The following is a 576,716-nucleotide window of genomic DNA, read 5'->3' on the forward strand; positions in this document are numbered from 1 at the left end:
TATGAAAGTCAAACTGAGGAAAGTAAAAAGAGTTTACAAATAAATCCGTCTTGAGCTATTTAAAAACTGCTCTCTCAAAGTACCTACATTAAAAACACCAAAAGGTTGTAGGATGACTATAGCATCATGAGCCAGTCAAAGAAGCCTCTAAGAGAGAATAACCAGGATCCCAAGGAAAACTGAAATGCCTCTGAGATCAACAAAGATTATCTAACAACCCTTGCTTTCTGTCTACACAATTTAAATTTAAAGGAACAATTTCTGAAGTAGATGATTATACAGTCATTCTTAAATGTCAGCAGAAAAGTAACTGCTGAGGTGAATGAGAAAATCACAAGTTAAAATGTTGTTAGAAAAATCCTTCTCTTTTTCAAACTGAAGGCTTTTAAATCTTCTCACTTAATCATTCTATAAATAAATATTTTAACAGTGAAAGAAAATGTTTTAAGAATCAAGATATCACCGAAATATTTATCATCCTTACTGAATCACGCTTTTGACAAACACCAAGCATTAAACAAACAGACTATCCAAAATTTTTTTATTAAGATGGATTAATGAGAAGGACATTTTTAAGCATTAATATTACTTCACATTTTTAAAGGCTAAGTTTAAGAGAGAGTGTGTGGGGGTGTGTGGACGCGCATACACGTTGCGTGCTCAGTTGTGTCTGACTCCCTGCAACCCTATCGACTATAGCCCACCAGGCTTCTTTGTCCAAATAATTTTCCAGGCAACAATACAGGAGTGGGTTGCCATTTCATCCTGCAGGGGAGCTTCCCAAAACAGGAATCAAACCCGTATCTCCTGTGGCTCCTGCATTGGCAGGTGGATTCTTCACCACTGAGCCACCTGGGAAGCCTGGTTTTAAGATAGACCAAAATTCATCAATGACTACTGAGTACAATTAGCTGTTTTTTGTGACAGCTGTTAACACTACTAACTGAATACCAAAAGAAAAGGTAAAATGAAAGGGACAAATACTAAATTCTTTCTTTTAAATATTCTCCACTGGTACAGTGACTTTGCTTCATTAATGAGCTGCTTCTTTTTTTTTCTTCTTTTGAAGGTGACAAATTTGAGGGGAAAATATAAGATTATATACTGGAAACGGTCTCTGAAATACATCCTCAGGTGAAGGATTGACTCTGATCACACTTCACACTTACGTGGCAGTGGCCAGCAACTGAACTCATAATGTACCACGTGTCATTATGAAGACTGTTACAAAGTTTTCAAATATTGAAAAAGAAAATGACTGAAGCAGAACACAATGGGATGTGGGTAGTGAGGAGAGGGTATTCATTTTTGAGCAACCCTCACTAAAAACACAACTCAACACATAAGTTACAGAAGAAGAGTAGTGACCAATTAAATGTATCCATTCCTTAGACAACAATGGCAACTTCATCCCAGTACTTCTCATTTACAGCTACCTAAAACTTCCACCTGAAACATAGCTAACCCACATTATCTACCTTTAAATCCACCATAAACAGTCCACCACCAAGATAAAAGAAAGCTTTTGCTTTTACCCCAAACTCCGTAAACAAAGTAAAAACAAATGACAAACTTAGAAAAACTACTTGCAACCAGACATGAAATCCTATACAACAGGATTCTATACTTTCAAAAAAGACCGACAAAGAATATAAAGACAAAGAATATGAAGAGGCAGTTCAAATTTTAAAAAAATAATTTAAGTACAAAAGAAGTTCAATCTCCTCACAAAACAAATGCAAAACCAACTAGGAAAATTTACTAAAAAAAAAAAAATGGGCCTGTAAACCTGAAAAGGGTGAGTTATATGATATATACGATTCAGTGAAGTTATTAGACAAGAAAAAGAAATGCAAATCAAAACCATACTGAGATATCACATTTTAACCTATTATATTAATAAAGATTTTTTAAAAAGTGTTATTATAACAGTGCAAGGACATTAGTAATGAGAGTATAAACTGGCACAAGACGTAGTGAGAAAGATTATATCTATCTACATTACAAACACACATATCCTTCTGACTCAACAAATCCACTTTTAGGAACTGACAAAGCATTTATATTCACACATGAGCAAGATAATGGATATTATTCCACTCTACTATTAAACAGTAAGATTGCAAATAAGCATCCATTAATAAGGCATCAGTTTAATAAATTATGACTCGTACATAAACAGAATACCATGCTGGATTTACTACCATGAACATGTCAACAAAGCTGGAAAAAAAAATATGTACAAGGAAGCTCTTTCTGTACTGGTATGGACTAATCTTCAAGACGGATCAGTAAGGGGACGGTGCAAACAGTATGTTACAATATAATTTTGGAAGAGGTAAGAATATATATGTCCATTGCCTGGAGATGTATAAAGTATCTCTGGAAACATAGTCAAAAAGTGAGTATCACAAGTCACCTGTAGGGAGGGAAACTAAGTGACTAAAAAAGGAGGGAAAGCAGAGTTTTCATCAGATATCCTTTCCTATCTTTTAAATTTTGCATCAGTGAACCATCATTGTTTATGTCAAAGATGAATAATATTGGGCTGGGAGGAAAAAAACTGCAGGACAAAGAGAACTTATGGTTAGAAAAGTTAATACAATAATATTATAATTAAACCGGGGGACAAAAAAAAACAGATGAAATCATTTGTTCTCCCTACAAAGTTAAACAACAGATGTTTCAAAAAAGCATTTAAATCTTGGAATCATTTCATGAAAAAGCCTTCGAAAATTTAAGACCAGAACCCTATGCAAATATAACTCAGTAAATGGAAGCAATCAGCCTTTTAAAGATAACTTAAAATCATAATGAGCAATTACTGTGCTATTCTATCTATCATATCTGTGCTGCTACTGTCAGAGCCTGTTAAGTACACTTTCTTACCTCTATACTCCACGAAGGCTATGCTTTTTCTGCTGAGTTATTTTGTATTCTTCATCTACTATCAATTTCTCCCTTAACAACACTCTCAATACACCTGCTTATCCACAGCAATCTTCTCCATGTCTCCCCAACTATCATCCTAAAGGGCTGATTGTGACAACTCTTTGCTACTCACTGTTTTTTTTTTTTATATTTACTTTCCAAGTGTTCTGAGTCACTGGCAGTTTTGCTTTAATTTGGTAAGTTCCTGCTGTGCCCAAACCAATGTGCCAGTCATTCTCACTGATACTGTTAGAAGGACACAGAAGAGAAAACCAGCATTTGAATATTTATCAGAAAATATGATACATATACCATGAGAGTCATGCACAAGCTACTGTGAAAACAGGGTAGGGAGGACACCAAATTCAGGTTAGAAATTGAAAGAAAACATTCAAGAAAAGTTTCTATCTCTGTACATAACACAGAGGGGAAGAGAAAGAAAGCAATCAGAGTTAGGAGCTGAGTCTAAGACTGGTTCTAGCTAAGAGACCTAAGCCAGCTGTTTCACCAATCTGGGTCTAGTTTCTCATCACTAACGTAACAGCCACATCAAGGAAGACAGCACTCTAAAAGTTGTCCTACATGCTATGTCTTCAAGGCAAATAGCTACTAATTCTCTCCAGCTGATCCTTGAATTTTTCTCAGAATATTTTCTCAGCAGAAGCATTCCAAAACTCCAGACAGTCATTAACAACAAGCCTTAAGGGAAGGAAATTATCGGCCCCCTTTAGAACAAATACAGTATATTTGCAGGAGTAGATCAGAGGGAAAACCTAACAACTTAATTTTCTACATACTTTATTTCTAGACTCAATGCTCCAATTTTCTTGAATTTCAAAACAATTTTTAAAAGGGTAATTTTACCAAGTTTCTGGCTTTGTCACATTTTTCTGAACCAAGTAGAAATACTGCCTTTTATCAACATTTAACCTGGTTGCCCTTTTTAAAAAAAAGCTGCACTCATTTTGTCAGCTTTTAGAATAATTTCCCAAAAGGTCAAATGCACACGTACACTTGCTTTTAATTTAACACCGAGCTTCCAGTATTCTCGCCTGGAAAATCCCAGGGATGGAGAAGCCTGGTAGGCGACAGTCCATGGGGTTGCAAAGAGTAGGACACGACTGAGAGACTTCACTTTCACTTCACTTTATGATGTGAACCCTCATCTCGATGAAAAGATGCAATTTAAAATATTGTAAATATTGATGGATCTGCAACTGATTGGTTAGGTCTTTTTAAAAGTTACTTTTATTTCATTTTAATATTCAGAAATAACTTTCTAGTTTACAAACACACACACACACACACACACACGTTTGAAGGACAAGGTTATAACTGCTTTACCACTATACAGACTGGCAACATAAAATATATATGAACCAAAGCCTGTTTTTTCATTTTTCTGGTTGAGAGGAAAATACATATTAACATTCCTATTGTATCCCTTTTTTTTTCTCTCTTGAGAAAATTTATTATGAAATATTTCACTCAAAACTTTGACCCCCCCAAAAACAAACTCTGACCCACCAACAAGCTTCAACAAATTTTAACATTTTACCCCATTTATTTTTAAAAATTTAGTATGATGAATTCAATTAAATCCCTCTGAATATTCTGCCTCAGCCGAAGTTCCCTCTCTTCATCCCAGGAGTGACCAAAACTCAAAATTGCTGTTGATCACTGTCATGTCATATGTCCTTAGCTATAAGTGGAGAAGACAATTGTTTTTGAATGCTTTAAACTTTCCACAAAGTATCATACTGCATTCCTGCCCTTTTCACTCAACATCTTTTGAACATTACTCACATCCAGACAAGAAGCTCCAGGTCAGGCATGTTCACCTATGAATATACTACAACTTATCTACTCTTTTTGTGGACATACAGATTGTTCCCAATACTTTCCTGTTAGAAACTACCACAATGAACACTTGTAGATGTGTTATAAATGGACGAGGAGTCTTGATCAGATTCACCTTTATCAGTTTTTGTTTTGATTTAGCAAATTCACAGGTGGTGACATGAACTTTTAACAGGAGGCTTTAATTATTGCTGGTGGTTGTATCTCTGTGACATCAGCAGCACTGATGATCAGCAGGGGTTGAAAATGGTAATATTTTAATTCTTCTTCCATCCCTTCTTCATTTATTAGCTTGGCTATTCCTCTAAGGAGCAACTTTCTCTATATATACCATTGGATTACCAATAGTTCCTTCGGAAAGAACTTAGCAATAATTACTTTACAAGTAACTACTGGATAGAAAAGGCAGGATAAATGTTTCTTTCCTTTACCAGTTTTCAAAATAATGAGTCATTTCCCTAGTATTTTCCAAAAATGGCCAATAACGCTTTCAATTTTTTTTTTAATTATTATGAACTCATTGATACAAATTTATTTGGTATGTTTCAACTACAATTATTACTTTTTTCTTTTTGGCTGCACCACATGCCATGTGGGATCTTAGTTCCCCAACCAGGGATCAAACCTACCTCCCCTGCAGTGGACGTATGGAGTCTTAACTGCTGGACCACTAGGGAAGTCCCCGATTATTGCTCTTTTATTAAAGCTCAAACTTTCTCATTTTGAGGCATGACAGCCTTCTCTCATGGCCACCAAATCCTTTCAGTATGACCTCTGTAGTTTCTCTTGATTCCTGGCACAGTTTAACAGTCCAAGCTTCTTTTGTACATTTCCTGATCCAGATTTGGGATCAGCCATGTTTCTAACAGGTATGGCCCTTTGAGAATAAAAGGGTAAATACCCTGGGTGTCCCAGATGAAGAGACAAGATAAAACTGTATTTAGAGACCACACTCTGAGCTTAAGGGTGCTCAAGACAAGGATGTCTACTATCACCTCCTTTTCAATATTGTTCCACATGTACAGTATACACACATGTATATTACCATAAAGTATATACACCACATGTATAGTACACATACTACATGTACAGTATATAGTATGCATATATAGTAAGGAAATAAAATGCTTAAAGGTGGAAAAGGAAGGGAACTGCCATCATTTGCAGACAACAGTGCTGACTATATGGAAATAACAGAGTCCACAGGGACTCTAAGCACTAAGTAATGTTACCAAGCACATACATAGACAAAAATCAATTATATTTCTACATACCTACAACACAATTTTTAAAAATTTTAAAGAATGCTATTTACATTAGGAATAAGAGCTCCAAGGAAACTAGGAGTAAGTTTCACCAAAGATGTATAAAACCTTATAGAGAACACTATAAAACTTCAGAGAACCTAAGGATGTGAAATGCTATACTATTCTATATTGATGGAAAGGAAGACTATCGTAGACAGGTAATTGGGTACAGTTCCAGCAGGCCAGGCTGAAACTGGGAAGAAATAAGAGCACATGACCAGCCTGGAGAAGGTCCCGAGCCTACTACTGCCACATGAAACTGGATCAATATTCCCAAATCCTCTGACTTTCTAAGAGAAACTGGAAATTCAGATTTCTATGAGAAGTTCTTTGATTTTTATATGCTAGCAGCAAATTCAAAACAATTTTAAGTACTGTACAAGACAAACAAAATACATCTGTGAAGAATTTGGGCCCTGACCCACCATTTTCTACTCTTGCAATCTATCTACTACTTCAGATATTCAACTTTATTTCTGGGTTGTATTTAAGCCAGACATGTAAAAGGTTACAAATCCTACAGGAAATCTATCACTGCTTTTGTTGTAAAAATGTTGAGGATTTTGTCTTACATTACTAAGAAACTCCTAAATAAAAGAACCACGTAAGAACATCTCTTTTAGAATTCCTGCTTTTTCTAAATTCTGTTGGCTGTCCCTTAGGAAATGGTAAAATCGGTAAGATCTGAGAGTTTTTTAAGAATAAAACCTAAATGTTTAAAATTTATTAATTAACCTTTAGAATAACCCTATAAAGCAGTATTAGGACTGTCTCCATTTTACATATGAGCGAACAAGAAAGGTTAAAGTTCTTGTTGAAAAACACACGCACGACAATAAAGTAACAAAGCCACAGCTCACATCAAGGTAGCCTGGCTCCTGCAGCTGTGCCCGTAAATTCTAGTATCACAACCACGTAACTGAATTTTTTTTTCCTGCCTGAGCTGCCTCCCCAATAGCAACCACACAAGCCTTGTGTTCTGAATTCTTCCTTCCCCTAACTCTTACTTTGTACTATTCTTTTTCTCTTTTAAATAGATGCTGATAATGCATGCCATCTCAAATCCCATACATAAGGCAGGGCTAAATAAGTTAATTAACTTAATGCAAATAGCCATTTATAGATTTAAACTAAACACAAAGAATGAACAAGTTTTAGAGTTATGCAAGGCTGAGTTCTAATCTTTCCCCTTATACTTACTAGCTGTGTGAATTTAAACAAGTCACTTAAACTGAATTTAAACTCAATTTCCTCATCTGTACTACGAGGATACTACCTATCTCATGGGTTTTACTATAAAATTTAAATACTTTTAAAATATGGCTTCGAGACATTTTTAAATTATATATCTGGTTCATATTTAATTTCTGTTGTACAGTATCATATTAGATACTGCAGTAAAAAATAAAAAGAAACAGGTGAAATTACCTTTAACAATGCATTTTGTTTAATTCTATATACCTAAAATATCAATTCAACATATGATCAACATAAAAATTATTAGCTATTTTACATCTTTCCTTTGTACTAATGCTTTTAAATACAGTATGTACTTTACACTTACAGCACATCTCAATTCGTACACTCCAGATCCATCAGAAATATCTGAATTGTATTTAGATTTTGTAAAATTTACAACTGATGAAATAGATTTACATATTCAAGTAGTTAAAACATATTTAAAAGGTTTCCAATAATTGCATCAAGTACCCTCCCTCATTTATTTTTCTTTAATATTCACCTTAGTTGAACTAGCTATATTTCCAAAGACCAGTGGCTACACAGCTAGTGGCTACCATGAAAAACAGTGCAGGTCTCACAGATAAAATGCAATTAAAGAGTGGTTGTTTCTACGCACCATCAAATGAAAATGGCACTGTGATTCATACATGTAGGAAAGACAATCTTAACAGGAACCTCTTTATGGGTACATGATAAAGACAATTTCAATGGGTGGGGTACCAAATTACTGATATGGATTAGGCCATGCGTGACTATTCAGAGAGAGGAACAGAATGAGGACCTTAAAATTACCATAACTATTCCCACTCAGAAAAATCTTTATTTTTTTTTTATCAAAATTTTAGTAGTTTCCTTGAGTAGTTTCACTTTCCACCTAAGATTTAAATGTTTTATCTAAGTTCCATAACACCTTAAAAAATGCCACCTAGATAGACTCAGAAAACATATTTTATTTAAACATGTCATAGAAATGAATCTTAGGAATATATATAAAATTCCTTTACAAAATGAAATATCACCAAAGTCTACCCTATGATTTTAAATTCAAGAGTTTGTCTTTAAAGAACAGCCTTAAGAGTATATAATTCTACTGTTCTCATGATGTTAACAAGTAACACTCTCTGAGTGGAAGGATTAGGAGTCTTTCCTCCAGTGGACCATCTAACTTAATGTGTCTACTTAAAATCAACCAACAAGAATACATGAATAGCTATCTGCTTTGTACTAATTATGTCACATGCTACATGGATAACCACCTAGATCCATTTCTGATATGGTAAAAGCATATAATGTTTATTTATAGGAGACAGCTGTTGCTTTTGACTGCCTAGTATCTGGTCCTTTCCTCGGATATTAATACCTCAATTTTCCTTTGGGGAATTAATGCTCTCCCACTCTTAATCATAAATTTCTTGAGAGGCTGATCTCATTTCCTGCCCCAAAATGAGCATAAAAGTAACCCAAGTCAGCCTGGGAAGATTCAATCCCATTACTTTTTTTGTTTTAACTCAATGGTGAGGATATATTCTTCCACTTAATTTAGTGAGCTGAACAGAAAATAAACTGATGGCCATCTTTCCTGACAAATATATTAGAACATTAATAATATTATCTTTGAATAATGCAAATATGGGTGGTATTTTTTCTTTGTACCTAGTATTGCACATTCTTTTAATTTTGCAGTCTTTTCCTTAAAAAGATTACTCAGCATACAATTAAATTTTCAAGTAAAATAAAATTTAATAGCATTCGTAAGAACCAAAAAACAACCCACTACATCCTTCTCTGTGACTCAATCTCCCTTACCATGTATAAAAGTGGAAAGAAGAAAGTACTTATTTATCACCAAGAATATCATGCCCAGACTGGCTGTATCAAGCAATATGTGTTTAAAAAAAAAAAAAAGAAATCTGTGTTTGTGTGTGAAGTGAAACAACAGGCAGGCCTGCACAGTGGCTACAGCTATAAAGGAATGAGGCTAAGGACAAAGTCCTTAAATGCCATTGCTTGGCATCCACCGAATTTCTTTTACTTAAACACAACTGCCGGCAGTGTTGGCAGTGTTATATAGTATTACTGCACTGAGAAAATAATTAAGAAAACATTGAGTAAACTTTTCTTAAAAGTGTACTCTTCATAGTCCAGGATGTCTGACAGAACAATCACAATCTACCAGGTAATCCTGGTCAATCTTTAAACTCACTGCCACCATCAAAACATACTCTAGTCCACATAATTAGAGATTCCCAATGGAAAAGACAATTGATGGCAATATCATACCTTCCCAGGTCAGCAGTTTTCTCTCTCAATTCTACCCTCAGTTCCATAATAATAAGACTACTGGGACATCAAAAATATCCTGTCCTCCTTGACAGGAGAGACCGACAATCCCTGACCTACTGACATTAAAATAAGAGTACCCTTGTTAGCCTGGAAGAGAGCATGGCAATCCACTCCAGTAGTCTTGCCTGGAGAACCCCCATGGTCAGAGGAGCCTGGCGGGCTATAGTCCATGGGGTCACAAAGAGCTGGACTGAGTGACTAAGCACAGCACAGCACCCTTTGCTAGATGTGGTCTCACCCCAGCCTACCTGTCCAAAGTGAGCAGGGTAGCCCAGCATGTGCATATACAGTAATTTTGCCACATTCCGACACCGGTATGTATTGTCTTCTTCTCTAAAAGATGACCGAATTGCAGCACACTCTTTCTGGATCATTTCTCGTTCTTCGGCTTGGGTTCGGGCTGTCCGGATGGTCCGGATCAGCTCCCGCAATCTGATGGGGGCTGGCATCCTCTGGATATAGAAAGACATTAAATAAAGATGTTCACATTTTTTTTTTCTACCAAAACCATACACACAACTTTCCACATACATTTCTGATTTTTAAGAATTTAACACTTGTTAAGTCTGTTAATACAATGTTCCAGCAAAGCGATTACATACAAACCCCTCAATTCATTAAATTTATGTAAAGAACACTAAGAAAAATGTTAAGTGGTAACTACAGCAAAATAAGAAATAAAATACACTAACAATGAAAAGTCTATCACTAATATCAAAATATCTTAGGAACTAACTCAAGCCAAATCTTTACACAATCCTTAAATTAACGAAAGGACTATGCCTAACCTTAAAGAAGATAGGTGTTTTCTGCTCAACTGTTGTTAAACTCAACATAGTTCAACAAAGTATGAGAAGAATACTGAATATCATAATCAAAGCCCAACTCAACAAAATGAGAGATGAGGAGAAAAGATCAAATATAAAATTTAAACACCTATCTGAGAAATATAATCATCTCAGTATATACTAGGTACTCTTTGAAAACGTGGTGGAAAAGAAACAATAAACCAATCTTAGCAGAGAAAACTGTCAACTGAAAAAAATGCACAACCTAAAAGCCAAGAATTACGTTTTACTACTGAAGACTATAGCCCAGAATACAGCCTCTCAGATAGGTCTTTCAAAGAAGTAAGGAAGGAGCCAGGATACATAGGTTTTGCTGTGAAAAAATAACAAACATGTAGTTGAACATCACAAGATGACTGCTAATCACAAAAACTGACATCTCAAAGTAATAATTTTAATGCTTTTGTATGTTTGGCAAGATTCAAGAGTCTGGGCTTACTGAAATGATTCCTTTGGTATATATCTTAACTATCTAGGGCTAGTATCCTATTTTTCTCCATCCAGAATTCCCCTCAAGGTGCACCATCAGGGGCAGCTGTACAGGCTGATGTCTTCACAGTCACAATATTCTGTGTTTACTGAAATGGCAGGCAACATTTTTTTGTCCAGAAGACTAGTAGTGTCATGAGAAAAAATAAAAATTAACCCTGCACCCTAACCTTACACAATATACAAAAATTAACTCAAAATGGGACCCAGAAGGAAATCTTTGGAAACGTGGGTTAAACAATGATTTCATATATAAGAATAAAGCACAAAAGAAAAATTAATAATCTGGATTTCATAAAAATTTTGAACTTTTACCCTTCAAAAGATGTCATTATAAAAATAAGGCAAAACAAAGAAAGAAAGGAGCCCTATATTACAAAGAAGTTGTATTTAGAATACACAGTCTTATAACTCAAAAATAAAATAATCATAGTTTAAAATGGGGAAAAGATTTGATTAGACACTTCTCAAATTAAAATATATGAATGGCAAACAAGCACATGAAAAGATGCTAACGTCATCAGTCAACAGAGAAATGTAAATTAAAACTATTAAGGAGATAACACTCTACACCATTAGAATGCCTAAAATTTTAGGCAATAATATAGAACAAATGAATTTTCACACATTGCTCACAGGAATGTAAAATAGCTCAAATACTTTATAAAACAGTTTGGCAATTTCATGTAAAGTTAAATATACACTTAGCATATGATTCAGCAAATCCACTCAGTATTTACCCAAGAAAAATGAAAATATGTGTTCTCACCAAGACATGAACAAAAATGTTCAAAGAAGTTTCATTTATAACTGCCAAAAACTGGAAACAACCCAAATGTTCATAAACAGGTGAAGCAAATCGGCCTTCCCATACAAAAGTATACTTGTCAAAATAAAACAGAACCAATACACAACCCACAAGGGTCTCAAAAATATTCTGCTGAGCAAAAGAAGTAAGAACAAGAGAGTACATACTGTATGACTTCACCTATATGAAACTTTAAAGAAAAACACGTCTCATCTACAATGATGGAAGAGAGATCAATGATTACCTGGGGGACAGGGACTGGACTGGGCAGTAAGGAAATCTTTTGGGGTGATAGAAATGTATATATACACTTCTGAAATTCACCAAACTGTATACTTAAAATAGGTGCATTTTATTTTATACATATTACACCTCCATGTTAATAAAAATTATAGAATTAGACAATCATTACAATCACCTTCAGTACATATTAGCTGTGGAATCCTAAACCAATAATCTTCTATGTTGTTCTAATCTAATAAACCTGTAGGATATCCCACTCCAATCAGTTCACTATGGTATCAATCCTCAAGGTAGGGATGGTACGTTAGGAATTTAGAAAAGTTCCCTAGGTATTGATAAGCTCTGGCATACTGGCCCCTCTTAAGACTGTGTGTCCTAAACTATGCAAAGCTACCTGTATAATACCATTTTGTCACTTTTTTTTTTGCAATTAAAGATCTGATTTATTCACGTATCTGAAAACATTCTACAATGAAAGCTGTTATCAGATGCTGCCTGTACTGTGCTATGGACCATGCATACTGCCATACTGTTTTCAGAAGACTTGAAATGCCCATGACTGGTAGTTTAAAAACTGTACACCTGATGGAGAAGGAAGACAATTTAATGTTTCATCCAGATCCAGAGGTGCAGCAAATTAAAGGACAGCTCCAATCAGCAGATATCTCACAATGGTCTCCAGGAAGAAACGGTAAGCAACAGACAGTTCAATAGTGCTTCTCCAAAAAGTGGATAGTTGTCTAAAACGTTTCAGGTTGCAACCCTTGCAGAAGACACTGACGCCCAATACACTGATTGTCAGTCCAGGAAACATGGGTCTTCCCGGTTCCGCGTGGCTGGGGAGCCCCTACCAATCATGCTTCTGTGCTGTGACTAACAGGGTCCTCTGGACCGGGCAGGGAGCAGGTGGGGCCGTGCACCGTCAGTCATGGTGGATGGCAGTGTAGAAGATGATCCAGATGGCCATGAACAAGGTAAACGATGTCATAAACCCTTCTTCTATGAGCTCCCATGTGCCGCTATATCATTCCTCGTCTATCTGCAGGTAGTTGCTGAAGTAGAGGTACACGACATCTGCGTTGATCAGGCAGAACGCAGCTATTCCCAAGAAACCTTGCAACGGTAACACTCCCCAAACGACACCTAAGACAATAGCAGGGATCTGTCAGAACCAGTAGGTCACATCTAAAAATTCATCTTTGTCTTCCCAGGCCGTGTCGCTCCGCAACACCTTGCTCCAGACAGAGACTTTGAGGGCCCCGTTGGGCTGCTGCGGCTGAGACGGCTCCACCTTCTGCTGCCCGCCTCCCGATGCGCCGCCCGGGCCGGGCCTGGGGCACCTGGGCCAGTCTAAAGGGGGTCTGGAGTCGCAGGTCACAGAACGCGGGTCGGCAGTGGAAGCAACAGGCTCAGCGGATCAGTTCAGCGGCGTCCCTTCGGCTGCCTGCACTTGGCCAAACCCATTTTGTCAGTCTTTAATAGAACTATTTGAGGGTTTAACGTCTGTAGTTTACAAAGCACTTTTATGTGTCTTATCTTATTTCATTTGTCCCTTACATCATTTTAAAGTAAGGATGGAAAATCACTATCCTCACTTTGCCTTTGAGGAAATTTGGTCTCAGAGCAACTATTCAACATGCTTAACATCACAAAGCTGGCAAGTGACAGAGCTAGCCACTTGAACCTAGTATTAAGATGCAAAAAGTTCTTCCCAGTACTTCAAAAATAAATATTGTATCTATATGAAATTATATGATTACTAGGATTTGTTTTAAAATACTCCCACGGTGGAGAAGCAAACGGCAACCCACTCCAGTATTCTTGCCTGCGTGACTGAGCACGCACACATGAGGAAGGTGGAAGGAGATGGGTTGATAGCAATAAACAAATAGAACTAAAAAAATAAATAAAAATAAAATACTCTCAGGGGAAAAAACATTGAGGAATGAGAACAGGAGGGGGAAAAATGAAACAAAATGGGCAAATGTTGATTACTGATGAAGGTATATGATGAATACATGACAATACATTATATTATTCTCTATTTTCTTGTGTATTAGAAATTGTTCACCACCAAAAGCTTTTTAAAAATCAAAAAGCTTCAACAAGACATCTAAATCCTTAAAATTTTCATAATAAAAAATATTAATAGAGGTCCATTTAAAGAACTACTACTTTCATAATAATCATAAATATCAATGGCTTTAGGACAAAACAAAAGTTAAAGGTAAGCAAAACCAATGTATTATATATACTTTCAACACAGTGAAATAAACTAAGAAAAGCATAAAGGTATTACAGCTCTGAAAGATCAAGAACTAAATGTAAAATCAGGTGCTGACTATCTAAAGCCCAGTAACTGTATTTTCAAAAAGAATCTTATTTACCGTTAACCTTAACTTGGTGTGTGGGGAACAAGAGACATCTAAAACCAATCAAGGGCTTCCCTGGTGGCTCAATGGTAAAGAATCTGCCTGCCAATGCAGGAGACAGGTTCAATCCCTGATCCAGGAAGATCCCACATGCCGCGAAGCAACTATAGAGCCTGTGTTCTTGAGCCTGGGAACTGCACCTACTGACGCCCTTGCACCCTAGAGCCTGGACACAGCAACAAAGAGGCCTCTGCAAGAGAAGACTGTACACCACAACCAGAGAGTAGCCCCCATTCTCTGCAACTAGAGAAAAGCCGGTGCAGCAACAAAGACCCAGCAGAGCCAAATAAAGAAATAAATAAAACTACTTAAAAAAAAAAAAAAGAAAGAAAAACAAAAAAAAAGTGATATCAATGGTAATACTCTGCTAGTAAGTAACTTCTCCCTAGAAGACCTCTACAAAGCAAACAAAGCCTATCAGAACAAGCCTAAATCTAGTCCCAAAATATGGGGAAATCACAGACGTTTAAGACAGCTGAGAGAAAAACAAGTTACCTTGAGCAACTTCTCAGCTATCAGCCTCAGAGTCACAGAAATATAGTTCATGCCACTAGCTTTTTTCTTTAGTATTTTTTTTTTCCTTTTTGCTGCACTGTGAGGCATATGGGATCTCAGTTCCCCAGCCAGGGATGGAACCTGTGTCCCTTGCATTAGAAGTGTGGAGTCTTAACCACTGGACCACCACGGAAGTCTCAATGCCCGTAGATTTGCACAGAGCAAACGGAGGATCCAGGATGTTAACTACCTTGTACAAGGCCACAAAATTAGTCACTAGCCTTACTCATGTCTCATGATTCCCCCATTCAGCACTCTTCCTCTAATACCAGGCTGCCTCTAGCTTAGAGAAACACAAGATTTTTTTTTCCCTTGGGCTGTGACAACTTACTACTACTTGACTTCTTTCTGTATCACAAGAAAATATTTTAATAGCTGTGAACTGAAAAAATGCACAACCTAAAAAGTTGAGAATTATGTTTCATTCAGGGAATTACTGAAGACTATAGCTCAGGGCTTCCCTGGTGGCTCAGAAGGTGGAGAGTCTGCCTGCAGTGCAGGAGACCCAAGGTTCAATCCCTGGGTCGGGAAGACCCCCTGGGGAAGGAAATGGTAACCCACTCCAATGTTCTTGCCTCGAAAATCCCAGGGATGGAGGAGCCTGGCAGTCCACGGGGTCGCAAAGAGCAGACATGACTGAGCAACTTCACTTTCACTATAAGCCATGGATACAGATAGCTCAGAGGGAACCGTCCAAAGAAATAAGGGAGGAGCCAGGACATACAGTTTTGACCCGTGGGATGAGCAAAAAAACAAAAAACATGTAATCAAACAAACATCACAAGAGGACTGCTAATCACAAAAACCAGACATCTCAAGTTAATGACTTTAGTGCTTTTCTGTGTATGTGAAAATGCCAGAGTCTGGGTTTACTGAAGTCATTCCTTTGATCCACATCTTATCTGCCAGTATTCTCTCTTCTCCATCCTGAATTCGCTTTAGGGTACACCAGCAGATGGCTGCAGTAGCAGCAGTGGCTGATGGCTTGATGGCAGGCAACACTTGTTTACTGAAACTTTTTTTTTTTTTTGGTTTACACAGGCATGAATGAGAAAGTAAAGGATTTAGTATATTTCAGAACATATTCTAAGAACAAAACTAAACAAAAAGTTCTGGTTCCAGTGAAAATGGGAGGAAACAACACTCCATGGAGTCCTGCCTCTCTCTCCTTCTGAATGCAACTAAAATCCTAGAAAAAACACATGCCACAGCTACCTGAGGACTCCGCAAAGCAAATGACAGTGAGCAGACTAGAGAAAGCAAGCAGAATTTGAAGCTACATGAGACTGGCAAGAAGCCGTCATTTTCCTCCAGTGTTGCCCAGCTTGTACCCAAGGGCAGCCCCAAATCTGGAAGTGCTCAGCGGGTACAGAGAAGAAGTTCTAAGAAAAATCCTCTCCTTCTGGTCCAAGGAGCAGGAAATAAAGGACAGTGGAGGAAATTCTGTTTTGTGTTTTCCTTCCCTCTCCCCTGCCCTGGGGTAATACCGCAAATACAGCAGTGGTGGCTGCTGCAAAAAAGCAATGGCAGTCCCCTCCAGGCAGGCACCGAGAAACTGGGAAAGGCAAACTCCCCTCCAGAGGAGCTGAGACCCCAGAGCAGGCAGTCATCTCTCTCTAGCCTCTCACTGCTTGATGTGAATTCACCAAGAAAATACAGTTCCAATTGCAAACTTACTCAACAATAGTGTTACAAAATATATGAGACAAAACCTGACAGATATGAAAGGAAAAATAAACAACTCCTCAATTATAATTAAGAGACTTCACCATGTTCTCCAAGGACAGAATAGAAGACTTGAATGCCACTGTCAACTAACTGGAGCTAACGAATACCTACAAAACACCCCAACCAACAACAGAATATACATTCTTCTTAATTACAGAACATTCATCAAGACAGACCATATCCTGGACCACTGGGGGAAAAAGTTAGGGAATTCCAAGGTGGTCCAGTAGTTAATACTTGGCGCTTTCACTGGCTGGGGTTCAATCCCTGGTTGGGGAACTGAGATCCACAAGCCACACAGCCCCCCACCCCCGCCAAAAAATAAAAAATTAATAAAGTTAAACGAATGGAAATTAAAAAAAAAGAAAAAGGCCTCTGACCATAATGGAATTAAGCTAGAAATCAATAACAGAAAGCTAACTGGAAAACTCTCCATCTATCCTGAAATTAAACAATACATTCCCAAATAATCCATGGGTGAAAGAGGAAGTATCAAGGGAAATTAGTAAATATACTGAACTGAACAAAAACATAAACACACAGTAAAATCTGAGGTATACACTAAAGCAGTGGTTAATGGGAAATGTATAGCATTACGGATTTACCTGTCAACAATCTAACAACTAAGGTTCTACTTTAAAAAACTAGAGGGAATTCCCTGGCAGTCCAGTGGTTAGGACTCCTTACTTTCATTGCTGAGGGCATGGGTTCAATCCCTGGTCAACCCTGGTCAGGGAAGTGAAGTGAAAGTCGCTCAGTCGTGTCTGACTCTTTGCAATCCCATGGACTATACAGTCCATGAATTCTTCACGCCAGAATACTGGACTGGGTAGCCATTCCCTTCTCCAGGGGATCTTCCCAACCCAGGGATCGAACCCAGGTCTCCCACATTGCGGGCAGATTCTTAACCAGCTGAGCCACAAGGGAAGCCCAAGAATACTGGAGTGGGTAGCCTATCCCTTCTCCAGCCAATCTTCCCCGACCCAGGAATTGAACCGGGGTCTCCTGCATTGCAGACGTATTCTTTAATAACTGAGCTATTAGGGAAGCCAAAAAGAATATGGAACACGTCATGAATTTGCGTGTCAGGGAACTAAAAAGTAAATTAAAATAACCCAAAAGAACTAGAAAAAAGTAAACAATAAACAAATCAATGAAATTAAAAAAAAAAAAAAAAAGTCAATGAAGTCAAGTCAATGAAACCAAAAGCCAATGAAACCAAAAGCTTGTTGTTAGAAAAGATCAATGAAATTGATAAACCTCTGGACAGACAATAAGAGAAACAATACAAATTAACAATATTAGGAATGAAAGGGGATATTACGACAAACGTTAAAAGGATAATTAGGTAATAGTATGAACAACTCAACGCACATTGCAACTGAACATCCACATGCAAAAAGAGAAAGAAAAAAAAAAAACTGAACCTTGATCTAACTCTCACACCTTATTAACTCAAAATGGATCCTAGATCTAAATATAAAACATACAACTATAAAACTTTTAGAAGACATAGGAGTAAACCTTCATGACCTAGGGTTAGGCAGAGTTCTTAAGACATTATACCAAAGGCACAATCCATAAAAGAAAAAAAATGATAAAATTGGACTTTTATAAAAAGTACAAACTTTTACGCTATGAAAAACACTGTTAAGAAAATGAAAAGACAAGTTACAGACTGGGATATCTGCAAATCACGTATCAATGAGGGACGTGTATTTATCTAGAACACAAACACACTTATCAAAACACAACAGTTAAACTAACCCAATTTTTTAAAACAAGCAAAAACTAAAATGGATACTTTAACAAAAAGCTAATAATAATAATAAATAAGCAAATTTAAAAGATGCTCAACTACATTAAGCGCTAGAAAAATACAAATTAAAACCACAATAAGATAACTTTCTTGCCTGGGAAATCCCATGGACAGAGGAGCCTGGCTGGCTACAGCCCATGGAGTCACAAGAGTCGGACACGACTTAACGACTAAAACACCAACAAAATACACCTATTGGAATGGCTAAAACACCAAGTGCTGGAGAGGATGCAAAGCAATTGGAACTCTCTTTCACACACTGCTGGAAGGCATGCAAAATGGTACTGCCACTCTGGAAAACAGTTTGACAGTTTCGTATAAACTTACAACATACACTTACCATATGATCCAGTAATCCTACATCTAGGAATTTATCGTAGAAAAATGGGGCTTATAAGGGACAGGGAACTAATAGGAGCTCTACTGAGCTAACCTCCATAAAGGTATCAAGCTGTCTAGAAAGCAGATCCTGAGTGCCAAGTTGAAAGGAAGTTCTTTTCAAACACAGGCAGTTCAGAAAAGGTGCCTGTCAAGCTATACCCATTTTGGACTTCTAAACAAGTGAACTGAGACTAAAAGAGAGGGTAATGCTTTAAATACATGGAGAAGGACAAAGACAAATCTTTGAGAACTTGTATTTCTCTTTATTTCTACCTTAGATATGTAAGAAGGTCTATTCTAAAAATTCTAGCCATTTCAAATCCTACAAAAGAGAAAAACAAAATGTCATGTCTATGTTTTGGCCAAAGCACCAAAAGGAGGAAGTCACACCACAGGAACTATGCACTGGAAGCAATAGTAATTAGTCAAAGAATTACAAGTGAAGGAAAAATTACTGGGGAAGAGAATTGGGCCCAGTAAGCTAGCCTCTCCTCTTGCCTGCTCCCCAAGTCTTCTTACATTAATAAACCTTTGAGACTATGGTTTTATATTTTGAATAACAAACTCCTTAAATTGTTCAAACAAAAACTCTTAACATGTTGAATATTCCTCAGACACAGTTTCTATAAAGAAAAGAACATATTTAAAAGAAATGTTAAAAAAAAAAAAAAGAGAAATGTTAGTGCCAAAACAGTAAAACGAAGATCCTAGTACCTAACCACCCTTGTTGGCCCAACTACCTAGAGCAAGCCACTTGACTTCTCTAAGCCTCTCTTCCAGCAGTAATAAAATAAGGGTATTGAATAAATATTGAATATTGAAAAATGAAAACAAAAAATAAGAGTATTGAATCAGCTTTAAAAATCTATGAGAACAAATATTTAATGATCACACTATGTAGCATTCTATTTTCAGTCTGTCAATTTTAAAAGCATTATTCTTTACAAATCAAAGGTAGCCTCTTCATTTGACTGCTTGTACAGTCAGGCAATTCAGTACAAGGAAAAAATAGTTAAACCAAACTTTAATAATGAGCAAAATATTATATACTATACTTAACATTAAGTTTGAGAATTCTGAACTGAGAAAGCAGCAAGATCAAGGTCTTTAAACAGAAAATGATCAACAACAACAAAAGTTGAATAGCTGAAGGCCCATTTATAAAACAGAGAATACAGTATCATAAACGACATCAACACATCAACATAAGTATCATTTAAATTCGTTTCAAAATGGAAAGGGAAAATGTAAAAAATACAGAATCAGAAGTTAGCTTCATGTACCTGTTCTTTTTCCTCCTTTTTCAATTCACTTAGTCACACTACCCCAGAGATGTTTACATTAACAGGGAAACATGTTATACCAGTAAGTGCCAATCACTCGTTCAACAAATATTTGCTGAGGCTTTGCTATGCCAGGCATTGTAATAGGTGCTGGGGACTGGCAAGGACATAGCCTCTATCCTTAAGATCTCAAAGTCTACTGAAGAAAACAGATTTTTAAATTCCAGCTACACAATAAAAGGCAAAAAGTGCTAATCAATGACAGAACACTGTATTTATGATAAGCCAAATATTGTCATGGCCAAACTAACACAATATATTTAGACATTTTTTTCTTTTGTGAGTGATTTCTGGATCAAACAAATCCAAAATCCCATACATATATAGAGAGAGGTTTATAGCACAGTTGTTTATTCACTCAGTCGTGTCCATGGACTGCAACCCTATGGACTGAAGTCTGCCAGGTTCCTTTGTCCATGGAATTTTCCAGGCAAGAATACTGGAGTGAGTTACATTTCCTGCTCCAGGGGATCTTCCTGACCCAGGGATCGAACCCTCATCTCCTGCATCTCCTGCACTGACAGGTAGATTTCTCACCACTAACCACCTGGGAAGCCCCTATGTAGCACAGTACCAGTACACAGTACCAGTACTCATTCAAAACCTTTAGGGGGAACTGAAAATTTTCTGGATTTTAGAAAGGTAATATAGTACCTACATAATACATCATAATTTGCCCATTATGTCTGGAGCATCTGTTGTTCTATTATCAAACAATATTTCTGCAGTAATACATAAGAATATTCACACCAAGAAAGGAAATAAATACTACAAACAGCCTCATATCTGGTCAGATCAGACTTTAACACAAAAAGAATTATGAAGAACAGCTTTTGGCAATTTCAGAACTGATAAGAGATGATGTACCCTTGTTCAATGACCCTATCACTGTTTAAAACAATGTAAAATTACCTAGCTCCTATATCCCAGCTCCACAACTTATTAGCTGTGTCCCTGTGTAAATGTCTTAACCTCTCAGAATTCAGTTTCCTCGTCTGTAAAACAGGGACAGTATCTAACTCAATGGATTGTTACAAGAAATAAACCAGAATACACATAAAAGTCTTAGCAAAGTGCCTGGCACACAGTAATCACTAAATGAATGTTGGCTACATGAACAAATCATCCTTGCACAAAATAATCTTGAGCAAAAACAAGTTGCGGAAAGACACACAGCATTAATATTTATACAAGTTTAAAAGACATGAAAGTATGTGTTCTTTACATCTACTACAAAAATGCAGTAAGAGTATATGTGGAACTGGGGGCTTCCCTGGGGGTCCAGTGGCTAAGACTCTGTGCTCCCATTGCAGGGGCCTGGGTTCAATCCCTGGTCAGGGAACCAGATCCTATATCCTGCAACCAAGACCTGGGACAGCCAAATAAATAAATATTAAACAAAGAAAAAGAGTATATGTATAGCTGAATCACTTTGCTGTATACCTAAAACATACCTCAACTGTGAAAATGCAGTAAGAAAATAAGAATGTGTATGTGAAAGACAATCATCTGGAAAGTATCTGACTGGGGTAGTATTACACAGGAAGCTTCAGCTATATTGGTGGTATTTTACTTCCTGGACTAGGCAATAGGTAAATGAATGTTTATTATTATTTTCCATGTGCTTTATACCTGAAGTATTTCTAAAAATTAGACTCAAACACATCCATGTATTAGACATATGTAATGAATGCTGTAGACCACATCACCTACTTTCAGTACAATGTAGAAGATTTCCTTATTTTTTGAAAGTGTTTACTTGCTTTTCAAAATACTCAAAAACTATGAGATTCCTCAACATATAACAGCTTAAACATCTATCATAAAAAAACAATAACTCTATCCTTGAAAATAAAAACTTGGTAAGGATATAATTTATAGTAATGACTCAACTATACAGAACATAGCTGAGAACCCAAAACACATTTTTATAATCTCATGCAGCCAACAGAAATTCACATCAACACATATCAACACGGAACATCTACTTTACTCTTTATTCAGCTTTTTCCAGAATAGAACAAATTAGAAAACTGGAGGACAAACTGAAGAGAGTGCGAGCGGGAGAAAGAAGTTGTTTTGGGAAAGGACACTGATGGTAGTTAAAATGTCACCTAACAGCAAAGGAAAAAAAAACAAAAACGGCTGCAAAACAAACAAATAAAACTTGTATCTAACAGAAGCAAGCATTCAAAAGCATAATGCAAGATTTATAAATTCTGGAGATCTGCTCTAACAATACTGTGACTATACAATATTATATTGTGCAACTGAAAATTTGTCAAGAGGACAGCTCTTGCTGTATTCTAAAAAAAACCACACAAACATTCTAAAAATTCCACAATCTAAAAAATAGCTTGTGCCCTTTACCAATTTCTAGCTTATTAAAAATTGTAGATGATTAATCAAAAAGGAAAAGACCAAATTACTGGTAAATCTCTACCTTTGACTTCCACAATAATTACCTTGATTTACAACTTTTTAAAAAAATCCAAAATTAAAGCATTTATCTTATACACACTTACACACACACAGAGCATAGCAGTCTGACGATACTTAGTGTGCTAGTAAAAAGTCTTCAACTCTCCCTAAAGTCCTAAGAATATTAATAAGTTAAAAATAGTACCATATTCAGTTTTTTAAAATAAGACCCTGGCTCATCAAGGAATGGCTCATAAAGATCAACATATAGCATTTAAAGCAGAAGGTAGAAAAAAACTGAATATAAAATTATATCCTAACTCATCAAATTATATACATTGTTGTTTTGTCGCTAAATTGTGTGCAACTATTCGAAACCCCATGGACTGTAATCTTCCAGGCTCTTCTGTCCATGGGATTTCACAGGCAAGAATACTGGAGCGGGTTGCCATTTCCTTCTCCAGGGGATCTTCCCAATCCAGGGATCAAACCCATCTCTCCTGCACTGGCAGGCAGATTTTTTACCACTGAGCCACAAGAGAAGCCCAAATTATACATTAAATATGTACCATTTTGTGTATATCTCAATAAAGCTGCTCTAAAAACTAAACGTAACAGTTACATGAAAATAAAACAGTATCCATGGAATAAACAATTTCTAAAAATTATATAGTTCAAATACCACCTACTCTCATTCGTTTAACTACCTGATCCGTCAAAGACTGAGAAAGATATATTTAAGTCTATCACCATGATTACGTTTTTGTCAATTTCTCCTTTTATGTCTAACACATTTAGTATTTCAATGGTTTCAGTCAATGCCTAAACATCCATATGTTTTATATGTACATGCATGTACATGTTTTCAAAATAAAATGTCCCTCTGTCACCTTTTGAAAAACTAAAAGTAAAAAGTAAAACACTTATTATTACAAGGATGAAAAGCAAACACAAAAAAATTAAGTCTGATTTGCCAAGCAACAGGAGCCATGGATAAATGTATTCTATTTAATTAATGGTTATTTGATAAATAAGGATGAAAACAGAAAAAAAAGGAAGTATGAAATTCATTTTGGAAAAATTTCTACCCAAATTGGTTAAACAAAATTGGGTTTTGAAGCTTAAAACTAAATCAATATTATTTTACATATCAAAGTAATCAAAATTATAAATGCTTCATATAGAAAAGAAAAATTTTAAATAATAGAAGAGACCAGGAAAAAAAAAAGACTGCAAATGTTCCAATTCACCTAAATCTTATCCCTGAAATGGTGAAAACAGTTACTTTCCAAAATTTCCACAAAACCCTTTGTGGGATAAAACCATCAATACCATCTCCAAGCCATGATCACCTCTTTTTTTCCTCTGAAATACCTATTTTTCCCACTCAAATATAAGCTCCCTAAAGCCTGATTCTTGATTATTTTATTAATCCTTATATTCCCCTTGCCTTAAAGACTAGGAACTGAATAAATACTGCATTTATTGAATTCTAAAGAGTAGAAGGGAACCAGGGCTTCCCTGGTGGCTCAGAGGTTAAAGCGACTGCCTGCAATGCGGGAGATGTGGGTTTGATCCCTGGGTCGGGAAGATCCCCTGGAGAAGGAAATGGCAACCCACTCTAGTATTCTTGCCTGGAGAATCCCATGGAGGGAGGAGCCTGGTAGTCTACAGTCCACAGAGTCGCAAAGAGTCAGACACAACTGAGCGACTTCACTTTCACTTTCTTTCACTTTAAAGAGTTCAGTTCAGTTCAGTTGCGTCGGACTCTCTGTGACCCCATGAATCGCAGCATGCCAGGCCTCCCTGTCCATCACCAACTCCCAGAGTCTACCCAAACCCATGCCCATCGAGTCGATGATGCCATCCAGCCATCTCATCCTCTGTTGTCCCCTTCTCCTCCTGCCCCCAATCCCTCCCAGCATCAGGGTCTTTTCCAATGAGTCAACTCTTCGCATGAGCTGGCCAAAGCATTGGAGTTTCAGCTTCAACATCAGTCCTTCCAATGAACACCCAGGATTGATCTCCTTTAGGATGGGCTGGCTGGATCTCCTTGCAGTCCAAGGGACTCTCAAGAGTCTTCTCCAACACCACAGTTCAAAAGCATCAATTCTTCGGCACTCAGCTTTCTTCACAGTCCAACTCTCACATCCATACATGACCACCGGAAAAACCACAGCCTTGACTAGCCAGACCTTTGTTGGCAAAGTAACGTCTCTGCTTTTTAATATGCTATCTAGGTTGGTCATAACTTTCCTTCCAAGGAGTAAGCGTCTTTTAATTTCATGGCTGCAATCACCATCTGCAGTGATTTTGGAGCCCAGAAAAATAAAGTCTGACACTGTTCCCCATCTATTTGCCATGAAGTGTTGGGACTAGATGCCATGATCTTAGTTTTCTGAATGTTGAGCTTAAGCCAACTTTTCACTCTCCTCTTTCACTTTCAAAGAGTAAAAGACCCTTATTTAAAGAAAATGTACTTGTCCTTTCCAGAGCATACAAAATAAAGTGCACTGGATACTCACTAACAGCCAAAGAAAAGGCATCAGAACTTAACCCAGTCCTCTATTCTAGCATACTTAGTTCTAACTTTCTTCCCACTTCTGACCTCACAGTCCCTGGCTGTGAGCTCTGAGCTGACAGTCAACAGTCAAATACATAAAGGGTGGGACTCACACTGCTATCTGATCCTGCTTCCTCTAAACTTAAAGGTATTTGAGCTCTAAATCTAAAAAGAAATCCCAAATTAAAAGTGATTTTTCAATATGAAAATTATCTCCTTTTCTAGCCACCCACTATACCTGAAATCTTTCTTGATAAACAGTAAGAAAAGAAATTAAGATTTCTGTTAACTTTACCACCAATCACAGACTTCTAAGTATGGCTGAGAGTGCTCAAGGAACCCAAAGTAACACTGGGCAAAACCCTCCAAAAGAAGTTACCATGCTTTCTCTCTCACACTCTCCCTGTGATCTATACTTTCAAATTACGCTCCACATAAAACCCCAATTTCAGATTTTTATCTCGTATGTATATTTGAATTGCTTTAGTATATTTAAAACTTGCAAAAATACCAAGACCAAAATAGTAAGAAACGTAAACCAAACTAATCAACAGTATTATGCTTCAATCAGACTTTTACTTTACAACGCATCTTACAGACACTGCTGCTGCTGCTGCTAAGTCGCTTCAGTCGTGTCTGACTCTGCGTGACCCCAGAGACGGCAGCCCACCATGCTCCTCCATCCCTGGGATTCTCCGGGCAAGAACACTGGAGTGGGTTGCCATTTCCTTCTCCAATGCATGAAAGTGAAAACTGAAAGTGAAGTCATGCAGTCGTGTCCGACTCTTCGCGACCCCATGGACTGCAGCCTACCAGGCTCCTCCGTCCATGGGATTTTCCAGGCAAGAGTCCTGGAGTGGGGTGCCATTGCCTTCTCCATTACAGACACTACCTGTCATTAGTCTGACTTAGATAAGTTCTCTCAATGTCTGTGTTTCTGTAGTTTTCTTTCTTTGGGGTAAAGTGGGCAGGGAGGGGGAAGCAGCACACATCTATTTCTCCTGTATGAAGAAATTTGTTCATAAAAAGGAACTCTTGTACAGAGTGAAGAAAAAGGGGTGGCCAGTGTTAATACATCACTGTTTGAATAAAAGAGATTAAATCTTGGGATAAGTATTTTGGTCTCTGGAGAGGGAAAACACCATTGTCAGACAGGGACAGTTCTTTCATCAAGTTTCACCTTGGCCTAGAATGATAAAACACTCACGCCCATCCAACTTTATAGGATCTGGTTTCAGGCTCACAATGCAACTTTCTGATTATTAATCACCTTTGGAAGTACTTTGCCTCCCAAACACCTTCATACAAGGAACAGAGGACCCCACAAACTAGATACAGGTAATTCAACAGAAAAGCATAACCTCTTATGAATTACAACACTGTTATCCTAACACATCAGTGAGTCTGATCAGGATTAATCATTCCCAGGTAATATTAAAATGGAATTTCTGGATCTTCAAGAGCAAGGCTGTGAAATGTGTGACCACATTAGGATATTACCACACCCTGTCTAAGCAATCACCTGGTACCCCTCTATGAGATCTTAAGCTCAATTGTCCTTCAACTGTCAGTGTTACAGGAATCTTCTTTTATGCTTAATTATCCATCAACAAAACTCAGCAAACCTGAGATTTTAAAATTAGATATATATATAAATGTAAATATGCCTACTGAACAATTCAGTCACCTTAATTCATAGGAAAATAAAGGCCAAATAAACAATGACAGATGAGCATTATCAATTTGACACAAATAAAATAAAAAGCAATTTTTCACTCTTAACCCTAATATTAGCAAAGATATACCACAGAGGCCTCAATTATCAAAAACGGTCACAAAATGCTACAAATAAAATCTTAATTTGTTTTAAAGGTATGCCCTAAAGGGTAAGATGTACTCTCATGTGAAATGCTGGGCTGGATGAAGCACAAGCTGGAATCAAGATTGCCAGGAGAAATATCAATAACCTCAGATATGCAGATGATACCACCGTTATGGCAGAAAGTGAAGAGGAACTAAAGAGCCTCTTGATGAAAGTGAAAGAGGAGAGTGAAAACGTTGGCTTAAAACTCATTCAAAAAACTAAGATCATGGCATCTGGTCCCATCACTTCATGGCAAACAGATGGGGAAACAATGGAAACAGTGACAGACTATTTTTGGGGGCTCCAAAATCACTGCAGATGGTGACTGCAGCCAAGAAGTTAAAAGGCACTTGCTCCTTGGAAGAAAGGCTATGACCAACCTAGACAGCATATTAAAAAGCAGAGACATTACTTTGCCAACAAAGGTCCGTCTAGTCAAGGCTATGGTTTTTTCCAGTGGTCATGTATGGATGTGAGAGTTGCACTATAAAGAAAGCTGAATGCCAAAGCGCTGATGCTTTTGAATTGTGATGCTGGAGAAGACTCTTGAGAGTCCCCTGGACTGCAAGGAGATTCAACCAGCCCATCCTAAAGGAAATCAATTCTGAATATTCATTGGAAGGACTGATGGTGAAGCTGAAACTCCAATACTTTGGCCACTTGATGCAAAGAACTGACTCCCTGGAAAAGATCCTGGTGCTGGGAAAGATTGAAGGCAGGAGGAGAAGGGGACGACAGAGGATGAGACGGTTGGATGGCATCACCGACTCAATGGACATGAGTTTGAGCACCTCCGGGAGTTGGTGATGGACAGGGAGGCCTGGCATGCTGCAGTCCATGGGGTCGCAAAGAGTCAGACACGACTGAGCTGAACTGAATTGAAAGGGAAGATAAATCTTAAAGGAAATATATGTACCTCATGTGAATACAGGTGCTTTAACTTTTGTTTTGATATCTTTCATATAATGAACATGCATAATTTGAGAATTCTTGCTTTAAAAATTCCAATTAACAAAAACCACAAGAATGGATAAATCAAGCAAAACTGAAAACTTTCAAAATAAAAAGGTGGCATTCATCCTAAAAGGACAGTCACAGTTATCTATGGGTACTTTTCTACAGATGACTTCAGAAAGCTATGAGAAAGTGATTTAATACTAAGACAACAAATTTTCTCTAGCATATTCTTCACGAATCCAAGTTCTGTTAATTTGAGATAGCCAAGAAGAGAGTGGGGAGGAGACGCACTGGTCTATAGGAGATGAAAGATTCATTTTTAACCTATGTTTGACATGAGCTAGAAACTGGGGGTGGGGGATTGAAGTCCCATTGATAACAGTCAAAAACTATAAGATATCCAGGAACAAATTTAGCAAGAAAGGTATATGAACTAGATGAAGACAACTATTAAATCTATGAAATCTTTACTGAAGAAACTAAAATAAGACCTAAATAAATGGAAACATTATAATATGGAAAAGTTATCATCATTTAAAAATGTCAGGCCTTCCAAAATTAATACATGAATATAGTGTAATTCTAAACACTGACTTGGCTTTTTTGAGGCTTTCTGAACTCAACAGAATTATATTCAACCAATATAGATAAGAATAAATATTTAAGAATAGTCAAAAAAAAAACTGAAAAGTACAGTGACAGGAGCTCTTCTTAACAGAGCATAACTTTCTATATAAAGCTATGATATTCAAAACAGTAAAATAATGGTACAGGAAGAGTAAAACAGAACATCCAGAAATAGAGCAAACATATATGGGAACTTAACATACGATAAGGCAGCACTTAATTCATTGAAGAAAGGATGGTTTATTTAGTCTGGACACAGTTGGCTCTCTATACAAAAGAAAATCATATAAGACCCCTTACTTTATATCAGATAAAATTTAACTCTAGATTAATAAATTCATGTGTTATACAACAAAGAATTAATATACCATAAGACGTTCCTGCAAGATAGGAGAAAAAGAAAAATGAAGCAAGGGCACGAACAGGCAATTCACAGTAAAGGAAATTCAAAAGACCACAAAACATACTAAAAGAGGCTAGCTCCAGCAATAATCAAGGAAATTAAAATTAAGACACAACTGAGAAACCATTTAGCAACTAGCAGACAAGCAAAAATTAAATTAAGTAATGTCATCTAAAGATGTGACGTTATGGAGAACCCACTGCTAGTGGAGATGGAAATTATGACAACCTACTAAAAGAGTAATCTGGCAACAGTAACATTTAAAATATAATTCCTTTAACTCAGAAATCCCACCCAAGAGATTTTACTCTGCAGAAATAAGAGCATCAGCAAATAAAGGGACATGTAAAAGGATGTCTAGTGCACTACTTTGTAGTACAAAGACCTAGAAACAGCCTAAATGTATACAAGAAAATGACTGAATAAATTATGTAGAGTACATTCACACTGTGAGACATAATAGGGTTTTCTTTTTCTAATTTTTTAATTGGAAGATAATTACAATGCCGTGTTGGTTTCTGCTGTACAACAGCATAAATCAGCTATAAGTACACACATATCTCCTCCCTTCCACACTCCCACTCCACCCCTCTAAAAACAAGGTAGAATTATACTTACTGACCATGATGTGTTAAGCAAAGTTTCAGTTACAGAGTAACGTAAAAAGTACGATCTACCCTTTGTAAAAACGAAGCACCCCGTGTATGTCCATTAATGTTGTATACACAGCACTTCACCAAGCATAGAGAAACGCTGAAGCAGACTCAAAGCCTGGCTAAATGGTGGGGGAGTAATAGCAAAGCAGCTGGGGAAATGAACAGGTGTTTTTTCAGAAGTATGTCTTTAGTTTTTTTTTTTCACTTATTACAGTGGACGTCTATTATTTTGTAAACAGATTAAGAACTTTTTAAAAATGCCTCAGCACTGTTACAGTAGATTTTTCAAAAACAGTGGGAAAGTCGATAACATATCACTAAACTATCAACATATTCCCATTTTGAGGAAAAAGACTGAAGTTCTCACCTTATTATTAGTTCCCTGAGCATAATGAATTACATAACAGGTATTCAAAAGAAAGAAAAAAGATGGCAGGCAGAGCAAATTTCTTTGCTGTCACTTGAAACTTTGGCATAACAAAGGGTCTGAGTAAATTACAAGTAGAAAATGAAAATATCCATTTTGGAATTAAATATCTAAATAATATTTCCAAAGACACACAAATAAGGTTTTGTATATGTTCTAAATCTGAAAATAAATTTCAGTAACATCAATTCTATCAGTCACAAGTAAATGACCTGCAGTAAACTTCCATGAGTGTCCCATGTGGTTCAGTAGATAAAGAATCTGCCTGCTATATAGGAGACACAAGAGACTTGAGCCTGACCCGTTAGGAAGATCCCCTGAAAGAAGGGCATGACAACCCACTCCAGTGTTCTTGCCTGGAGAATCCCAAGGACAGAGGAGCCTGGCGGGCTACAGTCCATGGGGTCACACAGAGTCAGACACGGCTGAAGGGACTCTGCATGCACACCAGGTGCTATATACTAGGGATGCCATAAATTAGATAGTTCTTGTCCTTTGAAGATCAGGACAAGTAAACAATTCCACAAATATTAAAAAAAAAAAAAAAATACTACAATCCTTTGCCTGGGATAGAGAGGAAGAAACAACAGATTCACTAGTTGCAAGGGAGAAAGAAAAGCATTCCAGGTATAAGCAGAAGAGGTACAACGAATGAAAGAACACTTAAGGGTTCAAGGAACAACAAAAGTTCAGTGTGCGTAAATAACACAACCAAACGCTAGTGAAGTCAAATTACAAGCAACTTCCTCATTCTACTTTCTTAAGTAATGAACACCATTTATTAAACTTTCACCATGTAAAGCTTCTAAAGAAAATACAGTGCCCGTGCCTTCACTGATAGAAATACACAATTTTAAAAGTCACATACATTGATTGAGTACTAACAGAAAGGAGTCCCAGGTGGCTCACTGGTAAAGAACTCGCCTGCCAACAGAGAAGACAAAACAGACAAAAGTTCAATCCCTGGGTCAGGAAGATTCCCGGGAGTAGGAAATGGCAGCTCACTCCAGTATTCTTGCCTGGAAAATTCCATGGACAGAGGAGCCTGACAGCCTTCAGTCCATGGTGTGGGAAAGAGTCGGACACAACTGAGCGACTATCAGAAAAAGAGGCTCTTCCTTCTTCTTCTATTTGTTTCTTGTTTGCTTTCTTTTTTGGCCACACCATGACGCATCCAGGATCTTGGTTCCCCAACAAGGGATCGAACCCAAGCCTCCTGCAGTGCAATCAAAGCGTTTTAACCACTGGTCCACTAGGGAAATCCCAAGGCTCTGTCTTCTTACAATAGTTTTCCTTCAATACTCAGACCCCAAAACCCCTAACAATAAATACAAAGATTCAATTAACTCTACACAGTGTACCTATTTCTTCAATTAGTTTCCCCATCCATCTCAAACCAGTATTTTCACATTTTAAAAGTATCATGTTTTCAAAAATCTCAAAAAGTGGGAAGGGAATCTCTTGTGCAGACTTTAAAAAGGAATTAAAAAAATTAACTTCCCTTCCTTCTCTTCAGCTTGAAACTGAACAATTTCCCAAGGGTGAGGTTTAGCAAGCAGAAACTAAACTGAGATGTAAAAACAGTAGTGGAACTTCTTTTGAGTTGTACAACTGTGTGATCATTTACGAAAGTTAAATCTTATGATCAAATAGTGTACACCATCTATGCTATGACAATCTTAATTTTAACCCCAAGGCTGACAAGGAGGAGATTACAAATGTTTTACATCTCCAAAGATTAATAAGTACATGTCTTTCTCATATTTGCTCTTTCCAAGAATCTACAACATTAATCTCAAAGCCAGACAAGCTGCACAGCCTAGGATGCTCAGCCCAAAACAATCAGCTAAACATGCAAACTGGAGTGAGCAAAGCAACAGATTTTCAGGTTACACTGTGACTGCTGCACTGTAACAAAGAAAGGGGGGTGAAAACTACTTGCCTTTAAGATGTCTTTAATTATTAATAAAGTACAAGGTCACATATGTTTTCTTCATCTTTTAAAAAAAATCTTTTTTCTTTCTAAGCCTGCCTGTTTTTCACTGGCAGCATTTATAACTCATTAATTTTCTTCTCCAATAGTTTGAGTAGTGGAAAACAAAACCCCACCAAAAAAGGCAAAACTTCAAAGTACCTAGTTTAAAAAAAAGCATTTCTCATTTTAATCATATTATCCTAACCCTTGCCCTTTTTGTACAAAAGTGTTAGTTAATACTGACTCAACAAGTTTGGCAAGTGTGGGTTTTTTTTTTTCCTTCCACTTTTGGACCCTTCAAACTCTGACAAGAGATTGTTCTAGTGACCAGAATTCATAGCAAATTAAGTATTTTCGATGACTCCTTCAGTGAAGAAAAACCTTGTATGTACTTTAAATGTAGAAATGATGCCTTTACTGAAATAAAATTTTCTATACAAAAAGGCAAATGAAAGAATCCTAATACTTTTTGCCAAAAATGATTTTCAAAACCTGTAAGCCAACAAATGTAAGCGCTTACATTAATCTGTATGTTCTCTTAATTTTAAAACTGCTTACTACTTTAATGGGTTTCCCTGGTGGCTCAAGCGGATTCTTTACCACTCGCCTGCAATGCAGGAGACTTGGGTTTGGTCTCTGGGTCGGGAAGATCCCTTGGAGAAGGGAATGGCTACCCACTCCAGTATTCTTGCCTGGAGAATTCCACGGACAGAGGCGCCTGGCGGGCTAGTCCATGGGGTCGCAAAGAGTCAGAAACTACTGAGCAACAAACACATAGCTACTGTAATATCATCCTGCATGAAAGAAACTGAACAGGTAACAAAAGGATGAAAGTAAAAATCAAGAACTGAAAACAATTCATAAAGGAAGACTGAAAGACAAGCACCTAACACAGATAAAACAAGTTGCTGCAGGTGGAAGAAAGGTAATAGTTTTAGAGTTTCTGAAGCTAAACCAAATTAGTTCTAAAGTTTTGATATCAATTACTTCCTGCTGTATATACAAAATTTTTAAATCCTCATCAAATGCAAATAAGGAGATTAAGCATTTTGATAATCTGTTTTGGTATGTGTTTTCCCAATTCCATTTTCTTAATTAAAAATAATCTTTTGGAAAATATTTGTTCAACTTTTTTAATTTGCATAGAATTATTACAAATCACATAAAAACTTGTTTTTGTCTTTGCACACGACTAATCTCAAGACTACTTTAAAAAATAAATAGTATGATGAAATATCACCAAAGTATTGCTGACAATTTTTGTACTTTATAGTTTCACTCTAAAATTCATCTTCAAATTTAGAACTGCTGTCAGTGAAACAGATCAAAGAACAAGCAACTGCTCCAAAAGAAATTAAGGTTTCCTAAACAATGTTTATTTCAAGCATGGAACTCCAACAATCCCTTAGACCAAGTAGACATTCAAGTGTAATCAATCAAAGGTGCACTAAAATAAACAACACTTATCATTTGCAAGGCAAAAGGATGCTTTCTCCAACTGAACGCAAACTGCCTAAGAATGAATGACATTTAAATACCAGTACTTAATACCATGAAATGAACTAAGTTAACACCCATCTGATAGCTCTCCTAATACTTAATATTGGGAGTATTTGATAGTGTAACTCAGAAAGAACATTTCAGTAGCAACTACAAGGGGATACTCAGTAGATGAGTGCTGCCTGCTTAGTTGCTCAGTAGTGTCCGACTCTGCAACCCACCAGGCTCCTCTGCCCATGGGGATTCTCCAAGGCAAGAATACTGGAGTGGGTTGCCATTTCCTCCTCCAGGGAATCTTCCCAACCCAGGGATCGAACCCAGGTCTCCCGCATCCAGGGCAGATTCTTGACCATCTGAGCACCAGGGAAGCCCCAGTATATGAGAGAGGATTCCATGTATCTTGTTAGACAACCCTTTAAACCAAAAGGAGACTCCATGGCTTTAGAGTAAATATACAAACAGTAAATAACACATTTTTGAAAAGTCTCCTGAAAACAAATACCAAGAACACTGACTATTTACAGTGAAACACTCACTCTTCTACTGAGACATCATATGACTAGTACAGGAATTTATCTACCTGATAATAACCTGATAATAATGCACTTATACATGGATTAGAAGTATTGAAAGATTTGGTCAAGTTCAAGTTATAAATTTAAGTTTCAGCAGTCACTAGGGTACCGTCTCAAATAATTTACATATCCCTTTTGCAGATGTGAAAACCCAGGCTGAGGTGAAACAGAGGTGACTCAGTCACACTCATCTAACTTGAATTATAAGAAATAATCAGTGAATTACAGTGAAATGTTTTTTATTCAAGTATACTATACTGCAAACATAACAAGAATAGAATGAAAGTGGTGAAATTACGGGTGCCTGGAGAGTCTATATTTTTAAAGCAAAAGTTAAAGCGTATAAAGTATGATAAGCATTATGGGGAAAAGTAAAAGTGAATATTTAAAATCCAACTAGTCCCAGAAAAATACCATACACGAAGTCAATCCAAGTATTTTTTCGGAGTTAGTCAACGAAGAACACTACTGTACAAACCACTTGAAAGTTAAAATCACTAAGAAATCTTCACTCCTCTCTTCCGTTAACTAATCCCCACAGTATCTTTAAAAAAAAAAAAGGTTACTTTCCCTTCTACCAATGTCAGACTTAAGATTCTTTTTCACAGGCAGATTGCCCTGGGCAGGGATACACAGCATCAAGAAAATATGTTAAGTGTCCAAAAGTACCCAAAAGCTACGTGTTCAGCCCAGGAAGGGATGAGAAAACACAAATGAGAAAACATTTGACAGCCTCTCCCTACCACCTTCCCCCAAAAGCCCTTTACTCAGCTTTATAAGCATGTACTGTTGAAGCACACTCTTGAGCGAGTGGTTCGACGAGTCTCCTACACCAAACCCTAACTGAGAAACACAACCAACCGTCCCGACTCTGTCAAGCCGCCAAGAAATTCGGGAGAATTATTAATAACTGATGCCTGCAGGATCAGGACTTTGAGAGAAGGGTAACCAATGTATTCGCAGGTGAGTTTAAGAAAAAAAGAGGGGGGCAACCCCAGAAAATTGGGAAAGAAGTTGGTCGAAAGGTTAGAGAGAGGCGAGGCCGACGTCCAGTTCAAAGAGAACGGCAATGCGGGTGCAGACAACGATTAACTAACTGAGCATTTGGAAATACAGAAGAGAGTTTCACGAAAGACCTGACTAGGATGCAAGATACAAGAACACTGCTGATACGTGGCACGCAGAAGACACGCGGAGGTGGGACCCGCCCCGCTAACCCCAGGCTCTCTGAATGAGTCCTCAAAGGAGGAGTGCAGCCTGAGAAAGTCAATGGGTCCAAGGAGGTCCGCACCGGCCAGGCAACGCCATAACACAGACGCAGCCGCGTGCGGAGCCTCCGGGTCTGAGGCCTCGGGGTTGGCCCTCAAGAAGTCGGAACAACCCCTGTGCTCCCGGCCCCTCCTGGCCCAGTCTCTGTCCTCTCTTCTCACCCTCCACGATCTGGGACCGGACCCCTGGGATAGACAGGGAGCTTCCGGCCGAGCGCTCCCGGCAGGCGCAGAGTAAAACAAGAAGTATTCTCTTAGCGCCGCGACTGACACTCACCGGCCCGAAACCTCGAATGAAACCAGCAGCTCCGGGGGCGGCGGCAGCAGTGGCAGCAGGAACCGAACATCCAAAATGGCGGCTCCCTCGGCCTCACCACCGCTACTGCAGGCGGAGGGATCTTAGGTGGGAAGGAGTTTTTAACTAACTTTGCACACTATCACAGAAACTCAGGTCCCTATCTCTCTTTGCTTCTCGGTCCCGCGTCCCCAGACTGCAACTTCTTGTGCTTCCCCTCTCCTATTATCCAAGAACTCGGACCCCACCGAGGACTATTTGCCAAGGAGGAGGTGACTGCTCCTGGAAGAGCGACGCAAAGCGTAGCAAGGTTCGGGGCTGTCACTGATGACGCGAGACGCTGCTGCCGAGTCACCGCTGCGAAGAGTCTGAGCGAGAAAGATCCGGTGGACCCCAGAGCCCACGAACATAGGTTCCGCCTGCGGTGGGGTGGGAGCTGGGCTACCAGGAAGTGGCGGGGCCACCTGAAAAGGGTGGGGCTAGCAAGGTAGCGGAGGAAATGGAGAGGCGAGGCAGGTAGAGGCGGAGAATACTGAGCCTGGCCGAGCTGCTCCTAATCCAGCAGAACCCCAAATTCTTACCTATCACTTTTGAGACCTTAGCTTTCTCTGTAGGTTAACTTTAGGATCATGCTCCAAGTAGTCTTGGATTCTGAAGTTTTGTCATCTTTGCAACGCATTTTATAAAAATACGAGAGGATGTCACAGAAGAATAGATTTCAAGCACACCATCACCTGCCACCCTTTGGCATTGAACAAGACATTTAGACTCTCTGGGTATCAATTTCTTCATTGTAAAATGAGAAGATGTGTTCTAGTGGTAGCTAAAACCATTCCAGAATGGGCTTTCCAACTGTAACGCCATGTACCAATGACCTGAGCTGAAGACAGCCCGACCATACAGGTCTTGGCTTGATAAATAATTACTAACACCTGACACGAATATTTTCCATGTGAACATAAAAAGAGCCAAGGTATCATTGCCCTTTCAAAGAAAAGGTGACCTGCTGTTCCTTCAGATGAAATGGCAATAAGTATCCCCAAAAGGGAATAAAGCAGAGCGCCTAGCTAGATGACAAAGAGAACAGAACTAACCACAAATCTTCAGTTTAGGACCTGTCACAGGCAGGAGGTCGTACTTTTTGTCCGTAGTCATTTTCATGCAGGGAATTTCAAAACAGTTAAGAAAAATTGAATTGAGTAGCCCCGCCTGTGCAATTTCGTTCTTAAGCGACTGGGGCATGCCAAATAGCTGTGAAAAAAAGGAGGCCAAGGGCCTAATAATAGTAATTATCACTTTTTATTATTAAATATTGATATCCCATCTTCATATATAGTCAAATTTGACCCTTGAGACAACCTCCTGAGTCAGACTAGACAAGCATAAGGAACTTAGTTTTACGAAGGAGACTGAGGCTCAGAGAAGCTGAAACTTGCTAAACGACCCCCCTCTCCCCTCCCCCTCTGGGGTTCCTCTCTTTGGTACACACCCACTCACCCTCCCCCACACTCAGAGTGCTAGAAACAGAGAGCAAATGATTTGGGGAGCAGAATGCTTATGGAATTTAGTTGCCTCATATCTCCTTCATGCACAGTGCAGCTCTTGATCACAAGGGAGGTAAAGTGTGAAACTCAGCAGCTCAGTCCTGTCCAACTCTTTGGGACCCCATGGACTGTAGTCCACCAGGCTCCTCTGTCCATGAAATTTTCCAGGCAAGAATACTGGAGTGGGTAGCCATTTCCTACTCTAGGGGATCTTCCCCACCCAGGGATCGAAGCAGAATCTCCTACGTTGCAGGCAGATTCTTTTACCACTGGGCCGCAGGGGAGGAAGCAAAGTGTAAAACTAAAACACCATAATCATGCCATAAAGTAGATTTCACTGTTTCACTGCATGAACACATGCTAAAGTACTGTATGGAGCTCCCATGAAAGTAAGGAGTTTGCAGTTTGCAAAACAGTTACCTAAAACATTCTGTTTGCAAGTCACAAAAATTTGCTTAGAAATTGAATATAAGTGTTTCCCATTGTAGACCACAAAAGGAAAGTTAAACTATCATCTTAAGAAACAGGAAGGAGCTTCTATTCTACAATGCCAAGTGGTAGAACATTAAAGAGAAAATAACAGACATTATAAAATGTAAACCCCCTTCATGTACATTTTTTACATCTATTGATCTTTATAATTACCAAACTCCTCCCCTAATGTAACTGAAAATTAAAAGCAGTTGACCTAACATACAGTACGGTTATTTTCCTGATATCTTTGGTCTCTGTGGCTAGCTATTAAGGACGGGGAAGACTTATTCCCCACCTATTCAAACATAATATCAAATTTCAGATAAATTAAAGCAAATCAATAAAGTGGAATATCATGCTACTGATAAAACTGAAGTGCCAACTCTATCTTTATGAGCATGGTATGGCAGGTTTTCAAAAATATTACAAAATGGTATTATAAAATGAGCTTGTAAAAAGTATGAAGTGAAAATGTTAGTCACTCAGTCCTGTCCGACTCTTTGCAACCCCATAGACTGTAGCCCACCAGGCTCCTCTGTCCAGGCAAGACTACTGGGGTGGGTTGCCATTTCCTTCTCCAGGGGATCTTTCCGACCCAGGGATTGAACCCGGAACTCCCACACTGCAGACAGATTCTTTACCGTCTGAGTCACCAGGGAAGTCAAAAAGTATGTATATGCAGAGAAGTTGAAGGATAAAACTAAAATGTAAAAAATGATTATCTTTGGATGGTGGGATTATAGAGGACTTCTATTATCCTTATTTTTTTTTCAAAAAGCATATTGTGTTTTTATTTGGGAAAAAAGATTTTCACATTTCGAGGGGAAAAAGTCTTATAAGATAATGCAGTTTTATGGATCCAAATACTAAAGGAGATTTTTGTTTTTAAAACAGCCATAGCCAGAAAGGATTCAATAAACTTCTAAGAATAGATAACGATTGGGTGGGAGATCTCTTTTTTTTTTTAATGATTTTTTTAAAATTTTTAATTAATTAATTTATTTTTGGCTGCACTAGGCCTTCATTGCTGCACTCAGGTTTTTTCTAGTTGTGGCTAGTAGGGGCTATACTGTAGTTGCAGTGCGCGGGCTTTTCATATATATGGATTCATTTGCTCCTCACCCACCATGAGCTGGTAAACCATGCAAACACAATAACATAGTAGTTAAAAGTGTTGTTTTCAGGCTTCTCTAGTGGCTCAGTGGTAAAAAATCCTCCCACCAGTGCAGGAGATAACGGATCTGATCCGTGAGCTGGGAAGATCCCACATGCCGTGGAGGGACAAAGCCCCTGTGCCACAACAACTGAGCTTTTGCTCTAGAGCCTGGAAGCTTCAATTACTGAAGCCTGCACCCTGGAGCCTGTGCTTTGCAACAAGAGGAGCCACCACAATGAGAAGCATGACATCCTGAAAGTAGCCCCCACATGCCGCAACTAGAGAAAAGCCTGCACAGCAGTGAAGACTCAGCACAGCCAATAAAAATAAATTTAAAATATTATTTTTAAAAGTCTTAAAAAAAAAAAAGGTTGTTTTCTGGTGATAGACTGCCTGGATTTAAATTTGCTCTTCCTCTCTTTATTGTGTGGCCTGCAACAACTTACCTAACATCTCTGAGCGTTTCTGAACCTCAGTGTATCCATCTGTAAAATGGAATTAATAGTAGCATCAACATCTTGGGACTTAACTAGCAGTCCAGTGGTTAAGACTTCACGCTTCCACTGCAGGGGATGTGAGTTCCATCCCTGGTAGGGGAACTAAGATCCTGTGTGCCAAGGGGTTCCATATCCCCTCCCCAAAAAATAGCATCAGCATCTTAAGGCTGGTGTGATCATTAAGTGAGCAGATATATTTAAAGTACTTAGAAGCAGCAACTGGCACAACCCACCAGTAGATAGAAGAGTGCAATAGCTATTAGCTGCCTTTAGGATAAATATTATCATCCCTATTTTAGATATAAGGAAAATTAAATGATTTGTCACACCTTCATGCAGCAGAGATCAGATTCAAATCTAGATCTTCCAACCTTGGATGTATCTTTCAGTCCATAGAGTAACCATTCAGTGAATGTACTTCCTGAGTCTTTCCACTACAACACACTGACCTGGGTGCATAGAATCTGCAGTAGACATTGCAAAAGAGACAATCCTTACCCTGAAGATAATTACAATCTCATTGAGAGAAACAGGTTGATTTTTTTTTTAATCCAGAAAAATATCAGTGATATTACTGCTCAGCAGATAAGTCCTAGTTCCAAAAGAAGCAGAAATATGAGAGGTCACTAGGTGCTTGAGCAGTGAAAGATAGCTTCTGGAAGACATGGCATGTCTGATGGAATCCATGGGACTAGAAGGGGACCCATTCTCTTGGGCTTAGATGCAGCAGGATTTGTAAATGATTCAGTATCAGCAGCTGAAACCACATGACCCTGCAGCACATGGGGAAAGCTCTCTCTACAGAAACGTGGTCAGTCTTTCACAAGGAACTCTTTCTGCTCCTGCACTTGCCAGAGACCTCAGCCTAGAAAGAAGAGTGAAGAGGGGAGGCAATCCCAAAGAAGATACACTGACATGAGTCAAAGAAGCAGCTCTACTGGACCATTTTGCTATCGTTTGAGTCACCCGAATCTATAAATAAGCCTGAAAGTGGAGTAAAATTAGTCCCTCTGATGTTTATGTAATGTTTGCACAAAAAGTATTTCTTTACAATTCTTTTAAGGGTGGTCTCTAATCACAGTTTCTGCTGTCCTGAGAAAGGCTTTCGGAGTCAATCCTACAGTTATGACAGAAACCAGAAATGATGTAAAAATTAATATTGCAACAGCCAACTATGACCTCCTAACATGATAATGAAAGTGGCTAAGACAATAAAGGCTAAGAGTTCCCATCACAAGAAAAACAACTTAATTTTATACCTGTATAAATGATCAATGTTCACTAAACTTATTAAGATAATCACTTCAAAATGTATATAAGTCAAATCATTATGCTATATGCCTTATTCTTATACAGTGCTGTGTAATTATATCTCAGTAAAACTGGAAGAAAAAAAAAACTGAGACCACCAGAGAAGGATGTACCATCCAGAAACAGAGCAGGGCTTCTGACTCATTGTTTCCTACTCAAGTAATTTTATTTCCTTATTATGGGCACCATCATTTGCCTGGAAGGATTCACAATAAAATGGTTTGGTTTTCCTTTAAGTGTATAGCACCATCCTTGTTCCTCTAAAATCAATCAGTCCTACAAGATGCTTTAAAATTAGTCTGAGCAGTCCAAGAAGTGTTGGGACATCTATAGTAACTGGGGCAGCCAGTTCCTGGTACCCAGTTCAGGAAACACCAAACTCCTCTGCCAAGCCACTCACACCCACCAGAGGATGATCCAGGACTTGAAGAAGTGCCAGGATGAGGTGCCTTAGCCCAAGGAGAGGCAGAGAACCATAAAGTTCAAGAGATGGAAGGGATCATAAATGAGAAAACTTCAGACCTACACACAGGTGGCCATATTAAAATCTGTGCCCAGGAGCTCTGATTCCCAAACAAATAGTCAGTTCAGGACTAATGAATTATGTGATTTTCATCAGCATTTCAAGTCACCAATCAAGAGCTTCAAACTCACAACCGTAAGTATCAGTTGATAGGCTTGCTTGAAGTTTTATGTCCACAAACTAGGCAGCATAAAGTTATCAGAATCAATCTTGGCTCTTGATTCTGACTTAGGAGAAGTTTGAGGGTTGAGTCTGCACTTATTCATTTCTAAAAGTAATTAAAAGTCACAAGAATACAGCTCCCCAGAGAGAAACCCCAGCCTCAAAGACAGTAAGCTGTAAGCACTTTTGAGAGTGCAGCATATAATATGACTGGAAAACTGGACAACTCCCCCATCATGAGAATGGTAGCTGTGGTTACATTTGGTTGGCTATGTTCTTTAAGTTCTCTCTAAAAAGGCACAAGTTTTCAAAACATGTGCCAGGATATCTAGTGTGGTAGTATTTTTCTTTTCGGTAGTAGTTTTAAAGCATTTTTTTTGTGTGTTAAATATTTCTTTGAGATTCACATCCACTTTGAAAACTGTCAGCTTCTAGAAAGAAACGCACTGTACTTCTGGTAAACCACTAATAAACTTCTCTCACCAATGGAGGAAAAGTTTTATTTTGTTTTTAATTAATTAATTTATTTATTGTTTGTCTGTGCTGGGTGTTCATTGCTGCGAAGGCTTTTCTCTAGTTGGGGGCGAGTGGGGGCTACTCTCTAGTTGTGGTGCCCAGGCTTTTCACTGTGGTGGCTTCTCCTGGCGCAGATCACAGGCTCTGGGGTGTGCAGGCTCCAGTAATGTGACATGCAGGCTCAGTAGTTGAGGCTCCCAGGCTCTGAAGCACAGGCTCAGTAGTTATGGTGCCCAGGCTTAGCTGCTCTGTGCAATGTGGGATCTTCATGGATCATGGATTGAACCATGTCTCCTGTATTGGCAGGTGGATTCTTTACCCCTGCGCCACCAAGGAAGCCCAGGATAGCCTTAATAATTGAAATACCTTCATGCATATTAAGCAATTTCAACTTCTACCAGCGTTCCCTCTATTTCACAAGAACCAGTGAAGGAAGCAAATCATTTTTTCTTATAGGATTCATTCTGCAAGAAAAAACATGACTGGGAAGCAATTAGTTTTGAGTTCCAAGTGCATGTTTTGTTCATAGTAAGCCTCCAATAAATAGTTCCTAAAATTAACTTAAGTTACACAGTCAAGCTTCCTTCTTATTTGAGGTGAAGGGTGTATGTTTGTTTGTTTTGTTTTATGCCTTGGGGAAATTAGCCTTAGAAGCAATGATGGGTTTTACATCTTCTGTCTCCTATGGCCTCATACAAGAGTTCGAAGATCTGTTATCTTTGAATCTGAAGATGCTACTTGTGAAAGATGATTCAGTTTAAGAAAATTAGAGGTTTCTTTCTCCAACAAATAAGTGGCAAGAAAAAAATGGAAGAGGTGAGAAGAAGGAAGTATTAGACATGAAAAGATTTAAAAGACAAACCAAAGCCAGGAATTCCCTGGTGGTCCACTGGTTAGGGCTCCACACTTCCCCTTCAAGGTACATGGGTTTGATCCCTGATTGGGAAACAGATCCTGCATGCCCCCTGGTGTGGCCAAAAAAAGAAAAAAAGAGAGAGACATATAAACCAAATACAATGTGTGGGTCTCTTTGGATCATGATTTCAACAAAATAACTGTAAAAATGCATTTTTGAGATAGTGAGTCTTATGATAATAAGGAATTATTTTTCATTATATTGGGCATCATAATAACATTGTTTCATATCATGAAAGTAAAAGGTGTATGTTATAGATATAAACAGAAGTATTTACAGGTAAAATTACAAGTATAATGTTTGAGATTTAAATTAAATTCCTTTTGTTTCCAAAAAGAGTGTTAGGGAAGAGGTAAGTAGATGAAGTAAGAGCAATAGAATATTGATAAACATTGAAACTGAGGGAAGGGTACATGAAAGCTCATTTTATTATTTGCTCTAATTTTGTACGTTTAAATTTTCCATAATAAAGCTTTCTTCATTTTATTTGTAAAGCAGAGGACTTGAATTCCAAGAGTAGAAGCTGAGCAATACACAAAGTGGTTCAGGCAAATAAATTCACAAGGAAAACCAGAGTTAAATTATGACTGAAATATAAAATCTTTTAAAAGAGAACTTCATGGGGCAGAAAAGCTTCGCAAAATGAAAAGAACAAAACAACTTCTCTTTGTTTCCTTCATACCGAAGGAACAAAGAGTTAAAAAATTAATATATATGGTTCTTTAGTTTTTTTTTACTTATCCAGAATTATGTACACAAATAAATGAGATTTTTATACTATTTTCAACATAAGAGAAAATTGCTTTCATTCTAGAAAAACTGAACAGATCTAAATCACGATACATTAACACTTCAAATAGACCAGCTCTTAAAAATGTTCTTTGCAGTCTCTACTGTGGTATTGTCAAGAGATAGATAAAAGACTATAGCCCAATTTTCTCATGAATTCGTCATAAAAATACATCAAATGTCAGCAATATGATTGCAAATATGCCCCCCTGGCCTTAAAAAAGCCTTAACAGTGGACTTCCCTGGCAGTTTATCAGTTAAGATTCTAAGCTTACCCTGCAGGACGAGCAGGTTCAATCCCTGGCCCAGAAACTAAGATTCCCACGTGCCTCATGGTGGGGTCAAAAACAAAAACATAACTTCAGACAGACCATTTTACTATTCAAGAGCCCATTTAGAAATATATTCTAGCACTATTTGTAGTCCCATTCCAGATTCAGTTTCCCTAACCATATTGACCTTCCATGAGGAAGGAATGAGAAATAAGGGGCTGGAGATGACACAGGTAAGGAGCCTGGTGTTAATCTGGCGATGCCCGAAGTAGATCACGAGCCCTATGACAGTTCCACCGCTTTTGTCAAGAGTACCTTTCTTGACATCCTCAGAAAGTCCAATATTGACTAGGTCTGCTGGGGCTTCAGCCTGAGGCAAGAATCACATTGGCATCTCAATTTATGACACATTTATTTATTGCCTACCACTTTTATATGCCAAGTACCCTCAGAAGCCCTCAGGGGGTTGTAGGGGGAGAAACAGCAAGCAAGGAGACATGATTCTTGCCCTCATGAGGCTTAGAGTCTAGGGCAAGTCAATGACAGTTAGAGCAAACTTCAGACTTTCTGGCCTACATACTTCTTTCTCTCTGTTTCAATGACTATGTTTTGAGTACCTGTGAGGTCAGACATTGTGGTTCACCAGTATTTAAGAACTAGATATCAATATGCATAGATATGTCATTGGAAGAACTGATGCTGAAGTTGAAGCTCCAATACTTTGGTCACCTGATACAAAGAGTCAACTTATTGGAAAAGCCCCTGATGCTGGGGAAGATTGAGGGCAAGAGAAGTGGGCAACATAGGATGAGATGGTTGGATGGCATCACTGACTCAATGGACATAAGTTTGAGCAAACTCAGGGAGATAGTGAAGGACAGGGAAGCCTGGTATGCTAAAGTTCATGGGGTCATAAACAGTCGGACACAACTAAGCAACTAAACAACAACAATGTCTACAAGAAAGTTTCTTATATTTTAGCCATGGTAAACTCTGGATTTATTCATTCCTTTGACAAAAATCTGTCGACCACATAATATAAACCAGGCACAGAGCTGGGGATGCCACAGCGAACAAAACAGAGAAAAGTCCCTGTTCTCGTGGAGCTGATGTTGCAGGGTGAGAGACAGACGAGATCACTAAGTGACGGATACAGTGTGTTAGATCTCAGAGATGAGAGCAACAGAGAAAAAATATAAAGCGGTGAAGAGGGAAGAGAAGGTAGCTTTGGAGGGCTTCCCAGAGAAGAGAACGTTGCAGTACAGATCAGAAGGAAGTGAGGGAGGGACCAGGCAGAGAGCTGGAAAACACAGAGTCTCCAAGTACAAAGGTCCTGAGGAGCGAGCAGGTGTGTGTTTGAAGAAGCACAGGGAAGCCAGTGTAGCTGAGGCATAGTAAATAAGCACAGAGCTGAGGGAACGCAGCCAGAGAAGAGAGGTGAGCGTGGACCTGGGTGGCCTCCTGGGTCATAGGAAAGCTGGTGCCTATTATCCTAAGTGAGATTAAAAAGTCACTGGAGGTTTTTAAAAAGCAGAGGAGATGCACGACCTGATCTAGGTACTAGCCAGATCTCCGAACATCGGTTCATGGGGAAAAGGAATAGAAGCAGAAAACACTGAACGTCAGTTCATGGGGAAAAAGGGGTAGAAGCAGAAAAACCAGTTAACGGGGTATTGCAATCATCCAGGCCAGAGATTATTCCATGTTAGCTCAGGGTACTGTCAGGTTGAGAGAAAGGGAAGAGTCAAGAAAGATACGTCCCTAGCATAGCATCACCATTAACTGTAGAATGAGTAAGTTCTTGGAAGAGCGCTTTGGGACACTTTAGTTTGAGATGCCTTGGAAATATCCAAGGAGATATCAGGAAGGCAGGCAAATACATCAGCTTGCCGTTCATATTAGCCTAAAGACCTTAACTAGCGATACACATGTTGAAGTCCTCACCACAAAGAGGGGGGGTAAAAACCACAATGTTGGCGACTTCCCTGGAGGTCAAATGGCTAAGACGTCACACTCCCAATGCAGGGGGCCTGGGTTCAACCCCTGGTCAGGGAACTAGTTACCACACACTGCATGTGCAACTAAGACCCAGCACAGCCAAGTAGATAAATAATTTTTAAAAGTTAAAAAAAAAACCCACAATGTTGGATGAGATCACCTAGAGAATAGGGAGGAAGATGCTGAGCTGTTAGGCACAACTCTGGTGGCATTTCATGTGGCTTTTTCTTCTTCTTAGTCCCTTTCTGTATTGTCTAAATTTTTTTTATATGTCATTTTTCAACAAACCACATAACTCTTTGGAAGAGAAAAAAAAGAGTAAAAGAGCCCTTTTCAGGAAACCATCGGAAACAAAGCATCAGAAAAGACAAGTGTGCCCTTTAACCACAGTCCAACATGGTCCATGCTATCAGTTTGAAGTCATTAAGGAGAAATTTCTCCTGCCCTTAAAAAATTCATGACTGCCTTTTGGAAGCTTGATCCATTCTCTGTGATAATGATGTGAGGATGAAAAGCAAAACTTGATTATGTTTGCTCTGTGCCAAGCCCTGCATATAAATTCCTTATACATATTAGCTCATTTAATCATCTCAACCTGCTTTTGAGATCTGTTAATAACTCTTAAATGTTATTAGCCCCCTTCTTACAGTCCAGACAACTGAGTCTTTGTGAGGGTAAGTCACTTGCCTGAAGTCTCACAGCTAATAAATACTAGCTCTAAATAAGGGTCCTTTTACTACTGAACTCAAACTCTGAACCAAGGCTCAAAGATGGTACCTTGTGCCTTTGGATCTTGTAGACTTTATTTCAAGAGCTCTTTATTTAAATGCAAAATAGGACATCCCTGGTGGTCCAGTGGCTGAGAACCTGCCTGCCAGCTCATGGGATGTGGTTCAATCCCTAGTCTGGGAAGATTTCACATGCCATGGGGCAACTGAACCTGTGATCTGCAACTATTGAACACACGTGCCCCAAATACACGTGTGAAGCTGGAGCACCCTAGAGCCTGTACTCCCCAACAATAGAAGCCTCCACAGTGAAAAGCCCATGCACCACAACTAGAGAAAGCCTGTGAGCAGCAACCAAAATCCAGTACAACCAAAAATAAATAAATATTTTTAAAAATATATACAAATAGTAGATTTTCTAAAAATGTAAAATAACGCTCAGATAAAGATCTCAGATAAAGAGATCTTAAGAACTAAATATGCTTCTGGGCATAACACTTTAGATACCTTCATCTTTGTTTTCTCCTCTATTGCTAACAACTTATTAAATAGAAGGGTCATCTGACCGTAAAAGTCCATCTCTGCTAGAAAAAGTAGGTGGGTGGAGAAAAGGTGCAGAGGTCACCCATTTACAATCCTGTCAGAACAACTCTGGAAGCCACATTCTTAAGTTAAAAAAAAAAAATCAAGTGCACAATAAAAATCTTAGCTTTAAGTCAGTTCTCTCTTCTTGTACTCACCATAAAGGTTGCTTTGGATTTAAATGGCACATTATAGTGGTAAAGAATCTGCCTGCCAATGCAGGAGACACAAGAAATGAGGGTCCGATCCCTGGGTGGGGAAGATCTCCTGGAGAAGGGAATGGCTACCTACTCCAGTATTCTTGCCTGGGAAATCCCATGGAGGAGCCTGGCGTGCTATAGTTCATGGGGCCGCAAAGAGTCAGATTGAGCATGCACACACATAGTTCTTAGCCATTTCTATAGGTACTGCTCCACTAGAACCTTAGTCAGAGTGTTCACATTCAATTTACACATCAGCTGCAAAATAAAGAACAGAACAAATCTGGTCACACACAAACCTACAAAGAAAGAAACAAAAAGATTTTAAGCAGTATTTCAGTTTTGAATCATAGTTCTTCACTTTACTTGTCTCTGTTATATAAAATGTGTAATTTTTTTAAATGCATAATTTTTAAAAGATGTATAGTTTAGAAACAACAAGGAGATGCTCTGCTTGTATCATAAGGCAGCCTTATCCGAGGGTGAGGGAACCAAGTAGAATAAGAGGAAGAAAATAAACACAAGAAAAAATATTTTGATTTTCTGATTAGTATTGTCACTCGAGTGTATGCCCCTCGGTTCTTTGTCTCGTCACAGCAAAGATTTGGAGTGACGGACATTAAAGCCCCCTTGGCATGTCACAGCTCTCGGGTCTTGGACAGACCGTGTTACAGCTCTTAGACAAATCAGTGTTGCAGCTCAGCGTTACAGCTCCACTTTATTTAGAAGATAGCAGGAAAATCCATCTTTGAGGCATGAGGGCACGACGATCCAAAGACTCGAAGAGACGAGCACCCCATCGCCAGGGGGAGAGAGAGAGAGAGAGAAAGCTGATTTTCCTGCTATTTTCTAAATAAAATACAGCTGTAACACTGATTTCTCTAAGAGCTAGAATATGGTCCGTTCAAGACCTGAGAGCTATAACCCAGTCTGTCTAAGCCCCGAGAGCTGTGACACGCTGAGGGAGCTTTAGTGTCCGTCACTCCAAATCTTTGTTGTGATGAGACAAGAACTGAGGACCATACACTCGCCTGACAATAAGTATTTTGAATTATATCAGAGGTAATAGTCAACATACTCAACAAGACACTGTCCAGTCAGAATGGACACGCTGAATGATGAGAGTGTCCACCAGCCTGAAAACAACTACTGAGGCTACCTCCCTGTGTCCCAGCTGAGTATCAGTCCTCAATTAGGTATGTGGTCATGATTAAGATGTTCAAAAGTTGAAACTTCTAAGTTGGATTGGATTCTTTCATATTACTAGGCCAGTTATATTTAGGAAAATGTATGCTTGTGCTTCCCTGGTGGCTCAGCTGGTAAAGAATCTGCCTTCAGTGCAGGAGACCCAATTTGATCCCTGGTTGGGAAGATCCCATGGTGAGGGAATGGCAACCCACTCCAGTATTCTTGCCTCGAGAATTCCGTGGACAGAGAAGCCTGGCAGGCTACAGTCCATGGGGTCACAAAGAGTCAGACACAACTTAGCATGCACACACACAAACCTTTATGTATCTATCGGTATATATAAGTATATGTACAGACACAGAGACGCATACAGATAAACACATACAGACTGAAATAAATATACCAAAATTCTTATCTCCAGATTCTTTTTGTCTATACTTCCTAAGTTTTCTACACATTTATACTACATCTTTACAGCTCAGGGTGGGGAAAGACAACTAGTTGGTTTTAAAAATGGTTCTGTGGGCTGACACATTCTTGTCAAGCAGGACTGCTGCTGCTGCTGCTGCTAAGTCGCTTCAGTCGTGTCCAACTCTGTGTGACCCCATAGACGGCAGCCCACCAGGCTCTCCCGTCCCTGGGATTCTCCAGGCAAGAACACTGGAGTGAGTTGCCATTTCCTCCTCCAATGCATGAAAGTGAAAAGTGAAAGTGAAGTCTCTCAGTCGTGTCTGACTCTTAGCTACCCCATGGACCGCAGCCTACCAGGCTCCTCCATCCATTGGATTTTCCAGGCAAGAGTACTGGAGTGGGTTGCCATTGCCTTCTTGGCAAGCAGGACTAGTTCTATACTAAGTGGAGACAATGTTTTTTGACACAGTCCCAAATTCCCAGATGGCTTAGTGGTAAAGAATCAGCCTGCCAATGCAGGAGATGTGGGTTCAATCTCTGGGTCAGGAAGATTCCCCTGGAGGGAGGAAATGGCAACCCACTCCAGTATTCTTGCCTGGAGAATTCCATGGATAGAGGATCCTGGTAGGCTACAGTCCATGGGGTCACAAAGAACCGGACACAGCTGAGAACGCACACAAGTTAAGAGCCCAGTGCTGCCCTCGCTAGGTGGCAGAAATGCCTTGTAATTTTGTTGAGCCTGACAAATGATGCAAGTTCAATAGGTCTCACACTGTGCCCTGGATCAAGGTAAAGTGAGCCAGCAGCAGGTCCCCAGTACAGCTCCAAGATCTCCATGGCCTCCAGGGGTAGTCTTATCAGGTAATGTGCACTGATCCCAGCTTTTCCTCTTTCCCAGAGGCCATAGTCAGTCACCTCCTTCCTATTTTCTGGGCCTGCTCTGCTGCAGCACAAAGCATGCATTTAGGGAAATGAACTGACAAAGAGGAGTTTTTTAATAAATAGGGCCATTTACAACACAGTGTGAAATAATGTTTTTATTTAAAACAAAAAACTGAAAAAACCAGGGAGTTCCCTGGTGATCTTAGTGGTTAGGACTCTGCGCTCTCACTGGTATGGCCCAGTTTCAATTCCTGGTTGGGGAACTGGGATCCCACAAGCTTCATGACATAGCCAAAAAAAAAAAAACTTGTATTAAATAAATAAACACTTAAGATACATGATATATCCATAGTTATCAGTGTTTTGAACTAGATCAGTCATTATCAAAGCGTCACCCCTACATAGGCAGCATCAGCATCACCTGTGAACTTGTTCGAAATGCAGACTCTTGGCCCCACCCCCGAAATACTAAATCAGAGGACTCCACTGGTGGTCCAGTGGTTGTAAGCCAGCCTGCCAATGCAGGGGACACTGGTCTGATCCCTGATCCGGGAAGATTCCACATGCCCGAGAGCAGCTCAGCCTGAGTGCCACAATTACTGAGCCCCTCAAGCCCTAGAGCCCATGCTCTGTGACAAAAGAAGCCACCAAAAGGAGAGGCCCATACACTGCAACTAGAGAGAAGCCCCTGCTTGCTGCTAGAGTAAGCCTGCGTGGAGCAATGAAGACCCAATGCAGCCAAAAGTAAATAAATAAAAATTAAAAAAAAAAAAAATTAAATCGGAAACTGGAAGTGGAGCCCCACCATTTGTTTGCAGGAGCTCTCTGGATTCCAACACCCGTTAGAGGCTGTGAAGCACTGCTCTGGGTAGGGGGTGTATATGAGGGGCGGGTGTCTTCCAACAAGTGATATTTTATTTTATCTTTTCACAAATGCTCTAAAATGTTCCATACTGAACATTTGTTATCTTTACAATAAAAAGAGCAATTTTTTAAAAATGAAAGTGCATGTCATGGTTTGCATTTTTTTTTAAGTTTTATTAAATACAGTTCCATTTGATTTGAGTAACACATGTGAGAGGTTTGCATGTTATTTGCATCTTACAGTTGAGAAAATTGACATTCTGAGAGGTTACGTCGCTTTGCCCATATTCGCAAGATTCGGAGTAACTAGTTAAATTGGGACTCAAGGCTAAATCTTCAGGCTACAAATTCTTATGCCTTCCTACCACATTATGCCATAGAATGAACAAATAAGTCATGCTGGAGACAAAACAAATGTAACCTGTCCCAGGTTAATCCCCAGAGATAAGGAAAGTCTTAACTACCTCGAGTTATCAACTGATGATGGAGCCAGGGGAAATAGGCTTTTCACAAGTCAGGGAAACCTGAGCCTCCAAACCTACACTCTGTCCACCAAACCCTAAAAGTGATGCTTACCTTCTAATCGTGAATAGACAGAGTTACTCTGTCCTTGAGAAAAATCTTGACCTGAGATTGCAGTTCAATCTGAAATAAATGCAAAGCTCAGTGTTTGGAAGGTTGCTTAGCTAAGTTCAAAGTAGGACAATGGCCTTTGCCCTGGACATCACAGAGAAGACAAATCACAGTAAAATCACTAGAGTGCTTCAGATAAATCCTGAACTGTTGCTACACCAGCACTAATATTAGCAAACATCTATTGGGTGCCCAGGTTATAGTCTGTCTTACAAATAGAACCCTGGAGTAATAGAAGGTCAAGAGTATTATCTCCCTTTAAAAAAGAATATATTTAGGTAAGACAGCACTCATTTGTTTTATTTGTTTCAAATCACTCAGGCATTCCATGTTTAAATTTATTTATTTGTTAGAGGATAAAACACACCTGAACAATGATATATATCCCTGATTGTCAGAATTAAAAGACACTTGGACATACAGTTGATAAAATTCACAAGTTCTGTGTACACCATCAATGTCATTCTCTTTGTTCATGATAATAATAATGAGTACCACTGGATTTCTCCACATGTCATTTGTTTTGAATACTTTCCATAGGTTCCTTATATAAGTAATGCCCAAACACCCTCTGTAAGATTTGATTAAAGAATGCCTAAAAACCAATTTGAAAGTTTGGGTAATATCTGCCTCTCCACTACCATAATCTAATAGACTATAGCATTTCAATAATAAATAGTGCTATTTATGCAGCACTGAGAAAGCTGTGTTTACATGCATTACTTATTTCACCTGAACCCTTCTCATAATCAGAGATTCTCAGTTTCTCAGTTTACTGAGGGAGTCATGGCACACGTGACCCACTGGAATAAGGAAAGGGCAAAAGGCAATATAAACTACAGAAAGAAGACAACCGAAATCAGCTACTACTCATATTCATGGGTATAACATGACTTAAGTGGTCACCTGATAGAAGAAAGAGCATCTTCTGTGTGTGTTTGAAAAAAGCTAAGGAAGCTCTTTCAGAAAAATTTGCCCAGGAGCTCAAACTTAATAGCTATTACATATCTAAAAAGGCTTGGCTAGATAAAGGACTGTGCTTTGGTGGAGAGAAGTCATTTGGATGTAACATTACATCTTAAAACTTCAGAAATGTTTTTCTTTCTTTTGGCCATATTTGGAATCTTAGTTCCCTGACCAAGGATTGAACCTGAGACCCTGTAGTGGAAGTGCAGAGTCCTAACCATTTGACCACCAGGGAATTCCCTGGAAACCTCTTTATTTATTTTTTTTTTTTTTGAAACAAGTGTTATTTATTTATTTTTGGCTGTGCTGGGTCTTTGTCACTGCATGGGCTTTTCTCCAGTTGCAGCAATTTTGGGTTACTCTCTAGTTGCGGTGCGTGGGTTTCTCATTGCAGTGACTTCTCTTGTTGTTGAGCATGAGTTCTAGGGGCTCACAGGCTTCAGGAGTTGCAGCACGTGGGCTTAGCAGTTGTGGCTCCGGGGCTCTAGAGCACAGGCTCAATAGTTTGGTGCACAGTCACATGGCACTGTCCCAGCTCAGGGACGAAACTTGCAGCAGGCAAATTCTTCACCACTGAGCCACTGGCAGGTGGATTCTTTACCAATGAGCCACTAGGGAAGCCTGAAACTTCTTCTTAAATTAAAGTTCTTATTTTGACATAATTGTAGGTTAACATGTGGTTTGTAAGAAGTAATACAGAACCACCCAGGGCCCCCTTTACCCAGTTTTCATCGGTGGTTTAACATCTTACAAAACCATGATTGGTATTGAGACAATCAAGATACAGGAGAGTGTTTGAAAATTTTTAAACAATTTGGTCACTGTAATAATCAGCCCCACAATTCAGGAACATTCCTTTAAATTCCAGAGTTGCTAAGGTCTTATGAGATATGCCATGGGACTGGGAGGTGCCAGCATGAAGTGCACAGGAATCTGAGGGGCAGCTTGCTGTGCTCCCTGGAGTGTTTGCTCACTTAAAAAAAAATTTTTTTTCCCAGGAATTCTAGGCGATTGACAACCAGCTGCAAGTTGTCGCGAAGGGCATAAGCTTTGAAGGCAGAGCTGAAAGTGATTTCACCACAACGCACAGCAGCTCGCAAATCACCTTTCTGAGACATTTCCCAGCCAAAGAGAGAGTTATCAGAGGCTCTAATTTTTCCACATCTACTTTATTTATTCAGGAGCCTGGCGGGCTACAGTACACGGGGTTGCAAAGAGTCAGCCATGACTGAGCACGCACACATTTATTTATTTAACAAATCCCTTGTAAGGAACTCCTGGCTGCTTAGTACTGGCCTGAATGCACTTGCTTCTCTGCGGACCAGATCCCCAGATACAACACTTGTGATTCAAATAAAGGCTAGATCTCCTTCAGTTTATTCCATTCGTCAGTGTTTTTACTACAACTTTTGAGAGTACTGCCGGAAGTTTCTGACAAAAAGTGAAAGTCTTTGGCAAGTGTCTGAGGAAGTACACAACAGAGGGATATTCTCCTCCCCAGAGAACATAATAGTCACTTATGGAGAAGATATAAGACCTTCTTCTAAATAAAATATTAACGAATTTGGGAGGGAAATCCCCATTGGAACCTGGAGAGGTTGCATAACATTAAAGGTGTGTGGAAATGAGAACAGGGAAGTAGATAAAACAGAAGCCTGAAAACTGCACATTCCTACATTTGGAAACAATTAGAAAACTTTTCCAAATAATCTAATATCAGGAACCAACACGTTTCTAGGGAAAGTCAAATCTGCTAAGGATTCTATAATTTCAATGTATGCTTAAGATTAGTTGTCATTTCTGCCATAGGATCCAAGGATAGAAGTTCCTTTCCTAAAACGACCCCCAGGCATGCTAAAGCATATAAACAGGAAGATAAAAAGCCACCTACTCCTCTTGTTGTGACAAACATGGTTTCCCAAGTTTTTATTCAAAAGTTATCTCTGATTTGATCCCTTAGCATCACAAATAGTTGGGATAGTTGTCTTAGACTACCCTGCCCGTGGGCCTTCCCCGGTGGTTCAGTGGTAAAGAACCCACCTGCCAATGCCGGAGATGAGAGTTCCATCTCTGGGTCGGGAAGATCCGCTAGAAAAGGAAAATGGCTACCCACTCCAGCATCCTGCCTGGGAAATCTCATGGGCGGAGGCGCCTGGCAAGCTAGTCTATAGGGTCACAAAAGAGTCATCTACGACTTACCGACTAAACAACCACCATCAATATGTACAACCAAAGAAATGAGGCTTGCTTGGAGTAAAGAGTTCTAGAAGAAGATACAGCAGATATGACCTATCCTTTTGGGACTGCAGCATCAAACCAGGAAATCATGTGTTTCACCATTCAGAACATCCTTTAAAAAAAAGTAGACACACACCTTTGAACAATGTCATTATGTTAATGTCTGGCAGCCAAAAAACATTTTTCTTGCATCAATTTTGCCTGAAAACCAGGTCTCTGAGTACATATCTTGATCTGGGAGAAACTGGCTATCGTTGAATACACTTTGATGGTCCAAAGGTCTCTATCTTGGCAGTTTTAATGCCAGTTTTGTGAAGGAAGAAATGAACCAGAAACCATTCTGCCAGTTAGCACTAAAACAGGACTTCCTTCTTGGCCAAACTGAGAAGATAATTGTTATGTATAATATTAATATTCACAAAGCAAAGTTCTCTGATGATTTAGATGGTTATGAATCAGTAGTGTCATTGTTTTACCCACTTGGGTGTAGGGGTGTGTGTGTGTGCGCACACATGCATATGTGTGTGTGTGTGTGTGTGTGTGTGTGTGTGTGTAGTGTTCAATAATTCTTTGGACCACCCAGGTGAGAAAATATCAAATTTGAGGCCTAAGTGTTTCCTAGAAAGAATGTTAGAGATCATATACCTTATTTGTATTTTAACTTGCTCATTTAATATTTCTAAGGTAATATTCTCATTTAAAAAATCCAAACAATAACAAAAAGTCTCTTTTGCTCCTCTTGGCCACCACCCAGTTCCACTTTCCTCTCCTGAAATAGCCAATGTTAACTAGTTGATACATATCCTTCTACTCCTCTTCTGTAAAAATACATAAATATATGCAACTGTAACATTATATGTTGTTTAAAATAAATACATGATCTCACAATGTATATCTTCACTTATTTTTTCACTTAAAATGTTTTGAGATCTCTCCTATCTATGTTTTACTCCAGCCCCTTCACCCATTTTAGGAGAAGGAAATGGCAACCCACTCCAGCACTCTTGTCTGGAAAATCCCATGGACGGAGGAGCCTGGTGGGCTGCGGTCCATGGGGTCGCTAAGAGTCGGACAGGACTGAGCGACTTCACTTTCACTTTTCACTTTCATGCATTGGAGAAGGAAACAGCAACCCACTCCAGTGTTCTTGCCTGGAGAATCCCAGGGACGGGTGAGCCAGGTGGGCTGCCGTCTATGGGGTCGCACAGAGTCAGACACGACTGAAGTGACTTAGCAGCAGCAGCAGCAGCTTCACCCAATTCAAGCTCTTCATTTCACAGAAAAGGAAACTGAAGTCTAAAGTAGTAAAACGATTTTCCAAAGGCTGAATAGCAAGAGCCGAGCCAGTAGTACTTTCAAAATCAAACAAAAATCAGTGATTATTTACTGAACAAAGTTTGCAGAAACTAAAAAGGAACAAAATCTACTCAGAATCCAGCCTCTCCAATAGTTATTTTTTTTCTCTGTTCAGCTTTTGTCTGTATGCAGAACTACTTTTTTACATAGTTGTAATCAAAGCATAAATCAATTGGTGTCCTTTTTTTTTTTTTTTTTCTTTTCTGTTTTGGCCACGCTGCAGGGCTTTGCAGCATGAGGAATCTTAGTTTCCTGCTCAGTGAAAGCCACGAGCCACCAAGGAATTCCCTTTTTTCACTTAAGTTAATCAGATGTTCATATTACTATCAAGTCGACTAGTTAATTGGCAATGATTGGTGACCAAACAGTTCATCTAGTAGTCAAGCCCTCTTCACAGACTTTCAAGTTACTAACTTCACTTTCCCCTAGATCCTGGTTCCGGTCCATTTCTCATCCCCTTCAGAGGCATTTCTCAACTCTTAAAGAGCTCCCATTTCCATCCTGGGTCTCTAGGGGGAATCTCAATACTCTCCCGGACCTGGGTCGCCTCAGTCTTCCCCGAGGTTCCCAAGAGAAGGTTTCACAAAGTCAGTTTCCGAGGTCCAGGAAACGCGAGTCACTGATGGCTACGCTTCGGGGTTCTGTTTGGGAACCTCCAGAATTGACTGGAGTAAGCGCTTGCAGGGTCCTTGTGGGGTCAGGGTGTGGAGGCCGGGCCCAGTCCTATTCACGTGACCCGGCCCCAGGGAGAGGAGTTCGTTTTCCCACCGGAGGGGGCGCTGGGGGTGACAGGGGAGCCAGTCCCCTCCCCTCCGGGGTACTCCTGGGCGTCGCTCTCCGACTCGGGGCTCTGACGCCATCTCTCCGCGCCGGGGGCGGGGCGCGCTTGACGCCATCTCCGGGCGCCCGGCTGGGGGGGCGCTGGGTGTGGGGCGGCTCCGGGGCCGGGGATGGCGGCGGCCGCTATTGCGGCGGCTCCGGGACCAGCGGGAGGAGCCCGGGGAGCGCCGTGAGATGGGCCGGTGAGTGTCGCCTGGATTTAGGCCGCCGACCTCACTGGGGCCAAGCAGGCCTGGGTTTGGTGCTCTGAAGGAAGTGGCCCCCCAGAGCCCGTTGCCCCGCGGACCGAGGGAGCGAAAGAGGCCTCGCCTAGACCCCGGATCGCTTCTCACCGGCCCGGCCCAGAGAGCTGCCTCAGGTTCCTGCGCCCCTGCGGCTGTGTCCTGGCGGCCCGGGGTGTCCGAGTCCTCGGGGCGGGAAGGGGCCCCCAAACAAGGAAGCAGCGCCTGCGGGGCCTCGCCCTTACTCCTCTGCTTGAAAGGTCGACCCGCTACTCTCTAAACGCAGAATTCCCAATTTCGGGCCTTACCACTTTGGGGGCAGTGATTGGGGGATCAAGGGAAGCCTTAGCCCTGTCTGTTCTAAGCTCCTCGCCCCCAGCGAATTCGAGTCTGGGGCTGGATTCAATCTCTTGATTCTGGGCTGTGCTGGCAGCTCCGGCAGCTCTCCGGAATGGTCCTCCTTTCCCGTTAGCTCCGTTAGGTCCACAGGCTGCGTCTTGCCCTGGAGAAATCCTCATTGAGCCTCTTAAGAGGCTAACGTTTCAGATTCCAAAATGTGTTTTGCGTTGTGGGAACCTGGTGAACAGTCTTGGCTCTTTGTTACTCCCGCAGACCTTTTGCCTCTTTCAGTCCTTTTATTAGCCTCTGTTTGGCTAACCCCTCTGTGACCTAGAGGCAGGTTTTCTTTAGTGTTTTAGTCATGAGAGGCAAGTATCATTCTTGAATTGAAGATGTGACCCCGTTTTCTGTTGGAAATGACAGAGAAAGCTAACAGCTTTTCAGTTACTGGAACTGCTGGCCAAGAAGGAATGCAAGACTTGTGCCTTCTGTGTAACTTTGTGTTTGTGGAACAAAGAGTTTGTCTTTCCACCTTGTTTTCCTGTCTTCTTCCTTTCTTTTCTTTCTTTCTTTTTTTTTTTTTTTGATATATCTGCACCTTGCCGACCTTAGGGGAGAAATGCCTTCAGTTCGGTTTGAGGCTTGCAGTGTTCTGTAGGACTTGGAAAGCACAGTGGGTAGTATCAACAATTTCTCCAAGTACTGGTCAGTATTACTTTTTTTGTTTTCAGAGATTAAGGCTCTGGTCTTCAGTGCATAATGTTTCTGACAGGTGTAGATTCAGATGTTGACAGTTTAGCAGTTTTGTTTCCCATTGTTGCGGTACCTGAGGATGAAGGCAATACTTTCAGTTTCTGTCATACCTGATTCAGCACTTGGTACAAAGTTGTCACTTAGAAATTTTACACACACACACAGGAGTCTGTTTTTTTTTTACCCTGGAAATTTGTTAATAAGGCTTCCCTTTGAGTGACTCCCCCTTGACCTCTTTTTCTGCCCCAGAAACATAAATAATTGTTCTTTTTCCTCCAGTGCCTCTTTTCTCATTTAAATAACCTCCACATCTATGTTTTCATTAGCCCAGAATAAAAGTGAAATCCGTGAGACTGACTTTTTTCCTGCTTCCCTTTGTTCACATGGGGACAATGTTGAGTCTTCTACTTTGTGCATTTACCTGAAACTGGGATTGGAAGTAAATTTAACCTTTGGTGGAATAGGTACAGGTAGAGAGTGAAGAATACGATGTTAAGGAAAACAGTGAAGTTTGACACTTGGAAATTTTTTTCCCAGAGATGTCTTCCTACAAATTAGAATTTAATGTGTTGTTACCCCTAGAGAAGAGGTTGAGACAGGGACTCCTGAACTTTAATGTCCTTGTGGCTTTAGAATTCGCTTTCTTCATGATCCTGGGGATGGTCAGAGGCTAGGCTCCTGCTTACTCTATTCCTGTTTCTGTCTTGTAGGCTCCCAAGCCAGTGGGGAGGACACTGCTTCTTATTACAGCTTCTCAGAAACACCACTGGAAGCTCAGGTAATAGAGGCGCTTTGGATACCTTGTTGCAGAAAAACATCTGGAATCAACAGTGGAAAAACAGACCAGAGTGTAATATCATAGAAATCTTTTTTCAGAGCCAAAGAACTGAAGCCTGATTGGAAGAAACAGGTGACAAATTTCATAGCTGTTCAAGTGTTCAGACCAAAATGATACTTTGTGACAGTGGACAAAAGGGTGTATGAAAGGTGATAGAGAAAGGGGAGAGAGAACTTTCTTACGAATCACATAGACCTAAGATAGCGGTAAAGAGGCATGTTTTGGGGAATGGAACCAGAATCTTTAAGAAGTGGTACCTAGAGCCTCCCTACCAAAGAAAAGGAGCCATTGGCAAAGGAAAAAAAGAAAGGGAATGAGTGAAGAAGGCAAATTGAAGGTGGTCCATGGGAGGAAAAGAAGTCTCGCCAGACTAGGGAACACGAAGTCTGTGTGAGGTCAGAAGAGTTTTGTTGCTCTTTGAAGAAAAGGAGAAATAAATAAATTCTAGAAAATGCCAGTACAATCACTTTCCTCTTAGGCCCCTAAGTTTGAATGTAGTATTTCATGGGGCAGAGAAGATACTTATTTTCGTAACATATTTAGGGAACAGCATTTTTTTAAAAAACAAGCAGACCTCAGGACCTACTGACTCCTGGGTCCTTGGGGTAGTGGTGATATGAGGCAAAGGAGGTAAGGCCTAGGAGGGAGGAGGGGGACCGGTGAGGTCATAACCCAAATTAGGCTGGGGAAAGGAAGCAAGGATGAGCTCATATGTTCAGGAAAGAAGATAGCGCAGTAGTGTTTGGTGACAAAAGGAGAAACTTAAGGACCCAGCAGCAAAGACCATGTGTTCAAATCCCCCTTAGGGGAAAAGGCTCAGAATAGGGTTCCCATCAGAGACACAGCTAATCATGACGCTGTTGGTTTCCCTGGGGTCATGGGCCCACAGGTTACGTTACGCGTTTTTGAATGCTTGTCCTTGTAGCTGTGTGGTTTCTGTGATTGTTTCTTTCATGTCCTTGGCTGGATGAGTGAGGGGGGTAGCATCCTTGTCTGCCTCTTTCTTATTCCTCTTTTTTTCCCAGCAGTCCCCTTGGTTCCATCTTCCTCCATGGATGCAGTTCCTGCTCTTCCATTTGACTTGGTGTACCCCTGGGTTACTGTTCTTTGCCTCTGATTTGTTCCCTAGCAGATGTGGGCGCCCCAGCCAACAGCACAGAGGGGTGCAGGGGAGCCACAAAGAAGCCCCTTCTGATGCCCCAAGGAGCAAGCCGACCCCTTCCAGGCTCCAGGAACACCACAAAGCAATATGAAACCTGTTCATGAGAGGAGTCAGGAATGCCTTCCACCAAAGAAACGAGACCTCCCCGTGACCAGCGAGGATATGGGGAGAACCACCAGCTGCTCAACTAACCACACACCCTCCAGTGATGCTTCTGAATGGTCCCGAGGGGTTGTGGTGGCCGGGCAGAGCCAGGCAGGAGCCAGAGTCAGCCTGGGGGGTGACGGAGCTGAGGCCATCACCGGCCTGACGGTGGACCAGTATGGCATGCTGTATAAGGTGGCTGTGCCACCTGCCACCTTCTCCCCAACTGGCCTCCCATCTGTGGTGAACATGAGCCCCTTGCCCCCCACATTTAATGTAGCGTCTTCTCTGATTCAACATCCAGGAATCCACTATCCCCCAATCCACTATGCTCAGCTCCCGTCCACCTCTCTGCAGTTCATCGGGTCTCCGTACAGCCTTCCTTATGCCGTGCCACCTAATTTCCTCCCGAGTCCCCTCCTTTCTCCTTCTGCCAACCTTGCCACCTCTCACCTTCCACACTTTGTGCCATATGCCTCACTCCTGGCAGAAGGTGCCACTCCTCCCCCGCAGGCTTCATCCCCAGCCCATTCGTTCAGCAAAGCCCCCTCTGCCAGCTCCCCGCCTGGGCAGTTGCCACATCACTCAAGTACTCAGCCACTGGACCTCGCTCCAGGCCGGATGCCCATTTATTATCAGATGTCCAGGCTCCCTGCTGGGTACACCTTGCATGAAACCGCCCCTGCAGGTGCCAGCCCAGTTCTTACTCCTCAGGAGGGCCAGCCTGCTCTGGAAGCAGCCGCTGCCAATGGACAGAGACCGCGAGATAGGAATTTAGCGAGACGGGAAAGCGAAGCCCTTGACTCCCCCAGCAGCAAGGGCGAGGGCCAGGGACTGGTGCCAGTGGTCGAATGTGTGGTGGACGGACAATTGTTTTCAGGTTCTCAGTCTGCACGGGTGGAGGTGGCAGTGCCAGCACACCGAGGGACCCCGGACACTGACCTTGAGGTCCAGCGGGTGGTGGGTGCTTTAGCTTCTCAGGACTACCGGGCAGTGGCAGCTCAGAGGAAGGACGAGCCCAGCCCCCTCAACCTGTCCCACCATAATCCCGAACTCCAAGGCGGGGGGCGAGGGCCAGCCAGGAGCACCGCCGAGATGGCTGAGAAAAACCAGGCCCGAGGGGTCTCCCCTCACTCCCATCAGGAACCCCTGAAGCATAGACCTTTCCCCAAAGCAGTGGTTGTAGCCAACGGCAACCTGGTGCCCGCTGGAACTGACCCAGGCCTGCTGCCTGTGGGTTCGGAGATCCTGGTGGCATCAAGTTTGGACATACAGGCCAGAGCCGCCTTCCCAGACAAGGAGTCAACACCACCCCCCGTGACTTCTTCCCATTTGCCCTCCCATTTCATGAAGGGCGCCATCATCCAGCTGGCTACGGGGGAGCTGAAGCGGGTGGAGGACCTCCAGACACAGGATTTTGTGCGCAGTGCCGAAGTGAGCGGGGGGCTGAAGATTGACTCAAGCACAGTTGTGGACATTCAGGAGAGCCAGTGGCCTGGATTTGTCATGCTGCACTTCGTGGTGGGTGAGCAGCAGAGCAAAGTGAGCATCGAGGTGCCCCCTGAGCACCCTTTCTTCGTCTATGGCCAGGGCTGGTCCTCCTGCAGCCCCGGGCGGACTGCACAACTCTTCTCTCTGCCCTGCCATCGGCTTCAGGTGGGAGATGTCTGCATCTCTATCAGTTTACAGAGCTTGAACAGTAACTCAGTCTCTCAGTCCAGCTGTGCTCCCCCAGGCCAGCTGGGTCCTCCCCGAGAAAGACCTGAGAGGACAGTCCTGGGACCCCGAGAGCAATGTGACAGTGATGGGAAAAGCCAGCCGTCAGGCGAGGGCTCCCGGTCGGTAGAGCCCTCGCAGCCGGAGCCTGGTGCTCAGGCCTGCTGGCCTGCCCCGAGCTTCCAAAGATACAGCACGCAAGGGGAGGAGGCGCGGGCTGCACTGCTCCGTCCCTCTTTCATTCCGCAGGAGGTGAAGCTGTCCATCGAAGGGCGCTCTAATGCGGGGAAATGAACCTATCCCAGACCCGGACTGGGGCTCCAGCCCAGAGCTGGGCCTCACCGTGAGTGAGCAGAGGATTTGCACATGCCGACCAGGGGGTAGCTCTCTGGGCAGTGAGGTTAGTGGGGAAGAGGCGGCACGAAGGCAGCCTCCCAAGGCAGGGTCTGTTACCTGTCACCCCATGGCATCCTTTGAGAACAGCCCCCACTGGGGTGCTGTGATGGGGAGCAGCAGGCCTGGGCCAAGGAAGGAAGGGGGTGCACACAGGATAAGAAACATTCCAAATATCAGGGCCCCCATGTTCTTTCCTCTTCATCCCTGGCTCCTGCAAGGAGAGAGTCAGGCTTTGGGAGCAGGTGGCAGAGGGAGGGAGCAAAGAAAGAGCCAAAAATGATGATCCACAGCTTATAGTAGCAGTTCAGCTGTCTGAAGTTGTGTTTTTTTTTTTTTCCTTTCTTTTTTGTGATGGGAGGGCAGGAGGCCCCATGGTTGGAAGTAAGAGGGTTCCCACCCAGAACTCTTCTTTTGAGAGCTGTGCACTTTAAAGGGTAGTTTTGTTACAGATGTTGGAGGCTGGGTTTTTTTGCAGGGGACTCTGCGTGACCCTCTGCTCCAGCCATTTCCTGTCTCCCCACCGTTCCTCCCACAAGGCTTCTAGCATCCCACCAGGAGAGAGAAGCCCCTCCAAGGCTCAGAGTGGAGACCTATCTTGGCGGGGACCCAGTTGCGGGATATGAGGAGAAAGACCTGATGGCCAGGCTGACCAGGCTCTAGGCAGAGCTTCCGGAAGGGCAGCTGACGTGACAAAGCCCCTCCCACTCAGTGTGCCAGACCCACTTTGAAACTGTCCTGAACCTTGAGTTGCTAATGGTGACTTTCAAAACAACCAGTGGACCCTTCGCCCCAGGCCCCTATACCCGCTCCTCTGTCTGTCTTTGTTGTGCCTAAGTGCCTGCGCTGCCCCCACCCTCTGCTGACCTAACCTGTCTGCTTGGTGTCTTGACCCGGGCCTAAGTTTTAGCTGCATTGCCGTTCCCTTTCTACAAAACTGGTTTTGTCCACGCTGACCAACACCTCTAGTTTTTGGTGTGTAGGGGGTCTCTCTGGCTTCCCTTTCAGTTATTCTCTAGTTTTGAAAACTCATCAGAGTCATGTCCCCTCCTGTCCTGTAGTTGAACCGTTTGGCGGAGAAACAAGAATGGAACTATGCCCTGGGTCGGGGCCAGTATCAGTGGCTGGGCAGTGCCCATCCTTAGGTTTTTACAGAGTCCCTCCCACCTTACTCCACACCCTCTCCCAGCATTTGGGCTTCCCCAAGCTGTCTCCTCCCACAGCCCGCTCTAAGGTGTTGGGATAGTCTTTTTTTTTTTTTTTTAATTTTGTCCGTAGGATTTTAGTTCCTTAAATCAGGGACTGAACCTAGATCCTCAGCAGTGAAAGCATGGAGTCCTAACCACTGGACCACCAGGGAATTCCCTGAGATACTCTTGATAATATTTCAATACCTGAGAAGTCTCCTAGATTTCATTTCGTGGTGGAGTATTCCTCTGCAAAGAGTTTTTCCAATCTTAGTTGCATGTGCCCCCATGTCTTAAGCCCATTTTTTTCTTCATGACTTTTTAGCATCAGCTTGGACTGTGGGATTCCAGTGGATGTTGAGAATTAGGCTTCCCCCATCAGTTTTCAGGTGGGTGGGTGGGTATTCTGTTTGTATGGCTGTGGGGGGAGCCTTAGACTCTTGAAACAACTCAGGGTATTGTCCACTCAGTTCTCTGGTGAGGCTTCTCCCAGGGTATGACCCTGGCCTTTCAAGATGGACTGGCCGAGGCCTGGCCTGTCATCCAGAGTCCCAAACCTCTGAGGTCTGATCTCTGCTCTGTCGAAGACTTTAGGCAAGTCTTGTGACCTCTCACTTTTTCACTTCCTCCCCAGCTGCCAAATGGGGATAAATAATTTTACCTACCTCCTGGGGGGAGGGGGAGTTCTGAGAATGGAGTCATTCTTAGTGTTCAGGTGCTAAAGGTTGTTCTCCTGGGGGAACAGAGTGACTGAGACTGGCCTGTTTGCTCCAAGCCCTACACTCCACAGTTTCATTCCTTGCAAGCAGTTTCCTGGTCAGTCAGCTCCTGGAGGCCTGTCCAAAGGAAACTGCTGACCTGATCACTTCAGTCTCCGGTTCACCTCAGAACCAAACACCAGCCATGTCTGGTGAACACCCAACCTTGTACACATTTGGGATCATGTCCTTTCCCTTCTCTGTCCCCGCTCTCTCTCAATGCTGCTTTCTCTAGCTTGTTTCGACACTGGGGGCCTGTGGGGCTGAGTCTTAAGGAATTTTCTCAGAGGAGGCCTCCAGAGAAGGCCTCATTTCTGGCTGCTCCACAAGCAATTCATTCCCAGTTTCTCATACCCAGGTGTCTCAGAAACCTCCTTTCTCATTAGGAAGGCTCATCCACTGAATATAGTGACAGGCACATAGTAAATACTCGAGAAATAACTACCATGGATACCAACCAAGCTTCTTCCTTGTGGGAGCAAACCTCTGTCTAACCAGATACACGCCAAGTAGTTTAAATACAAAAACCCCTCACTGCCCAGCCTGGTAATTTCCACTTAATTCTGGAAAGAGAAAATCTTGTGCACCTTGGCGAGCTGGGTCCTGAGCTTTCTGCTGCTGTTCCTCTTCAGTCTCTTGCTGGTAAAGCAATACCAGCACTTCCCCTGATACTGTGCCATGCTTATGTAATATATTGATACTTGACTTTGCTGAGCTGCAGAGGTGTCTTGTGTAAAGTATGGTCTCCCAGGGAAAGAAGCTCTGTGCTCTAGGTCCTGGTCAGAGCACTGGCATTCCCCTTACCTTTTCCCTCTGTTCAGTCTTTTCTTCCAGGTGTGAGGAATGAATAACCTATGATGTGTCCATTCTTCCTCGTGAAGATTTCATAAGTGTTATTATAAGAGGCCTAAGAGCAGTTTGAAAGAATGAGTGTTTTGGTGGGATGCTGTCAGCTTTGGGGGGGTAGTGGACAGTTGGAGAAGGCCAGTGTCTGGGGTAGGACATCCTAGAGCTTAGACATAGAAAGGACGATGGCTGACTCTGGCGTTACACAGAAATGCCTACACTGGTTTGGGAGGTGGACCAGGTGAAGGACAGGTAAGACATCCAAGTCTTGGATAACCATTTCTATCAAGATTAATGTACAAGGAGGGGGTTTAGCATGGGGGAAGGGGAAACTGGGAGGTCAGAGCTGAGCACTGGTAGCCCAGTGAGGAGGTGCGGCCAGTAGATCTGGACTGATCCTTCTATACTCTTGGTTCAGTTGGTTGTCACATCAGGGGCTTTGGTCTGTGCTGCTTTGCCACTGCTGCTGTCTATTCACTGTCCTGCCTGCTGCCCTTCACAGTGCTCTTTCTGTGTCTTTGGCCATATAGGTGAGACCCAGGCATCCTGTCCATCCTTACCTGTGCAAGGGTTACTTTGTAGCAAAGTCATGTTGAGTAGGGATGGTATGAAATGCTGCTGGTGGGCTGGTGAATCCAAAGGGATGTGGCTTCAGTGCGTCTTGGGAGCCCTTTGGCTCCAAATATCTGACTCTTGAAGAAGAGACAAGTGGGTCCTGTAAGTGGTGTTTTCTGTGTATTCGCTTCTTTCCTTTATAATATCTTGTATCCTGTTTTAAAACTTAAATGATGGGGAACCAGGTTAGGACCTGTGTCAGCATCCCAGGGAGGTTCATCTGGCTCCAGTTAAGTGGATTCTGGGGTTGGAGGGTTTGAAATAGACCCTCAGGTGGGGTTTAGTTTTATTTTTACCACTGGGCACCATAGAAGATGCACAGGGTGGAGGTATGATTTCAGCCTGCAAGAAGCAGGAATGTTGAAAAGTTGAGTGATCACACTGGAGATAAAGGGTAGACATGAGTTGACTGGGAAGGGGCTTGGGTCCATTGGAGTAAAGACAACCTGGTTGACTGAATTGGCCGTGGGAGATTTAAGTTACAGTCTTATAGCAAATAGTGCAGAGGCCAAGTTTTAGGGAGACTTCTTGGCCTCTGAGGCTAAGATTACTAAACCACACTGAAGCTACAATACTTTCCAGATGGGAAGAAGTGTACACTACAGTTGAAGATCTGAACCATGTGAGGTTGGATGTTGACCAGGAACCTATTAGCCCTTTGCTGGGAAGCCTTCACCCTCCAGCTTCCCTGGGATAGGCAGGGCCTCCCGCATTATGCAATAATAAAAAACGCATCTGGGTCTTTGCAGCTGTCAGTTGCTCTTTCAACTCTAGGATCCTTCTTTGGGCCACACGTCTGGTCTGGGCCTAGGATGATGCTGGCCCTTGAGATGCTAGAGTCGACTGCACACTCTCCTTACCTGCAGACTATGCACAGTGCCTGGGGCGGAAGGAGGAGAGGTGGTGCGGTGTGCCCTGCTGAGCCTCCCCAGCAGGAACAGTAGTAATAAATGCACTTTTCACACTAAGGTTTCTTTATTAGTTCTCCTATTAAGCCTAGATCCTCCCCTGGTAGACTGCAAACTCAAAAGTCTGTGTGATTCCCCCAAGCCATTCTACTGCAAATGCCCAGCAGTGAAGATGGCCTCAAATTGAGTTCCTGTCTGCAGTGTGTGTGGCGGCAGCCCATGTGCCTTTACCTATTGTCAAACTTGCAAGCATTTATTTTGGTCTTTATGACTGTCATGGGGACTGAGGTTCTTCAAAGAGAGAGCGAGCGCGCGTGCGAGTGTGAACAAGCTGATGACACTGGTTTTACATCCACTCCCTGCACAGGGAGTTTGCACATAGTTGTGAGCTGCGAGTGGTTAGTGCATCACTGAGGTTGCTGAAGGGAGGGTTCATCTCTCATTTGCTTGACACTCGCATTCAAGAGAAGCTTGTGTTGGGGAAGAGACTGACAGTACTCTTGGCAAACTTAAAGTATTAAAAATAAGGCTGTCCCCTACAACCTCCCTCGTCACACACAGGATCCCTGTAGCCAAAACAGTGTATGTTCCAGCCGCAGAGAGCAGACTGCTCTCAGCTTGCACAGCACCTTAGGGGAGGGAAGAGTATATGGGTAGGGAACGGGGTGGAGAAGGGAGGATGGGGATATTGTCATCCAGGTGGCTTTAGGGTCCTGAGGAGTAGTAGAGGACGGCACTGGGGAGGTCTGATGGATGGATCTGATTTGTGTAGGAGTTCCCTGTAGATAAATTACTGATCCCCCAACTACTATCCCCAGTATGTAATGGCTAAATTAATATGTAATCAACTGCATTGTATCTAAAGCCTTAGAACTAGTCAGGTGCTCCCCCCACCCAATACCATTTCTTACCCCCTAATCCTACCTGATCTTTAACAAAGCATTAATAATTCTAAGGATAATCTCTATTTTGTTGTGCTTTTTTGTAACTGTTTTAAATAAATCAATTTGTACTGTATATTTGTACTTTTGTGAGATCCTTTTTGCTGTTTTACCATTTTAAGTCTCTGTACTTGGCTACACACAGATTGTATTTTTATTGTTAATGCTCTTCTTATGGATACCTGCATTTAACTTGTGGACTATGTAAACACATATATCAATATCTATATATCTATATATCTATCTATATAAACTACTAGCTTTTCCTTTTGGTGTTTGCGCCTTCTTCATATCCCAGCCTTAGATGGTGGCCCTTGGGTGGGGGACCGAAGCCCTGTGTGGCAGGGCTTGAACTAGCAAGCAAGCGGCACCCATCTTTATGTGGTGGCCTGGGGGCAGGTTGCGCGAGCTAGTCCTGAACTGTGCTCTACACGTTCTGTTGTATCTCAGGGACCCAGAAGTCTACCTGGAGACTCAAATACTGTACTACCACAACCACAAGGACCTGTAGATGCCCTCACTGTTGGCCTTTTTTCTAATTCTAATCTCAGGAACAATGCCAGAAACTTTCGGAGTAAGTCAGCTCCAATCCCAGCTACCACTTCTAACTTAGCTTGCCACTAGTAAGGGGTGAAACACTCAAGATACGTAATAGTTACTCACATTTATTGAGCACTTGCTGTGTGCCACAAAATCTACGTGCATTATATATTAACAACTACTTGTTGCTGGTATTATTATTTCCATTTTGTGGGTGGGAAAACGAAGAGGTTTAAATATGTGCCAAAAGTTACACAGCTATTAATTAGCAGTACAGAATGTTAAATCCAGGCACCTAATTCCTGAGTTTGTGTTAACTCATGGTTTGTTGTAAAAATTAAATGAGATAATCCATGAAAGTGCTCAGAACAATCTTTGACACATAATGAGTGCGCAACCATTTTTGAAACATCCCAGGTAGAACTTCCAGTGTGGGGCTCTGTGAGGAAGCCATTCGGCTCAAATATTTTCTTTAAAATGTCCAGTACTTTGTAATAGGCTTATTCAAATTTTTGTATTTTTCAAAACAAGTATTTCAGCCAGCCTGGTAGGAATTAACCCTAGTTTGGTGGGGGGTCAGTTAACACTCTTTAAGTAGCCTTGAACCTACGGAGATCAGGGAGGAGTCCAAGTTTCCTTGTTATGATATTGGAAGAGGTCCACATTCCTGGCATAGTTATTTTTCTGGCTACAACTTAACTAGGGCACTTCCTTCTGGACCTCAGGATCTATAATTATCTAAACTGTACACAACCTTTGGTGCAGGCTAAGGAAAGTTTTGTGCTTGTTGTGTACCATCACAGGCGGCTTTTTAGAAATGGCCTCAGCTCTTGTCTCCTCCATGGTTTGGCAGCCGTACAGACTGCCAGAGTAGTCATTTTGCTCCGGTCTTGACCACTACTGACTTGAGCTCTCAGTATCACCTTAACTCTGGATTTTCCTCAGTGGGTTTTATTATCCTACCTTGGCTCTGGGGACTACATAAGAAGATGGGCTGTTAACCTCTTCTCTCAAATATTGAGTTCCCTGGCACTACATACCTTAATATTGCAGCTGTTTCTATGACTGTATCCCTAAATGCAAATGACTGCTGTCTAGGGTAGAATTTTAAGTTTGGCAGACTGAATTCTGCTGGGCAAAGTAGTTGGTACCTAGTCTAAATACTGCATCCTCTTTAGCAAGTGCCAGTCATGAGGAAAGGTGTCCGCTTCTGAGTTTGGAAAAGGTATGCTCAATATTGCTCAGTCAGCGGCCGACTCTTTGCGACCCCATGGACTATACAGTCCATGGAGTTCTCCAGGCCAGAATACTGGAGTGGGTAGCCTTTTCCTTCTCCAGGGGACCTTCCCAACCCAGGGATCGAACCCAGGTTTCCCACATTGCAGGTGGATTCTTTACCAGCTGAGCCACAAGGGAAGTCCAAGAATACTGGAGTGGGTAGCCTATCCCTTCTCCAGCGGATTTTCCCAACCCAGGAATTGAACCAGGGTTTCCTGCATTGCAGGCGGATTCTTTACCAACTGAACTATCAGGGAAGCCCCAGTCATGAGAAAAGGTGTCTACTTTCGAGTTTAGAAAAGGAAAGCTAGGTTGAATTAGCTCTTGGGACCACAGGCAAGCCTCATTAGGGTTGTGAGCATGGACCCTCACAAAGCTGGCATCAGTTCTTTCTCAATGTTGTCATTAACTTGTGAAGGCGAGATAAGGGATCTCTGCTTGGAGAGCCTAAGTGGAGGAGCACCCTCCCTTGGAAAAAGACAATCACTAGAAGTTCCTGTCTGAAAACTTCCATCCAGGTCTTAGATCACTTCGTTTGCTAGAATGAAATCAAGAGAAGAGCAGGAAAGGGCAGAAAGATAAAATTAATTTATTTGCCCTCATAACTCCGCGGGCCGCACTGGGACCCCACAGTCCCACGCGCAGACCTTGCAGCAGTGGGCTGGAGAGTTGAAGTGTCTGGAGTGCCTGCTCCCTCGTCCACAGCTGCCTGGAGCCGGGTCCCTCCTGACCCCATCATCCTGCTCCCACATGCAAGGGGTATGCAGGTCCACCTGCAACAAACCCGGGCCTGCCTCCGCTACAAGGACAGGATCTGAGGGTGACTGAGTACGGATCCCTGTGGGCTCGGGTGGGTGGTGAGCGGGAAGGCAGGCAGGAGGGTATGGCTTCAGTGCAGAGCACTGCTGTTCTGCTCTTCAAAGGCCATCTTGCCCAGGAGTTGGCTGTCCAACTCCACCCCACTCACAGGTAGCTGGAAGAAGTTCATTTCAGCTGCTAAGGCTGCCATGGCAGAAGGGTCCTGGCCAAATTGAGCTCGCAACATCATGTCCATTTTCTCCAGCCTCCTCTTGAGCCGCTTGGCCTCCCGCTCCCGGATGAGCCGGGCCTGCCGCTTCTCGGGGGTCTCGTTGGCTCGCTTCAGCCTCATGGCCTCCCGATCTCGTTGCAGCCGGCGTGCCCGCTGCTCGTCCGTCTCCTGCATGCGCTGCAGGCGCTTGGCTTCTCGGTCCCTCATGCGCCTCACCTCCCGCTCCTCGGGGGTCTCATTGTCCCGCCGGCTCTTCTTGGCTGTGCGCTCTCGTTCCAGTCGCTGCAGGCGGACTTCCAAAGGCTCATTCTGCCGACGCAAGGCCCATTTGCGGACACTGGGGGTCTGGGCTTCCAGCAGCTTCCGGTAGGCAGCACAGTTGTTGCATACAAGCAGAATTCCAGCAGGGTACACTGGAGGACTAAAGGCAATGTCCTTCCCCTCAGCACTGGAGGGGCCCTCACTGTGGGCTGGCGGTAGGGATTCCATATTAAGGACTTCGGGGAGTTTTTCACTGGAAAGCAAAAATTTTGTATGGTTAATGCCATGGTCTAACAAGGCCCTGATTTATTCTGTCTTGCCAGGCCAGTCGCTCCAAGTTCACCACTAGGGGTCAGCTTGAGTACTTGGGAGACCTCCTCCACCTTTCCACTCTTGCCCTTCTTTGGGCCAGTGTCTACCAAGTCTTGAAGCCCACCTGGGGTTAGGGACTGAGCCAACCGCCACAGCAAGCCACCAGAAATCAGAGGAGGAGCCCTTACGACGTACAGTTCCGTTCAAGACAAACTGCTGGTGTCTGCAGGAGCTGTGCAAGGCAGTCCTCCTTGAGGTGGGAGCTGCCACAGGGGAGGTCCAGTCCACTGGCTTCACGTCCCCCTGGCTGACCCTGCCTTGTACACTAACTAGCAAACAGGATGCGGACAGTGCACACAGCCCGTCTTCCTAGACACGGAGGAGACTGTCCTCATGTGAGGGTCCTCACGGCCCCTCTAACTTCTTTCTCCATGCTTTATCATGAAGGTTCTTGGACTTCCCCACATCCCTTTCCAGATGAAGATACTCTGATTGAGGAAACACATGAGAATTCATTTCCCTTTGGGGGTGTTTTAACGGAATGGACATATTTATTAGCCTCCTTCTTTGTATTTCCAGAGTCAAGAGTCAGTTGCCTTTGCAATGCCAAGCCTTTGACTGGGAAAGGAGAACCCACACCCAATAATCTGCTCCCAGCATAGAGGTTTAGGTGCCCGGCTAACCTGTTAAATGTGGCATGGCTAGTGAAACGGGCTCCACACACAGCACAGTTAGACCGCTGGTCCTCCGAATGGATTAAGAGGTGGCGACCCAGTGACCCTGGGGAGCTGAGGGCCCGGCCACAGACGGGACACATGTAGCTCTTGGCGCTCACCACGGCTGCAGTGTGCTGGAAAAGAGAGCCTCATCTGTCAACTCACACCAGCTCCAGGACAAGTTCTACCCACTGAGGAACTACTTTCTGGGAAATGTCCCCTCTTTCCTTAGTCTTAGAACAAGAACTCTTCTCTGTATTTAGCACCCAGAAAAGGAACAGGCTCATGTTAAAGGGCCTTCAGAAGGGCAAGGCCATCTACACCACTGCTCAGATTTCACTGATTTGAGTTCTGACTATGTTCTGGGATGTGGGGCTGGCTTGGGGAACAATGAGATGCCACATCCCTCTTCAGAGCCTGAGAAGAATTTTTGCTCAGGATAATTTCTCACCGTCTGTTTGCCCCATGGTGTGTAAAGTGCACTTCACCGTCTTGAGCCACCAGGGAAGCCCAATAAGTGCTCTTTAAAGGAGCATTGAAGGCCAAGTCTAGAAGCTGGCTGGGAAGACTGGTACCCAAAAGGTATTTAAATGCACAGCTTTTCCTTCCATCTTTTAGTATCAGTCTTCTGAAGAAATGCTTCCCCTCATAAACCTGAGATCTTTATGGTAAAACCCAGGCTGCCATGTGCGCTGATGCCTGTTCACTACAGATCACAAGACACATGTGTTCTGTGACTGGATCGGGAGAAAAAAGGTTGTCTTGCTCTGATGCATTGGTTTACACTAACTTTCTCCAGTATTTCAGAAACATCTGTTAGCTCATTTTTTTCTTCTTTGAAACAAAGCCCATTTCTCTCTCACTATATAAAATATACATTAATTACTTTAGGAAAAAAATGATACTTAATTCTCACAGTATGTCTGCCTGAGAACCCAGAACATAATTCACTCAATGTATCCCACTTATTCTCTAAGAGTGGAATCTGGGTGGAAGCAAAAACAACCCAAGGTTCTTTCTGGGGCTGGAGGCAAAGGCTAAACAAGTCACTGGTGCCCATTTTCCGGAACATGTGGCTCCCTAAGCCATACCTGGTACACGTGAGCAATCAGCTGCTCCCGACTCCCACAGTCGAGCTGGCAGAGGGGACATTGGCAGAGTCCAAGTAACGGGTCAGAATGCAAATTCTCCGTGACCTGCAACACAAGTAGGCAATTCACTAAGATGGTTTACCAGTCTCTTCCCTGCCCCTGCTACTTTTAAAAGGGTATCCTGTTAAAAGGAACACAACCTCTTATCATACATTATTCTCAGGTTCCCATCATAAGTCAAAGGAAAGAGTGACAGGGGAAAGGGAATTAAATTTGTTCCCATCTTCATTTTCTCCAAGGCTTCCTGCCATGAAGACATAGAATTACTCCAGAGAGCTTATCTAATTTTTCCCCCCTAAGGTAAACACTGTAGGGAGATTAGCTTTCCCTCCTGCCATGCCTCTTGCAGGAATCCTCAAGAGACAATTTAGTGAAAAGATGGCACCTTATTTAACACTGTGACTGAAATTTGCAAGTGTATTCAAGCGTACATCTCAGGAAGTCAGCTAATAGTTTTGCAAAGATGGATGTTCTGCTGGAAAGAAGTGGGGAGCTTCGGGAGCAGGAGCTGCGTGTGGGTAAAGTGATATGTGGGTGGGTGGAAAAGGAAGGCTGGGTGTGATGAGAACTGTGTGCCTGAGGTCGGGTACCTGGTGCTGTGAAAGAAGAGAGGCTGCATCTGAAAACTCGGGAGACCCTCAGAGGCAAGAGTTGCCTTCAGGTGGAAGAGAGGCATCTGGACAGAGCAGAAGGGGAAGGGGTGCCCAGACTCAGGATCCATTTATCACTTGCCTCATGCTCTACCACTTTCTTTCCACCAACAGGCTGTTCTGCATTTTCTAACTCTTTTTCCACTTTGACCACTCCTCCATCTTCCTCTGACGTATGGGAAGAGACTTCATCTTGTGTGGTCTCCTCTTCGTCTCCCTCACTGTCACCTGGAACACACAAACTGGTCACTTATTCTGATTTTTGCATGAGTATATCTTGTGTTGCTTTCCACCCAAGAGTTTGCAGCTAAAATGGAAAACACCCCCAGATCTTCCATAATATAGTTGGCATCAGAGCTTTTTTTGAGTACAAATCATGTTAAGTGGAAGCCAGCTCTAACTGTTCCTTATGTTGTCATATATACATAAAAGAGAAAATCAGAGGTAAAACTGCATTGGAAAATGGTTATTAGGCCTTGTATATTACCATAAAAACGATAATTTCTTACACACGCTTCCCAAATATCTCACACTTCAAATCACACCTCCCATGCACCTCACACCATGCTTATTCTGACAACACACCACTTTCAACTTACCAACACTTATCACTGATTTTATTACTTACTTTTGTCCCTAACCTCGCTGCACAGTTTCTCCGTGGTGTCATACTCTGTTCTATTCTGAGACCCGCTAGTCTTTTCTCTCCCAACAAACCCCAAGGTGCACTTGTAGAAACACCAACAAGTTTTTCTCTCTTCTTATCAATAAAGGAGGTAGTAGGAAATTAGGTAAAAATGTCACTTTCTAGGGGAAAAGCTGCTCAGGACAGTGCAGGAGTTAGTACAGCAACCGACCTCTGGCATTCTGCAGTGGCGTCTGACTCACGGTGTCCTCACCCTGCTAGGAACTCAGCAGTCTAGGCTAAATAAGTCCATTATTCCTGGTGGTTCCTTGGATTATCTGATGGATAACTGACTGCTTAACTGGAGGGAACAGGACATTCTTTACTTCGGGATGAAACATCATTTCTAATGACTAAAATAAGAATTGAGTTTGTTTTAGTTTAGGAGTAGGATGTGGCTGTGTAGAGGTCTGCCTGTGGCTAGAGGATCTGCAAGGTTTGTGTGAGCTGATTTTTTTTTTTCCTATTATAAAATAGGAAAAGAAGTGATTTTGTTTTCCTTTTTAAACACAGTAATGTAAGGAGTTCTTTCTGAAAGGAAAAAAAAAGTGCTAGTACATTGAAGATCCCGAGAGGAAGCCAAACCTGGGGAAGCTGTCAAGACTAGTCCCGTCCCAACACCACCTGGATCTTGGACTTCTGGGCCTGAATGTCAGTGAGAGGAATACAGGATGGAGCTTCACCAGGCTCTCTGCATTGGCAGTGGGACTTGGCTTTCTTAGCTAACGATGCTTATCTTCTATTATCCCTTAAGTAATTTCTAAATCTACCAGTAACTGGGCAAAACTGGTCACATTCCCTTTCTTCCAAAGAAAATCTACCCACATCACCTGCTAGTAGTTACTTGTGTCTCTGTTAGATATTCCATTTGGTTAGTGGCCTGGATTTGAGCCCTGGAAAGATTCATAGTACGCATGCACTACTCCTCAGTCCAAAGGTTTAGTTTGAATCCACTTCAGTAAATAAGGATCGGCACAGATTAAATGATACAATGTTTTCTCATCAGCTTATTTAGAATACCTGTAGTCTAAGACAATACTGTATCAAACGCTTTTTGTAATTTCTGAAAAATTCAAATATATCTACTAGAAAGGTTAAAAAAAAAAAAAAAAAGTCTGCCATGTAAAGGAATGATACAACTCTTCCAGAACGGAAACCTGCCAGACTTCCGTAGATTTAGCATTCCCACCTACTACTAAAACCGGGGCTCCTGCAGACTTTCGAGAAATATTTGGGTTTATTTTTCTGTACCTGAGCAATGACTTGCTAAATTACTATTTTTATTGCTAACATGTTAGTTTAAATAGAAAATGTAGTGCCTAGAATAGTGCAGAACTCTCTCCCTCTTCTCTCCTTTCCAACCGCAAATGTGGAGAAAAATCAGAAATGTCAATCTGAATTGATACTAATAACAACCAATATCAGAAGGATCAAATTAATAAAGTGAGGGTATCATCCTAGAAAATAACACATCTCAAAGTGTATTTGTTCAAGCAAGTCATGGAACAGATGATCCCTGAGGCTCAGCCAGTTACCAGCCACTGTCTTTTCAATCTCTTCATCAAAGGATCTACTCAGGACGTGGGGTGGGAAGGCCTGCACATTACCATTTTATGTGCCATGTAATCTCACTAATAAGCAAATCCTCTTACAGAGCATTAAAACCGGGTCTTCAGGCAAAACCTTCATGAATACCACGCTTGTATTTTATTAATTATGAATAAATAGATTCTAAGGGATAGGGATTTTCTTTTCTTCTCATTTGACCTAGCCCAGGGGCTCCTTGCACACTAAACATCCCTAAACATCCCTATGCCCCATCAGAGTTATCACAAACCTATCTGTGTATGGCACTATGCCAAGTACTGCAGTCCTTGAGTTAAAAAAAAAACAACATAATGTCAAACCTATTCTCTCTCTGAACAACCATATGCCCATATACCTTAGAACACCTGTGGGAACACTGAGGATCCACAAGTCTCCTTCAGGTCTTCCTCCCAACCCCCATGCACAATCCCCAGAGCACACACACTCTGATAATTCTTCTCCCATTGCCCTGAGTCATTACCAGAAGGTGCAGAACTCACTGCTACTGGAGTCCTGATCTCTTAGTTGTTGGATAGCTTGTCGCTGACTGCCAAGGTCTCCAGGAAAATCAGTTTTCATCATCGCCTGGCGGGCTTGCTCTTCTAGCCCAGCAAATACTTGATCCCCTGGTGGTCACAAGGAAAAATAGTCAGGCCACCAGCTGGGCAGTACATCCCCAGGCAAGCTGGTTGGAAAGGCAGACCATTCAAAGGTAGGAGACAGGCAGGTACCCTGTGGTGGGGTCATTCATCTCCAAGTCAGCTGGTGGCCTCCAGTGGTTTCTGGGCACAGCTACTCTTCCTGGGCAAGAAGCCAGATGCTCTAGAAAGAAGCATTTGCTTCTCTTAAATCCTTCTACTCTTGACTCCTTTTAGAGGTGATAAATTGATATTATAACGTTCCATCAGGAATGGAGAGACAGAGACAAGAGGCAGCGCGATGGGATGAAGATAGGGCAACAAATCTGGGCACAATTTTGAATCTTAGTGTATTAGCTACATGGCCCTGACTGCCTACTTCTGACTATATAAGCAAGTGCTTCAAACGATCCATCTAAAAACAGTATCTCTGACCCCATCTTTCATCCACTCTCCTTACAAGACATACTATGGAAGTTTTCCCTTGACTCTCTCACATCTATAAGAATTAGTCACGAGCAAATAAAAAATTGGTTGAATGATTGATTTAAAGGAAAATGGATAATATGTAACTCACTTCTGCTGAGGAACAAACTTCCTGAAACATGCCAACCAGTTCGCAACAGGATTAATATTTCATCTAGTCTCCTTGGTTCAGTGTGGTCTTTTTTTTTTCTCTTCGTATGGGGTATCCAAAAGCCCTGGAACCATCCTTGACTGTGCATTTACCCAAAGGAACTCCGCCTGGTGTCTGTGTGGTTATTGAAGAGTTAACATTTAAGTGCTCTTTTATTTCCAAGAGGCCAGGCATAAGGGAAAAAAAGAATTGGGTTTCTCAAGGTTTCCATTATCTCAGTCAGAGTGGAAACTACAATCCCCATTCTCCAGCCACCAAGGAAGAATAATAAAAGCCCTAGTGAAATGTCTGACAATAGGCCAGGTGCTTTCTTAATGAAGAGAAGGGAAATTAAACAGACTCAGGTTCTGAGGCTGATACAATGATTTAGGGGAAACGACCGGGTCAAATGACTTGAACAACTAGTCTTCAGGCAGTGAAAAAATTGATGTGAAGTATGACTTCCCAGGTGGCTCAGTGGTAAAGAACCCGCCTGCCAATGCAGGAAGCAACAGAGACACAGGTTCAATCCCTGGGTCAGGTAGATCCCCCGGAGGAAGAAGTGGCAACCCACTCCAGTATTCTTGCTAGGATAATTCCATGGACAGAAGAGCCTGGTGGGCTACAGTTCATGGGGTTGCAAAGAGCTGGACATGACTGAGTGACTAAGAACACACACGGGCTTTGTGTGATTCACTTAGGCATTTATTCAGCAAATATTCAGTCAACATGTCCTATATGTTAAGTGCTGAATGCTAATAATAGTGATTATTTTGCACTTCCGAGTTCCAGGCTGTGTTAAGTGCTTTATAGTTGCCTTGTTGTTGTTCAGTCGCTAAGTCGTGTTTGACTCTTTGCTATCCCATGAACTGAAGCATGCCAGGCTTCCCTGTCCATCATCTTCCAGAGTTTGCTCAAACTCATGTCCATTGAGTCGGTGATGCCATCCAACCATCTCATCCTTTCGCCCCCTTCTCCTCCTTTATAGTTGCTACTTCACCTTAATTCTCTGCAAGACCCTTTGTCGTGGGAATTACTATCCATATTTTACTTGGGAGAAAAACTAAGATCTACGGTGGCAACAAAGATTCAAACTCCAGTCTATCCAACCCTTGATAACCATATTTTTCAACTCCTTTCTAGCATAGTTGTAAACAGAAGTTTAAGTGGTTCATTAGAGTGATTTTACCAAAAACAAATGCTTGTCTCTGTGTGATAAGAATAGCTCTGATCCTACTGTCAGTGTTCCTTTCCTTCCAGGAGAAACTGATATATATGATGCAAATATCAAAATAATATTCTCAAGGCCAGTAATGACGAAAGGAACCATCATTTTTCTGGTTCTGATGCCATGTGATGAGTTACCGTGCCTGGCTTAGAGTAATATTATGCTTCTCTGAATGATACTGTGAGTGGGAACAGAGATGCTAAAAGTCTAAGTGCACTTCTAGATACACAGCCCTCAAGTAAAGGAAAAATAAGCTGCTTCAGGTCAACCTTCATAATATTCAGGATGACACACTGGATATAAATTATAGCTAGGGAGAGCAGAAAGTGAACTCTGTGTTACAGGGCCTCCTCTCTCCTCTCTGCAGGAGTGAAATACTGAATTTCTCCTTGTTGGTTCCTCTGTAACCACAAGACCATGGCCAACTGGAACAGTTAATGAACTCTGGGTAAATGCCTGTTTTTGGACCTGGTGGCCGTGGCAGGCATGACACTAAGGAATAAGTTATGTACTAGCATGTAATTATCAAGGGCAGACCATCCACATCAAAGACATCTCTAAAGAAGCCTATCCAGAAACCAGCTAGGTGTTTAACACACCAAGAATCTACACTTTCCCCTCCTTTCTTAACGGGGACTCACCACTGAATTAGAAGGACATCTAAAAGGATATGTACTTTTCAAGATCAGCTAGTAATTCAGTCTAGTCTTCATTAACTTGGGCTAAAAATTTACTTCTCTTGACGTTATCTAAATATTTAGGCCTTCACAGAACAGAGAAGAGTCTGTTTAATACAGCTGTCCTATCCAGGACTTTTGGGAGCATTCTCACCTAGGATAGTTGGGCTATATTAATTCTGTTATCCTCTTTTTCGGCAGTTTGGAAAGAAAAGCTATGGTCCCATATTTTATTCCACTCCTGACTTGGGAAAAAGGCTAAGGTAAACTTTACTCCTCAGGGATATTCCTATTTTAAATATCAACATAAAGCAAACTATATAAAAACTATAAAAAAGGATTCTTTCATAAGAAGGTAGTGATACTTGCTAAAAGTATGTCATGTTAACTCAGGTATAATATGATCTATACAGATACTAGTGATTAAGAAGTGTTATACAATTGCCTGCTTTTACAGTGTAGAATTACTATTTCCTTCTGTCTTGAGACTATTGGACTTGGTTAAAAAAATCCCCTGGTTTCTAGATATCAATGTAAAGTAACCATCTTATTTAATTAACATGGGTATGTATCTGTCTATTGATAGTTGAGAAAAAGTCATCTAAGCTCAACAGTAAAAAGGAAGGTGCTACCTCTCATTTTTATGGTATGAAATCTAGATACTGTTGGTCTGATTTGGCTAAGGTCTTTTAGACTAGATAAGAATAAAGTCACACAAGTAAGTCTGAAGAACAGATGAGAAGCCTGAGATGAAAGTTACTGGAAAGAAAAAGATTTTACAATTCTCTTTCTTGAGTCTTTGGTCCAGTTAAATAAATGCAATATCTGGTGGAATGAAATTAAGTAAAGCAGTTGAGACATTTTCTAGGCGAACAGATGTCGAATTCAGAATAAAATAAGTTAGTGTTGGGAGTGAGGCGCTTAAGATTCTTTTTCTAGCTGACAGTCTCTGTAACTGAGGTGCTACCACATGTTGGGAACAGAACCATTATCTTACAAGGATGCTGACAATGAATGAAGACAAAACAGATTGCACTTTTTAGAAGATGAGGGACTTTAGAGCCTTTTTTCCTACTTCTCTGTAAAAGTTAAAAACTTTAATTGAAGTTGGAAGTTTTCAGTCTCATATATAATTTGAAAACAGAAGTCTCTTAAGAAAAAGTGTTCCTTTACTTAAGTGGTTTGCTTGGTACAAACACATGAGATGAAAGTGTGCAAAGGACTGTATTTGCAACCACTCTAGAAACAGTTTACAGAAGTTTGTACTCAGAAGGGGGTGAGATGAGGAAGGAGGGAGGGAAGAGATCTAACAGAGATCTCAAGCTATCAGCAGTTCCTCTGTAACTAACAATAATTCTGGACTTCTATTCCAAAAACTCTGCATCAAGTCTATTAACCAACCGGGCAAAACATAAGAGTGCCTAGATGTTTCTGGGAGGAGAGATCATGATGATAGTTTAGATCCAGAGACAATCCTGAGGAAAGCCAAGTAAGTATATGCCAGAGCACCCTGCCTGTTGGCTTCTAAAGTAGATCTGACAGATGCTGCTGGGCTACAGCAGTGCGATTCTTTTTTTTTTTTAGTGCGATTCTTAATGTATTCTTTTAGGCGGGCTTTGAGCTTCATGCCACACAATCCTCTTCTTCCCAGAAGGCAGATCTGATGGAGCTCAGCCATTACTCTGCTCAAATGCTGATTGGCTTTGACATTTAAGCAAAGCTTCTACAGACCTTCCCGTCTCCCAGAATTTGAATCCATTCCATTTATTTTAAATAGAGAAGAGGCATTAAATTCAATATATTTGATTGGTTCTATTTTGCCACAAGGGGATAGAAGGCTCACGTGGTCAGAAGACTGAAATTACTAATTTCCACTTGTCATTATCATGGGCAATGAGAAAATGACCTTTCAAAAAAGGGAGGATCAGCTTCAGTCCCCAAATAGTAAATAAGCAGAAGGTCCCCAGAGACTAGCAAATCTCAGGGTCTTTCTTCTTTCTTAGTCCATCGTGTGAGACGAATTCACAATTTCCCGCCCAAAGGTCTCAATGAAAACAGCCCCTCCCTGAAGGTCTGCTTTTTAGCTATACCCGAACCTTGCTTTCATAGCCCTCTTAATGGTTACCAGTGCAGAGTCTGCAAAGTCCCACCTGCTCCACCACTGTACTACACGATATTCACTAGCTCAACTCTAGAAAACTGCATTTCTGCAGCTGTGGATATGGTATTCCCTTCTTCTCTATGGCCTGTGTTCCAACTCCAGTAGCAGCTCACCCTAGATTTAAGTGACTACAGTGGAAAGAGATGCGGCTATGGATTTATGCTATGTGGGTGTAGGAATCTGCCACACAAGCATTTACTGGCTCCCCTGGGCTGATCACAGTCATACATTATCTCTGCGAGCTACATTCCTCCAAGTCTCTTTGGACAGGTGGCTTTTATAGGTAAATCCCAACTCCAGTGGCTGCCTTATTTGTGAACTCATCACTCTACTAAGAGTTCCCTTCCTACCCTGCCTTCTTGGGGAAACATCTGTGTCTCTATCAATATTCATCTTCAAACCAGAGCAGAGGAGACAATCCTTCTGAACTTCTGTGTTCAATTACCTATGCTACAGATACTTCATCTTATCTCTCTTGACAATTCTCACATTTAGGGCCACTAAATTTCAGTTTCGGCAGCAATTTCTAAATTGTTCCTGAACCACTCACTTTTATATTAAGCAGCCTTCCAGATCCACTTACTACAGAATACACTCTGAGAAGCATCCAACTTGCTCTGTTTTATACAACTCTTCTGGGACTTGAATAGAAGAATTAATTGTATATGAATGTTTGCCACCCTAATCTCATTTAATCTATAACATACTGAAGTCCTCTTAATTCCTCTGTACCTATGGTTTTCTCTCCTACTCTTGAAATTATCCAATAAAATAAAATAAGGTACACACTGTCTGGCATACAGTATCTTTTTAATAAATTTTCGTCCTTTTAACTCCTTGACTAATCTAACCTCTCAAATGTATGAATTCTTTCCTTAAAAAAAAAAAAACTTGCAAATGTTCTAAGGCTGAATTCCCTTCAAATGTTGCTGTGCTTTAGTCAGTCTTCCACAACAATGGGGGGATACTTGTTTGTCTTTTACGTTTGAATGAAGATGTTTATCTGCTCAGAACAAAGGAAACTGGTTAATTGCCTCAAATCTGCATAAATATGTTAATGCTAATTTAATAAGGCCCTTTTGAACACCCACTCTGAGGAGTGCTGCTTCCTTGATGGCTCAGTGGTTAAAAAAAAAAAAAATTCATTTGCCAAGCAGGAGATGGGTTCAATCCCTAAGTCAGGAAGTTACCCTGGAGGAGGAAATGGCAACCCACTCATTTTCTTGCCTGTGAAATCCCATGGACAGAGGATCCTGGTGGGCTACAGTCCATGGGGTCACAAAATAGTTGGATATGACTTGGTAACTAAACAACAACAAATCTGAGCAGTGTTAAAAGTAAAAAGGGACAGCAGGAATTATATATGGGACATAGTGTCTGGCCCTCCAGAAGTTTACAATCCAATTACTGAACTAAAACAAACATATGAACCTGCTGAAAAATAATGCAAGGCAGTAAAGCATAGCTATTTCCTGTTACGTCTCTCCTTCATGTGATCCATCCCGCATACTACTTTGTAGTCTAAATGTCACTCCACTCTCCCTGCTTAAAAACCTTACAGTATCTCCTTACAGTCACAATGAAGTATGAACTTGGCCTGCCCTTCAGGCCTCTACAGTGTAGAGTTAAACATCTCTAACCTCATGGTCTGTGGTTTCTGGACAAATGAAACTTTTGCTTCATACAAAGTCTCCTTGTTCCCTGAACATATCATATGCATTCCCTCTTTGTATATTTGTTCATGCAGTTTCCCCTACCTGATTTTACCTCTCCTTTCCTCTGTTTTAAAAAACCCCACCTTCTACCTTCTAAAGTGCAGTTCAAGGTCATGTTGTGGGGCCTCTTCCATCAAGCATTCCCCAGCTACTTCAGTTCATGGAGTTCTCTCCCTCCTCTTAACTTCTATAGTACACACAGTGCACAGCACCCTTATTTGACACTTAGCGTAGATTATCTTGCTATATGCTCATCTACCTCTCTATATATCTGTGGCTACATTTTAGTCTTACATATCATTTTATTGTTTTACAGCCTTGGCATCTAGCACAAGGCTTTGCACAGAGTAGGAACCCTATACATGTCTGTTAATGTGAATACTAAGGATGAATCAAGAACACCTATTCCTAAGACAGGTTTCCAAGACTTACCCTAGCACAGACACACTTTAAATCCCTCACATTTGACACCTTTGACTCTTTTTTGCTTCAAGAATTAGTGTGAGCCAATCACCTAGATTCAGATTACTCTTCCATTCCAACCCTCAGCATTCCCACGTTTCAAAGAAAAAAGCCCCATACTCACAGTGAACTTTATTTGGATTTGTCTGTTTCCGACGGGACATGTTTCCCTGATCCAAGATCTCTGGCTTTTCCCAGTTTCACGACTGGATGTTACCACCTCCTTGCAAGGTGCTGACCTACAAAAAAAAAAGATAATGTTAGCATGTGTCATTCAGCCCGGAAATTATACATGATTAAAAGATAAAAGACTTTTTAAAATAGTTTTTGAGTATGTAAAACTCACCATTTATAAATTACTGTACTACTTAAAGAGTGAAATGAATAAATCTCTAGCATAACATTAAGGTCCCGAGAAGTTTGAGAGGGGACTCTAAAGGATTCATTCTACTCTAAACCCACCTGTGGAATCCAGAATACTGTTAAGTAATCATGTTCAAGGTCACGGAGTAGAAAGGAAAGTGAAAAACTCAGGCAACCAGCATTAGACACACTGTGGGCTCACCCCACAAATTGTGAAAGGAAGCAAAGGAAGCTCAAGAGGGTGGCAGCTCACATGTCACATGCCCTCTGGAAGTCAAGCCCTGCAATCTGCACCAATGGGAGCCTCCAGATGTTTTTTCAAGAGGTTATCTCTCCTGGAGGGAACAAAGGCACCACATTCCTGTGAAACAGGAAATATCTCAAAACTCTTGGGCACCTGTCAATGAAAACATGGGAAGCAGAGCCTCTATCTAGTGATGCAGGCACAGTGCCAGGCACTAAAGCAAGTCAGACTTCCAATGCTGAAGACAGGCTTTCACCAGAAGAGCTGGGCGCCATCCCCATTGTGGAGGACTAATTCAATACCCCAATGTGAAGCATCAGCCTGGCCCTGCTCACATGCTCCCAGGTGGTGGTCAAAGTTAATAACTTTAGTGCCTCTTCTCAATCCAGCCTCTGTGTAGCAAAGAGTGGGAAGAACAAAGAGAAAAAGTCCCCAAATGAGAAGTGTTGCAGAGACATGCACCTGCTTCCCTGAAATAGGAGGAAACAGATACTTACGCCTACAGTTCCTGGTTAGTTTTAAGAAAGGCTTTCCCAGCATTAAGTGTTGTTAGAGAGTCTGAAATGGATTAGTACAGGAAGCTGTGAATTTTCTTTGAAAGACAGAGTGAATAAGCAGACATAGATTGAAAAGAGAGATATTCTCTTTGCTACCAAAGATAAGAATGTGGACCTGATCACCCTCTAACTTTTCTTTCAGTTCCTGCCTTCTCAAATTGTACTCACACTGAATAAGCAAATACAAAATTGTAGTTTACTGCCTTAAGAGGCATTATGAGAGGTTACTTACTACCATCTATACTCTGCACTCAAGTTAGTGAAGACTTGCCTCCTGTTGTGCCAACTAACTCCTCTAAGTAGCCAGAAAGGACCTCAGACCTGTAATCAGATCCTGCCTCCCCTTACCAAAAGAAGAAAGAAACCGCAAATGGCAAAGACAGGCCTCCACAGGAAGTGGCAAAGGAAGCAGCTTTCAGGCAGTCTTCTATCATATCTGCATATCAAACACAGTTCTTTTTCAGACCTTTAATTAAAAAAAAAACAAAAAAACTCCAAATGTATACAGTAAAAATCAACTTTAAGGTAGAATGCTGAGTGCTAATGCTAATGAAATGTGTCCTCTAAGTTTTGTCTGTGGAGATGATTTCTTTTTAATCAAGTAGTTACGTCATAAACTGAAGTGGTGAATGAATATTACAGTTTGGGTCTTTTTCTATAAGTCTGTGAAATCACAAAACAGAAAGTTGAATGAAATGCAGGTTGCCTATCATTTTTTTTCCCCAAATTTGCAGAGCTATAGCTCTCTATTGTATAAGGAAGAAATGAAATCTTAACTAATATTTACATTTTCTTCCCATCAAGATCTGAAATTGAAACTATGAGATAAAGGCAATAAAGATCCTTCGAAAGAAGGCTAAATAATTTGAGACAGGCTATATTCAGATCACCTTGGTGAGGCAACAATACTAAATACTAAACAACACTAAAGCTACAAGCCGAAACAGAGATCAGTATTTGCATATTTAAATCGCCAGTGTCCACTGCATCTCACAATCCTCCTAGTGGCCAAATGGGGAACCAACCAGATGGTACCCGATGGGACTGACTTCACACCTGAGGGATTAAAGGGAAAACAGAAGCAAATATTCTTACCTCCCTCAAAAGAAAAGAAAGCCTGTAGGGTTTTGGACTCTTAAAAATAAATGTTATTTAATTAATTAACAAAAACTAGCACTGGAGGTACATTCTTGACTGCACAACAAGATCTCAGAGATTAGCCAATTGTTTTACAGCAGTAAACGCTAATAAAATCCATAGACACAGTGCCCTAAAGTTCACTAACTCAGTTTTACTTTCAACACTGACTCAGTTCCCAAGTCGTAATCCGAAACCCACACAAAAATGTAAATGGACAGTCTGAACATCACCATCTGGAAGAAAAAGAGGATGGGAAGAAAGGTAACCGGTGAGATTCAGGTTTACAAGGGATCCTATTTAAAAAGGGAGGCAGCTTTGTCCATCTTTAGAACAAGGTTAAGAATCCTTGGGAGGCGGGCCAACAACTCCTCTTAACACTGTCCCTGGTCTCTCACAGGTGTTAGGCTGCAGGTTCCAGGACACGCCACAGACTTCGGCAAGGAAAAAACGGGTGAAATCCAAGCTTTAAGAAAAGAAGGTTCACTCCCACCTCCAGATCTGGTGTAGTTCCCACGGAGCAAAGTAAACTCGCCTGAATCCCAGTGGTCTGTACCTGCCAGAAAGGAGAGGACAAGAAAGCTGGTCACGTAGCCGCCTCCCGGTTCACCCTGTTCCCGCTTCTGTTTGGTCCGGAGCTTGTGTATACTCAGCCGAGACGGTCCCTCTGACTTCCTGAGGCAGGAGCACAGGTAGATTCCCGGGAATTACCAGCCAAGAGCCAGAGGTCTTCCGAGGCGGCTCAGACAAACGCTCAGACAATACAGTCTTCTCAGAAATCTAAATTTAGAAGCCTTTCTGGAGACGGCGGCTCCGGACTGATACCCGGGTCTGCACCCTCACGCCCATCCTCTCCCTCCCCCAGCCCAGCCTGTCAGACGCCGGGGCCGTCCCGGCGGTGCCCGGCTGAGACCGACCTAGGCCCACGCGGGGAGGGCGGCGGCGCGGACACCCATCCCGTGCCGGAGATCGCCAGAGGGACGGGAAAGAGGAACGGCCGCGGTGGGGAGTCAGCCGGGTCCTGCCGCGTCGCTGGAGCCGGGGGCAAGAGGACGATCAGAGCCAGGACGGCCCCCGCCCCCCAGGCCAGAGTGAGCCCCTGGCCCCTTCCCCAGACGCAGACTGACAAAAGGACCGACAGCCGGCGACCAAGGGAGGGGGCGAGGAGCCCCTGCATCCTCAGCCTGGTCCCGGATGGAAAGAGTCGGGGGTCTTTTTACCCGGCGCCTCGGCGCTCCGCGGCGCTCCGGGTCCCTGGGCCCCGCCTCCGGACAGACAGACCGCCGGACAATGGGCCCCGGGCCGCAGCTCGGACCCGCCGGGCCGGGCCTCTCCGCGACTGGGCCCCGGCGGGCAGAGGGCAGCTCCGGGTCGTGCGGGTGGTGGGGAGCCGAGGGGCGGCGCTGCAGACGGACAAAGCCAAGAGCAGACAGACAGACTGAGGGGGAAAAGATGGCGACGCGGGTGGCGGGAGCGCGCTGCTCGCGCACCCGCAGCGAGTGGAGCGCGTGCACGAGTCTCTCCTCTCCCCCCTCCCCCCTTCTTCAGCTTGGTCCCCCTCCCCGCTCCCCAGGCGCGCGCCCGGAGGCATGGGCGGGGCTTATGGGGAGGGGGTCCGGGGAGGCGGGATCTAAGAGAGCATCCAATCACAGACATTCGAGAGGGGCCTCGTATGCATCCTGGCGCCGCGGAGACCACCCAGCCTCGCACTCTCCAAGGTCTTTCTCTGGTCCTGTCAGCTCCTCAGTTCCCCTTATCGTCTCCTGAACCTTTTAACTTCACCCTGACTGTCAGCTCTGATCCTGGTTTCCTACCTCACCTTCGAGTTCAGCCACAAAACCCACATCCCCCAACCACAGTTCCACCACAGGCTCCCCTCTCCGTAGCCCAACCTTAGCCTCCCCGTTTCCCCAAACCCAAACCCTCTTCCCTTCATTCCCCCACATCTCACGGTTTCTTCGGGCCCGTAAGGTATTAAATGTGACCGAGACCTAGGGGCTTCGGACCACTGTGGGAGGGGCTAGGTTCAGCTGTCAGAAGCTCGGAGGAGAAAAATCTTTAATTCCTTTTAGACGTGTAAGTCTCGAACATGATTCTCGGTTAATAACAGTAGCTGTACACTGGCGGCACAGGATTGATTCAGAGAAGGGTAACTTGTGGCATTGTTGCCACTTAAGGGACATTTGGGGCAATTGAGAGTGGTTAGACTCATTTCCTAATAAAACACTTCTTTCCCCTCTCATCGTTCCCTTCTGTTTCCTCACCACTTCCTAACCTCTCATTCTGTCATCCCTCTCATTGTAGAATGCGTAAGTCTGCCTTTGACATGGCTCACTTGGAGAAGTAGGGCATGCGGTGGAAAGAAGGTGGAATCTGATATTGGTAGATCCAGCTTTGAGTGTGCTGCTTACAAGCCTGGTTACTTTGGGCAAGTCACTTCTCTATTTTGAACCCCTGCTTCCTAAAATGTGAAATGGATAATAGTGTAATAATTACTAGTCTCTACTGTCGTAGGGTTGGTGTGCTGATTAAGTAAAATAAATACATGAAAGCGTTATGCATGTATCCCGTATGATCACTGGCCCCACAAAGACGAGGCTAAAGAGAATGCTAACCTTTGCTTATAAAGCAACAAGTCCTGGCATTTGCATAAAGCACTCTTGCAAAATGGCTTTTCCAGAAATCTCTAAAGAGATGATATCATTGTCTCCATCTTGTGTTTAATGTGAGAGGATCTTGTTCCTTCACAATTCTTTGGTAAATGGTTTATTCATTCATTGTGGTTGGGATTTGAGGTAGAAATTATTATTCTTGAACTTCAGTTAAATTTCATTTTAAAATAAAAATTTAAAATTTCCTTTAAAATTTTCATTTCTGGATAGGTAACTAGAAAATGGAATATTCTCATCCAACCAGAAGGTTTCTAGACAGTCTAAGAATGTAAGCTGGAATAAACACTGGCTTTTGTACTTAACAGTAATTCTTGATGAGTTTAGTCTGAGGGATACAAATATGACTGTATATGTCACTTTAAAATTGACATAGTTGACATTTTCAACATGAAAATAGCTAGCAGGTAGAGCATTAGGAAAGAGCCTCCAGGGAAATTTCTTGGGTTCATCATATAATAATGTGTAATACTGGGTGGTTGGTTTCATCTACTTGAACTGCAAGTAAAATAGAGTCATAATAATGCTATTTTTAAAACCTTCATGTACCCTAGAAATGGGCTTACCTGGTGGCTCAGACAGTAAAGAATCCGCCTGCATTGCAGGAGACATGGATTCAATCCCTAGCTTGGGAAGATCGCCTGGAGAAGAAAAATGGCAACCCACTCCAGTATTCTTGCCTCGGAATCCCATGGACAGAGAAGCCTGGTGGGCTATAGTTCCATGGGATCACAAAGAGTTGGACACAACTGAGCAACTAATACACACACACACAGACACACAGACACACATACACACATACAGCCTAGAAATGCCTCTGAGGTGTTATGATTCAGGGTCATAGTCAAATAAGGGAAAAATTATTAAATAAGAAATTAGTTTATTTTTTCTCTGCTCTCACCTAAACATGTTCTGGATCTAGAAGACTTTTCCATTAATCTTGGGTTTTATTTCAGCTTCATTTTTTACTTTAACATTCCCAGTCTACTTATGAACTAATGCTATTATTTTGCCACTTTAACTATATTAACTTCCCTTGAAATATCCTCTGGTTTATATTTATTGGCTCCTGCAAAAACCTTGTTAGGGCTTTACATTACAACAATATTGGTAGGATAACTTAAAGAATTTCATTAAAAAGTTTATTATGATTTATAATTTATAATTCACATACCATGAAATTCACCCTTTTAAAGTAAAGCTCAGTGGATTTTAGTATGTTCACAAGGTTGTGAAATATCACAAGTATTTAATTCCAAAACATTTAATCACCTTGAACAGAAACCCCAGACAGTTGTCAATCCCTCTTTTTCCTCCTTCCAGCCTCCTTCAATCACTAATCTTTGGGTCTCTATGGATTTACCTATTCTGAACATTTCACATAAATGGAATATACAACAATGGGCCTTTGTGGCTGGCTCTTCTCACTTAGCATGAAGTTTTCAAGGTTCACCCATGTTGCTATGTGTGCGTCAGTACTTCATTCCCTTTTATGGCCAAATAATATTCCAATGTATGGGTATACCACATTTACTTCCATTCATCAGTTGATAGATATTTGTGTTGTTTCCACTTTTTGGCTCTTCTGAATAATGTTGCTGTGAACACTTGTGTACAATTTTTATGTGATCATATGTTTTCAGTTCTCTCAAGTGTACACCTAGGAGTGAAATTGTTGGTTCATATGGTAACTCTGTGTTTAACATTTTGAGGAACTGTCAAACTTTTGCCCAAAGAGCCTGTATCATTTTACATTCCTACCAGTGATGAAGGAGAGTTCCAATTTCTTCATGTCCTTTGCTATACTTGTTAATGTTTGTCTTGTTCATTATAGACATTGTAATACAGTGAAGTGATATCTCACTGTGGTTTTGATTTGCATTTTCCTGATGACTAAGAATGTTGAACATCTTCTTGGGCTTATTATTAACAATTTGGAGAATGTCTTCACAAATACATTGTGCATTTTTGAGTTCAGTTATTTGCCTTTTTATTGTTATTTTATAGGAGTTTTTTAAAAAATATTCTGGATACTAGACTATTATAGCATATGTGATTTGCAAAAATTTTTTTCTATTCTGTAGGTTGTCTTTTCAGTTTCTTGATAATGTCCTTTGAAGCACCAAAGTTCTTCTATTTTTCCTTTTGTTTGCCTTTGACTTAGGTGTCACATCTAAGAAACCATCTCCTAGTCCTTAATCATGAAGATTTCCATGTATATTTTGTTCTAAGAATTTTATAGTTTCAGCTCTTATATTTTACTCCTTGATTAATTCTGAGTTAATTTTTGTATAGGTATTAGGCAGGAATGTTCAACTTTATTCTTTTCTATGCATGTATCTAGTTTTCTCAGCACTGTTTGCTGCAATGTCTGTTCTTTCCCCATTGAACTCTCTTGTTATCCCTGTTCAGAATCAAGTGACCATAAATATATTGATTTATTTCTAGATTTTCAGTTCTATTTTATTGTCCTATATGTGTATCCTTATGCAGATTCATACAATCTTGATAAGAACCTCATATTTTAAGGAGATGGAGTTTATATTTAGAATATAGAATTATAAGTTTTCATGTCTTTGAATTCATTTAAGGAAAATTAAGTTTTATAGGATGATTGCAATCAGGATAAATGTCATGAAAAGAATCTGATTTGAGAATTCCTTTTTGATCTGATATGTGAACTCAAATGAGAGTTTATAATTGTGATTTAATGCATTTTTCTTTTTTGATAAACTCATTATACACAAATTGAAAGTAAAAGGACGATGCAAATTATTATGGAAATGTGGACCTATGAAAATTATATCATGTCAAGGCTCAGGATCTGGGATCAAGATCTGATCCTGGCACTTGCTGCTGTTTATCTTGGATTGGTCACTTTACAGGTCTAAGCTTCACTTTCCTCTTATAAAAATTAATAGACATTTCTGACCTACAGTTCCTTCACAGGAATGTTGTGAGCCTCAGACTGAGTTAATATGTTTGTAAGTACCCTGTAAACTGCAAAATGCCATGGAGATATTTAATATCTATATATAGCCCAAATTATTGATGTTCATAAGTTCTCTGAGGAGTCATTTCCTAAGTGCTCTAAAACATGCTCTAGACCTTATTAGGAAGATATCCAGAGTGGTTTCTATTTCACTTTACAATTTTTAGCCTAAAAACTTCCTGAGACTCGCGCCTTTGTAAATGTTAGTCCTTAAAAAAAAAAAAAAAAGCAAATTACTATGTTGCTTCAGTCATGCCCAACTGTTTGTGACCCTGTGGACTGTAGCCCACCAGGCTCCTCTGTCCATGGGATTCTCCAGGCAAGAATACTGGAGTGGGTTGCTCTGCCCTCCTCCAGGGGATCTTCCCGACCCAGGGATGGAACTCGGGTCTCTTGTGTCAGGGTCTTTACCACTAGTGTCCCTGGGAAGCCCTTCTTCTGTTGTGTGTGAAAGTCGCTCAGTCATGTCCAACTCTTCGCAACCCCACAGACTGTACAGTCCATGGAATTCTCCAGGCCAGAATACTGGAGTAGGTATCCGTTCCCTTCTCCAGGGGATCCTCCCAACCCAGGGATCAAACCCAGGTCTCCTGCATTACAGGTGGATTCTTTACCAGCTGAGTCACCAGGGAAGCCCTAGCACTCAGCAAAATTTTTCTGTAAAGTTTACAAATAGGCTTTGTGGGCAATATAAGGGTTCTGTCACATATTATTCCCCCCCCCCTTTTAAGATTTATTTGTTTATTTATTTATGGCTGTGCTTGGACTCTGTTGCTTTGTGCAGGCTTTCTCCAGTTGCAGGGAGCAGGGGCTGCTCTTCATTCAGTGCACAGGCTTCTCCTTGTGGCTTCTCTTATTGCAGAGCACGGGCTCTAGGGTGCAGGCTTCAGTAGTTGTAGCTCCTGGGCTCTAGAAGACAGGTTCAATAGTTGTGGCTGCTCCTGCTGCTGCTAAGTCGCTTCAGTCGTGTCCGACTCTGTGCAACCCCATAGACGGCAGCCCACCAGGCTCCCCCGTCCCTGGGATCCTCCAGGCAAGAACAGTGGAATGGGTTGCCATTTCCTTCTCCAGTGCATGAAAGTGAAAAGTGAAAGTGAAGTCGCTCAGTCGTGTCCCACTCTTAGCGACCCCATGGACTACAGCCTACCAGGCTCCTCCGTCCATGGGATTTTCCAGGCAAGAGTACTGGAGTGGGGTGCCATTGCCTTCTCTGCAATAGTTGTGGAGCATGAGTTTAGTTGCCTAGCTGCATGTGGCATCTTTCTGGATCAAGTATTGAACCCATGTCCCCTGCACTAGCAGGCAAATTCTCAACCACTGGACAGAGAGGGAAGTCCTGTTTTTTTTTGTTTTTTGTTTTCCCACAGTCTCTTAACACTGTAAAAACCATTCTTAGCTGGAAGGGGTGTACAAAAACAGGCCTGATATTTTGTCTTACAAGCTTGTAAGACTCTTCAAGTACTATATCAACTATATCAAGTTTTAGTTACAGCCACTAGTTATAATATATACATAAAATAGAATTACTGGTTAGTTAACCAAAGAAATGTTATGTGTTAATTTTTATCCTAACAGCAAAGCAGGATTTTCAAGTGAAACAGTGTGAATCATTTTGTTTTTTTGGATTATGTTTAGCTTTGATCAAAACTGGTCTAGTCCGCCAGGGATAGAGATACTGTTTTGAATAATTGGCAGGTGTGGTACAATTCACATTGATATAGGACCTAAGTAATTAGACAAGACAGGACACAGGTGATAATTGCTGAATCCAAGAAAGTGCTGAGTTAGAAGCAATTTTTCTAAGTGAAGCATATCATTTTTTAGCAAGACAGTGACTTGATGACACTTTTCACTCATCTTTACTGTTATGGTTTGTTCAAGGGTGCAATAATGTCAAGGATTCCAAAAGTTATGTAAACACATTATTACTGATGGCATGGGGAAATAGAAACTCTCAACACATTGGTGGTGATGGTGTAGATCGACACTTCCTCTTTGTAGGGTGATTTGGCAATATCTATCAGCATTAAAAATATATCTACACTTTGACCCAGTTCTTCTGCTTCTGGGAATTTACCCAATTTGTACAATCCACACAAGCAAATATTTAGGCATTGCAGCCTTGTTTATACAGGCAAAATATTAGAAATAATGTAAACACCCATCAATAGAGCAGTGCTTAAAATATATGCTTCACATACAATGGAATATTATGCAGCTCTTTAAAAGAATCAGAGTTATTGCTAACTGCTGCTATGGTGCAATCTCTGAGATATGTATCTTAAAGCAAGCTATAGTACTAAACAAGTTACAGTATGAGGTCAGCTCTCCATACCCAAGAGTTCTTCATCCATGGTGCCAATCAACCTTGGCTTGAAACAATTGTGAAGAAAAATTGCAGAAAGTATCAAAAAGCAAAAATTGAGTTTTCAGCTCACTGGCAACTATTTACATAGAATTTACATTGTATTGGGTATTACAAGTAAATCTAGAGATGATTTGGAGTAGATAGGAAGACTGTGTGAGGCTTCCCTGGTGACTCAGTGGTAAAGAACCCACCTGCAGTGTGAGGGAGACACGGGTTTGATCCCCGGGTTGAGAAGATCCCCTGGAGCAGGAATTGGCAACCCGCTCAGGTATTCCTATCTCAAGAATCCCATGGACAGAAGAGCCTGGCAGGCTACAGTCCGTGGACTTGCAAAGAGTCAGATGTGACTGAGCATGCGTGCATGGAGGATCATAGGTGGTATGTGAAAATATTAATACTACAGCACTTTATGCAAGGGACTTGAGATTTTGGTGTCCTTGAGGTTCCTGGAACCAATCCACTGATACCGAGGGACAACCATAGAAAGTATGGTATGCTATTACATGTTTAAAAACAAAAGTCATATTTATGTATATGGCCTTACAGATAATATCACTGGAAGGACTTCAATAGCATTAACATTGTCAGACACTATTCTAAGAGCTGTTTATAACTGACACATTTAATTCTCATAACAACTTTATTAATGTAGGTGATATTATTCCCATTTTACATATGAAGAACCTGAAGCATAGAGAGATTAAGCAACATGCTCAAAGGCACAAGAATCTGGTAACAATGGTTACTTCTAGAGTCAGGAGACTGAAGGACTAAGGGTCAGAGAGACTTAATTTTTGCTGTCCATCTTTTTCAGCTGTGTGTGTGTGGTCTGCCATGTTTATGCATTTAAAAAATTATTTTAAAATTAATTTAGGAAAATGGTAAAAAGACTCTCATGAGTGCTGTTTACAAGACAGTCAGTCTTACTCATTTTCAAAGATGTGCCAATTAACATAACTTCTTGGCTTCCAAAGGATGAGAAAGGTTAATGCCTGCAGTTGGAGAGGAGGAGAAGCTGGACCCTAGGTCCAGTCATGGAACCTTTTTGGAGTGCAGTCTGGCACTGGGTTATGCTAGATTGCATGTGCTGCCATAACAAAGTACCACAAACTGGGTGCTTTAAACAACAGCCATTTATTGTCTCATAGTTCTGGAGGCTGGACGGTCTAGATCAGACTGTTAGTAGGGTTAGATCCTTTTGAGGGCTGTGAGGAAGAAACTGTTCCAGGCCTCTCTCCTAGCTTCTGGTGGTTTGCTGGCCGTCGTGGGTGTTGCTCCATGCATAGACTCTTCTGCCAGTCTCTGCCTTCATCTTCACGTGGTTTTCTTCCCATACATGTGTCTGTCTCCACATTTTACTCTTCTTTAGCGATCACAAGTCATACTGGATTAGGGCCCACCCTAATGAACTCATTTTAACTTGACCACCTCTGTGAAGACCCTACCTCCACGTAAAGTCACATTTTGAGATACTGGGGGTTAGAACTTCAACACATGTATTGGTGGGGAGACATAATTCAACCCATAAATAACATGGGTATCCAAATTTCAAACATGCATACTCTCTAACCTTGCAGTGCCACTTAAGGGACTGCGTCCTTAAGAAATAATCTGGTGCTCGCTTCGGCAGCACATATACTACTAAAATTGGAACGATACAGAGAAGATTAGCATGGCCCCTTTGCAAGGATGACACGCAAATTCGTGAAGCGTTCCATATTTTTTAAAACTGGCCAGAGCTTGTTTAAAAAAAAAAAAAGAAATAACCTGAAAGTATGCATAGATATTTTTAGAAGGATATCCATAATGGCATCTATTGGAATGTTGGAACCTACCAAAATAGCAGTAAAAGATTGGCTAAATAATGATACACCTGCTTCCGTTATTAAAGATAATATGGATTGATATGCATTGATATAAAAAGATATGCAGAATATATTAAGTATAAAAAGCAGGTTTACTTAATATTGTGTCATAAGTTAAATGGGAAAGAATTTGAAAAAGAATAGATACATGTGTTTGTATGGCTCAATCACTTTGCTGTACACTTGAAGCTAATACAACATGGTAAATCAACTATGTGTGTGCTTAGTCGCTCAGTCATGTCCAACTCTTTGCGACCCCATGGACTGTAGCCCGCCAGGCTCCTCTGTCCATAGGATTTTCCAGACAAGAATCCCGGGGCAGGTTGCCATTTCCTACTCCAGGGGATTTTCCTGACCCAGGATTTGAACCCAGGTCTCCTGCACTGGCAGGCATCTTTGACCACTGCGGCACCTAAGAAGCCCTCTAATCAACTATACTCCAATATAAAATAAGTTAAAAAAAAGTGATTTCAAGTACTTTACAACCTTGCATATCAATCCAGTAAGGAATAAAGATCTTTCCATCTTAAAGATAAAAGCAAGTTTACTGAAGAAGTGAAGTGAAAGTTGCTCAGTGGTGTCCGACTCTGCAACCCCATGGACTGTATACAGTCCATGGAATTCTCCAGGCCAGAATATGGGAGTGGTAGCCTTTCCTTTCTCCAGGAGATCTTCCCAACCCAGGGATCAAACCTAAGTTTCCCACAATGCAGGCTGATTCTTTATCAGCTGAGCCACAAGGGAAGCCCAAGTGTACTGAATATGGAGTGTATATTGTTATCCTATTTGTGTTAAATTTTAAATAAATAAAATTTTGGAATAATATAGTCCAAAAACTAACAATGGCATGGAGAGTGTGCATAGGCCTTTCAGTTTACTTTACATATATATTCTCAAACTAGTAAAACAATAAACATATTTCTGTCCTTAAAAAAACGGGAGTATTGAAAACAGTCCATTTTATTCTGTTTTTAAACTAAATGCAGAACAGAATCAGAATATACTTGGGCTTCCCTGGTGGTCCAATGGTTAAGACTGTGGGTGCAGTTTCAATCCCTGGTTGGGGAACTAAGGTCCCCACATACCATGTGGCACATCCAAATATATATATATATGTGTCTGTGTGTGTGTTACATACATGTATGTTTATTTTTATATATACTTATTGCTGAGAGCTTAGTCTGGTAGTTTCTGGGGGAAAACCTAATAATTTCCATTAAGACATATATTAGCCTAGTTGTGCACACACACTTTCCGTTTTCTGAACTATATGAAGGTTAAGTTGTAGATACCATGATCCTTCAGTTCTACACAGTTCAGCACATATCTTCTAAGAATAAGGGCATTCTCCACTCAGTGACGTGATTATACCAAGGAAAATTAACAATAATTCCATAATATCTAATATCTGGTACATATTCAAATTTCCCAAGTTGTTTCCCCAAATATGTATTCTTTTTTTCTAATCTGGATCCAACTGAACTTTATGCATTTCATTTGGTTATTGTCTCTCTTAGCCCTCTTTCTGTAAAAAAGTCAGTCTTCTTGTAGATGCCACATTTTCCATTTAATTCACTAGTATATTATTTAATTCTCTCCCATGACACTGATGTCATTTGAAAATTTTTACAATGAACATTTTTTACTGTGGTAAAATACACATAAAAGCTACCATTTTAACAATTTTTAGTTGTACAGTTCAGTGGCATTAAGTACATTCACGGTTGTGTAGCCATCACCACCATCCATCACCAGAACGGTTTCATCGTCCCAAACTGAAATTCTGTACTCATTAAACAGCAACTCGCCACTCTCCCTTCCCACACCATTCTACCTTCGTCTTGAGCCGACCTCTTTAAATTCCTCAAATAACTGGAATCCTGCAGTCTTGACTCTTTGTGAGTCCACGGACTGTAGCCTGCCAGGCTCTTCTGGAGTGGGTTGCCATTCCTTTCTCCAGGGGAACTTCCCAACTCAGGGATCTAACTCATGTCTCCTGCATTGCAGGCAGATTCTTTACCGTCGAGTCACCAGGGAAGCCCATAAAAGACTATAAATTGGTTTCAAGCTATCTAAACAAGGTCCATGTAACATGTGGTTGCTGTGTTTCTAAGCCTTTTTAGATCCGAGCAATTTGCCCCCCCCCCTTTTTTTAGATGCTATTGCTTTATTGCAGAATGGACTCAATTCATATATGCATGCATTTATCAACAACAAAAATCCATACATTTTAAAAAGAACATACATTTTAAAAAGAACCACGCACTGTATACTGAGGTTCTGAAAGCTGCTTCTAATTTAGAAATACTGGAAGTAGTTATAGAGACACATTACTTATAAATTCATATGAACCTCATATGGTTACTCTTAGTTCCAGCTTTGTCAGATTACCTCATCACAATTTAGCAAACCACAATTTTGGTCTAGGTAGATGCACCCAGTACAGCAGGGGGCAGGATTACATCCTTCTAGAAGCCAAGTGCTTAGGAAACCCCTTCTAACGTTAATCAGAGAGAATGGTTTTCAAGTTAAGCACAAAGATAACTAAAAGAAAAAGTTTTCTCTGAATACAGAGATAAGGTAAATTCCCAGAGAATGTGCTGCTGAGGAAACATCTTATTTAAATAAAAGACTGTCGGTATTCTGTTTGAAAGAGCAATCAGATTGGGTTTAAAAGCGGGGCAGGAGTATCAAAGTGGGTAGGAGAGAGGGTGGACGACTAAGGAAGGAGGGCGAAGAGCCGGAAAAAGAGTCGTCAGCTGCCAGAGAAGAGTGGAAACCTGCTTAGCAGGTCATTTGACGAAATGAACCAAGACGCAGGAGGAATGTCCCCGTGGCGAGTGAAGTCAAGCGAGGGACGACAGCAGGAGACTTAACTCCGGAGTTTGGAAGGCCGTGCTGAAGCCGGTTTTTCCACGGACTGGAACAATCCCGAACAAGGTACTGGGCGCGGACTCGGAAACAAGCCTCAGCTGCTAACCTCCCCACGCCCAGGGAGTGACCTGCGAGACCCAGGGCGCGCCCCAGCAGGTGATTCTGAGGCGTGACGAGTCTGCGCTCTCCTCCCATGCCTCCGCCGCGGGAAGTAGTCCCCGGCTGCGCCGGCTCCGTAGGAATCTGGGCAGAGGAGCCCTGAGGCCCTCAGGGCATGAGTCCCAGGAGCGGCGGAAGCGCAGCCAATCCCTGGAAAGAGGGCGTGGCTAACTCGGTCGCGGATCCCTCCGCCTGTGCTCGATGTGCTGAGGCAGAGAGAGCCGCCATTTTGGATGCTGAGTCTTGGTTTCCAAGTGCGTCTCAGCCGTTTTCACGTCCGGATTTGGCCAGGTGAGTGGGCTTTTTCAGGGTCGTGCGTCTTTGTTTTCTTCCCCACACTGCGTTTCGGGTTTAGAAGTCCCTAGCCCGGGATTTGGACGACTCTGAGGTGGCAGGTGAGGAGAAACGGAATGATCCTGGTCAGGCCGGAGGTCGGGCCGGAGGGGCTGCGGCGCGGAAGGCCGCCGAAGGCCAGGCTCGGGGGCGTGGCAGGGCCGCGAGCAGCTTGGAGACCGCTAGTCGTGGATGCATGACACCACCAAACTTTCTTGTCCCTGCTTCTAGCCGTCTCTACCCCGGGGTGGAACTGCCGCGGCCTGGGCTTTGTCACCCGACGCGGACAGGGCCGGGTCGGCGCTCTCGGCCACTCCCCTCACCCCATCTCTTCTGGCCCAGAGAGACTTCGGTTTGGTTGTGTCCCTGGTGCCCGGGGGAGTCCGCGTCCGAGCCGGGCAGCCTCCCCTGGGCGGCGCGGCCTCCAGGGAGCGTACCTGGGGCCCCTGGGCGAAATTGCCTTTTTCTTTAGCGGAAGCAAAACGCGACCTTTGACGCCTTTCGCCGACCCCTTCTTGTCTGATGAGCGGTCTTTTGAGGAGCCTGTGGTCCTGTCCTTGCGCCCCTCCTCTTTCAGTTCTCATTGCTCCCCTTCAGCGGTGGCTGCAGGTGAGAGGACTGGAAACTCGACCTGCATAAGGTTTTACAAGGATCGGGACCCAAGAGCGCCCGTTTAATAATTAGGTAATAGGAAAGAGAGTCACTTTCACTCTTTGTAGCAGTAAAGTTGGAATTAAGAGCTGGTCATAGTTTTTCTATTATGCTAGCGTATTCATTAGTTTTTAAAACTTTTTATTATGAAAATTTAAAGCAAAGGTAAAGACTAATGAATTCCACCCAGATTCTTCAACGATTATTTTCTGGCCAATCTTGTTTCGTTTATTCCCCTATTATGTATTCGTTTAGTAAAGTAATAGTTAATATATGTGTCGTCGTCGCCCCCCCAACCCCCGCCCCGCGCAAATAGTAACCTTTTTGATTCCTGTACTTAGGAGAAATTTCCACCGGAAATTTTGTTTTTACAGCTTTCTCGGAACCCCATCTTCTGGGATAGGAGGACTTAGTAATATCCTTTTATTCGAGGATAAAAGATTATTTTGAAACCTTGATGTTAGTATTACATTTTAAAGTCACCCAGTTTCCTAAGTCTTCTAATTTTTAAAGTAGTGTTATTGTTCTGTCCAGATTGTTTTCCTTCTTCCTGTCTTCCTTCGCCTCTGGAGTCTCAATGATTGGGAGCCCCGGAATCCCCGACTCTATTCCTTTAAAATAATAATAAAAAAAAAAAATCCCCGACTCATTCCTTTAAAATAATTTCCCTGATAATTCAGCTGGTAAAAGAATCCGCCTGCAATTCAGGAGACCCCACTTCAATTCTTGGGTCAGAAGATGCGCTGGAGAAGGGATAGGCTACCCACTCAAGTTTTCTTGGTTTTCCCTGGTGCCTCAGCTGGTAAAGAATCCACCTGTGATGTGGGAGACCTGGGTTCGATCCCTGGGTTGGGAAGATCCCCTGGAGAAGGGAAAGGCTACCCACTCCAGTATTCTGGCCTGGAGATTTCCATAACTGTGTAGTCCGTGGGGTCGCAGAGAGTCTGACAGGACTGAGCGACTTTCACTTTTCCTTTAAAATCACAATTAAGTCCCAATGACACAAAGTCTATCCTGATTTAAAAAGGAAACTAGAAGAGAGTATAGTCTAATGAGATAATTTAAAATACAGAAAAAGTAGTATACACATGAATACTAATTTCAGCATTTATATGGCAAATATAAAAAAGGTTGGGAAATTATTAAAAATGATTACTCAATGTACTATTAGGCAGCCATTAAAGTATAATACTGAAGACTGTAGCAGATATGATGTTAAGTGATAAAATTCACTAGTGATTGGAGTCTGTGATTACAACTTTGTAAAAATAAGCCTTAAGAGAAACTCTTTGTGAAAGTATGTCCAACGAATTTTTTGTATTGCTTTTTATATTACTTTTATTGAGAAACAAGATAAAGTTACTGTCATAAAGTCTTACGCATTTCAATATTTATAGCTCCTTCCGGAAAATCTTGATGGTCTCTGAATTCTGAAGTCTGTACTTTTCTTGTGAGTTATACATGATAGCTGGTTTTGTGGTCTTTTATTAAATTTTTAATCTTGATTAGTTTGGTCACTGATGATTTGAGTACAGTTTGAAAATACAGTAAACTTGACGTTTCTGTACGTGAGATGGTTTTAAGAATTGGGCTGTATTGTGGAAATGTCTTCTAGCTTGTTTGTACTTTTATGTCACTTATTCATATCTGCAGTGCCTAAATGATACCTGAATCTGTTCATATCCCTTATAAGAAAGAGGTGTTCAGGATAAATAAAATAATACATTTCAAATACAGTTTTCCTATATACTAAAAAAATGGTATTCTGTGTACTATAGACTGTTGCCTCCTTTCCCAGTTTGGTTCTTTTGGAGCTACAAGACTCTCAAGTTGGTTTCTTGGGACTTAATGGTCTGTTTTGCTACTTTTTAGACACTTTAAAGTTTTCAGGATTACTGTCTCTGGGCAGCTTCACTAATTTGGGAAGCTGTTCTGAGCTGCAGCAGTCTCTCCCTTCTCTCTCCAAGGGTGACATGAGGAATGGCCCAGTCCATGGTTTTACACTTTCCCTTATTCAGAATGGAGAGTTTATCCAGTTTTAAAAGGCTCCTGAAGCTGGGTGATAAAAGAAGGACTAGATCAGTTTGTTGTTCCAACTTTAAGGACTGGGGTAAAATGAAGGATTTGAAAGAGCCCAGAAGAGAACATGAGGTTGCTGACCAGTGTGTGACATAATGGTGATGTAATTAAAATACTGAGAAGTAATTTCACAATCACTAGTTCATAATCCTTTTAGGAGATTTATAGTTTCCCTTTTTTAAAAATTAATTTTTGGCTGCACTTGGTCTTCGTTGCAGTGCATGGGCTTCTCGTTGTGGTGGCTTCTCTTGTTGTGGAGTGCATGGGCTCAGTAGTTGTGGTGTAGAGGCCTAGTTGCCTCAAGGCACGTGGAATCTTCCCAACCAGACCAGGGATTGGACCTGTATCCCCTGCATTGGCAGGTGGATTCTTAACCGCTGGACCACCAGGGAAATCCCTATAAGGTTTATGTTATAGGTGTTTATGTGTCTTATAGTTGTTTTTGTGTCACTTATCTTCATTAAACTGTGAACTCCTTAAAACACTAGGGTATTACTTAAATGTCTGTTGTCTCTATCTGCTTGGCACAGTACTTGATAGAATGTGCATATGTGCGTGCTCAGTTGTATCCGACTCTTTGGGACTCCATGGACTGTAGCCTGCCAGGCTCCTCCGGGCAAGAAGACTAGAGCGGGTTGCCATTTATTACTCCAGGGGAGCTTCTGGACTTGGGGATCAAACCTGAGTCTCCTGCATTGGCCAGCAGTTTCTTTACCACTGAACTGCCTGGGAAGCCTTACTTGATTGACTAGCACTCAAAAATGTTTGAGTGGATGAATGGCAGTAAAAATCTTGAGGTACAAAATGAGTTTAGAATAAGCTCTGAATCAAATGACAGTTTTAAATTAGGTTATTGGGCAGTATTAGTATATGGTAACATTTAAGTGTATTCACATGTGTTTACATATTTTTTTTCTGTATATAATTATTTGTGCATGTATAAAATAGTGACTTGACCAGAATAGTTTATTAACTTCTAGGTTATTCCTAAAATTAGTATTCTGAATCACTCAGGATACAAAGTTGATGGTAGCTTTGGAAACACAAGTTCAAATCCTGAATTGGAAGAATTCCCTGGCAGTTCAGAGGTTAGGACTTGGTGGTTTTACTGCCGGGACATGAGTTGGCTCCCTGGTCGAGGAATTAAGATACTGCAAGCTTCAAGGCAGGGCCAAAAGAAAAAAAAACCCTGAAATGATAATTAAATCGACCTTTTTTATTAGATAAGCTTTGAGTCTAATGTTTTTATTTTTACATATATTGGTAGTTATTTTGGACATGTCCTAAATAAGGTAAGTAATAGTTAATACCTTGTGGTTTAGTGTCATTGTCCTTAATGATTAGTTTTTGTAGAATAGGAGTCTAATTTCTGAAAGTTGAAAGTCCTCAGAACTCAAGTTGACAAAATATTTTGGCAAATTATTTTCCTTTCCTTAAATCTAAAACAAAACTAGATTCTCTTAAGTTTGTGGAACTCAAAAGACTTATTTTTAGTTAAATTTCCTATTAACATAATAAACAAGTGACAGCTTTGTACTAAGTACTGTACGAGACAGTGTGGGAGTAACAGTGGAACCTTAGAAATAGTGAGTCAAGAGAAAAAAAAAGAGTCAGACACGGCATAGTGACTAAAAGCAGCAGCAACCTTGAGAAGAGCTAAACTCATTACAGCTGAAATTCTCCAATGAGGTTGAAACAGTTAAAGCAAGGGAAAAAAGATGCAAATACATTAACTTTTAATTTTAATCCAAAACATTTAAAATTCCATGTAATAACAGAGTATAACCTTTAAAAATTGTGAGCCAATGTATTGTATACCTGTAACTTATATTGTACCTCAAGTATTCTTCTTTTTTTTTTTTTTTTTAGCAGTTGTGGCATTTGAGCTTAGCTGCCCCGAGGCATGTGGAATCGTCCCAGGCCAGGGATTGAACCTGTGTCTCCTACATTGACAGGCAGATTCTTAACCACTGGACTATCAGGGAAGTCCTAGTCTTCAGTTTTGAAAAAGTTCATTTATCAGCTAATCTTTATTTTAAAATTTTTATTTCTGGCTGCCCTGGGTCTTCATTGCTGTGCACTGGCTTTCTCTAGTTGCAATGAGCAGGGGCTACTCTGGTTGCAGTGCACTGGTGTCTCATGGCAGTGGCTTCTCTTGTAGTGGAGCATAGGCTCTAGGGCGTTCGGGCTTCAGTGGTGGGCTTAGTTGCCCCACAGCATGTGGGATCTTTCTGCACCAGGGATTGAACCCATATCCTCTGCATTGGCAGGTGGATTCTGAACTAGTGGGCCACCAGCTATTAGCTAATAACCTATCAGCTAATCTTTAGATGATTAGACCTTTTAGGTATGGGTCTGTTGACTGTAGTTTTACTTATTTTTTTGCCACCTTCCAGGATCTTAGTACCCTCACCAGGAATTGACTCTGGCTTTAGTCAGTGAAAAGTGTGGAGTCTTAGCCGTTGGACCGCCAGGAAATGCCCTAAAATCCACAAATTTTCATTTAATCCTCATACCAGCCTTTTGAGGTATGTTGTTGTTTTTGGACTCTAAGTCTAGTGTCCTACTCTTTTGTGACCCCTTGGACTGTAGCCCGCCAGGCTCCTCCAGGCAGGAATACTGGAGTGGGTCGCCATTTCCTTCTCCAGGAGATCTTCCTGACCCAGGGATCATGCTTGGCAGGTGGATTCTTTACAACTGAGCCACCTGGGAAGCCCTTGAGGTGTGAGAGTTCATGTAAATATCGGTGCTAAATTTCCTTAAGTGTTTGATAGAATTTCCTTAAATGTTTAACAGAGAAGGCACTTGGGCCTGGATTTTCTTTTGGAATGTTTCTTAATTTTAGATTCAGTTTTTGTCATTGTATAAGGGGCAGTTATATTTTGTATTTCTTTTGAGTCAGTTTTTTAAAAATCACTTATTTTACCTTTTGGTTGCGTTGGGTCTTCATTGCTGCACTCGGGTTTTCTCTAGTTGCGATGAGTGGGGCTACTTTTAGTTGTGCTGCATGTACTTCTCATTGTGGTGGCTTCTCTTGTTTTGAAGGACAGGTTCTAGGCTCTTGGGCTTCAGTAGCTGCCGCCTGAGGGCTCAGTAGTTGTCACTCAAGGGCCCTAGAGTGCTCAGGCTTCAGTGGTGGTGGTGCACTGGCTTAGTTGCTCCGTGGCACGCGAAATCTTCCAGACTAGGGATCAAACTCATGTCCCCTGCATTGGTAGGCAGATTCCTAGTCACTGTACCAGCAAGGAAGTCCAGCTTTTTTTTTTTTATTGTAGTTGACTTACAATGTTGTGTTAGTTTCAGATGTACTGCAAAGTGATTGTCATTCATATATTTACTTTTTCAGAATCTTTTCCATTATAGGTTATTACAAATGTTGAATATAGTTCCTTCATGCGTCAGTTTTGGTAAATTGCACTTCTAACAGATTTGTCCATTTTGTCTCATTGTTGAATTTATAGGTGTAAGTTAGTAATACGTGTGTGTGCTTGTGTTCATTTGTGTCTGACCCCATGAAATGTAGTGCTTCAGGCTCCTCTGTCCATGGAATTTTCCAGGGAAGAATACTGGAGTGGGATGCCATTTCCTACTCCAGGGACTCTTTGTAACCCACATCTCTTGAGCTCCTGCATTGGTAGGCAGACTCTTGACCACTGCATCATTTGGGAAGCCCAAGTTAGTAATAATGTCCCTTTTAGTATTTATAGGCCCTGTAATGGTATCCCTCTTTTTCAGTCCTGATACTGGTAATGTGTGTGTCCCCTGCCACTTCCATCCTTCTTTCCAAAGAACCTGTGTTTGATATCATTGATTTTCCTCTTTTCAGTTTCATTGATTTTTACCTTTTAATTGTTTCTTTCTGCTTGCTTTGGGTTAATTTTTCTCTTTTTACAGTTACTTGTGGAAGCTTAATTTACTAATTTGAGACCTTTCTTTTCCTTTTTTGGGGGGGTGGGGCAGGAAGTAGAAAATAATAACTTTATTGCTTTATCAGGCAAAGAGAGAGACACCAGGCTTCAACCTCAAAAAAATGTCTCTCATACCTTCCTTCTTTTCTAATGCTAGCATTTAAAATTGTAAATTTCCCCAAGCACTCCTTTAGCTTCACACACACATTTTGATGTTATATTTTAACTTTCATTTTCTTGCAGTTTAAACTTTTAAAAATAATTTCCACTTGAAACTTCCTCTTTGACATATATTATTTAGAAGTATAGTGTTTAATTTACAAGTGTTTGGAGATTTTCTGTTATCTTTCTTATTACTGATTTTAGATTAATTTCCATTGAAGTTAAAGAATATACCTTGTGTGACTTCAGTTCTGTTTAATTGGTTAAAGCTTGTTTTGTAACCCAGGATGTGGTCTACATTCATAAATGTTCCCTGTGCATTGCTGTGTTGAGTGGAGTGTTCTGTAAATGTCTGTGAGATATAGTTGGTTATTATTGGTGTTCAGTTCTGTACTCTTGCTGATATTCTGTCTGCTAATTTAAGAAATTTCAAGGGGAAGTATGTTGGAAGTGACCAACTACAGTTAAGGATTTGTTTCTTTGTCCTGTCCTATCTGTCTTTTGTTGTTTCTTGTATTTTGAAGCTTTATTGTGCATTCATTATTAGGTTGCATTCGCTATTAGGTTGTTACATTTTCATTGTGAATTCACCCTTCTGTGATTATATAATATCCCTTTGTATCCCTGGTTTTTCTTGCTGAAGTCTACTTTGTCTAACAGCATAGCCCCTTCAGTTTTTTTTTAAAGTTGAAGTATTATTGATATATAACTTCATTAGTTTGAGGTATACAACATAATGCTTTGATATTTGTATATATTGCAAAATGATTACCACGTTAAATTTTTGTTGTTGTTCAGTCTCTAATTCGAGTCCAACTCTTTCTGACCCCAGGCTTCCTTGTCCTCCCATCTCCCGGAGTTTGCTCAAATTCATGTCCATTGAGTCAGTGATGCCATCAGTAAGTCTAGTTAACATCTGTCACCATACATAGTTACAGTTTTTTCCTCTTTTGATGAGAACTTTTAAGATCCATTCTCTTGGGACTTCCCTGGCGATCCTGTGGTTAAGACTCTGCATTTCTATTGCAGGTGGTGCAGGTTCAATCTCTCGTCAGGGAACTTAAGATCCCACATCCCACATACTCGGCACCTGGGCCAAAAAAATGAAAAAAAAAAAAAAAAAAAAAAAAAAATTTTTTTTTCTTAGTAGCTTTGTAATTTGTTGTTGTTGTTCAGTTGCTCAGTTGTGTCTGATTCTCTGCGACCCCAATGGACTGCAGCATGCCAGGCTTCCCTGTCCTTCACCATCTCCCAGAGCTTGCTCAAACTCATGTGCATTGAGTCAGTGATGCCATCCAACCATCTCGTCCTCTGTTGTTCCCTTCTCCTCCTGCCGTCAATCTTTCCCAGGATCAGGATCTTTTCCAGTGAGTTAGCTCTTTGCATCAGGTGGCCAAAATATTGGAGCTTCAGCATCAGTCCTTCCAATGAATATTCAGGGTTAATTTCCTTTAGGATTGACTGGTTTGATCTCCTTGCTGTCCAAGGGACTCTCAAGAGTCTTCTACAACCCCACAGTTCAAAATATGTAATACAATATTAATCATAGTCACTATACCACATTGTACATAACATCCCATGACTCATTTACAGTATTTTATAACTGGAAATTTGTAATGAAATGGGTGGAGGGGTTGAAAGGTACAACTTTCAGCTTTCTTTTGACTACTGTTTGCATGATATACTTTTTTTCATACTTTTAACCTTCCTGCATTATTGATGTGAATTTAATCTTGGCAGTATATAGTTTGATCATTTTTTGAACCATCTGGTAAGCCTAGTTAACATCTGTCACCATACATAGTTACATTTCTGACAACCTCTTTTTAAAATTGTCATGTTTAGATAATTTCTACTTATGTAATTGTTAGTATATTTGAATTTAGGTCTACCACTTTATTATTGTTTTCTGTTTTTCATTTCTCTTTCTGCTTGCATGCCTTATCTTGGGTTATTTGAGCAGTTTAGTCAAGTTTAAAATCTGTCCAGCTTTTTAGTCTTTTTTTGATATAATATGTTTTACTGGTCAATCTAGGAATTATAGTGGACATACTTAACTTTTCACAATCTACTTAGTATTTTATCACTTCTTGTGGAATATAGTAATAGAAATATCATGTAGTTCCCTTTACCTTGCTCCCTCCCCATTTATACTGTTATGTTGTGGTTATCTTATGTATTATGTTTACATGTGTTGGGAAAAAAACCCATCAGTGTTATTAGTTTTGCTTTTAACTGTCAAATACATTTTAAGAGACTCAAGAGAACAATCATCTATTGTATTTACCCAGGTATCTGCCATTTCTGTAATGTAAGATATAAATATTTGCCGTTTCTTCCTTTATTTTAGTGTTCCAAGTTTTCTTATTAATGTTCCCTCATCTGAGAGTGACTTGTGTGTGTGCTGAGTAGTGTCTGACTGTTTGCGACCTCATGGACTGTAGCCTACCAGGCTCCTTCGTCCATGGGAGTTTCCCAGCAAGAATACTGGAGTGGGTTGCCATTTCCTCCTCCAGAGGGTATTCCTGACTCAGGGGTGGAAGTTGCATCTCCTGTGTCTCCTGCACTGGGAGGTAGATTCTTTACCACTGAACTACCTGGGAAAACTGGAGAATGACTCATTTCCCCTGTATTTCTGAAGGGTATTTTCACTGGGTATAGAATTCTGGGTTGACAGTTCTTTTCTGGTCATACTTCCTTTTCGCCTCTGTGGTTTCTGATGGGAAGTCTTATTATTTGAATAGATGATCTATAGGTAATGTGTTTTTCTTGGGCTGCTTTCAGAATTTTAAAAATTTGTCTTTAGTTATAAGCAGTTTGATTAAGGTGATTCTGAGCATATGTTTCTTTGGGATTATTCAGAGCTCTCTGAGTTTTTTAGTCTGTAGATTTATTTATTTTGCTAAATTTGGAGAGTTTTCACCCAATATTTTTCCAAAAGTTTTTGGGTACCAAACTGTTTCTCCCATCCTTCTGAGATTCTGACAATGCAATATTAGACCCTTTAATGTTTCTACAGATATCTGAGACTTTGATCACTTTTTTCAGTGTTTTTTTTTAAATCTCTTTTTCAGATTGAATACTTAGTATTGATCTATGTTCAAGTGCATTGGCACTTTCCATTGTCATTTCCTTTCTGCTATCCAGCCCATATAGCTTCCCTGGTGGCTCAGAGGTTAAAGTGTCTGCCTGCAATGCGGGAGACCTGGGTTCGATCCCTGGGTTGGGAAGATCCCCTGGAGAAGGAAACGGCAACCCACTCCAGTGTTCTTACCTTGAGAATCCCATGGACGGAGGAGCCTGGTGGGCTACAGTCCACAGGGTCGCAAAGAGTCAGACACGACTGAGCGACTTCACTTTTTTTTTCATCCAGCCCATAGGATGAGTTTTTTTTTTTTTTTTTTCCAATGGGATGAGTTTTTAACATTTTTTAAAAACAGATTTTATTTATTTTTGCCTGTGCTGGGCCTTTGATGCTGTGTTGGCTTTTCCCAAATTGAGGCAGGCAGGGGCTACTCTTTTGTTGCTGTGTGCGAACTTCTCATTGAGGTGGCTTCTCTTGTTGTGGAGCACAGGCTCTAGAGCATACAGGCTTCAGTAGTTGCAGTTCCCCAGCTCTAAAGCACAGGCTCAATAGTTGTGGTGCACAGGTTTAGTTCCTATGTGGTATATGGGATCTTCCCAGGTCAGGGATCAAACCCATGTTTCCTGCATTGACAAACAGATTCTTTACCACTGAGCCACTAGGGAAGCCCCTCTTTTGATTATTGTATTTTTCAGTTCTAAAGTTTGTTTCCTCAGGAATTCTCTGGTGATCCAGTGCTTCTGACTTGGTGCTTTCACTGCCAGGACCTGGGTTTAGGGGCTGGGTTTGATCTCTGGTCAAGGAACTAAGATCTCGCAAGGTGCATAGAGGGCCAAAAAAAAAAAAAATTGTTTCCTCTTGATTTTTTTTTTTATTTGTTTGTTTGTTTCTTTACTGAGATTTTCTAGTCATTCATTTCAAGAGTATTTGCCCTTAATTGTTGCAATGTTTTTTAAATTTATTTTTTATTGAAGTGTAGTTGAATTGTTGAAACATTTTTATAGTAGCTGCTTTAAAGCCTTTGTCAATTCCAGCAACTGTATAATCTCAGCATTGATGTACGTTGATTGTTTTTTCTGTGAGTTGACTTTACTGATTTGGTGTATTTCACTCAGTCTGTCCACACCAGGGATCCTCTTTCTGGCTTCTCAAGACAGGACTAGAGAGTTGAGCTTCTCTTGCTGTTCGTACTTTTCCTGTGTCAGTGCTCACTTCTGGTTTCAGACTGCCTTGCATCTAGGAAATAGAGGGAAAAAATGATAAACTCACTGCCACTTTATTGGTGTATCAAATTTGGTCTCTATCCAACTTCTATTACTTACTTTTCAGAATCTTCAAAAAGCTGCTCCATATATGCTTTTCAGGATTTATAGCTTCATTCAGTGAAAGGAATTGAAGCTAGAACCCTCCCTGTTCTTTACTTTTTTCCTTCTGCTTTTAAGGACTATTCACGTTGCTATAAGTATATATAGCTAGTTCATTAATTCTGTTGGCTGGATGGTATTCTGTCATGTTTGTGTTACATTTTATCTTTCATTTTGTAATGGAGACTTGGCATTCGTCCACCTCACTACCACAGAATCCATATACCTGTGTCTTCATGGCTTCTGTACAAATTTCCTTGGGGGTATATGTCCAGGAATAGAATTTGCATGATCCTAAGGTATGTGTCGGAGAAGGCAATGGCACCCCACTCCAGTACTCTTGCCTGGAAAATCCCATGGACGGAGGAGCCTGGTAGGCTGCAGCCTATGGGGTCGCGAAGAGTTGGACATGGCTGAGTGACTTCACTTTCACTTTTCACTTTTATGCATTGGAGAAGGAAATGGCAACCCACTCCAGTATTCTTGCCTGGAGAATCCCAGGGATGGGGTCGCACAGAGTCGGACACGACTGAAGTGACTTAGCAAGGTATATGTGTATATTTACTATTAAAGACATGGATATTATTAAATACTAATAGGCTAATACTGTTGGAATACTGATAGATGAATAGAATATTATTTAACCTTAAGTGGAAGAAAGTTCTTTGATGTGCTACAACATGGACTATTGGACTATATTAATATTAGTACTTCACTGTGTATGTGTATATACACACACACACACATATATATATATAAATTTGTTTATCCATTCATCTTTCATTGGACAGATTGTTTCCACTTCTTAGCTAAAATGAATAATGCTGATATGAACATGGGTGTACAAATTATGTTTCTTTCAAGAAGTAAGATTTTCAAGAGCTGTCTTGAGGGTTAATCTTGATTATTGATGCCTTTTGGCCTGTTTCAGTACAGTAGAATATTTAGTGTCTTGCAGAACCTTAGGGTTGAAAGGGACTTTAGAGATTGTATTGTAATAACTTAAATTATGTTCCTTTATTATCGTAGAAACACCATTTAGCTTAAGTTTTCTAGCTTGATTAACAAGTCTTAGTACAGTGTGAACCAGAGGTTGCTTTGTTAGATCTAGTTTCTGGCTTCTTTGGTCTTGTGTAAAAATCAAGTCTTTGGCTGGATATCTTCTCTTCCCTCCTCCAAAGCCACATACTTTTTTTCTTCCCTCTGATCTATATCCCTGGAGGCTCATTCATGTGTACTGTGTGTGTGGGCCCCTTTGCTTCCTGGCTTCCAGTTAAGGGACAGATGGACCTGCAGGAGAATGACGGGTGCAAATTCTCTGTGCCTCCACCAGTGTAAATCTTTGCTGGTGGCCCTTTCTGGATAGCTACCCTGCCCAGGTTCCACTTCTTCATCTTGCCCATTCAGGCCTAGGTGTATATATGGTTCTGGGGCAATTCATTATCCTTTGTTCTTTTCTTTAAACATTACCCACACCTTAGTAAGTAGTATCTTTATTGAATTCTCCTCACTTTAACCAGGTGTGGATACTGTGTGTTTCTAGCTTGTACCCTAATTCTTAGACTCCTTCAAAGGGGCCTTATGATTTTACTTTTGTAAATCTGAAAAATGTTATTCCTGAATCATAAGATTAGTAATTTAGGTTTATTTTTATCTACTTTCTGTAGTAGGTTTACAGTAGGGTTATGTGGGGAGAGAAAGTCTCTCCTTACATTCCCAGCCAAAAGAGACACTGTGAAATATAGACACCTTTTTGGTATTTTCAACTTCCTTCACAATGTTGGATTTATATTTGTAGCATAAAACATTCAGTTCCTCTTTCAGAGAATTTTAGCAACTAAGTCCCTATTTGTGTGATTGGTTGGGTTCCTTTTGTTCCCAAGCTGTTTGAGCATGGTCCCAAACTAACATTTGTGGATGTTGACCCATCTTTGATAAATATGTGAAGTAAAGGTGTCCTTATACCCTCCAGAGTTTCTCCATGTTACAAAAGCTACCCTTTATTACCTGTCTCTTTGGGTGGTGTCTTTCAGTGTCTAGCCACTTTAGATACCTGTTCTGATAATGTTTGCTGAGGAGTTAACATTTTACTTTTCTAAGGAGGCAAATGAATTTATTTATATTACTTGTCTTTTGATAGAAATTCCAAATTACATCTTTCTGAGGTAGATTTGGTTTTAGTGTTAGTCCAAATTCCTTAGATTTGAAAAGAGTTTACATATAGGTGTTGACTAAAAAATACGCACAACTTGAGAGTTGCCTATTAAGTTTTGTTTGGGATAAAATGAGAACTGCAGTCCAGGAGACAGCACCTCAGTTCTGAGAGACTGTTCTAAGGCAGCAGGAGGGGAAATGAGGCTGTGAACAAGTTTGTAACAAAGGGAGCAGGCAGTTTGAACATCAAAGATGAGTTTATCAAGTTGAGTTTTGCATTCTATGTATGGGAAGAGGCAAGCCTGTGGATGCACTGAATTCATTCCTTCCATATGCACCTCATCTACCCAGGGCCAAATTCTGTTTTCCTTGTTCACCTGAAGGAGTGGCAGATGGCTGCTTTTTTGCATCAACATCCCCCATCCCCTGCTTAGCAGTCACCATGGGGGTTGGCAGCATCTGTTGGATGGCAGTTTTGGGAGCCCTCATTCACATTTGGAGGCCAGAAATCGCTGATGGCCATGACATTTCTTGTTTATTGATACGGCAGGAGGTATTTTAATTTCCTAGCACCTCCCCATGGTAATAGTTCTTCTCTGTATTCTTGGCACCTCTCCTTAATCTCTTCAGCTTCTGTTATGTCCACACCGTTTCTGTCCTTTATTTTGCCCATTTTTGCATGAAACTATACCAAAAAAACTGTACAAAAAAGATCTTCATGACCCAGATAATCATGATGGTGTGGTCACTCATCTAGAGCCAGACATCCTGGAATGTGAAGTCCTGGGGCTTAGGAAGCATCACTATGAACAAAGCTAGTGGAGGTGAAGGAATTCCAGTTGAGCTATTTCAGATCCTAAAAGATGATGCTGTGAAAATGCTGCACTTGATATGTCAGCAAATTTGGAAAACCCAGCAGTGGCCACAGGACTGGAAAAGGTCAGTTTTCATTCCAGTCCCAAAGAAAAGCAGTGCCAAACAAAGAAACTCAAAACTGCCACACAGTTGCACTCATCTCACACGCTACTAAAGTAATGCTCAAGATTGTCCAGGCCAGGCTTCAGTAGTACATGAACCGTGAACTTCCAGATGTTCAAGCTGGATTTAGAAAAGGCAGAGGAACCAGAGATCAAATTGCCAGCATCCGTTGGATCATTGAAAAATGAAGAGAGTTCCAGAAAAACATCTACTTCTGCTTTATTGACTGTGCCAAAGCCTTTGACTGTGTGGACCACAACAAACTCTGGAAAATTCTGAAAGAGATGGTAATACTAGACCGCCTGACCTGCCTCTTGAGAAACCTGTATGCAGGTCAGGAAAAACAGTTAGAACTGGACATGGAAGAACAGACTGGGTCCACATCGGGAAAGGAGTATGTCAAGGGTGTGCATTGTCACTCTGCTTATTTAACTTATATGCAGAGTACATCATGAGAAACGCTGGGCTGGATGAAGCACAAGCTGGAATCAAGATTGCTGGGAGAGATATCAGTAACCTCACATATGCAGATGACACCACCCTTGTGGCAGAAAGTGAGGCAGAACTAAGGAGCCTCTTGATGAAAGTGAAAGAGGAGAGTGAAAAAGTTGGCTAAAAGCTCAACATTCAGAAAACTAAAATCATGGCATCTGGTCCCATCACTTCATGGGAAATAGGTGGGAAAACAATGAAAACAGTGAGAGACTTTATTTTGGGGGGCTCCAAAATCACTGCAGATGGTGATTGCAGCCATGAAATTAAAAGACACTTACTCCTTGGAGGAAAAGCTATGACCAACCTAGACAGCATATTAAAAAGCAGAGACATTACTTTGCCAACAAAGGTCCATCTAATCAAAGCTATGATTTTTCCAGTAGTTATGTGTGGATGTGAGAGTTGGACTATAAAGAAAGCTGAGTGCTGAAGAATTGATGCTTTTGAACTGTGGTGTTGGAGAAGACTCTTGAGAGTCCTTTGGACCACAAGGAGATCCAACCAGTCCATCCTAAAGGAAATCAGTCCTGAATATTCATTGGAAGGACTGATGCTGAAGCTGAAACTCCAGTACTTTGGCCACCTGATGTGAAGAGCTGACTCATTTGAAAAGATCCTATTGCTGGGAAAGATTGAAGGCGGGAGGAGAAGGGGATGACAGAGGGTGAGATGGTTGGATGAGCTACTGAACTGAACATGGTTAAAATTTCAGATAGGGATTTAAGCCGTGAGCTTTCAGAACCAAATCATCTTCCTGAAACAGCACCCATTAGAGGATTCATCTAGTATACAAACACAGCATTCAGTTTGAATTATAGCACAGGTGCCCCCTTGAGATGCTGTAAGGATCAGTTCAGTCGCTCAGTCGTGTCCAACTCTTTGTGACCCCGTGAATCGCAGCACGCCAGGCCTCCCTGTCCCTCACCAACTCCCGGAGTTTACTCAAACTCATGTCCATCGAGTCGGTGATGCCATTCAGCCATCTCATCCTCTGTCGTCCCCTTCTCCTCCTGCCCCCAATCCCTCCCAGCATCAAGGTCTTTTCCAATGAGTCGACTCTTCGCATCAGGTGGCCAAAGTATTGGAGTTTCAGTCCTTCCAGTGAACACCCAGGACTGATCTCCTTTAAGATGGACTGGTTGGATCTCCTTGCAGTCCAAGGGACTCTCAAGAGTCTTCTCCAACACCACAGTTCAAAAGCATCAATTCTTCGGCGCTTTCTTCACAGTCCAACTCTCACATCCATACATGACCACTGGAAAAACCATAGCCTTGACTAGACGGACCTTTGTTGGCAAAGTAATGTCTCTGCTTTTTAATATGCTGTCTAGGTTGGTCCTAACTTTCCTTCCAAGGAGTAAGCGTCTTTTAATTTCATGGCTGCAATCACCATCTGCAGTGATTTTGGAGCCCAAGAAAATAACGTCTGACTGTTTCCGCCGTAAGGATATTAAGGGCCATACGATTTTGTAAGACAGCTTTTCTTATCGCAGAGACCTCAGAGTTTCGTGGGCTAATAGCCTGGTTGCATTAATCATTTAATGCCTTTGTTTGAATTTTGGTAAGGCTTCAATGTGAGAAATAACATTTTCCAGTCCTATGGAAGGTGCAAAAATAGCTGCTAAGTGATTATACCAGTGAAATAGTGATCTCTTGGTCCATCAAGTTTGTATTGATGGTAAATTTGCTGGAGTCATATCTAAGTTTGTACATAAGTGGCCTTGAACCCAAGGGAGTCCTGAAGTACACTTTCCTAGACAGTCTGGTAGAAGCCAGGGTCATAGATTGGATCCACAAAGCCATTTAGTTCTGTTAAGTGCCAGCCAGTGTATTTCTGGTCTTCTGATGCAATCTGTTGCATATCACTCACTGTCTTTTACGAGAAATGGTACATTGGCAGTTTTCGTAAGACACCCAGCCTAATTTTCTAGTGCTATTAGGTTGATTATCTTTGGTATGATTTAATTGGTTTCAGCATAAGGGTGGCCTTTAGGATAAACGATCATAGCCTGGTATTAGCCAGATAAACCCATCCCATAACTGAGGAAGCATCCCTCTTAATAGTTTAGAGTTTACTTTATCTTTTTAAACTAGGATTTAGCCTGTTGCTCTTGTTGAGCTTGAGTAACCTTAAGGGAAAATTCATATTTATGGCCAGGGTCGGAATAAGTATGTTTGTTTGGCAAAATGAGTTGGTCTTACCTAATGATTATCAGTAGTAGCCCAGAGAGAGCTATAATTCCTTTCTTCTAAAATAAACTTTGTAAGAGCCAGCCAATCAGAGCCTTGGAGGGAGAAACCCACCAAAGTAAACTAGAGGTACTGGATGCAGGTAATTGACCACAACCCAACAATATGATTGATTTATAAAATTTGCTTCAGATCATGCCCATGATAGAAAAACATTTGATTCATGTGTAAAAGTCCAAAAAACCAGGAAGAAAACGTTATGAACAACCATACGAATCAGATCCAGATCTTGGATCAGCTGTCTACTTCTGATGTTGTCGTCTTCACCGAAGAGTTGATGCTTTCAAACTGTGGTGTTGGAGAAGGCTCTTGAGAGTCCCTTGGACAGGAGGGTGAGCAAATCAGTCAGTCCCAAAAGCAATCAACCCTGAATATTCATTGGAAGGACTGATGCTGCAGCTCCAATACTTTGGCCACCTGATGCAAAGAGCTGGCTCATTAGAAGAGACCCTGATACTGGGAAAGGTTGAAGGCAGGAGGGGAAGAGGATGACAGAGGATGAGATGGCCGGATGGCGTCACCAACTCAATGGACGTGAGTTTGAGAAAGCTCCTGGAGTTGGTGAAGGACAGGGAAGCCTGGCGTGCTGCAGTCCATGGGGTCACAAACAGTCAGACATGACTCTGAACAACTGAACAACAATGGCCTGGGGCATATCTTGTGGTTTTGTTTATAGTTTTATAATTAAACAAGCCTGTTTCATTGAACACTGCTCCAATAGCTTTCTTTAACTTACAGTGGCCTCCTAGAGTTTCCTAGGTTTCCTTCTCTATTTATAGTCCCCTGCTGTGACTTCATGAGAAACACTGGGCTGGAAGAAGCACAAGCTAGAATCAGGATTTCGGGGAGAAATATCAACAACCTCAGATATGCAGATGACACCACCCTTATGGCAGAAAGTGAAGAGGAACTAAAAAACCTCTTGATGAAAGTGAAAGAGGAGACTGAAAAAGTTGGCTTGAAGCTCAACATTCAGAAAGCTAAGATCATGGTATCTGGTCCCATCACTTCATGGGAAATAGATGGGGAAACAGTGTCAGACTTTATTTTCTTGGGCTCCAAAATCACTGCAGATGGTGATTGCAGCCATGAAATTAAAAGACGCTTACTCCTTGGAAGGAAAGTTAGGACCAACCTAGATAGCGTATTAAAAAGCAGAGACATTATTTTGCCAACAAAGGTCCGTCTAGTCAAGGCTATGGTTTTTCCAGTGGTCATGTATGGATGTGAGAGTTGGACTGTGAAGAAAGCGCCGAAGAATTGATGCTTTTGAACTGTGGTGTTGGAGAAGACTCTTGAGAGTCCCTTGGACTGCAAGGAGATCCAACCAGTCCATCTTAAAGGAGATCAGTCCTGGGTGTTCACTGGAAGGACTGAAACTCCAATACTTTGGCCACCTGATGCGAAGAGTCGACTCATTGGAAAAGACCTTGATGCTGGGAGGGATTGGGGGCAGGAGGAGAAGGGGACGACAGAGGATGAGATGGCTGAATGGCATCACCGACTCGATGGACATGAGTTTGAGTAAACTCCGGGAGTTGGTGAGGGACAGGGAGGCCTGGCGTGCTGCGATTCACGGGGTCACAAAGAGTTGGACACGACTGAGCGACTGAACTGAGCTGGGACTTCTACAACTACTTGTATAACTATCGTCTATCCCTATCATGATTGATAATTTAGATGCACTTAGATTTTATTCTGAACTCTTACCACTTAGTTGCTGGCTGATCTTGGGCAAGTGCCTGGTAGAGTAAATGACAGCCCTAGTTGCTCTTTTTTCTGCCTGTCTTTCTGCTTCCCATCTATCTCTGGTTATGAATGCCTTCAGAACAAGGATACCGTATGGATCTAGGCAGCACAGAACCTACTGTAGCAGCTGACATCTTCTGATTTTTGAATTGACGTTTTCAGTTTAGGATTATGAGACAGGTGGCATAAAATGTAATTAATGTCATACTTCAACTGTGTTGAACTTGTGTTTCTCATAAAACTTCTTGTTCTCTCTGGTACCTGGATTTTAGATGCATCACTCCCTCTGCACAAGATAGTCACACCATGTTTTTACTTTATGAATTTTGTTTGTCCTTCAGGACTTGGCTTGGGCTTTTCCTTCCTTCCCTTAGAAAGAATTCTGTAACATCCCTGGGTAGATTACATGTCTTTTCAGTAAAGTAGGTTTCTAATCTTGACACTTGACATTTTGGGCTAGATATTTTTTTGTTTGGGGCAGAGGCATGATCCTATTCATTGTAGGATGTTAGCATCTCTGGATGCCTACTATATATGCTAGTAGCATCTTCTCCAGTCATAACAACCCAAAAGTCTTCAGTCATTGCCAAATGACTGTGGGCAAAATAATTTTCAGTTGACACCTCGTCTAGAGGTATGGTTCTTAGCAAATAGTATTGTAGTTGCCAGATTTTCTTAGCTGTTTTTTCAAGTAGAATGTAAGTTTCTCTGATCACAAGGACTGTGCCTTTTTCTTTTTTTAATCTCCAGCATCTAGCCATTGTCTGTCATAATCAGCAATATTTGTTAAATGGATTGAACATAATTTAGTATAATGCATCCCAGATATTTACCATTGTAAACTGGAGCTTGGATTAATTATTAAATGAAGGATGAAGGATTCTGAAGGGCAGTTTCACAAAAAGAAGATAGTGGTTATTGGTTTATACACAGGCAGACATACTATTCCTAATGTTCCTCCTTACATTGGGTATCTTTTTTGGTTTGTCTGTCCTTTGGTTACTTTGTTAGACCTAGCTCCCCCCCCCCCCCATCTTTAAAGATGTATATTTTATTGAAGTATAGTTGTTACAATGTTTCAGGTACACAGCAAGGTGATTTGGTTATACAAATACACGCATATTATTTTTGAAATTGTTTTCCATCATAGGTTTTTATAAGATACTGACTAGTTCCTTATGCTGTACAGTAAACCTTTGTTGCTTGTCACATAGCATAACTTTTTAAATTAGAAATCTAGCATTCTATTCATACTAAAACAGGGGGAATCAGAACGTCATAATTTTTAGTTAGGCAAAATTAATAACTATTCTAGTATATATATATTATACACATGTATAGGTATACAAAAGCTTTTCTATTCATTTCTGTTGTTTAGTGCTTGTAGGTCTTTGGTATACATTTCTTACCAAGCTTCACTTGATAAAGCCTTGAGAAAAAAAAAAAAAAAAAAAAGAGATGGAGTTATTGGAGAACATAAACTAAATGAAATGGAAGCACTGAATATGAAGTAGAAAAAGTGAAACAAACTAGCTAAAAGTAAAAGATAATCATATACCAGTTGTTTTAAAACATGACTGCTCATTAGAGACATACCTGGAGCTCTGAAGGAAAAAAGCAATATCTGAGCATTTGTGTATTTTTCAAAAATTTCAAGATAATTCTGGTACGCATCTGGATTTTAAAAAGTGATTACAGATTTTTCTGTTAGATCCTAGTTTTGGTGATATGACTTCCCTGGTGGCTCAGATGGCAAAGCGTCTGCCTACAATGCAGAGACCTGGGTTCGATTCCTGGGTCAGGAAGATCCCCTGGAGAAGGAAATGGCAACCCACTCCAGTATTCTTGCCTGGAGAATCCCATGGACAGAGGAGCCTGGTGGGCTACAGTCCATGGGCTTGCAAAGAGTCAGACACGACTGAGTGACTTCACTTTCACTTTGGTGATATAGTTGTATTATTTTTCTGTTGACCAATCATGATAAAATAGTATTAAGTGAGTAATAGTTACATAATCACAATAGTAAAAGATGTTTATCAGTTTTCACAATCAATAGCCAGACCCCCCCCCCCAAAAAAAAAGGATAATTACAGTTGCAAGCCATAATGGAAACATGATTAACTCTACAGTATAAAATAATTACATACAATTTGGGTGGGGGGATCAGGCAGAGTGATGTATGTGGTAAGTGGAAGTGCATACATGCACATGTTTTCATTCACCCAGCCAGCCTCTATCTTTTGGTTGGTGCATTTAACCCATTTACATTTAAGGTGATTATCTACATTTAAAGTGGTTATCAATATGCATGGTCTTAGTTCTTAATTGTTTTAGGTTTATTTTCTGTAGCTCTTTTCATTCTCTTGTGTTTCCTGCCTAGAGAAGTTCCTTTAACATTTGTTGTAAAGCTAGTGGTGCTGGATTCTCTTAACTTTTGCTTGTCTGGAAAGCTTTTGATTTCTCCATCAAATATGGAGAGACTTGCTGGGTAGAGTATTCTTGGTTGTAGGTTCTTCCCTTTCATCACTTTAAATATATCACCCAGTTCCCTCTGGTTTGTAGAGTTTGTTGAGAAGTCAACTTGATAGCCTGATGCGAGTTCCTGTATATGTTATTTGTCATTTTTCCCTTGTTGCTTTTAATATTTTATCTCTGTCTTTAATTTTTGTCAGTTTGAATACTCTGTGTCTTGGTGTGTTCGTTAGGTTTATCCTTTCTGGGACTCTGTGTGTTTCCTGGACTTGATTGACTATTTCCTTTGCAATATTAGGGAAGTTTTCAGCTGTTATCTCTTCTAATATTGTCTCAGGTCCTTTTCTCCCTCTTGTCTCCTTCTGGGACCCGTTTAATGCGAATGCTGGTGTGTTTAGTGTTGTCCCAGAGGCCTCTTAGGCTGTCTTCGTTTCCTTTTATTCTTTTTTCTGTATTTTTCTATGGCAGTGATTTCCATCATTCTGTCCTCCAGGTCATTTATTCATTCTTCTGACTCAGTTATTCTGCTATTGATTCCTTCTAGTGTATTATTCATCTGTTTGTTCTTTAGTTCTTGTAGGTCTTTGATAAACATTTCTTACATCTTCTCAGTCTTTGCCTCTGTTCTTTTCCCGAAATCCTGGATCATCTTCACTATCATTATTCTGAATTATTTTTCTGGAAGGGTGCCACTTCATTTAGTGGTTTTTCTGGGATTTTATCTTGTCCCTTCATCTGGGACATACCTTTCTGCTTTTTCATCGTGATTAACATTCTGTAATATGGTTTTTGTTTTACCTACTGTGAGACTGTGCTTATTCTTGCTTCTTCTGTCTGCCCTCTGATTGATGAGGCTAAGAGGAAGGGACTGGCAATGGGAAAAAGTAGGTCTTGCTCAATAAAGCTTTAATCCAGTTATCTGCTGATGGGTAGGGTTCCTTCCCTTCCTTGTAGTTGTCTGGCTTGTGGGTCAATGGGTTCTCTTGTTGTTCAGTCGTTGTTGTCCAACTCTTTGTGACTCCATGGACTGCGTCATGCCAGGCTTCCCTGTCCTTCACCGTCTCCCAGAGCTTGTGCAGACTCAAGTGCATTGAGTCAGTGATGCCATCCAACCATCTCATCCTCTGTCATCGCCTTTGGCCTTCAATCTTTACCAGCATCAGGGTCCAAGGAGTGGGCCCTTCACATCAGGTGACCAAAGTATTGGAGCTTCAGTTTCAGCATCAGTCCTTCCAGTGAATATTCAGGACTAATTTCCTTTAGGATTGACTGGTTTGATGTTCTTGCTGTCCAGAGGACTCTCAAGAGTCTTCTTCAACACCACAGTTGCAGAGCATCAATTCTTTGACACTCAGCTTTCTTTATAGTCCAACTCTAGCTTTGACTAGACGGATCTTTGTTGGCAAAGTAATGTCTGTACTTTTTAATAGGCTGTCTAGCTTTGTCATAGCTTTTCTTCCAAGGAGCAAGTGTCTTTTAATTTCATGGCTGCAGTCACTGTCTGCAGTGATTTTGGAGCCCAAGAAAATAGAGAAATAGTCTGTCACTGTTTCCATTGTTTCCCCATCTTTTTGCCATGAAGTGATGGGACCGGATGCCATGATCTTTGTTTTTTGAATGTTGAGTTTTAAGCCAGCTTTTTCACTCTCCTCTTTGACCTTCATCAGGAGGCTCTTTAATTCCTCTTCGCTTTCTGCCATAAGGGTGGTGTCATCTGCATCTCTGAGGTTATTGATGTTTCTCCTAGTATTTCGTATGATGTACTCTGCATATAAGTTAAATACGCACGGTGACAATATACAGCCTTGATGTACTCCTTTCCCAGTTTGGAATCAGTCCGTTGTTCCATGTCCGATTCTAACTGTTACTTCTTGACCTGGATACAGGTTTCTCAGGAGGCAGGTAAAGTGGTCTATTATTCCTGTCTCTCTAGCTATAAGAGGGTTTACACCAAGGGGGACCTTCCCATGCTCCTATCCCTGTGGTCAGCCCCTGCTGACCCACACCTCCACAGGAGGCCCTCCTCCACTAGTAGTTAAGTTTTGGTTCAGTCTCCTGTGTGGTCACTGCTCCTCTCTTCTGGGTCTTGCTGTGTGCAAAATTCTGTTTGTGCCCTCCAAGACTGGAGTCTCTGTTTCCCCCAGTCCTCTGGAAGTCCTATAATCAAATCGCACTGGCCCGCAACGCCAGATTCCCTGGGGATTCTCCAGGCTGGGAATCCTGAAATGGGGCTCAGAACTTCTTTGGTATTATTGTTCTGCAGTCTGTGGGTCACACACCTGGTGGGTATGGGATTTGATTTTATTGTGATTGCACCCCTTCTACTGTGTTAGACCTAGCTTTTGTTTGGATGTTGGGATTCACTGATGGGTCAGTGGGTAAAGAACCTGCCTGCCAATGCAGCAGACACAGGAGATGCGGGTTCGATTCCTAGGTCGGGAAGATGCTCTAGTGTAGGGCATGGCAACCGACTCCAGTATTCTTGTCTGGAGAATCCCATGGATTGAGTAGCCTGGCGGGGTACAGTCAAAAGGGTCACAGAATTGGTCTGGACTGAGTGACTTAACACTTTCGCTTTTCACTTTTTGTTTGGATGTTACGTTTTGAAGTTCATGTTTACAATTAATGGAATAAATAGTGCTGTGTTCACACAGAATGCACAGTGGTCAGTGCACAGTGCTACACCCTAAAGTCTTGTGGATGCCACAGGGGTGGTTTTGTTGACGGTAACTCTGCTCTTCAGCAAAAGTCTTGGTAAATAATAGCCTTCTGTTGTCGAATTTATTTTATTTTGGTTTTTGTTCTTAGTTTTAACTGAAGTATAGTTGATTTACAGTGTCAATTTGTGCTGTACAGCAATGTGATTCTTGTACATATATACACTTTCTTTTTAAAATTCTTTTCCATTATGGTTTATCATAGGACATTGAATTTAGTTCTTTGTGCTATACAGTAGGATCCTTGTTGTTGAATTTTATATTAATAAAGTTTTTTTTTTTTAGCTTTTTACCCCTTTGTATATTTCTTTGTGAGTAGATATTAATGATATTTCTGTTATCTTGGGCTGTAGCTTTTTCTAAAGGTTGAGACTTAGTAGGAGGATTTGATGAGGACTTAAGGTGGTAATATTTTTGAATTTAGGTATAAATTTGATAATCTCTTCTTATCACTACCTTTGTGTTTTATGGGAGAAGTAGGAGGCCTTCCTGCTTCTGTTTTCATCACCGTACTCCTATGCCAGTACATAGATATAGATACTCATTTCATCCATCATCAAGTTCTTTCATCTCTGTGTTCAAAATAGATCTCAATGCAATCACTTCTGCCATTACTGCTGACTGTCCCATCCTAAGCTGTTTTCATCTTTTGTTTGGACTGCTCTAATAGCCTTGTCCTTGGTCCTCTTACTTCCATTATTATCCTACCCCAATCAGTTCTCCACACTACAGCCAAATGACCTTTAAAAAATGTGAGTCACATCATGTTATTTATCTGAATTTAAAAATTATTCTGGTTTATAATGTGAAATAATTCACTATCTTACTTGTCTTAATTCCTGAACTAATTTTGACTTGAAAGTCATTGTGCTTCTTATCTTTTCCCAGGAGGAACAACACAGCATGCTGGGCTCTGGATTTAAAGCTGAGCGTTTACGAGTCAATTTGAGATTAGTCATAAACCGTCTTAAACTGTTGGAGAAAAAAAAAAGTGAGTAGTGCGTGTTTGCCTTCCATTTTTTTTTTTTCCCCAGAATACATCGTTGATTCCTAGCACCCTATTATTAGCTCTTTCAGGCTAGCAGTCTGAAGTCTTAGGGACCCTATATCCTCTAAGTTTTAGATACATTTCTGCTGTCTTTCGTGACTAGTTAGACTGAATCACTTTGTAACAGGGAAAGGGACATACTCTTTTCTATGGAATAGATAAAATGACTACACAAACACTGTTCTCACTTAGACAAGGTAGCAAATTCTAGAATAGATGAGACTACGTTTGCTAAGGAAGGGTGAGCTAGGATATAGTAGAAACACCGACTTTTCTCTTTTGGGGTGGATGTCTGCCTGCAGGCCAGGGCCCATGTACTACAGCTGTGTGACTGGAGTGGGATTTGTGCTTTAGCGGAATTGGCCCAGAAAGCAAGGAAAGAGATTGCGGACTACCTGGCTGCTGGGAAGGATGAACGAGCTCGAATCCGAGTGGAGCACATCATTCGAGAAGACTACCTTGTGGAGGCCATGGAGATCCTGGAACTGTACTGTGACCTGCTGCTGGCTCGATTTGGCCTCATCCAGTCTATGAAGTAAGCTGTTTTGTCCTTTTTTTCCCTTCATTGAGGTGTAGTTGATTTCGGAAGAAATTTCACGTATTTAGTGTGTGCAGGTGTACAATTTGATGAATTTGGGCATAGGCATATATATACCTATACACTTCATCATATGTTAAAAAAGCAGTCGTCATCTCCAAAAACTTCCTTATATCCCTTTTTTTGATAAGAACACTTAACATAAGATCTGCCTTAAACAGTTTAAAAAATTTTTTTTATAAAAAAATTTATTTTTGGCTGCTCTGGGTCTTTGTTGCTATGCATGGGCTTTGTCTAGTTGTGGCAAGTGAGGGCTGCTCTCTAGTTGCAGTGCTCCGGCTTCTCTTTGTGGTGGCTTCTCTTGTTGCAGAGCATGGCCTCTAGAGCTCGTGTGCTTAGTAGCTGTGGCACACGGGCTTGGTTGTTCCGTGGCCTGTGAAATATTCCGGGACCAGGGATCAAACCTGTGTCCCCTGCATTGGCAGGTAGATTCTCAACCACTGGACCACCAGGGAAGTCAGTTCTTAAAACATTTTTGAGCACTCAGTACAGTACTGTTTAACTGTAGGCGTAATGTTACTCAGTAGACCTCTAGATCTTTTTCATTTTGTAGAACTATGATGAAGTAAGGTATTTTGATTTGAAGATTAAATCACATCACCTCTGGAATTTGAGAAAGGAGTGATACTGGCCTCTTCCTGTGTGTGGGGAGCTAGCACTCGGGGACTATCACTTCATGTACCCAACGACATTTTTCTTACTATTCACTTGAAGGCCTGACCTCAGTGTAGACAGCTGTTGAAAATGTGCAATCTGAAATCAAGAGGCTTGAGTTTGAGCCTTGGCTCAACCATTTGCTGACTCTTGTGACCTTGGGCTGGTTTCTTGGTTTGAGATTTTCCCCCAAAATTGGATGACAGAAATGGCTATAAGCCTACAGTTATTGTGAGGTTCCAGTGAGATTTGTGGCTCAGACGGTAAAGCATCTGCCTACAATGCGGGAGACCCGGGTTCAATCCCTGGGTCGGGAAGATCTGGAGAAGGAAATAAATGGCAACCCACTCCAGTATTCTTGCCTGGAAAATCCTATGGATGGAGAAGCCTTGTAGGCTATAAGTCCATGGGGTTGCAAAGAGTTGGACATGACTGAGAACTTCACTTTCACTTTTCACTTTCAGTGAGATTTGTGAAATTGCCTTAGAGGAAGCTATCAAGTGTATGATACAGATGAAGGGGTTTTGTTTGTTTGAAAGAATATTAAATTTTACTGATTTCCGCCCCCCCCCCCCCCCCCCCACCTTAATAGGGAGTTAGATTCTGGTCTGGCTGAATCTGTGTCTACATTGATTTGGGCTGCTCCTCGACTCCAGTCAGAAGTGGCAGAGCTGAAAATTGTGAGTACAACCAGTTTCAGTGATGCGTGTAGTTTTTCCTGTTGTTAGAAAGGTTGGTTTATATATGTCAACGTCTGCTTACTTGACCAGGTTATTTTGTACCCTTCTCATGCTGCCTTTGAAAAAGGCTTTGTGAAATTGTTCATAGAATGGAACTGTTCATAGAGTAGAACAGTGTTTTCTAAACTTGAATAGTTTTTCTAAGGGGCAAAGTTACATATAACCCATGTTTTGTCTTAAATTACTTTTATTATAATGTCATTTAAGTATGTTTTTAAACAAATGTAAATCAGTAGAGTTACAGTAATATTAAGGGAACAGATGCTTTGTTTCATTCATTTGTTCCAGAAGTATTTATTGAGTCAGTGTTGTGGATTGGTGAGTAAACTGTGACACCAGTCTTACTCCTGTAGCTTAGAGTCTGGGGGAAGAGACAGGCATTAACTGAAAACTTACTGCAGCAACATGGGTGTGGTACTGACTGCTCAGGCACAAATGCAGTCCAGCTGCGGTCTTTCCTGTCTTCTCCGTCTTTGCCAGTTATTCACTTGGATACTGTCTCAGTCTCATCTCCCACCTATCATAAAATTTCCTTGTCCTCTGTATATTTTTATTTTTTTAAGAGCTCTTTTTATGTCTCTGAGTATCTATTTTTTAAATAGTCTATTTTTTTGGTTGTTGTTGTTTCATGGCTTCACTGTCTTCTAACTCTAGGAATATTATAGTCCTTTGTAAGCTTTTCTTGTTTCTCTAATGTTTACTTCTGTTTCATAGATTTAAACTGTTTTTATAGTAGAGGCTTTTCTGAAAGGTTTGGTGGCTTGGCCCTTGGCTATTTATTAAAGACTGAGGTACTGAAAATGGATTGGAACCTCTTATGCGCTTAGGTGGGTCTTAATGCCAGATGCCAATTTTTTTTGTCTCCCTTTTTTTTTCTTCCAGTTTTAATGGGATATAATTGAAAATACAGCACTGTATAAATTTAAGGTGTACAGCATAATGATTTGACTTATATCATGAAATGATTATCACAATAATTTTGGTAAACATCCATCATCTCATATTGTTTAGATGTTAGTCGTGTCTGACTCTGTGACCCAGAGGACTGCAGCACGCCAGGCTTCCCTGTCCTTCACTATCTCCTGGAGTTTGCTGAAACTCATGTCTATTGAGTTGGTTGAGTATTGAGCCATCCAACCATCTCATCCTCTGTCACCCCCTTCTTCTGTCTTCAGTCATTCCCAGCATCGGGGTCTTTTCCAGTGAATTGGTTCTTTGCATCGGGTGGCCAAAGTACTGGAGCTTAAGCTTCAGCATCAGTCTTTCCAATGAATACTCAGGACTGATTTCCTTTAGGATTGACTGGTTTGATCTCCTTACTGTCCCAGGGAATCTCAAGAGTCTTCTCCAGTACCACAGTCCAAAAGCATCAATTTTTTCGTGCTCAGCCTTCTTTATGGTCCAGCTGTCACATCCGTACATGACTACTGGAAAAACCATAGCTTTGACTGTATAGACCTTTGTCGGCAAAGTGGTATCTCTGCTTTTTAATACGCTGTCTAGGTTTGTCATAGCTTTTCTTCCAAGGATCAAGCATCTCGTCCATCCGGGCATTTTGCATGATACACTCTGCTTATCAGTTAAATAAGCAGGGTGACAATATACACACTTGACGTACTCCTTTCCCAATTTTGAACATTGTTCCGTGTCTGGTTCTAATGGTTGCTTATTGACTTGCATATGGGTTTCTCAGGAGGCAGGTAAGATGGTTTGATACTCCCATCTCTTTACGAATTTTCTAGTTTGTTGTGATCCACACAGTCAAAAGCTTGGGTGTAGTCAGTGAAGCAGAAGTAGATGTGTCTCTGGAATTCTCTTGCTTTTTCTATGATCCAGCAGATGTTGGCAGTTTGATTTCTGGTTCCTCTGCCTTTTCTAAATTCAGCTTATATATCTGGAAGTTCTCAGTTCATGTACTTTTGAAGCGTAGATGCAAAATTAAAGAAATAGAAAAGAAGTTAGTTTTTTGAAGTGAACTCTTTACAGTTTACTCTCAACAATTTCATGTATAACATACAGCAGTGTTAGTTATATTTATCATGTTGTACATTGCATCTGTAGTCCTTATTTATGATTTTAAAATTAATTTTTATTGGAGTATAGTTGCTTTACAGTGTTGTTTGTTTCTACTATACAGCAAAATGAGTCAGCCATGTGTCTACATACATCCTGCCCCCTGCCCCCCCTTTTGGACTTCCTTCCTATTCAGGTCACCACAGTGCATTAAGTAGAGTTCCCTGTGCTATACAGTACGTTCCCAATAGTTATTTGTTTTGTATAGAGTATCAATCCCAGTCTCCCAATTCCTCCCATGCCCTGCCCTTTCCTCCTTGGTAGCCATATACTTGTTCTCTACCTCTGTGTCTCTGTTTCTGCTTTGCAAATAAGATCATCTATACCATTTTTCTAGATTCTACATATGTGATTAATATATGATATTTGTTTTTCTCTTTCTGACTTTATTCATTGTTTATGACACTCTAGGTTCATCCACGTCTCTACAAATGACTCAACTTCGTTTCTTTTTACGGCTGAATAATATTCCATCGTATCTGTATACCAATATCCATTCCAAAATTCATGGACATTTAGGTTGCTTCCATGTCCTAGCTATTTTAAATATACTGCTGTGAACATTGGGTACATGTATCTTTTTGAATTATGGTTTCCTCTGGGTTTATGTCCAGTAGTGGGATTGCTGGGTCAAAGGGTAGTTAGTTCTGTTTTAGTTTTTTAAGGACTCCCCATACTGTTTTCCATAGTAGTTGTATGTATTCACACTGCCACCAGCAGTATAGGAGGGTTCCCTTTTCTCCACACCTTCTCCAACATTTATTGTTTGTGGATTTTTTTTTTTTTTTGGATGATGGCTATTCTGACCATGGTAAGGTGATACCTTATTGTAGTTTTCATTTGCATTTCTTTAATAATTAGTGATATTGAGCATCTTTTCATGTGTTTGTTGGCCTTCTTACTTACAACTGGAAGTTTGTAGTTGACTGCCTTCATCAATTCTCTAACCACAAATCTGATCTCTTTCTTTATGAGTTTGTTGCATGTTTGTGTGTTTCTTTTTTAAGTGTAATTGACCTACAGCACTATGTTGTTCCTGTTACACAATTTAGTGATTTTTCTGTACATTTCAAAATGATCATGATAATTCCATTTACGATATGTCACCATACAAACAGAGTAGTTATTGACTATATTCCCCAAGCTGTACATTTCCTGCTCATGACTCATTTGTTTTGCAAATGGAACTTTGTATCTCAAATCCCTCTATTTCCTCTTCCTGCTCCCCTCTTGTAACCACCTTATCTGTAACTGTTTCTGTTTTGTTTGTTCGTTTGTTTTGTTTTTTAGAATTCCACTTACAAGTAAGATCACATTATACTGTATTTCTCTGACTTATTTCACTTAGCATAATAAATACCCTACGGGTCCATCCATGTTGTTGCGAATTGCAAGATTTCATTTTTTTTTAATCGGTGAGTAATATTCCATTGCATATGTGTACCGCATCTTTATTCATCTATTGATGGTCACTTGGGTTGATTTCATATCTTGGCTGGTGTAAATAATGCTGCAGTGAGAATAGGTGTGCATATGTCTTTTCTAATTAGTGTTTTCATTTACTTTGGATAAATACCCAGGAGTAGAATTACTGGATCAGATAGTAGTTGTTTTTAATCTTTTGAGGAATCCCCATACTGATCTCCATAGTGGCTACACCAATTTACATTCCCACCAACAGTATATGAGTGTTCCTTTTTCTCCATATCACCACCAACACTTAATTGGTGTTTTTTTTAATGATAGCCTTTCTGACAGGTGTGAGGGATATCTCATTGTGGTTTTGATTTGCATTTCCTTGATTAATGATTTTGAGCATCTTTTCATGTGCCTGTTGGCCATCTGTAGGTGTCTTTGGAAAAATGTCTACCTGCCAGTTTTCTAATTGGATTGTTTTTTTGGTGCTGAGTTGTATTGAGTTCTTTGTATATTTTGGATAATGACCCCTTATCAGATACATTGTTTGTGAATACCTTCTCCCACCAGTAGATATAGCCTTTTTATTTTGTTGATAGTTTCTTTCACTGTACAGAACTTTTTTAGTAGGATATAGTATCATTTGTATATTGTTGCTTTTATTTCTTGTGCCTGAGACATACCCAAAAGAATATTTCTAAGACCAGTGTCAGGAGAGTGTACTGCCATATTTTTTCCTAGAAGTTTTATGGTGTCACATCTTACATTTAAGTCTTTAATCCATTTCGAATTCATTTGTATATGGGTTGAGAGAGCAGTGCAGTTTTCCCAATATCATTTATTGAAAAGGTTATCTTTTTCCTGTTCTTGCCTCCTTTGTTGTAAATGAATTGCCCATGTAACTATGGGTTCATTCTTGAATTCTCCATTCTGTTCCATTGATCTGTTTGTTTTCTTTGTTTATGTGTGTGTGCGTGCCAGTACATAGTGTTTTGATGACTATGCTTTTTAGCATAGCTTGAAATCAGGGAGCATGATACTTCCAGCACCAATTCATTGTTGGATAACTTAAACCATTTCTCAAGGGCCTCCAGACTGTCAGGAGCTAGTTTTCCTTTCCTTGGGTTGGTCGTATTCCTCAGAGAGAAATTTTCCTATCTTATACATGGAAGGTATAAGCTAGCTGCATTTTTGAGAGCATGGGGGAGAAGGAAGCCCAAGGTATCATTCTCTTGGAGAAGACTTTCATTTAATTCTCCTGTTCCAGTAGCTATTTCTGGTCTCTGCTGTGCAGTTCAGTGGATGGATGAATAAACAAATAACTAAATGAATTAATATGTACCTTTTAAGGCTTTGCAGGTGCAGTCTTTTGGAAATCCTGAGTAGAAGCGTGTTTGCTGTTGATAGGAGGAAGCTTGAAGCCCCCTGTAGGAGTGGTTTCCATTTTTATTTGCTGTTCTTTTTCTCTGTAGGTTGCTGATCAACTCTGTGCCAAGTATAGCAAGGAATATGGCAAGTTATGTCGGACCAACCAGATTGGAACTGTGAATGATAGGGTAATGAATGTACTTGTTAAACATGGACCAGTGGGTGGGATGGGGGCAGGTTATTTTACTGCCTGCAGTGTTTCTAGTGGGTATCATTGTAATGTAGCATTCATTTAAGATTGCACATTTCATAGATAGAAGGCTGTCTGGCAGTGCAGTCAGTCAATTCCTTAACGCTGCCTGACACCTCTGATTGTGAAGCTCTGTCATCCTGCATCATTCCTGATTCTGTCCCTTGTGCCACTTGTGATATATGGAGGTAGAAGTGAGGTGGGGAGAAGGATTGGTGAATTCAGATGTGGAATGCCAGTGTCAGTCTTTGGGTGTAAGTAACCAGAGAATGTGAGACATAGATGCATGTTGTGCTCTGTGACTGAAGAAAAGAATAGCTGGTTGGAACTCTTCTTTTCTCTCCATTGACTTGTAAAATGAGAGAAACAAAGTTTTAAAGTGATATAGGATAGGCTTAGGCTGGTTTATATAGATGCATGTTAACCCTGGATCTTTCACTTACAGTTAATGCACAAACTGAGTGTGGAGGCCCCACCCAAAATCCTAGTGGAGAGATACCTGATTGAAATTGCCAAGAACTACAATGTGCCCTATGAGCCCGACTCTGTGGTCATGGTGAGTTTAGAGTCTTTAGAATACAACAGAAAATGAGTCTTTCTAGATTACTGTCTTTGAAAAAGAACCGTATTCTTTGCAGTCAAGTTTGTGTGTGGGAGTTGAAGTCTTTATCCAGTTAGTGCTTTTGGGGTAGCAATAAATAAGCCTGCGTCTCTCTCACAGTATGTTTAAGGATCAGAAGAGATGAATGACCAAAAGCACTTTGAAAAGGTACAAACTTTGATTCAAATATAAAATGGCATTATTGCTACTTTTCAGTGAAGTTCAAGGAACTGGGTAGCAAGGAAAGCCCCAAGACCCAGAACAGATCTTGAAACATTTTTTGGGTGCCTGCCCTGTGCCCCAGAAAGCTGAGAATACAGAAAAGATATAAACAAGGCCACTGTCCTAAAGAGGCTTAGAGTGAAAGGCAAATATGGAAACAGTAATTCAGAGGTTAAGGTTGATGGGGGATAGTAGATGTTTTGGTGTGCTGCTCAGACAACCCTCCCCCCGCCCCAGTTACAGACACACTTCAGGACAGAAGCATTTATTCCCCCATCTCTTTGATGACTGGTGGCTCGCACAGCTGAGTGTCCCTCCAGCAGTGGCCCTCTTGAGAGAGAGCTTCCTTACCCAGGGTTTTTGCTGGGGGCAGCTTGTATTTATTTGGGGGGATTAAAGACTGCCCCTTTGCCCCAGTTGGGAACATGTGCTGTAGGCCCGTCCAAGTCCCAGAACTCTTTGGGGGAATTAGCCAAGCCCTCTGTTGTGAAGGAATGGCAGCCCAACTTCTTACTTTGCTTAGGCCTGCTTCCTTCATATCCCCACAGTTTCTCTATCCCAAGAGATCTCTCCAATAAACTTGAGTCATGCTGATCTCCATCTCGGAGCTCCCTGGGGAAACTAGCCTGTGACAGGGCCTGATGATACGGGTTTCTTTCTTTTTCTTAGGCAGAAGCTCCTCCTGGAGTAGAGACAGATCTTATTGATGTGGGATTCACAGATGATGTGAAGAAAGGGGGCCCTGGAAGAGGAGGTGGAGGCGGCTTCACAGCACCAGTTGGTGGACCTGACGGAACAGTGCCAATGCCTATGCCCATGCCCATGCCATCTCCAAACACTCCTTTCTCATACCCGCTTCCAAAGGGACCTGTAAGTATACATACGAATAAGTGTGGATGTGAACTCTAGAAAATGTAGTAGATGACAAGCTGGTTCTGTGAATGCACCCAGGAATTGTAGGTTATCTAGAAGATTTTAGCCTTAACATTTGGTATAATTTATTGATTATACTGTGGAAAAAAATAGCATTGGGATTTAGAGAAAGTCTTCGTTAACCTACAGGTAATGAAGCAGGAAAATCTAGAGAGATGGTGCTAGAAAAAACTTCATGTAGGTTTTCTGGGACTTGTAGGAATACTAGTAGCTTTTTCCAAAATTGAATAATCATCACTTATTACCAAGTAGAAAAATATCCATTGTAAACACGAAGATGAAAGTCACTGCTAGTAAGAAAGTCTGGGGACTTTCCTGGTAGTCCAGTGGTTAAGACTCAGCTTCCACTGCAGGGGTGTGGGTTCATTTCCTGGTTGGGGAACTACGATCCCACATGTAGTGTGGCATCCCCCACCTCCCCAGAGAAAGGGATAGTAATCGCCGTTTGTGAATATAAAAGCAATTAGTAATTTGATAGTCTTTTGGCTGCAGATCTTTAAAAATCTAGAATCTTCCTGATCACATGTTGTCATGTCCTTTTAGGCACTTTTTTCTTTTGGGGCTCTTGAATACACATATTAAATACCTATCTTAAATATATATTATTCAATATATTCAACACCTATCTTAAATATATATTATTCAATATGAATATATTCACATTGAGAAAATATTTGTATACACACATATTTATTTCTCTCTTCCCATATACACACTTCAAAAATTGCAGATGGGGCAGTGTCTCTTATGTTGCCTTTCTTTTCTTGCAGTCGGATTTCAATGGATTGCCAGTGGGAACTTATCAGGCCTTTCCCAATATTCATCCACCTCAGATTCCAGCAACTCCCCCATCGTATGAATCTGTAAGTGCCTGAGCCTTTTATAAGCAGCAGGAGAGTGAATCCCAGGAAGAGAGAGCAAAATAATGGCCACAGGGAAGGCAAAGTTTTGATCAACTCCTAGTACTGGCATTGCTGTATGCTTTGGATTTTTGTGTTGCTTTTAATATTACCCTGGAAATGGGGCGTGGTGGTGGCGGCAGCATCATTGGTGGCAATGCTTTGTCTGCAGTTAAAAGCCCAGGAATCAGAAAGGAGCTGCAGATCCTAGAAAGTTCTAGTGGGGCACTTAACTAGGCTGAGAATCATTTTGACCTGGTATAGTCTTGATGGTAGAATATAATTAAAATACCAGTTTTATAAATTCTCAACACATTATAAAGGAATAACAGCCAGATATTTGTTTAGTAAATTTTGGCCTATAGCATTAATTTTATTTTAGTCTTATACTTAAAACTTGCTGGTATCAGTAATATGCTAATGATGCCTTGAACTGTAAATGGTTGTCACGGCTTTGGTTCAGAATTAGATGACTTTCCTGCCAGCCTTCTTTCCTTATCTAGGGAGATTCCCCTGTTCCTGAGCTTGCTTAGTGTCCTTTGCTTTGGTTTTTACATTGGGCCTGAATTTTTATGTTTTGGCTTTGCACGCATTGACGCTTTGCCCACAACTATTCCTAGGAAGGAAGTAGATGATCTTTGTAAGTATTTGAGGACTTGGTTCTTGGAGGTGAATGTGGTGGTTTAGAATGCTTTCTCACTGTCTGGAAGGTGAAGGTATCAGATTAGAGAGAGATGTTAACAACGTGGTAAAAATTTTCTTTTCCTCTGCTTGGCAGTTAAAGACTTCAACATAGTATCTGTCCGGTGGGAAGGAGATCAGGAAAGGAGTACAGGGGGGCAGAGGGGCAGTTTCTTGGAGCAGGTTTGTTGATTTTGCTGAGCAGCTTAGCTTTTGCCACACACATGGGCCTATACCATTACCTTCACCAGTGAGGCCATTGCTTTCTCTTGTGGTAATGATCTCTTGTGTTTCAGGTTGATGACATTAATGCTGATAAGAATGTGTCTTCTACACAGATTGTTGGTGAGTGTGAGTCAGAAATCCTTTGAAGGTTTTCTCAGTACTGTTGTTTGCTGTTTTCTCATCACTTTCCTTCGTCAGATTGTTTTTATGCTTGTGGGATTCTACCCACATGCCCCACTCTCCCCAAATGCAGTATGGTGGAAACAAAACTAAGGATTTCCCACTTCCAAAGAGAAAAGGTCTATTCTGCCTTCAAGGAATCTCCCAAATTACCTTTTCCTGTTAATGGTTATCATTATTGTCACTTTCTAGTTGTCCATCACCCTCAAGTTCTTTTTTATTTTTTACCCTCAAGTTCTTTATGTTCCTGCTGCTTCAACTGCCACTGTGCTTGGAAGTACCAAAAAAGTTTTTAAATTTGGGCATTAAAGAGGGGGAAAGAGGCATATATCATGAGTGAATGGCTTAGTGATTTTTCACAAAGCATGTTCATGTAGCCATTCACTGAAAAACTACTACCAGCACTCCAGAAACCCAGAGTTGGGGGGTACTTTTTTAAAGTTAAAACCTTTTATATTGGGGTGCAGCCAATTAACAATGTTGTGACCGTTTCAGGTGAACAGTGAAGGGACCCAGCCATTCATACACATGTATCCATTCTCCCCAGAGAAACATACCTCAATAAAACCGTCTCCAATTTTTAAAAGTATAATTTATGTACAAAAAAAATATAGAAATGTATATTACCATTTTTTAGGTGTATCTACACATACATCATGTAACCACCACCTTAGTAAAGAGAACATTTCCATCACCCCAGAAAATTACCTTGTGTTCCTTCCCAGTTAGTTCCACTCTAGAGGCAAGCACTGTTCTTATTTTCTACAACTACAGTTTAGGTTGCCTGTTCTAGAACTTCAATAGAAACTGAAACATATAGTAGGTAGAGAGCATGATGATTTTAACTTGTATAAAATGGAAGATTAGAAACAAGATCACATTCTATTACATCAGACAGTATGGATGTTAACATTCCTTATAAATTCTTTTGCTCTTCCCAATAGAATTCTAGTACCACTCCTTGGAATTCCTTATTACGGGAGCAGACCTTTGTGAAAGGGGACAGTCCGTTTAAATGAATCCTGTGTACCTAAGCCCTATGCACCACACTTTGACTTCTCCTTAAACTTTTTCTCACTGTAGGAAAATAAAACATATATTCAACTATAATTAGAAAATGTAGCTGTTAATTGTCCTGAAAATTTTTATTGACTTTTAGAATTATTTTTTTTAAAAGCAGTGTTTCCTTCAGTAGTTTATTTTTTCCTGCCAAAGGCCATGATGGGCTTTGAGCCGTTTTTCTGGTATGTGTAACACTGTGCTCCTTACTCTGATTAGGTCCTGGGCCCAAGCCAGAGGCTCCTGCAAAGCCCGCTTCGAGGCCCACAGAGACCTACGACAACTTTGTGCTGCCAGAGTTGCCGTCTGTGCCAGACACACTCCCAACTGCATCTGCTGGTGCCAACACCTCAGCATCAGAGGACATTGACTTCGATGATCTTTCCCGGAGATTTGAGGAGCTGAAAAAGAAAACATAGGCCTCCTAAACCAGGCAAGGTCCAAGTTCTGGGAGTTGAGACTGAGCAGTTTTTCCTTGTAACAAAGAATCTCCATGAAATTGTTTTACCTGTTAACCATCACTGAGCACACTCTCCCTCTGGGCTCTCTTCCTGCTCTACCAGACTCTGCTGCTTTCCAGTTCTCCATTGCTCCCAAGAGACTACCAACTGGGGATGATGAGGTTGGAGCAGCTGGCTCCTGGCAGCCTTTCTTGTCCGTTTCCTGTCAGTGTGATCCCAGGTTCTCTCCTTCCTGTCCTACCATCCCTCCACAGGGCAATGAGAAGGTGAAATCATTTTGGGGAGAGAGGGCTGGATGGTGGTGGAGAGGACTTCCTGAAGCATCTCAGCTCTGTGCTGAGGTTCCAGACTTAGAAACAAACCCTCTGTACAGAGGGATTTGTGGTGAGTGAGATTCAAGGCCAAGGTGTGTATTTTCACACTCTAACATGAATGGGGAAGAGAAAAAAATGGCTCAGGAAGCCATTATAACAGTTCTCAGAAGCTGGGTCTTCTCGTTGACATGCACACTACTCCTTGCTGCAGGGCACTGTTCCATCTGGATCCAGTTGCAAAGTTTATTTGGAAAGTTGAAGGCCTCTCATAGTTCTACTGGATTCTCAGGGAGCCCTCTGTGGCCTTTGCTTTACTGAGTGCTATGTTTCCCTTTTAATAGAGGGCAGCACTGTGTAAATTCCTGTTTTTTCCCCATGGCATTCTGTTGAATTGCATTTGGCTATGTACTGAGCAGAAGTCACCAGTCAAGGCTAAGGTGGGCTTCCAGTAGCCTTAATTAGAAATATTCAAGTCTCTTGAGTAGTGAGCTGGAAAGCCTACAGATTATTGAAGAGGGATTCCTGTTTTCATTTGAAGACTTTATGATCAAGAAAACCTCTACAAACTGATCTCAAATTTTTGGTGCCCATATGGCTCTAATTGTTTTGCTGCTTCCCTCAACGGATGAGACTAACCCTTTTGCCCCCTAGCTAAGGCCATCTTTCCCCACAAGGGTGGCGTTGGGATCAGAAGACATGACTTCGGCTTCTGTGTGGTAAATCTGTACATAGTCTATTCAAGCAACTTTAATGTTTTTGGTTGATTTGTATCATGGCTCAGTAGCTGCTAATAAAGTTAAAAATATTGTGCCCTGGTTTCTCCCACTGTTTGGGTAAAATGATGAGGGGCAAATTCAGCTTTTAGTGGAGAGTATTTTAAGCAAGCACAATACTGGGTACACGCCACACCTGACTTCTGCTCTCTGGGTAATGTGGACGGACAGCTGGGGAGTAAGAAGCCCAGATAGTCATCTGGGAGCTGGCATGGTTACTCCTCTGTGACAGTGCTCCCCCTGAGCCAGATCTCGTGCTTGTGTCTTTGATTGTAAAGTTGCAGTGAGCTTGCTTGTGTCTCATGTTTTTGGAACATGAATGGTAAGTGCTCTCTAACTTGCTGCTGGGCAGCAGAGTTGGTTCATCCTGGATCACCCTTGTAGTGTTAACCCTTTTCTGGTAGTGCCAAGGGGATTTTTGATTCTTCACTAGGAAAATTAACCAAGTATACTATAAACATTTCCCAAAGTACACCATGCAAAGATCAGTGTTAATATACTCAGAAGTAATGAGCCACGTGAGGAGACACAGGATTAAGGTAACTCACCTTTTAAACCTTCCTTTGTCCATGGCTGTTGCTGTTAGGGCTGTTTGCTTACATGTGTTCTGATGCTGCTGGATCCCTAACAAGCTTGACAGCTTCAGCAGCAGCATATCCATCAGTGTGGCCTCTGTCTCAGTCTGCTGGAAGACAAAAGGAAAAAAGTGAGGAAACTGAAGTTGTTGCTAATGTTGGAAGGAAAAAGTGCCAAAGATGTAATTTTTTAAAGTAGACATAAAGATATTGTTTCCTTTAATGGTTTACTGTCAGGCCTTGTCAGCAGTGTTTCTGCTACTTAACATTTGAGAACCAGATATTTTAGGACACTGGATATAAAACAACGTCAGTCAGCTCAGTCGTGTCCAACTCTTTGTGACCCCTTGGACTGCAGCACACCAGGCTTCCCTGTCCATCACCAGCTCCCGGAGCTTGCTCAAACTCATGTCCATCGAGTTGGTGATGCCATCCAGCCATCTCATCCTCTGTTGTCCCCTTCTCCTCCTGCCTTCAATCTTGCCCAGCATCATGGTCTTTTCCAGTGAGTCCATTCTTGGCATCAGGTGGCCAAAGTATTGGAGCTTCAGCATCAGTCCTTCCAATGAATATTCAGGACTGATTTCCTTTAGGATTGACTGGTTTGATCTCTTTGCTGTCCAAGGGACTGTTACGAGTCTTCTCCAACACCACAGTTCAAAAGCATCAATTCAGCACTCAGCTTTCTTTATGGTCCAACTCTCACATCCATACATGACTACTGGAATAATGTACTTTAGTAAATTGGGTTTCCTAGGAAAATGGTTGACAGCATAATGGAGACTAATAAAGGGAATATGCTGAATCCGTGTGTTATGTCAATCTGTAATCTTAAGAACAGCTAAATCTGAGCTTTCCCAGGGATAAAAAATCATGATACAGCTTATAGTTTAGTTACTGAGTTACTTACCTTAAGGGATTTCCTTTCTTTACCAAAGGCCATTAAAATGGCAGAAACAAAAAGATTAATGATCACAAGTACCATCAAAACAACATTGGTGAAGATAAGAAAGGAGCCCAGGACTGGGTTTACAGCAGTAACCTGGAAAGACAATGGAACACTTTGGGTTTAAACACTGATAGTTTAATTTCTGCTTTAAAAATGTAAAACATGTGCTAATACTTGGGATATATTCACATAAGAAAACATTTCTGCCTGGCAGAAACTAGAAAAGCAAACATACTAAAAAGGAAAATACTTTTGAGTGGACAGAAGAGCAAGAGTGACTGACTCTAAAAGTATATAAATAATTATGCCTTCAGGGCTTCCACAAGAAAATAACAGGTAAGTTGTAATGGAATTATAAATGACTCATGGGAATTTCCTGGTGGTCCACTGCTTATGACTCTGCACTTTCACGGGCTTCCCTGGTGGCTCAGATGGTAAAATGTCTGCCTGCAATGCGGGAGACCTGGGTTTAAACCCTGGGTTGGGACGATCCCCTGGAGAAGGAAGTGGCAACCCACTCCAGTACTCTTGCCTGGAAAACTCCATGGACTGAGGAGACTGGTAGGCTACAGTCCATGGGGTCACAAAGAGCCATGACTGAGCGACTTCACTTTCTCTCCTTCTGCACATTCATGGCTGAGTACCTAGGTTCAGTCCCTGGTTGGGGAACTAAGATTCCACAAGCTGTGCTGCTAAATAAATAGACTCAAAGCCCTAGTGAGTTTTGGCAAATCTGGAAAATACATCTAAATACAGAAGTTTCAAGGAATAGCAAGGGCATATTGAAAGAATACATAGAAACCAGAAATGATAATGGAAATGGTCTCTGCCATTCCATGCAATTTCTATTCTTAACATAGGATATCAATGATAAGCTTTGATCAAAATCTTGCCAGTTTCACTAATTTGAATTACAGGGTTTTCTCCCTGATCAAATCTATATATGCTAGTTTTGGGGACCCAAAACCTCATCTGGGTTTCCTGCTTTATTTTTTATGTCGAATAGAAAGGGATTTGTGTAGGTAGTTCCTGGGGGAAGATGACAGTATTTGTCCTGTGACAGTATTTGTAAACAAATACTGTAGTTCTTTGTGGAACTGTACCTCCCTAATTATTATTTCAAGTGATTTCCAACTGTACACTTCAAAAGGCTATTGAGAAAGCAGCAGCAATCATGTTATTCTGTCTAGGTATGAGAGCCCTGTGTCTTTGGCAGTAAGATTGAGGATACAAGAAATGAGGAATGTGGGACTATGTGCTTAGAAAAGGAGGTAACAGCCACTCAAAAGCTGTATCTATAGGTAGTACCATAAAATGATGGCAAAGGTTCTAAATTTCTCCCTTTTCCAGCATGCAATGGTACAGTAGGGGTTGCTTTTCTAAGCAATTCTCATTTGCTGTATTAAACCAAACATAATTCTGCAAGGAAACCAGGAAGAGTTTTTTTCTACCTCCTTGTGATGAGAGATTCCCATCAGGAGACTGACAACAGTTACTGCTGAACTGAGAAAAGTTCGGTAGTCAGAGATGCTCCATCCAAACAGCAGGTTAAACTGAAAAAAAGAATAGTCAGGTGGGGTTGGCAAGCAGCAGAGGGGGCTGCAGTTTGGGTCCTGAGATGGTTGTAATGAGGAGGTCAGTGTAGACCCAATGGGATGGAAATTAAAGAATATCCTTATGGCCATTCAAATTACTATGCCTAAAAACTATACAGAATTCCTATGTGATCAGTGTTTTCATATAAATTTACCTGACTTTCATATCTTGTGAGTTAAATTTTAATCCCCATTTTAAAGATGAGAGAAATGTCTTGAGCTTATAATACTGCTGGTGAAGTATGGACATAACACAACTAAAACCAGCTCTTTTCCTCTACTATCTTCTCCAAAACACTGCCAGCTTGAACTGCAACTTTCCATTTAGTTACCTTTTCTAAGGAAAGCAACGTGACTCTAAGACCACAGCACTCAGGACAAGACACACTGGGATAGGTGCTTACCGCAAAGGCATAGCCTGTCAGCAGGATCAAGATGACCAGCAAGAAGCCCACTACCTCGTCCCAGGCTTTGCTGAGTGTTCTGCCAATGACCCGCAGCCTGGGGTTTTGATAGAGCAGGCTCCATAGCCGAACTGTTGCCAAAAGAACTAGGAAACCCATGAGGTGAATGACAGCTGAGCTGACTTTAACTGCCTCATGGAAGTTGATGAACCTGTACCATGGAAAGCAGACACTCAGTACGAAGTCTGTGCCATCAGTTCTTGTGATGTCAGTGTCTCCAGGGCTCCTGCTGCTCAAGTGCGGCAGCTCTGTAAGACCCATTCTTGTTGACAGAAGAACGCTTCTTTCCAGTGGCTTCCTCCCGTGGATGTGAGCACACTGGCACAAGGCCACATACTCGACTGGGAGCTGTGCTGAAGAAACCTTGGAATGCAGCCTCCAGCTGGTTACTCCCGATTCACCCTATCGATCCTGAATCTGGAGCTATCAAGAATCGGGGCTGGCCTCCACCACTGCTCTAGTTTCAGATCTCTCCTTTCAGAAGAGATGCGTTAACCTAACGAGACGTATAATAACGCCAGTCTGTTTTCTGTAACAGTCTAATCCTATGTTGTTCTCTAACAGTGGTAATTGATCCTCTAATAGATTTAACAGTGCTGAGTAGAGAGATGATTAAACTATGGAAGTAAGGGGTGTTACTCACCAATTGTTGCTGGTTTCTGTAGTTACGTGAGAGATGCATTGATACTTTTAAGTTGCAGCAACTAGGTTACTTGGAAAGACCTCCACAGACATGAGTGAACTGGCACATTTATTGTGATCAGACGTTGGCAGTGCCACACAGCAGGCAGGACCTCTGCCAACACCATTCAGACTGCACACTACACCACTGTCCCTGCATGAACAACCTTCTACAAGGCCGTCCTGGGACACCGCCTCGGTCGTAACACAGATCCGCAGCCCTGGCTACTGAGCACTGAGAGGTTAGAGAAGCACCACATGGCAGTACTTTGGGAAATAAAGTACTTGGTCTTTCCCATGAGAAAGACCAGAGAAGTTATCCCAAAGGGGCACCAGACTGCTGCTTGGTAAGGATGAGCTAATGGATGAACATCCCTTCCCAGAAAACAACCCTCTTTGGATTTAGAGATGTTCTGTGTGTTAGGGTTTTATTCAAAGAATGATCATTTGTCATGTCAGGACTTCATTCCTTGGCCAAAGGTGCAAAATGACCCAATTCCAGGCCCTTGCTATGTGAAATTTAATTGTATCATCACCCTAGATTAACATGTACCTAAGTACTGTGAAGGCAGAAGAGCTCTTCATATGTAATTAGCAGTTCCCAGTTTCTAGTTGGTTGTGTTCTTCACTGTGGACAGTAGTCTGTGTTTACCTGTGATATTATACAAATAGAGATCTGGCAGAGAGGAAGAGGGGAGTTTGAAGGAATACTTGTGTAGGCAGTAAATTCTGAGCATCGAGTAAGAATATCCTTTGCTCCTTCGGGGTCCTTCTTACCTGTCCCGGTCATAGTGGTATTGTACCATGTGTTTTTTATGTAGAGAAATAAGTGTCAAGTCAAGTCCCAAGATGACAAAGCTAATGAGGATTATGCTCATATCTAGAAGGTTTCTTTTCCTCATGAAGAACTTCCACCTCTGCTGTTTCAACCGGCGACCCTAAATATAAGACACCACAGTCACTATTGCTTGCCTGAAAGATTACCTAGGTCTTTCCCCAATGAAGTATTAAGAACTCTGGGAAAGCACTCAGCCAGGGACCTTTCAGATCCCTAACTTGGACACAATCAGTTCTGGTTCTACTTTGTAGTCATTCAGAACTGCCACTTACAGAAAAGTTGGCCTTCCTTAAAACAACAGTAATTGTATACATTCATCATGTTGCTTAAACTTAACAATAAAGTTTCTCAATTAATTAAAACTCAGAAAACAAAATATTGCGTGTGGCCTAAGAAATGCTTTTTGGGTGCAGTCATCTGAGTACATGTTACCTTATATAGGGGTCATGTGTGTGCTAAGTCGCATCTGACTGCAGCCCGTCAGGCTCCTCTGTCCATGGGATTTTTAGGCAAGAATATTGGAGTGGGTTGCCATGCCCTCCTCCGGGGGATCTTCCCAACCCAGGGATGGAACCTGCATCTATTAACATCTCCTGTGTTGGCAAGTGGGTTCTTTACCATTAGCGCCACCTGGGAAGCCCCAGATAGGGGTCATATAACTGTACAAAAAATTCTTTCTATAAACTTAATTTTTTAACTCTAGAAAACTGAAAGAACTACTTGCTGGAAAGCCAGTAGATTTAACTGAACTCAGTCTTCTGGAAAGGACCAAAATCATAGCCATAATCCTAAAAGCAGCTCACTGTGGTTCTCCAAGTAATACCTGGCAACACTGAGAATTTCTTACATCTAATATTTTCAGTTCACCTGTACAAAGGCATAGTAACAGACCAGTAGATAGTAGATGACTTGTGACATGACAGACCAGGCAAAGTTCTTTGATAACTGAAGGGAAGTTAAAATGTCCAGTCTCACGGAGGTGAAGAAAGCACCTGAGAAAAAGAAAGAATGCTTGGAGTTAAGAGCCTTTAAATTTGCCTTCTGCCCTTCCAGCTCTCTCTCAAATAACCCCAAGTGTTCCTGTACCATTCATTTTAAACTTTCCTGAGTCTCTACATGCCACTTAGTATTTCCTCTAGAACTGCATGAATATTAAATGGGATCATGTATGCAAAGCCACTGGAGGAATGTGTGGATTGCACTGAAAGTCGGGAGAGGATTATACTGTTGATCCCACATAGAGGACAGTGGCTTCACAGCTGTTAACAGGTGTTACTCTTACCCAGTCAGAATGGCTACAGAAACAAACTGACTAGCAGTACTGTTGCAAATGATATTTCAGAGAATTGATGATTGCAATGTAAACTGGGGTCAATGGAATTAAATGGAAGTGTGGTACCTTTGTTTAAAGCTTTTAAAAATACATTTCAGAAATTAGTATGATGGAAAAGATTTGAAGCTTTTAACATTTAGACACTTACTATATGTAAAGCACTAACATTATCCCATGAGTACGAACAGTATCCCCTGCATACTCAGATCTTTATGAAGACAGACTAAAAAGCTTTATAAGATCATGAAATGTTTATAGATATAACTTTTCCAAATGCTAGAACTAAGATGTACCCCTTGTAGTAGAAAGTACATTTAAGAACAAAAGGAATTCCTACCTTACATAGCTAGCTCTCATGGGGAAAGCCAGACTTTCCCATGTTTATTTTACCCCTAGTTTTTGAGTAGTTAAAATAAAAACCCTATGAAGACTCTTGGGAAGCTTTCATGTTTCATTTTGAAACAAGTATAGCAGAAGTGGTCTACTGTATGTGGGCCTGTGAGGACAAAAATTCTGATTAGAAGTAAAACCTATGGTCATAGGACACTTGTGGGCAAATTATGGGGGAGAGGGGAAAGGAAGGAGGATTAGGGCAGACTTCCTGTTAAAGGGGGAGGAATTGAACATACCCAGTTTCCCCCTAATGCCTTACCAAAAAAAAAAAATGCCATCGACAGTAAAGGAATAAAAAAAATGACCCAAAGATAAAGAGGAGGTGGGCAGATGAGCAGATGAGCCTGGAACTGGAAAACAGCTGAATGACACTGCCTGAGAAGAATCAAGAAAGCTGAAACCTAAGCCAGCAGCACAGGAAACCTAGAAGGAAGCGGGTTCTTAACCACAAAACCCCACAAAGGCTGAGAAACTGGAGGCATCAGGTACCTCAGAAGTACCACATAGAACTAACAGAATCCTAAGTCTGGACGTAAACAGTTAAAACCCAGCTTTCCTCCCTCCCCTTTACAACCACGCTATTTATTACCCATCCTGCCTTCCTAGTAACACTAAGCCAGAGAGAATCTGAACTCAGGACACCAGGTACATCTGTGGGTAGTAGTCCACTGGAAAAGGGAATTCAAAGAAAGTTTAAATATTGCATGGTGAGACCATTCCCATTTCCCTTCCCTTAGCTGGCTCTGAGGAGTCGTAAAGGCTTACATCCTCAAGGCAGGAGAACGGAGGGGTTTTCTCTACAAACTGCTCCCCAAAAGGACATACTACCTGACTAGCTCTGTCCATGCACATGGTGCTTCTAATTAGCACGCACTTAAGAGGGAGGCAGTAAAAACCAAATATGACAGGACACTTGAATCTCTAACACTGAAAACCGGAGATCAAAACACCAAAAAAAGCTCAGAGGAATTACAGAAAGCCTTGAAGGAGCAGAAAAAACCAAAAACCTGTAATATCCTTAGTGAAGAGGATACTGCATCCAAAAAGAACAGAAGTCAAAATATTCCAATAGTGGTTTGGAAATTGAAGTAATTGCTCAGAAATCAGAAGGATGGAAAATAAAGTAAAAACATGAGGAAATCAGAGGATCCATCCATGAATTCCAACATCAAAATGCTAAGAATATCAGGAAAAGGAAAAAAATAGAAAAAGAAATAGAAAAATGCAAGAACATCTATTAGAACTTAAGGGATACATTTCCAGATCAAAGGACGCACTGTGAACTCCATTCCTAACTCTGGGGACAAAGAGATTATTTTAAAAACTTTTGGGAGTAAGGGGATCATCATACTTGTTAATAGCAGTATGAGAAGCTAGAAGACAGTGGAGCTAAACTCTGAAAAACTACTGTATCCAGCCAAATGATTGATCAACCAAATGTGATGGCAGAAAAAAAAGCTTTTTTGGGGGCTCCAAAATCACTGCAGATGGTGACTGCAGCCATGAAATTAAAACACACTTGCTCCTTGGAAGAAAAGCTATGACCAACCTAGACAGCATATTAAAAAGCAGAGACATTACTTTGCCAACAAAGGTCCATCTAGTCAAGGCTATGGTTTTTCCAGTAGTCATGTATGGATGTGAGAGTTGGACTATAAAGAAAGTTGAGCGCCAAAGAATTGATGCTTTTGAACTGTGGTGTTGGAGAAGACTCTTGAGAGTCCCTTGGACTGCAAGTAGATCAAACCAGTCAATCTTAAAGGAAAACAGTCCTGAATATTCACTGGAAGGCCTGATGCTGAAGCTGAAGCTCCAGTACTTTGGCTACCTGATGAGAAGAATTGACTCTTTGAAAAAGACCCTGATGCTGGCAGAGATCGAAGGCAGGAAGAGAAGGGGACAACAGAGGATGAGATGGCATCACCAACTCAATGGATATAAGTTTGAGCAAGCTCTGAAAGTTGGTGATGGACAGGAAAGCCTGGCATGCTGCAGTCCATGGGGTTGCAAAGAGTTGGACACAACTGAGCGACTGAACTGAACTGAAGGCTTTAAGAAAATTTATTTCCCTTGCTCATTTCCAGGAAGTTACCAACAAACATACCAGCTGGATGTGCTCCAGCAAAATGAGAAAGTAAACCAAGAAGGGAAGACATGGGATTTAGGAGAAAGGTGATCCAACAGAGGAGAGAGGAGATAGCGAAGGGAGAGTCTAAGTTCAAGAGCTCTCAAGCAGGCCTAGAAAATAACCAATTTGGACTATACCAAAAGAATAGTGGGCCTGAGAGATGTCTCTAAGGAAAAAACAAAATGATAGGTTACTTGATAGTTTTGAACAGAATGAAATTTTTACTTCTAGGAAGAGTCTGGAGGTGAATCAATGATAGATGCATATCAAACCAAGAAAGTGAAAAAAGAAAAAGAAGTGACTATAAACTCTAGGGAGAAATATTCTAAGAGAAAAGATATTTAATTTTAATACACGGAGGTTGGTGGTTTAGTTACTCAGTGGTATCCAACTCTTTCCAGCCCCATGGACTAGTCCACCAGGTTCCTCTGTCCATGGGATTTCTTGGGCAAGAAAACTGGAGTGGGTTGCCATTTCCTTCTCCAGGGGATCTTCCTGATCCAGGGATTGAACTGGGTCTCCTGCACTGCAGGCAGACTCTTTACCAACTGAGCCACTAGGCTCATCCTTAGAAAATATTTATATAATCACTGTAATAGAAATATTAAATTAGTCATAAGTTACATTACTATATTGGCAGAATGATAACTATTGGGAGAATGTTTTTATGTGTGTGTATGTTGGGGTATGTGTGGGTATAAAACAGTTGAATTATCATCATCATCATAAGAAGATACTGTTGGGACTTCCCTGGTGGTACAGTGGATAAGAATTGACCTACCAATGCAGGAGACATGAGTTCGATTCCTATTCCAGGAGGCTTCCACATGCCACAGAGCAACTGGCCAAGCACAGCTACTTAGGCCTGTGCTCTTGAACCTATGTGCCACAACTGCTGAAGCCACCACACCACAAGAGGAGGCCCAGGCACTGTAACACAGAATAGCTCCTGCTCGCTGCCGGTAGAGAAAGCCCGTGTGCAGCAATGAACACCCAGCACCCCCCACCCCCCGCCAAAAAAAGAGACTATCTTTTTAAGCATGTTGCATTTTTAGAGTAATTTTTAAATACCAAAGAATCAGTTAAATCTGCCTTTGGAGAGTAGGAATGAAGTGAGGATGAACAGAGACCTGCTAATTTTTGCCTTGAAATATCTGACCTTTAAAGTTATGTGCAATAGCTTTAAATAATTTGTTTTAATGACATAAGATAAAAGAAATGGGGCCTTCAGTGATACCAGGTCACAGAGGGAAGAGAGAAGAGGCCTTCATACCTATATTGTTGGACTCCAAAATCAGGGTCACTACACAGAACAGGTTCACATTAGCATTGAAGACCACAAATTCCACAAAGAGGCTTTTGGTGCAATGGTCTAGCCAGTGGCTCTGTTCAAGTTGCTGAAGAACTCTGGAAAAACAGACAGGCCAGCTATATTCTCCACTGAACTCTACAGAGGAGGAAAATGCTCTGGCATTTCCAGTATGACTCACAGAGGAGGTGAGAAGTGACATTTCCCAATCTAGGTTCACCCTGTAAAATGCTTATGCTTACTAACGCCCAAACTTTCACTAGTATTCACACCAAAGTTAAATGTTCAAGAAAAGGTATTTGGCATTTCAGGTCTGAGGTAGAATTAATTTTACCTCAATTAAGAATTCTACTTCAAAATTAATTACATTAGTATCTTTTAAAAACTTGTTTTAGACAATATCTAAAACTGAAGATTCATGAAATGGCTAATAATAATACAGTGTCAGTCACTAAAGCACTACTTTTAACAGCTATTCAGGTGTAAGCAGTCAGAGCGCCATTTGGTTGTTGTTTTCGAGAAGTTAGTTTCTTGTTGAAAAATTCAATGAAAAGATAATCATTTTAATTTGGGCTTTTCGTACATAATGACAAAGACTCAGGATTTGTATATAACACCATTCTAAGTCTCTGGCAATTTAATTTTGGCATTTTAATTTTGGATTGTTCATGACATGGTGTTTCCTCTCCTTTGAATACAGTTTGCTTAAGCTAGAGTTTAGTCTAACTGCAGCCAGAATTGAAACTGATGTGTTTTTCCAGATGAGAAAAGGAAGGAGATTTGGCAAAGTGGCAACCCCAAAGATACCTTTAGTTTGAGGTTGAACAGGAATTTTTAAACTTAAAGGTACATTTCCTTAGAAATCTAAAATAAAAGTGTCTACAAGTGCCATACATAGTATAGTAGCATAATAGTGGCTGTCAAAACTACTCAAAAGGGTGCTTAATTCCTAATTGTCCTAAGAATGGACAGGAGCAAACATCTTGGACCTCCTGTTCAGGTTCACTCACCTGAGTGCATTACTGGAGTTTCTTCCAAGTCTCACAACATACCCTCCTCCAGAGTAAGTGGCAAACTCTCCCTGGATGGGATAGCCACCCAGTGCCTCCTGATTCTGGTAATGCCAGATGCTGTCTGATTTCGTGTTGTTTGTATCAGAGGGGCCCCAGTTAACCCCATAGTTCTCTGTATCCTCCTGAACTTGGTGAGATGGCTTCTCTTGTTCTCGGAGAGATAGTCTAGTTGAAAAGAATGTGGCACCAGGAAAGCGAATCTGACGAAGTAGAACATTGCCCAAAAGAAAGGAGTTTCCATCAGTAATAAATCCTAGTGAGAGAATACAGGAAGCCATTTAAAAAAAAGTTGCCTCAGTAAGTTAGTAACAAAAAAAGGGCCTATTTTCACCAATATTTTTAAAAACATTTCTAGAGTTGCTAGCTAGCTAATACAATCAGATAAGCAAAAGAAATAAGATATGAACATTTTTTAAAAGGATATGAAATTATCGCAATTTGTAAAAAATAATGAGGGAAATCCCTCACGGCCCAGTGGTTAAGAATCCACCCTGCATTGCAAGGGACGCAGGTTTGATCCCTGATAGAGGAACTAAGACCCCACATGCTGCAGAGCAACTAAGCCCACGTGCCACGAGTAATGAGCCCTTTCAACTAGAGAGTTTGTGCGAGCAACGGAAGGTCCTGCATGACACAACAAAGAACAGCCTGCTGCAACTAAAACTGGAGGTAGCCAAATAAATAAATGAGGACAATGACCTAGATAAACATTAAGAAGTGAAGTGTGACATCAAGAGCATAAAAGGGATAATAGAGTGTAGTTTTGTATGTGATTGAAGGTAAGTTGTTATTGGCTTAAAATAATAAATTTACAGTAACTGTAAGATGTTTTATGTAAGCCTTATGGTAACCTTATGGATTTCTCTGATAGCTCAGTTGGTAAAGAATCACCTGCAATGCTGGAGACTCCGGTTAGATTCCTGGGTAGGGAAGATCCGCTGGAGAAGGGGTGGGCTAACCACTCCAGTATTCTTGGGCTTCCCTTGTGACTCAGCTGGTAAAGAATCTGCCTGCAATGCGGGAGACCTGGGTTCAATCCCTGGGTTGGGAAGATCCCTTGGAGAAGGGAAAGGCTACCGACTCCAGTGTTCTGGCCTGGAGCATGTGTAGTCCTGTATAGTCTCTGTATAGTCCATGGGGTCGCAGAGATTCAGACATGACTGAGCGACTTTCACTTCACTATGGTAACTGCAAAGCAAAAGCTATAGTAGATACATAGAAGATAAAGGGAGAGAGGAATTAAAGCCTACCACTACAAAAAATTAATCACAAAGGAAGACAAGAAAGGAACAAAGGAATTACAAACCAGAAAATGAACAAAATTACAGTTTTAAACATAACCTATCAATAATTACTTTGAATGTAAATGACTAAATTCTCCACTCAAAAGACACAGAGTAGCTAAATGGAAAAAAAATACAAGATCCAACAATATGCTGTCTATAAGAGACTCACTTAAGCTTTAAGGGTACACATAGGGTACGCATAGGCTGAAAATAGAAGCATGGAAAAAGATGCTATGCATATCAACAAAATACTAGAAAACCAAAATTCAGCAGCACCTTGAAAGGGTCACACAGCACAATCAAGTGAGATTTATCCTGGGATTCAAGGATGATTCAAAATACATAAGTTAACAAATGTGATACACCATATTAGAAGAATGAAGGATTAAAAACATAATCTCAACAGATATAGAAAGAGCATTTGACAAAATTCAATATCCTTTCATGATAAAAACTCAATGAATTAGGCAAGGAGGAATGTACTGCAAGAAAATAAAAGCCATATATGTCAAGCTCACAGCTAAATTTTATACTCAGTTGTGAAAAACTAAAAGCTCTTCCTCTAAGATAAGGAACAAGATGAAGATGCCTACTCACCATGTCTATTCAACACAGTATTGGAAGTCCCAACCAGAGAAGTTAGGCAAGAAAAATAACTACAAGGCATCCAAATAGGAAAGGGGGAAGAACGCAACTGAACCCTTTTATTATGCCATATACAAAAAATCAACTCTATATGGATCAACAACTTAAACCTCAGACCTAAAACTACAAAACTCCTACAAGAAAACAGAGAAAAAGCTTCTTGACACTTGGTCTTGACAGTTTTTTTTTTTTGATATGACATTAAACATTTAGGCAACAAAAAGAAACAAGTGGGAGTACATCAAATGAAAAGGTTTTTGCACAGCAAAGGAAACAATAAAATAAACCTATGAAATGGGAGAAAATATTTGCAAACTATGTATCTGACAAGACGTTAAAATCCAAAATCCATAAAGAACCCATACAACTCAATACCAAAAAATAAACAAACCACACATTTTTCTAAAGAAGACCTACAAATGACTTACAGGTATACATAAAACTCACTAACCACAGGGATATACAGAAATCAAAACTGCACTGTGATACCACCTCATACCTATCAGGATGGCTATCATCAGGAAGACAAGAAATAAGAAGTGCTGGTGAGGGTCTGAAGAAAGGAATCCTATTAATCGGAATGTAAACTGGTTACAGCCGTTAAGGAAAATAGCATGGAGGTTCCTCAAAAAATTAGAAATAGAGCTACTGTATGATCCAGCAATCTTACTAATGGCTATATATGGAAAGGAAAGGAGATAAAATCACCATCTTGAAGAGAGAGCTGCACTCCCGTGTTCATAGCAGGATTGTTCACAAAACTGAAAATACAAAATTGGCCAACAAAGAAGCATGTATGGTCTCTCATAAGTGGAATTTTAAAAAGTCGAACTTACAGAACCAGACAGAACGGTGGGTACCAGGGACTGGGGTGGGGAGAAGGATGGCTGGATGTCAAAGCACATCAGCTTTCAATTTTAAAGTGAGTAAGTCCTGGAGATCTAATGTATAGCATGATTACAGTTTATAGATTAGAGTTAACAGCAATAGTGATATATTGTATGTTTGAAATTTGATAAGAGAATAAAAGTTCTTATCACACCAAAAACAAAGCATGTAACTATGTGAAAAGAGGGATGTGTTGATTAGTATGATTGTGGTAATCATTTCACAATTCATATATCAAAGCATCATGTGTACCTTAAATACATACAATTTCAGTGTCTCCACTGTACCTCAATAAAGCTGGGGAGAAAAGAGAATCAACCTAAATACACATACCGAAAAAAATTCAGCAAGGTATCTGGGTATTAAATATGGTAAAACCAATAGCCTTCAAACACTAGTTAGTATAGTGAAATCTTATTGACCATAGAACACAAAAGATAAACCTAATAAGATGTACCAGAATTACATGAAGAGAATTCAGTATGACTGAGGGATACAAATGAAGATGAGAACAGAAAAGCATATCACACTCCCAGGTAAGATATCAATAGCTTATCAGCTAAGCTACTGATATGCTATCCATTCTCTAAATTTTTATAAATCCTCATTTTGTTTCTGTGTAAATATCTAAACCTCTATCTACAACTAAGTATATATAAAAAGCTCCCATTTATCAAAGCAAGCAAACAAAACCAAGCAGCCCAAAGAAAAATAGGCAGTTTACAGAATGACATTCATTCATTCTTGTCTCAGTCAGCGTGTACCGAGTGCTCACATACACCAGGTCCTATTCTAGGTGCCAGGCACAGAGCAGTGGGCGAGAGTCCCCGTCCACAGAGCACTCACACTTGAGGAGGGAGGCAGACAGGCAATAACCAAACAATATTCAGGTAGTAATAGTGCTATGAAGAAACGCTGAGTAGGATGAGGGGACAGTGTCCTGTGGGGAGGGAGCAGGGATGATTAGACGTTTCTCTGAGGAGGTGGCTTATGAGAGTTTGCTGTTTAGTTACTAAGTCGTGTCCGACTCTTTTGCAAACCCATGGACTGTAGCCCTCCAGTCTCCTCTGTCCATGGGATTTCCCAGGCAAGAATACTGGAGTGGATTATGAGAGAGACTCTAACAAAGTCTTGAGCACCCGATGCAGACATCAGTAAGGGCAAGAGCGAGTTCCAAGGCGCTGAAGCAAGAGTGTGTGTGGCCTGGTTAGGGAGAGCACAGAAGCTTGTGTGGCAGAAGTAGAGTGAATGAGAGGCGGAGTGAGGTGAGGAGAAGGAACAGAGGTAGGTGCAACAGCCCTGAGTGGGGAAGGCCCTAGAGTAAGCTTTAGAAAGGGTTTAAGCTTTTAAGTGTGATGGAATCCATTGGGAGCTTTTGAACAGGGACAAAACGCATTTATATGTTAAAAAAAAAAAAACAATATGGGGAAAATGGAATGAAGAAGGGCAAGAGTGGAGGTAAGTTTTGTCCATATGAGAGGTGAAAAATGGCTCCTCGGTTTAGTTTTGACTTGCATTTTCTTGTGAGTGCAATTGCAAACCTTTTGTGTATCTCAGAGCTACCTGTATGGTGTGAACTACTGGGGATGTGCGCAGATCTTACACGGTGCTCATGGAAATGTTAATTGGTACAACTGAGGAGGACAATTTGGCAATAGCTTTTTAAATGAAAAATGAATATACAGTTTTATCAAGTCTTTTCAAGATACTTATCTTACAGATATATTTGCACGAGTGAAATTATGTAAAAGGATATTAATAATAGTACTGTTGTTAATAGTAGAAGACTGGAAACAATCTAAATGTCTATCAATAGGGAGTTGGTTATACAATTTATGGTACATCCATGCAATGGCATACTATACAGTAAGTGAATAAAACATAGAAAGGGACAGCTTTACACATGCTGATGGAACAATCTCGAGGCAGCCTAAGGGGAAAAGGCAAAAATGCATGGCAGTGTTTATAGCAGGATGCTGTTTATCATCAAATGTATTTGCAAATAGACAGGTTACCTCTGAAAGAATTTATAAATATAGCTTGGAGATACTATGGGTTTAGTTCAAAACCACTGCTACAAAGCAAGTCACATGAATTTTTTGGTTTCCCAGGGCATAGAAAACTTATGTTTATGGAATTCCATGGCTGTCCAGTGGTTAGGACTTGGCACTTTTGCCAGCACCCAGGTTCAGTTCCTGGTCTAGGTAGTAAGATCCAGCAAGTCATGTGGTGTGGCCAAGAAAAAAAAAAAGTTTAGATTGAAACGTAGTCTGTTAAGTATACAATACCGTTACGTCTAAAAAAGCAATGTACATACCTTAGTTAAAAACTTAATTGCTAAGAAAGTACTTTATTTCTATAAAAAATGCTAACCATCACCTGAGCCTTCAGTGAGTCATAATCTTTTTGCAATAGTAACACCCAGGATCACTGATCACAAGGTCACCATAATAAATATAATAAAGAGCTGAAATATTTCAAGAACGACTAAAATGTGACAGACACACAAAGTGAGCAAATGCGGTTGAAGAAATGGCACAAATGAAGTTGCTTGACACAGGGTTCCCAAACCTTCAATTTGTTAAACAGACAGAGCAGAATCTCTGAAATGTAATAAAGCAAAATGCAATAAAGGTAAAAAAAAAAAAAATGCAATAAAGTGAGGTGTGCCCGTATAATCAATTGGTAATGAGGTTGCCTCTCAGAAAGAGAGAAGGGGGACCAGGGGACAAAGGAGAGTTGCACAGCATACCTTGCGGTGTATACTGTTTTTCTCCATGTTCATGTTTTAATTATTAAAAAGATGTTTTAACATGAAAGAAAAAGATTGTTAGAAAATCTGGCAGGGAAAAGTTTGCAGTAGTTATCAAAGGACCGAGGATTCTAAAGAAGGTAAGAGGAAGGTAAGGGATGATTTAACCTTCAAAGGTAGCCTCACTGTATATTCCCTAAATTAAAAGTATGCAATAATAGAATTGTGAGATTAATGGTTTTCCATCTGAGAAGAAAGTCACAAGAGAAGAAACAAGTTTAAATTGCTACAAGAGGAATTTTAATTAAATCTTACCAAAAAAATTCTTCCCAAATGTGTTTTGACTTTGGATTAGGCTATTTAGCAAAGTTATGTATTTACAGGATACAATTACTTGCCACAAATGGCTTGGCTCTCAGTATTTCTGCAAACAAGTGAACTAACGGGACTGGGCTACATCAGTTCTGAGAACAAAAAAATTTTTAGCAGTTAAAGAGTGAAAAAATGTTACTGGCAATATATAGCTTTTTAAATGAAAAATGGATATTCAGGTTTTTTTTTTTTAAAGAAAAAACAAGAACTCAATTTTTTATTTCATCATTTCTTGCATTTGAAGTACTCCTCGATGACATCCTTGGCCTGAGACTCTTTGCCATAGTCCTTAACCACCACACAAGTGCAACAAACTACTTTACGGGGTTTTCCCTCTCTGTCAGTTTTACAGAGGCCTACCCATTCCCCTGGTTTCCTGTTGTCATCAACCTTAATCAGCTTGGTTTGGTGCTCAGCACAAAGTCCTTCCACTAACTTGACATACACAGGCTCGTCACAGTGGGGTGCAAGCACTCATAGACGGGCTTGGCGCTTGTCTAAGGCTTTGGCAGCTTCGTGAATTCCACGTGCTAGGCCATCGTGGATGAGGGTGGTCTTAGCGCCTCTTGCAGAGCAGTATTAACGTCCATTACACCTCCAGCAGCAATGCCTTCCTCAGCCATGGCGGTGGGTTATTGGTGGAACTGAATCTTGAATGCATCCGAGCCTCCATGCGGCAGGGAAAGCTGGATGTACAGTTTTATCAAGTCTTTTCAAGGTACTTATCTTACGGATATATTTGCACGAGTGAAATTATATATGTAAAAGGATATTTAATAGTACTGTTGTTAACAGTAGAAGACTGAAAACAATCTAAATGTCCATCAGTATCATCTACTTAATTCTATTTCTTTATCTATATCTCAGATTGCTGTTGCTCTTCCTTAGTATGTCCAGGTAACTCCTGTAACCTCTGTAGTTCTAGGAGAACCAGAGCTCCAACTGCCCCAATTAATAATAGCTAAGACTGGGACTTCCTTGGTGGTCCAGTGGTTAAGAATTTGCTTGCCAATGCAGGGGACATGGGTTCAATCTCTGGTCCAGGAAGATTCCACATGACTCGGAGCAATAAAGCCTGCGCGCCACAACTATCGTGCCTGTGCTCTAGAGCCCAGGAGCCGCAACTATAGCCTGTGCTCCACAACAACAGAAGCAATGAGAAGCCCACACACTACAATTAGAGAGTAGTCCTGGCTTGCCACAACTAGAGAAAAGCCTGCTCACAGCAGTGAAAACCCAGTGCAGCCAAAAAATAAATAAATAAATAAATAATGGCTAAGACCCATTGAGTGCCTAACACTGCTCTACGCACTTAGATCTACTAAGTTTTAAATTTTCACATCAATCTTAAAGGATAGATCCTAAGATTATCTCCATTGTATAGACAGGGAAACTGAGGCACCAGAGGTTGAGTGATTCACTCAGAAACACATTGCTGGTAAGTGGAGAGCAAGGATGTGGCTTCTGAGTCTGCACCTTTGCATCTAGTCTAGCCCGTGCATCTAGAGCTCTCTGCACCATGAGAAGCCACTGCAAGAAGCCCTTGCACTGCAACTAGAAAGAAAGGCCCCACTCTCTGCAACTAGAGAAAGCCCAGGTGCAGCAACAAAGAGTCCACGTGCTGCAAAAAAGACCCAGCACAGCCATAAAATAAAAAAGCAAATGAAACTCGGCTAGAAAGAATCAACATGCAATGCATAGGAGTTGCCACCTGTAAAATCTCTTAAATGCACCACATACACATTAAGAGCTTCCGGGTGGTGCTAGTGGTAAAGAACCTGCCTGCCAGTGTAGGAGACGTAAGAGACGCGGGTTCGATCCCTAGGTTGGGAAGATCCCCTTGGAGGAGGGCATGGCAAGCCACTCTAGTATTTGTTGCCTGGAGAATCCCCATGGATAGAGGGGCCTGGTGGGCTACAGTCCATGGGGTCACAAAGAGTGAGACACAACTGGAGCAACTTAAGAAAGGACACACGTTTAAGAAAAGACTGTACAGATGTAGGAAACAACTCACGGTCACCAAAGGGGAAAGTGGGAGAGGGATGAATTGGGAGGTTGGGCCTGACATATACATGCTACTATAAGTAAAACAGACAACTAATAGGAACATGCTGATAGCATGGAAACTACGCAATATTCTGTAGTGGCCGATATGGGAAAAGAATCTAAGGAGGGATATACGTATACACATAACTGATTCACTTTACTGTATACCTGAAACCAACATTTCCAACACTGTGAGTCAACTATATGCCTATAAAATTTAATTTAAAAAAAAGAAGAGTATACATGTTTACTCAGATGACACATCACTCAGATTTTTTTTCAGGAACTTAGGAGATATTCCAAATCTCAACAGAAAGGCACCAATCCTGAGATTAATGCATGCAGCAATCTCCAGAGCACAACTCACTTAATAAGACACAAATTTATAATACGACAAAGTTTTGGTACCTGGTTGAGAAATACTGAACAAGAAGCATTCATACTAACTCCTCTTGATGGTGAGGTTCTCTGAGGGTACAAACCACATAATACTCATCTTTTTATCATTAGCTTCTAGGACAGTTCCCAGTACACCAGTTGTTCACTACATATTCATGGAGTTGAACTAGATAACCAACCAAGAAAAGTCACACATCACAGACTAAGGAATGACTGCACATCAGGCAATGTATCAAAATATCACCCTGGTGTGAGATCTTCTGATTACATCTGGGGTTAGAGAACAAACTTCAGCTGCATGTGGTTCCTTCCTTCACAAGGAGGCCAGCAACCCCAAGGACCACTTTAGTTACTTCTCATGCTGTAAGTGAATAAATTCTCAACTTTGTTTATCAGCCTTTAGTGAAACTTCAGTGGGAATCAGCCCTCGGGGACTGATCACCCTTGGGTGAACAGACATAAACCTGAAACTGTTTAGACGGGTCCCTAGGAGTGGACCTTTGGGTGCCCACAGAGGTGCAGTCATATTGACACAGCCAGTGAAACTTTCTCCAGTGTTCTAATGGTTACTGTAGGAGCATTCGGGAAACCAACTGTATCCCACATTTGCAGGGCTGGGCCCCTGGACTGTATTCTTACCTCTGTAATCCCCATACAGGTTGGGAAGGAGGGTGCTATTGGCCCAGGTGTAGAAATGCTTAAGAAGTTTGATCTCTGAGAAATGGTGAGAAAAGCTCTTGTGGATAGCTTGACGGAGGTAAAATCTATTGGAGTTCTGCGTCGAGTAGACTGTAGTCATCAACAGAGTAAGGAAAAGGATTTGTGCTAGTACAGAAGCGAGAAAACCATAGGTGAATTTGAAAATCAAATTTCAATTCTTTGAAATTCTCTATATGATCAGACTTATGGAAGCCAAGGGGAAGGTGGGGAGGGAGAGGGATGGGCTGGGATTTTGGGGTTGGTACATGCAAACTACTATATGTAGAATGGATAAACAACAAGGTCCTGCTGTACAGCACAGGGAACAATATCTAATCTCCTGGGATAAACCATAATGGAAAGAATATAAAAAAAGAATGTGTATATATGTATAACTGAGTCACTTTGCTGTAGAGCAGATTGGCACAACATTATAAACCAACTATACTTCAATTAAAAAAATTCTCTATACATTTTTCTTCATTTTTCCCTAAGCATATAGACTCTCACAGGTCAAAAACAGTCAAAAATTGAACTTTCACGTGACTCAACTTAATTGTCAGAGATAAGCCAAAGCATTTGGCTCCTGGTGATATCTGTAGGTGCAGCAATAGATATGTATATATTCCTTCCCAGAATTCTCTTGCCACTGATCAGAAATTATACTTGAGATACATAAAATCTCCCACAAAAATGCTTTATTTTAGTTCTAAGGTCTAAATGACCCCCCAGACAACTCCCTCGGTCTCTTCCCATCCCTCGTTATCTATAGATTGTCTCAGTTCACGTGACAAAAACAGAATTTGTCTATTTTGGTCCAGAGAATCCAACAACCCAAACACTAGGTGTGCTGGACCTTGTACTTACAGGACAGCTATTTTTCAAAGCATATTCATTTTCCCTCCTCCCTGTGATGCTGATCAAGTTTCAAGATTACATTCTGCAGACAGAGGAAGTGACTTCCTCAAGCACACAATTAGACCATAAGTTCAGGAGGCCCTCCATTCACCGTACAGCCTTACGTAAGCCTTACGTTCAGCCTTAATAGCATCCAGACTGTTTTGAGGTGAATACTTTAATATACTTCCCCCCCTTCTAGGTTTTCCATTTTATTCTCACTCCCCCTTTCCTTGCTGGGAAATGTGTTGATGTATAAACATGTTACCGTCTTCTCTCCATACCTAAAACATCTCCTGTCAACTTGCAGAACTTCTTCTCTTTCAAGGTTCTTTCTGGGCGCTTAACTGGACTGTTCATAGTGGGGGCTATATAGATGGAGTTGCTCTTATCTCTTGAACCGGGTAATGATGAAGGACATCTTGCTGTCAAAAATTCAAATGTAGGTCACAAAAAGGTTATATTTCGTTAAGTAGTTATTCATCAACATCTGCTGAGCATCTACTATGAGTATCTCCTATTAAATGCTGAAATGGAGAAAAGAAGTTACACAAGCAATACTTCCCAAACTACCATCAAAGACTTAAAATATTTCCAATCCATCAGGGACTAATACTTTTGTAAAATACAGTAAAAACTAGAAAACTGACACAGAACAGAGACCTATAAAATACAAGAAAAATGACATAGAAGCCCCATTTTGAAAATTAGATTCAATAGGCCTAAAATTAGGCTGCCCTATTGCTATGTTTCTAAAGGCTTATTCTGAATTTCTCCACTTATCTTGGACCAGAACCAAACAGTTTTGTCAATCGATTACCCAATGGGAGTGCTGTTCCAGAGTGGTGGTTCTCACTGTAAAATGGGCAGGGGGATCACCTGGAATTGTGTTAAAATGCAGTTTCTGGGGTAAGGCCTAACAGCCTGAATTTCTGACAATTCCAGGGAAATGCCAGTGCTGTTCTCCAGCCCACACTGTGGGCAGAAGAATCTAGAGACGTGTAAATCAAGATGGGGAGAGAGAGGGAGTTAGACTGTAACCTAAAACATGTCAGCCTGTAGGAGCAAAGTGCTAAGGGGTCACTGGCGAGAAAAATAAACCTCCTTGAGGAATTCAGAGAAGGTGGCCCAGAGGCAGTGACAGAGGACATTTGTTTTAAATGAGTCAGACAGAATTCTCTAGATGGATAAAGATGAGGACAAGAAAGAAAGAAAGTCACTTTAGCAGAGGGAACAGCAATTCAAGAGATGGAGAAATGAAATGAGGACTGGGAAGGCAGTTTGAAGTCAGATTACTAGTTTTTTAATCTCACAAGGAATGAGATGCCAACCCCTTAGCAGCTTGTCCACCACTCAGCTTAAGAAATAAGTGGCAGCTGAGACAAAACCTGCTGTGTACCTCCTTGATGGTATCCCTTCTTTCTCTTCAGAGCTAATCCTCTCCTAAAATTATCCTCCTATGCACTTCATTAAAAAATGTGTCTCGTGCTCGCTTCGGCAGCACATATACTAAAATTGGAACGATACAGAGAAGATTAGCGTGGCCCCTGCGCAAGGATGACACGCAAATTCGTGAAGCGTTCCATATTTTTTTTCTAAAAAAAAAAAACAAAAGGAAAAAAAAAAAAAAATGTGTCTCTAAGCAAGGCATGCATTTCTTGCATGATTAAAATATTGTGTTAAAAAGACTTCCCCGTAGCGGGGGGTGGGTTCTATCCCTACTCGGGAAACTAAGATCACACATGTGGTGTAGCCTGGCTGAAAACAGAATGTTGTGTTAATTTTTCTGCCATTTGCTTTTTGGCCACCTTTTGTTTGGGAGTTTCATCTGCATGGAATGAGTGGCTCTAGTCAGTTTTATTCTGACTTCCTCAGCCTTGGTGACTGAGTTGGGAGCGGGATTTAGGATTATTCTTAGTTTATAGCCAATGGTGATATTATTAACTGAAATGAGAAAACAGTAAAGAAGTGAATTTGTGGGGCAGGCAAATAATTCTGCTTGGGGCGTGTTTGAGACAGCTGTAGGCATTCAAATACAGAGGGTGAGCAGTTGGAAATAGCACCTGGGGCTCAAAGCTAGAAACACGAGGAAGGAATCTGGAATACAGGGGAGAGTTGAAGCTCTGAGTGACCTCCAGAGGGACGGATCATAAGGAGTTCTGGTGACCCACTGGTTGGTCTTGGGTCAGGGAGGGGGCATGATGGCTGGTTAGAGACAAGATCCCTGAGTGGATAAATTTATCTTAGTCAGTGAGGTGGCTGGGAGTACACTGTTCTGATATATAATTTGCTCTTTGCAAAATGAGATATTAGTTACAAGTATTAGTTGAATTACCCCAGAGTGCCAAGATCCTCCTGGTTTGATGTTCCTTCTCCCTGTGAAGTTGTGGCAGCCTGTTCAGCATCAGTGAGTAGAACAGTGTGAGGAAGATCACCTAGACAGGAAAGTCAGAGGAGGCACTAATAATGAGCAGACGTCATAGAATCCAAGAAGGGGGCACCGACAGGTAGAGGTGAAGGTGGGTATGACTGTTACATCTCAGTGATCTGGCCCATTATATTTATGGAACACTCAGGATTAATTTCATTGTTATTTTTGCATAACTACAAAGACATGGCTGATATGTTGATATTTATATTTTTGCCTGTAGTCTTTAATCTGCTTGGCTAGGAAAACCTCCTAAACTATCAAATGATTTGTGATGCTTTGTATAAATTGTTCAGTAACACCTGTCTTTGGGACAACTTTGATGAGCAAGACTGAAGAAGCTATGCTTTTGAAAGTGCCAGTTTTGCTGAAGAAGGCATGGAATTTTAGAACTGAGTAAGCCTCTGTTAGGGGAAACAAGTACCCCCCACCACTCCTTAAATTTCCTTGGAGAGGAGGAAGTGCTCCAGTCCTCAGAGAACAAAGGACAAGAGTAATTCTTTCTGGCCCACTGCCGCACTCCTCGCTGTGAGGGTGTCACAGGTGTGTTTGCTCTGCAGACCTGGAGCTGCCCTCTAGTGGACGGTCTCAAGGACTAGACTTGAGGCGGACGCGCCAAGCTGCTTCAGTGTCCGACTCTGTGCGACTCTATGGACTGCAGCCCACCAGGCTCCTCTGTTCGTGGGACTTTCCAGGCAAGAATACTGGAGTGGGCTGCCGTGTCCTTCTCATCCCGACCCAGGGATTGAACCCGAATCTCTTACATCTACCCAGGATTGGCAGGTGGGTTCTTTACCACTAGCACCACTGGGAAATTACTACAAAGTACACTGGATGAACTTCCTTGGTAGTCCAGTGGTTAAGTCCATCTGCCTTGCAATGTAGGGGATGTGGGTTTGATCCCTGGTCGCAGAACTAAGATCCCATATGCCGCAGAGTAACTAAGCCCACGTGCTACAACTGAGCCCACACACCACAACTACAGAGTCCCGTGCTCCGTAACGAAAGATCCTGTGTGAGGCAAATAAGACCCGGTGCAGCCAAAAAAAATTTGGCCATAAGTGAAACGAAAGTCGCTTAGTCGTGTCTGACTCTTTGTGACCCATGGACTATTCAGTCCACGGAATTCTCCACGCCAGAATACTGGAGTGGGTAGCCTTTCCCTTTTCCAGGGGATGTTCCTAACCCAGGGATTGAACCCAGGTCTCCCGAGTTGCAGATGCATTCTTTACCAGCTGGGCCATAGGAGTTCAACCAAGTTCTTTCTGTAGCAATACTGATAACTAAGCTATCACATTGGTTTTCTATCTCTTCTGTCCCTCTTTTTATACTTTCTAACTTTTAAAAACTGACATACATTATAAAAAGTTTGAAAAAATTTAGAGACTTTAAGAAACTTTAAAAATTTGGAAAGTTAAAGTGTTAGTTGCTCAGTCGTGTCTGACTCTTTGCTACCCCATGGACTATAGCCCGCCAGGCTCCTCTGTCCACAGAATTTCCCAGGCAAGGATACTGGAGTGGGTTGCCATTTCTTTCTCCAGGGTATCTTCCCAACCCAGGGATCAGACCTGGTCTCCAATATTTGCAGGTTGATTCTTTACTGTCTGAGCCATCCATTAATTATTTTTGTCTTCAACTGAACTAGTTCTCCACATCATTACATTTTCTATAACATTTTAAATGGTTGCTTAGTATCCTATTACACAGATATGGCTGTCTTATAACACATTAAGCAATGAACTATTCTTGAACATTTAAATTGTTGTCAATTTTATCATTAAAAACCACTCTGAATTTTCTCAGAAGAGACCCTTAGAAGTGAAACTTAGCAAAGGGATGTAGAATTTGAAGGCTTTCACTGTACAGACTGCCTAATTTTCCTCAACCAGCATTGAGTGCCTATTTTCCCTGACAAATGGAAACACAAATACACAATGCAAATCACTGTGTATTCATTTGTTTTTCTCTGCCACTGTTAAAAGCAAAATTGAATCTTGTTGTTCTAATTTATTTGACCGGTGAAGAGGAGCTTTTTAACAGTTTTTTTTTTGGGGGGGGGGTCATTGAAATAACAAAGGTTTTTTTTTAGCTTTAAAAAAGTATTTACACATACTTAACCCCACACTTTTTGGTGCATAATTCTATAACTTTTGACAAATATATAGAACTGAGTATCCACTGCTATAATCAATATACCTTACAGTTTCATCACCCCAAAAAATTCCCTTGGTGATCAACCCTTTCTCCAACCCTCATCTCTGCCAACTACGGAGTGATTCTCCATCCATGTAGTTTTTACTACTTGCAGACTCATATAAATGGAAACGAAAAGTATGCTTTGGGAACAGGTTTCTTTCACTTAGGATTCATTTACAATAGTACATTTGAGATTCATCCATGTCATTACACATACCAGTAGTTTGTTTCATTGATGAGTAGTCTTCTACCATATGGATGTTCCCGTTTATCCATTTAGCAGTTGACACATATCTGAGTTAGTTCCATCCTTGGCAATTATTACTGGCCACACCATGTGGCATCTTATTAATAATTCCCTGATCAGGGATCAAATTTGTGCCTAACACAGTGGAAGTGTGGAGTCTTAACCACTGGACCACCTAGGAAGTCCCATTCTTGGCAATTATGAATAATAAAGCTGCCATAAGTATTCACAGAGTTTTGTGTGAATATAGGTTTTTATTTCTTTTGGGTAAGTACCTAGGAGTGAAATTTCTAAGTTATTAATTTTGCAGGAAACTGGCAAACTGTTTTTCAAAGTGTCTATGCCATTTTTACATTTCTACACATTCTACCACTAATGAATGCGAGTTCCCAGGTACTCTGCATCTTCACCAGCATTTGGTATCATCAATATTTTAGTCATTCTACTCCAGGCAATACTCCAAAGCTACAGTTATCAAAACAGCATGACACCGGCACAAAAACAGAAATATGATTCAAAGGAACAGAATAGAGAGCTCAGAAATAAAGCCACACACTTATGGTCAATTAATCTAACAAGGAGGCAAGGATATCCAAGGGAGAAAAGACAGTATTTTTAGCAAGTGGTCCTGGGAAAGTTAGACAGCCACATGTAAATCAATAAAATTAGAACACATACATAAAAATAAAACTAAAAATTGCTTAAGGACTTAAATAGACATGACATCATACAACTGTTAGAATACAGGCAAAACATTCTCTGACATAAATGGTACCAATGTTTCCCAAGGCAATAGAAATAAAAACAAAAATAAAACAAATGGGGCCTAGTCAAACTTCTAAGCTTTCGTACATGGAAGGAAACCATAAATGAAAACAACAACAACAACAACAACAAAATACACCTACAGACTGGGAGAAAACAATTGCAAATACTGTGACCAACAAGGGATTAAACTCCAAAATATACACACAGGTCATACAACTCAGTAACAAAAAACCAATCCAATTACAAAATGGGGAGAAGACCTAAATAGACATTTCTCCAAAGAAGACATACAGATGGCCAACAGGCACATGAACGATGCTTATCATCACTAATTATTAGAAAAAGGCAAATCAAAACTACAGGTGAGGTACCACCTCACACCAGTCTGAATGGCCATCATCAAAATGCTGGAGAGGGCATGGAGAAAAGGGAACTCTCCTACACCATTAGTAGTAATGTAAATTGGTGCAGCCACTAAGGAAAATAGTATGGAGGTTCTTCAAGACTAAAAATAGTGTTGCTTATGATCCAGGAAACCCATTCCTAGACATAAATCCAAACAAAACTCTAATTCAAAAAGGTACATGCACCCCAATGTTCAAAGCATTTACAAATTGTTCTGGCTTAAAACTCAACATTCAGAAAACTAAGATCATGGCATCCAGTCCCATCACTTCATGGCAAATAGATGGGGGGAAAAAATGGAAACAGTGATTTTGGGCTCCAAAATCACTGCAAATGGTGATTGCAGTCATGAAATTAAAAGACGCTTGCTCCTTGGAAGAAAAGCTATGACCAACCTAGACAGCACACTAAAAAGCAGAGACATTACTTTGCCAACAAAGGTCCGTCTGGTCAAGGCTATGGTTTTTCCAGTGGTCATGTATGGATGTGAGAGCTGGACTATAAAGAAAGCTGAGTGCTGAAGAATTGATGCTTTTGAACTGTGGTGTTGGAGGAGACTCTTGAGAGTCCCTTGGACTGCAAGGATATCTAACCAGTCAATCCTAAAGGATGCTGAAGCTGAAACTCCAATACTTTGGCCTCCTGATGCGAAGAACTGACTCCTTGGAAAAGACCCTGATGCTGGGAAAGGTTGAAGGCAGGAGAAGGGGATGACAGAGGATGAGATGGTTGGATGGAATCACCGACTTGATGGACTTGAGTCTGAGTAAGCTCTGGGAGTTGGTGATGGACAGGGAAGCCTGGCATGCTGCAGTCCATGGAGTCGCAAAGAGTCAGACATGACTGAGTGACTGAACTGACTGACTGATGTTCACAGCAGCACTGCTTACAACAGCCAAGATGTGGAAACAACTTGAATGTCCAACGACAGATGAATGGATAAAGATGTGGTTCATATTTACAATGGAATTCCACTCAGCCATTAAAAAAGAATAAAAGAATGTCACTTGCAGCAACAAAGATGGACATAGAGATTATCATACTAAGTGAAGTCAGAATGACGCCATACCAGTATATCACTTATATGTGGAATCTAAAAAGTGATACGAATGAATTTATCTACATAAAACAGAAACAGACTCACATACATAGAAGACATATGGGACTTCCCTGGCGGTAGTGTATAAGAATCCGCCAGTCAAGGCAGGGTACACGAGTTTGATCCCTGCTCTGGGAAGGTTCCACACGCTGTGGAGCAACTAAGCCTGTGCATCACAACTACTGAGCCTGCAGGCCTAAAGCCCATGCTCCACAGCAAGAGAAGCCACCCCAATGATAACCGTGTACACCACAATGAAGAGGAGACCCGACTCACCACAGCCTGAGAAAGCCCATGCAAAACAATGAAGACCCAGTACAGCCAAAAATAAACAAATAAAATTATTAAAAAGAGGGACAAGACATATGGTTACCTGTGGGGGGGTGGTGGATAAACTAGGAGACAAATTAGATAAATTAGCAGATACAAACTACTGTATATAAAATAGATAGTTCAGTTCAGTCGCTCAGTCGTGCCCGACTCTTTGCGACCCCATGAATCGCAACACGCCAGGCCTCCCTGTCCATCACCAACTCCCGGAGTTTACTCAAACTCGTGCCCATCGAGTCGGTGATGCCATCCAGCCATCTCATCCTCTGTTGTCCCCTTCTCCTCCTGCCCCCAATCCCGCCCAGCATCAGGGTCTTTTCCAATGAGTCAACTCTTCGCATGAGTTGGCCAAAGTATTGCAGTTTCAGCTTCAGCATCAGTCCTTCCAATGAACACCCAGGACTTATCTCCTTCAGGATGGACTGGTTGGATCTCCTTGCAGTCCAAAGGGCTCTCAAGAATCTTCTCCAACACCACAGTTCAGAAGCATCAATTCTTTGGTGCTCAGCTTTCCTCACAGTCCAACTCTCACATCCACACATGACCACTGGAAAAACCATAGCCTTGACCAGACGGACCTTTGTTGGCAAAGTAATGTCTCTGCTTTTTGATATGCTATCTAGGTTGGTCATAACTTTCCTTTCAAGGAGCAAGTGTCTTTTAATTTCATGGCTGCAGTCACAATCTACAGTGATTTTGGAGACCAAAAAAGTGAAGTCTCTCACTGTTTCCTCTGTCTCCCCATCTATTTCCCATGAGGTGATGGGACCAGATGCCATGATCTTAGTTTTCTGAATGTTGAGCTTTAAGCCAACTTTTTCACTCTCCTCTTTCACTTTCATCAAGAGGCTTTTTAGTTCCTCTTCACTTTCTGCCACAAGGGTGGTGTCATCTGCATATCTGAGGTTATTGATATTTCTCCCGGCAATCTTGATTCCAGCTTGTGCTTCTTCCAGCCCAGCGTTTCTCATGATGTACTCTGCATATAAGTTAAATAAGCAGGGTGACAATATACAGCCTTGACATACTCTTTTTCCTATTTGGAACCATTCTGTTCTTCCATGTCCAGTTCTAACTGTTGCTTCCTGGCCTGCATACAGGTTTCTCAAGAGGCAGGTCAGATGGTCTGGTATTCCCATCTCCTTCAGAATTTTCCACAGTTTATTGTGATCCACACAATCAAAGGCTTTTACATAGTCAATAAAGCAGAAATAGATGTTTTTGTGGAACTCTCTTGCTTTTTCAATGATCCAGCAGATATTGGCAATTTGATCTCTGGTTCCTCTGCCTTTTCTAAAACCAGCTTGAATATCTGGAAGTTCTCAGTTCACGTATTACTGAAGCCTAGCTTGGAGAATTTTGAGCATTCCTTTACTAGCATGTGAGATGAGTGCAACTGTGCGGTAGTTTGAGCATTCTTTGGGATTGCCTTTCTTAGGGATTGGAATGAAAACGGACCTTTTCCAGTCCTGTGGCCACTGCTGAGTTTTGCAAATTTGCTGGCATACTGAGGGCAGCACTTTCACAGCATCATCTTTCAGGATTTGAAATAGATCAGCTGGAATTCCATCACCTCTACTAGCTTTGTTTGTAGTGATGCTTTCTAAGGCCCACTTGACTTCACATTCCAGGATGTCTGGCTCTAGGTGAGTGATCACACCATTGTGATTATCTGGGTCGTGAAGATCTTTTTTGTACAGTTCTGTGTATTCTTGCCACCTCTTCTTAATATCTTCTGCTTCTGTTAGGTCTATACCATTTCCGTCCTTTATTGAGCCCATTTTTGCACAAAATGTTCCCTTGGTATCTCTAATTTTTTTTTTTTTTTCTAATTTTCTTGAAGAGATCTCGAGTCTTTCCCATTCTGTTGTTTTCCTCTATTTCTTTGCATTGATCGCTGAGGAAGGCTTTCTTATCTCTCCTGGCTATTCTTTGGAACTCTGCATTCAAATGGGAATATCTTTCCTTTTCTCCTTTGCTTTTAGCTTTTCTTCGTTTCACAGCTATTTGTAAGGCCTCCTCAGACAACCATTTTGCCTTTTTGCATTTCTTTTCCATGGGGATGGTCTTGATCCCTGTCTCCTGTACAATGTCACCAACCTCCGTCCATAGTTAATCAGGCTATCAGATCTAGTCCCTTAAGTCTATTTCTCACTTTCACTGTATATTCATAAGGGATTTGATTTAGGTCATACCCGAATGGTATAGTGGTTATCCCTACTCTCTTCAGTTTAAGTCTGAATTTGGCAATACGGAGTTCATGATCTGAGCCACAGTCAGCTCCCGGTCTTGTTTTTGCTGACTGTATAGAGCTTCTCCATCTTTGGCTGCAAAGAATATAATCAATCTGATTTCAGTGTTGACCATCTGGTGATGTCCATGTGTAGAGTCTTTTCTTGTGTTGTTGGAAGAGGGTGTTTGCTATGACCAGTGCGTTCTCTTGGCAAAACTCTATTAGCCTTTGCCCTGCTTCATTCAGTACTCCAAGGCCAAATTTGCCTGTTACTCCAGGTGTTTCTTGACTTCCTACTTTTGCATTCCAGTCCCCTATAATGAAAAGGACATCTTTTTTGGGTGTTAGTTCTAAAAGGTCTTGTAGGTCTTCATAGAACCGTTCAACTTTGGCTTCTTCAGCGTTACTGTTTGGGGCATAGGCTTGGATTATCATGATATTGAATGGTTTGCCTTGGAAACGAGCAGAGATCATTCTGTCGTTTTTGAGATTGCATTCCAGTACTGCATTTCAGACTCTTTTGTTGACTTTGATGGCTACTCTATTTCTTCTAAGGGATTCCTGCCCACAGTAGTAGATATAATGGTCATCTGAGTTAAATTTCACCCATTCCAGTCCATTTTAGTTCACTGATTCCTAGAATGTCGACATTCACTCTTGCCATCTCCTGTTTGACCACTTCCAATTTGCCTTGATTCATGGACCTAACATTCCAGGTTCCCATGCAATATTGCTCTTTACAGCATCGGACCCTGCTTCTATCACCAGTCCCATCCACATCTGGGTATTGTTTTTGCTTTGGCTCCATCCCTTCATTCTTTCTGGAATTATTTCTCCACTGATCTCCAGTAGCATATTGGGTACCTACCGACCTGGCGAGTTTCTCTTTCAGTATCCTATCATTTTGCCTTCTCATACTGTTCATACTATTTATCTATAAAATAGATAAACGGGGTCCTATTCTATAGCACAGGAAACTACATTCAGTATCCCATTAATAAACAATGGAGAAGAATATGAAAAAGGTTACACATATAATGGAGTCATTTTGCTGTATAACAGAAACCAATACAACACTGTAAATCAACTATGCTTAAATTTTAAAAAGTGTCTTTCATGGAGCAAAATGTTTAATTTTGATGAAGCCCTATTTATCAATTTTTTCTTTTTTGAATTGTGCTTTCGGTAGAGTTAATATAAAAGAACTCTTGAAATGCAAGGAGATCAAACCAGTCAATTCTAAAGGAAATCAACCCTGAATATTCATTGGAAGGACTGATGCTGAAGCTTTGATACTTTGGTCACCTGATGTGAAGAGCCAACTCACTGGAAAAGACCCTGATGCTGGGAAAGATTGAAGGCAGGAGGAGAAGAGGGCAGCAGACGGTGAGATGGTTAGATAGCATCACTGACTCAATGGACATGAATTTGAGCAAACTCTGAGAGACAGTGAAGGACAGGGAAGCCTGGTGTGCTGCAGTCCATGGGGTTGCAAAGAGTTGGACACAACTGAACGACAGAACAACACAAGAACTCTTTGCCTAACTGAAGGTTACATAGATTTTCCCGTATATTTTCTTCTAAAAATAGTTTTATATAATTTTTTTTCTACAAACTCTTACATTTGAGTATATAATTCCTTATTAAAATTTTTAAACATACATAAAAATTGGAAGATACAAAAGCTAACATTTCACCGTATTTACTTTTTGGAACCATTTGAAAATAACAGACATCATGACATTTCATACCTAATTAAAGGTAGTTCTCACTTTGCATGGCAGTACGGGATCACATAAATGATCTTGCAACCTGAAACTGTGCAAGGTGATCTTAATCATCAGTGGGGAAAATTATGATTGTTCTGTGACATCTAAAAATTCAGGAGACTTCCCTGGTGGCTAGTTGTTACAACTCCTTGCACTCGAAGCAGAGGGCCTGGGTTGGATCCCTGGTCAGGGAACTAGATCCTGCATGCTGCAACTAACACCTGGTGCAGCCAACTAAATTAAGAGATAAAAAATAAAGACAATCTTCTACCTCAGGAAAAAAAAAAGACATGTCAAAACATTAAAATCTCTTATCATGGGCTATAAAGGTACAAGGAAAGATTTAAAAGCAGTAGAATTAGTATGTAATTTAAAACATCAGAAACATTAAGAGTTAAAGTTATTTCTTGAAAAGAAAAACTCATCAAGACTAATTTGAACAATGCCCTCCTTCCTCTTATTGTATAAGTTAGAATTTGGGGACAGCATCTTTTCTGTCCGTTTGGTGAACTGTCATACTGTTTTAAGTTTGCACTGGCTTCCAGCCTCTTATCCTTTCTGCTTTCGATGCTGCGAAATATCTCTTAGAGTTCATTTAATATTAGTTTTTTTTTTTTTGCCAGTGTTACTTCCTCCAGGAGGTCATCATCCTTTTCCTCATAACCAATTTCTTTATTTAGGTTGGTAAGTTCAACTTTACTAAATTCATCTGGCCACCAGGCAATCTTCCTATGGGAGCTGCTTCTCGGATAACTCCATTCACACTCTATTTCAAATTTCACTTTGCATTATCATGTTGCTAATTTGTTGCATTTGTCTTTTTGGGCCAAATTCCTCTTTCCATTATCCATTTTACGGTCAAATGTCACAGTTTATGACAGAGACAAGAAAGTAACAAACTATACAATATGCTGTCTGTACATAAACGGGATGGCCAGTGACCAGCCACCCAGGCTTTGATATGTGACAGGACTGGTCATGGATCATGACGGACACCTAAAAATACATGTTGTGTATGTAGTGAATCATGGGCTGAAGGTCTAGTAGTGGCTGGTGTTTTATGTAATCACTCATAGTTGATACACCATGCTGAGATTTGAACTGTCTTGCTGACAACCGGTGTTATTTAACTGAACCGTGGTAACTGAAATTCATGCACAAACTACAACAGTTCAAGGCCAGGACTGCCTGTTTTTAAGCATGTGCCTTCTAAAAACTGGAGCTTACCACTGGAGTGCTAGTGGTACAGAATCTGCCTGCTGATGCAGGAGATGCAGGTTTGATCCCTGGGTCAGGAAAATCCCCTGGAGAAGGAAATGGCAACCCATTCCAGTATTCTTGCCTGGAAAATCTCATGGGGTTTTCCTGACAGGCTACGGTCCACGGGGTCACACAGGGTCGGACGTGACTGAGCACACATGTACGAGGTTCAAGGCCTCCTAATAATCAGGCCATTTTCATATTATCACACTTAAGGAAATGACCAATAACTTCCTAGAATACTGTCTGATCCATATTAAAAATGCTCATTTATTTCAAGGATCTAGAACAGCCCTCCCTCATTAACTTTTCTCTTGTAATACTGACTTTTCAGAGAAACTAGGTTTGCATTCACAGTGATACCACCCGAAGTGTGATCCACGGATGAGCAGCCATCACTTGGCAAGTAGCTGATTTCAGAACCTTGGGCCCCACTCCAGAACGCCTGTTCTCCATTTTGGTGTGTATCTTTTTAAATTAGTTATGCTTGGAAATAGTTAAGGCCTTTCAACAGATTGAGTATTTGTTTACAACAATGGAATTTTTTAGACTATTTAATCACTACCACTCCTCTTAACTGGAGCTACTAAGTCTATTTTCCTTTATGTTTCTAATTATTTTAAGTTTGATCATCCTGGTCGATTAATTTGATTCTCAATAATGACATCTTCACTTCAAATTCTGAATTCTTAAAATCTGCAAATCACGTTTTTCATTTCCTCAAAGTCTTCCATGTGTGTCTGCTATAACAGAATCTCTTTAAGAGCCCCTGTTACTTTTTTGGTCTGTCTCTTCCAGCAGTTCTTATTTAAAGTCTACCTACTCCTTGTACTCTGTTCATCTTTTAGGATCAGTGCTTCTCCAGCGGGGCTCTTCTTTGGAATCACCTGGGAAGTTTATGACATTCTGGGCCTTGGATCCCATCTCCAGGGATTACGATTTGACTCATCTGGAGAGAGACCTGGCACCAAATGTTTTAAAAGCTCCCCAGGTCTGCTTGTGGGTTCTTAAAGCAGAAGTAATCCTGTCACCAAAATTCAGAATGCTGGAAACTCTACAGGAAAACTTGGTTTCTTCAACACATGGACATTGTAAGAAAAGTAGCAAGAACAGAGAATAAGGGAGAGAGATCAAGGGACGAAGAAATTATGGATTACCTTTTTTTAAAGTCTCTTTAAAAAAAAAGTATTATTTATTTATTTGGCTGCACTGGGTCTTAGCTGTGGCATGTAGGATCTAGTTCCCTGACCAGGGATCAAACCTGGGCCCCGTGCATTGGGAGCACAGAGTCTTACCCACTGGACCACCAGGGAAGTTCCTAGATTAAGTATAAAAATGCATGAGACAGGACTTCCCTGGTGGTCCAGTGGTTAAGAATCTGCCTGCCAGTGCAAAGGAGATGAGTTTGGTCCCTGGTCTAGGAAGATCCCACAGGCCACAGAGCAACTAGGTAGCTGTACCATGACTACTGAGCCCTCAGGCCTCAAAGGAGAGCCTGCGTGCAGCAGCAAAGACCTGGCACAGTTAAAAAAAAAAAAAATACATGCGACAGAGCAACTCACTGCAACACATGGACCTCATTTAGATCTTGATTTGAACAAAACAACTATAAACACTCAGGAAACAACCGGGAAAATGTGAACACTGATTGGATTTTTAAAAACTGTAGTAAAATACATATAACAAAAAACTTACCATTTTAAGTTTAAAATATACCTTGACAGTTTTAAGGTGACCAGTTCAGCAGTGTTACAGACATCCACACTGTTTTTGTGTGGATATCAGGAAATTGTTAATTTATTTAGGTGTGATAATGGCTTATATTTTTGATTTATATATATATATATATTTATATTTTTGTTTTAAAAAGAAGAGTATTTGTCTTTTGAAAATACACAGGCTGAAATCTTTATGGATAAAATGATATGAAGCCTGGTATTTTTTTTTTCCAAGATAGATGAAACAAGACTGGCCATGAATTGTGGGGTAACTGTTGAAGTTGGGTAATAGGAATTTAGGATTCATTATACTACTTCCTACACTTTTGTGTGTGACATTTTCCTTAAAGTTTAAGGAAAAGGAAGATTTTTTACAAAGTAAGTTTTCTTATTTAGTAGTTTATTATCGATTTTTTGTTTGCAAGCATGTTAAGTCCCTTCAGTTGTATCCAACTCTTTGTGACCCTATGAACTCCAGCCTGCCAGGCTCCTCTGTCCATGGAATTCTCCAGGCAAGAGTACTGGAGTCAGGTACCATGCCTTCTTCCAGTGGATCTTCTGGACCCAGGTACTGAACCTGGGTCTCCTGAACTGGCAGGAGGGGCCACCTGGGATGCCCTATTATTGATTTTTTAACTTGTCTCTCTTAACTCCCCCATCCTTTTCTGCTAAACTTCTTCCAGTCTTACCAGTTCTTGTTAGTTTTTTCCATGACCGCTACACACACACCCCTAACAAATTTTACCCTGTCAATTCTGTCAATTTCTGTTGTTTTGTCAAGTTGTCAGAACCATGAGGCACCTTGGAAGGACACCCACAGATCTTGGTTTCCCAAGCTTCCTGCAACTATAGTGTTTCCTCCCATGCTGGTGTGACAATTTCTCACGTACCTTTGCTGGCTGGCTGATGAAGGTGTTCTGAAGCAATGACAGTATCATCGAAATAACCCAGCTGGTGGCTTGGTCTTTGTTCAGTTCCAGGCTATAAAGTGCTGTAAAGAAGGCTGAGGCCAGGCTAGTGACACCGAGAAGGAGCCAGCAGAAGTATGTCAACCATCTGTGCCAGCCTTTAGAGACATGCTGCTTCCCTTCTTCTGGGCTCAGGATGGGGAAACTGGTTGCCTCCCTTAGGAACAGAAGTTGAAGGAATAACCAACCTAGTCAACAGCTGACTGGTTTAGGAAGACTACATGTGGTAAAGCCCAGTGCAGTACGTTACCTGGATAGCCCTTGCTCTGTGGGAATAACATGGGTTTCCAAGAGTTCCTGGAGGTTTTGCATTTGGTGGATTGCATTGAGAAAGTCACTGGGGTGATCGGCCTGGGTGGGACCCAGTGTCTGTGAGTGAGATTGGAGCCTCTGCAGAATTCTGAGCAGGTAACTGCAGAAATGACGGTGGTTTTCAGGAACAACTGAAAATACAGCCCAGGGTGACACATGAACAAGTGGAAGATTTCAAGAAACAGAAATTCTTGGTAGAAATGAGCAATCTGTTAACTGAAAGTGAAAGTCGCTTAGTCGTGTATGACTCTTTTCGACTCCATGGACTCTCCAGGCCAGAATGCCGGAGTGGGTAGCCTTTCCCTTCTCCAGCGGATCTTCCCAACCCAGGAATTGAATCAGGGTCTCCTGCATTGCAGGCAGATTCTTTACCAACTGAGCTATCAGGGAAGCTCCTGTTGATTGATGATGAGGTTAAATTTCCTAGTCAGTGAAGACTGAACCCAGCACCTACAGAACTGTATTCTCTGAGCATGATGGTGTATTTGCAACAATTTGTAAAATCCTATATTACTTTGATAGGGAATCAAAGTAATTTTTAAAGCTAATTGAGTTTTTTCACCAGAACTACAGTACATGTGAACTTGTAAGTGCCTAGAAGGCCCAAACTAAATTCAAGAATTCATAAATCACAGAATCTCATCATTCCAATACACTTTCACAGCCTCTGACGAAGCAGATGAAATATGGGGGGTCTGATACAGAGAACATTTTTGGTGGGTTTTTCTTTTAACCTTTACTTTGTAAGACCAGATATGCTGTCTCAAAAGCTCTGAGAGGTAGCAGAGCTATCTGCCCTCTACTGGGAGTTTAAGGAAATGAAAAAGCTGCAGAAGGTGGTATCATGCCTGTTGATTATGCTGAGAGGTAAAATGAATGGGACAGTAAGGGTGGCGGGGGTGGGGCTGATAAAAGATCAGATCCTGAAACTTACTGAACTTTACCATTTGCCCAGTAGGGTCCTGCCTGCTGGTGACAGCCTGGATGCTCTAAGTAAGAACAGATGAGGCCAGACAAAAGCTTCAGCAGCTCGTTCATGCTGTCAGAACGCCATGAAGATGGTTCGTACTCCGAGAGTAGGTACGGATTTCTCCTGAGCAGGAAGCCCACAGTTTCCTTTAATTCCTGAAAGTGGAACCAAGAGGAGAAAAGCCAGTTTTACATTAAACTCAGGACTGGGAGCAATTACAGACAGTCATGAGGCGGTCTCTCTCCTCGGAGGGGCATGTGCTTAGTGTGCGTGTGCGCTAAGTCGCTTCAGTTGTGACTGACTCTTTGCAACCCCATGGACTGTAGTCCTCGGGGCTCCTCTGTCCATGAGATTCTCCAGCCAAGAATACAGAGTGGGTTGCCGTTTCCTCCTCCTGGTTGGGGATCTTCCCAACCCAGGGATCAAACCTGCGTCTCTTAACGCTTCCTGCATTGGCAGGTGGGTTCTTTACCACTAGCGCCACCTGGGAAGCCCTATGCTCAGTGTAAAGGACCTCAGTTTTTCACTTTCTCTCTCCTTTTTCACAAAGAAGTCACATCACAGTGGCTTCAGAACTAGTTTTAGGAGAAAATCTAGGATAAAAGAAGAAGAGTTTGAGCAAACATCAAAAAACTGACCCCTCCAGAGTAGGGCGTTCTGTGCTCATGTCAATGCTGAGAACACTCCAGAATCAAGAGAAAGAACTAGAGGCAGGATGACGAGGGCTCGGGGATTAGACCACAGCTACTACGGTTGATAGGGCTCCAGAGCCTTGCCGGAGAGCCTCGAGTCCACTGGCCTTCTCCACCATGTGGGGAGGGCAGCATGACATTTACCTGTAAACTCTGACACCACGCTCACCTCAACCACCTCCGTGAGAGAGAGAGGCTCTGAAGAAGCATCCATGGGGCAGGAGGCCTGGATGGGAGGCAAGACAGGCAGAGGCTCCCGCGGCTGGATCAACGGGAAAAGCCGCCCGACCACAAGACTGATGGGGAAAAAGATGACAGCGGTTTGGATGCTGACGAGCAGTTCAGACCAGGTCACAGCAAACGGGCCCACTGGAAAAAAAAAAAGCATGACGTCAAGCCTCATCCCCGACCATTAAAATTGTCTCTGAGACACTCCTCTCCCAGGTTTAAGTACTTTTTTAAAATTTATTTTAATTGGAGTATAATTGCTCTACAATGTTGTGCTAGCATCTGCTCTGCAACAATGTCAATCAGCTGTAAGCGTACATCAATATATCCCCTCCCTCAATGCCTCCCTCCCACCCCTTCTCCCATCCTGCCTCCCCGGGTCATCACAGAGCCTGGAGGTGAGCTCCCGAGCAGCTTCCCACTAGCTATCTAGTTCACACACGGTACTGTATCTATGTCAGTGATGCTCCCTGCTCCCCACTCCCCCGCCAAGCCCACAAGTCCATTCTCTACGTCCTGCACAGGTTTAAGTATTTATTTAGCAACTGACTATGATTATCTAAGGACAGCAAGTTATCAGGGCAGTAAAGATCCTCATGTGTCCTTAAGGCCATTTCATTTGTTGATGAGTGACATCAGTGAGAACATGTGTGTTCTAAGGTTAGTGTAAGTGAGGATTCTCATCTAAGAGCAGAATTAGATTAAGTGCTCTAATGGGAGGGCAGCAGAGGGAAAATGAAGGCCCGTCGTGATTCCGTGTCCAACTTGGAAGGAAGGGATGGAGTGTGGCCGAAGGACTACAGGCCACACACAGCACACGTCAGGGCTCACCCTGGGCTTGCTCGTCTCTCCTGGCGGTGGCACTGGTCACCTTCCAGAACATGACGTTGGTGACCATGTTGCAGAGAAGGAGGGTCATGTAGCAGGTGAGCCGCTGGACCCTCGTGAACCGGTTCCAGGGGTGTCGCGTTGCCACTGAGAGCCACAAGCAATCCTGGGTGAACTTCTCTATGATCATGGAGGGGAAAAGGTGTCTAACAAGATAAAACAGAATAGGAAATGCATGAGATTTCATCCTGAACATGCCCTTGTCTGAAGTGTGGTTCACCTGGCGGCAAGCGACACAACAACTCGGCCGCTGCTCAACACCTTTGTGAAGAAGCTTTCAGGTGACACGGTTTGATTTTTGCTGCTGCTGTTGTTACCATAGGGTAAAAGGTTTTTGAGGATAAGGGTAAATTTATGAGATTTTAAAACTAAAACCTTGTTTTGGCTTTACCAGAGGTTTTGATAAGTCTTTTTAACTCTTGGAAAGTTTGCATTAAGCTTCCACTCAAGATAGGGGCTTCCCTGGTGGCTCAGATGGTAAAGAATCTGCCTGCAATGCAGGAGACCTGGGTTTGATCCATGGGTCGGGAAGATCCCCTAGAGTAGGAAATGGCAACCCACTCCAGTATTCTTGCCTGGAGAATTCCATGGACAGAGGGGCCTGGTGGGTTGGGGTCACAAAGAATCTGACATGACTGAATGACTAACATTTTCACTTTTTCCACTCAAGATAGCTATAAGGTAAGGTAAACTTATATAAGGTAAACGCATACCTGGAGAACCTTCTCTACTCTCAAAAGAAGCTGTAAATACAATATGAAAGAAAGAATCCAAAATATTAGCTGGGCTTAAAAACAAAATAAACGTCTCTGAAGAGGAGGGATGGGATGAGAAACAAGATGGTAAGTAGGGAAGAAGCCACAGGATTCTGAGCTCCAGGTTTGGAAGAAGGCACACACAGGTCAAAGTCTGATTCCCAGAGAGTAACTGGAACTGAAAGTGATTCATGGAGGGAGGGGAAGGAAGGGCGGGTAAAGCCAACTTCACTGCCTGAAGCCAGGGTTGAGGCTGGAGCTCGTGGAAGAATTCAGCAGAACAAAAAAACTACCACAGGGCTACACATTTATAAGTTTGGAGGCAGGTGAAAGCGGGCATCCCCTCGACCAGGAACACAGCCAAGAGATCCACTGGCTCATGACAAGGTGTGCGAGAGATCGTTTCATTAGTTTCTCTGAGGAATAGGAGCTCCGAAATGGTGTAATAAAATAAACCCTAGTTCTAGACTAGTGATGTGAAGAGTTGAATGAAAAAATAAAAAAAAGTACTAGTCAGGGATATGTGGAGAAGGAGAGATATTGAGATTAAAAAATGAAACCTACCTACAACCCCAAATTCCTAAACATATTTATAAACCTAATGCTGAGAAAGGCAGCCAACACAATATTTTAGTCCAGACGAAACTAATTTTGTGGGACAGTCTGACAAAGACTAAGTGTTTCAGGTTGCTCAGATACCAGTAAAGCTACAAAACAGAAAAAGACTCACAAACTTAGAAAAGGAACTTATGGTTGCCGGGGCAAGGGATAGGGAGGAAGTTTGGGAAGGTCATGTACACACTGCTATATTTAAAGTGGATAACCAACAAGGACCTACTGAACAGCAGATGGAACTCTGCTCAATGTTATGAGGCAGCCTGGATGGGAGGGAGGGTTCCGGAGAGAATGGATACATGTATATGCATGGCTGAGTATGCTGGCTGTTCACTTAAAACTACCACACACTGTTAATCAGTTATACCTCAATATAAAACAAAGTTTAAAGTTTGAAAAATATACATAAAAAAAAAAGAAAACATCAATTGCTACTTGCATTGTAGTGATTGTTTTGTTTGCTACTATTGTATCCCATGTCTCAGCAATTTGCAGCAAGATCCAATGGCCTTGAAGGGAGGCCATGTGCTTTAGAAGAAAGAATCTTCAATAGAAGAGGGGATAAGACCTGAACATCTGCTGTTTCTTGTGTGCTTCATCTGGAGCAAGTCAATTTAACCAATCCCTGCAACATTTTATACATCTATGAAATAAAGAACTTGACAGTAAATAATGATAAAAAATGATACAAGGAATAATGTTCACTTTAAAAGAATAAGAAATGATGAAAAGCCCAGAAATAAAATAAATTTGAAATCTTAAAATGGAAAAATATGGTCCTCAAAACAAAATAATTAGGAGAAAGAGACACTAGTTTAAGAGCAAATCAGTAACTCCCACAGACAGACAAAAAAGATATGCATGCAAGAGAGGCTTTAAAACATGGAGGATCATTAGAGAGACTCTTGCAAATAGTGAGGGAATGTCAGAGGAGCAGTATTTTCAGAAGTGACATCTGAGAATTTCTGTGTATTGAACACATGACTCTGTATATCAAAAGTGCATTTTGGGACACCCCCCCCAACCCCCGCCACCAGAGGTCCAGTGGTTAAGACTCTAGGCTTCCAGTGGTCAGGGAAATAAGATCCTGCATGCCATGCAGCATGGCGCCCCCCCCGCCCCGAAAAGCACGTTTTATGTGTATTTTACCACAATAAATTTTTTTGAAGTACACTCTGAGTGCTAAACAGGATTAAAAAAATGGGTAAATCCACAGTGAAAAGAAATATGGTAAAATTTGGAACATCAAGGATAAAGAGAAAATATTAAAAAGAGAAAAGACAACATACTTTAGAAGAATAACAGGTAGACAGATATAACAACAGAGGCAGTGTTGAAAGGCAGTCCTTCATGAATGTTTCACATTTAGGCATTTATACAAACTTTGCTCCTGGACTATGTTTTCAAGTATCTTTGTGTAAGCAGACAGCCCTAAAAAGACAGAATCAGGAACTCTCTTTGGAGACAATTTACATTTCCAGATTATAAAGACAGAGACTTCTTGCTTCCCAGAGATGTTCTAGGGTAATAAAGATAGAAATGCCTTCTTCTCACCCCTTGAGAGATTTGCCTACATTCCAGGCTGATAAAGATAATGTCACTCTATAGGGAAGGATGGGCAGGTCTTCTGGCAGCTCGTAGATCAGGGTCTCCTGGTTGGGGTTCCTCTTTTGTAACACACCTCTACTGCACGTTCAGCTGACAGCTGGCTCCCATCACATCGCCCTGTCACCTCAGGGAGCTGCCGCAAACCACGGCTCTGGCCGCTGCTGCTGCTCTAAGTAGACAACTCTCTAAATCCACTTGGGTCAGTGGAAACAGTGGGGTCAACACCTCTGAAAATTCCTCCACAAAAGCAATGATAAAACTTCTTTTAAAAAGTCAGAACCAAAATTTTCAGAACTCAGGTAAATAACCAAAGGTTTGTAGCAACCTGGGAGCGTTTACATAAGAAAAATGGTTAAATATCAGTAAGAACAGTGAATTTTGCGGCATTTTAATTGGCCCTATTTCCCCATCTCCCTTTCCCTAGCTCCAGGGTAACCTTGAAAAACAAGAGCCTTCAATCACAGAGAAATCCAGCAGTCTGGCAGTCACTAGAGGGGGAAGAAGGGGATTAAAAGCGTCCTCCCCAGAGAGCCGTCATTATCTGACTTGTCTGGTAGTTCCCGGGAAAACTCCACTTGTAAGACTGCCCTTATTTGATATGACTGGACACTCATCCAGTGAAAAATGCTTCTTCTTTGAGGGCACTGTCAAAAATGTTCAGAGGCGACTGTTTAACTCCACAGCTGCTTGATATGGTAGGCAAAACAAGGGGCTCATCAAAAATCCTCACTGAGAAAGTCAGAAGTCTATAGCAATTTTGAAAAGCTTCAACACAGTCCTGGGAATCGAATGATAGGAGGCCATGTGCATGCCCACATTTCCTCAGGAAATACCCAAGAAGGCCCTACGCTTCTACCCCTGGAAGAACCCTGAAGCTCTCAGCAAGCAGGAAGTGAAGGCTGAGGCAGAGCTGTCAGCTGCCTGGCTGTGTGCGGAAGGCATGGCACATGTGTGCAAAACCCCTCAGCAAAGGCTGGGAGGCTTACTGGCTCAGGCATTTAAAGAAGTCTCTGTCTAGTTATTAGTGGACCACTGAACTGACTTAGCAAGAACTTCAGTTTTCACATATGATAAAAATACGGATTTTACAGAATTAGTTCAAAACAGACACAGGAAAACAGCAAACACTAAGAACAAATACTGGGGGAGAGGAAAGAAATTTGATCTTCAGAGTGACCACATTTTATTTAAAACTTCCAGTTTTCAACAGATCACAAGACATGAAAAGAAACAAAGTCTCTGCCTCACACACACACCACACTCAACAGACTGTTACTGAGGAAGCCAAGACACTGGATTTACTAAAGATTTCAAATCGGCTGTTTTAAATATGTTCAAAGAAATAGGGAAATCATCTTGAAGTAACTAAAGGAAAGTAAATGAGCATGATGTCTTGCTAAATAGAATATTAATGAAGATAAAGAAATTATTATTATTATTGGCTGCACTCTGTGGCATGCAGGATCTTAATTCCTGATCGGGGATCAAACCCACGCCCCCTGCATTGGAAGTGTGGAGTCTTCCAATGAACCACCAGGGAAGTCCCCAGAAATTATTTTTATTTTTTTAACTAATTTTTTTAAAACATTTTTTTTGATGTGAACCATTTTTAAAGTCTTTATTGAATTTTTTACAATTTTGCTTCTGTTTCATGTTTTGGTTTTTTGACCATAAGGCATACGGGAGTCTTAGCTCTCTGACCAGGAATCAAACCCTTGCCCCCTACACTGGAAGTGTGGAGTCTTAACCACTGGACCACCAGGGAAGTTCTCAGAAGTTATTTTTTAAAAGAACCAAATAGAAAGTGTGCAGCTGAAAAATACAATAAGTGAAATGGAAAATTCACTAGAGGCTCAATAGCAGATGTGAGCTGGCAGGAGAAAGAGGATAGGTCAAACTTGAAGATAAGTCCATTGAAATTGTCTTGTCCAAGGAACAGAAAGAAAAAAGAATGAAGAAAATGAACAGAGCCTCAGAGACAGGTAGCACATCATCATTTCTCAACTGTACCTAAAGGAAAAGAGCTCCTTCTTTGAGACTGGCATGAAGACCCGGTCGCGCTCACAGTCTCCAAGGTTCGTGGCCAGCCAACAGTTGCACAGGAAATGCCATTTCCTTTTACCTGCTATGTCAGTGACAGTTACCTGGCTTACATACCTACAGTAAAATAAAGACAACCATGTTAGAGGGTGGGCATCAATTAATTGCTGTAATAAGCAGTGACCTTATGGATACAACCCCAGTGTCCATTAATGGCTGAATGGACAGAGAAAATGTGGTATATATAATGTATACAATGGAATATCATTCAGTTATTTAAAAAAGAATGAAATTTTGCCATCTGTGACATGAACAGAGGGCATTACCCGAAGTGAAATAAGTCAGAGAAAGACAAAGACAGATATGATCTCACTTATATGTGGAATGTAAAGGCAAAGCAAAACAAAACACAAACAAAAACCCAAAACCTAGCTCACAGATACAGAGAACAAATTAGTGGTTGTAGGGGTAGAGGGTGGGGGTGGGTGGGTAGACGAGGTGGAGAGTCAAAAGGTACAGACGGCCATTCATAAAATAAGCCAAGGGGATGTAACATACAGCATGGCGACTGTAGTTAATAATATTGTGTCGCATATGTGAAAACTGCTACAAGAGCAGATCTTAACTCTCACAATGAGAAAAAAATTCTCTATCGCTTCTCGGCCTTTTGGCTAAGATCAAGTGTGAGAAAAAAATTCTCTATGTATGGTGATGCTTGTTAACTAGACTTATGGTGATTATTTCACAATACATAACAAACATCAAATCATTAAGTTATAGACTTGAAGCAAATATAAAGTTGTATGTCAATCATACTGCAATAAAAATAAAAAAAAAGAACATCTTTTATTGACAGTGGGTGTCCAAGTAAACAGATTCTGCTTCATTGTAGGGGCAAGAAACAAAGAAATAAACTAGATCTGATCCCACTTTTTCCTTCCCAACCTCTAAAGGAGTTCACGTACCAAATAGAATGCAGACTTCCATAACCTGGAGTAGTCACTGTGTGTTTCTATTCCTTAAGATTTCTTCTTTCTACAAGTGACAGCGCCCCGCCACCTTTGTAAATATCCCATCCGCCTCAGTCTTTCATCACTAGGGTCTAAGCGGGGTGTAAATGGGGAGCGGACTTTAATGTTTACATTAATGACTTGTCTTGTTTGGGTCTGCGGCTTCATCTTGGCTTCACAGCAATAGGTCCTGAAACTTCATCCTCTTTTCAACCCCAGTTGTTTTGCCATGTGTCTCTATCTTCTCCCCTGATTTCAACCACCAGCCAATCTGTCCTGCAGAACCTCTGCTCTGCCTGTTTGACTTCATCTTGCACCTAGTCGGCTGATCTCCTTTACTGTAAGGATGCTACTTCTCCAAAAGTCTATATGAAACCATTCAAATCTCTCTGGTCAAAATTCTTATTTCAGTTGGAAGTTATTTTCTGTGTGAGGAACACAGATCGTTTTAAAGCTAAAATTATTTCTGGGACTCTCTTTTGAAGCAGTTAATAAAATCGCAGGTGACTAAGTTGCATTTGATTTAAACTTAGCTACTTGTTAAAGCTTTCATTTAATAGTAAAGTATAAAAAAGGAGAAAACATTTGTTTTCTGATTGGTGAGAAACTAGTCACCTGTTTTTTGCTCTGCTCTCCTCCTTTCATACAGAAGAGAAACAGAGAATCTAATGTGTCTGTCAGAACAATCGAGTTGATACATTCAGTATGATCAGTAGAAAGATACAGAAAGCATAGTCATTTCCCAAGAAAAAATGCTGGCAGTCTGCTTTTTATTGGGGAAGGATAGTTCTTTTGCTTCTCCATGTTTTCCAAGTTTTTTGTATTCAAACATCTATTATTTTTGCAATTAAACAAAGAATAGAAAATATTGACTAAAAAAATTATTTGAAAGAGCCTTAATAACAAAGTCTAGAGGTGAACAGGTAACTCTTGAGAATTTTAACAAATATTTATTGTTACAATATTGACTGTAATTATCAATTATAACAAATATTTATTGAGTCCTACTATAATTTTGGCACTGTATGTGCTGTTGAGAATACAAATATGACTAAATCAACATCTCTATTCCCTGAAGAGTATAAAGTCATTATAAGTTAAAAAATATTATAAGACTCCATATAGGGAGGTGGAAGGGGGGATCGGGATGGGGAATACATGTAAATCCATGGCTGATTCATGTCAATGTATGGCAAAAACCACTACAATATTGTAGAGTAATTAGCCTCCAACTAATAAAAATAAATGGAAAAAAAAAAGACTCCATATAAAATTAGAATAGATATAAACCAGTGATAAAAATAAGAAATATGGAAAATATCATATAGGTGTGAATTCCTTTATGTGTTTCCTCAAAGAGAAATATCTATTTAAATTAAAAAATGTACTTCTAATAATTATAAAATATTGCTAAAACTTTTGGAAGTAACTAAAACTACCCTGAAGAAAAACTTAAAAATTCATAATCCTACTACCCAGGGATAACTATTGGTAATAATTTAGTGTATATAGCTCTAGACTTTCTCTTATACACACACTTGAAAAAAATCAACTCTGTTGTGGTATAATTTACAAAAGATAAAAGGCCCCCATTTAAAGAATACAGTTCAGGGAATTTCCTGGCATTTCAGTGGTTAGGACTCTGGGCTTTCACTGCCAAGGGCACAAGTTTGATCCCTGGTTGAGGAACTAAGATCCTGCAAGCCATAGAGTGCAGCCAAAAAATGAAAATAATAAAAAGTACTACTCAATGCATTTTGGACAACTGTATACACCTGTATAATAAACACCACCATCGTCACCCTGAAAAGTTCCCCTGTGCCCTTTTCCAGGCTCACCCTGGACTCCAGGTGACCACTGATATACTTTCTATCTTTACAGGTTAATTTGCTTTTTTCAGAATTTCACATATTCTTGTGTGTCTGGCTTCTTTTGCTCAACATAATGCTTTCTGAGATTCATCCATGTTGCTGTATCAGTAGATTGTTCTTATTTGTCAGGAATAGTATTTCCACCAAATGAACATACTAACATTTGCTTATTCATTCACCTGATGGACATCTGTGTTGTTTCCAGTTTGAGGCTATTTTCATAAAGCTGCTATGGAAGTATTTGTGTAAGACTTGGAATGGACATACGCTTTCACTTATCTTGAGTAAATAACTAGGAATGGAATTTCTGGGTCATAGGGTAAATGTATGTTCAACCTTTAAGAAACTGCCAAATTGTTCTTCACCAAGGCTGTACTGTTTTACATCCCACCAGCTGTGTGTGAGAGCTCTTAACTGCTCCCCACCCTCACCCCATCCTGGTTTTGTCAAACTTTTTAGTTTTAGTCATTTTGGTGGGTGTCTAGTGCTATCGCTGTGGTTTTAATTTGCATTTCCTGGTAACTAATGATGCTGAGTATCTTTCAAGTGCTTATTATATGCTCTTTACCTTTATAAAAGAAAGTGGAACAATAGTGTAACAAACTGTTCTGGAGATACCTGAACAGGATGGAAGCAGCAGGAAAATCATTGGGCTGTCCTGGTCTTGTGGTTGGTGTCTCTAGTCTAGCAGAGAAGGACTTTTTTAAAAACTTCTTTTTGGCCCTGCCATGCAGCTTGTGTGATCTTAGTTCCCCAACCAGGAATTGAACCTAGACCCTTGGCAGTGAAAGTGTGGAGTCCTGACCACAGGACTGCCAAGGAATTCCTGGGAAGGACTTTTTTGCTAACAATTTTAGGCTGGATGCATACTCCTTTCAGGTGCGAAATATTCAGCAACTGGCTTGTTTCTGGGTCAGTTCTCAAACCTGGGTCTGAGATCTTTAGGGCTTCCCTGGTGGCTCAGTGGTAAAGAATCTTTCCACAATGTGGAAGACCTGGATTTGATCCCTGGGTCAGGAAGATCCCCTGGAGAAGGGAAAGGCAACCCACTCCAGTATTCCTGCTGGGAGAATCCCAAGGACAGAGGAGCCTGGCGGGCTACAGTCCATGGGCTCGCAGAGTCGGACACGACTGAGCGACTAACACACACTGAGACCTTTGACTTCACTGCCTTCCTTTTCCTAAATCCCAACAAACCAATGATCTTCATCCTTAATTTTTATCATCTACTTTCTCCACTCACCTCTCGTAATTCTCAGAGTGCTGCTGAAGGAAGATGCGGGAACATCTGGACCCAGCACAGGGCAGGCGCACACACTCATCACTGACCGTTTCTCTAACTCTTGAGAGACATCCCAACTGTAATTCCACTCCTTCCCCTCTCCTTAAGCTCTTCATTTTGACCCAAAGTATATTCTCTATAGAGTCATTTATTAAATTTACTCTTTAAAGATGCTTTTCGTATTTAGAGATACTTTTAACTTATGGTACTCTGGGGCAATGTTTCACTGTTGTTATTTTCTGTTCACAATAGTGACAATGTTTAATGGAAAAAAATCTGGGACTCCGTTGGTGGTCCAGTGGTTGAGAATCTCCCTGCCAATGCACAGGACCATGGGTTCGATCCCTGGTCTGGAAAGATCCCACATGCTGCGGGGCAGCTAAGCCCGTGCGCCATGACTACTAAGTCCGCACTCTAAAGCCCATGAGCCACAAAAAGAGAAGCCACTGCAATGAGAAGCCTGCACACCGCCACTGGAGAGTAGCCCCCGCTCATTGCAACAAAGATCCAGCACAGACAAAATAAATAAATAATTTAAAAGATGTTTTAAAAAGAATCTATCATTCTACCACTCATAAAATATCTTATTGTTAACTTTCAATATTCCTTTCCAGGTTTTCTTCTTTGTAGACAGCTCTGAAATTAAAATCTAACAGGGAATTCCCTGGTGGTCCAGTGGTTAAGACACTGCACGTCCCAAGCAAAGGGCATGGGTTTGATCCCTGATCAGGGAACTAAGATCCCACATGCTGCATGGTGCAGTCAAGAAAATATTTTTAAAAAAAGAAAGAAAAATAAATTAAAATCAAACAGTCATTTGTTACTATTTGATCCAAAACATTATAGTTATTTATTGTGATGCCATGCAGGTCTTTGGCTACAGAGAAGCCGCATGCCAGCCTGATTCGGGTACTTACCAAGAAGGGCTGACGCCAGAATTGTCATGCCAGAGCCGCAGGCTGTGTAATTCCCCCAGAGAGGATGGAGTGCCAAGGAGGAAGACATCCAGTCCCCCGCGTTCAAAGACTGCCTTCTGTGAGTCACAAAGGTGGTGGGGCTCGCTCCGTCCCTCTGATCCATAAAGGGTGATAACTACCTAAATCAGGACAAAGAAAAGATAAGATATGGCAAGTTATAACACGAGTCTTGATTTATCTCTAAGGGGAAAGATGAAGACAGAGAAAACTGTACTTAGACGAAGTCCTGGGGTCTTAGACAAGCATAGAGGGCTCGTCAAATGTAACAGTTTTTAAAAGGTTTTTGGCTGCGCCTCATGGCATTGGGGATCTTTGTTCCCCGAACAGGGATAGAATCCACGTCCCCTCAGTGGAAGCATGGGTTCTTAACCATTGGGTCATCAGAGAAGGCCCAGATGGACAGTTGAGAACCAGGAAGACCACTGTCTGGGATCTGTGTGAAGGATGACTGGGTGCCAGGATGTCACCAAGGGCATCGGAGCGCACCTCGCATGGCAGTCAGAGGAGAACCTTTACTTCACTCACGTTGGCTGTCGTAGCGGCCCTTCTTCGGTAGCCTGTGGAGACCTCGATAAGGTAGTGGAATTGAGAGCTGGGGTCATTATCAGCCAGGACGGTGACCTTCACCTGCAGGAAAAAGCAGAACCAAGAAAACCAGCAGATCTTCACTCCTTACAGCCCAGCGAGAAGCAGGAGGATACGCTGCGGCAGCTTTGGTGACTCCGAGGAAAGCAAGGGTGAGATGGGGGAGAAGATAAAACAGATAAGCAGACCTAGCTTAACTGATAAAAGTGGGGGAGGATATGGGTTCAAAGTCCAGGGTTTACGTCAGGAAAATGAAACAGTCATAGAATCAACTGATCGGGTCTTGGGCCTCTAAATCTCTCCACCTTCCACCCACCCAGAAAGGGTTATCAGCTAACACACCTGGCTAAATGTGAATTCCAGATAAATGATGAATAATTTGGTGTCATATTTATGCTAAATATGCATTCACTATTTGAAATTCAAAGTTAACTGGGTGCCTCATATTTTTTATTTACTAAAATTGGTAATTCCATACCCACAGGAATAAAATGGACATTTCGCATGTTCTAGAACTTCTACATGTAGGAAAGCAAGGATGAGAAAGATATAGAACAGAAATTAGAAGGAAGCTGTCAAAGGATTTTTTGTTTAAAAAAAGATTCCATACAGGTTTCTTACATATTGCAGTTAAATTATAACTTTTTTAACACACATAACTTTCACATCCAATGTGTTAAATGAAATAAATGTGCATTTGATTATAGTTAAGTTCTCTGTGGGTTTTCTTTTGGCTTATTCCTGACCTAAATGAATCATATGAGGATTCAACCCTGGCTAAAAGAAAAAAAAAAAAATGGAGAAAAAGAGGTAAGTCCCTGGGCCTTGAGACAGTAGACATGAAGAGAAATGTTAAGAGAAGTCCCACTGGAATTTTTACTACCTGCCTCTTTTTGATAAAGGTGTCTCTTTTTTCCTTCATCTTGTTCAACATACTCAAGACATTGTGGCAAAGCTTTCAGAATCAAAGTCTCATCACCTTCTGCGCATCTGCCTGGTCCTTTCTCCAAGCCCACACGAATATGAGCATATAGATTCCGACAAGGCTGGCCAGCAGGGACACCCCGACTGGGTTGCTGGTCACTCGAAGGAACAGCTCAGCCACGTCTTCCACGTTCACCGTCCGGGGCACGATGAAGAAATCGCTGCCGAAGTAGGTCAGGTGGTTACAGAGACACTGTGTCCTTACCAGGGTGCTCTGTGGCCCGACCTGGAACGACAGTCAAGACGGTGACTCTGACTGGCTGGCATGCTAAGGAAGGGACACGCGTAACACATCAACACAGACACACAGATTTGGAAAAGAAGGCCTGATGGCTCATTCTCCACTGGTGTTAATGTGAACTGGGACAACTGATGGGCGCAGCAGCTTGGCAGCATTTAGTAAAACTAAAGTACAAACTCCTTGAATCCTGAGACTCCAGTTCTGAATGCATATCCTGAGGACTCGGCACATGTGCACAAGGAAACGTGAAAAAGGATGTCTCTGTCAGCACTGGTTACAACTAGGAGAAATCAGAACAACCTCTGTGTCTGGTAACAGCAGAACATACAAACAAGTAAATAAGGAAGTAGGGGCAAACAGATGGACCACTATACAGCAGATAAGATGAATGGACTGAAGCTGGATATATCAGTGCTGAGTGAAGAAAGCAAGTTTAAAAGGATATAACAGTATGATACCATTTACACAAAGACCTAGAGCATGCAAACCATCACTCACGAATTCATGTTTACCAATCTTCCTCACTAGGTACTGTCCTATCCATTGCTAGTTCCTATATGTGGGCTTCGTATGTAGAAGATGCTCAATACATACTTGCTGAAAGAATGAATTTGTTGTTGTTCAGCTGCTAAGTCATGTCCGATTCTTTGCGACCCCATGGACTGCAGCACGCCATGCTTCCCTGTCCCTCACTATCTCCCAGAGTTTGCTCAAATTCATGTCCATTCAGTCAGTGATGCTGTCTAATCATCTCATCTTCTGCTGCTCTATTCTCCTTTTGCTTTCAATCTACCCAGCATCAGAGTCTTTTCCAATGAATTGGCTCTTCTCATCAGGTAGCCAAAGTATTGAAGGTTCAGCTTCAGAATCAATTCTTCCGGTGAATATTCAGGGTTGATTTCCTTTAGGATTGACTGGTTTGATCTCCATGACAGACTCTCAAGAGTCTCCTCCAGCACCACAATCCGAAAGCCACAGTTCTTCAGTGCTCAGCCTTTCTCATGGTCCAGCTCTCAAATCCATACATGACCACTGGAAAAACCACAGCTTTGACTACACGGACCTTTGCCGGCAAAGTGATGTTTCTGTTTTTTAATATGCTGTCTAGGTTTGTCATAGCTTTCCTTCCAAGAAGCAAGCGTCTTTTAATTTCAAGGCTGCAGTCATTGTCCACAATGATTTTAGAGCCCAAGAAAAAAATCTGTCACTGCATATACCAAATTCCAGACAGTGGTTACCCTTTGATAAGAGGGAAGAAATGAGGTCTTTTCCAATGAGTCAGTTCTTCGTATCAGGTGGCCAAAGTACTGGAGCTTCAGCTTTAGCATCATTCCTTCTAATGAATATTTAGGACTGAGTTCCTTTAGGATGGACTGGTTGGATCTCCTTGCAGTCCAAATGACTCTCAAGAGTCTTCTCCAACACCACAGTTCAAAAGCATAAATTCTTTGGCACTCATCATTCTTTATAGCCCAACTCTCACATCCACACGTGACTGCTGGAAAAACCATAGGTTTGACTAGACGGACCTTTGATGGCAAAGTAATGTCTCTGGTTTTTAATATGCTGTCTAGGTTGGTCATAGCTTTTCTTCCAAGGAGCAAGTATCTTTTAATTTCATGGCTGCAGTCTCCATCTGCAGTGATTTTGGAGCCCCCCAAAACAAAGTCTCTGTTCCCATCATTTCCCCATCTATTTGCCATGAAGTGATGGGACTGGATGCCGTGATCTTAGTTCTTTGAAAGTCAACTTTTAAGCCAAATTTTCACTCTCCTCTTTCATCTTCATCAAGAGGCTGTTTAGTTCTTCTTTGCTTTCTGCCATAAGGGTGGTGTCATCTGCGTATCTGAGGTTACTGATATTTATCCAGGCAATCCTGATTCCAACTTGTACTTCATACAGCCTGGCATTTCGCATGATGAGGGCGTATCAGCTATTAAACTGATAACTGATACTACACTTGATCTTAGCCAAAAGACAGGGAAGCAATAAAAGCTCTTTTATGCGAAAGAAAGTCAGTCTCATTTACTCACCGCATATTTAATACTTGTAGAACTGATCAGCTTCCATGTATCACTTGCCTTATTTTATGTACCTTGTCAGATTTACCATGGACTAATGTTTGGGCAAGAAATGACAAATCTAAAGCGCGGGACTTCCCTGGTAGTAGAGTGGATAACAATCTGTCTGCAACACAGGGGACACAGGTTCAATCCCTGGTCCAGGAAGATCTCACATGCTACAGAGCAACTAAGCCCGTGTGCCACAAATACTGAACCTATGTGCTGCAACTACTGAAGCCCATGCACCTAGAGCCTGTAATTCCCAATGAGAGAAGCCACTACAATGAGAAGTCTGTACCCTGCAATGAAGAGCAGCCCTCTCTTGCTGCCCACGTGCAGCAATGAAGACCCAGTGAAACAACAAAAAAAAAAAAAGAAAGAAAGAAAAAAAAAATCTAAAGCACAAGCTTGCTCAGAAGGGACATGCTCTCCCAGCCCACCACCACACACCTCCCCCTTTGATCTAGGTTGATTTATCTCCCTTCCGATGCTTTTTCTTTCTGGGCCATCCCAAACAAGGTAACAGGGGCACTGAGTTTATTGCCAGCTGAAATGGGAGAGAGGCAGAATTGGGCAGCTTCTACCTAAACAGACATTTCTCCAAAGACATTCAGATGGCCAAGAGACACATGAAAAGACGCTCAAATCACTAATTGTTGTTTAGTCTCTAAATTGTGTCTGACTCTTTTGTGACCCTATGGACTGTAGCCTGCCAGGCTCCTCTGCACATGGGATTTTCCAGGCAAATACTGGAGTGGGTTGCCACTTCTTTCTCCAGGGGATCTTCCCGACCCAGGGATCTGAATCTGTGTCTCCTGCACTGGCAGGCAGATTCTTTACCATCTGGGCCACCAGGAAAGCCCCACTAATTATTAGAGAAATGCAAATCAAAGCTGCAATAAGGTGTGGCCTCACTTCGGTCAGAATGGCCATCATCAAATAATATACAAACAATAAATGCTGGAGAGGATGTGGAGGAAGGGGACCCCTCATACACTTCTGGTGGCAATGTAAGCTGATAAAGCCACTGTGGAGAGCAGTATGGAGGTTCCTTAAAAAACTAAAACTAGAACTACCATATGACCTGGCAATCTCACTACCGGGCATATACCCTGAGAAAACCATAATTCAAAAGGACACACGTACACCAGTGTTTATTGCAGCACTATTTACAATAGTCAGGGCATGGAAACAGCCTAAATGTCCAAAGATAGATGAATGGAAAAGACGACATGGTACATATATACAATGGATATTACTCAGCCATAAAAAGGAACAAAATTGGTTCATTTGTAGAGACGTGGATGGACCTAGAGTCTATCATACAGAGTGAAGTAAATCAGAAAGAAAAAAACAAATATCACATATTAACGCATATATGTGGAATCTAGAAAAATGGTACTGGATGAACTTATTTCCAGGGCAGAACTAGAGATGCGGATGCAGAAAATGGACATGTGGGCACAGGGGGCAAAGGGGACAAATTTGGAGATTAGGACTGACATATATATGCTTCCAGGGAAGATACCCTGGAGGAGGGCATGGCAACCCACTCCAGTATTCTTGCCTAAGGAGCCTGGCGGGCTATAGTCCACTGGGTCGCAAAGAGCTGGACATGACTGAAGTGATGTAATACATATACACTTCCACGTGTGAAACAGAGAGCTCTGGGAACCCGCTGGGAAGCGCAGGCAGCTCAGGCTTCGTGCTCCGTGAGGACCTAGGGAGGTGGGCAGGAGGGGGTGTGTGTGGTTGATTCATTTTGTTGTACAGCAGAAACCAACATGATATTGTAAAGCAATCATATTTCAGTGAAAACGATTTTTAAAAAAGGAAGTGGGCAGCCTCTGACCTGGCAGCCACCGCTCCTCCACGTGCTGCTGAGGCTGTCCCAGAAGTAACACTGAGTGACGGCCGTGACCGCTGAGAACAGGCTGGGCGTCTGCCGGGCGCCCTCCTTGCTTCTATCCAGCACGGCTGTTATGTAGTAGGTGCCGACCCCGTACCGCAGCTTCTCTGGCGTCAGCACCCATGTGTATTCCTCATCTGAGGACAAACGAGAGTGCTTAGCTGCCTTTCAAAGGGGACAGAAAAATACCATCAGAACCTTTCTTCAGAACGGTCTATTACTGTTATTATTTTACAAGTGGGGAAATGAGAAGCCTAGCGTCAGAGATGGTTTTAAAGAAAATGACTGGTGATATGATCTGGGGTTCTGGATGACTTCTGCTCCATTAAAAAAAAAATCAAATCATATGCTTTTGATCAATGAAGATTTCAGTCTAAGGAATTAGAATGAGTTTTCGAAAAATGAAATAATCACACATCAAAATGAGTAGCTAGAAGACCGAAGTGACAAGAGAAACCCAAGGGCGACACGGGGGCAGGCCCGGGGCAGCTCCAGTTCCCGGTCTGCACACTGGAGGCTGGTTTAGGCCCGGCTCTGTCACCAGGTGGCTGCTAAGGGCTAAGGCAGGTCACCCAGTCAACCTAGCTTTCTCATCTTTCAAACATGAAATCTGGACCGAAGGATCTCCAAGATCCCTTCCAGTTTCAGAGGACATGATATTATTGCCAAGATCAGCAAGGAGGACAGAGTACATGCTCGGAATCAGGAAAGAGCCTGCCGGTGATGCAGACACAATTTGTAGCTGGCCACCCAGCAGTGAGAGGTGCTGGCTCAGCAGCCCTGTTTAACAGGAAGAGTCACCTGAAAAGTGATTACAAGAGTGCTGGTAAAACTGGTGAAATCCGAGCAAGATCAACGCACTGGGTCAGTGTCACTTCCTGGCTGTGACACTGAACTGGAGTTATGTAAGATGTAATCATTAGGGGAAAGTGGGCAGGAGGCACATAAGATCTCTGGGTTTTACTTTTTATAACTGCAAGTGAATGATCTCAGTTGCATTTTGTTACCTCAAAATAAAAAGTTAAAAAAAAAAAAAGAACATGCGTTCTAAAGTTTCCGACATCTGGTTGGGGCTTACCTTTCTGCGACACCTTCTCCTTCGGCAGGGAGAAGTTCAGGTGGAAGTGGGTGTGGTTGGGCTGGTGCTGGAACCCGAGGTAGAGCGTCAGTGACAGGGGGCCTTCAGGCTCTACGCACACTATTAGGGACTTCTCCAGGGAGGTGATGTTCACTGTGATAGTAAAATGGTCTGTGCTCACGTTGAGGCTGGTGGGGTGGGTTTCCATGCTCGCATTTCTCCAGAGCATGATCTAGAATAAGACAGCGTTCATTAATCTCCAAGTTTGAGGGTTCATCCATGGCTGCTTTTCAGACTCCTCCTTCGTGATAATGGAATAGAACCTGCTAGGTCTTCCTCTGTGAATGCCAGCAGGTAACACAGTGCCAGGGATTAAAATTAAGTATATAGTCTTAGACCTAAAACACTTTCCCCTAAGTGTGAGGGAGATCTCTTTGTAGAAGTTCCTAAGTAATGATGTGAATAACAAAACAACGGCATGCCCATAAATCTAAAATGATTTCCTTCAGTTGCTGTAAATTTCCATCCTATTCTCCAGGAATTCCAATTTCCTTCTTTTTTATTCCCTAATAATCAAGTCATACCTCAATATCCTCCATTAAGTCATGGACTTGGAGCAATTTATGGTTAGAGCTTAGTAACACACTTCCGACGCTTCCAACAATCTGCTTCTTGTCAAAATCTCTGAAGGGATTGAAAGCTAGTCCTGTTACCTAGAGACAAGAACATTTCAGTTTCTTCAACTGCTCACATATTTATAAATAACACTCTTATAGGTAATAAGGGATCAGATATCAAAGTAAATGTCAGGATTTCCCCTTGCTAGCATTTGAAATGAAGTATTTCTCATCATAACATTCTACAAGGAAGAATCAGCTAATGAAAGATGAGTCATTTGCTTGAGACCCCTGGAATTACTATTTTTGTTTCACCTCTGTACTTGGAGGATTCATTTTACTAGGAAGTAAGAATTCTGCTCTCCAGGATAAGGCTACAATCTTACTTCTGTTTGTTAGGTGATTGCTGAAAGAAATTAAATATGCTGACATGACTAGGTTGGTACATTGAATCAGTGATTAGAGATTTCCAGTTTTGTATACAAACTGAAGAGTTCAGATCAGTTCAAATCATAACCCAAAAGCTTAGTGAAACCCAGAAGTCTGTTTAATGCTCCCAACCTCTAGCAGGGGTCATGTTTAAGAGGCCTCCATTCCTGCCAGCGTGAAACAGAAATTAGCACACATGACTTTCTCTCATTCTGTCTGCTCAGCCTACAGTTTCACCCAAATGCCTATAGCCATCACATTCCATGTTCATTCTGATTGGAATCAATTTCATACTCACTTGGACATCAACTCCTGGGTGTTTTTTCAAGAGCTCCTCCAGGGCGGACGCCGATGGAAAGCTTAACCTCACAGGGGCTGGATCACCGAGGGTGTAAGAGCTCAGAGGCAATGTTGATATGTTTTGCCTAAAGAAAAAGAAGTTGAATGGAAATCAATTGCTGTGTGTTCCCTAAAGATCCAAAGCCTAAAATGAAACACTCCCCCGTCCCTCCCTCTTGTTACCTGCTCAGCATCAGGACAGCAGTGGAAGAGGTCAGAGTCACTTCAGGCTCAGCACACCGATTCTGCTGCAGAAACGCATCCTGGATCCTCCCAAGGCTCAGCAAGGACATTTTCAGTGTATTTTCTATCTGTGCTTAGAGAGAAACATCAACACCAAGTGACTTGAGTAACCTCAGTGTACTGTGTTAGTGAGACAGAGGTTTGAGAGGGAGGAAAAGGGGACAAAGATCTTGACAGTGATGAAATGAAAGGTGACAATCACTGGAAGGACCCATGGAGAGCACTTGCCATCTAGCTAAGGACGCATCATCCTTTGCATCAACTAAGAGGGCCACCCAGGGAACTATTTCTTTGCCCCACAATATAAGCTGCCGGAGACCTGCTTATGATGAATGTTTTCTAAAAAGTTTTTCTTTGCAATGAAATTACGCATATAATTCACCCATTTGGAGTATATAATTCAGTGTTTTGTTAGTATACTCACAGGGCTGTGCTATTATAACTATGATCTAATTTTAGAACATTTTCATCTTCCCTAAAATAAACCCAGAACCCAGCAGCAGCACTGTCCATTCTCCTATCCCCCGCCCCCACTACTACTAGTAGTTACCTTTGTTCTTCAGTCGCTAAGTCACGTCTGATTCTCTGCGACCCCATGGGCTACAACACGCCAGGCTTCCCTGTCCTTCACTATCTCCCAGGGTTTGCTCAAAATCATGTCCATTGAGTCAGTGATGCCAATGAACTATCTCATCCTCTGTAGCCCCTTTTTCCTCCTACCCTCAAGTACTTACCTTAGCAAGAGGTAACTACTAAACTACATTCTGTGTCAATAGACTTGCCTCTTCAGGACATTTCACATAAATGGAACTATGATCTGTCTTTTATGTTTGTCTGCTTTTACTTAGCATAGTGTTTTCAAGGTCCATCCATGTTGTAGCTTGTATCAGTACTTCATTTTTGTTGTTGCTGTTGCTAGGTAATATTCCATCAATAAGGACATACCACATTTTACTTATCCATTCATCAGACCATGGACACCTGCACTGTTTCCATTTTTTGGGCTACCTGGCTATTTGAACAATGCTATGAACATGAGTGTACAAGTTTTTGTGTGGACCTATGAGGATACATACCAAGGAGTGGACCTACTAAGCCTCATGGTAATTCTCTTTTTATCATTTTGAGGAACTGTCAAACCATTTTCCAAGGTGGCTGCATCATCATTTTACAATCCAACAACATATAAGTGTTCTAGTTTCTCTGCCTCCTTGCCAACACTTGTTATTGTCTGTCTGTCTGTCTGGATGTGAAATGGGATCTCACGGTGGTTTGAAGTGCTGTTCCCTAGTGATGAGTGATGCTGAACATCTTTCTATGTGAATGGTAAAAATAATTTATTTTGTGGAATGTTTATTATATGCCAAACCCATTAGTGAACTCACTAGATTTCAGCACTAGGTATTCTTGGCTCAGTGGTGGGGTGGAGAGAAGACCTGGGAGCAGGCTTGATGGAGCAGTCTCCTGAGTGGTGCCTGTTTAGCTCAGCTTTCTAGAGGTCTAGGGAAAGGCCATGTTGACGCCCGATCTGTCAAGATGAAAATGTCTCTAAACGGAGTTGGCCACTGGCACACACTGTACCCACCTGCTCAACGCTATGACCATGTCTTCGCTGACTTGTTTCACCAGCTTTCATTAGGTTGTTAAGGGAGTGGAAGAGACAGATGGTCACAGGCGTTCTGGATCCGGAGTCACTGCTGTTCAGAAATGGGCTCTGCAGTAGCTGCTCATTCAGGTCTGCAAGGGTATTGATGACCCTGCCCTGGAATTTCAGAAGACACATACACATCTCTGCACTGCTTATGACCGCTTTAAATCTGGCTTCTCCTTATAAGGAGTTCTGTGTTCTTCACACACTTCCAATGCATTTTTTAAGAAGCAATATTACAACTTGGCAGGGAAGGAACATATATTGTTACGCATTACCTACAGGAGGATGTGTGTTTCTGGTTATTCTAAGGAACCAATACAACCCTTTTCACCATGATAAGATCAAATATCTAATTAACAGAAGCTTAAAAAAAAAAAGAAAAGAAAAGGAAATGCCGAGGAAAAGAGCAATGCTGGCAGAAATACCAAGGAGACTATCACTTTATATTTAGGGCCTCCAAAGCACTGAAGATAGACTTAAAAGGGAGATCAAGGAGAATTTCTAAATGAAACAGAAAACACCAATTTTCCTTTCTGTGGGTTGTTTGCAAGTAAAAAAAAAAAAAAAACGTCAACTAATAAGATGAAGCTGGCTGACAGATATTTAGTGAATATCCACTGCAGTTATAAGAATTTTTGTTTTGAAATGTTATTTTCAAAGTTACATGTATTAAAGACCTCTACAAAATAAAAAATGCAACAAAATTAAAAAGACATGTTGCTAAAATATCAGCAACATATATAACAAAAGTTAATGTCAATATTAAAGCTCTCTTATTCTTAACAAATAAGTAAATAACCAAAAAATCCAAAGGGGAAAAATGAGTGAAAGATATACAGAAGCAATTCAGAGGACAAAAGAAAATGGCCAATAAATATATAAAATGATGTCTGACCTCTTTAGTGATAAATAAAATGCTTTTCTTTCTTTTCTAAGCCTTTGAAATTGGTAAAAGTGAGAGTGTGAGGACGTGGCTGGTGAGAATGTAAAATGGTGCCTTTTAGGAGGGCGATTTTGTCATTGATTAAAAATTTAAGAGTTCATCAATTCTGTTTCTCGCTCTCTATCCCAGAGGGATGTTTGCATAAGCACTCAAAGATGTAGGTACATGGATGTTCATGGACATGCTGTTTACAAGGGTAAACAAATGAAAAATATTCAAATAAGCATCAAGAATAGTGAGTTCATGTCTATAAGCTGCTATGACAAGATATCCATGGCAGAGTATTAAGTAAAAAAATTAAGAAGCAGAAAAATGTGTATATTAATAATTTAACCCCATTTTTGTTAACACAAAATAGCGAAGCTGTGTATGTATAGACAAAAGTCTGGAGGGTTACGCATAACAAATTACAGAGAGTAACATCTAGAGAATGAGATTGGCAAGAAGGACCAAGATGGTGAAGGTTTCTATTTCTTAATGTTTTTGTTCTGATTTTTGCATAATAAGCACATACTATTTATGTAATTAAAAAGTCTAAATAAACCAATCCAGATTGCACCTATGTGCTTATAGCAGAATATTTGAAAATATAAGAAATGGAAAAAAGGAATTTAAAATTCTCACTAATCCTACTACCTTAATTTACTAACGTGTAAGAAGCAGAAAAGAGGCATGACTAGTTAAGGGGAAGTAACACTGGCAACGATGGCTGTCATAAATACAAATATCACAGGGTTTTTGATGCCTGCTTCAAGGATGTCCGTCTCTGTCTACCTCAAGAAGTGGATCTATTTTTGTCTCCCATTATTTCTCCTAACAGATGTATCAGAAAGGCAGTAACCTGATAAATAGACAAAAGAAAATAAACACCGCATATCTGAGAATGTCACCACAGATTATTTATAATCTTCCAGTTTGAAGGTATTTCAAATACCTGCTAATATTTGAATCTCCACAAAATACTTTTATAATGTTAAATTCTGCACAGGGCACAATCTCCAGATGATCTATTTTCTATTTTATTATTCTTTTTCTCTTTTTCATTTCCTCTTCATACCTCCCCCTGCCATGTCGCCCTCTGCTTACCTGAGCTGACTCGGAAAATCCTGGGATAAAGGCAGCCAGTCCCTCGAGGATCTCGCAAGCTTTCTGCAGTTTGTTGTGAGTTCGCAAACCAAGAACTGCTTTGCTAAAGTTCCCTGTTATCTCATCTATGATCTATTGAAAACAAAGAGTTTTCTCAAAATTATTTATATAAAATTACTGCACTTTAGTAGTTTGAGCCATTGTTTTAACAAGAGTTGACTTTTGATAATATTACAAACTCTACGAATCAGACTCTCCATAACAGCTACTATTGATACTTTCACAAGCTGTTCTGCAAATAGATAGAATTTATTTTCACCTCTTTATACAGTAGAGAAAATGGATAACCAGGTTATACAATGACAGATCCAAGGATAAATGAAGCTGGAAATAAGACTTATAAGAATAAGCTAAAGTCTCATGCCATGATTAAAAGTGAGGCTCACACCTCCTGCTGCTGCTGCTGCTAAGTCACGTCAGTCGTGTCCGACTCTGTGCGACCCCATAGATGGCAGCCCACCACCTAGAGTAATGCAAAAAAAAAAAAAAAAAACACACCCAAAAATGAACAAGTTGAACCTAATTAAACTTAAAAGCTCTTGCACAGCAAAGGAAACTAAACAAGGTGAAAAGATAACCCTCCAAATGGGAGAAAATAATAGCAAATGAAACAACTGACAAAGGATTGATTTCAAAAATATTCCAGCAGCTCATGCAACTCAATACCAGAAAAACAAACCCCATCAAAAAGTGGGCAAAAGACCTAAACAGACATTTATCCAAAGATGACATACAATTGGCTAATAAACACAAGAGAAGATGCTCAACATCGCTCATTATTAAAGAAATGTAAATCAAAACTACAACGAGATACCACCTCACACCGGTCAGAACGGCCATCACCAAAAAATCCGCAAACAAACACTGGAGAGGCTATGAAGAAAAGGGAACCCTCTTGCACTGCTGGTGGAAATGTAAACTGATACAGCCACTATGGAAGACAGTCTGGAGATTCCTTAAAAAAACTAGAATAAAACTACCAAATGACCCAATAATCTCACCTGTGGACATATACCCTGAGAAAACCAGAACTTAAAAAGACACATGTACCCCAATATTCATCACAGCACTATTTACACAGCAAGGACACGGAAACCACCGAGATGTTCGCCGACAGACGGATGGATAAAGCAGGCGGTGCCTATACACAATGGACCACTGTGCTTAGTCGCTCAATCGTGTCTGGCTCTTTGGGACCTCATGGACTGCAGCCCATCAGGCTCCTCTGTCCATAGAATTTTCCCAGGCAAGAATACTGGTGTGGGTTGCCATTTCCTTCTCCAGGGGATCTTCCCTACCCAGGAATTGAACGGGGATCTCTGGCATTGCTGGCGCATTCTCTACCAGCTGAGCTACCAGGGAAGTTACCACAGTGGAATATTACTCAGCCATAAAAAGGAATGAATTTGAATCAGTGCTAATGAGGTGGATGAACCTAGAGCCTATTATACAGAGTGAAGTAAGTCAGAAAGAGGAAAACAAACATCATACATTAACACATGTATATGGAATCTAGAAAGGTGGTACAGATGAACCTATTCACAGGGCAGGAATAGAGAGCAGACGTGGACACGGGGAGGAGGGGGAGGAGAGGGTGGGACAAATGGAGAGAGCAGCATGGAAACATACACACTGCTGCTGCTACTGCTAAGTCACTTCAGTCGTGTCCGACTCTGTGCGACCCCATCCCTGGGATTCTTCAGGCAAGAACACTGGAGTGGGTTGCCATTTCCTTCTCCAATGCATAAAACTGAAAAGTGAAAGTGAAGTCACTCAGTCATGTCTGACTCTTTGTGACTCCATGGACTGCAGCCTACCAGGCTCCTCTGTCCATGGGATTTCCAGGCAAGAGTACTGGAGTGGGGTGCCATTGCCTTCTCCAACATATACACTACCATATGTAAAAGAGATAGCCAGTGGGAATTTGTTGTAGGACTCAGGGAACTCAAACAGGGGCTCTGTGACAACATAGAGGGGTGGGATGGGATGGAAGGTGGGAGGGATGTTCAAAACAGAGGGGACACATGTATACATATGGTTGATACACGTTGATATAAGGTAGAAACCAACACAATATTGTAAAATAATTATCCTGTAGTTAAAAATAAGTTTTAAAAAGAAAGGGTCACATGGAAATAAAAACTAACTCTTCTAGGGACTTCTTTGGTAATTCAGTGGTTAAGCCTCCATGCTCCCAATGCAGGGGCACAGAACGGATCCCTGGTCAAGGAACTAAGATGCACACTGCATGGTGCAGCCAAAACAAAACAAAACGAACCCAGTCTTTTCTATTTGGAAGTATATTTAATCTTTCAGGTTTCCCACCCTGTTTATTTCCCTCAACTCAAGAGTTCATGTTCGAGAAGGTAGTACCTGAAATACCACTTGGCAGGAGGTGGAGGCAGAAAACCTCTCTGAGAAAACAAACCCAGAGCACTGGACCTGCCCCAAGCCTTAAGAGGTCATTGCTTTCACACTGGAAGTCCAACCCTGAGAAAATCTCTCTTTACACCAATGACTTGGTCCAATTACCAGAGACTACTCCACTCACAGCTGAATTCAATCATATTCAATAAGCCTTTATTAAATGCCTACTGTGTGCTGCCAGACTCAGGAGTTTCAGTACTTCCAGTCAGCTGTGGTCCTACCCTCATAGACCACACGATTGAACAGGGGTCGGGAGGATCCCCTGGAGAAGGAAATGGCAACCCACTACAGTATTCTTGCCTGGAGAATTCCATGGACAGAGAAGCCTGGTGGGCTACAGTCCATGGGGTCGCAAAGAGTCAGATATCACTGAGCGCCTAACACTTTCACTTTGTTATCTGCACTCCTACATACTTGGCTATTATATCTTTTTTCTTTATCTAAATTGCTAACTGAATGTTACTGATCTGTAAAAGTACAATTAGCTTTGGTATAGTAACCTGGTATTCAGCAATGCTACTAAATTCTCTTAATATTTAGAGTGATTTATTTGTAGACTCCTGGAGAGTCTACACTTCAGATTTTCCTTTGTTTAAAGAAAACAAGTCTAAAATAAAAAAGAAAAAAGAAAACAAGTCTGTTGAAATGACTGTAGGTCGGTTTCTCCCCAGGGGAACACAATGCCAGCAGAGACAATAGTGAACATCTAGCTTCATGAATGCAGATTCAGAGTAAACAGGATTCCTCTTTAACAGGGAAATGTTCGCATGTAAGTAGAGCTTGCGTTTAAAAAAAAATGGGTAGAAGCAGGATAATTCTCTTCGGTCAAATTTATCATGATGGCTTTGCTTTATCTTAAAGTTTGGGGTAAAGGGGGAAGAAAGATTAAAAAAAAAGAGCTGAGACGGTGAGGAGGAGGGGCTGTCAGAAGGGTTTGCTGCTGCTGAAAAAGTGGGGCAGGTGAATAAGGCTTCCTCCTCGCCTGAAGCACTAAATAAATGTCATTAAATAATAAGACATTAAGTCCTGAAGTGGGTATAAAACCCATTGTGGAATATTTCCATAGACTTGCTTAGCTCTGAATTGGGATACAGGCTTGTCTGTTAGGAGAGGAACCCTTTCCCCTTCTTCCCTTCTAGGTTCTTCAGCTGGGCTAATAATTAAGCCAACACAAAACCAGTTAACAGGAGAGAAACAAATGTAATTACGTACGTACGGGAGTCCCAAAGATGGGAGTTTCACAGACAGGCCACTGAGGTTTAGATGCCATCCTGAGCCAAGGAGAAGGGGCCAGGGGTCTGGGACTTCGGAGTGGAGGAAGACACTCACAGAAAGATGGGAAGAGGAAAGGTCTGGTAAATGCATGCTTGTCACACCATGCAGAGAAGTGTTTCTAATGTAAGAAAATTTATCGTGGTAACATTAATAGCTCTCTTCCTGGTTTGAGTTCCTAATCTAATTTCTTTCAGGCAGTGAAGAGGGAGGTAAAAAGTTCTTCTTGAGTCTGTTGGGCCTTAACTGTCTTCAGCTTGAAATAATCCAGGTTGCCACAGTGGCACATTTTGGGGCAGCCTGCCCTGAACCCCATCATTGTCAGGTGTTCCTACGTTCTACTCAGGGGTGAAGGGTGAAAACAGCTCCTTCCAAGTAGCATATTCTTGAAACATCACCATATAGAAGGAAAGGGTAAAAAGGGCTCTTTCAGGGTCACAAGGGTACCTGGCTGTGATTTCAATTTTCCACACTTACCTGATCAGATGCGTTCTGTAAGGATACTTGTGGATGACTGGTGAAGACACTTGGGTGTGAGTCCTCTTTGGGGCCTGAAGTTCTTTCTACCAGAGGTTTTCCAGCACGTGTTACAGATCCAGGCCCGGGCAGCTCTGGTGTCAGAGGGAGAGGCTGGCTGGTAGGTGCAGGCGTGACCGACACCCCGTGCGGTGTGACTTCAGGTGGCGCTGAAGGAAATGGGCTGAGGGGATGGCACAGAGTCTTGGACTAGAAGATGAAAATGCACAAAGGAGAAGGCTGAATATGATTTTCCTAAATGATGAATAATTAAGGCAAGTGCTTCTAAAATTGCTCTAGAATCCCCACGTCCTGTACGATACTAATAGGCATTTCTCTCAAAAAGATCCTGTGCAGAGTCTTGAGAAAGTGGCATCCATACTATCCTCTTTAAGAGTCACAATTTATATTACTGTGCTTACTGTCACTCATTCATTAAATTATAATTAAGCATCTCCTATGTCCTAAGTAATGTTCTGGGGAACCAAGGACACAGCAGTGAACAAAATGAGCCCAGTTCTTGCCTCATGGAGCCTCCATTTTCAGGGTGGTAACAGAAACACACATTGTATCGTGTACTGAATCAAGTTAAAAAAACATTAAAAAAAAAAAAAAAAGTAAGAAGACAAAGGGAAAGGGTGCTCGGCTGTCAGGAGAGGGTGTTTTTGCTGACGGTTGAATGAAGCGGGGAGAGAAAGCTTTGCCAACACACTGGAGGAGGACAGCTGAGGGGTGCAAAGGCCCTGAGGCTACAGCTTGCTGGCTTTGAGGCACGAGGAGGCTAGATGAGCGGAAGCGGGAACCGGGGTGATCAGGAAGATCCTGGGGGTGGGGGTGAGGAGAGCATTGACGTCAGGCAATTGACAACAGTGTGATTTTACTCAGTCTGAGAGGGGAAGACGCTTGGGGCTTCGAGGAGCAGTGGCGTGATCCGATTCTGCTCTGAAGGACTCCTTGGACTGCTGGGTTGGGAACGGGCAGGAAGGGGCCAAGAGTAGAAGCAGGAGGTGGCGGATACACAGCTTAGATGGGAGATGACAGTGGAGTGGGCTGGGGTGTGATCGCGGCGCAGATGGTGAGGCCTGGGCACCTGAAAGGCTCAGAGAAGTCCTACAGGTATAAACCTTTGCTTGTTTTCCTTCTTTTGAGCAATGTTGGTTGTTTATTTACAGAACATCACTTGGGAGATGCTGCTTTAAAGGGTATTTATTTCATCCCTACTTTCCTTCTTTCATGCTGCTAGAAAACACATATTTTGCAGTTAATACTAGATCAAATAAATGTGTATTTATATTTAGACAATATAAATATGCAGGACACAGAGGCAAGGCTGAGAAATTTCTTGAAGGTAAACTCTTTCGGCAGGGAGCAGGAGGGCTTTGCTGCATAGCTTGTGGGATCCCAGTTCCCCAACCAGGGTTCAAATCTGAGCTCCCTGCAGTAGAAGCATGGAGCCCTAACTACTGGACTGCAAGAGCAGTCCCTTGAAGGTGAAATTTTATGGATTATGCAGAGTTCCTAACATTGTTTTCCTTTCATTCAAATTTCTTTCTTTTTTCCTTAAAAAAATTTTTTTTTAATGTTATTGCATGGCACATATTTTGGTAAGATGCCACAAGTCCTTTCTGGGATGAAGCAGGGAATAAATTAACAACGAACCAACAAATAATTATACCAACATCAAAGCCAAAGAGGCTTTAAAATTTTCTTTAATAAAGCATCCACCAGACCTGATTCTTTGCTGCACTTAAGTACCTTCCTTTCCTTCTTAGAAAACTATATCCAGAGCCCTCTATGAGACAGAGCAGAGTTCTGGCAGAATCCACCAAGAACGACAAAGGGAGCCATATTTCAAGATGTGCACCGTGGTGAAGTACTTACACTATTAGCCTGAGCAGGCTGGTGACATGTGTTTGAAAGATGAGTGTCTCCTATAGGAAAAAGAGAGTTGATTACGTTCAAGGGAATGGCTTAAGATAGAAATATTTCTATTTTACTTGAGGATTTTTTGTTTCTGAAAACAATGCAAATTGTTTTATGTAGGAAGCCAAAGTGCTCATTTCCCACTGTTGCTACATCTGTAGATAAGCTTCTGTGGAGCAGAAGCATCACATTACTAATGTCTCATCCCTTCGCTTACTCTTCCAAGACCCAGATCCTCTGTTTGAAAATATTAAATCAGATCAATCATAAAGTTGCCAGAATATAAATATTACTGCAGAAATATCTGCCTCATAATTTTACCAAAAAAGAGCTCTTATTCAATAAATCAGAGCATATTTCTGACGATAGGAAATGATCATTTACAGCATTTCACCAGACCACCATTATTGTTTTTATTCTCTTTCCACATTTTTCCAGTAAGAAAACTGTGATTTGAAGGCAATATCCGGATATTACCATGCTTATTTGCTATGAACTTGTTGATTTCTTTCAAAGCACGAGTGTCTAGACCCATGCAGACTGACCTGACTACAGCAAGTCTATTTGCCCTCTTCTCTTTTCTTAGAGCATTCCCTTTGCTGTTCACAAGGCATGTACGTTTAGCAGCAAATCACTGCAGCTGCTACTGCTGGGGCAGGACACAGTTCTGAGATGCTCTTCAGATCAGCTGCCCTGTTTTTCTATCAAGACGAACAGAAGGAAGAAAGACTGAAGAAACTGAATTCTGAGTCAAAGACCTGGGGTCCAGATCTGGTTTGCCTTTTACTGCGACTTACGAGGAAGCCTTGAACAAATGACTTAACCTCTTAGTTTTCTCACCTGGAGAATGGATTTAATAATATCCAATGATGTGACAGTTAAAGCAGTATATGCAGAGTTGAGAAAAACATCACCTCAGATTAGGGCCATGAGGCTGACAGCTTGCTGGGAACAGGAAACTGACCCGGAACATCAACTGCCGATCCGAGAAGGGGTTATGACCACGCAATAAAGCCAACAGGCTGCTAAACTTAAGAGTGATCCAATTTCCTAGTCTTAGACAAATGTCTTTTGACAGATCTTGCCTTAAGGGAAAAAAAAACAACAAAGACTAAAAGGGAGCCTATGAATAGCATTTTAGAACCCGGAAACTGACTCCAAAGGACTCAGAGGAAATGACAGCTCTAAAAATCAACAGCAAAATCCAGAAAAATATTTCAGGAAGCTGTTTAACATCCTTGATTGAAACAAAGTTATTTTTTGGGGGCCATGCCACCAAACAGAAAGTCTTAAAGATAAACCAGTTGAAAGTAATATGCATAAGAATGAGATTGGAAGAGTAATAAATGATATTAGAGGACTTCAGGAACACCAGAAATGCTACAGAAAAATTAAGATCCACATTGGAGGTAACACAGAGCAGAACTAAGGTGGAAAAGGCAAATCAGTGGTACACAGGATAAGTGTGAGGAGTTCTTTCAGAATGCAACAGAAAGAGTGACAAATAGGAAACCATCTTTCCACTTAGAAGAATGACAGGAAAGATATGGAGGGTAGAAACCAGCAGGAGAGCACACAGTAACTGGTATTTCTCAGGGACTACACCAAAGCAAATGAAAGAGAGGGATAAATGGGTAGAACAGAATAAAATTTTCTTGAACTGAGAAAGATGTATATACGCAACATCACATTCTAGGCAAAAAATCAGTGAAAAGCAATCTTAGCATGAATGCATGCTAAGAAAATTTCTGTAGTGCAAGGATTAAAAAATTCTACAAGCAATCTGATGGGAGAAAAAAAGCTACCAGGAAAAAAGAGGGGTGGGTGGGTAGCTAGCCTTAGCCTTAGTCTTTTCTGCTATAGCATTAAATGCCAAAAAACAAGAGAATGATGTCCACAGAGTTTTGAGGGGAAGACTATGAGGAAAGAATTGTATCACATTCACTGCAGAGTGTGCTGGATATTCTGTCTTCCCTTTCTTTAACAGGAACATGGTAGCCCAGCTAAGGACTACATTTCCCAGTCCTCCCTGCTCTATGGTGCAGACATGTGATCAAGTTCTGGCCAATGGGATATGAGAAGTAACAGGTGCAATTTCCAGGCTATGCCCTTAAGGAAAAAAAAAAAAAAGATCAGCCTCCTGTCTCCTGCCCCTCAACTTTCTCTTCTCTCCTTCCTACCTGCTAGAAACGTGAACATAGAGTTCTGGAAGAAAAAATAGCTTTTATAGACATGAGATGGATGCTACAAGTTGATGGCAGAACAAGGAAGCACTTGGGTCCTGTAAACCAATGATCTATCCTTTCAGTCTTAAAGTTATTTCTCAGACTGTTATGTAAAAAAGAAATGAACGTCTGTTTTACTTAAGCTATTGCGGCCTCTGTTATAGCAATTGATCCTATGTTTTAACTGTACACCCTGCTAACATATGGCTTATTTCTGTTAAAGTAACCAGATCAGGCCCAAGATGGAGTCACTCACGCTAATCCCCACATTAGTAAATGGCTCTCCCATGGAAGGCAGGCCATGGTCAACTAGTCAGCACCTGCCTGCCCAGCACAAGCTATATAACAGAGATTCAAGACTTCCCTTTGCTCCACATAGGGAAGCAACCCTGTTTTAACCAATCAGCAAATGCCCAGTATAACCCCCTTGCTCCTGCTCATTTCTGTCTATAAAAATCTCTCCCCTTGATCTAGCCTACTAGATCAATAAATTGTCTTGGGAAAATCTTCCTTTAACATTGGGAAAGATATATCCATCTGAATGCAGAGTTTCAAAGAATAGCAGGGATAGATAAGAAAGGCTTCCTAAGTGAACAACGCAGAGAAATAGAGAAAACAACAGAATGAGAAGGACTAGAGATCTCTTCAAGAAAATTAGAGATACCAAGGGAACATTTCATGCAGAGATGGGCACAATAAAGGATAGAAACAGTATGGACCTAACAGAAGCAGATGATATTAAGAAGAGGTGGCAAGAATATACAGAAGAACTATAGAAAAAAGAATATACAGAAGAACTATAGAAAAAAGATCTTAATAACCCAGATAACCATGATGCTGTGATCACTCACCTAGAGCCAGATATCCTGGAGTGCAAAGTCAAGTGGGCCTTAGAAACCATCACTACGAATAAAGCTAGTGGAGATGAGGGAATTCCAGCTGAGCTATTTCAAATCCTAAATGGTGATGCTGTGAAAGTGCTGCACTCAATATGCTATCAAAATTGGAAAACTCAGCAGTGGCCACAGGACTGGAAACGCTCAGTTTTCATTCCAATCGCAAAGAAAGGTAATGCCAAAGATGTTCAAACTACCGCACAATTGCACTCATTTCACATGCTAGCAAAGTAATGCTCAAAATTTTCCAAGTTAGGCTTCAACAGTACATGAACTGAGAACTCCCAGATGTTCAAGCTGAATTTATAAAAGGCAAAGGAACCAGAGACCAAATTGACAACATTCACTGGATTATAGAAAAAGAGAATTCCAGAAAAACATCTACTTCCTCTTTATTGACTATGCTAAAGCCTTTGACTGTGTGGATCACAATAAACTGTGGAAAATTCTTAAAGAGACGGGAATAGCATACCACCTTACCAGTCTCCTGATATATCTGTATGCAGGTCCAAAAGCAACAGTTAGAACCAGACATGAAATAATGGACCGGTTCAAAATTGGGAAAGGAGTACACCAAGGCTGTATATTGTCACCCTGCTTATTTAACTTACATGCAGAGTACATGATACTAAATGCCGGACTGGATGAAGCACAAGCTGGAATCAAGATTGCCAGGAGAAATATCAATAACCTCAGATATGCAGATGACACCACCCTGAAGGCAGAAAGTGAAGAGGAACTAAAGAGCCTCTTGATGAAGGTGAAAGAAGAGAGTGAAAAATGTGGCTTAAAACTCAACATTCAAAAACCTTAGAGCATGGCATCTGGTCCCATCACATGATGGCAAATAGATGGGAAAAAAATGGAAACAGTGACAAACTATTTTTTGGGCTCCAAAATCAGTGCAGATGGTGACTGCAGCCATGAAATTAAAAGATGCTGCTTCTTGGAAGAAAAGCTATGACAAACCTAGAAATCATACTAAAAAGCAGAGACATTACTTTGTCGACAAAGGTCTGTGTAGTCAAAGCTTCAGTAGTCATGTATGGATGTGAGAGTTGGACCATAAAGAAGGCTGAGTGTCAAAGAATGGATGCTTTTGGACTGTGGTTCTGGAAAAGACTCTTGAGATTCCCCTGGACTGCAAGGAGATCAAACCAGTCAATCCTAAAGGAAATCACCCTGAATATTCATTGGGAAGACTGATGCTGAAACTGAAGCTCCAATACTTTGGCCACCTGATGCAAAGAACTGACTCATTGGAAAACTCCCTGACACTGGGAAAGACTGAAGGCAGGAGGAGAAGGGGATGACAGAGGACAAGATGGTTGGATGGCATCACTGACTCGATGGACATGAGTCTGAGTAAGCTCCAGGATATGGTGAAGGACGGGGAAGCCTCCTGGCATGCTGCAGTCCATGGGGTCACAAACAATTAGACACGACCAAGCAACTGAACAACAACATAGGGAAGGGACAAGAAAAGCCCCTTTTGATTATTCACAAGTTTCTAGGTACCTCCACCAATAGCTCTTTATTTTTTTATTTTTATTTCATTTATTTATATTAGTTGGAGGCTAATTACTTTACAATACACCAATAGCTCTTTCATGAAAAAATAACTGGAATAGAAATGAGATGAAATTAGTAACTAGAAGTGTGAAGTCATGGTACCACGTCGTTGGTGACAAATACAAAACCAGTTAAAACAGAAATAAGTTCTAAAGGATTGTTGGATATCTTGCTGTGATAAAAGCATGAAAAAACTATTCTTAAGAAAAGTTCTTCTCAATTACAAATTGGAAAATTGCCATTTGCCTCTACCAGGACTAAATCATGTGCTGTTGCTGCTGCTGATTTTCAGCACCCACTGAAAGGAGTTCAGGATGGAGAGCAGAAATGAGGCACTCTGTGCTCTGGGAAAAACTGGCAGATCTTCAGACAACTAGATATTTTTGGAAGCTGATTTTATGAGCCCAATTCTTATATCTCCTATTAAAAAAAAACACTAAAATCTTTCCTGGTGATGACTACTCTTGTTGCTAGCAGAAACCTTCTGGGAAAAAAAAAAAAATATATATATATATATATATATGTACTTGATTGTATGTACTTCCCCTTCACCAAAATCACATATACTGACCTTGCCCCCTACCTCTTTGATGCAGTTTCTTAGAACTATCTGAGATGCTGTCTCCTGGGCTATAGTCCTCATTTTGCCCCCAAGAAAAACTAAACTCACAACTTTCAAGTTGTTCTTCTTTTAAAGTTGACATTGTATAATATATTTAATATAACTAGAATAAAATCCACAGTTATACTAACAAGATCTAGGGAGTGAGGGTATGGGTAGGGGGAAATTAACCTGTATGTTCCTTTAACCAGATGAGAGTTCAAAGAGACTGTTTCATTCCTGAGTCTGACGATTAAAAACACATAGGTATAAGAAAGTTGACACAACTTCTTGAAGATAAGGAATTGAAAGACTGTTGAAAAACAAAATTTCAATAAAGGCAAAAGTGAAAGGAAGCATTAGAACAAGACAGCACAGAGCAAGGCAAGGAACGACGTCTGTTACAGAAAGCTGGGGCTTCCCTGGCGGCTCAGTGGTAAAGAATCCGCCTGCCAATGCAGGAGACACCAGTTCGATCCCTACTTTGGGATCGAGGACCCGGGGTATGCCTCGAGGCAGCTAGGCCCCTGCACCACGACTACTGAAGCCGCGCACCCTAGAGCCTGCGCTCCTTAACAAGAGAAGCCACCGCAGTGAGAAGCCTAGGCACTAGAAAGTAGCCCCCGCTCTCTGCAGCTGGAGAAAAGCCTGTGCAGCAACGAAGACCAGCACAGCCAAAAATAATGGGGAGAAAAGGAGAAGATGATAAAACTGCACTATAAAAATACTCAGAGAAATCAGATGCATTTACATGAAACTCAGTAAAGTGACACAAAATTTTTTAAAGGCCCACACATCGAAAAAACACCAATCTCCTCTTTTCTCAATGAGGAGATTTTTTTAAAAGTTATTTTTGAGCAAATTTGATGATATAAACTTGAAGGGTATATGTGAAACATCAAATGTACACTTAATTAATAATTTAGTTTTACAAAGGAATAGTTAAAATCACTTTATACAAAGTAGTACATAAATTTAGAGGCTTTGCTCCTCTGAAACTCATATTTCAAGACACAGCTTTATCCAAACTTCTCAAATGCATCTTCAGCATCACTGCTTTAATTATACCCAGAAGAAATTTCAGAAATAAGTTTTCCAAAATATCTCATCTTTACTTCCATCTAATTAGATCACTACATTGTCCCCGAACTCACAAGTACCCATTTACAAAGCATTCAGAAAAGTTGATTTTTACCTTTGTTCTTTAGAAATATATTCTCTCTAGATGAGAAAATGTCTCTACAAGAATACTCTCCTCCTTGTTTTTTAAAGAACACTTTCTAAATTGCTTTTTTAAAGGAATCTTAAGGGGCTAGTTGACAAGGACACCTAAGCGTTGAAGCTGTGAGCTCCTACCCCTAAGAATATTACTCGATCCACTTTAAATTTCTCTCTCTTTTTACCCACTCTGTCAGGTTATCTCTGTAATCAGCCACACTGATACTGACTGAGGTCACTGAAAGAAATAGTATTTTTCAAAAATAAAAAATTGAGTATACTGTGATTTGAAAGACTTTACAAGGATTTTAAGAAGACTTTTTTGATGGAAAACATTGTCGAGGGGAAAAAAAAAACTTATCTTTTATTTGGGCATATTTGAAAAGAGGATGGCCAAAGGAATACCAAGAAAACAGATTTATATAAAATGAAAAAAAAAAATAAAATGAAAGCAAAGTCTGCAATCCTAAGATCAGACAAAATAGAATGTAAAGGATGTTTACTGAGTACCTTGCTCTGATGACATATTTCAGCATTAATTCAGTCCTGTGCATCCATTAAGGCAGCAACTGATGTCACTACACATTACCTGAGGTCACTTTGCTTCTCGGTCTTATGACTTCTCTTTTTGTCCTCTTGGGCTTGCCACGTGAACGAGAATTGTTTCCATTTCTTTCATAATTGGCATCTTGATCTGAAAAGGCATCTATTTGGAGGCCAATGCAGAAGTTAACGTTTTGGATAAAACTCTAGCTGGAAGTCTATAAAATAATCACTACATGCAAGTACGTGATAATCAAGAAAAGACAAAGATAACTACCCTGCTGTTTTTCCAAAGAACAATGTAGAAATTCTTTCTGTAGAAAGTCTTTTGCTCTGGAACACAGTCACATCTCAACGGACGTGAATTTGAGCAAACTCAGGGTGATGGTGAAGTACAGAGGAGCCTGGCATACTGCAGTTCAAGGGGTCGCAAGGAGTTGGACATGACTTAGCAACTGAAGAACAACAGTCACATCCCCTTATACTATTCAACAGTTCAAAATGCACCAACTTGATCAACAGTGAGAAGAGGGAATTAAGTTCATTTTTAAGAAGTTGCGTTCTAAGCATAGGATTTTCCCTTGTATTCAATAATTCTCACTGTTAGAGACAGAAGTTCAGAAGGTGGGCAACAGCATTCTTGAACATGCCTCCCTTTGTATATTTGCTATTTCTACAGCTGGAGAAATCACGTAACCTTGTTGACTGCATCTCAGCTAAAATTCAGGATCGTGAACCATGAGGGGTCTGCCTTTGCCCTGCCTGGTAATCACAGTGTTTCCCTGGCCTATTCTCACTTCCACTCTCCTAAGTGGCCTCTCCCACGTCCTCCTCATTCTCTCCCCTCAAGCTTGTCATGTCCTGTTGTAAAACCTGACTTGTTTATCCTGTAGCCTCCCAATTCTGGGTTTTGATGATCACATTCCCATGGTGCTATTTCGTGTGTTCTTCAGTTCTCTTACTTTTTATAAACTGGTTGGCTCTAAAGGCTTAAGAAGATTCAAGTGTTACTTTTTAAAAAAATTTATTACAAGTTCTACTTTTCATAAGAATACTCAGTAGGTGGTGTCAAGTACTTACTTTCTCGGGCCTCACAATGTCTGTGTGTCTCTATCTTTATTAATCTGGCAGCCAATGCCAGGCATTGTTCTAATATTCTATATAATTTGTATTATCTTCATCCTCATAACACTCCTTGGAAGGAAACTGGGCTGCACGGAGGCTGAGGCGCTTGCCCAGGGAGGGAGAAACAAGATGTGAACCCAGGGAGCCTGGCTCTCGAGTGCAGCTTTTCCACTGCGGTGACATACTTCCTCTAGTTATCAGCACACAGACTCAGAATTTGCAGAACTGGCTGGATAAACTGAATTCTTTTTGTCCAAGATTTCCTTCTGCAGAAACATTCTATGTTCTACAGCAGAAGTCTCTTGCAAGTACAAGGAAAATAATATTAGGAAACACATTTTCACTCCAAAACCAAGAGTAGCCGAGAATGTCTAAAAGCTCTCTTGGGAGAGTGAAAAGTGGATGAATAATCACCATCATTTAGACTCTATTAGGGGGCTGCTTTTCCAATCCTGGAGATGGGTTGGGTGAAATAAACTCTTGTGATGATAAAAACAGTTCACAATTGTAAGATGACTGCTAGTACTAGAGATGCAGTTTGTGAGAAGGAAACGTGAGCATTTGACTTCTGCAGAAACTAGGCTCACAACCTTGGCCTCATTAACAGCAGCATGCCATCATGGCAAAGGGACAAAAATATCACAAAGAGCTTGAAAGGGTGAGGAAGGAGAGGTTTGCTGCTAGAAATATGTAAATTTGAAATACTGGGTCCCTTCAATAGCCAGTATTTGAGAAAGGTGATCTTTTTTTTATTCTTGTAATAGAAAAATATTGCAATGTCTCCTGTTTTATGAAGCATCTATAGCTGCTGTACATTTTAATAAGAATGTATTTGTGATTTTTTAACAAAGTGGAACAGAACTTTTACCTATACAGTCTAAGATATCATAAGCTCTCTGAGAATTCACCAACCTACAATATAAGTGCTTTATGTAACTACTACCATGAAGAACATTGCTTAATGTGAAAACCAAACCAAACCAAACCAAACTACCCCTTAAGTCTCACCTCCTAACTCTGAAGAAGCAAACTGATAACAGGTTCCCCTATAATCCACCATATACTATGTTCCTCTTTTGCTTCTTCTTCTTCCCAGTAAAGGCCAGGCGCTGAAAGGACTGGGGGGTACACACTCTATCCAGGTCAAGAAATGAAGGGAACATCAAGGCACAACTCTGCCCAACGACCAGAGGGGTTGCAGGAGGAGTCATTACGGTCCACCACTCACAGACTCTACCTAATACTCTCACATGCTCTCCTTATTCAGAGTCAGTTTCTAAGAATTAGGTCTTTGGCAGCATGTAGCTTCATCACTTACCAGCTTGGCAAATGAAGTAATGCTCCAGTGAGCAAGAGCCCTCTTTGCATAAGATCTGATTTTGACTTCTGGTCAGGTAGATGCATTTGGTGGGCTTGGTGGCCGGGCATGCTGTGACATCTGCTGCAGGGAGACCAGACCCAGATGAGCCTCCTACTCAAAAGTCGAACAGTTAAAAAAATAAACATGAACACCAAATTTTGCTAGCTTCCAGTAGATGGAAACCTAGGATTGCCTCCTGACACACACAAACTATAGACTGTTTATTTTTTTCATATTATGTGTTATCACAAGGCTTAGTATTACTTTATCTAGACGTCAGCGAAGGTGTCCGATTCCTTGCAACCCCATGGACTGTAGCCCACCAGGCTCCTCTGTCCATGGGATTCGCCAGGCAAGAACATTGGAGTGGGTTGCCATTCCTTTCTCCAGGGGATCTTTCTGACCCAGGGATCGAACCTGGTCTCCTGCATTGCAGGTAGATTCCTTACCATCTCAGCCACCAGGAAAGCCCCCAATGATGTAATAATGCCTTGAATTTTTCTCTAAGACCCTAAGATTATTGTGCCTAAGTTTGAAAATACCTGTGTAAGAAAGGCAACTGACAAATAATTTCTCTCTAAGTTTCTGTGTCAGGAAGCATGGGGCTGAGAATGATAAAGAGGTATTTACCAGGAAAAAAAAGTAACCATTTCAGAATCTTGCACAATACCTTTAGTGAAATAGCAGGTAAGTTAACTTTTGATAGGTTCTGAGACAAAAAAAATCTCATCATTTTGTGACACAGACAAATGAAAGGCTGGAGCACAAAAGTGGAGACATTTCAGAACGATGGTAACGAAGGGACTGATTTCTCTGTACACAAAAGCAGAAGAGGTCACATTTCTTTCCTTCTCTCATCTCAGAGGAAAAGTAAGGAAGTTTCCTTCATGACCACTAAATCTCTGAGCCTCACCTGGGTGGTTTTTTCCTTGGTGTTTTTTCGGCAGCGTTAAATTTCCCCCGACCCACCACTTTTCTTTTTTCAGAAAGTCCCAGAGGAGATCTTGAACCTCCTGGTTCCAGGTGAAAGCAAGGTGTCCTCCCCCAGCATGACAGTGATGTTCTGCTCCCTCAAAGCTGCACGGAAATCGGTTCAGCTGATAACAATTATTCCCTCCGTGTTGCTCCAGGCCGTGGAGCTCACTCCCTAAAACGAAAACTGTTGTGATGTATAACCAAAGCCAGGTTCTTCCTTTGAAGAACATTTTCTCTGCGAACTGTGAGCATGAAAAGTGTGGGGGCTCAGCAGCTGCCTGCTCTTTTAAATATATTCTTGGTGGGCTCATCTTATTTATTAGTGTTATTCTTTCAAAAATAGGGAGTCGTTTGTCAAGAAGACAAAAAGGTTTTGTTTTAAGGACCCAGGTGGCGTTCCGACAGGCTGAAAGCAAATGCTAGGGATCAATAAAGCAATGGGCCCTCATAGCTGGGGCAGCACCACCTGTGTCTACACGACTGGCTATGCCTTTAGCTTTGTAAGACTGTAATAGCCCTTTATTTGCTAAATCAAACCTGTAAGAGCATAGAGGGTGATGAATATCTAAGCCAGTGCTGCTAAAAATTTAGTTTTGTATTTTTTTTTAAAAAGAAAACCATTCTTGCAGACTCCCTAGAACTGATTTAAATTATTGTATTATTTCTTAAATACATTTATGCACAAATCTAAGCATAATCTCTATCCTAAAGTTCTTACATAATCATAAAAGCCAGAGAATAAATATTTGATAAAAGCATGAATACAAATTAAATATAAACAAAACTGAAAGCCACTTAAATTCAAATTTTGCCAAACTAAATAGCCACTTATCAGATAAACACGGTTCTGGCCTACAACTGCACAGGTTCATTTGATTTTGTCATGCACACCGACTCCTACTGTAGGGAAGAATCAATTCTCTCACCACTTTTCTTTAATTAACTTAATGAAAAACCTTTGTTTATAGAGCATGTCACCTGTAGTACATCTATCACTTATATACGTTAGCCAGTTCCCTTTCTTGGTACCAAAATGAGATCACAAATACAAATAAATATGGGCACAGAAATTGCCTGGAAGGTTTCAGTATGTTATCCAAATGGTCCACGTGATGCTTACAGTACTTTAAAGATCACTGAGGAAGTGGACACCAAAATACAAAATTCTCTGAAGTATAGACCCCAAGAACACACCCCTCACTTTAAAAACACTGCAATAATCAAGTAATTGGTATAACAAAATATGGTACGGCCTCTACTGTAACTAAATCAGTTTATGTTTTAAATTAGAGGGAAAAAAGACAAAATACGTGTGGTTAATACAGAAAGTTCCAGGCTTCCTTGGTGGCGCAGTGGATAAGAATCTGCCTGCCAGTGCAGGGGAGATGGTTCCATCCCTGGTCTGGGAAGATTCCACAAGCCCCTGACAACTAAAACCTGTGTTGCGACTGCTGAAGCCCAGGCGCCTAGAGCCCGTGCACCAGAACCACGACTAGCCACGGCTCACCAGTAACTAGAGAAAGCCACTCACAGCAACAAGGACTGAGCACAACCCAAAAATAAAAGTAAACCATATAAAAAATATATAGAAAGTTTCACTAGAGAGGTACGGGGTAAATCTATGACGGTTCAGAGGAGGAAGCTGTATTTCCAGCACTTGAACATAGAAGGATGGCCATATCTAGGAAGATGAAATGCATCTCGGTATAGGCATTCACGAGAGTAAACGCACTGAGGTGAGACAGGGGGAGGCATTTATACACAGAAATAATTCTGTGGTGGGGAGTGGGAGGGGGCGGGGGGACAGTAGTGGGAACTGAAATTAGAAAACTGAAATGTTCCAAACGCCAAGAAAATACAGTTTGCAATTGTGGGGGAAGGTTTCTGGGCAGAGGAGTCCAAGTCTGAGCTGCAAAAGAACTGTTTGGGTGCAGGACACTTTCAGTTTTCAAATACTCTCACCAGTTTTCTTTAACTTAATGAAAACCTTTGTTCATACAGCATGTTATTTGATCTTCACCTGTAGCACATCCATCATTTAGATACTTTAGCAAGTTCTCTTTCTTGGCACCAAAATGAGATCATAAATACAAATCAACATGGGCACAGAAATTGCCCACAAACTCAAAGTCTTACTTTCCCGACATCCTTATAAACATACATACACGCATACACACGTACGTTTTTAGGCATTTTTATAGTGAAACCTGATGTTCATGGAATTTTCTTTGAAAGTCAACTCAGGTATCTTATGCAGTGCTGGAATTCATTTCAACCCTTTTAGTGCCCTATACACATTCTCAACCCACGCTTTATCTAAAGCACACACACTCTTTTTTTTTTTTTAAATAAGGTGTTTGTTTATTTATTTTTATTTTGTTTTGGCCATGCTCTATGGCATGTGGGATCTTAGTTCCCCGACCAGGGTTTGAACCCGTGCCTCCTGCATTGAGAGCATGGAGTCTTACCACTGGACCACCAGGGAAGCCCCACACACACTCTTATCAATAAAATGTTTAACTTGAACGATCAAAAACTTGGTGACAGTGTTGCTTAGAATCTAAGACTCAACATACAGGGAGTCGTCTCTGCGGATTCAGGATGCTGGAAAGCCGTGCAAGGCGTCCCAGCCACAGCGCCCTGCCCCGCAGCAAAGCCTCCGGGAGGCAGGCGGGCGGAAGAGGCGTGTCCACCGCGAATGCGCCCGCGCATGAACGTCCAATCAGACTCTCCGGGCGGAGCGGAGCCTTCCCCTCCGCGGGCCGGGGATTAGAGGACGTCTCCGTCTCCTCCAATGGAAACGAGCCAGAGGCGGGCCCAGTGGCGGCCGGAGCATGGCGTGGAGGCTGCTCAAAGTGAGTGCAGCTGGTGCTGCTAAGGTGGCAGCGCGGAGAAGCACGGGCGGGAAGCCGGGCGAGGGGAGGATGAAGGGCTAGTTTGGGCGAGGTGTGGACGGGAGAGGGATCCGAGAGTGTGGGCCTTTTAGGGTAGTGCGTGCAGGTTTGCAGACCCCTGCTGATGGTCATGAGCGTGCATTTACTTACGTACTTGGTCACTGTGTAAATGGTACGTGTAAGCAGTGTAGATGCTATGTAAGAGCACGTGGGCTTTTACTGAACTAAGCAGGGGACGCTTCGTGAACACAGGACCGCCTAGCATTGTGTGCAGGATCCAACCTGCAGTGAAATTACAGTAAAACAGTGCCAGCCTCTTTAGATAAACTTTTAGGGCAGGGTTTTCGTAACGGCACTCAGCTATCTGTGGATCCACTCAAGGGGGGTTCCTGCAATCTCCTGGAGGAGGCTAGAAGTGTAGACAATGAATACTAGATCTATGTTGACCGCTAGGAGTGACCCTTAAAGGCAAAGCTGATCAGGTCACCTCCTTGTTTAGGGAACCAAACCCAAAACTTTATTCTGGCCAAGACCCCTGCCTGCCTCCCCAGCTTATTTTTAAGCCGTACTTTTCCTCACTCCTTGATTCCAGACAAACCTTTCCCCTTTCCCCATTCATTGAGTGCATCTCCTTCTCCTTTGCCGCCTAGAGCGTAGAGGGCCGTTACCATCGTCCCCTCCCCAGCCACCACCCTGGCGCCTAGCTAACTTCTATTTATTCTTTGAATATCAGCTTTAAGACACTTCCTCAAGGAAGCCTTTCCCTACCTCTGAGATTAGGTTAGGTGCTTCCATCACTTTTTTCTTCATAGCACTGTCACAGCTGTACGTTTGCATGATCATGGATTTCTCTCTCCTCCTGAGGTTGTACTCATGAAAGCAGGGACTTGAGCCTGGCATCCATCGTTGAGTGCACAGTCACTATGGGGTGAATGAGTGAGTGAGTGACTCAGCGCCTGGCAGTGATAAGTAAAGTATTATGAGCCATGTTTGAGCTTGGTGCCAGAAGACCTGATGTTGGATGTAAGAACAGAGTTGTGGTTGCCAAGGGGTAGGAGAGGTGGAAGAGGGGAGGACTGGGATTGGGGCTTAGCAGATGCAAGCTATTATATATAGGATGGGTAAACAACAAGGTCCTACTGTATAGCACAGGGAGCTATATTCAATATCCAGTGATAAACCATAATGGAAAAATATGAAAAAAAATATATATGTATAACGGAATCACTTTGCTATACAGCAAAAATTAACACATTATAAATCAACTATACTTCAATAAAATTTTAAAAAAGACCTTAAAAATTTTTTTTTGCAACCCTCTTTTGCATCCTGAAGTGGAATTTTTGTATAATGCAATCTTTCTATATATAATTTAAAAGGTCAACATAATGTCCTAAGTGGAATATAAAGGAGAAATGAATTTATAATAATATGTATTTTGACCCATAAATATTAGGGCATGAGTCATCTAGGTGGTGGGTCAGGTGTGTAAGCTTCTACTTAGAAATTCTAGTGCCACAGGAATGTCTTCTGAGATGATGAGTGATTCTTGTTAATGTTCTCTGCTAAACAGTATGGTGAGCCCTCAGTCAACAAGGTAATTGCATTTCTGGAAAGTCAATGCAGATGAAAACCACATAGGATTGTGTTTATGTGGGGAAATAGAATCTGTGGTTCTAGGCTCAGTTAGTATGAACAGATATTTGTACCTAGTGACTGTCAGTAGGGTTTTCAAAAGTCATAGAGGCACTTCTGAGTTTACTGACGCCCACTCACTAAAATCTATTACCAGTCTCCTCCAATTTCCACTGCATACGCCTCTTGAAACCCCTGGCCTGGAGTCCTTTGGGGCAGAGGAGTGAGTGTCTGCAGAAGTGCAGATACAGCCTCTGCCTGTAGAGGCCAATATGCGAGCAGGAACGGAGACCAGCATTAGCAGAAGGCTAGGAATGTGACTGAATGTAAAGGCCATTATGTTCCCTGTGAGCATGTAAAGTGTGTGAAGAGTTTAGAGATGGTACCTCAGCCTGGCCTTGAGGGGATCCCACTGGCTCTTTTTTCTAGAAGCGGGCCCAGGATGCCATGGTGATCCTGGGGGGTGGAGGACTTCTCTTCGCCTCCTACTTGACGGCCACGGGGGATGAGCATTTCTACGCTGAACTCTTGATGCCGGCTCTGCAGCGGCTGCTGGACCCTGAGACAGCCCACAGGCTGGCTGTTCGCTTCACCTCCCTGGGGCTCCTTCCTCGCACTGCGTTTCAAGACTCTGCCATGCTGGTAGGTGCTCCTATAACACCTTGTGCGATAGACACAAAGGTCAAGGTCAGAGTCTGCTAATTTATTCAGCTGGGGCTGATCCTTTTGAAAACCAGAATCTCAAGTTAGCCCCCAAACTGCCATCCCCATCTATAGATCAGGAACACTGAGGTGCAGAGGAGTTAAGTGACTTACCCAAAGGCACCCAGCCAGGAAGTGGCTGAGCCAGGATCCACACCCATGGAGTCTGGCTCAGCATCCTTCCCCTTAGCCACCATCCCTGCCTCACCGAGGTCTCAGGTAGCTCAGAGTTCACCTCTGCTGAAAAGGGAAGCATGCCAGCATCACTAGCAGCGAATGTGATGAAGGGATGTCTAGCCAAGCCCTTTGAGGAAAGCATACAGCTCCTGTCCCAGCCTCATTCCTTCCTGCATTTAATCATGGGCGCCATGTGTCCCCTCACTCTTCTGTGTGATGGGGTTTCTGCAGCAAACAAAGTGGAAGAATGCACGTCCTCCGAGAATCTACATCCTCATGTAAGCCCTGACAGTTTCCACTGAAGAGATTCATACCAGATGGGGGACATAAGAATGATGTGAACGTGAAGAAAACACCAAGAAGCCCTCAGACCTCTCTGGAGAAGGGTCACTATTATCAAAGTGGGCTTCCCTACATTTTCCCTTTGTGTCTTCGTATCTCTTTTATTTCCCATCCTGCAGTTTTGAGATGTGTGTCACCTTTTTTCAGAAAAGTGAAAATTTTCTTTGGATTCCTTTCAGTTAGAGAAAATAGGTTACTAATGTAGCTCTTTCATAGCAAAGCCAAGTGGCATAAAGAAAACTTTGGAAAAGCAGGGGAGACCTGTACAGAGTGCTCTAGACTGGTGCCAGCCCCATTTGACCATCATCTCTGGGCTTTGAGGACCGAGGGCTGCCTGGGGGTCCTGTCATGCAGCTGGGGTCAAGAGCTCCTCCTGGAACGCGGCCCCCAGTGCGGCCCCCTGCCTCCTAGTCCCTGAACCATATGCACGCACTCACCTCCATCTGTTCTTCCCCTCTGTGGAGCAGCCTTTCTTTCTGCTTCTGGGACCAGATGGCGTCAGCCTGGGACCCTTGCTAGTCCCGGCAAAGGCTTTCCTGCAATATCAGCTGACAGAGACAACTCCACTGGCAGCTGCTGGCTTTATGACAGCCTGATGCCTTTCCCATCTTTTAATGTATCTGTCTTGCTACTAGATTTGTTGTCTCCCATCAGGGTGAGAATCCTGAATCACTCAGGAGTCGGACTAGACCTGACAGTAACTAGGCCCAAATCATTCTCATTCTAGTGAACAATCAGGAATCCAGCCCACATCTGACAGGGAAGAACCTGGTCCTCCCAGCCTGGTTCTGGGGCCCAGCAATTGGAGCCGCTCAGCCAAGGACAGGAGTCCTGGGGACTCTGCTGGGCCTTCGTGTCGCCTGGCTGAGGAGGAGGGACACAGCGGAGGCTGACTTACTAAGATGATGAAAGGATCTTGCTGCCTGTTTCAGAATAGCACCCACTAGGGGCTGAAACCAATGAGCCACTCTCTGCCACCAAGGATAGTGGATAAGAAGGTACAATCCTTAACTGTGATTGGAAAAGGCAGCACCTGTCTCCTGTTCAACCCATGGTGGGAACGCTGTTCGTCTCCTTGCTGATGATAAAGCGTGATGGTTCTCGAACTTTGGCTGGCATCAGAATCAGCTGGAGAGCACTGAAAAAGATCGATTCCCTCAGAGTTCCATTCTGCCCCCCACCCCACCCCTCCCCACAAAGACTCTGATTCCTTAGTCCAGGGATGGGCCCTGGGACCTGAGGCTTAACAGGCAAGCGATTCTGACGTAGGTATGCTGGGGACCATGCTTTAAGGAACACCAGAATGGCTTTCTCTGCCTGTGACTTTCTTTCCTTCTCCCTAGGAAGTGAGAGTCCTTGGCCATAAATTCAGAAATCCAGTGGGAATCGCCGCAGGATTTGACAAGAATGGGGAAGCGGTGGATGGCCTTTACAAGATGGGCTTTGGTTTTGTTGAGATAGGCAGTGTAACCCCAGAACCTCAGGAAGGAAACCCCAGGCCCAGGGTCTTCCGCCTCCCGGAAGACCAAGCTATCATTAACAGGTAGGTGAGCGGCCGTACGACGTGGACATTTTTCTGTCATTTGGCATGTTCTGGAATCATGTTGAGCATAAAAGCAGGTTTTCTGATTTCAGTTTAATGTGTATACATGCTGGGGCTCGGAGGACTACGTAACAGCTACAGTCACAAGGTCACGAGCAGGAGAACGTGGGTGTGGATGTTGGCTCACTTGACTTTAGGGTGTGCGCTCTTTCCATGTTGTTACTTCCAGCACCCTTGCCGAGCTCGGTCCAGTAGAAATATTATGGAGTCCTGTATGTAATTTAAAGTATTCTAGTAGCCACAATAAAAATGTAAAAACAAACAGGTGAAATTAAAAATAATAATATATTCTACTACTTTATTATTAGTAGTAGTTATTTATTATACTACTTAATTATAAATGCTTAATATATACTTTTAATATATAAGCAATATAAACATGACTGGCTATTTACCTTCTTTCACTTGTACCAAGCCTTTGAAATCCAGCATGTCATCCTTATAGCGGTCTCATTTTGACTGGCCAGGCTTCACTGTCAGTGGCCGCATGTGGTTAGTGGTTTGGACAGCACAGCCCCCGCCTTCAGTAACTGGGGAAGGTAATAATCAATATAGACAGCTGCTTTTAGGAAGTGAGATCCTTCTAGATTGTGTAAAGCCCTTCTATTTGGGACCCCTGGGCAGTTTTCACTACAGCAAACCCAGAAAGTGGCGAAGTTCCTCCTTTCTGGTAACAGTATTTTGAGAGCCTCCTTGGCAGGGGTGAGGGGGGCTGGGGGTGGGGAGGTTTGGGAGGCACCTTTGGGGTCATTAAGGGCCTGCTGGGAGGCTGACGTATGGAAGGTTTATCTGGCTGCACCTCCTGCTTTACTGTGCTTGTTTCAGGGAAAATTTCCAGCATTAGATGTTAAGTTAGTGATCTTTCCCCTGTAAAGTGGGATCGATAGCTTCAGAATGGTCAGATAAAAAATGTTTATGATTCACCTGCCACAAATGACCGTGGGTACCAGGATGACGGGGCCTGGTAGGAAGCAGTGTGTGCGAGGCGGCACGAGAGAGTAGGGCCTGAGCTCCGAGCTCGTGTGTTCCGGCTCCAGGCGTGTCTGGCCCAGGGTGGGTGCTGAATGAAGAGTCAATGAGTACATGTGTCTGTTAGGTGTTTCTGGTGCAGAACTTACTTACTGTTAAGTAGTAATGGGTGTGTGTTATTATTTTTTCCTCATAACGGGTATAGTAGGCAGTTCTAGGGTTGGTTGAGCAGTGGGGTGGTGTCAGGACTCTGGTCCAACCTCTGTGGGCCTTTGCTTCTTGCAGCCTGAGCTGCAAGCATATGTCCTCACATGAGGACATCAGAGAGCGAAAGGAAAATGAAGTATGGATATGGGGGGAGGCGGGTATTTTCCCAGAAGCTCCCTGGTAGGCAGCACTTTGTGTCTCAGTGACCAAGCCCCATCACATGTCACTGGCACTTTCACGCTGGGTCAGGGGAGCTGGGTTCCACTGGTAAGGAGGAGGAGGGGAGGCGGTGGCCATTTGAGCAACACCCCTCGGTGGGCTGGGCACTGGAGATGAGAGACATGAGGCTCAGCCTTTGTGGAGTGTCTAGTGGCAGGTGATGGAGAAGATGTTGTCTCTTGTCCTCGAGAACGACTGTAACCCAGTAGGGGAATGGCAACCTTTATGTACATCCCGAGCCAGGAGGAAGATGGGTATAGAGCACTCCATGCATGCCAGGAGGTGAGGGAGCATTTGACTTGGGCCAGGAAGAGGGCGACTGGATGAGAGAAAGGATGCGGAAATGGAGTGGCAGGATGGGTTCCAGGAGACGAATTTGTGGGGCGAGGCAGGAGGCGGGAAGATAGGTTATCAGAGTGGTGAGGTCCCACTGCGTGGGAGCAGTGGGTGAGAAGGAGGAGGGGCTGGATCCAGACAGGTCTGAGGGCAGCTACGTTGTTGAGTCTGGGCTGTTTACAGTGCTAGTTGGCTGAGTGACTTGTTGGCAAATTGAATTTTTTCCCTCTATGCTTGATGGTGTTCTGGCAAGTTTTCTAGGACTTCCTGGGGTGTTTAGACTGTAGAAGTCTAATAACTGACTCTGATTTTTGCTTTTGTTTTTATGTCACAAATATATGGTGAAATGGGTTTCCCAGATTGCGCTAGTGGTAAAGAGCCTGCTTGCCAATGTAGGAGACATCACAGACAAGACATGGGCTTGATCCCTGGGTTGGGGAAGATCCCCTGGAGGAAGGCATGGCAACCCACTCCAGTATTCTTGCCTGGAGAATCCCAGGGACAGAGGAGACTGGCAGGCTGTAGTCCAGAGTCGCAAAGAATTGAACAGAACCGAAGCGACTTAGCATGCACGCATATGGTGAAATGGTCAAGGAGCCATCGCCATCTCTCTAGTCTTTGCTTCCTGCCTGAGGGTCCTAACTGTGTCTCTCTCCTTGTGCTCTCCTGTGCTCCAGATACGGATTTAACAGTCATGGACTCTCAGTGGTGGAACACAGGTTACGGGCCAGACAGCAGACGCAGGCCAGGCTCACAGAAGGTAAAGGGCACTGCATCAGAGGGCGGTTCCTCAGCTGTTGGAAGGAAACTTGTGGGAGAAAGTCAGGAATGTTCCCAGTGAAGTGAACATGATTGAGCAATAAGAAAAAAAAAGTGTGGAACTCACGACTCCTCTCCTAGAGGAATTTTCCTGGCTCCACTACAGCATCCAAGCTTTTAATTGAACTTTGCAATTGAACAAAGATAACACTTAGTTCCTGCTTCATTACGTAACCTGTGTCACAAGTGGGCGATTTGGAAATAAGTAGTGCGGAGGCGCCGCTCTCTGACCACACGAGCAGGCCCTGGGTGCCTTCTTCATACATCCTGCTCTGTTGTCCTTTTCTCCATTATAGAAGTGATGCATGCTAACGATAGAACTGTTAGTAAATGCAGGGAAACATGAAGAAGAACACTAACATTACTCACACTCCTCCCCACTCAGGGATAACGATTTCCAGCATTGGGAAAGTACCCTCCATGACTTCTCTGGAAACACCATGCATTTTCGAAGGCCACCTTTGGAGGTGCTGATGCTGCTCCTGGGGCTCTCTGCCCTGCTATCCCTTGGGGGCACGCAGTGGTCCTGGCACAGAGGTGTCTTCACCGTATCTTCCTAGGCATCCTCTGGGGTTGGGTGAGGCTACGGCCGTCTTCCTCTTTCAGCAGGCCCCTCTGGAACGCCTTCCAGAAGTGTAGCCTCGTTAGATTTCCTGGTGGTGAGACGAAAAAAACCTGTGGATATTGGCTTCATTTCTAGAAGCAAGATTGAAAGTTAGCAACCTCTGGTTTGGGGAGTAGGAAGTGGCCTTGCTTGGAACTCCCTGGCTTTGGTAGGACCAGACCCTGCTATACTGTAGACCTTGCCACTCGGGGGACTTGCAGGTCACGGCAGCACTGTCATGGTGTGTGATACGCTCCTGCCTGGCCTCCCTTTCCTTCTTTTAATTGTCCACAGTGCCCTTTATGCCACCTTTCTCCTCTACTCCCTTGCCCGACCCCTCGACCCCCACTCTGGTGCTAACATTTGTTGGAATGAAGCAAAATCCCACAGCAGAGCTCTGCACATTGTGTTTAGCAGCAGCTGGAAGCCTTGAAGACAGCTTAGTCGCTTGCGTCATGCCAATAAACTTGAATTGTTAAAAGCTGTGGTGCCCTTTGGAGCTAGAGTAATTCAGCAGTTTTTGTCTAGCCCCCAAATGTTGTCATTTGGGGCAAATGACTACTAATGAAAGCCATTTCATGGCTACATGAAAATGATATTCTCTTTTAAACCAGTTTGCCTGGTGGAAAAAAATTACAGCTTCCAAACCATCTTAGCTTGATTTGGGAAGCTTGGAGACCCTGTTATATAACTTGTCTAATTGGGTTCCCTCTCCTCCCCTCCATCTATGAAATTAGCTACACGAATCTCATTTACATTCAAGCTGATGATAAAACAGGGACTGCATTTACAGTGTGTGATAGCAGGACCCTCCCTGACCTGGCACGTTTTGTGAACTAGCTGGACATCTCAGATCTTCTCTCAGCCAACTGGTGGGAAAAACAGCTGGCACCGTGGATATACTTTATCCTTTGCAGATAAGGTGCCATCCCAGGAGAAATCAAGCACAGACAAACCCTTGCTTTCACATATAGAAAAGTACCTTTCGGAAACACACTGAAAGTCAGAAATACAAGTCAGGTGAAAATTCCCTGTATTTTAGGGTAAGGTAACCATATTACCTACTGCACGCTGAGACAACACTTTTGGGAGTGGAAGGGACACAGGCATGAGTAATTATGCCCAGGCTACAGGAGTGTTCAGGGCTGGCCTGGAAGCTCTGGGATGTGCGGTCGCCTTAATTATAAGGGGGGGTCGCATCTTGGGACGGAAATGATAACACTGTTATGCCTCTTCATTTTAGGCATGAGAATTGAAAATATTTTCCAGTCTATTTTATATGTATCCTTTAATTTTGCATTTTCTTCACAACCACACACCCAGTCACTTGACCCAAGTGCAGCAAGCAGCCCCTGAGAGTCACCAGCTGTCCTCTGGCATGCTGTTGACTTGTCTCTTCCCAGCTGTACTCCATGTATGAGCCCTACCTTTTTCATCACTAGCAGTTGCACTCCTAATGTCTCCATGCCCCATTAAATTTAAAAAAAGAAAAAGGGTGCAGAGAGAGCAGTAAAACATCCTAGTAGTTGCGCAGATGGAAGTGGAGGGTGGGTTAGGCTGGCAGGCGGGGCGCCATGCATGCTCAGGGTTTGTCAGCTGGTGCGGGCAAGGGCACACTTGGAGCTGCAAGGCCTTAGGCTGCTCATGGGCTGCTGGTCAAGGACGGCTTCAAAATATTGTGTGGGAAATGGTGAGTGGGGACAAGATCCTGACCAGTGATATTTACAGATGGGCTGCCGCTGGGAATAAACCTGGGGAAGAATAAGACCTCGGTGGACGCTGCCTCTGACTACGCAGAGGGGGTTCGAGTCCTGGGTCCCTTGGCTGACTACCTGGTAGTGAACGTGTCCAGTCCCAACACGGCTGGGCTGCGGAGCCTTCAGGGAAAGGCTGAACTGCGCCGCCTGCTGACCAAGGTGGGCAATTACATGTCCAGGCCCCGCTCCACTAGTTTGACCTACCGTTCATCCTCTAGGGCCAAGCTTCAGCATCGCTATCTACTATCGAGGAGTTGTCCTTAAGACCTGGACCAGTTAGGACCCCTCACTTCCCTCTGATCCCCTATATAACACTGATTGTGCTCAGTATTAATCAACTGTTCAGTTATCTATCCCTGCTGTTAATCTACAGTATCGATGAGAGCAGGGACCACATCTCTCTCATTTACCACTCTGTTCCCAGCATCTAGCACATTGAATGATAGAATGACTTTTCATCAAACAGTACTTGTGACGGTATTTGCTGTCTCTTTTGGGGGCAAAAGTCTAAATAAACCTTAATGTTTTAGCCAATGCCAGTGACATTAGGGACTCACTCTTGGGGATTCCTTGGTTTAAAACAATGGAATCAGATCTATCTTGATGGGGCTGTTTGCATAACTGAGAGTGGTGTTTCCGGAGAAGGAGAAGCTGCTGGTGCCTTAGTTTGACAGTTGGGGTGAAGACGCACTGTCTATGGCCACAGGTCACGGTCACACTGTAGGCTGCAGGCTCAGGGTCCCCATCTCTGGCCCCATGTTGCTGTAGGTGCTGCAGGAGAGGGATGCCCTGAAGGTGGCCCACAAGCCAGCCGTCCTGGTGAAGATTGCGCCCGACCTCACAGCCCAGAACAAGGAGGATATTGCCAGCGTGGTGAGCGAGGTGAGGGTCAGGGCCTGGGGACACCCTTCACTGCCTGTAGAGGCCACCTGACCGGCTGGGTTAGCCTGGATGGCAGTTTCTGTTATCCTAAGGACTGGCTTGGTCTGTCATAATTCAGTGTATCACATATAGGCATTACTGTTTAGTCAGTGAGTCATGTCTGACTTTGCGACCCCACGGACTGTGTAGCCTGCCGGGCTCCTCTGTTCATATGTAGGCATACCTCAGAGATATAGGAGGTTCAGTTCTGCCACTGCAAAAAAGCGAGTCATGGGAACTTCTTGGTTTCCCAGGGCACATAGACTCTGCTAGTATAGCCTGGGAATTTTCAGTGTGCAATAGCATTGCATCTAAAAAAACAATGTACATACCTTTTATTTTTTAAAAAGTGATCCTTGCAGATATCTCTGGTGATAGCTCTATTCTGGGAACTGCCCCTCCCCTTAAAAAATATATATTTACTTGTTTATTTACTTACTTATTTTGGCTGCGCTGGGTCTTAGACACCTGGAGTCTGGCACCTTAGACCACTCAGCCATCCTGACATGCTTGCGCTGGGTCTTAGTTGCAGAATGTGAACTCAGTTGTGGCATGCAGGATCTAGTTCCCTGACCAGGAATTGAACCCAGGCCTCCTGGATTGGGAGCATGGAGTCTTACCCACTAGACCACCAGGGAAGTCCAAAACAATGTATGTCATTGAATTAAAAAATGCTTTATTGCTGAAAGTATGCTAACCATCATCTGATACTGCAGGGTTGCCACAAAGTTTCAACTTGTAAAAAACTCAGTATCTGTGAAGCACAATGAAGTGAAGTGCCATAAAATGAGATATGCCGGTAATAAGAAAGTAAATGTTTGAATCAGTGTTTGAATGCGTCCTTTTCTCCTGCTTCTTCCCTCTTCTTCCTCCAGCAAGGGCTTTAAAGGTTGTGCGTCCTCCAGCCTTGGTCAGACTGCAGTGCTCCGTCTCCAGTGTAACACCGGGTCTCGGTGTCCCTGGAGACCAGTGCAAACCCAGACTGAGCCCCGCAGTTCTGCTTCAAGTCCTAGTTCCACCTCTTACTACCTGCAGGCCTTGGCACAGGACCCTCTAGTTTGAGTTGTTCTAAGGACTAAACCCCATCCTGGTGGAACCGTACAGTTGGTACATGGTGGCTGTTATTGTCACGTTGAGGCTCATTCTGACACTTGCCCAGGAAGTATAATGAGCCAGGCCTGGTCTGGCTCTGGCTTCCAGGGGCTTAGGTGTGGGCGCCCGGCCTGCTGCTGTCTCAGACCTCCAGGGAAGCTTCTCTAAGTCCGTCAGGCCCTGACCAGGGGGCTCTTTCTCTGTCTCCCCCTGCAGTTGGGCATCGATGGACTGATCGTCACGAACACCACAGAGAGTCGCCCTGCCAGCCTCCAGGGTGCCCTGCGCTCTGAACGAGGAGGGCTGAGCGGGAAGCCCCTCAGGGATTTATCAACACAAACCATCCGGGAGATGTATGCACTCACCCAAGGCAAGGACTCCGTGTCTGTCTGCAGAGCTCTGTGTGCGCGGGCTCCGGGGCCGTGATGGGACTGGGGTCTCAGCAGGGGGCTGGGGCTGGAGCCAGACTGAGCTCCTGTTTCCACGTCTCGCCCCCCCTTCCTCACCGTGTCCCATGCACTTCTTTGCAGGCAGAGTTCCCATCGTCGGGGTTGGTGGTGTCAGCAGCGGGCAGGATGCGCTGGAGAAGATCCGGGCGGGAGCCTCCCTGGTGCAGCTGTACACGGCCCTCACCTACCGGGGCCCGCCCGTGGTGGGTGGGGTCAAGCGGGAGCTGGAAGCCCTTTTGAAGTGAGTGGGGCCACGTGTGGCTTGAACCAGGCGAAGTTAATGTGGTATCAACCAACTCAGAATGACTCAATCAAGGGGATTTCACCTGTCTCTATTCTTCATTCAAAAAGCATCTGAGGGGTACACCCCAAAAGCAGGGGGAAATTTCCCTGTTGCTCTTTTGACAAAGGTCATACAGTGCCAAAGAATTGAAGATTAACTTCCAAGACAGTGGTGTTTATAGGCCTAAGGCGTTCTGGCCACGTTCCTGTTAATTCGGTAACACTGGTTTGAGGTCAGGGAGCTGTCAGTACTTACAATGGATTCCCTTCCTTGTCTGAAGACCTGGGGAGATTCCTGGGTGAAGATAGTTCAGAGGGGATGAGGCATATGTTTGGGATAGCGAGACAAGCGCAGTCACCGACCAGATGGAGCCTGATTGAATGTGGGCTTCCAGTAAGAGCTGGGCTTTCCTTTACCATTTGCTGAAATGGTTTTGTTTTTTTTCCAGGGAGCAGGGTTTCGCCAGAGTCACAGATGCCATTGGGGCAGATCATCGGAGGTGAGGACTGGTTGCGGGGAAGCCTGATCCGGAACTGTTCTGCTAAATCAAGTTAGCCTTCCAGGCTGATGGAGAGAGGAGACCACATTCCCAGACCACAAGAGGCCTTCCTCCGGCTGGACTGTAAAAGCCAAGCCTGACGGTCAGCAGAAGCCATGTGAGGCTTTCCTCGATCACTTGTCCGACAGGAACTGTGTCCTTGATTCTTTCTAGATTCACAGTCCAGGATCCTTAAATATTACAGGGACAGTAGACATTTGGAGGGAAAGTCATGGTAAAATAAAGTCATTGAAAAACTGGACTTACGTTGCAACCCTCTTGCCTAGAAGCTGCCTGCAGGTCCTTCCAGCCTCTGCCCCCCAGGATCTGCTGTCGGCTTCCCAGGAGCTGGACTCTCTTTCATCCTATCTTTATTTAAAGTTTTAACTGTATTTTGAAAAAGTTTCAAATGTAGATAACAGCTGCAAGAATAGGGCTTGTGGACGGCCATCCTCTCCGTGTGTCTGGGCCCTGACGTCTTCGTCAAGGGACACGGGTCATGCTGGTCATTTTAACTGCATTACTTGTGTAAAAGCCCTGTCTCCAAGCCAGGCCACATTCTGAGATGCCGCAGGTCTGGATTTCATCCTGGCGATCTTGGAGACCCAATTCAGAAGATGGGCTGGTTATCCCCCTGCTATACAATCTGTGACCCGGTGCTGCTGGGCAGGCAGGCTCTTGAGATGCCTGAAGACACTAGACAAGAAGCTCAAGGGGTCTGGTCATGAACTAAGGAAACAGAAATGCTAACCTTTTCAAAACCATAAAGCAGATGGTGATGGGAGGTTGAGCGCCTCGGTTGGGAAGTGCTATTGATGTCAGCATGCCTTCACAGCCAACAGTGCAGGTTTATTCACGTCACCTCAGTGCAGGTTTTATTTTAAATTTATTTCTTGGGAGCTCTGTGGAGAGGCCTGTAGCTGCCATAGAGATACCATGTCTTTGTCTTATCTCGGCCTCATCTGATCTCGGCCTCAACCTCTGCCCACTCCCTCTGCCAGCAAACCAACAGCCAGTCTCATACTGCCTTTGATACAAAGATCTTTTTCCTGTTTTTTAAAAAAGAATCTTAGAGACTTCCCTGGTGGTAGAGAGGATAGGAATCCACATACCAATGCAGGGGGACATGGGTTCAATCCCCAATCCTGGAAGAGCCCATCTGCTGCAGAGCAACTAAAGTCCGCGTGCCACACAACTGCTGAAGCCTGTGCCACCCAAGAGTACCAACACCCCCCCCGACCCCAGCTAGAGAAAGCCCGAGTGCGCAGCAAAGACCCCGCGCAACCAAAGTATTTAAAAAACAAAAATAAACACCGTTAAAAAAAAAGTCGTAGTATGACGATAATACCTATTCATAAATTAAACAGTATAGTCCCCAAATAAGTGTCGTCCACTCCTTCCCTCAAACAATTCCACATCTCATAGATAATCACAATTAACTTTTATATCCGTCTAGATTTTTCCAGACATTTTTCTTTGTATTTGCAAACACATACCCATAGCTGTTAAATGTTAGTCGCTTAGCTGTGTCCGACTCTTCACGACCCCATGGACTGTAGCCTGCCAGGCTCCTCTGTCCATTGGGTTTTCCAGGCAAGAATACTAAAGTGGGTTGCCATTCCCTCCTCCAGGGGATCTTCCTGACCCAGGAATCAAACCTGTGTCTCTTGTGTCTCCTGCATTGGCAGGTGGATACTTTACCACTGTGCCGCCTGGGAAGCCCCATCTAATCACACAAGCCCCCTTATTTATTTATTTTAATTTTAAAATCTTTACTAGATAATTACTTATTGAGAGTCTACTAGGTTCAAAGTTGTATGGATATATGCTTTTTATTTCTGGTGTTAATGTATTTCACCTACATTCACAGACAAAATTTTAGACAGACCAAACACACAATTTTAGACCATTTTGTTAAAACTTTAAAACCTTCAAGGGAAGAGGTCATTTATTGTCCCTTTAAAAGCAGAGCTTTCCAAAAATAAACAAATGGGACCTAATGAAACTTAAAAGCTTTTGCACAACAAAGGAAACTATAAGCAAGGTGAAAAGACAGCCCTCAGATTGGGAGAAAATAATAGCAAATGAAGCAACAGACAAAGGATTAATCTCAAAAATATACAAGCAACTCCTGCAGCTCAACTCCAGAAAAATAAATGACCCAATCAAAAAATGGGCCAAAGAACTAAACAGACATTTCTCCAAAGAAGACATACAGATGGCTAACAAACACATGAAAAGATGCTCAACATCACTCATTATCAGAGAAATGCAAATCAAAACCACAATGAGGTACCATTACACGCCAGTCAGGATGGCTGCTATCCAAAAGTCTACAAGCAATAAATGCTGGAGAGGGTGTGGAGAAAAGGGAACCCTCTTACACTGTTGGTGGGAATGCAAACTAGTACAGCCACTATGGAGAACAGTGTGGAGATTCCTTAAAAAACTGGAAATAGAACTGCCATATGACCCAGCAATCCCACTTCTGGGCATACACACTGAGGAAACCAGATCTGAAAGAGACACGTGCACCCCAATGTTCATCGCAGCACTGTTTATAATAGCCAGGACATGGAAGCAACCTAGATGCCCATCAGCAGATGAATGGATAAGGAAGCTGTGGTACATATAACCATGGAATATTACTCAGCCATTAAAAAGAATTCATTTGAATCAGTTCTAATGAGATGGATGAAACTGGAGCCCATTATACAGAGTGAAGTAAGCCAGAAGATAAAGACCAATACAGTATACATATATATGGAATTTAGAAAGATGGTAATGATAACCCTATATGCAAAACAGAAAAAGAGACACAGATGTACAGAACAGACTTTTGGACTCTGGGGGAGAAGGCGAGGGTGGGATGTTTCGAGAGAACAGCATCGAAACATGTATATTATCTAGGGTGAAACAGATCACCAGCCCAGGCTGGATGCATGAGACAAGGGCTCGGGCCTGGTGCACTGGGAAGACCCAGAGAGAGCAGGTAGAGAGGGAGGTGGGAGGGGGGATTGGGATGGGGAATACATGTAACTCCATGGCTGATTCATGTCAATGTATGACAAAAACCACTACAATACTGTAAAGTAATTAGCCTCCAACTAATAAAAATAAATGAAAAAAAGAAAAGAAAAAAAAATAAAAGCAGAGCTTTCTCTGGCTGGAGGAGGAAGACGTCGGAGACATTCAGAGGACTCAAAGTGCTGCTGCTTGCATCCCTTGCCAATTTCCCATTCAGTTCAGTTCAGTCGCTCAGTCGTGTCCAACTCTTTGCGACCCCATGAATCGCAGCACGCCAGGCCTCCCTGTCCATCACCAACTCCCGGAGTCTACCCAAACCCATGCCCATCGAGTCGGTGATGCCATCTAGCCATCTCATCCTCTGTTGTCCCCTTCTCCTCCTGCCCACAACCCCTCCCAGCATCAGGGTCTTTTCCAATGAGTCAACTCTTCGCATGAGGTGGCCAAAGTATTGGAGTTTCAGCTTCAGCATCAGTCCTTCCAATGAACACCTAGGACTGATCTCCTTTAGGATGGACTGGTTGGATCTCCTTGCAGTCCAAGGGACTCTCAAGAGTCTTCTCCAACACCTCAGTTCAAAAGCATCAATTCTTCGGCGCTCAGCTTTCTTCACCATCCAACTTTCACATCCATACATGACTACTGGAAAAACCACAGCCTTGATCAGACGGACCTTTGTTGGCAAAGTAATGTCTCTGCTTTTTAATACGCTATCTAGGTTGGTCATAACTTTCCTTCCAAGGAATAAGCGTCTTTTAATTTCATGGCTGCAGTCACCCTCTGCAGTGATTTTGAAGCCCCCCAAAAATGTCTGACACTGTTTCTACTGTCTCCCCATCTATTGCCCATGAGGTGATGGGACCAGATGCCATGATCTTAGTTTTCTGAATGTTAAGCTTTAAGCCAACTTTTTCACTCTCATCTTTCACTTTCATCAAGAGGCTTTTTAGTTCCTCTTCACTTTCTGCCATAAGGGTGGTGTCATCTGCATATCTGAGGTTATTGATATTTCTCCCGGCAATCTTGATTCCAGCTTAGTTAAATATAATTAGTAAATTAAATCTTATTCTGCAACTTTCTTTTTTCTCCATACGATCATGGAGTCCTTCCATGTCCATTCCTTCAATCTACATTGCTCTTTCTAACAGCCCTTTGGGTTTCTTCAGCACAGATATATCAATATTTGCTTATGGGTAGACAGGTAGGCTGTTTTGTTTTTCAGTCACAGACAGCGTGGCAGGGTGTCTCTTTTTGTGTATCTCTGTGCTTTTCCAGTAGAATTTCTGTAGAAAAGATTCCCAGAAATGGTTATTGCTCAGGCCAAGGTTAGAATGTCGATAGTTCTGCCAGATTGCCATTAGAGAGCATTGTTCAGTTTATCCTTTCCTGCAACTTTGTAAGAGAGGGCCCCTAAAAATTAAAAAAAAAAAAAAAAAAAAAGGGCCCCTTTCCTCCTAGGCTGCTTCACACTGGGGGTTTTCAAGTACTGCTCTGAAATAAACTTGTTCCTTCTCCACTTTCTCATTGAGGATAGCTTTTATTATGTCTCTTCCTTGGAGGAAAGAAAAAAAAGGAACTGTGGGTTTATAGCAAGCCACTTTGGGCTGTAGCCAAAGTGCTTGCCACACTGATGTGTGTGTGTGTGTGTGTGTGTGTGTCTGAGAGAAAGAAGAGACTTCAACTAAGACCTGCAGGGAAGGTCAACAGACAGGGTGTAGCTTTCCCTGGGTTCACTCATTCTCACTTGTCTCAGGCGGCCCTGCTGGTCTCTCCTCTGGCTGTGGGCATTCGTGTAAGTTTTGTGTGCCTCCGTCTCCCAGTGTGTAAAATGGGGAGAAAAAGAGACCCATCTCAGAAGGCTGTTCTGAGGCTTGAATACTAAGTGCGGTTATGGGTCAGCACATCCTACTCTCCTAATAAATGTTATTTCTAATTGTCACAAAAGTCCTGCAAATAGGTATTACCAGGCCTGTATTCACAGCTAAAATGAAGGTAAAGGGCCTCACAGGACCTCTGAAAAGTATTATTAGCCCCTTTTCTTCTCCCTCAAAAGTCCATCTTCTTTTTTTTTTTTAGTCCATCTTCTTTTACAGATAAGAGTCTATGTGCCATTACTTCCCTGCCCGCCCCCCCGCCCCTGCTGACTCACTGTGTGGCATGCAGGATCTTAGCTCACCAACCAGGGATTTAACCCATGTTTCCTGCAGCAGAAGCGTAAAGTCTTAATTGCTGGGCTGCCAGGGAAGTCCTGTCATTACTTTTTATAAAAAAGCATTCATAGTAACTTGCCCTGGGCACTTGATTGGTCTGAAATAAGGTGGCTGAATGGGGTCTAGTGATCAAAGCTCAGAGCCCTGTAGAGGTGGGGAACATTTTGTAGGAACCACAGTGCCAGCCAGGACTGAGCTTGAAGATTCAACATGTAGCAGTTGAAGCAACCATCATTTACTCTCCCACACAGTGTCGGCTCAGGAGTTCAGGAGCAAAGGAGTTGGTGGCTCTGGCTCAGGGTCTCCCATGAGGTTGGCCAGGGCCACAGTCACCTGAGGCTCTGCTGGGGCTGGAGGATTCACTTCTGAAGTGGTTCACTCATGTGGCTCGGGAGCTGTTGCTGGCTATTGGCACGAAGGGCTATCTGAGTGTCTCCACACCAGAGCATCTGCCTTCTAGAGCGAGTGATCTAGTGCAAGGTAGAAGCTACGACGCCTTTTATGACCTAGTCTTGGCGGTCACAGGGCTTCCCTGATGAGTCAGCGGTAAAGAATACACCTGCCAACGCAGGAGATGCAGGTACTATCCCTGGGCCAGGAAGATCCCCTGGAGAAGGAAATGGCAACCATCTCCAGTATTCTTGCCTGGAGAATTCCTTGGACAGAGGAGCTGGGCGGGCTACAGTCCATGGAGTTGCAGAAATTCAGTTCAGTTCAGTTCACTCGCTCAGTCGTGTCCAACTCTGCGACCCCATGAATCACAGCACACCAGGCCTCCCTGTCTACCACCAACTCCCGGAGCTTACTCAAACTCATGTCCATCGAGTCGGTGATGCCATCTAGCCATCTCATCCTCTGTCGTCCCCTTCTCCTCCTGCCCCCAATCTCTCCCAGCATCAGGGTCTTTTCCAATGAGTCAACTCTTCGCATGAGGTAGCCAAAGTATTGGAGTTTCAGCTTCAGCATCAGTCCTTCCAATGTTGCAGAAGAACCAGACACAATTTAGTGACTAAACAACAACCACCTGGCAGTCAAACACCATTACTTATGCCACGTTCATTCTCTTCATTAGAAGAGTTGCCAGTTTTAGTAAAACAAGTGAAAACAACAGGGTGTCCAGTTAAATTTGAATTCCAGATAAACAATGAAGAAGCTTTTGGTATAAATACATCCCATGCAATAATTGGGGCTTATAAAAAATTTACTTGTTTGTCTGAAATCCAAATTTAATTGACTAGGGATTGAACCCACTAACTGCAGACCCTCTGAACTGATTGGCTCCACAGTGCTGACAGGAACAGCATTCCTGTTACCAAGAGGCAGTCAACTTCACATGAAAAGACTAGAACAGTCAAACCAAATAGAGAATTGCCCTCCCCCAATTTTTATTATAAGACATTCAGACATAAGAAAAGTTGAAAGAAGAGTGTGACAAATATCCATACCCCCTTCACTTAGACTCAGTAAGTCTATCTTTTCTGTGCTTTTCTTATCAACTTTTTAACCTATATATACATACTTTGATTTTGATGAACCATTTTGTTTTTTTACTGTATGATTCAATTTATATAAAATATCTAGAACAGGCAAACCCAAGAGTCAAAAAGTAATTAGACGTTGCCAAGGGTGGGGGAGAGGGAAGAATGAGGAGTGACTGCTAGTGGATATGGGGTTTCCCTTTGGGAAGATGAAATATTTTGGAACTAGAGGGATGTGATGGGTGTACAACATTGTCAATGTACTTAATGCCACTGAACTGTACATTTTAAATGGTTACTTTTATAATATGCAAATTTTACCTCAATTTAAAAAAAGAAAAGTCAGCACCGTGTTTTGGTTAAGAACAGACTGCCTGGTTTGGAACCCTGATGGCCATATGCCAGCTGTGTGATCTTGGGCAAGTTGCTTAAGCTCTCTGTGCCTCTGTTTCCTCACCTTAATTTGAGAATACCAAAAACATTTTTGTAACAGAGTTATTATAAAGTGTAAATGAGTTAATATTTGTAAAGCACCTATAGACCCATGTTTCACATACTAAGTCCCATGTAAAGGTTTTTTAAGTAGATCCATGAGCCCCACAGCCAGCCCCATGCAGGCTGCTCAGACCTGGGTCTTGCCCTCCAGGCCTGCGGCTCTCAGACTCACAGGATGGTCTCCTAGGGGGGCCCAGTGCCAGGCAGAGGTTGAACAACTCAGCCGGATAGCTGCTCCTCTTTTAGAGATTGATGAACCATTTTGAAGGAAGTGGTAGATGTCAGGACACTTCACTCCTAAGTACTTTGTAGCTTCTGTCTGTTAAAAATAAGAATATGTTCCTCTGAAAACATAACTCTGTGATCTCACCTATGAAAATTAGCCATGATTTTCTAATATCATCTAACATTCAGTCCATATTCCAGGCTTCCCTATTGTCCTAAAAATAACTTCTGGCATCAATCAACTCTCACCTAGGGGCTTCCCTGGTGGCTCAGTGGTAAAGAATCCACCTGCAATGCAGGAGAAGCAAGTTCAACTCCTGCATTGGAAAGATTCCCTGGAGTAGGAAATGGCAACCCACTCCAGTATTCTTGTCTGGAAAATCCCATGGACAAAGGAACCCGGTGGGCTGCAGTCCATGGAGTTGCAAAGAGTTGGACACAGATGAGTGACTAAAAAACAATTCCTACATTATACCTTGTTTCCAACAGATCCAGTCTTCTCACCATTCAATAAATATATTGAAAAGTGAAAGTGAAGTGAAGTCGCTCAGTCATGTCTGACTCTTTGTGACTCCATGGACTGTAGCCTACCACACTCCTCCGTCCATGGGATTTTCCAGGCAAGAGTCCTGGAGTGGGTTGCCGTTTCCTTCTCCAGGGCATGTTCCCGACCCAGGCATCGAACCCAGGTCTCCTGCATTGTAGATAGACACTTTACCATCTAAGCCACCATGGAGGTCCTATATATATATATATATATATGTATGTGACCTCCATGGTGGCTCAGAAGGCTCACCTATATGTCTCTTGAGCCTTTTAAAATCTAAAGCAGTCAACTTTGAAGAGATGAGTCCAGTTGTCTTATAAACAGTTCTACATTCTGGATTCCCAGAATACAGTCTATATTTCCTTTAGCCTTTGCTCTCCGCTGGAGCTGAGTGTGAATATGTGACTAAATTCTACTCAGTGAGATGCATGTGAAGGTACTGTGTACCACTTCTGGTAAGTCTGCTGCTGCCCGGAACATGATGTCTGGAGCTTTGGCAGCCTTTTTAGACCTAAGGATGGGGGTCAACCCAGCAGCAAAAGCTGGGAAGAGCTTCATACCAGTTCTGTGTGCTTACTTCCCTGCCTCCTTTATTTGAGAAAATAAAACCTCATGTGCTTAAGTCACTACTAATTGGGATTTTGCTTATATTTAGTTAAATTTAATCCAGCTAATACAGAAGGCAGGTTGAGATCTACCGTAATCTTGTGTTTGCCTGGGAGAGGCATTATCTGCTTTCTATTGAGATACATTTAATTCAGTGAGGAGCTCTCATTCGTCCAGGTGCAGCTCCCTGGAGCCAGCACGGTGTGAGAACATGCTCAGACTATCATGTTACCTGTGGAATCTTGGTGGTCAGGAAAATTTTCTGTAGGAAACTTGTGGTTGTAGATGTGGGAAATGAAATTAGTGTAGCAGTCACAGGTAAGAGGACTCTGAGGGACAGGGCCAAGAGGTGTGGGTGTGCAGGGCAGGGTGGGAACACTGCCGGATTGGCACAAAACGGGTGTTTGTGAAATACCTGGTCAGCAACACTAGGGCCAGTTTCCAAAGGGCAGGGCCTTATGGGGTGGGGGAGAGGGGGATGCAATTAACACACATACTCCTTGCAATCTTGCCTGACAGGGAGAGGTTTCCTGGGTGTTGAAAACCCCATTTGGCAAGTGTCCCACAGGAAACAGGAACTTATAGCACATGAAGGCCACCTGCCTGCCACCCCTGGGGTCAACTGGGTTGAGCTCAGGAACAAAGCTATGTGTGGAGGGGTGGAAGGCCTCCCGGGGCAGTACGACCCCCTTCCTGCCCAGGCATGCACAAGCTGTAACTGAGGTGCTGCCATTTCAGCCCTTGGTCATCTGAGAACCTGGGTAGCCTGTTAAGCTTCGACCATCTCTTGGAGGTTGAATTTGTAGGGTTTCTGGATTTAGTGACATCTTCCTACCTGAACAGAGCAAAAAATGCGGCATCCATGTTTTGGATCCTAAAAACTTCACTGGGTTTAGACCAGAATTTCAACTACAGTTGAGACTCTGATACAACCATTAAAAAACAAACACAAGAACCAGACAAATATATGGTTCTATGCACACATACACACATGTATGTATACATGTATGTGTGTGTAAATACAGCTGACCCATATTCATTTGTTCTTTCACTTGCTCATTCTTCTAAGAATCACTTATTGAGATCCTACTTCCTGTCAGTGGTGCCATGTGTTTGGAATGAAGATAACTGAGTTCTCTACCATCTATCCAAATCTCAGAAGACACAAATTCAGTTGATCCTTGAACAATCTGGGGGTTGGGGCATTGACTTCTCTGCAGTCCAAAATCCGTGTATAACTTTATAGTTCCTGAATTCAACCAACCAGAAATTGTGCAGAACTATCATATGCATTTATTGAAAAATATTTGTGTATAAGTGGACCCATGCAGTTCAAACCCTTGTTCAAGGGTCAACTGTACAAAAACAACTGGTCAGAATCCACTGGGTCATACCTAACAACGGAGAATGAGCCCAGGATTCCCTAGCGGAGAGGAGGGCTGCCTGGGGGCTTAGCAGGTTACAGCTATACTCATTTCCCTGTGGCCAGGACTAATTTCATTCTATTTCCTGGTGCCATAATTAGAGGCAAATTCCTGATTTCTTGCACTGAGTCAAAAGCAGAGCCCAATTTTACCACCATTGCTTCTAGAAATATCTGTCATGGGTCTGGGGTGGATCTGGGATCAACTCTTCCCAGAACCTCGCTGGCACCCAAGGGTGACTGTTCCCAAGTGCTTGCCAGGCAGCTTCCCTGGTCTATTTCCTAATGTGTTTTGCTGCCATGGCCCACACGGTCTTTTCCCACTTCCCCACTTCTCTGCAGCATCAGGCTTCTCCAGCTTTGGGAACCAGTGCTTTAAGGTCTCCTCTGCCCTCTCTGCTGGATGTCACTGCCTGGGTCCTGGTTTTAATGATACACTGGGCTTCCCTGGTGGCTCAGTGATAAAGAATCCACTTGCCAGTGCAGGAGAGGATTCAATCCCTGAATCGGGAAGATCCCCTGGAGGAGGAAATGGCAACCCACTCCAATATTCTTGCTTGGGAAATTCCATGGACAGAGGAGCCTGGTGGGCTACAGTCCATAGGGTCACGAAAGAGTCGACAGGACTTAGTGACTAAAAACAACAATGGCTCTTAGCAAGCTTTGACAGCCACTCAGAACTGATACCCTTACTCTGACTAGTGAGGTTGGCTAGCGAGTTTGTTATCCCTTTCTGGTAAGTAACGCCTTAATTCAGTAAAGGATTTGTTTCTAGCGGACCCTTAGAAGTGACTCTAATTGTGAGAACTCAAGGCTGCTTCTGTGAGGAGGCCTTGAAAATCGTGTAACGTTCCTCATGTAGGGGAGGTAGAACTTAGAGTGACCCAGGGCTGCTCTGCCCAGGTCTGAATCCTGCCTGCTCTACTTACTAGCTGTGTTACCTTGAGCAAGTTCCATATCCTCTCTGTGCTCAGGTGTAAAAATGGGGTTATTAGGTAATAAAAGGCTCATTTGCTTCAGGGTTGTTGAAGAATTAAGTGAACAAACACAAAGAAAGCACACACAGCAGTGCCTGGCACATAAGGAAGGACTCCAACAGTGTTATTGGTTATTATTACGACGTGGGTGCCCGCTCTCTGGAGATACTTGTAGAGCTGATTCTGCTGACAGCTTTCACACTTCTCAGGACCCAATCTTTATTACAGATGAAAGCTGATGGGACTGGCAGCATCTAATTATGTTGTGGTAGTCATTTTTCCACCTCTCTGAACTTTTTGAGGGTAGAGGCTGTTTATTACTCATTCAGTTTGGCAAACTGAATTGATTGAGTGAGTGTGTGTGTGTGCGTGTGTGTGCAGGGCGCTGCTGGGTGCAGTGACTAAGGTGAAAAGCAAATGCCAATCTGGCCCCCACCTTGTTTCCAGGAGCCTAGAAGAAGGCCTTGCTTTCTGTCCTGTGGGTGAGGTTGAAGAAACTGAGGAAAATTTACACGAATTCTTCTGAACATAGATTCAAGTGTTTAAACTTATCCTAAGATCCTTACACTCTGATCCCTGACCAATTTCATACTAGGGAAGGCAGATTATATTTGAAGTCTGTCAAAATCTGGTTGGCTGTCCTTACCAATGAGAAGCTGGTCCAAGGATAATATTTGATTTAGAAGCCTGAAACTTGGAAGTTCCTCATTTACAAAGTGTCAGGGTTGATGCTACTTTCGAGAAGCTTTTTAAAAGATGTGTAATATCTGCATGTGTGTCTGCCAGTGGCCCAGTTTTTGCAAAGAGAATTACTGGCACTAAGGAAGTAGTGCTGGGAACTGATGTTCATAATCTGGCAACAGTAGGATTTCATGGTTCCTGGTCCCCGGTCCCTGAGGAAAAGGGAGATAATCTAGAGAGAGGCATAACAGTGGGCACGTCTTTGTTTAACTTTCTTACTGACACAAACTGGAATGTTGAACAACATGTACTGTTCTGAATTCAACACCCAACTAGTCATTCTGTTCTAGGGTCATGTATACTCCTGGGAAAATCCAATTGTCTCATTCCATGGCTGTCCATGTACTTGTGACTGCAGAGTTTCAACAGTTCTAAGATGCTGATTATTGTTCCATTTTAACTCTTCTGAAATTTAGATGCATCTTGCATTGATTTGCTGGATCATGGAGAAAGCAAGGGAATTCCAGAAAAACATCTACTTCAGCTTCATTGTCTATGCTAAAGATTTTTGTGGATCACAACAAACTGTGGAAAATTCTTAAAGAAATGGGAGTACCAGACCACCTTAACTGCTTCCTGAGAAACCTGTCTCTATGTGCATCAGGAGCCAACAGGTAGAACCAAACATGGAACAACTGACTGGTTCCAAACTGAGAAAGGAGTATGACAAGGCTACATGTGGTCACCCCAGTTATTTAGCTTCTATGCAGAGTACATCATGTGAAATGCTGGGCTGGATGAATCACAAGCTGGAATCAAGACTGCTGGGAGAAATAGCAACAACCCAGATATGCAGATAATACCACTCTAATGGCAGAAAGCAAACAGGAACTAAAGAGCCTCTTGATGAAAGTGAAAGAGGAGAGTGAAAAATCTGGCTTTAAATTCAGCATTAAAAAAAACTAAGATCGTGGCATCCAGTCTCATCACTTCATGGCAAATAGAAGGGGAAAAAGTGAAAGCAGTTACAGATTTTATTTTCTTGGGCTCCAAAATCACTGTGGACAGTGACTGCAGCCATGAAATTAAAAGATGCTTGCTCCTTGGAAGGAAAGCTATGACAAACCTAGACAGCATATTAAAAAGCAGAGACATCACTTTCCCAACAAAGGTCAAAGTTATTTTTTTTCCAGTAGTCATGTATGGATGTGAGAGTTGGACCATAAATGCTGCGCACTGAAGAATTTATGCTTTCAAATTGTGGTGCTGGAGAAGACTCTTGAGAGTTGCTTGGACAGCCAGGAGATCAAAACAGTCAATCCTAAAGTCAATCAAAACAGTCAACATCAGCCCTGAATATTCACTGGAAGGACTGTTGCTGAAAAGATGAAGCTCCAATACTTTTGCCACCTGGTGCAAAGAGCCAACTCATTGGAAAAGACCCTGATGCTGGGAAAGTTGAAGGCAAAAGCAAAGTGGCAGAGGATGAGATGGTTAGATAGCATCACTGACTCAATGGACATGAATTTCAGCAAACTCTGGGAGATAGTAGTGGACAGAGGAGCCTGGCATGCTGCAGTTCATGGGGCTGCAAAGAGTTGGACTCAACTGAACAACAACAAAAATTGGTGGGATCTTAGGCATGTTGTCAGTGTCTAATTGACAGAGTTTTCTTTCTCTTACAATTCATAGCATAGTAATTTAGATGAAATATGACAGTGGTTCCCAAACTTTGCTTGCATTTGGAATTACCTAGCTATCTTTGAAAGATCCTGGTGCCTACCTACATGCACCATGTAATAGAGATGGGGTACAACTTGGACATCAGGATTTTAAAGTACAGAAAAGTTTGGGAGCCACTGAAATATAGTATTTCTGCCTTATTCAAGCTTTTCTTCAACTCCTAGGTTTCATGAACAGCATCTTTACAGATTCTGCTTATACACTGCACACACCTCTGTCTTAAGTAATAATGTCTTTTCAACTCCAGCCACTAATCATCCATTATACTCCAGGAGAGACTCCAGGAGACTGTCAGCTCCAGGAGGGCAGGGGTTTTGTTTGATTTCTTCTCTGTATTGCCCTCAGCACCAAGGACACCGAGGCACATTGTAGACACCTGATAAATATTAGATGAATGAATATTCCTCCTTATATATTTGGTGCCCTAATAAACTAATTTCTCATGCAATTTGTAGCAGAAGTGTTATACATTCAGGTGATTTCCAAATCTGGTCCTCTGCTTCATCTTTCACACCCCAGTTTTCACATAACGTTCATTTCCAACCTTGAGCTTAATGTTTTCTCTTCCCACACACCCCTCACAATTTTAGTCCTAGTCTCTCCATGTCCACCCACTTGAGACCCCAATTCTCAACATTATAATCCCGAATCATTTTCAAGCCTTGATAATTATTTGCCTTTAATGTAATTAATAGAATTGGTTTCATCTGCTATTGTGCTATTTGTTTTATAGTTAATCCTTAAGTTCTTTCCTCTTTATTTCTCCTTTCCTGCTCTTTTTTTTAGTACTCAGTTTTCAAAAAACATCCTCTATTAGTTTTACATATTCTTGTATTATTTTTCTAGTGTTACCCTCAAAATTTCAAGGTATGGTGGGTGGTTCAGATGGTAAAGAATCTGCCTGCAATGCAGGAGACGTGGGTTCTATCCCTGAGTCGGGAAGATCCCCCGAAGAAGGGAATAGCTACCTGCTCCAGAATTCTTGCCTGGAGAATTCCATGGACAGAGAAGCCTGGTGGGCTACAGTCCATGGGGTCACAAAGAGTTGGACATGACTGAGCAACTAAGAACAATTCCAATTGAAAGGCAAAGAATGTCAGAATTGATTTAAAAAATCAAATACTAATTATATGGTAAATAGAAAAATATATAGCACAAAAACACTAACCAAAAGAAAGCTGGTGTGCCTTAAGTAACAGGAGACAAAGAGACTTCATGGCAAGAAGAATTACTAGATAAACAGGATATTTCATAATGACAAAGAGTCAACTTAAAAGGAAGACATAACCTAAATTTGTATGTACTTAATAACAGAACTTTTAATTCACTGATTCCTAAAATGTCGATGTTCACTCTTGCCATCTCCTGTTTGACCACTTCCAATTTGCCTTGATTCATAGACCTAACATTCCAGGTTCCTATGCAATATTGCTCTTTACAGCATCAGACTTTACTTCCATCACCTGTCACATCCACAACTGGGTGTTGTTTTTGCCTTGGCTCTGTCTCTTCATTCTTTTTGGAGTTATTTCTCCACTTTTCTCCAGTAGCATATTGGGCACCTACTGACCTGGGGAGTTTCATCTTTCAGTGTCATACCTTTTCCCCTTTTCATACTGTTTATGGGGTTCTCAAGTCAAGAATACTGAAGTGATTTGCCATTCCCTTTTCCAGTGGACCACATTTTGTCAGAACTCTATGCCATGACGTGTCTGTCTTGGATGGTCCTACACAGCATGGCTCATAGTTTCATTGAGTTAGACCAGGCTGTGGTCCACATGATCAGTTTGGTTAGTTTTCTGTGATTGTGGATTTCATTCTGTCTGCCCCCTGATGGATAAGGATAAGAGGCTTATGGAAGCTTCCTGATGGGAGACACTGACTGAGGGGGAAACTGAGTCTTGTTCTGATGGGCAGGGCCATGCTCAGTAAATCTTTAATTCAATTTTCTGTTGATGGGTGGCGCTGTGTTCCCTCCCTGTTGCTTGACTGAGGCCAAACTATGGTGGAGGTAATGAAGATAATGGTGACCTCCTTCAAAAGGTTCCATGCATGCACTGCTACACTCAGTACCTCCGACCCTGCAGCAGGCCACCACTGACCCACGCCTCCGCTGGAGATTCCTGGACACTCATGGGCATGTCTGGGTCAATTTCTTGTGGGGTCACTGATCCTTTCTCCTGGGTCCTGGTGCACACAAGGTTTTGTGTGTGCCCTCCAAGAGTCTCCAAAGGATCATAAGAGACTACTATCAGCAACTATATGCCAATAAAATGGACAACTTGGAAGAAATGGAGAAATTCTTAGAAAAGTACAACCTTCCAAAACTGAACCAGGAAGAAATAAAAAATCTTAACAGACCCATCACAAGCACAGAAATCGAAACTGTAATCAGAAATCTTCCAGGAAACAAAAGCCCAGATGGCTTCACAGGTGAATCCTACCAAAAATTTAGGGAAGAGCTAATACTTATCCTACTCAAACTCTTCCAGAAACTTGCAGAGAAAGGTAAACTGCCAGTCTCATTCTATGAGGCCACCATCACCCTAATACCAAAACCAGACAAAGATGCCACAAAAAAAGAAAACTACAGGCCAATATCACTGATGAACATAGATGCAAAAATCCTCAACAAAATTCTAGCAGACAGAATCCAACAATATATTAAAAAGGTCATACATCATGACCAAGTGGGCTTTATCCCAGGGTTGCAAGGATTCTTCAATATTCACAAATCAATCAATGTGATACACCACATTAGCAAATTGAAAGATAAAAATCATATGATTATCTCAATAGATGCAGAGAAAGCCTTTAACAAAATTCAACATCCATTTATGATAAAAACCCTCCAAAAAGCAGGCATAGAAGGAACATACCTCAACATAATAAAAGCCATATAACCCATAGCAAACATTATCCTCAATGGTGAAAAACTGAAAGCATTTTCCCTAAAGTCAGGAACAAGACAAGGGTGCCCACTCTCACCACTATTCAACATAGTTTTGTAAGTTTTAGCCACAGCAATCAGAGAAGAAAAAGAAATCAAAGGAATCCAGACTGTAAAAGAAGAAGTAAAACTCTCACTGCAGATGATATGATCCTCTACATGGAAAACCCTGAAGACACCACCAGAAAATTACTAGAGCTAATCAATGAATATAGTAAAGTTGCAGGATATAAATCCTGCAACACAGAAATCCCTTGCATTCCTATACACTAACAATGAGAAAACAAAGAAAAATCAAGGAAACAATTCCATTCACCACTGCAACAAAAAGAATAAAATACTTAGGAATAAATCTACCTAAAGAAACAAAAGACCTATATATAGAAAATGATAAAACACCTCCTTGAAAGAAATCATGGAGAACACAAATAGATGGAGAAATATACCATGTTCTGGATCAGAAGAATCAGTGTAGTGAAAATGAGTATATTACCCAAAGCAATCTATAGATTCAACACAATCCCTATCAAGCTACTGACAGTATTTTTCAGAGAACTAGAACAAATAATTTCACAACTTGTATGGAAATACAAAAAACCTCGAATAGCCAAAGCAATCTTGAGAAAGAAGAATGGAACAGGAGGAATCAACCTGTCTGACTTCAGGCTCTACTACAAAGCCACAGTCATCAAGACAGTATGGTACTGGCACAAAGACAGAAATATAGATCAATGGAACACAATAGAAAGCCCAGAGATAAATCTACGAACCTATGAACAACTTATCTTTGACAAAGGAGGCAAGAATATACAATGGAGAAAAGATAATCTCTTTAACAAGTGGTGCTGGGAAAACTGGTCAACCACTTGTAAAAGAATGAAACTAGAACACTTTCTAACACCATACACAAAAATAAACTCAAAATGGATTAAAGATCTAAATGTAAGACCAGAAACTATAAAACTCCTAGAGGAGAACATAGGCAAAACACTCTCTGACATAAATCACAGCAGGATGCTCTATGACCCACCTCCCAGAATATTGGAAATAAAAGCAAAAATAAACAAATGGGACCTAATGAAACTTAAAAGCTTTTGCACAACAAAGGAAACAATAAGCAAGGTGAAAAGACAGCCTTCAGAATGGAAGAAAATAATAGCAAATGAAGCAACAGACAAAGAATTAATCTCAAAAATATACAAGCAGCTCATGCAGCTCAATTCCAGAAAAATAAATGACCCAATCAAAAAATGGGCCAAAGAACTAAACAGACATTTCTCCAAAGAAGACATACAGATGGCTAACAAACACATGAAAAGATGCTCAACATCACTCATTATCAGAGAAATGCAAATCAAAACCACAATGAGGTACCATTACACGCCAGTCAGGATGGCTGCTATCCAGAAGTCTATAAGCAATAAATGCTGGAGAGGGTGTGGAGAAAAGGGAACCCTCTTACACTGTTGGTGGGAATGTAAACTAGCATAGCCACTATGGAAAACAGTGTGGAGATTCCTTAAAAAACTGGAAATAGAATTGCCATACGACCCAGCAATCCCACTGCTGGGCATACACACCGAGGAAACCAGAATTGAAAAAGACATGTGTACCCCAATGTTCATCACAGCAGTGTTTACAATAGCTAGGACATGGAAGCAACCTAGATGTAAATTGGCAGACAAATAGATAAGAAAGCAGTGGTACATATACACAATGGAATATTACTCGGCTATTAAAAAGAATGCATTTGCATCAGTTTTAATGAGATGGATGAAATGCATATATATGGAATTTAGAAAGATGGTAATGATGACCCTATATGCGAAACAGCAAGAGAGACACAGATGTAAAGAACAGACTTCTGGACCCTGTGGGAGAAGGTGAGGGTGGGATGATTTGAGAGAATAGCATTGAAACATGTATATTACCATATGTGAAATAGATCACTAGTCCAGGTTCGATGCATGAGACAGGGCACTCAGGGCCAGTGCACTGGGATGACCTTGAGGGATGGGATGGGGAGGGAGGTGGGAGGGCAGTTCGGGATAGGGGACACATGTACACCCATGGCTGATTCATGTCAATGTATGGCAAAAACCACTACAATATTGTAAAGTAATTAGCCTCCAATTAAAATAAATTAACTAAAAAAAAGGAAAAAGTATTTGGTATCTCCTTATGTTAAAAAAAAAAAAAGCCCAGTTCAAAAAACTAAGACTAGAAGGAAACTTCCATAATCTTATAAAAGATATTTAAAAACAAAACAAAACTAACCTCAAAACAAAACAAGTCTACAACTAACTTAAGAGTGAAATTTTGAATGCTTTTTGCCTCCTTGGGCTTGGGAACAAGACTAGGATGTCCACTCTCCACTTCTGGGTAACACTGTAATGAACATCCTAGTTAGTGCAATAAAGCGAGAAAAAGAAACAAGGTTTAAAAGTCAAAGATTAGAAAAGAAGAGGCAAAAGAGCCACTATTGGCAAGTAGCATGACTGTGTACCAAAAAATGTAGAACATTAATCAAAATATTAGATTTAATTAGTGAGTTTACCAAAGGTCAATACTTGAAAATTAATTGTTTTTCTATATTAGTAATAAACATCATGTTAAATGAAAATATCAGTTATGCTGGCATAATAATCAAATACTTGGGAATAAGTCTAATGAAAGAGGTGCAAGAAATCATAGCAAGATCTTTTTTGATCCACCTCTTAAGAGTAATGAAAATAAAAGCAAAATGAACAAGTGAGACCTAATTAAACTTAAAACCTTTTGCACAGCAAAAGAAACCATAAACAAAATGAAAAGACAACTCACAAAATGGGAGAAAATATTTGCAAACGAAGTGACTAACAAGGAATTAACCTCTAAAATACAGAAACTGCACATGCAGCTCATTATCAAAAGACCAAACAACCCAATCAAAAAATGGACAGATGATCTAAATAGACATTTTTCCAAAGAAGATACACAGATGGCCAAGAGGCACATGAAAAGATGTTCATCATGACTAATTATTAGAGAACTGCAAATCAAAACTACAATGAGGTATCATCTCACACCCACCAGAATGGCCATCACCAAAAAATCTACAAACTAAATGCTGGAGAGGGTGTGGAGAAAAAGGAAGCCTTTTACATTGTTGGTGGGAAAGTAAATTGGTACAGCCACTATGGAGAACAATATAGAGGTTCCTTAAGACACTAAAAATAGAGGTACCAGAGGATCCAGCAATCCCACTCCTGGGCCTATATCCAGAGAAAATCATAATTTGAAAAAACACATGTACTTCAATGTTCATTGCTGCACTATTTACAATAACTAGGATATGGAAGCACCCTAAAGGTCCACTGGCAGAGGAATAGATAGAGGAGACATGGTATATGTATATACGATGGAATATTACTCAGTCATAAAAAGAATAAAATAATACTATTTGTAGCAACACAGATGGATCTAGAGATTGTTATACTGAGTGAAGTAAGTTAGAGAAATACAAATATCACATGATATCACTTATATGTGGAATCTAAAAAAAAAAAGGTACAAATGAACCTATTTATAAGACAGAAATAGAGTCACAGATGTAGAAAACAAACCTAGGTTACCAAGGGGCAAGGGAGGGATAAATTGGAAGATGAGGACTGACACATACACACTCCTATATATAAAATAGGTAACTGATAAGGACCTACTAAATAGCACAGGGAACTCTACCCAATACTCTGTAATGATCCATATAGGAACAGAACCTAAGAAAGAGTGGAGATATGTATATGTATAACTGATTCACTTTGCTGTATAGTAGAAATTAACACAACATTGTACATCAACTATGCTCCAATAAAAACTAAAATTTACATGACATGCAAAGGACCTAGAGTAGTCAGTCAAAGCAATCTTGAGGAAGAAGAATAAATTTGGAATACCTAAAATACCAGATGGGCTTCCCTGGTGGCTCAGATGGTAAAGAACCTGAGTGCAATTGAGGAGATTGGGGTTCGATCCCTGGGTCAGGAAGTCCCCTGGAGAGCGGAATGACTACCCACCCACTCCAGTATTCTTACCTGCAAAATCCCATGGACAGAGGAGCCTGGCGGGCTACAGTCCATGGGATCATGAAAGAGTCGGACACAGCTTGGCAACTAAGCAACAACAAAATACCAGATAGCAAGATTTTCTATTAACTGTTCCTTAGTAAGACTGTGACTTTGGCCCAAGATTAAACAAATAGATTCATGGAACTGAATAAAGAATACAGAAAGAGACCAACACATATTCGGTCATCTAACGGGAAATGGCAACCCATCCAGTATTCTTGCCTGGAAAATCCCATGGACAGAGGAGCCTGGTAGGCTACAGTCCACGGGGTCACAAAGAGTTGGACATGACTGAGCGACTTCACTTCACTTCAACTTCTAACAAAGACACCTGTGCAATTTAGGGGCAAAGGATGATCATTATAGAAAATGCTATTGGGGCCTTGCTTATCTATATGGAAAGATAAACCTGAACTTTCATCTCACATCATACTTGAACATTAATTCCATATAGATCACAGACTTCTAGAATAAAATTTAAGAGAATGTTGTTATAGAGCTTATGGTTGTCTCGGGGGGGAAGGATGGGGGAAAGGGATAGTTAGGGAGTTTGGGATGGGCATGTACAGACTGCTGTATTTAAGATGGATAACCGACAAGGACCTACCATAGAGCACATGGAACTCTGCTCAGTGTTATGTGGCAGCCTGGATGGGAGGGAGTCAGGGGGAGAATGGATACATGTATATGTATGGCTGAGTTCCTTGGCTGTTCACCTGAAACTATCACAACATTTTTTGTTAACTGGCTATACCCCAATACAAAATAAAAAGATTTTTTAAAAAGAGAGAATGTTGTCATAATCTTATAGGTAAAGATTCCTTAATCAGGACACAAAAAAACACTCACCATAAAATTTAAAAAACTGGTAAATTAGGACTTATTAAAATTCAGAACCACTGTACTTCTGTTCATCAAAATACACAATGAAGAGTGTGTCTTAGAATGAAAGATGTTGACAATACATTTACCTAACAGAAGATTAGTGTTCAAAATATTTTGGAAAAAAAAAAAAAAAGCCTCCTAAATCTAATCAACAAAGACATTTCATAGAGAGGATATCTAAAAGGGCCGACAAGAATACAAAAAAGGGTACATATCATTTGATGTCCGGGAAATGCAAATTAAAGCCATTATTATATTTCACTGTACCAGAATGGCTAAAATTGTAATGCATTGGCAAGGATATGGATCAATAGGAGCTTTGTCATATTGCTGTTTGGAGGGTATACTGGAGAACTGTTTGGTAGTGTCTATTAATATCAAAGCTAAATATATTCCCACCGCTGACACAACAAAGTATTTACCCAAGAGAAATAATGCATCCACCGAAAGACATGTGCAAGAATGTTCAAAGCTGCTTTACTGTCAAGCAGCTTATTGTTAAAGCCAATAAAAAATACCCAGGGCAGGGAGGCTGTAAATTTCCCTTGTTGCCCCAGAGCTGGGGTTGGTATAACAGAGTTCAGGTTTTGTTTGGAAGAAAAGTGCAAATTTTTGTGCACCTGAATTTTTATTCGATAGTGTTGGTGAGAAATATTTCATTTTAGATCCCTTACAAGGGGCAGCTGCACCCCAAAGAGAAAGCCTCTGCCTCATTTCATGGGACCATGGAACTGAGTGGTTGTGCAGGCCAGGAGAAGTTATGGCCATTTAGAATGCAGATACACAGACCCTGCTCAGATGTGCTGAATCGCATCTCTGGAAGGAGGGGCTGTGGCTTTGCTTCTTAAGTCTATCAGGTGACTCCTCTACCTTGGTATTTTTAAATGTTATTTGATTCCCTGGTGGCTCAGAGGGTAAAGAATCCAGATGCCTGCAATACGGGAGACCTGGGTTTAATCCCTGGGTTGGGAAGATCTCCTGGAGAAGGGAATGGCAACCCACTCCAGTATTCTTGCCTGGAGAACCCCCATGGACAGAGAAGCCTGGCGGGCTACAATCCAAGGGGCTGCAAGAATCGGACATGACTGAGTGACTAAGCACAGTACATAAATACTATATGTGAGATATATATGTGTATATGTGTGACACGTCTTTTTTAAAATAAAGCACAATAAAATGTACTTTCATTTATTGGACTGAGCCCATTACCCAGTCCAAAAGCTGGATCATTAACAAAAATGTATTTGTATTTATATCTACCTACATGCTTCTCTCTTATGCCTTCCTTCTGCCTCCCTACAAGAGGTAACATTTTATATTTTGTGTTTTCTGTTCTATTAAAATTTTTAAAAATAAAGTTTTTGTCTTCTTGATATCTATGCCTCTACATTATATTGTTTAGTATTGCTTTTTTAAAAAAAATTGACCAAGAAAAAGTTAACTTTTTTTGAATTTTTTTATTGTAATAAAATACATATAATCTGAAATTTATGATTTTAACAGTTTTGAAGTATACAACTCAGTGGCATTTGTTGTATTTGCGATGTTGTGCAACCACCATTTCCAAAACTTTTTCATCATTCCAAGCAGAAACTCTGTACCCATTAAGCAATACCTCCCTTTTCCTTCCCCTGCTGCACACACCCCTCCCCCGCACCCCTGGTGACCTCTATTCTACTTTCTGCCTTGATGATTTTTCCTTTTCTAGACATTTTATACAAGTGAAATCATGTATTTATTTTTTGTTTGTTTCTGGTTTCTTTCACTTCACATAATATTTTCAAAGTTTATTCATGTCATGGCATATATATCAGAACTTCTTATAAGTGAACAATATTCCACTGTATGTATTTTTATCCATTCATCTGTTGAAGGACATTTGAATTGTTTCTACCCTTCGATATTGTGAATGATGTTGCAATGAACACTGGTGTACAAGAATCTGTTTGAGTCCTTTTTCAATTGTTTTGGGTTAAATACCTAGAGGTGGAATCACTGGGTCATTTGGTATTAATAATTCTAGGTTAGCATTTTGAGGAACCGTCATACTGTTTTCCAAATACTACTCCATTTCACATTCTCACCAGCAATGTCTGGGAGTTCCAATTTCTCCACATTCTTGCCAAGACTTAAATTTTTTTTTCTTTTAATTGTAGCCATACTTGTAGGTGGAGGCTTCTCAGGTGGCTCAGTGGTAAAGAACCCACCTGCCAATGCAGGGAATGCAAGAGATGTGGGTTCGATCATTGGGTTGAGAAGATCCCCTGGAGCAGGAAATGGCAACCTGCTCCAGTATCCTTGCCTCGAAAATTCCATGGAGAGGAGCCTGGTGGGCTATAGTCCACGGGGTCATCAAGAGTTGGACATGACTGGCCGCACACACACATGCTTACAGGTGTAAGGTGGTATCTTGCAGTTTTGCATGTCCTTAATGATGTTTTCCAACAGTGTTGATCATTTTTCATGTACTTGCTGACCATTTTTGTATTATCTTTTTTGGAAAAATGTTTATTCATGTCATTTGTTCATGTTTAATTGGGTTGTTTTTCATTTTGTTGCTGTAAGAATTCTTTATATAGTCTGGATAGTAAATCCGTACTGGATACATGATTTGTAAAAATTTTCTCCTATTCATAGATTATTTTTTTACTTTCTTGATATTATCTTTTGATGCACAAAAGTTTTTAATTTTGATGAAGCCCAATTTATCCATTTTTCTTTTGCTGCTTGTGATTTTGGTGTCATATTTTAGAATCCATTACTGAGTTTGCTTGGTTTTGAGCTCTATAAAAGCAGTATCATTCACAATATACTTTCCTGAAACTTGAAGTTCTCTTTAAAAATTATGTTTATAAAACTATCCATGTTCTTTCATAGCTCATTCATTCTCATGGCTGTGTAATCTTCTTATACAAACAGATCACACATTATTTAGCCATTCTCCTATTGATAAACATTTGTGCTGTTTCCAATTATTTTGCTATTCCATCAGCACCACCTTAAATATCCCAGAGGGATTCTTCTGCACACTCTAAGAACCACTGGGCTTTTTATAAATGAAATGAGTGTGATTAAAATTGAATAGTATTCAGCTGCAGCCATTTGACTGAAGTATATCTACTTTTCTCCTGGCCTATTTGGATTGATTACTGGATTACCATAAATTTTTAAAGAGTTGGGAATACTAGGTCACCTTACTTACCACCTGAGAAACCTGTATGCAGGTCAAGAAGCAACAGTTAGAAGTGGACCTGGAACAACTGACTGGTTTAAAATTTGGAAAGGGACACATTAAGGCTGTATATTGTTACCTTATTTAACTGACATGCAGAGTACATCATGAGAAATGCTGGGCTGGCTGAAGCTCAAGCTGGAATCAAGATTGCCAGGAGAAATACCAATAACTTCAGATATGCAGATGACACCACCCTTATGGAAGGAAATGAAGAGGAATTAAAGAGCCTCTTGATGCAGGTGAAAATAGGCCTAAAATGCAACACTAAAACAACTTAGACCATGGCATCCAGTCCCATCATCTCATGGCAAATAAATGGGGAAACAATGGAAACAGTAACAGACTTAATTTATTTTCTTGGGCTCCAAAATCACTGCGGACAGTGACTGTAGCCGTGAAATTAAAAGACGCTTGCTCCTTGGAAGAAAAGCTATGACAAACCTAGATAGCATATTAAAAAGCACAGACATCACCTTGCCAACAAAGTCTGAATAGTTAAAGCTACGGTTTTTCCAGTAGTCATGTATGAATGTGAGAGTTGGAACATAAAGAAGGCTGAGTGCCAAAGAATTGATGCTTTGAACTATGGTGCTGGAGAAGACTCCTGAGAGTCCTGTGGACAGCAAGGAGATCAAACCAGTTAATCCTAAAGGAAATCAACCTAAATATTCATTGGAAGAACTGATGCTGAAGCTGAAGCTCCAAAAGTTTGGCTACTTGATGTGAAGAGCTGACTCACTGGAAAAGACCCTGATGTTGGCAAAGACTGAAGGCAGGAGAAGGGGGTGACAGAGGATGAGCTGGTTTGATGGCATCACTGACTCAATGGACATGAGTTTGAGCAAACTCCGGGAGATAGTGAAGGACAGGGAAACCTGGTGTGCTGCAGTCCATGGGCTTGCAAAGAGTTGGACACGACTGAGCAACTGAACAACAGCAATAATAAAACCATGATAACCACTGCCATTGAGTATGGTTTGCATCTACACTATAGCCTTAACCATTCTGTGTGATTTTTTGGAACAAGCAATCAGAGAAGACACAATGAGTACATTTTACTGATTTTAGGTTGGAGAGCTTTGCAGAATAGAGAGATGGCAACACAGTGTGGGGGACATGATTGTGAAAAGGAAATGCTTACTTGAGAGCCCTGTCTCAGCCAGGTTGCAGGAGTGTCTCTAATAGATTTGAAACAACCCCAAGAAGGGCTTTGTCCAGTGCTGAAAAGCATTCAGAACAGAGACCCAGATTGATGGTTCCTCCCCCAGTCCTGCACACTGGCTCATTTCGGGAAACCCTTTGGCAGCTGCATGGGGTAGTGACATGGCCAGGATTCTTTGGCTCAAGCATGAAGAACACCAGGGGAAACTTAAGTATGAAGCAAGAGCTGGACTCTTTAACAGGGAGGTTGTTTGTGGCTTTGTTACCGGAAAATGTGAGTAACCTTAATAAGGCCAAAGTGTGGAGACACAGCAATTACAAAATCAAGAACGGGGTGGAGTGAGATACTGGGGACATAAAAGCATCAGCAGGTGCCCCTAACGGCACTGCTCTTCCAGAGCCAGACACACCAAAGATGAGGTGAGTCCACAGTTTGCTCCTATCCCTCACTTTTCTCTGGATTATTTCATCCTTCTTTGGATATATCTTTTACCTACATGACAGCCTGGGTACAGGGGAGGCCTACAGGAGAAATGCAAAAATACAATGAAGATAAAAAAGGCAAATGGACTAAATTATACTTTGTCTGCTTTCTGACGCACAGTGTGCAAACAATATCTTTTATTCTCGCAAAGCTTCTCAGGGTTTATTCTGTCCTTGGCTCTGACTTCTGGTTATTTAGGGTGGATCTCACTCTTATCTGCCTGGAGGAATCTACTCATGTGTTTGGTTTTAGAGCCAGGAAGCACCAAAGGCTCAAATGATATTTATAATAAGAATTATCTTCCAAATAGTAGCATGTTTGTAGAGGATCCTCTATGTTCTATGTGCTGCATAAGGTTCTGGAGGAGATATTGGAAATGGATTAAAGCTTGGTCCTTGACTTCTAGGAATTATGAGTTTGGAGCAGTCCTTTCAGTTATTACCTCATTGTTTTCCAAATTTCATTCATTTGCACGTCAGCTTCAAGGTTCTTGCCATATTCCTGTGCTGCCCATACTACTATTCTTTTGTAACATTCTCTCTGGGGTGTCACTGGCAACTCAGTGGTAAAGAATCTGCCTGACAATGCAGGATTTGATCCCTAGGTTGGGAAGATCCTATGGAGGAGGGAATGGCAACCTCACTCCGGTATTCTTGCCTGGGAAATCCCAATGACAGAGGAGCCTGGCGGGCTACAGTCCATGGGGTCGCAGAGTCGGGCATGACTTGGTGACTGAGCACACACATAGTGAATAAAGGTTTACTATGCAAAAATTCTCTGCTTTTCTGTGTCCATAAAAGATAATGTTTTCAGATGCTGCTGCTTTCCCATGAGGCGTGACTTTCTCTAAGAAATAGCTTTTTCCTTGAGATTATAAAGTTTTCATCTTTGTGGGGAAGCCAGTAGCTCCTGTGGTAGGCCTCCTGACGTTTTTTTCCTTTTTGGCCATACCACATGGCCTGCGGGATCTTAGTTCCTCAACCAGGGATTGAACCTGGGTCCTTGGCAGTGCAAGCTTTGAGTCCTAACCACTGGACTGCCTGGGAGTTCTCCCTGGCATTTTGAATATGCCTATTAGCAGATTTTTAAAAAAATGTATAATGAGAAAGACCAAAAGGGAAACATTTGAGTGACACAACAAAACAGAAAAAATTTTTTTTCTGAAATGTTGAAGTAATGAAACCAGAAACTTAACCAAGCCATCTCTGAGTAGTTGCCATCTTCCAGGGAGATGGTCCATGGGTGGGGATGGCCTGTGCACTGATGCCCAAGTGCACAGTCAAGCTTTTACGGAGTCAGTTATCATCCACGTAACCTTCTGGAATTTGGGGGTTCGCTATACGACTTCCTGAAGTCAAATTACCATAAAATAATAGAAACAACTACATCAGTGTTTTGTATTTTAGGGAACCTCTTACTATGGAAAATTCCCCAAAGTAGAGAGAGTAGCGTAATAATAACTCCCCCACTGCCCCATCTTCTAGATACCTGCATTTTATTTGTGGAATCCTCAAAGCCCAGCACCTCAGGGGTGCCCCCAAGGGAGGCTTCTCTTTGCTGAGGAGCTCATATATTGTTAACAATTTAGGGTTTCCGGAATCCTGCCATGCACTGAGGCCCGATTCCTCCCTAATCTTGCTTGCTCTTCTCTGAAGCTGCTGTAGAATTCCTGGCAGCACGGAACACACAGGAACCTCTGTGACTGGGAAGCTGCTGAAGCATGCATGTGGGTGGGTGAGGGGTCTCTAGGTCACGGGAGGGGTGTGTGTGTGTTGAAGCGGGGAGACTAGCGGTGCCCTCCTTTCTGTCTTCTCTGCAGCGCCCTGCCAGTGGTCGTTACCCTCCTGCTCTGCGGGCAGCTTCTCGCGGTGGAAATCAGCAGTGAGGCCACAGGTAGGTCTGCCTGTGGGCAAGGGCTGTACCTGGCCACACCGTTGCATCCCACCTTAGCCCTTCAGATCTGCATCCTCTCCAGGAAAATCCAATTGCTCCTTATCCTGATCTCTGGTCTTTCAGTATTGTAAAGAACATTGGGGAGCCAGCCAGCCAGCCAGCAATCTCTCCTGGGCTTCTGTTTGGGGTGTGGGAGTTTGATATGCTGTTTCTTCTCTCCTGACTTTTCCAGTCTCTAGGGGCAGTTTCTGAAAATGAACCTTGTCTTTCTGTTTCCTTTGCAGCCGACAGCTGCCCAAAGGCCCCCGAGATTGCCAACAGCCACGTGGAGTACTCAGTTCGCTATCAGTGTGACAAATATTACAAACTGCGTGCTGGAGATGGTGAGCCAGGGCGAACGCCTCCGGGTCCTCCTATCCCAACCCCGGACCGCCTTGACAGTCTCCACGACTGCCACAGTCACCTTGACCATCGTCTGTCCTGCCGCGCTTTACTGGCGCCCCCAGCACTTGGCTTTTAGCATAGCGCTCCTCCCTTGCTCCTCTTCTCCAGCCCTCCCTGCTCCTACTTCTCTGACTCTGCTCTTTAAATACCTTCTCTCCTAGTGCCAGGTCCAGCTTTTGGCTCATTTTTTTTTTTCTTTTTGTTTCAGGGGTGTATACCTTTAACAATAAGCAATGGATAAACAAGGACATTGGACAGCAACTCCCTGAATGTGAAGGTAGGAAGTCAGAGGCCTGGGAAGCAGATTGAAAGTGGGTATTGAGGGGTTGGTGCATGGCAGGCATCTTGATCGAAACATCCTCAAGGCACATCCTCCCTGTGAGGCTTCCTCTGGGCACACAGCAGCCAAGGACAGGGCTCGGGGGGACCACAGGTGGCCGGGCAGAGACGTGCACGGGCAGGTGATGCTTCCCCACAAAGTTCACTAGGGATGTGTTCATCTGGTCTCCTGGGCACTGACCGAATCCACTGTTCACAGCAGATCAGGGGACCCTCTATGTACAGAGAGCCCACCTAGAGATCCCTGGGCCAAGGGTAAAGCAAGCTGCAGGAAGAACAGATCGAGGGAGGGTAGAACAAAGCCGCAATCCATGGGAATGTGCTACAAGAGGCTGGAGATGGGTCAGAACTCCATTGTCACTAGGAAGAGCTGGTGCTGTCTCCTTTGGGGATGGCGGGAGGTTGATGTGCAAACCAGCTTCTTCTGCTCTGCCTTTTCGAGTCTCCAGGGGCAGTTCCCCAATATGAACCTTCTCTTCCTCTTTTCCTTTGCAGATGCCAGCTGCCCAGAGCCCCCCAAGATTGAAAATGGCTACGTGGAGCACTCGATTCGCTTCCAGTGCAAAACCTATTACAAACTGCGCTCTGCTGGAGATGGTAAGCCCTGGACAAATGCCTCCTGTCCCTCCACTTCCATGGGGATGGAGCCAGGGTGACTGGTCAGAAAGGGCATGTGATTTCTGGAGCCAGGAGATTCAGGTTCTAATGAGGGTTTTGTCACTGGCAGCTGTGGCCTTTTGGGCAAATTAACTCTCCTCAGACTTGAGTTTTCTCCCTTGTTAAGTGGAGGTGATGCCACGTAGCCTACCCATCTCAGGGTAAGATCTATATAAAACAGAATGATGGTGATGGTGATGATGGCAGGGAGCCCTCACCTCATGAGCACTACGCTCCTGCACTGTGCACAGTTTTCTCCACAGATTTGCTCATGAGGTCCTCACGACATCCCTCTGGAGATACTATTATTTATTTTTGCCAAGTTGCACAAGCTTGTGGGAACTTAACTTCCTGACCAGGGATGAAACCTGGGTCCCCTGAATTAGAAGCTCAGAGTCCTAACCACTGGACCACTAGGGACTTCCCAAGAGACAGGATTATTATTCTCATTTCACTGCTGAAGAAACTGAGGCACAGAGAGGTTGAGAAATCTGCCCAAGTTCAGGTAGCCTGTATGAGGGAAAGTCAGGATTTGAACCCTGATTCCAACCCTGTACTGTCTTGACACAATCGCCTCGGCCACTTAGACCACTACCCGTCCTGCTGGGCTTCAGTGGCCCCCAGCACTTGACTTCCAGCACAGAGCTCTTCTGTTCCTCCTCCTCCCTGGCCCTCCTTCCTCCTATTTCTCTGATTCTGCTCTTTAAATGCCCTCTCTCCCAGGGCTAGATCCAGTTATAACGTCCCTTTCAGCTTGTATTTTTTAATTTTGTTTCAGGAGTGTACACCTTTAACAGTAAGAAGCAGTGGATAAATAAGAACGTTGGACAGCAACTCCCTGAATGTGAGGCAGGTAGGAAGCCAGGGGCCTGGGAAGCAGACTGAAAGTGGGTACTGATGGGCTGGTGCACGGCAGGCATCTTGATCAGAACATCAAGGCACACCCTCCGTATGCGGCTTCCCCTGGGCACACACCAGCCAAGGACAGGGACCGGGGGGACCAGAGGTGGCTGGGCAGAGATGTGTGCAGGCAGGTGACGCCACCCCATGAAGTTCACTAAGGATGTGTTCATCTGGCCTCCGAGGCACTGACCGCGTCCACTGTCTACATTGTCCACAGAGGATCAGGGGACTCTACAGAGAGCCCACCTAGAGAGCCCTGGGCCAAGGGTAAAGCAAGCTGCAGAAGAACAGGGTGAGGGAGGGCAGAGCAAAACCGTAATCCGTGGGAATGTGCTACAAGAGGCTGGAGAAGGGTCAGGACTCTGTTGTCACCAAGAGGGGCTGAGCTCTCTCCTTTCCCTCCTGGAACAAGAGGATTTTGCCCATCCTCTTCTGCTACTTGGGCTGTGGAACCGCTAACCTGCCGGGTATCAACTCCAGTATTTATAAAATCTGTGTTCCGGTCAACATTGCTTCATGTCCCTATTTATTCAGAGAGAATGAAACTTGGTGGCTCCTTGTCCTTACACTGAATTTCAGGGGTCATGTACCTCTAGTTGTGATAAATCATTTAAATATACCTAGAGTTCAGCAGCTGGGGTTTGAAAATTTCAGTGCTGTTTGTGAGTCAGAAAAGCAGGGAACAGAACTCTGCTTTAGTGATGTGAACATTAAAAAAAATTTTTTTTAAACTGTTAACATTGGGGATGGGAGGAGCAGAAGGTAAGGGCAAAGCATGTAAATGTTTCTAGCCCTGGAAACATGAAGAACAATAGTTTTGGACAGTGGCAAGAGGGCGTTTTTATGTTTCCTGGCCCGGGGGACGCTCACACCCTGCTCATATTAATGATCATCTTGCTCTCCTCGACAGTGTGCGGGAAGCCCAAGCACCCAGTGGACCAGGTGCAGAGGATCATCGGTGGCTCGTTGGATGCCAAAGGCAGCTTTCCCTGGCAGGCCAAGATGGTCTCTCACCATAACCTCATCTCGGGAGCCACGCTCATCAATGAACGATGGCTCCTCACCACAGCTAAAAATCTCTACCTGGGTCATACCAGTGACAAAAAAGCAAAGGACATCGCTCCTACTTTAAGACTCTATGTGGGAAAGAACCAGCCTGTAGAGGTGGAGAAGGTGGTTCTCCATCCTGACCGCTCCAAGGTAGACATCGGGCTCATCAAACTCAGACAGAAGGTACCCGTCAATGAAAAAGTAATGCCCATCTGCCTACCTTCGAAAGACTATGTGGCGGTGGGTCGTGTGGGTTATGTGTCTGGCTGGGGGCGAAATGCCAACTTCAACTTTACGGAGCATCTGAAGTACATCATGCTGCCTGTGGCTGACCAAGACAAGTGTGTGGAGCACTACGAGAACAGCACTGTGCCTGAAAATAAGACGGATAAGAGCCCTGTGGGGGTGCAGCCCATACTGAATAAGAACACCTTCTGCGTCGGCCTATCCAAGTACCAGGAGGACACCTGCTACGGTGATGCCGGCAGCGCCTTCGTCGTTCACGACCAGGAAGACGACACCTGGTACGCGGCTGGGATCCTGAGCTTTGACAAGAGCTGTGCCGTGGCTGAGTATGGTGTGTATGTGAAGGTGACCTCCATTCTGGACTGGGTTCGGAAAACCATTGCTGACAACTAAGGTGGAGCCGGCTGGAAGCAGCTGCCTGAAAGGACGAGGGGAAAACTGGGCAGGAGTGGAGGGGACAAAAATGCAGCGTGAAGCTGATGGGTTCCAGCCCTGCATTGCTGTGTCAATAAAGAGCTTTTCTTTGACTCACTTCTGTAATGTTTCGTTAAAATAATTTATTTTCAGTGGTGCTGGGACTTTATGACTTCGCAGGATTTTTTCTAGTTTTGGCGAGTGGGGGCTACTCTCTAGCTGTGGTATGCAGCTGCTCACTGCTTCTCTTGCTGTGGAGCACGGGCTCTAGGGTCCGAGGGCTTCAGCAGTTGTGGCACGGGGGCTCAGCAGTTGCAGCTCCCAGGCTCTAGAGCGCAGGCTCAGTAGTTATCGCGCACGGGCTTAGTTGCCTCACGACATGTGGGATCTTCCTGGACCAGGGATCGCATCCATGTATCCTGCATCGGCAGGCGGACTCTTTACCACCGAGCCCCCAGGGAAGCCCTTCTGCGCTGCTTTTAGCCTTGGGCTTCTTTTTTTTTTATTCTCTCATTGACAGTACAGCAGCAGCCAAGTGCTCTAGAGTTTACTGGGAGTGTGGCAGAAAACACCCTGGACCCACTGGAAATCCCTAAGGTGATACGAGCTGTCCCACTGGGGAACTCATGATCACCGAATGAGTACCTATTTGATGGCAGGCCTCAGAGAGGTCACGGTTATCCTTGTTTTATAGACAAGGAAACAGAGAGTCAGAGAAGCGATTTGTTCAAGGTTATGCAGGTATCAAATAGAGAAGCTGAATCTTGAACCTTTGTTGTTGCTTAGTCGCTAAGTTGTATCCGACTCTTCTGAGACCCCCGTGGAGCCCCCACCAGGCTCCTCTGTCCATGGGATTTCCCAGGCAAGAATACTGGAGTGGGCTGCTATTTCCTTCTCCAGGAGATCTTCAGCCCAGGGATAAAATCTGCATTTCCTACACTGACAAGCACTGATTTACCACTGAGCCACCAGGGAGACCCAAAGCTGAGTTGTGAACCTACGTCTGCCTGAACACAAATCCCGAGCTCTTTTCACAGCATCCTCTGCTTGTTCCGAGTGGAGGAGAAAGAGAGAAGGCTGGTGAGGAAGACGCTGGCTCGAGCGGCACAATGAGCGTTCTGACTGGTAGTACTCTGTGGCTTGTGCTCCAGCATACCAGCACTTCAGCTAACACGGTAAGGTGGTATAAAGGCAGGATTTCCGGATTTGCTGGGTCCGAGTCACAGCTCAATGACAAACCTACCAAGGTCCTCGAGCTCCCTGCCCATTAGTCTCCTGGTCTCTCCCACGGGGGACTTAACCCAGACAGGCTCTGAAGTGCCTCAGTAGTAATGTTCTGGGGCTGGGGGAAGTCAGAATTCTCTTCCTTAGGAGGGGCTGCTTTTCTCATTTGAAAGAAAACAACCCTCAACCAGGACTCAAACCACAGCCATCTGAGTCTTTCATTTCACAAAGATAAAGGTCTTGCTATGAACGGTTTCCTAGAACAGAAGTTCTGGAACCCAGCCCATGAAGCTCTTCCTCCAACTGAAGAAGAAGAGTTCTAACTGAGCCACACTCCTTTATTCAGCACACTGGCCCTTCACCAGCATACACTCTTGTCACACCAAAACGCGGCCTCCCTGCTTATGGCTTAAAATGTCATTTGGTGTCACTACTCTCTCACTAGAGTTCTGTCCTTCCCTGTGATGTTGTCACAGGCACTCTCCAGATCCATCGGTAATGAAAAACAGGTTGGAGCTCACAGGCCAAGAACAACTGAGACCTATATTCTAGAACCTGCACAAGAGACGATGGCCAGAAACTAAAAAATAATACAAACATGTAAAATCATGCCTCTCAGCAAACAGTTATACCTCTTTCTTCTAATAATACCTTCAGCACTAAGTTTTTTGAAGAATAAACCATCCAAGTTTTTTTTGAAGAAAAATCTGATTGTATTAGTGGCTTCTGCCTCTCTCTCAGGAGAAAAATAACACTTTCGGTATTTTCTCACTTTCCTTATCTCCTCCGCCTTCCTCCCCGGCAGCACCTCCTGCCCACCTGCCTCCCTCTCGGGTTTCAGTGACACTGAACTCTGTGGAGCCCTCTCAACACGCATGCTGTCTCCAGCCTCTGGGTTCTCTCCAGCCTTCCTCCCCCCGGTTCCCCCTATGCCCTCCCCCTTCTCCATGAGTACCTCCTACTCTCCTTTAAGGCTCAGAACTGTCTCTTCTAAGAAGCTTTCTTTCCATCCAGGAGTCATTTGTTTTTGTGCAGTATCTGGCACAGAATGGGGGCATACAGTATGTAACTAATAAACACTTGTGGAAGGGAGAACTATGATGGGAACAAAAACATAAATCTGGACTTCAGAGAAACATCACCGAAAAGCCCTCAGGAGGAAAGACAATATGAGAATCTTATGCATGAAAGTGCTGAGTTTTTGCTGTTATCTGAGCACTTCTCACACCTCAAATGTTGTGTAATTTAGGCTATGAGGGACAGAAAATCCAACTAAAGTGACAGGTGGTAAAGACGTTTTATTCCTTCACAGAAATCTGAAGGGAGGAAGGTCTAGAGTCCACTTGAGAGCTTGATATCGTCATCAGGGACCCAGGCTCTTTTCATCATTCTTTGTAGCATGTTTATTTTTCATCCCAGGGCTGGTTGCCTCATGGTCCTAAGACGGCTGCTGTGGTTCCATGCATCACGATTACCAACGTAAGCAGGAAGTGGGGGCCAGGAGAAAACGGAGTGGTGCTGAAAGGATTTTGTTGTCTCATTCCTGGGGTGACTCTCTCCTTTATCAACGAAGGCCACCCAGGTGCCCAGCAACCTTCCTTCTCTGCCACGTTGGCCACAGAAGACTTGGAAAGAAGGCGCTTGGCAAAGGGGGACAGTCGTGCAGTGACAGGGCTGCCCTGCATGAAGGCCAACAGCTGCCGAGCGGGTCATGTGCTGCATGGTGCGAGGCCTTCTGGTTCTGCACACATTCTTATTCTAGAAAGTCAGTGCCATTCGCTCCATGAGAAGAGGAGGGACGTGCCCAAGTGGTGAAGGTTGTGCCAGGGGGCCCTGGGAGAGCAAGAATTCTTCATAAAGTTATTAAAACGGGCAAGTCCTATATAGATGATACTTTTTTCTAGCAGTTCTGAGATCTCTTTCCAGTCTTGAGTCCCTGAAGTACAGTTTTCTCCTCAGAAAGAGACGGAGCTCCAGGAGAGATTGGTTCCTACTGACTAAGGGTAGTTAATTTTTTGTTTAGCTTAAATTGGGTGCTGGACAGTAAAGGTTCAAGTTCTCACCTCTGGGGCAATTTAATAACATAAAAGCTGATAAAATGAGCAAGCCAAGATAGCTTTAAAATTCTGAGCCAAAAAGGCTTGAAGATAAAACAAACTTGGCCACTATCAGTAGAGAATTTATTATTCTAAGAGAACCTGGGATAGTAGGTGAGCATGAGATAAATACGTGAACGGAGGGAAGGCGAGGCTGAGGATGAAGAAAGGTGTGGGTATGCACACATAGGGTAGAAAACAAGTGTTTTTGCTCTTATGTGAACTGATTTTCTATTTTACTCAATGTATCAAATAAACATAGTTGAATCAAACTGTCCTAGCCAAATTTAGGATTCTGTATTATCTTAAAGAATAAAGAAAAGCACAATATACAGAGAAATTAAAACACCCACACTGGGGAAATTGACCATGGCTGGCTTGACCTCTCTGAGGTCTGCAGGGCGTAGACACTTGGGCATCCCCGAATGTCCCAGCACCAGTGTGGTCTTCTGCTTGGCGGCCGGTACTTTCTATTGAGGTCAAAACTCTTATTCTCTGGGATGCTGACCATGTTTCTGAAGGACCCCAGGAAAACCGCACAGCTGGAGTTAGGTACTGTTTCGAGACGGGCCTTTCTCTTCAACTCTGATGGCAGCGAAAGCACTAAATGTCTTGGTAGAGGAGGTCGTATTTGGGAATATTCTTGGGATCAATAGGACTTTGCACAATAAGTTTCCCCCTCATTGCTCCTCGATAAATTACTTCAATCAAATCTATGAAGTCTTGTTTGGTTTTGAAACTTCCCACAAACTTAGTGTGATCTGGAGACCTAAATAGCATAGGAGAGAAATGACCTGGCTCAGAACTTTTCAAAGGTACTTGTAAGGCCTTCACCATAAACAAAGTAAATAGCAGCTCTCTTACTTTCTTCTGGTCAGGGAGCCCTTAGACACAAAGCCTGACACTGATTTTCCATTTGTGATTACAGGGCCCACTTGATACATGACTAAAACCAGTGCTGTGGGCTGCTGGAAGAGCATGGAAGCCCTACCAGGTGAAACGCTTCTGCTAAAGAACCTATTTAATCACTTCTCAAGTTGTCATCAGGTAGCATTCCCTGGGCGTCAGTGTGGGCTTAGTTTGCTGTTGTCAAAGTTGGCCAGACACTGTGCAAAGTCCATTAACTGGTCTGTGGGCGGTAAATATTAATACAATATTACATGTTAAAAACTTTTCAAGGAAAAAAAAATTACCTGTGAGGCCAGATACTGCATTTTGGTATATATCCTTTCAATCTTGTGTGTGTATGTATTTCTTTTTTCACAATCACGGGAATCATATCATGCAAATTATTTTGTAATGTGCTTTTTTCAACTAACATATATTTCTTTCAATGTTATTAAACATGCATCTCCCATACCATATTAAATTAGTATCTAGCATCTTTCTATGGACATCAAGCTTCTAAACATTTTGTTTTCTAAATAATGGTGGGATGAACGAACATTCGTGTGGCCAATTTTGGCCACTTTCATGACTATTTTCTTTCAGATAAATTCCTGGAAATACAATTGCTGGGTTAAAATTTTTATACACTTCTAAGGTGGTAAGCAGTATCATAATTCACCCTCTGAAAAGATTCACCAAAGTAATATATATACCAGCTGTATTCTAGGAGAATAAACAGCTTTAAAATACTTAAGATAGATAATATTTAACACACTTTCAAATAGATAATGACAAAGCAGGCCCACAGGTCTGGACAAATGGACAAAATGATTTGTCCATAGTAAAAAATGATTACTGTGGATACATTCAAAATACATATTAAGCATTGGGATGCTGACTAGGTTGGGGGGAGGGCATTCCAGATTTCATGTTACTTAGTCTTTTATTTTTAAGATTGATGTGGTCCATTTTAAAGTCATTATAGCATTTGTTACAATATTGCTTCTCTTTTATGTTTTGGCTTTCTGACCTCCAGGCATATGGGGTCTTAGCTCCCCAACCAGGGACCGCACCCGACCCCCCTGCTTTGAAAGGTGAAATTTTAACCACTGCACCATCACGGAAGTCCCTCATCTTACTTATTTTTGACAAACTCGGAAAGAAGGACTTCAAAATTCTCTAACTGAAAGCAGAACGCTTGGTAAGGGAAACACATGTCTTAATTTGCTGAAGGATCACTTCTTTCACAGCCAATGAGTATCAAGAGTTTAAGAACAATGGCCCATTTTGTTTGAAATAAAACTCCTGGGAAACTTTGACAAAAGCTGTTCTATATTTTCTGCAGCGATGGATGGTGAGTGTTTCACAAACTGTACTGCTGCTGCTGCTAGTCACTTCCGTCATGTCCGACTCTGTGCGACCCCATAGACGGCAGCCCACCAGGCTCCCCTGTCCCTGGGATTCTCCAGGCAAGAGCACTGGAGTAGGTTGCCATTTCCTTCTCCAATGCATGAAAGTGAAAAGTGAAAGTGAAGTCGCTCAGTCATGTCCGACTCTTAGCAACCCCATGGACTGCAGCCTACCAGGCTCCTCTGTCCATGGGATTTTTCAGGCAAGAGGACTGGAGTGGGGTGCCATTGCCTTCTCTGTGCAAACTGTACTAGTCTCTCAGATTTAAGTAGTAAGTTAACATTCGCCACTCATACTGGAAACACTCTCATTTTGTACCAAAGTTCCACACACACACACAAAAATTAGAGACTTCATCAAATGAGAAACAGTACCAACATAAGACACACAAAGCTCCCATCACATCCAAGTGGGTGAGCTACTGAAACTGCCTGGAGAAAAGAAACTTTGAAGATTATAGTAACTTCATGTCAATCTAACTTACCCATAATCCACTTTCATATGCTGCCCATTGAAGAAAAACACAGTAGATGGAATATAACTGATGTCAAAATAGTGTGTATAAACTGGGGTTTGGTCCACGTCTACTAGATAGATAGCAGCCATTTTACTTAAGTCGGAAGAGGTCTTAGAAAGCTGCAAATAAAGAGAGAGATGTGGGTTACAACGTGAGGGCTGTTAACGTTTCTTCTGTGAACCTTTTCATTAGAAGAGTTTTCTGTGTGAAAAAAATTCCCAGACCAAGAATCTAGCCTGTTGGGAGTTCCACATTAAGAGTAACATTATTCAGAGTCTGAATCACTGTTGGTAGGGTAGTGAGAGGGCCCTGAGCAAACTGAGTGAATATATTTCTTCTTTTTTTCTTCTATTTTTGATTAAAATATGTGTTTATAAACTTTACATGGATTTATAAAACCCATACTTGCTTAAGTAAAAAAGTAAACTCAGAAATATGTGCTACAGACAATGCAATTTCCCCAAATCTCCTTTCCAATCTCACCCATAAATGAGAATTATGACAAAGCAGCAGACCCTTACATGGCACTTGCTGTGTGCTAAGTGTTCTAAGTGCTTTACACTTGTTGGCTCCTTTAAACCAAACAACATTTCTAGGAGGTATGCACGGCTACAGGCACCATTTCACAGAAGAAAACTGAGCCACGAGGAGATAACGTGCCCCTGGTCACACAGCTGTAAGCAGTAAGGCTGGGATCTGAACTCGGACGGCCTGGCTTCAGAGTCTACACTCGCCGATATTCCACACCCCCACAGTTGAGGGTAAAATGCTCTGGCCCCTTCCCCACCAGGTTAATGCATCACACCCTCATTATTAATCACAGTCATGGGGTTTCTTACACTGGATCCACACTGTGGGTGGCAGCAACAGAAAATGTGGGTGAGGTCTTAGTCCTGGGTAAGTCTCTCTCCACAATAAACAGAGACCAGGATAAGCTTACTCTGCCCTGTACTCCCCTCTCGACCCATCAGACTGTAAAGATGTGCTGTGAAATCATAGATTACCATCAGGCACACACTGGAGGAGGCACTCCAGAAAAGCATACTTGCAGGCAGAGAAAACAAAGTTCAGATCCCAGCTCTGCAACTTAGTGGTTCTGGGCCCGTGGAAGTCACCTGACCTCCCTGGCATGCATCTCCCCTCCCGGGAATACGAATTATCCCACGGTGAGGAGCACTGAATAAGACAATGTTCATAGATTATAGTTCGTAATGTTTCTGGTCTTCCACTGCTTGTTGGTGAATCCGAGCTTCGGCAGCTGCTACTGGGGAAGAACAGCTAGGGCAGATTCCACACAATCACAGACTAGGAGGTTCGGCTCAGGCAGGCACATGATCAGCTCTTGGTGGAAGTGTGCTAACAATTGAACAGCTGTATCCCTAGGCCCTGCCTGCTCCCGCTCATGCACTCTGCAGATGTTGGAGTAAGAACGTATAGGTTTTTAATAAAAATCTTAAAAAATTCACTTACTAAAAGACCTATACATAGAAAACTATAAAACACCGATGAAAGAAATCAAAGAGGACACAAACAGATGGAGAAATATACCGTGTTCATGGATTGGAAGAATCGATATTGTCAAAATGGCTATACTACCCAAAGCAATCTATAGATTCAATGCAATCCCTATCAAGCTACCAACGGTATTTTTCACAGAACTAGACCAAAGAATTTCACAATTTGTATGGAAATACAAAAAACCTCAAATAGCCAAAGCAACCTTGAGAAAGAAGAATGGAACTGGAGGAATCAACCTGCCTGACTTCAGTCTCTACTACAAAGCCACAGTCATCAAGACAGTGTGGTACTGGCACAAAGACAGAAATATAGATCAATGGAACAGAATAGAAAGCCCAGAAATAAATCCACGCATCTGTGGACAACTTATCTTCGACAAAGGAGGCAAGAATATACAATGGAAAAAAGACAACCTCTTTAACAAGTGGTGCTGGGAAAACTGGTCAACCACTTGTAAAAGAATGAAACTAGAACACTTTCTAACACCATACACAAAAATAAATTCAAAATGGATTAAATATCTAAATATAAGACCAGAAACTATAAAACTCCTAGAGGAGAACATAGGTAAAACACTCTCTGACATAAATCACAGCAGGATCCTCTATGACCCACCTCCCAGAATGTTGGAAATAAAAGCAAAAATAAACAAATGGGACCTAATTAAAATTAAAAGCTTTTGCACAACAAAGGAAACTATAAGTAAGGTGAAAAGACAGCCCTCAGATTGGGAGAAAATAATAGCAAACGAAGCAACAAAGGATTAATCTCAAAAATATACAAGCAAAAAGAAATATATATATATATATATATATATATATACAAGCAATTCCTGCAGCTCAACTCCAGAAAAATAAATGACCCAATCAAAAAATGGGCCAAAGAACTAAATATACATTTCTCCAAAGAAGACATACAGATGGCTAACAAACACATGAAAAGATGCTCAACATCACTCATTATCAGAGAAATGCAAATCAAAACCACAATGAGGTACCATGACACGCCAGTCAGGATGGCTGCTATCCAAAAGTCTACAAGCAATAAATGCTGGAGAGGGTGTGGAGAAAAGGGAACCCTCTTACACTGTTGGTGGGAATGCAAACTAGTACAGCCGCTATGGAGAACAGTGTGGAGATTTCTTAAAAAACTGGAAATAGAACTGCCATATGACCCAGCAATCCCACTTCCTGGGCATACACACGAGGAAACCAGATCTGAAAGAGACACGTGCACCCCAATGTTCATCGCAGCACTGTTTATAATAGCCAGGACATGGAAGCAACCTAGATGCCCATCAGCAGATGAATGGATAAGGAAGCTGTGGTACATATACACCATGGAATATTACTCAGCCATTAAAAAGAATTCATTTGAATCAGTTCTAATGAGATGGATGAAACTGGAGCCCATTATACAGAGTGAAGTAAGCCAGAAAGATAAAGACCAATACAGCATACTAACGCATATATATGGAATTTAGAAAGATGGTGAACGATAACCCTATATGCAAAACAGAAAAAGAGACACAGATGTACAGAACAGACTTTTGGACTCTGTGGGAGAAGGCGAGGGTGGGATGTTTTGAGAGAACAGCATCGAAACATGTATATTATCTAGGGTGAAACAGATCACCAGCCCAGGCTGGATGCATGAGACAAGTGCTCGGGCCTGGTGCACTGGGAAGACCCAGAGGAATAGGGTGGAGAGGGAGGTGGGAGGGGGGATCGAGATGGGGAATACATGTAACTCCATAGCTGATTCATGTCAATGTATGACAAAAACCACTACAATATTGTAAAGTAATTAGCCTCCAACTAATAAAAATAAATGAAGGAAAAAAAAACATTTACTTACTATGTCGTCTAGTTGCAGACAGACTGGATCGTCGTCTCTCCCAAACCTGAGAACCAGCACCTTCTCTGCAGTACTTTTTATTGCTTGGTCTACTGCCTTTTTGCTACTCAGTTTGGGTAACAGGAAGCTCATGTTGAAATAATCCAGATTATCAATCTTCAATGTTGGTCCTGAAAGTTGCAATGTTTAAAGACAGATTAAGTACATGAGTCCTAATTTTAAAACACTGTTCATTTTTGGAGTAGGTAACATATATATTTTTCCCTCCTAGATGAAAAAAAGTTTCATACAACATAGTAACAAAAACATAAAAGGAATACACTAAATGCACAAACTGGTGGCAAGTCCACCAGTTATAAAGAAACAACACAGAGAGGTATACTGTAATAAGATTTCCCTCTCTCTCCCCTCAGAAGGCTTGGTTGCCAGCGCCCTGGTAAGTAGTTACTAGACAACAACTTTCATTAGTTTCTCAGGTATCTTTCAGAGTTTGTTATGCATTCACAAGAAAATATAAAGATTTTTTTTCCTCTTGTCACTCAAAAGATAGTGTATTCTATCAGTCGGTTCCAGTGGGAAAGAGACGACATCTTCAAATCTGGTAATTTGAAGGCTTTCATTGAGGCAGGGCATAGGAAATAACAAGGTGTAGTGAAGAACCCCCAGCTAGGAGGACCAGGACGGGGTGCTGTTTTCACCCCCAGGCCTGAAGGAGCCCAGGAGGGAGTCATTAGCACAACTGTGTGGCCGACATTGATGGGTGGAGAGGGCTGCTGTAAATGGGGTCAGCCTGCAGTGAGGGGATACAGCCACTCTCCTCCCGCCCTCTGATGCTAACACTAATGCTCCCACTGGCTGACTCCAGCTGGAACAAAGAGGCCAGGGGAGCCACAGAGGTGAACAAACCTCCTTGACCCAGAGCAGTCTAGAGAGGAAGAGTGGATCTGGAGGGGTAAATGACAGATGTCCAGCACACATACTTTACCCACTCTTCTGCACTTTACCTCACATGTGAATATCTTCCCATTGCTCTAGGCAGAAAACTCACACGTTTCTTGTTACAGTGTCATACTACTTCATGTATGTTCCATCCCTTTTGTACAGTTTTTTATTGACAGACATTTATATTATCATGAGTTATAGTTTAAAGATTCTTGGTGTATGTCTTATTGAGTGTACCTCATTACAGGCAAAGAGATGAACTAAGAGGGTGTAAAAACCACACACACACACACACACAAAACAAATAGCAAAATACTGAGATAGAAGGGGCTTGTCATTTTCAGGCTCACAGTTACATTTTTAGCTACAAAAACAAGGACCAGAATCCATGCCATCAAATTTCTAGTCTAGTATTCCTTTTACTACAGTGGAAGTGAAAGTGAAAGTTGCTCAGTTGTGTCAGACTCTTTACGACCCATGGAATATACAGTTCATGGAATTCTGCAGGCCAGAATACTGGAGTGGGTAGCCTTTCCCTTCTCCAGGGGATCTTCCCAACTCAGGGATCAAACCCAGGTCTCCCACATTGCTGGCGATTTCTTACCAGCTGAGCCACCAGGGAAGCCCAACTTATTTACTACAATAAGTCCTATTTTTTATGATCCAGAAACTCTTTGATCAAGGAGCTCTATTTTTGATCCACAAGAGACTCCACTGAGATACTTAATATTTTGAATTCAGTCCCAGGGGACTGAATACTATGAAAAGGGACAATTTCATTCTCTCTTTTTCAGTGACAAGTCACATTTTAAGATAAAATTCATGTAGGAAAGGAGATTGTTGCAGTAATAGGTCATACTTTAAATAGGAAAGAAGACTGCCAAAAGGGACTTTCGTCAAATAGGAGTGGCAGAACAAATTACTGATGCTTTAAAGCGAAAGTCAAAGAGAAGATGGGTTTGTCCCACCACTAGAATTCAAACAACCAGCAACTTCTGTATTGTTAAGAGAGGAGGAACCAGTCAACAGGGAGTGGGAAGGTAAGCATGTGAGAGAGTGGGACTAGATAAATGTTGGAAAGAGGAGAGGAAAATTTCTCTTTAGGCATGGAGAAAGACCAGGCCTAAGAAAATGTCCACAGCAAAGGATACCAATAGAGAATTGACAAAAGAAGAGGTAAAAATGTACAGATATATTTGGAAAGTTAAGCTTTATCTGTAAGCAAAAGAAAGCAAATTAAAAGATATACCTTTAAAAGTCATTCATTTGACAAAGAATAAAAGATAACAGGAAGAGAGTGAGTGAACTGGCAAGCATTCAATACCTGATGGAATGTAGAGAAACAAAGCTTTTCTAGAAAAGAAATCTGAAATACTCTTTAACCAACAATTCCACTTCTGAGAAGTCCTAGTAAATAAATAGACATGTGCACAAAGATTTGTGTACCATTTATAAGGGTGAAAAACTGGAAACAACCTAAACAGTAATCAGTAGTGGACAGAAGGAATAAATGACAGTATAGCCCAGTGATGTACTAGCACAGGATCATTATATACTGGGTTAGAGACGAATAATTGAAAAATCCTCACGATAAAGAAAAAAATTTTATAAAATAGTAGTATATAAAGTGTGCTCCCACTTTTGTACAAAACCTAACTCTAATGTATATATAAATATTCACATGGAAAATTAATAAAAATGAAAATGCCAGGGCTTCCCTGATATAGCTCAGTTGGTAAAGACTCCGTCTGCCATGCCGGAGACCCCAGTTCGATTCCTGGGTTGGGAAGATCCGCTGGAGAAGGGATAAGCTACCCATTCCAGTATTCTTGGGCCTCCCTGGTGGCTCAGCTGATAAAGAATCCGTCTGCAGTGCAGGAGACCTGGGTTCCATCCCTCGGTTGGCAAGATCCCCTGGAGAAGGGAAAGGCTACCCACTCTAGTATTCTGGCCTGGAGAATTCCATGGACTGTATAGTCCATGGGGTGGCAAAGAGTCGGACACGATTGAGTGACTTTCACTTTCAACTCCGTCAGAGGTTATCTCTGCGTGTGAACAGACGAGTGACTTTTACTTACACTGTGGGCGCGCGTCTTTATTCCCCCCAAATATCCGACATATATATTTTTAATGATGCCTGTGGTTGGGCTACTTTTGGCCCACAGCTGCTGGGGAAAACGATACTTACTTTAACTGTACACGTCACCTCCTTCTCTTCCACTTCAGGGTTGTGGACAACCCCAACCCTTTCTCGAAGAAGCCGACTCAGACGGCTTTTTTTCCCTGCCCCAACCGCCGCGGCCACCCCAATTCAAAGTAACCTGGAGCCGTTGCCTAGCAACCCTCTGCCGACCACCAGAGCGGACGGAAACTGAAAAAGAAAACGCCCAGGCGCAGTGATGAACTCGCGTTCCGCTCTCAATAACCCAATCAGCAGAAGAGGTTATTCTAGTCACCGCCCACCTAACCTGCTCTGACCGGAAGCCCTAGGGTCACTCCCGCCCTTATTAAACCCGACAGGTCTCTTTACTTCTCCCTCCCACGCCCCACCTAGAGGCGGGGCCTTGCCTCTTACACTAAGCATGATTGGTCGCCAGGGGACGGAAGTGTCTCTGATCAGAGCCCCAGAGAAAGACAGTCTAGTCTCGCATGCGTGGTCGCGTTCTGTGTCGCACCGGGAACGGGCGTTTTCCGGGCTGCCCTCGATGGTATCTTTGGTTGGATAGAAGGAGCCGCGCAAAGTATTATGGGACAATAATGGTCGCTTTCATGTAGTTGATTTTGGCTCTCAAAGCGGTCTGAGCGAGGAGCGGCGGCTCCAGCGCCCCAGAATCCCGGACAGCAGGTCCTGAGAGTCAGGCTTGGTGAGGTGAGTGTCCCTTTTTCCTTTCCGACCTTTTCTTCGCCAATTGTGGCAGCTCCAAGAGGCGGATCTCGGCCTCGCTCAAGTTCGGGCCCGGGCTTGTAAAGTCTTGTTCCTGTCACCCAACTTGCCTTACTCACTGTAGGGATGCTGCTCAGGTTCTGCCGGCCCCGGCCTTTCTCCTTGATCAGGTCAGATCGTGCACACTGACGCGGCCTCCCAGAGGTCCAGGGATGCTGGCCGGGAGTCACCCCCCCCTCCACGTCCTTAGACCTTCTCGTTATTCCCACTGCCAGACGGACACCGAGCCCAGAAGGGTTCTTTTCGTTTTCTCTTTCTCTGTCACAGTGGTATCTTTACCAGGCGATATCTTTTAACAAAATGTCAACTCCAAAAAGATCGGGATTTTTGTTTTGGTCTCTTATTGCTAATGCCCAGAACAAGCGATTGGCTCACTGAAGGCATTTGTTGAATTAATGTATACAGTTTCTCTCTTAGTTATTTTTCTTGTACCTCTTGTGGCTTCTTTGCCACTAATCCTTTTTCAGAAGACAACACTTAAAGTTCTTGTTTTTCTCAGCCACTAGTTGTCCTGTTTGTCAGACTCGTTTTCCTGTGCTGCTTGGCACCTTTCTTTGCTGTCCTAGAGATTTCTGGCTCCCTGTTTCCTTTCATCAGTTTAAAATTATTTATTCCTCAAATGTTTATTTTGCTAGGCACCGGGCATAGCAGTCAACAAGACAGACAAAGTTCTCCGGCATAAAAGGACGGTCCTAGGGGTATATTTTCTAGTTCAGACTACTGAGCAGAGCACGTATATCTTACCTTCCTGTGTAGATTTCCTCCCATGAGTACAGATGTCACTAAAAGTTAGCTTTCCCATTTCTCTTCTGTGTGATGGCATTTTCTAAAATGCAGCTCTTGTTTCTGTGTCCATATTGTGCGTTCAGTCTGTTTGGCTATATTTTTCTATAGAAATGTGCATGTCAATTAGAGCTGTGTGAAACATTCTGGGTTCTGGTGGTTCTCTTGATAGTTCTTTGCTTCACTGACTTGTTGGAATGGGGCAAATTATTCAAGCACAAAATGGGATATGTTTATAAGCAGATGGTGTCTTGTGGGAGGTAAAGAGGAATTTGTTATGAGTGGAGTGCCAGGAAATCTTACAGTCACCTAAATACTTTTCAGAAACACCGTTTCTTAGCCTGGTGATTCTCATCCAATTTTTTTTTTGGTGAATTTGAATTTGAATTGTTAAACAGATTTTGACTGCTGTGAGGTAATTCTTCTCTACAAAACAAAACTGGCCCAGAAAACTCATTGAAGAATGGATCATATGGATGGTAGCCTTATATCTCAACAGCTCTACTCTACTCTATCTGTAGTCTAAAGGAGTAGAGAGTAGGAAGAACTTGTGTAAAAAATGGTGAGGAACCCAGTCAGTACCCGAGAGCACAGCAAGTGAAATAATGTAACAATGACGTTTATGTAACTGTTTGTGGTTACAGAGTGAGTGCTTTCACATATACTTTGCTGTTTGATACTCACAGTAACTTTATGGATTTAAGAGAGCAAAAAGTATTTCCATTTTCCAGGTATAGAATTATGCCTAACCAAAGATTAAGATTAATATCTATTTGCTTACGATCACACAGGTAGAAAATGTTGAGAGGGCTCTAGTTGAGATTTCTGACTTCAGATCTAGTGCTTTCCCTACACGCCCTTTATAGATGCCGTCCTGCTCTAGTAAGTGCTCCTTAGTGAGGTCTTTTCTTGTCTGAATGATACCCTCTTGGATCTTGGGGTGTGTGTGTGTGCCTGTGTGTGTTTATCTATTTCTGATGTGTGTTGGGTGGAAATAGAAAGATCTTTTAAGATTAAGATTATCAATGAGTTGATGGAAGAGTCTTGCGAAGAGGTAACTAAAGGAATTCAGGTCTTGAGGGGGAGGTCAGCCCCCCCCCCGACCAGATATTCATATATTTACAGTTATTTTGGGACGTAGTGGAGCCAAGTGTTTTCCCTTCTTATGTCTGATAGCAAATGGTTTGTTTTCCTTGCAGGGAAATCCTGGAACCTGTCATGGAGGACAGCAGCGAGGATGCCTCGATCCATCGATTGGAAGGCACTGATGTGGACTCTCAGGTTGGAGGTCTTATTTTTAAGACCAAAAGTGCAGCTAGTGAGCAGCATGTCTTCAAGGCCCCTGCACCCCGCCCTTCATTACTGGGACTGGACTTGTTGGCTTCCCTAAAGAGGAAGGAGAGAGAGGAGAAGGATGATGGCGAGGACAAGAAGAAGTCCAGAATCTCTTCGTACAAGGACTGGGAAGAGAGCAAGGATGACCAGAGGGATGCTGAGGCCGAAGACAGTGACCAGGCTGGCCGAAGTGGCCGAAAAGACAGGTAAAAGCCTTTGGGTGGATTGCCCAAGAGGGAATGAAAATAGAGGCCAGGAAATAATGTCTTATGTTTATCTCTCAGTTTTCTTATTGGATATTTAGGACTTAATTTTTACTAGGATTCTATAACGTTGAGGCTAGGTAGGAATTGGTATTTTTTTTCAGATTTGGGGAAACTGTCAAAAGCAACTAAAGAGTAGGTGATGGGGGGTTAGACGTGCTTATGGTTGTCGCCATATGCAAGCCTGCCGTACCAGGGAGATAAAGTGGAAGAGGCAGGGTTGCTTGTTTGTCATGGCCACAGGTTTGGGGCAGGTTTTTCTTCTCTGACTGAGCCCTTCACCAGCTGCCCTCCATGTTGCAGGCATTACCGATCAGCCCGGGTGGAGACTCCATCCCATCCTGGTGGTGTGAGCGAAGAGTTTTGGGAACGCAGTCGGCAGAGAGAGCGGGAGCGGCGGGAGCATGGCGTCTATGCCTCGTCCAAAGAAGAAAAGGATCGGAAGAAGGAGAGGTCACGGGATCGAGATTGTGACCGCAAGAGAGACAGAGGTAAACTGCCCAGCAGAGTTCCTAGGGCCTGCTAGGCACCCAAAGTAACACATTGGCCTTTTTGCTGTCGTGGGAGTTTTTATAATGCCTGTCAATTAGGGAGATCCATTTTCATGTCGGCCTGGTGGTATTGGGTATTTGACCCTGCTGGTATTGGGAAAAGCGGGCAGCCTAAGAAAAGAACTGTTACTTGCAACATAGCTACTTTGCTTGAGTGTGTGGTTCTTTGCGTTTTATCTTAAAAATTGGTGCTAAAGGTGATAGTGGTTAATATGTTTGAGAAACCAGTTGACAATAGTGTTGGTGAGAGGAAAAGGACAGTGCTGTGGTGCACAGCTAGACATACGGTCCAACGCTGGCTTTCCTTGGTAATATTTGAGGTCTGTAGCTTGTAGACTTGTAACTACTAAATAGTTATTCAGGATAGACTTGTAACTATTCTTTTTTGAATTCTTGCAGGAAAATAACTGTTACTGTGAGTTTGAAACTTTGTAGCCAGTAACTAATTTTTGCCCTTTGAAAGAATGGGGATATGTGAGATTCAGGAGCCCCTGGATCGCATTAGAGCAGTGAGGTTGCTCCTGTGAGTGAGTGGGGAGGCCTGTCCTTTCTCTTGGGTGAAGATGGGTGGAAGCTGGGACAGGCACCTGTTTTCTAAGCTCTGCCGGTGACTCCCGACAGATGAGCGGGACAGAAGTAGGCACAGCGGCAGATCGGAGCGAGATGGAGGGTCAGATCGCAGCAGCAGAAGAAACGAACCCGAGAGCCCCCGACACCGGCCTAAAGGTAGTCCGAGCTTGCTTATGGTGGTTTGTGAGAACCACGTATATGAGGGGCAGGGTGAGTGACTCCCATCCTCAGTGGAACTGGGTCGGGATTCCTAATTCCACCATGAGTGACTTGGAATACTTGGTTGATTCAGTTGGGAAGGCCATGGACTTCCTTGGAAACTGATATGCTCCCTTAATGCAACTTGCCCGTTTGTTGAGGGGCCAGTTTTCGAAATGGTAGGAAAGAATAGGGAGTGGGGGTGGGGAGTAGGGGGAGTGAGAGTGGGGTAGGGGCAGAAGAAGGGTTGATTATAAAGAAATACGTATATTCAATAGAGATATGTTTGCAGAGACAAATTGGTTATTCCTTCAAATGTTCTTATAAACACAGATGAAAAATGGAACTCTTCAAATTCAGATATCTTTAAAAGCTGTCAAACCCATCATATCCATTGCAAACAGGTGCAGAGTTTAAAAGTAGTAGAAGAAAGAAATTTGGCAAACTGATTTTCCCCTAACGGCTCTAACGCCATGTCTGAGTTAAAGTAAATGCTGAACTTCATGTCTTTTGTGGCCCAGATGCTGCCACCCCTTCACGGTCTACCTGGGAGGAAGAGGACAGTGGCTATGGCTCCTCTAGGCGCTCACAGTGGGAATCGCCCTCCCCCACACCTTCCTATCGGGATTCCGAGCGGAGTCATCGGCCGTCCAGTCGAGACAGGGACAGGTGATATTCTGTGCGCGTGACTGGGGCTGGGCAGGCGGGTGGTGGCTGGGAACAGGTCTCAGCTTAGTGACTGTTTAGTGAAGCTGGTTTTACTGTTTCCCAGGTCTGTGAGGAGCAGGTACTCAGACGACACCCCTCTGCCAACTCCATCCTACAAATACAACGAGTGGGCCGATGACAGAAGACACCTGGGGTCCACCCCACGTCTGTCCAGGGGCCGAGGTAAGACGGGGTGAAAGTGGGAGGGTGGGGCGCTCCTCCTGGTGTGGCTGGTCTGTGTGAGGCCACTGGGGACAAGCTGGGCCTTGCACACCGACCCGCTACATGTTCTCCCGCAGGGAGACGTGAGGATGGCGAAGAAGGAATTTCGTTTGACACAGAAGAGGAACGGCAGCAGTGGGAAGATGACCAGAGGGTAAGAAATACATCTCCCAGTGACTGAATGAGGGGTGGTGGCTGTCTTTCAGTGAGCAAGTGACAGGGGTGTCAGAGTACAGGGGCCATGGGTGACACTCTGGTGAAACCGGACAGTCTCGGGAAGGCTGAGCTATGTTCAGTCTTGAAGCCCTGGAGTCCTTTTCCAGGCATAGGCTCCTGGTGAAACTTCTCAAAACGTGCAGATCAGACCTAACTTCTGCGTGCTGGCGCCACTGTGTGGTAAACCTAAGTAGTGCCATGATGGTGGCCTGGGCTGCAAACCATGCTTCTCCCGTAGGCGGCTGGCCCTCCAGCAGGGTGGCCTCTCCTGAGTTGTTCCACTGCACCAGTGACTTCTTGCCAAACATCTCCTCCCCTTCTGTCCCTGTCTTGCACATACACTCACTCTGTTCCCTGTTCTCACGGCTCTGTCTCTTGCGCTACAGCAAGCCGACCGGGATTGGTACATGATGGACGAGGGCTATGATGAGTTCCACAACCCCCTGGCCTACTCCTCCGAGGACTACGTGAGGAGGCGGGAGCAGCACCTGCACAAGCAGAAGCAGAAGCGCATTTCGGCTCAGCGGAGACAGATCAATGAGGTGCGGCTGCCTGCGGGCGGCGGGCGGACTCTGCTGGGGTAGTGGCTGGTCACAGCCCCGCTGCCAGCACGGCTCTTCTCCCCACGGCTGAGGTCCCAGTAGGAGCGACACCCCTGGAAGCGGAGGGGTGGGATGTGGGAAACCCACATCCCGACTTTGCTCTTTGGTGGTGCTTCCTGGAGGGAGCTGTTGATGGGAGCTGAGAGGGTGGGCTTGGCTCTGTGTCCTGTGTGTCTCTGAGTGGGACTGCGGGACAGCCCCTCTGTGCGTCCATGTAGAGGTTCTGGTTTAGACATAAAAGGTGGCTTCTGGGAGAATGCGCTGCAAGTGATTTGGGATCAGGGACTCTTCCGTCTTAAGGAGCTGCAGGGTCCAGAGACTGGTGACATCCCCACGGCCCTTCTCTTGGGATCTGCTCCGTGGCCTCGCCTGGGCCCTCTCAGGACGACCTCGCGTGGCTGCAGCCTGAACGTGGCCTCCTCCCGCTGTGTCCTCACAGGACAATGAGCGCTGGGAGACCAACCGCATGCTCACCAGCGGGGTGGTGCACCGGCTGGAGGTGGACGAGGACTTCGAGGAGGACAGCGCGGCCAAGGTGCACCTCATGGTGCACAACCTGGTGCCCCCCTTCCTGGACGGGCGCATCGTCTTCACCAAGCAGGTGGGGGCCTCTGAGTCAGAGAGGAGGGGCCCAGTGGGGAGAGACAGGGAAGAGAAGGCGGGGGAAGGCCCATCACCGCGGGGTGGGGTGGCAGCCCTTCCCTTACCACTGCCGTTACGAAGCGGACCTTCGTGTTGAGTTCTAACGATCAGTGTGCAATTTCTGCTTTTTCCCTCAACCTCCTGCAGCCGGAGCCTGTGATCCCAGTCAAGGACGCCACTTCAGACTTGGCCATTATTGCTCGGAAAGGCAGTCAAACAGTGCGGAAGCACAGGGAGCAAAAGGAGCGCAAAAAGGTTGGTTTCTGGTCATCTGGGGCCCGAGGAGCTCCGTTTTTTTTCTTTTTTCTTTGGTCTTCTTTTTAAGGATCATGTTGTGTCTCGCAGGTAGGGTTCCTTTGGCAGGTAGAGGAAACTCGCAGGGCACGTGTCGGCTTCCGGGGGAGGGCGCGTGTTCCTCCTGCCAGGTTCGGTTTAAGGCGGTGCAGGGCTGGGCCTCGGGAACTTCGCAGGGACGGTGGGAGGAGGGCCTGGCTTGCTGGGAACTTACTGCTGCTGGAGGAAGCCTGTTGTCAGACGGGACTGATTTTCCATCACGGGATGGAGCAGACTGACTTCCCATGTCTTTTTCAGGCTCAACACAAACATTGGGAATTGGCTGGAACCAAACTGGGAGATATAATGGGCGTCAAAAAAGAAGAAGAGCCAGATAAATCTCTGACTGAGGATGGGAAAGTGGACTACAGGTAGGAGTCTCACGGCAGCCAGCACCTCTGAAGATGGGCTTTAAGGGGACTGATATGACTCGTCACTCACTAATATGAGTATGACGTCACTTGGGAATCTGTGGTCCCCTCGCCCTGGTCTGTCTTCACCTTTCTCGAGATAATATCCCAACTGCCTCTGCTGCTACCATAGGCGCGTCCTCTGTGCCGAGCAGCACCACATGCCTCACAGATACTTGGTCGCTGGATTCTCATGGCAGTCCTGTGGGACAGGTGTAATCTTTCCCATTTTTCATGTGAGGACGATGCAGCCTAGGGAGGTTAAGTAACTCGTTTGAGGTTGCCCGGCTGGTAAATGGTGGAGTGAGGATCCCACCCAGATGGTCTAGCTTTGGAGCCCATGCTCTTAGCCACTCTGCTAGAGAGCCTTTTAGATGTTTGGTGTGGGAACATGTGCTCTGCCCCCTTAGATTTTAGTTCAGTCTAAGGAAGACACTGTTTTGTTTTTTTTTTTTTTATTAGTTGGAGGCTAATTACTTCACAACATTTCAGTGGGTTTTGTCATACATTGATATGAATCAGCCATAGAGTTACACGTATTCCCCATCCCGATCCTCCCTCCCACCTCCCTCTCCACCCGATTCCTCTGGGTCTTCCCAGTGCACCAGGCCCGAGCACTTGTCTCATGCATCCCACCTGGGCTGGTGATCTGTTTCACCATAGATAATATACATGCTGTTCTTTCGAAACATCCCACCCTCACCTTCTCCCACAGAGTTCAAAAGTCTGTTCTGTACTTCTGGGAAGACACTGTTTTTAACAGAGGTTTGAAAACAGAAAGGGTTGTCCTCTCAGCTAGAGCTCCCCCGTTCATAGAGGCGTTTAAGCCAATGTTGGATGACTGCTTATTGCGCTTCCCTCATCATGTAGGTGGTTGAACTTAGATGTCCCTTCTGAAGCTCATCCTTTGAACACTCTAAAGTCCTTCCAAACTGTTGTCTCAGTTAATAATTCTGTGTACCACTGTGGGAAATGAGAAGCTGGTGCTGTTGATCAGCCTTGTTAGTTTAATCCTGTTGGTATAGAGTTTTAGCTGACCAGGAGTGACTGGGGCATTAGAAATAGGAAGCTGACAGGGCACAGGCTTGATATGATGCAGGAAAAGTCTCCTGGGGAAGGGGTGGGTGGAGATTGTAGATTTGCATAGGTGAGGAGGGACTGGGGCGTCTTTGCTGTGTGGCCTGGGGATGTATGTGTGTCGGACCCTTCAGTGCGTTTAGTGGAAGATATCGGTAACATCAAGTAGGGCTGTTCTCACAGTTCTTTGAAGCTAAAGCCTTACAGACTCTGCTGTCCTGCTGAGAGGCGGGAGGGAGTCTGACCTTGGTCATGACTGTTACCACGACTCCTCCTTCCAGCCCTATAAGTGTGGTGCTGAGATTGCCTAAGGTTATTCTATATGAGGTATGGTCTGTGCAGTTGAGCTCCTCGTCTGGGTGGACTCTTCCAGGGCAGAGGATTTACACACTTGCTGATCTGCAGCTCTTCTGAGCCCTCCACGGGTGTCTGTCCCGAGGGTGTTGAGCAGGTTTTGGATGATGGATGCTTAGACAGCAGTGTGGTCCCTTAGGCCGGAGGAGATGGGCAGCAGCTGGCAGCCCTCACATCTCAAAGATTCACTGCGTGTTAGGAGCAGTTCTCACTTCTGGGCATAGGAAGCGGGGTAGTAGCCCAGTCAGGAAGACTGGAAGACGCGTGAGACCGTGCAGGGATCTTAGGCCGCATGCGGTGTGTTCTCAGGACAGAGCAGAAGTTTGCCGACCACATGAAGAAGAAGAGCGAGGCCAGCAGCGAGTTTGCCAAGAAGAAGTCAATTCTGGAGCAGCGGCAGTACCTGCCCATCTTCGCCGTGCAGCAGGAACTCCTCACGATCATCAGGTGACTCCCCAACCCAGGGATGGGACCCCAGTAGTGGGTCAGGTGTCCTGTGCATGCTCTGTGGTTCTTTTTCTTTGGGGTATGACATTTGGTGGAGAAGGGAAAGGATTTTTTTTTTTTCCCCTCTCCTGAGTGCCCCAGGCTACTCTGCTTGAAATAAGCAACATGGCCTCATGAAACAGCATGGCACTTCTTTCAACCTTACTGTCTTTTAGACTTTTCAGGGGATTTCAGCATAAGACTGTTTTCCCAGGGAAATCCTCCTTTCTGAGCAAGCACGCTCCTTGGATAGCTGCAGGCGGGGCTACAGGTGGCCTTCCACTCGTGCTGATTCACCAGTCTCTTCTCCCCCTTACAGAGACAACAGCATCGTGATCGTGGTTGGGGAGACAGGGAGTGGAAAGACAACGCAACTGACCCAGTACTTGCATGAAGACGGCTACACGGACTATGGGATGATCGGATGCACCCAACCCCGCCGTGTGGCCGCCATGTCGGTGGCCAAGAGAGTCAGTGAAGAGATGGGGGGAAACCTTGGTGAGGAGGTGAGTGGGCCCGAGGGCTGAGCTCTGTACTTCACACCTGTGGCCTCTGTCACTTGACCTGATCCGCTGAGGCCTAGACCCAGCTCGGGGTGTGCAGCGGTGTGTGGGTGCCCAGAGCCCCTGAGCCATCTCTCTGGCTTCCAGGTGGGTTATGCCATCCGCTTCGAAGACTGCACTTCAGAAAGCACCTTGATCAAGTACATGACTGACGGCATCCTGCTGAGAGAGTCCTTGCGGGAAGCGGACCTGGATCACTACAGCGCCATCATCATGGACGAGGCCCACGAGCGCTCGCTCAACACCGACGTGCTCTTTGGGCTGCTCCGGGAGGTGAGGGCTGCGGGTCCAGGCCTCTGTGCTTGTGGGGCTGGGAGTCAGTGACGAGATGTCTGGGGTCTAGCCCGGGGAAGCTTAGGGGGCCTCTGACAGGCCAGAGTTGCCCCTGAGGCCTCTGGCTGCCCAGAGGTGGTTCACTCCATTCTAGCTCAGCCGAGTGACTCGTGGTTCTCCTGGCTGTGGCTCTGTGACTCAGCCTTTAGAACTATTACAGATCTAACGAGCCACCCGTCAGCTTGGGCTTCTGTTTCACTTGGTAGTGATGTTGATGAGACTGGAAGGCAGAGGTCAAGGGTTCTGAACCAGTGGGGAAGCCTCTGAATGACTTCTTCTCTTAGGTGGTGGCTCGGCGCTCAGATCTGAAGCTCATTGTCACATCAGCCACCATGGACGCAGAGAAATTTGCCTCCTTTTTTGGGAACGTCCCCATCTTCCACATCCCTGGTCGTACCTTCCCTGTGGACATTCTCTTCAGCAAGGTACCAAGGCCCTTTTTTTCTTAACTGACCCCGACCTCAGATGAAGAGCCGGGTGGGGGGCGTGGGGTGGGGTACTGAGTGGGAGAGGTTTTGTGGGCACCATGGGAGCCCACGGCTTTTGGGCTTGGAGGTGAAAGACTGTACTCTGGGGACATTTGGTTTGATTGTTTCTTTGGGGTGGAGGCTTGGGATCCAGGGAGGGTCATAAGGCCCATCTGCAGGTGCACGACCCCGAGAGTCTGCCCAGCTCTGGCCCCAGACCAGGGACTGGGCCGCTGCTTCCCAGAGGGGGCCTGGCCCACATGTCCTCTGATGGTGCCCCTGGCTGGCTTGCAGACCCCGCAGGAAGACTACGTGGAGGCCGCGGTGAAGCAGTCCCTGCAGGTGCATCTGTCGGGGGCCCCTGGGGACATCCTCATCTTCATGCCTGGCCAAGAGGACATTGAGGTGCGTGCCTTGGTTGTGACCTTGGTGAGCGGGTGGGTCCTTGGTGAGGATCAGGGGCCCTGGCATCTGATGACTCCTCTCTGCACTCAGGTGACCTCAGATCAGATTGTGGAGCATCTGGAAGAACTGGAGAACGCACCCGCCTTGGCCGTGCTGCCCATCTACTCCCAGCTGCCCTCTGACCTCCAGGCCAAGATCTTCCAGAAGGTGAGACAGCAAGAGTGTCTGGTTTGGGAACCTCCCAGACTCCCCCCAGGAGGGCAAGAGGGAGAGGGTGTTACTTTCCTGGCACGGGTGGGGTGTGCTCTTCTCCTTGTGGGGTCTCTCCTACCTGCCAGCCTACAGCCTTCCCTCCCTGCATGTCTGACTCCAGGCTCCGGATGGCGTCCGGAAGTGTATTGTCGCCACCAACATTGCTGAGACCTCCCTGACTGTCGACGGCATCATGTTTGTCATCGATTCCGGTTATTGTAAGTTAAAGGTAAGAGGAGACACAGGCAGCGGGGCCCTGGCCTTCATGCAGGCTCACCCGGCCTAGGAGGTGGGAAGGCAGGACCTGGGTCCTCAGACCTTGAACAGCGGTTGCTTGTGGAAGTGGAGGTGGTATTTTGCGTGCTGATTTTGCCATGTTCCTGATTCATCCAATCCTTATGATAACTCAGGGTGGACAGTTTAACTTGATAAAGGTTGCGGAGCTGGCGATGAGGGGAAATTTCTTGAGGTTCCTGACTCCAGAAGATGGCTGCCTGTATCACTGAGACATTTCACTCTGTAGCGTGTAGCAGCCAAGGGTTTTCTTTGTCTCAAGGCTGCCTCCTGTTTATCCCCTCGCTTTGTCCTTAATCAGGTCTTTTCTGCCCCCTCCTAGGTCTTCAACCCCCGGATTGGCATGGATGCTCTGCAGATCTACCCCATCAGCCAGGCCAATGCCAACCAGCGGTCGGGAAGAGCCGGCAGGACGGGCCCAGGTCAGTGTTTCAGGTAGGAGCGCTGTGCTTGCCTGCTTTCCAGGGTGGGAGCCCAGGCTGGGGTGGGCAGGAATGGCTTTCGTTCTTGCAGAGGGGTGATCCCTGAGACTGGGGACCAGTGGTGGGGCTGCCACTTGTTGGTTCTCTCGTCACATGCTGCTGAGTGGAAGAAGTCACCTTACCAGGCAGCCCTGAGGTCCAAGTGGCCTTGTGTTTCAGGAGGACCTATGTTGAACGTCCCTACAATGGATGACCAGTATTACAGTGCGTCTCTCCTTAGAGGATAAATGTGAACAAATTATATCACTCGTTCTTTTTTTTACTCCTCTAATTATTCTCTTTCTTGGTTCTGACTTGAAAATAATAGAAATTCAGAAAATACAGAAAAATATAAACAAATTATAACTCAGCCATAATTCTAGTCCCAGGCTCAGTGGTTCCAAAAATGAAACAATTATATAAGAGATTCCAGCAGAAGGGTGAATTGGCATGGACTGAGTTTTAAACAGGTAGAGATTTGTGATTGTAAGAGACAAGGGGAGTTGGGGGAAGAAATGAGGCCTTCTCCTCCCTCCCTCATCAGCACTGGCTGTTCCGGCTGCACAAGCCCACGGTGCTGGTGGGCTCACCTAGGCTGCTGGGCGCGTTCTAGGGACTCAGCTGGGCAGCCTGTGGTGGCAGGTGTGGCAGCACTGGGTCTTTTCTCTGGCAGACTCTACACCCAGAGTGCCTACAAGAACGAGCTCCTGACCACCACGGTGCCCGAGATCCAGCGGACCAACCTGGCCAACGTGGTGCTGCTGCTCAAGTCCCTGGGGGTGCAGGACCTGCTGCAGTTCCACTTCATGGACCCACCCCCGGAGGACAACATGCTCAACTCCATGTACCAGCTCTGGATCCTCGGGGCCCTGGACAACACAGGTGCCGGGCAGGGCCCCGTGGGCTCTGGGGCCTGGGTTCTCCATCTTACAGCAGCATGTCTGCTGACTGTCTGTGTCCGCTCCTCTCTATCAGGTGGTCTGACCTCGACGGGGCGGCTGATGGTGGAGTTCCCGCTGGATCCGGCCCTGTCCAAGATGCTCATCGTGTCCTGTGACATGGGCTGCAGCTCCGAGATACTGCTCATTGTCTCCATGCTCTCGGTCCCGGCCATCTTCTACAGGCCCAAGGTGGGAGGTTCTGCCCGGCTCCTGTCCTCCCAGGGGTCTCGGGAGTGTATGGGCTGGAGGGAGGTTGAGAGAGGGGAGAGGGTCCCCTGTTGTGAAGATGAAATGGAAAGGGTGGAAGTGGAGTTTCCGAAGAGTGATTTTACTGTGTTATGTGAAGCAGGTTGGGGCAGGGGAAGGGGTGGGCTAGATCCGTGGTTCTCAGGGAATGTTCTGCAAGAGCCTTTTTTCCTAGGATGGTTGCCCTCGCATCTTAGAATAAATATTTTGTTATAAACAAATTTTGTTTTTGCTATATCGTCCGGCACCACATTGATGTGTTTTAAGTTGGGGGGCGGGTAGGTGACAGCCTGAGACAGCTCTTCTCAGCGGCCTGGATTCCCCTTTCCTTTGCCAGGGCCGAGAGGAAGAGAGCGATCAAATCCGGGAGAAGTTCGCAGTCCCTGAGAGTGACCACCTGAGCTACCTGAACGTCTACCTGCAGTGGAAGAACAACAATTACTCCACCATCTGGTGCAACGATCATTTCATCCATGCCAAGGCCATGCGGAAGGTGAGTCTGTGGCCCAGATAAGCAGGATGTTGGGAGGCGGGATGGGCTGCAGGGAAAGGAGGGGCTGCTCCATCCCTGACCACCTGCGTCCTGCTCCAGGTCCGGGAGGTGCGGGCTCAGCTCAAGGACATCATGGTGCAGCAGCGGATGAGCCTGGCCTCGTGTGGCACTGACTGGGACATCGTCAGGAAGTGCATCTGTGCTGCCTATTTCCACCAGGCAGCCAAGCTCAAGGTGAGCCCGGAGGAGCCTGGTGGAGCCGTGACCCCTTCCTGGCCTGACACTGCCCGAGCGCAGAGTTCTCCTTTCTCACTGTACAGTCCTGCAGATCTGGGCTTCCCCGGGAAGCTGGTGTCAAGGCAGCATTGAGGGGTGGGGGAGCTGCCCAGATGTGCAGTGTTTTGCTGAGGCAGCCACTTGTTGGGTCTCTTCTCTAGGGAATCGGGGAGTATGTGAACATCCGGACAGGCATGCCCTGCCACCTGCACCCTACCAGCTCCCTCTTTGGAATGGGCTACACCCCCGACTACATCGTGTATCACGAGTTGGTCATGACCACCAAGGTGAGTGTTTTCCAAGGCAGCTGGTATGACGTCAGCCCGCTTGGCTGGGCTAGGCCTTTGTAACCGTTTGCTGCCTTCTGGGGTGAGCTTTGAGCTTGGGGGACTTGGGGCCACAGGTGCTGCTTTGAGGGGAATTGAGGTTGGTTTCCAGTGGGAGGTTTGGGGAAGTTAATTGACCTATAGGTTCCAGTGGCCTCAGTTATGCCAGGTGGATTGTTTCCTGCTTGCTGCCTGGGACAAGCAACCCCTCTGGGTGTTGTTAGAAGGGTTTTCTGAGGGGCTGGGCCTATTCTGTTGGACACTGCAGGGCTTTCTCACAAGCTTGGAGGATTTTGGATGGGAGAAGGGATTAGAATGCCAGTGTCTGTGGCTTTTCCTTGCCTTTCTCAGCCTGGCAGGCTGGGGGTGGGGCCCTGCCCGTGAGGATCCTAGTTATGGAACCACTCCGGGAGGGACAGCTCAAAGCAATGGTCTGTCCGTGACCCTCGCCTGGTGGCCCTTCTGCTGCAGGAATACATGCAGTGTGTGACTGCCGTGGACGGAGAGTGGCTGGCAGAGCTGGGCCCCATGTTCTACAGCGTGAAGCAGGCTGGGAAGTCTCGGCAGGTAAGGGTCCTGTGCTTTCCTGGGGTGGGTCCGTTTGCCTCTGGGATCCGTTTTTCCCCCTCAGCCTGGTATTAAAGACACGTCATCATCTGGCTTCCCCTTACTTCTCTGTCAGACATAAGAGCTGTGATCCAGGCAGGCTAGCCTGTCTCACTTCTCCCACCTACTCCATTTGCTTGGTCTGCTGAGCCTTGAAAAACAAACAAAACAAACAAACAAAAAAACTTATTGTTGAAAAGTCCAAATATCTGTGAAAGTGGACAAAAACAGTATAAGGAGTCACAGATTCCTCACCTAGCCTCTGTAATTATCAACATTCTTCCCAACCTCATTTCTCTTATTCCCACCCTGCTCCATACACAGTGATCTTTTTCCTGGAATGTTTTAAAGCATATTCCAGACATTGTGGTTTTTCACTCAAATACTTGAATAGGGGTCTCTAAAAAGACTTTCAAAAATTAAAACATAACCTCCACACCAACATCACTCAACAAAAGTAATCCTTAATGTCACCAGATTCTGCAGTTCTTAGTCATGTTTCCCTTTTTATTTCAAAGATAAAAAATTATCTTTGAATTTTTTTGTAATTGCTTTGCTTGAATTAGGATCCAGATGTTGGAATTTGTCATTATATATATTAAGTCTTTTATTCGAGAACGAGCTCTGCCCCTTCTCATTTTCATGGCATTGACTTACTAGGAAAACAGGTTGTCATCTTGTAGAATGTTCCATATAGTTTTAGGCTAATTGGTTCCTCAGAATGTTTAACTTGTGCCTCTATCCCATGTGTTTTCTGTAAACTAGTCATTAGTCCAAAGTCTTGGTTAGATTCAGGTTCAGCTCTTTGGAGTAGGAATGCGTAAATGCATGTGTTGCTCTAAACCTCCTCTTAGGTTCTGTCAGGAGGCACATACGGTCTCTGGTCCCCCTTTTGATGATGTTAAGGGTGCTCAGCGTTTCCACTTGATCCCTCACTTATAAGTTCTCTATCTGCTCCTCAGTTTCCTGACAATCTCAGTGTCCACTGGTGGCCACCACCAGGATCCATTATTTAGGGTTGCATAAGACCGTGGACCTTTGCTTTCCCGTGTCCGTCCTCTCCACTCAGACATTGTGCCTTCCCGTGTGTCCTGGCATGGTTGTGAACTTGGTAGGAGCGTGTAAGCACTTACCAGGTTGAAAGGGGGCTGAGGTGTGCTAGGGTTGGGATGCAGTCCTCCAAGGTGTGTCCTGGCTCAGTGAGAAAAGCAGGCCTCGGCCCTGGTGCTGTGTGGCCCTGGCTCTGGCAGCTGGAGCAGTCTACACCGCACCTGGCTGGCAGCAGGGGGTGGGTACAGGCCAGGCCTCCTCACTGCTGGTCCTCAGTGACCCCAGTACCTCTCCCTTCTCTAGGAGAACCGCCGGCGGGCCAAAGAGGAAGCGTCCGCCATGGAAGAGGAGATGGCGCTGGCTGAGGAGCAGCTGCGGGCCCGGCGGCAGGAGCAGGAAAAGCGCAGCCCGCTGGGCAGCGTCAGGTGAGCGCGGCCTCAGGGCCCGGGCTGGGAGGGGGCCCGCGGCTGGACCCACCAGGCCCCGAGTGAGGCCGCGGTTTAAGAGAAGTTAAACATGCAGAGGTGAATTGGTGACAGGTTGACTGTGGTCACATGGAGGAATTCCGGACACACTTTCAAGGGATGGTGATCCGGCTGCCAACTCCTGGCATTGTTAAGTTGTGGTGGGGCCTGAGGTGGTCTGGAATGCAGAGTGGGTCTCACAGCCTCATCAGCGAGCGAGGGCTTGGGCATCCTGGTGGAGAGGTGAGGCGGGGAGATTCGTGGGCCCCTGTGTCTGCCCTGGTGTCTGGAGTTGGGTCAGACCCCACAGGCGAAGGGCACAGTCCTGGCAAGACCACCCTCAGAGCCTCAGTCACCACCTGCAAGCTGGGGGGTACCCAGGGTCACCCTCATTTCTCACCAACTTGTTACAAATTTGGGGATTCCCCACTGTCCAAGGCCAAGGGAAATTCCCAGGGTCTAGAGATAACCTCCAGGATGTGGGGACAGAGCCTTGCCTCAGCTGGAGTGGTGGCCTGCTGAGGCGGAGGGGAGACCTCCTCCAAGGCTCACCTGTTGTTCAGTCGCTCAGTCGTGTCTGACTCTGCGACCCCATGGACTGTAGCCCGCCAGGCCCCTCTGTCCATGGGATTCTCCAGGCACAAATACTGGAGTGGGTTGCCATTTCCTACTCCAGGGGATCTTCCCCACCCAGGGATCAAACCTGAGTCTCCTGAATTGCAGGCAGATTCTTTACTGATGAGCCACGAGGGAAGCCCATGGCTCACCTAGGGGGTATGAAAGGATTTGTTAATAAAGCCATCTCACAGTGTGCCTCAGTGGATATAAGAAGAAGGCCCATCTCATTCTGCTCCCAATCACAGATAGGGAAGGCAAGGGGAGTGGAAGTACGTTAGGGGAGAAGACCCTGCAGCCCCGGAGCCTGCTCACACGCAGTTAAAAACGCCGGGTTTCAGGCTCCTATTTCTACTGTGTGTCCTGGGCAAAGTGAGCCTCAGTGTGATTCCTAATCCCTCTTCTGTGTCTTCAGGTCTACGAAGATCTACACTCCTGGTCGGAAGGAGCAGGGGGAACCCATGACCCCCCGCCGCACGCCAGCCCGCTTTGGGCTCTGAGCCGAGGCTGTCTCTGCAGGGGAGGGGAGCCAGGTGTTGAGTCCCGAGCCCCGGCCTATCGACAAACCCTCTCAACCCAGGCCACTTTGCCAAAATACCTGCACACAGCTTTCATCTGTGTACATCATGGCCCCGGGGGCCCCTGCTGAGGCCAGGCTCTGCCACAGAGGAGGCTGGAGTTCCTTGGTGCGTGCGCGGGGCCGCAGAGCGGCTGCTGGGACCACAAGAGGTGGCCGGACCCACCAAATACAGATTGTCCCAGGACACTTGGTGTATCAGTGACATGGCTGTGACTATGTTTTTTTAAAAAGTTCTTGTGTAAAACAGCACAATAAGACCTAGAGGGAATTATAATTTGGTTATAATTCAGGATTTGGAAATAAATTTATTGTTTGTAAAATGTTATTGTATTTTTGATGGTTCTCTTCCCCTCACTACCCTGAATCACACGCTAGAGAACAGGCAAGCTCCGGTGTGACTTTCCTTAGATGCGGCCTCCTAGAACCTGAGCTCGCCCTTGTGTCTGTTCTCCAGGCAGTGCCTGGAGGGGTCAGGGGGCTGGGACTCAGCTGGCGGGGAAGGAGGACGGCCTCGGGTGCCAGCACCAGGTGGGTCAGGCTCTCAGGGTGCCTGGCTCTCCCTAAGGCTGGTGAGCAAGGCTGGCCCTGCTGGCCCGGCGTGGGAGGAAGGCGAGCAGCCACTCCCCCTCTGTCCCCCATGGTTGGGTTGGCTACCCTATTGCTTAAAATGGCAGAAGTTTCTAACTTTATGATAGTATTATGTATCGATGGAAAATAGCGTTAAGATGTTGCTTACGGATTTTCATGTAAAAGGTGATCCCTTCACTGGAATCACGAGTCTTTTCTCATGTTAGGCAGCCTCTGCAGTGTGCAGAGGTGATGGTTTGTGTATCTGATCCTTTGGGTCACCACCAGACGAGCCCATCACTCCTGCCTCACACTGCATTTCCATTATTTGCCCTTCCTGGGTCATAGCAGGGGCATCCTAACAGCAGAGCATTTTCTTGGCTTTAGTTGAGCTGGGGAGGAAGGTGAGATATTAAAGAATTGCTGGACTTCCCTGGTTGTTCAGTGGTTAAGAACCTGCCTGCTAGTGCAGGGGGTAGTTTCAATCTCTGCTCTGGGAAGAGTCCACATGCCACAGGGCAACTGAGCCATCACTCTAGAGCCTGTGCTCTGGAACGAAGCGTAGCCTCTGCTTGCTGCAACTAGAGAAAGCTCGTGCCCAGCAACAGAGACCCAGCTCCCAGCAACGGAGACCCAGCACAGCCAAATAATAAAATTATAAAAAGCTTTTAAGAATTGCTACCAACTAGTGGGTTTCTCGGAGAAGGCAATGGCAACCCACTCCAGTACTCTTGCCTGGAAAATCCCATGGACAGAGGAGCCTGGTAGGCTGCAGTCCATGGGGTCGCTAAGAGTCGGACACGACTGGGCGACTTTCACTTTCACTTTTCACTTTCATGCATTGGAGAAGGAAATGGCAACCCACTCCAGTGTTCTTGCCTGGAGAATCCCAGGGACAGGGGAGCCTGGTGGGCTGCTGTCTATGGGGTTGCACAGAGTTGGACACAACTGAAGTGACTTAGCAGCAGCAGCAGTGGGTTTCTTCCTTCATTTTTCCTCTCCCCTCATCCAGAAATGCAAGCTCTTTGATTTCTTTCTCTTACTTTACCTTTGGCTATTATTATTTCTCTCAATTTTCTATTTTTGATCCCTTGGTTGGGAAGATTCCCTGGAGAAAGGAGAGGCTACCCACTCCAGTATTCTTGGGCTTTCCTGGTGGCTCAAGACGGTAAAGAATCTGCCTGCAATATGGGAGATCTGGGTTTGAGACGTGGGTTGGAAAGATCCCCTGGAGAAGGGAATGGCAACTCAGTCCAATATTCTGACCTGGAGAATTCCATGGACAGAGAAGCCTGGTGGGCTACATACAGTCCATAGGGTCACAAAGAGTCGGACATGACTGAGTGACTTTCACTTTCATATTAATATTTCTCTCAATTTTCTATAAACTAGAAATATAAATTCCAGACATGTACTCAGTTGAACAAAATCCAACCACAATAAAATAGGTTAGCTGTCCTTGGAGTTTGTTATAATTGGAATTTTACTTGTACTGAGCTGGCTGGGGAAAAAAGCAAAATTGTTAAAAGGAATATGGTGGCCATTGAGAAAGTAGATGGCTATTTCTCCCTCCTCCATTTGAAAAGTGCATAACTTATTTCTCTCCCTCTCTTTTGGATCTCAGGATTACTTTTCTTTTTGCAGTTTCTAAGTATTGTTTTTTTCTTCTTAAATTCCAGAGATGAAAGGAATAAAAAAAGGAGTGAATTATCTCTTGTTTAAAAACTAATCCAGACAATCCAGAAGCTTGCTTTGGGAATTACAGTCCCCCTACATACATAACTCAGCCGGTAAAGAACCTGCTTGCAATGCAGGAGATCCCGGTTCGATCCTTGGGTTGGGAAGATCCCCTGGAGAAGGGAACGGCTACCCACTCCAGTATTCTGGCCTGGCAAATTCCATGGACAGAAGAACCTGGAAGGCTACAGTCAATGGGGTCACAAAAAGTCAGACATGACTGACTTTCACTACATATGTGAAAGAGAGCTCTTGTTTTTTTAGAATGCAGAGAAAATGGGGATGACCACATTGCTGGGGACTTGAGTGGGCACGAGTGTCTGCAAGACACCGAGAGCTCACAGAGATGTCTGTGTTCATGTCTTTATTTTAGAATTTGGGCCCGGAGAGGGTATAGTATGGTTCCAAGGCTCACTCCACAGCAGGAAGTGGACAAAACTCAGTAAAAGGTTAGCATCTTGCAGAATAGCCTGGGACCTTGACATATTCCCATTAGAGCTGGTTCAAGTCAAGAGAGAGGGATGGGAACTCACTGTCCTCTGAAAAACATGCGTGGAAATGATGCTCAGGGCAAGGCGCTGATTCTAGCAAAATGAGGAACCTGAGGGAACAGGGAAGAAATGACAGTCTTAATTTGAGAAGAAATTAATGAGGTGATTCCTTAAGGACTAGTCCTGTGGTGGGGCAGCTCTGTTGCATGTGACTTCTTCCCTGGGAGGGGGGGAACCATGGAGTCTAGAGGTGGCAAAAAAGGTAGCCTGGGACCCAGGCTGTGCAGGGGACACCAGGGCTTCTTGGGAGGTTTCCAGAATACATTACAGGAGAAAGATGCCTATTCTGTCTGTCCCCCTCTTGTCTCCACACTCCCCAAAAAAGACTGGGTCTGGGGAAGGGATAGGTCTGAGATAGGAGGCACCTGGGTCATCATCAAAGCATCTTAGATCAAAATGAGCCTTAATTCATTTGCCTCCCCCCTTTACAGAGGAGAAAACAGTGATCTCTGGTTCAGAGTGTGTGCTAAGTCGCTTCAGTCATGCCTGACTCTGTGCGACCCTGTGGACTGTAGCCTGCCAGGCTCCTCTGTCCATGGGATTCTTTGGGCAAGAATACTGGAGTGGGCTGCCATTTCCTTCTCCACTGGTCCAGAGTAACTAAGCAAAAGATCATTTCCCACCCACCTCTTTGAATTTCTAATCTAGTGATCTCTTGAAAAATATCATGCTTTTTTTTGGGGGGGGGTACTCATTGGACTAAGATAACATCATAGTAAGTAGCAGAAGCCGTGATGGACATACCTGAGCAGTTGGGTATCCCGACAAACTTGGTGATGTCCATTCTTTGGCTCACATCCTGGGTTATCCCCCTCCAGCCCAAGGTACCATACACTTTTCCCCTGATTGTGGGTTCTGTTTTGCTTTGGCATAGGGCTTTAGCATACACCCTCGAGGGCCCAGCTTTCAGCTTCTTCTCCTCTATTTCATGCTTTAGCTTCTTGTTTTCCTTTTGCAGATGGACCATCACATTGTGGAGGTGGCTGGGGAAGGAGAGGGAAGGACAGGTGGGTGTCGGGTCTGCTTCGGCCCTGTGGACACCCAGTTCCTTCCAGAGCTAGGCTCTCATGCCTTCTGTGGAAATGGAGGCCTATGTGCACCCCCTGGAAGAAGGCCAGGTCTGGGGTTGGGGTGGACCCACAGCCAGCACTCCTGACCCACGGTGTCATGTCAGCTCTGGGCTGGCTTTCTCAACTGTTAGGTGGGGACAATTCAGCCTGATCTGCCTTCTGGGGCTCATATAAAAATCCAGTTTGATAGATAATAGAAATTTGACTCATAGAGCCAGAAGAGCCAGAAGGACTTGGGCTGTGTGTCTCAGTGTCTCATGGCCACGCCTTGGAAACATCTGCACTCAGTTCTGATGCCAAAGCCCAAGTTCTCTCGCCTCCCTCAGCTGAAAGGTTGAGAGCATAGGGGATCCTGGCTCTGTTGAGAGCTTGGGCAAATTACTTGTCCCCACTTTATGGATGCAATGGCAGCTTCATGTAGGTGAGGGGAAAGGTAACTGAGCATAACCCTGTGGCTCAATAAATGGCGACTGCTAATACTAACAGCCTCATTTCTCCAAAACCAGTGTTGAGGGCAGTGGGTGACAGGGTCTTTGGATTCAGGCCTCCCATGTTGAGATTTTGACTCTGCTGCTTTACAGGTCATGAGACCATGGGATAGGTATGTAGCCTGAGTTCCTCCCTTTCTAGATCTATAAATGTGGATTATAAGTGCACTGCACGTGTGAGGTCTTATAAAGATTAAATAAATGAACACATGTAAAGCACTTAGAACAGTGCCTCATATATGGAAGCAACAAATATTAGTTGAGCTCTTGTTATGAAGATTAAAAGATGGTGTCCCTTTTATGAGGGGAGGACTGCTCCCCTCATAGAGAAGTCCCTTCTATGTTCTATGTCCTTCACTTGGAGAGTTCTCTGTTACCACAGCTTAGCCACCACCCTAACTAGTACAGTCTGCTTTTCAGTTCCTGTTTCCTTCTCAGCATTCTGGCCTCTGAGAACTGTGGAAGGTGACAGAGATGAACAAAGAGACTATTAAACCTCTTTTTAGTGGTTGGTGGGGGGACTGAGGCCCAAAGAGGTCAAGTGGTGTGTCAAGAGGTCACACACACAGATTCAGGACCCAGGGTCCTTCTGCACACATCGAGGAATCCCTGGTTCCTGGCTGAGTCTTCTCCTTAGGGCCAAACTGCAGCCAGGGAGGCATGGGATGACTTACTCCTTTTCACCAGTCAGCTTGGCGATATATTTGACCTGTTCCCGGAGCTTGTTTCCTAGTTTCTCATTGGCAATCCTACAATAAAATTCACAGAAGAGAAAGAGTTTCCTAGATCCCTGTGAGCAAGAGTGCAAGTTGGCTGAAAAGGACATTGGGTGTTCCTGTCAAGGCTTCTGCTGGGCCTAGACCCCCGCTCCCCACTCGTTCCTCAGCCCCCAGAGCTAAAGCCTTCCTTGCAACTGGCAATGAAGAGGACTCGCTATACTTCAATGGAAAACCACTGTGGTCCCAAGGGCGTTCAAGGGATCCAGGCAATGAAAGGCAGTAAAGTCCGTTGCCAGGCTGGTAAGAGGAAGTATCCCTTCTGTCAGGGAACTGCTCCATTTCTGGGTGGATGGGCTTTCTGAACCTGCCTGAAAGGTTGAGGCCCCTTCATCTTATTCCTAACCTTTGGGCTAGGCTGAGACTGGATCAGCCTCCTAGGAGGGCTCTGTGTGTGTGTGTAACACTATTCTTTAGCACATGTGTGATTCCAGCCCTTAGAACCCTGCCTTACTGTTTTTTCCCTCACTTACTTCTGCTCTTTTGCCCATTGCTCCATGTTGGACATAATCTGATCATTCTCTCGGTGCATCCTGCAGTTGTCTTTGGGTGCAGACCGCTGGGGCAGGCAGGGCTTTGGCACAAGAAGTAAATGAGATAGTAAGGGGAGGGAGCGCAGGCCTATCACCTCCCGACTCCCAAATCAGGCCTCCTCTCTTCCTGGGAGAGGAGACGTTGACTCTGCCATCCAACCCCGAGGCTGGAGTTGGAACTAATGCAGCAGGACTTCTCTTCCAGCAGTGCCCTGTCACAAAGGTGATTTCTCTGAGCAGATACCACTTATGCTAGAGACAGAGTAGGCTTGTTCCTTTACAATAATGATTTTCAGGGTAGCAAAGTGACTTATTCTAAAAAAGCAGTATATTAAACCTTTTAAAAAACAGATGGAAGCAAAAATATCGGGTAGGAAGAGATGTTTCCTCCCCCCTAATCTGAGCAAAGGCCAGTAGTCACCCTGAGATATGTGGTGGCCTCCTGCTACAGACTTCATTGCTCAGAGAGATGGGCATGCCCACCGAGCTCTCAGCCGATTCTGAGGTGTCAGAAGGGGCTCGCTCTGGAGGGGGACGGACCAGTGATTACGTAAGTCAGAGGGCTGCTGGTGTACCTGACAGGGAGATGGCACACTCTCTCTTCTGGATTGGGACCTTGGTTCTGCTCAATATCTCTATCAATAAAGTCACAGGAAGATGGTCGGGTTGAGACAGCAGCTGTGGGCCTTGAACACCCAGACCCTGCTTTGGTACTGAATGGGGCAGATGTCCTTTTCTTGCTCCCAGGCACTCCCACTCCCAGCCCCACCCAAGGGTGTCTGTCACCCCATCTGTGGTCCTGGGATGTTCTTGGGGGTGGACTGTGGATGTTCTTGGTGGAGGAAGTGATCAGAAGTCAAGAGGCACCCACCTCCTTCTCGTCCGCCAGGAGGTTCTCTTTCAGGGCGCACATTTCCTCCTGGAATGCCCTGAGCTGCTCCTCTTTAGCAGCCAGCATCTTGAGGTCGCACTGGTGCTGTTTCTGCCACTGCAGCACCTGGTTGCTCATATCCTCCAGCTTTTTGTCGAAGGCTTGCACCTGCTCGGGAGCGCATGGTGAGGAGGGAGACCCTGGCCTGCCACCCAGTTCCTGAGTACTCCCAATAAAGCGGGAGGGACCTTTCTCTGGGAGATTTGCTGGGAGTATTTTATTTCCGGCGGCCAGCAGAGGGCGACCCTGCTCTGATTCGTTGCCACCTTCCAGAAACCTGCGAAGCCCAGCAAAAGGGAGGGAGCCCAGCAAAAGGGAGCGAGCCCAGCAAAAGGGAGCGAGCCCGTTAATCAAAGGGTAGCTCAGGGCGAAGTGTACAGCTCTGAGTGAAAGAAGTGACCCTGGGCCCCTGGACAGGACAGCAGCCCGAGCCTTCGGCTGCTCCTCACCTCTAGCTCGCTCTGCTGCTGGAAGCCCTGCAGTTTTTTTAACTCCCCATTCAGCTTTTTCATCCTCTCTTCATAGGCAATGATTTCTTCTTCCAGCTGAAGTTTCCTGTCTTGGGCCTGTGTCAGGCTCCGGTGCAGATTCTTTGTCTCTGAGGTCGAATGATTGAGCTTTGATAAAGACAAAGATGTGGGGCGGGGGATGGAGAGTGGCTGTCATTGTGCTTGGGTCCTCTCTGCCGAGACCTGAATGGGGAAGGGTTCTACGCCCCCCACCCTCTTCTCCCCAGGGTGGCAGAGACACCCGGTCACCTTGCTTAGTGTCCCAGAGAGGGGTGAGAAGTGACAACAGTCAGTCTTCTGCATCTCCCCTTTCGCTCTCCCATTTCCTCTCTTTCCAGTTCTATGAACTGATCAGCCAGGGGTGATCAGCACAGGGGTAGGGCATGAATTTCCCTGAAAACCCAGAATTGGGAAAACCTTGCCCCAGGTCACCCATGAGCAGAAAGACCTGCTCAATTTGGCCTCTATCCCCTTCTTCCCCAAAGCCTCACTAAGAAGCAAGTCTTCTCTGGACAGACATCCCCGCCGATGCAAGGGCTTGCAGATGGCCTAGTGACAGCCGGTCATGTAGGAAATCGACTCCTGCACCTCTCATGCTACTGGGGAAATTCAGATATTAAACAGCCCTGGGATGGGTGGTGCTGTTGGTAAAGACTCTGCCTGCCAATGCAGGAGACTTAGGAGACATGGGTTCGATCCCTGGGTTGGGAAGATCCCCTGGAGAAGGACATGGCAACCCACTCCAGTATTCTCGCCTAGAGAATCCCATGGATGGAGGAGCCTGGCAGGCTACAGTCCATAGAGTCACACAGAGTCAGACATGACTGAAGTGACTTAGCACACATCTCTTAGGAGATGAGAGGGTGTAGCCCACCTTCTCCAGGGCTTGTGTGAGGTCGTCCTGGCAGCAGGCTGACTTCCGGCATAACTCCTCATAGACGTCCTTACTGATCATGGTCTGGAGGTAGTGCTTCTCTTTCTCCCCAGCCTTGTCTAGCTGAATCTTCAGACTCGCTATGGTCTCCTTCTGAGAGGTTATCTTTAGGGCAGGGGAACATCACTGTCAGGGTTCATGGCCATAGAGGCATTTTCTGTTTTCACAGAAGATAAACAAGCACCGGTCTCTCTCCTCTCTGCACCAGCTTGCTAAGCAGTCTGTGATAATGCTCACTTCCCCTCACCTTTGTAAGAGGAAAAACTGCTTTCCCAAGTCTTTTGCACTCCTCTCCCTAAACTTCCTTTCTATTAATAGTCAGCACATCCCTCCAAAACAAGGAATATTGGAAGCACTGGGCCCTGATGTGGCAAGCACATGAAAAGTCTCTTTCACAGACTTCACAGCTTTGATGCATGCCAACCAAGCATGAGTCCTACCTTCATAACTGGATGGTTTCTGTTAACAGCTGATTGTCTCATGGTTAAGAGTTAGGATTAGGGTTACCTGGAATTCAGCTCTAGGTCATAAACATGATGCAGCATTTCAGCTGTGTGCGTTATGCCTCAGTTCCTGACATAATCCATCAGACCTAATGCACCACGAATGCAGGACTGTGTGTGCTTTTTTCATCACTGTGTCCCCATTACCCAGAGCTCAGGGCATGGCACACTAAATAGGTGCTCACTAAATATAGCAAATGACTTGTTTAGACTGAATGAAATATTGTACTGGGCAACATGAGGGATGAATTCAACATGTGGTTCTGACAGAGTGTGTTTAAAATTGAAATATGGACTACTGATGAAAGGAAATGCGATTTAGAACACAAAACTAAGCCTCTTTCTAAGGGTTGTTTCCAGTGATTCAAAAGGTATATTTTATGTGGGGTGTGTGTTAAGAAAATGGAAAGTGCTTACACACACCCAGACCCCTCTGGATTCCCATCAAAGGAATTCTGAAATTAGTGCTGCAGGTTGCCTATTTACATAACTAACTTTCTTTTGGCAAATGTGATAACATGTATACTAAGTCGCCTCAGTCATGTCTGACTCTTTGCGACACCATGGACTGTAGCCCACCAGGCTCCTCTGTCCATGGGATTCTCCAGGCAAGAATACTGGAGTGGGTTGCTGTTCCCTCCTTCAGGGGATCTTCCCAACCCAGGGATCGAACCTGCGTCTCTTATGTCTCCTGCATTGGCAGGCAGGTTCTTTACCAATCGCGCCACTTAAGCAGCCCAAATGTGATAAGAGGCCTATGTTAAATATTTAGGCAGTATTCCTTATATTGAGAGCAGTTCCTTGGGGATTTGCATGATTCAGACCTCAAGTCTGGATCACACTAGAGGAGAGACAAAACTCCAGAAACATCAGTGCCTCAGACCTCTGCTGTTTAAGATGGCAGCCATTAGCCACATAAGACTATTGAAATTTAAAGGAAAGTAAAATTGGTGAATACTAAGCTTATAAATTCAGTTCCTCAGTCCTACTAAGCCATATTTCAAGCATTCAATAGCCACATATGGCTAGTGCATGTAGTATAAAGTAACTCTAACATAGAACTTTTCCGTCATCACAGAAAATTCTACTGAGTAGTGCTATTCTTACACTCAGAGTAGTCATAGTATTTTAAGGTGATTTTTTTTTTTTTTTATTATGAAGGAATCAGAGCTGCTTGGTCTCTCATTTATAATTCAGGAGACCACCTAATAAAGATGCTGTATTTTTTTCTGGGCCGGAAAGGTGGAGTATTGCCATTCATGATGAAGAGAAAAAAGAGGTTTGGTGTGACAGGCAGATGATCCAGGTTCAAACACTGCTCCATCCCATCACATACTAATTAGTGAGTTTGAGCCTCAGCCTTTCTCTCCTCTGTAAACCAGCAGAGGGAAGCTATGTCAAGGACTTAAGTAGACAGTCAGTGATGACTGAATGTGAGCCCAGAGCCTCACATACATTAGAAGCCATTGATTCCTTTTTGTCTTTAATTCATGTAACAAAATAGAACCAAGGCCTCTTCCACCTAATTTTTTTGTGCTTTGGGACTATTTTTGGAAGTGTTCCCTAGCAAATTGCCCCCAAACAATGGGTTCCCCCAACTCTGGTCTATAAGGTAACTCTGGAAGACTTGATGCCAAAGCACAGATGGTTTGAGGCTTCACCAGATAGTAAGACCTTCCACAACTGGAAGAGATCCTTCTCAGCCAGCAGGTGGGTGATGGAGGCATACCCCACTTCAGGAGAGAAGTGGAGCCTCAGAATGCTTATGGACTGGGCAGTTAGTGGCATTCCACAAACTGGGTTCCACTGCACCCCAGAATGCTTATGGACTGGGCAGTTGGTGGCATTTCTGTGATGCAGAAGAGCTGGGTGCCAACTTAAGGGTCAAGAGTCACAGGGCTCAAACTTCTCACCCCTTTGGGGTTTCTGTGTGCTCACCTTATTAGTCAGCTCCTCGTTGACTTGCTGGGTGCTGTTTTGTTGGCAGAGCGAGGTGTCCAGTTGTATACTATATTGCTTTACCTGTGATTTGAGGTTATCATTCTCCTCCTCCATCTTTCTCAGATTCTCCTTGGACTGCTCCCGGATTAAGGAACAACACCCAGAATGGAGGCGTTACTTCAGACACCCGAAGAAGCCCCTCCTTCTCTGCCCTCAGGCACAGCTCTGCGCTGTGCCTGGTGTATCTCAGGCCTTCTCTCTCCCTTTAACGTGTCTTTCTCACCTTCCCGCCCTTCTCTCCTGAGGTCTGAGTACCCTCAGCCTCTATATGACACCAGGCCATGCAGGGCTCAGGTCCAACCCTGGGATTCTTAGCCCTGAGTCTTCCCAGATTATCCTCACCATCTTTTCTTTCCTTCTTCCTTCTAGTCGGAATGTCTCGAACTCTTGCTCCACTAACTTCTGCTGATCTTTGCTCTTTTTCAGTTGCTCCTTTTTCTCCTCCAGCAATCTGGTTACCTCCTGAAGTTGTTCTTCTAGACTGCTTTTGGAGGAGGCTTGCTCCCTGTTCTGAGAAAATAAACGCTGGGCTGAAAGTCAGTGGTCAGTGTTAGACACCATATTTGGGGGCGGGGGGGAGTGGAAACCCAACCCAGGCAACTGTTCACAGAGATGACTGAAATAAATATGAGGACAACTCCTTGGTTATTTAGCATGTATAACAAAAAATTCCCTCAGATTGAGCAACATTTTTTTTTGGTTCAATTAGATATACTTTCTATTTATAGATACAGATCTCACTTATTTACCAAGACTTTCCACATAAAAACCTCTTTGAAGAAATTTTAAAAAAATTGTAGAAAAATACAAAAAGAATAATTCAAAGTTAAAAAAAATTAAATTGATGAGAAGGAGAGCTTTTGAGTCCTAGAAAAAGAAATAATATTGTCCTTTTGTTTTTAAGCTTAGCCCTTGAAAATGCTTATTGGTTGTGGGAACTGGAGCTGACTGGCTGGCTTGGCAATTCTAACACAAATTCTGGACAAGTAGTTTGCAATGGATTGGTGGTATCATCTTCCCAAATGAAGAACAATGCAATTTTTTTTGGCCTTGCCACTGGGCTTGTGGGATCTTTAGCTTCCGACCAGGGATTAAACCCAGTCCCTCAGCAGCGAGAGAGGAGAGTCGTAACCATTGCACTGCTGGGAAATTCCCAAGAGCTATGCATTTAGTCTTAAACAGAGCCAATGCTTGAGCTGGCCACCTGCTTGCCCTCCGTACCTGGTGTTGAATGTGGTTTATACGATCTAGCTGTTCATTCAGTTTTACATCTTGCTCGGCCAGTGTCTTCTGAAGCTGCCTCTTTTCCTTCTCTGAAATTTCAAGCTTTCTCGTGACCTCAGAGAATTCTAATGTCAGCTCCTCTATGCGTTTCCTAAAGCAAAATGCCAACAAACAAACAAACAAACACACACAGGTGGCTGGACTTCAGGGTCCGTGTCAGTGGACTGTGGGCTGGCTGCAACAAGGCTTGCTACCGCCCTCTTGGGCAGCAGCCCATGGTGCCCAACTGGCTCACGGGGGACAGAGCCCCTGTCTGGAGGTGGACCTGCGTTACCTGCTGGGGGCGAGCTCCTCCTCAGCCGTCAAGGAATCCTTCTGCAGCTTCTGAAGCTCCCTCTGGAGCTCCTGGATGGTCTCTGCCTGCTGCTTCTCCAGGCAAATACAGCTTTGCAGCTTCCTCTGGCAGTCCTCCAGGCTGTCATTTGCCATAAAGGCCTCTTCTTTGTAGTCGGCTGCTTGCTGAGCTGCAGAAGACAGGAGATAACCCCTGGCGTGTGTCCACGTGTGAGAGGAGTATGTGTGAAGATTGGACTCTCAGATGAGGCCAGTTTAAAAAAGTCTGCTCCTTCATGTTGTGACTTACTTCAGTTTCCAATCTGTCCTCCTCTCCCTCTATTTCATTATCACTCCTGAAGAGCTTGGTTAAATTATCTGTTTTCAACCTACCCACTAGCCATGAACTTCTTCTTAAGTTAAATAAATGGGTAGAAATTGCTCAGTATCTGTTTTGCGACTCACCCTGTCACTGGGGACAAATCCTGACCTCATGGAGTTTAGCTGTACCTGGCTCACCTGATGTAGAGAACACAGTAATGTTAAACTCACACTGACCGTGAACTCAGGAAGCAAGATCAGTGTGGGTAAGTAGAGCCAGGGCCTTAGGAGAAGGAAGAGAAAGGTAATTATTGGTGGGGGGTGGAGGTGGATTGTTAGAGGAAATGCACAGTGAAGGGAAGAGGCGGGCATGTCTGAAGAGGATGGGAAGATACCAGTTTAACTGGAAAGTGAGAAGGAATGGTGGGAGACAGTTAAGTGCATGGACTCGAGGCGCGTTTTGAAGAAGGTTGAAAGGCTGAGAGAAATATTTAGACATGATTTAGTGGGTTCTTGAGCAGGGACCTGCCATAAAGGAAAAAGTGTTTTAGGAAAAGTAGAATGTCTTAGAATGGAGAAAGATTTCTCATAATATCCTTTTAGCCCACGTCCTTGTCTACACTGGGTATGAAGGAAGAAGCACTCAAATAATTTGTTTACTGTAGTTTCTCAACACCAAATACCTCCCCACTTCCTGTCATTTTTCCTATCATTTCTACATTAAATATCACTCATCTCTCCGTTTTTTGTATTTTTTTTTTTTTTTGCAGGGGGGCGCCTGGAATACTGGAAGAAAGATGGTGTCACTATGGAAATAATTATATACCCAGAAGAAGGGAGGAGGACTTTTTTTTTTTTTTTTAACAAGGAAGAGAGCAGGTTCAGCTTTGGGAACGTTGGGTTAGTCAGGAAGGTGGATGCAGCTAGTCTCTAAAGGCAAGACTGACAAGGTGCCACGTCAGGGCTGGGGCTCCAGGCATTGGAGTTGCCTGCAGAGGAATGTGGCCACAAGGAGCGGAGGCGCTCACCAGCAGAGGGAGAGGAGAGACAGCGGAGGGTGGGGTCTTAGAGATGGGTGACCAGGGTCAGGGCAGGAGGGAAATGAGGTGAGACCTGTGGAAGAAAGGGTCAGATCTGTGGAAGAACGAGGGACCTGTCGTGTCTCCAAAGCTAAGAAACAACCACTGAGGTGTCAGGGCCAATGGCGTGGACATACACAGAGTTAGAGGGCGAGGAAGGACACAAGCTTTGAACTTTTTTTTTTCCAAAATTGATACATTGCTCACATAACATTTATCCTTTTAAATTGTATAGTGCAGTGGTTTCTGGTAAACTCACAAAATTGTGTGACCATGAGCATATAACTCCAGGACATTTTTTTACCACCCCCAAACAACCCATATCCAAGTCAGGAAGTTACTAGTGACTTCTGAGAAAGCACTTTCAGCAGAGGGGCAAGAACATAACCCACACTCTAAGTGCATGTGTCTGAAGGCCAAAAAAGGAGAGAGAGAGTTAAAAAGCAGGGAAGGAAGAAGTGAGTGGTGTGATAAAGGTCCCAGAGAAGGTGGAGGGGAGTGTGGTGCAAAGAAGCAGGGTACAGAGCTCTGCGCTCTGGTGTGGAGGAAAGGAGAGGCTGCCGAGAAAACGTGGGCATGTGAGAGCAGCAGTCTGCTTTCCCAGCCTGAGCACCTGCTGTGTGGTGGGCGCTTCAGAGGAAAGGTAAGGTTGGGGTTAGGAAGGGGCTTAGAGGGCGGTCCTAACTGCTGTGAGGTGAGATGGGATCCCGAGGCGATCGGAGTGAGAAAGTGGAGAGGGAGAGGGACGTGGCCATCTGGAGAGGGGAGGGGACTGCTCTGGTCCAGTGGGTTGGAGGCAGCGGGGACAGTGCTTGCCCGGGGGCCTCACCAGCCAGCCTCTGCTGCTGCTTGGCGTCTTCGAGACAGTCCTTCAGCTTCTTGATCTCAGCTCGCAGGTGCCCGTACTCGACCTTGCACTTGTCCTGCCTCTCCTCCTGGATGGCGATTTCGAGTTCGTTTGTCACGCACTGCTGCTTCTCCAGCTCCATCTCCTTTTTCACGAGATTGTTCTGAACCTGCGCCAGCTCCTTCTCTAGCTCGTGCAGCATTTCGTCTTTCTCCTGGAGGAGCTGAAGAAAGTGAAGTGTTAATGCTGATGGAGGCCTGAGGAGCAGCAGGGCCAAGTCAGCTAGAGATCACCTTGAGCCACCGTCTTTTGTCTGGATGTTGCAGTAGCCTCCACCTGGGCTCCCTGCCTCCCCTTAGGGCTATTCTCTGACAGAGAATAGCCCAGAGGTGGGTTTCTACAAATGCGAGCCAGATCTTGTTATGCATCTGTTCAAAGCCTCCACTTGGTCCTTACAAAGACCTCCTGGGATGCTCAAGATCTGGTACTTGGCTACCTGTCTGACTTTACCTCTTGCCACCCCACACTTGCTCTGCTTCTCAGCTCACTCCCGCCTTAGGGTGCCAGCCCTTGCTATTGCCTCTGCCTGGAATATTCTTCAAGATCTCAGCCTGGGTGGCCCTCTTTCTTCATTCAAATTTCTGCCCAAATGTCACCTTATCAAGGAGGACCTTCCCTGACTACCCTGGGTAAAACAGCCACCAAGTTGTTTTACGAATTCATTAGTACCTAACATTTTATTGCAAGTTTTGTTATTTGTTTGTTGTCTGTCTCTATAGACTAGAATACAAGCTCCAGGAAAGTAGGGATGGCACATGTTTTATTGTATTCTTCATGCCTAGAAGACTGCTTGGTGTATCATAGAAATTCAAAAATATCTGTTGAATGAACATATGAGTGACTCAAAGATGTTTATCCAGATTCCTCACTTCCTGCTGTCATCCCTCCAAACATCTCCATTTAAAAAAATTAATTTATTTTTGATTGAAGGATAATTGCTTTACAATATTGTGTAGGTTTCTGCCATACACCAATATGATTCAGCCACCGATATACATATGTCCCCTCCTTCTTGAACCTCCTTCCAACCTCCCACCCCATCTAACCCCTCTAGGTTGTCACAGAGCACTGGTTTGAGCTCTCTGAGTCATTACAGCAAATTCCCACTGGCTATCTGTTTTACATATGGTAGTATATATGTTTCCATGCTACTCTCCCAATTCATCCCATCCTCTTCTTCCCATCCTGTGTCCAAGAGTCTGTTCTCTATGGCTGTGTCTCCACCAGTTCAGTTCAGTCGCTTAGTTGTGTCCGACACTTTGCGACCCCATGGATTGCAGCACTCCAGGCTTCCCCGTCCATCACCAACTCCTGGAGCTTGCTCAAACTCATGTCCATCGAGTCGGTGATGCCATCCAACCATCTCATCCTCTGTCATCCCCTTCTCCTGCCTTCAATCTTTCCCAGCATCAGGGTCTTTTCCAAGGAGTCAGTTCTTTGCATCAGGTGGCCAAAGTATTCAAGTTTCAGCTTCGGCATCAGTCCTTCCAATGAATATTCAGGACTAATTTCTTTAGCATGGACTGGCTGGATCTTCGTGCAGTCCAAGGGACTCTCAAGAGTCTTCTCCAACACCACAGTTCAAAAGCATCAGTTCTTCGGCACTCAGCTTTCTTTATAGTCCAACTCCCGCATTCATACATGACTACTGGAAAAACCAGAGCTTTGACTAGATGGACCTTTGTTGACAAAGTAATTTCTCTGCTTTTTAATATGCTGTCAAGGTTGGTTATAGCTTTTCTTCCAAGGAGCAAGCATCTTTTAAGTTCATGGCTGCAGTCACCAACTGCAGTGATTTTGGAGCCCCCCAAAATAAAGTCTCTCACTGTTTCCATTGTTTTCCCATCTATTTGCCATGAAGTGATGGGACTGGATGCCATGATCTTAGTTTTCTGAATGTTGAGTTTTAAGTAACTTTTTCACTTTCCTCTTTCACTTTCATCAAAAGGCTCTTTAAGTTCTTCTTAGCTTTCTGCATAAGGGTGGTGTCATCTGTGTATCTTAGGTTATTGATATTTCTCCTGGTAATCTTGATTCCAGCTTGTGCTTCACCTAGCCCAGCATTTTGCATGATGTATTCTGCATATAAGTTAAATAATCAGAGTGACAACATAAAGCCTTGACGTACTCCTTTCCCTATTTGGAACCAGTCTGTTGTTCCATGTCCAGTTCTAACTGTTGCTTCTTGACCTGCATACAGATTTCTCAGGAGGTAGGTCAGGTGGTTTGGTATTCCCACCTCTTGAAGAATTTTTCACAGTTCGTTGTGATCCACACAGTCAAACACTTTGGCGTAGTCCATAAAGCAGAAATAGATGTTTTTCTAGAACTCTCTTGCTTTTCCAATGATCCAATGGATGTTGGCAATTTGATCTCTCGTTCCTCTGCCTTTTCTAAATCCAGCTTAAACATCTGGAATTTCATGGTTCACAAACTGTTGAAGCCTGGCTTGGAGAATTTTGAGCATTACTTTGCTAGCGTGTGAGATGAGTGCAATTGTGTGGTAGTTTGAACATTCTTTGGCATTGCCTTTCTTTGAGATTGGAATGAAAACTGACCTTTTCCAGTCCTGCCTGTGGCCACTGCTGAGTTTTCCAAATTTGCTGGTATATTCAGTGCAGCACTTTCACAGCATTATCTTTTAATTTTTGAAATAACCTCAGCTGGAGTTCCATCACCTCCACTAGCTTTGTTCATAGTGATGCTTCCTAAGGCTCACTTGACTTCGGATTCCAGGATGTCTAGCTCTAGGTGAGTGATCACACCATCGTGATTATCTGGGTCGTGAAGATCTTTTTTGTACAGTTCTTCTGTGTATCATTGCCACCTCTTCTTAATATCTTCTGCTTCTGTTAGGTCCATACCATTTCTGTCCTTTATTGTGCCCATCTTTGCATGAAATGTTCCCTTGGTATCACTAGTATTCTTGAAGAGATCTCTAGTCTTTCACATTCTATTTTTTCCCTCTATTTCTTTGCATTGACCACAGAGGAAGGCTTTCTTTTCTCTCCTTGCTATTCTTTGGAACTCTGCATTCAAATGGGTATATCTTTCCTTTGCGTCTCTACTGCTACCCTGCAAATAGGTTCATCAGTACCATCTTTCTAGATTCCATATATATGCGTTGCCCAGAGTGCATATTTATTTAGGCACTCAGTCATGTCGACTCTGAGACCCTCTGGACTGTAGCCTGCCAGGCTCCTCAGTCTATGGGATTCTCCAGGTAAGAATACTGGAGTGTGCCACGAGAAATTTCAAGGAAGAGCTCAGAATCCCACCCTGTCCCCCCGCCCTCCATCCCCTGGGCCCTCCCTTGTCCTTCCCGGTGTCTAAAGCGCCGCAATCTCACTGCGCATGCGTGGGTGCTCTCCAAGCAACACTGAGGATGGCAGAGACGCAGAGCCCGCTCCCGCCAGGCCTGTCTCGCACCTGCCATCTGGCGGTTTCAGTCAGGGAGCTCCTCGCTTTACCTTGTCTTTCTTCAAACCCAGCTTTTGTGTCTCGGTGAACTGCGTCTGCAGCTCCTGCAGCCGCCGCTGTATGATGATGACCTCCTTATCCTTCCTCTCCACGTGGGCAGATGTCTCCTCCCGCAGCCCGTGCAGGTCCAGCTCTAGCTTCATCATGTCTACAGCGGGAGGAGACAGAGTGTTTCTTGCTCAGAGGGCCGCTCCGCCTTCCGGGGCTCCCCTCACCCCGCTCCGCCGCTGGCCCACGGGTTACCCTTCATGATGTTTTTCTTCTGTTCTGACACGGACTCCAGCTCCATGCGCAGATCCTTCACGAGGTTCTGGTACTCCTCCACGTGCAGGCACTGGCTGTCTTTCTGCTCCTGCAAGTGCTTCAGTATCTGGGCGGACGGAAGAAGAGCGGGGCGGGGTGAGGACCTGCGGGGAGAATGCGCCCTAGAATGGCCAGGGCCCAGACAGGCAAATCCGGAGGGACACAGAGTTAGAAGAACAGTTGCCGGGGGGTTGGGGGAGGGAGGATGGGGAGCGATCCGTGATCGCTCATGGATATGGGTCTCTTTCTGGAGTGACGAAAATGTTCTGAAATTAGTGGTGATGTTTCACAACTTTGTGAATATACTAAAACCCACTGATTTTACACTTTAAATGGTGAGTTTTTTGGTATGTTTGGAGAAGGAAATGGCAATCCACTGCAGTATTCTTGCCTGGAGAGTTCCATGGACAGAGGAGCCTGGTGGGCTCCGTGGGGTCACAAAGAGCCGGACCCAACTGGGTGACTAACACTTTCCTTGTAAGTAATTACATCTCAATTAAAAAATAAAGAGTAAAAAGAAAAAAAAGAAGGATATGGCCGACTTCACCTGCTCACACAGAATGGAATGTGCATAAAAGCCACCCCCTTCCTTCTCGCCATACTCAAGTGTCATTCATGAAGCACTACTGTGTGTCAGGCACTTTTCTGGGTGCTGCAAACACCGCAGACACCAATTCTTACCCCAGGGAGCTGACCTTCTGGTGGGGTGAGGCAGACAAAGAGCATCAAGTAGTGACTTACAGAAAACATGAAGAGCTGCTAAGTGCTATGGAAGAAACAGGTCAGCAAAAGGGGAATGGAGATGTATGGGGTGGAGGTGAGGTGTGCTGCAATTTTAAATAAGTTGGATAGGTTAGCCTCAGTGCGATGGTGACCAAGGAGGAACAATTAGTTGTCTGGCCATGATGGAATGCTGGGGAGATAGTTGATGTGATTTCAGAGTTGACAGTGATGGTGGGCTGCACTATGAGGACCGAGGGGAGCAGCTGCAGAAATGCAGGGCAGTCACCGTAAGACCTAGGTGTGGGCCCTGTAGGGCCAACTGAGGGAAGAGAGGTGGCTGGCCCTAAGTGAGATGTGAGTAGTTCCAGTCCTAACAGAATATTTACATAATGGCTTTGGGTAGGATATATAAAACGGTACGGGAAACTGGATTCTGTTTCTTGAAGAAATCTCTACCTTTAAAAAAAAAGGAGTGTGAAAGAATTATTTGTGTTTAGTAGATACAGAGTTTCAGTTTAGTAAGATGAGAAAGTTCTAGAGATTTATTGCACAATAATGTGAATATACTTAACACAACTAACTGCACATTTAAAAACGGTTGAGGTGGTCAATGTAATGTTATGTTTTTTTTTTTTTCCATTATGAAACATTAAAAAGTGGGCAAGGAATAAAGACATTTCTCAAACATGGAGTGTGTGAGATCTTGCTATATGTCAGGATGTGAATAACGTGGGACTGACCTTTAAAATATATGTTGACAGATGTACAAGGAGAAATTCCAAAGTTCATCCAGACTCTGTGGAAATAGAAAGTCCTGGGAAAAGATGCATCTCTGTTCCCCAACCAGGGGATCCCTTGGAGAGCTAATGTGTGTTGACTCTCTCTGCCACTTCTCTTTACCACTACAGTATTTAACATCGGCATGGCCTCATGTGGCTGGGCTTTATTTCACATCTCAAATTCAGGCGTGACTGACTTCAAATCCCCTAGAAGGGCCCCTCGCCTTGTTTCCACTGTTGTATTGGTTGGTCAATTTGATTTCTTTATATGGCTTAAATGCTTTTTCATTATTTGAATCAACTTTTGAAATGGCTTTGAATTTTGAAAACATAAGAGTTTTTAAAAAGGGAGTGAATTTGAATTAATAATCTTCCCTAAATTTGTTGCTTTTCAATTTCAGCCAGAAACCAGAAGGCTGGATGATTCTTTTGAATCTAGCAAGCCAACAGGAGTCTCTGTCTTGTTTAGCTATACCGTTGGACACGAATGAAGAGATAGGTTCAATGCCAAAATTCAATTTCAAAAATCTAATCATGCCAGACACATTCCTTGGGTACATTATATACAGTATCCTTACGGGAGGGCTGAACAAAGTGAGGCAAATATAGAATAAAATATAAAATGTAGTATAAAAATTTTAACAAGAAGGAGAACCCAGAATCAAACCCAACTCGGCCCATCCCATCAGGCACAAATAGGCAAATTTCTCTCACCTTTTTGATGTCTTCACAATCTTCTGAGGAGCTAGGGGGGTGTCGGTGGGTGGCTGTATAGGAAGCAAAGTCTGCTTGTAATTTTATCAAAGCCTCTTCACGCTCCAGAACCTGCAATGTAGCAGAAATCAGTTACACTGGATCATCAAGGCAGCTGGCTTGTTACTAGTGCTATTTTTGCAAGGTGTTCCTTTGTCAGCCCAAGTTTACTACAGCATTGTGTAATTCATATTATATAAACTAGGGAGAAAGAACTATGTTTTCAGTCTTATATCAAGGCTCACTAAGGCACAGACAGCGGTTTTTCTCGAGTCCATCAATGGCCACACTTTGGACCCCCTCTTGATCCTCTCTGTGTGGTCCAGTTTATGAGGCAGAAGAAGAGTCTTTGGAGGCTGTGATGGAAAGATGTACTGAAGATACAGAAGATAGGATTCAAAGTTCAAGAAGTAAAGAAGGAAGCTTCTTATGGATTGAGTGAATATGTATGTTTTTTAAAATTTAAAAAAAAAGTGAAACTTTAGTTATTGTTTCTTGAAAATAATTCAAATAGAACCCAATTATCAAAAATAAGAAGTGAGGGACTTTCCTGGTGGTCCAGTGGCTAAAATTCTGAGCTCCCCATGCAGGGGGCCTGGGTTTGATCCTGGTCAGGGAACTAGATCCCACATGCTATAACTCAGAGATTGCATGATGCAACTAAAAATCCAGAGTACCACAAATAAGACCTGGCACAGCCAAATAAATAAACACTTAAAAAAAAAGAAAGAAAAAGTGAGACTCTCCCATTCACTTATTCTCTTCTTTCTCACTTCTACTAAGGAGGAGGAACACTATTGGTAATTTACAGTAGGGGTCCCCGACTTTCAGGATCTAATGCCTGATGATCTGAGGTGGAGCTGATGTGATAGTAGTAGAAATAAAGTGCACAATAAATGTAATGCACTCGAATCATCCCGAAAGCATCTCCACCACCTCCCCCATCTGTGAAAAAATTGTCTTCCAGGAACTGGTCCCTGGTGCCAAAAATGTTGGGGGTCGCTGATATATACTTCTATATTATGATCAAAGACTTTAAAAAATAAAAGCTGGATTGGACTCTACACAGGATTCTGAAATTTTTTTCTCAATAATATACCACAAATATCCTTCTATGCAGCCCTTACAGATCTACTTAATCCTTTCCCTTGGCATATTATTATTCCATAATATGGATGTCTCTTTAATCATTTCTCTTAATCTCTTTAACTGTTTCCTTGCTGATGGACTCCTTGGTTGTTGAGTGAGATTTTAAGTCTCTTTAGAATCTCAGGCTTAGTGTGAGTTGGGGATGCACACCAAGGAGAATATGAACAAGAGGCAGGGGCACTATATGTAAGACATGTGAGGAGTGCTGGTAAAGAGATTACTTTAGGTGATTCTTTCCCCTCCTCCCTTTACTCAAGACTTTATTTTGGGTCTCTTGGGAAAATGTTCTAGAATGAGACACTTACCAAAGCGTTACTGCAGGCTAGCTTATTTCGAAGTTCCTGTATTAGATCATCCTGTTCAGAGACCTTTTGCCAGACTTCAGATAATCGTTTCAGGGTCTCCTGATGCTCTTGAATCATGCAGGGAGAAGTGTATATACGCACCTTTGAATGATCACCCTTGTTCTCAGGCTCCTGGGATATTTAAAAGTGATAGGTTGATTTTGAGTCAATTTTGGAGTCAATTTCAGAATGCCATGAGCATGAACAATCTCTAGACCTATATTCTAGAAGTTCATGTTCACATATATGATTCATATATGTGAATCAGATCTTCCAGAACAAAAGAAAAAAATTAAAAAGAGCACATACAATAAAAAGTTCAAATGATTCACAAGAGAATATACTGAAAAGTAAATCTTGACCCTTCGTGATCCAGGTCCCGTTTTCCATGATGGTCTATGTTACCAGTTTTTTTGTATATCCTTCTGGGGATAGTTTATGCATATTTATATATCATTTATATATATGTATGTAACCCCTTGCTCTTTCCCTACCCAAGTGAAAGTCTTTTGCATATTATTCTAAACATTTGTTTAGGGTATTTTCCATATTGCTACTTGTAGATCTATCTTATTCTTCTTTTAAAATTAATTTCAGACTGCACAATAAACACAAATATAGATAAAATCCTCACAGAACACTGTAGGGACTTTCCTGGTGGTCCAGTAAGAATCTGCTTTTCAATGCGGGGGACTCAAGGGTCAACCTCTGGTTGGAGAACTAAGATCCCACACGCCAAGGGGCAAGTAAGCCTGCATGCCACAACTAGAGAGAAATCCATGTGCTGCAACAAGGAGCCTGCATGCTGCAGCTAAGACCTGACAGCCAGACAAAAACAAAAACAAAAAAGAGCAAACACCAAACTGCCCCACCCCAAACCTCTAAAATGAAAAACACTGTAATATTACAGGCAAGTCTAAATTTCTCTTTGACCACCACCTCTAATCCCATACTTACTGCATTCTCCAGAGATGATAACTTGTGCATATCTTTCTAGAACTTTATCTATGTGTTTACATATACACAAATGAATATTGTAGAATAAAGATATTATTTTCACTTTTTGAAACAAATTTTTTCTCAACAAGATGTCTTAGAAATTTATCCATGTTGGTACACGTGCCTCTATCTTGGCTATTTTAAATTGCTTTTAAATATATTTATCTAGTTTCCTATTGATGGGAATATATGCTGTTTCCAAGTTTTTTTCTAAAATGAAGCTGAAATGAATATTTTTGCACATAAATCTTTGAGTAGCTATTCTAGTTTATGTGTAGATTGAATTCGTAGATGTATTATAGGAATTTATCTAAACAGGGTCTATTTAAAACTTTGATAGCTGTTGCATGATTACCCTTCAAAGAAATTGTACCAATTGACACTCTCATCAACATGAATATGCCTGTTTTCCTAGAACTGCATTTTTTATTTTTAAATGTCTTTCTCTAGATTATCTGAAATCATGCATGAAGGTTACTACCTGTTCACTGGTCTGCACTAACAATGGGGTGAACTGATGCAGAGAAGCAAAAAAGAGCAAAAAGTGCTAGTTTGGATGGTAGATCCTTTCTCCATTAAACTATCTCTCTAACTGGGCTTTTTCAGGCAAAGTTAGAAATAGTGCATGTTCACTGAGCATGAAAGTTGCCCATGAGTATATAAATAATTCAGTGTCTATGTGGAAAAAGGAATGGGGAACAATAAAAAAGTTAAGAAACAGAAAGATGATATCTACAGATTACAATATCTTAATACTGACAGTATGAAAAATAGAAATTAATTTTAAAGTAATAGAAGAAAAATTCCTGGAATTGAAAAAAAGGTAGCTCTTCAGATTCAAAGGATCAGCTAAGTGTTGAGAGACTTAATGAGAAATAAATTTTAAAAAATCCTGAGCCTAAAAACCTCTAGAGTTCAAAGAGATAAAAGAGGTGACTCACACAAAATGAGAAATAGGTTGAAAACTAACAATTCCTCTTTAATACTGCATGGTATAATACAACACAGCTATAGTTTTCTAAGACTTAGTTATAAATCTGTATACCTAATCAAAATAGTATTCACGAATGATGGCAAAATAAACCTTGTTCAGACATGGAAATTTTGAGAATTTTTACCATTCACTGTTGTTTCTGAAAGAATTAACAAGGAATTATTGCAGCAAAAGGAAAAGTCCAAGAATGCAGAAGAGGTGGAGTATACTGCTTAGTGAGTAAAAGTTGGCTTTATTTGTAGTCTTAAAGAAATGTACATTTTTTCTGTCATATAACTAGCTCAAGAAATTAAAGAAAAGATGAAAAATTTTCAAATTCATTTACATTAGCGTAGCATAATCCAGACACCAATATGAGAAGAGAACACATAAATTTAAGTCATCAAAATAATCTCACTTCTGAAAATAGATAAAAACTAAATGCTAATAAACTTATAATAGCAGTTTATTATAATTTAACAGCTTATTATGATATATATTAGTTTGATTAAAATTAAATTAAATTATTTAATTAAAATAATAACATATATCAAGGAGGATTGGTTCCAGGAATGTAATGATTGTCCTGTAAATGAAAATCTATTAATTTATTACACTTCATTACAGGAAAAAAAACTCTATGATTACTTTGATAGGTGCTAACAAAAACATCCAATAAAATCCAGTATCTATTCCTGGTAAAAATTCTTGATAAGCTATGTAGAGACAGTTACATCTTTAACTTCAAAAAGGATATTAACAAGAATCCAAGAACAGATATTATACTTAAAAGTGGAATATTAGAAACATTTAAAAATATGAGGAGCAAGGCAAGGATGCTACAATTCGACACTGTTCTGGAGGTCTTAGTCAATGTTGTAAGATGGAAAATAAGTTGTATAAATGCCAACAAGGAAAGCAATTTAGGAAAACCTGAGATAGTCAACTAAAAATCTGGGAACAGAGCTCAAAAATAGCAGGATAAGAGCTTTTCTCTACAACAATAATAATTAATAGAGTTAAATGTACAAAAGAGCTCATTCATAAAACAATAACTGTAATACATCTAAGAATAAACTTAAGCGAGAAATATGTGAGATCTATAAGGAAAAGTGTAAAATCTTACTAAAGGACACACAAGAAGCCTTGAATAAAAGTATAAACATATCATGTTCCATGTGTGTGCGCGTGCTAGGTCACTTCAGTTGTGTCTGACTCTTTGCGACCTCAGGGACTGTAGTCCACCAGGCTCCTCTGTCCATGAGATTCTCCAGGCAAGAATACTGGAGTGGGTTTCCATGCTCTCCTCCCGGGGGTCTTTCCAACCCAGGGATCAAACCTGTGTCTCCTGCATTGCAGGCGGATTCTTTACTGCTGAGCCACTGGGGAAGCCTGTCATGTTCCATAGGGTATGATAATTTCCCCCAAATGAATATAAAGCTTGAAAGTAAGACAATATGAATTTCACCAAGACAAGAGATACAAAAATGACCAAGAAATATTTGAACATAAAGAACAGTGAAGTTGGACCTGCCCTAAAAGGAGGTGTGAAAACGCACTATCAGTTAAAAGTTACTATTAAAAACAACTCTGATCTTGGTGCAGGAACTGGCAAGTAGATCAAAAGAACAGAGAATCCAGAAAGAGATTAGTATGAATTTTGAGCTGGCACTTCAAGTCAATGGGAAAAGGCGGGGATGTTTCATAAGTGGAGCTGGGACAACTGAAGATCCATTTTGATAAACATAAAATTACAGCCATCTCTCATTATTTATATGGGGCTTCTTGGCCCTGGGTCAGGAAGATCTGCTGGAGAAGGGACAGGCTACCCACTCCAGTATTCTTGGGCTTCCCTTGTGGCTCAGCAGGTAAAGAATCAGCCTGCAATGTGGGAGACTTGGGTTCAATACCTGGATTGGGAAGATCCCCTGGAGAAGGGAAAGGTTACCCACTCCAGTATTTTGGCCTGGAGAATTCCATGGACTGTATAGTCCATGGAGTTGCAAACAGTCAGACACGGCTGAGCAACTTTCACTTTCACTGTCTTAGGTGGGTCAGTGGTAAAGAGTCTGCCTGCAATGCAGGAGACACAAGAGATTCAGGTTTGATCCCTGGGTGGGGAAGATCTCCTGGAGAAGGAAATGGCAACCCACTCCAGTATTCTTGCCTGGGAAATCCCATGGGCAGAGGAGCCTGGCTGGCTACAGTTCAAGGGGTCTCAAAGAGTTGGACATGACTGGACAATGAAATAGCAACAGCAGCTCATTATTTATTAATGAAATATATATATATATATATATAATACATGTATTTTCCAGGTGTACTAAAGCTAAAAAACATAAAACCACAAAATTATAAAACTGCTAAAAGACAGTATAAGATAAACTTTTGCAATCTGGGGGGTAGTGAAGGCCTTCCTATATAAGACATAAAACCTAGGATCTATTTAAAGAAGGGTTAAGAGATTTAGTTTCATAAAATTAAAAACTTTTGTATGTTGAAAAATACTATTAACAAGAAAAAATAAAAATTACAAACTGGGAGAAAATATTTGTAACTTATATAATGAAGCATTATTACCTATAATATAGAGGTAGAAGAACCTTCTAAATCTATATCATAGAAGGTGTAGAACCATCTATGCTGTTGCTGTTTAGTTGCTCAGTCATGTCTGACTCTGGACTCCATGGACTGTAGCCTGCCAGACTCCTCTGTCCATGAGATTTCCCAGGCAAGAATACTGGAGTGGGTTGTCATTTCCTTCTCCAAAGAACCTCCTATAAGTCAACACAAAAAAGGCTAACAACCCAATAAAAAAAAATGGTTAAAGATTTAAAAGCAATTTGTAAAACAGAAATCCACAGGACCGATGCACTTATGAACAAGGCTCAATACTTTGTTCATGAGGTGGGCACTGTGACGTGCCTCCCCGATCCCTTTCGGCAGTGAAAGCTGGCTCTAGCACCCCTCTAGCTGTAGGGGTGCTGCCCTAAGACACTTCAGCAGTCAGCCCTTCTTGGGGATTGCCTGGGTTGAAGAAAACATTTGCCCAAGGTCATGTCTTTCCCTAGGAAGACAACTCACATCCAATCACTGATCACCATGGCGGTATAAAGGCCAGCTCCCGTCTCCCCAGTTTATAATTGCTCTAGAGGTCTGTACAGTCTCAAAGCTCGCCAAGAGGTTGACTGAGGCATTTGCTGGGACAGCTCAACGTTTCCTTCTGCCCAACCCTGCTTCCTTTCCCTTCACAGGAGCTGATGCCAAGACCTTTTCTCTAAAAATGTCTGACATGCCAGTCTGTCTCAGAGTCTGCTTCCTGGGGAGCTCAACCCACAATGATTAGAACTAAAGGAAATAAAAATTGTATGATAAAATCTGTTTTATTTTCCCCCATCCATCAGTTTAACACAACTTAAAGAGACTGAAAACATGCCCTGCGAGTGTGGGGGAATTTCTGTTGGTCAAAGTGTAAACTGGTAGAAGCTTTTTTAGTATTCAATGTAGAATTATCTTTAAACATTAAAAATAAGCATTTCCTTTGACCCAGCAAAATCCCACTTCAGGAATTAGCCCCTGTGTGTGGTAGACAAACAGGTCAGTAGATAGCACAGGGTACAGTCATACTACAGAATACAAGGTAGTAACTAAAAGAAATAATCAAGAAAGAAAAGAAAAAATCATCAAGATATACATTTAAAAAGCAAAGTGCAGAACCACATTTTTAAAGTGACTCATTTAGGTAAAAAGAAAACCTTAACATTTTATACATGTAAGTGTATAGTAATAGGCTGGGGAAGATGGCCAGCACATTTTGAGTGACTGCCTAGGGGGAGAAGTGTGGGATGGAGAAGGGCAAAGGTGAACTTTTACATTTAATCTCCATAATTCTGTCTAGAAAGCCTATATTGCTGTATTAGTTGTATAATTTTAAAAACCAATTAAAAGTAAAAAGAAACAGGTTCAGGCACTTTGGCTCTTCTTTGCTATGTTTCCTGATTTCTCCTCCTATTTGATTCTGAAGCTATGATTTGCATGAGTCTTGTGACCGAGAAGAGCCCCCATAGCAACATGGAAGATTTGGAAGCTCATTTGGTCATTTATTTTCTGCCTTATTCAAAGTGGTGGTTCCTTATATTATCTTTCCTTGTGACTCATACGGTAAATAATCTGTCTGCAATGTGGGAGAGCTGGGTTCAATCCCTAGGTGGAGAAGATCCCCTGGGGAAGGGAATGGCTACCCACTCCAGTGTTCTTGCCTGGAGAATTCCATGGACAGAGGAGCCTGGTGGGCTACAGTCCATGCAGTTCCAAAGAGTTGAACATACTTTCTTTTCTTCTCCTTATGTTAATTAGGGAGCCTTAACATTCCTAAGAAAGCAATCTTACAAAAGATGTGAAGGCTTGAAGTTCAAAGCTGAGGGCCACAGAAGTCAAGGGAAGGAATGACAACTAGTTGAAAGTTTGGGTTTCTGACAGAGAGGGTGGGACCACTACTGGGACCACTAAGAGTCCCTGGTCCGAGTGGTCTGGTTGAAGTCCTACCTGACCGACGATCTCGCTGAGCTCCCCCTCCAACATCTTCACTTGGCACTGAAGTAACTCGATGTTGCTCAGGGAAGTCTGGTATTTATCCCTGTAGAGATTTAAGCTCCTTTCGAGGGAGACGATTTTGTCCCCAGCCAAGGCGAGTTGCTCCTGGGCCAAATGGAGCTTATCTCCTGTGTTCTCATTATGATTTCCCAGTTCTTCCTCATAGAGAATCACCTGTTGGTATAGGAAAGAAACCACACTGAACCCACGGAAGCATCTAATGACGAAAGGATATGGCTATAACATAGCATGCAGAGGAGTCTTATATCTTAACTAGAAATGCAGATGCAAAGAATAGGTTCAGCACAGATCTAAAAGTTACAGTACAGAAACAGATCGCCAGTCCAGATTTGATGCATGAGATAAGTGCTCAGGGCTGGTGCACTAGGATGACCCAGAGGGATGGGATGGGGAGGGAGGTGGGAGGGGGTCCAGGATGGGGAACACATGTAAATCCATGGCTGATTCATATCAATGTATGGCAAAAACCACTACAATATTGTAAAGTAATTAGCCTCCAACTAATATAAACAAATGGAAAAAAAAAGTTACAGTACATAAAGTCAGAATGGTAATGATTAGAAAAAATTTCTAAAAAGATTGTCCTGTTTGGATGGTAAGCTTCTTAAAGGCAGGGACCATTTCTGTTTCCCATTCTTCCTGGTATGCAGTTAATTCAATAAAGATATATTAGTTGATTAACAGGAATGAAAGCATAGCTCCATTTTTAAAGGGCTTGAGATGGCAGTATTATTTCTTTACTAGGTATTCTCTAGAGGTCTAATTTAGAAAATGTGGAGTCCCTGGTGCACACAGGTCTGCTTCAGCAAAGTTCCCTACAGACAGTGGGGGAATAGGACCTGAAGTTCCTGGGGAATTCGCATCTTCCTTATTTAGGCTCTTTTTCTTCCTAATCAGTTAATTAGTCAACCAATTGAGCAGATATTTATTGAATGCTCAAGAACAATGTCTTCGGTGCTTAGGGGTATTTATACTTACATAGCACAGGCTCCTCCCTCACAGCATTTACAAACTTCTATTGGGGGAGATACAATTTAAAATTAGCAAACAGCTCTTGAGTGTGCTAAATTATATGACTTGCATTATATGTATTGAAGGAGTTAAGAGCAGGAGGCTCATCAAGGAGGGCTTTATTTGGGTTCAAATATTTCAGAATTCAGGTAGAACACATTCTATTGATTTAAGCTAATATATTTGCTGCCTGCCATTTGAGAGTCGTCTTAGGAAAGGATCATTTACTTTGAGGTGTTTATTAGGGGAGGAAAAGAGAAAATGAATATTTTATATTCATATGTTTATAACAGAAGCTGTCAGGAGGCCTGCCTATACCCCCTTGACACTCACCATTCCTCCGTATGTTAACTCCCTTCCAACTGCAAGCATCTTCAGTTTTTTTGCCTGAGGGATGCACTGGCCCCAGGAGCCCACTCAAGCCGAGGAGCAAGACAAGACAAGTGACAAGTACGGTGAGTTAACAAGATCGGGTGCAACCCTCAGCCAATGACTGGAACGATTGGCTGGGATCAATTTTCAGTATGTCCTACATTTTCTACTGGAGTTCTCCAGAGAGACTGAACCCTGGTTTCCCACAGCGGTGATAATCTTTTTTTTTTTTTTTAATGAATTTGAACTGGAGTATAGTTGCTTTACAACGCTGTGTTAGTTTCTGCAGCACAGCAAAGTGAGTCAGCTATATGTATACATGTATCCCCTTTTTTTAAGCTTTCCTTCCCATTTAGGTCACCACAGAGCACTGACTAGAGTTACCTGAGCTATCCAGTAGGTTCAGCAATGAGCTTAATAGTAATTTTCTTTATGGGCTTCCTGCCCTTGTTTGACACACCTCCCTCTTTCACTGTGCTTTGTGGGATCACCTCCCTCCTGAATTAACTAGTACTTACAGAGTCAGACATGACTGAGTGACTAACACATACTTGTATCCATCTCTTTGTTTTAGGATCTGCTGTTGGGAAACCCAAATTTAGACAGAAGTTTGATACTTCTGTGAACAAAGTATTGGGGGAATTTGGCAGAGTGCTGAAAGTAACTTTTCCAGGACTTTCCCATATTGGGCTCTGTGTCCCTGACTGTTGCTTGCCAGATCCCACAACAATTCCTCCTCTCCTCCTTGTAATAGAACCTTGACTTTGTTTGGGACAAAAATGTGCCTCACTGAAACACTGCATTTCTTTGCCTTCCTAAGAAATTGCTACAGCCATGTGACTAATTGTTGCCAGGGGTATATAAGTCAAAGCATTGTGTGGGGCTTCTCGAAAGTGTCCTTTAAAAGGGAGGAGTGTGGGAGGCGGCCCTAAAATGGCATAGGAATAGGATGGGGAGACCACTTTTTCCCACACAAATTCATCGAAAGAAAATGTGAACACTGAGCAAATTCCACAGAACAACTTCTGAATGCTGGCAGAGGACATCGGGCACCCAGAAAGGCAGCCCATTGTCTTTGAAAGGAGGAAGGACAAAATATAAAAGATAGAAAGAGAGACAAAAGCGGTAGGGACAGAGATCCGTCCCGGGAAGGGAGTCTTAAAAACGAGAGAAGTTTCCAAACACCAGGAAACACTCTCTCCAGCGGGTCTGTGGCGAGCCTTGGAATCTCAGAGGGCAAAATAACCAGAAGGAAAAATAAATAAATAATTAAACCCCACAGATTATGTGCCTAACAGCAACTCCCAGCGGAGCAGCAGCCCAGATGCTCGCATCCCCCACTAGCAAGCGGGGGAGGGACAGGGAGGAGCAAGCTGCATTCCTTAGGGTAAGGACCAGGGCTGAATGCCCCAAGGGCAATCTGAGGGAACTAGCTTGAGATAGCAACCCAGACTGTGGGATACCTATCCCACGATCCCCGTGAAAAGCCCTAACCTAAGACATGGCCAGGCCCGCTCACAGAACAAAGGACTGAGCAGAGCTAGCTGGCTGCGGACCGGCCCACCCTCCACCGGAGGCAGGCAGGTGAGGGCAGCCAGAGCCAGAAGGGGGCAATCGGCCCCAGAGAGGCATCCGATACCAAACTGCAAGCGGACTTCTCTGCTAACCAAGACTTCTTGGGATTCTGGACGGTGGACATCCCCCGGGAGGGTCGCAGCCAGAGACCAGCTCCCCAGAATAGACACAGGGCACACCTGAGAAGGCGCGCCCATTGTACACCCAGAAAACCGAGCGGCTGGAACGGGGGAGGGGATAAACTGCAGCCTTCAACTGGGGACGACTCCGCGAGCCAAGCATCTGGTCACCTGAGCTGCTTGGACCTGGGATGGGTGCAAAACGCAGGCCCAACCAAGTCTGCGCCTTTGTGGAGTACCTGAGAACCTGAACCTGAGCGGCTTAGACCTGGGAAGTGCATGCAAACCAGGGCCCGCCTCAGACAGTTCCCAGCAGAGCAACCTAGAGTCTGAGCAGTGTAGACTGGGAAAGCACACACGCCGGGAGGCGGGCAAACCCAGTGTGGCGGAATCACTGGGAGCACAGGCCAGTGATGTTTGTTCGCAGTGTTCCTCCCTCCCCAAAGCACGAGTGACAAGTGAGCATAAAAAAAGTGACCACTACTGCGCCCCTTGTGGCAGGGCGGAAATTAGACACTGAAGAGACCAGCAAACAGAAGCTAAAATAAACGGAGGGAACCGCTTTGGAAGTGACAGGTGCAATAGATTAAAACCCTGTAGTTAGCACCGACTACTTAGGAAGGGGCCTATAGACCTTGAGAAGTTCAAGCCGGACCAAGGAACTATCTGAAGATGAACTGACCCCACACTGTCCACAACAGCTCCAGAGAAAGTCTTAGATATATTTTTACTACTATCAATTTTTAAATTTAAAAAAATTTTTAAAAATTATTTTTTATTTTCAAGTCCCCATTACTCCTTTAATTTTCATTTTTATAACCTACAATTACCTTGCAAAAAAAAAAAAGACAGACCCTATTTTTAAAGCAAACTTCATATATATATATTATAACCTCTGTGACTTTTTCTGTTTGTTTGTTTGTTTTATTTTATTTTTTTTAATATTGTATTTTTGGGAATCTAACCCCTACTCAAGATTTTTAATCTTTGCTTTTTTGGTATTTGTTATCAACTTTGTACCTTTAAGAACCCAACCTTCAGTACCCATTTTTACTTGGGAGTGGATCACTAGCCTGATTGCTCTCTACCGCTTTTGACTCTCCTTTTTCTCCACAGGTCACCTCTATCTACCTCCCACCCCCTTTTCTTCTCTACCCAACTTGGTGAACGTTTTTGTGGGTTCCGGGCTGTGGAGAACACTTAGGGAACTGATTACTGGCTGGATCTGTCTCTATCCTTTTGATTCCCCCTTTTATCCTCCTGGCAACCTCTGTCTCCTTCCTCCCTCTTCTCCTCTCTGTGTAACCCCGTGAACATCTCTGAGGGATCCAGACTCTGGAGAGCAGATAGGGAAGTGATTACTGGCTAGCCTGCTCTCTCCCCGTTTGATTCCCCCTCTGCTCCTCCTGGTCACCTCTAACTCTCTCTTCCCTCTTCTCTTCTCCATGTAACTCTGTGTACCTCTCTAGGTGTCCCTCACTGTGGAGAAACTTTTCATCATTAACCTAGATGTTTTATCATTGCTGCTGTATAAATGGAGAAGTCTTGAGGCTACTGTAAGAATAAGACTGAAAACCAGAGGCAGGAGGCTTAAGTCCAAATCCTGAGAATACCAGAGAACTCCTGAATCCAGGAAGCATTAAACGATAGGAGCTCATCAAACGCCTCCATACCTACACTGAAACCTAGCACCACCCAAGGGCCAACAAGCTCCACAGCAAGACATACCATGCAAATTCTCCAGCAACACAGGAACATAACCCTGAGCCTCAATATACAGGCTGACCAAAGTCACACCAAACCCACTGACATCTCAAAACTTATTATTGGACACTTCATTGCACTCTAGAGAGAAGAAATCCAGCTCCACCCACCAGAACACCGACACAAGCTTCCCTAACCAGAAAACCTTGACAAGCCACCTGTCCAACCCTATCCACAGTGAGGAACCTCCACAATAAAGAGGAACCACCAACTGCCAGAATACAGAAAGGCCACCCCAAACACAGCAATCTAAACAAGATGAAAAGGCAGAGAACTACCCAGCAGGTTAAGGAACAGGATAAATGCCCACCAAGCCAAACAAAAGAGGAAGAGAGAGGGAAGCTACCTAATAAAGAATTCCGAATAATGATAGTGAAAATGATCCAAAATCTTGAAAGCAAATTGGAGTTACAGAGAAATAGCCTGGAGACAAGGATCGAGAAGATGTAAGAAAGGTTTAACAAAGACCTAGAAGAAATAAAAAAGAGTCAATATATAATGAATAATGCAATAAATGAGATCAAAAGCACTCTGGAGGGAACCAACAGTAGAATAACAGAGGCAGTAGATAGGATAAGTGAGGTAGACGATAGAATGGTAGAAATAAATGAAACAGAGAGGAAAAAAGAAAAAAATTAAAAGAAATGAGGACAACCTCAGAGACCTCTGGGACAATGTGAAATGTGAATCATAGGAGTCCCAGAAGAAGAGGACAAAAAGAAAGACCATGAGAAAATACTTGAGGAGATAATAGTTGAAAACTTTCCTAAAATGGGGAAGGAAATAATCACCCAAGTCCAAGAAACCCAGAGAGTCCCAAACAGGACAAACCCAAGGCAAAACACCCCAAGACACATATTAATCCAATTAACAAAGATCAAACACAAAGAACAAATATTAAAAGCAGCAAGGGAAAAACAACAAATAATACACAAGGGGATTCCCATAAGGATAACAGCTGATCTTTCAATAGAAGCTCTTCAGGCCAGAAGGGAATGGCAGGACATACTTAAAGTGATGAAAGAAAATAACCTACAGCCCAGATTACTGTACCCAGCAAGGATCTCATTCAAATATGAAGGAAAAGTCAAAAGCTTTACAGACAAGCAAAAGCTGAGAGAATTCAGCACCACCAAACCAGCTCTTCAACAAATGCTAAAGGATCTTCTCTAGACAGGAAACACAAAAAGGGTGTATAAACTCGAACCCAAAACAATAAAGTAAATGGCAAAGGGATCATACTTATCAATAATTACCTTAAATGTAAATGGGTTGAATGTCCCAACCAAAAGACAAAGACTGGTTGAATGGATACAAAAATAAGACCCCTATATATGTTGTCTACAAGAGACCCACCTCAAAACAAGGGACATGTACAGACTGAAAGTGAAGGGCTGGAAAAAGATATTCCATGCAAATAGAGAACAAAAGAAAGCAGGAGTAGCAATACTCATATCAGATAAAATAGACTTTAAAATAAAGGCTGTGAAAAGAGACAAAGATGGACACTACATAATGATCAAAGGATCAATCCAAGAAGATATAACAATCATAAATATATATGCACCCAACATAGGAGCACCACAATATGTAAGACAAATGCTAACAAATATGAAAGGGGAAATTAACAACACCACAATAATAGTGGGTGACTTTAATACTCCACTCACACCTATGGATAGATCAACAAAACAGAAAATTAGCAAGGACACACAAACTTTAATGATACAATGGACCAGTTAGACCTAATTGATATCTATTGGACATTTCACCCCAAAACAATGAATTTCACCTTTTTCTCAAGTGCACACAGAACCTTCTCCAGGATAGATCACATCCTGGGCCATAAATCTAGCCTAGGTAAATTCAAAAAAATTGAAATTATTCCAAGCATCTTTTGTGACCACAACGCAGTAAAATTAGATGTCAATTACAGGAGAAAAACTATTAAAAATTCCAATATATGGAAGCTGAACAACACGCGGCTGAACAACCAACAAATCACAGAAGAAATAAAAAAAGAAATCAGGTCCAATCAAGGCACAAAAAAAAAAAAAAAGAAATCAAAATATGCATAGAAACAAATGAAAATGAAAACACAACACAAAACCTATGGGACACTGTAAAAGCAGTGCTAAGGGGAAGGTTCATAGCAATACAGGCTTACCTCAAGAAACAAGAAAAAAGTCAAATAAATAACTTAACCTTACACCTAAAGCAACTTGAAAAGGAAGAAACTATGAACCCCAGGGTTAGTAGAAGGAAAGAAACCTTAAAAATTAGGGCAGAAATAAATGCAAAAGAAGCAAAAGAGACCATAGCAAAAATAAACAGAACCAAAAGCTGGTTCTTTGAGAAGGTAAATAAAATTGACAAACCATTAGCCAGACTCATCAAGAAACAAAGGGAGAAAAATCAAATCAACAAAATTAGAAATGAAAATGGAGAGATCACAACAGATAACACAGAAATACAAAGAATCATAAGAGACTATTATCAGCAACTATATGCAAATAAAATGGACAACTTGGAAGAAATGGACAAATTCTTAGAAAAGTACAACTTTCCAAAATTGAACCAGGAAGAGATAGAAAATCTCAATAGACCCATCACAAGCACAGAAATTGAAACTGTAATCAGAAATCTTCGAACAAACAAAAGTCCAGGACCAGACAGCTTCACAGCTGAATTCTACCAAAAATTTAGGGAAGAACAAACACCTATCCTACTCAAACTCTTCCAGAAAATTGCAGAGGAAGGTAAACTTTCAAACTCTTTCTATGAGGCCACCATCACCTTAATATCAAAACCTGACAAAGATGCCACAAAAAAAAAGAAAACTATAGGCCAATATCACTGATGAACATAGATGCAAAAACCCTTAACAAAATTCTAGCAAACACAATCCAACAACATATTAAAAAGATCATACATCATGACCAAGTGGGCTTTATTCCAGGGATGCAAGGATTCTTCAATATCTGCAAATCAATCAATGTAATATACCACATTAACAAATTGAAAAATAAAAACCATATGATTATCTCAATAGATGCAGAGAAAGCCCTTAACAAAATTCAACATCCATTTATGATAAAAACCCTCAAGAAAGCAGGAATAGAAGGAACATACCTCAACATAATAAAAGCTATATATGATAAACCCTCAGCAAACATTATCCTCAATGGTGAAAAACTGAAAGCATTTTCCCTAAAGTCAGGAACAAGACAAGGGTGCCCACACTCACCACTACTATTCAACATAGTTTTGGAAGTTTTGGCCACAGCAATCAGAGCAGAAAAAGAAATAAAAGGAATCCAGATTGGAAAAGAAGAAGTAAAACTCTCACTGTTTGCAGATGACATGATCCTCTACATAGAAAACCCTAAAGACTCCACCAGAAAATTACTAGAGCTGATCAATGAATATAGTAAAGTTGCAGGATATAAAATTAACACACAGAAATCCCTTGCATTCCTATACACTAACAATGAGAAAACAGAAAGAGAAATTAAGGAAACAATTCCATTCACCATTGCAATGAAAAGAATAAAATACTTAGGAATAAATCTACCTAAAGAAACAAAAGACCTATATATAGAAAACTATAAAACATTGATGAAAGAAATCAGAGAGGACACAAATAGGTGGAGAAATATACCGTGTTCATGGATCAGAAGAATAAATATAGTGAAAATGAGTATACTACCCAAAGCAATCTATAGATTCAATGCAATCCCTATCAAGCTACCAATGGTATTTTTTAGAGAACTAGACCAAATAATTTCACAATTTGTATGGAAATACAAAAAACCTCGAATAGCCAAAGCAATCTTGAGAAAGAAGAATGGAACAGGAGGAATCAACCTGCCTGACTTCAGGCTCTACTACAAAGCCACAGTCATCAAGACAGTATGGTACTGGCACAAAGACAGAAATATAGACCAATGGAACAAAATAGAAAGCCCAGAGATAAACCCACACACCTATGGACAACTTATCTTTGACAAAGGAGGCAAGAATATACAATGGAGAAAAGACAATCTCTTTAACAACTGGTGCTGGGAAAACTGGTCAACCACTTGTAAAAGAATGAAACTAGAACACTTTCTATCACCATACACAAAATAAATTCAAAATGGATTAAAGATCTAAATGTAAGACCAGAAACTATTAAACTCCTAGAGGAGAACATAGGCAAAATACTCTCCGACATAAACCACAGCAGGATCCTCTATGACCCACCTCCCAGAATATTGGAAATAAAAGCAAAAATAAACAATAGGACCTAATTAATATTAAAAGCTTCTGCACAACAAAGGAAACTATAAGCAAGGTGAAAAGACAGCCTTCAGAATGGGAGAAAATAATAGCAAATGAAACAATGGACAAAGAATTAATCTCAAAAATATACAAGCAACTCCTGCAGCTCAATTCCAGAAAAATAAATGACCCAATCAAAAAGTGGGCCAAAGAACTAAACAGACATTTCACCAAAGATGACATACAGATGGCTAACAAACACATGAAAAGATGCTCAACATCACTCATTATCAGAGAAATGCAAATCAAAACCACAGTGAGATACCATTACATGGCAGTCAGAATGGCTGCTATCCAGAAGTCTACAAGCAATAAATGCTGGAGAGGGTGTGGAGAAAAGGGAACCCTCTTACACTGTTGGTGGGAATGCAAACTAGTACAACCACTATGGAGAACAGTGTGGAGATTCCTTAAAAAACTGGAAATAGAACTGCCATATGACCCAGCAATCCCACTGCTGGGCATACACACTGAAGAAACCAAAATTGAAGGAGACACATGTACCCCAATGTTCATTGCAGCACTGTTTATAATAGCCAGGACCTGGAAGCAACCTAGATGTCCATCAGCAGATGAATGAATAAGAAAGCTGTGGTACATATACACAATGGAATATTACTCAGCCATTTGAATCAGTTCTAATGAGGTGGATGAAACTGGAGCCTATTGTACAGAGTGAAGTAAGTCAGAAAGAAAAACACCAATACACCATACTAATGCATATATATGTACTGTAGAAAGACGGTCACAATAACCCTGTATGCGAAACAGCAAGAGAGACACAGATGTGTTGAACAGTCTTTTGGACTCTGTGGGAGAGGGTGAGGGCGGGATGATATGGGAGAATGGCATTGAAACATGTAAATTATCATATGTGAAATGAATCACCAGTCCAGGTTCGATGCATGATACAGGATGCTTGGGGCTTGTGCACTGGGATGACCCAGAGGGATGGGATGGGGAGGGAGGGAGGAGGGGGGGTTCAGGATGGGGAACACATGTACACCCATGGCGGATTCAAGTCAATGTATGGCAAAACCAATACAATGTTGTAAAGTAAAATAAATAAATTAATTAAAAAAATAAAAAGGGAGGGGTGTGCCTTTCTCTCTCCACCCTATCTCCTACTGTCACCCTGATTATTTGGAACAAAGATGTAAAGGTTGGTGCTCCAGCAGCCATCTTAGGTGACCTGGAAAATGGAAGCTTTCAGCTAAGATGGTGGAACCAAAAGACAGGACACAGGTAGCAGTCCTAGACTACCTCTTTCTTATTTTATGTCATAGAAATTAACTATTTTTTTATTTTAAAAAATAAAAAGTCTTTATTTCACTTTTGTTTTTGAAAGATCCTTCCACTAGATATACAAGTCTAGCTTGATAATTTTTTTGTATTTTCTGATTACTAAAGAAAGATCTGTTGACCCCCAGCATTCTCTTTCTGTGCAACTCGATCTTCTCTGTTACTCTATCTTATGAACTCTAAGAACTTAGTCTTCTGGGATCTTTACACAATCCCCTTCAAGTAAGGGAGTCTACCAGACTCTCCCAGATTCTCTTTTTTGTGTCATGGACTAGAAACTTGAAACAATAAGCTAAGGACAATAGTAGTGCTCACCTCATTTGTTTCTCATTTCTCAAGACTACTGTCTTTCATTGTCTGGTGTCCAGTGTCTTTAAAAACAACAGTGTCTAACTATTGTATTTAAGACACTATTGCTTTGGGGTTTTCTGTTATATGAAGCTAAATAGAATCCCAACTACTAATAACTCAGAGTCACTTTATTCAGGCTGGACTCTTGTTTAAGTTAGGATGAACTAGCCAGTTTTAATACAGCTTTGCATTAGCTTTATTAAACCATGGTTGCTCACAGGCTTTGTCCCAGATTATGTTTTGTAGAATAACCTTTGTTCCTTTCCCTCCCAATCCTTTACAGCAAATTCTTATTCGTCATAATATTTCCTTTAAAAAAAATTCCATGTTTCTTCAAGGCCCTTCATAAATTCCCTGGAGTTAGTCATTAAGAAATAGCACCATTCAAGACAGCCCTTGGAATTTTATCTCTAAAGGCAGAGGAGGAAAATACCAGAGGAGGCTACCTGTTCCATTACTTCAAACCCATGGTTTTACTACTGCTAGTGCTACCACTGCCCAACTGATTTTAGTTCTAAGGCTTTTGTCTTTGTAATTTACTTGGGATTCTATAAAGATGATATACTCTGGTTAAAAAAAAAACCATCCTGGACATGAATAGAAATGAATATCCAGAATGTACTTAAGTTAAGTCTACTTGATATAAAACTCCAGTCTGCAAAAATGACTGATGAGGTACTCTCAGTGATTAACTCAGACTCAACATCTGGTTATCTTATCCACTGTGCAAGTGCCAGGAATTTATATATGATTGAAATCTGATTTTTCTAAAAAAAAATGATTGATTTAGTGGACTTTATACCTCTTTCATAACCCTTAGAGACCTAGAGTCTTTTGCATTTAAATTGCCATGGTAATAGAATGGAGATGATAAGCCTCCATGCACACCACACACATATATGTGCATGTGCACACATACACCCCACACACGTACACACATACCACATAGCCCACATGCATTAATACTGGACCTCTCACCCAGTTATGCCATTCTGTTTAGTTCCCTCTGTTCAGTTTCAAAGAAATCAAAGAGTTAAAGAGGGAAAGTTGATAAAATATGCTCAAGAAGTGAAGCTCTCCTCTAAGTCCACTGCTTGCTTTCTAGTAGTTTTGACCTGATTTCTGTAGGTACATGGTCATATAGGACACTTCCATAGTTACTTTATCTATACCTCATCTTCTTTCATCTTGCAATGATGGTGGAGAATAACCAGGTCAGAAGTCTGCTTCTCCAGGACGGACTGATACTGCAAGAGGGAACAGTAAGAAGTCTGCAACTCCTCGGTGCGAAACTCCAGTTCTTGCTGAAAGGCCAGCAGCTTTTTCTTGAGTTGTTGGAGTTGCCTTAGATGACACTGCTTATTGGGCTCAAAATCCATGTGTGACTCCTCAAATGCTAACGCTGGCTTCTTACTCTGCAATTGAGAAAGGCTTTAGGTTGTCACCAAGCAGGCATTCATTCTTTGATTTGTTTTTCATCTCCTCAACCATTCACATCCATTTATCCACCCTTTTGTCTTTTCATCTCCAGAGCACTTATTAAATGTTTCACTCTGTTCACAATGAAGCATTCCTTTGCACTTTCACTCTGTATGAAGAATTTAAAAGAAGGAAAAAAACCATAGTTCCTTCCTACTATTTAGATATAGCATTCCTATTATGTAGGTCAGAAGAAAACACACACACGAAAGGGACCTAGAGAGCACTATAAAGAGACACTCGATAATATGCTTATGTTTTGTCTTCATATAAAAAGAAAACACAATTGACCTGGAAGGGAATGGATTTCTGGTTATGGTTCTTGGACTAAACTTGATTGTTAAAAATGCCCAAATAAAAGGACAAACTCTTGGGGAAATGGCTTTCTGGAATGCTGGGAAACAGGAGGCAGAGATATTGCTAAGGCACATCTGAGCACTGACTCTGTCTCCTCTTGAAGGCAGATATGAGCTTGCAGTTGCTGAGTATGTGTGTGTGTGTATGTGTGTGTATGTGTGTGTGTGTGTGTGTGAGAGAGAGAGATCTCTCCCTGCCAGTCCACAGTCAACCTGAAATGCTGCTAGACCCCACTTAAATTTTCATTCATTCATTCCATAAGCATATGTTGAGCACCTACATTGTATCAGGTATTCTGCTTATAGGACATATCCCTGAGTTGTTTATTCTGGTACAACTGAGGTCTTTGCACTGATGCTTCTATGTTTTCTTGCCCAACACTCCCAGTTGAAACAGAAGCAGGCCCCTATGGTCCTTCTCCTCCATGTCCTCCACCTGTCTTTTGTCTGTAGAAAAACTTTAGCCAAAGCATAAGTTTAATCAGAGAAGTGAGAAAATGCAGAAGCAAAGGAAAGTAGTCCAACAAGACCAAACCATAATAGCTTAGTCATTAAACAAAGTCAAGGAACTTTAGTTCCTTCTCAAGGGCTATAGATAATATTCTGAGCCATACCCTGTGAGCTGTCTTGTAGATACTGAAACCCCCAACAGGTGGAAGAAGTTAACTACCTGATGACCAGACTGTAGCCATGACATAAGCTGCCACAATTCTGAGAACTGGCCTCAGAGAAATGGGAACAAACCAACCCTGGAACTGAAGATCAACTGTACTTAAAACAATCAAGATGACGCTTGATCAGACTACTGCATGACCAATTTCAAGATGATTGTCAGAGCTGATGGTGCTGTTTCTGTATGTAGCACCTTAAACTCCCCTTTAAAAGCTCTTGGCCACTGATTGTCAGTGGCAGGAGTCAGCCTTTGGACATGAGTCTGCCCACCCTCCTCCCCAGTTGCTGGCCTCTCACATACAGCAAACTTTCCTTTCACCAACCTTGCCTCTCAAGTATTGGTTTTAGAGTGGTAAGCAGCCAGGTCCCACTTTTGGTAACATGGTGACTTGTGAAGGAGAGGTGGATGAAGAAGATAGCTTGTAGGCATCCCTTAGTTCCTTTCTCTGCTTATTGTCTTCCTATTCATTGTTTAAAACCCTGTCCAAATACTGCTTTCTTTCTTGTTTTCCCTGCAAAGTTGTATTTGCACCAATACCATAGAGTTTCTGGGCACGTCCTTAATGTGGCATTTCACATTCTGCCTTGCATTGTAATGATCTCTGTGCATCTTATCTTTTAATTAGACCATTAATTTCTGAAGGTCAGGGGTCATGTCTACTCGTATAGGGCCTAGATTAGAGATTCATACACAGCCAGGTATTGAACGAAAGAAAGACATAAAAATTGGCTCCCAAAAATTTGAGCTTGTGGCCTTGGCCCAATTAACAGAGTACTTTCAGACTTTTCTAAAATTAAATTTTTTTTTTACAGTTTTATCAGCATCTTTTCTATATGTCATCAAATTCAAATACTGTAAGTATACAATTCAATGATTTCTAGCAAGTTTATAGGGTTGTACAACCATTATTACAATCCAGTTTTAGAATATTTCCATCACCTCAAAAATTCCCTCATGCCCATTTGTCACTCCCATTCCTACCCCAGCTCCAGGCAACCACTAATCTGCTTTCTGTCTCTATGGATTTGCCCTTTTCAGACATTTCATATAAGTGGAATTGTATAATATGTCATCTTTTGTGTCTGGTTTCTTTCGCTTAGCATAATGTTTTTGAGGTTCATCCAGGCTGTAGCAAGAATCAGTATTCTGTTCATTTTTACTGCTGAACAGTGTAACTATACCATATTTTGTTTATCTGTTTACCAGTTAATGGATATTTGTATTGTTTCAGGTTTGGGCTATTATGAATAATACTGCTATGAGCATTAATAGCTATCATGTGAATGTCATATTTTCATTTAATTAATTTGTTAAGCAAATATTAGGGTACACCTCCTATATGCCAAGCACTCTACTAGTTAATGGGGATACAGAAGTTTATAAAACAGAATCTCTGCCTTCGTGAGGTCTGCATCTACTGGTGGGGGAGATGTGTGGAGGGAGAGAGAGAGAGAGGGAATGAGAGAGAGAGAGGTAGCAAATTAAAGAAGTAAATTGTGTAGTTTATTAAGAGGAAAAAGTGCTATGGAGGAGAATAAAGCAGAGGAGGGAGATGAGGAATGCCAAGATGGACGCAGTTGTAATTTTGAATTAAGTGTTCTCATGGAGGACCACACCGAGAAGGTGACATCTGAGTTAAGACAGTCAAGGAAGAAGCCTGGTGGGAACGTACAACAGGAACACTCCAGACAGAAGTAATAGCAAGTGCTAAGACCTGGAGGTAGGAGGTGGCTAATGGTGTTTGAGGAGCCACTTTGTTGAGGCTGGAGCACAGAAAGTAAGGGGAGAGTGGTACCCGATGAGGCGAGAAAGGAAAGGGAGGAGAGGTCTTTCAGGACCGTGTAGGCCATCCTTAAATCCTTAACTTTTCCTTTTAGGGAGATGAAGGGCCATTGGAGGGTACTGAGCAGAGGAGTGACGTGATCTCCTGTAGATGTCACAAAAGACACACTGGCCATTATATTGAAAACAAACTGTTGGGAGCCAAAGACAGAAGTGGGGAGACCAGCAAGGAGGCTGCTGCAAGATTCCAGGTGAGAAGGGACAGCAGCATGGACCAAGGTAAAAGCTGGGAGAAGTGGCTGGATTTTAGATGCATGTTTGAAAGTAGACTCTACAGGATTTGCTTCTGCATTAGATGTGGAATGAGGGGCGATAATGGTCATCCAAGGCAGAATGATTCCATGGTTTTGGTCTGAGTAACTGGAGAGATGGAGTTTTATTTATTTTTATTTTATTTTTGGCTGTGTCATATGGCATGTGGGATCTTAGTTCCCCAACCAGGGACTGAACTGGTACACCCTGCATTGGAAACACGGATCTTAACCGCTGAACCACCAGGGAAGTCCTGGAGAGATGGAGATTTAAAGAGATTACTTCAGTAAAAGCTGGCACCCAAAAGGAAAAAATCTTCTCTAGTGAGAGTGGGTAGGGGCAGCACAGATAAGGTCAGAGAGGCTCAACCCAGTTCAGAACCAGAAAGACAACAGCTGATTGTGTCAGTTCAATCTGAAAGAGAAGACAGAAAATGGACCATAATGGTCAGCAGGCAAAAGAATTCCCAGACAAAGACAAGCTGAACCCTTGACCTGAACATTTGGTGTATGTGGCCAGAGGGAAGTGGATGAGACTTCTTTTCTAGGCCAAACAAAGTTGAATTTTTTATTTACTCTGCTACAATTGCCAACATTTACAATAAATGTTTTAAATTAAGTGTTTTCATTCTTTTCAAGATAAGAATGGTGCTATTCTTACAACTCATCTGTGAATGAGGTTCAGAGGGAAGGGGCTTGGGAGTGATGTGTGTGTGTGTGTGCTCATGCTCACATGAACACAAACATGCATGGGGGAGTTTCTCAAGAGCCCAAGTCCTCAGTCTATATAGGTGAAACTGTGGGGTGGGGAGATACTTGGAGAAAGACATGGTCATGGATAAATACTTAATGTGGGTAGAACTAAAGCAAAGGTGTGAACATCTGGGGTATGGTTATTGCAGAAGGGCTTATTTCAGTAAAGCACCTACTTATAATCTATTTTGCTCCAGTCCTGTTTCTCTTAGCTTTGTTGAAGGTGGCTTGATCTCTAAAAACTAAGAAAGCGGAGTCCTGGTCCTCCTAGAACTTATGTGCAATTGTTGATTTGGACCTGCCACTCTACTGCCAGATGTGTGTGCCCCAGTTGAAAACTGACCAGTCTCCTCATTGTATGTTCTTTCTCTGCCTCCCCTTATTTCCACATCCCCGTTTTCTCTTCATTACCCAAAAGAATAAAAGAAATGCTCTTCTTTTTAAAACAAGCCAAACTCTTTCCTTAGGACTTCCCCTCCGAGCACATGATCTATACTTTGGTGTGTTCATAATTGTTCTTTGACTTTAAAGCCTCCTGTGGGTAAAGAGAGACTCTTCCTAGTGTAAAGCTTAGCAACCTGGCAGTGACACTGGCAAATTGTTAATAATATCCTTTCATCAGAGGTCGTGTTCAACCTTCTGGGTTTAATTTTGGTTTTAGGTAATATGATAGATGGACCAGATGATGAGAGTTCACTAAAGTTTTTCAGTATAGGGCAAAGGTAGCACCTGACCTAATTTGTCTGGCAATAAAGATCCAAGAACTGCTCATACCTGCAGAGAAACTAGAGTTTTCTTGGATGAAGATTTTAAACATTTGCACACTGTAGATACCTATGGGTTTAAAGGAATCAAATTTCAAAGACTTGGAAAAATGCCTAGACTTATTTGAGACCTATTAAATTTCTACTCATTTATCCTTAGGTATTCAAAAGGTTATTTTTCTTAATTCTAAATGAATAGAAAATGACATGCTATAGATTAAGCCTGAATTTCACTTATATTTGTACCAAGAAACCGTGTCACAAAGGCATCAATGCATTTCCTGCTGCTTCTCTTCTTTTTTTTAAAAAATTTCTTTATAGTGAAGGCAGATATTTTATTAGATTCTGCTTTGACCTTTAAACCGAAATCTGGAGAAAATGAGCAAGTTGGAAATAATCTTATGGAAGTAAGACTAGTTCTTAAAATGACCATTCAGAGTTGGACATAATACCGGAGGCCATCTGGTCTGCCAATGTTTCTCAGATTGATTTCTGTCCAGGATTCAGCTGTCTTAAAAGATAGAGGACTTGGCCACCTGTAGGAACCTGTTCTCATATTTAGACTATTTTTCAGCCCTCCTTGTGGTCAAAGAGATTATAGCTATTGCTCCCTCCTTGCTTATGTGGCCACTTGATCACAGAAGGAAATTAATTGGCCTGGCATGATTTCACCTTTTGAAAAATCATGTTGGTTTCCACCCAATACTTGGTGGTTTTCAAGTTGATGCTAATTGATTGATGTTAAGTTCTATATTTTCCCCGATATTGAAGTTAAGCTGACAGGTCTATAATTACCGAGATTGTCCTTTTTCCCTTTTTAAAAAGATGAGCACTTCATTTACCCTTTTTCAGTCTTCAGGGACTTTCTTTATTCTCTTGAGTTCTCAAAAATAATCGCTAGCAGCTATGTAATAACACCTGCCAATTCCTTAAGTACTGTTCGAAGTATATCATCAGGCCCTGCTGCTTTGCCTAAAGCCAGCTTTTCAAAATACTTTTTAACCATTTTATTCTCTTTTCTAGTTTCTGTCTCAGGTTGGCACTGCTCTGAAAACTGAGTCCTTGATGATTTTTCTTCATTTAAGAGAAAAAGCCCCATCTTTTCCCAGTCATTGTCAGAACTCCTTTCCATGTCTTTGAGGTGGGAAGTGAGATATTTCCCTTGTAAGCCTAATTTAGTCTTATATCACTAGAGAGGTTCATCCCAGGGTTGGGACTAGGGTGAGGTAAGTGATGGGCACATCTTAAGGAGGCATTCAATCTTAAGACTGAATAAGTACAGGGTTGGCACCTAAAGAATGAGTGCCCTTGTACTTCCCCAGTGATCCAGTGGTTAAGAATCCACCTGTCAATGCAGGGTACACAGGTTTGATCCCTGGTCTGGGAGGATTCCATATGCCTCAGGGCAACTGAGCCCCATGTGCTACAACTACTGAGCCCATGAGCCCTAGAGCTGAGACTCTGAAACAACAGAAGACATACAATGAGAAGACTGTGCATCTCAAGAATAGTAGCCCTCACTTGCCGCAACTAGAGGAAGCCCATGGGCAGCAAAGAAGACCCAGTGCAGCCAAAAATAAATAAATAAAAGTTTAAAAAAAATAATGAGAGCCCCCGATATTTTGCACCCTAGGCATCTGACTTGCTTACCTCAGGCCCAGCTCTCTCTGTTCCTAGGACTTGGAGCACAACATATTCTTGATTTACAAGGTCACCTTGCCTGTCCCTTTTTTACACACACAACATCTGATGTCATATTTTAATTTTTTTTTTGCATAACTGTGTTCTGAACCTTTTGCTTATTTCTCTAGCTCCTTGTCAGCTATTAGTCAAAATTTCAGACAGCCTTGGGTTCCTCCTTTGTTTCCATATTATGTTTCCTTGTGGAAGGCAGATCTTGCAGGGATTTTCTGAGTGGATGAGTGTAAGTCTACATCTAATTGTGTATTTGTATGCATAGTCTGCAATGTAAATTCAGCGCTACGTACTGGGGGAAAAAAAAAGAGCCTGTTTTAAAGCTTGTTTCAAGCTGTTAGACCTTCTTTGGGGCAATTAGAATAATAAAATGTGACTTACTACTTTTCTCCCTCCAAGTTGCCAGGTACATTTATAAGCCACATGACTTTCCCTGACTGGGGGAATAAACTTGCAACAGTAATGGTGAAAATATCCTAAAATGCTAATATTTAGAAAAAAAATTACGGTAATATCCTTCCTGGGATCCATTTAGGGAAACAATGAATTTTTCTATATTTGTGACTTACTGCAGAGAGGCCAATACTGCGCGCTAAGTTGCTTCAGTCATGTCCAACTCTGTGCAACCCTATGGACTATAGCCCACCAGGCTCCTCTGTCCATGGGATTTTCCAGGCAAGAATACTGGAGTAGGTTGCCATGCCCTTCTCCAAAGGACAGTAGTGCTCAGTAAGAAAAGGTAGAATTGAAAAAAAAAATTGCTTTGCTTTTAACATTTTTAGGGTATCACAGAGGAACACTTTGTGGTTTCTATAGGGAGGTGGTAAGGGTCCTGGGAGAACTCTTAACAGAGTTCTAATTAACTCTAATTCTAACTCTAGGAGAGACCAGATCCTTGACTGCACCTAGGAGGCTAACTTGGAGGTCTGGCAACAGATCTGTGCAACTTGTACCTGCCTTATGTTCACCAAAAACTCAAGTCCCTAAGTAGAAATGATGACTTCAAGTTAGGAGTTCTTGGAGACCCAAAGTGTTTAGAAAACTCTGGGAAAACATCTCCCAGCTGACTCCCCAGCTTGTGGGCATAAATTTAGAGACTGGTTTAAAGAGCTTAGAGCTGGAGTTTCCAAAAAGAGAAAACCTCAGGATGAAGGGAAGTTGCCTCAGCTGATGAGTTGCCTAGGAGGTTAGTTCAAAATCAGAGTCTCAAGAAAGATGATCATGTCAGGAGATCCTCCTACTCACACATGTTCAGGACAAGTGTTACTGAGTATCGTGGCTTGGGCACCTCTGGAAGCAAGTCCTATGACAAGGAACCAGGCATCGAGTAAGTAGCTTGTGTGGAAGGTGATTTTAGGGAACTCAGGTACGGGAGTAGGAAAATGAACAAGGCAGGGAATGAGGCTGTGAAAGGAGGCCAACCGAGTTGCCACTGTGGGCACCTGGTACTGGGCCCTGTTGAGGAACTCCGGGAGAGAGCAAGGAACGTGCCTGGAGTTATTTCCAGTGAGATAGGGTAAGGGAAATGGGTTGCTAATCAGCCCTCTCCCCATCAGTCACTGATTTAGGGCTGCTTCTAGGGGCATCAATTTTTCTGAACTTCAGCTTGTCCTATGACTGGGCTCCTGTATCCAGAAGTAAAGCTTGTAGGCAGAGAGCTGCAGATGTGGCAATAAAGAGCTCCTGCTGCACTGACAGGAAGTGACACTTCAGAGCAGGTGGAATGGCTGCTATTTTCATGGGTGATGTAGAAGTTTGTCCAAAATCCACCAAGAGACTTCCCTGGCAGTCCAACGGTTAAGATTCTGCACTCCCCAGGCAGGGAGTACAGGTTCAATCTCTGGTTGGGAAACGAAGATTCCACATGCCATAAGACTCGGCCAAAAAATAAATAAAGTAAAATCCATTAAGAGATGCTGTTCTCTCTTTTTTTCCCCCCCAATTATTTTTATTAGTTGGAGGCTAATTACTTTACAATATTGTAGTGGTTTTTGCCATACATTGACATGAATCAGCCATGGATTTACATATGTTCCCCATCCTGAACCCCCCTCCCACCTCCCTCCCCATCCCATCCCTCTGGGTCATCCCAGTGCACCAGCCCCGAGCACTTGTCTCATGCATCGAACCTGGACTGGCGATCTGTTTCACACTTGATAATATACATGTTTCGATGCTGTTCTCTCAGATCATCCCACCCTCGCCTTCTCCCATAGAGTCCAAAAGTCTGTTCTATACATCTGTGTCTCTTTTTCTGTCTTGCATGGAGGGTTATCGTTACCATCTTTCTAAATTCCATATATATGCATTAGTATACTGTATTGGTGTTTATATCTTTCTGGCTTACTTCACTCTGTATAATGGGCTCCAGTTTCATCCACCTCATTAGAACTGATTCTCTTTACATAACTACATAACTATGATCTGGCTTTTTTTTTTTTTTAAAGGGCAATGGATCTCAGGTGCTGCTAATTCAGTGTGAAAGACCAGGTAAAGAAAAGCTCAGATGTAAATAACCTTGGAGATAAGATAGCTACACTGAAAAGTCCTCAGGGCAGGGATGGCATTTGTGTGTGTGTGTGTGTGTGTGTGTGTGTGTGTGTAGTTCTCTCTCACTGTTTGCTCAGTAAGCGCTCTTGAATGACCAGTGGGAGAACTTTCTATTATTTCTCCTACCCAAGGAGGCAGAAGTGGAAACAGAGGGAGCAGAGGTGGGAAGTGGACGGTGAATCCCTTACGTGGCTGCTGTTCATCATGGCCTCTTCCACACAGAGCTGATTCTCCTGCAAGGTCTTCCCCTGTCTCTTGCAGACATTGTGTAGATTCTTGATGTCAGCTTGCAGGCTCAAGAGCTTGCTGTTCAGACTGCTTACGTCTCTGTCTCTCTCCCCCACCTCGGCAGTCAGAAAAACAAAAGCATCAATTATGAACTATCAAGAAAATGCTTACTTTCGTTCACTGGTTGACAGAGACTTTAAATTTGCCGGAAATTTGTCCATCAACCCTTTGCTGTTATTACTCATCTTGTGTAACATTTACACAGTATCCATTTGCGAGGTGTCTGAGTGCTCTGCATTATTCAATTACTTATTTACATTAATTAATCTTCACCCACTGCTGTGGGTGCATCATAGATGCTTCCCTTGCTTTCAAGAGAAAGTCAGTGCCTAGAACAACTCCAGGCACCTGGTGAGCTGTCTATAATATTAATGGCTCTGCCACTGATGAGATGAACTAGTGGGATGTCAAATGGACTTGTCAAGACTCTAGTGAATCAGTGCTGGAGTTGATGCGGCTTCTGAAAAGTCTCTTCACTTTCCCTTCTACTCACTAAACTAAAGACTTCCCTCACCTACAAACCTGTGTTTCCCTGGTGACTCAGATAGTAAAGACTCTGCCTGTAATGCAGGAGACCGGGGTTCAATCCCTGGGTCAGGAAGATCTCCTGGAGAAGGAAATGGCAACCCACTCCAGTGTTCTTGCCTGGAGAATTCCAGGGACGGCGGAGCCTGGTGGGCTGCTGTCTATGGGGTTGCACAGAGTCGGACACGACTGAAGCGACTTAGCAGCAGCAGCAGCACCTACAAATCTGGGTTTCCCTGGTGGCTCAGATAGTAAAGAATCTGCCTGCAATGCAGGAGACCGGGGTTTGATCCCTGGGTCAGGAAGATCTCCTGGAGAAGGAAATGGCAACCCACTCCAGTATTCTTGCCTGGACAATTCCATGGACAAAGGAGCCTGGCAGGCTACAGTCATGGAGTTGCAAAGAGTTGGACACGACTGAGCGACTCACACTTTACACTTTTTATGTGTATAAAGCTTGTGATTTTCTTTGGAGACATACACCAATGGGAGTGAAAGTAAAATCCCTGGACTGATTGCATAAGATCCCTGTCTTTGATTATAAATGAAGAAGATTTGTTAATTACTGCTAGGTCAGATGGAAATTAGTGATCAAGATCAAAATAGAGAATGTGGGGCATAGTAGCTTGGGTGGGGTTGGGGCGTACAGCCGTGGGAAGGGGGTGGGGACTCTGTCATATAGGATGCCACCTTCCATTGCCAGTGTTGTGGGTGACAACGGTGTGAGAAGAAATTAGCAAGCAGCCCTCTGTGAACCTGTCCAGTGCTTCAGTCCTACCACTGTGGAAACTTTTTGTGATACCCTTGAGGACAGGCACGACCACCTCCGAGTTTTAGACGTTGGAACTGAGGCTGGTGCTTTTATAGTGGGTGCCTGCTTGTGTAAATTGCCTGGAGCAAGCTCTTAGGTGAGGATTCATGGCATCTGTTAAAGAAAACAGTCCCAATAGAAATCAGCAAGTAGGTGGGGGAAGCAGGACAGGGAAGAAGAAACTAAGGAAGGGCACAGTTTCAGACAAAGTTTTGTGGGTTCACAAATGGCTTCAGCCTAATTCCACAGGGAACTCCAGGGTCCAAGTTACACCTTAGAGTCTGTCCTGATTAGATGCAATGAAAGCTGGGCCGTCAGCCTCAGCATCGGCCAGTCAATGGTTAAGGGGTGCCTCATGGGGTGTAAGCTCCCAAGGACTTCCAGCTTTCTGCTCTTGTGAGTAAAGTGACCCCAAATGCCCAAGGGCAATTCTTCTAAGAGAGTTGTAGGTGCAAAAGCACACAGAAGGCATGAATGCCCAGAAATGGCAAAGTGGTCCAAGTGATAGTGTCCAATGTCCCATAGGTGGTTAGCAGAGGAAAGTTCAGCTCTCCTGACCCTGTAGCCAGGGCTCCACCGCCACGTCCCACTGATTGTGCTGACTTCTTAAATGTATGAGCTTTATAAGGCATATTCCCAGGGGGAGCTGGAGACCTGATATAGACATCATAAATCAAGCCTTGCTGGACAGGTCAGTTTAAGAGACCTCTGTACAAGGCTGGGGGTGGGGTGGGAGGGGGCAGAAATAACCACAAGAATCGGACACCTCAATGTCAGAGTATTCGGAATTCAGAAGGTTTCCCAGAAGTGCTGCTGTCTCAGCTGATTTATTCCATCATTTCCATTTAGTACCTGGACATTTTTTTTTTTTTACCACTTTACAGTTTAATTAGGTTAACGGCGTGGCTCTGTCATTAAAAGGATTTCATTATCTCAAAACTCTCCTTCTTCCTCTCCAGCTCCTGTCCCTTGTTCCCCACTTTCAGAAAAATAACAGTGGATGTCAACTGCCCCAAGCATGTAATTACCATTAAGACAATTACCAGGGACTCTGTTAAGAGAATATATGTAGAGCAGCTTAAAAAAAAAAAATGGTGTACAGACACTGTTCTCTAACTAGAAAACAAAATCCTTGATCTGACAAGGAGCAGCAGTTTGATTCTAGGGCTTTTAAAAGCCCTTTTCTCATGACTGCCTTACTGGGAATAGAGTGTGGAGACTCACTGGGGAGTTAGGGGAGAGCCTAGGGGTTTCCTATTGCTACAGGACTCTCTCTTTGGCATCTATGAGCAGATTAGGTGACAATACAATACATGCTCTGTGAAAGTGCCACGTGCCCTATACTCTCGCCTGGATGCTGAATATATGCATCCTAAGGTGAGGACCGTGTCACCAGATTGTTGTGTATGAAGCCGGGCACACCGAGGACTCACTAACAAAGTACCAGTGATATACTACTTGAGCTTCTCCATGTTAAAAGCTCAATACCCTCTCAGGCCAATTAAAAAAACCCCTCTCCTTCTAGTTTTAGATGTCCTCTGAGAGGAAGGCCGGCTAGCCCAATTCTGTTGCATCACCAGGGCTTCAGAATTGGATCTTTAATGTACACGATCTCATCTAATTTGGACATTAGCACTGACTCAGAGTCTCTGAGGCAATTTCTTTGTTCATAAAACAAGAAGTTTGGAATAAATAGTCCTTTCTTTGAGGATGCCCTAGACCAGTTGAATAACAAAGGTATTTTGCTAAACGTCAAATGAAATTTGCTTTGGAAATCAGGACCTAACCATTCACTCCTAAAGGCCAAATTATACAAGGGTTTTGATTCACCAGAATAAGAGTGGAAATGCTGGGAGAGCACTAAGGTGATTTCCATGAACCATGTATTATTTTTTACTGTAGGTGGTTGTAAGAAGGGGCTGTGCTTACCTCAGAACTCCATAAAGGCCAGTGTTTCTGAGGTTCCAGTAAACTTAATTTCTTGCTAATATCATAAACAGAGGTCACTGTACACTTTCTAATCCTATGTGCTTTATGAATGCTAAATTCCAGGCAGATGCCTTTTGAGTATCAATATGCAGTAAAAATTGATTTAATCTGACATTTCATCAATTAGAGCTCTGTAACCAGTACTGGGGCACCAGATGAACTGAGAGTCTAATGTTGACCCTCAGGTGTCATCTGATCCTGCTCTAGATATGAAGTCACGAACAATCTGAAATCACAAGCCTCCACTGCTAGGTGGGTTTCACATTCATAAACCATGTACTTAGATACAGGCAAACCTCAAAGATATTGTGGGCATGGTTCCAGACCACAGAGATAAAGCAAATATCACAGTAAATCAAGTCACACAAATTTTTTGGTTTCTCAGTGCATATAGAAGTTATGTTTACAATATTCTGTAGTCTATTAAGTTTGCAAAAACATTGTATTTTAAAAAGTATATACCTTAATTTAAAAATAATGTATTGCTAAAAAATGCTAACCATCATCTGAACCTTTAGCGAATTGCAATCTTTTAGCAAAAGTAACAAAGGTCACTCAGCACAGATCGCCATAACAAATACAACAATGAGCAGTTTGAAATATTGCCCAAAATGCCAAAATGGGACACAGGGACACAAAGTGAGCAAATGCTATTGAAAAAAGTGGCGTTGATAGACTTGCTTGACATAGGGTTGCCACAAATCTTCAATTTGTAAAAAATATAATATCTACAGAGTGCAATCAAGTGAAGCTCAATAAAATGAAGTCTGCCTGTACCCAGTTTTGCTTATAAGGGGTTGGAACCTGGCCACTTTGTTTGAAGGCCTGTGATAGCAGCAGCAGCTACCAACCACAGGCAAAGTGGTGAGTGCTGATGCTACAGTTGCTACTATACTCAAGATAGTTATTAGAAAACAGGTTACTTACTGAAGCAAATTTTCTGTATTGATTAAGTGAGTCTTTTTTCAAAGAGCATGCCTTCTTGAACACATATTTCAAAAGATGGGAAGAAATTTTGCTCTAGGCTTCAAAAGTATTGACAGGACTTTCCTGGTGGTCCAGTGGTTAAGAATCTGCCTGCCAATGCAGGGGACACAAGTTTGACCCCTGGTCCGGGAAGATTCCATATGCCCTGGGGCAACTTAAGCCCGTGCACCTCAACTACTGAGCCCATGTGTCGCAACTACGGAGCCCACATGCAGCAACTACTGAAGCCTGAGTGCCCTAGCGCTCATGCTCTGAAATAAGAGAAGCCACCACAATGAAAAACTTGTGCACTACTGAGCAGCCCCCCACTCCACTTGCTGCAACTAGAGAAAAGCCTGTGCAACAGCAAAGACTAGGCACAACCAAAAAAAAAAAAAAGAAATAAATAAAAGGTTTTTTAAAAGGTATTGACAGATAGTCTTATGCTTCTTCTCCGGGGGAGCTGATGTTAAACTGAAGCTTGTGATTCAGTAGCACACTCAGGCCCCAGGAGCATCACAAAGATTCAAGATGGCAGCATTTCCCAGGATTTGGAACTTGAACAATAAAGCTTCGGTGGCAGTTTCCAGAGGAAATCTGGAGTCCACCAACAATATCATAAAGTTATTATCTGGGAAATCAGTTTTGTTATAAAGAAAGGTCTTCAATAAACAATGGAAAACCACCTTTAGCCCTCACTACCGTTCAAAACATATCAGTTTATAGTCAGAGTTATGTTTTTAAAAGCATGAAATCTTAAAAGTTAACATTTTTACAGGAATTTTTATAGATTACTTCTACAGTAAAAGAGTTTAAAGTTATCTACAGTAATTCCAAACATTGCTATTGATATTACTAACTTGATTCCTGAGTTTACTTTTTCATCTATAAAAACATTACAGTTTTTATTTACTTATGATGGGAATTAATGGGCACTTACCCAAGGTTTAGCCTGTGAGTAAAAATTTTGGAGCCAATTATGTTCATATAGTGAAGACTGAGTATATTTTATTGTGTCTTAAATTCTTTAAAAACTGGCACTCTGTATAAGTATATGGCTTAGGATATACATGACCTGTCAGAGATCCACCACCTATGGAATATAGGCCAGTTCTCATTGGCACATAATTTCCTCCAACATATCCTTGGAGAAGTTATTTCCCTAGAGAGTAAGCTCCACAAGAATAGGGATCTTTGTCTATTTTGTTCACTGCTTCATCCCCAGGCCCTAGAGCAATGCCTGGCACAGTGAAGTGCCCCAAAGATATCAGGTGAATGAAGAAATGCCCTTCTGGAGAAGCTACATTAGACCCTTTTTTCTTCCTGCAGAACTTTGAGTGAATCCTGAAGGGCTCCCACTAGTAATCTAGCAGGAAAGGAGTTGAAACACCTCTTTTGGAAACTGCTTACCTCTCGGTAGGAGGTCTGTTAGAAAGCATATGTCATGTGGGACAGCCTTACACTAACAAAAACATCCCCCCTTAAGTCCTTTCTGGAACAAGTCAGGGAAAACATAAACACAGTTTGACTGAAATATTAAACTCAGCAGAACACTCTGTTTCCATATCAGTCCAGATAAAGAGAAAATGTTGGCAATAATATTTAATAAGTGCTTAAGTCCTAAGCACTGGTTTTTTACATGTGGTATCTTACTTAATCCTCACAGTGAGTCTTAGAAATAAGTGCTCATTATTCATATCTTCTAGGTAAGGCAAAGGAAGCTCAGAGAGGTTAAGTAAAATGCCAAATATCACACTGCTATTAGATATGGACCTGGACCTACCTAGCTCAAGTCTGGGCTCTTATATGTTATGTATGCTCTGCTGCCCACCTCTGTCTGAGATTTGAGGATGCTTATTATAGGAATTTTGAATCATGAAATTTGAAAAGATGTCCCTTGTAACAAAGGTTCAAGCAACTCTATTCCTTTATACAGAGGAGTAAGAAGACTTACCTCATCTTTCATTTCCTTGGCACCTCTCAATTCTCCTTTAAGATTTAGCATTTTCTGAGCTTTGTTATAAACCTGAAAAAGTCCAAGAATTTAAGATGGAAAAAGCATAAATTAGTCTGGCCCTTTAAAGATTTTCCCACCTGGATATGTGCTCTCAGCAGGGAGTCTGGAAAAATTTCTGAACTGTTGGCGATACTTACTTGCCTACCCATCTGTTTATGTTTTCAAAAGTGTGTTAAAGTCTTTGCTAGGAAAACAGGACCGTGGTTTTACATCTTTTCCAAAAAATCACCAGTTGGTAGGTAGGCTAGTTTCTGAACTCATCCTTCTTGGAAAGTAAAAGGTCTGAAATGATTTTACTTTCTAGGTTTCTAAATAGTCTATGGCTCAAATATAGTTAACATTAGGTACTAATTATGAACCAGATGGGATGTGCACATCAACTTCATTCTCATAATAACCCTGGGAAGTAGATACTATTTCTGTCTCTACAGAGAAGGAAATTGAAGCCCAGAGAGGCTAAGTGACTTACCCAAGGTCAGACAGGCTCTCTTACTACTCCATGGGGATCTTCCTTTCCATTAATTTCTACTTATTAATTTGGAAATATCTGATGATGTGATTTTTTTTTGCTGCGTCAAGTTACTGTTATATTGGCGGTTGTAAAGTTAGGAAACTTGGAAAGTGTTGAGAACTATCCAAATAAAAAGCCTCAAGGAAAACCACAGATATTTGCACATATGTGTGTGTAAGCATAGGATGATGCATGTGAGGTCATAATGCACTGCACTTATTAAAATAATCTAATTCATTATGTTTTAAACTCCAGGACTAGAGGAAGTTTCCATCAGGTACTTACCTGCAGAATAGTTCCAAGAATGAGAAGCTATCAAAATACTCATTCTTTGTAATGAACCACATACCCCACCCCTAATAAAAGCCAAGAGGAAGAAAGAATGCTGGTGAGAATTTGGAATGTTTTATGGGGTTGTATTCTGATGTGCTGCATTGTTTACCCTCTTACGGCTTCATGCAGAGAGATGTATCGTGGGAATGGTGATGTCAATCTGGTTTAGCCAGTAGGGAGGGGCTAGGTGATGCTGCAGTAACAAATAATCCACAAATCTCAGTGATTTAAAACCATGAAGGTTTATTTTTCACTTGTGCTACATGTCCTTTATGAGTCAGCTGGGGCTCTGCTCTTTATTGTCCTCAGCTAGTAGAACCTCTATCATCTAGTATGCTGCCTGTTGCCATGGCAGCAGAAAGGGAATTAGGTGAATCACACACAGGTTCTTAAAGTGGAAGTGACACACTTCACTTCTGCTCACATTTCATTGGCCAAAACAAGTCCTATGGCTATGCCCACTTTCTTCCTTTACCCCCAAGAGGAAATATTGGTGAATGTTACAAATCACTTCAATGCAAGATATCTTAGTTGATTGGGCTGCTGTAACAAAATATCACAGACTGCATATCTTACAAAGAACAGAAAAACTTTTTTTCTTACAGTTCTGGAGGTTGAGAAGTTCATGATCAAGGTGCTAGGAGATTAGGTGAGGACCCACTTCAGAGAAGGCTGTTTCTTTTTTTTGCTGTAAATTCGCATGGCAGAAGGGACAAGGGAGACTCCTGGGGTCTCTTTTATAAGGGCACTAATCCCATTCATGACAGCTCCATTTTCATGATGTAATCACCTCCCAAAGGCTCCCACCTCCTAATACTATCACCTTGATGGTTAGGATTTCAACACATGAGTTTTGAAGGGATACAAACATTTACTCTACAGTGTTAGACAGCCAAGAAGATTAAAAATAGCACGGCCTAAAAGAACACTGAACAGGTCTGTATGCCAGGAAGCTGCTAAACCTGCTTCAGCACCTAAGTCAAGGAACAGCCTATGGAAAAGCACTCATCTCTCCAAGCCTTCATTCTCTCTCTGTAAACTGAGGAGTTGTACTGAACGATGGCTTTCTTTCCTAGCTCTAAAGTTTACTATTTTGGTTCTACCTTGATGGACATTCTTCTTTAATAGGAATCGTGAACTCAGTCCAAGCATCACACAAAGGTTGTAGTGGAGTAAACGTATCCTTGAGAATAATATTCCTCTAGAAGCTGACGACTGAGCAACTAACAACAGAAGCTAACTTACTGGATTGTCAGGAGATGATTCTTAAATAAAATGAAATCTTGTCCCAGAGACGGAAAAATGATTGTCTAATTCATGATTGTTTCATCTACTATGGAGTTACACAGCTACCATTGCAAGGGCCAAGAGCATTTGGAAGGAAAAGTGGCAGGCATAGGCTCTCATATTTGCATGGAAATATATTTACTACGTAAAATAAATTAGAGGAAAAATAGAGAGCTGAACTGTGTTCCATGAAGGAAACATGGGAATCCTGTGAGTCATTAACAATAGAAGTGGGCAATTTGGAAGTGTTTATGATGAAAAAAAAAAAGGGAAGGGTTTTGGAAGCATTTGACAGTAATGTGTGCCAGATGGGTAAGGAAGAGTGCTTTGGAGGAGCCTCAGCTGCTTCATAAAATGATCACAGGAACCTTCACAATGCTTTCTGAGGAGTATGTGTCCAGTGTGGCTGGACAAATATTTTGTAGAGGAGAGAATTCATCACAGAGGGAGGGGCTCCCCACCTGACCCATGGATACTGATCTCTGGGCACAGGACTTGAATGTCCCCTCTCTTCAAACTCTGATTCTACACCTTCTGTGCTATTGTCTCCTGCATCACTGCTGAGACCTTCACATCCTTGCGCCTCATCTCCTCCACTGGCATTTCCAATTCTGTTGTGTCTCCCCAGGGAACTACTCTTTTTGTATTCAAAAGTTCTGCCATCTGCTTTTCTAGCAGGCTTTTTCTTGGTGACAATTGTGACCACAAAAAACAGAAAACAAAAACTTGGTCAGGGGATCTAGTGATGTTTTGTGCCTCTGAAGTTGGCCTCAGCCCCCACACAGAGCACTTTACAGATTCTCAAGAAACACTTAATACTACATCTAGTCATCACATTAGTGACTAGGGTAGCAGTATGAACTCAAGTGTGCAAAGAAAAAGTAACTATTTTTGTATTACTCAATCTCTTTGTTAAATTCCATTTATACCAAATGGCAGAAAATGGAATCTTAGTTATTTATGAGGAATATCCATCATTTTTCAGTTAAAAAATGAAGCAGTTCATGATTCCTTCCACCTATTCAGGTCTCTCTAGAGTGTGCCTCAGTTCTGGTGTCCTGGGTTGCTCTGGTCTGTGGTCAAAGGTGTCTCTTGCAGTTGGAGTGTGCCGAGATGTCTGTGTGCTGGTCATCAGGCTGCAGAGACTGCATCTTCTTCTTACTGTAGCTCTTCTGGGCCTTTTTAATCCTCTGAGGAAGCTGCTAATGCAGAAAGACACACACACACACACACACACACACGTGAGATTGGTCTCAGGCTCTCTTCCCTTGGACCTGTTCTACCATCATTATACCACCATCATTTCCACCATTCTCTAGAAAGGTCAGTTGAGAGGAAAGGGATAGGATTTTAAGATCTTGTTCACTCACTTCCCTGTCCCCCATTCCTGGTATGCGTCAATATTTCTGCCCCTGGACTGCTAAATCTATCTGGGGTTCTATTGTTTTCCCCATTTTTGACAATGATAGTGATCTTACCAGGGTCAAATTCTCTAACTTATGTTCATATTCTCCTCTCTTTCCTCTTTATTAACTCAGAGAGTCTTTGTTTACTTGTGGGGAGAGGAAGGAAAAAGGTATAAGTGAATGAATTCAATGAAACACAGGTCGAGTGGGGGCAGGATGGGAAACACGTTAGTACTTCTTACACCATCTATCAGTATCTTCGTGAGGTTACACACATGCCATCAACACAGATTACTGATGCTGACTCCCCATGAAACCGGTCACAGCTTGGGCTTATGGATGAACTACTGGCCTTAAAGCAACACTGTCTGTTACTTTTCCTTCATGACCTAGATGGAAGAATATCAAGAATCTATTTTTCTCATCTAAAACACATTTCTGGGTTTTCACAGAAAGAGATATTATTTAGTTTAAAGTTAAAGCTATCCTTGGGGGTTAATCAAAACTTAACAGGTTTACCTACACTTAGCCATGAGTCTTTCCACCTCCTAACAATAAAAACTAGTGGTAAAGAACCCATCTACCAATGCAGGAGACGTAAGAGACATGGGTTTGATCCCTGGGTCGGGGAAATCCCTTGGAGAAGGGAATGGCTACACACTTCAGTATTCTTGCCAGGAGAATCCCATGGATAGAGGAACCTGGTGGGCTATGGTCCATAGGGTCATAAAGAGCCAGACATGACTGAAGTGACTTAGCATGCAGACACACACCAATATAAAAGGGTGATGACTCCTAGGGGTCTTAATTATTGAAATAATGAAAGGATGTTCAATGTTTCTTCCAGTTTACAAATATGTGAACACCATGAATTGACAGGATACTCCTTGTACAATAAATTGCTTCTGCCAACAGCTCATGGACATAGCCATACTGTGTGGAGGCCTGGCAGGAACGATCTGCTTCTTTGGATTCAAATCCAGTTCAAAAAGAAAATAATCCCTGGTCATGTAGTGCATATCTGAGAAACAGAGGTGGGAGAAGGGGATGGTTTTGCCTGGGTTGGGGGTTCTGTGCCATGACTTAGTGATAGGAACCTGACATCAAGGTTACTGATTAGTCCAACCTGATGACTGAAGCTATTCTGGAGAGGAAGAAGGGCCAGTTGGGTCTTCCTAAAGGAGACTTTGGAATGGCTGAAGAAACAAGGGTCTTGAAGGAACAAGAGAAGGGGTCCCAGGATTTATCAGACTCGTTGCTACAGGTGAAAATCTCTCCCTACAGCTAGTTCTTCTCACAGAGGCTGTCATTTGTCTGTTCTAATATCCATACTATAAATCTTTCATAGTAACATAACCTTTATCAGGGTGACTATGTACTCATCCAAAAGACTACCTATCCCAGCCTCTCTGGTAGCCAAGCATGGCTACATGTCTAAGTTTTGGCCAATAAGATGTAAGATGAAATACTGTGGGGACTTCCTGGAAATCCTAAAGAGTGGTGTACAGCTCTTTGTTCCTTCTTCCTTTCTGGTTGTCTGGGATGATGATTTAGGGGCTGGTGCTCCAGCAACCATCTGGAATATGATGTGGTGCTCATAGATGTAGAAGCTAGGTCTCTGATGGTATGGAACCACCATGCCAGCCCTGGAGACAGAGAAAGAGCAATTTAAAATTCATTTATGTATTTATTTATTGCCACACCTCACAGCATGTGGGATCTTAGTGTCTAAACCAGAGATTATGGGATGGAGAGGAAGGCGGGAGGGGGGATCAGGATGGGGAACACATGTAAATCCATGGCTGATTAATGTCAATGTATGGCAAAAACCACTACAATATTGTAAAGTAATTAGCATCCAACAAATAAAAATAAATGGAGAAAATAAATAAAAAAATACCTCCCCCAAAATAAATAAACCAGAGATTGAAACTGCTCCCACTGCAGTGGAATCATGGAGCCCTAACCACTGGAGAAATTTCTATCATAAATGACTTCTATCTTAAGTCATGGTTGTTTTGGATTTTTTCTATTTTAAGCAGTTAAATCTAATGCAAATGGATAAAGTACCCTTAATTACAGTCCTCTTCAAGAGATCTCTTTACAACTCACTCTCCATTTACAGCACCTCTACTAGCTGCTTCTACATTTTGGAACCTCTGTTTCATTGTGGATCAACTCTGACCCAATGAACATTTTTCTCAAACATTCCTTTCTCTTCCTTGACTTGGTTTTCTCTTGATACAGTCTCTTTGTTTCACTCTTTCTCTTTTTCTACTTGATGTATGGAGTACAAACATCTAGGGTAGGGAAGAGAGCAACATAAGTAGTCCTCCTACTGCCACCATCATTATTCCCATGCCATTTAGTAAAATATCCTCTTTTGAAGCACACACTCCATCTAATCTTGGTTACCATTAGGATAAACTGACATACTGAAAACCCTCCTACCTGATTTCTCAGTATCTTTCGTTTTTGAATATGAGGGATCTTCTTTCTGTCTGTCCAAAAAACACACAATTTCAAGACCCAACTCAGTAGCCATTTTTGTCATCTTTCCAACCACATGCACTAATCAACACTTGTGTGGCAGCTACTATATGTAAGGCACTGCACCAAACATAAAGAACAATAATTCTCATAGCAGCCTTGCCAGGTAGGTAACCCCTCAGACTCCTGTGGCACTTAATTTGTTCACTTAAACAAATATTTATTTATTTGCCTGCATTAGGTCTTAGTTGCAGTGCACAGGTTCTAGAGAGCTCGGGCTTGGTGCTCGCCCCCTGGCGTGTGGGATCTTAGTTCCCCCATCAGGGATTGAATCTGTGTCCCTTGCACTGGAAAGCAGATTATCAACCACTGGACCATGGGGGAAGTCCCTAACTATTCACTTTTTAAAGGCAAAAAAACCTGCCTTTATTAGGCTATTTGTGATTTGCTTTGTCTCTCCACAAAGGTAGCAGTGGTCAACTCTGGTGAAAAAACAGGAACATACAGACCTTTCTGAAAAAGCTAGGTTTTCAGAAAAGTTGCAAACACAGTACAGAGAGTTGCTGTATACCCTTTCCTCAGCTCCCCCAGTTGTTAGCCTCTTACACACCATCAGTATATCTTACTACCAACGATATTGACCTTGGTCATTTGCTTATGTTGGTGTCTCCTGAGTTACTATTTTCCCCATTATAACTAATGAAAAATTTCATAGAATCTGCTTCTTGAGTTGCCCTTTGCTGCTTTCTTCCTGATACTATACAATAAGATTCTTATCTTGAGAAAGGATTTTCCACAATTCCTTTACCATCTCTCCTCATGTTAACCCCCTCCACCTTCTTGCGGGTTTCAAACGGTTCAGTGGAAAAGCCCAGGCCTCTTGGAGATGCTATGATTCATGAGCATTTGCCTGGGTGCCTGCTCTCCAGCAGGAGAGGGGTTAAATTCTTCGGTATAACTTCAGCAGTGAACTGCCAAGTCTCTTAGGTTCAGCTCAGCAATCAAACTGCATAACCTAATAGAGCCCCTGGTGCTTCGGGAAACACAAGACACTGATTTATATTTTAATATCAGTAATTTCCACAAGAGCAACATTTCTGAGTGTCATTTTACAATTTCTGTCAAATGCCAGCTCAGTTTTTCTTAATTCTGTTTATTGTGTCTGAATTTGCAACCTCATCGGCAATGCAGATTCTTGGCTCCCAGGGGAGGAGAAAATTTTCGTCTTTCTCTGGAATGGGAGGGATGGAGATAGAGGCAGAAATGGGCCTGTAAAATAATTGGAAATGTAAATAAAGTACTGTTGATAATAAGAACAGTGATAAAGTACTTCTAGACGAAAAAGGGCAGGAGGCAGTACTGGACAAACTTTGCAGAAAAGTGACAAATGAAAGAGGTGTTTGGTTGGGATCCAAACTGACTCTCCTCCCAGAATGGAGAATGGTTCTGTACACTGCAAAATGGAGAGAAGCGAACGGGTGTGGGAAGAACTTGGCTCGTTTGCTGTAAGATCGTTGCTCTGGCCACATTAGCACCATGGCAAGTTGTTAAGGGTTTCGGGATCCTTAACGATCAAAGGTGCATGGCTGCATAAATACCAGATGTTGCCATTAGAAAGAAGGAGCCTGGTTTTCTCCTGTACTCTTTGAACATCTAATAAAAGAACAAAGCTGGTGCTGTTGGCACCAAACCACCTCTACTCTGTGCTCCAGGCCGGGTGTGCGTCCTGAGGCCGCTGGCTGTAGATACGTGCCCGAGAGAGCCCAGTGTCATCCACGAGTTCCTTGCGGGTCTGCAGCTGTGGTTTCACATTGTCCTTTCCTGGACAGGGACAACCTTCTGGAAGAGCTCAACCCAATGCTTTTATTTGAAGCCTGAGATTTAGCTTCAGCTAGAGAGTGTTTCTTCTCTGCTTGTAACATACTGCCACCCAAGAGTCAGAAGTGAGGACTCTCTAACCCGGTGAAGCTTCTGGTGTGGCTACTCAGGGCCTTTCCCAAATGGCAGTGTCATAAGTGCCCATAATCCTTCTTTTTTCCCAAAGCCAGAGGCCTGTTAGGTCACTGCGAGCCCAAAGCTAGCTGCTCTGCCTCCAGTTGCTGTGAAGACCTCGTGCTTTTCGCCAGCATCCTTTAGCTTCAGACACTCTAAATCCAACATCATGTCTCATTGCCAAACCTCTGGCAGAAGCCGTGTTGAGTTTCTCAGTGGAGCTATCGACCACATTGACTGAAGCCGCAGCAACATGTTTCTCCCCGTCCAAAAGGGTAAAAATAACAGGAACAAGTTGTCGGAAATGAAATTTCAATTCATCCACGCCCTTTCTACACTTCTGCTGCGACTCCCAAGCAGGGATCAATAGTGTTTAGACAGCCAAGGAGATTTTTTCCCCTCTTAAAGCACCAGATCAATAGTAAAAAAAAAAAAAAAAAGAAAAAAAATCCTCCAGCCCTCTGTATGTGTTGTAGTAAATGTGAACAAATCAGAGGCCTTTGGCTAAACGGATTGACGGAAGGCAGCAGCAGTCCGGCGCTTTGTAACTAAGAGCACATCAACCGTGCGGGTGGCAATGAGGGAGGAAGGCCGCCAGGCCCCGGTGAACCCTGGTGCTCCCTCAGCTCCATTACAAGGAGGCTTCAAAGGGAATTTCTGTCCCCAAAATGAAGGGAAAAATTAAAAGATTACTGTGCATTACAGCATGTGGGTGTGACTTTTACAAAAATTAGGAACAGTCAGGACCCTTTATGGAAATGAATTTTATTTGAAGATAGCTTGGGTTGTGGGGTACACTGCACTTCTCCATTTTGTCGCTGCTTTTTTCTTTTCTTTTTTTTTAGATTAAAGTTTTTGGCTACCTATTGCTTTTCCTCACTGCTTCACAAATTTCATTTTCCACAATGCTGTCCAGCTCTCAAACATCTTTTCCCCTAGAAAGATTCTGAACACTGATTTACTGGGTTGCCTGACTTGAGCCCAGCATGGGCATGCCTCTGACTCACCTGGGTTCCTCATTTGCCATCACCGATGTTCTCTTAAGTCTGTTCTCTCTCCTTCTCTTAATGCCATTATTCATATGAGGGAGAAATTGAGTTGAAGTTCAATTCTGATTTTCTTCAAATGATTTACCCAGGAGCAACCTTTCCCTCCCATTATAAAAATTTCATTGCATCTTTTTTTCATGCCGTAGGTAAATAATACAATGTGCGGATATTCACATGGATATGCTAGTCATTAGACTGACTTCCAAATTTGGTCTTTCTGTTTCAAGAGAGAGAGAGAACTGATGGACTGAAGCCTTAATTATGGTGTGAGAAGCTGAAGACTTCTGACAATCCAATTCCTTAACTTCATTTGGAGAAGCCAACCCAAGGGCTCAAAAGACTATCATATAGCTGGTGCCGGTTTGTGGGATGAAAAGTTATTCAGGCTGCAAAGATGAACTGCTATGAACATGTGAATTTTGGCTTTTATTATAAAGGACTTGTTATTCTTATCGATGATTATCATGCTAAGTTCTGTAATAAATTAAGATTTTATTTGAAATAAAGCACTGGTTAAATCTAATATAGAAGCATAGAAAAATGATAGCATGTCAACATATATTAGCTTTAGATAATATAATTTTTGTGGTAAGTTTAGTTATGCAAATGTTTATAGCCATAGATAAAAGAAATGATTCTTACCAATTATGCTATAAACAGAAGCTTTTCCTGGAGTCCCTTCCTGCCTCTTATATACCCATACTTTAAACCAGATCTGTTCTTACAGTCACTGGCATATCTGAAAGATCTCCTAGGGGAAAAGAGATATACTTCAGTCACTTTAAATAAACAAGAGGTTAGGTGATAGCAGAAAAAGTCCGTCTCAGTGGATGAAAAAAAGAGAAATAGAAAAATACAAATATTAATATATTCAGTAATTAAAAAGTGCCAAGAACCCAGTATGCATCAGGTGAAGCAGAAATGAACAAAGACAAATACAACTACCAGGATAGTGGTTCCACAGAACAGTCCACTTCTCTCTTGTAAGGGGCCTCACGCAGTGTGCAGCTGTGTTCTGTAGCTTTTCCTTCTCTATGATTCTTCTTATCAGCAAGTTAAATGTTTAAACATTTGAATACATAATGCAGCCGACTGATTCCAAAACGTGGAAAGGCATTGGGCTAGGTTTCTCTTTGTCCATTACTTTCTACCCTTTTCTCCTCTTGTTAGGGATGTTCAGGGGATGGAGGTGGGGAGAACACATGCTTGGAAGAAGAGCCAAGGCTTGAAGGCAACTGTTTTCAGTTACTATTCGTATGAAGATTGTTCCAGAACAAAATCCCCAGCACAGATCCCATTTGCAGCTCCAGATCTATGTATGCAATTGCCTTGTAGAGATCTATTCTTGATTGCTCCACAGATTTCTGCAGTTCAGGATCTCCAAAATGAAACTCATAATCCTTTATTCCAAACCTGCTATTCCTCCTTTGTCATCTATTTTGGTTATATAATAAACACGTATAACATTTATTACCTGCAAGGCATTGTTCTGAGCATGTCAGTATTAACCCACGTAATCCAAATAACTCTATGATACAGGTACTCTGGTTATCTTCATCATAGATGAGAAAAATAACTGGCCCAAAATGAAACAGTGGTAAAGCCAGGATTCAAGCCCAGGTAGCCCAGCTCTGAGTTTGTGCTCTTAATCTCTGTCACATGCTGCCTCATTGAAAGGCACAACCACCCACTCTATTTGTTCAAGCTCAGATTCTTTTGTCTTCCTTTCTCTCTTGCTCACTTCCACTCCTAGTCCCTTTATCTCATTACTCACCAAGTCCTGCCTATTGTATCTTCTAAATAAGTCTTCTATCAGTCCTCTTCTCTTCATCTCCAATGACACTGCCCATTCCTCCAGCAACCAGTGATATGATCATGGCATTTACTTGCTTAAAACCTTTCAATAATTCTGCATTGCTCTCATGATAGAGGACAGACTCTTAAAATGGTTTATGGGCCCTCCTTGATCTGTGTGCTGCTCTCCTGACCCTCCTCCCTGCCTTTATTCACATTCTCCACTCTAGCTCCACTGAACTATGTTCAGTTTCTCAGACATACCCTGAATCTTTTTCATGCTGCCTGTGCTTATGTGCATCATTCCATTTCCCTCCTCCTATCATCTTTGGGCTAACTCCAGCTGATGCCTCAGGATTCAGGTAAATATTATTTTCTCTACAAAGGCTTATCTGGCTGCTGGAGCCTGGATTCTTTCTCCAAGCACGTGCTCCCACCTGGTCTCCTGAACATTTCTAACGAGGCAGTCACCGCACCTTGTTAGGATTGTGGGCATACTTGTCTGTATTTCCCTCAAGACCAGCAGTCCCCAACCTTTTAGGTACCAGGGAGCGGTTTTGTGGAAGAAAATTTCTCCATGGACCAGGAGTGGGGTGGGGATGATTCTGGTTCCCCCACTTGCTCATCTCCTGTTGTGCGGCCCAGTTTCTAATAGGCCACTGACTGGCTGGTACTGGTCTGTGGCCCTGGGGGGGACCTCTGCTCTAGAATGCAAAGGCATTAGATTGAAGGACTGTGTGGTCTTGTTCACCATCTTATCTCAAACGAGTAGATAAGTACCTGACACATTGTGTGTGTTAGTCGCTCAGTCATGTCCGACTCTGCAACTCTATGGACTGTTGTAGCCTGCCAGGCTTCTCTGTCCGTGGAATTTTCCAGGTAAGAATACTGGAGTGGTTTGCCATTTCCTTCTTATAGTAGGTGCTCAGTAATATTAATTGAAAGAATGATTAGCCAACTAACTAATATACAGTGAGAAATCATTGTCACAGGAGCTAGAATATTCTCAGTCCATGTGACCAGCACATGTTCTTTCTATATATAGGAAGACCAACATGAAAAACCCAGAAGGATTTTGGTTGACAGAATCAGGACTAAGGGGTATCTAAAGAGTCCAGTGTTGAATGGCAGCTGGCAAGGATGGCATCATAAAACCATCTCAGATAGCAAAGGTGTTACCAGTGAAGCTAGTATTAGCATCTGTTGGCCAAGACCTTCTGTCTCCTGGACACCACTAGGAGGGTCCAAGCATCATTTCCTCTATGACGATGCTCCCCCCTCCCTTTATGCATCACAAGATTGATAATCTCTTTCTTTAAATAGTCTATTCTGGTACAGTCTGGTTTTGCAGATATGGAAGCTCTTCTGTCTTTCTAAGGTGACTCTAGATTCATAATGTCTTTTTCTCATTTTCAAGTTCTGGGGTAACCCCCCACAATTCACTATGAAGTGGCAAGGTGTCCAAAAAGTTTATAGCAGTTCAGAGGTACAGTGGTTCATTTTTCACTGGAACAATCAAGAAAGACCATGGAGATGACTGCATTTGATCTTGCCTTTGATCCTGATAAGGGAAGATGAGTTGTATTCTAGGGTATTGGGGAGTAATGAGAATTTCCAGTGAGAGCCAGAAAAGCAAGGAGAGGCAGGTTTGTGACAAGCTTTAGATGCTAGGATGTAGAGTCTGGGATTTATCTAGAGGCAATAGGGAGCCACTGAAGGTTTTTGAGCGGGGAAGTGACACTGCAAGAGTTGCTCCAGGCAGTTTAGCTTGGCCTCTGTGTGTAAGGAGACAGGGTAGACAGATGTAAGAAGAAGAGGAGAAGACCCAGAGAGCTAGATAGGAATTAGGAGATGACGATTTTCAAATAAAGTTGACCGGCTGAGCAGATTAACAGGTAAGAAATCTGTGTCTTTAGTTTTTCACTATACTAGTACAATATTATATCCAAATACACAAACACATCATGCTGAAGTTTCCTGAATAGTAATTAAAAGCAAGCAAACAAAAGAACTTCATTTCTGAAGAAATACTTACTAAAGAAAGATAGGTGGTGGGTGAGATTTAAAATTGCCCCAAAGGGACGATACTGTATTTCTGAATGGTTCGTTTGCTTCAATTACTAGATGAGTCTACAGGTTAGATCTGGTTACAATGGGCTCCAAGATCTGTCCACATTCAACAGTTTGCTCAAAGAAGTCTTAGGTACTAGTCAGGTTGTGGGGACTTGGAAACCTTTCCAATCTAAACAATTTCTGCTGCAGTTGGATCTACCCTGTGCCCTATAGAATTATGTGTCCAACATTTCAGTTGTAGCCCTAAAGGGTTGTTGAGGTGAGATGAAGGTAGGGCTGGTTTTGGAATTGGGTGGGGACAGTAGACTACTTATTTCAAACCCATTTACATTTCAAAGTCTTTTTCCTGTAGCTGTTCTCCAGTGATGGAGTCTTGGAGGGGAGAGTGAGGTGGTTACATATGGGCGCTGCTATTGTTATGTAGGAAAACACTTTTTGATGAACAGTCATTTCCTTCCACTGCCAGAGGGTGTTGATAATGAGCAAATTACCTTTTACTCCCTCTGGTGTGGATGTGAAATTGGCTGTTAATAGAGTTGCTAATGCTACCGGGTTAGCATGTGATTGTTCTATTTTAAGCCAATTTAAGTTATATTTGGGGACTAGCCAATCAGACAGCTCGCTAAGAATATGGGCCCAACTGCAGCATTTAATATTGAGAAATCTGCTTCACCCTTAGATGTGGCTGGGAGCAGAAAGTGCTGAACAGGCTGTCGTTAACATGAAATATTTTAATACAATGTCTTTTTTTTTCTCCTTTGTAGGTACAAGAATGGTCTCATTAGACAAATACCAAATGTTTTCATCATAGGATAGGACCCATTTCAAGCATCAATACTATGGAATGCTCTCTGACAATGATGTACTGTGCTTAATCTAACAATGGGTTAATATCGGTCATTTCATTACTGCTTGTTATGCTGTGAAAGCTTACTAGAAAATGAAATGTTCAGAAATTAGTTGAAAGGAGCAAAAAAGGTGAGAGATTTCTACTGAGTTATGTGCTCGATTGGGCTAATTAAAGGTACAGATGCATTAGTAAGGGTATGGGGATAGCTTTGATTTCTTAAGATGCTTGCCTGGGAGGGGGATGGTTTATGGCTTTGTAAGTCCCCACACCCAAGGAAAGGGAGTACAGCTTTCTCTTATATTCTTCCCAGCCCTCCCCTTACAGCACCCATTGCCACCTGGCACCTGGTGGCTGAATTGACTGCATTGCTTGGGAAATTTCTTGCTTAAATAGGATATTCTTGAACAAAGCACTGTTGATTTGTGATTTTTATGTTTTATGGGCCTTTCATGTTTTAAATGTAAAGCTCATTAGCTACATACAGAGAAGGAAACAGGTATGAAGAATGGAAAATAAAACTCAACTGATGTGATACAGAAAGGTACAGTCTGTGCCATTCAGGTTTAGATTAATTGGGCTTGGCACCATTATGACTCCTGTCACCTGATCAGTTTACTGGACTGAAGAAATTGCAGGAATGGAAAGTGCTGGTGCCTAACAGTACCCCAACCTCATTTCTTGCCAAAATGCCTCCCAAGGAAATTCTAGGCTCATGCTCTCTGATTTGCTGTTAAGATGGAGTAGCCATGGTAAACCTATCTCTTCTCAACTTCCTCTCACGTAACAAATGCTTCCAGAGAATTGCCACATGCGAGGTTGGAATACAGAAGTGACAGGGACAAAGTCCCTGACCAAGAGAGCACAGAGTATACTGGGGAAACACTTATCTAAAAACACAATATATGGTTATAATTGAACTAATAAGAGATGATTAAAAGCATGGACATTTGCAAAATACTTTCAGAGTTGACTTTTTGTCTTCTTAAGCATCCATGAGACTTACAATGATACCCACTCTAAGAACTTTACAAATATTAACTCGTTAATTCTCATAGCAATCTTTGGAGGCAGGTAAGATCATTGCCTCCATTCTATAGTTGGGGAAATAAAGGCATAGAGAGGTTAAGGTTAAGTAACAAGGTCACACAGCTTGTCATTGTAGAATTAGGATTTGAACTCCCATCATCTGGTTTCAAAGTCCCCAGCTACCACATGCTGTGGTCCCTGGAAGACAAGTGGGATTGAGCAGAAGGAGAAAAGAGGAATGAGCGACATTTGTTTCCTCCTTTTGACTTACTTCACTCCATATGACAGACTCTAGGTCCATCCACATCTCTGCAAATGGCACAATTCCATTCCTTTTATGGCCAAGTAATATTCCATTGTATATATGTGCCACATCTTCTTTACCTGTTTCTTTGTTGATATTAATAGACGTTGAGTTTGCTTCTATGTCCTGGTACACTGAACTTACTTATTTTTAAAAAAAGAGAGAATGGGTGAGATGAGAATTTCAGGCTTAACCTTCCAAGCAAGGGACAGACTTATCCAGGGTCACTGATGGGTGACTACATATGGCATTCAAGGAGAACCCTTGTGGTCACTAACAGGATAAGAGGGGCTTTGGTTGGGGTGTGGGTGCCAATCTTAGAGGGATGGGAAGAGAAAGGGGAACTGGTGGGGAGGGCTGAGAAGGAGCCTACAGAAGGAAAACTAGCAGAAGGACCTCGCCAATGGGAAGGCAGAGAGATAAGTCCAAGTAGGATGAGGAGAACCTGGCCATTGTTTTAGAGATGAGGAGGCCATCGCTGACCTTGAGAGCACTCTTGGTAGAACAGGGGACTGAAATGAATGCTGTAGTTGATGGGGAGTTCCTGGAGGAGAGCGGTGTGAATGTTTTTCTAGAAGTTTTATAGTAAAGGGAAGAGGGGAGAGAGAGTAAAGGGAAAGGAAGGGAAGACAGTGGTTCTTGGCTGAGGGTCAGAGAAGGGGGAAAAGCAGAGTGAGGAGCGGGGTGGGGAGTGGGGAGGAAGCATCAGAGACAAGTAAGATTGAGGTGCGGAACCTCTTTCCCACCAAACCTCGACCTGAAGCATTTCCTGAGAACAAGGTCAATATTATTATTTTTTCCAGGCAGTGGAACATAACATCAAGAGGTTCAGATGCAGATTTAATACAAGGGTCTTTAGAAGACATCACAGGCTGTGAGGACTTTGAGAGAAGAGGTTTGTGTTCCTAGCAGAGCACCAGGTAGAGAGCAGGTTGTTAGAATGTGTTTGTTGAATGAATAAATGGGTCTTATTTACATTTTTATTGTGAATATTATTAAAAAAGAATATGACATTGCTTATAAAACACTTGGAGACACAGTCATAAAAAAAAACTAACGTTTTATGGACTGGGAATCATTTTATGAAATGTTGCAGATATCCTATATCCATCCTGCCTGAGGCCTTGAAGTAATAGGACCATTATAGGATTTCTCACTGGGTCATCAAAAAAGTTTCATCTCTCATATTCCTGCTACTTCACAGACAGATTCTGTGTTTTATTAAAGGTAGGAAAAAAATAAGTTGTTTCTGAAGCACAGGATATAGTTAAAGGTGTTAAGAAAACATGCTACAATCCTCACTAAGTGTCTTGACTACTAATTTGAATAAATGTTTATTCTTAACTGTTTCAGCATTATCTTTCTTTTTCCAGAAAGGTCAGGCATATGCCACTAAAAATACATTCAGTACATTCAAGAATATTTTTCAAGTGATTTATTGGGGGGTAATGTATGGACTATTTATTTAAATATCTCTCCTATTTCCAGTAATGCCACAGCCTCATTAGAAGTGACTTGGCTCATTGCTTAAGCAAAATGATTTTGCTATTTAGTACCTCTCCTTTAAAAATAGGCTATTTTCCTCTAACCATTTACCAGAATTGGAGATCTATTTTTAGAAAAGTAGAAGAGAATGGGTAAGGTCACAGCCTCCGGCCTTGGGGAATTCCTCCTGAAGTTGTGTCTGTTGTACATGTGGGCTCATTCTTCTCCCTCTGGATTCTCCAGAGCGAAGGGAATTCTCCACTTGAGGTGTGAGGGCACAGCCGCTTCTCTGGGGAATTGCGAAATCCTGCCAAGACGCTCTGTTTTGTATTCCCGGTGGCAGGCATCTAGCCGGCAAAGTATGGGGCCTGGTTTTAGCAGTGAAAAACTGCTTTGCTCTTTGGGGACATGAGAGAGCTATGTGCCGTATTAGCAAATGAAATTTGCTAACGAGCAACTCTGCAATACATAACCAACCTCTCTGTGGCTGATACATTCAGATGCTTATAACACATATAAAACAGAACAATAAAGTGAACATGTGTGACCCCTCTGGGAGCTGAACCATTCCCGATGGGGCATCTAAGAGTTCCTTTTGTTTCATTCCTCTGACCCTGTCTCCCCCTGAGAGGTAACCACAGTCCTGAATTTTGTGTTCATAATTTATCTGATGAAAAAAATGCTTTTATCACATATGTATGTACCCCTAAGCAATAAGCTTTTTAAAGTTTGCTTGCTTTTGAGCTTTGTAAAAATTGTATCATACTCTATTTAATGTTCTGCAACTTGTTATTTTCATTCAATGTTGTTTCAGAGATTCATCCATGTGATTGCACTTAGTTGTGGTTCATCCATTTCACTGCTGCGTGACAGTCCATTGTGGGAATACGGCACAATCTGCTCAGCCCGTTTTTTGCAGGTGTACACTTGGGCTGTTGGAAGTTTCTTAGCTATACCAGACAGGGCCGCTGTATGCACTCTTGGGCACTGTCATGCTCTCGTGCAAGTGATTCTCTAACATGTATGCCTGGTTCAGAGGCTTGCAAGCGTTTAACTTTATAACACAGAGCCAGACTGTTATTCTTAACACTGCCATTTGGATTTTTTACCCCTTGATGAAAAATGTCAATACAGCTGTGATTCAAAAAGAAAGGAGGCAGGCAGACAGGTAAGGAAGGAAGGAGGGAAAGAAAAGAAGGTAGGTGAAAAGAGAAAAGGGTTGGAAAAAAGAGAGAGAAAGAAAAGAGAATTCCCCCAAAATAGTTTAAGGCTAGTATTGAAGATACATAAATTTCCTTAGATGTTTTGTTCTATTTTATGATCCAGCTCCAATGGCTATAGGATGTTTACATGTTATTGAACTGGAAGACTAAAGAAGGTACTAAATCTAGTTGGTGTAAATGTGACAAACTGACATTTTCATTTATTGTTTGTGGAGTGTTAATTGCCTTCTTTCTTGAAAGTAATTTAGCAATATGAAACGAAAATCCTAAAAAAATTTCAATTTACTTGGCAATTCCTTTTATAGGATTTTATTCTAAGGGAAGAGAAGAATAAGTATATGAAGATGTTTGTTTAAAGATGATACCTGCAGAGTTACTGGTAGCAAAAAGAAAGGAGAGATCATCTAAATGTCCAAAAGTTATTGGTTAAATAACTATTTAGGAATTTTAAACGAGGGAAGGATGTGCATGTTATAGTGCCGAGAAGGACTTTAAGTGATGGTGACAATGATGATGATTGCTTATCTGTATTTTTTCACTTTTCTATAAAAATAATGCATTACTTATCTTGATTAAAATAAAAATAACTTGTGGCAGTCTATTAAAGAGAAAGCTTGGAGATTTTTGATACTGCCTACATGCCATTATCCAATCTGTGGATTATCCTTAGAAAATTTAACATCATAGATTGTCACCTACAATGAAGACTTTCTCTTGCTTTCTGGGGATGTAAACAAATTTTATATCAGCCAACACACACACACAAACCAAAAAATATAATTCTACCACCACCAAATGCATTTCATTGAACAAAAAGTAAACAAAAAAAATCTGCATTATCTCTAATCATATGTCCCAGATCCGGTCTATCAGCCTGGATCATCCATACCACCACCAGCTACTTCCCTCCTCACCATGTTTTCCTCTGGGTGGTTTAATATTTCTAATTCCATAACATGTAATTTCTATTTTCATAACATTCCTATGAGGTGGGAAGAGTGTTCAGTGTCAGGTATAGTAATTATCAAGGGTGCTTTTTTAAAAAAAATTTGGTAGAATACTGGTCAAATATTTTCATTGTATAATCCCCGGTCTCTTGAAGCCTTTGAAAATAATGGCCCGTAGTTGCGCAAGTTCATTAACTAATTCCCTTAAGGTTGGAGAACGTGCGTTATCTGGACCTGCTGATGTACATATTGCGCTATGTTTTCAAGTATTCCCTTACCTGGTTTATTTCAACATCTATATTTAAAGGTCTTCATTACTTCCTAATTATCTATGCTCCCTTCCCTTATTTTTCTTGTTAAAGACCAATTTAAAAGAGCAGCTTGGTATCTCTGCCACTCAGAGTCATCATTAATTTCACTCTCCTTCTCATTTATTAGGCCAGCCGCCTTATTGCCCAGGTTTCTTCCTCCCCAGCCTGTTTTCCTCACCTCCAACCTCGTTGGTGGTATTAACTCATTCTGCCTTCTCCACTGCTCTTATCTTTCTTTCCTTGAGAAGCCTTAGAGAGAGTCGTGCATTCATTTTTCTTTTTTTGGAGTGGCAATGGCAGGGCAAGGCGGGGTGTGCTCTTCCTCATCCTTTCTTTATTTCCACAGTGGGCTTTCTTCTACCTTTAGATCTTTTCAAGGTTCTTTGTCAAGCGCTCCTTGTATTTTTTTTTTTTTTTAATTCAAGGTATCCTGGGCCTTTGTGGCTTAACTGTTATTTGAAAACTTTGTGCCCTTGCCTGTAGTGCTATCTGGGTTTCTTAATTCACCCAAATTGGATTTCTGAAAATCTTTGAACTTGAGCAAGTTCCTTAATGTTTTTAAATATAGAGATCAGGTCATACTGCCAGGGCAGTGGCGTCTCATGGTCAACAGCAACAAAGACCACTTACAGGAAGGAGAGAATCAGCACAGATGTGAGGTCATTGTTCCTGCCTTGGGCAGGATATAGACATTTTCAGACCCAAATCCATCCTCAACAACAACAAAAAAGCTAAAAATGCTGTTGGTGTTCCAAGTTGTTGACATTGAACTTGGTTTCAATGTCATACCACGGATGGCAAGCAGCTTGCTATTTAGAAAGGTGGGATTGAGAAATGCTTCCCAGGAGTTCTACTTTTTAGTTTACATTAACTAATGAAATGAGGACAAGTACTAGATTCTATGCTCAGCAATTTAAATGCACCAGACCACAGTGTTCCTTCATTCTCTGTTTTTGACAGGGTCTGTGTGTGGATATGTGGATCTGCTGGCAAGTATGTGATCTCGGCAGTTTCCCTTCCAGTCTATGGTAGCCATAGAGTCCTGCTGCTCAGGTCTCCCTTCCAGAGTGGATCGGTCCCCAGGAGTGCAGTTAGCTGGCAGCTTCCTGCTATGGATGTCTCCAAGGCAGCTGCTACTCAGTGCCCAGGCACAGCAGTGAGAGCAGGGATCCCCCTTTCCTGGATCCTTGCACCAGATTTCCCAATTGGGCTGGCCATCCCCTTCTCTGTGCCGCACTACAGTCTGAGGCTCTGTTTACCCCATCTTCTTTCACAGATGTCAGACCAGCATGGTGATCTGAAGGTTCTCCCTGCTTACCGGTGACCCATCTCCCCTTTTCCTTTGACAGGTGTTAACACCACTAACAGAGGAGGCAATGGCAACCCACTCCAGTACTCTTGCCTGGAAAATCCCATGGACGGAGGAGCCTGGTAGGCTGCAGTCCATGGGGTCGCGAAGAGTCGGACATGACTGAGCAACTTCACTTTCACTTTTCACTTTCATGCACCGGAGAAGGAAATGGCAACCCACTCCAGTGTTCTTGCCTGGAGAATCCCAGGGACGGGTGAGCCTGGTGGGCTGCCGTCTATGGGGTTGCACAGAGTCGGACACGACTGAAGTGACTTAGCAGCAGCAGCAACACCACTAAGTCACTTGTATGTTTAACTCTATCTCAGCATTTGCTTCTTAGACAATCTGAACTGACACAAGGACCCAATCCCCCTTTAACCTTGCCAACCTCTCTGCCTGCCCCACCCATCTTGCCTTGGCATGAGCTCAGTCATACTCTCCTTTGTTAGTCGATGGAAAATCCAAATGCTAGAGTCATAGAATGTATTTCAAGATAAACAGAAACAGAACTGGGGGTCATCTCCAGTATGGGATTATACGTACAACTACTCTCATTCATTAATATGAATAATCGATCTCATTATAGTTTGATCAAATTGGATAGTTCCCAGGAAAAGAGCGTGTACTTAAACCACAGGATCACTAGGTGACGCTGCTGCCCCACATAAAGGCGACAGACTGAGCTAGGCTTGGACAGAGCCATTCGGGGCTGGGGGTCCGCCGTTTCCTTGGATAGAGCCCACCGGTCTGTAATCCACCCTAGAATCTGAAAAGGTAATTTCTGGTCCATGAGTCCAGGCTCTAGAAGAGCATGCCAAATCTCTCTCTCTGTGTCAGAGCTTACGGGAATGTGTGTGAAGGAGTTGTCTGAAACTCTTAAACTGATTAAAAAAACTAACCATATCTGCTCTAACTTCTCTAACTGTCTGCCCATCCACCTTACATGACTACTTACCCTTTCGAATCAACAGAACAATATGGGGGAACTATCAGTTTGAGTGGTATCGGCACCATGGTCTTTATTTAGAGCCCCTTAATAGATTTGCACACCCAGGCCTCACTCACTTGTGTTAGGAGTGTAGGGAGACAAGGAGTATCAGGTGTGGGGGCCGTTTTCACGCTTGGCGTCTTCTCTGCTGAATGCAGAACACGCATCTCCCAGGCCAGGTTTCTGGCTTGAGTGCTGCCATCTTTCATGCTGCTTCTCCTACCTTCTCACATGTACAGTCAGCAGTCTGCAAACATTAACACCTGTCCTGTAAATCCTCAGAGACGGAGCTGCTGAGTGGCGCTAAAAACTTAACCCTAGAAATCACCCCTCATTCCCAAGTAGTCTTATCTGCTGTACCTGCACAGCACTCCATCCTTAGAGGTTCTCGATAGGCACTTTGTCAATCTGAGTTTTAAGAAAAAGTCATTGTCTTACACGTGGAATGAGTATTTCATTGCCTATGAAATACTTTGATTTCATTAGGACTGGGTTCATTCATGCTTCCATTGGGGAATCTCCAGGACCACAGCCATCCATCTATTCTTCATGTTTCTTCAATATACTAATCAGTCTTTCTCATCACGTTTTACATCCATAATGGTTCGGAATTTCCCAGAAGACTTTTGGCCCACTACCTTACATAGAGACATCAGGAGTGTGTCACTAGATAGTTTTCAATATAGCCCTCACACTGCCAATACGCTCACAATCCAAGTGCAGTGAGACTCAAGTGTGCTTGATTGTAAGATACAGATTCCCGGACCTCTCCCCTGGGGATTCTGACTCAGTAACTCTGAGGTGCACTTGGGAATATGTATTTTAAACAAGCAAGCCAGTGACTCTACTGATCAAGTTAAGAAAACACAGCCCCACTAAACGAAGTGGGTTCTAGCTAGAAACAAGGTTATGATTCCAATCAGACACAGCACAAGCCACAGTGCAAAAAAAAAAAAAAAAAAGATATGGAGATGTTAATAGCTAGAGAGAACCATCTGTGAGTTGTGGGACACCCTCACCAGGTAATTGGTCACCTAGGGTGATTGTAGCCACCTGGATGATTCTGATGGAGGAAGCACTGGGGAATCTTTTATTAACATATTTAATATGCTTGACTAAGGGGAAGAAGTAGAGGAGGCCTTGTTAGCAACTCCTCCTTGTGTAGCGCAGGGCTAGGAAGCAACGCTTTCTTTCTCAGGAAAGGCTTAGTTAACCCTTGATTGTCTTTCTCTGGGGAGAAATCACTGGGCACAATCAAGCCTAAACAGAAGTCTTCCTGAAAGAGTTGGGTGTGCCTGGGTCCCTGTGGGCAGTGCCTGGGAGGGATACACAGAGGGTCACATCAACCTTTGTCGTGGAACACGGTACAGCTTCTATGACAGAGCAGTGTGCCCTGTTACGTTCCTGGCTGCCCTCCTCCTCTCCTGGGTCAGCTTGAGAACCCCTGAGGACTCCAGAATATTGACCTACCCAATGAGGGATCCCACCTCCCCTTCATCATAGCTGGGGAATGAATGCTGCTCTTTCCCAGCTGAGAGTTGACTAAGATAAAGAGACGCAGAACCTTAGTGGGAGGCTGAGGTTGGAACCATGTGTCTCAAAAAGCCAAGTGGAACCTCTGATCTGCAGGTTTTTCAGGCCACTTCTGTCACTCTGCACTCAGACCAACATCACACCTGCACACAAACCACAGTAGGTGAGACTTCAACTTTCCCCCTCCCCAACAAAGTCAGCCACTCTGCAGGGAATTTTCTGTTTGGTAGCAACAAACAGCTAAGTTGAAAATGCAACATTCTCTTCTCAACTGTAGATAAATCACGCAGCATCGTGGCATCTTTTTGTTTTCTATCCCTGAAAGAGTCTGGTTTTTTTTTTTGCTTTTTTCATAAATAAATATTTTAACTGGAAATTTCCAGGCATATGACAGGCCTAGAATGTGAACTTGAATGTACTGTAATAGAAATCATCAGTTGCCATGGCGACGTGTTCCAGGAGCAGATTGCAAGGAGTCACATGGGCAGAGAGTGCTCAGTAATACTAACACATCAGAGAGCGAGGCCACTTAACCTCAATCGCTTCCAGCTATTGTGCAGAATGCAATTGAATTTATTCCTAATTTCTGCCAGTGCTAAAGAACAAAATTTCCCTGCAGATTTTAATCTTACTCAGGCAGGCCCAGCTAGTGCTCAGACGCTGTTCAGCACCAATATTCAGTCCAGTTACTCGCCCACTTTACAGCTCTATTTTCTTATTTTTATTTTTCATAATAGCTTCCCTCCCCCTGCTGGGTCCCGCACGTCCCCCTGCCCTGGGGAGAACGCCCCTCCTCCTTTCCGAATGGCTGCACGGTCTCTCTGACTCCATTCTGCTAATACAAGGAACGCAGCTTTCATAATAATAGGGGTGAAAAAAAAAAGAAAGAAAGAGCTTCACTGTCAGCAATAGCTTTCTTTCCCCTCACCTCCAAACCTGTTCTGAAATACAATTCCTGCCAGCTTTGGGTTGTACCTTGGAATGCCACAATTAACAGCTCCGGCATAAGAAGGCAAACTGGTGGATCAGTGAATAATGGAATCAAAGTGCATATTTTCAATCCCTGTGACAGTCACCTCCCCCTCCACATGTACAACCCCAACCAGGAGAGCGACACAGATTAGCAGGAGGTCCAGCCGCCGATCACAGAGCACTCATTTCGAGAGCTTATCCACTCTTATGAAGGCTGATAAATCAGAGACTCTCGTATGGACAGTCTCAAGTTAGCAGCGTCATCGATCTCCCCTGGCCCTTTTAAGTTATTTGTCTTATTCACTTCCAAAGATGATATCAGAGATGCCAAATGAGTCTTTGTTTTCTGCACTCTTGCTCTTCCCAGGGTGAGTGGCTGTGTTGTTGTGGGGGCTAAGAGGCCTGCTTCCAGGCCCAGCCATTTCTTTCCCACAGAAGGTCACCTCTCCCTGCATTGAGGTCTTGTCAGCAGCCTGCCTGTGTTCCCAGGCCAGAGGTAGCATTCTCCAGGCTGATGGTCTTTGCATGGCCCTAGTTCTTGGATGATAGTTCTTATGAATATCTCTTTTAAAAAGACAGAAAGCCAGCTTTAATAGCCAAATGAAAACAATGCAGAGCTGGGCCTGAAACAGTCCACATTCTATAGGTCAAGCAACAGGAAACTTAAAAATATAGGGAGATTATGGAAAGATCTTTTGGGGGGGGGGGGGAAAGATAGTTTCTGAAGTGGTTTCCTTTAGAGGGTAGGGTCCTCTAATAAGGGGAAAAATGTAGTCACAATTCACTTACTCAGCTAGCACCAAGCCATTGTTCTAAGGCTGCGCTGGCACAGGAAACATGGAGAGAAACTGAGAAGAGAGAGAATGGCAGCAGCGTGGAATTAGGATGAGCTGTTGGTAGTGGTTCCTGACTCTACACAGAGAACTTGATGACTGTAGATGTATCCACAGAGGCTGTGAGAGAAAAGAAGCCAGAGAGGAAGTGAAGAGAAGCACTGCAAGGAATTTTATATCAAGTAGTGTGACATTTGGACCTGGAGAGAGAAAACCACGTGCCAAGCTATAGGCAGCACATGTGGCTCCGTGCCTACCCTACTGCACCAGAGTCTCTGGAAGGCCTTTGCCAGACAGCCTTGCCCCACACCTGCCTGTCCACGTGGCTGGGTAGCTCAGGTCAAGCCAGCCCTTCAGCCTCTATCAGGGACTTAATTTTTTTTTTTATTAAAAATATTTTATTTTTTTACTGAGTTGGGTCTTCGCTGCCGTGAGCAGGCTTTCTCTAGTTGAGGTGACTGGGGGCTACTCTTTGTTGCAGAGGACAGGTTTCTCATTGCAGTGGCTTCTCTTGTTGCAGAGCACAGGCTCTAGGCATGCAGGCTCTAGAGTGCGGGCTCAGAAGTTGTGGTGCCCGGGCTTAGTTACTCCGCAGCACGTGGGATCTACCTAGACCGGGGATCAAACCCATGTCTCCAGCACTGGCAGGTGGATTCTTAACCACTGGACCACCAGGGAAGTTGTGTCAGCTCAAGGTACTTCTAACTAGGAAGGGGTAGCACTGTCTTAGTAACTGGCAAAATGTTCAGTTATCTACAACTTTGAACATGTTTTCTAATCAAAGTTGGCTTGATTTATACCGAAGCATCATTTCCACACTTACTAGTTAAAAATGCTTGTTGCAGAGAGTCGTTCAGGCAATCAGAGCCTTGGAATATTCCAGGAGGTTGTCTAGTCTCTACCTAAGTGACGTCTGTTTAGGCAGAGTGGCCTTCTGGAAACTATCCCCAGAGAGGTACTTGGCTGGGGGACCACTGAACCTTATGGCCTCTGACTGAACAAAGATGGCAAGAGAAGGTTAAGAAAAGAGCCTGAGCCTTTATCTGTGATGAATTTCATTAAAGGGAAGGACAATCTGTGCTATTATGCTAATACCTGCAGTAGCAATCTTATTATGTTCATTAATCTATAGCAAAGGAATAACATTATTACAATTCTTATAGCTTTTCAAAGTACTTTCATGACTATTACCTTATTTGAACTGCACGGCAACCATATAATGTAGGTGGGACACATTTTTCAGCTGAGAGATTAAGAGCTACAAAAGTTGGGACTGGAACAAAACCACACAGAGTAAGGACAAGATCTAGATCTTAGGACACTAGATGTTGTGTTCTTTCTATCACCCTGTGTGCTGGCCAGGCTGAGAGCCAGAGTACCTGCCTTTTCTCAGGGAAAATGGCCCAAAGAGGCTCCTCCCTGCACAATTTGCTATAGTCCTATGTGCAGAAAGGACTGGCCCATGGGTAAATGGAGAGGGGTTGGCACTGTCTATGGGTTAAGCATGAGAGTCAGTGCCTCTGTACAAGTTTGATGTAGATTCTGCTCATTAGGGTTTTCCAGATTGAATAGAGACAACCCAGCTCAACCCAGCTTCTTTTTTGGGAAGTGTGAATCCTGGTGGAAAATGAGGAGGTGGGTCTAATTCTTCTTGCAAGAAGCCTAATAAGCAGCAGGACTCAGAGTGAAGATGGCATTTGAGGTTCTGATGTAGCTGTGTTGACTCTGCTGAAACACAAACCACCATATCTCAGTTACTGAGTAACAGAAGAAATGGACATTTTCCTGTGCCTCCCTCCTTCCCCACCCTCTTTCCTACCCAGTCCTTGGTGCTACAGGGACAGGGTCAGCGATAGGTTGAGAGTTAGGGATGTCTGGCAGATACATTACCTAGCAGTAAAAAAACCCCAGAGCTTCCACACTGGCTGTTGTGAAAAAGCTTCATGGAAATGGCCCCATGAAAACATCTAGCTTGATGACTCTCTGGCTGATGGAAAAAAGGCCCCTGTGTTGCTCCAAGTCTCTCAGGATCCTTGCATTGAACATCTATTGCAGATGCACATCTGAATGTGGCCAGATATTACTTAGACATAATAATCTATTTTCTCTTTCTTTCTTCTCCTTTTCTTCCTACAAGCAAGTAGTCTGGTCTCTGCCTCCAAGGGGGGCATGTTGTAAGGCAGGGTGAAGGTCTTTCTGACTTCCATAATACTAAAGCTTAACTTTTTAGCATAACAGTTGTGATAAAGGTGTCACTAGATCTAAAAGGGGTGTTGGAAATGAATGGCCCTCCTGAATTTTATTGGTAGTTGAAATGGCCGGGAGGTATCATTGGCACTTTGTTCTCTAAGGAGCTGGGGATGGTAAACATCTAACAGTGAATGGGCAGAGTTTTGAAGAAACATGAAGGCAGAAAGATGACAGCCTAAAAGAGATTCCCTCAAAGTTGGGAACAGTGAAAGGGGAGGAGCGGGAAGAAGAGGAAGAGTAGAGAACTCGGTATCCTGACTGCAGAAAAGATTGGTTCCCTGTTCCCTGGTTCTCTCTGCATGAGGGGCAAGACCTCAGAGTGCCGTGCATGTGGGGTGCATCTGCATGCAAGGTTGAGGCCTCCTCAACCTTGACACAGTTGACACAGATGACATTAGGCGAGATAATTGTTGTGAGACTTTCCTGTGTATTGTAAGACTTTCAGCAGTGTTCTTTACCTCTATCCACTAAAAGCCAGTAGCAAGCTCCTCCTCAGTCACAGCTTGAATGTCTCCAGATGTTGCCAAATGTCTCCTGGTGGGGAAACCTGTCCCTAGTTGAGGGCCACTGCTCTAGTCCAGGGGTTGCAAACTCAATTGCTATAGGAACCAGGTGACAACGATGACAACAACAGAAATAGTAGTAGTAACAATGAACTCTTCTATGAGTGCCAGACACCATTCTAAACACTTTATAAATTTAATCCTCACTATTACCCTATGAAGCAGGCACAACCTCATCTTACAAATGAAGAAACTGAGGCACAGAGAGACTAAGAAACTCATGGAACCTCACACACTAGTAAGTGAAGAGTGAGCATTTGCACTTAGGCCCTGTGATCCCAGAGCCCCAGCTTCTCTCAGCTATAAAACCTGACTACTGCACCATTTCCCTTTATTGAAGTCAATTTATTTACCTTGCCTATCAACTCAGGGAGAGAACGTTCACTTTTTAAGGATTAAGGAGACTTACAGTCTCCTGTGATACAAATGCTTCTATATTCGACAAGCATTGCTGCAATGAGAAGACTTACTGAATTGACAAAAATTGGTGAGTGTTTTAAAGCATGCAGTGTTAGGTGTCTCTTGGCTTCAGCAGTGTGTGGAACCTTCCTCTGAGCTACATCCTCTTGTATGTGGGCATCACAAGGTTTTTAGCTTCCGTGGAACATCTGTAAAAGTTGGGTGCACATCCAGAATTTACCATACCCTGCACACTCATCCTGCCTCTTCTGCATTCAGGAGGCAAGGAACAGTTCACTTAGTGATGGGCTTTGCCTGAAGGAAACAGCTCCTGTCTTAGCTGGGCATTCTTCATGCAGGATGCCTGGGGAAGTGGGGAGTAGGCTGTGGGCCCCAATTCTGCATGCTGCTGTTGATGCACATGGAGATTGTCCTTGGTGGGGTCTCTGGGAACCCACCTGCCAAGGCAGGAGACATAATGAGACCTGGGTTCGATTCCTGGGTCAGGAGGATCCCCTGGAGGAGGGCACAGCAACCCACTCCAGTATTCTTGCTTGGAGAATCCCACGGACAGAGGAACCTGGTGGGCAATAGTCCATGGGGTCGCAAAGATTTGGACACGACTGAGGCGACTTAGCACGCACACAGTGGGTACTTTAGCTGCATTACAATCCTCTGGACGACTGTCCACTCATGGCGCTTCCACTTTCTGTTTCATAGTCTGAAGAACTCCTTGTCCCCACCCTACCTGTGGGATGGATTCACAGAGCTCCCCAGACTGCCACAGAATTGTGAGGGCATCTTTGCTTTTCCCGCTCTTTTCCAGTGATGCTTCAGCAATGACCTGGAAGTGTCTGATGGAAAAGCTAACATTGGGCTTTGAGTCAGTTTTCAGGCTTCCCCTTGTGAGGGTGATGAGATGCTAATTTCAGTTCAAATTTTATGCTAATTTCAGTTCAAATTTTATACCCTTAGGACAGAGCATTTGGATTTAGATTTAAATTGGAGTTTGAGAGGTGTAAAAGTCAAAAGTACCCTGTCCACATTTTCATTATAGATACTCCTCATTCCCAACAGTTGTTAGAAAGATCTTCAACACTTCCCACATTACATCTTTTTTTTTTTTTTTTAAATTTTACTTTACAATATTGTGTTGGTTTTGCCATACATTGACTTGAATCTGCCATGGGTGTACATGTGCTCCCCATCCTGTACCCCCCTCCCACCTCCCTCCCCATCCCATCCCACTGGTCATCCCAGTGCACCAACCCCGAGCACCCTGTCTCATGCATTGAACCTGGACTGGCGATTTGTTTCACGTATGATAGTTTACATGTTTCAATGTCATTCTCCCATATCACCCCACCCTCACCCTCTCCCACAGAGCCCAAAAGACTGTTCTATTCATCTGTGTCTCTCTTGCTGTCTCACATACAGGGTTATCATTACCATCTTTCTAAATTCCATATATATGTTTTAGTATATTGTATTGGTGTTTTTCTTTCTGGCTTACTTCACTCTGTATAATAGGCTCCAGTTTCTTCCACCTCACTAGAACTTATTCAAACGGATTCTTTTTAGTGGCTGAGTAATATTCCATTGTGTATATGTACCACAGTTTTCTTATCCATTCATCTGCTGATGGACATCTAGGTTGCTTCCATGTCCTGGCTATTATGAACAGTGCTGTGATGAACACTGGGATACACATGTCTTTTTCAATTCTGGTTTTCCCAGTGTGTATGCCCAGCAGTGGGATTGCTGGGTCATATGGCAGTTCTATTTCCAGTTTTTTTTTTCCCCATTTTTTTTTTTAGTTGAAGGCTAATTACTTTACAATATTGTAGTGGTTTTTGCCATACATTGACATGAATCAGTCATGGATTTACATGTGTTCCCCATCCCAATCCCCCCTCCCACCTCCCTCTCCATCCCATCCCTCTGGGTCTTCCCAGTGCACCAGCCCTGAGCACTTGTCTCATGCATCCAACCTGGGCTGGTGATCTGTTTCACCCTTGATAGTATACTTGTTTCAATGCTGTTCTCTCAGAACATCCCACCCTCGCCTTCTCCCACAGAGTGTAAAAGTCTGTTCTGTACATCTGTGTCTCTTTTTCTGTTTTGCATATAGGGTTATCGTTACCATCTTTTTAAATTCCATATATATGTGTTAGTATACTGTAATGGTCTTTATCTTTCTGGCTTACTTCACTCTGTATAATGGTCTCCAGTTTCATTCATCTCATTAGAACTGATTCAAATGAATTCTTTTTAATGGCTGAGTAATATTCCATGGTGTATATGTACCACAGCTTCCTTATCCATTCATCTGCTGATGGGCATCTAGGTTGCTTCCATGTCCTGGCTAGTATAAACAGTGCTGCGATGAACATTGGGGTGCACGTGTCTCTTTCAGATCTGATTTCCTCAGTGTGTATGCCCAGAAGTGGGATTGCTGGGTCATATGGCAGTTCTATTTCCAGTTTTTTAAGAAATCTCCACACTGTTTTCCATAGTGGCTGTACTAGTTTGCATTCCCACCAACAGTGTAAGAGGGTTCCCTTTCCTCCACACCCTCTCCAGCATTTATTGCTTATAGACTTCTGGATAGCAGCCATCCTGACTGGCGTGTAATGGTACCTCATTGTGGTTTTGATTTGCATTTCTCTGATAATGAGTGATGTTGAGCATCTTTTCATGTGTTTGTTAGCCATCTGTATGTCTTCTTTGGAGAAATGTCTGTTTAGTTCTTTGGCCCACTTTTTGATTGGGTCTTTTATTTTTCTGGAATTGAGCTGCAGGAGTTGCTTGTATATTTTTGAGATTATTCCTTTGTCTGTTGCTTCGTTTGTTATTATTTTCTCCCATTCTGAAGGATGTCTTTTCACCTTGCTTATTGTTTCCTTTGTTGTGTAGAAGCTTTTAATTTTAATTAGGCCCCATTTGTTTATTTTTGCTTTTATTTCCAACATTCTGGGAGGTGGGTCATAGAGGATCCTGCTGTGATTTATGTCAGAGAGTGTTTTGCCTATGTTTTCCTCTAAGAGTTTAATAGTTTCTGGTCTTACATTTAGATCTTTAATCCATTTTGAGTTTATTTTTGTGTATGGTGTTAGAAAGTGTTCTAGTTTCATTCTTTTACAAGTGGTTGACCAGTTTTCCCAGCACCACTTGTTAAAGAGATTGTCTTTTCTTCATTGTATATCCTTGTCTCCTTTGTCAAAGATAAGGTGTCCATAGGTTCGTGGATCTATCTCTGGGCTTTCTATTTTGTTCCATTGATCTATATTTCTGTCTTTGTGCCAGTACCACACTGTCTTGATGACTGTGGCTTTGTAGTAGAGACTGAAGTTAGGCAGGTTGATTCCTCCAGTTCCATTCTTCTTTCTCAAGGTTGCTTTGGCTATTTGAGTTTTTTTGTATTTCCATACAAATTGTGAAATTATTTGTTCTAGTTCTCTGAAAAATACCGTTGGTAGCTTGATAGGGATTGTATTGAATCTATAGATTGCTTTGTGTGGTATACTCATTTTCACCATATTGATTCTTCTGATCCATGAACACGGTATATTTCTCCATCTATTTGTGTCCTCTTTGATTTCTTTCACCAGTGTTTTATAGTTTCCTATATATAGGTCTTTTGTTTCTTTAGGTAGATATATTCCTAAGGTATTTTATTCTTTTCATTGCAATGGTGAATGGAATTTTTTCCTTAACCTATCCTACTCAAACTCTTCAGAAAATTGCAGAGGAAGGTAAACTTCCAAACTCATTCTATGAGGCCACCATCACCCTAATACCAAAACCTGACAAAGATGCCACAAAAAAAAAAAAAAGAAAAGAAAACTACAGGCCAATATCACTGATGAACATAGATGCAAAAATCCTTAACAAAATTCTAGCAAACAGAATCCAACAACATGTTAAAAAGATCATACATCATGACCAAGTGGGCTTTATTCCAGGGATGCAAGGATTCTTCAATATTTGCAAATCAGTCAATGTAATACACCACATTAACAAATTGAAAAATAAAAACCATATGATTATCTCAATAGATGCAGAGAAAGCCTTTGACAAAATTCAACATCCATTTATGATAAAAACCCTTCAGAAAGCAGGAATAGAAGGAACATACCTCAACATAATAAAAGCTATATTTGACAAACCCACAGCAAACATTATCCTGAATGGTGAAAAATTGAAAGCATTTTCCCTAAAGTCAGGAACAAGACAAGGGTGCCCACACTCACCACTACTATTCAACATAGTTTTGGAAGTTTTGGCCACAGCAATCAGAGCAGAAAAGGAAATAAAAGGAATCCAGATTGGAAAAGAAGAAGTAAAACTCTCACTGTTTGCAGATGACATGATCCTCTACATAGAAAACCCTAAAGACTCCACCAGAAAATTACAAGAGCTAATCAATGAATATAGTAAAGTTGCAGGATATAAAATTAACACACAGAAATCCCTTGCATTCCTATACATCTGGTTTTTAATTCAGTTAGAATCATGTGTGCCTCTTCTGTTTGTCATAGTTAGAAACAAATAGCGATGTTCAGAGCAATTCTCTCCATCATGACAGTGAGCACTCTTCCAGAGAACAGAAGGGACTGGCTCTAAAACAAACAATAATAAAGAATTCAAGCAAAGCTGCCAATACCAATCCTTAACACTGAAGTTTGTCCAGGACTTGTCCTGCGTTTCCAGCTGATATTCCATCACAACATTTTCCTTTCCCTCTGGGTTCATTCCCATCTCAGAAAATAAATAATATTTTTTAATTGTCAACTAGATGGCTATACTGGAATCAAGATTGCTGGGAGAAATATCAACAACCTCAGATATGCAGATGATACCACTCGAATGGCAGAAGTGGAAAGGATCTAAAGAGCCTCTTGATGAGGGTGAAAGAAGAGAGTGAAAAAGCTGAGTTAAAACTCAACATTTAAAAAATGAAGATCATAGCATCCAGTTCCATCACTTCATGGCAAATAGAAGGGGGAAAAGTGGAAGCTGTAGTGACAGATTTTATTTTCTTGGGCTCCAAAATCACTGTGGAAGGTGACTACAGCCATGAAATTAAAAGATGCTTACTCCTTGGAAGGAAAGCTATGATAGACCTAGAGAGCATATTAAAAAGCAGAGAAAGGTCCACATAGTCAAAGCTATGGTTTTTCCAGTAGTCATGTACGGATGTGAGAGTTGGACCATAAAGAAGGCTGAGTGCTGAAGAATTGATGCTTTGAAATTGAGGTGCTGGAGAAGACGCTTGAGAGCCCCCTGGACTGCAAAGGAGATAAAACTAGTCAATCCTAAAGGAAATCAACCCTGAATATTCATTGGAAAAACTGCTGCTGTAGCCAAAGCTCCAATACTTTGGCAACCTGATACGAAGAGCAGGCTCATTGGAAAAGACCCTGAGGCTGGGAAAGATTGAAGACAAAAGGAGAAGGGGGCAGCAGAGAATGAGATGGTTAGATAGCATCACTGACTCAATGGACATGAATTTGAGCAAACTCTAGGAGACAGTGAAGGACAAGGAAGACTGGCATGCTCCAGTCCATGAGATCGCAGAGTCGGACACAACTTATCGACTGAACAGCATATGAATAAACACTCAAAGTTCATTATTTAGGTCAGATATAACTAGAAGAATAGATATATTGACAGACCACTAAATTTACACCATAGTTACTAGCTCAACGACAAGGTACTCCGTTTGTTTGGAGGGGCTGAACCCCAAATATAGGGCTGCTCCTGAAGGCTTTCACAGAGGTTTCTTCCAGGAAGGTTTCCCAGATCTTTCTCATTTCCCTTCACCAAAGTGAAGTAAACTACCTCATCCTCAAATGTTCACATAACTTTATTTCACCTGCTTTCCTGTATTGGAGTTGCTTATTCGTGTCTTACCTCTATTAGAGAGAAGTTGCTTTACAGAAGATTGTCTCTTTCATTTATCTCCCCGTGGACACCTTGATTAGCACGGTGTGATGTAAGTTGAGCAGATATTCTTGAATGAATGAGTGAATGAATTGATATGCATCTTGAGCTGGATCTTGAAGGACAGACAGGCAGGTTGAGATGCTTTTTAAAAAGTAATAAAGCAGTCACTATAAGCTATAGACCCTTTTGGCTAGCATCCTTCTGGAGTTCTTATTGTTGTTTACCCATGCACATTTTCCTCCCCTAGGTCTGACCTTGATACTCGTTAGAACTGTTCCCTAGTAACATGGTCTTTAGTGACATCAAGGCTTTATTGGAAGAGGGAGTTGGCACTTTGTTGCAGAGATCCCATTACTTCCCCATAGGAGGCTGTCACTCCCCTAAGTGCACCACCTCTGATGCCAATCTCTTGCTCCTGCGTCCTCCTCCTGACTGCTGGGAGCATGTAGGCATGCTGCATGTCACCTGCTCCTCTGGCTCTTGACAGTCTCCTTCCTTTGTTTCCAAATTCTAAGCAATTTGCTCAGTTGACAATCAAAGCCTGTTAACATCAAACAGCTGCTATAGACAGGTGTGTTCTACAGTTACCTGCTGTTTGCTTTCCTCAGCAGGGACTGATATGACAAACAAAACCAGGAGCTGGGTGCCAGCTTCCTTCTAGCATTTTTCAAACTTGGAAATTCACCCTAAAAATAGCCTCCCTCAGTCTTTATTAGTGTGTGGCTGGGTGAGATGTTGTACAACTCCACCAGTTCCTGTGGTTCTTTGCAAAAAACTAGAAATCACAGTGGCTACATCCAAGCAAAGAGGTTGCATGGTTCTAGAACTCTTGATTTTTAAAAGGACTTCCATGCATGCATGCTCAGTCACTCAGTTGTTTCCGACTCTTTGCAACCCCATGGACCATAGCCCACCAGGTACCTCTGTCCATGGGATTCTCCAGGCAAGAGTACTGGTATAGGTTGCCATGCTCTCCTCCAGGAGATCTTCCTGACCTAGGGATCAAACCCGTGTCTCCTGCATTGGCAGGTGGATTCTTTACCTCTAGTGCCACCTGGAAAGCAGTTGCCTTAAAATTTTTCTAGATTTTTCTGCCCTGTTAATGTGGTTATATGAGTCTTGCCTCTTGCTTTCTGCTTTTGGCAGTCTTCCCAAAGGTCTTAGTTTCTGACCTTTGAAAGTTGTTCTAATCATCAGGCGTATGACTGGCCATTAAGTCTCCCATCACTGGGGGTGTGAGGCTGTGGCAAGTTGGAGGTGGAACAAGTTCCCACTTTTTCCAACATTCCTTCCTGTGCTTCAGAGCCTGGAAAACTAGCAACCATTATTTTCCATACTATTTTTTATTTACCAGGTGTTTTTGCACCTAAGGTTTTGAATGTGATTTAAGTCCTGCCCCTCAGATGACCCTGCATGAGACACAGAAGGTGGCCTGGGGCGGGGGAAGCCCATGTTCTCTGGGGCCAGTTTCTCCAGTGGCATCACTGCCGCTGTGTTGGGGTTTCCCACGGGGGCCGGTTCCTCACTGTATGGGTTCCTGCTTATGGTGGCTTCCTGGTCACAAACCAGACAGCAGTCTGTTGGGTGGTCTGGTGCTCAGAGTCACTCTTGAAACCTCCACCTAGTGTCTGTGTCTTTGGCTTCACTGGTAATTTTGTAAATCGTTTAATACCGTGCTTTGACTTGCTAGAGCGAATTCTCTTCTCTATGACTGACCCTTAATCAAAATAGAGGGCAACTGGGCCAGACACGCTTCCCCCACTGCTTGGTGGGGGTGCGAGGAGGTAATGAGCTAGCCGGCAGGGGTCTGCCTCAGGCTGGAGGCTGGGAGAGAGGAGGCTAGTGTTCCATTAAGGGAAGAAGCTCTCTCCCTCTGTGCCTCTGCCCAGGCCCTTCCTCCAGCTCAGGAGTCCTTCCTTCACCACCACATTCCTCCTGCTTTGACAGCCATTTCTTTTCTTGAGCTGGAAGTAGTTTTTGCTTCTCTGAACTCCGTGAACAGTCAGCACACTTCTCCAAAGAAATGATCACTTTCTACTGGTATTATCATTACTTCTGTACAGTTCTTATCTCCTGAACCAGACTGTTAGTCCTTTAAGAGCAGAATCTGAATTGTTTTGGCAGATCCTGAGAACCTCCACCCCTGGGAGACACATGATAACATTCAAGACAGGAAGGAAAGAACAGAGGAGAGGGTCTGTGCCTAGCTATACTCCCTAGCAAGCAACCAATTGATGATTTTTTTTTTTTCATCATTTGTTTTTACATGGATTTTGGGGCCCTTCAAAGGCCTCATGCTGATCTAAATGACGGTGTGAGAACAGTAAATTTTCCCCATAGCTTTCTGTGATGGTGGAAATGTTCTAGATCTGCACTGTCTAGTGTGATAGTCCCTAGGATAGGTGACTTTGCACCACTTGAAACATGGCAAGTGTGGATGAAGAGTGGAATTTAAAAATTTTGTTTAACTTTAATGTTAAACAAAATTTTTAAATTCCACTCTTCATCCACACTTGCCCTAACTTTAATGAATGTAACTTGAAGGAACCATAGTGGCTACTGGCTGCTGTGGTGGAGGGTGCAACACCAGAGTCCATACTGCTCTAATTGGCACACAGGCCAGTCTGTATTAACTGTTCATTCTGACACAGCAGGTCAGAACGCTGTGGATGTCATTCTGGTATTTATGGGCTGGGAGTTTGTCTTCCTGGTCAAGGACCAGGTTTAAAAGCTTAAGAGAAAGACAGAGAAGTGGAAGCTTCATCAAAGATTCTATAAACAGGGGACCAGTTTTCAAACACTCTTTTTCATAATTTAAAAAAGTGACCTGACTCTTTAGAAGCAAATGATTCTTCCTACATCTTGCCCCACTGAAGTGCAGGGCTGTGGGAGCAGAGAGGCAGAAAGTCGCTAGAAGAATTGTTTGGCTACATATTGAGTGGATCTCCCCCCATGAATTGGTGCTGAATGGATGATTCCTTTCGGAAAGGATAATCATGTTCTCATCAAGACACTTTCCCCCTCTCTGTGGCATCTTCTACAGCAACCACAAGTGTATGTCAAACTAGACCTGGATATCAAGAATGAAAACCACCTCCTGTGGGCATCCTGGACTGCTGTGGGTATGTTTTTCCCAACACATCCTAGTACTGGCCACTTTGATAGCTCTCGCTACACATACAGGAAAGGGTATGATGCCAGGACAGGACTGGGATCAATGTGGCAGACACAGAGCACAGTATTTGCTCTGGATGAACATGTGGTCCTCTGTCTGTGGAGTGCTTCCCGTTCATGAAGTTCTAAGAATGTTCGTGTAGGGCCCTTTCACTTACAGTGATCTCTTTCATAGAATTCTTAGAGATCAGGGTTTCAGATCCTGAGAGAAACCACTTCTTGGATTTAGTCACTTCTTCAGTGAACTTGCCAGAAAGTGTGAAAGTGTTAGTCCCTCAGTTGTGTCTGGCTCTATGTGACTCCATGGACTGTAGCCCACCAGGCTCCTCTGCCCATGGGATTCTCTAGGCAAGAATAGTGGAGTGGGTTGCCATTCCCTTCTCTGGGGGATCTTCCTGACCCAGGGATCGAGCCCAGGTATCCTGCATTACAGGCAGATTCTTTACCATCTAAGCCACCAGGGACTTGCCAGAGGAGGATATAATCACTGACCACACTCACACTTGGTTTCACTCTGCTAAGTGCTCATGTTCTTACCTAAAAAATAGTTTCCTCTTTCTGAATTCTCTCACACATACGACTTCTTTTTTCCTGCTGGGCACACAGATTTAGGCACATAGTTGTATACCCATGGTCACAGTTTAGTGGCACTAGGGGAATCATCTTAATACTGGCTTGGTTCTGACTGATCTGTAAACAATTTTGGCTGGACTTCTGGGAAGACAAGCACACTGGCTTGACTCAGGGAGGGATCTGAATCTGGAATTCTGAGTGGAAAGCGCAGGGCCTTCCCCCTCAGAATAAATGGCTCCACTGGAGGAGGTGCTACACATTCAGTGAGGTTTTCACTTTCTTCCTGCTCACCCTGCTCCTCTCCCCTTACCCACTGCGTGCACCCTCCCTTGCTGTGCACCGTCTTAGAAGCCCAGGTGCAGCTCCACCCTTGAAAGCAGGAGCTTCTGGGTGATTCGCCTAAAGGGGAGGATGGAGAGGATAGCAACCTCTCTCATTTTTCAACTTCCTCCTCCTCTTTCTCTTTCAACTCTAGTTTCTTACTTGTCCTGAATCTCTATCTTCCTCCAACTCTTCCTGACTGGCTGATCATGTGAGATACGGTCTCATCCAGGGCACATCTGAATTTAATTAGGAAGTTAATAATGTGCTGTGATGAGGGACTTACACTTCTCCTCTGAGTCCACCTAAAGAATTAATGTTTTATTATGGAAAATATAAAATATACAGAAGAGTCAGAGAAGAGTATAATGAATCACCCACTTCAACAATGATCAATAAATAGTTTGCCATTCTTGTTTCATCCATTCCTAGTCCACTTGCTTTGTTTGAGTCTTTTTAATCTTTAAAAGATTTATTTGTTTATTTATACAATTGAAATATATTTGCTGTAAAATATTATGTTAGATTTAGGCGAACTACATAGTGATTTAACATTTACATAATATTAGGAAATAATTGATCACCACAATAAGTCTAGTAACCATTTCTTCCCAAAGTTGTTACAATATTACTGACAATATTCCTTATGCTACACATTACATCCCAGGGGCTTATTTATTTTATAATAAAAAATTTATACCTCTTAATCCTTGTCACATATTTGCCAATCCCAAACGCCCTCCCCTCTGGCAACCACTTGTTTGTTCTCTTTAAGCCTGCTTCTGTTTTGTTTTGAATTTTAGATTCCACATATAAGTGAAATCACACAGTATTTGTCTGATTTATTTCATTTAGATGATACCCTCCAGGTCCATCCATGTCATCATAAATGGCAAGATTTCATTTTATAAAGTGACTGAGTAATATTCCATTGAATGTATATACCACATCATCTTTATCCACTCACCAGATGTTTAGGATGCTCCCATATCTTGGCTCTTATAAATAATGCTGCAAGGAATATTGTTGTATATCTTTTCACATTAGTGATTTTGTTTTCTTTCAATAAGTACCCAGAAGTGAAGTTGCTGGATCATATGGTAGTTCTATTTTTAATTTTCTTCACATCCTTGCAACATTTGTTATTCTTTGTCTTTTTGATAATAGCCATTCTGGAGAGATGTGAGGTGATATCTCATTGTGTTTTTTTAAAAAAATAATTTAATCAACTTATTTTTGGCTGTGCTGGGTCTTCATTGCTGCAAGGGCTTTTCTCTAGTTGTGGTGCTTTTTGTTGCTTCTCTTGTTGCGAGGGCTTCCATTATTGCAGCTTCCAGTCTCCAGAGCACAGACTCAATAGTTGTGGCTCATGGGCTTAGTGCTCTGCGGCATGTGAATTCTTCCCAGATCAGGGATTGAACCTGTAACTCCTGCATTAGCAGGCTGATTCTTTACTACTGAGCCACCAAAGAAGCCCTCATTGTGGTTTTGATTTTCATTTCCCTGATTATTAGTTATGTTGAACACCTTTTCACAAGTCTGTTGGCCAACTGTATGTCTTCCTCAGAAAAATATACCTTCATGTTTTCAGTCCATTTCTTAATTGAGTGTTTATTTTTCTGATGTTGAGCTATATGTGCTATTTGTGACTTTGGATATTAATCCCTTATAAGATATATCATTTGCAAATATCTTTTCCCATTCAGTAGGCTGTCTTTACGTTTTGTCAGTGGTGCACTTTGCTGTGTAAAAGTTTTTTAGTTTGATGTACTCCCATTTGTTTACTTTTGTTTCCCTTGCTTGAGGAGATAGATTAAGGAAAAATATTGCTTAAAAAGATATTGCTAAGATCCATGTCAAAGAGCATACTGCCTATGTTTTCTTCTAGAAATTTTATGATTTCAGGTTTATGTTTAAGTCTTTGATCCATTTCATTTTTGTATATGGTTTGAGAAAGTAGACCAGTTTGGTTCTCTTGCATGTAGCTGTCCAGTTTTCCCAACACTATTTTATTGAAGGACTCTTCCCTGCCACATGCCACCCCCCCCATTGCATATTCTTCCTCTCTCTGTCATAGATTAATTGACCATATTCTTGTGGATTTATTTCTGGGGTCTCTATTCTGTTGCATTGATCTATATGTCTGTGCTTTAGCTTTTTAAAAAAGCAAATTTGTCATCAGATCATTTCTTCTACAAATACTTCAGTAATTACTGCTGATAAATAAAGAACTTAAAAACTGTCATTGTCATGTCTAACAAAGTCCAGAAAATTTTCTTAATGTCTTCAATAGATAAATAGCAGGTACACCATTTTTTAAATTTATGTACAAGTTGGTGCATATCATCTTTAGAGAGGGCAATGTGGCAGTAGATTTCAAAATTTAAAATGCCTATACCCTCTGACTTTGCATTCTACATGTAAAAATTTCTCTTAGGATGTCGCTTACAATATGAACTAAACTATGCAAAGAAAACATTGTTTATGAGACCAAGAAATGAGAAAAAACCCTAAGGGGCTGTTCAGTCATTTTTACTAAATTCATGTAAGGATTTAAAAGAACGTGGTAGCTCTATGTGTTTTGATATGAAACTATTTAAGACGTACTGTTGCATAAAAAAAGAAGAGCAGGACAGATATGTAAGAAAATTCTTGGAAGGATGGGAAAGAGAGGGCAAAAGTAAGATAGGAGGGGGAATATTCCTTTTCACCTGGTATTTCCCCATGCATTTTGAATTATTTTTTTATCATGAAAATGTATTACTTTTGTAGTTTAATAAGTAGTTAATTTAAAAAGTGCATTCTCAGCAGGACAAGTTTGGAGAACTCTTGTTTTCATGTTTCTGGTAGCTTCTCATGTAAATATATGATAGCGGTTACTAGTGTGCTTCATATCCTGTTCTCCTCTCCTTCCTAGTCACCCAGGAGATGACACTCCTGTGCCCATCTGCAGGTATGGAGGGCTGTGTGATGAGTTCCAGCCTCCAAAGTATGTGTGGACATGACACATGTCACTTTTAGGCTAAGGTGTTTGAGAGTCCATGTGCCACCTCTGTGTTCTTTCCCTTCTTGCCATGGTCACTCTGAAAGCCTTCTGTTGAGATGGTGATGTCCCTAAACTGAGGGAGCCAGATCCCCAAGGCACTCCCCAGAGGAGTCCTAATGTTCAGACTTTGCATGAAAAAGAAAGAAGCTTTTGTTGTATTAAGCCGCTAGATTTCAGGGTTTGTTACTTCAGCTTAGTTGATCTTATCCTGACTAAATCGGTAATGACAGTACAGTTTCAGCACAGCAGAAACAGGCTTCCTCAGACCATACTGCATGCCCTTGTAATGCTGCGTGGAATGATTATAAACCTCTTCCCTTTGCTAACGTTGGGATAATCATACCATTTGAGCTGCAAAAACAAGTAAGCACAATTTCTACAGTAAAATTCATATCCATCTTCAGGTCACAGTGATGACTTCACTGAGGACCTCAGCACAACCAGGAAGACTGCTCTCAGACTTGGAGCTTAACACTGAAGTCCAGGGATGTTTTTCTCATTCTCATTGCTTCTCTGAGCCTCCTCGGCATGAGAACAATTAAACTGGAGCCGCGGCAGCTCAGTCTCGATGCCCTGCCTGTCACCCTTGATGTCCCACGGTATAATACAAGCAGGAAAGCTTTAGAAGGATCAGGTGCCTGAAGGCCTCGGTCTCTTCTTTTTCTGCTGTTCTAGGGCCACTGCTGAGGAAGGTGGAAGCTTCAAATACAACAGCCAGAGAGCCAGAAAAGATATCTCACTGCTTTACCTCTATTTGAATCAACTAAAAATAAATAGATGTATGACTAGATAACAATTTATTATTGGAAGATGAAGTGGAGGGGTCTGGGTAAGTGAGTGAGAGTGACTTGGATGGTATGGCAGAGACAGGAAAAAACCAGAGAGGTGCAAGAAAAAAGCACAGCTAGATCTGAACTCAAATTCTAGCCATGTAGCCTTAGGCACATAACCAAGTCTCTGAGAGCCTCAGTTCATTCTATGGGTGATTGAGAGGTTGAAATGAGAAAGCATGTAATAGTTCTTATACAGTGTCTGACAGACAGAAGCAGAGGCACCTCCAGGTAGGAGGTCTCTATGACCTGCACATACAACTTTTGAAGGTGAGCCAAGATGGGGGGGCAGCAGCATGCCCACTCATTACTGGCTTAAAATCGGCATTCCAGGAGGGCAGCTCCATGGGGTAATTCCAGTCCTGCATTGGCAGCTCACCAACAGCAACAACAATGTGGTGAGTGCTAAAGCTCAGACTTTATTGTGAGCATTTACACTGGCCTAATCATTTGTGCAAAGACTCCACATGACTGAAGTGACTTAGCTGCATGCACGCAACCACTTTCTGTAAAGCCTTGAAACAGTCCTACGAGTGTGATTATTGCTATTTCCATCTTGCAGATGACGAAACTGAGGTCCTAAGAGGTTAAGGGATTTGCCCAAGTAGTGGCGCCAGTGGTAAAGAATCCATCTGCCAGTGCAGGAGTCACAGGAGATAGGGGTTTGATCCCTGGGTCGGGAAGATCCCCTGGAGAAGCAAATAGCAACCTGCTCCAGTATTCTTGCCTGGAGAATTCCATGGACAGAGGAGCCTGGTGGCATACAGTCCATGGGGTCGCAAAGAGTCGGGCATGACTGACTGAGCACACACAGCCTGTAGGTGGTAGAGCTGGGATTCAAACCCAGGGAGTTTGGGTTGAAAGTTCATGCCGTTATCACTGCCTCATCTGAGTGCAGCAACCATGATGACTGTAGCTAATAGTAAGAAATGCAAAGCAGGTTGAGAAACATTTATCTGCCTAAAGTTTTATGGTGAACTTCTTGTAAATCATATTTTTCCCCAGATTGTATGTAATTTCAAAGTTTTAAAAATAATGCATGGGGACTTCCCTGGTGGTCCAGTGGCTAAGACACCACACTCCTAATGCAAAGGGACCAGGTTCAATCCCTGGTGGGGGAATTAGATCTCACATGCCACAAGAGCTCACATGCTGCAGCAAAGAACAGAGGTCCTGGTGCGCAACTAAGAACTGGCACAGCCAAATAAATATTTTTAAAATGCATGAAGGAAGGGGACTCTGAACTGGAAAATATAGGTCCTTTACATTCTATATTTTTCAGTGTTAGAAGGAGTACACAGTGTATCAGGAGGGCAGTACTATGCAACATGGCTCCAATGCCTGGAGTTCTATTTTATCCTGGGAACCACACTAGAAAGGTGGGTTAGATGGTGGAGAGGCTTTGAGGCTCAGGAACAAAGTCTGGGCTTTGCCTTGAGTCACTGGAGGTCACTGAGGAGGGGACAGACATGGTGAAATAATGTTCTGCTATAGTCCATCTGGCAGTGGTGTGCAGGATGAAGAAGTGAAGGAGACTGAGGCAGGGAGGCCACTAGGAAGGCTGTTGCATGTGGGGATGAGGGCTGGGTTAAGGTTGAAGCAGAGGGAAAGAAAAGAAGGTGTGTCTGGAGATGAAAGGAAAAACTAACAAAACTTGGTGATTATTGGATCCTGGGGTGGGGAAAGCAGACACAGAGTTATTCAGCCACAACAAGAGTTAGGAGGAGAAAAGAATGATTTTAAGGGAAAGAAGATTCAGATTGAGTTTTAGATGAGATGGGAGTACGGAGGAGCAATGGCTAATAGGTGGCAAGAGATACTGTGCTGAAGGTAGAGGACAACTGAGGGTTATGATTAAGTAGAGAAATTGGAATTGCAGTGGTGAGAACTGGAGAAAGTATGAGAAAAGGACTGAGAACCAAGAGAAAAGGAGAGGAAGGAGGACCTCGAGAGGTGGGCAGACCAGTGAGTGTCAGCATCAACAGGGGTGAGCATGGAGATCAGCCCATAGAACCAGACAGGGACAGAGCACTGGTGACATTTCAAAGTATGGCTTCAATGGTGTTGTGTTAGTTAAGGTTCTCCAGGGGAACAGAACCAATAGTGTATGTGTATGTGTGTGTGTGTGCATATGTTTGTTAAAGAGATTTATTATAAGGAATCAGAGACCAAGAAGTCCCAAGGCCTGCAGTTGGCAAGCTGCAGACCCAGAGAAGTTGATGTGTAAGTCTAAGCCCAAAGACCTGAGAATTGGGAGAGCTGATGGTATAAGTTCCAATTTGGAAGCCAGTATGCTTTCATAATGACCCAAGAGGAGCAGATGTTTCTGAATCTGAAGGTTGGAAAAGACTGATGTCCCAGCTCAGGCAGGGGAAATTCCCTCTTACTCAGACTGTGTTTATTCAGGCCTTCAGTTGATTGGATGAGGCCTTGGTAACTCAGTGGCAAAGAATCTGCCTATATAGCAGGAGACCTGGGTTTGATTTCTGGATTGGGAAGATCCCATAGGGAAGGAATGGTGACCCACTCCTGTATTCTTGCTTGGAAAATCCCAAGGACAGAGGTGCCTGGTCCGTGGGGTTGCACAGAGTTAGACACGACTGAGTGACTGAAATGACCACCACCACCACCTACACTGGGGAGGATAACCTGCTTTACTCAGTGCATGGACTTGAATGTTAATCTTGGGGCTTCCCTGGTGTTCCAGGTGGTTGAGACTCTGCACTCCCAATGCAGGGAGCTTGGGTTTGATCCCTGGTCAGGGAACTAGATCCCATATGTGACAACTAAGAGTTTTCATGCCTCAACTAAAGATCCTGCATACTGCAACTAAGCCTGGCACAGGCAAATAAATAACATAAATGAATAATTTTAAAAAATGTTAATCTCATCCAGAAACATTTTCACATGGCCAGGATAATGTTTGACCAAATGTCTGGGCACTCTGTGGCCCAGACAGGTTGACACATAAAATTAACCATTACAAGTGTCATGGAGTCAGATTTTTGGGAACTAAATAAGGAATGGGTGTTGGGGAAAAGGAAGTAGGAGGACATAACCACCTACTTGGGAATGCTGGCAGCCCAAAGAAGGAGAAAAATCACATGCTAACCTGAAGGGGCAGCTGGGTCAACCAAGATTTATTTACATGATGGAGGAGATCTTTTAGCATGACTCTTCTTTGCTAATTCACACAGACATTCATTGTCTCCATCTCCCCTAACCCGCCCTGGCCTCCCGGAAGGTTATTAAGTTGAATACACAATTTTCTATTCTAAGTGTATTCGGCCAAAGGTAAGTTTAAGTTTGTTTGCACTTTTGGCAGTCAACTCTTGGCAGAAGCAGGTGGTCCAGAAATGATCTGAGGCAGAGGAAAAATTCAGCCCATGATCTGAAGTGTGTTGTGGATAAAGGTGCACACTGCTTACCAAAATAATCAAAGTTAATTTTTCCATGTTATTTGTGGATTTTCATCATCGATGCAAAATGGATATTTCTTACCACCATGATGACTGCCTTAGAATTTATTTAAGCACAGGGAAATACATATTTCAAGCATGAATGTTAGATGGGTCAGAAGGAGCAAAGGAGATAGAGGATGAATCTCCAGTTTTGTCAGCTGGACCAGGTGGCGAGAGAGAGAGTGAGAGAGAGAGAGAGAGAGAAAGAGAGAGAGAGAGAGAGAGAATAGTGCTTTTAAGAAAGGAATTCAGACTCTGCAATACCTTAAGGCTAAGTAGTGACAAAACTCTTTTTGAAATTTTGCTGAAGAATTTTCTAGAATCCGAGTTCCATGTTTCACCTGTGTTGACCCTCTACTCCATCTCTGCTCTTAAATAGATCCCACATAGCTAGCTGAGCCTGGCCACTCAGTTCTGATGAGCCTTCTTCCTGGAAACTACATTTCTCTCCTCTTGCCACTTAACCTCTCCAAAAAGACCACACAAATGCCTCCCAAATAGCACTTGCATCCAGAAACTCATATGCATACTGGACCTGGCCAGACACGTGCTTTAACTGTCATCTCTCTCTGACTCCACTGTCTCTTTACTTTTATTTTATTTTTTATACAGCATTTCTTTATTAAGAAATTATACCACACAAATCAGGTTACTTTTCCTTATTACAGAGTTAACAGAACTTGCATCCATATTTAGAGTAGAGACAACAAAATTTTACTAGGAAGAAATTCTGTATATGGACCAAAGGACTGCAACGTGTACTAAGAAGGTAAAACTGGCAGCTACGATGCACTACTGCAAGAAGATTCAGGTTTGTTTTCCATGTTTTCAACTCTCTAAAAGGGATAATACATTAAGGTGATGATACAGCCAAAGAAGGGATGATGTAGGAAATCACACGAAATTAAACGAGTACAAGGGTCATGAGAACTTGAGAAAGTGTGAAAAATCAAGCAGTGACAAGGCAGCTCCCTGGAGAGGCACCAACCCTGATTTTTCCCTATCCTATATGAAACTAGTGGACTCTTCACCTGGGCGCTTCATTCTGAGAAATCAGCTGGATTAAAGATTTTAAAACAAAGGTTTATTTTAAAAGTAGATACAACTTAGGGAGAGAAAGTTAGACATTGAGAAAGTATTAACTCCTTGAGAAATCATAACTGTGCAGCCAAATGAAAGCAAAGTATAAAATTTGGATAAAAATATTTCTCTAGGGGTAAAACTCAGTTTCCTGAGTCTTTTCTTTTATTTAATAGAGGGTCCTCTCTGGCCGAGACCTACTCGTTGGTTTACCTTGATACCTTACACATTACTCTATATTATTATCATGTTACAAAAAGTGTTCAATCACTGCTCTTATTAGATTATTTGAGTATAATTAATTGTTATAGTTCACCAAGAGGAACCAAAGAACCGCTTAATGAGGATGAAGGTGGAGAGTGAAAAAGCCAGCTTAAAACTAAAAATTAAAAAAATTAAGATCATGGCATCAGGCCCTATTACTTCATGGCAAACAGAAGGGGAAAAGGTGGAAGCAGTGACAGATTTCTTCTTCTTGGGCTGTAAAATCACTGTGGATGGTGACTGCAGCCATGAAATCAGAAGACAATTGCTTCTTGGCAGGAAAGCTATGACAAACCTAGACAATGTGTCGAAAAGCAGAGACATCACTCTGCCGACAAAGGTCCATATAGTCAAGGCTATGGTATTCCCAGTGGTCATGTATGGTTGTGAAAGCTGGACAGTAAAGAAGGCAGAGCTCCAAAAAACGGATGCCTGAGAAGACAGTAAGGAGATCAAACCAGTCAATCTTAAAGGAAATCAACCCTGAGTACTCACTGGAAGGACTGATGCTGAAGCTGAAGCTCCAGTATTTTGGTCACCGGATGCAAACAGCCGACTCACTGGAAAAGTCCCTGATGCTGGGAAAGATTGAGGGCAGAAGGAGAAGAGGGCATCAGAGGATCAGATAGCTGGATGGCATCACCGATAAAATGGAAATGAACTTGGGCAAACTTTGGGAGATGGCGAGGGGCAGGGAGGCCTGGCATGCTGCAGTCCATGGGCTTGCAAAGAGTTGGACACGACTGGGCGACTGAACAATAATAATTGTCATAGTGTAAAATAAGTAGAAGAAAAGGGATTATGCTTAATAATGCTATATGATATACTTCAAAATTGCTAAGAAACTAGATCTTAAATGCTCTTACTACAAAAAAGAAATGATAACATTATGGGACAAGATGGAGATGTTTGATAATGCTACGTGTACATATTAAGTTGCTTCAGTCTTGTCCGACTCTTTGTGACCCTATGGACTGTAGCTCACCAAGTTTCTCTGTCCATGGGATTCTCCAGGCAAGAATACTGGAGTGGATTGCCACATCCTCCTCCAGGGATTCTTCTTGACCCAGGGATCAAACCTGTGCCTCTTAGGTCTCCTGTATTGGCAGGAGGGTTCCTTACCACCAGCACCACCTGGGAAGCCCAATGCTATGGTGGTAATCATATTGTAATATGTAAGTGTTTCAAATTACTACACTTACACAATATTATATATCAATTATATCTCAATAATACTATATATATAAATATACATACACACACACACATAGTCAGCACTCTGAATCCTCTGGGTTCAGGATCCTTACATTCAATCAAGTGCATATCAAAAATTTCAGAAAGTTCCAAAAAGTAACTATGTATGTAGCATTTACATTGTGTTCACAACTATTTTCATTGCATTTACATTCTATTAGGTATTCCAGGTGATCTGGAGATGATTTAAAATATAGGGGAGGTGAGATGAGGTGGCCAAGTGAATAAGGTGATGGACTGCTATAAAGAATAGGGGAGGATGTGCATAGGTTATATGCAAATACTACCTTATTTTATCAGGGACTTGAGGTGGATTTGGGTATCTGTGAGGGATCCTGGAACCAATCACTCACAGATACAAAGGGATGAGTGAAGAAATATCACTATATATTACACATGTTATAATAATAATAATAATAACTAGTATGTCTCTTTTTTCAATTATTTTTAACACTATAATAATTATACTCAAGTAATGTAAGAGCATTTATTGAGTAGGTAGACAGGTAGTAGGTAGACAGGTAGTAGATAGTAGGTAAGTAGACAGAGGATGAGATGGTTGGATGGTGTCACTGACTCTATGAATATGAGTTTGAGCAAGCTCCGGAAGTTGGTGGTGGACAGGGAAGCCTGGTGTGCTGCAGTCCATGGGGTCATAAAGAGTCACACACGACTGAGCGACTGAACTGAACTGAACTAGGGGTAGTAGTAGTTTCCTGCTGTTACTAGTCTCTGGGTGACCCACCTATCCTTGACTGTTCTTTTAATCCTGTCCCCTCCTCTGTCAGTAACCCCTTCCTTAAATTCTCTTCATCTGTACCATTTGAGGGGGGGGTGGGTGGGTGGTGAATTCTGTTTCCCACGGGGACCTTTGACAGATACAATGAAACGTAAGAAGTTGTAGGTAGAGGGTTCCTTTGTTTCTTGGTAGAGATTCTAATGCATCGACCAGAACAAATACTTGTTTCATGGAGGAGAAGGAGGTTAATGTTCCCCAGCAGGAGAGGAGGAACTTTGAAAGCAGAGAGTCCACTTACAGAGAAGGAAAAAGCAAGAGTTTGACCTGAACAAGTTGGTGTTTGGGTATACACAAGAGTCTTATTTGTACAGCTAATTTCTAGACTTTAAAAGTTAAATGAATCCTTCCTGGAAGCCTGTGCTTCCTGAACTATCACTTGTTTGAAAAGAGAGCTACATGAAAGCCCCAGGCATCAGAATTTCCCAGAACCCAAACTTCATAGCCCTGCTAGGGGACACTGCAGATCCTCAGTCAAGACGGGGAGTGGAGGTGAGCAAGGAGCCCTTCCTGCTGTAATTAGTCCTGGCATAATATTCTTTTTCAAGCTTCACTAATTGAAATTAAACAGCTGCCACGTTTGGAAAGGGACAAAAAAGAATCCATTTTTTAGCCTTGTCTGATTTAACAAAGACTGACAGGTTGTGAGGAAACCAGGGGCAATTTCATTCCCATGGCTACTGAGTCTCCCAGTGGTCGATCCAAAGCAAAACAAAGTGGTGAGGAGGTAAAGTGTCTTCTGTGACAACAGGAGCAAAGCTCTCCAGGAGTTCACAGGCTGTAGGACACAGTAAGTTAGTCGCATGGTCAGTGTTACACCCAGCAGCCAACTCTTCCCAGTGGCCCCTCATGCCCCCCAAGATTACCGAGATACCTACTACCATATGCTGGAAGAAGCTAGAAACAATCAAAGAAGAAATAAAAATGCCTGCCAAGTGAATCCTTTGCTATGTAAGTTCTTTTTTAGAGAGGGAGTGGTGATAAGGGGTGGTTTTATCACTCTAGGGGCCAGTTATTAGTTAAAAGATGTTGAAGAAAAAATAATTTCCGCAATACATTGAAAAGCATACTAGGTGCCTTCAGAGAAGCTGTCCCTTCAATCCCCACAGCAACATGGTGACTCAAGTCTTATGAGACAAACCGGACTTGGAGATAGAGGGCTTAAGTTTGCGTGTGGCTTCACCAGAAACTTCTTGTGTGATTTTAGGTCTCTGGGTTTCAGTGTCCTTATAGATAACATGAAAACGACACCTTGTCCTCATGGGTGAGAGACAATCAACTCAAGCCCATTGTTTTCTTTGGATAAAAATTTCAGTCTATGTCAGGAATTTACAATTATTAATGTGAATATAAGCAATGAAATTACTGACTAACACACACACACAAAAGCAGAAGAGGATGCATAGGTGAATACTCAAATAGCAAAAACATCAACCGTAGGAACAACGGGTAACCGAAATCTAAAAGTTTTCTCCAAGTATAGTTCTTCAGTGTGTGTGTGTGTGTGTGGGGGGGGGGGGTGTTTGCTTAAATTACAGTTAAATTCTCTTTAAAAATGGTATAAGAAATGGCAATTATTAAGGTGTCTGTTCAGGTGCCACATAACCAGAGAGGATTTCCCTGATCACCCTACAAAATAGCATGCTAGTTACTCATCTTCCTTTATTCTGTTTCACTTTAAATACTTAGTTTATCTTTCTTGACTGTAATATAAGCTCCAGCAAGAAAGAGATTGTGTCTGTTTTGTTCACTGTTGACTCCTCAATGCTCACTATAGTTCCAGGTACATAGTAGTATTCAATCAGTATTTACTGAGTGAATTTAGTATTGATATAATATGAATTTAATAATGATATAATATAAATCTTAGTGTTAAATATTTTTCCAAATTTTTCTTGGTTTTGAAAAACTTGGAAGATTTTCCATCTTAACTATTTTTAAGTGTACAGTTCAGTGGTGTTAAATAAACTTATAATGTTGGGCACCTATCACCACCATCCATCTCCAGAGCTCCTTTCATCTTGTAAAACTGAAACTCTATACTCTTAAACAGTAACTCCTCATTCCCCCTCCCTCCAGCCCCTGGCAACCACCATTCTACTTTCCATCTCTGTGATTTTGACTACTGTAAGTACCTCATCTAAGTGGAATCATACAGTATTTATCTTTTTGTGACTGGCTTATTTCACTTAGCATAATGTCCTCAAGGTTCATCCATGTTGTAGCATGTGGCAGAATTTTCTTTCTTTTAAAGGCTGAAGTGTTAAATATTTTGATTCTCACAAATGTTTTGGTATAGAGGGTACTATGAAATACCTAAATACTCTATCCAATCTTCTAAAAAATGTGTTTTATGAAAATGGTAGCCATATTGAAAGTAAATCTCACTGCAAAGCAAACTCAGCAAAAAAGTATTCATCTCCTCTCACATTAAGGGTGGTATCAGAAGTTCACGTAAACATCAACTTAGGTGGCTGGAGTGGACTAAATAAGATTCAGGTATCAAATAGAATAGTTAGGTCACAGTCAGCAGTTTCCTGCTCATGACTGTCTTGGTGGTGGTAGTGGTTTAGTTGCTACGTCATGTCTGACTCCTGAGATCCTATGGACTGTAGCCTGCTAGGCTCCTCTGTCCATGGGATTTCCCAGGCAAGAATACTGGACTGGGTTGTCATTCTGTTCTCCAGGGGATCTTCCTGACCCAGGGATCGAATTTGGGTCTCCTGCATCGCAAGTGGATTCTTTACCGACTTAGCCACCAGGAAAGCAGGCAAAAATGTTCTATACTGTGTCACTCAATGGTGAAAGATTGTCCTGGGAGCGAGGAACCACTTTTACCTAACGAATACCCTCACTCACATCACTCACTCTAAAGAGTACTTAGCCTTCCAGATCTCAGTAAATGGCATTCCATTCATCCAAGGTGATCTTAAATCCTGAAACAAGATATATAGGATTCTTGATTAAATATGGTAGATTAACTACATGAGTTTATCTCTGATTACATCTGAGATCTTATTAAAATGATTGTACAGAAGTTTTTTTTTAAAAGATACAAATCCACTATAGAAAGACAGTGAAAGAGGTGACTGAACAGATAAGAAAATTCAATGATTTTTGGAAGTTAAAAAGCATATGACTAAATGAGATGACTCACTTATGAAATAAAGAAGGCCACAGCCTAAAGTTAATTTAGAGGGTGATATATCTTAGGCTGGAAAGGTACAAGGAGTATCCAGACCAATAAATGAAGTTTAGCCTTTACTATGCCTGAGATAAAGAGAAGATCCTGAAAGTTTCCAGAGGGGATGGAAAAGCAGGTCACTTACAGAGGAATGAGAGATCAGACTTCACTTTTTTTTTTAAGGCTGCACTGTGCAGCATGCAGGATACCTAGTTCCCTGACCAGGGATCAAATCCAGGTCCCCTGCATTGGGAGCAGAGGGTCTTAACTACTGGACCGCCAGGGAAGTCCTAAGACCAGACTTCTTAATGCTAGATGTTAGAAGAAAATGGAGCAAGGCAGCTCTAGAGGGAGGGTGTAGAAAACAGACTACTTGTAATGTGTGTTGATATTCATTGGCTTCTTTTGCTGAGCTGTTACTATAAGGAGAGGAGCTCAGGAGAGATTTGGCAGGTCTACAAACAGAAATCAATGGGAATAAAAAGAGTCCAGACATTTGCATAGCCAAAGGTTTAAAAAAGTCACTGCGTTTAGACCCCAAGAATAGAGGATATGGAACCTGGTAAAACCCTCAGGTGAACAGTACAATCCAGCTTGTGGCAAAGACCAGACTGAAGGTATGGCATTCCCATTGATGGTTCTGGATGGTCTCAAGCCAGTGCCTCTGAATTGATGGAGACTGGTGTTGAGGACAATGAAGCTGAGCTATGAGGCCTGGTTGAAAATCATATCTAGGAAATTATTGGCTCGTGGAAATGAAAGGGAAGCAAATAAACCAGAAGACCATGCTGGGAAAGATTGAGGGCAGGAGGAGAAGGAGGAGAAGGAGGCTGAGATGTTGGATGGCATCATCGACTCAATGGACATAAGTCTGAGCAAACTCCAGGAGATAGTGAAGGACAGGGCAGCCTGGTGTGCTGCAGTCCATGGGGTCACAAAGAGTCAGACGTGACTGAGTGACTGAAGAACAACAACAAATTAAAAATAACTCTAGAATACAGTGGTCAATGTTGAAGCAATAGTAATGTTATGAAACATAATCAATGCCAGTCATCTTCAACATCAAATCCTAAACTATTGCTATTAGCTTTGCCTGTTCATTATGGCTTTCATCCACTAGTGATCTCTGTTCTTTCCCAGTTATAAATCCAGAACTAAAAGTATATAAAAAATGATGTCTCTGATGTCAGAGTTTCACTTAGTATTAATTCATTTTTCAAAGACCATAATCTCACAGTTGTAGGTAAATTGTTGCTATTGGTCAGAGGCTTAAAGAAATCCTTCAGCTTTAAGACAATGTTGAAAGACTCTGTTTTAACTATTTGTGCATGCTTAGTTGCTAAGTCATGTTTAACTCTTTGCAACTCCAAGGACTGTAGCCCACCAGGTTCCTCTGTCCATGGCATTTCCCATGCAAGAATAGTGGAGTAGGTTGCCATTTCCTTCTCCTGACGCAGGGATCAAACCTGGGTCTTCTGCATTGGAGGTGATCTCCTTCATTGCAGGCAGATTCTTTACTGACTGAACCACCAGCGAAGACTTTTTCAGGCTCCTCTGTCCTTGGGATTTTCCAGGCAAGAATACTAGAGTGGATTTTCCCATTTCCTCCTCCAGGGGATCTTCCCGACCCAGGGATTGAACCCACGTCTCCTGTGTCTTCTGCATTGGCAGGCGTATTCTTTACCATTGCCACCTGGGAAGCCCCCTTTTAATGATAAGACCACTAGATATTAAAGTATGAATCTGGGTACAAATCTTATCTCAACCAATTATCCCTTAAAGTTAGAATCTGTGATCTTTTCTCAGGGAATATTCTATCAATACTTACACTAAGCACAAGTAATCAGTCAGAAAAGCACTCTAAAGGTACTATAAAGGAAATTAAGAAATGTCTAGCAATAAATCAATGGAGTCTACCAGAAAACAGAAATGCCCTGAGAAACTATTTCTTTCCCCAGGCTGAAGAGTTCTTAAAATTTTTAAATATAAACATCCAACCCCAGGTTAAAGGATCCTTTAAAATTTCAAATATAAACATCTAACCTAGAGTGTAAAACAGTCCAGAAAGTACAGTGGGTAACAGTTTGGGCGGAAACACATTTCTACAGATGCCTTATTCATTCACCAGACATTCACTAGGCATCTACCATGAGTAAGGAATGTACATTTAGTTACCAAGGTGGTGACTAAGCCTTCATGGAGGGGTGACATGGAACTGCTATGTGGGGAGTGCAAAAAGGGCATCCCAGGCATAGCAAATGGCCTGAATACAGTTATGCATTGAGAAATGCATAATGTATTAGGGGACCAAATTGCATGAAAGACCCTACTGACACAGACATATCAGACTATGCTCTACATACCAGGAGGGAATCTCTATAGGGTTTTTGTGTTGGAAAAGTCAGCACTTTAAAGGCTAAAATGCTGAGGGAAACTGGAGGCAGAAGACAGTTGGGAGGTGAGAGATAGCACTAGTCTAGGTGAGAGACAGGGGTATGAAACAGGACTGTGGGAATGGAGGGGAAGAGGCAGTCGTGAACCTGTGGGGAGATACATCACATCCACAGGGCTGGCTGACTGAGTGTGCGTGTACTGGGGGCTGTGTGAACAGGGCTGCACTGTAGAAGACTCCTGTGTCTGGAGCTCTGGGAACGGCTCGGGGGGCCACCTTTCCTCAAGGTGGGAAAGCTGTGTGAGGAGACATGCATTCCAGTTTCGAAAAACCGAACTGGAGAGGCCATTGGGCACACATGGGTGGAAACAGGGCACTCAGAGAAACATCCTCAACTTTCCATTTCATGGATAGGTTGGTTCAACAAACATTTCTTGAGTCTTTACTACATGTCATGAGGAGAACCTTGGCTGCATAGGGGTTCACAGTCTAGGAAGTCCCCTAGTAAAAGCAGTCTTTAGTTTAACTGAAACATTACCCAAATTAGCAAACCTGGTGGAGAAACTAAAGAAACGCATTTAAATTTGCCAGATAAGTTAAGATTTTTTACAGCTGTAATACTCTACTCTGTTGCAAGATTGAAGAAATAGACACATTCATGTATTACTAGTGGAAGTAAATGTCATACCTCTTTGGAAAGTTATTTGGAAGTATATATCAAGAGTCTTAAAAAGGATTATATTCTCTAACTCAGTAATTCCTCAGGCAATTCCAAAGGAAATAATCCATAATTTTATAAAGCATCTTCCGTACAAAGATATTTATCACAATAGTATGTGTGATAACAGTTTGAGAATTAGCTTAGAGGCCCAGTTGCAGCAGAATATTTTGGTAAATTATGACAAATCTGCTAGATGGAATATTAAACAGTCGTTAAAAACAATGTTTGAAAGAAGTTTGTTACTTATATTATTATGTTAACTGGGAAAAAATGATATTCAGTAACATCACAACTGCATAAAATACAACCAAAGGCCTATGAATAGAAAAAAAAAAATAACGTCTAGAAGGAAACACCACCGTTTTAATAGTGGCTGTTTTTCAGCACTAGAATGAGGTTTTCCTTATTTGATCTGTTCTTTCACGTTTCCCAAACTTTCTATCACAAGCACTTAATGAGTGTTTAATCAGAAAAATAAGTTCTAACTAGAAAATACATAACGAAGACCAATGAGAACTGAGTGGAGACTGCCTTTGAAGTTGAAAGGCAGTTGAGAGGGCTCAGACTGTACGCAGGTAGTTTGCTCTGGGTCTCGAAGGATGTAGAGCTGGTCTGGTGCCCCAAGCTCTGCAGAGACATTTAGGAGGGATCAGGTTCTCTGAACAAATGGCTAGATGCTAATAAGATATCCCTTGAGTTTCTTCCACTGGTACTTCCCCCGCCTGTTTTAGGAAAGATTAGGTCACCTCTGGACATCCTCAAAGGCCCACTGATGGTTCTGGTGAACTCGCAGTTTCCCGGGGCTTGTGTCATTTCCCCCTTTCCCCGCACTGGCTTCTCAGACTCAGCGAGCCCAGAGCGGGTTAGGGAGGGGAGCAGGAAGCACGGAATTACTCTGAGACACACCATAAACCCATAAAGTCTGAGAGGTTAAGCCAAGACTGAGGCATGAAGAGTGAGAATTCTCCATTCAACAATAATCTTCCCCCTCCCTCAAGTCCTCTTAAAATGGAAAGAAAGGGTGCAAGATGACATTAGGCACTTTAAAATATGCAGAATTAGGAGCTGGTGCAGACCTCATTAACACCCGCCTCCAACATCATTAAGATGTTTCCAAGAAAATTAATTGAGAGACTCATTAAAAATAAATTAAGAAAAATGTGTTGCAGAGCGCCTGCACTCAGCTCATAAATCACAGCTCAGAGCTCCAGCCCGCTGCTCCGGCAATTAACTCCAACCTATTTGTTTTATCCTGACTGTGAAAATTAGAAAGCAGACGTGGAGATTAGATTAGGGACGTCTGTCAAGCGGAACTTGAAGTGAATATTTTAGGATACAAAATGGAAACCAGGAAAACAAAGAAAGCAGAGATTTCATTCTGAGGAGCTTGTCTTTGAAAAGTGACAGGCAGATGAAGGGTGTTGTGGGGGGAGAGCATGGGGAAGGAATACATATGTTTGCTTGGGAGGCAAGAAGGACAGGGTAGAGGGTGGGAGAAAAAACAATGGACATTTGAACTCTTCTGAACAGGAAGAGCACTGAACATTTGCATTATAAATATAAACAAATCCACATCCCGTAAAGATGGCATTGAGACATAAAGTAGATGTTCCTGATGATACTAGCATATATCATACTTTAATGTTTAGACATATAGCCATTTGGCCTAATCACTCAAAACAGTTATTGGTCTCCTGCAATATGTTATGTATCAATGATGACTACATGGTCTGTTATATGAGGTGAAATATGTCAATCCCTTCTGTGTATCTCTATTCAACAATACAACCAAAGATTACTGAGTAGCGGGCACCTTGCTGGTCTCAACTGATGTATGTGATTTCATTTAACTTTCATATATCCAAAGAAGAAAACCGTTTTACAAGATGTAGAAACAGGGCTTAGAGTAAAGCTCGATGTGTGGGAGTTACTTGTCAGGAAATGGCAGAGTTGGGATTGCAACCCTGGTATTTTAAATCTAAGACCTGGGCAGCCCTCAGTAACACAGCTTCTTTTCATCCAAAAGTACATATTGGGTCACTGTGTTTTTCAACCCTCAAACTAGAAAGGCTTTTTGTTCTTCCCTTCCTTCCTCCCTTTATCTTCTCCTTCCACAATTATTTATTGCACACCCACAATATGCCAGGCATGGTCCCAGGTCTTGCGGGATAATAATGGGAGCATTGCTGAGTTTGGAAAGGCAAGCACTGAATAAGTCATTGCAAATGTGAGGGATGCTACAAAGGACATTTTGAGAACACTGCAAAGGGAAGCAGAGGCTGTCTATCATTTGGGTCATTGACTGAATGCCTACCATGTACCAGCACTGAGGGCCCGGGCGTTGGACTGCTGGATCTCCCCCTTACTGACTATGAGACCTTGGGTAAGTCATTTAACATCTCAGTTTCCACATCTGTACAATGGGGATAATACTAGTACTTAACCTAGGGATTTATTTTGAGGATGAAATTAGAAAATCCATTAGAAACCTTTAGCAAAGTGCCTGGCTCAGAGTAAGCACTGAGTAAATGTCAGCAGTTATTATTTAGAGGTGACATTTAACTTGGCTCTTTAGGAAGCAGTGGGAATTTAATCAGAACTCCATTTCTGGGGACAGCTGCAGCCTTATGGGTGGTATTTAAAATTATTTGGGTCTTTCAAATAAGAGAGGGAGTGAATAATCTTGAGTGGATAATCAGAGGCGGGCTAGCCTGTCATGCCAGACAGCCTCACTGGGCCCAGAGTCTGCTGCTCCAGGATGCAGAATCAAGTGTGGAATGCAGGAGGGCAAGGAACAAGAGGCAGCTTTGCTTCTTCTCCTCCAAAGCGTCTCACAGGTACTGGCGGGGGTGCGGGGTGGGCGCGAGGGAAAACCCATGCACAGGGGAGAAAGATTACGGTTGAGAAGGTACGTCATGTCACAGAATTTTCACAATTCCTTTCTACTTTGCCTGGGAAATGGGATCATTAGTTAGTGGACTGGCATTAGGCTTTGGAAAGTAGGCTTTGGAAATTCAGTAACACCGCAGTCAATTGTTGTTTATTTTTCATTTGGCTTTAATTTAGTTTTCAAAAGATTTGTAGAATTCTTGACTTGTTGGCCTGTTGGCCCATCCTTATTTGTAAGGATGTATTAATAACAATGCCAAAGATGCCAATATCCAAGCTGACACTCAGCCGAATGTTCTGATATGTTCCTAACAGTTGCCCTTGATTGTGCTTTTCATGGACCATGAACAGTGACTGCTGTAAGAAGTTATTCAATATTTTTAATATAACCCTTGGCAATAAAGAAGGCCTGGACCAAAGCAAAGTTTGAAAAATATGAAACTTGAAAATAAAATACTTTTGTTAGAAATTTCCTTTTTAAAGGTTTCTAAGCTGGAATCAAGATTGCCAGGAGTAATATCAATAACCTCAGATATGCAGATGACACCACACTTATGGCAGAAAGTGAAGAGGAACTAAAGAGCCTCTTGATGAAGGTGAAAGAGGAGAGTGAAAAAGTTGGCTAAAAGCTCAACATTCAGAAAACTAAGATCATGGCCTCCAGTCTCATCACTTCATGACAAATAGATGGGGAACTAATGGAAACAGTGACAGACTTTATTTTTCTTAGGTTCCAAAATCACTGCAGATGGTGATTGCAGCCATGAAATTAAAAGACACTTGCTCCTTGGAAGAAAAGCTATGACAAACCTAGACAGTGTATTAAAAAGCAGAGACATTACTTTGCCAACAGAAGTCTGTATAGTCAAAGCTATGGTTTTTCTAGTAGTCATGTATGGATGTGAGAGTTGGACCATAAAGAAGGCTGAATGCTGAAGAATTGATGCTTTCGAATTGCAGTGTTGGAGAAGACTCTTGACAGTCCCTTGGACTGCAAGGAGACCAAACCAATCAATCCTAAAGGAAATCAACCCTGAATATTCATTGGAAGGACTGATGTTGAAGCGGAAACTCCAATACTTTGGCCACCTGATGCGAAGAACCAACTCATTGGAAAAGACCCTAATACTGGGAAAGATTGAGGGCAGGAGGAGAAGGGGATGACAGAGGATGAGATGGTTGGATGGCATCACCGACTCAATGGACACGAGTTTGGGTGAACTCTGGGAGTTGGTGATGGACAGGGATGCCTGGTGTGCTGTGGTTCATGGGGTCGCAAAGAGTTGGACATGACTGAGCGACAGAATTGACTGACTGAGGGAGAAGATGAAGGACAGAGAGGCCTGGCATGCTGCAGTCCATGAGGTCGCAAAGAGTTGGACATGGCTGAGTGACTGAACAACAACAAATCTCTACTTTAAAACTTAGAAATTTGTTGAAGGAGAAATACCTGGGAAGAGTAGCATTGTAAGCTCCTATCAAGCAGAATGAATTTCACATCCATTCCAGCTTTTTTTTTTTTTTGGTCACGCAACATGTGGGAACTTAGGTCCCTGACCAGGGTTTGAACCTGGGTCCCCTGCAGTGGAAGCATGGAGTCTTCACCATTGGACTGCCAGGGAAGTCGCTTCACATCTTTTCCAATTGACAGAATTTGACAGCGGAAAGGAAGTAAGCACACATGCCATGGTAGCCATGGAAGGGTACTACACTGAGATCTCTGAAACTTAAAAAAAAAAAAAAGCAAACAGTTATTTGAGAAGTATTGTCTTCAACTCCGTCTTCTCCTTGGCCCCATGTCCGAATAGGTATCATATTCTATGGATTCTGCATTCCCCATATCTTCTACATCCATCTCTCTTTTTGATCCCCCTCTGCCTGAGTTTGGCTCTTTCCTATCTAAGCTCTTACAAAAACCTTCTACTGACTTTCCTCCAGTCTCCCGTGCTTTACTCCATTGACAGACATATTGTCCTATAGCATAGGTACAAGCCTTTGATATTTACAGAATAAAATTCCAGCTTTTCAACTTGCTCACCTTGAATCTAGCCACTAGTGATCTTTTTCTCTCTCACTGCTTCCTCCTTTGCTAATTGCACGTTTTTGACTTTTGCCCAACTAGACCATTCATTATTCCCCCAAACACCCAGTATGTTTCCCATGCCTTTCACTCCCCCGTTATCTTTGTCACACTGCCACAATTCACCTCTGGCTAATAAATTTTAATCTTTTCTTCAAACTCCAGTCCAAATGCTCATTTCCTTAAAGCTATATGACTTTGCCTCTCCCAACCTCAGAAAGAAGTAGTTTATTTTTAGAGTGTGCACAATGCCTTCCAATACTTGTTGCACGACAGAATAAACTTTCTCAGAACGATAATCACAATGTCTCTTACACCTCAATTAGTTGTAGTATGTGCATTGGTCTGTCACCTCACTAGATTCCAGGCTTCTTAAAGTTATGAACCATATTTAGCTTGTGTCTCTCACTGAACCTGTACCTTGCACATAGTAAGGACTCTTTAAAATTTTGTTATACTTTACTTACAGTGAAATTTAAGTGCTTTGGCATATTATCTCATTTTTTTGGGTTACTTATACAAATAAACACATAGTTCTGCTCTTGATAATGGAGGATTAATGGCACCTGTAGGTTAATTTACTTGTGAGACATGGTGTGGAGCTGAGGCCAACTTCCTACTTCTGGTCCAGGGCTCTTTTATCCATCATACTTTATCCACATATTGACATTCCTCAAAGAACTAGAGCACTTCACAATAGTTACTTCTTTATCTAGAAGAAGATAACTGACTAGAGAAGTGATGATAAACCACACATCCTTCCCATGCATCGAATGATGTACAGATGATAAATCGGTGCTAATCACACACAAAAAACACCTTGTTTTCACTTACTTTCCAAGACCAAGCTTACCACCTTGGCTCACTGTCTCATCTCACAACAGGGGGGAATTTAGGAAGTTGACAGCCCTTCACAAAATCCTGGAAACTCTTAGTTGGATGTAATCCTCTTCATATCGCCTATAAATGCTAGGTGAGTGGTCACATTTCAAGAAATAAGGTGGGCTGCAGATGAGCAAATTACCACATTCTGTTCCTTTACCTGAGGCCACACGCGCATGTGTGCACATGCATGTATTCACACACACACAGAGTCAATCTTCAGGGGCCAAAGTGTCTCTAAGCTATCAGTAATGACTCTCTGAAACGTCCTACCCAATTTCTTCCTGTCAGTGCTGTGTTTTCACTGAACAGGGTCATTCTCAGCAGGAGACTACACCCTGTGCTACGGAATCCATCCTTTCTGTCAAACTACATGTTTTTATGCTTTATTATCCATCTGGGCTGGTCCAGGCTTTGTGAGCACCGTCTGTGTGTTCCTCTGGGAGTTCTTTGTTTACAAGATTATTCTGGGCTGTGGCTCTCTTTTATACCTTATAGGTATTATCTATTATTTCCTACAATAATAATTAGAGCGATTAGCATGGCCAGTGACTTTGGACTGATTGAGTCTCTTAAGCTCATACGCAGGTAGGGAAGATTTAACTGCCCTGGTTCTGTCAAGGTCCAAATGATCCCTTGGTTTCCTCTGCTTAGTCAAGCATTTCTGGGGTTAATTTTCATTAAAATGACCTTGACACTAATGACAAGTGACTGTTTCTGCCCCCATTTGCAATTTAATAATAATGTCCTTTTGTTTGCTTCTCACTACAGGGTATAGAGACATCGCCGAAAGCCTCCATTTGTCCCCATTACATATCATTCTTAATTTTAATATCAGAATTGTTTCTTTAAAAGAACCTTGTCTCTCTTTTAGAAAACAAAATGTCTGAGGACAGGAACTTTGTTTTCCATAACCAATACAGTAGGCAATTGAAATGATAAACAAAGTAAGAAACAAGTGATTCCATGTCTGAATGAACAAAATTCTAGGAATTTACAAAGAGGCATTTATGCTTGAATCTGGCCACACCATATCATGAAAAACCTTTTGTGAGTTCCTTAGCTCCTTGATCTACATCAGCAAAAATAGGGATAATAATGCTCACCTCGAAAGGTGTTAGTGAAGATGAGATGAGAAAAATGTTTGTGAAAGCATGGAGTGGTGCTTAATATGGATCTGAGCATACTATTATAATACCAGATAGCCAAGACTCAAAGAAGCCACCCTAAATGACCATGAAAATGTAACTAAAGCAAAAAGAATTTAATATGTTACTTTTATGCTCCCATTTGACTTCACTTGTACTAAAAAAAAAGCTATGAAATTTAGTGGCTCAGCTGGTAAAGAATCCACCTGCAAATGAAGGAAACCCAGGAGACAAGGGTTTGATTCCTGGGTCAGGAAGATCCCCTGGAGGAGGAAATTGTAACCCACTCCAGTATTCTTGCTTCGAAAATCCGATGGACGGAGGAGCCTGGCAAGCCACAGTCCATGGGGTTGCAAAGAGTTGGACATGAACAAACACACATGCACAGGAATTGTAAAGGCTATTCAGCTTAACTTTCTCATTTTCCAGGCAAAGAAACTGAGATCCAGAGAATTTAACGTCAAGGTTATATGACTAGTGATTAGCATAGATCGATGTCCCTTACATCCTGCTCACATGATAGTTTGCATTGTTGTTCTGAAGGATGTGTTAAAGAAGCAACGGATCCCTCCTCTTGAGTCCGGGGTGAGAATGCGTAATGACAGCAATTCACCTTGAATAAGTTATAAAACTTGTTATGCTTCTAAGGATAAAAGAAACATACACTCATTCTAGAAAATTTGGAAGAAAAATAGAAGAATAAAAGTTAAAATTATCTACAGTTCAAATACTTGGTGATAAATGTTTTGAACACTTTAATATGTTTAATAAAATTGGAGTGATTCTATATTTTTGTATTTGAGTTTTTTTAATTTGACATTATTCTATAGATGTTTCCTCCATATAATTGAACAGTCCTTGAAAACTTGATTTTAAAGGGTTGAATAATATTATCTATGTAGATTTATCGTAGCTCAGGAGGCAGAATGGCATGCCCTTATGAGTTAGAATGAAATTCTGACCCCACCCATTAATAGCTGGGTGATGCAAAACCAGCTACATACCCTCGGTAAGCCTCAGTTCTTACATCTGCAAAATATTGATAATATTCACTTTATGTGATTTCTATCAAGGTTAAAAGGTTTAGAGTATACATACACTTAGCATTGTGCCTATACACAGTAAGCATTCAGCAAGCGGTAGCTATTTATTATTGCTATTATTTTAACACACTCATTATTGGCCATTTAGAGTGTTTCTAGTTATAAATAAATATGAGATAGGTAGTGTCTTCATAGCCATCAATGTCATCTACCTGAAATGTACCTCTGTTCTGGTCACGTTCTTGCTTAAAGATCTCCAATAACTCATCAAATGTTTCCAACTTTCTTTTCAGCAGTGGAAACCTTTTAAATATCTTAAGTAGGACTTCCCTGGTGGTCCAGTGGTTAAGAATCCACCTGCCAAAAAAAAAAAAAAAGAATCCACCTGCCAATTCAGGGGACGTGGGTTCGATCCCTGGTCCAGGAAGATTCCACAAGCTGTGGGGCAACTAAGCCCATGCACCACAACTACTGAAGCCAAAGTGCATAGAGCCCACGTGCTGTGAAACAAAAGAAGCCCCTGCAATGGGAGATCCATGCACCGTAACTAGAGAGTAGTGCCCCCCACCCCCGCATGCGCAGCAATGAAGACCCAATGCAGCAATGAAGACTCAAGGCAGCCAAAATAAATAATAAACAAATTAAAAATATGTAAATAAATAAATATCTTAAGTAAAGTTTCCTAGGGACTAGGGGTGACAATCAGAGCCTGGACCAATTCCCCTGCCCCCCTGCCCCACCTCCCTGTTAAGAAAGGTCCCTGAAGTTCCTGAGAAACACTAGGATTACTCTGGACACATTGGGAGAACCTCTGACCTACAGAGTGAAAGTGAGGCCCCAGAACATAGTATATGACATCACCAAACTGTCCATTCCTGAAAGACCCTGATGTAGTTTTTTCTCCTAGCATTTTGCTTATGTTGTTGTTTCTCAATGGAATGTCCTTACCTGACATCTTCCAAAGGATCAACTCAACCCAAAACATCACTTCTTCCAGGAAGCCTTCTCTGCCCCAGGCTGGTGAGATCCCCCTCTTCCCTGTCCCCATGATACCCAGCCAAGTTCTCTATCATTGTGGGTACCACATCCCCTGATGCTCTGAACTTTGAACTCTCAGAGGACAGAGACTGTGTCTTACTCAGAGATGTATTCCCAGTTCTCAGCATAGTGTCTGGAACTGGTAGATACTCACTAAAATTATTTGTGATGAATAAATTTTGGAGTGCTTCTCTGATTATTTCCTTAGAATAGTTTTGCAGAAGCAGCATTACTGGGTGAAAAGGGGTGAACGTTTCCATGTCTCTTGAGACACTTTTGGTAAGTTTTATTGAAAAAAAGTGGTAAGACACTCATTTGGAACACAACTCTCTCTCCTGTGTCCATTAATATCTCCTATTTGTGTTAAGAAGCCAACGTCTGAACCGCAAAATTTTTTGACTGTTTCTGATGCCAGACAGAGGTACCAGCATTTGGGGTAACCAGTACAGAACAGGGTTCTAAATATGTTGCTGTCCAATAGCTCACCTCATCAGATGACTGGACACTCACAATGCTAAAGTATGGTGACTTTAGCCACTTTTCACCCATGTAATATGGGCTTATTGATATCTCTTGTGGGAGTGGGTGTCATGTGATGATTAAATTGAATTAAATAGGCTGACACACACAAAATCCTAATACATTTGTGGGCTTCCCAGGTAATGCTAGGCAGGTAAAGAACCTGCCTGCCAGTGCAGGAGACATAAGAGACATGGGTTTGTTCCTTGGGCTGGGAAGATCCCCTGGATGAGGAAATGGCAACCTGCTCCAATATTCTTGCCTGGAGAATCTCATGGACAGAGGAGCCTGGTGGGCTACGGTCCACAAGGTTGCCAAGAGTTGGATAGGACTGAAGGGATTAAGCACACATGCACACACATAGATTTGTGTAATTTTTACTACTTGTTAATGAGGGGAGCTGGATGAGGGGGAGTTGGATAATCTGGACTACAGCAAAAGGAAGGTAGCGCTCCAAGTTTAGGAAGTAATGAAACTGATCTCCTTGATTAGCTTTGTTTTTCATAGAATTCCATAATGCCCATATGTAAGCTATTAGGCTATAACTGGTTTATCCTATTTAATCATGAGGAAGATAGAGAAACTATAATTATAATCTTAAGTTTTAAGGGAAAATTGAATAAACTGAAATTGTTTTAAGACACTTTAAAATGTTACACATCTCTGTGTTCTCATTCAATTCCATAGTTTTACTTACTTATGACTTCAAAAGTTAAAATCTGTAGCCCAGATTTCTCCTGAGTGCAGACTCATATATCCAACTCCTTGGATGTCACACTGGTAAACAGTACACTCAAAGCTGAATCCATCACCTCTTCTCTCCCCATATTTCTACAAACTTGTTCTTCCTCCTGTCTTCCTATCTCATCACCATCTATTTAGTAGCCCAAGCAAAAACTGGGGAGTCATCATCACCTTTTTCTTGTTCTCACCCTCTATATCTAATTAGATACCAAATCCTCTTGTGCCTAAATATTTCTCATGCTCATTCTTTCTTCTCCATCACCACTGTCACTGTCCTGGGCCAGTCTCTCATTATTTTTCTTGCCTGGATTATTGCAGTAACCTTCCAACTGGTCTCCCTGATTCTGGTCTTGCTCTCTCCACTCTATCACTTACATCCCTGTCATGAGCATATAATCAATCTGGATGAAAAGGAGCTGTAAACGGCAATAGATATCAATGTCTTCAAATCATGTTCTTTAAAAAATATGATGTCATAGGTTAAGACATAATCAGTTAAACATAGTTCTCCTGGAGACAGGTTGACTGCGCAGCACAGGAATCAAATGAAATATAACAATGAACAATATATCAGTTCACTTGAAATAATACTCATGGAGAACCGACATTTATTGGATTGTACAGAGATGATGTGGAGGTTAGTAACATTGGAAGGGCATGGTGGATTAAGATGAACTTCTCCAGCATTGCAAGGGCCACAGGGTCTTCGTGAACATGGCAGGGAAAGGATCATTTACTAAAGACTATTATAGCTTGATAATTCCAGGATCCAAAGTCACAACAAACAGGAACAGATTTTCTATCCCAAAGTGATAAATACCTTGTTAAAGAGATGGGCAGGGGTCTTTTTCAGTTTTATAACCACAATAAGCCCCCAAATACTAAGGGCTTTAAGTGAGGATGTTACCAGTACCTCGAGCCTATAACACATCTACTGTCCGCAAGTTAAAAAGAGGAAACCATCCAAGTTTAGCATGTTCAGAGGAAATAGCAAAGACTACAAAATGGAATGAAGTCTGGAGATTGGAATAAAGCAAATAAGACTTAAAAACTAGTAGAAATGAGACATAGTATTTTTATGTTTCCCAAACTATCTGTGGTAAAGAACAGTTTTTTAAGATATCCAAATCATCATAAACTAATCCTTTTAAAAAACACAATAAAATTAATAATAGAAAACTGAGATATATAAAGAAATAAAATACCATGTCTATTTTTATGACTATATTACCCAGACATAAAACTACTCTGTCAAGCTGCTAAAAAATTTTCATATTCTTTTCTTAAAACTTTTTTTTAATGTGGACCATTTTTAAAGTCTTTATTGAATTTGTTACAATATTGTTTCCATTTTATGTTTTGGTTTTATGACCGAGAGGCATGTGGGATCCTCGCTTCCCAACTGGGAACCTGGGAACCTGCGTCCTCTGCCTTGGAAGGTGAAGTCTTAATCACCAGACCAACAAGGAAGTCCTAAGTTTTCTTATTCTTAATTTTTGTGTTTATGAGATCATGAATCATTAACACTGTTCACTGATTGGCAATGGTCCATGGACCATATTTTGAGTAGCACTGTTTTGAAGGGTTTATTCAAGATAAATGGCAAAGACTTTTATCACAAAGATATATTCTTGGGAAGACATTAATCTGTTAATTAATGTTCATGTATTGCAAGGAGATCAAACCAATCAATCTTAAAGGAAATCAACCCTGAATATTCATTGAGAGGACTGATGCTGAGGCTCCGATACTTTGGCCACCTGAGGTGAAGAGTCTTTGGAAAAGATCCTGATGCTGGTAAAGATTGAAAGCAAAAGGAGAAAGGGACAACTGAGGATGAGATGGTTAGATAGCATCACTGACTCAATGGGCATGAATTTGAGCAGGGAGATAGCGGGGGAAAGGGAAGCCTGGCCTGCTACAGTCCATGGAGTTGCAAACAGTCTGGCATGACTTAGCGACAAAACAGCAACCATCTTTCTTTCAAATCTAAAAACATCTGGGCTATTTGGGTCTTGGAAAACGTCCATCTCTGGTCAGGTCAAGTTGGCAAATCTTTATGAGAAAATACCTATCAATACAGTGAGCTTCAAGTCAACCTCTAGGAAAACAATGCCTGTGTGGATTAAACACTCTCATCAGAAATATATAAGCTATGGCTATAATGCTGACTGTATTGTTTAGTGATGGATTTTTCAATCAACCATTAAGAATGTCCCTCCATCCCACCCAGATCTCAATTAATTATCACCATGTCTGGTTTGATAGTCACAGTGATAACACTAGTTATAGGGCAGATTTCTTTGGCCTGTATTGAACAATAAATATTCATCAAGCATAAGCTATAAGCAGGCTTCTTGTTTTCCTTATTCAAAATACAAGGGCAGCTGTCTCTCTCTGAAAACACTTGCATAGTCTGTGTTCAAACAGCAGAGGGAAGATCTCAGCTTCTCACATCTACTATTGTTTTATTATTATTCAAAGGGCTAAGAAATATTGAAGAAGGAGGGATAGTAAAAAGAAAGGATGGGAAGAGATTTTTATTTCTTACCTTTAAAATCTTGTTCTGACTCAATAGATGCGAATTTGAGCAAACTCCAGGAGATAGTGAAGGACACAGAAGCCTTGTTCAGAGATAAGCCTTCCTCATACTGTGACTTTGAAACCTTATTAGGAGTCACATTTAATGTGACTCTCATGGGCGGTTTCTCATATGGTCTATGGTGAAATGATACTTAGTGATAACTTTAGAAATAAGGAAATGGATATAATGCAAAAAGAGGATAAATGCATTAATTTATACATAAACCTATAATTTGAGGGGACTGACACACAGAGTCTGGAGGAGACAAGACTTCAGGGAAGTAACCTTCGAGAAGGTGAAATACTGAAGTCCCACGGAAGTGAGAGTTCGCAATGGCAAGCACATATCTAACATGTTCTGAACAGTGGCGATACAAGCCTGACAAAATTCTGTTTTTGTTTTTGTGGTCTAGCATCAGAGGCAGACATATATACAAATAATTATAAAATGGTGGGAGATATACAGAAATAGAAATTTGTACAAGGTACAGATGTTGTACAGATGACAGAGTGATCAACTCTATCAGGTAGAATTGTGGTAAGAGAATATAAAATGTTACAAAGCAATTTATATTGGTAAAGTGACTCCCAAAATCTTAAGGCAAATCATTACTAGAAGTTACTAAGGGGAAACATAACGTCTAATTCACCTTCAGTTAAGTATGTGTATATAAGTTTCTCACTTGTAAGGACATAGGTTAAAACATCTTCCCTCCATTAAAAACTATCTGTATACCTTTCTACACTCCTATCCCTGAGCCTGATCCACCTAATAAAATTCTCCTTCAAGGAGGATCATTTTGAATAAGCACTGGAGGGATCCACAAAAATGCAAAAATAATGGATGAAGAAGATGGGCTGTACTTGGCTTAAACCTTAAAGAGAAGTCACATGGCTTTTCTTGATCCATTCATTTATGAACTGATAGGTCCCTGACAAGCTCATCAGATAGTGGTGGTAGAGGGCCTGGGTAACTATAGTAAATGCTCCCATTTAGAAAGGGCAAGTGGAAATAATGCAGCATTCCTGATTCATAGCAATTCTGAAATCTTTGTGGGATGACATGGTAAGGGCTCCCTTAGAGGTAGGGACAGTTCAATGTTCTCCATGACTCTGAGAGGCCCCATTTTCCCCCCTTTATCCTCCTTGGCCACATCTGAAAAGGGTATGGAAAAATGTGCTTTCTAGAGTGGCTTGGCCTGCTTTCTATAGAAGACTGGGAATTTCAATGTCATTTTTGTCTCAAATAGTCATATTTTAAAAAATCTATGTTGGCTCTTTGGAAAGTGTTGCAGTCTTAATATTAAATCTTCCAATCCATGACCATTTATTTAGGTCTTTGATTTCTTTCAAAAGGTTTTGTTAACATTATATCTTCAAAAGTGTAGCTAGCTTTGTATTTATTTGACCCTGATCAACTCTGTATGTTAATAATCAATTGCTCAGCTCTTCGGAGACATGCATTGCTCTAGATTCGACTACAGGTATCTTGAGCTCTGAATTCTTTGGGAGAACGGGCCATCAGGCAATCCATGGGCAACAGCAGGGAACCATGAGATGACTACCATGTTTTGAACATATCATCAGAAACATGGGTCTTACTGTATAAGTAAGACTGTCTCCAAAATGCTGGACAACTGAGTCTATTTTCCAAAATGAGAACCATTCCTTCTACTCCAGTGGTTTTTCAATTAGGGGATATTTGGTAATGTCTGGAGACACTTTAGTTGTCAGAACTTGGGAGGGCATTACTGGCCTCTAGCGGGTAGAGGCCAGGGATGATGCCAAGCATAAAATGCATAAGACAGACCTCTTCTTGCCTCTGCTCCCTACCTGTAACAAAGAATTATCCAGCCCAAAATGTTAATAGTGCTTAGGTTGGGAAACCCTATTCCTAACAAGACACTGACACACATTTAATACTCATGATAGCTACCCAAAGCAAACACACCCCCCGTGTTTCTGTGTTTATCCCACCAGCCAGATGTATTATATGTTCTTCAATTTCTTCTTCCCTAGAAGCAAAAAGTAGGATCAGAGAGACTATGAAAACCCACTTGTTTTGATATTTGAAGGAATCACAATTTTTTTAACTCTTTCATTGTCTGTTGATCCTCACATCTCCACCCTCCATCTTATTTGTTGATATTTTTTAACAGAATACCTGATCTTTTGATCCTCCTTTTTAAGCTACCAAAGATTCTTCACCATGCTAAAATACATCCTCAATTGATACAAACTTTCTCCTTTTAAATTCTTAGTGCAGCCTTTCTTTAGATCCTTTGAAAGGAAAAGCAGAGATATTTGGGAAGACCTGTTCTGATTTATAATAATGTCTGATTTATCATTACATTATCTAGTACCTCCAAGAATGCTCCTGTTGTCATTGTGTTTGCAAAGAAAATCCATCAGCTTTCACATTAAAATAGGGGATATACTTGAGGATACAAGGGTTTCATGCTAAAGACCTCAGGGTCCTCAAGCACTCAGGAGATATTTTAATAAAAATGTGCAGAACATTTCAGACAGAGATTAGTCCAGCAAGAGACAGAGTATAACAAAAAGGAAATTCTAGATGCAAAAATACCGATCAGTTCATGTCAGGTAAACCTTTCCTCAGAGAGCAAGGCAGGATTATGACCTCTAAGGATCTAAATTCTAGAAGACGAGAAGGAAATAATGCTGGTTTAGTCCTAGTTTCAGCTGTGTCATTCAGAGCCAGGCAGGATTTCTAAGACTACAGTGAGAATCCATGTTCAAACATGACTGAATTATTCTAATATTTCAGATGAAAATAGAAATAAAGGAGTGTGACGTGTGCAAGCAGCATTTGCTTTCTTGGCTAGTTCCAAATGTCTCTACTATTTTCCTCAAAGGATAATTCTGCCTTCTAATAGAATTCCTGACTAGGCAGATCGTTTTGTTAGATAGCTGTTCTATTAACATTTTGCTTTCCTTCATCTCATACCATTTTCCATTTTATTCCTTTGTATCAAGGTTGAAAATGTATATGATTCTTATCTCTTCCTCAGGTTTTTCTTTTTTCTCATGGTGACATCTGTGCATTAATCATTGTTTAGCCAAGCTGCAGGGACCTGATTCTTTTAATGGGAAGAGAGCATGCTGCTGTGGAAAGCATGCCGGCCGGCCAGTTAGACAACTGGATGCTCTGCCATTCTCTGGCTGAGTGTCCTAGGACAAGTCATTTCTCTATTGTTTTAGTTGAATTAGGGTTGTACCAAAAGATCTCCAAGGGATCATTTCCATCTCAAATATTCTCTCTCTATGTCTAGTCTTCTTTTATAGACACAAGAATAGTTGCATGGTAGTAAAATATTTTCATTTCTTCACTTATTTTGCAGTTTATTGTGTGTGTGTATCATGTGTGTATAATAGCAGTGAAGGTGGGAGTGGAGAATGGGGAGAGAATGGACTAGTTAACTTTGGAAGACAATAACAAGGTATAAAAATCTGAAATATAACTTGTGTTGAAGATGATACGCAGGTATTTAAATACCTCTATTAGAGGAAATATGTAAACATTCATCATGGTTTTAAAAAAGTAGCATTCCCAGAAATGTCATTCCTTCCCTCCCCCAGGACCGATGAAGCACCTGCAGATTCTGACCGGCCAGTGAAACAGCCATGAAAACCCTTGTGCTTTTATAAGGCAGGACCCGGCTTTGAAGCTTCAGCTTAAAACACCCCAGCATCTCCGAGCTATAATGAGCACAGCATTTCCCTAGTCAAAACATCCTGGTTCTATTTATAGGCATTCCTTATCTGAATAACAAACAGGAATAGCAGGCTATTCTTACATCATTTTCCTTCAACTACCCTACTATTAAATACAACGCCAGCAATTAAAAAAAAATCCAGAACCACAAAACATAACAGTGGGTTTAGTTAATTACCTTCAAGAAGACAATGGTCAATGCATATTTGAATAGCCGATGTCCTGCAAGAATACTGTATTTGATTGGCTTTTGTTTACCCGGGTTTCCGATATCTCCCTTGCCATTTCATGGGGGAAAATGGTTTCAGTCCTTTAAGTGATTCCAGAAATATCCAGTCTCCCTAGTTGAAGGGAGGCTGTATTCATCTGTTAGGTGACCTCCCTCAGCTGATGTTGCTTTAAATAAGGACGGCAGACAATACGGCATCTGGGGAGACAGCCACGATTCACTTGTATTATTTTTCCAATGTAAGTTTGTATTAGGTTATTTAATGGACCACATTATACTCAGTAGGTACAGAATCCATACCCCCAAAAGGCTGGTGCTTAATTCCATCCCTCCAGTCTGTTTTAAATAAGACCGTTTTCTCCTGTGCATATAATCTTCATTATCACAGAAGTTATTTTTAATTTATAATTAACATAGTCTCCTTATTATGGATGCCTTGATCGACTTAGACCCTCCAGACACATCTTGTCTGGCACAGAGCTGGCTATGTCCTGCAGTTCTCTGAATGTGCAGTAGGTGTCTATCTTAGCCTTTCCTTCACCCTTCCTCCTCTCCTCCCTGACACTGTGATATAGTGCATAATTCCAAAATGGCAGCTTTTTGAAAATTCACCTTGATTATCAGACATTAAAAGTGACTCATCCTGCAGTGACTGTCTGGCAGAAGGGATGGGATCAGACAGCAAGACAATGAGGGGACTGGGCGCATTAGCGCACTAGATTACAGAGCCCATCAAAAATACCTTTGTTCTGTCAAAGATCCAATCATTTACTAGTTGTGTTCTGCAGAGGAGAAAGAATGAGAAGAAAAAATCCACCAAACAAACAAACAAAAAATTCCATCCAAGAATTTAAAACCTCCTCAGATCTCTTTATTCTGAGAAGGGAGGGAAGTGTCTGATCAACCATCTCAAGAGGAGGAAAGATGGGGATTGTGCTTCTGAAATGGGAATCCATAGAACCTTTTCTTTCAGCAGCTATCAAATTTCCTACACTAGATTCTGTTTTCTGGGTCTCGGTACGGGGGACATTGATAAGCTAACAGCATTTGCTTTTGCCTATGGCTGCACTCAGCCTGATCTGCTGCTGAATATTTACAAGACAAAATATTTCATAATTAGAACATTCATTTTCATTAAAAGGAAAGCTTCTGATTTCTATCACATCATGTTATAGTGCTAACCGAGAAATGTGTGATGGGTAAGGGGGGAAAATATGTGTAAAAGGGCTATTACTGGTAAATACTTTATAAGCATCTAAACTGGCTCATATAAAAGGCAGTAGGAATCTTTTGAAAATACAGAGCATATGAATTCTTGCATCAGGCATGTGTGTGCGTTTGTGTGCAAGGGGAGGAGGGAGCTGGAGAAGGGGGAGGTGAGAGATGAGGGCATTCATATTGAGACCTGCGTGGGTGTATCATCGGGTGAGATGTGTGCTGAGTCGTCAGCATGACTGCAAGCCTGGCTAGCTTGTCTGATTCTCCAAGGAGACAAAATGCCCAAACAGGAGGTTGGGGCCTGGCTTTCTTCTTCTTCTTCTTATCACTTTTATCATTTGCCTATGAACTCAGAGGAGCAGTTTATCAGTCATGGAAAATACCCCTTAGGGGCCCAGATCAAAGGCAGGCTTTGAATTGTGTACTTAGGTGGATCTCCCTGCCAAATACATTAATGCGATTAAAACACAAATTCCATAAACAATTATTTTCCATCTGTTTAGCAACAGCAATAGTGATGCTGTATGCCATCCATGGCATCTTTCCTTCACAGAGATGTACCAAGTGAATTCCAGTGCTCTTTTGCACATTTGATGTTGCAGCACTTTGGTAGGATATAGAAGGTCTTATTCACCAGCAGGACAGGTCAGTGGCTGCTGTCATCATGCAGGGATCTCTTGATAAGAATCTGTATTTTAGCTGACTGTCATTTAGCAAATAGATTAATTAAGACAACTGATTGCATTCCACTACTTGTGCACTACATGTAGGGGTTTGTCATCTCCCCTGCCTCCATGTTTATTTCTACTGTCAGCTACAGAAAACATCTCCCTCCTTTTTGCCCCTCTTAATTACCCCTAAATGGCCTCATTCCTTTACTGATGGAGGAAGGTAGATTCAGCAGGACTGCCTGGTCAGAGGGGTTCAGGAACAGTTTTACACATTCAGAGACCTACTGATATTTGTTTGGATTCACAACACATGCTCTGAACAAGGAGAAAGAGAAACCTATAAGCTTTAAAAATCTCAACCTAAACCTGACCGAGAGATTAAAGGGGAGGGTGGAAGGGGAGGACCCAAACCAATTTCCACACACCAACCCTCATAACGGGGATGGATTCATGAAAGAGAGACATGCGAGTTTTCATCAGTGGAATTTTAATGAGCCCGAAAGGTTAGCCTTCCACTTCGTTAACAAACAGCTCTAGAGATAATTTCCAATTTTCAGTGTTTATAGAATAGTGGTTCCTTGGTCATAATCAAATTCTGAGACTGTTGAGAGCCTAGTCTGCATATCCAGCTGATGCTGAAATACAAACCCTCCGAAATTATTAAATGTGCACTCAGAATCAAATGTGGAAGAAGTGAAAAGAGGAAGAAATTTTGCAAATTAAAATGATCACATTAACCTCCTCTGATGAAATCAGTTCAGTCAAATGAAAAATACTTATTTTTAAAAATCTGCACAGACATTTTAGCTGTTAAAAGGGTAATGATTATTCTAATATTTAAATGGATAGAGACAATGAAAAAGAGAGATAATAAACAAAAGAGGGAAGCTTCATTCCCAGGAGTGAGAGGCCAGAGTCTCTGCTTCATGTGAGGAGGTTTCAAAAGGGTAGGAAAGAAAACAGAAGCAAAATTTACCAAGACTGACACTGGAGGATGGATCAGTTTGCTTGGAAGTATGTCCCCCTCCACCTCTCCTTCTGCCTCCCCCGCTCCCCTCCCCCCTGCTCCCCTCTGTCTTTACTTAGCTGTTGCAGAATGGCCACAATTGTGGCAGAATGGGAACATGGCTGGGATTCTAGCCAGATAAAACAAGAGCAAAGGGTAGTTAAAGGACCAAATCTAAAGATTTGTCTTTTCTGTGAACAAACTGTAACATTGGATGCAAAAAGGACCTCTTGCCCTGCAAGGATGCTCAATTTCCTTACGGCACTGGGACCAACAGCAGGGGCTTGGGGTGTAAATGCTGGGAGGAATATTCTAACATTAGTCGGATATCTTCCAAGGCCACAAATTCCCTTTTTCTCCCCTGGCTCACCATTTCCCATTTTGATTTACAGAGGGATGGAAAGGGTTAAAAAACGAAGACCATATGACTGGGGACTTCCCTGGTGGTCCAGTAGCTAGGATTCTGAGCTCCCAATGGGCTGGAGTTTGATCCCTGGTCTGGGGACTTGATCCCACATGCCTCAACTAAGAGCTTGAATTCCGTGACTACAGCTCCTGTGTGCCGCAACTAAGACCCGGTGCAGCTAAATAAATATTGAAAAAAATGAGTGGTTGAATTTCTGTGATTCCAAGGGAGGGGGAAGTTAAAGATTGAGGGGCCCCCAGGGTGACACTCCAGTCGGGTTTTGGTACATCAAGGGGCTGGCAGACCTGGTTTCCTGTACTGATTTTGCATTTCTTACTCCCTATATAACTTGAATACAGACAGTCAAAATCTCTGAGTTACAGTGTTTTTCCTAGGATGAGATGGATTGGCAGATTCAGGTAATGTTACAACTGGGAGGGATCTCAGGGATCATTTAGTCAATTATCTGTATTTTACATACAAAAAACTAATAACAATAACAGCAGTAATAATAGGAGTTAATAGTTTCAAGCATTTAATATTCTAAGCGCTTTATAAATACTGGTGGTCTTCTCTGGTGGCTCAGCTGGTAAAGAGTCTGCCTGCAGTGCAGGAGACCTGGGTTCAATCCTTGGGTTGGGAAGATTCCCTGTAGAAGTTTTGCAACCCCCTCTAATATTCTTGCCTGGAGAATTCCATGGTCAGAGGAGTCTGCTGGGCTACAGTCCATGGGGTTGCAAAGAGCTGGACATGACTGAGAGACTTTCACTTCACTTTACAAGTACTATTCTGTTCTCACAGTAACACCATTTGGTAGGCAGTGTTGCTACACCCATTTTACAGATAGGGAAACTGAGGTCAGTGAGGTTCAATATCCAAGGTGATACAGTTGGTCAATGGTGGAGCTGAGTTTGAAACCCAGATGGCCAGGCTCCATAGGTACACCTTAATAAGCTATGAGTTCCCCATTTACTCATTTTTGCACAAAGGTGCTCTCATTTCAGGAAAGGGATCCACCTCCTGAATTAGTGATGCACAAGCTCCTGAAAATGTAGACTCTGTAAAGACGTGTTCCCAGTATTATGGCAATGGCTGACAAAGGCCACTCTGTTCCCTTTGGGTTCCCTGAGGTCCCAAGGCCGCTGCAGCCAGGTTTTGGGCAGTCTTCCCAAGATGCTCTGTTGTGTATGGTGCCCTCCCAAAGTCAGACTGCCACCAGTCTCTAATTGTCTGCTGATTGTTAAGCTCTCTCCAACCATTTCCTTGAAATTTACTTGAGCTACTACTACACTTGTATTTGAACACCCAACATGACAGTTTTTATTTCTTGGCTCCAGCACCAAAACTTGCACACCTTTTGTTGGCCACATGGATCAAAACTGCCACTCTGAGCAAAAATAAATTGCAAAAAGAGAGATCACAGCGGAAATAAACACCAGCATTGCAAAAGGCACTCGACTCCAGCAGTGTGGTAGAACGCTCATTGGGTAAGACTGTTTGCAGAGTGGTACACTGATGTTTATTGGTTGAGAGAGGAGGCTAAAGCTTGTTACATTAGCTTTCATTGGCTAATAGCACCCACTGCCTAGGAAAGGTTTTCCATACCAAACAAGTCCTATAATTCAATTTAATTAAGATACTAACCAAAGTTAGCTCAGGCCCCATAGGTTAAGGGCTTCTTCCACAAAGACTGCTCCCCATTTTAGATGCCAATTGCAAGTTGAGGGTCCCCATGTTACTCAAAACTTCAGCCTAACTTGGCTAAAATAGGAGGTTTCCCGACCCCCTTCTTCAGGTCTGATTATTTGTTAGAATAGCTCACAGAACTCATGTTTGCTGGTTTATTATGTAATAAAGGATATGATGGAGTATACAGATGAACAGCCAGATGAAGAGATACACAGGGTGAGGTGTGGAAAGGACCCAGAGCACAGGAGCTTCTGTTCCCATGGAGTTGGGATACCCCACCTCCAACCCCGCACGCAGCACACAGTTGTGTTCACGGACCTGGGAGCTCTTTGAACTCCATACTTTTGAGATTTCTGTGGAGGCTTCATTACATAATACGTAATCAATCATTAACTCAGACTTCAGACCCTCTCCCCTTCCTGGGTCAAAAGTTCCCAGATTCTAATCATGGCTTGGTCTTTTTGGTGATCAATGCCCCCATGCTGAAGCTACCTAACAGGCCACTGAGAGTCACCATATTATAACAAAAGACACTCCTATAACCCAGGGAATTTCATGGGATTTAGGAGGTCTGTGCCAGGAACAGGGGGCAGATACACATGTGAAATAATAAATTCTACAATAAATAATAGAATATATATTCTGTTATTTCACAAAGGCATATATGATCCTTTCTGATGTGGCCTCACCTGCCACGTATTCCACACTTTGACGTCCTCACACACCTGCTATCTCTTCTGTTTAAGGTAACCACTTCACCAATCCCCTCTCATCACTGTGCCTCTCCAGTTGCAAAACCTGTTCATCCTTCAAGACCTGGCCCCAGAGTTACTTTCTCTGTTAGGCTTCCTGACTTAGCATTTTCTGAAGTACATAAGGTTAGAGCATTCATTGTACAGGCTTGTAATTAACTGGTATTCTTCTTTGTCTCTTTCTTAACCAGGGAGCTCCTTGAGGACAGAGATTATGTTCCCTTTATCTTTGTATCTTCAGTGCCCAACACAGGGCCTGGATCCTCTTATTTACTCAATGAATTGAGAAGGAAGGAAGGAAGAGAGGGAGCTGAGAAGACATGTCCTCCAGAAGCTATAAAGCATTATAGAAAAACAAATGAGAAATGGAATGTTTCCTGCCATGTCAATAAAGAAGGGTGTCACAGTCACCAGCAATTGTAGCCACCATGGATGGTGAGCTGGTAAGCCCTGAAGGAAGTCAGGAAGGAGAGAATACCTGCCATCTCGCAGCCACCAGGCTGCAACCACTCCCTATGGTGAGCCCTAAGGGAACTCAGGATGTGAAAACAGGATACTGGCCCCAGATAACTGAGCAACATATCAAAAGAATAACTTCAGTGAGCCCAGATTCTTGCATTTTCCCAGATAGAAAAGCACTAAATTCCTTAACTTGACATATCTGGTATTCTTTAATTAGTAGTAATTAAAAAAAATAAACTTTTGATGTTCTGACTACCTGCCCTTTGTTGCAAAACTCTTGAATAACCTGGCTCCTCCCCTGGCCTCCTTAGAGCAGTTCTCTCAGGGTCACTTGAGATTCTGTCTCCCAGACTTAAAGTCCAAAATATAACTCTTAACTTTTAGGTTGTGAATATTTTTTAAGTTGACACAAAGAATTACTAACCAGAGAAAGATGTCCACTGTTTGGTGCTCTCACCTTGTGTAGGAATAAGCTTACTGTTTTTATGCTCCCTATACTTATGTACAAAATGGAAGCCAATGACAATGCTAGTAAGAAGAAGACTTCTTACTCATCATTTACCTCTCTGATGGAGAGATAGGAACACAATTTCCCTGAGACAGAAAGAGTGTCCTTACTGATGTCATTCACTAGCAGTAATTTGGGTGGCTGAATAAGCACAAAACCCTAAAGAATACAGAGAATTAAGCAATTGTTTAATTCATGCTACTAAGATATTTTATCAGGTGGCATGTTGTTAAGGGCTCTTAAACACAATCACATAGCATTTTGTTTGGTCATCCTCCTATGGGGGTATCAGAGGAACCAAAAGAGAAAAGAAGCCTCCTTAGGGATTTTTCCCTTACAGTACAATTTTTACAAAAAGCTGAGTGTACAACTTGCAAAATAATAAGCTTCGGTGATAACACAAGCTTCTGCTACAATTATCACAAAGAGCAATTCTGCTGCTCAAGCTTCTAACTTATCCTTGTGACTACAGAACAATCCAAAATGTCACGTTCAAGTTGAAGTGACTGCAGCCAATTAGGTAATTTCCACCAAATTGGGTCCATTAATACTTGGGCATTATCTTGAGGGAGAAATGGGACTCTGTGACAAGGTGCAATGTGGCTTGTGAAATATTAGTTTGGGACAGTCACAAATCAAGATCCAAGGGTATGTTAAATTATTCAGCATTCTTGACCTCATTATTAAGTGACTTCATATGGGTTTTTGCTCATATTCATATAATATTAGGCTCCAAGGAGCTTGATTTTGTTTCTGTCCCCCAGCCATATACCTATTTCATCATTTTTTTTGCCTTCTTCACTCTTTATGAAACGATGGCTAAGTGTATATCTCTTTTTAAATCCTTTTTAATTTAATAATTTAAAGGGTGATGGCTATGATTTTGTTTGAAGAACACAATGAGAACACTTGCTAATACAATGACACATACAAGAAATATGAATATTAGTTAGAAATTTGGTTTCTGTGCCTTTCTTTGCTAGCACAGAACCTCAGGTAATATAAAAATCTTCCAGTTTAACATCTGCCATGATCCACCTTGTACCAAACAGAAAGCTGTGATTTGTAACATATGGCTTTATAAATGAATCAGAACTTCAATACCAAGTCTGCTTCTGTAAGTGCTCTGAAATGATAACAACAACATTATTTTCCAAAATAATGTGAGAAAGCCACAAGAACACTCCAGGAAGATCATGTACCAAGATGTTTGTTGATTCCATTTTGTCCAAAAATGTATGGAACAATGGTTGGTTGATGCTGACAGAATTTCTACAACCAGTTTACATGTTGGATATTTAAAACTTCAAATTGGTGTTCCTGCAGGTTGTAAAAAACATTAACCAGTTACACACTTATCCTAAGACTGTTGTGGGCAGATAATTTACAAACTAAAATGCATGGGGGGCAAAGCAATGAAATGACCTTGGAATGTGAATATCACCAGATAAGGTGACTGAATTCGTGACCATGTGCACCCCTAGAGTTCTTGCAATGGTGTTTTTGGTGGGATTAACAAAAGAAATTAGGTAACATTAGGCTGCTCGTGATACAGTTTCTTCTTTCAGATATGTATGTTTCATAATGTCGCTTATGATCAAATTATTACAAATACTTTGAAAGCAGAGACACAGAACTCCATTTCATCATCTCCCAACCAGATGGGACCAGGGCAGGTGTAATCACTTTCAAGTGTTCTTCCCTATAAATCAACATCTGATTCATTTCAGAGAGGAGCTGTCAGCCCTTAGGCACCCACTAAAGTTGAGAATTCTTAGCAAACTAAACACAGGCATTAAAATAATGTTTGAGTTGGTTTTAATCACAGTGGCCTAGATTCTCATGCTCCCCAGGACCCTACTGTATCTCTTCCATGTGTGAGACACAGGCGAGGGCTGCATATGGCCAAGACTCGCTGGAGAGCAGAGCAGGAAGGAGAGTTTAGGTCAATTACTTTTTGAAGTGTGATCCCTTTAAACAGCTACTCAAGGTAGTATCTTGCTAACTGTGCTGAATATAATAAAAGTGACCTGTGCTGTTTCTTTAAATACTGCTTTTTGGTTATAAGCGATCAAAGTATTAAATTTGTGTAAGAAAAAAAAATAAGATCAAGGGAAGTTTCAACCATGTCCTTTCTGGAATCTATTAGGGCGGATTAGGTATGTGGTTTACCTCTCTGAAAGCCTAGGCTTGAAATGAGGTCCCTCCATTTCAGTCTCTCCTGGCTGGGTCTTTTTTTTTTTTTTTTTTCATCTGTTAAGTTGACAAGACAAGTAGTTTAGATATGACCCGAGGACCTTTGGTAAATTTATGAAGAAATTAAAGAAAATGTGAAGTAGATGAATGTGTAGGGAGGTGGGAGATGGGGGCGCCACTTGCTATGCATCCATTCCCCAAAGTTTGAAAAACATACCTAATATGTCTGGGTGTGTGTTTTCTGGAACTCCAGAAGAAGAAAATCTCGCTGAATAAATGGTTCTTTATGATTTTTAAAATGGTTTTTAGCATGAAAAACTATTAGAATGTCTTTTAATTAGTAAAACACTTTTGTTGCTTTTACTGTCATGGCAAGGCTTAAGAGAGAGCAAATAGATTCAAAAAGCGACATGATGAATATAGGGAATATCTTTTGTAGATCTTCAAAGAAAATGGTGTATAATTTCTAAACATGAGCAATAAAATCAGTTGCTCTTGTGGTTATAGAAACAATACAAAATTATGGTTAAAAAAAACTTTGAAAATTTTCAAATATAAAGAAAATTTGTTGTTGTTCAGTCACTTAGTAGTGCCCGACTCTTTGCAACCCTGTGGACTGCAGCGTGCCAGGCTTCCCTGTTCATCACCAACTCCTGGAGCTTACTTAAACTCATGTCCATTGAGTCAGTGATGCCATCCAACCATTTCATCCTCTGTCATTCCCTTCTCCTTCTCCCTTCAATCTTTCCCAGCATCAGGGTCTTTTCCAATGAGTCAGTTCTTCACATCAGGTTGCCAAACTATTGGAGCTTCAGCTTCAGCATTAGTCCTTCCAATGAATATTCAGGACTGATTTCCTTTAGGATTGACTAGTTGGATCTTCTTGCAGTCCAAGGCACTTGCAAGAGTCTTCTCCAGCAGTTCAAAAGCATCAATTCTTTGGCACTCAGCTTTCTTTACGGTCCAATTCTCACATCCATACATGACTACCAGAAAAACTATAGCTTTGACTAGATGGACCTTTGTTGGTAAAGTAATGTCTCTGCTTTTTAATACACTGTCTAGGTTTATCATAGATTTTCTTCCAAGGAGCAAGCGTCTTTTAATTTCATGGCTGCAGTCACCATCTGCAGGGATTTTGGAGTCCAAGAAAAAAAAAAAGCCTGTTGCTGTTTCCATTGTTTCCCCATCTATTTGCCATGAAGTGATGGGACTGGATGCCCTGATCTTTGTTTTTTGAACGCTGAGTTTTAAGCCAGCTTTTTCACTTTCCTCTTTCACCTTCATCAAGAGACTTTTTAATTCCTCTTTGCTTTCTGCCATAAGAGTGGTGTCATCTGCATATCTGAGGTTATTGATGTTTCTCCCAGCAATCTTGATTCCAGCTTGTGCTTCATCCAGCCTGGCATTTTGCATGATGAACTCTGTATATAAGTTAAATAAGCAGGGTGACAATATACATCCTTGACGTACTCCCTTCCCAATTTGAAACCAGTCCATTTTTCCATGTCCGGTTCTAACTGTTGCTTCTTGACCTGCATACAGGTTTCTCAAGAGACAGGTAAGGTGGTCTGGTATTCTCATCTGTTTAAGAATTTTCCACAGTTTGTTGTGATCTATACAAAGGCTTTAAAGAAAATAATGATCACCAGTTCAGAAATAATAACTCACTAATTTTCCTTCTAGTATATAATCACACACACACATTGAAAAAAGTCTGAAGGGAGACAGTTTGTGCATTTTTAAGAAGGTTTGTTTATTTAACCATTTCCAAAGTTTTTGATACACTATTTTCCCATATTATATGCCGAGTCAGCCCCAAATTACATATCTTTAATAAACTGAAAAAAGCGAGTTCATTTCAGACCTACAAAGAACTACACCAATGAAATGATAAGAACCTGTTTTCTGTCATTGCCTTTCTTCCAACAGGCTTAGGGGTTATTAGAAAGTTTAAGATGACTTTCAAAGATGCATTAGTTCCATGCTGAATTTCAACAAATATCTAACAGTGAGAGCAGAGCACAAAATCCATTAAGCCCTGTGACTGTTCATTATGAAATTCTGAATTTTAACCAACTCCAAATGTAGTCCAAGCTTGGATTTACTTTTCACCCCTCAAGACTGCGAATGCCAAACAGAACACAGACCTCTTCTTTGTGCCTAGGAGGCTACAAGCAGGCAGAGAAGAAAAAATTACTTTCCTTCTCTCTGGGTCTTCAGCAAACAATAAAGATAACATTAGAAAGTGGAAAACACTACAGAAAAAGAAAATTGAAAGTTAAGAAAGATTGGAACTGGGGAGTGGGCTGTGGTTTTAAATAGGATGATCAGGAGAAATCTCACTCATTAGGTTATATTTGAGTCAAGACATGAGAATGTGAGGGGATGAGCCATTTAGATATGGCTAGCTACTACAGCCACTGCAAAGACCTTGAGGTGGGAGCAGCTTTGCAGGATTCGAGGACAGGGAAGAGAGGAGATAATGAGATCTGAGATATAAGGGGTGGGAGGGGTGTGTGTAAGACCTTGAACATTTTAAAAGATTTTGACTTTCCGTTTGGGTTGGAATCTTTGTACTACCAATCGTCAAAGGTAACAGGCTGAGTGTCTCTGAACTTCCATTTTCTTGTCTGTAACATGGGAATCTCATTGATCGTAAAGTTATTTTGAGGACTAAAATGAAACATCAAGTACAACAGCTGGCATGAAGTATGTTTACAACAAATGTTGGTTCCTTTATTCCTCTGGGTATCATTTTGTGTATTTTATGTGTGTTTTATAAATGTACTCATAAACATAAAAGGGTGATGTGACTGACCAATAGTTATCCAGAGGTAGGAATCCAGGTAGATTATAACTTTGTATATAAATAACATTTTTTTCCCTTGATAAGTAAAAGTCATATATCATCAATACAAACTAATAGTTTTGGAAGGTGGGTTGGGGATCCAAACTGACCAAGGAACTAAATCTTGGATGTATGAACCTTTAGAGAGAACTGATGTATTAGCAGAAATGTACAGGGAAATCTCATTATTTCCCATTTCCATTGAATGTCTATTTCAAGGTTAGAAAAAAATGCTATCTGTCTTTCTGGGGGACATCTGAACATTCAAACAATACCAGATAAAATAGTCAGCTTGCAAACTTTTGAAAACACCACTGCCTGCAGGGTTGAAAGGGCCTCTCTTAGATATCAATGTGCTCTGCGCTAACTTTTTTTGTATGATGGTAGCAGTTTCTCTCTTATGTGGTGGTATCATTAGAGTTTCACTTGAGTTCACAGAAATAATTTTCTGGCTAAATTTCCACTCAAAACCAGTTGCTATAGAAGTTGAACATCAGTGGGGGAGGCAATTAGTTAGCTAGTTATTATGACTTAGTACATTTTTAGCAGAAGGAAAAATGACAGAAACCTAAAATAATTCTATAGAAATACACAAGTGACTTCTTTTACCCAAAGATCATTAGCACAGTGGACAGGATTTCAAAGGTACCACCAATACTTATAATATCTTTATTTTGTATTAATATGCAGTTTTCATCAGTTAATAAGGCCAACAGGAACCATTTTCGTAAAATGTAACATAGTACCTAGTGTTGGAGGACCTAAAATTAATGGAAGAGTTGAAGATGGATTCTTCTTTGTAGGTCAATGGAAACCATACACAAATTATTATCTAGACAATTAGTTATGCCACTTTTGGCCAAAGGTACTTTTAGGAACTCTAAAAAGTAATTACCAAAAAAAAAAAAAAAAAGACCCAGAACTTCTCAGGGGAATACTATACTAGTCTCTGTTGATTATCTTACACAGCATGCTCTTTTTTTTAAGATTTTTTTTTTGATGTGGAGCATTTTAAAAGTCTTTATTGAATTTGTTACAATATTATTTCTGTTTCATGTTTCATGTTTTTTGGCCACAAGGCATGTTGGATATTAGTTCCCTTACCAGGGATCAAACCTTCACCCCATCTTTTGGAGGGCAAAGTCTTAACCACTAGACTGCCAGGGAAGTCCCCAAAGTTTGCTCTTAAGCAGTGGTGGATTATTTGGTCTCTTCCCTTTGGTCTAAATTCTGGAATTTACAAAAAATCTGGATTATCCTCATTTAATCAGATAAGGGATTATCTTGAAAAATTTGTTGTATGATACTTGTACCATATATTAGGAGCCCAGTAAGTGTCTGTTGAATAAGTATAAAAAAATTATTTGTGCTTCCTTCTACATGTCCTGTTAAAAATCAGAGTCTGAATATACACATACACACATGTGTACACACACACATCTTATATTTTACCTATTCCCAATTTTATATATACACCAATATATACCAAGGGGAATACCAGACCACCTGACCTGCCTCCTGAGAAATCTGTATGCAGGTAGGAAGCAACAGATAGAGCTGGACGTGGAACAACAGACCGGTTCCAAATCGGGAAAGGAATATGTCAAGGCTGTATATTGTCACCCTGCTTATTTAACTTAAATGCAGAAAACATCATGCAAAATGCAGGGCTGGATGAAGCACAAGCTGGAATCAAGATTGCTGGGAGAAATAACCTCAGATATGCAGATGTCACCACCCTTATGGCAGAAAGTGAAGAAGAACTAAAGAGTCTCTTGATGAAAGTGAAAGAGGAGACTGAAAAAGTTGGCTTAAAACTCAATTCTAAGATCATGGCATCTGGTCCCATCACTTCATGGCAAATAGATGGGGAAACAATGGAAACAGTGAGAGACTTAATTTTTTTGGACTCCAAAATCACCGCAGATGGTGACTGCAGCCATGAAATTAAAAGATGCTTGTTCCTCAAAAGAAAAGCTATGACCAACCTAGACAGCACGTTAGAAAGCAGAGACATTACTTTGCCAACAAAGCTACGGTTTTTCCAGTAGTCATGTATGCATGTGAGAGTTGGAATACAAAGAAAGCTGAGCACCGAAGAATTGATGCTTTTGAACTGTGGTGTTGGAAAAGACTCTTGAGAGTCCCTTGGACTGCAAGGAGATCAGACCAGACAATCCTAAAGGAAACCAACCCTGAATATCCATTGGAAGGACTGATGATGAAGCTGAAGCTCCAATTCTTTGGCCACCTGATGCGAAGAACCGAGTCATTTGAAAAGGCCCTGATGCTGGGAAAGACTGAAGGCAGGAGGTAAAGGGGACAGCAGAGGATGAGATGGTTGGATGGTGTCATTGACGTCATGGACATGAGTTTGAGTAGGCTTCAGGAGTTGGTGATGGACAGAGAAGTCTGGCGTGCTGCAGTCCATGGGGTTGCAAAGAGTTGGACACAACTGAGAGACTAAGCACAGCCCAGGACAGAGGGTATAAAGTGTATCTCACTGTGGTTTTGATTTCCATTTCTCTAGAAACTAATAATGTTGGACATCTTTACCTCCTGGGGTTACTAAGCTGAAGTGTAGTACTTCTTCGGCCGTAAGAGCAAAGACCCAATCAATTATATTACTTTAAGGTGATTCTTTGTCATACATTTAGCAACCCTACATCCATGGGTTTTTACAACAAATTTTACACATGTATTGTACATTCATTGACCATATGCTGCTTTGTACACAGTAGGGACTTACCAAATGACAACTATAGTGGCTACAGAAGTTCCTTGAAGGAAAGTTTAGAGGGAGCAATCTTGTTAAAAGAAGGAGTTTCCTGAAGCTGTGTTTGCATATCACTTACATATGGTGGGAAAATATGATTTATCTGCAACAAAGAATAAGGGAAGGCTGACGGACAACATGGGGACCTGAAGCTTCTTTTTCTTCCCTGTGGTTTGGCAATTCTACTGTGTCTAGAACCAACTGAGAATCTGAAGAATTATAATTTGGGAAGGAAACACGCTTTCTCAGATTTACCAATGGCTAGTCACACAAATACAGGCACATGACCCTGCTCTCCCTTAGCTCCAAGCTTGGATATATACCAACAAGTGGAGAGATATTACGTGAAAGGATGTGTAGATTAGTGGTAGAAGGGGTCAGCAAGAAGGTGAATGGATGTGAGACAGCAGCATCTTGATGGGAAAAATGGGCAAAGTGGATAAAAGTATGGATGGGTAGTAGAGAGGACTTCTGCTTAGGGCATCAATCCAGGCTGCTAGCAAAAATAGTAATCCAATATAAATCTTAATAGTCCAAGAGATTAGTCAGCTGAGTCATAAAACCAGGTTCTGACAGAGTCCTTTTAAAACATTCAATTTCATCCAGTTTTGCACCTCTGAAAGTTAAAAATTGCCTCACTGGGTCCAAGAGGCTCTGACTAATTTATCCCATCCAGTTTTCTCCAGATCTTTGGTGTGAATCAACAACTCATGAGATGAAATGAGTGAGGGGGTTGCATGCATTACTGGCAATCAATATCCAAAGGCTTTAAACTGGGGACACAAAATGGTGGTAGCTTTTCCCAGGACTGCCCTGGGAAGAAAGGACGAGTTATGAGACCAGGATAAAAACATAGACTGAAAGAAGATGGAGTTTGTGATGGGCTTAGGGGGTTTCTCACTCACGTTGGGGTCTTCTGTTAGGAAGCAAAACCAAAATTATATAATTCCTTCCATACCTTTCCCTTGCTCGGAATTAAAAACCATCTACTGAAGACTTTCTCACTTCAAAACCCAGTCAGGCACTTTCTAGTATCAAGGCGGGTGCCTGAAGAATAAATTGCTCCTATCAGAAATAAAGCATTTTAGTTCTGCCACAAGCGGTGAGATCTGTGTTTATAAGTTGCTCCAAAGGCAACTCCATCTTTGCTGCTCTCCTCTCATTTTCTTTTGATGCATAAAACCTGTAGACTGGAGCGCTGTGATTGCATTCGGCTCTGGAGCAGGGTAATTGTAAATATTCATTGGAATTCAGGCTAGCTTTCCCAGGTCCCTCCTAGGGCTGTGCAGCTATGCAAACAGCAGCCCGAGCCGCGTTAGCTCACAGCCCGGAGGCCACCTGTTTCCCCACAGCCCCTAGGACCCTTTCTGTAGAGTGAGTGCATGCATAGAAACTGGCCCTTAAACACCATTTCAGTCTACTGTTTCACTGGTTTTCCCTTTTCTCCTCATGACTGCTGATCCTTAGTAATTCTGCCTGTCAGTCCCAAATATGCATTAAATAGAGAACCATGTCCTTGACTAAAAACCCAGGGTCAGAATGCTCTCACTGAGCATGTGCTCAATCTAAGAGATTAATCAGATTTCAGCCATTGCATGAATACATATACATACACACATAGACACACACATGAATATATATTTCAACTCTAGCTGATAAACTGGCATAGATACCTACTCTAATTAAGATATGAGTACATACTCAAGAGTTATTCCATCTATTTCCAAGTTAAAATTTGCAAGAATCAAAAAGAAACCAATATGGAACTGGGAATACCATATCTTTTTAACAACCTAACAATGAAGAATTATTTACATATTTAAAACATAAAAATTGTGAACTGAACATAAAAAAACTGAACTGAACTGATAAAAGGGGCAAAATACACTATTACTTTAACAGAGGGGGTGGGAAGGAATTATGAGCAACTTGATGAAGAGGAGAAAATCAACCAGATTCTGAAGCAGTAGAAGGATTTTGACAGATGGGGTTGGATGGAGGGAGGAATCCACCTCTGTGGGGAAGTGTTATGGGCTGAACCGTGTCTCCTTGGAAGGCATGTTGAAGTTCTACTCACCAAAAGCTGTGAGCATGACTTCATTTGGAAATAGAGTTTACAGATGCAACCAAGTTATGATGAGGTTGAACTGGATTAGAGCTGGCACTAATTTCATGACTAGTGTCCTTATAAGAAGCAGGGTATTTGGACACAGATTGGGTAGTGAAATTTGGACCCTCTCCTGGGTAGAGGAGAAGACCATATGAAGATGGAGGCAGAGACTGGAGTGAAGCATTTACAAGCTAAAGGAGCATGGAGGATTGCCTGCAACCACCAGAAGTCAGAAGAAGCGAGAAAGGATTCTTCCCCAAGAGCCTCTACAGAGAACATGGCTCTGCTGACACCTTGATTTCAGGCTTCCAGCCTCTGGTACTATAAAGGTATATGTTTCTGTTGTCTGAAACCACCCATTTTGTGGTGTTTTCTTATAGAAGCCCTAGGAAACTAATACAAGAAGATGTGGTTCAGAAGTGGAGAGTGTGGGACTTATTCTGAAACATGGTTTTTTTTTTTTAATTTTATTTATTTTTGTTTTTGGTTTCACTAAGTCTTCGTTGCTGGGCAGAGGCTTTCTCCAGTTGTGGAGAGCGGCGCTACTCTTCGTTGCAGTGCGCAGGCTTCTCTTGCTGTGGAGCACAGGCTCGAGGCGCACAGGCTTCAGTAGTTGCAGCATGCGCACTCAGTAGTTGTGGCTCTAGAGCCCCGGCTCAGTAGCTGTGGCACATAGGCTCGGTTGCTCTGTAGCATGTGGAGTCTTCCCAGACCAGGGATCAAACCTGTGTCCCCTGCATTTGCAGGGGGATGCTTATCCACTGAGATCACCAGGAAGTCCTGCAGCATGAAGTTTTGATCAGCTGGAGGGCAGTGTGTGTAAAGACCAACAGTAGAAATTACATCTGGGAGAATAAGAGTGCCTAGATTGTGGACTTTGTGTTTTTGTGCCTATAAAACATTACTAGGAAAGAGAGTGGTGGAAGATTCAGGATAAATTGGAAAAATAGAGTGGAAGAAATGGGAGCAGAAGAAATGGGGCTGGTGTGCTATGTGAGATGAGAGATGGCACTCTGGCTAGCGGCAGTGGTTACGGAAGTGAAGGTATGGATTTGAGAGAGACAGAGGTAGAATTGAGACTAATTAGGAGACTAATGGCAGAGAAGGCAATGGCACCCCACTCCAGTACTCTTGCCTGGAAAATCCCATGGACGGAGGAGACTGGTAGGCTGCAGTCCATGGGGTCGCTGGGAGTGGGACACGATTGAGCGACTTCACTTTCACTTTTCACTTTCATGCATTGGAGAAGGCAATGGCACCCCACTCCAGTACTCTTGCCTGGAAAATCCCATGGACGGAGGAGACTGGTAGGCTGCAGTCCATGGGGTCCCTAAGAGTCAGACACGATTGAGCGACTTCACTTTCACTTTTCACTTTCATGCATTGGAGAAGGAAATGGCACCCCACTCCAGTATTCTCGCCTGGAGAATCCCAGGGATGGCGGAGCCTGGTGGGCTGCCGTCTATGGGGTCGCACAGAGTCGGACACGACTAAGCGACTTAGCAGCAGCAGCAGCAGCAGGAGGGTAATGGAATCTGGAGACTAATTAGGTGAATGATGCATAAAAGTAATTTGAACTTTGAAGTCTGGGGGATGGGATGGGAAGATGAAGATGCTATTATCAGAGACAGGAAACCCAGAAGGTAGAACTGGTTTGGGAGTATGTGTTGAGAAGAAGAATCTAATTTGTAGTAAATGAAGAAGTCCAGCAGAATGCTAAAAATGTAGACTAGAAGCATGGGAGATTTGTTGGGCTAGGAATATAGATCTGGGGCCATCTGCACTGAGGAGATTGTCAAGGGCCTAGAAATGTTTGAGATCATCAAAGGACTTGAGTGATCATAAAGGGAAGAGTTGAACTTTGGAGAAGCACCTCTGTCTTGGCAGATAGAAGAGGCAAAGATATATTAAAGAGGCAAAAGGGTAATCAAGATGAACCCAAGTTAAGTACGCTAAGGAACATACTTCATGAAAGACATGGTGATCAGCAACATACCATGCTACAGGGAGACTGAGGAGCACAAGGCCTCAGAAGAAGTCACTGGATATAGGGATTAAAGTGTTAATAGTAGGGACTTCCCTGGTAGTCCCAGTGGCTAAGACTCCATGTTCCCAATGCAGGGGTTCCAGGTTTGATTCTTGGTCAGGAAACTAGATCATACATGCGGCAACTTAAAAGATTCTGCATGCTGTAACTAAAAAAAAAAAAAGAAAAGATGTTGCATGCTGCAACTAAGGATCCCAAATGTTGCAGTGAAGATCAAAGAGCCTGTGTGCTGCCACTAAGATTCAGCACAGCCAAACAAAATAAATAAATATTAATCTAGAAAAATGGCACTGACGAGACTATCTGCAGGGCAGGAATAGAGATGCAGATGTAGAGAACAAATTTGTGGATATGGCGGGGGCTGTGGGGGTGGGATGAATTAAGAGAGTAGCACTGATATACGTACACTACCATGTGTAAAATAGCTAGTTAGTGGGAAGCTGTTGTATAGCACAGGGAGTTCAGCTTAGTGCTCTGTGATGATCTAGAGGGGTCAGAGGGAGGCTCAAGATGGAGGGGATGTAACTTTCTAGAGCAAGGTCTCCAAGCTTGGTAGAGTCAGGCAGATGAAAGAGCAGATTGTGAGAAGTGGCCAGTGTTGGTTACAGGCCAGGTAATAACAGGAAAGTTCAAGACCAAGGGACTCCAGAGTACAGTAAAGGCTAGGTTAGACAGGCATTTGAAAGATTTTTTGAGTGTGTTTCAGTGTCCTTGTCCTACAAAGTAACCTAAAAATAGTGAGGGAATAAAGAATCAAGAAAAAAATGAAAGTAAAGGATAAAAATTGTGTTCCTTTTTTTATTTTATTTATTCCTTTTTTCTTATTCATCCAACCATTCAGCAAACTCTTGCTGAATGCAAATCCATGTCAGGGCATGGGGCAAGAAGGCAGGTGTCAGGTCTGTAAGATTAGGTTCCTTATCCTAGAGAGTTTGAAATAATAAGAACAATAAGAACTCGGCTCACACTATCTACTAGGAATGGTTCTAAGTGCCTGTCCGCACACTCACTCACTTAGTACTTTTAGCCCTCTGATGTCAGAGCAGTCATTACACCTCATTTCTCTGCTGAAGATACTGAGTTGCAGAGAAGTTAAGTGAGGTGTTTGCCTCATATGGTTAGTTGCCAGCAGAACCGGGATTTGAACTTAGTGGGTCTGGATCCAGAGTCTATACCTTAACCACAGTGCTACATGAACAAAAAAGTTTTTGAAATGGGTTGTAAGTAGGATGATTACATATTCCAATCAGTCTGGGATAGACCCACTTTATTCTTGTTGTCCCCGTGAAAGTATTCATTGTAACAACAGAAGGACTTCCCTGGTGGCTCAGTGGATAAGAATCCACCTGCCAATGCAGGGGACACAGGTTCAATACCTGGTCCATGAATATTACACCTGCCGCAGAGCAACTAAATCTGTGAGCCACAGCTACTGAGCCCACGTGCGGCAACTACTGAAGCCGGTGTGCCTAGAGCCTGTGCTCCACAAGAGAAGCCACCACAATGAGAAGCCTGTGCACTACAATGAAGAGTAGCCTGTGCTTGCTGCAACTAGATAAAGCCCTCACAAAGCAACAAAGACCCAGTGCAATAAAAAAAAAATATATATATATATATATATATATATAAAAATAAGTAAATATAAAAACTAGAAGGTTTGAAGGATAAATTATATAGTCACCCTAATTATAAGAGAGGCTAAACCATTGTAGACCTCTTCTTCCAACAATTAATTGTTGGCTCATGTGATGTATAGAGACAAAGAACTGTAAGGTGTTTATGGAGAATAAATGAAATGGCTCTCTCTAGCTATGATACACAGCCTCGAGACCTGAGATACTTACTTTTTTGATAGCCTTGGTAAGATCCTTCCCCATCTATGGTGGCTTCTGTCCCTCTAAGCACTTTAATCCTACTGCTTTCAGTTAAGGTTGAAACAAAGAAAGGTGCATTTTCCAAGCTGCCACTAATTGAAGTTCCACACATCCATTCTTTAAGCAGTAATAGAAACTGAACACACAAAAACCCTACAGAGAGTCTGTCCTCTCATGTCTCTCTTTCTTATCTATTTTCTTTATCTCCACCCCTAGGCCAGTGCTCTACCATTCACTCCAAACCTAAGGCATAATAACCACCTGTCACAAGACATGCAAATTCAGCTGGAACAGGCCTCAGACTGACGCTAGACCATTTGCAGCAATGTTGGCTACTTTGTGGCTTCATCTCCTGAGCTCACTCTTCTTACTGTCTCCAGCCTTCAGTGGGAAGGAAGGAAATTGATATCAGCCAAGGGTGGATATGGTACCCCATGGGAAAAAATGTGCTCTTGTCATCACCAAATTAGTCCCCTTGGAAGATTTAGAGATTATACTCAATTCCCTACAGACAAATAATGTATCACTTAGTTCTAATGCTCGCTGATGACAGGCACTTATACAACATTGTGATTGGCTCTTACTCCAGTAACACCATTTAAAATGCTGCAATGTGCAAAAATGATGGTAATACCTAGGCCAGAGCAAGCAGAGAACCAACTCAGCAAACTGAAAAGAAGACATTCATCCAGGATTTTCAATATCCTGCTGAGCGACCATTGTTTCATACGACTATTATTCTCTGAGGTTTTAATATGCTGGTCCATGGAGTTTTCTTGTTAGTTTTTTGACTGCTCTTTCTATTGTTTCCTCTGTCCATCCTGGGCTTTCTGTTTTTCTTTCCTCTGAACTCACCCAGGCAGTTTATGCATTCATAGTGATTTCAACTACAATTTAGATTACAAACGGTTCCAAATATTCATCAGAGCTGCCTGAAGGGCATTTTATTCTTTCTCCCTTCCTTCCTTGGTAAGCTCATCCACTAATATGATTTCAATAATAGCTAACATTTATCATGTGTCAAGCACAAAATTGAAGCTTAGAACATTACAGGGTAAGTACTCTTATTGTCTCCTGAAGAAGGAGCTAGAAAGTGGCAGAATTGGGATCTGAACCCGGGAAATCTTGCTGCAGCACCTATACTCTTAGTCATCCTACTATGATTCCCCTTCACATCAACCACTTGCTTTACCTTCTCTAACTTATAGCTAGATTATGCCAATAGCTTGCTACTACTCTTTCTAGGATTAGCTGAAGGCAACACCATTTTTCACTTGGAAAGTTTACTGTGATCTCTGTTAATCAAATTTAAAGTTCTCTGTTAGTCCTCCAAAGTTTTCTGTTCATTTCTCTGTTACTCAAGCCCACCCAGAATCTATTCCAGCTAAAGATATCTGTGTGCCATTCAAAGTGTTCTTCCCACTTCTTTAGGCTACTCACTCTGCCTAAAACACTCTACTTACCTCCTTTCTGGGAAACTTTTTACCCCTTCTTCTAGGATTCACCTTTCAGGAAGTCTTCTCCAATTAATTATAAACATATGGGTAAACTACATCTAATCAGGGATTCTGTCTTCAATTTCATTACATATCCTACAGAATCTAATAATGTTTATTATCATTGGTATGCAATCTGGTTACTGTACTGATAAGACCATCCTAACCAGAACTGGAAAGAACTCAAGTCGGACAGCTGAGAGGTACAACTTAATAACTAGAGGCCAAAGTGAAAGTCGCTGAGTCATGTCTGACTCTTTGCAACCCCATGGACTATACAGTCCATGGAATTCTTTAGGCTAGAACACTGGAGTGGGTAGCCTTTTCCTTCTCCACGGGATCTTCCCAACCCAGGGATCGAACCCAGGTCTCCTGCATTTCAGGCAGATTTTTTTTTTTTTATCAGTTGAGCCACAAGAGGCCAAAATGTAGGTCTTTTTCTATGGGAAGGCTTCTGTGCTGTTTCTGGGCTTGTTTTCCATTCCTCATTCTCTCCCTATTCTGTTCTGTATGGCTGGGAGCTGAACCCCTGGAGGCTGCATTTCTAGACTCCAAAGTCAGCCAGCTACCAGAGAGGTTTGGCCAATGGGAGGAGTTAGAAGGAGAAAGGACAGTGGGAGAGATAAACCAGGCACATTTCCCCCTTCCCTCTGCTGCGAGATGCAACTCCAGCAGTGACTGTATCTCCTCTGCAGCTTGGACTTGAGGGGACCCTGGCCCCTGGATTCTGGTAGCATCGCCTCCTTCCTTTGTCTCTGTGGATGGGTAGAGGCTTCCCATGGTTGTTAACTTTACCACCCACATGGGCTTCTCAGCTCCCCCATGTAATTCCCTGCATTAAATTCCTTCTGTTGTAAGTACTTGAAGTACTTCGTTTTCCTAGTAACACCCTGAAAGAGCAAGAAACCTGTTTTGTTTTTTATTTATTACTCTAAGAGAATTATGGAAAAACTCTCCTGGTAAAACTAAATCCCTGTAGAGCTATGATTAATATCTGCCCTCTGGTTGTGTAGGAGGTGAGACCTGGTCACATTTAGAAAGTTTATAGATGGATCGATGACGACACCCTCTCATGCATTCCTTGGAAAATCTGAACAAAATGAGTGAGAACTCACTACCGTATCCTCATCGAAACTGAGGTCCAGGAACAAAAAAAAAAGAAAGTTTATAGATGAAGAGATGAAAGTGACATGATTGTAACAATGATATAAGTCTCTAAGATAGTATTGATGCAATCTTTTTCAAACTTACAACTCTTTCTCTCCTCAGGTTATATATTGCAAATAAAATTTGAATATACCCAACAAATACATAGAGTAATCTGGGGATTTGTGCAACTACAGAGGTTTGTTCAAAGATGTAGCATAGGGAAAGACATGGTTAGGTTTATCTGGGGATAAACTGGGGATATCTGGGGAGGTTAGGGAAGGCTGGGGGTGCGGTGGGGCCTGGTAGTGGGTGGGCAGGGCCTGGGCCTAGGTAAACAAAAGTAAAAAACAAGCCTGGAAATAAAGGCCCTCTTCTTTCAAGAATAAGTAACACTGGATGGTCATTGTCTCCTCTTTCCTTCAGTATTGTCATGTGGGAATTTCAACAAAAGAAAGCAAGCCACTAGACCACCTTTGCTGGATTCTCACCAAAAGACCTGCATTCAAGTCCTAATTCTTCAATTTAACAAGTTTTGTGACCTCAGGCAAACTGGTTAACCTTTCAGATCCCCAGTTTTCATTATTGTGAAATGATACAATTGCACCCAATGGTGGACTTCAAACGTTTTTTTATCTTGTATCCCGTCAATGTTTGACCTCTGTCCGTACAAACCAGTTTCCTTCGTATTCTGATCCCTCCTCTCTCCAACCAAAGACTGATATGATAGGAGCATGCAAGAAAGCGTTTTTCCCAAGCACAATACTTGGATGCTATGAACATTCTACTACCATTTTTATAATTTACGCTTAAATTTTTTTTCTAGGATGTAAGAAATTTTGGAGAGTAGATCTTATCATGAATCTTATAAAAACCTTCCAGCCAATGTAACCTGTTCTGTTTCTCTGCTGATTGGTAATCCACCTAGAGTCTTGCTCCATGCCCCACGTCATGGGCCTTAAACTCAGTCATCTCCCCCTCTTCCAGCTCATATAGCTCAGGCAAAGAAAGTGAGAGAGGGAATAACATGCACATTGGAACTAATAAAAGGGATTGTACAATTGATTATAAATACCCAGGGCTGAAGACATATGTGGTAATCAAATAGCCTTCCTTTAGGGAAATCTGGAGAAGGAAGCAGTCAAGAGTGTTTAAGATAAAATGGAGGCTGCAAGCCTAGGTCATATCTGTTTGTATCTGTGGGAAAAGAATTCCAGTACCACATCTGTCTACTACTGGTTAAAGAGCACTGAATCCTAACTGCTAGACCTCCAGGGCACCGACCACTGATGGTTGCATGGAGTCTACTGACTGAGGAAAAGATGACAGAAATTCTGGGTTTGACTTAAGTTTTCCCTCCCTTAACTTCTCTGCATTCTAGAGTCTTCAAATGTAAAAACAGAAATGAATCCTGCTTCACAAGGTTGATGTAAGGATTTTGTATAGATGTTCAATCTGAACCATGGGAAAATCAGTCAAAAATTAGTAGGGAATAGAGAATCCCTGGGCTTTCCCAGTGGCTCAGTGGTAAAGGAACCACCTGCAGTACAGGAGATGCACATTCTATCCCGGGGTCGGGAAGATCCCCTGGAGGGGGGCTTGGCAACTTACTCCAGTGTTCTTGCTTGGAAAATCCCATGGACAGAGGAGCCTGGCGGGCCACAGACCAGTGGGGTGCAGAGTCAGACATGACGGAGCACACAGCACACACACAGAGAATCCCTAGTCAACTGACCAAGCTACTCTGGTAGTTAATACCAGATTTTCAGTTGCAAGAGATTCTAGGGGTTCCTATATACATATAATACCTATATATCTATTATATAATCATGTTATTATATATTATCATAAAACACATATTATTCATATTATTATATGGTTAATACATATATAAAAATCTATATATATGGGGTTGCAAAGAGTTAGACATGACTGAGCGACTGAAAAACAACAACAATATAGATATATACATAAATATGGATATATCCACATACATATACACACATATACTATAATTATATACAGGATAATAAAAATATTTGGGGAGCTTCACTGAGGAGGGATCAAAGGCTTGGAAATAAGGATAGCAAGGGTATGCTATCTAACTGAATCGAATTATTCAAAATATTTTTAGAACAGCTAAATCAGGAGGTAAGGAGAAGTAATATTTATTTCTCCTTTTCAGGGAGGTAAAAATCCTCAGTTTTCTGAGATTTGGAGGCCCTTTTCCACCAGCTTCTCCACAGCCCCAGCTCTCATTCCCTAAAGTATAAGAACAGAGTTCTCTGCCTCCACACTGATGATTTATCCCGGTCACAGAGGGGACACTTGGCTAACTGAGGTTAACAGCTTTCTCGGTTTCATTTCAAAAAGACATTAGCATGGAGGCTCTATGAAATGCTGATATGCCAAATACTGATTCATTCACCTGCAGAGTTCGCTAGAAGGCAGGGACCTATTTGACAGGCAGGGCTGAGCTCCCAGCCTTTTCCTAAAGGGCAATCCCATAATTCATCTCCCAGTGCTAAATTACACCTGACACTTCACTGAAGACTTCAGGTGCACTCACCCAACTGTAATAAGCCTAATGCAGAAGAAGAGGGTTTGAAATGACAAAGATATTCTTTTTGAAAATAATATAACTAATTCAATTGTGGGCGGAAATACCTGTGATGTAATATATTCCCAGGCAGGGCTGAGTAAAGGGCAGAAATGGAGCAGATGCACATGTTTTGCCTTTGTTTAGTGGGAATGTGGACTGACTGCAGAACCAGCAGAAGAGGTGACCCTGGTCAGGTCTTTACCTTGATCCTGGATTATGCAAGGGGGCCTCCGCGTTGTGTATCCCTACCTGGGCTATTCGTCCCTTCTTGTGTCCTTGGCTTGGCCTATTCACCAAAGGAGTACCAAGCTTTTCTGTAATGTGGACTTTCCTTCCAAATTTGCAAGAAAAAAGATTGTCCAGAAGCCATAAAGCAGCGGGCTCTGGCTACTCCTCGGCAGGGCTTTCTGGAGCAACTGGGCAATGGGCAAAGGAGAAGCAGAATGTCTATCTCTTACTGTTCAGCAAAGGGTGTCCCAGTAGCCAACTATTTCAGTGTGGTGGTTTACTTGTTATCAGTCATGGAAATCGGGGTGATTTGGTTCCAGAGAGGTAAAAGTAATTTGACAAATGCATTCATTATCTAGCTTCCTCCTACCCCTAGCCAGGACTCTCTCCCTCCCTCCCGCTTTCAGTGTGTGCAGAGGGTTGTGGGTTGTTTTATTTGATGCTGTGGGAAGGAAGCAGGCATGTACACCTTGCCAGAGCTCAGGGGAACTTTGGAGGGGTGAGACTGGACGTTTTCTCTCTAACTCAGGAAGTACGTTTTTGTATTTGCTACGTGTTGGGGACATTGCAGTGAACAGGCAGACGTGGGGTCTTTTCTCATGGAGTTTTGGGTGAACTTGGAAGATGTTAGCTTACGAGGAAGAACCAAGATGATTAGGAAGAAAAACTAAGATGTGTGCAGCTGGACAGTACCCAGCACCCATTAAGGTACTTGATAAGTGTCTGCTGAATGAAGAACGGATAGTGTAAGAAGCAAAGAAAAGGAGCTGAACATTATTGACTTTCATAGCCCAGATTCCATGTTAGTAGGTCCTTTCCATTATGTTTTCTAACTTAGCATGGAATAACAATCAAGGTCAAGGTCAGATCCTGGTACATGGCTTCCGAGATGGTCTCTTTCACAGTGTACTCATGGGAAACAGTGTTCCTTAGTGGAAAGATCCCAAGTGTGGGATAAAGTGTAGGTTTTAGAAGTGATTTTGACATTTATTAAAAATAGTGCAGTCTTGGACAAGTCAGTTATTCTTTTTGAGTTTCAGCTTCCATATCTGTAATTTAGGGATACCTCCTTCCCAGGGTGGCTAAGAGGATTCGATGAGATGGTGACTGTGAAAGGGCTTTTATTCTAAATAACATCCTGCTCTATGTTAAAGGAAAATCATTCAGTTTCTAAACAATGACATTTTACACGGTTTCAACAATTTCAACAACATCAGAAATAACAAGAAGGTTGTCCTGGAAGTTGGTGTTTGGAGACATTTATATCAGAAAAATTCTTATAGTAAGTCAAAGTTCACTCAAGGTGATTATTGCCCTGAACTCAACAGGTATGTGTGGAAATCACTGATACCCTAATATACGGCTATGCACTTAAGTGGATATAATTAAATTATTTTCTCAGAAATCAACCTCTTGCTTTTTCAGTCTGTCTGAATTCTTTATGTGAACTCAAATTTGGAGCAACCAGCAGCATAACATTTCACATTCTAACTGAACAAAGAACCACCGTATTTAATGACAGCATGGTTTTAAATGGACTTTCCCTAATCAGCATTTTAACAATTATAATGAAAATTATATGTAACTATATTCCTAGTAATCCTTTGTCCTTTTAGTCTTGAAAAGAGGTTAAGTATCACTTGTGTTTAATTTTACTCTCCACTTTTATTTTTAACTCATTGTTGTGCTCTAATTGTATCTTGGTTTGTGACACCTCCTATGTCAAACTCTGTGAATTCTTTAATTTCCTTCCCTTTCCCCAGATCATTAGTGAGGTGGTTATATGATACCAAAGTGGGCATTAGTCCTCAGGGCTGTGCTGGACACTGTCTCCTACCTAAATGTGAGGGACCACCATTTGTCATTACTCTTTGTTTATGGTCCTTCAGCCAATTTTCAACCTATGTGACCATGCACATATTCTACCCAATTTGAATTAATTTTGCAAGTGGAAATTCATGGAGCAGTGTATCAAATGCTTTAGTAAAATCCATATATATTACCTCTAGTGCATTCCCTTCATCCATTAATCTCGTAATGCGATTTAAAAGAGTGATCACATTTGTCTGGAATGATTTGTCCTTTATCCATCCCCAAAGCTGCCTCCTGCTCTGGGCTCCATTATCCTCCACCTACTCTCAGTTTTCTTCTCTTCACATCTGATTCATTGTATTATTAGACACAGAGGCTCCCTTTTATAGTCGACAGTTACTGAGAATGGTTTTGAAAATATTTACAATTTTCTGTTTTGAAATTATTTCTCTATTTTTAAAATACAATTTTCGAATAGTATCTAAAATGTGGAAGATTGAAAATAACTTCTGTTGATCATAAAATTCATAAGCAAATTAATGTATGCAATCTCTTTATTTCAGGTGATGATTCTGTTAACAATCTATTTGTCCAGGTCTCTCTTCATTTCTTTTAAATCCATTTTTGCTATACAGTATAGTATTGAAGGTGTCTTTCCCAGTCTGCTTGTTTGAATTGCGTTTCCAGAGCCATATTTTCCCTCCTGCCTGGAAGACTGCATTGCATAAATTAAGGGTGATTATAAACATAAACTCATGCTGTATTCTCACATAATCATATCAACTAGGAATGCCTATATTTATTTGTAAAACAAGTCTTAGCAAATGTTTTTCTGTGTAGTGAGAGCAATTTGCCTGCCTGCTAAAAATATTTCTCATCTTTTAGATTTGGGTAGGGTTTTATCCTGAAGAGTTCAAGGGTTATATGCCAAATCAGTACATTTAAAGTAACGGTTAACTCAAAATAGAAAATGTTTCCAAACAGTAAGGAGAGTAGAAACAAGAGGAATAATAATGACAGAGAAGAATAATAACATCAAGGAGAAGCAGGTATATAAAGGCTGAAAACATGCAATAAGCAATGTATCCTTAGAAACCTAGGGACAAGATTATCAGTTAACCCTACCTGGAGACTGCCTTTCAAAAGATGAAGAAGCTCAAATCTGGATTGATGCTTTGAGACTAATCCTTTGACCCATAGTTCCAATGTGAGCTACTTCTGCCTATCTATCATTATAGTTACTGTCCAATCTTTTTCCTTTGCTCCACCAACACTGTTTAGAAATAAAGGACTTTGAATACTGATTTTTTCAGCTTTCTGCTTCAGTGGATTAAAGTAGGTGAATGCTATAATAGGAATCAGGTCCACAAGTATATTTAGGCACCTGATCTGTGGACAGCCACCAGCAACCCTGATAAGATATCAGTGTCTTATTAAACGATGGTGTGAAATGAGCTTCATGCAAGTCAAGGTTCCATTTTGTAATCCAAATTTTTCATTGACTAGTATTTTCAATAAGATATTCTATAGAGAAAGGTGTATCGAAAGCTATTGAACTGGTAATCAAAGACTCAGGTTCAATATGCAGTCAAGCACAAGAATGTGGAATGGAAAATAGCTACTAGACGATAAAAATGGCTACAAATTTCCCGCCCCAGTTTTATCTCCATTTTGATCTCTATCCTCTTCTTCTTACAATAAACAAGTCCATTGTAGATCAAAATCAACTTGTACCCAAGAAATATGCAGCCTCACATTGACATGTAAATGTCCGTTTATCTGGGTCAGGATGGCAAGTATTTATTACTGGGAAAAAAGAGGTGCATACGACATTAAGTCAATATGTATGAATAAATGCTGATTTTTTATGCGACATTAATATTAAGAAGTTGAGTGCATCTCTAAAAGGCTACCATTCTGTGTATGAGCATTTATGCTTATCCTACACAAAGAAATTGTGCTGAGAACTTGAGGCTTTTATTAGTAGTATTCTATTTTTCAAGGAAATGTTAACAATTATCTTCAAGTACACATGGTTTTAGGAAGAATTTACACATTTGTATATGTGCCTTAAAATCAAAACCATTTTTCTTGGCTTTTTAAATTTGACTGATAAAGCCCTAAAAGCTCAAGGTGTGAGCTTTCCATGTCCCTACAGACTCATTCCCTTGGCTGTACTATTAAGAAACTAAAAGAAAAAAGAAAACAGGCCTGAAACTGGCATAATATTATTATTAGCCCCTTAATATGGGACTATGATTTTTTAGGAGGCTATGAGTTAAGAGTTGCAGTAAAAGGGAAGTAGAAGGTGCTGTTATTGGAAAATTTGACTCAAGTAAACATTCAAGCTACTGACTTTAATTTTTTGTTAATTTTAACCTTCTGTGGCTTATGGCTCCCTTGTCACTGAATTTTCCTTTCTCTTCCTTTTCAACTTCTAGTGAACCCCTGCCTTGTGACAGACGCTGTGCTGAGTGGTGGTAATATAAGCCGTGACCCAAGCCTTCAAGAATGTGCACTCTGGAAGGACAGACAAGTAAACTGATGCAGATCCTATGTTGTGCTAAGTGTTGGGTTAGAGAGGTTGTGAGTGCTCCCGGGGCATAGAAGAGTGGTAGCTAACTCCATCTGGGGAGGAGTTGGTGGAGTTCATTAGAAGAGAGGATGTTTCAGCTGAGTTTTGAAAAAGGAGTAGGAACTATCTAGAGTAGGGGTTCCTAACCTGGCATCTTTAAAGAGTCCATAGATAGAATTCAGTGGGTCTGTGAACTTGGATGGGGAAAAAAAAATTGCACCTTTATTTTCACTCATATTTAACCACAAGTTATCATTTCCTTCAGTTATAACTGTAGGAAACAAACCACAGAAATGTTAATAGTGCCATGACAACATCACCAATAGAAAGTGAAAGTGAAAGTTGTTCAGTCATGTCCGACTCTTTGCAACCCCACAGACTATACAGTCCATGGAATTCTCCAGGCCAGAACTGGATCGGGTAGCCATTCCCTTCTCTGGGGGATCTTCCCAACCCAGGGATTGAACCCAGGTCTCCTGCATTGCAGGTGGATTCTTTACCAGCTGAGCCACCAGGGAAAAAGGAAAGGTATACACATTTGAACGCAGAGTTCCAAAGAATAGCAAGGAGAGACAAGAAAACCTTCCTCAGTGATCAGTGCAAAGAAACAGAGGAAACCAATAGAATGGGAAAGACTAGAGATGTCTTCAAGAAAATTAGAGATACCAAGGGAACACTTCATGCAAAGATGGGCACAATAAAGGACAGAAATGGTTTGGAGCTAACATGAGCAGAAGATATTAAGAAGAGGTGGCAAGAATACACAGAAGAACTATACAAAAAAGATCGTCGTGACCCATATAATCACGATGGTATGATCACTCACCTAGAGCCAGATATCCTGGAATTCGAAGTCAAGTGGGCCTTAGGAAGCATCACTACGAACAAAGCTAGTGGAGGTGATGGAATTCAGTTGAGCTATTTCAAATTGTGAAAGATGATGCTGTGAAAGTGTTGCACTCAATATGTCAGCAAATCTGGGAAACTCAGCAGTGGCCACAGGACTGGAAAAGGTCAGTGTTCATTCCAATCCCAAAGAAAGGCAATGCCAAAGAATGCTCAAACTACCACACAATTGCACTCATCTCACACACTAGTAAAGTAATGCTCAAAATTCTCCAAGCCAGGCTTCAAAAGTACATGAACCATGAACTTCCAGATGTTCAAGCTGGATGTAGAAAAGGCAGAGGAACCAGAGATCAAATGGCAACATCAGCTGGATCATCGAAAAATCAAGAGAGTTCCAGAAAAACATCTATTTCTGCTTTATTGACTACGCCAAAGCCTTTGACTGTGTGGATCACAACAAACTGTAGAAAATTCTGAAAGAGATGGAAATACCAGACCACCCGGCCTGCCTCTTGAGAAACCTGTATGCAGGTCAGGAAGCAACAGTTAGAACTGGACATGGAACAACAGACTGGTTCCAAATAGGAAAAGGAGTACATCAAGGCTGTATATTATCACCCCGCTTATTTAACTTTTATGCAGAGTACATCATGAGACATGCTGGGCTGGAGGAAGCACAAGCTGGAATCAAGATTGCCGGGAGAAATATCAATAACCTCAGATATGCAAATGACACCACCCTTATGGCAGAAAGTGAAGAAGAATTCAAGAGCCTCTTGATGAAAGTGAAAGAGGAGAGTGAAAAAGTTGGCTTAAAGCTCAACATTCAGAAAGCTAAGATCATGGCATCTGGTCCCATCACTTCATGGCAAATGGATGGGAAAACAATGGAAACAATGAGAGACTTTATTTTTCTGGGCTCCAAAATCACTGCAGGTAGTGACTGCAGCCACGAAATTAAAAGACGCTTGCCCCTTGGAAGAAAAGCTATGACCAACCTAGACAACATATTAAAAAGCAGAGACATTACTTTGTCAACAAAGGTTCGTCTAGTCAAGGCTATGGTTTTTCCGGTTTTTCCAGTAGTCATGTATGGATGTGAGAGTTGGACTATAAAGAAAGCTGAGCACCGAACAACTAATGCTTTTGAATTGTGGTGTTGACGGACTCTTGAGAGGCCCTTGGACTGCAAGGAGATCCAACCAGTCCATCCTAGAGGAAATCAGTCCTGAATATTCACCAGGAGGACTGATGCTGAAGCTGAAACTTCAATACTTTGGCCACCTGATGCAAAGAACTGACTCATTTGAAAAGACCCCGATGCTGGGAAAGATTGAAGGTGGGAGGAGAAGGGGACAACAGAGGATGAGATGGTTGGATGGCATTACTGACTCAAAGGACATGAGTTTGAGTAAACTCTGGGAGTTAGTGACAGACAGGGAGGCCTGGCGTGCTTCAGTCCATGGGATCACAAAGAGTCGGACACAACTGAGTGACTGAAGTGAACTGAATCAGGGAAGCCCAAGAATACTGGAGTGGTTAGCCTATCCCTTTTCCAGCAGATCTAGAAACCACAGCTATTTTCATATCACAGCCATATCATGTAGTGCTGTAGGTAATCTCAAAATATCTCTAATTCTTCAGTTCAGTTCAGTCACTCAGTTGTGTCCAACTCTTTGCAACCCCATGAATTGCAGCACACCAGGCCTCCCTGTCCATCACCAACTCCCGGAGTTCATTCAAACTCATGTCCGTCGAGTCGGTGATGCCATCCAGCCATCTCATCCTCTGTCGTCCCCTTCTCCTCCTGCCCTTCCAGCATCAGGGTCTTTTCCAATGAGTCAACTCTTCACATGAGGTGGCCAAAGTATTGGAGTTTCAGCCTCAACATCAGTCCTTCCAATGAACACCCAGGACTGATCTCCTTTAGGATGGACTGGTTGGATCTCCTTGCAGTCCAAGGGCCTCTCAAGAGTCTTCTCCAACACCACAGTTCAAAAGCATCAATTTTTCGGCACTTAGCTTTCTTCACAGTCCAACTCTCACATCCATACATGACCACTGGAAAAACCATAGCCTTGACTAGATGGACATTTGTTGGCAAAGTAATGTCTCTGCTTTTTAACATGCTGTCTAGGTCGGTCATAACTTTCCTTTCAAGGAGTAAGCATCTTTTAATTTCATGGCTGCAATCACCATCTGCAGTGATTTTTGGAGCCCCAAAAAATAAAGTCTGACACCGCTTCCACTGTTTCCCCATCTATTTCCCATGAAGTGATGGGACCAGATGCCATGATCTTAGTTTTGTAGGTAATCTCAAAATATCTCTAATTCTTAGCACCACCTTAAAATTATATTGTAGATCTATCACTGAAACTATCAACATTTTAATAAAAATCACACATATCACATAGAAATTGGTTTTAATATTTAATTGATTTCAATATTTAGATAACTGAATTTTAATATAAATTAGTTTCCCTTGTAATTCTATATATTTTACTTCATACACTTATGAGAAATATTCTGAGAAAAGGCCCATAGACTTCAGGTCTATGGCAGAATGGCAGTGGGGTTCACGGCACCGAGAAGGTTAAGAATCCCTGAAGCAGTGAGAAGGCTGAGGGAGGGAGCAGTACTTTTTTCAGGAAGAGGAAAAGTTTATGCTTTATTTTAAGCACTTCATCTTGATGCTTCAACTTATGTATAAAGTTTCTTTAAAAGGATATGTTGGTAAGTATGGGGACTAAATATGCACACAATGGCTTTGTTTTGACAGGGATATGTTCATGGGAAGCAAATCTATTGACTAGGCATATTAATAACTCACTGAATTTCTGAGCCTAACAAAAAGGTATGTCATGACACTGGATTCTGCAGCTAGTTATGGTATGCTAAAGGCCTGAAATACATACTTGCAACCTCTTCTTGCATAAATAGAAAGCTAATGATCAATTAAGATTAACCAACATTTGCCTTATATCCATGTTAGTGGTTGTAATAGATGCTGGAAATACACAATATGCTAAAATTTTATCAAGCATTAATGGTAGCTGCAGCCAGCTTTGGAAAGAGCACTTGACCAGGAGTCCATAGCCTCAAGTCTGACACTAGTATCTATGTTACATTGTGCATGTTTATTGTTGGTAAAAAGGAGATAATGATTCTTGCTCTAACTTGTCTCCTAAGTTTGCTCTAAGGATATAAGTGACAACATCAAATGTCAAGATGTTTAGGAGGGCTTGAAACATGACACATATATTTTTTCATGGAGATAACAGTGAAATATTGATATTATATTTTATGTTATGATTATAGAAACAACAGTGAAATATTTCTTTCCTTGTACTGTAAAATATATTGAATATAAAACCTATTAGGAAAATGGGACTGAAAAATACATCATTATGTATTAAAACATAAAAGGCAAATATAGCATATGACTATATCAATAACATAGGGGTTAAATTCCTACAAGACTGAAGACACTGAACAATTGTTATCCTAAGGCACTGTTTGATTCCATAATAAAATCATTTCCCTATGGTGGGCAGCAAGCTTTCAAGTATGACCTGTAGGAACAGTAGCGCAAGACAACAATGGATTTATGTATGTGCTATTTAGATTTAGGGGCCCTAAGATCACAAAAAACCACATTTAATTAGCAAAGTGCATTCAGTTCTAAAATTTAGATCACTTTCTCCAAATAACCTTGTTATTCAGAGAAATCATACAAGTGCATGTTGACAAATATTGCACAAGAGACCAATCTCAGGGTTTTTCTTCCTAAAAAAAACTATTCTTTTTAATTATGCTTTTCATTATAACCTAGCAGAGAAGGATTTAAGTACTAACCTGGGTCTTCCATTATCTAGCTCAATGTTGAAAGTTTATTTCTACAGTAAAATACACCTTTCACATTCAGGATGTTGCCGTATAAATCAAACAAAGAGAGCTGCGTTCCAATTCTCTCCATTACCACAGAAGCATACAAGTTACTCACCAGAACATTCTTCCATTTATAGCTTGAAGTGTTTTTCAACCTCAAGTATGCCTAGAAACATTCTTAAGCCAAGGCTACTGTGATTATACCTATTAGAGTTTTATTCTTTATAAATTATCTAAGCCAAATGGAGTCCAAAATGCTGACCCTTGTCTGCCAATTGGAATAATCCCTAACCCTCAATCATTTGCTAAAAGAGACAAATGAGCTAGATTTGAGTTCTGAAACTACCACCTCTGAATAAAAAGAAAAAAATAGCAAAGCTTAATATGCATCTGGGAAAGACACAGTTAATGGTGGAGAACTGTGGGCTCTAACCTGCTTATGTTCATTGCTTCCCAAGTATAGACACTTAACACAGAGATACCAAGACATACATTTATTAACTCACACAGATGGACCTGAGTGACTAAACATTCTAAAATGAGGAGAAGTAAAACTCAGTCAATTCTCCCTGCATCCTAGACAGTACACACACACCCACTAAAACACACCCCTGACAAGCATAAAATCTACAAGTCCTTAAACAATTTTGTAGCCATCAATTACAAATTAATGAAACCTACTGAGGCAGAAGCATAAAGACACACAGTTCAAGATTTAAGCACCAAAGCAAGGCAGACGCCTGATAGAAGGAGTCAAAAGTTCCAAAATGGAAAGGATTGTATCCTGGACACCAAAGCAGACCGTCAGTTTCTGTAGCACAGCAAATGATTTGAAAGACCGTTCTCCCTTGCCACCCAAATTTCTAAACATTAAAGCTGAATATTTTCAATCGTCTATAAGGTTATCCTGATAGTGGACAAAGCTTTGGTCAATGGTTTTGTTCTTGTTGGCTGGCTTCAAGGGCTTTGCTCCCAAAGAAGTTCTAAGCATCTTTCCTTTTCCCATACTCTTGGGAAAGGGATGCTCTGTTCACTTCATGTGAGCTTAGATTTATGAGGTGCTGAGAAACAGGAATTTGGGGGTCCTTCAAGTTATCTTCCTAGATTTAACATAGCAGGCGAGGCGACATAGGGTCTTGACACAGGTTAACACATTTGAGCTAACACATTTGAGCAGTTTGTTACTCTAACCAAGCTGATGCCCCCAATGAAAGCAAGAACAAAGCAACAACTCAAGAAGTCTTCCCCTCACTGTCCCCACCTCCCAAACACAGCCCATCCCTTCTCGAGTCCAGGCTCCTGAGTGCAGAAACTGTAGCCTTGACTGGGGAGAGTGGCACCCCTTTCTCAGCTGCAGGCTGTGTTTGGAAAGGATGGATTTTTCCCAGTACCTGATAAACCCGAGACATCGTGACTGTCACTCTGAGGGTGAGCCACATGGGGTTCAAAAGAAGGAATGCGATTTATAAACAGATACATGAGAGGGGGAAGAGTACACAGTCAGGAGAGGGAGGGCACTAATATCAAAGACCCTCCTGGATGGACCACTCTCCCTGTGCCTGTAAGAGGCTCCTAGGCTATTTTAATTATAAATATTTATATCCATGGAAGCAAATTCAGAAGGATTTATATCTCTGGGGAGCATAGATCAATAGATCTAAGCAAGCCTCCTCTCCAGGCTCACCACTTAACACTGTTATCACCGATTAGGGTGGCTCGGCCCTCAGGGAGGGTGTCGGTTCTCCTCTTGTCCTCTGGAGGTCCACCCCACTCTTGGCCCCAAGAGGAAATCAATACCCAGACGCAGGGATCGATACTCAGGACATCTGCTTGGCTGCAGTGGCTGACCGTAAGATCAGAGTTTGGTTTGCCCTTGTTTGTCCCGCAAACTCCCATTCTTCCCTCGCGGCCCCTCCAGCTTCTCAGATCTGCTCCGGGGGCGAGGGGGGCATCCTGGTTTTGATGTTTAACTCATTAACTGAAATTAGCAGAAATGCTGGTGACTCTTCCAAGGAAGGAAAGACAGACTTGGTTATCATTTGCCTCACTTTCCGAAAAGTGAGGAAACTTACCAGACCTCGAGGATTGGGTCATTTCCTGCCCTGCGGCCCGTGGCATGTGTCCTGCTGCCGACCATCCGGCTACCAAGTTCTGTCGGAGCGGCTGGAGCGGGCTGGGTTTCTGTTCCAGGTCTGCCTGCGTCTCCCTATGCTTGGTCTGCAGTTGATAGATCCTCTGCTCCTGAAGCATCCAGCTATTGACCCGCCCAGGAAAGAAAGAAAAAAATGGGAAAAAAATCAATTAATACTAAACGGCTTAACAAAACCCTGCACAGCACAGGCCTGAAGCTTACAGGGTAGGAGTTGGTGTGGTCTCAGTGGCAAGTGGTTGTGGGGACAGGCTCAGCCAGCTAGAAAAGCTGATGTTCCAGGGACAGGAAGCCAATATGGTAGGCGTGATCACACATATACGCGCACACACGCGCACACACACACACACACACGCACATGGCAGCTCAGTCTGACATGCCTTAGTCTGGGAGCAAAGAGGACAGTGCAGGTACATGCTCATTGTGAGCCGGTGGAAGGCAAACCATTCACCGAAACAGAAGAAGGACTGAAATCAAACTGATAGAAAGGGTGGGTATTTTTCTATTTTCTGGGGTTTTTTTTGGGGGGGTGGGGTGGTTGTGGTGATGGGTGTAGAAAGGGAGGAGATATTGTTTTGTTCTGAAAAGGTAATATCGTTTACGTGTTGCAGGAGTGTCACCCCAGGCATTTCTTCGTGTGTCTCCCTATTACACCGTCACATGCAGAACCACATGAAGCTTTTTTTTAAGAGAGGGGGGCAAAATGGGGGAGCACCATACCTCAGCTGACAGGCCCTTTCTCTTCTGCACGATCTGGCTTTGAAGGCTCAGGATTTTTTTGCATCTCGCTGTTCCAGCTGTAAAGAGTTTACATAGGGAGGGAGCAAGGAAGGATCATGAATGTCAACCAATGAGCAATTAGCATGACAAGACTCAAGTATTGATCCACAAAAGCTCACTGCGGCTGTAGCCCCAGAGGTAGAGCGGCTGCCCTGTCACTAACTCCAACAGTGCATTTCAGAAGCCTGTAATGTAGAGCTACTCCTGTAGCCCCGGCCCCTTCTCGGGTCAGGGGAGGGTGGCACCACCCTCTTGTTGCTCATCTGTAGCTTTTGAGGGTCTCCACCCCTGGGCAGAAAGCAGAGGGTAACATAAAATATGGAAAGATTTTGGTTGTCCTACTTCATTCATTTTTAAAAATACAGCTCCTTCCTGATGGCACCAGGCAGTTCTGTGTATTGATTGGAGAAGGGCGAGGGCGAAATCCTGGCCTGACAGCTGGGGCTGGAACTAGTGTGGTTCACCACTCTGCATGGTCAGGGGCAAACGGCCTTCTGTAGTAGGCAGACTAGGCCAACCCAGATACACACTTTCTGAGCACATTTGATTCAGTTTAGATGCTAAGCACCAAAAATAGGAGGGGAAAAGGTGCTGTTTCACTAAAGAAGCACCCTTATTCCTAGGTGTAAGATTATGGAAATGGCAACCCACTCCAGTATTCTTGCCTGGGAAATCTAATGGACCAAGGAGCCTGGTGGGCTACAGTTTATGGGATTGCAAGGAGGCACTCAGACATGACTGAGTGACTAGCACTTTTTTTAAGGCTATAATGCATCAAAAGAGAAGATGATGGAGCCTGGGACCTGGCAGATCTGGTGATTAGATGACACTAGCCTGGTGAGACATTACCCTGTAAGGTTCTCCATTCTCCACTGATTCTTTCTCTTGTGGTTGTTTAGTTGCTAATTTGAGTCTGACTCTTTTGTGGCCCCCGTGGATTGAAGCCTGCCAGGCTCCTCCTGATGGGACCTCCTAGGCAAGAATACTGGATTGTGTTGCCATTTCCTTCTTCAGGAGATCTTTCTGATCCAGGGATCAAACCCGCATCTCCTGCATTGGTAGGCAAATTCTTTACCACTGAGAAGGAGGGAAGCCTCCTTCTCTTGTTACTCTCAACCATATTCATGTTAACCTTACCTCTACTTCTCCCCCTATCCATTCCATGCCTTCCTTAAATTCACTTCTTAAATTGCTTTTCCAATTTTTTTTCATACTCTTCTTTAAATATCCACTAGGAGCCCATCTCTTCCAGGAAGTCTTCCAAATAGTGTGTGAGCTTCTAATATGTGCCCAGAACTTCTCTATCATGATGAACAGTATAGCTATAGTCTCTGTGCTCAAAGAACTTACAGCCTAGCTGAATCAATGAGCTACCCACTGACAACAAAACTATCTGTCCATCCTCCATCACCTATCCATCCTCTATCCTCTATCCACTTGTTGATTCATTCAATCTGTGTTTATTGAGAATTTCCTATTGTCAGGAATTCTTCTTTGCTGAAAATACAATGGTGTGGCAGAGACTTGTGCGTATGTGCGGGCTCAGTTGCTCAGTCATGTCCCACTCTTTGTGATCCCATGGACTGTAGCCTGCCAGACTCCTCTGTCCATGTGATTTTCCAGGCAAGGATACTGGAGTGAATTGCCATTTCCTCCCCCAGGGGATCTTCCTGATCCAGGGATCAAACTCATATCTCCTATATTGGCCAGTGGATTCTTTACCACTGCACCACCTGGGAAGCCTGGAAGAAACTTGAGTGCCTGCTAATAACCATTTTCTCCTCTTCTTTCTGAATACATAGGTAATCATTTATTTCCCAGCTCTTCTGACTGAGTTCCACCCAGTGGAATGTGGGTGGATATGATGCATGCCTGGCCTGGCTCATAAAAATCTCCCACATGACCCTTTATTCTCTTTTCCTTCCATCGTGACTTTGATGGCAACAGGTTGAGATCTAAAGGGTGAGTGAACTAGGGGAACATAAAGGTGTTAACAGAAATGGAGAAGAGAACATGCAAAGTTGCTGTTGTAAGATGGAGTGAGGTACATTCTAAGAATGGAAAGAACACTAATGTAAGTAGAACACGGAGAATGAGAAGGGATATGGCGCAACGTGAGGATGGGGAAGCAGGTAATGTCCATTCAGGGGCGTGTAGATTATGGATTTTAGTTTCCACCCTAAGATCATTAGGAAGCAATTCCAGTTTTAAGTAAGACTAATAACAAAATCATATCTGTATGTTGAAAAGTTCTCCCTGGCTGCAGCATGAAGAATGAATTAATAGCTCCATTTCCAGTCATATGGTGGAACAGATATCCAAAAAAGGCTTCCACCAAAAAATGTTAAGATGTTACAAATAAAAGAGAACATACCATCTTTTAAATAAGTGGCTAAGGGGAATTCCTTGGCCATCCAGTGATTGGAACTCAGCTCTTTCACTGCTGGGGCCCAGGTTTGATCCCTGGTCAAGCAACTAAGGTCCTGCAAGCTGCATAGCATGACCAAAAAAAGGGCTAAGCTCGCAAGTACAGAACCCTCTGAGTTCCAGATACAATGAGGGAACCGAAATGAGAAGAGTAAGCTATGGAACATGAATCTGCGTTGAAGAGCACTGCCCAGTCAGTGATCACAGGGATTAGTTTTAAACCCCTATACTGGGACAGGGCCCGTAAAAGTTAGGAATTTGGAACTGATCATCCCGACGTAAAACCGTGACCTTTAAAAGGATGGCCTAGGGAAAATAAACCCACATATTGTCTTTTTTGGCCCGAGGGTGGGAAAAAAGTAGTCTCCCCTGAGAATCTGTGACTATGCTTTACAGGCTTGGAAATTTAAGAATTAAAACCAAACTTGGTCTCAAGCTAGTAATATCCCCATGACATTTGGCAGGAGCAAATCCAAAAAAATGCTCCAGAGAGCTACAGCTTCGTATAGGTCACCTAGGTTTCTTGTAGAGAATGCCCTGTCAAAGATGTACCAATGTGTTATAAAACTAAAAGCCATGAGTGAGAGGTAGGCAAAGCAAACAGCAGATTTAGACCACTGAGAACTTTAGAACTTTGGGTGGCAGGACAACATGGACTGCAAAAGAAGTATATTGAAAGTGATTAAAGACATAAAAGAAGGTATCAAAATCATACACAAAAAACAGCAAGACATTATGAAAAAAGAAAGTGAACTGGAGAGGGATAAGAATAGTTTCAGGATCAAGAGTGACTCTCTAACCAAACGTGCAGGACTCTTGGTACATAGCAGGATTTAGGAAGCAGTCATCTTTATCTTTTCTCTCTTTATGTTAAATATGTTATTTATATAGGACAAACCTCTCATTTGCTTTGTTAGTGACATCTAAAATGTAAGGGCATAATGAGTGCCCCAAAGCCAGGAAGCGTTTTCCATATTTGAAACTGATGGTCAGCTCATAAGACATTCTCTGTTATGACTGCTGAAATGTCTCATAAAGGAAAATATTAATATCATCTCAGTGTGATTCCTTTGCTTCTTTGCACTCTTCAGTTCAATGTTCTCTTTCCAGCTGGGCACAAATTGAGGACACTGGCCTTTTCAATGGTGGACAAAGAGCCATAAGGGGAGGGAGGTGGCAAGCATCAAAGGAAAGCTCAAAATAAGGAAAGCTCATTATTTTATAAGAAACTTTTTTATTACTACTGTTTCAAAAATTATTTCTATGCCTCACAAAAGAACTAGGAATAAGCAGTGCGGTAACATCAAGAGGTTACCAGGTCAGTCTGAACTGCTGCTCTGGAAGGACCAATGTTGCTTCACAAATTCCAAGAAGTTCCTTTATGGACAAAGGCTTGATCTACAATAAGGGTTTTTGGTAGTGGAGAGACTTATATGGAACAAGACAATTCCTGATGCAAAGAATTGACTCGCTGGGAAAGATTGAGGGCAGGAGGAGAAGGGGACGACAGAGGATGACATGGTTGGATGGCATCACAGACTTGATGGACATGAGTTTGAGCAAGCTCCAGGAGTTGGTGATGGATAGGGAAGCCTGGTGTGCTGCAGTCCATGGGGTCACAAAGAGTTGGACACTACTGAGCGACTGAACTGAACTGAGACCATTACAAGCATGAGGAATCAGGTCCATTTCACTCACCTCTGTCTCGTGAGACACTGATCATCATCACTATCATCATTACCTTTTATTGAAGTTTAGCTACCTGCTAGACAACATGTTATTTGATTTACCATCAGAAAGCCTCTGCAGAGTGGGCATTAATATCCCCATTAATATCCCCTGTTGACAGATACAAAAAATGAAATCATCCAAATGTTCTCATATTATATTAGAACCAGCATAAGATAAATGCCCTTAGCCTTTCCTTAGCTGGTTTAGATAGGGGCAAAGTCATTCATGGGATCCTCAAGAGGCTCAGTGGTAAAGAATCTGCCTGCCAGTGAAGGAGATGCAGGAGACATGGGTTTGATCCCTGGGTTGGGAGGATCCCCTGGAGGAGGAAACGGAAACCTACTCCAGTATTCTTGCCTAGGAAAACCTATGGACAGAGGAGCCTGGTGGGCTACAGTCCAGGGGATCACAAAGAGTTGGACACAATTGAGTGACTGGGCACATATGTAAAGTCATTCATAGCCCTAAGTAGGAAAGGGGCTGATAGGGAATTTCTTTCTTCATGCACTTTCAGAGAAGATTGTGTTCTGAGCAGCCAAAATAGAGACAATTGAACTCAATGAAATTTGTCTTTCACCTGCTCACCAATGCACATTTACCCCAGTTGGAGAGAGATACTTGGAAAATAATGATTTACAGAATTTGGTATATTGCTGGAGGTGCTTTCAATCAGCTATTTATCATATAGATGGGCAGTATCAAACTGTAAGTGCCTCTCCTTTTTGTCCACTCTGTTTCTGTATATTCTTTTTTCACATTTGTTTATTTATTTTTGATTGTTCTTGGTCTTTGTTGCTGCTCGCAGGCTTTTCTCTAGTTGCAGCGAGTGGGGGCTACCTTCTAGTTGTGGTGCATGTGCTTCTCATTGCAGTGGCTTCTATTATTGCAGAGCATGGGCTTCAAAGATGTGGCACAAGGGCTTAGTTACCCCATAGCATGTGGGAACTTCCTGGACAAGGGATTAAACCCATGTCCCCTGCATTGGCAGGCAGATTCTTAACCACTGGACCACCAGGGAAGTCCTGCATGTTCTTTAAAAGAGTGGCTATTTATCCCTGTATTTGCTCTTGCATTTTGCTCTCTCCTCTGTCTGTGACTCATCCCCTTGCTTTTATTCCTGTCCCCTCTACACAGATTTTCTTTAACATTGTATGTGGCTAAATCACACATACACATGTGAATATTATGAATCTGTACAATATAGAGTACAACTTGGTTTTTCTTAGAACCTTTTCTAAGAGATGAATCCTAATGATATTCCCACCACCAGATAATTAGTAGATTTGGGCTGGAAGCATGATGGCTCTTAGGTCAAGGAGTAAATAGCCAATGATTACAGAATGCAGTAAAGAAAGGCTGGAGGAACAGTTTATCAATAGCTATAACAAATCATAGAGTTCCTGTTAATAGTTTATACAACTGTAATTATCTCAATATGTGATTTGAGGTTTTCAGTCTTTATGGTGTTCTTTCTCATACTAAAGCAAAGTTTACCCAAGAGACAATGCCTTATTTTACAATCTCTTGGTACTGGTACATTTTGAGCCCACAAGCCCTATTTCACGTGAATATTTACATATAATGTCTATCATCACTGTCTTTATATACATAGCAGCATCTCATGTTCATAGATACTGTGGTTTTAAAGATTTGTCCTCTCATCTGTTTAATTTTCTTGCCCTAGTTATACAGGAGGACTCATACCTACACAGGACTATTTGCGTTCTTTTTGCTTGCAGCTTGAATTAGCCCACTGTCTCACTGAATAGTTATAACCAGTTCCTACTGATAGCAAGAGATGCTTTATTGTTAAAGATTTTTTTACCTATTAAAAGAGGTTTCTGGATATCAGGCCTTAAAATCCTATCTCCATTTCTTTTTGAAGGGAAAATCAGAAAGAAAGCATTTTGAAATTATGCCTTGCACATAATAGGAATTCAATCAATATTGATTTCTTCAGTTTTGAAAGCAATATTTTGATTCAAGTTGTACTGGAGGGATAAACACAAATGGCATTTGTGTTTATTGTGTCCTCAGTGATGGAAAAATGATGTTTGCACAATACCTAACAATGCGCCACATACACCAAAATAAATTTCACATAAATTAAAAACATACAAATAAAACCATGAAATTACTAGAAGAAAGGAGAGAATTAAAAAGGATAATATTGGAGTGAGAGAAGTCCTTGCAAAATATGAGACAAAACCCAGAAGTCATAATATAAGGATTCAAAACTTCACTATAATAAACATAAAACAAATTTCTATGTGGCAAAAATCATCATAATCAAAGTAAAAAGAGAGATGAAAGATTGGGAGGTCCTATAATTCATATCATAAACAAGTTGCCAATTTCTATAATATATAAAGACCTGCTACAAATCAATGTACAAAAGTTTAATAACCTAATGGAAAACAAGCAAGTAGTTCATAGGAAAAACAATTTCACTCAAAGCAAGAGAAATGCAAATTAAATCCTCACTGAGACACCATTTTATACTTAATATATTGGTAAAACTCCCAAATAATTGACAAAACAATTTACTGGTGAAGATACGGAAAAGCAAACTTTTTCAGATATTGCTGATGGGGGTAAAAACCAGCACCAAACTCTATGCGATGCAATTTTCCAAGATACATTAAAATTACACATACATACCCTTTGGCCTAGCTAGTTCAGTTATATAATTTATCCAACCAATATACCTGTACACACATGGAAGACAGCACATGTAAAAGGCTATGCATTGCAGCTTTGTAATAGTAAAGGACTAGAAACTACCTAAATGTCTCTTAGGAGGACACTAGTTAAATACATAAAGGTTTATCTGACAATAGGATATCATGAAGCTGTAGAAATGACTGATGACTCTGCTACATTGAAATTCCTTCTCTGTATCCATTTCAGGAAAATAAAATAGCAGGAGAAGTCCAGAAAAACCATAAATACCCATAAACACGATGTCAAAAAAAAGTGCAAAGCAGGGTTCACGGCATGTTATTTGTGTAAAAATGGGGAGGGCTGTATATGCATACAGGTATTTGCTTGTATGGGCTTCCCAGGGGGTGCTATTGGTAAAGAACCCTCCTTAGGTGCAGGAGACCTAAGAGACAAGGGTATGATCCCTGGGTCCGGAAAAGCCCCTGGAGGAGGGCATGGCAACACATTCCAGTATTCTTGCCGGAGAAGCCCATGGATAGAGGAGCCTGGAGGGCTACAGTCCATAGGGTCGCAAAGAGTTGGACATGACTAAAGTGACTTAACATGCATGCACATTTGCTTGTATATGCACACAGTAACTCTAGAAGGACACACAAAAGCTGGATATCATGGATTGCCATTGAATAAAGTAACTGGGTAGATGGGAGACACAGAACAAGAGAATTTTCACTGTGTACCTTTTGTACTTCTAACAGTGATTCCATATTTTAAAAGTTAATTAATTAAAAAAACTTTCATACATAGGCATGCCCATAACTACACATACACACACATGCAGAACAAACTTCATTTGCTATCAGACTTCAGATCTAAAAAGATATAAATTCCCAGCATGCTAGTTTCTTGGCAAGGCTACTGGGCCTTGGGAATTAATGACACACATGTTATAATTAGGGTTAAGTGGGATTCATCAGCAAGCAGAATGGCTGAGTGGTTAAGGTGTTGGACTTCAGACCCAGTGGGTTAGTGCCTTGTGGGTTTGAATCCTGCTCTCGGTAGATTCAATTTTGGGACCTCCCTGGTGGGTCCAGTAGCTAAGATGCCACACTCCCAATGCAGGGGTCCCGGGTTCCATCCCTGGTCAAGAAATTAGATTCCACATGACACAACTAAGATCCCAAATGCCACAATGAAGATCCAGTGCAATCAAACAAATAAATAAATATTTGGGCTTCCCAGGTGGTGCTAGGGGTAAAGAACCCACCTGCCAATGCAGGAGATGTAAGAGACGTGGGTTCGATCCCTGGGTTGAAAAGATCCCCTGGAGAAAGAAACGGCAACTCGCTCTAGTATTCTTGCCTGGAGAATCCCATGGACAGAGGAGCCTGGTGGGCTACAGTCCATGGGGTTGCAAAGAGTCGGACACAACTGAAGTGACTAAGCATGCATGCATCAGCCAAACATGGCTGTCTCCTGAACTCCTAGCACACACACTTGTTGAATGAAAAAATGAAAACTGAAGGACAAGCAATAGCTAAACAACAAATGGACTTTGAGAATGATCCCAGCTACCAATACAGTAAAAATAAACACAATTGTAATGCTCAGTAAGTCCGGAGACATGGTTTCCACTGCACAGCTGTAGGCTTGGTAAAGTTAAGTCATTTGGATAGGGAGAGGTGGCTGTCACATTAGTGAACAGTGAGTGTGGACTAGATCATTTCCAATGCTCCATCCAGTTGCACTTTTCCTTGAACTATCCCAACTGCAACACTCTTTACCAGAGTGTGTGACTAAGCTCTTCACTGTCACATGGTGTCTGGTCTCCGTCTTCCCAAACCTGGGAAGACCTCAGAGTTACGCTGCTCTCAGTCTTCTCCTCTTTGCCTTAAAACACACAAAAATCTTCCCTCCAAAAAACCTTCTGAGTCACTGTTTTATTTAATTCTCTCTTTCTCCCATTTCTCTCTTCCCTTTTTTTCCAGATTTTAAAATATGGGATTTATAACTGCTTCCCCCATGATTTAAATTTTGTGTGTTTCTTATTAAGCCAAAATTGACATCACATTAAATTAACCATTTAGAGTGTACAATTTAGTGGCATTTAGTTCATGCACAATGATGTCCAATTATCACCTCTATCTAGTTCTAAAATATTTTCATCACCCTCAAAGCAGACCTTGTACCCACTAAGCAGTCACTCCCTCCTCTCACCAGCCTCTGGCAACCATCTTCCATCTTTCTATGTCTATGGACTTAGCTATTCTGGATATTTCATCATAAATGGCATGTGACCTATGTAACATTTGATGTCTGGTTTCTTTTACTTAGCATAATTTTTTTTGAGGTTCACCCATGTTGTAGCATGTATCTGCTTCATTTCTTGTCATGGATGAATAATATTCCATTGTGTGGTTATACCATGCTTTGTTTAACCATTCATCAGTTGGTGAACACTTGTGTTGTCACCCCTTTTGACTATGTGCATAGTTCTTCTATGGACATTTGTGAACACATATATGCGTGAATATCTGTTATTCAGTCATTCTGGACAGACACCTAGGAGTGGGTTTGCTGGCTCAGACAGTTAATTCTATATCTAGCTGTTTGAGGAACTTTTTGTGTTTGCCTATTTTTAGTAGTTAAAAAAAATTTATTTAATTTTGGCTGTGCTGGGTCTTCATTGGTGTGTGCAGGCTTTCTCTAGTTGTGGTGAGCAGAGGCTATTCTCTAGTCGTTGTGCGCAGGCTTCTCACTGTGGTGGCTTCTCTTGTTTGGGAGCGCAGGCTCTAGTTGTGTGCGCTTCAGTAACTGTGGTGGACAGGATTAGTTGCCCCACGGCATGTGGAATCTTCCTGGACCGGGGGTCAAATCCGTGTCCCCTGCATTGGCCAGTGGATTCTTTACCACTGGACCACCAAGGAAGTGCCTTGTGTCTTTTTCTGAAGCAGCTTGCTTAGGCTCAGGTGCAGACATTCACTACAGGCTCATTCATTCAATAACTACTTATTACGTGCCTGTTAAGAAACAGGCCCTTTGCTCAGACACTGGAAGATTTGAGGGCAAGTAAGACAGTTTATCCCTTGAAGGGTCTCATGGTCTTGCATAAAGAGGTAGATAGGAAAATGAACAAAATGTAAACTGGATAGCATCTTTCCAATAATGCAAATCCTTCAGGAACTCATCATTGTACCGGGAAGAAACCCCCAATTCTGTCCTAGAAGCTTTACAACTCTGCCTATACCTGTGACCTCATGTAATCTCTATGTGGGAAAAATATGAAGTATTATGGAAGTTCAGTGTTAGGAGAGAGAACTTCAAGGAAGAGATGAGATTTGGCATGTCCCTTAGGTTAGCAGGAGGATTGCTATAGAAACCAAATGTGAACTCCTGAAGGGAGCCACATGAATGCATTTTCTCATCTACTTTGGAGTACCTTCCTTTTCTTAGAACCAACCCTCCAGCTGAAAATGGACAACTGATCAACTTAGGCATGAATCTGGGGCAAATTTTTAATCCTGCTTTCATTGCTGAAAAGGAATTAATAATTTCCTGGAGGAAATGATTCATTTTTACCCAAGATGTTAACATTTTGAGGGCAATGTAGTATTATTTGGGCTTTCCAGGTGGCTCAGTGGTAAAGAATCTGCCTGTCAATGCAAGACATGGGTTCGAGCCCTGGGTGGGGATGATCCCCTGCAGTAGGAAATGGCAGCCCACTCCAGTATTCTTGCCATGGACAGAGGATCTGGTGGGCTACAATCCATAAGGTTGCAAAGAGTGAGACATGATTGAGTGACTTAGCATTCAGTGTGATAGTATTATTTAGGAATTTGGCAAAGTAATTAACCTATGGCTTGTGCTAGTACACTTATAAAACATAAAACCCTTGTTTACTTTATCATCAGAGCCATTATTAGTATCCTTAATTATTGAAGACATTTACACCTTAGAATTTAATGAACTGCTGGAATTATGAAGGTCAATAAATTGTTTGAGCATTTTAAGAGTTAATGGAAATTTACACTAATCTAGATTACATAATCTCTTCTAAATTTTCATTCATCTCTACCATGTATACTAATGTCACTTTAACTGGTCTACCTCTAACATTTGCAGAACCTGGGGTAAGAGAGTCAATAGAAGTGTACATATTATACCATATATCTAAATGTTTAAAAGTTATATATCAAGTGAAAGTTGCTCAGTCCTGTCTGACTCTTTGAGCCCACCAGGCTCCTCTGTTCATCAGATTCGCTGAGCAATAATACTGGAGTGGGTTGCCATTTCCTCCTATTTCAGGGCATCTTCCCGACCCAGGAATCGAACCTGTGTCTCCTGCATTGTAGCAGATTCTTTACTATCTGAGCCATCAGATTTTAAAGTTACATATAAAATGGTTGCATAAAATATATTCTATCTTCCTACTTGTTTATTTGTGAGTATATATACACATATATATGTACACACATGCATATATTCATAACACCCTGGAAGGCCAGGTACTGTTAAGAATCCTTGGACTTTAGATCACAGCAGTGTGGGGAATCAGATCGCAGTCCCAGATTCTAACCCATTTCCCTCCTCTTCCTACCTGGTTTTGCTCTTTGTGATGAATGATTTCATGAACATGTATGTGAACACTCTACCTGCACATCCAACATTCACCTCTTGCTCCAGCAAGCAGCCCTAGGGAAGAGTCCCATACAGGGCTCAGAAGCACACTTGAGATTCTAGAGTCCTGGGTAGTGGATTGTGATCTGGAGGTGGGGAGGGCTAGTAAGCAATGAGAGGGTACCTCCCTTCATCTCATCCTCAAACAACTGGAAGGAATGAGATGCAGCCAGAGAAGGGCCAGGGCACAGCCCTCTAAAATGGAGCCCAGAAGTGGGCCTCTCTTACTATACCTCAGAAATCTCTTGTCCTCCTTGTCAACAGTGAAAAGTTGTGTGAGTTCTTTAAATTATGTGGGCCTCGGTTTCCTGATCTGTAAAAGGGGTTACGAAGCTGCTGCTATTGCTACTATTCAAGGTTGTTGAAAGGTCTAAATAAATTTAACAGTGTATGTGAGAGTGCTTTGTATAAGTGCTATATACTAGAAATATACTATTATCATGTTGGGTTTTTTTGGTTTGTTTTAGATGTTACTAAAATCAAAGGGCAAAGCAGCTGCTGGCTGTGCACATGCTCTCATGTTTTCATTAAAATATAACTGAAAGAAAAACCAAACAAAACTATGGAAAGCTGATGGCAAAGGTTATTAAATATCCGTTAGGTTTTATTTTTCCTAAACCTGCTTCCTCATTCCTTCAGGTCCAGACTGATTTCTTTCAAACCCCGAATTTGTGGACATGTGCTTGTTTGCATAGCTGACACAGGCCCCAGATTGACACAGGGTAAGAGACATTACTCTTCAGCTGTAAGGCCGGGCAGCTCCTGCATTAAGCAGGAAGCAGACTGATATCTCATCCTTTCAGCCGGCAGAGAACATGCAGTGCACCTTTGTGGCAAAAGCAGGCGACTGAATGAGCGGGGTGTGCAGGGGAATGAATTACACCATAAGCTTCTGCATCCATAAAAATGAGGCCGCTCTGGGGTCAGGAGGGTGGGTGATGTGTCATGGAGGCAGGTTAAATGGATTCGACCCTCCGGCTCACTGATTTGAAGCTGACAAAAGGGGCTGTGCTGTGGCTCTGGGCTCAGAATGAACTTACCATTGTCTCTGGCCATTTTGAACCAAGGAAGTCTCTGGGTTTTTCTTTCTTAGGATTGTACTTTCTTTCTTCTTTTAAAAACACTGTTTCATTCCTGTGGGTGCAGAAATCCAAATCGGTTTTATTTTCTGGAGTCCGGATTTTTGGTATGTTTGGGGCAAACCCCCTCCCGCCTTTAGTATCTCATTAAATAGAAACAAATTAGGCTGGCTATCTTTGGTTTTTTTTTTTTTTTTTTTTTTTTTTTAGCTTTTCAAAAGCAATTACTTCCCTGTCATTTCTAGACACTCAGGCAGAAGAGTCTGCCTTGATTACCCATCCTTCCTCTCCCCTCCCCCCTTTCAAGTCCTCTGGCTTTTGCACTGCTAGGGAAGGATTCAATTAAATGAAGTGTCAATGGAGCTACAGTGGTTTCAGGTCAGAGACGTCAGTAAAAAAGCCGTGGAGCTGTGCTGCCCCTGTGTATGTAAATGTGTATATTTATACTGGGAATGTCAACTTTCAGGACTCTCCTCCTCTGCTCTTCCCTGATCAAAGATGATTGCCGAGGCAATTACTGCAAAGGAAAAGAAAATCAGGGCCTCCCCTTCATCCTAGTGCTGTCGGAGTTTAATTGCTTGGAATAATAGAGCAGGAATCCCTTTCTTTTGCACATGATCATACTTAGACACACATGGACTTACACGCGTAGCTGTGCCAGGACACAAACACACCTGATGGCGATGCAGGAAAGCATTCACATTCACGCACCCTCCAGCCCTGATGCCGGTGTGTGCACACGGAGCTGCCTGTGACACACACAGACACACGAAGTACTGCGTTCTCGGGCTAATTAGATAAAAGCAATTTGTAGTATCTGCCTCACATTAAACACTACGTTTTTATCCTCCTATAAAAGACTTAACAATGTTATCCCTTTACACAAAGACACATCTAAAGTTAAAAAAAAAAAAAAGAGAGAGAGGCTATAGGGAGAAGTCACAGCATCACTGCAACTAAATACACAAATTCTTCAAATTGTTTTTGCTGTTTAATTCTCTGTACACACAGTCACAGAAGTCCTAAGTCTCTGCACAAACACTTCACATGTTAAAATCCCTCTCAAGCCCTTTTTGCTTTGTTGTAGGCAGTTACAAGGACCAGTTGAGTATTCTGTGCTATTCACTGTGTTCTAGGCTATTCTGCTTTTGTTCTCATATGACATGAAGAGGGATTCTAACTTGCATCGATGAATACAAAGAGTGACATTCAAGGCAGAGAATCCTAGCTCTCTCTCTAATTAGTTCTGCTGTGCCCAGGCACTGGGAATGTGTGTGGCTTCAGGCTGGGGTGAGTCCCTGGTCACGCTTAGAACACAGGCTCTAAAGCATCCGCGTGGCAGATTTAGGTTTTCATTTCAGGCTCCCAAGGGCCGTCAGATTTTAAATATTATTATTTGGCCTAATTGGTTCTTCCTTTGATGGCAAGAGAGTAAAAGCAGGGAAAAAATACCCTCACAAACCTCGTCATCAACACAAAGGCATAACACAGACACTTGGCTTTGTGTTACAACCACTAGAAGTTTTTCTTTTTCTTTTTGTGGACTAAGTAGTTAATTGTGTGTCTGAAGCACTCATCCATCCTTTCCAGGACAGTTAAAAATACATACAGCCTTTCAGAAAAAGGAATTAAAATTCTTTTCACTGTTGTGACTGTTGAAATTAAAACAATTTTTTTTTTTTCTGAAAATTTCAGAAAATGGTGGTAGTAGATAAACCAAGTAGAAACTAAAAAAGATCCCAAAGTACCTTGTTTTAGAGATCTGGAGATAAACTTGGCTATGTGGATGGCTATACCATTTGGTGATGCCGAAATATGGCTACTGCATCCCTGATAATGTCTCTGATGTTTTTGCTTGTTTGTTTTGCTTGTTCTGTTCCTAACATATTTCTAACTCCTTTCTCTAATGGCCCTCAGTGGCTCTTTACAAATGTGTAACTCCAGCTGCAGCCTCCTAGCTGCACTGATGTTGATGAACTTGGACATGGCTCAGTCCTGGATGTTCGATCTATCAGGGAAGGTGGAAACATAAATAATTACAATATAGGAGAAAAACCATAATAAAGGGGCACAAAACCTATTTGGGATGGGAGGGAATGACATTCTGTTCTGGAGGAGGTGATTCCAGGGCCAAATTTATCCAGCAGGCTATCAGTTACAATGACCAAAACAGCCAAAGTTATCTTGCATTTGTTAATATTGAAATTCTCATGTGATGGGAAGTCCAATGCCTTCTTCCAGAGGTTTTGTAAACTCCTAGGTTCGAGTGGCTTGAAGTCCAGCTCCTACCGTACATTTGATGTCATTGGTATCGAACTTCTTTTGGCCTGTCCCTTCCCCCTGATTTGTACCAATCCAGGTGTGGTACTTAGTACTACACAAGTACTTGGCGCTTGGTTTATATGAAACACTCACACAGGGTACGTGTGTATGTGAACACCTTGAATTTTGGAGGGACAGGGATTTTATATTACCGTATTCCTGGCCCTTTCTCAGTTTTCTCAAACTCTTTCCCTTCATTTCTGCAGCCTCTTCCCTCAGATGCCACCCCATCAGCTTATCTCTGCTGAAAGCGAGAGAAAGAGATAGCATTCTCTCCCTCATCCACTGCTCCAGCCTGCCTCCACATACCCATTGTGCATATCCACCGTCCTTTAGAAATGCACTTACATCTGCAAGCACACATACACATATACACACACACTCATAGTGGAGGCTTTGAGATTTGAGTGTTTTCCTTCTTCTTCCTCTACTTGTCTCTGAGGAGACTGATTTCCTCCTGTTAAGTATTGTGGAATCTCTTCTCTCTCCAACAAGGTAAAATCATTCCACACACAGTCATTCCACACCAAATGTGTCCCTGGCTCTGTTTGTGTGGGCACTGGGGACAAACAGTGGGAAACAAGCAAAGACAGTCTTTGCCCTGACAGGTCAGTTTTAGTTTCTAATACCATTTCCCCCTGTTTTTCCAGGAAGTAAAATGTATTTAATAAATGTTTGGTGAATGAGAGTTCTCACTCTACTTTCTTCTGATGTCTTATTTCTCCTTACTCCTCTCCACTAACCCTACGCTCAGGTGTAGTGTCCAACTTCCCCAATACCACCTGTCTATTCCTGCTGCTAGAACTTTGAGAGGGGTATTTTTTCAAGTTTTTATTTTATACTGGAGTATAGCTGATTTACAATTTTGTGATAGTTTCAGGTGAAAAGTGAAGGGACTCAGTCATACATATACATGTGTCCATTTTCCCCCCAAACTCCCCTCCCATCCAGGCTGCCATATAACATTGAAGAGAGTTCCCTGGGCTATACAATAGGTCCATGTTGGTTTCCATTTTAAATATAGCAGAGTGTCCATGTTGGTCCCAAACTCCCTAACTATCTCTTCCCCACATTCTTTGAGAGGGGTATTTTTAAAGCTAACATTTATTGTGCTCTTTTTTATGAGCTTTGCAAAGTGCCTTACATTCATTCTTTCATTTAATCCTCAGAAAAAGTCAGTGAGGTAAATAATATTACTTTTATTTTAAGCTGAATAAACAGGAGCTTTTTCAGCTGTTGCTTTTTTTCCTAAAGCGATTGTTTTCTTGCCATAGCTGTTCCTTACCTATTAAAATCCTACTTATCCTTCTGCACCGTGCTGTGGTTGGTTGCTCAGCTGTGTCTGATTCTTTGCACCCCATGGACTGTAGCCTGCCATGAGGATTCTCCAAGCAAGAATACTGGAGTGGGTTGCCATGCCCTCCTCCAGGGGATCTTTCCAATCTAGGGATCGAACCCAGGTCTCTGGCTTTGCAGGTGGATTCTTTACCATCTAAGCCACCAGGGAAGCCCAAGAATACTGGAGTGGATAGCCTATCCCTTCTTCAGGGGATCTTCCTGACCCAGGAATCGAATCGGGGTCTCCTGCATTGCAGGCAGATTCTTTACCTGCTGAGCTACCAGGGAAGCCCACTTATCCTTCTGTCCAATCTCAAATTACATGATCTCTCCCACTTTTGAAATTCCACATCACTGTGTTTCGGCTCTGACTAACCTAATTCATATTTGTATTAAAGATATTTTTCTATCTATTAGACTGTAAGCTCCTTAAGGTTTAGGGTGGATACAGTTCATCTTTGGGTCCATTCAGAGGCTTGCAAACGGAGGCATCAGTAAATATCTTAGAATTAATTGAAATTAAATAACCATAGCAAATGCTTATGTCAAAAAGGAGCCGAAGGTCATATGAATTATCTGTACCTATTAGAAAGTTCAGAATACTGTCCTGGGTAGAGCCAGAATTCTGAAAGAATTTTGAATATTATATAATAACTGTAACGTTTACTCTTTGTCCTAAGGCCCCAAACTATTTAAGGCTAATCTGCACTATAGTAGGAACAAAATAATACTGTAGAAGTAAAGAAACTGAAAACGAGAATTGAGCCAATTTAAGAATCACTAAATAGTGAGAGGGCTTACAGCTGCTATTGTAAACAACTTAATTGTGTTTTCAGTACAGATAAATCTCGTACAACTGCCTGTGTCATAGTAGACAGAAGAGACCCTGCTCCACGTGCTCTAGGTGCACGGCTAGTGGAGCCAAGGACAGTGGTTGTCTGGGCACATGTCCAGTTATTTTTCTTTCTGTCCGCTGATAGTGAAGCTGTGACACAGTGTTATGTCAAGGAAGAATCACCAAGAACTGGCATAGAATCCCACAGTAGGTATGAATGAGAAGGGATTATAGGTGTCTAGTCTATTTTGGTAAAGCTATAAAGTCTATTTTCCCTTCATGCACATCACCAATACTTTTATATAACTATAAACATACACACAGAAATAGATAAACCCCACTGGCTAATATAGGTGAAGATTTGAAGAAATGAAATGCAGAGTTGACAACTGGAATGGAAGACTGTTAGGAGGTAGAATATAAACAATAGGGCTCAATAAAGAGAAACTAGTTTATTTTTACTGAGGTTGTTACTTATTTGTTAAAAAATGGCTTTGGCTTATAGATTTTTGCTGGTCACTGAATCACCTATTTGATACTGGTGATTTGATTTCATTCTTTAAAAATTTCTGTATTCATATACCTTGAACCTCTGTAATTTTATGTTATGTGTTGTACTAACCAAATGCTAGATTAAGCAATGTTTTCATCATGAAGACGTGGTCAAAACAGCCTTGTAAGAAGGATATAATTTGTATACAGTTGGGAAAAAAGATGCAACATTTCTCAACCAAAGGGATGATGACCTCTATGAGAGCTTCTCAAGGCTCCCTAGCACACTTTTTTAAGCTATCTTAGCTGCTGGAAGCTGTCCATTTGCCCCTCCAGATCAACTCTGTGTCCTTCTTCACTCTGCTTCCTGCTGCAGAGGCTGACCTCTACAGAACGAATGCATCAGCTGGCCCCTCGCTCTGGTTTCCGGTAGGTTTAATGAAGGGATCAGTGGGCGAGAGGAGGTCAGCTCCCTCTCTGTAGATCACCTGAGGGCAGCTGGGTCCTTTGACTGAACATCACAACACATGCCAAGATGTCCTCTGTACCTACCTCTCTCCTCCCTCACCTTCAAGGCTAGGGTGATGACAGCTCCTGTTTTGTTACTAGCTCCAGCTCTAGAATACTGCATTATTCCTTGCTATTTTCTACAACTCTGCCTAAATCTTAAAAGTAAGTGTTTTAGTACACCCTCCTTGAACTCCCACTCTGAGTATGACAGCTATTTCTTGCTGGGACTCTGATTGATATACTCAGGTATTCAATTCAGTCGGTTCAGTCGCTCAGTCCTGTCCAACTCCTTGTGACCCCATGGATTGCAGCACACCAGGCTTCCCTGTCCATCACCAACTCCCGGAGTTTACTCAAACTCATGTCCATCAAGTCAGTGATGCCATCCAATCATCTCATTCTCTGTTGTCCCCTTCTCCTCCTGCCCTCAATCTTTCCCAGCATCAGGGTCTTTTCAAATGAGTCAATTCTTCGCATCAGGTGGCCAAACTATTGGAGTTTCAGCTTCAGCATCAGTCCTCTCAGTGATTTCCTCCCAGGAAATCAGGACTGATTTCCTCTAGGATGGACTGGTTGGATCTTGCAGTCCAAGGGCCTCTCAAGAGTTTTTTCCTACATCACAGTTCAAAAGCATCAGTTCTTTGGCACTCAGCTTTCTTTATAGGCCAAATCTCACATCCATACATGACTACTGGAAAAACCATAGCTTTGACTCGATGGACTTTTGTTGGCAAAATCAAGTCTCCGCTTTTTATTATATTATCTAGGTTTGTCATAGCTTTTCTTCCAAGGAGCAAGCATCTTTTAATTTCATGACTGCAGTCACGATCTGCAGTGATTTTGGAGCCCAAAAAAATAAATTCTCTCATTGTTTCCATTATTTCCCCATCTATTTGCTATGAAGTGATGGGACCAGATGCCATGATCTTAGTTTTCTGGATGTTGAGCTTTAAGTCAACGTTTTCACTCTCCTTTTTCACTTTCATCAAGAGGCTCTTTAGTTCTTCTTCACTTTCTGCCATAAGGGTGGTGTCATCTGCATATCTGAGATTATTGATATTTCTGGGCAATCTTGATTCCAGCTTGTACTTCATCCAGCCTGGCATTTTGCATTATGTACTTTGCATATAAGTTAAATAAGCAGGGTGACAATACACAGCCTTGAGGTACTCCTTTCCCTATTTGGAACCAGTCTGTTGTTCCATGTCCAGTTCTAACTGTTGTTTCTTGACCTGCAAACAGATTTCTCAGCAGGCAGGTCAGGTGGTTTGGTATTCCCATCTTTTTAAGAATTTTCCAGTTTGTTGATGCCAAAGAATGTTCAAACTATTGCACAATTGCACTCATCTCACATGCTAGCAAAGTAATGCTCAAAATTCTCAAAGCCAGGCTTCAACAGTATGTGAACTGTGAACTTCCAGACGCTCAAGCTGCATTTAGAAAAGACATAAGAACCAGAGATCAAACTGCAAACATCCTTGGATCACAGAAAAAGGATCAGAGTTCCAGAAAATCATCTACTTCTGCTTTATTGACTACGCCAAAGCCTTTGATGGTGTGGAAGCTTAATTCTTATTTTATTTGGTTGCATCAGGTCTTAGTTGTGGCACACAGGATCTCTGTTGGGTTTCTCTTGAGTTGTGGCTGGCAGTTTCTAGAGTCTGCAGGCTGCAGTTTCTAGAGTCTAGTTTCAGCATGTGGGCTTAGTTCCCCCTGCCTCCCCCTGCCCTCTGCACATAGCATGTAGGATCTTAGTTCCCTGACCAGGGATCAAACCTGCATCCCCTGCATTGGAAGGCAGGTTCTTAACCACTGGACTTCCAAGAAGTCCCAGTTCTTACTACTTTCTACCTAGATCCTCTGTCCTAATCAGAACAGTCTAATTGGTTACATACCTAACCCAACTTATAATAGTCTTTCTTTCTGGAATGCCTTCATATTTGTCTCTTCCAATCCAGGTTTACCAAAATAATATGACACAACTCAGGCATCATTTTCCCCCTGCCCATTACAAATTGCAAAGGAAAATCACCAATCTCTTCTTATGTTGCTCTAGGTACTCCCTCAGTCATCTCTAGACACTCTATCTCTAGGTGTTTTATTTATGAATTAGTGTTTGCATCTGTACTCATCAGTGAGAGTATGAGCTCATAGACTGTCAAAGACTCTTTCACTTTTAAGTTCATTCATTAATTCAAGAAAGAGTTTTTGTAACAACCATTCACCAGTCACTGTTGTTGGTTTCAGGGGTAGAGCAGTGAATAAAACAGACAAAAATATTTTGCCCACTCAGAGGTGACAAAAGATAGAACAATAAGTAAGTTAAAATTTTAGAATGTTAGATAATGACAAGGGCTAAGGAGAAGAAATAAATCAAGGAAGAACAGAAAACTTTGCGGGCAAGTGTTAAAATTTGAGGTAGGGTGGTCAGGGAAGATATCACTGGAAGATGACTAAATGGAGGACACCCATGTAGATAGTCAGAGGAAGAGCAGGTGCAAGAAACAACAAATGCAGATTCTGTGTGAGGACTGTTTTATTCACTGAACAGAAGGAGGTCAGGTGATGAGTGGGAGAACAACAGAGAGAACATTAGATGAGGTCAGACACACTCCTAGTGGTAGTCACATAATAGTTGTTCAACAAATTCAAAGTCTTTTAGAGTTGGCAGGAAGGATGGCTTGCAAGAATGATCTGGATAAGGAAACTCAGTGATACCAAAAAAAAGTCCCCAAAGATACTGTGATCAGAAAGCTCTTCTATCTCTCCTTTAAGGCTCATTTCCTTCAAGCTCAAGTCCCTGTCACTGTCTCCTTTCTCTACTGGTGTTAGAAGCACACCAGAGTGTCAATTACCAGCAGACCGCTCAGGATGTTTCTTTTGGAATAGCAGTTTCAATTAAAATAGAACACCCAGAAGAAAAGTACCATCAACCTAATAGAAAATTAGGCACAGTGCATGGCCAGACAGTTTACAGAAAAAAATTGTTAGCTAAAATAACAGCAAAGATAAAGCCCAGAGATGGGAACGTGCTTGGCATATTTGAGAAACAGTAACGGGGCTGGTATGGCTGAAGTGCAGTTAGTAAGGGGAAGAAGCTGCAGAAAAATGAGTTCAGAGAGGTAGCCAGGGGCTATATCATGTTGGGCCATGTAGAGCCATGCAGGCCATGTAAGGACTTATATTTTATTCCAAGAGTGATGAGGAATCATTGGAGGATTTTGAGCAGAGAATGACATTATTTGATCTACATTATAAAAGGCCAATTCTGGTTACTGTGTGGGGGACAAGAGCACAGGGGAGGCAAAAGTGGAAACAGAGATGCCAGTTAGAAAGGTATTATAGTATCCAGGTGACAAATGATGGTGGCTTGAACTAGGATGGTAGCAGCGGAGATGGTAGGAAGAATCAGAATCAGGATACATTTTATTGGTGAATCAGGGTTTTCTGACAAATTAGATGTGAATGTGAAAGAAAGAGGAGTCAGGGTCGACTCCAAGATTTTTGGTCCCAGCCATTGAGCAGAGCTGTTTACTAAGGTGTGTGTGTGCTAAGTTGCTTCAGTCGTGTCCGACTCTTTGTGATCCTATGGACCATACCATGTCAGGCTCCTCTGTCCATGGGATTCTCCAGGCACGAATACTGGAGTGTGTTGCCATGCCCTCCTCCAGGGTATCTCCCCAATCAAGGGATCAAACCTGTGTCTCTTAGGTCTTCTGAATTGTCAGGCAGGTTCTTTACCACTAGTGCCACCTGGGAAGTCACTTACTAAGGTCAGTGAGTCAGTTCAGTCACTCAGTTGTGTCCGACTCTTTGCCACCCCATGTACTGCAGCATGCCAGGCCTCCCTGTCCATCAACAGCTCCCAGAGCTTGTTCAAACTCAGGTCCATTGAGTTGGTGATGCCATCCAATCAACTTATCCTCTGTTGTCCACTTCTCCTCCTGCCTTCAATCTTTCCCAGCATCAGGGTCTTTTCCAATGAGTCAGTTCTTTGCATTACTAAGGTAGGGAGTACTTATTATAATTTGACAACAATTTGTGTGATACTTTGATTCAGTGGTTCTCAATTGGGGTGATTTTGACTGGTAACAGACATTTGGCTGTGTCTGGAGGCACTGAAACTATATTTCAATAAAAATTGAAAAAAACAAGCTATCAAAGACCATTAGGGTCATGTCAAAATACTTAGAAACCAGCTTGAAGAGGCTTCAATCCATAGGCAGAAATGGTAGAGTTTGAGTTTTAAAAGCTGTAAGAATTGCAATCTATGAAATATGTTTAAATCCATGAATCAAAAATTATATCTATTAAAAACAATTAATTGGTAATTCTGAGAGGATAATAGAGAGCTAATTCATTAACTTGACAATAAGATAAACAGAAAGTATCAATCATTTATTTTTCTCTTTTCCTATGAATTATTCTACTAGATAGCCAAATAATAGACAAGAATGTCTTTATAAAACTGTTCTAGGTAATGTATGAAAACAAAACAGATAAGGAGTATCACCACTTCTCAATGCTCAATGGATTAATGGACCTAGGCATTAAGCATTAATGGTTGTTAACATTTAAAAACAAAAGCAAAAGCAAAAAAAGCCAGTCATTATGTGTCTATGGATGGAGGAACACAATTCTTGTCAAAGGGTTTGAATCTCCAGAGGTCAACCTCTGGCTCCGACTGCCAACTTTCAGAAAATACAAGGGACAAAGGAACATATTGAGCTGTACCATGAGTATGAAACTGGAAAAATCCATACTAAGAAGAAATTTTAAAGTTCAAATAGCCTGAGTTCTTCCACAAATAGAGATTGTAGGGAAAGGAGAGGGATGGAGGGGTAATCTATAGAGACTTCAATGACATATCAAGGTAAAAACAGAAGCAGATTAAACAGTAGTGTCCAGAGATGCATACATGGGTTATAAAAACATAAAGAAATGCAAATGTCTAACATCAGAGTCAAGAGGGAAAAAGAAGGCTACAATTGTGACTGAACATGGAGGGACATCTGGGATGCTGGAAAAGCACTATTTAGTGATCAAGGTGGTCTTTGCCTTATAATAATTCACTAAGATAAATATTTATTCCATAAAGTTTTCTGTATTTGAGCTTTATCTTATAATAAAAAGGTATACAAAGCTAATTGTTAGAGAATATATTTTTATATGTATATATAAACATATGCATAGATAGATATGAAGGTAAATAGAAAAAGAAATACATGGGTAGGTAGCTTTTCTTAAAAAGTCCCACAGTCTCAGAGATAAGTGGGGTTCTTTTAGACATTTACAGAAAATAAGAGTTGAATAATTTACTAAAGAACAGCATTCTGATCCTGGTGCCTTTTCTTTTTTTCTGTCTAAATCAAGTAATTGTTGGCAGAAGTTTCTGCTCTGTGGTCAAAGCCTGAGATCTCCTCTCTGAAGGAAGTTATTTGTCTCTCAGAGATGGTTCCTTGGAGGGTACTGGGGATGAAGAGAGAAGAACAGAGACTGAATACTTCTGTATTACTAAGCAAGACCTGGAAACAAAAAAGGAGGACAGTTTCACTCAGGAATCATGCATGAAAAAGTGTCTTGCCTCCAGAAGAAAGTCTCCTTGCCTTTTATAACCACTGGAATTTCAAACCAGCCTGTCTGCTCCCTACCTGTCAGTCAAAACCTAGTCAGCCATTTACCTGATTCACGTTGATGTTTGGTAGAAACCAACACAATACTTTAAAGCAATAATCCTTCAATTAAAAATAAACAAATTAAAAAAAAACCTAGTCAGGAATTTACGTGAAACTGGCAATCAGCACTTTTTTCATTGGTGAGACCTACTGGGCAAACAGATGTATCAGCTACAGAGGAATCCATGATCTTGATTCATAATGATGCATAGACAAGAAAGGAGCATAAGCTATTTGAAGAAATCAACAAAATGTTGATTTTGTTGAGAAAGTAGCAAATATTTAAAAAGAAAAACTTATGCTGGAGGGAACACAGCTATCTGAGAAAACAAAAAAGAACTTTATATAAATTCTAATACATAATCCCAGATAGATCTGATAAACTATTATATTATCCTCAGATAGATCTCAGAAGCGATTATATTTATTCAATAAGATAATCTTCCATAAGGAAGAAAAAATAAAATAAAAATATTGGAAATTAGAAATAAAATTTCAAAAATGAAGAACTCAGCAGTTGACTAATGGAATAGACACAGCTGAATACTACATTGGTGAACTGGAGGATAAAGTCAAAGAAATCTCTTAGAATGTAGAACAAAAGACAAAAATGAGAGAAAAAGTAAAATAAAAGTTAAAATACAAAGAGGATAGAGCCAGGAGCTCTGCCATATATTTAAGAGAAATTACACAAGAAGAAAATAAATATGATGAAGAGAAGTAAACAATCATAAAAATAATGGACTATAGTGAAAATTTCCCTGACCTTAAAGAGTTATAAATCTTCGGATTGGAAGGGACCACTGAATACCAAAGGGACCAAGGTAATAATGGCTTACACCTAGATATAGCCTCATAAAATTTTAGAACTTGAAGAATTAAGAGAAAACTCTAATAGCTTTTGGTGATGGAGGAAAGGCTAGGTATAACGAATGAAAAGAAGACTGATATTAAGTATCTCAGCAACCCTCTTACACTGTTGGTGGGAATGCAAACTAGTACAGCCACTATGGAGAACAGTATGGAGATTCCTTAAAAAACTGGAAATAGAACTGCCATATGACCCAGCAATCCCATTCCTGGGCATATACACTGAGGAAACCAGAACTGAAAGAGACACCTGTACCCCAATGTTCATCACAGCACTGTTTATAATAGCCAGGACATGGAAGCAACCTAGATGCCCATCAGCAGACGAATGGATAAGAAAGCTGTGGTACATATACACTATGGAATATTACTCAGCCAATTAAAAAGAATACATTTGAATCAGTTCTAATGAGATGGATAAAACTGGAGCCCATTATACAGAGTGAAGTAAGCCAGAAAGATAAAGACCAATACAGTATACTAACACATATATATGGAATCTAGAAAGATGGTAACGGTAACCCTATATGCAAGACAGAAAAAGAGACACAGATGTATAGAACAGACTTTTGGACTCTATGGGAGAAGGCAAGGGTGGGATTATCTGAGAGAATAGCATTGAAACATGTATATTATCAAGTGTGAAACAGATTGCCAGTCCAGGTTGGATGCATGAGATAAGTGCTCGGGGCTGGTGCACTGGGATGACCCAGAGGGATGGGATGGGGAGGGAGGTGGGAGGGGGGTTTAGGATGGGGAACACATGTAAACCCATGGCTAATTCATGTCAATGTATGGCAAAAACCACTACAATATTGTGAAGTAATTAGCCTCCAACTAATAAAAATAAATGAAAAAAATGCACTAATAAATAAATAAATAAATAAATATCTTAGCAGCAACGTTGGCTGTTAGTAAACTTTGAAGCAAAAGCAATGAATTCAAAGTTCTTTGAAAATGAAAGTTAGTCACAAGGTTGTGTCTGACACTTTGCAACCCCATGGACTGTAGCCTGCCAGGTTCCTCTGTCCATGGAATTCTCCAGGCAAGAGTACTGGAGTGGGTTGCCATTTCCTTCTCCAGGGGATCTTCCTGACCCAGGGATTGAACCAGGTCTTCTGCACTGCAGGCAGGTTCTTTACCAACTGAGCTACTAGGGAAGCCCTAAAGTTCTTTAGCAGAAAATAAACTTTACTTAAACCAACTATCAATTAAATATGAAAGTGGGATTAAATTCTTGGAAATGTAAGCACTCAGAAAGTTTACCACCCACACATCCTATATTTAAAAATTACTTAAGTAAATTATTCTAAGTAAATTATTCTGAGTAAATGACAAAAGAACCCTAAGAAGAGGATTATGTACACTACAACCTCTCACCCCCACAATGGTAACCAAATATGACAGTAATAAGTAAAGGAAAATGGAAAGATGTGAGAAGAGAACTGAGTAAGAATTTTGGTGCTTGAGATATACTCCTTCAAATAACAAACTTTTAATGATCTCGAATTACATGTCTTTCTCTACTGACTGAATCATTCTGCATGGTTCTATGGTGACTATACAATCATCACTTAGAAACTGCATTTTATCTTTGATTTTTAGAATCACCATATGCGCAACACATGGAAGACTAACATTATAAATGTTTAAAAACAATTGACAAGGGACCTTCCTAGCAGTCCAGTGGTTAGGACTCCACCTCCCAATGCACGGGGTGCAGTTTCCATCCCTGGTCAGGGAACTAAGATCTCACATGCTGTATGGCACGGAACAACAAATTGCATTAGAAAACTTGAATGCCTCTTTGCAAAAATTGACAAAATAAAAATTATACAACTACTAAAAATTTTATGGGACAATGGAGAGAAGTGATGGAAGGAGGGGTAGATGCAGTATTTTTATATCTTCATAGGATAATAAAACAAGGAATTAGTTTTTAAAAATAATCATTTAAAATTGTAAAAGCAAACACCAGAAGAATTTAGGACATTTAGCTAAAGAGAATTGTTGGCAGGGATGGAGGTGTACATAAGGAGATGGAATGTAGTGGGAATGGATAAAGAACCTCAGTCTGGAATCTATTAGATATCACCTAGAAATGAAACATTAACATCAAAATATAAGAATGCTGCTCATAGCTGCAATGGCTGATGGGTGAAGTCTAGCTGGAAAGAGATCTGGAAAATGAGTGTGGGGTGTTTTTAAAAAATTCATAAGGAATGCTCCAGTTATCAGAAGGGATTTAGATGCTGGGCAGCTAAAAAATAAAAGAAATATAAAATAAACTGTACTTCTACCAGACTTTCAAAATTTTTTTTTATTGGAGTATAGTTGATTTAAAGCATTGTGTTAGTTTCAAGTATACAGCAATCTACTAGGCTTTGAAGGTCCTATTCAAATATCTATTCCTCACTAAACCACCAGGTAGAGGTAGAGAGAGTCTTTTCATGCCTCTGTTAACCATAGGAAGGGTGAGAACCAATACCAACTAAATACTGACCTTGTGTCTTTATTAGGCATGCCATTTGCATTATCCCACTTAATATTTCTAAATCATGTCATCCCTGATTTATAGGTAAGAAAACCATAGCTCCAAGAAATTAAGAAATTTACTCACGGTTATTTAGCTGGAGGCAGTAATGTGTGTGTGTGTGTGTGTGTGTGCATGCACTCACATGAACCCATGCTCAGTTGTGCCTGACTCTTTGTGACCCCATGGATTGTAGCCCGCCCGGCTCCTTTGTCCTTGGAATTTTCCAGGTAGTAACACTGGGGTGGGTTGCCATTTCCTACTCCAGGATATCTTCCGGACCCAAGGATCGAACCTGTGTCTCTCGCATTTCCTGCATTGGCAGGCAGATTCTTTACCACTGCACCACCTGGGAAGCCCAGAGGCAGTGGAGTCTGTATTAATAACCAAGGCTGTATGTCTTTGAGGTTAATGCTTCTCCCACATCTCCATGTTATATCTGTTAGTCTGTATTTCTGCACATGGTATTGATTATGTACACTTTTGTACTATGTATGCTTTATTTCCCCAAATAAATTGCCAGTACCTTGATAAAGGGTTACTTGTCTTGAACAATTCTTGTTTCTCTTACAGCACATAATGCAGTACCTTTTGTACATACCAGGCTTAATCAATATCTAGTATGTGACTCTGAAATCTATACCAATGAAAAAGAAAGTCATATTTTTGAGGTAAATTAGGTATAATAAGGGTTTGCCTGGTGGCTCAGATGGTAATGCATCTGCCTGCAATGCGGGAGACCCAGGTTCAATCCTTGGGTCAGGAAGATCCCCTGGAGAAGGAAACAGCAACCCACTCCAGTATTCTTACCTGGAGAATCCCATGGACACAGGAGCCTGGCGGCCTACAGTCCATGATGTTGTAAAGAGTTGGACATGACTGAGCAACTAAGCGTGCACACACACACACACACACATACACACACAGGTACAGTAAAGCATCAGTGCACTGAAACTCTACAATCCCTGAAGTACATTAAAATGTCCTTCATAAACTTACAGTTCTTTGTCTTTTTCTTCATTTTACTAATTAAGTCATTTTCTCAAGATTACAAACAAGAAAAATAAATCAATATCCAGTTATTTTTTCCTGTTTACTTCTGTTTACTTCCTGTTTCTACTTTTCTTGCAGCATTATTTTTAATTCATTTCTCTTGTATTCGTATTTTACTTTAGGTATATTATTTGTTAAAAACACATTTGCAGGCTAGCTATGATACTGCCCACCATCTTTAACAATATTTCTAAGGAAAGCTGGCTTCAGAATGCAATGTGGGATATCACATCTTTGTAGGCAAGCTTCTCATACACAATCTGTACAGCATAGTATCTAGTTCAATGCAAATAAAGAATGCTGCTTGAGTCGAGTGTAAAATAAGCAGTAAATCTTTATATACACATTCATTCTTACTAAAGATGCATGTGAAATATGTCTATTCTTAGATCATTTATGTTAGGCAAGATGCAAATGCATCAGTGCTTTATTCTTCCTCTCATTCACATGGCTGTCTACATAGTCCCTTCTGGTTGGAGGAGCTCAATAACCACACTACTCTGCCAATGTAGATGGATTTCAGTCTGATTTGTTTTACTATTGCAGCATCTTGTTTCAGTATAAGCTGGCTCTCAGGCTTCTTGTGGCTTTTATTTCAAGCTGAGGATGCATGCTTACAAGCTGCCTGTCTCTTTGCGTTTAGCTAGAAGAGTTCACAGCCCCTCCCCCAACCACTCTTCCCACTGTTTCTGTTACTACTTTTATTCAATTCAACACTTGAGGGGACTGCAGATGAAATGCCTCTGAATCTAAATTGCCAGCAATGAAAATAACAACCTATTTTCTGACCCCACCCCACCTTCCTCCATCCACACTTCTCGAATTTAGTCTAGGAGTACACGGCTGCTCTATCTCTGTCTCTTGGGTTTAGTGGTATAGTGGTTTTTCTAGGCTCGAAAAAAAAAAATTACTACCTCAAATGAAAATCCATTAGGGAAAATATTTAGTAGTGAAAGAAAGAAGTAGGTATGCATAAACTTATAGGGTACATACAAATTTGGTGAAATACACGATGTAGAACAAGAAATCAGAATTTACATACCACACGGCAAAGTTGTCACCTTGGGAGATTATATACTAACTCTACCAGCACTAATCGCTGCGAAAGCATTTTTGAAATTTCTCTTACAGAATTGCTCTCAGTGTCAGCACACAAGATATATGAGAAAATAAGCCTCTTAACACCCCATTTTTAAAAATCCTAGACAGTATTACTCAGTTTAATCACTCACCATGTTACAAGACTTCTCTACGAGTGGATTTTACCAAATTAAAAAATATCAAATCTTCCCTCAAAGAAAAACTCAACATTAATGAAATTTAAAACTGTGGTGCAGGCTTTAATGAAAAACCTACTATGTTCCAGAAGGCAGTAGCCACAGTAAGCAACACATTTCCATTTTAGAGTTAAGAAAACTGGATTATTGGAGAGATTAAGCAACTTGTCCAAGGCCACACAGCCAATAAATGGATAAACAAATTTATCCATTTTTCTCCTCAGCAAAGCAGGAAAAATGCCAGCTCTGTGTCCCAGGATTCTTGGGAGCACAATTATTCTGCTGGGGAAGGCTCCAGAATGTCATAGAGAATCCGGGTTCTCCAGCTATCAAGGCTCCAGAAATGGCTACCTGGCTTCAGCGGTACATGACTTCAATACTAGGGTGATGCTGGAAACCCAGAAGTTCCTTTGCCCAGAACAAAGGTAGGAAGTGCAACAGGTGAAGAAGCAGCCTTCTACTCCTGAGAGGTTCAACAATTATGACTAGCACAAAAAAATTCAGGACCCCAGTTATACCCCGTCTGAAGGACACTAGATGGAACAGATTTCAGACTCCTGAGAAAAGGAGACTCTTTTATTTCCGATCAAGAGAATAATGGATGTTTTGGGTCATGCATTAAAGGACACTTTCCTATGGGGGTGGGATATAGATAAATGTGGTATTTTAAAGTCTTTGTCAAACTAGGCTATTAAATCAATATCATTTAATTTGTGTTCTGATTAAATTTTTATTTTTATCATAAATGTATGGTTTTCAACTTTACTTTGCCAGATCTTTCGAACGGGGAGTTTTTTGAACTGTTCTTATTTCCTTCTCTCTTCCCCGTCCCTCCTTCCTATATAAATGGTTTGTAATTGACTTCAGGCAACCTCTCAGGGCCCCAAGTCCAAATGTGGGATTGAGGAGACCTGTGTCACCGTGGTATTGGGCACATCACCGTATAGTCACTGAGCTAGCAAGATGACATTTATTTTCTGGTACTGAGATTGTCTAGCTACTCCTGCAGCCCCTGGCAAGACTTGAAGCAGTCCTTCCTTCAATCTGGGCTGTGGGGAGTCCCCACCTCAGTCTCTGGTTTCAGAAATCCAGTTTGGCTCCTGTTTCCCACTTCCTTCTGCACAAGGAACAACTATCTTAGGGACTGACCTTACAGTCATCACTGTCTCCACTCCCAGACCCTCATCATCCATGGATTCAAAACCTTCTCGCCACTTACTAATTTGAGTTTTTGTTTCATTTTTTGACCTCAAGAGTATTTATCTCATGTATGAGACTACCATATCTCTTAATTTTATTTCTATATCTAGTACTTATTGTTTTTGTGTGAAATAGGGGTTGGGATGTAGTGCTCAAAAAAAGGAACCTATAGAGCTATCTTGACCAGAATTCTCCTCACTGAATTTGTCTTCAGAGATTTCCTTGGGACATCTCAAATTTAACATGTCTATAAGTAAATTCATTATATTCTCTTACCAAAACCTGTTCTTCTACATTTGCTTTAACTTTATGAATGGTGTAACAATTGATCTAGCCTCCAAAATTAGAAATATTAGCTTCATTCTCTATTGTTCCTTCTTCCTCCCTCATCAATTCCAATCTGTCACCAAATCCTATAAATCTATTTCAGGACTTCCTGGTGGTCCAGTGATTAAGAATCCACCTGCAAATGCAGGGGACATGGGTTCAATCTCTGGTCAGGGAAGGTCACACATGTTGCAGGACAACTAAGCCCGTGAACTTCAACTACTGAATTGGAGCGCGACAACTACACAGTAGCCTCCGCTCTCCACAGCCAGCGAAAGCACGTGCAGAGCAATGAAGAGCCTGTGTGCCGAAATGAAGACCCAGCACAGTCTAAATAAATAAATAAAGTTAAAAAAAATACACAGGAGAATGTGTTTAGGTTATATACAAACATTAGGCGATTAAAAAAAAAAAAGAATCTATTTCAATAACAACTCCTGAATCCAAACTCACTTGCTTGAGTGTCAGCTATATTCTCCCTGCCACCAATGGCTTTCAACTCAAGTACATCTTTCCAGATTCATTTTCCCAAAGAAACAAACAACCATGAATCTCTTTAAAGACTCTGCCTATTATTTAGAGAATGAAGTTAAAAATTGTTAGCAGGGGTGATGTCAGATGGGTAGGTTGAGACTGAAACGTATGATGTTGGGATGTACTGTGTTGCTTAAGTGTAGCGTTTAGAATGAATGAGAAATGGTATTTATGTTTATGATAGCCTTATATAATATTAGAGATAATTGCTGGCATGAATTAAGGTGTGAATGTATGGATGGATGAGCATAACTGTCTGAGGATGGTGTGCTAGTTATTTTGGTTACTTTCAGATCCATTCTTGGTTCTTCTCTAGCTGCGGAGCTAACCTCGATTGACTGCATTGTCTGGACTTACTTGTGCAGTGGAGGCATGGATGTAGAAGGTAGGAGGTAGAAGGGCAAGAGGAGATCTGGGCATTTATTCCTCATATTCTACCTTGGTTTGCCATTGTTCTGGTGTTCTGTCAGGGGCTAGGTCATTCATGACTAACGCTTCCATCTGACAACCCTTCTTCTGTGCTCAGCGCTCAAGGGATCTCTGGTAAGCTCCATTCCTCCCCTAGTTCCTTCAGGCTTGGGGGTGGGTGGTAACTGTTTCCATTGTGATTAGTTTCTGCATACCTCACCATTACTCCTTGCTCCCTTTAACCTTGCACATACCTCTCCATCTAATCCATTCACCATGTTATTTTAAGATAAACCTCTGTTCCCTTGCTGTAATCAATAAAGATGGTAGTGCGAGTTTATTTTTAAAAAACCCTTCCCTGGTGGCTCAGTGGTAAAGAATCCACCTGCCAATGCAGGAAGTATGGGTTCGATCCCTGGTTTGGCAAGATCCCACATGCCTTGAAGCAGCAAAGCCCAGGGGCCACAGCTACTGAGCCTGTGCTCTAGAGCCTGGGAGCTGCAACTAACGAGGCTGTGTGGAGAGTATGTCAATATGTCAGCAAATTTGGAAAACTCAGCAGTGGCCTCAGGACTAGAAAAGGTCAGTTTTTATTCCAATCCTTAATTCTCCAAGCCAGGCTTCAGCCATACATGAACCGTGAATTTCCAGATGTTCAAGCTAGTTTTAGAAAAGACAGAGGAACCAGAGATCAAATTGCTAACATCCTCTGGATCATCGAAAAAGCAAGACAGCTCCAGAAAAACATCTATTTCTGCTTTATTGACTATGCCAAAGCCTTTCACTGTATGGATCACAATAAACTGTGGAAAATTCTGAAAGAGATGGGAATACCAGACCACCTGACCTGACTCTTGAGAAACCTGTATGCAGGTCAGGAAGCAACAGTTAGAACTGGACATGGAACAACAGACTGGTTCCAAAAGGGAAAAGGAGCATGTCAAGGCTGTATATTGTCACCCTGCTTATTTAACTTCTATGCAGAGTACATCATGAGACACGCTGGGCTGGAGGAAGCACAAGCTGGAATCAAGATTGCCGGGAGAAATATCAATAACCTCAGATATGCAGATGACACCACCCTTATGGCAGAAAGTGAAGCAGAATTAAAGAGCCTCTTGATGAAAGTGAAAGAGGAGAGTGAAAAAGTTGGCTTAAAGCTCAACATTCCGAAAACTAAGATCATGGCATCCGGTCCCATCACTTCATGGCAAGTAGATGGGGAAACAGTGGAAACAGTGGCTGACTTTATTTTTTGGGGCTCCAAAATCATTGCAGATGGTGATTTCAGTCATGAAATTAAGACACTTCTTGGAAGGAAAGTTATGACCAACCTAGATAGCATATTAAAAAGCAGAGACATTACTTTTCCAACAAAGGTCCATCTAGTCAAGGCTATGGTTTTTCCAGTAGTCATGTATGGATGTGAGAGTTGGACTGTGAAAAAAGCTGAGGACCGGAGAATTGATGCTTTTGAACTGTGGTGTTGGAGAAGACTCTTGAGAGTCCCTTGGACTGCAAGGAGATCCAACCAGTCCATCCTAAAGGAGATCAGTCCTGGGTATTCATTGGAAGGACTGATGCTGAAGCTGAAACTCCAATACTCTGGCCATCTGATGCAAAGAGCTGACTAATTTGAAAAGACCCTGATGCTGGGAAAGATTGAGGGCAGGAGGAGAAGGGGACAACAGGATGAGATGGTTGGATGGCATCACCGACTCAATGGACATGGGTTTGGGTAGACTCCAGCAGTTGGTGATGGACAGGGAGGCCTGGCATGCTGCAATTCATGGGGTCACAGAGACTGAACTGAACTGAATTGTATGTGCTCTGCAACAAGAGAGTATTCCCCACTCTCAGCAACTAGAGAGAGCCCTCACAGCAATGAAGACCCAGCAGAGACAAAAGTAAAATAAAGAAAAAAAAAGAAAAAGAAAAGGAAAGTCAGCAGATCTTAATGGCTCTGCCTTTAAGAAAAAAAAGATTGTAAGTATAAACATTTGACTGAGAAATAAGCTAATATGAGTTTTAAGTTTATTTTAAAAAAATCCCCAAAATACAATATCCTATCTTTTCAGAAGTAAAGATTATTTTCTGTTTTAATGAGCATTTGGACGTTATAGTCCAGGTGGAAGGACATGGATTTATTCTTCAAAATTCAGCTGCAAAAGAAGAATTAGTGATTTTACTACTGAAATCTTCTGACATCTCTTACATTCCTGTTGGATTTCCCTTTACTGGCTATAAAATTTGGGAAGCTATTAGAAAGTAGTCTATTTTAGGAGCAATGTAATTGGGCCATGTTAATTGGTCATATTTCAGTATTTTTAATCTACAGAACGCCTACCTATGACTCATAATTAATAAACCCACAGTGCTGAGAACATGACACAATACGCCAGCTTGCTGAGAGAGAAACCTGTTTGTGCTCATCTCTTCATCTAGATGTCGAGGTCCGTCTGACATATGCTCTTACTTCTCTGACCTCCTTTCTAAAGTCAGAAGCACATTTTGTTGCTCATGACACACTGGGACATGTCTACAGGCTGAAGTATGAGCCAATTTCTAGGAACTGAAAACCTTTGCCAAAAAGAAAAAAAGAAAAGAAAAGACACAAGAGAGCGGCACTTCTACAAATTCAAATTGTCTCTGTATACTGTCACTGAAAAATAATGACTTGCATTCTGTGCAGCAACCAGGAAGCAAGGTTATGTGACTCTTCCCTGTTCAGCCCCCCACCCTTCACTACTCTCTTTCTACCAACAACCCAGATTTCATTCACATCTAACACTGGAAAAAAAGTACGTAGGGAAGAGATGAGGGCAGTAAGCATTGGAATCATGTTCTTTGTTGGGGAAATCTGCAAGCTCTAGCTGTTTCCATTTGAATGGCATTTCATTTTGCTGGGTTCAGGGTTTGCTGATTGTTCATGCTGCCTAGAAAAGCTTTGATTAAACCTTCTAATTTCAGCTAAATTCTTTTTCTGCAGGGCAAGCCCTTGTCCTGAAAGTACAGAAATGTGGTCAAAAGGAAAACAACAAAGTAGGAAACTTGAAGGGAAGGAGTTAGGAAACCTGAATGAATGATAAGTTTGGTGAATTTAACCAGTATAATGTTATATTAACCAAGAACCTCTTTTGATAACTATTTTACTAATTTCTTACATTCCATGATTCTGATGCATAAAAAACTAAAATCTTCACCTCTAAAACTCATTTACCATTTAAAAAAAAATTTTACAATAGAAATGATACAAAGATAGTTCTTACTGGCTCAAAACATGGTTGCCTCTGCTTCCAGAGGATTCTTATTTGATCATGTGGGTAGAAAAGCAGAAGTTGCTTATTTCTCCAGTATGGAATGTCTGACTTTGCTTTAAATATAGTACTTGTTCAGCCAGGTCTTTCCAATTCATTAACTTGATTTTAAATAACTGTGAGAAATTTACTGTGAAAAGGAGAGCTATCGAGAGTTGTGTGCGTATATTAGGGAGTCTGTGTCTTTCCACACATATGTATATAACTCCACAATTATTTAGAACCTTGACATACATGTTTTTAAAAAACTTGTTAATTACTTAAAAATATACAGAATAATATAACAGATATTTTTCCAATTACTGTTGAGGATTGAGAGGGCCAGTAAATTTCCATCCCTCATCCCTCCTACCCAAGTTCTGAGTCAATGGAGAGAGACAAAGTCAGGCAAATGGAAATGCTGTATAACCGATAAAGTCTATGTTCGAGGATATGCCCTAGGTATGTTTAGCAACACACAACCCATCTTCCCTTCCAACTTCTAAATGTCAAATTAAGAGAGACAAAGATAGGCAGATAGGGCTCTTAATAGCAGTTTCTAAGTTTGGAACGCATGGCTTGGGTGTGGAGTAACAATTGGCTTAGGCCCCTGTAGCCACCTGGACACAGTTTTCCCTGGTTTCCAACACTCCGCCTACCTTGTAGCCAACAGCAGACCAGAGGACAAGCTCTCTGCAGAGAGGAGGAGAGAGATGCTAAGTAGGGAATGTCAGTTCCTCTCCAAACACACCAGTCAGGTAACTTTCTCTCCTTCTGAGGGAGAATAAAGAGGTGTGGCTAAATGGGAAGAGTGTTCACAGAAAAATAACTTCTCAAGGAAATCAGAGGAAAACTGTAGCCCACCCACACTCAACAATAACAAATCTTAACATTTTATCATATTTCATTCCTTCTTTTCTGTTACAGAAACAATACGTTAGAGACAGTGTTGGGGCCTTCTGTGTACCCTTCCATGACCTCATTCATCTCCTCTTCCATCTCCACTGGCGACCATTTCCCTGGTATGTATCATTCAATGAATGTTTTTATACTTTTACACATATATGTAGTTCACATATGTGTGCATACATATAAAAATTATATACAGGGCTCTTATGCATTTATGACTTTCAAGTGAATGGAATAACAGTAGATATAAAATTATGCAACTTTCTTTTTTCATGCAACATGATGTTTTTGAGATTTATCCTCATAGATATTTGTAGTTGAAAAGTTTTTAATTGTATGAATAAACCACACTTTCCTCTTATTCTGTTGTCAACTGGTTGATGTATTCTCCTATTTTTACCGTTATAAAAAATGCTGAGCCAAATAGTTTTGTACAGGTTCCTCTCTGTGTGTGAGAAACAGTTTTGATGGAGCAGTGATTCTCAGTTTAGGTGGGATATTGTATTCTTCTCACCCTAAAACGTGCTTGGAAATGTGTAGGAACATTTTGGATTATCAAATTACAAGGAAGAGTACTACCAGCTATAGTCCTGGAGATGAGAGATGCTCAATGTCCTACAATGTGTTGGATCGTAACACAGAAAAAATTGTTCCATCCCAAATCCCTAAGTCCACTGCTACAAACTCCACTCTAAATATAACCCACTTTGTAACAAAGCTGTATCATAGGATATGCAAATACTCTTCTTTATTAGATGTTACCAGATGGCTCTTCCACTTGATTTAACCAATTTATAAACTATTTCTTAACTCCACAGCCTTGCCAACACTTGTGATTATCAAGTTATATATATGTATATAGAAAACCTAATAAAAATTGTGTATTGTTATTATCTTAATTTGCAATTCTGGGGTTACTTGAAGCTGAACATTTTAAAGTGGCTATTTGAGTTTAGTCTTCAGTTAAACCTAGTCTTCTGCAAAACGTCTATTCCTATCCTTTGTTTACTTTTCTGTTATTAGTCTTTTTCTTATTTATCTTTAAGAATAACAATTTATTACATTTTAGATACAGTAGTTATGAATCCTTTGTGTATATTGTGACTATATATCAATGGTATACATAAATGCCACCCCCTGTGTCTTATCTTTGGATTTTGTTTGTGGTACCTTTTGTTGAACAGGACATTTAAAATTTTCAATGTGAACAAATTTATCAACATCTTCTCTGGTTTGTGCCTTTTGCATTTTAGTAATAAAGTTCTCCCTTACCACTCTACTTTCCTATATTTTCTTCACAAATTTTAATGCTTTTACTTACCCTACTTCCTACATGTAGGTCATCAATCTTTCTGGATTTTTTTGGTCATATGAGGTAGAGATCAAATTTTATTTCCCATTGCTGTTGTTCAGTTGCTATGTCCATGTCCGACTGTTTGAGACCCCATAGGCTGCAGCACACCAGGCTTCCCTGTCCTCCATTATCTCCCGGAGTTTGACTCAAGTTCATGTCCATTGAGTTGGTGATGTTATTTAACCATCTCATCCTCTGCCACCCTCTTTCCCTTTTGCCTTCAATATTTTCCAATGAGTCAGCCCTTCACATCAGGTGAGCAAAATATTGAAGCTTCAGCTTTTGCATCAGTCCTTCCAATGAATATTCAGGGCTAATTTCTTTTAGGACTGACTGGTTTGATCTCCTTGCTGTCCAAGGGGCCTCTCAAGAGTCTCCTTCAGCACCACAATTTGAAAGCATCAATTCTTTGGTGCTCAACCTTTTTTTTATGGTCCAACTCTCACATCTGTACATGACTACCAGAAAACCATAGCTTTGACTATACAGACCTTTGTTGGCAAAGTGATGTCTTTTCTCTTTAATATGCTGTCTAGGTTTGTCATAGCTCTCCTTCCAAGAAGCAAGTTCATGGAAGTTCATGAACTACTTCTAAGTTCATGGCTACACTCCCATCCACAGTGATCTTGGAGCCCAAGAAAATAAAATCTGTCATTGCTTCTACTTTTTCCCCATCTATTTGCCACGAAATGAACCAGATGCTGTGATCTCAGTGTTTTTGAATGTTGAGTTTTAAGCCAGCCTTTTCACTGTCCTCTTTCACCCTCATAGAGAGGCTCTTCTGTTCTATGACCAGGGATGGAGGACGTCTGTTTTAAACAGTGACTGGTCGCCAGTTTTGATAGATACAAAGGTTGAAGTTTGTATTTAGAGTGGATTAGGCTTTTTACTACTGAAAATGAAGCATGTCTATTAATACTTGAAAGTGACATAGCATCTACCTAGGAAAAAGCAGATCAGACAGATGTCTGAAATGAATTAGTGAGAGGAAAAAGGCTATTTCTTGATGGCATTTTTCTAAGTCCAGCATGTTCAATAAACTTGTCACATATTTACTGTGATTACAGACATATCAGACTTCATTTCTAAATAGTTATTTTGTGTTTTCTATTTGCCTTGCTTTTCTTTCCTTTTTATCTGTATACAATATTGATACATCTCCCCCCATTTTCCTTTTTCCATTTTAGGTTTCAAAACCTTAACATTAATTTATAAACAATTTTTCTTAAGGCCTAAACTATCAAGCTATTAGATATGTCTCTCTTCCTCTTGCATATGACACAGATCTTTGTGTACTTTAATTACCCATTAAACAATACCATTAACTGTCTTGTTACTATTGTCTATACTTTAGGATTAAGTTTTTTGAAACTAAAAAGTTACTAGGCCTTTCTATAATTGGCCATTAATAACATATTTATCAATTTCCCCCCTTACTGTACTTTTGTATATCCCATGTCTCCCTCTGGGTTAATTTTGTTTTTAATATGCTTGTATCTTTTTCTGATTGTGTAGCTAATGACTGTAGTTTTGCTCTCCTTTTTGAATGTTGCTGGGACTTCCCTGGTGGCTCAGACAGTAAAGAATCTGCCTGTAATGTAGGAGACCCAGGTTCAATCCCTGGGTCGGAAAGATTCCCTGGAGAAGGGAATGGTTACCCACGCCAGTATTCTTGCCTGGAGAATTCCATGGACAGAGAAGCCTGGTGGGCTACAGTCCAAAGAGGTGAGGGTAAAATTCTAAATTGATCATTATTTCTCCATAACACCATTATAGTCTAGAATTTATTGTTTCTGTTGAGAAGATTTCTTGAAGTCTAAATTGTCTTTCCTTTTAAAGGTAATTTACCTTTTCTCTGTGGTACCTTTTCTCTGTAAGATTTTTTTATCCTTTATGGTCTACAGATCCATTATACTGTGACTTCATGTGATTTTACACTCATTTATTCTGCTCTCTATACAAGGTATATTTAAATGTGAAGGCCACTGATGTTTGAATTCTAGAAATTTACAAGTTATCACCTCTTCAATACAGTTTTTTCCTTTCTTCCTTCTATTCATTCCCTGTGGATCTGTTTTTAGATGTGACTTGGAGTCTGTCAGTAAATCCTCTATATCTTAACTGCTTTTCAGTTCAGTTCAGTCGCTCAGTCATGTCCGATTCTTTGCGACCCCATGAACTGCAGCATGCCAGGCCTCCCTGTCCATCACCAACTCCCGGAGTTTATTCAAACTCATGTCCATTGAGCTGGTGATACCATCCAACCATCTCATCCTCTGTTGTCCCCTTCTCCTCCCGCCCTCAATCTTTCCCAGCATCAGGGTCTTTTCAAATTAGTCAGCTCTTCGCATCAGGTGGCCAAAGTATTGGAGTTTCAGCTTCAACATCAGTCCTTCCAATGAACACCCAGGACTGATCTCCTTTAGGATGGACTGGTTGGATCTCCTTGCAGTCCAAGGGACTCTCAAGAGTCTTCTCCAACACCACAGTTCAAAAACATTAATTCTTCGGTGCTCAGCTTTCTTCTCAGTCCAACTCTCACATCCATACATGTCTACTGGAAGAACCATAGCCTTGACTAGACGAACCTTTGTTGACAAAGTAATGTCTCTTTTTAATATGCTGTCTAGGTTGGTCATGACTTTCCTTCCAAGAAGTAAGCATCTTTTAATTTCATGGCTGCAGTCACCATCTGCAGCGATTTTGAAGCCCCCCAAAATAAAGTCAGCCACTGTTTCCACTGTTTCCCCATCTACCTGCCATGAAGTGACAGGACCGGATGCCATGATCTTAGTTTTCGGAATGTTGAGCTTTAAGCCAACATTTTCACTCTCCTCTTTCACTTTCATCAAGAGGCTCTTGAGTTCTTCACTTTCTGCCATAAGGGTGGTGTCATCTGCATATCTGAGGTTATTGATATTTCTCCCGGCAATCTTGATTCCAGCTTGTGCTTCCTCCAGCCCAGCGTGTCTCATGATGTACTCTGCATAGAAGTTAAATAAGCAGGGTGACAATACACAGCCTTGATGTACTCCTTTTCCTATTTGGGACCAGTCTGTTGTTTCATGTCCAGTTCTAACTGTTGCTTCCTGACCTGCATACAGGTTTCTCAAGAGGTGGGTCAGGTGGTCTGGTATTCCCATCTCTTTCAGAATTTTCCACAGTTTATTGTGATCCATACAGTGAAAGGCTTTGGCATAGTCAATAAGGCAGAAATAGATGTTTTTCTGGAGCTGTCTTGCTTTTTCGATGATCCAGAGGATGTTAGCAATTTGATCTCTGGTTCCTCTGCCTTTTCTAAAACCAGCTTGAACATCTGGAAGTTCACAGTTCACATATAGCTGAAGCCTGGCTTGGAGGATTTTGAGCATTACTTTACTAGTGTGCAAGATGAGTGCAACTGTGCAATAGTTTGAGCATTCTTTGGCATTGCCTTTCTTTGGGATTGGAATGAAAACTGACTTTTTCCAGTCCTGTGGCCACTGTTGAGTTTTCCAAATTTGCTGGCATATTGAGTGCAGCACTTTCACAGCATCATCTTTTAGGATTTGAAATAGCTCAACTGGAATTCCATCACCTCCACTAGCTTTGTTCATAGTGATGCTTCCTAAGGCCCACTTGACTTCACATTCCAGGATGTTTGGCTCTAGGTGAGTGATCCCACCATTGTGATTATCTGGGTTGTGAAGATCTTTTTTGTACAGTTCTTCTGTGTAACTGCTTTTACCTACATGTTATTTTTTTGTCTTTCTGTGGATTTCTCACCACTGTTTTCCACATCACTAATTATTTCTTTGCAGTGTGTAAGCTAGATTCTAGTTTACCTATTGAGATTTTAAAATTTATATCTATAGCTATTAATATGCTATTTTAGTTATAATGTAGAATTTACAGGTATACCCATGACTGATTCATGTCAATGTATGGCAAAAACCACTACAATATTGTAAGGTAATTAGCCTCCAATTAAAATAAATAAATTGATTTTAAAAATTTATTTATTTATTTTTGGCTAGGCTTGGTCTTCATTGCTGTGTGCAGTCTTTCTCTAGTCCAGCAAGTGGGGGCTACTCTCTAGTTGTGGTACACAGGCTTCTTATTGCAGTGACTTCTCTTGTTGAGGAGCACAGGGCCTAGGCGCCCGGGCTCTAGCAGTTGCAGCTTGTGGACTTAAGTAGTTTTAGACTCACAGGCCCTAAAGCATGGGCTCAGTAGTTGTGGTGCACAAGCTTAGTTGTTCCACAACATGTGGGATCTTCCCAAACCAGGGATCAAACCCATGTCTGCTGCATTGGCAGGTGGATTCTTTACCACTGAGCCCCTGGGAAAACCCTGGATTTTTAAAAGATAATCATTCTAGGGTTTCTATTCTGAGTTGGAGGAGAAATGTATACTCCAGGAGACATGGATAGAGATAATTTCTTATAATGTATCAATTAGGTTATAACTCAGTGGGTATGTCATATCTTCCCCAATAAAGTCCTCTACTGTTTATTTTTATGATACATTATAAGAATAACACACTTATAATGCTAATAACTTTAGTTATTCTTTTTCATTAATGGTCTGAGTTCATAGCTATCTAAGGAGATGAGGTATTTTGTGGTTGCTTGATGGAATAAAATAACCATATTTTCAAAACAACCTATGTAAGGATATTTGGAGTCAGTTTTCATAATTCAGTACATTAAGGAGGGCTGGATAATATTTCCAATGCAAATACAAAACCATTTAATAGGCACTCTGCTCAATTTCTCCCAAAGAACTTCAGAACTCATCCAAAATATATAATCTTTTTGTTTAAAAGGGAAAATGTACAGGAAATACTAAGAGATTAGAAACAGAAATCTTTAATGGAGAATGTCTGGCACTGAAATATATTAGCTAGTATGAAAGTTACATACTTTGATATGTAAACTTCAAGTAATTTTAAGTTAATGGTGATTCTGTATCAGGTGATTAAATGAGGGTGGTTTGAAATGGGTTAGCTTATAATGAGCTCATTTAATATATTAATTATTTTTCATCTGACTTATTATCTAGGCAAATGTTTTTCCTACTAAACACTCATATTTGTCTATTCAGTGAAGACTCTATTTAACATGTTTAAAGTTTATTCCAAAGGAATGTTTATGGAAGACTTAACTATGTCTGGAGCACTAGACTGGGCCTATGTAAATCATGAGACATAAGGAGCTCAAAATTAATGGAAGAGAGAGATTCATAAACAAACAGTTATAGATACAATATGAAGAGGGCTGGGCAAAGAGAAATGTTCATAGTGTACTCTGGTTAATCCCCTAAAATCTCCCTCCCTGCTTCTACTCATTGGAGCTCAAAACACTTTAGTTATCTTTGACTTACTTTTCCTATATTACGTATTGTCAAATTAGTTACCAAATTCCATGTGTGGTACTTTTCTTTCAAAAATCTCATAGAAATCCTATCCTTTTTTATCCTCCACCCCCTGCTGTTCTCATTGTCACTACTCTTGTTCAGTCTTTCTACACTTCTCATGGATTGTTTTAATATTCCATTAACTAGATTCCCTGTTTAAATTTCTCCTGATACAATCTTTCCAGAACCAGAATGCATCTTCATTACTTCATTAGTGTGCTTAGAGAACCCAGGTCTACTACCTAATAGCTGCAAACCTTGCCCAAGTTGTTTAACTTCTCTGGACCTCTTTTTGTCATCTGTATGATGGATTGTATCTCAAAGGTAAATATATATATATATTTAAACATATATATATATATATGTTTAAAAAAGAGTGCTTAGCATGTAGTAAGTAAATATGACTCAGTAAATGTAGCTGCTGTAATACTAATTGTTATTATTCACTCTCTCCAACTCCTGTGACATTTTGCCTCTTACTAAATTAATATTTTTACTTTGTAGTTTTCTGTATACATTCTCTCTCTCTCTCTATTTAACCATACACTCCTTGAAGGCAGGGATTGAATATTATTTGTCTTCAGGCATGACTGGTGCACCAATTTTTCCTTGGCCTATGATTTGTCACCCAATAGGATCTGATGGACTCCTGTTTGATTCACAGTTGATGGGGACAAAAAGCCCCAGAGCTCAATTAAAATGATACTTGAAAGATACCTGATATCACTAAGATCTATGGAATTATGTATTAAACAGCCCCCAAAGAATCACCTGATTTAAAAATTATTACAAGGAACATAATATATCACATTATATATCATACGCCATAAAAATGTCAGAAGTAGCTTTATTTTATAGTACCATATTTCTTGATGGTGATCTAGCTAGAAAAGTGAGGCTTGCTGAACTTGAACATGGATGATAAAGCTCACATTCTTAGAAAATGTTTAAAATATGAAATAGAACCAGGGATGGTATTGGAGAACTCCTTGGGAGAAAATGCAGTTAGGAAATCTTTGAGTCCTGACAGTTTGCAAACCCTTTCATAGCACATAAATGATTTAACAGTAACATAGAGTGGCCAGAGTAAATTATTTCCATTTCTATCACTGCACAACCCATAAAAAGTAACCAGATAAGATGCTGAATGATTATATCATTATGATGTGTGCTGATCTGAGGTTTTTTTTTTTTTTTGCTTTGTTTTTATTTCCAATGCCTTGGATCCTTGCCAAATCATTAAGCCAGTCACATCCATCTGAAGCTGGTTTGAACAGTCTCAACAAAACTTGCAAAGGCCAGTTCATCAAAACCCTTAGGATCATACAAACAAGAGAAAAATACCAAGGGGCCTCTCCTATTTGTCTTTCTGGCTATCTGTATTCCACAGGAAGGAAAAAAAATCACAGGAACAGGATTTAAATGCTCTGTTTTGACAGGTTATTAAGATTCCAATCACAACCTGCCTACTCCCCCAATCAAGCCAAGTTCAGAAACATACAATATCTCTAAAGCAACTGTGCATGCATATAAAACAAAAAAAGTGCTAGAAAAGGATGAAGAGTGGAAAAATCAGGACAACATGAATAATTTGGTAATTTGTGGGGGGTTTAAAACCAAGACATATGCTAGCATGGCAGGTTATATCAGTGTAGTTGACTAGCCCACAATTTCCTACACAGAATTTAGATACTGGTGGCTCAAGTGCTGTCAATCTCATCTGGTTCTACTATATAATCAATAGTTTCAACAGCATCATCCATGGGAGGCCAGATTTTTATCCTCTGAAATTAGAGCCCACCCTCTGTATGAGATTTCCTACCACGGGGTCAGCTCTGATACTGGCAGTGGGGCACCAAGTCTGAGTTCTCTGAGACCCTTTGTAAATATTCTTCTACTGACACAGATTTCACTGTGATGGGCACAGGCTTGGGTTCTTGTCTCACACCCTTTTCTCCAAAGATGAACTGTAATAAAACATGAGGGCTTCTATGGTGAGGGACACTGAGTAATCACTGCTGGACACAGAACTAAGGAGGTTTTAAGAATTACAAGAGACAGAAGACTCTGACCCTCAGAAACAATATAGACTGAATGATACAAAAACTGATTACCTTTGGTATAGAGCAGTTCAGTTCAGTCGCTCAGTCATGTCTGATTCTTTGCAACCCCCCAGACTGCAGCACACCAGGCTTCCCTGTCCATCACCAACTCCCAGAGCTTGCTCAAACTCATGTACATCGAGTTGGTGATACCATCCAACCATCTCATCCTCTATTGTCCCCTTCTCCTCCTGCTTTCAATCCTTCCCGGTGTCAAGGTCTTTTCTAATGAGTCAGTTCTTCACATCAGGTGGCCCAAGTATTAGAGTCTCAGCTTTAGCATCAGTCCTTCCAATGAATACTCAGGACTGATTTCCTTTACAATTGACTGGTTTGATCTCCTTGCAGTCCAAGGGACTCTCAAGAGTCTTCTCCAACACCACAGTTCAAAAGCATCAATTCTTTGGTGTTCAGCTTTCTTTATGGTCCAACTCTCACATCCATACATGACTACTGGAACAACCATAGCTTTGACTAGACGGACCTTTGTCAGCAAAGTTATATCTCTGATTTTTAATATGCTGTCTAGGTTGGTCATAGCTTTTCTTCCAAGGAGCAAGTGTCTTTTAATTTCGTGGCTGCAGTTGCCATCTGCAGTGATTTTGGAGCCCCCAAAAATAAAGTCTGTCACTGTTTCCATTGTTTCCCCAACTATTTGCCATGAAGTGATGGGACTGGATGCCCTGATCTTTGTTTTTTGAATGCTGAGTTTTAAGTCAGCTTTTTCACTCTTCTCTTTCACCTTCAACAAGAGATTCTTTAGTTCCTCTTTGCTTTCTGCCATAAGGGTGGTGTCATCTGCATATGTGAGGTTATTGATACTTCTCCCAGCAATCTTGATTCCAGCTTGTGCTTCATCCAGCCTGGCATTTTGCATTATGTACTCTGCATATAAGTTAAATAAGCAGGGTGACAGTATATACAACCTTGACATACTCCTTTACCAATCTGAAACAAGTCCGTTGTTCCATGTCCAGTTTTAACTGTTGTTTCTTGACCTGCATAGATATTTCTCCGAAGGCAGGTCAGGTGGTCTGGTATTCCCATCTCTTTCAGAATTTTCCACAGTTTGTTGTGATCCACAGAGTCAAAGTCTTTGGCATAGTCAATAAAGCAGAAGTAGGTGTTTTTCTAGAACTCTCTTGCTTTTCCTATGATTCAGCGGATGTTGGCAATGTGATCTCTGGTTCCTCTGCCTTTTCTAAATCCAGCTTGAACATCTAGAAGCTCTTGGTTCACGTACTGTTGAAGTCTTGCTTGGAGAATTTTGATGGACGGGTATAGAGCACGGATTGACCAAACTACAGCCTGGATGCCAAATATGGCTTACTGTCAGTTTTTGTAAGTGAAGTTTTATGGGATGTAGCTATCCCCACCCAGTCATTTACATATTATATATGGCTGTCAGTGGTTGCAGTAGAGAGTGTTTGGCCCCCAAGTTTAACATATTGACCATCTGTCCCATTCTAGAAAGTTTGCTGACTCCTGATACAGAGTAACTGAGCAAAATTACTTAGGCTCAGTTCTCTGTAAATCATGTTTATTTGGTGAGAAATAAAATGCATATAGTTGAAAATCTGACAGGCCTAATAGAAAGGGTCATACAGCAACCACACCCTCCAGGAAGGCACTTATTGGTATACTTGTTATGAGAGGGAGTATGTATTGTAGAAAGAGTATCAACTTTAAACCTGGATTTGACCCATATTTCTGCCATTTATTGGGCCTAACAAGCCTTGCCTTACAAGGTTATCAGGATTAAATGTTATAGACAGATCTGAACATATATAGTCACCTTACCTTGCCACATTTTGAGTAAGAAGTGGCACCTGTGTGGAATTGCTTCCTGACTTTCCCTGGTGGTTTTGTTTTGGTTGATAAAGAGCCTCCAAATCCTTTAGGAAGATGCCATTGTGAATGTCTACAATAGACTTCAAAATCTTTGCCTCTCTTATAGATCCTAAAAAACACAGAAAAGAATGCCATACACAAAAGGGAAGCAGAAATTATTTGTCCCTAATTAAGTACAGGTTAAAATGTCCATCCAGGACTCAAACTGACAGGTTATTATCAGTGTTGTTAACATGATTAGATCAACACCGACCATCAAAAACACTTAAAGTTACTGGTTTGTGTCAACATCACCCATAATGATCAAATTATATTACTCAATGTTAATAACTGCCAATGAAGTCAACCAACAACTGAAGACATGGTCCAAAGTAACTCGACATACATTCAATAAATCATTTTTGTTTCTTGGAAATATAAAAATATACTTTATATTGAAAACAGTGAAATAATATTAATGTTGATAAAGTGAAAGTGTGTTAGTTGCTCAGTTGTATACTACTCTTTGCGATCTCATGGACTGTAGCTCACCAGGCTCCTCTGCCCATGGCTTTCTCCAGGCAAGAATCCTAGAGTGGGTAGCCATGCCCTCCTCTAGGGGATCTTCCTGACCCAGTGATTGACCCTCGGTCTCCTGCATTGCAGGCAGATTCTTTACCATCTAAACCAACCGGAAAGCCCAATATTAATACTATATTATTATTATTAAATAATAACATGAAAAGTTCATCAAGTCCTTTCTGAATGCCAGGCAGAGTAACAGTGGCATATGCATCATCTTATTTCATCCTTCCAATGATCTTATGAGAAAGGTAAAATCGTTATTCTCATTTTACAAGAAACTGAGACCTAGAGAAATTAAGATGACAACCAAAATATATTAACTGGCATTAGCAGTTCACTGACAATTTATGTAATATTTAAATTTACACCAAGAAGGCATTTAAAAATTATTTGGCATAACAGAAAAATATCATGGGCATGTCAAGTTACAGAAAGTCTGGTGCTTTATGGGTCTGTATTTCTCACTACACTTGTGCATGCTGAGTCCTTTGTACATCACTGATCTTCAGTTAATTTGATTACACATCATATCCTATGCTTTTCCAAATTTATTGATGTATTTGTTTTTGTTCTTATCAATATTTTTAAATAGATGTTTTTGAAAATCAAAATCTTCTATAAATTATGATACAAAAACAGCAGCCTTCCTTCCTTTCCATGTCTATCTCCAAGTTCTACTCTTCTGAGTTAACGACTTTCAGATATTTTAGCTGTTTCTTCTGGTATTTGTTCCTACCCTTTCAAATAACACATGGTAGTATTTGCAACATCTTGATTTTATTTATTTTTTCCTATTATAGGCATCCTGGCTTTGTAGAATGGAGGATCAGGACTTACCTCTTAGACTTCCCCTACATGTGCATGTGCACACACACCCTCCTCCACCCATCCTCCCAACATATAAAACATTTTCTTACTAAATCATTCATTTATTGCTTACATTTTTACAACTATCAGAATATTTTTCACAGCCAAGTTATGTAGTTTATGATGGGTATATTTTCTTGCCTTACAACTTTTTGTTTTTCCTAGAGTCACTAATTATATGATTTTGTTCATCTGCTTACTTTTCAATGACTTAGTCTCTCAAACTTGGACAGAGATGTAATTTTCCTCCCAAATGGGTTAAATATGTCAGTTGACCAATTTTTTCCTTTTTGTGGAGGTATCCCTTCTGGAGCCCTCTGACCTTTTTGCTCCAATTTGGGCTAGTTGCCACAAAGCCGTCATCTCAAAAATTCTTTCAGGGTCAAGTTGATTCAAACTTCTGTGTTTTCATTTGTTTTTGACTATTACCTATAGATTTCTGAGAGAAGTGTTAAAAAAAACCTCCCAGTCTGATAAAATATTTGTTAATTTCCTGTGAACAAGATTAATTACACTTAAGGTTGGGATTGAATAATTTTTGCTCATAAGTCTCTCGCATTTCATGTCTTTCTCCTTCTCATACTCATTTTGTTTTACTGTTGTATGTCCTTGAGTAATTATCTCAAAGAAGGTCTTTGGATGATAAAATCTCTGTCTTTATCATCTGCAAAAAGGACTTTATTTTTCTTACTCATGTTAATTTTTGTTTTCCTGGTTTCATAATTCTTATTTCAAAATTATCTTCCTTCATGTTGCTTTGTATATTTTAATATTTTAACTCTTACGGCTGTGGTGGGTCTTCATTGCTGCTCACAGGCTTTCTCTAGCTGCAGTGAGCAGGGGCTACTTTTTGTTGTTGTGCATGGGCTTCTCATTGTGATGGCTTTTCTTGCAGAAAACAGGTTTCAGTAGTTGTGGCTCCTGGGCTTTAGAGCACAGGCTTAGTAGTTGTGGAGCAAGGGCCCAGCTGCTCCATGGCAAGTGGGATCTTCCTGGATGAGGGATTGAACCTGTGTCTCCTGAACTGACAGGCAGACTCTTCACCCTGACTCTTCACAGGGAAGCCCCAAGCTATTTTTTATGTGAAAACTATTTGTCGAGTTTCTGTTGTGTTTTGGTTTGGTCTTCTCTTTTGTGAATTGAAGTCACTTAGACTATCCTGTAAACGAGTGTTAAAACACTCCTCCCCAGGGAATGGAGATCAGGCAGTTTTGTTCCTGAAAAGTTCCTTATTATCCTCAAGGAAAGGGAAACCAGTTGTATTGTAGAAATATGATTGTTCAAGCTGTATTTCTGACAGTCTTTCTGTCTATCAAGGAAAGAAGAGAATACAACTTTTGGAGAGAGGATAAATGAGTGATATAGCAAGGAAGTAGTGGAGAATAAAATGGAGGAAGAAAGAGAGCCGTAACGTCTCTGCTGTGTTTTTTAATATATACATTATAGGAAAGACGTGGAGCAGCTGAGCTTGCCTTTTCACCCTAATGGTGTGTGACTTAATACAGCATAGGCAGGGTTTTCTTAAGGGGTGAGCATGAGTGACCCTCAGTTTTCCCTAGCATCATCTTAATCTTATATTTCTCAACATCCAGGCCCTGCAGCTGATGCATGTTTAAAAGATTTTTCACTCACACTGTTTTGCCGATGTGAAAGATTTTATTCACCAGCTGGGATTTTCATGTGTTCTGCAGCTTCCTATGGCTTTTCATTGGCTTCAGTCTCTCTGCTTCCCTCATATTAGTAGTGATTTTGGAATAATGGAAAAGAGCTCAAATTCAAGCTTCACAGCAACTTAAATATCACTTTTTATAGTTTTCTCCTTCTCATTTCTATAGCATCCTGTCTACTAATATTAACAGCACAGCTTGAGGCAGGTGCAGACCAATTTGCCTTTATGGATTTACTTGACCCCTAAAAGTCCTTGCTCTGTTTCTGAGCCCTTCCAACATGAACCTGGCTTTTGCCCCAGGAGCCTGTATCTACTTGTTCCCTATACAAAGGCAAGAAAGAAGAACTAAGGCAAGCTATTCCTTTCCCCTCATATCAAACAGACTGTACACATTATAAATGTACTAAGATTCCTGCCTTTCTTAAGTAGTCTAAGTAGGAAACCTACATGTTTCGAGGACATGTGAAGTAGTTTGGATATTTTATTGAATGATAACATCAGGCTTAGGGAATGAACTTAATACAAATTTACTGAAATCACTGTGATAAATATGTATGAAAAAACTTGGATTCGTAGTGAGGTCTTTATGGAATCAGAGTTATGTTTTTAACAATATACACATGTCAATTATATTGAGGGGATGGCCAGTACATAGTGCTTATTTCCTACTGAAATCAAAGAAAATAGTTAGAAAAGCATTTTGTATTGAATGTCTTCCTCTATCTTCTCAGCACCAAATGAATGACTAATTAAATGTTATTAATATATGAAAACACCATAACAGGTAATCCTTTCCATTAATGAGTATGTAATAAAATAGCAAACATTCTGAAGAGAAAGACATGAGAGATGGTATATCAGTTGTGCACTGAGTAATTTATCTCAAAACTCTGAGGTCAACCAGAGAGAAAGAGGGTGAGAACTGAATCTCCACCTCTTTCCCTATCCTGATTGTCACTTATAAATTCCTCAGGAATAAAAGTATTTTATATCAGAAAATCTATCAACATAATTCATCATAATTCATCGTAATTCATCATAATTCAACATAATTCATTACATCACCAAATCAAAAAGGGAAAGCAAAATTACTATATCAAAATGTAGATGTTGAAAGACTTTTAATACAATTCAAAAGTCAGAGCTAGTAAGTAATAAGCAGGAAGAATCTACTTAAGTATGATAAAGTTGATTTTACAAAAACCAAAAGAAAATGTTATTCTACACTTGATCTTAGCCAAAAGGCTGAGAAGTGATGAAAATATGTTGTTTTAAAATAAAAAACTCAAAGTAAAATTAGGAGCTATTTAGGAAGGCCCTTTGTTGGAAATTCTTTTTTTTTTTTTTCTCTTTTTGGAAATTCTTATTTTAACATTGCCTTGGAGGTTCTAGTGACTGCAAGGAGCCAGAAAAAGTAAGTAATATGCATAGGCTTTGGAACCACCAAGTTGAATGCTGAATTGTTCTAACATTAATGAAATTACAAAAGTGACTATGTTTTTCAGAAACGTTTCACTTTGTGGTTCTGTGCAAGAGTTGGCCAGAATCAAAAGTCACATGAGACTTGGAATGCGGAAGTAGAGTAGCATCCACTATTTCTGAGGTTCTTTTGAGTCAGATATGATGAAGGACAGATGCAGAGGTGCCGAGTGATTTCCGGTTTCTCATTATTTCCTCTACTCCGTGTTCAACTCTACCTCCAGGTGGCGAGACCCACTGACCAAAAGTAGCCCCAGGCCCTCCAACAGATTCTGAATTGAAGACTTTGGAATTGGGTGCCAGGCAGAGGTACAGCTCTCCAGAAACTTTCCTGCCACTTTGCTTTCACGTTCCCTCTCTGACACTTGGATGTGTCCAGCTTTCCAGATTTAAGGCTGTGTAGTGAATTTTCTCTGATTTTCCAACTTCCTTCTTTTGGACCTTTATTTCCTAACATCTCTCACAATTACTTAAGGTCTAGTTCCTATAATTAAACCCCATTTCATGATACTAGTTTTTCTGCTTCTCTGACTAAATTCTGAGTGATGGAATTAATAAAATAATCTGTTAAGGGGGCTGAATAAAAGATAAATGCTAAAAATGTTTTCTGTGTTTTAGCAATATAGACAGGAATAAAAACAAAAAAGTAATAGCGTTTTGTTCACACACCAAAAAGAAAAAAAAAAAAAAAAACTAGGAATAAAATTACTAGAAAGGCACAGCATCATATGAAGACTATAATATCTTACTGAAGGATATGAAACAAGATTTTAGCAACTGGAAAAGCATTTCACATTCTTGAGTAGGAAAAATAGGTAATAAAGTAGTGATTCTCCCAAATTAACATAAAGTATATTTCCAGTTAGGATCGTAGCAGAATCTTAAAAAATCGCTCCTATTATTTTAAAATTCATATGTAAGAATAAATATCCTAGAATAATTGAGAAAGGGGCTTCCCTGGTGCTCAGACGGTAAAGAATCTGCCTGCAATGCGGGAGATCTGGGTTTGATCCCTGGGTTGGGAAGATCCCCTGGAGAAGGGCATGATAACCCACCCACTCCAGTATTTTTGCCTGGAGAATCCCCATGGACAGAGGGGCCTGGAGGGCTACATTGCTGGGGATCACAAAGATTTGGACATGACTGAGCAACTAAGCACAGACACAGATGCAAAAGAACAGTGTATATATGTGGAGTTCTTTACTATATATAAGAACATATTGCACAGCTTTTGTAATCAGTCAATATCATATCAGCATGAGAACAGATAGATAAGTTGACAGAATAGAAAATCCAGAAATAGATCATAATATATATGAAAATTTAACATATGAAAAATTTATATTTCAATTTGGTGGGGGACGTATACTTTACATAAGCAAGAGTGTTTGTATTAGTTCATATATTGGTCTAAGAGCACAAAGAAAAATTCAGAAGGATACATACAGTTGTTATACAAGTTATCTAGTGGATGGATATGGGACTTAAGGCAGGAATGAATGAGAAGAAAGAGACAAAGAGAAAAATAACAAATCATCAAGCAAACTTAAAATGTTTGATTTCCAGAGTCATATTCTAGAATCTTATTTCTAGAATCAGATTCTCAGAATAAAAAATATAATATTTTAGTGTGATCGTGTGAATATATGGAGAAAAACATGGGAGTGGGGGAGAGATGTAACAACTTGTAAGAATCTCTATGGTCTATTAGTGAAGAAAACAAGTTAAAGACCAACCAGTATAATTTGATTCTTTTTATTAACAGATAAAAACAGACACACTGTATTAATCAAGGTTTGATCAGAGAAGGAAAACTTCTAGGTGTTACATAGAACAGTGGTCCCCCACCTTTTTGGCACCAGGGACCAGTTTCACAGAAGACAATTTTTTCACAGAATGGTGGTGGTGGGGGGATGGTTTTGGGATGATTCAAGCGCATTACATTTATTGAGCACTTCATTACTATTATTACATCAGCTCCACCTCAGATCATCCTCAGGAATTAGATCCTGAAGGCTGAGGACCCTTGTTGTAGAATAAGGAACTAATCATAGGGATTTGACCTCATGCAAGGTCAATGTTGGGGCTTCCCAGGTGGCTCAGCAGTAAAGAAACCTCCTGCAATGCCGGAGATGTGGGTTTGATCCCTGGGTCGGGAAGATCCCCTGGAGGAAGGCATGGCAATCCACTCCAGTATTCTTGCCTGGAGAATCCTCATGTACAAAGGAGCCTGGTGGGCAACAGTCCATGGGGTGGGGTGACAGTCCACTGTGGGTGGCTCTCAAAGAGTCGGACACAACTGAAGCAACTGAGCATGCACAGAAGGTCAGTGTTGAAGCTAGTTAAACAGTTTATATATGACTTGCTTCTGTGCCCAGCATTGGACCTGAAGTCTTCAGGATAGGGAAGGGAAGGGAAAGATGCGCATGAAGTTGGAAGGGAAAGATGTACATGAAGTGGTCTGCCATTCTAAGGATAAACTGGAACCTAGGAAGACGAACTGAAAATCAAATGGCTCTTTCACTTCCTTCAAACCTCCAACTTTGATGATGTTGGTGACCTGCTGGGTGACCTCAGTCATAGAGTGGAGCATACAGGTGACCCAAGAGCAGGAGAAACTTAAGGAGGAGATCCTATGAGAGACAGAGACTCTGTGGGCTCAGTTGCTACTTCATGTCAACAAGGTGAGAGAGCAGATCCATAAAGAATGTATACAAACTGCTACAGTATCTGATCCTATACCAACCTTCCCAATCTAATCATTCTTGCTGTTTCATTTTTAGCCTTTCACATCTCATGAAAATTTCTATGTGGCCAATCTTAGATCAAAACCATACAGGGAAGGGAACTCATACACAAACAAGTAAGAAACCTATGTAAATATGTGTATACCTCTGTGTGCATGCTAAGTCATGTCTGACTCTTCATGACCCTATGGACAACAGCCTGCCAGGCTCCTCTGTCTGTGGGATTCTCCAGGCAAGAATACTGGAGTGGGTTGCCATGCCTTCCTCCAGGGAATCTTCCTGACCCAAGGATCGAATCCATATTGCTTATGTTTCCCTTACCACAGGCGGATTCTTCACTGCTGAGCTACTGGGGAAGCCCCGGTTATACCTCTATGTTGGCATAAATAAGGAAAAAGTCATGGAAAGATACACCCCAGGTTTCATCAGGGAGATGGTAGTGGGGGGATGTGGCTAGAAGCTAAATATAATATAATATAATATATTTATGCAATGTATTAATAATACAGTGAAGCTGTTATGAAGAACAGGATGTGTTTGTATGTACACATATGGAAAGTTATCCCAATTGGAAAAAAGCAAGTCAAGGAAAAATATCTAAAATATAATCTTATTAAGGAGAAATAATCCACTATGTGTGGAGATACAGATATAGGTCACTTACTAGCTGTGTGACCTTCGAGCAAGTTACTTAATCTCTCTGCACCTTATTTTCCTCATTTATAAAATGGCCTTAGTAATAACAATGATAATATCTGGATTGTAGGTTATTATGAAGATGAAATGAGACCTGTAAAATGCTTAGAATAGTGCTTAGCAAATAGTAAGTCTTCCATAATATTAGTCATTATTATCATTATTTTGGTTATTTCTATCATTATTAATACATCTCTATGGAAATCACCTTCCTCCTTCTCATACCCTATCAACTCAGTTCTAGCCTGTCAAACCAAGGAGAAAAGGAGGAAGAGAAGGGGATCTGATTTAAACAGAGCTGCCCCACAAGGTTGTCACTGGCCCATGGGTCAGTGAGTTGTAACCCCAGGTAGTCATTAAAGGATGTTGATGGAGAAAAGACACAAGGTCAAGCAATGCTTATCCAGAAAAAAGCCTGGGATTCAGACAGGCAGTTCTGTCTGTGTGAGTGTATGTGCATGCGTGGGTGTGCGTATGTGTTCTCATGTGTTAGCACATACAGGCTTGTGTATAAATTGGAAAGAAACAATAAAACAACTAAGAATGAATGCACATAAAGAAATATTTAAAAATTCCTGCAAAGGTGAGTCAGAGTGCTATATATTTTCTAATCTGCATATGAGAGTTAAAAGAAGGGACTGCCAGCATACTCACTTATGCACCCTGAACCCTGCAATTTATTTCACTGTATTTGATGTTAGCAAGGAAGCATTTATTTATTTAAAATTACTCAAAATATAGCACAAAGAACTATTCTGCAGGTATGAAATATGTCCAAACTGCAAAAAAAAAAAAAAAAAAATCCCTCTCCTGCGCTTTTGACACGTGACCACAGTAAAGGAAAAATGAAGCTTCTTTTGTTTCCAGATGCTGCTGGAGGAAATGAAACAATGGGGCATGAACACAGTTCTCAACCTTTTTTTCTATGGGGGCACCCGTGGCTGACTAATGTTCCCTAGCACAATGCGATTCTAAACGCAATTCCCAGCACACTGGCCATTACTTCATCTCATTCACTGCTACCCAAGAGAGCATTTCAGGATACAAATGAGTGAGACTGACATTGAAAGAGGATAACCTTGAAGACATCCTATTTTTTAATTAAAAATGTGATACATGAATATATTCTCATGGTGAAAGACTAAAACAATATGGAAATACATAGGATATATTCCTGTACCAGCTCTCCTATGCCCAAGCTCCTCTTCTCCACAGAGAGAAGCTAATTAACTATTAACAATTTGGTGTGCATCCTTTATATCTTAAATTTGCATTTATATGTTCATATGTATACATGTGTTTATCTCTATCTTTATATCTATATATCTACACATACTGGATTATTTTTTCCATAAATAAGATTATATTTTAGCTATTTTTCTGTGATTTATTTTCCATAGAACATCAAAACACTGGAATATCTTTACATATGGGTATAATAGAGATCCATCTTGCTCTTCATAACAGCTGCATAGTATTGTGTTGCATAAATATCTAACATCTTATTTAACCTGTTTCCAATTGGTGACTACTTGTGTTATTTCTTTTTTATTACTAAAAACAGTGTTGTGCTGAATATACTTGTTTGTCTTTGTGTACAGATGTATTCACTAAGAACAGATATGTAGAAGTGGAATTGCTAGGTTAAAGAGTACCCACATTTTATTTGTTTTAGTATTTAATTAAATGCAAAATATTCCAAAAATTTGTACCAATTTATAATTTCTCCAGTGGCAGTATTTTTTCAGTCATTCAAAAAAAATTTACACAGAGGCTACTTACTTACCTACCTACTTACCTGTCTGTCTACCTACTTACTTACCTACCTACCCACCACCTATTTAACATGTGGGGGGAAAAAAAGCAGGTCTAAAGGCATCTGGTTCCATCACTTCATGGCAAATAGATGGGGAAACAATGGAAACAGTGGCTAACTTTATTTTTGGGGTTCCACAATCACTGCAGATGGTGACTGCAGCCATGAAATTAAAAAACGCTTACTCCTTGGAAGGAAAGTTATAACCAACCTAGACAGCATGTTAAAAAGAAGAGACATTACTTTATCGACAAAGGTCTGTCTAGTCAAGGCTATGGTTTTTCCATTAGTCATGTATGGATGTGAGAGTTGGACCATAAAGAAAGCTGAGCACCAAGGAATTGATGCTTTTGAACTGTGGTGTTGGAGAAGACTCTTCAGAGTCCCTTGGACTGCAGGGAGATCCAACCAGTTCATACTAAAGGAAATCAGTCCTGGGTGTTCATTGGAAGGACTGATGTTGAAGCTGAAACTCCAATAATTTGGCCACCTGATGCGAAGAGCTGACTCATTTGAAAAGACCCTGATGTTGGGAAAGATTGAAGGCAGGAGGAGAAGGGGACGACAGAGGATGAGATGGTTGGATGGCATCACCAACTCAATGGACATGAGTTTGGGTAAACTCCGGGAGTTGGTGATGGGCAGGGAGGCCTGGTGTGCTGCAGTTCAGGGGGTTGCAAAGAGTTGGACATGACTGAGCGACTGAACTGAACTGAACTGAAAGGTTTTAGGAGTGATAGGAAAGTCACACATTTACCTGGCTTAAAAAAAGGTAATCTCTGAGAAAAACTTGAACTAAGAACTGGAGCTTAAGAATTGGAAGGACTGATGCTGAAGGTGAAGCTCCAATACTTTGGCCACCTGATACGAAGAGGTGACTCATTGGATAAGACCTTGATGCTGGGAAAGATTGAAGGCAGGAGAATGGGATGACAGAGGATAAGATGGTTGGATGGCATCACTGACCTGATGGACATGAGTTCAAGCAAGCTCCAGGAGTTGGTGATGGACAGGGAAGCCTGGCGTGCTGCAGTCCATGGGGTTGAAAAAAGTAAGACACAACTGAGTGACTGAACTGAAGAACTGGAGCAAGTCACACATAATAATACATCTGAGGGAAAAGGATCAAGGTAGAGGGAACAGCAAGTAAAAGTAACCGGAGAGGACAGAAAGTTAGTGTGTACTAAGAAAAAAAGGAGGCAGTACGGTAGGACTGGAGTTAGCAAGGGGGAAAGTAGAAGAGAGAGGTAATGGATGTACAAGAGTATACATCTTCTCAGCCTCTAATACCAAGAAACATTCATCTTTAAAGCACTGGCCAACCTACTGGCAAATCTCATTCTTTTTTAAAATTGCATTCTGCCTGATTATTAATGAGATAGACAATCTTTTCACATGTATGTTGGCTGTTTTTGTTCTTATTCTACATTTGTCTTTTTATATCTTTTTCTCACTTTCAATTGGATTTTTCTTATTGATTTTTAGGATCTCTTTATATATTCTGATTATTTATTAACCCTTTTTCAGTTATACATCTTTGCAAATATGTTCTCACAATTTGTCTCAATTTTTATGAAACCCAACGTCTATGTTATACTTATGAATTCTTGACACTGTTTTTAGTTTAAGGACACCCTCTCCATCATAAAATAAATAGTTTCCTATATTTTCTTCTGATGGTTTTATAAACTTGATGTTCATTAAGTTTAGCTCTTTAATCCATTTGGGATTTGTATTTGTGAATGTCACAGTTAAGATATATGTATTTTCCTTTTCTGATTTGAAATACAAAATTTATTATATTAAAATCTTATCTATATGAATCTGTTTCTGGACTGTCCACTCAGTTCTGTTTTTCTATTTACCTGTCAATACCACACTGTTTCAAGTATTAAAGTTTTATAGTTTATTTAGATATTTTTATGGGTCACTTTTTCTCATTGTCTTTTGAAAAATATTCCTGGAGATTCTATTTCAGATGAATCTCAGGGTTAGCTTATCAAGGTCCATTTTACTGAGATTTTATTTAAATGTATAGGTTAACTTGAGGAGAATTAACACTGGTGAATTACTGAGTGTTCTTATTTAGGGAATAATAGATCTTTTCATTTGTTTAGATTTCCTTTCATGATTTTCAGTACATTTTTCCAGTTTTGTTCCACACAAGTCTTGCATATTTATTATTAAGTTTACTTTTAGGCTTTTTTTGCTTTGTGTTTCTGTTTATGAAGGGATTTTGTATTACATTTTATTTTCTAATATCTTGATTTAACTTTATTAGATAAATTCAGAAGAAAAAAAACCTCAAGCCTTGCAGTAAATAGAAGTATAAGGGTAGTTTTACACTGATTGTAGTCATTTAATAATCTTCTGCTAGCAATAGAGCATCTGAATTGATTCCCTCATCAGAACAATCTCTGGGATATGACGAATCAAAGAGGCTACCTTTAGCCTTTGCTTTGGGACATTTATTTACTCAGGGAGGAGGCAATTAGGCCAAGCCCTGGGGCTCCTGTATGGTCAATCATCCTGGAATCTGAGAAAGAACCAAATAATGGGGCTGGGACTTCTCCTTCCTCTTTCCATATTCACCCCTGCTGTTTTATTTTGACTTCCTTTTGTTTCAAGTCTTTATTTTATACAGCTAAAATTTAAAAATTATGCACATAGAAAAGCACATAAAATAATACCTTAATTTAATAGCCAAGTCTTCTAATATGACCCAAGTTTAATAGCTGTTTGCTTGCCATATTTGGTTCAGGACTTTTTTGCTTCTGTTCTTATTAATCTTAAGGAAATAAAATATTATAAATAAAGATAAAGCACCAACTATTTCATTCTCATTCACTCTGACATTGATATGTTTCATTTTTATGCACATTTTAAATATTTTATTATTTTAATGTGCAGCTATAAGTTATATTTATTATCTGGTGTGTTTCTTAACATTTACATAGTTAGTATCAAAACATATGTAGCCTTTTGTAACTTAATACTGCAGGCTTTTGAAATTCATCCTGTTGACAAGGACAGTTGCTCCAGTATTTTTATTTATATCCATTGGTTAACCATAGCCAATCTAGTCACATGGCTATACCTAGTGGCCAGGGCAACTGAGAAATGTGGTTTTTTATTCCAGGCAACTATAAGGCTGGCTAAAAATTCAGGTTATATTACGAAGGAAGAAGGGTAGAACTGGTAGTAGGGTACAGGAAGCCATCTCTGCCAAACACTTTTAATTATAATTTTTATTATTGATTTCTGAAATATACCTTTATTGGATTAAGGTGTTTATCTTCCTCTGCTTGCCAAAGGATTTTTTTAATTGTTTTTAATTAGGGATAGTTGTTAAACTATTTGTTGGCATCTTTTTTATATGATTGTGTGATTTTCTACTTTAATCTGATAATATATTAAATTAATAGGTTTATTAATGTTAAACTATCCTTGCATTCCAGACATTAAATTTTAATTAATCAAAACATGAATCTTATACCTGTTAGAAATACATTATTTTCTTTTAAAGCAGTGTAGAGTTTTACTTATTTAGGATTTAAAGATACATTCATAGATTAAATTGGCTTGTTCTCTTATTATTTGATATTATTTGTTTGGATTTATAATCAAGATTATGCTAACCATATACTAACCTGAGTTACTGGGGAAGCTTTCCGTCTTTTTATATTTTGGAAATTTTTTTTAAACTGAAGAATTATGTGTTTAGATTTTAATATGTTAACCATAATGTCATTTGATCTGGTTTTTTTAAGGGATGCATCTTTGACTACTTTAAAAATTTCTTCTACGACCCTATACTATCTTTTCTTATACATATTTTTGTTATACATATTTTTCTAGAGAAATCAACCTTTTAATTTAGATTTCAAATTTGTTAGCATTAATTGAAACCTAACTTTCTCTCACACTTCAAAAATTTTTTCCATGTCTATATTTATCTTACCTATCTTTTGTGGTTTTTTTGTGTCTCCTCTATTTTTTTCTTGATCAGAATTGCCAGAGATTGCACAACTATGCTGGAATTTTAAAGAATTAAGTAAAAAAAAAAAAAAACAACTAAGTAGTCTTTTCAGGTTTTTTGCTTACTTCATTATTTTCTGCTTTTTAATTTTTTTCATTTTCTTCATCCAAACTGGTTTTTCTTCTTCTAATGTATTGCATTACCTGTTTAGGCCATTATTTGAGACATTGTTTATTGGCTACCCATTTCTAATCCCCTTATCCCTTTCCTACTTCCAACTATGGAGACTGAAAGAGTTAGATAACCATTTCCAGACAGTCTTGGAGCTAGGTGTGGCCATGTCTTCCAGATGTAAGAGGAAGTTTTCTAGAAGCACAATGGGAAAGATTTTCTCCCACTGCTCCCTAAAGCAAAGAAACACACATCAACCCTCTTTCTTTCTTTCCAACTAGTAGAAGGAAAAAGACAGCACAGAGAAGGAATATCTGGTTTCTTAAAAGCCCCACCCTAAAAGTTGTATACATCATGCCCATTCACATACCACTGGAGAGAACTTACTCATTTAATCATACTAACTGCAAAGGAGGCTGGGAAATGTGACTAGGCATGTCACTTGTTGTAACTCTATTATGATGGAAGAAAAGAATAGATCTGGAAAATAGATTAGCCATTACTTGCAACCTTTCACACATACAATGACAGAAGTTAAGAATATCAGTTGCTCATGAAAGCACAAACTGGTAAGTTGTTCTATAATCCTTAAGAGACCTAAATGAAGAAAAGTTGAGCTTTGAAAATATTCATCCAAATATTAGATGATGTCACCAGCATTCTTATCTGAAAAAAGGACCAAAACCTGAGCTACAACAATCAAACTTAAGCAACCACTGATAGAAAGTCTAAGCAGCCAACTTGAATCAATAAGGCTATTTATATTTCCAAAAGGGAGGGGTAATTACATATATACACTGGCATTCAACTCAGTGGCTTCTCAATTCACTATGAAATCATATAACTCAAACCAAATTAATAGTTACAGGTGGCTTTAATTAGCAGTGTTACAAAAGCAGTTAGTATTGGTTCATATCAACTATATCCACTAGAACTGTGTGTGCTGTTGTTCAGTCTCTAAGCTGTGTCCAACTCTTTGTGACCCCATGTACTGTATGTAGCCTGCCAGGCTTCTCTGTCCATGGGATTTTTCAGGCAAGAATACTGGAGTGGGTTGCCATTTCCTCCTCCAAGGGATCTTTCCAAATCAGGACTGAATCTACAATGGCAGGCAGATTCTTTACCACTGAGCCACCTAGGAAGCCCATCTACTAGAACTAGCACAGAGTTAATGACAAGTGTATGCACAAGTAGCAATATTCTGATATGCTTTCAGAAATGTTAAAAGAATAGAAAAGGGGATACTATTTTGTTCCTAGTCAATTTGGTTAAATTTTAAAATGTAATTTCTTATATTTTCTTGTAGTTTCCTCTTATAAGTTTAAAATAAGCCTACAAATCATTTTACTGGATTATCTTTGTTCTAGCATAAATAATATTTTCAGTTCAGTCGCTCAGTCGTGTCCAACTCTTTGCGACCCCATGCACTGCAGCACACCAGGCCTCCCAGTCCATCACCAACTCCTGGAGTTCACCCAAACCCATGTCTATTGAGTTGGTGATGTCAACCAACCATCTCATCCTCTGTCGTCCCCTTATCCTCCTGCCCTCAATCTTTCCCAGCATCAGGGTCTTTTCCAATGAGTCAGTTCTTTATATCAGGTGGCCAAATTATTGGAGTTTCAGCTTCAACATCAGTCCTTCCAGTGAACATCCATGACTGATCTCCTTTAGGATGAACTGGTTGGATCTCCTTGCAGTCCAAGGGACTCTCAAGAGTCTTCTCCAACACCACAGTTCAAAAGAATCAATTCTTCAGCACTCAGCTTTCTTTACAGTCCAACTCTCACATCCATACATGACTACTGGAAAAACCATAGCCTTGACTAGACGGACATTAGTTGACAAAGTAATGTCTCTGCTTTTTAATATGCTGTCTGCTGCTTAAGATGCTTCAGTCGTGTCTGACTCTATGTGACCCCATACACGGCAGCCCACCAGGCTCTGCCGTCCTTGAGATTCTCTAGGCAAGAACACTGGAGTGGGTAGGTTGCTCATACTTTCCTTCCAAGGAGTAAGCGTCTTTTAATTTCATGGCTGCAGTCACCATCTGCAGTGATTTTGGAGCCCCCCAAAAATAAAGTCAGCCATTGTTTCCACTGTTTCCCCATCTATTTGCCATGAAGTGATGGGACTGGATGCAATGATCTTAGTTTTTTGAATGTTGAGCTTCAAGCCAACTTTTTCACTCTCTTCTTTCACTTTCATCAAGAGGCGCTTTAGTTCTTCTTCACTTTCTGCCATAAGGGTGGTGTCATCTGCATATCTGAGGTTATTGATATTTCTCCCAGCAATCTTGATTCCAGCTTGTGCTTCATCCAGCCCAGCGTTTCTCATGATGTTAACCATTCAGTACGAAGGTAATCCAAGTCTATGCCCCAGCTGAAGAAGCTGAACAGTTCTATGAAGACCTAAAAGACCTTTTAGAACTAACACCCCAAAAATATGTTCTTTTCATTATAGGGGACTGGAATGCAAAAGTAAGAAATCAAGAAACACCTGGAGTAACAGGCAAATTTGGCCTTGGAGTACAGAATGAAGCAGGGCAAAGGCTAATAGAGTTTTGCCAAGAGAACACACTGGTCATAGCAAATACCTTCTCCCAACAACACAAGAGAACACTCTACACATGGACATCACCAGATGGCCAACACTGAAATCAGACTGATTATATTCTTTGCAGTCAAATGGAGAAGCTCTATACACTCAGCAAAAACAAGACCGGGAGCTGACTGTGGCTCGGATCATGAACTCCTTATTGCCAAATTCAGACTGAAATTGAAGAAAGTAGGGAAAACCACTAGACCATTCAGGTATGACCTAAATCAAATCCCATACAATTATAACAGTAGAAGTGAGAATTAGATTTAAGGGACTAGATCTGATAGACAGAGTGCCTGATGAACTATGGACAGAGATTTGTGACACTGTACAGAAGACAGGGATCAAGACCATCCCCAAGATAAAAAATACAAAAAAGCAAAATGGCTGTCTGAGGAGGCCTTACAAATAGCTGTGAAAAGAAGAGAAGCTAAAAGCAAAGGAGAAAAGGAAAGATATATCCATTTGAATGCAGAGTTCCAAAGAACAGTGAGGAAAGATAAGAAAGTCTTCCTCAGTGATCAGTGCAAAGAAATAGAGGAAAACAACAGAATGGGAAAGACTAGATATCTCTTCAAGAAAATTAGAGATACCAAGGGAACATTTTATGCAAATACGGGCTCAATAAAGGACAGAAATGGTATGGACCTAACAGAAGCAGAAGATATTAAGAAGAGGTGGCAAGAATACACAGAAGAACTGTACAAAAATATCTTCATGACCCAGATAATCACGATGATGTGATCACTCACCTAGAGCCAAACATCCTGGAATGTGAAGTCAAGTGGGCCTTAGGAAGCATCACTATGAACAAAGCTAGTAGAGGTGATGGAATTCCAGTTGAGCTATTTCAAATCCAAAAGATGATGCTTTGAAAGTGCTGCCCTCAATATGCCAGCAAAATTGGAAAACTCAGCAGTGGCCACAAGACTAGAAGAGGTCAGTTTTCATTCCAATCCCAAAGAAAGGCAATGCCAAAGAATGCTCAGACTACTGCACAATTGCACTCATCTCACACATTAGTAAAGTAATGCTCAAAATTCTCCAAGCCAGGCTTCAGCAATACGTGAACTGTAAACTTCCAGATGTTCAAGCTGGATTTAGAAAAGGCAGAGGAACCAGAGACCAAATTGCCAACATCCACTGGATCATAGAAAAAGCAAGAAAATTCCAAAAAAATCTGTTTCTGCTTTATTGACTACGCCGAAGCCTTTGCCTGTGAGGATCACAATAAACTGTGGAAAATTCTGAAAGACATGGGAATACCAAACCACCTGACCTGTCTCTTGAGAAATCTGTATGCAGGTCAGGAAGCAACAGTTAGAACTGGACATGGAACAAAAGACTGGGTCCAAATAGGAAAAGGAGTACGCCAAGGCTCCTTGGCATATATTGTCACCCTGCTTATTTAACTTATATGCAGAGTACATCATGAGATAATATTTTATGATCTTTTTATTTTATGTCAGGTTACTAAAGCATAACTTACATCAATAACATCATTCTTTTAAGGTGTAAATTTATATAGTTGTGTAGCTGCTGCAAGAATCAAGGTATCAAATATTTTTACCCCTTCTTCATCCCCTAAAAAGTTTCCTCATGCACCTTAGTAATCCCCAAATACAACATTCTGGAAGTGAATCAAAATTCCAACTAATATGTCTCACTCAGTAAGCCAGGTTTTTTCACCTGGGAGGATGCCATGAAGATATCAAATGCGAACCAGCCAACTATCTTATATTTTTCCTGCCCTCTTAAATCCCAGTTATTTTCCCCAGGAGCTTCATTGCTCTAAATGAATTTAGAAAGGCATCATTGTTCCTTTTTCTTTGTAAATACACTTTTTAAAAATCTGTGAGGGAATACTACTTTTTTATTCAATGTGTCAACATCATTGCTTCCCTTACGGTTCAGCTAGTAAAGAATCTGCCTGTAATACGGGAGTCTGGGTTCAACATCATTGTCATCATTAAATTTTCTACATCTATGATGTTCTTTAAGATATATTATAGAAATAAACAAAAGAAGGTATATTCTTTGTTCCCAAGGGGTTTTTAGTTAAGAGAGAGAAAAAGTATGAATATATTTATCACAAATAGTATATGGTCTATGATAACCAGGAGGTGTTTCCCTCCTCCCCCTCTATTTTATTATGGCTAGCCTGTGGGAAAGAGGAGGTGAAAAGAAGTGGGTTAAATGGAAGGACTGACTGGATTCAGTAGAATGAAATAAATATAAAAAGATACAGAGGCAGCATGAAGAGGACAGAACAAAAATTTCGGTAGACTTATAGGAAAGATGGTTGTTGTGGTTTGCTCTAGCTGAAAGAAGCCTTATACAAAGGAGTTATTCATTTTGTAGATGAGGAAACAGGTCCAGAGGGGTGCAGTGACTTACTGAAGCTAACCAGAGAAACTGTAAAAGAGCTAGGACTAGAACTAGTTCTCCTAATTCTGTTCTGATGCTCCTTTTACTGTCCTCCATGGCTTACCCAAGTTGCTTTCAGAAAGCAACCTGCAATTTTCCACTTACTCACATTTGCTTTATGACCCCTTATGTCCTACTCTAGCTTTATAAAAGAAATACATTAGCATCACCTGGGGACATACCCAATACCTCAGAGGTGCTACCCTCACAGTCTTTCTCAGAGAATCCTTCACCTTCTTTTCCAAAACCCTGTTGACAGAGTTCAGGCTCTTGTCCTCACCAGAGGCTTTAATAATGATTCACTGTAGGGCTAGCTTGAAACCTTGACTCTCTTGATATCATGTATATGGGGAAAAAAACGTTCCTAGTTCCAAATAATCAAACTCAACTTTCAACAAAAATCCAAATACTTGGGGACTTTCTATAAATTTCTCTGAATGTGTAATTTTTTAATGTTATGAAGAGGAATGATATATGCCTCTTGAATCTGAAACTGTGACCTAATATATATATAAATTCAACTATTCTGTGCACAGCTCTCCATAGGTTTTTGGGGAAATTAAACTCTTCCATTGCTATAGCAGTTGCACCCACAATTCTACTCCAAATTCAAGATAATAGTGCAAAGTGCCTCAACATCTGGAAAACAGAGAATATGAGAAAATAAAACTTACTGTGGAAAAGATACTGATAAGCATCTTGATGCTACAGTTCTTTGCTGAAATGTAGTTGTTTCAGGTGGCCCCTCGAAAAGAAAATGGGAGTTGGATACCAAGTTCAAGTCCAGAAAGGAAATTCAAGTTAGGTCTATGCTAAATGTAGCACTTTCAAACATTATCTCTGAGTATTTTCATCAGAATATTCTACGTTCAAAAATATTTTTGAAATATATGTGCCACAACACTGTGCTGTGGGGAAGTCAAAAGTAGAATAACAACAGCAGAGAGCTCACGGCGTAGGGACAGTTGGAAGGCACAGGCTATGCATATTGTAGGAACTCAGAATCAAGAAACAGAACTGTATGGAATATGAAGGGATTCACGTAAGAAGTGAAATTTAAGGACAGGGAGAAGTAGTACATGTGGAGAGGAATACAGAACAGAACTAATGTTCAGTGAGATGTCCTAGTATAGCAGCACTGGCATCTATTCTGTGTGACTGGTAATCCATTCTCAGTGGTCGCTGTACTTGGCAAGTTGGAGGTTAGACATTCTTAAGATCGCCGCAGTAGGCATTCCTGGACACAGCTGTGGAAGTGGCTATTGGGTGGTTGGGGATCAGTTCAACTTTCCCAAGCTATCAAAAGGTAACAAAACAATTAGAACTAGAGATTTGTTTTAAATTGTTGCTGTTATATGCTAGTACAGCTTTTCTTCTGAGATTATATAACAGGAAAGCCATAGAGAAAGAATTAGTCGAATTGACATCAGTCTTAAACTTCATTATACAATCATAGATATCGAACTGACAAACACACTCAATGGGTATAAATGATTATTATTATTCTTTACTAGAATAAGAACTGCACGGTCTCTTATAACACTTGGATCCAATTTCAATCCCTTGTCAGGACAAACTTTAAAAGAATATCATCAAGAAATCTCAAAAAAAGAGAAAGAAATAGCAAAGCTGGTCGGTCTTGTCTAGCAGGTACTTCTGCCGTTTCACCTTTTGAGGTAAGTAGCCTCAGGGACATGGAACCAATTTTCAGTAGCAATTTGCTATGATATTGAATACACATCTCAATACCTTCATAGATAGAAAAGGAGGGTCTGATTCATCAACACTTTCCTTTAGGTCAGCAAACACTCATGGAACAATTAGACTGTTTATAAAGCCTTGGTACCTGAAATAGTGCGAAGTCAATTTAAAAAATATATTGAATATGTGAGCCTTCCCAAATTGTCATCAACTGTTATGACAAGCTATTAAAGAAGCTATTGTAGAGAACTGAAGGAGCAGCTGATTTCAAAACAGTAAATCAAGTCTTGGTCAAGAGCACTGATGAAAAGAGAACAGGATTCTTGCTGTGTTTATGAGTGGCTCAAGACAGCTTTAATACACATCAATCACAGGTAGGCAGCGAGCTCCGGTCCGTGCCCCCAACTCTCAGTGTGACCTTTTGTGAGTCACCAGACGGCTTTCAGGCTCGGTTACTCAGCCGAAAACAAAGCCGAAGAGCAGAAACTTCAATGAAAAACAGGCACTGCATCACTAATGAGATTTCCTGGGGAAATAAATTCCTCACCTCTACCACCGCTCTCCGTGACCCTCCCCACTCTAGACCACGACGTCCCACACTGTCAGGAGAAGGTGGACAAAGTGAAGTGTTTAAGGCATGTGGCTGTGCTACGCTCCCAGATTCAGAAGGATTTATTGGGAAGAGTTCACTGTGCTTACTTAAAATAGGAAAGCCATAGAGAAAGAAATGGCCACATTCTCTTACTTTAGAAATCTGAGCAGTAAGGATTCAAAGTCTCTCAATCAGCTATGGTTTGCTTAGAGATTTAGGAGGGCTGACCAAGGAATCTCACCCTTTCAGTCAGTTCTAAACAGTTTATGACTGTATAACCAGTGCTGTGAAGTATTTCCACTCCCTCTAGGCAAACATCTTTCATTATTGTGAACTTTCTGCTAAAATTATAAGATTAGAGTTGCATGAACATGTCACACTATGACGTGGATGAAACAAAGTGTAGAACAGAATAGCCAGAACAGCAGCTTCTTAAGAGGGTAGTAAAACAGGCTGAGGGTGTCCTGGAGTTTGGAAATGCCACCAATGCTGTCAGACTCCACAGTTTTCATGGTGCAGTCGGCCGCCTGCGGGAGAAGGAAGCTCAGAAGGAAGACACAGCAGATAGAATCTGCAGCCCTGGAGAATGAGATTGCACTTTTGTTTTTAAGATTGTTGGTACCTTGGGGTTGTGGTCCTCATACACACACATACAAACACAAACACAAACACACAAGTGTCTGTCCGGCACATATGTCCTCCTTCTGAAGCTAGCCCCCCTTGGAAAGGTTACACATGACTGAACACTACTGAATCAGTCAGTCTATTTAGTGGGCTTGTAAGAATAGCTGACGATATTACGGCTTCAAGGCAGGCTGCCACCCCAGAGCCTCAATCGTAACTAATGGGGGTTTTAAAAGGGAGATCAGAAAATATCATGCAGAAAAAATACAGAGATAGGAGAAAGGACCATAACCTCAATCTGCAAAATGTAATAGCTTTGTCAAAATAAAAGCCAAAGCTAAACTCTCCCGCTGCTGCACACCTCCCAGCTCAAGGGAACTGTTCAAGCAGAGAAGCATTTTCTATTAGCACAAACTCCGAATGCAGCAGGGAGAAACTCAGCCATAATATCTGCACAACGGCCCCTCCATGCAAACACCATTCCAGTAATGGGAAATTTTAATGATGTAAAGCAGCAAGGTCACACGATATGTCCAGGCAGCCCTTGGAAAGACACTGCCTCGGCAGATATTACAGAGGAGAGCTCAGAATTGCTCTTGGTTCATTAGGCTTTGCCTGAGGGTTTTTTTCTTCCACTATTAACTACAAACAAGGTTGAGGTTCTTGTTACTCAGTTCCTTGTATGCAATACAAAGAGGTGAAGGGCAGGGTTTGTAAATACAGAAAGGCAGACAGCTTAGACGTGTTTTTACAATACTTGAAATATTCTCTCTGAGTCGCCTTAAATATGAAAATTGCAAAAGCCTTATCAATGTTGCAGTGTTTTTTTTTTTTCCTAGCAGAAGAACTTTTTATCTACTCGTGTATAGATAAAGGTACTATATGCACATAAATATACACACATGGGGTGGACTGATTCCCTCCCCTCCATCCAGCACCACCGCATCTTCTTATAGTTTGCCTCCTTCTCCCAGCTTTATGACCCCATTGAGATCGCTCTTACTGTTTTCTTCCTCGTTACATTTTGATATTTCAAAGCATGGCCTGGATCTCACTCCCATCTCCCTGCTCCACATTATTAATGAATTGGAAAGCAGACATCATTAGTTTTCGGAGACCATTTCTTTTAAAATTTACAGACCCCTTCATCTGAATCCCCAGAGACAGTCTGCTGTTCTCATCTTAGAATCTTATTAGCATCATATCTTCTGTATCCTGCCATGCAAACTGCATGGCTATGCACTTTCTAGCACTTGACCCTTTTGCGGACGGAATTAATTTACTCTTTGAAGATGCAGCAGCATGCTGTTGTGCTTGTTAAAGAAAGAAAAGCCAAGCAAGGAGATGGCAAAGCCAGCAAAGAAAAATCCTGATTTAAAAGCAAGCTCTTGTAAGGGAAGTTAGGTGGAGACTGGCCAGCAGAAACTAACAGCTAGTATTGATAGAAACAGGCAAATTAGTTGATTAGCAGGGATCACTGAGAATTTCTGCATCCAACTACTAACAAGCATTGGAACAAGCTCCCTGGTATGGAACAGATTACAGGATTCATTTATACTGGAACCTTTCATTCTCAGATGTCTATTTGACTTAGTATGACCAGGTCAACATTAGAAGACAAGTGAAGTAGCGAATTCTGATTTGGTCGAACAACTGAATTGTCTCCTGAAATCTTGCATACTCATTTACTCAGTACTCACTGTGAGCCAGATATTGTTCTAAATGCAGGAGATACAACAGTGAGCAGCATGATATCCCTTCATTGGATGAACTTATTTTTTACTAAGGGAGTGAAACAACAGAAAGTAAAGAGACAATTAAAAATATGACTTCAGGGCTTCTCTGGTGGCTCAGTTGTAAAGAATCTGCCTGCCAATGCAGGAGACCCCGGTTTGATCCCTGGTCCAGGAAGATCCCACGTGCCACAGAGCAACTAAGCCCGTGAGCTACAACTATTGATTGAGCCTGTGCTCTTGAGCCCATGCACTGCAACTGCTGAAGTCCATGTGCCCTAGAGCCTGTGCTCAGTAACAAGAGAAGCCACTGCAATGAGAAGCCCCCATACCGCCACAAAGAATAGGCCCCACTTGCCACAACTCGAGAAAAGCCCATGAAGCAACGAAGACCCAGCAGGGACAATAAACACACACACACACACACACACACACACACACACAAAACTTCAGGTAGCTATAAGGGCTATGAAGAAAAATGAAGCCATTTAAAAGATTAGGGAGTGTCAAGGGGAATTATTTGAGACAGGGTGATCTGTTATTGAGTTGACATTCAAGCTGGGGCATTAATGACATAAAAAAGCGAGCCCTCTGAAGATTCTGGGGATGAATGTTCCAGATGAAATGTAAAGGCTTGGAGACAAGAACATACTGGCTTATTAAAATTTAAATACAGCTGATGTGGCTAGAGTGGAGTGACACAGGAGAAAGTACTGGGACAAATAAGTAGTGACCAGGAGTAAACTCTTAAAGGTCATGATAAGGAGCTTGAATTTCATCCTAAACATGATGGAAGCAATCAAAGGTTATATGTTTATGCTTTAAGGTGACTCCTGCTGCTTTGTAAAGAATAAACTTGAGGGTAAAGATAGGCAAGCAGAATGAAAGCAATGAAACCAGATAGAAGGGTATCTTAGAAGCCTGAAAAAGAAATTATTATGGTGTCTTGAACCATAGCAGTGGAGATGAGACATGGTGGGATTCAGGATCGATTTTGGAGACAGAGCTGTAGAACTTGTCGAGGAATTGGATGAGGAGGAGAAGGGTGATGATGACTTTAACTGAGTGGCAGAAAAGTGAAGTGGAACAGAATGAAAATGAAAGAAAAACTTCATTCTGGCCAGGTTAAATTTGATTAAATATCCATGAGTAGATAGTGTGGGACTCACAAAGAAATCTGGAGTTGAGAGAGAGAAACATTTTGTAACCTCAAACTTATAAATATCATTTCAAGCCATGTAACTGGATGAGATCATTATAGGATTAAATTTGGACACAGAAAAGGCCCAAAGATGGCTTTGGGACATTCCAAAAGACAGAGGTCACAAAGAAGAAAATGAGGCATCAAAAGAGACTGAAAAGGAATAACCAGTGCTGTAGGAGAACAACCCAGAAAACATCACCAAACAACAACAACAAAAAGAAATTTGAAAAAGGAGGGAATAACTAATAATAGAAAATGTCACCAGGAATTTGAGTGAAATAAGAACTGAGAATTGGTTATTTGATTAATAGAAGGGGAAGGTAGTGGTTATAGGTAGTAGATTTGGTTATAGGAGGAAACTATCTCTTCTGATAGTTTTTAATTTTTCAATGAAATGAATGAAATTGTCATCTAACAGTCAGTAATATAAAAGATGATTTGACATTTGTAGTGAAAAAATTTAAATGTGATCAATCAGCATGATCATATGTTTTCCCCTAACCACATTTATCTGTTTTAGTTAGGGTTGAAAGTAGGTGGTATGATGTATTTACCAATATTAGGTTTATCAGCAAGTTCAATAAGGAAAATAAGGTCAAGGCAATATATAGCATAATGATTACAGTGATGGACCATGGGATATTATATTGATGATATGAGGATTGATTGTATGAGAAAAAGTATGAGGCTGAATCAATTGATGGGTGGGTACAATGGTCTGAAGAATTGTTGGCATATGGGTACTGAAGTTTGAGTGAGCTGGAAACATTAAACATTTTTTAAAGGTGATAATTAAATCTAGATTTTAGAGGTGGTATAGTAGGTTATCTAGAGCTTCCCAGGTGGCACTAGAGGTAAAGAATCCACCTGCCAATCCAGGAGATTGAAAAGACGCTGGTTCAGTCTGTAAGATCCCCTGGAGGAGGGTGTGGCAACTCAGCTTCAGTATTCTTGCCTGGAGAATCTGAGGGACAGAGGAGCCTGGCGAGCTACAGCCCAAAGGGTCACAAAGAGTTGGACATGACTGAGTAACTCAGCTCACACAGGTTGCTGTCACAGGAAGAGATTGAAATGAACATTTTTGAGATGAGGTTAGTAATAGAGGGTTTTTCTTTTTTTCACCTGATGCCCGACCAGGAGTTCCAAAAAATATAGTAGGAGGGTTTGATGGAAATAGAAAGGGAATGGAAGCTGGGTCAGGCTTGTGGAGGTAAAGAGCCACATAGAGATAACCATGATGATTACCTTACAGTGTCCAGTGCAGTTGCCACTAGCTATATGTGCCTATCAGAATTAAGATGTGCTGAAATATAAAACACACACTGGATTTTGAAGACTTAGTACCAAAAAAAAAAAAAAGAATTTAAAATATATCATTAATATATTTGTATTGATTAACTGTTAAAATAGTATTCTGGACATATTGTGTTAAAGAAAATACATTATTAAAATTTAATTTCACTTTTTAAAAACTTAAATGTGGCTACTAGAAAACTGTAAATTATATATATGTTGTTGCTGTTCAGTCGCTAAGTCATGTCCGACTCTTAGTGACCCCATGGACTGCAGCACATCAGGTTTCCCTGTCCTTCATTATCTCCCGGAGTTTGCTTAAGGTCATGTCCAATGCGGAAAAGGCAATGGCAACCCACTCCAGTACTCTTGCCTGGAAAATCCCATGGACGGAGGAGCCTGGTAGGCTGCAGTCCATGGGGTCGCTAAGAGTCAGACACGACTGAGCGACTTCACTTTCACTTTTCACTTTCATGCATTGGAGAAGGAAATGGCAACCAACTCCAGTGTTCTTGCCTTGAGAATCCCAGGGACGGGGGAGCCTGGTGGGCTGCCGTCTATAGGGTTGCACAGAGTCAGACAGGACTGAAGTGACTTAGCAGCAGCAGCAGCATGTCCACTGAGTCGGTGATACTGTCTAACCATCTTATCCTCTGCTGCCCTCTTCTCTTTTTGCCTTGAGTCTTTCCCAGCATCAGGGTCTTTTCCAATGAATTAGCTCTTCATAATATAATATAATGTAAATTACATATATAATATGTACTATATTCTCATTGAGTGGTACTGCTTTAGAAACTTCCATTCCTGGTGGTGACCTGAACAGGGATGTTAGGCATGCTGGGATTAGATCTGATAGCTTCTTAGGGAAATTTAGGACATCAATTCCAGTTATAGCTATCCTTTTGGGAGTAGTCTTTTCTATCCTTGCTACTTAGGGTACAGTCCATGGATCAGTGGCAGTGGCACCACCTGGGAGCTTGTTAGAAATGCAAAATCTCAGAGTCTGTCCCATACCTACTGAAACAGAATCCGCAATTTAATAAGATTTCCAGTATGTTTTATGTATATTAAAGTTTGAGAAGCAATGCTTGAGATAGTTTCTAGTGGTGAGGCTGATGAAGTTGAGGCTAGAGAAGGAAGAGGGTTCTGGGAAGACCTTACTAGGTGAGAAATAGTCTTACCAGCGGGTAATTTCCAAGACGGAAAAGAAGAAGTTAGATCTTAGATAACTATGAAGTCTCTGGAAACGAAATGTCTAATATGTCAGTGGCAATTGAATTGTGGCTGCTCTGAATTGAAATATACTGTAAGCATAAGATACACAACAGGTTTTGAAAACTTCCTTTGAAAAAAGGAATGTAAAATATGTCATTAATAAATTTAAACATGTTGATAATATGCTGAAATGATGACGTGCTAGATCAGTTCAGTTCAGTTCAGTCGCTCAGTCATGTCCAACTCTTTGCGACCCCATGAACCGCAGCATGCCAGGCCTTCCTGTCCATCACCAACTCCCAGAGTCTATCCAAACTCGTGTACTATTGGGTTAAAAACATATGGTCAAAATTAATTTTAAAAATATAATTATTAGAAAGTTAGTTTTCTTATGTGGCTCATATTACATTTCTATTGGAGAGCGCTGCTCCAGATTATACTAGTAAAGTCTCCAGGATATTCCTATACAGACACATTCTGTGTGGCAGGGGCTGGAAAGTTATGGTCCACCAGCCAAACCTGGCCCACGACCTGTTTTTATAAAAAAAATATTTATTGGAATACTGCCATGTTTGTTCTTTTTACATTGTCCATGGCTACTTTCATGGTGCAATGACAGAATGGAGTAATTATGGCAGAGACTGTATGACTCATAAAGTCTAAAACTTTTATTATCTGGATCTTTTTGAAAAAGGTTTGCTGAACCCTGCTGTAGAGGGAAGATGCAAAGGTCTGTTTTTTATTTCAGGATAATTTAGAATTCATAGTCAGACTAGAGAAAGCCTTTGTTTACAGTTTGACCATATCTAGAAAAATATTCTCTTGATAGCTGAAAATCAGGATTAGAATCCTTTACCTTTTATAATTGTATATTTAACCACACTTTTCATTTACATTATTGAAATAATAATTCTGTTCCCATTTAAAGTATTTTTAATAGAAAACACTTTTTAGAATTTATGAGGCTTTATTTATTAGCTTGGATTCTAACTGTAGCCAGATGCTATGAAGCTGTTAATCATTTAAATTGGTTAATTTTCCATTTATTCTCCTATTATCCATTGAGAAATCACTTAGTAAGATGGTATCAAGTGCTGGAAGTACATAGTAAAAACTTTGAAAATGATGAAATGTGATACAGATTCAAATTAATCCTTTGAGAAGTAATAATGTATCCCTTCATAATATGAAAAGGAATAAACTTATTAAGATTATTATTTCTTGCTGTCATTATTCTTTCATTTCCATTCCTGCCATACCACCCTAGCTTGAAACTTTAGTAAGTTCTGTGCATCATGTCAACATTCTTCCTATTTGACTTTCCCTTTCTAAAGTTTATTTCCCTCTCTAATCTGTTTATTTCCCTTTCTGTTCTCATAGAAAAGCTATGACAAACTTACACAGCATATTAAAAAGCAGAGACATTACTTTGCTAACAAGGGTCCATCTAGTCAAAGCTATGGTTTTTCCAGTAGACATGTATGGATGTGAGAGTTGGACTGTAAAGAAAGCTGAGCACTGAAGAATTGATGCTTTTGAACTGTGGTGTTGGAGAAGACTCTTGAGAGTTCTTTGGACTAAAAGGAAATTGAGCCAGTCAATCCTAAAGGAAATCAACCCTGAATATTCATTGGAAGGACTGATGCTGAAGCTGATGCTCCAATCCTTCCGCCAACTGATGTGAAGAGCAGACTCATTAGAAAAGACCCTGATGTTGGGAAAATTGAAAGCAGAAGGAGAAGGGGATGACAGAGGATGGGATGGTTGGATGGCATCACCGACTCGATGGACATGATTTGAGCAAGCTCTGGGAGTTAGTGATGGACAGGGAAGCCTGGCGTGCTGCAGTCCATGCAGTCACAAAGAGTCAGACACAACTGAATGACTGAACTGAGCTGAATCTGTTCTCCTTGTCATTTCTAGACTAATATTTAAGGGAAAGTTGCTCAGTCGTGTCCGACTCTTTGCGACCCCATGGACTATACAGTTCATTGAATTCTCCAGGCCAGAATACTGGAGTGGGTAGCCTTTCCCTTTTCCAGGGGATCTTCCCAACCTAGGGATCGAACCCAGGTCTCCCACATTGCAGGCGGACTCTTTCCCAACTGAGCTACAAGGGAAGCCCTTTAAAATCCACTCCTTGAAATTTCTCAAGATCTGCTGAATTTAAAAAAATCCTCTATTAGAGTCATAAACTGGTCCTAGACAATCTTATAATCTTATTTTCCATTCTACAGCATTTCCACATTGCCATAAGTACAAATCCTGATTTCTCAGATTGGCTCACTCTTCTACATTCTTTCTTATAAGATTTGATTAAGGTTATTATCTTTAGTCCACACTAAAACAATCACCTTCTAACAAGTTTCACTCTCTCCACTCACTTGCCACTTTAATCTAGGGGCCAAAAAACTGCTAGAGAATATTCTTAAATTATAAACTTTGTTACACTTTGTCTCATGGTAACAACAACAACAACAACAATGAGATAGATAAAATTAAAATCATACAAACTGTGGTACAGGCAATGTAGTCATGGTGAATTCGTTCAGAAGATAAGCAGCAAAAGAGAGAAGGAAGGAAGGAACCCTTCAATGGTTAAGTAGTAAAAAAAAAAAAGTCTGTGAAAAATAGAGGGATTTCGTAGGGTCAAGAGGAAACCAATGAAGCTATCAGCAATATGAGGGCTAATGAGGGCAGACTGGAGTCTGTAGGAACCCCATACACACTATTAGTTCACTTGGCATAATAATTTTTTCTCCACCTCAAATTTTGTTGATAGAGCATCAGTGAAGGCAGGGCTTAAAATAATAAAGAGTTTGAATAATCTTTTACATTCTTGAGATCCTGGAATGTAGGACTTTGGTGTAGCTAAAAACAAAGATGAATGGAATTAGCTGCAACTGCAGGCCAAACCCCTCTAAACTTAATACTGATAAGATAAAAGGGATTAGTTTCTAGGTGGAGGCAGCCTAGGGGGATTGAACACTGGGCTATGCAAAATGAGATTAATCTTTATTAAAATTGTATCTGTTACAGATTAAGTTTTGACCTCTTTTGAAGTTTGAATGATCACTTCTTCACCCTAGATGCCAGACATAGAGCTTACCCTCTCGGGGAAAAACCCAAATGAAACAGAACAAAATATACTTCAGTCTCTATCCATTTTCCTACACACAATGTTTGGCATATAATAAAATATTACGAGACATGTAAAGAAGCAAAAAAACATGATGTACAATCAAGAGAAAAAATAAGAAGTGGATCGATAGATGCTTCAGACAGTAATTAGGAGACCACTATTCTCCCTGCATGCGTGTGTGCTAAGTTGCTTCAGTAATCTGACTCTTTGCAACCCTATGGACTGTAACTATAGCTGGAAGCAAGATTGTCGGGAGAAATATCAATAACCTCAGATATGCAGATGACACCACCCTAATGGCAGAAAGTGAAGAGGAACTAAAAAGCCTCTTGATGAAAGTGAAAGGAGAGTGAAAAAGTTGGCTTAAAGCTCAACATTCAGAAAACTAAGATCATGGCATCTGGTCCCATCACTTCATGGGAAATAGATGGGGAAACAGTGGAAGCAGTGTCAGACTTTACTTTTGGGGCTCCAAAATCACTGCAGATGGTGATTGCAGCCATGAAATTAAAAGACGCTTACTCCATGGAAGGAAGGTTATGACCAACCTAGATAGCATATTAAAAAGCAGAGACATTACTTTGCCAACAAAGGTTCGTCTAGTCAAGGCTATGGTTTTTCCAGTGGTCATGTATGGACGTGCGAGTTGGACTGTGAAGAAAGCTGAGTGCCGAAGAATTGATGCTTTTGAACTGTGGTGTTGGAGAAGACTCTTGAGAGTCCCTTGGACTGCAAGGAGATCCAACCAGTCCATCCTAAAGGAGATCAGTCCTGGGTGTTCATTGGAAGGACTGATGCTGAAGCTGAAACTCCAATACTTTGGCCACCTTATGCAAAGAGTTGACTCATTGGAAAAGACCCTGATGCTGGGCGGGATTGGGGGCAGGAGGAGAAGGGGGCGACAGAGGATGGGATGGCTGGATGGCATCACTGACTCAATGGACATGAGTTTGAGTAAACTCTGGGAGTTGGTGATGGACAGGGAGGCCTGGTGTGCTGCAGTCCATGGGGTTGCAAAGAGTCGGACACAACTGAGCGACTGAACTGAACTGATGAACTGTAACCCGCCAGGTTCCTCTGTCCATGGGATTCTCCAGGTAAGAATACTGGAGCAGAGTTGCCATGCCCTCCTCCAGAGGATTTTCCCTACCCAGGGATGGAACCTGCTTCTCTTATGTCTCCTGCAAAGGCAGGTGGGTTCTGTATCACTAATGCCACCTGGAAAACCCCAATAATCTCCCTTAAGTTCCTCTAATATTTGTTAGACTTATGCCAAGGTGCCTGTGATTTCTGTTATTGTAAATTGATATTTTTCCCTAAAATTACATTTTATGACAGTTTGTTGCTGATATATGGAAATGTGATTGACATTTTGCTTATCAAACATGTGTCAAATAATCTGATTGTACTCTTTTTTTAGGTTTAATACTTTGTTATAGTTGTTCGGCATTTCTATGTGAACAGTTGGTTTGCTACTTACTTATTTCCAATCCATACCTTTCACTTGTTTGCTTCTCATCTTTTGAACACATACATTTGAATTAAGAGAGTCTGTAACTAATCACTCTCCACAAATAAAAGGACTTGGTTCCTTTTTTTTTTATGTTACTACTTTTAGTTCCTTAGTATTTTAGTTCCTCTTTTTTTGTATCCTCCAAAATACATGTTATTTTTATTATGTTCTTATATAAGTAGAAATTATTTAGATTTACCTACATGTTGGTCATTTTCTTTTTTCAGCATTGCTTCTTCCTGTCTTCTTCAACTCCCAACTTCAACTTCCAATTTCTTCAACTCCTGTCTGGCTTCAACTCCCTTCTTTCTGAAGAACATTCTTTAATTTTTTTTCCAGTGAAGGTATGTAAATGATAAACTCCAAGTTTTCATTTGTCTGAAAATGTCATTTAAAAAATCATCACTCTTGAATAAACATTTATAAGAACATAGAATTTCAAATTTACAGTTTTTTTTTTCCTGTAGCATTAAGCTCTCTATTTTCTGCTGCTACTATTGTGAAATCTTCTGTAGATATTAGTGATCTAATTTTCTAATAGCTTAAAATTTTTCCTGTTAGTCTTTGGTATTCTGCAGTTTCACTACGGAGTATCTTGGAAAGAGTAAATAACACTAAGGTTTTATTATACTACCTGATGATTCATGCCTTACATCTGTACTGGAAAATTCTGAGTCATTATCTCTTTGATTGTTATCTCTCTCAGTTGGCTCTAATACTTTCCTAAAGAAGTTGGATTGCCTACATGGGGAGCTTAATCCTGCTATGTATTACCACTATGTTTAATGACTCCTACTTGTTGTAGATAGTTTCTTTTGGTGTTATATATTATTGAATCAAGAACAAATGGCTTGAGGAGCCAAGATGGCGGAGGAATAGGATGGGAGACCACTTTCTCCCCTACCAATTCATTGAAAGAACATTTGAACGCTGAGCAAACTTCACGAAACAACTTCTGACCGCTAGCAGAAGACATCAGGTGCCCAGAAAAGCAGCCCACTGTCTTCGAAAGGAGGTAGGACAAAATATAAAAGATAAAAAGATAGACAAAAGAGCTAGGGACGGAGACCCGTCCCAGAAAGGGAGTCATAATAGAGGAAGTTTCCAAACACCAGGAAACCCTCTCACTGGCAGGTCTGGAGGAAGTTTTCGAATCTCGGAGGGCAACCTAACTGGGAGGAAAAATAAATAAAACCCACAGATTACATGCCAAAAAGCAACTCCCAGCAGAAAAGTACCCCAGATGCCTGCATCCGCCACCAGCAAGTGGGGGCCGAACGGGAGAGGAGCGGGCGGCATTGCTTAGGGTAAGGACTGGGCCCGAATGCCCTGAGGGCAATCAGAGGGAGTTAACGTGAGGTAGCAACTTAAACTGTGGGATAGCAAGAGACAGAGAGAAAATTAACCAGCCTGAACACACTGCCGGCCGTTCGCAGAACAAAGGGACTGAACAATTCCAGAGAATAGCTAGCCTGCGGCAGACTGGCCCAACCCCCGCCGGAGGCAGGAGGCAGGGGGGAGGGGAAAGGGACAAACTCGGCCCCAGAGACGGCACCCCTACCAAACTGCAAACAGGCCTCCAGTTTCTAACCAAAGACTTCCTGAGATTCTGGATGGTCGACATCCGCCGGGAGGGTCGTGGCTAGAGGCCAGCTCCCAAGAATAGAGAATAGACACAAGGCGCACACACCCGATTGGTGCCTGTGGAAACTGAGGCTGGGATTGCGGAGGGGATAAGGTGCATCGCACCTGGGGAGAGTGCGCCCATCAAGCTCCTGGCTGCCTGAGCTGCTCGGACCGGGGAAGGCACAAAATGCAGGCCCAACCGAGTCCACGCTTTTGTGGAATACCCTAAAACTGGAACTGCACGCAACACAGGGCCTGCTCCATATAGAGCAGCTGGGAGCCTGAGCAGTGTAGACGGGGAAAGCACACACCCGTGAGCGGGGCAAACCCAGTGTGGCTGGAACACTATGAGTGCTCCCCACACAGGCCGGTGATATATGTCTGCAGCGCCCCACCCTCCCCACAGCACGACTGAACAAGTGAACCTGAACAAGAGACCACCTCCGCCCGCCTGTGTCAGGGCGGAAATTAGACACTGAAGAGACCAGCAAACAGAAGCCAAATAAACAAAGGGAACTGCTTCAGAAGTGACAGGTTTAAAATCCCTGTAGTTAACACCGACTACACCGGAAGGGGCCTATAGATATCGAGAAGTGTAAGCTGGAACAAGGAGCTATCTGAAACTGAACCGAACCCACACTGACCGCAACAGCTCCAGAGAAATTCCTAGATATATTTTTACTTTTTTTTTAATTAAAAAAAATTTTTTTTTTAATTTTTTTTTATTTTCTTTTAAAATTCCCTATTACTCCTCTATTACTTGTTAATTTTCATTTTCTTTTATTTTCTTTTAAAGTCCTCTATTACTCCTTATTTTTCATTTTCATATATTTTTACTAATTTTTTTAATTAAAAAATTTTTTTTCCTTTCTTCTTTTTTTTAATTTTCTTTTAAAGTCCTCTATTACCCCTTAATTTTCATTTTCATTTCACTATAACCTTGCAAAAAAAAAAAAGGACCCTATTTTTAAAGCAAACTTCATATATATTTCTTAAATTTTTTGTGTTTTTGTTTTTAATATTGTATTTTTAAGAGTCTAACCTCTACTCTAGATTTTTAATCTTTGTTTTTCAGTATTTGATATCAATTTTGGACATTTAAGAATCCAATATTCAGTACCCATTTTTATTCAGGAGTGTGTTGATTACTCTCTCCCACTTTTGACTCTCCGTTTTCTACCTCAGAACACCTCTATTTCCTCCTTTCCCCTTCTCTTCCCAATCCAATTCTGTGAATCTTTGTGGGTGTCTGGGCTAAGGAGAACACTCTGGGAACAGACAACTGCGTAGATCTGTCTCTCTCCTCTTGAGTCCCCCTTTTTCTCCTCCTGCTCATCTCTATCTCCCTCCTCCCTCTCCTCCTCTTCATGTAACTCTGTGAACCTCTCTGAGTGTCCCTCATGGTGGAGAATCTTTTCGCTATTAACCCAGAGGTTTTATTATCAGTGCTGTATAGTTGGAGAAGTCTTGAGACTACTGAAAGAATAAAACTGAAATCCAGAGGCAGGAGACTTAAGCCCCAAACCTGAGAACACCAGAAAACTCCTGACTACCCGGAACATTAAGTAATAAGAGACCATCCAAAAGCCTCCATACCTACACTGAAACCAACCATCACCCAAGAGCCAATAAGTTCCAGAGCAAGACATACCACGCAAATTCTCCAGCAACACAGGAACATAGCCCTGAATGTCAACATACAGGCTGCCCAAGGTCACACCTAACACATAGACCCATCTCAAAACTCATTACTGGACACTCCATTGCACTCCAGAGAGAAGAAATCCAGTTCCACGCACCAGAACACCGAAGCAAGCTCCCCTAACCAGGAAACCTTGACAAGCCAATTGTCCAACCCCACCCACTGGGTGAAACCTCCGCAATAAAAAGGAACCACAGACCACCAGAATACAGAAAGCCCACTCCAGATACAGCAATCTAAACAAGACGAAAAGACAGAGAAATACCCAACAGGTAAAGGAACATGAAAAATGCCCACCAAGTCAAACAAAAGAGGAGATAGGGAATCTACCTGAAAAAGAATTTAGAATAATGATAATAAAAATGATCCAAAATCTTGAAAACAAAATGGAGTTACAGATAAATAGCCTGGAGACAAAGATGGAGAAGATGCAATAAATGTTTAATAAGGACCTAGAAGAAATAAAAAAGAGTCAATTAAAAATGAATAATGCAATAAATGAGATCAAAAACACTCTGGAGGGAACCAATAGTAGAATAACAGAGGCAGAAGATAGGATAAGTGAGGTAGAAGATAAAATGGCAGAAATAAATGAAGCAGAGAGGAAAAAAGAATCAAAAGAAATGAGGACAACCTCAGGGAACTCTGGGACAATGTGAAACGCCCCAACATTCGAATCATAGGAATCCCAGAAGAAGAAGACAAAAAGAAAGGCCATGAGAAAATACTCGAGGAGATAATAGCTGAAAACTTCCCTAAAATGGGGAAGGAAATAGCCACCCAAGTCCAAGAAACCCAGAGAGTCCCAAACAGGATAAACCCAAGGCGAAACACCCCAAGACACATATTAATCAAATTAACAAAGATCAAACACAAAGAACAAATATTAAAAGCAGCAAGGGAGAAACAACAAATAATACACAAAGGGATTCCCATAAGGATAACAGCTGATCTATCAATAGAAACCCTTCAGGCCAGAAGAGAATGGCAGGACATACTTAAAGTAATGAAAGAGAATAACCTACAACCTAGATTACTGTACCCAGCAAGGATCTCATTCAGATATGAAGGAGAATTCAAAAGCTTTACAGACAAGCAAAAGCTGAGAGAATTCAGCACCACCAAACCAGCTCTTCAACAAATGCTAAAGGATCTTCTCTAGACAGGAAATACAGAAAGGTTGTATAAACGTGAACCCAAAACAACAAAGTAAATGGCAACAGGACCATACCTATCAATAATTACCTTAAATGTAAATGGGTGAATGCCCCAACCAAAAGACAAAAGACTGGCTGAACGGATACAAAAACAAGACCCCTATATATGCTGTCTACAAGAGACCCACCTCAAAACAAGGGACACATACAGACTAAAAGTGAAGGGCTGGAAAAAAATATTTCTTGCAAATGGAAACCAAAAGAAAGCAGGAGTCGCAATACTCATATCAGATAAAATAGACTTTCAAATAAAGGCTGTGAAAAGAGACAAAGAAGGACACTACATAATGATCAAAGGATCAATCCAAGAAGAAGATATAACAATTATAAATATATATGCACCCAACATAGGAGCACCAATATGTAAGGCAAACACTAACGAGTATGAAAGAGGAAATTAATAGTAACACAATAATAGTGGGAGACTTTAATACCCCACTCACAAATTAGGATAACTAACAGAAATTAACAAGGAAACACAAACTTTTAAATGACATAATGGACCAGCTAGACCTTTAATTGATATCTATAGGACATTTCACCCCAAACAATCAACTTCACCTTTTTCTCAAGTGCACACGGAACCTTCTCCAGAATAGATCACATCCTGGGCCATAAATCTAGCCTTGGTAAATTCAAAAAAATTGAAATCATTCCAGTCATCTTTTCTGACCACAGTACACTAAGATTAGATCTCAATTACAGGAAAAAATTTGTTAAAAATTCAAACATATAGAGGCTAAATAGCACGCTTCTGAATAACCAACAAATCATAGAAGAAATAAAAAAAGAAATCAAAATATGCATAGAAATGAATGAAAATGAAAACACAACAACCCAAAACCTATGGAACACTGTAAAAGCAGTGCTAAGGGGAAGGTTTATAGCATTACAGGCTTACCTCAAGAAACAAGAAAAAAGTCAAATACATAAACTAACTCTACACCTAAAGCAATCAGAGAAGGAAGAAATGAAGAACCCCAGGGTTAGTAGAAGGAAAGAAATCTTAAAAATCAGGGCAGAAATAAATGCAAAAGAAACTACAGAAACCATAGCAAAAATCAACAAAGCTAAAACCTGGTTTTTTGAAAAAATAATCAAAATTGACAAACCATTAGCAAGACTCATTAAGAAGCAAAGAGAGAAGAACCAAATTAACAAAATTAGAAATGAAAATGGAGAGATCACAACAGACAACACTGAAATACAAAGGATCATAAGAGACTACTACCAGTAGCTCTATGCCAATAAAATGGACAACTTGGAAGAAATGGACAAATTCTTAGAAAAAGTATAACTTTCCAAAACTGAACCAGGAAGAAATAGAAGATCTTAACAGACCCATCACAAGCAAGGAAATCGAAGCTGTAATCAAAAATCTACCAGCAAACAAAAGCCCAGGACCACATGGCTTCACAGCTGAATTCTACCAAAAATTTAGAGAAGAGCTAACACCTATCTTACTCAACTCTTCCAGAAAATTGCAGAAGAAGGTAAACTTCCAAACTCATTCTATGAGGCCACCATCACCCTAATTCCAAAACCAGACAAAGATGCCACAGAAAAAGAAAACTACAAGCCAATATCACTGAGGAACATAGAGCAAAAATCCTTAACAAAATTCTAGGCAACACAAATCAAATAACATATTAAAAAAATCAACACCACACAAGTGGGCTTTATCCCAGGAAATGCAAGGATTCTTAATATCCACAAATCAATTTAATGCTAATACACCACATTAACAAATTGAAAGATAAAAACCATAGATTATCTCCAATAGATGCAGAGAAAGCCTTTGACAAAATTCAACACCCATTTATGGATTATAACACCCAGAAAGCAGGAATAGAAGGAACCACACCTCAACATAATAAAAGCTATATATGACAAACCCACAGCAAGCATTACCTCAATGGTGAAAAATTGAAAGCATTTCCCCTAAAAGCAGGAACAAGACAAGGGTGCCCACTCTCACCACTACTATTCAACATAGTGTTGGAAGTTTTGGCCACAGCAATCAGAGCAGAAAAAGAAGTTAAAGGAATCCAGATAGGAAAAGAAGAAGTGAAACTCTCGCTGTTTGCAGATGACATGATCCTCTACATAGAAAACCCTAAAGACTCTTCCAGAAAATTACTAGAGCTAATCAATGAATATAGTAAAGTTGCAGGATATAAAATTAACACACAGAAATCCCTTGCATTCCTATATACTAACAATGAGAAAACAGAAAGAGAAATTAAGGAAACAATACATTCACCATTGCAACAAAAAGAATTAAAATAATTAGGAGATATCTACCCCTAAAGAAAACAAAAGACTAGACAAGGAAAAACTATAAACACGTATGAAAGAAATCAAAGAGGACACAAAAACAGATGGAGAAACATTACCGTGCATGATTGGAAGAATCAATATTGTCAAAATGGCTATTCTACCCAAAGCAGTCTATAGATTCAATGCAATCCCTATCAAGCTACTAACGGTATTTTTCACAGAACTAGACCAAAGAATTTCACAATTTGTATGGAAATACAAAAAACCTCGAATAGCCAAAGTAATCTTGAGAAAGAAGAATGGAACTGGAGGAATCAACCTGCCTGACTTCAGACTACTACAAAGCCACAGTCATCAAGACAGTGTGGTACTGGCACAAAGACAGAAATATAGACCAATGGAACAGAACAGAAAGCCCAGAGATAAATCCACGAACCTATGGACACCTTATCTTTGACAAAGGAGGCAAGGATATACAATGGAAAAAAGACAGCCTCTTTAACAAGTGGTGCTGGGAAAACTGGTCAACCACTTGTAAAAGAATGAAACTAGAACACTTTCTAACACCATACACAAAAATAAACTCAAAATGGATTAAAGATCTAAATGTAAGACCAGAAACTATAAAACTCCTAGAGGAGAACATAGGCAAAACACTCTCCGACATAAATCACAGCAAGATCCTCTATGACCCACCTCCCAGAATATTGGAAATAAAAGCAAAACTAAACAAATGGGACCTAATGAAACTTAAAAGCTTTTGCACTACAAAGGAAACTATAAGTAAGGTGAAAAGACAGCCCTCAGATTGGGAGAAAATAATAGCAAATGAAGAAACAGACAAAGGATTAATCTCAAAAATATACAAGCAACTCCTGCAGCTCAATTCCAGAAAAATAAATGACCCAATCAAAAAATGGGCCAAAGAACTAAACAGACATTTCTCCAAAGAAGACATACAGATGGCTAACAAACACATGAAAAGATGCTCAACATCACTCATTATCAGAGAAATGCAAATCAAAACCACAATGAGGTACCATTACATGCCAGTCAGAATGGCTGCTATCCAGAAGTCTACAAGCAATAAATGCTGGAGAGGGTGTGGAGAAAAGGGAACCCTCTTACACTGTTGGTGGGAATGCAAACTAGTACAGCTGCTATGGAGAACAGTGTGGAGATTTCTTAAAAAACTGGAAATAGAACTGCCATATGACCCAGCAATCCCACTTCTGGGCATACACACCGAGGAAACCAGATCCGAAAGAGACACATGTACCCCAATGTTCATCGCAGCACTGTTTATAATAGCCAGGACATGGAACCAACCTAGACGTCCATCAGCAGACGAATGGATTAGGAAGCTGTGGTACATATACACCATGGAAGATTACTCAGCCATTGAAAAGAATTCATTTGAATCAGTTCTAATGAGATGGATGAAACTGGAGCCCATTATACAGAGTGAATTAAGCCAGAAAGAAAAACACCAATACAGTATACTAACACATATATATGGAATTTAGAAAGATGGTAATGATAACCCTATATGCAAAACAGAAAAAGAGACACAGATGTACAGAACAGACTTTTGGACTCTGTGGGAGCAGGCGAGGGTGGGATGTTTCGAGAGAACAGCATCGAAACATGTATATTATCTAGGGTTGAAAACAGATCACCAGCCCCAGGTTGGATGCATGAGACAAGTGCTTGGGCCTGGTGTACTGGGAAGACCCAGAGGGATGGGATGGGGAGGGAGGTGGGAGGGGGGATTGGGATGGGGAATACATGTAAATCCATGGCTGATTCATGTCAATGTATGACAAAAACCACTACAATATTGTAAAGTAATTAGCCCCCAACTAATAAAAATAAATGGAAAAAAAAAAAAAAAAGAACAAATGGCTTTTATCTGTAAAATATACTTCCAAAAAGTTTGTGTTAGTTTTCTCCAGGGGTTTTACTGTTCTGGGCACATTTTTCTATTAATTTCTGCCTTTGGGAATTACCAGACCATGCAGGTACTATTTATCATGTATTCCCAAATTCATACATGGCACATCATTGTTATTATTCTAAATTTTAAAAATCTTAAAAAAAATTCAGTCCAAGACTGACAAGCTTCCTTGTCATTTCCCTGTGCAGTTGGTGTATTTTCCCTTTAATCTATCCTTTCAAAAATTATGTATCATTTAAGGATTTAAAGGTTCTAGCTTTTAAAGGCCAAGTATGAAGCAAGTGGTGTTTAGTTCCAACTCCTTCGCTTAAGGTCTCATCTTCAGTCTACTCAAGGTTGTTAATTCAAGCTTCTAGATTTCCAAGACCAACAACTTCCACATCCCACCATATCCAACATCTTGGGGCAACCACAACCTTAATTCACATGTTTATCACACTGGTTATAAGTTTCTAGCTCATCTCTGAACCCTGAATATTTTTGTCATTTTTCTAGAAAGTAAGATATATATGCCAGAAGAAATACATTCGATTCTATTTAGCATTTCTAGATGATTATAGCAGGAGAATTTCTAGATAATTTAGTCTACCACATGGCCAGATTCAGAAGTCCCCTCAGCGTGTACTCTATTTTCTACTACTTCCAAACCCAAATTTTCTGCCCTGGTCAGGCTTTACTTCTTTCTAGTCCTTAATATTTATTTGGGTGTGCTAAGTCGCTTCAGTCATTTCTGACTTTTTGCGACCCTTTGGACTGTAGCCTGCCAGGTTCCTCTGTTCAAGGGGTTCTCCAGGCAAGAATACTAGAGTGGGTGGTCATAACCTCCTCCATGGGATCTTCGAGACCTAGGTATCAAACCCGCATTTCTTATGTCTCCTGCATTGGCAAGTTCTTTACCACTAGTGCCAACTGGGAAGCCCAATATTTATTTAATACTTATTTAACATTTCTGCGCTTTTGCTCATGCTATTTTACTGACCTGAATACTCACTCTCCCCATTGCTTACCCAGATTCTAGTCCACTTTAGAGTCAGCTCCTCCATGAAGTTTCTTTTTTCTCCAGTCATCATTGACTTCCCTCTCCTCCAAATTCTCCTAGAATTGTAGGTTGTTCTTAGTTCTGAGTCACATGTGATCTCCTATTATTTGCTTTGTTTCTTTTGTCTTGTTTTACACACTCAATTTCCAGACACTGAATTTGAAGAAACATGATGACGTTGTGGTTATTAAAGCACCAATGACCTAAGATATTTATTAAGTTATTGTTCTTTTCATATGCTAATTATAATTCAAAACAATGTAGCAAATCTGTAATTTGTGTAGACCTCTACTTTGACAATATAGAGATGATCTTTTTTGTTAAAAAATCAAAATAATTTTCTGTACTAAATCAACAGCAAATGTTGTCACACATTTCCAGTGAATAAAATTCTGCCATCAAATACCATTTGTGATTCTTTAGAGTAATTTTACTCTTTATGGTAATATTATATGCCTTTCAGAGGAAAGTCTACATTACTTTATAGGTGGAAATTACAGACCTTTCACCTTTAAAAAATTGTGGAACCTGCAAAACATCTAAGAGAAAAGCTAAATAAAAATGCAATATAAAGTTATGTTGTGATGTGACATCTTCTTAGATGACTTATATGTTGCTAGTTAACATTGTAGAGATCCCCTTTAAGATATTTTCATCCCTGTAAAACTTAAAACCTGGAAATCACCATTCATTGCATTCATTTTATTGGAAGTTTCTTACTTTTTATAAGATTTGTTATGGATGGTAATATACTTGATTGGTGAACTAATTTCATCTTCTAAAATGAGGATTCTTGAATTCAAAGAACAATTGTGTTGTCCCCATAGCACTAGAACATCCCCACTTTTGTGTAATCCACTGTGAGATTTGCAGTTGGACTCATTCCTAGGGGATTAATCAGCTTTGGAACAGCCAGTGCTCATGCCAGATACAGACTGGCAGGAAGCTGATGAGGCAGCACAATGAATGATCTACCATAAAGGCCATGGGCAAGAGGTGGCCATTAGTCTAGAGCTCAGTAATGCACTCTTCAAGTACATTACTCACCAATCCATCAGGCAACCTAGTACAGGACCGAGAGATCCCAGCGCTTTTAAATCTGTAATGCAATGGCTGCCAGCCTGCTCTACATGCCCTAGGTTACAAGGGCACAGAAGTGTGGGAGGAAGGCAATTCATTTGGTGTCATAGCCAGTATTTTTTCTATTCTTTCTTCTGTGTGTACTTAAGAAATAGGCTTTCCATTATCCACAGATTAATAGTGGAGAGAATGCTCTGGTGTCTCTATTAGCATTAACTACTGACAGATACTTTCCCAGTGCCTAATCGGCAGAATTTTCATTAGCTAAAATGAGAAAAACCTGTATAGGAAAATATAGGTTATTTTTCATGGAAAATTACAGCTACATGAATTTTCTACTAAAATAGACTACCAAAACAAATCTAACTTGGTAAATAAAAGTCACAGACATATAAATATGTCAAAACTTAGCTGTAAATCAAAAGTAGCATTTAAAAAAAAATTCAGGCATCATTTACCATTTTTAAAGTCTCTCTATGCATATGCTATAATTATAATTGCAAGTGAAAATTCAGGCCAAAAAAAAAAAAGTGATGTTTACTAATGATAAAAATTCCCCATTTGTAGCTAACAAAAATATGCAATTAAACAAACTACAGTTAAAGACAAAGAGAGAGGTCATTGGTTTAACTTAATTATAGTACACCAAGGGCTATATTAAAAAATCTTAATCATTGACATCTATTGCATGGACATCAACCAGTCAGAACAGATACTGGCCATAAACAACTGCTAAAATTGGTCCCATTCTCTCATCTGCATATCTGCCAAGCCTATGCCAAGGATACATATAAGAATAAGACTTTTGGGTTGTATTTATCCTGATAGTACAACTTCCTACTTCTTTAGTGTTTCAATGTTTTTTTTTCCTTTCATAATGATAGTAGACGTGATTTAATTTTTGAATGCTCTTACTTAGTGATGTGAAAGGTTGGCAAATCTATGTTCCCACTTTTAAAAAATATTTATTTATTTCGACTGCGTTGAGTCTTACTTGCAGCACACGGGATCTTTGTGGCGGGGCGTGGGTGCTCTAGTTGTGGTGCACGGGCTTAATTGCCCCGTAGCATGTGGGGTCTTAGTTCCCTGAAGGGATCAAATCCGCATCTCCTGCTTTAGAAGGTGGATTCTTAACCACTGGACCTCTAGGGAAGTTCTGATGTTCCCACTTTTTAAAGTAGCTTGTAAGATCTTGAGGGTGTGAGAAGCACAGACCCAGAGCATTCCCTGAGTGTAGCAGGGGAAAGGGAGAGGTGTTGTCGTAGGAGCAGTTGTGTCCTGATGACCACTTGTGGGGTCAACATGGTGCTAATCTGATGGGAAAGGAGGAAATTAGGAATTAAGAATTCTTGCTTGAGAAAGTCACTGTTAAAGAGAAAGTTTAAACATTGAATACGGTTGGTTAGAATCCCATTTGGGGGTTCACTACAACCCAAAAGTCTTATTCTTATATGTATCCTTGGCATATGCTTGGCAGATATGCAGATGAGAGAATGGGGGCAGTTTTAGCAGTTGTTTATGGCCAGTATCTGTTCTGACTGGTTGATGTCCATGCAATAGATGTCAATGATTAAGATTTTTTAATATAGCCCTTGGTCTGTTGACATTCATTTAACTCAGCAGTCATTTTTTGAGCATACATCTAGGCACTAAATTAAAGAAACAAAAGTATACATGGTTTCTAGCCTTGAATCTTGTGGAGTATACATATACACAATACATTTAGGTTGAACCATACGATTTTGCTGACATTCAGCCTTCACCTATAAAAATGATGATACAGTCCAGCATAATACAGTTAAGTGTTGCTATAAAGGTATGCAAAAAGTGCTATGATAGCACCCATGAGTGACCAAGCCTATGGGGATGATGAGTTCACTGGAGATTTTTTTTAATGGAGATAATATTTGAGTTGTATTAAAAATATAAACAAGAAAAGTTCACTTAACAAAGGAAAGCATCTATGAGGGAAATAGAATGGAGTAAGAAAAGGGATGGAGAAATGCAAAACATTTATGACTTAGGTTTAAAAAGTTGGTGTTTCCCCACAGTACTTATCTGTAACAAGATTGGCAATTTTTTTTTTTCCTATGCTTTTGAATCCTTTATATCTTGAGTGGATTTTGGATATTTTTTCAATTCGCCAAGTACTAAGAAGGCTATAATAGGTATCAATTTAGCAGTATCTTCCCCCATGAGCATTCATTTTATGATGATGAGATAGAAGAAAGCAAATCAATGTACCAAGGAGTATAAGAGGTAGTGGTTGATGTCATGAGTATTACAGACAGCCTGGCTATGGATTCCAGCTCCATTACTTACTCTTAGTGGGCCATGGATAGGTTATTTAACCTCTCTTTGCCTCATTTTCCTAATCTGTAAGATACATATAATAATATTATCTTCTACCTTCCATGATAGAACTTGTCTATTTCCTTTGTTAGAAAACAGAAGTGATTTTATGCTCCCAGTTTCTATCTGTAGAATATAAAACAGAAAGAGATAGATTTTTTTGGACATCTTTCCCTTAAGTAAAATGTCCCCCTATTTTCAACGAAGTGGGACAAGTTAGAGCTCTCAAGTAGGAAAACTGCTCTTTGAAATTTCTGGGCTACTTCAACACTAGAAATATCGGCTCTTCTGATACCACATGCAGTTAAGTCAGTATTTATGATGAGTCCAGGGATTTTTGTGCTAGGGGGAAAAAGTGTCCTGCAACCAAACAACTAAATATTCTGGATAAAAGATTTACAACATCCTTTTAAATATATAGCCGAGCTCACAATAAAGTAAGAAACATCCTTAGAGGCAAAGAACTAAGCAGAAGCATGAATCCAGAGAGGTAAACATGCTAAAGCCAGCGGCTGCCCTGAGGGCATCTGCCAATCCCCAGTAACCCAGAGCTTTTTATTTGAGAAGTTGGAATGGAAACCCCAACGTAAATCAGGATTCTGGGAGATACACCTTCAGTGAAAGAGCGAACCAGAAATTCTTCCCTGCAAAAGGGAAATAATAAAACTTCTGTTTTGCCTTGGTTGTGGTTGGAAGGGATAAAAAGTCTCTTCTCTTAGTATTTTTAATAGAGTGACATATAATTTATAATTCAAACAGGGAATCTTCTGGGAGTGGAAGAAGGTATTACTGTATTACTAATTACATCAGGACAAAGGACATTTTAATTGGGATTGTTTGGGGCAAACCAGAATGTATGAGCATCCTAATTATAACCACAGGTTAGTTGTCACATGAGTATTGGGATTGAAATCACACTGATTATAAGGGTTGAAAAATAACCAAGCTGATTAATTCTTGGTTGATAATTCTTTCCAGGCACCCAGCAGGAAGAAATGTATATCCATTCTAGGAAAATGTATCCTCAACCCTGGCCTCATAGAATTTGCTCAAAATCCCAGTTTACATGATCCTGTGATGGAAAATAAAAAGAAAAATCACAAAACTCATGAGGAAACAAGATACTACAAGCAAGAGGCAACATAAATAACAAAGAGAGAAAGCTGATGAAAAAATACTGTATTTCAAATAATGGAATTGTATAATTCAGATTATAAAATAAGTACATTTAATATTTGTAAAGAAATAAAGGAGAGAATAGAAATATGAGCCAGATATGAGAGCACAAAATATGACCAAAGACTAAAGAGAGTTTTTAAAAATAATTAAAATTTAAAATGCAATGAACAAGTAAACCATCAGATTTGACATAGATAAAAGGAGAATTAGTGAACTAGAAGATAAAACTAAAGAAATTAGCTAGAATAAAACATACCAAGACAGAGGTAGAAAATATGAAAAAAAATTATGATATGTGGAGAATGAGGTTTAATAACCTATAATTCACAGTTTTAAGTGTGATAATAAATAAGGTAAGAAAGACATCTCTTTAACTGTCTTTAAGTTAAAGAGACAATTACTGAGAATTTTCCAGGAATGCTGGACTACTACTTTAGAATAAGAAAGCATAGTGATCCTGAGAAGAATAAATATAAAGAAATCTACGTACACATTTTACCTCACCTGAGTGAATCTACAAAGCACCAAATATGAAAAGAGGGTCTTCAGAACAAACAAAGGGAATGACAATTTACCATGGAAGAAACAATACTGATATCTGACTTCCTAATTGCAACAATGGAAACTAGAAACCAAGGACATAATATATTTAAATTATTGAGAGAAAATAATTTGCAACCCAAAATTATATTCTGAAGAAATTATCTTTAAAGGATGAGGCTAAAATAAAGGCATTTTAGACAAAAACTGAGAGTTTATGAGCTGACTGTCACTGGAGAATTAATTATTCAGGGCTGTACCTCATGGGAGGGGGGCTTCCCAGGTGGCACAGTAGTAAAGAATCTGCCTGCCAACGCAGGAGACACAAGAGATGCAGTTTCGATCCGTGGGTCAGGAAGATCCTCTGGAATAGGAAATGGCAGCCTGCTCTAGTATTCATGCCTGGAAAATTCCATGGACAGAGGAGCCTGGCAGGCTACAGTCCATTGGGTCACAAAGAGTTGGATATAAGTGAGTGAGCACACATACACACATACCTCAAGAAGTTAAAAAAAAAGATCCTAGAAAAAAAGTATAAGGTGCAATAAGAAATAGCAAGCAAAAAAACTGAACAATCAAAAAAGGTATACATTAGATATGGGCATGTCTAAATCCACACTGCCTTATCAAATGATAAAATTAGGTTTCTACTTCAGACAGTAGTGGAATAAATGATATCAAGCAAATCTTTTGGCTGAAAACAATTATAAATTCTGTAAGACAGATAGAAAGGTAGAAAATAGCAGACAGACTCATTTATAGACATAAATCTAAAAGTGAAAATTATCAAGTGAAAACTCATCAAATTGTATACTTAAGACATGCACATTTCACTGTATGTTTAATTTTAGCTTAAAAAAAGAGCTGTAAAGTATTAAATTCCAGCTGGTAGGCTTGCTTTTTGCCATGATATGAGTTACTAATTTGAAAGGAACTCCTGTGAATTCTAGGCTAGAGCAAATGAATAAACATAGTAAGGATAATACAAGCTAGATTTCTCACTGTTGAAGAAGGGAGTTTCAATTATGGAAAGGTGGAAGACTAGAATTTAACATATGGCATTAAACACTATATATAAAAATAAACTCAAAATGGATTAAAGACTTACATGTAAGAGCTGAAACAATAAAACTCCTGAAACCATAAAACCATACTCACAGGCAGTATGTTCTTTGACATTGGTCTCAGCAATATTTTTTGTATGTCTCCTTGGTTAAAGGAAACAAAAATAAACAAAAAAAACCCAGTCAAACTTAAGAACAATTGCAGAGTGAAGGAAACCATCAACAAAATGAAAAGGCAGCTTACCAAATGGAAAAAGACATTTATTTTCAAATGATATATCTGATTAGAGGTTAATGTCCAATGCATATAAAGTAGTCCTAAGACTCAGTGTGAAAATATCCGATTAAATAAGGGGCAGAGGAAACAAATGAACATTTTTCTAAAGAAGACGTAGAGATGTCCATGGTCAACAGATAAGATGATCAACATAGTTAATCATCAAGGAAATGTAAATCAAGACCTCACACCTGTTAGAACAACTATTATCAAAAAGAACAGAAATGACAAGTGTTGATGAGGATATGGAGAAAAAGGAACCTTTGTGCAATGTTGGTAGGAATGTAAATTGGCACAGCCACTGTGGAAAACAACATGGAGTTTCCCTAAAAAATTAAAAATATAACTCTTATGTGATCCAGCAATTCCCCTCCTGGGTATTTTATTTGGAGAAAACAAAAACTCTAATTCAAAAAGATATAAGCAGCCAGTGTTCACTGTAGCACTGTTCACAAAAGCAAAGATACGGAAGCAACCTAGAAGTCCACTGACAGGTAAGGAAAATGCAGTACATACTGCAAAGGGGTATCAGTCAGCCGTAAAAGGAATGAAACCTAGCCGTCTGACATAGCATGGATGGACCTGGAGGATACACGCAAAGGGGTATCAGTCAGCCATAAAAGGAATGAAACCTAGCCGTCTGACACAGCATGGATGGACCTGGAGGATACACGCAGGGGATATCAGTCAGCCATAAAAGGAATGAAACCTAGCCGCTTGACACAACATGGATGGACCTGGAAGTATTATGCTAGGTGAAATAAGTCAGACAGAGAAAGACAAATACTGTATGTTTTCACTTATACATGGAATCTACAAAGCATAGCAAACAAACAAATAGAAGAGACTAACAGATACAGAGAACAAACTAGTGGTTGCCAGAGTAGGGATTGGGTTGGGGGATGGGCACAATAGGTGAAGGGGATTAAGAGGTACAAACTACTGATTATAAAATAAAAAAGTCACAAGGATGTAATGTATGGCATAGGAAAAACTGTCAATAATATTACAACAACTTTTTATGGTATGTAATCTATAAAAATATTGATCACTATGTTGCACATTTGAAACTAATAAAATACTGTAAGTTAACTGAAGTAATATTGTATTTCAATTTTTTAAAAAAGGATTTCATTTAAGATTAAATATGGTGTGCATAATGCATACACAGATAATGACACATAATAAACACTCAACATGCACTAAAAAAAGAAACAACTTACTAAAAAAATAGATTAGTATGATAACACTTCAGTATTCTTGCCTGGAGAATCCCCAAGGACAGAGGAGCCTGGTGGGCTACAGTCCACAGGGTCGTAAAGAGTCAAACATGACTGAGCGACTAAGCATAGCACATGATAACATGCATATTAAATAACTATGTTGCATTCACCCTGGGGTGCAAAAGCCTCTAAGGTAGAAAAAACAGAAATTACTTAAAATACTGGTGTGTTAAGAAAGAGGATGGCTTTAATGTCTGGACCAGCACTGTCCAACACAAGTTTCTGCAATAATGGAAATGTTCTATACCACAGTGCTGGTCTAGACATTTGCACTGTCTAATACAGTAGCCACTAGATATATGGCTTTTGAGCACTTGAAATAAAAGACAGTACAACTGAGGAACTGAAATTTAAATTACATTTACTTTTAATTAATTGAAATATAAACAGCCACATGTGGCTAATGCCTACAGGTCTAGACTACACATCTTGTTATAAATATTGTAGTTTTTCAATTCCTTGGCACATACAAATACTTGGCACATAACTCAAAAGGAGTTTAAAGCGTAATGCCATTGCTATAATAAATCTCTTACTATTTCTGTCTATTTACTTTTGTAAACAAGTTTTCTCAGGGCTTACAATTGCAAAACAAAAATACAAATAAACATTGATTCAGTCAGTCAGTAAAATTTATATATAGACACATGAACTAATTGGGGGGAAAATGTCCCAGGCACCTCATTAACAGATGGGTTTTGATAAAAATGTACTTTTTGGCTCAGTAACTATTAAAATTTGGGTAATATATTTGTTTTGATTAACTGTGTAGAAAAATAATTGTGATGCTAAAAAAATTTAATACAAAACAAATCTTAATGCCTAGAGCAGAGATTTCCAAACTTTCTCAGCTTACAGGGCCTTTAGCGTTGCAGTTGTTTTCTTCCTTATTCACCTAGGCTAGAAGAAAGATCTCAGCAATTTAATAGTTGTTGAGAAAATGAATAGTAATTCAGGTCATGCCCAACAGATGTCGCTGTTTTTCTCTCAAAAATTCGAAATACCCTGCAGTGCACCTGTGAATTGACTGTGGGTGCCTCGGTGTACAGTTTGACATCCATGGATTTGGAATCTTTGGCATTTAAAAAATAAAGCAACTGGAAAATCAGCATAAAGGAGTATTTTACATTCCCAATGTTAGGAGTAGCTTTTAGGAGTGACTAATGGAAAACATAGATGACACAAAGAAAAAGGTAGGTTTTAAGAATTCACAAAGATTACAAATAACTTGAGAGCAGGCTAGTAGTCAGTGGTATGATTAAATAGGCATCCAAAAATGTATTTTGAAGTTTAGATTAAGTATACCGTAGTAGAAATAGCATCACCGACTCAATGGACATGAGTTTGAGTAAACTCTGGGAGTTAGTGATGGACAGGGAAGCCTGGAGAGCTGCAGTCCATGGGGTTGCAAAGAGTCAGACACGACTGAGCAACTGAACTGAACTGAGTAGAAATAGATGAATATATATATATATATATATATGTCAGTGCAATATAACAGGGAAAACATTTTTAATTGTTAGGTTTGTAAAAAGCTGCATTTAACTTACAAAATAAACCTCTCTCAGCTCACATCCCATCTTCCAACTCTGAAAGCTGCTTGTGGTCACATACTGAGGTGATTATCTGAGGAGCTATTCCTTGTAGACTGAGTAGACCATGGTAAGAAAATTTCCACTCTGGGAAAGGTTTAAATGAATGAATGAGAGAGAGAGAAGAAAAATACCGTGAACTGGGAAAGAGAAGTACAATGGATGGAAAACAATGTTAAGGAGAGTATAGAAGAAAGAGAAGGGGTTAAGGGTTAGCAGGCGTCCCTGGTGGCTCAGATGGTAAAGAATCTGTCTGTCATGAAGGATACCCAGGTTCAGTCCCTGGGTCGGGAAGATCCTCTGGCAAAGGGAATGGTCACCCACTCCAGTATTCTTACCTGAAGAATTCCATGGACAGAGGAGCCTGGTTGGCTATAGTCCATGGGTTAACAAAGAGTTGGACGTGACTGAGTGACTAAACACATTTTCACCTTCACTAAAGGTTAGCATGTGTTTCTTCGAATCTACAAAATGAGGAGAGTTGTATTTTCCCTTTTATAAATATTCTCTCTGGCATGTTCTATAAACAGTCCCTATCTACAGTTAAAGTCAGTAGTTTGTGGAAAAAGGAGTTCCTCAAGAATAACGGACATAGACATATAAAGTCATATCAAAATGAAATATCTCTAGTTAAACACACACATTTATTTTTAATAAAGTATTAAGACACATTTTAAAATATTAAAACATTAAGACCACTGAAACCATAAATATTTTTTATAATAAACTTGGCAGAATTTGAAAGGAGTAGATGCCTTGATTTGCTTATTACTGCTCTGCATTATGAGAGATTGTTCCATGACAACCTAAGCAGGTTTCCACCAACAAGACTTAAGAGAGCAGAAGTTCCCATCTTCAAATGGCCTATGTGGAAGTAATTTTTCCAGTCATAATGTAAGATTTGAGAAACTCAGGGTTCTCTGAAATGACTTCCTTGTCTGAATGAACTTTTCCCCACTCTGTTCTCATTTTTAAAGAAATGTATACAATTAGCCCATCTTTCAGTTCCTCATCAGTACACAGGGGACAGTAACAGTCGTTTCACTGAGTTGTTGCAGAAGTAAAGATACCGTCTGGGCAAGCCTTTGCAATGTCATAAAATGTAAACTATCAAAGTTATTATTCTTCCACTCTCTCTCTCTTGCTTTGGCTTAAATGAAACATTGTTTCTTCAGGTTCTTAATAGAGGACTAGAGGTCTACCTTTGTAGATATTTAGAGGTGAATTTATGGTATTGTGGATTATATGAGAATTTATAGAGATTAAACAATTTCAACTCTCTGCTGTGTCCATCACTAGTTCATTTTATACGATTCTGGGCATTTCCCAAGGTTAAATTCTAAATTTTTCATTCACACTACCTTTCTGAATGTTCTAGATGAATCTTGTGACTTCAGATATTATTAGTTTGGGCTATCATATACCCATCTACAAACATACTTCTTATCTTCTTTCTTATTCTCTATACAGCACTGTCCATAAAACACTTTAATTTAAATGCCACAACTCCTGAAACATATTGAAAATCAAGTCCATCTCTCTCCAAGAGCTATCTTTACAAATTTTCCCATAATTATCAACAACCCCTTCAGTGTTGGGCTTCCCAGGGAGCTCAGTGGTAAAGAATTCACCTGCCAATGCAGGAGACACAGGAGATGTGGGTGCGATCCCTGGGCTGGGGAGATCCCTTGGAGAAGGAAGTGGCAACCCATACCAGTATTCTCGCCTGGAGAATCTCATGAAAGAGGAGCCCGGCGGGCTACAGTCCATTGGGTTGCAAAGAGTCAGACACAACTGAGCAACTGAGCATAGGCGTACCTTCACCTTTGTATTCCCAGGCTCATAACCTTGGTATCATCTTCATTTTAAATTTTTAGTTCCGTTTTGACCTATAGTCACAAATTCTGCTATTTCTCCTTTGTAATAACTTTGAGATTCACTTTTCCGGCAACATCATAAATTCATCACACCCCTACTCCCCAATTTTGCTACTTCCCAGCTCTCAGACCTAAACTATCTCATGTGTGGATTACTATAATGGCTTAATAGGAATTCACCTCATCATTCAACTTTTCCCATACCAACCAAACATTGAGAATATTTGTACGGTATTATTTATGCTTCATCCCACGTATCCATGGTGGTTGTCTATTCCTTATTTTGTAAAATCATGATTAGCAGCACATCACTCAAGGTTCTTCATCACTGGAATTATAATCCTGCATCTATTGAGATGATCATATGACTTTCATACTTCATTCTATTGAGTGCTGTATCACATTTACTGACTTGTGTATGTTGAAGCATCTTTTTATCCTGGAAATAAATCCCACTTGAACATGGTATATGATTATTTTATTGTGTTCTCGAATTCAGTTTGCTAGTATTTTGTTGAGGATTTCTGCATCTATGTTTACCAGGGATATTGGTCTGTAATTTTCTTTCTTGTAGTGTCCGTTCCTAGCTTAGTAATGCTGGTTTCATAAAATGAGTTTGGAAATATTCCCTCTTTTCAATTTTTCTAAAGAGTTTGAGAAGGACTGCCATAAATTCTTTGAAATGTTTGATAGAATTCACCTGTGAAGCCATCTGGTCCTGAGCTTTTCTTTTGGGGAAAAATTTTTGAAAATCAAGTCCATATCTCTCCAAGAGCTATCTTTATAAATTTTCCCATAATTATCAACAACCCCTTCAGTGTTGGGCTTCCCAGGGAGCTCAGTGGTAAAGAATTCACCTGCCAGTGCAGGAGACACAGGAGATGTGGGTGTGATCCCTGGGTTGGGGAGATCCCTTGGAGGAGGAAATGGCAATGATTACTATCAATAATTAATTACTATTTATATTTATATAATACTATTTATATTAATAATTACTAAAAATTATTACTATTAATAATTCAATTGCCTAAACCAATCTGTTTAGATTTTCTATTTCATGTTTCAGACTTGAAAGGTTGCAGGTTTCTAGGAATTTATCCATTTCTTCTAGGTTATCCAGTTTATTGACATAGTGTTTTTCTTAGTTTCTTAAGATAGCTTTTATTTTTGTGGCATCAGTTTAATGTCTTCACTTTCATTTCTGACTTCATTTATTTGAGGCTTCTCTCTTTTTTCTTAGTATAACTAAAAATTTGTCAATTTTGCTTATCTTTTCAAAATATCAGCTCTTATTTTTATTGATCTTTTCTATTGTTTTTCTCCTCTTTATTTCATTTATTTCTGCTCTGATATTTATTTCCTTCCTTTTGTTAACTTTGAGCTTAGTTTGGTGTTTTTAAGGTATAACATTAAGATGCTTCTTTTTTTTAGATACTTCTTTTTGTTTAATGTAGGTATTTATTGCTAAAAACCTGCTTTGTAGAACTGGTTTGCTGCATCCCATTAGTTTTGGTATGTTGCATTTCTGTTTCCATTTGTTGTTTTGTTTTTTTATTCCTATGTACAAAACTTATTCAGTTTTTTCTCTCACTCAGCAAATGGAGTTCATTTGCCTTTCCTGGTGGACTGTGATAACTGACAGTCTTTCAACACACTTATTACCTTTAGGTTCCTTTATTAATGGCTTGAATAAGTCTTTGATATATTTCCTTTCTCTGTTTACATGCAAGTCATGTTTTTAACCTTACTGATATCACAGATGTCTGTTTCCTTTGTTTAGTGAGTGAAAGTCGCTCAGTTGTGTCTGACTGTTTGTGACCCCATGAACTATACAGTCATGGAATTCTCCAGACCAGAATACTGAGGTGGGTAGCTTTTCCCTTCTCCAGGGGATCTTCTCAACCTTGGGACTGAACCCAGGTCTCCCACATTCTAGGCGGATTCTTTACTAGCTGAGCTACAAGGGAAGCCCAAGAATACTGGAGTGGGTAGCCTATCCGTTCTCCAGTGGATCTTCCCAATCAAAGAATCAAACCGGGGTCTCCTGCATCGCAGGTGGATTCTTTACCTACTGAGCTTTGCTTAGTGTGCAGAAAAAGGGAGGCCTGGCTGCTATCCCTGTAAGGTTGGCCCATGGCTGACATCTGGGAAGTTGGATTTCATGAGGTTTCCCACCACCCTGACGAGAGTGGCTCATGGTGCCTAAACAGTTTGTACAGACAATATGGTTTGTATTGAATACCTCCTTTCCTTTTAGGAGTCTGAAATTTTGGTATGTTTCAGGCACAGGGTGTCTTCATGTTGTGGTTTAGTCACTAAGTCGGGTCTGACTCTTTTGTGACCCCATGGACTGTATGTAGCCCGTCAGGATGCTCTGTCCAAGGGATTTCCCAGGCAAGAATACTGGAGTTGGTTGTCATTTCCTCCTCCATATTTTCATTTGTTTTAAGACATTTCTCTTTGATTTCTTCTTTGACTCACTGGTTGTTTAGAAGAGTATTGTTTATTTCCACATATTTACAGATTTTCCAGCTTTATTCCTGTTATTCATTTCTAGTTTCAAATATTGTAGGCACAAAAGATACTTGGTATGATTTCAATCTTTCTAAATGTATTAAGATTTGTTTTGTAACCTATTAATCTCCCTAAATTTGTTAAGATTTATTTCGTGGAGGCAACTGATGGCCAAGAGGGTGTCTCTGGGCACTGAGCTGTGCTGACTTGGGGGTGAGGTGTCAGAGGCAGACAGAAAACCATTCCTGCCCTTCTCAGTGCATCTTGGGGCTTCCCTGGTGGCTCAGATGGCTGAGACTCTGTCTGCAGTGCAGGAGACCTGGGTTCCAACTCTGTCAGGAAGACCCCCTGGAGAAGGGAATGGCAACCCACTCCAGTATTCTTGCCTGGAGAAATCTCTGGACAGCAGAAGCCTGGTGGGCTACAGTCCATGATGGTAGAGTTGGACAGGACTGAGTGACTTTCACTTTCTCTTCAGTGCATCTCTGTTGTTGTTGTTGTTGTTTTTTCTTGAACAGTGTGCTGGAACTTCCCCACTGGATTCCTGGACTTTATACAAAGATACTCTTATCTGTGAATTATTGTAAAAATTGATGACATGTCAGGGGATGACAGTATAAAACACTTATTCTGCCATACTGCTGACTAATGACAAAGTTAGTGTGACAAAAATTCTACAATAAACCAAGAAAACTATATATTCCTAATAAGAACAGTGCCCTTTCCAAAATTGAGATTTTTTTGAGTATAGGTCTTTGCCTACTATAAGTTTAAAAGAACTAGAAGTAGGGGGAAGGTAGATACAAAAATGAATTGGAGAAAGGAGAATAATGACAAGTAGATTAGATAGTTATCATAATAGTGCCAAGCAATAGATAAGAAGATCGACTTAAAGTTAAAAATAGTGGCTTGAACATAAAAACTTACACTTTCCCTTTGAATACTCCACTAAAATGAAGTAGAATGATCAAAAAGGGATAAACCCACAGGCCAAAGAAAACAGGAGAGGAGAAAAAATATTAAAATTTTAGAAGCCAGAAAGGAAATGGATTAAGTCAAACAGATTAACTGAATGTCTGAAAATGGAAGGTTAAGCCAGGAGGGAGAGACAGTTCAGAAACAAGTCAAATCATACTACAATCTTATAAAGACACAAATTGTAGGTCCTAGATATTTCTGAATGCGGGAGTATAGCTAAGATAGGAAGCAATGAGGACTGGGTAAAAGTCTGTATTAGAAAGACTTAGACCTACACGTAGCCTTTGCCAACTATATAGCTGAGGAAACTGGCTCTCTTTTGTCCATGGAGAAGACTAGAGATTTACTCTTTGAAGAAGTACAACCAGTGGGACTTTGAAGTGGAGATCCAGATTGGGCGAAAGACTGTATCCTCATCTTCAAAACTGGTGAATTATTGAAACTCTATGTATTAAATAGTGATAATACTAGCTACTTTCCCAAACTTGGTCCAAAGAATGCTGGAAGCCAAGTCTACACTCTCCAAAGAGGAGCTCAGAAAAATCCTTGGAAGTTCATAACAAAATGACCAATTATTTTGCCTAACTTGACACCAATAAATAACAATACACATTCATGCAGAAAGAGTTTTTAAAGATCTTTTTAGTACCTCACACTCGAATACAAATTGAAAGACAAGGACCAAATATTTGAGTAAAGGTCTTCTCTTGATACACTGAAAAGCCAAATAAGAAAAAAGGAGGATTTAAGGAAAAAAGAAATCAAGAAGGAGAAAATAACCTCATAAGATCTGTAATGAATATTCTCAGAGAATTAAGAAAATATCTTGATTGCATTCATGAGACAAGTACAAAAGACTATTAAAAAAGAAATGTTCTCTATGTAGTTATTCTTCAAGTTAAAAAAATATAATACGTAAGGTACATTTTTGGTATTGAGTTGTTGTACAGTCGCTAAGTCCTGTTTGACTCTTTGCAACCTCATGGACTGCAGCATGCCAGGCTTCCCTGTCCTTCACTATCTCCTGGAGCTTGCTCAAACTCATGTTCATTGATTCAGTGATGCCATACAACCATCTCATCCTCTGTTGTCCCCTTCTCCTCCTGCCTTCAATCTTTCCCAGTATCAGGGTCTTTTTCAGTAAGTCAGCTCCTTGCATGAGGTGGCCAAAATACTGGAGCTTCAGCATCAGTCCTTCCAATGAATATTCAGGACTGATTTCCTTTAGCATTGACTGGTTTGATCTTCCTGCTGTCCAAGGGACTCTCAAGAGTCTTCTCCAGCACCACAGTTTGAAAGCATCAATTCTTCAGTGCTCAGCCTTCTTTATGGTCCAACTCTCACATCCATACACAACTACTGGAAAAACCACAGCTTTGACCATACAAACCTTTGTCAGCAAAATGATATTTCTGCTTTTTGCTCTACTATCTAGGTTTGTCATGGTTTTTCTTCCAAGGAGCAAGTGTCTTTTCATTTCATGGCTGCAGTCACTGTCTGCAGTGATTTTAGAACCCAAGAAAATAAAATCTGATGTTTCTGCATCTATTTGCCATGAAGTGATGGGACTGGACACCATGATCTTAGTTTTCTGAATGTTGTTTTAAGCCGGCCTTTTTACTCTCCTCTTTCACCTTAATCAGGAGGTTCTTTAGTTCTTCACTTTCTGCCAAAAGGGTGGTATCATCTGCACATCCAAGGTTGTTGATATTTCTCCCGGCAATCTTGATTCCAGCTTGAGCTTCATCCAGCCTGGCATTTTGCATGATGCACTCTGCATAGAAGCGTTTTTTTTTTTAATTTATTTTTTTATTAGTTGGAGGCTAATTACTTCACAACATTTCAGTGGGTTTTGTCATACATTGATATGAATCAGCCATAGATTTACACGTATTCCCCATCCCGATCCCCCCTCCCACCTCCCTCTCCACCCGATTCCACTTGTCTCATGCATCCCACCTGGGCTGGTGATCTGTTTCACCATAGATAGTATACATGCTGTTCTTTTGAAATATCCCACCCTCACATTCTCCCACAGAGTTCAAAAGTCTGTTCTGTATTTCTGTGTCTCTTTTTCTGTTTTGCATATAGGGTTATCATTACCATCTTTCTAAATTCCATATATATGTGTTAGTATGCTGTAATGTTCTTTATCTTTCTGGCTTACTTCACTCTGTATAATGGGCTCCAGTTTCATCCATCTCGTTAGGACTGGTTCAAATGAATTCTTTTTAACAGCTGAGTAATATTCCATGGTGTATATGTACCACAGCTTCCTTATCCATTCATCTGCTGATGGGCATCTAGGTTGCTTCCATAGAAGCGTTTTTAAACAAGCAAAGTGAAAATACACAGTCTTACCACACTCCTGTCCAAATTTTGAACCAGTGTGTTGTTCCATGTCCGATTCTAACTATTGTTTCTTGACCTGCATACAGGTTTTTCAGGAGACAGGTAAGGTGATCTGGTATTCCCATTTATTAAAAAATTTTCCACAGTTTGTTGTGATACACAGAGTCACAGGCTTTACTATAGTCGATGAAGCAGATGTCTTTCTGGAACTCTCTTGCTTTCTCCATGATCCAGTGAATGTTGGCAGTTTGATCTCCGGTTCCTCTGCCTCTTTGAAACCCAACATGTACATCTGGAAGTTCTCGGTTCACATACTGCTGAAGCCTAGTTTGAAGGTTTTGAGAATAACCTTGCTAGCACAAGAAATGAACAAAATTCTATGGTGGTTTGAACATTTTTGACATTGCTCTTCTTTGAGACTGGAATGAAAACTGACCTTTTCCAGTCCTGTGGACAACTGCTGAGTTTTCCAAATTCACTGACACATTGAGTACAGCACTTTAACAGCATCACCATCTTTTAGAATTTTAAATAGCTCAGCTGGAATTCCGTCACCTGCACTACCCTTGTTCCTAGTAATGCCTCCAAAGGCCCATTTACACTCCAGGATGTCTGACTCTAGGTGAGTGACCACACTATCGTGGTTATCTGGGTCATGAAGATCTTTTTTGTATAGTTCTTCTGTGTATTCTTGCCACCTCTTCTTAGTCTCTGTTAGGTCCTTACCATTTCTGTCCTTTCCTTGCCTCGCCTGAAATGCTCCCTTGTTATCATCAATTTTCTTGAAGATATCTCTATTCTTTCCCATTCTATTGTTTTCTTTCATTTCTTTGCACTGTTCATTTAAGAAGGCCTTTCTATCTCCCTTTCTGTTCTCTGGAATTCTGCATTCAGTTGGGTATATCTTTCCCTTTCTCCTTTGCCTTTTGTTTCTCTTCTTTTCTCAGCTATTTGTAAAGCCTCCTCAGACAATCACTTTACCGTCTTGCATTGCTTTTTCTTTGGGATGGCTTTGGTCACTGCCTACTGTACAATGTTTTCTTTGGGATAATTTTGGTCACTGCCTCCTATATAATGTTACTTACAAATCTCTGCTCATATTTCTTTAGGCACTCTGTCTATCAGATCTAATCCCTTGAATCTATTTGTCACTTCCACTATATAGTCATAAGGAATTTGGTTTAGGTCATACCTGAATGGCCTAGTGGTTTTCCCTACTTTCTTCAATGTAAGCCTGAATGTTTCTACAAGGTGCTCATGATTTGAGCCACAGTCAGCTTCAGGTCTTGTTTTTGCTAAGTGTATAGAGCTTCTCCATCTTCAGCTGCAAAGAATATAATCAATCTGATTTTGGTATTGACCATCTGGTGATATTCATGTGTAGAGATGACTCTTGGGTTCTTGGAAAAAGGATGTTTGCTATGACCAGTGTATTCTTTTGACAAAACTCTTGTTAGCCATTGCCCTACTTCATTTTGTACTCCAAGGCCAAACTTGCCTGTTACTCCAGGTATCTTTTGACTTCCTACTTTTGCATTCCAATTCCCTATGATGGAAAGGACATCTTTTTTTTGGTGTTCATTCTAGAAGGTGTTGTAAGTCTTCTTAAAAGCAGTCAACTTCAGCTTCTTTGGCATCGGTGATTGGGGCACAGATTTGGATTACTGTGATGTTGAATGGTTTGCCTTGGAAATGAACAGAGATCATTCTGTCGTTTTGAGGTTTCACCCCAGTACTGCATTTCAGAGTCTTGTTGACTATGAGGGCTACTCCATTTCTTCTAAGGAATTCTTGCCTGCAGTAGTAGATATAAAAGTCATCTGAATTAACTTTGCCCATTTGAGTTCACTGATTCCTAAGATGTTGATGTTCAGTCTCCATCTCCTGCTTGACCATGCCCAATTTACTTTGATTCATGGACCTAACATTCCAGGTTCCTATGCATTATTGTTCTTTACAGCATTGGACTTTACTTTCCCCACCAGGCATATCCACTTTGGCCCAGCGGCTTCATTCTTTCTGGAGTTATTAGTAATTGGCATCTGCTCTTCTCCAGCAGCATATTGGACATCTTCCAACCTGGGAGGCTCCCCTTTCAGTGTCGTGTGTTTTGCCTTTTCATGCTGTTCATGAGGTTCTCATGGCAAGAATACTGCAGTGGGCTGCCATTTCCTCCTTCAGCGGACCATGTTTTGTCAGGACTCTTCACTGTGACCTATCTGTCTTGGGTGGTCCGGCATGGCACGGCTCATAGCTTCATTGAGTGACACAAGCCCCTTTGCCATGGCAAGGCTGTGTCCCATGATGAGGATCACATTGTAGAATTATTTAAAGGTGGTACATATGAAGATACAGTCTGTGCAATACAATGGCTATTTCAAATTCAGTATAGAACCAACTATAGCTATTTCTCAGCTATTAACTCTTGTCCTGCTACTTACTAGCCACCTAACTTTGGGTAAGTACTTAAATTCATGGGGTCTGTTTTTTCCCCTGTGGTAAAATGTGAAATCTTTTAAAAACGTTAAAAATGGCTAATATATAAAGTAAATAAAATACCAGTGTATAGGGAGATCATCATTATTTTTACTGTTAGGGATGTCATGGAAAAAAGATTTAATCAAATAAAATTAACCCTTTGATATTATAATTTGTCTTCCTTAGTTTATCTTATTTATAAAAAGGTAAAACAGGAAACAGGTTTGGAATAAATGAAGAGGAAAAAAGGAATAGAATGCAAAACTTCCACTAAAACAACTGCATGAAAATGCAAGATTGCTTTCATGGCAATTGCTTGTCAGATGTTGAAAGAGCTTGGTTATAATAGGGCTGAAGATAAGCCAAAAAAGCAAATCAACATGAAAACATATAAAATATAAGATATAGAATAAAGACCATATTGTAACCTCAAAGCACATGAGTAGTTCTTGTCCCGGAGCATTCATATACACTTAATCAACCCATCTTCTTTCTACATGCAAGTTCTAACTTGGCTTATCAGGAACTTTAACCCTGGGGCCAACCCCGAAGGAAGAATTAACCTACTTATTGAACCCTTAGGCAGTGTTCATGGTCAGAAAGCCAGAAAGTATTTGAGGAACATACTGAGGTGATCTCGGCATTTTACTGCAGTATCCCACAACCATTGAAGGAAGAGATTAAAAGTGATGTACTATTTCAAGAAAAAGTAGTTTAAACTTATTCCTTGGTTTAAGTTCTGCTGCCAAACAGAATTCTCAAAATACTTTGGAAGTGTAAATGAATTTAAGATCTCTTTTAGGTAAACTATTTATTTTATGAAGAGAGGATAAAATATCACTGACTTTTAGGCGAGGAACATATCATTAGTATTCACAGCCCAGCACACAAAAAAGCAATTTTGAATGACTAAGTTCAGTCTTAACCCAAACCATATTACAACAGTGCAAACAAACTGGTAGATTAAAACGGGTTTGTACTCTAACATCCTAATAACACTAAAAAACAGCTGAATGTGAAATACACCCCTGAGAATAACTTGGGTGTTAACAGTCAAACAAACACAAGCCCACAAATTTTCCCTTGCCTTTATTTGCTTCCTCAATCTGCCAATGTGTTAATTCAACTGCTGATCTGCTTTAATCCCAATGTTTAGTAGAAATTACAGTAACTAACCTCCACTTAGCTGATTCATTATATTGCCCTGCACTCTTCTTTCTCTCCATTAAAACATGGCTGGTATCCACCTTGCTGAAAGTTCACCGTTAATACACTATCCTCTGGTATGGCCAGGCACTTCCTCCAGTTAAGCAGAAGCTTATTAAAAATCACTTGTGTTTGTCTCCAATACTGTTTATGCACATTGCACTTGTTACTTTTATTACTTAATTTAGTCACCTGTATATAAGCTGATACAATATGAGTGCAAAAAGAAAACTGTAGACTGTACACACAAGAACAGCAACAAACTTAAGCTGAATGCTCTAAAAGGACTCAGTAAAGAGGTCACTGAAAATTAACATGGATTTGGTGTGAATGAGACATTGGGAAAGACTGGAAGAAAACTTGTAAATATCTATAAGCATTCTATATTAAAATTGTTTCAAATATCTTACTATCTCCAAAGAAATCAAAATGTGAAATCATGCCCCGTGCATTTAGTGTGTGATTTTGATGAATGTGTTGAGAACACCATTCAATAACCTACACTCAAAAAAAGACCTTGCCAGCTTTATATCTGAGGGTGCTGCATGTGTGCTCAGTCACATCTGATTCTTTGCAACCCCACAGACTGCAGCCCACCAGGCTCCTCTGTCCACAGAATTTTCCAGGCAAAAATACTGGAGGGGTTTGCCATTTCCTACTCCAGGGGATCTTCCTGACCCAGGGATGGAACAAGCATCTCTTGCATTGGCAGGCAGATTCTTTACCACTGAGCCATCTAGAAAGTCTATCTGAGTACTGGTGAATAAAAACAGTTTTATGTTTCAAAGAAAGTAAAATGCCTAAGTATTAACATTTTTATTAGTCCCAGCTATAAATAAACTTTTTTGGTTAACTGACAAATTTGTTGCTGTTGTTTCGTCACTAAGTCATGTCCAACTCTTGCAATCCCACAGACTGTAGCCCGCCACACTCCTCTGTCCATGGGATTTCCCAGGCAAGAATACTGGAGTGGGTTGCCATTTCCTTCCTCAGGGGATCTTTCCAACCCAGGGATCTTGCCTGCATCTCCTGCTTGGCAGGCGGATTCTTCACCACTGAGCCACCTGGGAAGCCCTTTAATTGACCAACTACAGGCCCCCAATTGTATTAGTTAAGAGGGTTCTACTCTGTTACTCTCAAGAACCTAAGGATTTCTAAATAAATTTCAAACTTAATATAAGATTTCAAAGAGGAGGTAACAGCAAGAACTAGAACTACTTGGGAAGGATAATAAATAGGAAGAGAAACAAGGGTAATAAGGTACACTGAAAGCAGCTTTGAAAGGCAACAGAGACAATAGAAAGGATATTAAAAACAGAAATAGTAAATCAAAAGTAAGAAATAATTTAAAGTAACACCAAAGGAGGGATGATTGATGTGAATCAAACCTGAAGATAAAATTATTAACTATTGGTTACAGTGAACAAAGTTCACTGAGAAATGGTCATTTAAACTATGATGTACTCAGTGTTTGGATAAAGATGGTAGAGTAAGAGGATATGAATGTCACCTCCCCAAAAGAACACATTAAATATACACCAACATGTGGAATTCATTGAGATAGTTGGAGCTGTTGCCTTATATATTTTTTGTCCCCCTTCTATCTGTCCTATAAGGGCTCCAATTGCACATATATTAGGCCACATGAAGTTGTCCAAAACTTGTTGTTTCTCTGTCCATTATTTATGTGTTAATTTTCTTTCTGTGTGTCATTTTGGGTAGTGTCTATTTAGGTCTTGGAGTTGACTAATCTTTTCTTCTGAAATATCTAATCTGTCAGTCCCTGACATGGTAGTCTTCATCTCAGATATGGTAGTTTTAGTCTCTACAGATTCAGTTAGAGTATTTTTTATTTTGTCTTTCATATCTACACCTAATATGTTTCCAATTTCTTCTAAGTTCTTGAATACATGGAATTCAGTTGTGGTGGCTGTTTTAATATCTTCATCTACTAATTCTATCTTCTATGTCACTTTTTGCTTGATTTAGATTAACTTATCTCATTATAGGTTGCAAATATTTTTTCTCAGTCTATACCTTATTTTTTCACTATTTAACATTGTCATTACAATATCAAAAGTTTTCAGTTTCTCTGAAGTCCAACTTAACTTTTTCATTTATGGTCCAGGTTTCTTTCCCCTCTATCTATAAAATCTTTTGCCTAGTCCAAGGTCATAATGAATTATCTTAAACTTTCTTTAAGAACTTTTTATTTTCTTTTACTATTCATTTAAAATTAACATTTACATTAAGTATGGGTAAAGGCATCTATTTATTTATTTGGTTCTAGCATCAAATATTGAAAAGACTATTCTCTCTCCAGTGGATTATCTTTGACCCTTTATCAAAAAGTTGTGTCTATTTCTGGGCTTTCTCTCCTGCCCCATTAATCTTTGAGTGTATCCTTACCTCATCACCATATTGTTTTGATTACTGTCGCTAATTTTTCTACATTCATTAAGTTTATGATTTAAAAAAGTGATGATGATATGGTAAATCAAATTGATATTAGAATGTTGAACCAACCTTTCATCTATGGAATAAAACTGACTTGGTCATGGATTGTTTTTGCGTATTATTCAACTCAATCTGTTAACATTTTGGTAAAGATTTTTGTGCTTACGTTTATGAGATGTGTTGGTCTGTAGTTCTCTGCTCTTGCAGTTGCCTGGTTTTGGCATCAGAGCAATGCTGACTTTATAAGATGAGTTGGAAAAGGTTCCTTCCTTTTTTATTTCCTAAAAGAGGTTGTTTAGGACTGATATTATTTCTTTTTTAAATGTTGGAAGAACTTGCCAGTGAAACCATCTGGGCTGTGTTTTTTAATAGGAAGGTATTTTTAACTACAAATTCAATTTCTTTAATAGACCAAAAACTATTTCAAGTTATTTCTTCTTGAATTCTAATAGCTTGTCTTTCAAGGAATTTTCCCATTTCAATTAGCTTATCAAATTTTTTTACAAAGTTTTTAATTTACTTATCCCATATTATCCATTTACTATCTGTCAGATCTATAGTGATGTCACCTCTTCTAGTCTTGGTCTTGATAATCTGTGTCTTCTCATTTTTTTTCTTATTCAGTCTGGCTAGGTGTTAAAAAATTTTTGTATTCTTTGTGAAGAACCAGCTTTTGGGTATGTTGATTTTTCCCTACTGCTGTTGCACAGTCGTGTCTGACTCTCTGAACACGTGTTTGAACACAGACTCCTGTGTTCAGGGGATTCTCCAGGCAAGAAGACTGGAGTGGGTTGCCATTTCCTTCTTCAGGGAATCTTCCCAATCCAGGGATCGAACCTGAGTTTCCTGCATTGTAAGAGGATTCTTTACCCTCTGAGCCACTGATTTTTCCCTACTGTTCTCAATTTCACCAGTTTATGTTCTTATCTTTATTATGTCCTTCTTGTTTTGAGCCTAATTTGTTTCCTTAAGATACTTAGATTACGGGCCGCCCCTCCCACGGCGCGACCGCTCTCCCACCCCGGCCCGCCTCCAAACGGGTGGGTCGGGGCAGGGTGGACTGTCCCCAGTGCGCCCCGGGCGGGTAGCGCCGTCGGGCCCGGGGCGGGGGGTTTCTCGGTCACGCCGGTCGGCGAAGCGAGCTCACGGGGTCAGCGGCGATGTAAAAAAAAAAAAAAAAAAAGATACTTAGATTATTGGTTCAAAACTTTTTGGTTTCTAAAGTAAGGCATAAAAGCTTATTCCTCTGTACTTCTTTAGTTGCATCTTACAAATTTTGTAATGTGTTTTTATTGTCAATCAATCGAAAATTTTCCTAATTTCCCTGTGACTGCCTCTGTGATCCATGTGTTTAATTGCCAAAAATTTGGGTTTTTCCAGATATCTTTCTGTTACTGATTTTTAGTTTAGTTTAGTCAGAAAATATTTTTTGTCTGACTTCAATAATTTTAATTTTTTTAAATGAACCAGACAATGGTCTATCTTTGTTTACGTTCCAAGCATACTTGAAAAAAATTTATTTTGCTTTTGTTAGGTGGAATGTTATTTTTATTTTCTTAAATGGCTATTAACTTTTTGAAAATAACTTCACTAAAGTTTCTTCTTCAGAAAGAAGTATGTCACACAAAGTTGGATTCAGCAATCTGATCGTTCAACATATACGTTGATTTTGAAAAATAAAAAATAATTTTGTTAAAAATTTTATAATGGTAAGTAGTTCTCAATATGAACTTAATGATGTACATACAATTAATAATGACACAAGAGACCAAGCACCAGAAAATAGATGCAAATAATGAATAGGTTACCTCTTCACATGCTCACCTCCTGATCTGTTCCCAGTATGATCCAGTGACCCATCATCTGTACTGTAGCTACACTGGTTTTACTATAGTTCTTCCAAGCAACCATGATCTTTTCTTATCTCAAGAGTTACCAAATATATTCTCTGCATGGAGAATACTTTCTTCCTCTTTTGTCTAATTTCTCTTCAACTTTCAGAACTGATCTTGAATTCACTTTCCTCAGGAAGCCTTTCCTGATATGCCCTTCAAAGTTTAGGTCCTCCTGGTATACACTTTCATGGCACCCAGTACTTCTCTTTCACAGACCTTGTTATGACTGAAAGGAAAGATATAAGGCAAGATTAGTCAGATTATCAAAGATGTTATGACTTCTCAAAAGGTAGAGAATCATCTCAGAAAAGTTTTCATAATGAGACATGGATTGACGACTGAACTGACTTAACTAAAACTGAATGTGATTTCTATCTTGAAGACTTCTCTGAAAGCAGAATTATGCCTTCAGAAGAATAATGATGTCTCAGTCTTCCATATTACATATCTAAAATGTCCAAAAGGCTATAATTTATAAAATGTTGTTCACAGCAGGGCACACAAAATCAACCAAAATGAGAAATTCCATTTCTATGCCTTCATAGATCCAGATAAGGTGTCTGTTTCTCTAAGACATTGCTTGCCATGGAAAGGAAAATCCATATACAAATGGCAAGTTTGGCTCAAGTAATTTTTCTTTTCCAAATCGAATCTAAAAATTAATGATTTAGAATCCAGTAATTTCTTGTAAACTTTTAGGCAAAGAATTTGGTTGAAAGGAGTGAAAGGAAAAATCTTCATGGTCATAAACATTTGGAACCTTGATTTCTTTTAAATAGCGTTCAATATTACTAGGGAACACTTGTAGGAAAATATATAGAGCTTTCCTGGCAATGGAGTTGGAAGAGCTGCCTTCTCCATGTCTCTTGGCTCACTTTGTAAATTGTGTGAAACACTTTTAGACAGACACTGGCACTCATAAATTATACAACTCATCTGCATATTCCAGTCATGAAACATTATGCAAAGTGACACAATTTGCATAATGGATTCCTCTTGTCGCTTCACTTGCTCCGTGCTTTTAAAAAACAAAATGAAATAAAATGAAAGCATGAAAAGGTGAAAGCATTAAGTTCCCAGGCTTGCCTGTCTCCTTCCCAACTATAGTATCAATTGCTTTTATTTTGTACAGGGGATTGGGGTGAAGGGAAAACAAAAATCTACACATACAAACAAAAAAGTAAAGACCATTTATATGAATTTCATTTTTGATTACAAGGTACCTACTTTCTTAGTAAAATTCTTCACCATAAATAACTCATTTGAGTCAAGAGGAACAGTAACAAAACAAAACACTGATATATAGAGAGAAAGTTTATGGAACTTTCTCCTTAAAAAAAATCTTTTCCTTTGCCTGTGATATTTAGGGGAGGCTAACCTTCCTCTTTATGACTTAAAAAAAAAAAAGGACCAAGTATTTGCTTATTAATGGAAAAAAGCATACTATGGATGAAATAAACGGTCTGGGGGAGGGTTTCCCCCCTAAAAAGAACTTCTGAAGGGTTTCCCTGTTTTCGAAAGACAAACCGAGAAGACAGAATTGTGCCTTGATTATTTAACAAAATACAGAATGGCTATATATACTGTAAGGATGAGGCAGTACCAACCACGTCGACTTCTATCGGCTCTACTCCAATAAGCAGGCAACGCTCCTCAGCAGTTGCTAGTTTTGCTGCGGGCTTTCCCTGCCCCCCCTCTGCACCAGTGCGAAAGGCAGAGTGTGCCAAGCGGCTGGCGTCTGTACCCTGTGGGAAAAGTTAACTGTAATTCTTCGGCTTTTAAAATCAATTAACCCGTGTGTTAATTAACGTCAAGTCGACGGGAGGAGGAGGAGGAGAAGAAGGGGAGGGAGGGAG

At 41.5% G+C, this 576,716-nt stretch overlaps 10 protein-coding genes, 3 non-coding genes and 4 pseudogenes across 37 annotated transcripts in view; 8 read left to right on the top strand and 9 right to left on the bottom strand.

Annotated features, from left to right (window-relative positions):
• Positions 1–36,169, bottom strand: part of AP1G1 (adaptor related protein complex 1 subunit gamma 1) — a 90,500-nt gene extending 54,331 nt beyond the window's left edge. Inside the window, exons 1-2 of the mRNA XM_043434937.1 lie at positions 35,843–36,169; positions 9,932–10,135 (exon numbers count right to left, since the gene is read on the bottom strand). Coding sequence (XP_043290872.1) covers positions 9,932–10,132 — 201 coding nt within the window. The 5' untranslated portion in view covers positions 10,133–10,135; positions 35,843–36,169. The remainder of the gene's footprint in view (positions 1–9,931; positions 10,136–35,842) is intronic.
• Positions 11,393–13,488, bottom strand: LOC122421301 (annotated as a pseudogene).
• A 20,782-nt stretch (positions 36,170–56,951) lies between the features above and the next one.
• ATXN1L (ataxin 1 like) lies at positions 56,952–67,993 on the top strand. Of its 5 annotated transcripts, none has more exons than XM_043436141.1 (3): positions 56,952–57,088; positions 58,930–58,997; positions 60,187–67,993. In XM_043436141.1, exon 3 carries the CDS (start codon positions 60,307–60,309, stop codon positions 62,371–62,373), a length of 2,067 nt encoding a protein of 688 aa, XP_043292076.1. In that variant the 5' UTR covers positions 56,952–57,088; positions 58,930–58,997; positions 60,187–60,306; the 3' UTR covers positions 62,374–67,993. The 5 variants fall into 5 exon arrangements, with proteins under 5 accessions (XP_043292076.1, XP_043292074.1, XP_043292077.1 ...); XM_043436139.1 differs by having other exon boundaries at positions 60,190–67,993; XM_043436142.1 differs by lacking the exon at positions 56,952–57,088 and having other exon boundaries at positions 58,991–59,129; positions 60,190–67,993.
• A 2,120-nt stretch (positions 67,994–70,113) lies between these two features.
• ZNF821 (zinc finger protein 821) lies at positions 70,114–87,103 on the bottom strand. 7 transcript variants are annotated; one of them, XM_043434806.1, is made up of 9 exons: positions 86,956–87,034; positions 86,229–86,291; positions 84,947–85,064; positions 83,559–83,673; positions 76,438–76,563; positions 73,748–73,893; positions 72,956–73,060; positions 71,832–71,998; positions 70,114–71,089 (listed from the first exon to the last, which is right to left on the bottom strand). In XM_043434806.1, the coding sequence occupies exons 4-9, from the start codon at positions 83,596–83,598 to the stop codon at positions 70,435–70,437; spliced, it is 1,239 nt and encodes a 412-aa protein (XP_043290741.1). In that variant the 5' UTR covers positions 83,599–83,673; positions 84,947–85,064; positions 86,229–86,291; positions 86,956–87,034; the 3' UTR covers positions 70,114–70,434. The 7 variants fall into 7 exon arrangements, with proteins under 7 accessions (XP_043290741.1, XP_043290743.1, XP_043290742.1 ...); XM_043434808.1 differs by having other exon boundaries at positions 84,947–85,034; positions 86,956–87,031; XM_043434807.1 differs by lacking the exon at positions 86,229–86,291 and having other exon boundaries at positions 86,292–87,103.
• Positions 87,104–95,378: 8,275 nt separating this feature from the next.
• LOC122421784 lies at positions 95,379–95,488 on the top strand. Its single transcript, XR_006263601.1, has one exon. It is a non-coding gene; the product is annotated as a U6 spliceosomal RNA (small nuclear RNA).
• A 3,312-nt stretch (positions 95,489–98,800) lies between these two features.
• IST1 (IST1 factor associated with ESCRT-III) lies at positions 98,801–137,591 on the top strand. 9 transcript variants are annotated; one of them, XM_043434816.1, is made up of 10 exons: positions 98,801–98,953; positions 123,948–124,050; positions 124,408–124,642; positions 125,952–126,039; positions 131,061–131,144; positions 131,652–131,762; positions 132,699–132,899; positions 133,733–133,825; positions 134,881–134,887; positions 136,226–137,591. In XM_043434816.1, the coding sequence occupies exons 2-10, from the start codon at positions 123,963–123,965 to the stop codon at positions 136,423–136,425; spliced, it is 1,107 nt and encodes a 368-aa protein (XP_043290751.1). In that variant the 5' UTR covers positions 98,801–98,953; positions 123,948–123,962; the 3' UTR covers positions 136,426–137,591. The 9 variants fall into 9 exon arrangements, with proteins under 9 accessions (XP_043290751.1, XP_043290749.1, XP_043290752.1 ...); XM_043434814.1 differs by having other exon boundaries at positions 98,802–98,953; positions 134,839–134,887; XM_043434817.1 differs by having other exon boundaries at positions 98,802–98,953; positions 124,462–124,642; positions 134,839–134,887.
• A 507-nt stretch (positions 137,592–138,098) lies between these two features.
• On the bottom strand, positions 138,099–219,138 carry PKD1L3 (polycystin 1 like 3, transient receptor potential channel interacting). Its single transcript, XM_043437161.1, has 32 exons — positions 219,003–219,138; positions 215,410–215,532; positions 213,013–213,129; positions 205,870–205,919; positions 203,950–204,198; positions 199,714–199,845; positions 197,619–197,795; positions 195,974–196,101; positions 195,750–195,876; positions 194,990–195,118; positions 194,406–194,637; positions 193,271–193,464; positions 189,110–189,340; positions 188,071–188,172; positions 187,486–187,664; positions 182,376–182,522; positions 177,331–177,533; positions 176,441–176,640; positions 175,554–175,734; positions 174,548–174,740; positions 174,220–174,454; positions 161,212–161,311; positions 159,161–159,301; positions 157,920–158,105; positions 148,830–149,145; positions 147,784–147,917; positions 143,524–143,648; positions 142,596–142,756; positions 141,078–141,288; positions 140,530–140,631; positions 139,040–139,171; positions 138,099–138,230 (listed from the first exon to the last, which is right to left on the bottom strand). The coding sequence occupies exons 1-32, from the start codon at positions 219,136–219,138 to the stop codon at positions 138,099–138,101; spliced, it is 5,205 nt and encodes a 1,734-aa protein (XP_043293096.1).
• Positions 155,012–155,458, bottom strand: LOC122420077 (annotated as a pseudogene).
• LOC122421890 lies at positions 160,362–160,468 on the top strand. The gene has a single exon (XR_006263691.1). It is a non-coding gene; the product is annotated as a U6 spliceosomal RNA (small nuclear RNA).
• LOC122421859 lies at positions 191,203–191,345 on the bottom strand (annotated as a pseudogene).
• A 35-nt stretch (positions 219,139–219,173) lies between the features above and the next one.
• DHODH (dihydroorotate dehydrogenase (quinone)) lies at positions 219,174–232,235 on the top strand. 2 transcript variants are annotated; one of them, XM_043435296.1, is made up of 9 exons: positions 219,174–219,281; positions 221,385–221,597; positions 223,520–223,719; positions 226,188–226,270; positions 228,662–228,849; positions 229,459–229,572; positions 230,920–231,073; positions 231,234–231,393; positions 231,884–232,235. In XM_043435296.1, the coding sequence occupies exons 1-9, from the start codon at positions 219,261–219,263 to the stop codon at positions 231,936–231,938; spliced, it is 1,188 nt and encodes a 395-aa protein (XP_043291231.1). In that variant the 5' UTR covers positions 219,174–219,260; the 3' UTR covers positions 231,939–232,235. The 2 variants fall into 2 exon arrangements, with proteins under 2 accessions (XP_043291231.1, XP_043291232.1); XM_043435297.1 differs by having other exon boundaries at positions 231,234–231,355.
• Positions 223,807–277,092, bottom strand: TXNL4B (thioredoxin like 4B). Of its 5 annotated transcripts, none has more exons than XR_006263253.1 (6): positions 276,793–277,092; positions 273,663–273,832; positions 270,255–270,406; positions 226,699–226,982; positions 224,175–224,309; positions 223,807–224,010 (listed from the first exon to the last, which is right to left on the bottom strand). XR_006263253.1 is itself a non-coding variant. In XM_043435299.1 (4 exons), the coding sequence occupies exons 2-4, from the start codon at positions 273,792–273,794 to the stop codon at positions 226,913–226,915; spliced, it is 354 nt and encodes a 117-aa protein (XP_043291234.1). In that variant the 5' UTR covers positions 273,795–273,832; positions 276,793–277,092; the 3' UTR covers positions 226,371–226,912. The 5 variants fall into 5 exon arrangements, 3 of the variants coding, with proteins under 3 accessions (XP_043291234.1, XP_043291235.1, XP_043291233.1); XR_006263254.1 differs by having other exon boundaries at positions 223,808–223,989; XM_043435299.1 differs by lacking the exons at positions 223,807–224,010; positions 224,175–224,309 and having other exon boundaries at positions 226,371–226,982.
• Positions 258,009–264,269, top strand: LOC122420289 (haptoglobin). The gene is made up of 7 exons (XM_043435295.1): positions 258,009–258,142; positions 260,026–260,099; positions 260,384–260,482; positions 260,752–260,820; positions 261,378–261,479; positions 262,318–262,392; positions 263,353–264,269. The coding sequence occupies exons 1-7, from the start codon at positions 258,138–258,140 to the stop codon at positions 264,129–264,131; spliced, it is 1,203 nt and encodes a 400-aa protein (XP_043291230.1). The 5' UTR covers positions 258,009–258,137; the 3' UTR covers positions 264,132–264,269.
• A 185-nt stretch (positions 277,093–277,277) lies between the features above and the next one.
• Positions 277,278–294,990, top strand: DHX38 (DEAH-box helicase 38). 2 transcript variants are annotated; one of them, XM_043435294.1, is made up of 28 exons: positions 277,281–277,473; positions 278,184–278,277; positions 279,531–279,872; positions 280,233–280,420; positions 281,102–281,206; positions 281,770–281,917; positions 282,021–282,139; positions 282,256–282,332; positions 282,781–282,936; positions 283,436–283,597; positions 283,786–283,893; positions 284,230–284,342; positions 286,122–286,259; positions 286,618–286,804; positions 286,949–287,134; positions 287,479–287,619; positions 287,956–288,066; positions 288,157–288,273; positions 288,440–288,547; positions 288,935–289,047; positions 289,747–289,955; positions 290,049–290,203; positions 290,598–290,753; positions 290,853–290,987; positions 291,191–291,316; positions 291,827–291,922; positions 293,315–293,436; positions 294,506–294,990. In XM_043435294.1, the coding sequence occupies exons 3-28, from the start codon at positions 279,550–279,552 to the stop codon at positions 294,588–294,590; spliced, it is 3,684 nt and encodes a 1,227-aa protein (XP_043291229.1). In that variant the 5' UTR covers positions 277,281–277,473; positions 278,184–278,277; positions 279,531–279,549; the 3' UTR covers positions 294,591–294,990. The 2 variants fall into 2 exon arrangements, with proteins under 2 accessions (XP_043291228.1, XP_043291229.1); XM_043435293.1 differs by lacking the exon at positions 278,184–278,277 and having other exon boundaries at positions 277,278–277,473.
• A 2,020-nt stretch (positions 294,991–297,010) lies between these two features.
• PMFBP1 (polyamine modulated factor 1 binding protein 1) lies at positions 297,011–353,761 on the bottom strand. The gene is made up of 21 exons (XM_043437162.1): positions 353,690–353,761; positions 350,965–351,036; positions 344,620–344,781; positions 335,241–335,483; positions 323,183–323,404; positions 316,627–316,797; positions 315,134–315,244; positions 312,858–312,984; positions 312,605–312,762; positions 309,057–309,297; positions 306,829–307,018; positions 306,492–306,645; positions 305,613–305,780; positions 305,208–305,345; positions 302,707–302,871; positions 301,773–301,940; positions 301,264–301,431; positions 300,333–300,433; positions 299,758–299,832; positions 298,270–298,508; positions 297,011–297,575 (listed from the first exon to the last, which is right to left on the bottom strand). Exons 1-21 carry the CDS (start codon positions 353,759–353,761, stop codon positions 297,559–297,561), a joined length of 3,162 nt encoding a protein of 1,053 aa, XP_043293097.1. The 3' UTR covers positions 297,011–297,558.
• A 92,284-nt stretch (positions 353,762–446,045) lies between these two features.
• LOC122421811 lies at positions 446,046–446,138 on the top strand. Its single transcript, XR_006263623.1, has one exon. It is a non-coding gene; the product is annotated as a small nucleolar RNA SNORD116 (small nucleolar RNA).
• A 66,026-nt stretch (positions 446,139–512,164) lies between these two features.
• Positions 512,165–512,239, bottom strand: LOC122421860 (annotated as a pseudogene).
• Positions 512,240–576,716: the final 64,477 nt, after the last annotated feature.

Source organism: Cervus canadensis, chromosome 18 (genome assembly GCF_019320065.1).
Source record: "Cervus canadensis isolate Bull #8, Minnesota chromosome 18, ASM1932006v1, whole genome shotgun sequence".
Lineage (NCBI taxonomy): Eukaryota > Metazoa > Chordata > Mammalia > Artiodactyla > Cervidae > Cervus > Cervus canadensis.

Coding starts and splice junctions, on each gene's coding strand:
- ATXN1L (XM_043436141.1), top strand. CDS start 60,307: ATGAAACCTGTTCATGAGAGGAGTCAGGAATGCCTTCCACCAAAGAAA.
- ZNF821 (XM_043434807.1), bottom strand. CDS start 83,598: ATGTCCCGTCGGAAACAGACAAATCCAAATAAAGTTCACT. Junction 76,564..83,558: donor AAATCCAAATAAAGTTCACT/GTGAGTATGGGG, acceptor TGTGACCACCAG/GGGATCAAGTATTTGCTGGG. Junction 71,999..72,955: donor TGATTGCTCACGTGTACCAG/GTATGGCTTAGG, acceptor TCTCTTTTCCAG/CACACTGCAGCCGTGGTGAG.
- IST1 (XM_043434814.1), top strand. CDS start 123,963: ATGCTGGGCTCTGGATTTAAAGCTGAGCGTTTACGAGTCAATTTGAGA. Junction 126,040..131,060: donor AAGTGGCAGAGCTGAAAATT/GTGAGTACAACC, acceptor TTTTCTCTGTAG/GTTGCTGATCAACTCTGTGC. Junction 131,145..131,651: donor TTGGAACTGTGAATGATAGG/GTAATGAATGTA, acceptor TTTCACTTACAG/TTAATGCACAAACTGAGTGT.
- PKD1L3 (XM_043437161.1), bottom strand. CDS start 219,138: ATGCGCGGGCGCATTCGCGGTGGACACGCCTCTTCCGCCCGCCTGCCT. Junction 187,665..188,070: donor GGGCCGCTACGACAGCCAAC/GTGAGTGAAGTA, acceptor GTCCTGATTTAG/GTAGTTATCACCCTTTATGG. Junction 149,146..157,919: donor CCTGTATGGGGATTACAGAG/GTAAGAATACAG, acceptor TTCTCTCACTAG/GATTTATTACTGATGGAAAC.
- DHODH (XM_043435296.1), top strand. CDS start 219,261: ATGGCGTGGAGGCTGCTCAAA. Junction 221,598..223,519: donor TTCAAGACTCTGCCATGCTG/GTAGGTGCTCCT, acceptor CCTTCTCCCTAG/GAAGTGAGAGTCCTTGGCCA. Junction 226,271..228,661: donor GCAGGCCAGGCTCACAGAAG/GTAAAGGGCACT, acceptor TGATATTTACAG/ATGGGCTGCCGCTGGGAATA.
- LOC122420289 (XM_043435295.1), top strand. Junction 260,483..260,751: donor CAAACTGCGTGCTGGAGATG/GTGAGCCAGGGC, acceptor TTTTTGTTTCAG/GGGTGTATACCTTTAACAAT. Junction 261,480..262,317: donor ACTGCGCTCTGCTGGAGATG/GTAAGCCCTGGA, acceptor ATTTTGTTTCAG/GAGTGTACACCTTTAACAGT.
- TXNL4B (XM_043435298.1), bottom strand. CDS start 273,794: ATGAGCTTCCTGTTACCCAAACTGAGTAGCAAAAAGGCAGTAGACCAA. Junction 270,407..273,662: donor GTCTGCAACTAGACGACATA/GTAAGTAAATGT, acceptor CTTTATTTGCAG/CTTTCTAAGACCTCTTCCGA. Junction 268,242..270,254: donor CATATGAAAGTGGATTATGG/GTAAGTTAGATT, acceptor TATGCTATTTAG/GTCTCCAGATCACACTAAGT.
- DHX38 (XM_043435293.1), top strand. CDS start 279,550: ATGGAGGACAGCAGCGAGGATGCCTCGATCCATCGATTGGAAGGCACT. Junction 288,274..288,439: donor AGGCCAAGATCTTCCAGAAG/GTGAGACAGCAA, acceptor GTCTGACTCCAG/GCTCCGGATGGCGTCCGGAA. Junction 291,923..293,314: donor AGGCTGGGAAGTCTCGGCAG/GTAAGGGTCCTG, acceptor TCCCTTCTCTAG/GAGAACCGCCGGCGGGCCAA.
- PMFBP1 (XM_043437162.1), bottom strand. CDS start 353,761: ATGCCAGTGGAGGAGATGAGGCGCAAGGATGTGAAGGTCTCAGCAGTG. Junction 323,405..335,240: donor GCAAGATGAAAGAAGATGAG/GTATAGATAAAG, acceptor CTATACCAACAG/GTGATTCTCTATGAGGAAGA. Junction 301,941..302,706: donor TCACACAAGCCCTGGAGAAG/GTGGGCTACACC, acceptor TCTTTATCAAAG/CTCAATCATTCGACCTCAGA.